General features: G+C 42.6%; 4 protein-coding genes across 7 annotated transcripts; 2 read left to right on the top strand and 2 right to left on the bottom strand.

Annotated features, from left to right (window-relative positions):
- The first annotated feature begins 13,578 nt into the window (after positions 1–13,578).
- prpsap2 (phosphoribosyl pyrophosphate synthetase-associated protein 2) lies at positions 13,579–55,008 on the top strand. Of its 3 annotated transcripts, none has more exons than XM_072269048.1 (12): positions 13,579–13,751; positions 14,148–14,260; positions 17,213–17,265; positions 30,519–30,585; positions 31,541–31,713; positions 38,612–38,727; positions 39,685–39,740; positions 41,538–41,686; positions 42,068–42,138; positions 46,000–46,146; positions 46,328–46,439; positions 54,256–55,008. In XM_072269048.1, the coding sequence occupies exons 2-12, from the start codon at positions 14,178–14,180 to the stop codon at positions 54,273–54,275; spliced, it is 1,047 nt and encodes a 348-aa protein (XP_072125149.1). In that variant the 5' UTR covers positions 13,579–13,751; positions 14,148–14,177; the 3' UTR covers positions 54,276–55,008. The 3 variants fall into 3 exon arrangements, with proteins under 3 accessions (XP_072125149.1, XP_072125150.1, XP_072125148.1); XM_072269049.1 differs by having other exon boundaries at positions 13,634–13,751; positions 46,328–46,472; XM_072269047.1 differs by lacking the exon at positions 54,256–55,008 and having other exon boundaries at positions 13,634–13,751; positions 46,328–54,249.
- A 21,455-nt stretch (positions 55,009–76,463) lies between these two features.
- On the top strand, positions 76,464–268,515 carry LOC140203157 (sodium/mannose cotransporter SLC5A10-like). Its single transcript, XM_072269046.1, has 15 exons — positions 76,464–76,574; positions 84,484–84,555; positions 96,094–96,198; positions 104,753–104,812; positions 104,907–105,011; positions 127,656–127,761; positions 154,921–155,001; positions 163,697–163,902; positions 165,932–166,067; positions 259,062–259,169; positions 261,506–261,656; positions 262,745–262,913; positions 265,258–265,473; positions 265,764–265,869; positions 267,768–268,515. The coding sequence occupies exons 1-15, from the start codon at positions 76,464–76,466 to the stop codon at positions 267,959–267,961; spliced, it is 1,926 nt and encodes a 641-aa protein (XP_072125147.1). The 3' UTR covers positions 267,962–268,515.
- On the bottom strand, positions 175,727–224,223 carry LOC140203261 (protein FAM83G-like). Its single transcript, XM_072269275.1, has 5 exons — positions 223,730–224,223; positions 210,938–211,105; positions 186,063–186,187; positions 179,210–180,605; positions 175,727–175,780 (listed from the first exon to the last, which is right to left on the bottom strand). Exons 1-5 carry the CDS (start codon positions 224,183–224,185, stop codon positions 175,727–175,729), a joined length of 2,199 nt encoding a protein of 732 aa, XP_072125376.1. The 5' UTR covers positions 224,186–224,223.
- Positions 268,516–278,003: 9,488 nt separating the features above from the next.
- Positions 278,004–350,595, bottom strand: LOC140203156 (GRB2-related adapter protein-like). Of its 2 annotated transcripts, XM_072269044.1 has the most exons (5): positions 350,257–350,591; positions 327,631–327,728; positions 320,278–320,400; positions 279,689–279,857; positions 278,004–278,674 (listed from the first exon to the last, which is right to left on the bottom strand). In XM_072269044.1, exons 1-5 carry the CDS (start codon positions 350,332–350,334, stop codon positions 278,489–278,491), a joined length of 654 nt encoding a protein of 217 aa, XP_072125145.1. In that variant the 5' UTR covers positions 350,335–350,591; the 3' UTR covers positions 278,004–278,488. The 2 variants fall into 2 exon arrangements, with proteins under 2 accessions (XP_072125145.1, XP_072125146.1); XM_072269045.1 differs by lacking the exon at positions 320,278–320,400 and having other exon boundaries at positions 350,257–350,595.
- Positions 350,596–446,928: the final 96,333 nt, after the last annotated feature.

Here is a 446,928-nt window from a genome sequence, read left to right as displayed (position 1 = left end):
AGCCACACTACCCAGAAATCCCCCGATTTAACCCCAGCCTCATCATAGAACAATTTACAATGATCAATTACCCCATCAACCAATATGTCTTCGGACTGTGGGAGGAAACTGGAGCACCCAGAAGAAACCCACGTGGTCATGGAGAGAACGTATAAACTTCTTACAGGCAGCGGTGGGAAATTGAACCCAGATCGCTGGTACTGTAAAGCATTGCACTAACCACTACACTACCGTCCTTTCCACAAGAGTTCCAAAATTCCTCGTCTTGCATAATTCCTCACCATGTCTCATTCTTGCGGATTGTTTAGACTACCAATTGTTCCCTTTTGCAACACACACACAAAGTTCTGGAGGAACTCAGCAGGCCAGGCAGCATCTATAGAAAAGAGTAAACAATCAATGACTCGGGCTGAGACACTTCATCAGGAAATTTGAGGCCCAAAACATCGACTGTTCACTCTTTTCTATAGATGCTGCCTGACCTGCAGAGTTCCTCCAGCATTTTGTGTGTATTTCTTGGATTTCTAGCATCTATAGATTCTCTCAGGATTTTTTCTTTTATTTGATATTATCTCCCTACATTTCCTCCAACTTGTCTACATAGTCCTACAGTTGCCTTTTTAATTTTCCCATGAAGGCCTTGCTTCTTGGTCAACAGAATCAGAAATCAATGACATGCGTTTTGAAATTTGTTGTTTTATGGTAGTAGTGCACTGCAAGATGTGTTACTATCTACGCTAATCATAAGGGAGAACCAGGTTTTTTCCCATGACCATCGTACTCCTGAATGGTTCATGAATCAATTTTTGCACTTATTGTTAACTTAGTAATTAAAAATTACAAGTAAGGAAAAATAATAAATAGTGCAAAAGATGAATAATGTGGCATTCATAAACCATTCAGAAATCCAATGGCAGAGGAAAAGAATCTGTTCCTTCCGTATGATTAGAATAGTCAGTAACAAATGCACTAGCATTCGTAGAGGTCATGCTGCTATCAATATGGTAGAGATACCTTTTCATTAACAGTAATGGAACATCAGTTCCTTAAGGTTGTCATAGCCAGGGAAGGTAGTGGGATAAGCTCCCTCTGTCTAATAAATGCCCCCAGTGGAGTCCCTAAAGGAGTTCAGTGCCGACTGGCAACTTCTGCAATGCCACTGTTGCCAAACTGTACTGATCTTTGCCGCTCCTTTGGATCCTAATGATCAAATGCCGACAATTCTGTTTATCAGAAGATTTCTCCTCCATAATCCTTACCACCATTAGGCATTTGAGATACTGCATAATGCCGTTGCCAAACAAGAAACAACCCACCCTGATGCATTTCAATCAGGCTTGTTTAAAGAAATCCCTGCCCAATTACCAGCAGCATATAACCTGTAACACCAGAGGTCACAACACACTAGAGCACTGCTATACTAATATACTATAATGAATGCCTACTATTCCATGCCCAGACTGCATTTTGAGAAATCTGATCAATTGGCCTTCCTCCTTCTACCTGATAACAGAGGTTAAAGAGCAAGGCTCCAGAGATTAGGACAACAATGAGGTGGTCGTGAGAGACAGTGGAGCAGAGCGATTGCTTCGAGTCAGTTCAAGGACTCATCTATGGATCTGAATGAATACACCAAGTTGTCACAGACTTTATAAAAACAGTCATAGACAATACCATTCAGAGTCTTCCCCACGTGAAACCCTGGATGAACCATGAGATTGGTAATCTGCTGAGGGCCATGTCAGAGGCATTCAAGTCTGGGGACCAAGAAAGTTACAAGAGGTCCAGGTACAATCTCCGGAAAGCCATCTCATGGGCAAAGTGGCAATTCACACAGTTCAGGAAACCCTCAACCATCAGGCTCTTGAACCAAAGGGGATAACTTCACTTGCTCCAACACTGAATGATTCCCACAACCTATGGACTTGCTTTCAAGGACTTTTCATCTCATGTTCTTAATATTTAACTAAATTTGAATCCATGAAGAATGCTTGACAGCTGTGGCAGGGCTTGAATGCTATCACTTCTTATAAAGTTAAATCAAGTGTCAGAGGTGACAACAGGGTTTCGCTTCCATAAGACCATAAGATATAGGAGAGAAGTAGGCCATTCAGCCCATCGAGTCTGCTCGCCATTCAATCCAATTCTTGATCCAATTCTTCCAGTCATTCCCACTCCCCTGCCTTCTCCCCATACTCCTTGATGCCCTGGCTAATCAAGAATCTATCTATCTCCTCTTTAAATACACTCAGTGACTTGGCCTCCACAGCCACTCAATGCCTTCTATGTTCACTTTGACCATTAAAACATGGAGGAACTCCCACATGACGAACTCTCACAATGATCCTGTGATTTCAGTCTCTGAGGCTGATGTGAGAGCATTTTTCAGGAGGGTGAGCCCATGGAAAGCTGGAGTACTGACTGAGTAGTAAAAGACCACGCTAATCAACTGACTGGAGAGTCACTGAGATCTTTAACCTCTCATTTCAGCCGTCCGAGGTGCCCACCTGCTTCAAGTATACTGGTATCTCAGAAGAATGTGGCAACTTGCCTGAATGACTATTATCCATTATCACTTACATCCACAGTGATGAAGTGTTTTCAGAGGTTGGTGATGAAACATATCAACTCCGGCCAGAGAAGTGACTTGAGCCGCTCCAGTTTGCCTACCTGCACAAGTCCACGGCAGATGCCATTTCATTGGCTCTTTACTCAACCTTGGAACATCTGGACAACAAAGATTCATACATCAGGATGCTCCTTATAGAACACAGCTCGGCATTCAGTACTATCATCCCCACAAAACTAATCAATGGGCGTCAAGACCTTGGCCTCAATATCTCCTTGTGCAAATTGGATCCTCAACTTCCTCACTTGCAGACCCCAGTCAGTTTGAATCTCCAACAGCACAGGTGCACCACAGGGCTGTGTGCTTAGCTTCCCGCTCCACTTGCTTTACACTTATGACTCTGCGGCTAAGCATAGCTCCAATGCTATATTTAAGTTTGCTGACGACACCACTGTCGTAGTCTAAGTTAAAAGTGGTGATGAATCAGCATATAGGAGGAAGATTGACAATCTGGCTGAGTGGTGCTGCAATAACAACCTCTTACTCAATATCAGCAAGACCAAGGGGCTGACTATTTATTACTGGAGAAGGGAACCGGATATCCATGAGCCAGTCCTCACGGAGGGATCAGAGGTGGAGAAGGTCAGCAACTTTAAATTCTTTGGTCTTATCATTTCAGAGGACCTGTACATATGTATCAGCACATAAGTGCGATTACGAAGAAAGCACAGAAGTGCCTCAACTTCCTTCAAGTTTGTTAAGATTTGATATGACATGTAAAACTTTGAGAAAGCTCTGTAGCTGTGTGGTTGAAAGTATACTGACTGGCTGCATTACAGCCTGGTATGGAAACACCAATGCCCTGATGCCTAAACATGCTTTCCAGCATGGCACACTGCTTTTCCAGAAAACTGCTAATGATGAAATACCTACAGCATAGCAGTAAAAAGTTTTAACTAGGGCATTACACTAATAAAACTGATTCTAATTTTGCTTCTGAAAGGTAATTTTATCCTAGCATGGGAAAGCTCACTCAGAATTACTCCAAAAGTTCTGAGTCTTCAAGGGATCAAAATTTGCAAACAACAATGGTCAAACTGGGAAACCCTTCAGTGAGTAGCAATCAGAATAGGCCTCTGCAGAACAGTGGTGGAGTAAACTTGCCATTGCTTGCAGAAATAGGCCAAAACTTTGGGTGGAATCACTGAATTATGGAGTGGTTACATCATGGAGGACGGCCTTTAGGCCTATCAATATCATGCAAAAACAAACTTAGGCAATCCCAGTTTCCCACCCTTCTCCATAACCCTCCAGATTTTATTTTGTACTCATCTACCTCCTTCTCATCCACTCTTCTCGCTGCTGCCATTGGGAAGGATATACAGAAGCCTTAAGTCCCACACCGCCAGCTTCATGGACAATTGTTCCCCTTCAACCATCAGGCTCCTGAAACAGCATGGATAACTTTACTCCACTCTACTGTGAACTGATTCCACAACCTATAGACTCACTTTCAAGGATTCTACAACTCATGTTCTCAGTATTATTCATTTTGTTTATTTGCAGCGTGTCTTCTTTTGCACATTTGTTGTTAGTCTTTGTGTGTAGTTATTCATTGATTCTGTTGCATTTCTCTGTTCTACTGTGAATGCCTGCAAGGAAATGCATCTCAAGGTAGCATACGGTGACATACCGTATATGTACTGTATTTTGATAATAAATTTACTTTGAATTTTTGCTTTCCAGTGTTTGGTCCTTGGAAGACAAGCTTGACTGCCTTCATCTGCCATTGATCCAGCACAAGTTGAGGAACTGCTGCACGCTTGTTCTTGCAGAAACGTGACTCCAGAACAACATCGCATGTGCCATCAATCTTCAGACCATGGGACTTAGGGACTTGTGCTAACAGTGTTTTGTGACTATCGTAACCAGGTGTGCTGTGTGTGACCGTACTGTATGTGCTGTGTTTTCCACCTTGGACCCAAATCAACACTGTTTCATTTAGCTGTATACATGTGTGTGGTTGAATGTCAATTACACTTGAACTTTTGAACTACTCTGGGTTAATAAAGGTGACTACCTCCACTCAATTTTCAGGGAACAAGCATGGGCAGCGAATAATGGAAATTAATTAAGTTACCTGAGCATCTTCCAAGTGGTGCACTCCATAGGAATTTCACTGAAGCTCTCAGCATTCAACTACAGTATATGGAAGTCACGGTAATTATGCTAAAAATATGCATTCAACACAACAGAATGAGTTGGTATTATAACACTAAATAGTTCACTGAAATGAATAACTTGGTCATTGCCAACCAATTTCTCTCTGATACTGAAAATTAACTTACACAACTTATTTCTTCATATTTTAATTATGGATGCAGTTTATTTTAAGTGACTTTATTTTACAGCTGTTTTCATATATCTGTTCATTTCATTACTCTGTGAGTGGCGTTTGGTTGCTTGTTGTGTTCTGTTTCGTTCAATTTCAAACCCCTGGGTGTCAGCAACTCCAAGGATCTCTCCCTGGCACAACATATCAATGCAGTTACAAAGAAGGCACAACAGCAGCTGTATTTAATTAGGAGTTTGAGGAGATTTGGTATGTCACCAAAGAGACTCGCAAATTTCTCCAGATGTATCGTACAGAGCATTATAACTGGCTGCATCACTGTCTGGTGAGGGGGGAGCACTGCACAGGATCAAAATATGCTACAGAAAGTTGTAAACTCAGTCAGCTCCATCATGGGCACTAGCCACCGCAGCGTTCAGGATATCTTCGAGGAGCTATACCTCAAAAAGGCAGCATCCATCATTACACACCCCCATTACCCAGAACATGCCCTTTTTTCATTGTTACCATCAGACAGGAGGTACAGGGGCCTAATGGCACACACTTAGCAACTCAGGAATAGCTTCTTTCCCTCTGCCATCAGATTTCTGAATGGACATTGAACCCCTGAACACTACCTAAATGCCAGAGCATCATTGGCAGTAAGTAAGTACTCATTTCTCTAATGCTTGTGATAAATAATTGGGAATCTGAATCCCCTTGAGTTTACATTCTGAATTTGAAATTAAATGTTTTACTTTGTACATCTCAGGAAGGATTAACCAGTCTGAGAAAAACAAACACACTTACTTATTGTCCATTGCACCACTGGCATTTCAGCCAGCAAAAAAGGTCCTCTATCTCTGTTGATGTTCAGGACTTCCTTCAAGTCCATAAGACAAAGGAGCAGAATTAGGCCAAATGACCCATCGAGTCTGCTCCGCCATTCAATTATGGCTGATCCTTTTTTACCCTCCTCAGCCCCACTCCTCGACCTTCTCTCCGTAACCTTTGATGCCGTGTTCAATCAAGAACCTATCGAGCTCTGTTTTAAATATACCCAACAAACTGGCCACCACAGCCACCCGCGGCAACAAATTCCACAATTTCACCACCCTCTGGCTAAAGAAATTTCTCTGCATCTCTGTTTTAAATGGATGCCCCTCTATCCTGAGGCTGTGCCCCCTTGTCCTATACTCCCCCGCCATGGGAAACCTCCTTTCCACATCTTCTCTGTCTAGGCCTTTCAACATTCAAAATGTTTCAATGAGATCCCCCCTCACCCTTCTAAATTTCAGTGAGTACAGACCCAGAGCCTTCAAACATTCCTAGTATGAAAACCCTTTCACTCCCGGAATCATCCTTGTGAACCTCCTCTGAACCCTCTCCAATGCCAGCACATCTTTTTTCAGCTGAGGAGCCCAATACTGTTCACAGTACTCAAGGTGAGGCCTCACCGGTGCCTCAAAGCCTCAGCATCACATCCCTGCTCTTGTATTCCGGACCGCTTGAAATGAAGGCTATCATTGCATTTGCCTTCTTCACCACATCTGCCTGCAAATTATCCTTCAGAGTGTCCTGCATAAGGACTCCCAAGTCGCCTTGCATCTCAGATTTTTGGATTTTCTCCCTGTTTAGAAAATATTCTGCACATTTAATTTTACTACCAAGGTGCATGACCATGCATTTTCCAACATTGTATTTCATTTGCCACTTTCTTGCCTATTCTCCTAATCTGTCTAAGTCCTTCTGCACCCTAACTGTTTCGTCAACACTACTTGCCCCTCCACCAATCTTCGTATCATCTGCAAATGGCAACAAAGCCATCTATTCCATCATCAAATCATTGATATACAGCATAAAAAGAAGCGGTCCCAACACCGACCCCCGTGGAACACCACTAGTCACTGGCAGCCAAGCAGAAAGGGATCCTTTTATTCCCACTTGCTGCCTCCTACCAATCAGTCAACGCTCTAACCATGCCAGTAACTTTCCTGTGATACCATGGACTCTTAATCCAGTAAGCAGCCTCATGTGTAGCACCTCATCAAAGGCCTTCTGAAAATCCAAACATACAACATCCATTGCATCCCCTTTATCTATCCTACTTGTACTCTCCTCAAAGAATCCAACAGGTTTGTCAAACCAGATCTTCTCTTAAGGAAACCGTGCTTTGTCCTGTGTCACCAACTACTCCTCATCCTTAACAATAGACTCCAACACCTTCCCAGCCACTGAGGTCAGGCTAACTGGTCTACCATTTCCTTTCTGCTGCCTCCCTCCTTTCCTAAAGAGTGGAGTGACATTTGCACCAAGCCAGAGTCCGATGATTTTAGGAAGATCATTACTAATGCTTCCACAATCTCTACAGCTACCTCTTTCAGAAACCTAGGGCGCAATTCATCTGGTCAGGGTGACTTAAGTACCCTAAGGTCTTTCAGCTTTTTGAGCACCTTCTCCCTTAAATTGACTTTATTACTTACATCCTTCACATACATGAGGAGTGAAGATCTTTACGTTATATCTCCATCTAAATGTGCAATTTATAGTAATTTGTAATAAATATTATGTGCAACAGGACAGTCAATATAACATAGAAAGACAATCAATCTGATGGCCTGTTGGAAGAAGCTGCCCTGGAGCCCGTTGGTCCCGGCTTTTATGCTGCGGTACTCTATCCTAGATGGTAGCAGCTGGAACATTCTGTGGTTGGGGTGACTCAGGTACCCAATGATCCTTCGGGCCCTTTTTACACACCTGTCTTTGTAAATATCCTGAATAGTGGGAAGTTCACATCTACAGATGCGCTGGGCTGTCTGCACCACTCTCTGCATTATCCTGCAATTGAGGGAAGTACAGTTCCCATACCAGGCAGTGATACAGCTAGCCAGGATGCTCTCAGTTGTGCCCCTGTAGAAAGCTTTTAGGATTTGGGGGTCCATACAAAACCTCTTCAGCTACCTGAGATGAAAGAGGCGCTATTGTGCTTTCTCACCACACAGTCGGTATGTAGACCATGTGAAATCCTCGGTGATGTATATGCCGAAGAAATTAAAGCTGTTCACTCTCTCAACCCCAGATCCATTGATGTCAATAGGGATTAGCCTGTCTACATCCCTCCTGTAGTCCACAACCAGCTGCACTCACTTCACTTCCCTCACACCCTTCAACTTCTGACACACTGCTAGTGTCTTCCACAGTGAAGTCTGATGCAAACTACTCATTGAGTTCATCTGCCATCTCCTTGTCCACCGTTACTATTTCTCCAGCCTCATTTTCTTGCAATCCTATATCCACTTTCATCTCTTTTATTTTTTTTACATACTAGAAAAAGTAGTTAATATCCACTTTGATATTGTTTACTAGCTTGCTTTCCCATTTCATTTTTTTTTCCTCCTAATGATCCTTTTAGTAGCTCTCTGTAGGTTTTTAAAACCTTCCCAATCCTCTATCTTCCTGCTAATTTTTGCTTTATTGTATGCCCTCTCTTTTGCTTTTATATTAGCTTTGACTTCCCTTGTCAGTCACAGTTGTATTATTTTGCCATTTGAGTATTTTTTTTTTGTTTTTGGAATACATCTATCCCACACCTTCCTCATTTTTCCCAGAAACGCACGCCATTGCTGCTCTGCTGTCATCCCTACCAGCACCTCCTTCCCATTTACTTTGGCCAACTCCTCTCTCATACCACTGTAATTTCCTTTGCTCCACTGAAATACTGCTATGTCAGACTTTACTTTCTCCCTATCAAATTTCTAGCTGAACTCAATCATATTGTGATCACTGCCTTTTAAGGGTTCTTTTACCTAAGCTCCCTAATCACCTCTGGTTCATTACATAACACCCAATCCACTATAGCTGATCCCCAAACAGGCTCAACAACAAACTTCTCTAAAAAGCCATTCTGTAGGCATTCAACAAACTCACTCTCTTGAGACCAATGCCAACCTGATTTTCCCAATTGACCTGCATGTTGAAATCCCACATGACTATCATAACATTGCCCTTTTGACACACCTTTTCTATTTCCCGTTGTAATCTACGGTCCACATCCCAGCTACTGTTGGGAAGTCTGTATACAACTGCCATCAGGGCTCTTTTACCCTTGCAGTTTCTTAACTCAACCCACATCTTCCGATCCTTGGTCACATCTTTCAATTGGTTTGATGCCATTCTTTACCAGCAGACCCACACCACCCCTCCTACCTACCTTCCTACTCCTCTGTACAACATGTAACCTTAGACATCAGCTCCCAACTACAACCATCCTTCAGCTACGATTCAGAGATGGCCACAACATCATACCCGACAATCTGTAATATTGCAACAAGATCATTCACCTTATTTCTTATACTCCATGCATTGAGATATAACACTTTTGAGTACTGTATTTGCTACCCTTTTTAATTCTGCATCCCTAATGCATTGATACTCACCCTGCTGGCTGCAATTTTGTCCTATCATCTGCCTGCCCTTCCTGACAGTCTGACTGCATGTTACCGTTACCATCCATACTATCCTGAGTCCCTTCTTGCTGATTCCTACCCCCTAGTTAAAGCCTCCCCAAAAGATCCAACAAACCATGGGAATATTGGTCCTCCTTAGGTTCAGGTACGACCCGCCACTTCTGTTACTACCCTGGAGGTCCGACTTCTCAGCTTTCTACCTAGCTCCCTAAATTCTCTTTTCAGGACCTCTTTGCTTTTCCTTCCTATGTCAGTGGCTCCCACTTGGTTTTCACTACCGTCAGTCGTACAAGTCCCAGCTGGAGACTCAGGAATACTGTCACACTCAGATGTAGAAGCTGTTTCCATAACAATTTAGTTTTACTAGTCAGAGTTGTTAGCCCTGAGCTGAGCCCCTGAACCAGGAGGACTGGTGGACCACTGTTAGTCTGGCCTCGACCCTTTGACCTGCTTGGCATGGGTGATCATACCAAGAGCCAAGGCCCTGACTCTGGTCAGCATAGCTCTCTGGGTCATTGAAGCATGCAATCCTCCAAACCATGGCAATGTTGTGGTCCTCTTGAAGGGAGAAAATCAAACACTGGAATTAAATTACAGTCAATGTTAGACTGGGTGTGAGCAGTACCTTTGATCCAACCCATCCACGCCAATAAAGATATCTATCTGAGCTAGTCCCATTTGCCTATGTTTGGTTCATATCCATCTACTTTACTTATCTGTATAGTGTACCTGCCAATATGCATTAAACACTGGAAGAACTCATCAGGTCAGGCAGCATCTATGGAGGATGATCCTTCATCGCAACTAGAAAGAATGACGAAGGGTTGAGACCCTTCATTGGGACTGAAAAGGATAGGGAGGGGCAGAAGCCAGAATAAAAGATTAGGGGGAGAGTGAGGAGCAGGCAAGTGATAGGTGAACCCAGGGGAGAGGGCGGAGGAGCTGGCATGTGAGAGGAGAATGGGACAGGAAGGAACAATATGAGAAGCTGGGTGGTGAGAGCTGGGAAAGGCAAAGGGCTGAAGGAGGAAGGCAAAGGGAGAGGACAGCAAACTATCAGTAGGGGGAAGGAGGTGGAGGAGATGAGCAGGTCATAAGGGCAGGGAAGGAGAAAGAGGAGTATCTGAGCCACAGGCAGAAGGGAAAACATGGGGGTGGGGTGGGGTGGGGGCTGTGAACCGAGGCCAGTGGTTACCGGAAGTTAGAGAAATCAATGTCCATACGTTCAGGTTGGATACTACCAAGACAGAATGAGCTGTTGCTCCTCTACTCTGCCTCTGGCCTCATGGAAAGGCAAATTAAAACTGCTTGGTGCCCAGATATTTTAATTCCTCTCTCTATTGCCACACTGATAAGAGCAACACCTCCAATCTACGTTCCCTGATGGACATCTCGTTGTAAAGGAAGACCAACAAGTTTCAGAAAGACAAAAGCCAACCTGCTCCACTTTGCCACCCTGCCCACCAACAATAAAGTTCCACTAGGAGATCTTTCCCTTCTCACAGAACCCATCACTTCTCAATTAAGGGAGAAATTGATGATGAAAATGTACCATCATCTTCAATGCACCAGCTCTTTGTCACCTGCACAATTTTTGAAAATTATCAGTCCAAACCCCTCCAAAACCTGTGATCTAACAGGCAACAGTGATTTAGAATCAGAGAATTATAGGAAAGTACAGCATTTAAACAGGCCCATCAGTCCATGTTGCACCATTTAAACTGCCTACTGCCATCAACCTACATCCACACCATGGCCCTCCATATCCTTACCATCCATGTACCTCCCCAAACTTAGATGTTGAAATTGGGCTTACATACATCACTTATGCTGGCAGCTCAGTCCACACTCTCACAACCCTCTCAGTGAAAAAGTTGCCCCTCATGTTCCCCTTAAACTTTTCACCCTTAACCCATGACCTCTAGTTGAAGACCCACCCAACCTCAGTGGGAAAAGCCTGCTTCCATTCACCCTATTTACACTCTCAATCTTCAAAGACCTAACGAATAAAGGTCTAACTTATTCAATCTTTCCTTGTAACTCAGGTCCTCCTGTCCCAGCAACATCCTTATAAATTTTCTCTGTACTCTTTCAAACTTATTTATATATTTTCTGTAGGTAGGTGACCAAAACTGCACACAATACTCTCAATTAGAACCTACTAACATCTTACACAACTTCAGCATAACATCCCATGTCTTGTATTCAATACTTTCATTTATTAAGGCCAATGTATCAAATGCTTTCTTTATGACCCCCATCTACCTGCAGCATCACTTTCAATGAATTGTATTCCCAGATCCCTTTGTTCTACAACACTCCTTGGTGGCCTACCGTTCACTGAGCAAGGCCTGCCCTACTTGGTCCTACCAACGTTCAACATCTCACACTTGTCGCTAGGTATACATGGAGAGGTGGTAAATTGGATTAGACATTGGCTCAATGGAAGAAGCCAAAGAGTGGTAGTAGAGAATTGCTTCTCCGAGTGGAGGCCTGTGACTAGTGGTGTGCCACAGGGATCAGTGCTGGGTCCATTGCTATTTGTTATCTATATCAATGATCTGGATGATAATATGTGGTAAATTGGATCAGCAAATTTGCTGATGATACAAAGATTGGAGGTGTAGTAGACAGTGAGGAAGGTTTTCAGAGCCTGCAGAGGGACTTGGACCAGCTGAAAAAATGGGCTGAAAAATGGCAGATGGAGTTTAATACAGACAAGTGTGAGGTATTGCATGTTGGAAGGACAAACCAAGGTAGAACATACAGGGTTAATGGTAAGGCACTGATGAATGCAGTGGAACAGAGGGATCTGGGAATACAGATACAAAATTCCCTAAAAGTGGCGTCACAGGTAGATAGGGTCGTAAAGAGAGCTTTTGGTACATTGGCCTTTATTAATCAAAGTATTGAGTATAAGAGCTGGAATGTTATGATGAGGTTGCATAAGGCATTGGTGAGGCCAAATCTGGAGTATTGTGTTCAGTTTTGGTCACCAAATTACAGGAAGAATTATAAATAAGGTTGAAAGAGTGCAGAGAAGGTTTACAAGGATGTTGCCGGGACTTGAGAAACTCAGTTACAGAGAAAGGTTGAATAGGTTAGGACTTTATTCCCTGGAGCGTGGAAGAATGAGGGAAGATTTGATAGAGGTATATAAAATTATGATGGGTATAGATAGAGTGAATGCAAGCAGGCTTTTTCCACTGAGGGAAGGGGAGAAAAAAACCAGAGGACATGGGTTAAGGGTGGGGGGGGGGTTTAAAGGGAACATTAAGGGGGGCTTCTTCACACAGAGAGTGGTAGGAGTATGGAATGAGCTGCCAGACGAGGTGGTAAATGCGGGTTCTTTTTTAACATTTAAGAATAAATTAGACAGATACATGGATGGGAGGTGTATGGAGGGATATGGTCCATGTGCAGGTCAGTGGGACAAGGCAGAAAATGGTTCGGCACAGCCAAGAAGGGCCAAAAGGCCTGTTTCTGTGGTGTAGTTTCTATGGCTGTCTGTATTAAATTCTATCTACCCATTTTTCCAGCTGTCCAGATCCCTCTGCAAGCCATGATAGTCTTCCTCTCCATCCACAGCATTCTCAGTCTTGGTGTCATCTCTAAATTTGCTGATCCAGTTAACCACATTATCAACCAGACAAATAATAACGGACCAAGCGCCGATCCCTGCGGCACACCACTAGCCACAGGCATCCATCCACTGCACTCCCTGGCTTCTCCCGCAAAACCAATGTCTACTTCAATTTGCTACCTCATCCTGAATGCCAAACGACTGGACCTTCTTGACCAACCTCCCACGCGGGTCCTTGTTAAAGTCCATGTAGAAATATCCACTGCCTTCGTGCCTTCATCCACTTGTTAACTTCCTCGAAAAACTCTAATAAAGATTGGGTAGGCATGACCTACCACACACGAAGCAATGCTGACTATCTCTAATCAGTCCCTGTCTATCCAAATACTTATATACCCGGCCCCTTAGAATACCTTGTAATAACTTTCCCGCTACAGATGTCGGGCTTACCAGCCTATACTTTCCTAGTTTATTTTTAGAGCCTTTTTTAAACAGCAGAACAACATTGGCTGCCCTGCAATCCTCCGCTACCTCTCCGGGGATGACGTCGGCGAAGCCTGCAGGCGTCAATCACTCGTCCAGCCAAAGAGCGCGCAGCCGCGGGCAACCCCGGCCGGGAAGAGCCCCGCCCCCTTCGCGCCTCCGCTCGCGGCCGAGCGGGGCAAGTGCGCGTTGGCGCGCGCGCGCGCGCCGGAGAGTTGGAGGTGGTCAGGTTTGCGCCGATTCCGCGAGGAGGGAGAGCCGCGCAGGCGCGCTCGTGCGGAGCCGTCGAGGCGCTGGGTAGTGGGGAGGCAACGGCAGGTGAGGTGGTGGGGGGGAGCCCCGGGTAATGGGGAGCCGCCGGTATTATGGTGGGAGGCAGTTATGAGGGGAAGCCCTTTTTCCCCCTCTCCCCCCTTTGGGAGCCGAGCTCCAATGGTCAGAGGATCCGAAAACGGCCGGTGGCCTCCAGGCCTCGTCCGATCATCGGGGCTGGAAGCCGATTCCATCCGGGGGCCCAGCGACACTTTGCAGTCGTCCACCCGGGTACAGAGGCTTGGCAGAGCTGAGCTGGATCACGGGCAGCGTGCAGCACCAAACGGCTCTTTGCATTAAAGATAATTCCAGTGACTGCACATTTATTAATGATGAAGCCCATGTGCATTTCGAAACATTGGATTTAAGCTCTAAACCATCTCATCTATGGTTATATTGCAGGCACTTGGAAGACTTCTTGATTCTTTCGCCATGAATATAACCAAAGGTGGCCTTGTGCTGTTCAGTGCCAATTCAAATACAGCCTACACAGAGTTGGCCAGGAAGATTTCAGAGTACGTGCATATAGTTATTTTTATACCGTTAGTCTTGGTGATGTGCATTGAAAGCTACTGCTTCCTGCCATTTTCATTGTTGGCCAAGTTTTATATGTGATTTTCTGGTGGCTGTGAAATGGGTGATGGTGATTATTTAAGTGGGTGTGGGGAATCGATTAACATTGTGGACTGTATTGTGTATTCAATTTATTGCCGTTTTGCTATTTAAATTGTGATATTGGATGATAATATGTATTCAGAATCATGTAGAATTTTTTTTCTCTGCACACTTAACAATACGAAGTTAATTGCATCGTAGATTTTATAGTAGCAAGATAGAAATGTCAAAATTCTGTAGATCTAGTATTTTGGTAAAAGAATAATGAATATAGTAATGTTTGAGTTTATTGTGTCTGTTGGACGCATTTGTAGATTACTTTGAAGTTTAATCTCTGCAGTTCATAAATACACACAGTGCTATATTCAGCTTTTCTTTTAACTTTTAGGCTTTTTCCCATTGAGTGGCAGTGTTTTATTGGGTTGTGCAACCTGTTTCTTGGATTGATTTTGGGAATAATCTGCAGTACCTGTTTGTCTTCTGTACTCTGGTGTTCTTACTGATGCTAAACACAAAATAATCTGCAGATGCTGGGGTCAAAGCAACACTCACAACACACTGGAGGAATTCAGCAGGTCGGGCAGCATCCATGGAAAAGATCAGTCGACATTTCAGGCCTGTCCTGACGAAGGGTTCCGGCCCGAAACGTTGACCAATCTTTTCCAAGAATGCTGCCCGTGCTGCTGAGTTCCTCCAGCGTGTTGTGAGTGTTGCTCCTTACTGATGCTGGTGCCTCAGTAAACAAAACTTCTGCCTTTCCAATCTGGTTTCTGTTATATCGGTTGACCAGCAGTAAGTATGCTGCAAATGGTTTCCTTTCCCTTGATTTTTGGTAGAGTTAATGAAGTGAGTAGAGTTCCCAGCCCTGCTCACCATCTGGTGAGGATTGAAAATTGTGCCTGTGCAGATAGCATATAAGGTTGTTTCTATAAATGCCTAATGCCTGTGGAACCCACTCTACAGCAGTAATCAATAGTTAGATAACGAATAAGATCTTCTCTGGTCAAGCAGGTTTCAGGTATCGATTATAACCAACGTTTCGATGACAAACTCTACCATCATCTTCATGCCTGGGCATGTCTAGTCCAGTGGTGTTTATACCCTTGTATTCCGTCCTTTCTGATTAGTTTGTCCTTATCCAATCAGGTTTACAATCAAATTCCAGTTCTTTCTTAGAGCAAGACAAAATAGGTTCTTGATTAGCCAGGGCATCAAAGGGTATAGGGAAAAGGTGGGAGTGGGGATGACTGGAAGAATTGGATCAGCCCATGATTGAATGGTGGAGCAGACTCGATGGGCTGAATGGCCTACTTCTGCTCCTATAATCTTTGTACACCAGGAAAGCATTTGATCCTTTTTCAATACTTAGATAAGTTTTGTTCTAGGATTCGATCAAGTACCACAGCCTCAAATAAGGTGTTACAGTATTTTTTAGGAAAGAAAAGGCAAAAATACTTGAAGCAGTGAGAATGAAGGTCCACATAACTAGCTTGAAAGGTTTGAACTTAGTTAAACTGCAGGATTTTAAAATGACTTTGGTCTGAAGGGTCTTCAGTTTGTTTAACCTATGCTGAATATTAGTAAAAGTTTTGCGATTAATGAATTGTGTCAGATTCTAAACCATAGTGATATTATTGTCATAAAAGACCTTTTGGAAATTTTTGCTATAAGAGTGTTTCTACTAACTGATTCATCATGTGTAAAACAAATAACTATTCCTTGAACTTTTAAGTGTGCCTTCCAGCCTTGAATCTGTTTTTAGATGATTTTTCCAGTTTCTGTTAGCTTCTTGATTTAAATAAAATAATATTTGCTGATTTCTTTACTTATATTGCTTCATGGAAATACTATAGCAGTTTGAGATTCTTGAACGTTTTTTTAAGTCCGAGTAGTAACCAGATTTTTTTAATTGTTGACCTTTTAAGTGAGAATGTGATGGTGTTGATTGGCATGTTTCTTTGAAGTCTAAACTTGTGTTAATTGTAAATCTGTGGCTTCTGCTTAAAGAAAATTGTTAATCTCCCCTCCTCCCCCCTGTAAATAAACCTCCAATAATCTTGCTGCATAGGGAACTTCACTTCCTAATTTTCTTTAATGATTCAATTTGTTCAGTAATTGAACCCATCAAAATTACTTTCTTTAGCATGCTCCAGGTCTGTCATCATGGTTTCTGCTTTATATTCTGTAGCTTTGTGTGGGAAGGATTACAGAGATTCTGGTGCCTTCCCACCTGCATCCTTGACAATTAGAACAATGCTTTCTTATTTTGAACAACATATTACCCAGTGTGTCATAAATCTATAATAAAGCTCTGTATTTCCATATCCATATGTTTTAAATTAGTTTTCAACTACCATGTGCCATTATAATACTGGCATGCTCTTTTCCTGCTATTGGTTTCCATCAAGGGAAATGATAACAGATTAGAAATAGCAGTGGATTTTCCGTTGTCTTCTGTCCCCAAAAAAGAAACTTTGGAAAACCATATTCACACCACTAAAACTAAGCAATTTATTAGACAAGCAGTCATCCTTGGATCAGATGGATCAATATTTTGCACCACCAATCCATTAAATCACTGATCTGTGTTTTAATTTGCCCTTTAGAGGGCATTGAATTCCTATTAGTACTAATTTGATTACGTATTGGCTACTGATATACCAGTTGGAACATCTTGATGCAAAATTATTTGGAGGTTTACAATGTTTCCACCGTTGTGTAATATATTTATTTAGTTACTTTCAGTTATTGAGTTCTAGATGTTTCTACTATATGTTCAAATTTTGTGTAAGTCAGCGATAAGGTTTTAAGGAACGATTTTTTTGAGGGCTATTCCTCATCTTCAATTTTAGGCGACTTGGCGTAGAACCTGGTAAAGTTCAAGTCTACCAAGAAGCTAACAGAGGTAAGTGCATAAGGTAAAAAAAAAGATTCTCATTGTAAAACACCTGAGGATTTTGATCACATTCAGGTTTTTCATAGGTTGAGCTTCACATGGAATAGTTCTTGCACAAATAGCAACACACACAAAAAGCAGGTCCAGCAGCATCTATTTAAATGAACAAGCGTTCAATGTTTCGGGTTGAGATCCTTTATTAGGACTGGAAAAGGAGAAAGAAGCCAGAATAAGCAGGTGGGGAGGGAGGATGTAATAAGCAGGGAGGTAATAGGCAGAATAGTTAAAGTGCTGGAGAAGAAAGAATCTGAGAGGAGAGTGGACTGTGCAAGCAAGGGAGGGGGGAAGTCATAGGTGAGAAGATGTAAGGGAGGGGCAGAGTGGGGAATGGAAGAAGAAAGAACAACGGGAAATTACTGCAAGTTAGAGAAATTGATGTTCATGCCATCAGGTTGGTGCCTACTGAGGCGGAATATGGAGTACGTATTGCTCCTCCAGTGTGAGATTGGCCTCAGTACGGTAGTAGGAGAGGCCATGGACATCTTGTTTTTACATAAATAGATCTTCTTGAATGGGGTAGGTATCTGCTTATGCAAGAGATACAACCTTTGAAAGTTTTGTGGTAATAAAATATACACCACTTTAGTGTTTGAGGCATTGTAGAATATTGCAAAAGAGCAAACTTACTTAAGGCATTTTGAATTTGAAAGTAAAAGATTATGTTCCCAATACCTATGAAACTGCAATAAAAGAAAATGAGCAAAAACACAGTGCATTTCCATGAAAACCGTTTTGCCTAGCTGTTACTGAATATTTTGTGATTGTTATGATCTTTACAAAGAATGAATAAAGCTTCAGGGACATTAGAAAGGTACACCTTTAGTTATATTACATTGGGAATTATTGGAGCAACTAGGACGTCCTTGTACCTTTAATTGTTTTGTTTCGTTTTTAATTATTCTGTTAAATACCAAGACTTTACCATGATAATCCTTCTTCAGTCAAGTGTGAAGGAGTAAAGGGTATGGTCTTTATATTCTCCTATCTATCTCTACCTACTCACAGTAGCACTCCTGTGTTTTCATCTCATTAGAGCAATTAGACAGCCTTGTTTCTTGAGCTTTTGAAAAAAAATACATTTAGTGTATTATGTCAGATCTCAGGGTTGTATTTGGTTTCATGTATGTATTCTGATAATTTTACTTTGAACCTGATTATCTTTCACTTGGTAGAAAGAGGGGTGATTTTTTTCTAACTTCAGAACTCGCTGCAACTATAATTGTTCTGGTAATTACAGTAACCTGTAAAAATACAGTGTCTTTGTCCCAGTCTGTAGATCCACCTGTGTATTTTTGCACATTCGTATGCTTCAGGGAATATGTAAGGCAAAACCAAAATTGTTCTGTGTTTTACACACAAAATATTGGAGGAACTTAGCAGGCCAGGCAGCATCTATGGAGAGGAGTAGACAGTCGATATTTTGGGACAAAGCCCTTCACCGGGACTAAAAAGAGGTGAGAAGTCAGAGTAAGAGGGTGGCGGAGAGGAGGAAGAAGTGCAAGCTGGTAGGTGATAAGTGAAACGAGGAGAAGGGTCTGTGTATTATGGATAAGAGAGATGGTTAAGAATCTATAAGGCTCAAACTATTACAAATCAAAGCCTTTAATGATTCCAAACCATAAACTTTTGCAGGAAGAGGATTTTTATTTAGAATGGATATTTAAATAACCACTATTATTAATTTTTAATTTATTTATGAGCCTCCCTTGTCTGATAGACTCGGCAAAACAAGTAAAGATATGCCATTGTGAGCACTGACAACTTTGTAGGAGTATTAAAATTAGAGCTAAGCAGGAGTTTCATTCAAGAGAAGACATTCATATAGCCATTGTATCTTGCTAACTTGGTTCATAGGAGTGGCTTTTCCAAAATAGATCATTTCTGTTTTGTGCTCATAGCCTGCAGAATGTTTCTTTAGTCTACTCAGTGATTTGCCATTTATAATCCTAAACTAGAAAATGCATAATTTGTCAGATCGGTCTGATTGAAGATTTATGGAAATGTTTGGGCACCTTAACCTTGTATTCCAGTAGGCAGCAGCCCACAGAACCAACCTACTTCCATAAGTACAAAAGGCATTTTTTTTAATGTAAGCATTTGTTACCAGTAAACAAAGCATTTATGCTTTAGAAAGACTGAAACATTTAATTTTATGCTGATATCGAACTCTTTTAGACCATTTATAATGTCAGTTGTATTTGTTACACCAAATGGTTCAAATAAAGATGAAGAGTTCTCTTGTTCAGCTCTCATGGCTTCTGATAAAAATTAGATTGCTTCACTCTATTTTATGTGGGTTGACATGTTTGATCAACACTTGCTTATTATGAGCTGGGATGAAGTTTCCAGGAACAAATTTAGCTTGTAATTACAATATGCAACGATATAATGTCTCACCACCTGGAAGAGGAGTGTTGAAATCACACTACTGTGGAGCACCACCATAGTGTAGCAGTAAGCACGGTGCTATTCCAGCTTGGGGCATCAGAGTCGATAGTTCAGCTCAGTAAATCTGTCATCTCAGGGATTTCCTCCAAGTGCTCCAGTTTTCCTCACACATTCCAAAAATGTATAGGTTCATAGGTTAATTGGTCATTGTAAATTGGCCTGTGATTAGGCAAGTGTTAAATAGGTTTCTGGGCAGCACGGCTCATTGGACTGAAGGGGCCTGTTCCACACTGTATCTAAATAAATAAAATAAAACTACAATATACCAGCACAATTTAAAACTGATTTATGTGATTTCACAACAGCTATGTGAAAGAGTAATATAATTCTCTGAATCAAGCTTGGTCAGATTGTCTTGTCAGTTTCTTCAATCTGACCTAATCAGTTCCCCTCTACCACCACTCTGCTTCGTCTAGCGGAATTAGTCCTTACTCTTAATAATTTCTCCTTTGGCTCCTCCCACTTCCTCCAAACTAAAGGTGTAGCTATGGGCACCCGTATGGGTCCTAGCTATGCCTGCCTTTTTGTTGGCTTTGTGGAACAATCTATGTTCCGTGCCTATTCTGGTATCTGTCCCCCACTTTTCCTTCGCTACATCAACGACTGCATTGGCGCTGCTTCCTGCATGCATGCAGAACTCGTTGACTTTATTAACTTTGCCTCCAACTTTCACCCTGCCCTCAAGTTTACCTGGTCGATTTCCGACACCTCCCTCCCCTTTCTAGATCTTTCTGTCTCTGGAGACAGCTTATCCACTGATGTCTACTATAAGCCTACTGACTCTCACAGCTATCTGGACTATTCCTCTTCTCACCCTGTCTCTTGCAAAAATGCCATCCCCTTCTCGCAATTCCTCCATCTCCGCCGCGTCTGCTCTCAGGATGAGGCTTTTCATTCTAGGACGAGGGAGATGTCTTCCTTTTTTAAAGAAAGGGGCTTCCCTTCCTCCACTATCAACTCTGCTCTTAAATGCATCTCCCCCATTTCACGTACATCTGCTCTCACTCCATCCTCCCACCACCCCACTAGGAATAGGGTTCCCCTGGTCCTCACCTACCACCCCACCAGCCTCCAGGTCCAACATATTATTCTCCGTAACTTCCGCCACCTCCAACGGGATCCCACCACTAAACACATCTTTCCTTCCCCCCCTCTCTCTGCATTCCGCAGGGATCGCTCCCTACGCAACTCCCTTGTCCATTCGTCCCCCCCATCCCTCCCCATTGATCTCCCTCCTGCCACTTACCCGTGTAAGCGGAACAAGTGCTACACATGCCCTTACACTTCCTCCCTTACCACCATTCAGGGCCCCAAACAGTCCTTCCAGGTGAGGCAACACTTCACCTGTGAGTCGACTGGGGTGATATACTGCGTCCGGTGCTCCCGATGTGGCCTTTTATATATTGGCGAGACCCGACGCAGACTGGGAGACCGCTTTGCTGACCATCTACGCTCTGTCCGCCAGAGAAAGCAGGATCTCCCAGTGGCCACACATTTTAATTCCACATCCCATTCCCATTCTGACATGTCTATCCACGGCCTCCTCTACTGTAAAGATGAAGCCACACTCAGGTTGGAGGAACAACACCTTATATTCCGTCTGGGTAGCCTCCAACCTGATGGCATGAACATCGAGTTCTCTAACTTCCGCTAAGGCCCCACCTCCCCCTCGTACCCCATCTGTTACTTATTTTTATGCACACATTCTTTCTCTCACTCTCCTTTTTCTCCCTCTGTCCCTCTGAATATACTTCTTGCCCATCCTCTGGGTCCCCCCCCCCCCCGTCTTTCTTCCCGGACCTCCTGTCCCATGATCCTCTCGTATCCCCTTTTGCCTATCACCTGTCCAGCTCTTGGCTCTATCCCTCCCCCTCCTGTCTTCTCCTATCATTTTGGATCTCCCCCTCCCCCTCCAACTTTCAAATCCCTTATTCACTCTTCTTCAGTTAGTCCTGACGAAGGGTCTCGGCCTGAAACGTCGACTGCACCTCTTCCTAGAGATGCTGCCTGGCCTGCTGCGTTCACCAGCAACTTTGATGTGTGTTTCTTCAATCTGGTGTTCAGTGTATCCAGGATTATCAAAGCCATTGTCTAATGAAATCAAATTCTGCCTTGGGAATTTTTGAGGATGGATCATGGTGGACCATGGGAAAAGAAGGGATTTTTTTTTTAAACAGTATTTGCATTTGTACATGTATCATTGTTCAGTGGTAAGATATGGGTATGCTGTATTGGCACCACAGCCATGGTGATTCTGGTTGGCTGCCCTCACTGATTTGTTTTAACACAAACAGTGAATTTTGCTGTATGTTTAAATGTACATGTGACAATATGTTAAAATGCCTTTTAATTATTTATACACAATAAAAATGTTTTAATGCTAAGTTTTCTAGTTTTATTAAACTGACTTTATTTTCTACCATAAAGTTGAATTATGAAAAAGCTATAGATTGTTATTGGCATATCAAAATAGAGGAGCCATTACTAGTTAAATTTTTTGCATATTCCTCCTCTTCCTGTATGCTTCTATGATTCTAAAATGCATGTACTGGTTCTTAGAAGTTTTTCACCACCTCTTAAAGCTACTTGAGCTTATCTTGCGAGGCTTTGACTTCTTTCCCCTTTGGTTAAACTTCCATTTGATGTTTTATCTGATGATAGGGAGGTTTGAGATGACGTCAAGGAGAAAAATGTGTTGGATCCAGCTGTTTAATTCTTAGATTAGATGTTTGTTATTTTGCATTTTAACAATTATTTAACTGCTTGTATTTTAAGTAGTTCTTGTATCTATGTAACAATTTACTATGCTTCCTAGTGGTCACAGTGTTTATATGCAATTGATCAGTGTGTCCCCAGAGTGTATATTTGCATGATTCTGGAAGCTTCTCTTGATGCAGCTTTATTTGAATGAGAGCTTTCTCATTGGTTGACTAATATCTACAACTTTGGAAATTTTCTTATCTATGGGTGTAAAATTAGATGACCACAATGCAACGACATCTTGGTTCTTTTGTCTCTCCCTTCAGTTGGGCATGTGAAAAGGCAAGGAATAGATGGATTTAGACCATACGTAGGGAGATGGAGATTAGTTTACTTTGGTATCCCGTCAGTGCATACGTGGAGGGCTAAAGTCCCATTCTTATCCTGTACTGTTCTGATTTGAATCCAGCAATGATAATTGTTGTTCAAGTGTGAGAGTGTAAAGAAATAAATTTCTTGTTTTTTTTACATTATTTTGCTATTTTGTCAAAATTAATTATGACAACAGATTTTTTAATGGAAAAAGTATTTGCATGATGTATGGAAATTCATTTTTAAAGCAAAAATATCAAACAATGCACATGTTCGTAGTATTAAATTGGCCTGTGCTTCATGAAGATACAAATATTGTGAGATGGACATCCTCTAACCAAACATTTTTTATTCTTAATTTAAAACAGTTAAATCTGCAATTAAGTCTTGTTTGATCTGTTTTTGTTAACATCTGGGATATCATCTTCAATATTAAAAGTTTTCCTGTCTTACTTGATATTGAATGATCGGTGCAATGACATTCTATATCGCAAAGGCTGGTGTGCTTTCGATCTTAATGTGAAGCCATGAATCTTATTTTGTGTGCTTGGTAATTTGTAAACTAATTGATAGGATAAATTCCTTTGGCTCCAAGTTGAGTTAAGACTCTTCAAACAAAAAAAAAGCTGTGAGCTGAGTTAATTCAGAAGGATTTGATGTTGTTTGCTTTAAGTTCCTTTGAACAAATTTGGGCAGATGTTTTTCTTGGAATATGTAGTTTGTTGGCAGTAATGTGGTTGCATTTCGTAGTTACTGAAGGAAATACTGTTCTTGCCCAAAGAAGCAGGCAGCTGCTTTTGAGAATAGGATGTACTTTGTGTGAAGATTGGTGTTTGGCAAACATAAGGGTTGTTAAATACCTTTCAATAGCAATGGTGTCCTTTTATGCCTAGGTACTTGAGCTCTTTTGTGCTTCCACCAGTGTTTGATGAATAAACTGATTTAATCCCAACTTTGCCACTGACTAGAGCAGGGATCCAAGTGAGGACTGGCAGGAAGTGGAGGGCAGAAGAAGCTGTTCAGGAAGCAGAGGTGAGGCTGGTGGGAGTGGTCACATGAGGCCGAGCTGGGCTAGGATCCTTTGCAACTCCCCAAATGGACACCAGAGGGAAGGAAAGGCGTCGTCTAGTTCAGGAGGAGGTGAGAGCAGTAGTGGAGGAGATGAGAGCCTGCAAGCAACAGGAAGCTTGGACAAGATGGGAGAATGCGGTTGAGGGGAAAGTGACCTGGGCTGATCTTTGGTAAGCTGAACCACATCGCATCCAATTTCTCATCCAGGTAGTGTATGATGTGCTTCCAAGCTCATCAAACCTGCACACATGGATGGGGCAAGGCGGAGTCATCTGCATGCCCACTATGCTCCAAGCAAGGAACCCTGGAGCACATCCTCAGCGGCTGCGCGAGGGCACTTGGGGAGGGACGGTACAGGTGGAGGCATGATCAGGTCCTGAAGACCATTGCTGAAGCCATCAGCGCAGGAGTTGAGTGGGCGAAGTGGTCCTGACCCTCCAAGCAGACCATTGCCTTTGTCAGAGCTGGGGAGCAGCCAATACCTGCCAAAAGAACATCTGCAGGCATCCTGACCTCTGTAAGGGACTGGCAGCTGTTGGTGGACCTCGAACGGCAGCTGAAGTTCCCCAACCATACATAACCACCACCCTGTGACCAGACATTGTCCTAGTGTCTGAGTCTACTAAGCAAATGGTGATGCTGGAGCTGACAGTCCCATGGGAAGATCGCTTGGAAGAGGCCTTTGAAAGGAAGCTCTCCAAGTACGCAGGACTGATCAGCAACTGTCAGCAGGCTGGATGGAGAGCGAGGTGTCTCCCAGTGGAGGTTGGTTGTAGGGGATTTAGTTAGAGCCTTCAGCAATTTGGGCATCAAGGGAGAGAGGAAGAGGAGAGCCATCGCAGTAGCACCGATGCGGCAGAGAGGGCCTCAAGATGGCTGTGGCTCAAAAGAGGGGAGCCATGGAGTCATAAGTAGCTAGCCATCTGGATACAAGCTGGGGTCTGATCAGCCCCAGCTGGGTCACCTGGAGGAGGTTGTATGATGTTGAAAGACCCGAAACACCCAGTGATTCTAGGAACATCACTGAAGATGTGTCCAGAAGCATCAGTAGATGTATGTACACAGCAACAACAAGTTTATTCTTTTGTGTTCTGAATTTAGTACTTTTAAAATCTGAAGAGGAGCTGTAGTTTAAAGTTCCATTTTTGGGTGCTTTGGCGCCAAAACATCAAGAGAATATTCAGCTGAGTCACAATCAGTGCAGTTTTCACCCATTGTATTGGTTACATTGTTTTGTTGTTCTGTTGTTGTTTTCCCTTTCTTCCTCATTGGCCAGGGTTGCTAAAGCCAGTTGTGGTTGTGTATAATCACTTCAATCAATTAAGTCAGTGGAGTCTGAAAATTGAATCCATCTTTTGCATTTACCCTTTGTTTGAATGGGTCGCTATTTTGAAGTTAAGGTATCATTAATTATTTATTCTTAAATTGTGTCATTTTTAAACAGTATTTTTTCAACCATTTTCATGTCTGTTTACAACAGATCTTGCAACACTCACAGATTTCTGTATTTTCAAAGACTTGTAATAGCAGCATATGACTGTAAAGCTAGTGTAGATGGTGATCTTGATATGCTGGCAAAGCTCCATGTGATTATTCATTAGCTTATAGTTCTGGCAAGGAGAACTTGTTTTGGGATTTTTTTTTGTCCACTGATTTTCATAGTACTGCATGGAGACACATGCAGTTACTCATTGCTTATTGTAATAAGAAAAGTTGAAACTTGGGGGAATTACAGAAGATGCTGTTACAGTTTGGGGTATTCCAGAGTGGTGCCTCTGTACATGCTCCCTGTGGAATGTGAGGGTTTTCCTTGGGTCCTCCCATATCCTCCCACAGTCCACAGACGTATTGGTCACTGTAAATTGTCCTGTGATTAGGTTAGGTTCCTTCGGTGTTGCTGTTCCCGTGACTCAAAGGGCCAGAAGGGCACATTCTGTGCTGTATTTCTAAATAATTAAAGTAAAAGTATTTCCCGGTGTGTGTGCTTTTTACAGTGGCATGCAAAAGTTTGGGCACCCCGGTCAAAATTTCTGTTGTGAATAGATGAACTAATAGATGAGTAAAAGATGAACTAATTTCCAAAGGGCATAAAGTTAAAGATGACACATTTCTTTAATATTTTAAGCAAGAAAACTTTTTTTATTTCCATCTTTTACAGCCAAAAAGTTCTATTTTAACTTCATCAGTCCACAGGACTTGTTTCCAAAATGCATCAGGCTTGTTTAGATGTTCCTTTGAACCTTTTGAGTAGAACTTTTTGGCCACAATGAGCAAAAGTATGTTTGGAGAAAAAAGGGTGCAGAATTTCATGAAAAGAACCCCTCTCCAACTGTTAAGCATAGGGGTGGATCGATCATGCTTTGGGCTTGTGTTGCAACCACTGGCATGGGGAACATTTACTAGTAGAGGGAAGAATGAATTCAATTAAATACCAGCAAATCCTGGAAGCAAACATCACACTGTCTGTAAAAAAAAGCCAAAGATGAAAAGAGGATGGCTTTTACAACAGGATAATGATCCTAAACACACCTCAAAATCCACAATGGATTACCTCAAGAGGCGCAAGCTGAAGGTTTTGCCATGGCCCTCACAGTCCCCTGACCTAAACATCATCGAGAATCTGTGGATAGATCTCAAAAGAGCAGTGCATGCAAAACGCCCCAAGGATCTCACAGAACTAGAAGCCTTTTGCAAGGAAGAATAGGCGAAAATCCCCCAAACAAGAATTGAAAGACTCTTAGCTGGCTACAAAGAGCGTTTACAAGCTGTGATACTTGCCAAAGGGGATGTTACTAAGTACTGACCATGCAGGGTGTCCAAACTTTTGCTTCGGGCCCTTTTCCTTTTTTGTTATTTTGAAACACAAAAGATGGAAATAAAAAAAGTAATCTTGAAATATTAAAGAAATGTGTCATCTTTAACTTTATGCCTTGTGGAAATCAGTTCATCTTTTACTCGCTTAACTATTCACAGTAACAGAAATTTTGACCGGGGTGCCCAAACTTTTGCATGCCGCTGTACAGTCCCTGGATTCTATAGAATTTCATTCCTGAGGACAGTCTATAAGATGATTTCTCTAAATAAACATCTTTTCTCTCGCTATCTATAAAATCTGTTTTATATATACTACTTCTTGCGCCCTTGACTCCTGATGGAGTCATCGGGGCGCCATCATGACAAGCTTTGCACCAGCTTTTTGGTGTGCTCATCATGCGGCATGTCTTCTGAAACCTGGCGGAGCCCATCCCTCTCCAGGTTTCACCACAGCCAATTTTCTCCAACTAGGTGGCACCCCTTGGTCGTGAACACGTGGCCATTATAGTTCATCTGAGAACTTTTCCGCCCCGGCTGCTGACTTCATCATGGAAGTCTTTCGCCCAGTGGTGCCATGTTAACACCACCCCCTCACGTGGTTTAGCCCACCAGCTGAAGCAGTTTACCAGGGTATGGCACTTGGAGCCAATGTGAGAGATTTAGGAGACAGATGAAGACCAGTGATGCCCGTCCACCCTGTCTAGTAGGGAGCAGCATGCCAGACATCAAAGGTACTACCTCTATCCAGAGCTTCCTATACCCCTTTATATATACCAGTTATAATTTAATTTCTCTTGCTCTAGTACCATCTATAACTAAAATGATTAATTATCCAGTTATCAATGAATTTCAAGAAGCATTATTACCAGCTAGAGAAATGTTTTAATGTGTGGGAGAATTTGTATAAAGTCAGATTTTAGTAAGTCATTTCATTCATAAACCAGGGAGCCCCTGTTCAATATTAAGTTATAAAAGGTTAGATGCCTATTGATTGAGTTGGTCATATTCTGTCGTCAAATTTCACTTGATTATTACGCCTGTTAAGAATTGCATAGCTGTGCAGTTCTTCACAGGCATAATAATGTTCTATAAGAACTGAACCAGTAGTTTTTCTTTCAGACTGCATTGGTAATCAGTATAACTGCTTTTAAACATCTTCAGAATAAATGTTTCTGTGAGACTGCCATTGTTATGCAACTAACATATACAGTCACTTATTTCTGCTCCAGGGTATTTTTCTGGGGAAAATATGTTTAATTTGTTCCCTTTTGACCTTCATCCTGTTCTAAATTAGAATGCACAATGAATACTGAATGAGCAGTTCAAGAAATTTACTGTTTTGCCAACCATTGACAACACAAATATTGTGTGTAATGAGCATTAGTATGAGTGAAAACTTGCTGTAAGATCTATCATGGCAAGTTTACTGTAGTGTTTAGTGGGTGAGCAAAGTAAAACTAGAGACATGGCATTACGTATTTCTACTATGTGCTGCCATTTGCCTTGGTTGGAGAATTTATAAGCTATAAACTTTTGTGTTTTGAGATAAGAAGTGAGTCATTTTGAATTCAGATGAGGCGTTATGAATCTTTGTGTATTCTATTCTGAGACTGAGACATTTAAGGCTATAGAAGCCTATTTTCATTTTTGATGATTTTTATGACACTATTAAGTGCTTGTCACCTTATTTGATGAAATAATTGAGCATTCATACATTGAGGTTGTTTCTAGCAATGGAATATTTAAATCAAAACATGATTTTCTGCTTTTCTTCACTTTTTCTGTGCTTAATCTTTGAAGGTTAGAATATTTTTTTTAGTGCTCTATTTACATATCCAGGTATAATCCAACATAAATGTTATTTTTAAATTTCCAATGTCAACGGCCTGTCCTTGAACCTTAATTTAAATTTTTATTCATACCTTTCTGGGCTTAGGCTTTCCTGTTTTCGTAACCATATTATTGCAATCCTCAAATGTATGATTCTCCAAATTGGCCTCAGACAACCTTCAATTTTTAACGCCCCATTGAAGTTGCTTGAGTGGTCTATTATCAAATAGGTTTTTATTACATTTGTGGTGGAGTTTGTAGACTAAGAATAGAAATTTTTCTGATAAAGAATTGCAAGAGGAGAAGAGCGTTATTCAACCATTTCTTGTCGATCAACCAATCACCTCTCCCTCCCATTTCACATGTAGTTGAACTATACTGCAGTGCCTTAGTCAATACCAGATTGGATGCAGGTCTGTGCATATGAAATGAAAATGCAACTTTTCTGGTGCTGGGATAACTGCCCCTAACCCAGTGCTGCCCAAACAAGAGGTAGGAGGGTAGACAGTGAATCAAACCATAGAATTCTTTCCACCCTTGAGCTTTCACTCAAAGAAGTCAAATCTAGGTGTTTAATTTGCATCCCTCGTTGCATTTGTCTCTTCTTGTCTTCCTGCCTCTTTCTCTGCAGACTTCTCCCTTTCAACGTTGAGGTTACTGTTCACCTGTAACCCATGCTTGAAATTCTCTGCATAGCTGCTCCTGCCCATCTTTGTGGCCAAAACAAGGAAGGCAGAGCAAATGACAAAGGCTGTGTTTCAATACTTGCAGTGTGTCTGGGTCACTGGAATAACTGGTGAACTAGGTTGAATTAGTGTGGCTTCAAGCCTTTTTTGAGAGACTTGTTGCAATATTATCTGAGCAAAGATGGGAAATGCTAGTGTTAGACCAGTGTCTTCTCCAGCTGAAACTGGTCTGTTGCTGGTTTGTAGTAAGCTCTTTGGAACAGCTGGCTATTGTTTTGTGGTAATCTTTGTTCTTCATTCTGTTTTAATTCAAACCAGACAACGGGGTGACCCTTTGGAACACCCTTTGAGAGAAGGGTGGTGCAGTCTGATGTGACCAGAATGAACATTAAATTTCATGCGGCCTTGACCTCATCCGGTTCTTGTTCTCTCCATGTTCTTGCCGCTTCTCGACGACATTTGGCGTCATCTCTTAACCATAATGTCCCCCTTCCTTTTTCACGTGGCATAATTAGGCTGACCATTTTTTTTTACCCTTATGCTAGATAGAAGATACAAAGCAGTAACACCAAAGGATGCTGATTATTCTTGATGATGCGGGTGGTGCTGTCCTAAATGGACGTGATATAGTCATCGCTGTTTTATGGGTGTCTCAAAGTATGTCATTACAATAAGATTTAATTATCCCTTATTGATGGGTGGCATTTAGATCTGTCCTAATCCTGCACATGCTGATGGTGACTAGCAGAATTTGACCCCCGAAATAGAGCTGCCCTGCCCTTTTGCCCCGGTAGGTGTGGCTGCTGAGGCTGGCGGTGTGCATGCATCGGGCTATGGCGTCCCGATTTCCATGATGGCGGGTCAGGTCTTGGGTGAAAGCCAGCCTGTTGATTTTTGGGGAATGAGCAATTTTATACGAATATATAACCCGGAACTTTGCCTGCATTCTGTAAGTTAGCGCGTTTTAATTCGATTTAGCCAAAAAAAAAGTGCCGCTGTAATGCACCGTGGGCGCTTATTGGAGGTCACAAACAGACAGACAGACAGAGCATGAGAGTTTTAGTAGTATATAGATAATCCGTTTGGAAATCCTCTCAGAATAAAAATCTTTACTTTCTAATCATATGGAAAATGTTTTCTAGGTAACTTTTTCATTGTTCTGTATCAACAGTTACTTTTGCTTTTCATGTGTAACTTGTTTAGATTGATAAGAAATTACAGATTAGCAATGTAGTTTGAACTGAGGTACATTTTAATGGTGTTTTTTCTGTTTTTTGATAGAAACAAGAGTACAAATTCAAGAATCTGTCAGAGGAAAAGATGTATTTATTATTCAGACTGTTTCAAAGTAAGTTTGTGGTAAAGTGAAATCTCCATGCTTAGATTTTAAGTTAGGATATCAAGAGGAACTTCAGCCTTTCTTGATTTCATGATGAAGCTGATTTACATCTGAATTGTACACCTCTGAAGGAGTAAGCTTGTCCTGTTTGATTGTAGACCATAAAAGTATTGTTCATTTCTTTTGCAGATATTGCACATGCATTTAAAAGTTGAAACTCTTAAGCAGCATCTAAATATTCTATTTAGAATAAAACCACCAGGGGGAAAATGTTCACAGATAAAGCAGTTATGATTTAGTGATCATTTTGTCTGTGATTTTTTTTGCCACAAGGTACTGGCCAGGCTATTGCATCTGTTCTGACATCTGTCTACAGTTACAGTATGTGCTGAAATCCAATACCATTTTTAAGAAGTAATGGTTTATTAGCTTTTTTGACAAATTTGCAAATATTAGTGTTTGTTTTGGAATGATCTGGTTTAAACCAGTTGCATTAAACAAATTTCCAGGTGCTGCATAAAACTGCATTTCCAGTAGTGATTTAAAAATAGTCCCTTTGTAAATGAAGCTAACTTCTCAGATGATAGTGTTTTTTTTTGCTTCTGTTTTACATGGGCCTTGTAGAGAATGTAATCTTGCCATAAAATTCCTAGTTGTTATAGTAGGGAATTTTGTTGCTTCACTGAATAAGAGTTTGTGTCCTAATTTTAAGCCACTTGTATTTTTGATATTTATTGTTAACGAATAATATTAAACTTGTTTTTAATTCATTACTGCTAAACAGGCTCTTGCATTTCCTCATGTTTGTCAAAAGAAGGTTGTTATGTGTTGGTAGTCACTTTAGTTGAGTTTGGTTTTATTTTTAAAGGAGTGTGTGATTTGAAAGCTGAAAGCTAGGGAATTGAAAATGTCAGTGCTTGATCTTGACCTTGTGTTTAAGAATGTTTTTTTTTCTTGTACACAGGGATGTTAACACCACCATTATGGAGCTCCTTATTATGATCTATGCCTCTAAGACCTCTTGTGCCAAGAACATCATTGGTGTAATCCCTTACTTTCCATACAGCAAGCAATGTAAGATGAGGAAACGAGGTTCTATTGTGTCCAAACTTCTGGCATCAATGATGTGTAAAGCTGGTGAGTTGTGCTTGAACCATTCATCCTGTCCCTCTTTTTATCAAATCTGTCTCTGGTGTTTTGTGGAGAAGATATTTATTTAGGAATTAACTTGGCTATCCCCACCACTTTTCACAAGTTATCCCATACTGATTAATAACCAACAAATTGCTATTGAAGGATAATGACTGTTAGGTAGGCAAATAAGAGGAAATCCATAGCAGTGATTGAGAAATGAAAGTTGAGCAGAATACCAATTCAAATATTTTCATGGGGCCTCTTCTGTAGACTGGGTATGAATTCAGATCTACCTAATGGCACCTCTCACAAGATAGTTCTCTTTGTGTAAGCCAAGATTGTGTTCTCATCATAAGAAGGTGCATGACTGCCCACATTTCTGATTGTGGGAACTAGCACTGACCTGAAGCAGCTGATGTTGGATATGCATTGGAGTTCCTGTGTAAGACGCATCTACATTGAAATAATCTTTGTTCCAACCTTTAATCGTTTTCCCTTGTGAATCATCTGTTGTGATGAACTCTTTCCTTTCTGTAGCAGTGTTTATCCCATGGGATGAAGTTGTCTGTAGCTCCCTACTTGGGGAATTCTGTTGTCAGGCCCACCCAGTTAAAAACAGTGTGCTTTGGGAGGAAAGGGAGTCACAAATAAATGCTGCCTTTTTCTAACTCTAAAAATTTCTGTTGTTTTTTTTAATGGAGACTGCTTTTAAAACTGGGCCCTCATTGCAATTTAAAAGACTAGAGGAGTTTGCTTAGTGGCGTATATTAGAAGTTGGTGCCATGAGCTTTTGGAGTGGTAAACTCTTCAATTGTTGCTTGAACAGAAGTATTAAAGGCTAGGTGTTGAGTCTGGATGACCAGTTACAAGAAGCAAGTAGAATCAGTGGGCTGAATGGCTAAAGTCAAGCCATTTTATTCTGCAGTGTGAATTTTATTCTGCAGTTTGAACATATGAATGTTATAAATAGGAACAGGAGTAGTCAGCTGGTCCTTCATGCCTGCTGTGCATTCATTAAGGTCAGCTATGTCAATGCTTTTATTCTGGCATCCTCCCCATATTCCTTGATTTCCTTCAAGTCATCTTTTTGAATCATCCTTGTTCTGAAACTTTATTCCCCATGCTAGCTTTGGTAGAAATCCTAATTGCATCTAGCGGTACTAGACACGCCCAAGCATAATCCCTGATGAAGATAGCAGTTTGTCATCAAAACATTGATTATAATTGAGAGGTACAGTTGACGTTTCGGGCCGAGACCCTTCGTCAGGATCTGAAGTGTCCTGACGAAGGGTCTCGGCTCAAAACGTCTACTGTACCTCTTCCTACAGATGCTGCCTGGTCTGCTGCGTTCACCAGCAATTTTTATGTGTGTTGCTTGAAATTCCAGCATCTGCAGATTTCCTCGTGTTTGCGATTATAATTGATACGTGTATCCGGCTGGAAACTCGGAAATGTTTATTTGTCATGTACGGGAAAGCATTAGATCCTTTTTCCAGTGTAGATATTTCGAAACACACAATTTTTCTTCATTTGGTAAACCTGCCTTACCTGGAACCAGTCTGAATCTTAACTACTCTCCCTTTGTGGCAAGCAAATCACTTCTTGGATTAAGAGAGCAAAACACTGTAGTCCTAACCCAAGAAGAAGGTAAAGAGTGTAGCTCAGGTACACTCTTACCAAGAACCTATATGTTATCCATTTTACTACTTGCTTGGCTAATCTATAATTAGAGTCATAGAGAAGTATATCACAGAAGCAGGCCCACTGAGTTCATGCTGGAAAAAAAAATTCTTTTAAGGGAAAAGTGGTTTTTCAATAAGTTCAAATTAGTTTGTCCATTAACTCTCATTGTACTAGACAAGATCCAAAATAATATTTTCACTGGTTTAATCACCTGATATGTCCTAGCCTATCACCAAATAAGTTATTGCCTTAAACCCTGCCCTGGCATCTGCCCTCACCCAAGTTCTCCTTTGAAAGCTGTAAACCCTCCATTCTCCCCTGTCCTATTTCAGAAGGGTTGTTGACCTGAAATGTTGACTGCTTTCTCTTTCCACAGATACCACTTGACTGGATGAGTTCGTCCAGCATTTCTATTTCTGACTCCAGCATCTGCAGATTTATTTCTTTTCCTTAGTTGGTTTCTTTAAATATCTTATAATAGCTACTTTGTATTTACACTCGGTAGTTTAATTACTGTTGCACTTGCAACATAGGTTCTGGAAATATGGGGTTTACAGTGGAAGATCAGAAACACTAAAGTTGTCCCTCATAATTACTTATGTTTAATCTCTTTATGAACAAGTGTTGAACATAACAAAATCTCTATATAGTTGGCTTGCAGTGGGCAGTAATGTGGTTAATTAGTTTTGTATATGCTGAATGTGGTTGACCTTTTTAAAACTTTATTTATAAAATGAGTTATGATCTAAATCCCATTGCTCATCCTTCAGATTATTGTTTCTCATCATCTTAATTCTCTTCTAGCAACATTAATTAAATTCCCAATACTTGTTCCAAACAGTGAATTCATGGTCTGGGCTATTTGTTCATCGATGGGGGCAAATTCCTTCTATTTATACCATTCAAAATGGTCATCTTAATTTTGTGTACAGTTCTCAAATCTTTTGATCAACCTCCTTGACTACAATGGATCAAAGCTGTATATTGGTCCATGTGACAATAATCTTTCTTTTGTAATCTTGTAACAGATCCTCCTTCCCTCAAACCATTCTATTAAATCTTTTCTACACACACTAGCACCTTCATATCCATTTGAAGTTTGCTAAACAGCATTGGATATAAACCAATAAAGATATAATCTATGATTTGTATAGAGATAAGTTGCCTTCCAAAAGCAAAATACTGTGTTCAATAGAAATCTAAAATAGTAACCAAAAATGCTGAATAACATGTCTGGCAACATCTGTGGAGAGACGAACAGTTAATTTAGATAACACAGAACAGAACAGTACAGCACAGGAACAGGCCCTTTGCCCACAATGTTGTGCCAAACCAATTAATTTAGTAATCAGATGGCCAACTAAAATAATCCCCTCTGCCTACATAATGTCCATGTCCTTCCATTTTCCTCACAATCATGTACCTATCTAAACTTCTCTTAAAAGTCTGTAATGTATCTGTCTCTATCACCACTCTAGGCAGTGCATTCCAGGCACCCACCACTCTGTGTGTTTTTAAAAAAAAACACAACGGATCTCCTTTTGAAAATTTCCCCTCACCTTAAATGCACGTCCTCTGGTATTAGATATTTCACATCTGTGGAAAAGATATTGTCTATCTACTCTATGCCTCTCATAATCTTATAAACTTCTATAAGATCTCCCATCATCCTCCACCACTGCAGAGGGAAAAAAAAACAAGTTTGTCCAACCTCTCGTTAAAGCGCATAATCCAAGCAGCATCCTGGTAAACCTCTTCTGCCCCCTCTACAAAGCCTCAACATCCTTCCTATAATGGGGTGAACAGAACTGTATGCAGTACTCCAAATGCGGCCTAGCTAGTGTCTTATAAAGTTATAGCATAACTTCCTGATATTTGATCTCAATGACCTTTGTTTAGTAAATTTAGAAATGAAATGTTTTAAATTACATAGGAAGAATTGAAGAGAGCCAAGATAAAAGACTGATTAAGCTTTTAATTTTTCTGAATATCACACTAGCTATTCCACCATGAGATTTGTTATTTGTTCTGTCACAGAGCTTTGCTTTGCTCTGGTTTATCTCCTCCTGTCCTCTGTGTCTCAAAACTTGTTTTATTTCTTAACTTTTCCCATTTCTGATCATAGGGTATTGACCTGAAAAGTTAACACACTCTCTATACACAGATCTTGCTGGTTGCAGCATCCTTCTGTTTGCAAGTATCTGTGTATAGGATTACTCCATGTTAGGTCAGGTACCAGAACAAACCAAGTTACTTCATCACAGACTATCTTCTAGAACTGTGCCAGTTCACCTGTATTCTCAATCTATGTTCTTTCTAAAAGACTACTTGGCTGCTGAATGAAATTTTACGTGCTTGTCTACCCCTTCATACATAAAGCACTACAACACAAACAGGTCCTTCAGCCCATCTAGTCCACTCAGAACTGTTACTTTGCGTAGTCCCGTTGATCTGCAGCTAAACCATAGCCCTCCATGTCCTTTCCATTCATGTATTTATCAAAATTTCCCTTAAATGTTGAATTCGAAACTGTACGTGCCTCTTCAGTTGGGAACTTGTTCCACACTCTTAACCGCCCTTTGAGTGAAGGAGTTCCTCCTCAAATATTTTACCTTTCACTCTTAACCTATGAGCTCATCTTTGTCATCTTGCAGTCCGTACCACAATCACAAGCACTGTGTCATCAAGATATTTGAAATATTTATTCTGTGCAGTCATGTTGGTCAATAATATATGTTTATAGTAAAATAAAATGGTCTGAGTACCAGGGAAAATCACAGTCTACCAACCTACTTTCTGGGAAGACTCCTTTTATAATGATTCTGTTAACTTGGTATGCTACCCGTACTGCCATTCACCTTTTAATTCCACGGACTGAAATGTTATTAACCAGCCTATTGTGTGGGACTCTCACTCTCTCACTTATAGTGGCCATCATATCTTCTCAATCTCATTTTGTGATACTGTGTGTCCACCCCAGTCATCAACTTCCCCTTTGCCTCCACAGAGGCCGCTTGAACTCTTCCAGTAGTATCTTTTACTACTTTTGCTTTTCTTTCCAGCTTCTGAAAGTTTGACTGTAGAGCCTCATTCTTGCCCTCTCTGTCAAGCTAATGTGTGTCACAATTTTTGATTCGGTGCCCTTTAGAAATACTGAATCCTCTGAGATGTTCTTTACCCCTCTACTGGGTTTGCTTGCAACACATGGAAAATTGGAAATGCCTTGGGTTGTGTCTCTCAGTTTGCAAATGAATAGTTGTGCCCACTTTATTGCTCTGTCATCTCGTAATTTAGACAAACTCAAACAATTCATGATTGGTTGCATTTTAGTCACTGGTAGAACCTTGGACATTATACGAAGTGTACTCATTATACTTGAGTGTGTTTTTGTCTTTGCCCTAAACTGATCTAATATTCCTTGCAGATCGTGTGTTGATTAAAGGTTCCAAACTTGTGTGAACTTTTCCTGGTATAGGCACTAGAATTTATTTATGGGGCCATAATGCTTTACTTAAAACTACAATGAACAATATATTAGTCTAATACTGGCAATTAAATAGGTAACGCTTTATTCTGCTTCAATGTGCTGATGTATAGTTAGTTGGCCTGCAAAACAAGTTTTTCTCTGTACCTCAGTACATGTGACAGTACTAAACCAGTTTACTGATTTACCATGTGAGCTTCTCCACTCTTGATTGTAAGCTGCATTGACAATGTAGTCATGTGAGCAACTTTCAAGCCTTTCTTTTAACCTTGAAGTTTCTGACACATGTTTTTACTATATAAAATATCTTGTAGGACATTCTTGAGGGCCTCACCCTCCCACATAGCCTGTTAGATATTACTCTTTGAGCAAATTACTACAGATTGAAGAAATATCCAGCGTTTTATTTTTCTGCATCTTGTTCCTAGCCTTTCTAGGCTAGTCAAAGTGCAGCTTGGATTTCAAAGTGTGAAATGCTCAAGGAACATCTTCAATGTAAATTGCTTTAAGTGCAAAACTTACAAATAGTCTTATGATGTGTTCAGTTCTTTGAGGGCTTTTGGACTTGCAAATGTCAGAATGTGGTGTAAAAGGGAAGAGCAGCAATGTGATTGATGTTCCAGCTCAATTAAAAGAGCAATATTAACAGACATGAACTGGATGAAGATTGCTGTGCATGAGAACTTTCATCAGATTAGCTATGGAATATTGTAAATTGAAGAAAGGCTGACACCTTTGCAGAAATAAAGCCTCATAATTAAACATCAGGTACCATCTCTTCTAGTACAGAGATTTCTTGGCCTACAGTTGATATTTGTGTTCGATTATAGTTCAGTTAGGAAAAATGTATTTTCCCCTGCATGTTGGTAGGACCAATATTGATTGCACTGGAACTGAGTGGTTCACAGGACCATTTTACTCCACTGATGTGCGGCTGAAATCATAAATAGGTCGGCCAGTAAGATTCCTCCCCTGAGGGTGTCAGTGAACTACGTGGGTTTTTAAGAAGGTTTGTTTGTTTTCACGATCACTATCACAAGAATTTTTTTTTAAATTCCAGACCTCAGTGAATCGAGTGCAAGTGCTTTGGGTAGTATTGAGCTCTTGTTTTCAGATCTGGAATTCAGTCCTTGGAAATGTGCAATCCAGTAATATGAAACATGATACCACCTTTTCCAAAGTAATATGATTAAAATCTGGAGCCTGAACAAGCAGATGCCTAATTTGTATGAATGTTATCAAATCAAATTTTTGAGAGTTTCCACCTTAAAAATCTTCATAGGTTTTGCATTATGGTGGTGATACTTTCTAGGTAGCTTTTAACATAAGTTGTGGAATGCCAGTAGATTGGGGTTTTGCAGACTTTGTGACCAAAGCTCAATTATTCTACGAACATTTGCTTGGATACCCCATGTCTTTTTGGTGCTGAATGAAGTCTGTTTGATGTTACCAGTGATCTTTGAATTATTTAAATTCATTAATAACCTTAATAATCTAAACTTGTTCTGAGTGCAATAATGCACAGGCATTTTCTATTCTTCAGGAAGGATTCATTATGCCTTAAAGAATGAAATGCATTCAGAAAGCAAAGGCATATGGGAAAAAAATGTGTGAATGTCCTGGTTTAGTATCTTTCATTTCCTTGTGTGGTTTGATTGCTGCTGCTAGGTCACTAAGTGCATAAATACTTAAGCTGCTGTTGCAGATTTGTATTCATTTCCACACTCTCCTCAGGCTTGACTCACCTGATTACAATGGATTTGCATCAGAAAGAAATCCAGGGATTTTTCAATATTCCAGTTGATAATCTGCGAGCGTCCCCATTCCTGTTACAATACATTCAGGAAGAGGTGAGGTTAATGGAGTTACTGACTCATAATGCACTGTTTACAGGGACAAGAAACAACCACTATTAGCTGCCGACAAAAATATCTATAATCTATATCAGTACTGGATTTCCTTTATTTGCCTCAATTTTTGATTCATCACAAAATATGGAGGCTTCCTAATTTGTTTTAACATTATGCATTATTGTTCTTCAACGCTGCTTACTGATAAGAACTTAAGGGTATGGAATATGAGTTAATCTGTAATGTATCAAATCACTCTAGAGTGATGGCAGTGAAGTTATTTCAGGAATGGTGCTGATTTTAGTTTTTTGTTTAGTTTGTAGCATTGCTCGATTATAACTTATTGCTTGGAGACTACAACTTTTGAACTTATTTCTAAGACTCACTATTGTTCTAACCACTAATTTAAAATAAGAGTTGGGGTGGGTTATATTTGTGTGTACTTGTATCCAGTAAAATTTAATATTGAGATGTGTTTAACCCAGACTCTAACAAAGTTTTGGCATTTTGACTTAGTGGGAATGAGAGAGCTTCCTGGTAAGGTGATCCAACTACAAAAACAGCTTTTTGGTATTGTGTGATTTATGAAATAATTTTTGGTATGAAACCAATTAACATTATTGGATTATAGTGTGAATTTAGAAATCTGTCATGCAGAGCAATGATTTGAGTGCTAAAGCTTCATTATTGGTATCGCTTAATAACAGAATGCTGCTCCATTTCAAATTGACATAGTACAATAGAAGTATAAAGAATTAATGTGCTTATTTTAGACATTAACAGATAGGGTTTCAGTTTTGCTAATTGCACATGCAAGAAGGTGAAAACAACTTTAAGGGTATTTTTAAGAGTGCTAATTGTAAGCAATCATAGTTTGGTAAAAGTGCATCAAATACTATGCATTGGGGATTGTTGAGGAATATGTATCTGATTATTCTCTCCACTTTTTTTATGCAGATCCCTGACTACAGGAATGCAGTGATTGTTGCAAAGTCGCCAGCATCTGCCAAAAGGTCTGCTTGGATTATCTTTCCATCTTCCATATGCAGTGGATTTCGGTTCATGGGGGCAACTTATTTGGGACAACTCTAAAAGGACAAAAATTAAATTGAAAAAATAGCAGGGATTCTCTTCATTTATTTGGGACAGGAGATTGTTGCCGAACAGTTTCTAACCAGCCTCAGTTACGCACACTTTTGTGACCATTAGACACTACACCATTCTTAAAGTGAGCAGTTTTTAAATAGCGATGGTTGCATGTGTTTGTGTTCAAAAACCAATAATTTTTGTCACTGGTAGTTAGCGAGAAATAAGCAGTAAGACATATTTAGAACGTTTTGCTCACTCCGGTTTTAAGCATTCATTCTTGAAGATGCCAGAAATGGCCAGGAGTGAAAATGAATGGACTGCTTCAAGTTACGAATTTTGAAGCATTTGAAGGTATCAGCAGTCATTTTGCATGGTACAATGAAAATGAAGTTTTGGAGGATGCAGTCATTGAACGCATTATATGAAGGCAGTCGGTTATCTGCACTAGGTGCCTGCACTGATTTTGTTAATTTACAGTCAATTAAAAGAACATTGCAGCGTACTCTGGATAAATTCCTTCGTTAACTGTTAGGAATCAAGAGATAGTTTCATATAATTAGTAGTATCAGTAGTGTTGTAGCAACACTCACAACACGCTGGAGGAACTCAGCAGGTCGGGCAGCATCTGTGGAAATGATCAGTCAACGTTTCAGGCCGGAACCATTCGTCAGGAATGAAGAGGGAAGGGGCAGAGGCCCTATAAAGAAGGTGGGGGGAGGGTGGGAAGGAGAAGGCTGGTAGGTTCCAGGTGAAAAACCAGTAAGGGGAAAGATAAAGGGGTGGGGGAGGGGAAGCAGGGAGGTGATAGGCAGGCAAGGTGAAGAAGGAATAGAGGAAAGCGCAATGGGTAGAAGGAGGAGGCGGAACCATGAGTGAGGTAGTAGGTAGCTGGGGGAGGGGCAGAGTGAAATAGAGATAGGGGAAGGGAGGGGGAGGGAATTACCAGAAGTTGGAGAATTCAGTGTTCATACCAAGGGGCTGGAGACTACCTAAACAGAACAGCAACATCTCATATACCGTTTAGGTCGTCTCCAGCCCCTTGGTATGAACACTGAATTCTCCATCTTCTGGTAATTCACTTCCCCTCCCTTCCCCCATCCCAGTTTCACTCTGCCCCCTCCCCCAGCTGCCTACTTCCTCCCTCATGGTTCCACCTCCTCCTACTAGCCATTGTGCATTCCCCTATTCCTTCTTCACCTTTCCTGCCTATCACCTCCCTGCTTCCCCTCCCCCACCCCTTCATCTTTCCCCTTACTGGTTTTTCACCTGGAACCTACCAGCCTTCTCCTGCCCACCATCCCCCCACCTTCTTTATAGGCCCTCAGCCCCTTCCCTCTTCAATCCTGACGAAGGGTGCCGGCCAGAAACGTTGACTGATCGTTTCCAAGGATACTGCCCGACCTGCTGAGTTCCTCCAGCGTGTTGTGAGTGTTGCTTTGACCCCAGCATCTGCAGAGTATTTTGTGTTCAGGAGTGTTGTAATTTGTTCTATGTTTAATGATTTGTTAATCAGTTAAACAATAATTTGTCTCTTTTATACCTTTTTTTGCTATTTCCATGAAATTTTAGTTAATTGGAACAATTGTTTAAATGAGCCAAAGTGTAATTGTTCCAATGTGTCCCAGTTAAGCGGAATCCACTGTATTGTGCTTAAGGCAGTGTAACATTACAAAAGATATATTGTGATTCTGTCCTGTTAATACTCTTTTGCATTGTTTCAGAGCTCAGTCTTTTGCTGAGCGGTTGCGTCTGGGGATCGCAGTGATACATGGTGAAGTGCAAGATGCAGAATCGGATTTGGTAGATGGCCGGCATTCACCGCCAACAGTGAAAAATGCAGCAGCCATACATCCCAGCCTGGAGATTCCCAGTAGGTTTACTGGATTCTTTGGTTAAGGCATATTCAGGGGAGATATTTATCTAAATTAAGCCAATAACTAATGTAAATAATGTTCTGTTTTCATGATTGTGTTGTTCCAAATTGGATTTTTAAAATTTTGTAGGAGTCCCTGTTCTAATTTGTGACGAGGCCATATCTTTCCTACTGTACAGTGGAGCTCATTGCATGTAACAAGGGCAATGAATAGTTTTTGTGTTCTTATTTATAATTGTACCTAAGAAGGCGTCTTCATTTTAACTGCAAATCTTTCCAGTCATTGGCAATGAGAGTTCCTTTGGTATGAAAAGACCATGTTTGTGGAGCTAGCTCATATACTAGAGTGCTCATAATTATTGACTTTATCCCCTTCAGTGTCAATTCCAAAGGAAAAGCCCCCAATCACAGTTGTTGGAGATGTAGGAGGAAGAATAGCTATTATTGTGGTAAGTTGCTTCTTCTTATACCTTTCAAGAGTATCTTTGTGAGCTGCATTCCTACAGTGTTGTGGACAATACCAGTAAAGAAAATTTTATTTCAGTTTTTCACAAGCTATTCTCTGTTGCTGGCACTGCAAAGTAGTACAAATGAAAAAACTCTATATAGTAAAACGCAGATAATCCAGTACGTTCTGATTTAGGATGTGAAGTTCCAGTTGATTTTCTAGACTATTGGATTTTGGATACAGTAGACTGGATCTGTATTAGGTTTGTTAATTTGTTTACGGGGTCACTGAAAATGCATCTTGCACCATTCCTGATGCTTTGCTTGCCCTCCACACTATACTTTTAATGTGTTGCACAGTAGTATAATAAATTTTCCACTGAACTTGTTGACTTTAAGGGAGCTCAGGAGTCAGGCTTTTATTTATTGAGATACAGTGTGGAATAGGCCCTTTGAGCCATGCTGTCCGGCAATACCTCGATTTAATCCTGCCTAACATGAGACAATTTACAATGACATGTTAACCTACCAACTGATATGTCTTTGGACTGTGGAAGGAAACCCACAGGGAGAACATATAAACTCCTTACAGGCAGTAGTGGGAATTCTGTCTGAGTTGCCTGTACTATAAAGCATTGTGCTAACCACTGCAGTACCGTGCCACCTTCTGGTAAGTCAAATGCTGAATGATTGCGACTAGGGTAGCAGATTGTCAGAGTTTTATTGTAGTTAAAACAACCTCAATACTTGCAGCTTTTACATACACATAAAATAAGTGATGCAAATATAGTGTAGTGAGGAAGAAATTTAATTTGGGAATTATTTGAATGTAATGCAGACAGCATAGATTCCTGGAATAAGATTTGGAATTTCTAAACAAGGTGCATTTTTTTTTTAAAGCATTGTAGAGTGTTTCTCAACATGCAAAATTTAAGACTGGTATAAATGATGAATAATGTTGAGTGATATAAACTAATATTAACAAATCAGATATTACTTTCTTCTAAAGCCCATTCTTAACAACACATGCAGGTGTACCCCGCTTTTCGAACATTCGCTTTACAAAACCTCACTGTTAGGAAAGACCTACATTAGTTACCTGTTTTCGCTAACAGAAGGTGTTTTCACTGTTACAAAAAAAAGGCAGCGCGCGCCCCGAGCAGCTGCTCTTCCCCCGGATTCGGAACTGCATTCTAGCCGGCATCGCTTAAACACGTGCCTGTAAGCAGCAGTTAGCAAGATGAGTTCTAAGGTATCGGAAAAGCCTATAAGAGCTCGTAAGGGTGTTACACTTGGCGTAAAACTAGACATAATTAAGCATTTTGATCGTAATGAACGAAGTAAGGACGAAGTGAGTTTGGCTTGTGGAAGTTGACAAAGATGATGTTGAAGAGGTTTTGGCATCCCATGACCAAGAACTGATAGATGAAGAGCTGATGCAATTGGAAGAGGAAAGGATAACAATCGAAAACGAATGCAGTATCAAACGGACTGAAAGTGAAGTTGTCCAGGAACTGAACATGAAGCAACTGCGTGAGATTTTCACTGCAATGATAAAGTACGACTTTAATTTTGAAAGGGTACGTCAGTTTAGGGCATATTTGCAAGATGGTTTGAATCCTTACAAAGAACTGTATGATAGAAGAATGTGCGAGGCTAAGCAGTCAAGCAAGCCTTCCACGTCAGCCACAGCAGACGACGAACCTTGACATTCGACATCGAGACAGGCAGACATAGAAGAAGATGACCTGCCTGCCCTGGTGGAAACAGACGACACCCCAGTGTCCCACCACCCCAACTCCTGGGCCGCGGACAGATACCGATCCACAAAGAATGCAGCGGTAGTCGGGACGCACCCAACACATCTTTAAGAAAAAAGTCGAAATAAACAAACTAATTAATTACGTGCCGGGCAGCACCTAATTAATTAGTTTGTTTATTTCAGCTTTTTTCTTAAAGATGTGCTGGGTGCATTCCAGCTACTGCTGTACCCCTGCATGCTTCGCAGATCGGTATTGGTTCGCTGCCCGGAGGGTGGAGACCACTGCACCACCCCAACTTCCAATGACTCAGCCTAATACATCATCACCAGTGTGCTCTGCGCTGACTTCTCGATTTCGGTAAACGATACTACAATGTACATACATTATTTCTACTTTATATAGGCTGTGTATTTTTATGTGTTATTTGGTATGATTTGGCAGCTTCATAGCTTAAAGGTTACTGGAGAGAGTGTTTTTGCTGAGAGCGCTTGTGCCATGTTTCTGCCGAGAGCGCTTGCGTGAGATTTTCGCTACGGAGAACAGTGCAGGCAATGATTGTAGAGAAGTATTTCTACTTTATATAGGCTGTGTATTTATCATATTTTCCTGCTTTTACTATATGATACTGTTATTTTAGATTTTATGTGTTATTTGGCATGATTTGGTAGCTTATTTTTGGGTCTGCGAACGCTCACAAATTTTTCCCATATAAATTAGTGGTAATTGCTTCTTAGCTTTACGACATTCTGGCTTATGAACGGTTTCATAGGAACACTCTACCTTCGGATGGCAGGGGAAACCTGTACATTGCAAATTCTAATGTTTTAACTTTTTTTCTAGTGATGCCTTTGAGAGTTAAATAATGGGATAGAAAAACTTGCATATAATTGCACTGACAGGATAAAATTGATAAATTGGATCTTTTTAAGCCTTTATCTACCTTGCCAGTTTTTTTTAATAAATTGCCTTCCAGAAAACAAACTAACTTATATGTGCATTTGGTCTTAATTATATTTCTAATCCCAAATCTTACTATGAATTAACACTTTCAAAATGAATGGAATCTATCCATGTTACATGAGGCATTTGGGTAAGTACATGGAGGGGGGAGGGGGCTTGGAAGTTATGGGCCAGACACAGGGAACTGGGGCTAACAGAGAGGATAATGGGATTGTCATGGACCATTTGGGCTGACGAGCCTGTACTCTGATTCTTGTGTAATAATTTTTTATTGAACCTACTAAGTTTAAAGGTTGCAGAAACGAGGGCTGAAGAAGTCAGATGCCCAACCATTGGTACTTCTGAACAGCAATCTCGTATTCAGTTTGTACTTAAATCTATAGCTAAGATGTGCTGGATCATTCTCAGGTTAGAAACTCAAATTCATAGTTTAATTTCAGTTGGAAGCGTACTTCCTATCAGCCTCAATTTTAGTGTGATATATCCACTGTTTGGAAACTCATAGAACAATGAAAGATTGTGCAGACTGGAATGTTTCTGGCATGTGTTTTGGTGAAGTTATTCACTTCCAGTTTTCAGGTCCTTAAACCAGGTAGCTTTGGTGGTGTCTTGTCATTTTAATATTGAATAAGGGACAGAAAGTTGCAGTAAACTGGATCTTTATTAGGTTTGTAGGTTTGTTTACTGGGTCATTGGAAATGCAAACTATCTAACATAACTCCTGTTGCTTTGCTCCTTCTCCAGATGCAGGACTTCAAATGAATTTTTAATTTAAGTATACTGCACAGTAACGAGCCCTTCTGACCCAACAAGTCTGTGTTGCCCAGTTACACCCATATGGCCACTTAACCTACAGACCTGTCTGTCTTTGGAATATGGGAGGAAACCAGAGCACTGGGAGAAAATCCATACAGTCTCAAAGAGCTCGTGCAAACTCCTCACAGACAGCAGCAGGAATTGAACCCAGATTACTGATGTTGTGAAGCATTACACTAACCACTATGCTGCCATGGTGCTGCAACTTCCAAAGTCATTGTTCTGTACCGTAAAGCTGACTTATTTCCATATCTCCTAAGGTTGGATATTTTTATAAAATTTTAATTGTTAAGGAGTCTAAAGGAATTGTTTGCTGTTTGACAGGATGACATAATTGATGACGTTGACAGCTTTTTAGCAGCTGCCGATACATTGAAGGAAAGGGGAGCTTACAAAATCTATGTGATGGCAACCCATGGTCTTTTGTCTTCAGATGCACCTAGGTTAATAGAAGAATCATCAATTGATGAGGTAACCTGTTTAGTAATTTACTATGTCAACTTAATTATTTATAAATATTTAACTACTATAGTAAATCTATTTACTTGGAGGAGAATAAAAGTCATTGCTAACTGGTAATTTTTAATATTGTTGATTTGTGAAACCTGCTACTTGTGTTTTCCTATTAATCATGGACATTCCTCTTCCACAGGTGGTAGTAACCAATACAATCCCACACGAAATACAAAAACTTCAGTGCCATAAAATAAAGACCGTTGATATCAGCATGATCTTGTCTGAGGCTATTCGAAGGATCCACAATGGTGAATCAATGTCTTATCTATTCCGAAATATTGGTATGGATGATTGAAATCATGTTCCTTAAGGGCAACTTGGTGTCCTTTTACTTGCTGGAAAAGTATCATGATTCACTGGTACAAAATCTTAATTTTCTACCAAAAAAGGTCAACTTTGTAAAGTGAATTTTTAGGAAATTAAGCTGAACATAGAGACTACTTAGCAAAGAAATACTGAAATACATTGTTTTGTAAATGCTAAGTATGATCAAATTCTCTCATTGTTTTAGTTGCTTTTGTGTTTAGGAGTATTGTATTATGATTTTCATATCAGTCTTAAATTTTCTCTTGAAGATAATCCTCTCCAAGCTAACATGGCAGCTCAGTAAAGAATATCAAACAAAAGCATCTGAAATGGCCAACCTGAATTGTGCTGATTTCCTACTATGCTTTAGTGTCTACACTTGAAAGTTCTTTGGCTTTAAAGCGCTTTGGAATATCTTGAGATATTCAAAGATGTTATATGAATGAATGCAAGTTCTTTCTAATGTTTAAAAGCTGAATTTAAGTTAACATATCACTGTTACAAAGTGAAGTAGTTGAATAATTTGAATCATTTGGTATTTATTTTCTGTACAAGGAATAAAATTGGAATGTTCCATGTGGCTTTTACCCCATTTTTAAAATCTAATTTAAAGGCTATTTTAATAAAACATTCCCCTAAGATTGTTCATTTGTAATTCCCATTGTGTTTTTTGTGAAGGAGCATTATCCTTCTGCCACTAATTATTCAGGCTTGGACAGCATCGGTATCAGATCCCATGATCATTTGGTTACCATACATTGTAAATATGTTGAATAGTAACCACTGAGAAACAGACTTGTAATTTCAGTTTCCCTTGCATAGTCCAAGAACACTGAGAAAGATCATAATGTGTTATTCATACTAATGTGATCAAACTGCATGCTTATTGATTGGCATTGTAAAAATCCACAACATCTCTGGGCATTACTTGGTAACTTTGAAAGCTCTTTCATTTTTGTTCTAACAGAAGTTTTGCTAATGGAAAAACAAAAAAAAAAGAAATTCAAACTGGAGTTGGTGAAGAAGCCAATGCAAGTGATACATAGATCAGGCAGCATCAGTGGTGTACATTAGAACTTCTCAGTATGTAAGATCTGTAAAGTTATCAAGTAAGAACAACTTGGGTTGTGATTGAGATCTGAGAAGACTTCTGTGTGTGTGTGTGTGTGTGTGTGTGTTCAAATAATAGAAATCCTTGTGTGTAGGCTTCGCCAGGCCTGAAGGATAGAGAGCAACCATTTTGTTACCAGTTGAGGTGACATCATCACTGCACAACTGAGTGTTGCTTCTGCGGAGTGCTCCATGTACTGAGAAGAGCAAAAGAGGGTCATGTCTTCTTACAGCTAGACACTGTCTTCTGTTGCTCATCTCAGTACATGAACACCAAGAAGGACACAGGTTCATTTGGGAAACTACAAATCCTGACAGAAGCACAAAACAAGAAATCAAGAGAATTCTTGGAAGCTTGTTTCTCAGTGGAAGACTTAGCAAGCCAATCTTGATTGGTCAGGGCATGAAGGGATACAAGGAGAAGGCAGAAGATTGGGACTGAGAGGAAAATTGTATCAGCCATAATAAAACAGTGGAACAAACTGGATGGCCCGAATAGCCTAATTCTGCTCCTGTGTTTTAAGGTCTTGTATTGAACAGGACGCAATTTACAAACCTACGAATCTGTGGGATCGGGCCTAAGGGTGAGCCACAGAAACCCGAGGAACCAATGCTCACAAGGACTGGTATCCAGGGCTACAGACCAGTTGGAGATCACTCAGCTATCTGGTTGGCTGGGACCCAACAGAGACTAGTGACCAGCTCAACAGCCAACCAATCAGAACAATGAATTGGACCAATATAAATGAAAGCAGTCAGCGGAAACAGCACACAATTGCGCACTGATGATGTCACCTAAACTGGTGATTAAAATGTTTGCAACTTAACCTCTAGGTTTGCCAAACCCTACAAACAAGAAACTACCCCAAGCTACCAATTTTCTCTTTCTTTTTAATTGAAAGTCCTAATTCGCATCTTATCTTGGGAGCAAAGGCAATAATAGCATGTGTTTGATTATTTTTGATATTGGATTACTGTTTTTTTTGCTTCATGACAGCTCTATGATTAATTGGCCAACCTTCTCTTAAGATGACAAGGTAACTTACAGCTTTATTAGTCACACTGATCTACCCTTCTCTGTGAGGATGCAATCATGGGTGGCAAAATAAGAAAAATAGTTTGTTACAGTTGTGATTTGAGCTGGACAGCTTTGGTGAATGGTTACCAGTGAAATTCCATGTCCATCCATTGCAATTAATTATTGAAGAAGATGCTGAATATATTGTTAACATTTAAAGAATACACCCAGTAACCACTTTATTGGGTACCTCCTATACCTAATAAAGTGGCCACTTTATTATGTTTGTGGTCTTCTGCTGCTGTAGCCCATCTGCTTCAAGGTTCAATGTGTTGTTCATTTAAAGATGCTCTTCTGCACACCACTGTTTAAACGTGGTTATTTGAGTTACTGACACCCTTGAACCAGTCTGGCCATTCTCCTCTGACCTCTCTCATTAGCAAGGCATTTTTGCCCACAGAACTGCTGCTCACCGGATGCTTTTTGCGCCATTCTCTGTAAATTACAGATTGTTGTGTGTGAAAGTCCAGATAATTTTCTGAGATACTCAAACCACCCTGTCAGGCATCAACAATCATTCTACAGTCAAAGTCATTTAGATCACATTTCTTCCCCATTCTGATATTTGGTCTAAGTAACAACTGAATCTCTTGACCATGCCTGTATGCTTTAATGCATTGAGCTGCTGCCACATGATTGGCTGATTAGATATTAGCATTAATGAGCAGGTGTACAGGTGTTCTAAATAAAGTGGCCACTGACTGTATTTTGGTCATGGTGGCATATTTTTGACGATCATATGTTGGGAAGGAACTTCTATATGCACTGTGATTCAAGCTGTAACTCCTGCTGTCATTCATGGTGTACAAAAATGCCTTTGATTTGCCTGAGCCTCAGGGTACAGTAATGCCTTAACACTCTATGTAACCTTGTAGAATGAAAAATAAGTTTTAAAATTTTCGCAACTTTAGAGGAGTAATCATTAGTAAAGCTACAACAAAAGGATGTTCGTGTTTTTCTGCAATGTAGTCTGATTGTTTAGTGACAGCTTGCAGGCCAAGTTTAAAACTCAACTTCAAATTCAGTGGACTGTCCAATAGTACCAGAGGGGATTGTTTCATCCTCACCCTTGCCTTCCCTGAATCAGCCATCCATCCCAAATTCATAAATAGTTATGGAGGTTGTATTCATTGTGTGATTTTTAGCCTAAGCCTCAGTAGACAAAAGAATTGGTACTTCACGAGAAGATACTAGGTACTGTGGATCCTCTGCTGGTTTGATAGTGAGCCAATGTTTGTGTGCTTCATTGGGGCACCATTTACTAATTAAATCAGACAAAGCAGGATGTTAATGCCTCATGTTTAATTAAAGGCATGCTTACTCTAAAGTTTAGCATTTTATTTTATCCTTGCCTATACTTGATTGAGAGATTGAGCAACTGAAATCTATTGGTACAAATCTACATTTTACTCTTCATTGGACATCTCGGTGTCAAGTAGCAACTGGAGCCTGACGTGTAGATGCTAACAAAAAAAAACACAGCTTTTATGAGTGGTATTAGCATATTAATTGATGTAATTTGCATATATTAATTAAATTCACATAAATGCTTAACTTTACATTTATGAGGAGCCTAGTTACAGCTTTCTATACAGTTATGTATTTAACTAATAGCTTGGATTTTTTTGTTTTAACTAGAAAAACCCTGTCTAAATGCCATTGCATAAAGCACATGTTTACATAATATGACACAGAAGCAGAATTAGGCCATTCAGCTTCTCAAGTCTGCTCGGCTGTTTGATCATGGCTGATTTATTTTTCCTTTCAATTTGATTCTCTTGCCTTCTGTAACCTTTCTAGCCCTTGCCAATTAAGACCTTATCAGCCTCCAGTTTAAAAAAATACTTAAATGATATTACCTCTGGACAAGGTGATGGGCAAGCAGAAGGTCATTATGACCTCAAGCTTGTACCACCAATAATGTCATATTTGATTTATGACCTAATTCCAGATTATCACGAGATATGAGGAAAATAATATCTTTTGGCTAGCGACTTTGCAAACTTGGGTTTAAAATTACAATTGACCCAATATCCATAATAGCCTGTGGAGTTCCAAATTGTCATCACCCTGTTCATGTGGACTGCATGCACTTATACGTGTGTTGGACATTCTGGTTGATGAAACTAATTTTGTCTCTTCTATCACTTCACTATAGCCCTCAATCTAATCAGAATCGTTCAAATTCCATGGAGTGCTACCCTAGTTTCCACAATCTACATTTCAATTTATTAGGATTTAACTGTTAACTTTCGTTTGGAAAGAAAGGTGCTGTTTAGACCATAGTAAGGATGGATGTTCAAAATTCTAAGAAAATTTCTTATCAAAATACGTAAATGTCACCATATATAACCTTGAGATTCATTTTCTTGTGGGCATTCACAGTAGATACAAAGGAATATAGTGAAATTAATGAAAACCTACACAAACAGATTGGGCAAACAGCAAATGTGCAAAAGAAAATAAACTGCAAGTGCAAACTTAATAACAAGTAATAAGTAATATTGAGGACATGAGTTATAGAGACCTTGAAAGTGTGGAGTCAGTTTAGTGTTGAGTTGAGTGAAGTTATCCATTCTAGTTAAGGAGCCTGATGTTTAAGGGATAATAACTGCTCCTGAACTTTGGTGTGGGACCTAGGGCTCCTGTACCACCTTCTCAGTGGCAGCTAGAACATGAGAACCCCCACAACAGGAATGGGGTGGTTCCTGGATGCTGCTTTCTTGTGTGATTTGTATTACAGAGAGATTTTATCAGAGGTAAGTTACTGTGCATCAAACCTCATCACATTATATGCCACAGTATCAAATGTTGTTGCGAAAACGCAGGTGTACTAGAAAGAAAAACAAAGGATTCACTTCAGGTATACTCACTTACTGAATGACTCTTACTAACTCCTGCTGTCATTTAAAGCTGAGAAGTCCTAGAATGTTCTACCATTCTCCAGAGTTAACTTTAGGATGGAAGACATGAAATTTGAAATCAAAAATGTGTTCTTTCAGTGAGTAGAAACATCCATATTTTTAAAAAAAAAATTCTCTTGTGGCTGTCAAAGGTTGAGAGGTTACACACAATTTCTGGAAGTTTGGAATTCTTGTCCCATTGTTAATGAGGTAACAGCACCATCATTTGTAGAACTTAACATTAGCGGTTATGGTTCCAAATTACAAGGATACGTTTGTGATAAGTATCTCATTTGTCTTGGACCACCTTGTCTCAGAACCATGATCTTGCTGTACGTCTGTCTATGTGGTGTCTTGTGCCATGTCAACTGAAAGTTAAAGAATTTGCACATACAGCTTCTATCTCTCGACTGGAGTGGAATCAGAGTCATCCTCGAATCTGAGGGACTACCCAAAAAAAAGTCTTAATAACAAAATTAAAGAACCTGACAAGAAAGGTAGTGTCTTATGGAAATTGCTGGCCATGGAAGAAGCTAGGAACTTTCATCCAGCTACATTCTTAAGTTTAAACAAAAGGTTTAACCCTCTGGTTTGACTTCAAGATATTCTCAAGAAGAATTAACTTCAATGAAAATTTCTGCCGTTCAAGTGGAACTTTCACTTGAACGAGAAAGTGTGCTCTCTCATCTTGATCGGTGCCATGAGGGTTTGGTTAAACAGTGGTTAACCCACTGGTCTAGCTTCCAGAGTCAAAGGCTAAGGAAATACATTTTAATTAAATTGTACTTTTAAATTTTGTATCTTTATTCGTAATGCAAATTAATAAAATTGTCATTTATATCAAAATGTTGCTTTAGCTGGTAGTTCGAGTTTAAGCCTCTGACTTATAAAGCGAGGAATACCGACTACTTTGGCCATTCAGTTTTGTAACATTTATTCTTGCATTTACTTTCTGCTGCTTATCAGGCTTCTTGCCTGATAATGAGTTTTATTTTGGAATAAAAATCTGTGCAGACTGTTTCTTCATGTAAGGTTCAAAATGTATAGGTCGCTTGTTCTTAAGAGACATATTGGTGCACATAGAGTTCATTAATATTGAAAAGAATATTAAATCCAATAATTATTGCAGTGTTTTAAAACTGGAAGAATTATTTTCCAGTTTGCCTTGTATTTGGAGGAGATTACCTTAATATTAGGTGTTAGTCACTGAGAAGATGTTTTATTTGTAAATTAGTTTTCCCTTGAAATACTTGGTCTTTTTTTCAGTCTGTATCATGAGTAGCAAGTTTGTTTAATTTATTTGTGTTTTTAGGTTTTGAGAATTCTGGATGCAGCAGAAATTTGTATCAGCATAGGAAATTTTCAAGTTTCAAGAAACTGGGCTGCATGTACAGCATTAAAGTAAATGTTAAGGGGTTCAATTTTACATGTTAATGCAACAAGCAATATAACAATGGTTAAACAATAATTGATCTGCTATCATTTGAAAATATAAATTATTATATAAACCTCAAGGTTTCCAGATGAATGGTCAAGTGACAATAAGGCAGGTAAACTTTTAGTGTATACATCTTCTAGCAGTGCTGAAGAGTGGACTCCAGTGATTGTGCCAAAGCTGCCTCTTCTTTCCACTGGAGAATCCCAAGCCCGGATATCTCCTTGGGCCTTCAATTGAATAAGAATACCATCAGCTGTGTTCTGATCCAGTTCTATATCTATCCTATTTGTGTTGACCAGCTTCAGATGACTGTAGGTCAGATGATTATCAAGCATTCTTGAGAGAATTGTCTTGTGACTATATTGTTGTGATCCTTAGAAATACTGGACAGTAGTTGATACATTGAATCTGAGGAAACTTGAATATTGTATTTTTATGTAATTGTACACAATACACTTGGGAAGCATTCCTAGAACTTTATCATATGACAATGATTAAGTTCATGATGTCTGTACCAGCTTCCCATTTGCCCCCTCATTTCACTGTACCCCTACAATTTATCTTCTCTCAGGTATGTCTGTCAATTCCCCTAGATTCATTTTGCCATTAACCTAGCCAAAGGTGTAATATTTAAGTAACCATTTCACTTACCAGCATGTTGGAATGTGGGAGAAAACTTACTACCCTGGGGAGAGTGAACAATCCACATAAGCAGTGCCTGAAGTCAGGATCGAACCCAGGTCTCTGCTCAATGGACAGCAGCACTAATTGCTGACCCTCCACACTGCCCACATTTGACACATTTTTAATTGAACTGTTTTAATTAATAATTGGGAGACATGATGTTCTAGGGCCAGAGTGGGTTTTTTATTCAATGTTTAAATTTATTATCTGGTTGGATCAAAATGTGTCAACATTGAATTAGTTTTCATTTTGTTTTCTTTAACCTGAGCAAGTTTGAATTATGAGTAGTACTGTTCATCCAGAATCATTACTGCAGTAGTACCAATGGTGAATTCAAGGGCTTTGAAGTTTCATTTTAACTACACAAACTAATTTTATGCATTCCCAGACAATTTCACCAATGTAATTGCCACAGGTTGCTTAATGTTAAAAAATCAAAATATAAAATTTGAGAAATGACTTGTTGAATGTTTTATTTTCAATGACAATTTGCAATGGGACTCTGCTGAAAAACAAATTGAGGTTCTTCATATTCTTTTTATTAGGACTGATAAGATCCGCCTGAAGAGAGATTTTGCCCTTGTGCAAAATCATCGCCATGGTTCCAGATGTGTAAGGACGGTGATCTAACATACATAATCCTCTGTCTCTCGCCAAAGCATTATGACAAAATCCAAAAATATGTGTGCTGTAATTTATTTTTTTAGATTTTGATGTGTGTTCACAAACAATGTTTGTATATTTATAATCAAATACTTAACATCATAAGTGATTGTAGTGCCATTTGAGATAGTTGTGCAAGGCTTTGTGCACTTGTCAATCTTGCTTCACGAAAGGTACTGAGTTTTGATTTTTTTCTGAATTTAAAATGATTAAACATTTAAAATTGCTAAATTGTAATGTCCTTTTTCCTTTAGAACTATATATTTTTTATCTTGAAAGCCATAATGGCTAGAATTGCAAGTTAGTTTGTTTAAATACAATTGTCACCAAAGCAATTGGCTGAGTGAGAACTCTGGCATTAATTTTCAATTTTTAGAATAATTCAGTTACCTTAGACATCATGACAAATTGTAAAATTGATATTCTGCATCAGAATTGTGTATCCACAATGTGATGAATCTCATTGTAACTTGCAGTTCCATGATGTCATTTCTTCATCATTGTATGAAAGTGAATACATTTCTTTCCAATTCCTTTGCCCTGTATATTGGTTGAGAACTGTATCCTGAAATTAAGCTGCTTGAGTTCATTGATCGTGCATTCACACCCGAATTTCTTCCAATAAAGATGCTTCTTAAAGGCAAACCAGTAATAACTATTCTATATTGCTAATAGCCTGTGTCAAATTGGCAGTTCTCTCCTAAGAGTCTGGTTGGGTTGAGAACATGGAGCTCTCATCCATTCAAACAAAACTCTGTTCATTTGATTCTCTTGAAAGGAAGATATTTGCTGTAGTAATTTTGTCAGTCAACAAGAGAAACTGGTTTCTTCTTATCAGAATTAATCCAGAGGTAACATTGGCAAAAGAACTTGAACTCAAACCATGTTGTCAATATAAAATGAGATTTGGCCCCATGATGAAGACATTAGGATAACCAAATATATGCTTAAAGGTAACTGAAGGTGTTTTGTTAAAGGAGGATGGAAAGAGCAAAAGCATGCTTGTACTCAGACAACATTGAAGCAGGCTTTTTGTACCATCGACTTACAGTGGTGCTAGAGATTTTGTGAACCCTGTAGAATTTAATCTATTTCTGCATAATTATGACCAGATATGTGATCAGATCTTCACTTAAGTCCTAAAACTAAATAAAGATAACCCAATTAAATAACACAAAAACATTATACTTCACTTTTATTGAGAAAGTTGATCCAATATTACATGTATGTGTTGGGAAAAGAATATGAACCTTTGCTTTCAGTAATTGGTGTGACCCCCTTGTAGAGCAATAACTTCAACCAAACGTTTCCAGTAACTGTTGATTGGAGGAATTTTAGGCCATTCCTCCTTACAAAACTGCTTACTTCAGGTCCTTCCACAACACTTCTAAAGTATTAAAGTCAGGACTTTGACTCGGTTGTTCCAAAGCACGGATTTTCTTCTTTTTAAACCATTCTACTGCTGATTTACTCTTGTCTTTCAGATCATTGTTTTGATGCATTATCCTACTTCTATTAAGCTTGAAGTGACAGGCTGCTACCCTGGCACTCTCCTGAAAAATGTCTTGATATAATGTTGAATTCATTATACCTTCAATGACTGCAAGCTGTTCTGGCCCTGAGGTGGTAAAGCAGCCCCAATCATGATGCTCCTTCCACCGTGCTTCAGAGTTGGGATGAGGCTTTGGTTTGGTTTGCAGTACCCTTTTGCCTCCAAACATAGCAATATGCATTTATGTTAAAAAGTTCAACTTCTGTTAAATCTGTCCACAGATCATTGTCCCAGAAACATTGTAGAACCTTAAAAGGTGGTCTTTTGCAAACTTGAAAAGTGCAGAATTTTTTTTTTTTGTTTGAGAGCAGTGGTTTCCTCTGGTGTCCTTCCATGAACACCATTCTTGTTCATGTTTTTCTGATAGTAGACATATGAGCAGAGACTTTAGCAAGATCTTTGCAGGTCTTTTGCTGTTACCCTTGGGTTCTTTTTCACCTCCTTCAACATTGCACATTGTGCTCTTGGTGTGATCTTTGCAGTGTGCCCACTCCTAGGGAGAGTAGCAACTAAGTTTCCTCCATTTGTTGTAGACAATTTCTCTCACTGTGGACTGATGAACACCTGGGTCTTTAGAAATGCTATTGTAGCCTTTTCCAGCTTCATGCATCTCTACAATTCCTCTAAGGTCTGAAAGTTGATTTGATCGAGGCATGGTGCACGCAAACAGATCTGGAGAAGAGCAGGCTCTATCAGTAACCTAACTTTGTGTCTTTTTTATAGGGCAGGGCACCTCTACAACCCACACCTCCAATCTCATTCGTTGATTGGAACATCTGACTCCAAATAGCATTACCCCAGAGAAAAATGGATCATTTGTCTCAGTAAATAAATGAACAAGTATAATGTTTTTGTGTTATTTAATTGGGTTCTCTTTATCTAGGTTTAGGATTTGCATGAAGATCTGATCACATTTTAGGTCATATTTATGCAGAAATAGAGAAAATTGTACAGGGTTCACAAACTTTCTAGTACACTCTTAATTGCTGTAAAAGGAATGTCCACCCAGAATCCATTTCCTCGTTATTGAAATTGATGGGGCCAAAAATATTGTTGCATTCTCCAAACCCCTCAAGCAGTTAAAGACAAAGGTTTTCCAATAGAACATTGCAAAAGCACTTTCCTCACTCCAGCAATCAGTGATTCATCAGTCTTCAGGCATCATGTTTATGAGCAGATTGACCTAATTTCCATCAGTCTGCATATCGGCCCTTCACTTCATCAATAGTCCATTGAAATAAATGTAATTGCCCTTCCTGGAAAGGAAGATTGAAGGCACAATTGAGACTGTAAATTGAATTCCTTTATTAAGGGACAAATTGTGCATCTCAATGCAGAAAGTGCTCCATATTATGTCCTAATTTCAAACAACTGCAAATTCTACAGGGTTCTCAAACTTCTTAGCACCACTGTAGCACTGTACAAGCAGCCATTTACACTCATTCTAAACTTTTCCCATCTTATTCTCTGTATTCCCCTATAATCCCCAGAAGGCAGCACCAGTAACCTCCTTGGCTGCACACTTGACACAGTTTACAGTGGCCAATTAACCTACCAACTCTGGCATAGAAGTTGGCACTTCTATTGTGGATAATGGACTACTTGATTAGCAGAACAGTTTGTGCAGCTTCGGAGCTGTATGTCAGACATGACTATAAGCTGCACTGGGGCCCCACAGGGGACTGTATTGGCTCCCTTCCTGTTTACCCTGTTTGTCTCAGACTTTAGATACAACACTGAGTCATGTCATCTGTAGAAATTCTGATGACTCAGCAATAGCTGGATGTATAAAAGGAGGACAGGTGGATGAACACAGGGCCCTGGTGGAGGACTTTGTCAAATGGTGCAAGCTGAGTCATCTGCAGCTCAAAATCAGTAAGACAAAGGAGATGGTGGTGGACTTTAGGAAGACTAAACCTGCTCTGTTCCCTTTTAATATTGATGGTGAGGACCTACAAGTACCTGGGAGTGCACCTAGATGACAGATGAGTGGAGCACCAACACAGAGGCTGTGTACAAGAAGAGCCAAAGTCGTCTCTACTTCCTGAAGAGACTGATGTCATTTGGAGTATGTGGCCCTCTCCTTCAAATGTTCTGCCAGTCTGTTGTCATTAGTACAATCTTTATGCAGTGGTATGCTGGGGTAATGGTACCAACATGGGTGATGCCAACAGGCTCGATTACATAATTAGAGAAGCTGGCCCAGTTATGGAGTCAAGCTGGACATACTAGAGGCTGTGGTAGAACAAAGGACCCTATGGAAAGTCCTGGCAATTCTGGACAATGGTTCTCACCCTCTGCGTACCACCTTGGCTGAAGAGAGAAGCACTCTTAGTAATAGACTAAGAAAACTGCATTGCTCCAAAGAGTGCTATGTGAAGTCTTGCTTACCCTTGGCTATATAATGAGTTAACCTATAGCTGGGGAAGTGATGACTGCCCCCATCCTCCTGTTAGGCTGTTGGAGGTAATTTATTTTTTTACTCTTTCTACTTCTCTTCTAATATTTGTATGTATGTGCACTTGTAATGCTACTGTGACACTAATTTCCTTTGGGATCACCAAAGTATCTATCTATCTATGGATGATCCCAAGCCCAGCTACAAAAGGTGGGTTGGTTATAGGGCTAGCAACCCCATCTTGTAAAATCCTAGAGCTACAGAAGCTCCAAAGACCTCATCCCTGGAAAAGGAAGAATATACCCAAGAGATGGGTGACACCTGGGGACAACTTGAAAGACTGGCCTTGGACAGAGGACCCTAGTGAGCTGCTGTCGGTGATTTATGCTCCTGTAGGGGTGATGGATGGACTTAAGTAAGTAATTAACCTTCTAACCCCACACATCTTCATGATGTGGGAGGAAACCAGAACCCCATACAGCCACAAACACCAGTACTGGACCTTGGTTGATAGGAGCACCTCTTCTGGATGTTTGATGTGCTTCCTGTTCCTAGAGACGAATCTAGAGTGTGGCCTTCTGCAGTCATAGGAACTGTCCCCTGTGTAAGAAGAATTCAGAATTGTAGTTGCACTTGGAACTAGAATTGGAGCATGTAGCTACCTCAGTGAAATAAACCCGGAGAAGATTAGAGACATGACACAATGCAATGTAATGGAGGCAGTTAAAACTTAGATGAGAAACTTGGAGACAATTTATGTCACCAAGGAAAGTTATGGAGAATAGAACTTTGTATGAGTTAGGAAGGATGTCAGCATTAGAATTTATGGTCTACGGCAAATGGAAATGTGTAAGGGTAATTGATGAAGTAATGTTTATAGTAAGTTAACCATACGGTTGTCAAAACCTGTTTCCTGGTGAGCCAGCTTTGTCCAAAATTTCTTTCCCCGGAGGCTGATCCTCTACTGTTTCCCAGAGCAACATTTAGTGGAATGTACTGGTGTATAACTAACTGGACTTACAGAATAATTTAGGCACTTGGATAATAAAAAGGGAAGGAGTTTATATTGCTCATTTATGAAAAAAAAAGATTAGGCTTTGAGGTTTGCGCGCAATAGAATTGAGAGCACCTGATAAGAAACCTCCACCTCACCACATGTAGAACATTCCAGGCACACACCACTGTGTGGGGGTTGGGGGGGGGGTGAATAAAACTTGCCCTGCAAAACTCTGTTATCAAAACAGCTGTAGATGAATGTGTCACCACAAAATCATTCAGATTCTTCCCCAACCAGAAGCCTGGATGAGCCATGAGATCTGCAATCTTCCGAGGGCCAGATCATAGGCATTCAAGTCTGGTGACCAAGGAAGTTATACAGCCATCTCACAGGTGGTGGCAGTTCCGGACTAAACTTGAATCAATGAAGGATGCTGGACAGCTGTGGCAGGGCCTGAATGCTATCACCACGTATAAAGTAAAATCAAATGACATAGACGACAACAGGGCTTTGCTTCCAGACAGGGCTTTGCTTCCAGATGAGCTCAATGCCTTCTATGGTCACATTGACTGTCAAAATATCACGAACTATTACAGCCCCGATCATCCTGTGATTTCAGTCTCTGAGGCCAATGTGTAAGCATCCTTCAGGAGGGTGAAAAGCAAACACCCCAGTTGGGTACCTGGCCAAGTATTAAAGACCTGTGCTGATCAACTGGCCACAGTGTTAACTGAGATCTTTAACCTCTCACTTTGGCAGTCTGAAATACCCAGCTGCTTCAAGCAGGCTTCAACTATACTGGTGCCGAAGGAGAATGTGGTAACTTGCCTCAATAACTATCATCCACAGTGGTGTTTTGAGAGGTCGATGATGAAGCATACCAATACCTGCATGAGAAGCCATTTGGATCAGCTCCAATTTGCTTACTGATGCAACGGATCCACAGCAGATGCCATCTCATTGGCTCTTCACTTAACTAGGACATCTGGACAGCAAAGGTGCATATTGACTACGGCTTGGCATTCAATATTATCATCCCCTCAAAACTAATCAATAAGCTTGAAGACATCAGCCTCAATCGTTGTATCCTTGAAGGGTATCCTTGTACAATTGGATCCTGGATTTCCTCACTTGCAGACCCCAGTCAGTCCAGATTGGCAACAACATCACCTCCACAATCTCCAACAGCACAAGTGCACCACAAGGCTGGATGCTTAGTTCCCCTGCTCTACTCACTTGGAGGATCAGAAGTGGAGAGGGTTAGCAACTTTAAATTCCTCAGTGTTATCATTTCAGAGGATCTGTCCGTGTCCTGAACATAAGAGCCATTATGAAGAAAGCACGGAAGCTCCTTTACTCTTTTTAGAAGTTTGGGAAGATTTGGTATGTCATCTAAAACTTTGACAAATTGTTATAGATGTGTAGTGGAGAGTATATTGACTGGTTGCATCATGGCCTGATATGGAAGCACCAATGCCCTTGAACGGACAATCCTACCAAAAGTAGTAGATACAGCCCAGTCCATCATGAATAAAGCCTTCCCTGCCATTGAGCACATCTACGCAGAGCGATGTCCATCATCTACCATCCCCACCATCTATGACAGACTGTCTTCTCACTGCTGCTATCAGGAAGAAGGTAAAGGAGCCTCTGGAACCACAGCAGATTGTCCAGTACATTTTTAAAGCATTTATCAAGCTAGTAATAAAATATTTAATGGTTTCATGGGTGACTGGATACAGTATACATTGTATGTAAATATTAGCTTTCTTTGTCACTAATGTACTTCAAAACATACAGTGAAATGCGTCATTTATGTCAACGGCCAACACAGTCCAAATATGTGCTGGGTCAGTCCCGCAAGCCTTTGATACCAATATAATATGACCATAACTTATTAATACTAACCTGTAAAACTTTGGAGTGTGGGAGGAAACTGCAGCACCTGGAGGAAACATACACAGTCACGAGGAGAGTGTACACACACCTTGCAGACAGCAGTGGGAATTGAACTCTGGACACTGATTGCTGGCACAGTAATTGCGTTGTGTGAACCACTACACTACAGTGCTACCCTATGTTACCATACCACCATTTCAATTACAGGTGGTGTTGGGATGTATATTCAATAAAGTGAAAGAATTGTAGTGAGTGATGGTGCATAAGATGTTGGTAGAGCCAAATTTGGAGTATCGTGTGCAGTTTTCATCACCTACCTACAGGAAAGATGTAAATAAGTTTGAAGGAGTATAAAGAAAATTGATGAAGATGATGCTGGGACCGGAGGACTGGAGTTATAAGGAAAGGATGAATAGGTTAGACTTAATTCCCTAGAATATAGAAGATTGAAGGGAGATTTGATAGGTTATACAAAATTATGAGGGATATCGATAGGGTAAATGAAAGCAGGCTTTTCCCACTGAGGCTGGGTGAGAATAGAATTAAAATAAAAACATGAGAAAGTATGCACATGCTGGAAATCCAAAGCAACACATGCAAAATGCTGGATGAACTCAGTGGGTCTGGCAGCATCTATGGAAAAGTGTAAAGGGGTTTGGGGTATTTGTTCACCTGAAGGAGAAATCAATATTCATGCCAAACCTGACTATGTTTCATAGTGCCTCCTTTCCTTTATTCCCCACTCTGATCTTTCACTTCTTCTCAACTGCCCACTACTTCCTCTGGATCCCCTCCTCCTTCCCCTTCTCCTCTGGTGCACTCTCCTCTCCTATCAGATTCCTCCTTCTCTAGCCCTTGACCTTTCCTGCCCACTTGGCTTCACCTATCACCCTCCAGCTAGCCTTTTCCCCTCCACCCACAATTTGATTCAGTCATCTTCTCTCCCCCTTCCCTCTCAATCCTGAAGAAGGGCCTCGGCCTGAAACGTCGACTGTTTACTCTTTTCCATAGATGCTGCCTGACCTGCTGAGCTCCTTCAGCATTTTGTGTGTGCTAATTTAAATAGAAGATTCCACTTTCCAGTTTCCTCAGTATTAGGGTCATAAGATTGGGGAGAGGTCAATAATAAACCTGCCTATTCAGAGAGTGATAAAGGGAAGCTTGGTTCTGAGTTTAACTGGGGCTGATAACTGCATATAGATAAGAACCAAAGCAGACAGGGGGCTAGATATGGCAGTGTTAGACCACCAGCTTTTGTCCTCTGGTTCCAACAAGCATAAGCAGTGGGATTTAGTGTCATAAATTCCTGGAGTTACATGCCCTTTGGCCCATCTTGACAATGCTGACCAAGTCTCATTTGGCCCATACCCCTCTAAACCATGAAAACCTGTCCAAGTATCTTGTAACTGTTCGAAATATACCCACCTCTACCACTTCTTCTGGTAGCTTTTTCCATATACTCACTACCCTCTGAGTGTAAAATGTACACCTCAGGACCATTTTAAACCATTCCCTCCCTCCTTAAACTTACCCCCTCTAATTTTCCACTCCCATAGTCTGGGAAATAGACTGTAATCTTACCTATGCCCTTCATGATTTTATAAACTCTTATCAGGTCACATGCCTCAGCCTTGTTTGATCTGGAGAAAGCAGTTCCAGCTTATGCAGTCTCTCCTTTTAATTCAAGTCCTCCAGTCCCAGTAACTTTCTTGTAAATCAGTTCTGCACATGATTTAACTTAATCTTTCCAAGAGTGTGATAACAAGAACTGAGCTGAATATTCAGAATAAGACCACAAGACATTGGAGCAGAATTAGCCCACACAGCCCATTGAGCCTCCTCCATTCTATCATGGCTGATTCATTATCCCTCTCAATCCCATTCTGCAGCCTCTTCCCTGTAACCTTTGATATTCTTACTGATCGAGAACCTGTCAACCTCTGTTTTAGTCAAAGTCAAGGTAAATTTATTATCAAAATACATATTTATCACCTTATACTGCCTTGAGATTCATTTTCTTGTAGGTATTTACAGGAAAATAAAATGAATACAATAGAATTTATGAAAAACTATACATAAAGAAAGACTGACAAACAACCAATGTACAAAAGAAGACAAATTGTGCAAATTAATAAATAATAAATACATGGAAGTGACAGTTTAATTTTCTTCATTTGTCCAAATCGTTCATGTCACTGCACTCTTCCAAAGTTTTACAAACCACACTGTGGCAATTCATTCAGTTTAGCCCGATGCTATCTCTCAAACCCACAAACCTCCGAGACTACCAAGAAAGACAAGGTCAGCAGATGCAAACTTGTTGCACACCTTTGTTGGAAGCATTGTTCATTGTCACAGGGGCTAAACCCTGGGAGGCTCAATCCAACAGCATCTTCACTGAAAGGTCTGCATAGGAGTGAGAAGAAAGTTTGCCACCTTTGCAAGAGTAATTAGGGATGAGTGATATATGCTGGCCTTGAACTTATGACCAGATCAAGGATTTCCAACTTTTTTCATGCCATTAACCAAGGGGTCTGTAGACCCTAGGTTAGCAACCGCTGGTCTAGATCCTAAAATTAACAAAAAAAAAGAAATAAGGTTGTTCTGCCTAGTTTAGGAATTAATTCTCAATCATCTAATGATATTCATAGTATGAGAGCTGATCAGTAACTTAATCTGTGATACTGAGCTAACTGATGATTAAGGTCTCAGCTCTAATTCCTGGTCAGTTTTGCAAAAGGTTTCAGAATGGTGCTAGAATTTTCCCTAGGCAGGAATATGATATTAGGGGTGTGATACTGACTCATGGTGGCATGGTCTGGTACAGCAACTTGAATGCACATGAGGAAAAGAGACTGCAGAGAGCAGTGAACTCTGCCCAATACATCACTGTCACATCCCTCCCCACCAGGGGTAGTATCCACATGAGGTACTGCCTCAAGAAGGCAACGTCCATCATCAAAGATCCTCACCATGCTACCTTCTCACAACTACTATTGAGCAGAAGGGTACAGAAGCCCAGACTTCCACACCACAAAGTTCAAAATCAGCAACTTCTAGGACATAGACCAGTATAGCACAGGAACAGGTCATTCAGCCCATAATGTTATGCCGAACCAGCTAAAAAGCAAATCAAAAGCATCAAAACAAAATTCCCTCCTGCCTATACCATATTAATGTCCCTCCATCTAGCTTACATCCATGTGCCTATCCAAATGTCTCTTAAAAGCCTCTAAAGTTTTTGCCTCTACCACCTTAACAGGCAGTGCTTTCCAGGCATCCACCACTCTCTGAGTAAAAAAAGTTACCCTTCACATCCCCCGAGCCTACCCCTCTCATTTTCAATGCATGCCCTCTGGTATTAGACATTCTATCTATGTCTCTCATAATCTTGTAAACTGCTATCAGATCTCCCCTCAGCCTCTGGCTCGCCAGAGAAAACAGCCCAAGTTTATCCAGCCTCTTGTGATAGCTCATGCCCTCTAAACCAGGCAGCATCCTGGTGAACCTCTTCTGCACCCTCTCCAAAGCCTCAACATCTTTCCTATAGTGGAGTGACCAGATCTCTATGTGGTCACTCCAGATGTGGCCTAACCAGAATTTTATAAGGTTACAACATAACCTCCTGACTTTTGAACTCAGTGCCTCAACTAATAAAAGTGAGCGTTCCATGAGCCTTTTTAATCACATTATTGACCTGTGTAACCAGTTTCAAGGAGCTAGAAATCTGGATCCCAGGATCTCTCTGCTCAGTAACATTGTTAAAGATCTTGCCCTTAACAATGTACTGTCTCTTTGCATTTGCCCTGTCAAGGTGCAACACCTCACATTCATCTGGGTTAAACTCCATCAGCCATTTCTCAGCCCACATCTGCAACCGACCTACATCACTCTGTATTCTTTGCCAGTCTTCTACACTATACACCACCCCATCAATCTTGGTACAATCCGCAAATCTGCTAACCTGCCCATCTACATTTTTATCTAGGTCATTTATATTGATCACAAACAGCAGAGGTCCCAGCACGGATCCCTGCAGAACTCCAGCTCAATTAAGTCCCTTCAACTACTGCACTGTCTTCAATGCACAAACCAGTTCTGAATGCAAACAGCCAATTTGCTGTGGACCCCATGCATCGTAATCTTCTGGATTAGCCTTCCATGAGGGACTTTGTCAAACACCTGACCAAAATCCATGTAGACAACATCCACTGTCCTGCACTCTTCCATCTCTCTTGTCTCCTTGTCAAAAGACTCAATCACGACCTGCCCCACATAAAGCCATGCTGGCTCTCCCTAATTATGTCACGGGTTTCCTAATGCTCATATATCCTATCTCTTTGAATTTTCTTCTGCAATTTCCCTACAACTGACGTGAGACTCACCTGTCTGTAGTTCCCAGGATTTTTCCCTGTTCCTGCTTAAATAGAGATACAACATTATGACTATGATGATTATGATTATAAGGACACGCAGTCCCCTTTTATTGTCATTTAGTAATGCATGCATTAAGGAATGATACAATGTTTTTTCAGAATGATATCACGAAAATACATGACAAACCGACTTAAAAACTAACAAAAACCACATAATTATAACATATAGTTACAACAGTGCAAAGCAATACCGTAATTTGATAAGAACAGACCATGGCACAGTAAAAGTCTCAAAGTCTTTCGAAAGTCCCATCATCTCACGCAGACGGTAAACCTCCAGCACCGCTAACTTGCCGATGCAGCATCCCGGAAACATCCGACCACAGGCCACAGTCCGACTCTCAGTCCGTCCGAAAACTCTGCGCCTCCGACCACCTCTTTGACACCGAGCACCGAGCACCATCTCCGCCGAGGGCTTCGACCCTGGCCCTGGGAACAGGCGATAGGCAAAGCTGAGGATTTGGGGCCTTCGTCTCCGGAGATTCTCGATCGCACAGTAGCAGCAGCAGCGAAGCGGGCATTTCAGATGTTCCTCTGTGCTTCTCACAGCTATCTCCATCAAATCCGGCTTGTGCACGGCTCCCTAGTTACACATAATCGATATTCATTCGGAACGGCCACACGCGCTGCCATCTTCTCCTCCCTATGGGAGCTTGCCTGTAGCTAGAGAGGACACAAAGATACTGGTCAAGGGCCCAGCAATCTTATCTCTTGCCTCCTTCTATAACTTGGGGTAAATCCCATCATGCCCTGTGGACTTAACCACTTTAATGCACATTAGAAGGCCCAAGGCCCAACATTTCCTCCTCTTTGACCTCTAAACACCCTAATGTATTTAAATGCTCAGCTCTGATCCTCCGGTCCTCCATGTCCTTTTCTTTGGTAAATACTGAATCACAGTATTCATTAAATACCTCACTCACATTCTCTGCATCCAAGCAAATGTCCCACCCCCCCTTTATCCTTGAGTGGTCCCAACCTCTCCCTCGTTATTCTCTTACTCTTGATGTATGCATAGGATGCCTTGGGATTCACCTTAGTCCTACTTGCCAAGGACTTTGCAAGGCCCCTCCTGGCTTTCCTAATTCCCTTCTTTAGTTCTTTTCTGGCTTCTTTATACTCCTCATGTGCTTCATTTCATCTTATCTTCTGAAGCTTTACGTACTTTTCCTTTTTCTTCATGACTAAATTCATCACCTCTCTGGGCATCCAAGGCTCTTCTACCTTTCCATCCCCATCCTTCCCTCTAACGGGAACGTAACATTCCTGTACTCCGTGCAATTGATCTTTAAGCACTTTCCGCATGTCTCATGTGGACTTGCCAGAGAAAAGTTGTTCACAATTAACATTTTTTTTGCTCCTGCCTAATGCCCTTGCAGCTTGCCCTACTCCGGTTTAATACTCCTCCACAGAACTTTGAAAACCTGGTACGTTAATCATCCATTCCTGCCCCTCTCTCAACCAAGTTTCAGCAATGGCTGCAACATCGTAGTTCCATGCTCTAAGTCCATCCCCCTTACCGATAACACTCCAATGCTCCATTAAAATATACACACTTCAATTTATCTGGCCCATCATACCTTTTGTTTTGACTTTGCCTTTCTATACTTTCCCTGACAATTACCTTCCAGTCCGATCCTTCACTTGCTGACCTAGCACTTCGGTTCCCAGACCCCTGCAAAAACTAGTTTAAACTCTCCTGAGCAGCATCAGCAAAGCTCCCAGCCAGGATATTGATGTCCCCTCCAATTCAGGTGCAACCCGTCCCCCTCTTGCCTGCATGAACCTGAGTATATCTAACTCCAGCTCCAACTCCTTGACCCGGTCAGTCAGGCGTTGAGGTTGGGTGCAGATGCAGGCATCAGAGAAACCTTCGGGTATCCTGAATTCCCGCATCTGGCGGGAAGAGCGTTCCATCCTGACTGCTCCACACTGAAAAAGAAAAAGGATTACCTCTTCTTAATTGTGCCTTCACCTGTTCACGCCAAAGCCATCACACTCTGGCACAGATACACTCAAACAGTGGCCACTCCATCAGTGAGCCTACCCTCCTTTAATTTGCAGCTGAATTTAGGCCTCTGATACTTCTGTGTCTGCACAGCCCAAAAAGATTGGCCTTGCCCAAATATGCTCCTTTTATCCCTTCTCTCCTGACTTTTGCAGGGCTCTGACGCTGACACACTTCTCTCGCCTGTGCCGCTGAAAAATGGCCAGTTTTACCCAAGTCTGCTCTTTTTATACTCGCACTCCAATCTTCGGTAGGCCTCTGTTACCAACACTCTCCACACCTGCACAGCCCAAAGAGACCAGCCTTGCCTGAATCCGCTCCTTTTATCCTCTCTCTCCTGACTTCCGTAGGGCTCTGACACCGACATTGTCATGCCTCTCGTCTCTCGTCTGAGCCACCGATAAAGGAAACCTCCTCTTCAATCGTTTGGTTCTTGAACCAAACTGCATAGCCCGAATCACTCCCTCGGTATAGTAACACCGTGGCCTCTATTATCGCTTTGCATTACAAAATGCATTTTGTATTTTTTTTGTTCTAATTGCATTCTTTCTTGTGAAAACATATATAATTTATGTTTAACCAATGGCTTACGAATGCTACTGATCCGATGCAACATGTCTGTCATGCTGCTGCAAGTGAGTTTTTCATTGCACCTGTGCATACATAGACTCGTGCAGATGACAATAAAGTTGATGTTGACTTCGAGCTCAGCTTTCTCCATCAGAAGCCCATTCAAGGTTTGATATTTTCTGTTGACCTGGGCCTCAATAGGTCTTTTTGGTGGGGAGTAATTGGATATTTTCTCACTCCTTTAGGTGGACATTGCCCTGGGATTCCCTGCCCCAAATTTTGAAATTTGAGTTGAAAATTCAGAGGTAATTTATTATCAAAGTAGGTATATATCACCATAAATTACCATGAGATTCATTTTCTTATGTGCGTTCACAGTAGATACAAAGAAACACAACAGAATCAATTAAAAAAAATACACAGAGATAAAGACGGACAAACAACCAATGTGCATGTTAGGCCGTATTCTGAAATTATGGAATATAGCAAATATTAATTTCAACTGCAACCAGTTTTCAGATCTGAATGTGGATTGTAGATTGAGTTTAAAATGCAGCTCAGAACAGTAGTCTTCCTGGAGCTGTAGACTGGGGTTGATTGCAAATCAGGAAACATCCATTTATCTGAGCTGTATGCATATGTCAGCAACAGAGACAGAGGTGATTAACACTCATTCTGAGTGTGTTGGTGTGAAGATTTAGGTGTTTGAAATTCCAAAATCAGACGGGATTAGGCGTTTTCATTTTGATGGATGCCGCCTTTTTGAGGCATCACTCCTTGAAGATGTTCCGGATGCTGGCAAGGCAAGTGCCCATGATGGAACTGTCTGACTTTACAACCAGACTGCAAAAGACAACAATCAATGCAAATACAAAAATGAAATTAAAATAATAATTATGGGGAACATGAGATGAAGAATCAAGATGGCACCAGCGTGCAAAGCTCCCCCGGTCGACATCTTCCAGATTGCAAATGAAAATGGATTTTTTACATCTGTTTTTCACCTTAAACATGTTTCTGGGACTGTTAGAGCCTGTGATTTACAGCTTGGAGATCATCTGAATGATCCAACGCTTGCTAGCTCCGAGAAGATTCCGGGAAGTGAGCACGTCCTCGGACAGCCTTGATGCGAAGGAACTTCAAAATGGGGCGCGAGCTGATGTCTGCTTCTGCTTTGCCACCTAAAGTGTCCATTAATCACCGATTGAAGCACCACAGAAGACTGAGATATTGAGGCAAATGCGGAAGGCGAACAAGAGTCTTAGCACCAACTGCCTTCCTTTTGATTGCTGCTGGAGAAGGAATTATCGCTGTGTGGCTCGCTGTAGAAGCTGAGTAGGCCTCTCTGCCCCGTGTGGTGTCCCTCTCTTTCAATGAATGTCGGTGATATTGTAGGATCGTATCGCGGTTCTGTGTTTATGGATTGGATTATTGCATTTGTGGACTGTGGACTTGTTTAGACTTACAGTTTTTATATTCTCTTTTTTTTAATCGCCTGTTCCTCTTCCATTTTGTTGTGTGGGAGGAGGGGTGTTTTGGGGGTTGACGTTCCATTAGTGTTTTGTACGGGGGGCGGGGTTGATGTTTCTCTCTGAATGACTTTCATCTTCTTTCTTTGTTTTTTGGCAATCAGGGGAAATACATATTTTGGACTTGTTTATGGATACATCCTTTGATAATAGATGGACCTTTGAACCTTTGACCCTTTGTTGAACTGTTTTTAAATTATGTGCAACTCAAAGGAAGCATTGTAACCATAGAAATTGTCCTGCTGTTCCCTTTGTTCTTTAACATATAAAATGCGATGTAATATTGGAACAGGAAGCCTCTTCTTCCAAGAGTGTCTCTAGTAGGATACCTGTTTGTACGCTTTAATTCGCCAGCTTCAGTGCCTCTCCGGTGACAGTGTCCACAGTGACAACAGTGCAAAGAAGGAAAACTGTGCAAATACAGAAAGAAAACAAGTAAGTAATAAATAATATTGAGAACCTGAGTCTTTGAAAATGAGTCCATAAACTGTGTAATAGTTCAGTGTTGAGATGGTTCAGGAACTTGATGGTTCAAGAGTAATAGCTGCTCCTGAACCTGACGTCTGTCTTGATGCCCCCCTACCTCTTTCCTGATGGCAGCAGCAAGAAGAGAACTTGGCCTGGATGGTGGGCGTCTTGATAATTTTCATTTCCACCATCAAACTGAAATAGATGATTACAGTTGGAAATAAAGAACATCCAGGCGTGTTTATGAACAAGGGTGACCACAGCAGCGCAGTGACACAGCAGAGCGGCTGCCTGACGGCTCTAGAAACCTGGGTTCAGTCCTGACCTCAGCTGCTGACGAGGTGGAATTTGCATGTTCTCCCTGAGAGAGCATGGGTTCCTTTAGGTGCTCTAGTTTCCTCCCATGTCCCAAAGACCTGCAGGTTGGAAGGTTAATTGGCCACTGTAAAATACCCCCTGTGTATAGGGGAGAAGGAGTATGGGGTGGTTGGGGGTAAGGAAGAGATTTTGGGAGTGTGCGGTGAATGTAGGGTTAGTGGAAATGAGTGTTTGATAATCAACATGGGGCCAAAGACTCCATAATTCCTGTCTCTCTAAAGAGAAGAGTTTAATGATTATTAGAACCTCAATATTAGTAGAACAGTGAGATTAAAAGAATCCTGTTTCTGTGCTGTAGAGCTCCATGACTATAGTTCTGCCTGGACTAGATGGGCTGAATGGCCTGTTTCTGTGCTTTAGTGCTCTAGAATAGGGGATCCAAACCCTTTTTTAATACCATGGAGCTTTACCAATAACTGAGGGGTCCATGTACCCCAGGTTGGGGAATCTTGCTATAGATTGTCGACTCAAGGGTAACTGGTAATAAGGGACTAAACGCCAGTTAAATATAATGTTATTACTTGATGAATTTTATATTCCCTCTGACATACTTAGAAGTGAATAATCGGCCATTAAGCCAAATGGACAATCTGTAAGCAGCACCTTCCATTCCAATGAGGCATTACTTGTTGAGGTAAAACTCAAAAAATCTTCAAAGTATGAGAAAACAGGTTCTGGGGAAATAACAGAATGTTATTTGTTACTTAACTCCAAGCAGCAATCCCAGAATAAACTGTAACCTAGACAGAAATTGTGAGAAATCCTCAGAATTATCAATTAATGTCATTTGGCCAAAAGCATAATATAACAGATGAGAAGTCCTTGTTTTCTCATTCGACAAATTTATTATGTTGTGCGTTGCTGGTGTTTGAACATCTTAGCGATAAAAATGTAACACAACAGAGTGTCTTCCAGCTTAGCTGAGCATAATTCAATATCTGTGTCTCATTAATCTTGGCTGATGTTGCAAAGTCACCAGCTGGTGAACTGTTTTGCAAATGGACCCACTCACTTAGTTATCCTATTTACTCTAAATTGAAGCCTAGAACACTGACAGGTGTATTGATCTGTTGTCCCCTATTAGATACTAGTCTAAACATCTGCTTGATAACACAAAAAACAAGGATTAAAGAATGATTTTTTTTTGTTTAGTGAACTGAATCTTTATTTTAACAGAGAACACTGCTTTGTTAGTAACACACACAAAATGCTGGAGGATCTCAGCAGGTCAGGCAGCATCTTTGGAGTGGAATAATCAGTTGATATTTTGTTAATTGGCCACTGTAAGTTACCTCCAGTGAATAAGGAGTTGACCTCTCAGGCTGCGACCCCGTCTTCTTTCCTGATTCTCATTCTAGTACCGTGGCCTATCATGCCATGTTAAATGTTTATAAATGTGAGCTCCACCTGCAATCTACGTTTGTAAGTTACGAAATCATACAACATGGAATCGGCCTTTTGGCCCATCATTCCTGCACTGACCATCACCACCATTTACAAGAAGAAGAAGAAAGCCCTTAACTCTGAGTGGAGTCATCGGGACGCCATCATGATGGCGTTTTTTTAAGCAGGTTTTCTTATTTTTACGAGGCCGAGTTGCTAGCTCGACGCTCAACCCAGCACGGATGGAAAGTTCGGAGTCGGCTGGATTCGAACTCGGGAGCCTTTGCTCCGAAGTCTGGCGCTGGTGCCACTACGCCACCAGCTGGCACCACCATTTACACTTATAATATCATCATCATCATTACGTGCCATGTCGTATGATGTAGACGATCATGGTCTCGTGACCATGATAGTTCTTGGCAAATTCTACAGAAGTGGTTTGCCATTGCTTCTTCCGGGCAGTGTCTTTACAAGACAGGTGACCCCAACCGTTATCTATACTCTTCAGAGATTGTCTGCCTGGAACCAGAACTTGTGATATGTACCCGCTGCTCGTATGACCATCCACCTGCCTTCCACCTATCTTTGAATCATCCACAATCTTGCCCACAAAGCTATCAATTCTGTCATCCAAATCATTGACATATATTGTGAAAAAAAAAGCAGTCCCAATACCAGCCCCTGCAAAACACCACTGGTCATTGGCAGCCAACCAGAACAAGTCCCCTTTATTTCCATTCTCTTCCTCCTGCCAATCAGCCAGTCTTCTATCCATGCTAATATCTTTCCTGTAATACCATGGGCTCTTATCTTCTTAATCAGCTTCATGGATGGCACCTTCTCAAAGGCCTTCTGGAAATCCATGTTAATAACATCCACTGACTCTCCTTTGTCTATCCAGACTGTTATTTCCTCAAAGAATTCCAATAGGTTTCTTAGGCAAGATTTCCTCTTAAGGAAACTATGATGATTTTGGCCTACTTTGTCATATGCCTCCAAGTACTGTAAAATCTTATCCTTAATTATGGACTCCAACATCTTCCCAACCATTGAGGTCAAGCCAGTTATCCTACAATTTCCTTTCTTCTGCCTCCTTCTCTTCTTGAAGGGTGGAGTGACATTTGCAGTTTCGCAGTCTTCTGGAAACATTCCAGAATCTAGTGATTCTTGAAAGATCATTACTAATGCTTCCACAGTCTCTTCAGACACCTCTTTCAGAACCCTGGGGCCTAGTACATCTAGCCCTGGTAACTTATTTATCTTCAGACCTTTCAGTTTCCCAAGCACCTTTTCCTTAGTAATAGCAACAACACTCACTTCCACATCCTGACACTCTCAAATCTCTGGCGTACTGCTAGTATCTTCCACAGTGAAGATTGACACAAATTACTTTTTTCTGCCATTTGTTTGTCCCCCATTTCTACTTCTCCAGCATCACTTTCCAGCAGTCTGAGAGCAACTCTAGCCTCTTTTATACTCTTTATACTGCATATCTGAAAAAACTTTTGGCATCCTCTTTTATATCATTGGCTACCACATCTTCATATTTCATCTTTCTCTCCTTGTTGGTTTTTAAAAGCTTCCCTATCCTCTAACTTCCCCCTAATTTTTACTCTATTATTTGCCCTTATGATGTCTTTGACTTCTCTTGTCAGCCACGGTTGCCTCATCCTCCCTTTAGAATACTTCAGAATACTTCTTCATCTTTGGGATGTATCTATCCTGCACCTTCCGAATTGTCCCCAGGAACTCCAGCCATTGCTGTTCTACCATCATCCCTGCTAGTGTCCCCTTTTCAATCAACTTTGGCCAGCTCCTCTTTCATATCTCTGTAATTCCTCTTACTCCACTATAGTACTATACAGTACATTTGGCTTTATCTTCTCTCTCAGACTGCAGGCTGAACTCTATCATATTATGATCCTTGCCTCCTAAGGTTCCTTTACCTTAAGTTCCCTAATCAAATCTGGTTTGTTACATGGTACCCAATCCAGAATTGCCTATCCCCTAGCGGGCTCAACCATAAGCTGCTCTAAAACACCATCTCATAGGCATTCTACAAATTCCCTCTCTTGGGATCCAGCACCAACCTGATTTTCCCAATCTACCTGCATATTGAAATCTCCTATGACTATCATAACATTGTCCTTTTGACGTGCCTTTTCTATCTCCTGTTGTAATGTTTAGCCCACATCTTTTCTTTTGTTGGGTGTCCATATATAACATCCATTGGGTCTTTTTATCTTGCTGTTTCTTAACTCTACCAACAAGGACTCTGTATCTTCTGATCTTACGTCACCTCTTTCTGAGGATTTGATTCATTTTTTAACAACTGAGCCAAGCCATCGCCTATGCTTACCTGCCCGTCATTTTGATGCAAGGTGTATCCTTGAATGTTAACCATGATCTTCTTTCAGCCTTGACTCAGTGATACCCAGAACATCACACTTGCCGGTCTCTAACTGCAGTCCTGTATTCAGCACCCTTTTCGATTTTGTCCCTATGTTATGCTTCAACTCAGCCCACACTGACTGCAATTTTGCCCTGTCATCTGCCCATCCTTCCTCACAGTCCCCCCGCACAATGTATCGACTTGAATACCAACTGCCCCAACCTCCACTGCCTTATCACTCCGGTTCATGTCCCCAGGCCAAATTAGCTTAAACCCTCTGTAACAAATCTAGCAAACCTCCCCACAGGGATATTAGTCCCTCTCAGGTTCAAGTGTAACCCATCCTTTTTGGACAGGTCAACCATTCACTAGGAGAGATCCCAATGATCCAGAAATCTGAAACCCTGCTGTCAGCACCACTTCCTCAGCCACTCCTTCATCTGTACTATCATCCTATTCCTGCTCTTGCTAGCATGTGGTACTGGGAGTAATCCAGAGGTTACCCTTAGAGGTCCTGCTCTTCAACCTCTTCCCTAACACTTGATACTCACTGCACAAGACCGTTTCTACCTCAGTCTTTGGCGTCAATGTGTACCCTTCCTCTCGTGAATCGTCTGTAGCTGCTCTGAAACATCATGGACCATAGCACCTGGAGGCAACATGCCATCCTGGAATCTCTTTCACAACCACAAAATCTTCTGTCTTTCCCCCAACTACTGAGTCTCCTATCACTACCATTCTGCCTGACTTTAACCTTCTCTGATGCGCCTCAGAGCCGGCCACAGTGCCACTGGCCAGGCTGCTGCTGCTGTGCTCTGATAGCTCAACACCACTCCCCTGAAGTATTCAAAGGGGTACAGTATATTTGTTGTTGATAAGAATAGACTCAAGGGACTCCTGAACTGACTGCTTACTCCCCTTTCCTCTCCTGGTGGTTACCCGTCTACTGGCTGAGGCCTGCACTCTGGCTGTGACCACCTCAGTGAATTCATCCTCTGGGAAGCTCCTGAGTGCATCCAACTCTATCTTCAGTTCCTGTACCTGGTCAGTCAGTAGCTGAAATTAGGTACACTTCCTGCATATGTGGTCATGAGGGAGACTGTCAGGTACCCTGAAATCTCACATCTCACAGGAGGAGCATTTCACTGCCTGAACTACCATCCTGCCTACAATTGTCATGCCTCCAGCTTCTCAAACTTCAGCCCTAGCCTGTACTTGTTCTTGCCCAAGTCTGCTCTCTCCAACACTGACCGCTCCAACTCTAGCCACTCCAACAACGTCCATTCTACTTATGCCTTGCTCCTTTTTATTTGCCCTGCCAACTACCTGAGAGATCACTTAGGGTGTCAAAGGTTAATACAGGAGAATGGGACTGAGCGGGGTTATGATTCAGCCGTGATTGAATGGTGGAGCAAACTAGGCTGAATGGCCTAGTTCTGCTCCTATGTTTTATGGCCTTAATAAACCCTTGTTCTCATTTACAAAAACAAATTGTAGAATGCTATGAGGGATTCTCTAACTGTCTCGTAATGGCAGGTTATAATATGATGTGTTATGTTTCTGTTAAACGGTAAAGTAATAATTGAACTAATTATCTTGCAAGTATTGAAAACTGCTAACGCTGGAAATCTGAGTTAAGGACTAAACCCACTGACAACACACAACAGATGGATCCCACCTGAACAGATCGAAAGCCTTTGTTAAATTGGCAAAAGAAAATGTCCTCTTGCTGTAAAATGTTCCAAGGAGAAGAACATAACACTTAGAAAGTCTTCTCTAGTTAATTGTTAATACCAGCCCCATGGAAGCTGCTGTATTAAGTAATGAAAACAACATCTTACACCAGATGGTTATGGCACGCTGTACATTTCAGTATGTGTATTAGGATTCCTGACAGGGTGATTAAGAGCTTTGCTTTTTTAATTTAAGGGACAAACAAGCTGCTACCACATTTGGTTCATTGGGTTGAGATGAGACATTTGATTAATGTTCGATTTCCTACGTTAATCAGTTACCTCATTGGCAATCAAAGTTCATAGAGAATTGATTTGGTTCATCCCTCTCAAACTCAAGAGGAACAATGGAAATGAACGAGACCAGCAGCTACTACCTTGCTGCCCAGACCTTCAGCATCTCAGATATTATAGTAATCGTGGCTTATTTTATCCTGAATGTCTTTGTTGGCATGTGGGTAAGTGCTTGGTATTAATTGTTGCCTATTAGTTTCTACAGTTTGTCTCTGTCCTTTAAGAATTGGCCTGTTGTCCAAATGGTGAATCAACTGAATAAACTGTAGCTGAAGATTTATTCCATAGTTGATTTAAACCTGACCATCCAGGCATCAAGCAAGCATCCTACTGAAAGGTGACACAGTATTCCATTAACAAACATGAGAAATTGAGGAAGTCAGCTGGGTGTATGATCTCTTATTTTGATACATGATATACTGGAGTTTGTCTTTAGCACATCCAATCTAGGCAAGAATTAAACAAAACTGAATTTAAATCTTGAAAGCCATTATGATTGTTTAGCAAAAATAATGCTTGGGATTAGTAAGTTTTAATGGTCCTGATGAAGGGTCTATGGTGAAATGTGGACTGTTCAACCTTCATTGATGCTACCTGATCTGTTGAGTTCCCCTAGCATTATGGTAACTTTTGATTGTTCTTTTGATTCTTTCTCAGAGTATTAATGCAATGCTGATCTTTTTAAGAATCTCAGTACTATCTTCTGTTGAGTTATTCCCATTTGGAATCTTTGAAAGGAAACCCCTCTGATTTCTGAAATGTCGGAAAATTATTTCAATCACACAGGATTTTGTACACAAGTTGAGAACTTTGCACTTGGCTCAGGATTGAAATTAGGTTTTACTCTGTAATTAAAAAAAAGACATATATATTGAAATTCACAGTACGTGGGCAGGGTCATGTCAACTTGCACTTTTGCCTAAACATGAAGAGAGCTTGGTCTCTTAACCTTGTTTGCTCATTCATGTATCTGTCTGAGTCGCTTTCAATATTATTTCTGCATTAGTGAAACGAAAGAGCCACATGAATATCTGTAATAAAAAATATAGAATATGCAGGAATATCTCAATGGATCTAGCAGCATCTGTGTGATAAACTCCAACAAAAGGTCACAGATATGAAATCCAAGCTTTCTTTTCCCACAGATGCTGCCTGATTGCTGAATGTTCCCAGCTTTTTCTGATTTTTTAATCTTGTTACTTCTTTATTTTCTGTGGGAGTGACTGCACTGCCCCCAGGAACAACATTCAGCGAGACATTGGTAGATCTAATAATTCCCTTTTCCCACTCAATTTCTCCGATAGCCTAAAAATGTTCCTATTCCAGTAGGGTGGTACGATAGCGTAGCTGTTAGTGCGATTCGCTTTACTCCGCCAGCGATCACTGATCAGGGCTCAATTTCCGCAGCTGTCTGCAAGGAGTTTGTATGCAATTTGCATGAGCGTGAGGGTTACCTCCGGGTGCTCCTGTTTCCTCCCACATTCCAAAGATGTTTGGTTGGGGTTGATGGAGCTATGTTGGTGCTGGAAGTGTGGTGACACTTGTGCGTTGCCCTCGGACTGTGTCGGTTGTTGTAAACAGCACATTTCACTGTATGTTTCAACGTGCACATGACAAATAAAGCTCATCTTTAAAGATCTTTAATCATTTATTAAATTTTTCTTATATTTTATGGGAGTACAAAGAAGGTTCACCAGATTGATTCCTGGGATGGCAGGACTTTCATATGATGAAAGACTGGATCGACTAGGCTTATACTTTCTGGAATTTAGAAGACTGAGGGGGGATCTTATTGAAACGTATAAAATCCTAAAGGGATTGGACAGGTTAGATGCAGGAAGATTGTTCCCGGTGTTGGGGAAGTCCAGAACAAGGGGTCACAGTTTGAGGATAAAGGGGAAGCCTTTTAGGACCGAGATGAGGAAAAACTTCTTCACACAGAGAGTGGTGAATCTGTGGAATTCTCTGCCACAGGAAACAGTTGAGGCCAGTTCATTTGGCTATAATTAAGAGGGAGTTAGATATGGCCCTTGTGGCTAAAGGGATCAGGAGGTATGGAGAGAAGGCAGGTACAGGGTTCTGAGTTGGATGATCAGCCATGATCATACTGAATGGCGGTGCAGGCTCGAAGGGCCGAATAGCCTACTCCTGCACCTTTTTTCTATGTTTCTATATACTTCCGATGTAAAGATCTCTGAAGGTTCACAACCTTCTCAATGAAGCAGTTTCTCTTCACCTCGGTCTCAAATGGCCAGTCACTTTTTGTAAACTGTGACCCAAATTCTAGACACATTCCATCAGGGAAACGTCCTTGCGTTATCATCAGTGCCATCAGGACCATTCCTGATCTTTTACACTTCAGTGAAATCGCTCGTCATTCCTAGAAGCGTTGTGGAGTACATTTCCACAGGCAAATCCCTCATCCCTGGAATCAACTTGGTGAACCTCTACTTCTCCATCTTCCTTGCCAAGCTTTTAAAGCAATGCGTTTCAAGCCCAAAACTGTACACAGTAACCCAGACGTAATCTTGCCCGAGAGCAATGCAACTGTAACAAAACATTTTCTTCGTTTTAACATTTTATCAGTTTGCGGAGAAATCGTCTTCACAGCTCTCTGGAGAACTTCAGCCAATGATCTTATCTCAATGACCTCTGGCTTTCTCTTCCTTCAAGTTCCTCAGTACTTCATTTATACACAGTCCCTTGTGACCTCAGGACCTTCTAAAGCACATTGCGTTAATAGCATTAAAAAGCAAACTGGGTCTATTCCAGTTTACGGGACAGTAATGGGCTCTGTCTACACTTCCTGCTGACTCGGGAAAGCAGATAATCATAGTCCTTTCCTAGCATGGACATTCCCTCTTCTCCCACCTACCACTGGGCAGAAGATACAAATGCTTAAAAACATACAGACCACCAAGGTGAAGGGCAGGTTCTGTCTTGTATAATGAAGATGAACTCTTGACCTTGTGGCCAATTGCACCTTACTGTCTATTTACACTGTACTTTTTCTGCAAATGTTACACTAAATTCTGCTTCAAAGTTCAAAGTACATCTATTTTTGAAGTATGCATACTATATACAACCTGAGATTTGTCTTCCTGCAGGCAGCCATAAAACAAAGAAACACAATAGAGGCCATTAAAAAAAACCCACACAACAAAGACGGTCAGACAACCAATGTGCAAAAACAAAGAACTAATTGTGCAAACAATTAAAAGGTAAACAAATAACGTACAGAACCTGAACCGTAGAGTCCCTGAACATGAGCTCAGAGCCAGAGAGCCAGTTCAGCAATGAGGCAAGTGAACCCCGTCGAGGAGCCCAGTGGCTGCAGGCCACAGCCACAGGGTCCATTCAATGCTGATGACTGCAGGCCACAGCCACAGAGCCAGTTCAGCGTTGAGGGAGGGCCGATGACCGCAGGTCACGGCCACAGAGCCAGTTCAGCGTTGAGGGAGGGCCGATGACTGCAGGCCACAGCCACGGAGCCAGTTCAGTTCTGAGGGAGTGCCGATGACTGCAGGCCATGGTCACAGAGCCAGTTCAGCGTTGAGGGAGGGCTGATGGCTGCAGGCCACGGCCACAGAGCCAGTTCAGCGTTGAGGGAGGGCCGATGACTGCAGGCCACAGCCACGGAGCCAGTTCAGTTCTGAGGGAGTGCCAATGATGCAGGCCACGGCCACAGAGCCAGTTCAGTTCTGAGGGAGGGCCGATGACTGCAGGCCACAGCCACAGAGCCAGTTCAGCGTTGAGGGAGGGCCAATGACTGCAGGCCACAGCTACGGAGCCAGTTCAGTTCTGAGGGAGGGCCCATGACTGCAGGCCACAGCCACAGGGTCCATTCAATGCTGATGACTGCAGGCCACAGCCACGGAGCCAGTTCAGTGTTGAGGGAGGGCTGGTGACTGCAAGCCATGGCCACAGAGCCAGTTCAGTTCTGAGGGAGGGCCAATGACTGCAGGCCACAGCCACAGAGCCTGTTCAATGCCGGTGACTGCAGGCCAGAAGCACGAAGCCAGTTCAGTGCTGATGATTGCAGGCCACAGAGCCTGTTCAGCGTTGAGGGAGTGCCGATGACTGCAGGCCATGGCCACAGAGCCTGTTCAGTGCCGATGGGAGTAAGCCTCACGGAGTAGTGAGCTGAATACCGGTTCAAATCGCGCAAATAATGAATAAAAAGATAAACAAGAACACAAGGAGTATGAACTACAGAGTTCCCGAAAGTGAGTCCACAGCCGTGCAGCCTGTTTGGCGCTGAGGTGAGTGAAAACCCATCCAGGAGCCCGGTGGCTGCAGGGCAACAATTGCTCTTGAACCTGGTAGCATGAAACCCAAGTCTCCTCCATCTCCTGCCCGACAGTAGTAGTGAGAAGAGAGGAAGACCAGTCAAACGCAGGCAGACAGCGCTGAACACCTGTTCATTTTTCACTCTCGTCCTCGACTATTAATCCTGTTCGACACTTTAATCAGTGCAGAGTATTGATGCCAACCACGGGTTCATCTTCCACCATCGGGCCTTGAGGCAGCGTAGGTCCCCAACAACGACTAGCCGACTGTACCTACACTCTCATGGGTCTAGTTCGCCAAACACCCTCCCAGGATGTTGCAAAAAGGGCCAGATCGTTTAGTCACAAGCAAGAGGAAATCTGCAATTGCCAGAAATCCAAGCAACACGCACAAATGCTGGAGGAACTCAGCAGGCCACGCACCATCTAGGAAACGAGTTCAGTCGACGTTTCCGGCCGAGACCCTTCAGCAGATCGTTTAGTCAGTACAAAAGTACATTCTTAAAAGGGAAATTCCAGGCTGCACCCTGCAGCAGTCGCAGTTCAGAAGTATATTTATGACAGCATCTAGTAGTTTTGTGTGCCGTCTGTAAAACAGTTGGTTGTTGGCATCTTGCCAACTCTACTCCAAAGATACTTTTCCCTAGTACCACCACGATGTACTTAACACTTTCAGATGAATTGTATGGATGGCATTCAATGCAAAGTTTCTCACTGTACCTCGCTGCCTGTGACAGTAATAAACCAATTATTAACCTGCTACGGTAGATGATTGCAAAGATTTGTCATCGAAACACAAAGGGCAATGCTAAGTCAACCATAAGACATTAAAAGTAAGTTTAAATGTATGTAATCAGCATTTTCCTCTTCCTCTAACCATAACCAGACAAGTGTTTTATAGAACTTCTTCCTCCCCCTTGAACTTTTTGCAAGCTTAGCAAGACTTCTTACAGTCTAGCCGTCGGTTATATGCATTTATATGTCACGCTTATAAGTAAAGAGATAAAACAGGATGATACATCTCACAGAGCTCAAAGGAAGTGACCACTTCTGGAAGCAGTCTGATTTGGTTGGCGACCGATTTCCGTGTCTCATATTTTATTAGGAGTCAGCCTATGCAGACTCACAGCACAGTAAGATTCTCTCACTAACTTTCCCTGTAGCTTATTCAGCATAATGGATGAATCAAAGTAATGCAGTCGGGTTTCTCTGCTCTGTATTAAATATTAGGGTCAAAGAGTCACACAGCAGAGAAACAGGTCCCTTGGCCCATTGAGTTTCTGTTGACCATCTCCTAGGTCCCTTAAGCTCCCAGTGGAGCACAGGCCATCGACGACCTCCGTCTCCATCTGACCTCTGTTCTGAGCCATTTTCTTGAGAGTAGACCTGGAGTGTCCCCATCATCTAGCTTCAGCCTTGCATCTCTCCTCTACGTGTTCTTTGGATGCACCTTTTTCATTTTTCCTTGGGATTCCATTTTAATGCCTGCCCAGTGATGTTGTTGCTTGGCTTCCTCAAGGTTTGGACAATCCACCTCCGATTCAAGTACAGAAGCAGGGAGGTTCTACTGCAGCTGTACAAGGCCTTGGTGAGACAACAACTGGAGTATTGTGTGCAGTTTTAGTCCGCAAATCTGAGGAAAGACATCCTTGCCGTAGAGGAAGTACAAAAAAGGTTCACCAGATTGACTCCTGGGATGACAGGACTTTCATATGATGAAAGGCTGGATCAACTAGGCTTTTACTCGCTGGAATTTAGAAGATTGAGGGGGGATCTTATTGAAATGTATAAAATCCTAAAGGGATTGGACAGGCTAAATGCAGGAAGATTGTTCCCGATGTTGGGGAAGTCCAGAATGAGGGGTCACAGTTTGAGGATAAAGGGGAAGCCTTTTAGGACTGAGATGAGAAAAAACTTCTTCACACAGAGAGTGGTGAATCTGTGGAATTCTCTGCCACAGGAAACAGTTGAGGCCAGTTCATTGGCTATATTTAAGAGGGAGTTAGATATGGCCCTTGTGGCTAAAGGGATCAGGGGGTATGGAGGGAAGGCTGGTACAGGGTTCTGAGTTGGATGATCAGCCATGATCATACTGAATGGCGGTGCAGGCTCGAAGGGCCGAATGGCCTACTCCTGCACCTAGTTTCTGTGTTTCTATGTTTCTGTTGGTGTATTTTGCTGACCATCATGCATCTACTTATAACAATTCCATCCTGTCCTCTTCTGTTCTCCCAACGTTCCCATCAACTCTCCCAGATTCTACTTCTCGTTAAAACACTGGGGACAATTTATAGCAGGCAGTTCGGAAGGAAACAGGAACACTTGGAGGAAAACTGCACAGTCACAGAGAGAATGCCCAAACACCATTCTGTGTGGCAGAGTTCCCAAGGAGACTGTGTAGTGGGAGAGAGAGTTTAAAAGAAGCAAGCGGGTGTAGTCTGGACATTCTGCAAGCCACTTTTTCCGAGATTGTGCATAATTAGGTGACTGGCAAGGGCTAATAAAAAGAAGTTAGGTTTCAGCAGAGTGGCCAGAGTTTGAATGGGCCAGTGTTAGAGTGGGAAGTTCAGACTTTGGCTCATAGAGGCTTCGGTGAGGAGAGACAAAGGCTCGCTTGATTTGTCTTTCTTTCTTATTACACAGTTAGAGAAAGCAGGATCGTGGAGTGCTGCTCTTACAGGGAACGTGATGCAGTCCGACCTGCTAATTTCCTCCAGCATTTTATGTGTGTGTGTGTCTCTCTAGTTGTAGACTCCCCTACCCTGAGATAAGGGCTGTGTTTTCTGCCCCACTATACAGTGAAGTCTCCACGTCCTACACTGCAGGGAAACAAAGTCCCAGTCTATCATGTGTCTCCTTATAACTCAAGCCCTCTAGTCCTGACAGTGTCCCTGTGGACCCTTTCACAACACCCCACACTGCTTCACAAGCCTGATGTGATTTTTAGCTGCCCATTACTGCTGTGCCATCAGCTTGCACACAGGGCAACCCCACAAACAACTACAGCCAAAATTTGCCAGATTTGACTGATTTTAACTATCAATCACTTTCTCTTTCTGTAACCCAAAAAAAACCACAGGAGGGTTTTTTTTAAAAATCTTCTTCCTCTTTCTTCATGTAACCCTTCCAATCTGAATGAGATAAACATCATTGACTGAATAATGGCCCTTGGCCAGGATCCTGGTGAAGAAGTATTCCTCTCTTCCTGTGACATGGTTCATGTGATCGCAGCAATTTCCTAATATACGTATATATACACCCAGTGGCCATGTTACTGGGTACACTTGAACATCTGCTGTTAATGCACATATCTAATCGTCCAATCACCTGGCAACAACACAATGCATAAAAGCATGCTGACGTGGTCAAGAGGTTCAGTTGTTGTTCAGACCAAACATCAGAATAGGGAAAAAATCTGATCTAAGTGACTTTGACCATGAAATGATTGTTGGTGCCAGAAAGGGTGGTTTGAGTATCTCAGAAACTGCTGATCTCCTGGGTTTTTCATGCACAACAATCTCTAGAGTTTACAGAGAATGGTGCGATAAACAGAAAACATGCAGGGAGCAGAAGTTCTGTGGGCGAAAATGGTTTCTGCTACTTTTAGATTTTCATTGACTGCAAATTACAGTTTCATTTGATTAGAGAAGTATTATACAAAATGATTTATTTATTATTTCAAATGTATTTCCACAAAGCTTATTTGCTGCAAGATGTTATGCATCTTTGCAGCATCTTCTGAACTTCTCAGTCCAGTAATTCCCATTTTCTTTTCTTCTTACAGTCCTCTTGCAAAGTGAGCAGGAATACACTCAGTGGGTATTTCCTGGCTGGTAGAGAAATGTCCTGGTGGCCGGTAAGTACTCAAAGATTCAAAGTACATTTATTACTTTAAAGTACACTTATTATCAAAGTATGTATGCAGTATACAACTCTGAGATTTGTCTTCCCCACAGACAGCCATGAAACAAAGAAAACTAAAATGAGTTCCTCATCTATAGATCAAAAAAACTACCTGCTGAAGATACACCCATTCTCTAATGTTGAATTTAATGGGAGCCAGCTCTAGTCTATTTAATTTATCGGTGGCTTAATTAGATTCTCAGTGTCCAGCAAGATGTTAATTGATCATCTTGCTAACTTAATGAATGTCAGGATTTTCTATTATCCTGAATCAGTTGTTCTTTGCTGTAGAATGAAAAATAAAATCTATTTTAGTTTCAAGAGGTTTGTGTAATTGTCAAAAGCTAAAGAACTGTAGGGGTTGAAAATCTGAAATAGAAGTAGAAAACGTCGAAAATACTCAACAGAACAGAACAATATTTGTTGCTTTGTAATTCCTGTAATTTTCTATTCTTTTTCTATTTTATTGCAATCCCTTAAAATGCTCTGCACTGAAGCTTGCACTTATTTTCAAGTTGAAGTTGAATTGTCATTCGACCATACATGAATGCCTCTGAGTACAACCAAATGAAACAGTGTTACTCCGGGGTCAAGGAGCAAAACACAGTACCAACAGTCATACACAGCTCAAAGCACACATAGCACATGTAATTATAACAGCACTAAACATGCAGTCACACAAAAGAATATATAATATAGCTCAAGTCCCTCTGCAACAGGCAACCGCGTGCCATTAGGGCCTGGTCGCGCTACCACCAAGGCCACGTAGCTCTCTCACTGTTGGTCTTGCCATCGAACTAGTCAACCGGATTTGCAGTATTCTACATTAGCAATGTCCAACAGGGCCTTGTGATGCACATGCTGTTGTTATGCATATGTTAAATATAAACATGAATAATTTATTGGGGACACAGGAGATTCTACAGATGCTGGAAATCCACAGCAACACACACAAAGTGCTGGAGGAACCCAGCATGTCAGGCAGTATCCGCAGGACTCTGCAAAAGTCTTAGGCATGCACATATAGCTAGGGTGCCTAAGACTTTTGCACAGTACTGTAGTAATTTCATGTATTGCATTGTACCGCTGCCACAAAAAAACCCACAAATTTCATGACATATGTGAGTGATGATAAACCTGATTCTGATATGGGTCTCTATTGTGGACTGAGAGTGGAAAGGGGACAGGGAGAGAGGAATTATTGTTGGGAAAAGGGGAAGGGAGAGGGGAGGGAGCGGGAAGCACCAGAGAGACATTCTGTAATGATCAATAAACCAATTGTTTCGAATCAAATGACTTTGCCTGGTGTCTCAGGGTTGGGTGTGTCTGCTCTTGCAACACCCACCCGGCCCCTAGCACTCCTTCTCTGTCACCAATCCCACGTCCCTCCCAATGACACTCCACCCTCGCTATTCCCAACATCCTTTGCTCCCGTCAGATTTACAAACTCGCTTTCCTCTCCTCATTGACAAATACAGTGTTGTGCAAATGCCTTAGACATCCTAGTTATATATATGTGCCTAAGACTTTTCCACAGTACTGTATGGAGAGGGATAAACAGTTGATGTCTCGAGCCAAGTCCTATTGAAGGGTCACTAGCCAATAAAGACCTTATCCCTTTTCACTCTTCCTGTTACCACCACCATTGGGGAGGAGGTGCAGGAGCCTGAAGGCTCACACTCAGAAATAGACTCTTACATACCATTTCAGAACAGACCATGAACCCGTGAACACTACCTCATTAACACAGGAGATCCTGCAGTTGCTGGAAATCCAGATCAACACACACAAAATGCTGGAGGAACTCAGCAGGTCAGGCAGCATCGATGGGGTGAAATAAGCAGTCGATGTTTTGGGCGAGACCCTTCATCAGCCCGAAACATTGACTGTTCAGTAATTTCCGTAGATGCTGCCTGACTTGCTAAGTTTCTCCAGCATTTTGTGTGTGTTGATCTGGATCTCCAGCATTTGGAGAATCTTTTGTGTTAATAATTTATTCAGTCTTTGTTTATGTATTATTTTTCACAAATTCTACTGTATTTCTTTATTTTCCTGTAAATCCCGGCAAGAAATGAATCTCAAGGTAGTATATGGTAACATATATGTACTTTGCTAATACACTGGACTGCTTTGAATCGGTGGACTGGACTGTATTCAGGGATTCATCTTCGAACCTGGATGAGTATGCTGCAGTTGTATCGACTTCATTAAAACCTGTGTGGACGCGTGTGTGCATGCAAAGACTTACTGTACATTCCCAAACCAAAAGCCATGGATGAACCAGGAGGTACATCGTCTGCTGAAGGCTAGATCTGTGGTATTCAAGTCTGGTGACCCAGGCCTGTACCAGAAAACCAGGTATGATTTGCGGAGGGTTATTTCAAGGGCGAAGAGACAATTTTGAATGAGGTTGGAGGCGCCATCGGATGCACAGCAACTCTGGCAGGGTTTGCAAGACATTATTTCCTACAAAGTGAAACCCAATAGCATGAATGGCAGCGATGCTTCACTACCAGATGAACTCAACGCCTTCTATGCACACTTTGAAAGGGAGAACACAACTACAGCTGTGAAGATCCCTGCTGCACCTGATAACCCTGTGATCTCTGTCTCAGAGGCCGATGTTAGGCTGTCTTTAAAGAGAGTGAACCCTCACAAGGCGTAAAGTCCAGATGGAGTACCTGGTAAGGCTCTGAAAACCTGCGCCAACCAACTAGCGGGTGTATTCAAGAACATTTTCAACCTTTCACTGCTACGGGCGGAAGTTCCCACTTGCTTCAAAAAGGCAACAATTGTACCAGTGCCTAAGAAGAATAACGTGAGCTGCCTTAATGACTATCGCCCGGTAGCACTCACATCGACAGTAATGAAATGCTTTGAGAGGTTGGTCATGACTAGACTGAACTCCTGCCTCAGTGAGGACCTGAGCCCATTGCAATTTGCTTATTGCCACAATAGGTCAATGGCAGACGCAATCTCAATGTCTCTCCACACGGCTTTAGGCCACCTGGACAACACAAATACCTACGTCAGGATGCTGTTCATCGGCTATAGCTCTGCATTTAATACCATCATTCCCACAATCCTGATTGAGAAGTTGCAGAACCTGGGCCTCTGTACCTCCCTTTGGAATTGTATCCTCAACTTCCTAACCGGAAGACCACAGTCTGTGTGGATTGGTGATAACATATCCTTCTCACCGACGATCAACACTGGCGCACCTCAGGGGTGTGTGCTTAGTCCACTGCTCTACTCTCTGTATACACATGACTGTGTGGCTAGGCTTAGCTCAAATACCACCTATAAATTTGCTGACAATACAACCATTGTTGGTAGAATCTGAGGTGGTAACGAGAGGGCGTATGGGAGTGAGATATGCCAACTAGTGGAATGGTGCCGCAGCAACAACCTGGCACTCAACGTCAGTAAGACGAAACAGCAGATTGTGGACTTCAGGAAGGGTAAGATGAAGGAACACATACCAATCCTCATAGAGGGATCAGAAGTGGAGAGAGTGAGCAGCTTTAAGTTCCTGGGTGTCAAGATTTCTGAGGATCTAACCTGGTTCCAACGTATTGATGCAGTTATAAAGAAGGCAAGACAATGGCTATACTTTATTTGGAGTTTGAAGAGATTTGGCATGTCAACAAATACACTCAAAAACTTCTATAGTTGTACTGTGGAGAGCATTCTGACAGGCTGCATCACTGTCTGGTATGGAGGGGCTACTGCACAGGTCCGAAAGAAACTGCAGAAGGTTATAAATCTCGTCAGCTCCATCTTGGGCACTAGCCTACAAAGTACTCAGGACATTTTTAGGGAGCGGTGTCTCAGAAAGGCAGCGTCCATTATTAAAGACCTCCAGCACCCAGGGCATGCCCTTTTCTCACTGTTACCATCAGGTAGGAGGTACAGAAGCCTGAAGGCACACACTCAGCGATTCAGGAACAGCTTCTTCCCCTCTGCCATCTGATTCCTAAATGGACATTGAATTCTTGGACACTACCTCACTTTTTTTTACTACCGCACGTTTTAAAAAATCTATTCGATGTAGGTAATTGATTTACTTGTTTATTTATTATTATTAATATTTTTCTCTCTCCTAGATTATGTATTGCATTGAACTGCTGCTGCTAAATTAACAAATTTCACCTCACATGCCAGTGATAATAAACCTGATTCTGATTCTGATTCTGATTTTGTGCAGAGATGAAGATAAAAGAAACTTAAATTTCAATACTACTCTTCACCACTAGGGGTCACTACAGACTGTATTGTAACTGGTCTCATATTTTGGGGTATCAATGCTGATAATTAGGAAAGAAAATACTGCAGCCAATTTGCACATAACAAGGTCACATTAATATCTTTGTAATTATCCCTTGAAAGTGGCATCCTAGGTCAAAAGAGTCATAAAGAAAGCTTCCTGGCACATTGGCCTTCATAAGGGAATTGGGATGATATATTGAAATTATATGAGACTGCTGAGACCTAATTTGGAGTATTGTGTCTAGTTTTGGTCACCTACCTACAAGAAGGATGTAAATCAGATTGAAAGAGTGCAGAGAAAATCACAAGGATGTTGCTGCGACTTGACCTGAGTTATAGAGAAAAGTTGAATAGATTAGAACTTTATTCTCCAGAACGTAGAAGATTGAGGGGAAATTTGGTAGAAGTACACAAAATTATAAAACCATAAGACCATAAAATTTGGGAGCAGAATTAGACCATTTGGCCTATCGAGTTTGCTCCATCATTTCATCATGGCTGATCTAATTCTCCTCTCAGCCCCAGTCTCCTGCCTTCTCTCCATATCACTTCATGCTCTGACCTATAACGAATCGATCAACTTCTACCTTAAATATACATAAAGACGTGGCCTTGACAGCTGCCACTTCTTTGCCCATTCTCCTAATCTATTCAAGTCCTTCTGTAGAATTATGAGGGATATAGGTAGGTTAAGTGCAAACAAGCTTCTTCCACTGAGGTTGGGTGAGACTCCAATCAGAGGTCATGGGTTAGGGTGAAAGGTAAAATCTTCAAAGGGATCTCCTGCACTCAGAACTTTCAGCAGTGCAGCAACCCCTCAGTGCTGCGCTGAAATGGTAACCTAGTCACTGTGCTCAAGTCTGTGGATTGGGATTTCAATTCTCGAGTTTCTGACACAGTACGTTGTGCTGCAGTAGCATAGATGTAGTGTCAAGACCTGCAATGTCAAGTCAAGTCAAGTTTATTGTTGTTTAACAATACACACGTATACCGTCAAACGAGATGATTCTCCTAACCAGGGTGTAAAGCACTGTAGTATTCATAACACACATAGCACATAACTTACGTATGAAAGTAAGGATGAAATTACAGATGGATTACACATAAATAAAGTGCATACATTAAATATTGTAAGGTACAGAACAGATTAACCAGTGACACTTTGAATACGATGCAGCAGGGAGTTCGAAGCCTAATGGCCTGAGGGAAGAAACAGTTTCTCATCCTGACCATTCTTGTTTTTATGCACCATAGTCTCCTGCCTGATGGTAGAAAGTCAAAGAGGATGCTGGATGGATGGATGGTTGGGATCTTTAATAATACTGTCTATTTTCCTCCCCTCTGTCTCAGCACACAGTCCCACATCTCTCTTTTCCATTCTCTATTCTGGTGGCTCTGTCACCTCTTCTCTTCTCCACACCAGCCCATCACCTCCCTTTGGCTCCCCTTCCCCATCCCCTTCTCCCATGCTCCACTCTGCTGTCCTATCAGATTCCTTCTTCTGCAGGCCATTTCCCACCAGGCCACTTCCCATCTTCTTACATTATCCCCTTGTTATGTTTCGTAACTCCAGAACATAAACCTAATTGCAAGAAAAAGATGGGAGGCCAAGAGATGCGAGTCTTAGTTTGTTCTACTTTAAGCAAGGCTCGCACGTATCACGCGGTATCCTCATGATGTATGCAAGTCATGTACTTTGCACGTATAACCATAGTGAATTATTTAAACAACAAGGAATGATTAATCACATAATATATTTATGATATTACTTAAATATTGCCTGACTTAATGTAATTCATAGTTTCCACAGTTTTCATAATTCATATACTATATATAATAGTAAAATTTAATAAGTAGTGCAAAATACAAATTTTAAAAAAGTAGTGAGGTTGTGTTCATGGGTTCAATGTCCATTCAGAAATCTGATTGCAGAGGGGAAGAAACTGTTCCTGAACCATTGTGTGTCTTCAGGCTCTTGTGCCTCCTCCCTGATGGTAACAATGAGAGGAGGGCATGTCTGGGTGATGGGGGTCCCGGAGGCTAGTGCCCATGATGGGGCTGACTGCATTCACAACTCTCTGCGGCTTATTTCGATCCTATGCAGTAGCACCACCCCCACTCCTGACACACACACACACAGATGCAGTCAGATAGAATGCTGTCCATAGTACATCTGTAGAAACTTGCGAGTGTCCTTGGTGACATATCGAATCTCCTCAAACTACTAATGAACTACAGCCACGGTGGTGCCTTCTTAGTAGCTGCATTGATATGTTGGGCCCAGGAAAGGTCCCCAGAGATACTGATAACTAGGAATTTGAAATTGCCCACTCTTTGAACCCTCTAAGGGGACTTGTCTTACCCTTTTTAAGGCCACAATGAGTTCTTTAGCTGCCTGAGCTGCAGAGTTCCTCCAGTGTTTTGTGTGAGGCTTAGGGTTTCCAGCACCTGTAGTCTCCTGCGTCTGTAGAGCCGATACTAGGTCAACCTGCATTGAGTTTCTCTTCAGCGGGGATTCGAAGAATCACAGATTGAGAATAACGAGGTCCCTGTTTAAACAACGGGAGAATTGCTCTGAGAGAGTGGTGAATGTTTGGAATCTCCCCCCCCCCACCCCAAAGTACTGAATCATTGAATATAGTCAGGGGTGAAATAGAAATTTCTTTGATTTTAAAGAACTCATCTCATTACAACAATCAGGAAAGAGGTATAGGAATCTGAGAATGCACACTCAGTGCTTTAGGAACAGCTTCTTCCCCCGCGATAGATTTCTGACAGACAATGAACCAATCCATGAACACAACTTCATTATTTTGCTCTTTTTTTCATTACTTATTTATTTTTTAAATACACTCAGTGGCCACTTTATTAGGTACACCTGCTCTAATCAGCCAATCATGCGGCAGCAACTCAATGCATAGAAGCATGCAGGCATGGTCAAGAGGATCAGTTGTTGTTCAGACCAAACATCAGAGTGGGGAAGAAATGTGACCTAGGTGGCTGACTATGGAATGATGGTGCCAGAACGGGTGGTTTGAGTATCTCAAAAACTGCGGATCTCTTAGGCTTTTCATGAACAACTGTCTCTAGAGTTTACCAGGACTGTTGCAAGAAACAGTGAGAGCGAGTTCTGTGGGCAAAAACACCTTGTTAATGAGAGAGGTCAGAGGAGAATGGCCAGACTGGTTCAAACCGACAGGAAGGCGACAGTAACTCAAATAACCATGTGTTACAGCAATGGTGGGCAGAAGAGCATCTTCAAATGCACAACACATTGAACCTTGAAGTGGATGAGTAACAACAGGAGAAGACCACACCAGGTTCCACTCCTGTACCTAACAAAATGGCCTTTATGCAACATTTTCATATGATGTAATCTGACCTTTCCGAATCTTTCTTCTAAACTTAAATTATATGATGAGAGGAGCGGAGTTAACGACATTATTGAACGTGTCCGATACAAGCTGTTGGTCTAGCCCTGTTTTGTTTTTTTTTTCTTGGGGGTTTTTTTTCTCTTTTTCTTTTGGGGTTTTTTTTGTTTATATATATTTTTTTCTTTTTATTTCTTTTTTAATGTTTAATCTTATTATGAGTTTGGAAGTCTTTTATTTCTATGTTACTTAAAATTCATTTTATATATGCTGATGAACATTTTTCCAACCTCTTTGTACCAACTTTGTTATTGAGTTTATAATTTTGAAAAATTAATAAAAAGATTTAAAAAGAAAGAAAGACAAAATGGCCAATGAGCTTATATTCCTTATTGTAACTTACAGTGTTTTTTAATGTATTGCACTGTACTCCTGTTGCAAGACAGCAAAGATCACAACATATCTCAGTAACTATAACCTGATTCTAGATCAATCTTTCTGAACAGGAAGTTAATTGGAAGTGGAGATGAAGCAGGGTTTCTTCCGGGGCAGGCGCTTCCATCCATTTTTATGCCATTAAGGAAGGCGTCCGTAGACCCCAGGTTGGGAACCCCTGCTCTAGGTGCTCCAGTTTCCACCCACGTCCCAAAGCCCTGTGAGTTTGTAAATTAGTTGTCCGAGTATGTAGCTGGTTGGTCAGATTATGAGAGATAACGAGAATCAAATATATTCCATTGTGTGCAGTCTGTCTGTGAATGCTACTTATCTGATGGAATGTGCCTTAGATGCAGATGCTAGTAAGTTTTTCATTGCGTCTGTGCACACATTTACATGAAGCATCATCGCAGGAAAGTAGCATCCATCATCAGGGTCTCCCACCACCCAAGTCATGCTCTCGTCTCACTGGTGCCAACAGGAAGAAGGTACAGGGCTTCAGGACTCACAACACCAGGTTCAGGAACAATTACTACCCCTCAGCCATCAGGCTCTTGAACCAGAGGGGATAACTACACTCAAATCCACTCGCCCCAATCACTGAAATGTTCCCACAACCTATGGACTTACTTTCAAGGACTCTTCATCTCATGTTTTTGGTATTTATTTTTTATTTATTATTATTATTTCTTTCTTTTTCGATTGGCACAGTTTGTTGCCTTTTGCATGCTGGATAAGGACCCAGGTTGGTGTGGTCTCTCATTGATTCTTTTTTGGTTATTATTCTACTATGGATTTATTGAATATGCCCGCAAAAAATAAATCTCAGGGTTGTACTTGGTGACATATAAGTACTTTGATAATAAACTTACTTCAAACTTTGAACTTGTACTTGAGCATGCATATGACAGTAACCGCACTTGGTGAACTGTGAGCAGACGGGTTGGCATTGTATTGGCTCCAGAAGAGGTTCACAAGAGTGATCCCAGGATTGAAAGGGTTAACTTGAGGAGTGCTTGATGCCTCTGGGCCTGCACTTGCTGGAGTTTTGAAGTTTAGAGTCTTGTGGTGTCAAAGGTTATGGGGAGAAGGCAGGAGAACGGGGTTGAGAGGGATAGTAAATCAGCCATGATGGAATGGCGGAGCTGGCTTGATGGGCTGAATGGCCTAATTCTGCTCCTAGGTCTTATGAAATACAATGAGATACAATAAGATAAATTCAGCTTTGACTTACATAGTGGGCTTGAGGGGTCGAACAGCCAGCAGCCACTCTGATTTGTGCACCCACGATCCATAAGCTCAACTACAACACACAGGAGACTCGGACTCCGGTTACCTGCCTGGACAGCTTCCAGCAGAGATCCACAGGATAGGAGTGATGAGAGTGAAAATGATTCCATAAAATTATTGGAGGATCAAAGATAAAACACAAGTGCTTCTCCAGCAAAATTAGCTCAGGAAACATTAAGCTAGCAGCTGGCAAATATTGTCGTTGTTAAAGGTACCAGACTATACTTGCTTTAATCTGATTCATTTACTGAGTCAGTCTTTTTGGAACTTGCCTGAAAATGAAAACACTAAATTAATCTGGAAATCTGCATTTAACAAAACAAAACAAATGCAGGACATGCCCAGCAGGTCAGGGAAGGTGGCAGAATGAGTGTTGCAGGACGTGAGGCATTCAATAGACATTAGACAATAGGCAATAGGTGCAGGAGTAGGCCATTCAGCCCTTCGAGCCAGCACCACCACTGTGATCATGGCTGATCATCCACAATCAGTACCCTTTTCCTGTCTTCTCTCCATATCCCTTGACTCTGCTATCATTAAGAGCTCTATCTAACTCTTTCTTGAAAGCATCCAGAGAATTGGCCTCCACTGCCTTCTGGGGCAGAGCATTCCACAGATCCACAACTCTCTGGGTGGAAGGGTTTTTCCTCAACTCTGTTCTAAATAGCCTACTCCTTATTCTCAAATTGTGGCCTCTGGTTCTGGACTCCCCCAGCATCAAAAACATGTTTCCTGCCTTTAATGTCCAATCCCTTAATAATCTTATATGTTTCAATCAGATCCCCTCTCATCCTAAATTCCAGTGTATACAAGCTCAGTCGCTCCAACCTTTCGACATATGACAGTCCCGCCATCCCGGGAATTAACCTCGTGAGCCTACGCTGCACTCCCTCAATAGCAAGAATGTCCTTCCTCAAATTTGGAGACCAAAACTGCACACAATACTCCAGGTGTGGTCTCACCAGGGCCCTGTACAGCTGCAGAAGGACCTCTTGCTCCTATAGTCAGCTCCCCTTGTTATTGAAGGCCAACATGCCATTAGCTTTCTTCACTGCCTGCTGTACCTGCATGCTTACTTTCAGTGACTGGTGAAAGTCGTTCGTAGGTTCACAGAGAGATCTGGCTCTGTAAAAAGCCCTTCGGCCCAGATAAGAGGTCTGTAGTCAATTTAACTAATCTCATCCCTCTGCATCCCACAATTCCTGGCCTATCATACCATATCTGCTTCTACTACCTCCCCTGGCAGGGTATTCCACAAAACAGAGTCAGAATTCTTATCACTGACCTGTCATGAAACTTGTTCTGCGGCAGACATAAAAATGACTATAACCTGAACAAGAATTGGTGCAATCTAGGAATAGTGAAGCAGGTTTCACGATCCATTCAGAACTCTGATGGCAGAGGGGAAGCTGTTCCTAAAACGTTGAGTGTGAGGGAGTCCTCCGGCTCCTGTACCTCCTCCCTGATGATAGTTATCAGAGGAGGGCATGTCCCAGAGGGTCCTTAATGATGAGACGCCATCTTTTTGAGGCACAGCCTTTTGAAGATGTCCTCGTTGATAGGGAAGGTTGTGCCTGTGGTGACGTTGGCCGAGCCTGCGACATGAAATCAGTCCCTTTGGCTCACTGGTACATGTTGAAGTGCTGCCTCATCGGGAAGGAGGGCTTAAGGCCCTGAGTGGTGGTGAGGAAGGAGGTGTGAGTGTAACTCTGAGACAAAGTTGCAGGGGTAAGCTCCTGGAGGGCAAACGGAAGGGAGGGACGAACAGACAAGCAGGTCGTAGAGAAAGCCATTGACATGCCTTCTTTATGATGGCACCAATGTGCTGGACCCAGGACGGATCCTTGAAGATGTTGACACCCAGGGACTTTCCACCATTGACCCCTCAATAAGAGCGCTCTCCCAACTTCAGTCCTGAAATATTCCTGAGCTGAAACATTAACTGCCCATTTCTCTCCATAGATGTTGCCTGACTAAAGTGCATTGCTCTAGATTTCTAGCATCTGCAGAATCTCTTGCATTTCCTAGTTTGGGTGTAATGCATGATTTCGGTGTCTAGAGGGCAGCCAATAACCATTGTTAAGTTCCTTACCATGGACAAACTCTGATCCTGCTGTTCTTCACAGATTGGGGCATCGCTGTTCGCCAGCAGTGAAGGTTCTGGGCTGTTCATTGGACTGGCTGGCACTGGGGCAGCTGGAGGGATCGCGGTTGCCGGATTTGAATGGAATGTAAGTCTAGCAAGCAACTTACCTCCAAGAACTGCATGGTCCATTGTTTCTTTAATAAATCGTACGGATAAACCTGTTACTGTTGGCTGGGGGGTGTATTAATGGAATTGGAATTGGTTTATTATTGTCGGGTCTACTGTGATATAGTGAAATACTTGTCTTGCATATTGTTCATATAACTGTAGATCCACTTATTACACAGTGCATTGAGGTTCTTTCATTTTGTACCATGTCGTATGACATAGACAGTCATGGTTTTTCCATGACAATGATTGTTCTTGGCAAATTTTTTACAGAAGTGGTTTGCAATGGGTGATCCCGGCCATTATCAATACTCTCCAGAGATCGTCTGCCTGGCGTCAGCGGTTGCATAACCAGGATTTGTTCAACCAGGCCTGTTTGAGGTGAACCTGTTTGAAGCAAACCCTGATCAATTATCACCAGCATGTAACCTGTAGCACCAGAGGTCCCAACACACTGCTACACTATGATAGGGAATGCTTGCTGATGCTCTCATCAGGCAGGAGTTGCAAAAACCTCAGCAATCACACCAGCGGCTTCAAGAACAGTTACTACCCCTCAACCATCAGGCGCTTGAACAAAAGATGATAACTACACTCATTTATTGAGATGTTCCCACAACCAATGATCTGATTTTAAGGACTCTTTATCCTGTTATTTCATGCTCTTGTTATTTATTGCTACTTATTTATATTTGCATTTTTAGATTATGAAGACACGCAGTCCTGTTTTATTGTCATTTAGTAATGCATGCATTAAGAAATGATACAATATTTCCTCCGATGTGATATCACAAAACACAGGGCAGACCAAGATTGAAAAAAACTAACAAAACCACATAATTATAACATATAGTTACAACAGTGCAACAATACCATAACTTGATGAAGAACGGGCCATGGGCACAGTAAAAGTTCAAAGTCTCTCAAATGTCCCACATCTCACGCAGGCGGGAGAAGGAAGAAAAACTCTCCCTGCCATACCTGACCACGGTCCGACTCTGAGTCATCCGAAAACTTCGAGCTCTGATCAGCCCTCCGACACTGAGGACTGAGCGCCATCTCTGTCCGAACGATTCGACCTCCTTCTCGGTCGCCAAAAGCAGGCAAAGCCTGGGATTTTGAGTCCTTCCCTCTGAAAGGTTCCGGACTGCGCAGTAACAACGGCAGCGAACGAGCGTTTCAGAAATTTTTCCAGATGTTCCTCTGTGCTTTCACGTCCCTCTCCATCAAATCAGAATTGTCCACGTCCCCTATTTAATGGATAAGATATCATTTTCCACCGGAGGGCTGCGCACGCATGGCGCGCTGCGTTCTCTCCTCCCGCCATTTGCACAGTGTGTTTTCTTCTATGCCCTACTTGATCTTTCATTGATCCTGTTACAGTTACTATTCTATAGATTTGCTGACTATGCCCACAGGAAAACGAATCTCAGGGTTGTATGTGGTGACATGTATGTACTCAGGTAATAAAAATTTACTTTATGCACCAGCCTCTCCTACAACCAGCTCCCATTGCTTCACATGACCGTGATCGAGGGGCAAAGCGGGTGTCACACCTTGCCCAAGGGTGACCTGCAGGCCAGTGGAGGGAAGGATCATCTTACACCTCCTCTGGTAGAGATGCATCTCCACCCCGTCACACACAAAGTGGTAGACAAGGGAAAACTATAAGAACACAATAAAATGTAGCTGTCACAGAGAAGGTGCAGGGCAGGTAAACAGTAAGGTAAATATCATAAGGTAGATTGTGAGGTCAAGAGTTCATCCTTTCATACCAGGGAGCCATTTAATGGTTTTAAAACATCAGGGTAGAAGCTGTTCTTGAAGTTGATCGTATGTGCTTTCAGGCCCATGGGAGAGGGAAGAAGTCAGAATATCAAGAAGGGGGGTGGGGGTAATAAGTTAGCTGCTTTACTGAGATTGTTTTACTGTGGTTATGCTTTGGATTGCTGAATATTGATAGGCCTAGGTAGAGTGGACATGGAGAGCATGTGTCCGACAGTGGGAGGCGAGTTTCCAATAGTGAGAGTGTAGATGTGGAGAGGATGTTTCCAACGGTGGGAGAGTCTAGGACAAGAGGGCACAGCCTCAGAATACAAGGATTCATTAGCCAGAGTGTGGTGAATCGGTAGAATTCATTGGTACAGATGGTTGCAGAGGCCATGTCATTGGGTATATTTAAAATTTGAGTAGGTGCTTGGAAGGGAGGGCTATGGTCAAGGTGCAGGTCGACGAGGCTAGGCAAAATAGTAGTTCAGCATGGACTAGAGGGGCCAAAGGGCTTGTTTGTGTGCTGCAGTGTTCTAAAAGGGAAAGAAATCAGCCTAGAAAAGGCCCTTTGACCCAGAATGCCTGCACTGCGCGTGATGCTCATCCCATCTGCCCGAACATGATCCACATCCAAAGTTCAAAGTTCAAATTAATGTATTATCAAGTATGTATTTGTCACCATCTACTACCCTGAGATTCATTACTTTGCAGGCATTCACAGTAGAACGAAGGAGTACAATAGAATCAATGAGAAAACTGCACACAACACAACAAACAACCAATGAGCAAAAAAGAACAAACTGCAAATACAAATCAATAAATAATACTGAGTTTCCTTGAAATTGAGTCCATAAGTTGTGTTCGGTGATCAGTTCAGTGTTGAGGTGAGTGAAGTTATCCACGCTGGTTCAGGAGCCTGATGGTTGAAGGGTAATAACTGTTCCTGAACCTGCTGGTGTGGGATCTAAGGCTAAGAGAGGTGTGATTGGCAGATGTGGAGAGGGATCCAGTGGGATGAATGTGTGGTTGCTGAGGGCTGGGAGTGGGTGTAGGAGGAACTGGTAGATCAGGAGGAGACAATAAAGAGATGGGGGGAGGAGTAAGTTACCTTAAAATGGAAAATTTAAAGCAACATCATTGGATTGTAGACTACCCAGAATCAGAATTAGAACCAACTTCAATACCACTAGTATATATCGTGAAATTTATTGTTTTGTGGCAGCAGTACATTGCATTACATAATTTTTTTAAAAATTACAATATATATAAAAATGAAATTAAGTAGGTAGTGCAAATAAAAAAAAAAGGGAGCAATCAAAGAAAATAGAGAGGTAGTGTTCATGGGTTCATTGTCCATTCAGAAATCTGATGGTAGAGGGGAAGAAGCTGTTCCTGAAACAGGAATCTTCAGGCTCTGGTACCTACTCCTTGATGGTAACAATGAGAAGAGGGCATGTCCTGGGTAAAATAAAGTATAAATTACGAGTACTACACATGTATGTATATATATATATATATATACACACACACAAAATAAAGTTAGAAAGCATGAAGAATTCTAACAACCTGCTCTGAAGACCAATGATAGTTAAAAGGCTGACATAGTACATTCTAGCCCAGTACAGGCCCTTTGGCCCACTGTGTTCTGCTGACCTTTTAACCCACTCTAAGATCAATCTAATCCTTCCCTTCTACACAGTCCTCCATTTTCTACCACACAAATATATATTTGTATTTAAACTAATTATTGTTGGGCAAACATGCATGGTGAAATTTGTTTGTTTTTGCGGCAATACACAGTAAATAAAACAACTATAAATTACATAAGAAATAGATATATATCATGAAATTTATTGCTTTGCAGCAACAGTACGTAACAATAAAAAATTATAATAATGAATATATATAAAAATAAATGAAGTATTGCAAGAAGAAAACTATAAAAGAAAGTAGTGAGGTAGTGTTCATGAATTCACTATCTATTCAGGAATCTGATGGCAGAGTGGAAGAAGCTGTTCCTAAAACATTTAGTGTGTATCTTCAGTCACCTGTACCTCCTCTTTGATGGTGGGAATGAGAAGAGGGCATGTCCTGGGTGAAATATATATATTATTAAATTAAATCACTGGTGCAAAAACAGCAAAAAAAGGAAAAAAAGATTGTGAGGTTGCCCAGTCAGAGATCTGTTGGCAGAGGGGAGGAAGCTGTTCCTAAAAGATTGAGTGAGTGTCTTCGGGCTCCTGAGCCCAGCTTGAGTTCCCACCCCATTTCCACCATCTGCCATTTAGTTCCGTTTAACAACCGGAAACTTTGGCATAAGTATCAGAGCATTCCACTGTTTCCTCATTTTACTAAACCACAAACTTATCAATCGAAATATAAATCTACCTGGTATTTTTTCGCATGATTTAATAATTTCATGATATTTTTAAAAACCTTTCAGCAAAATACCTGCTCTGTGTACCATCTGAGGTCAGGTGACAATTGTATTCGTTCTTACAAATCAGTTGATACACCTTATGGAGCTTCCTTATTTTAAAGTATAATAATATTTTTGGGTGTTCCCTTATAAACTCAAATAGTAGTTAGGGCGTAAATAGAAACCAGGCTTGTTTCAGTGGATATTACAGGAAAGAATTGTTTTGTTAATCGTTTGTGCTAAACACGCAGTACTTCATCACTGCATTTGACTGTACAGGCCAAGTCATTGGGTATATTTAAAGTGGATGTTGATGGGTTCTTAATTAGTGAGAGTGTCAAATGTTACGGAGAGAAGTCAGGGCAATGGGCTTGAGAGGGTTAATAAATCAGCCGTGATTGAATGGCGGAGCAGACTGGATAGACGAAATGGTCTAATTCTCCTTCTATGTCTTATGATTGTTTGTCATATTTTGTTCCATAAACCTGTTCTGTTGCCTCAGTAGAGGTGAACAACATATGTCAGCGATAGTAAACCTGATTCTACTTCTGAATTTCAAAGATGGACTACATCTCATGGATGAAATCAGATTGTGTGCTTAGACTAAAATACAGGGGCAACTCAGTTTAGACCACACTTGGAATGTTGTGTTCAGTTTTAGTTGTGTCATTATAGGAAGGATGTGGAAGCTTTAGAGAGAGTACAGAGGAGATTTACCAGGGTGTTGCCTGGATTAGAGAGCAGGTTTTATGAGGAAAAGTTGAGTGAGCAAGGCCTTTTCTCTTTTGTAGTAAAGGAGGATTACGGGGATTGGATACGCTAGAGGTAGGAAACATATTCCTGATGTTGGGGGAGTCAAGAACCAGAGGCCACAGTTTAAGAATAAGGGGTAGGCCATTTAGAACAGAGTTGAGGAAAAACTTTTTCACACAGAGGGTTGTGGTTCTGTGGAATGCTCTGCCTCAGAAGGCAGTGGAGGACAATTCTCTGGATTCTTTCAAAAAAGAGTTAGATAGAGCTCTTAAAGATAGCGGAGTGAAGGGATATGGGGAGAAGGCAGGAAAAGGAGTACTGATTGTGGATGATCAGCCGTGATCACAGTGAATGGTGGTGCTGGCTCGAAGGGCTGAATGGCCTACTCCTGCACCTATTGTCTATTGTCTATTGACAGCTGAACTGAAAGAGGTGTGCAAGATGATAAGAGTTATAGATAGAGTGGGCAACCAATACCTTTTCCCAGGACAGCAATAGCTAATGCCAGAGGACATTTGTTTAAGGCTGGGGTTCCCAACCTGGGGCCCGTGACTCCTTGCTTGATGGGATTGGTCCATGGCATAAAAAACATTGGGAACTCCTGGCTTAAGGTGAGTGAAGGAAACATTAGGGGCGATATCACAGGTAGGCTTTGTTACACTGTGTGGTAAATGCCTGGGCTGGTGATGGAGGCTGATATATTATGAACAATAAAAAATATTCTTAGGTTTCTTAAGGTGGGGGATATAGTGGGACGAGCTCCCGCTACCTATTAACTACTCACATTGGTGTGCGTCTCAAATGGCCTCTGACAACCAAGTCTGGCTCCAGTCCTTCACGTGTGGCTCAGCTACTGAGCCTGGTGGAATCATTTCTACTGACAGGAGAATGAGGGAAGGATGGTTACTGGTGCCTTAAGATCAGTCTCTTCGAGCAGATGAGGCTCGTCTAGGTTGGCAGGTCATCTAGCTAGGCCGCACTTGGAGTATTGTGTTCAGTTCTGGTCGTCTCACTTTGGGAAGGATGTGGAAGTGTTGGAAAGGGTACAGAGGAGATTTACCAGGTTGCTGCCTGGTTTAGAGAGTATGAATTATGATCAGAGATTAAGGGAGCTTGGGCTTTACTCTTTGGAGAGAAGGAGGATGAGAGGAGACATGATAGAGGTGTACAAGATAATAAGAGGAATAGATAGAGTGGATAGCCAGCGCCTCTTCCCCAGGGCACCACTGCTCAATACAAGAGGGCATGGCTTTAAGGTAAGGGGAAGTTCAAGGGGGATATTAGAGGAAGGATTTTTACTCAGAGAGTGGTTGGTGCATGGAATGCACTGCCTGAGTCAGTGGTGGAGGCAGATACACTAGTGAAACTTAAGAGACTACTAGAAAGGTATATGGAGGAATTTAAGGTGGGGGGTTATATGGGAGGCAGCGTTTAAGGGTCGGCACAACATTGTGGGCCGAAGGGCCTGTACTGTGCTGTACTATTCTATGTTCTATGTAGGAGAAGGAAAATTCTGATCTCAAACCTCCACTGCCTTGCAGCTATACACACTCATGGGGAAGGCTTTGGGAGTAAACCCCCAGGGAAAACTCCGGAGCTGGAGTCCCTAAGGCAGTCCTATGTTGAGTTCAACGCTGACTGGCAACTCCTGTGATGCTGCTGGGGCCAAACTGCATCAGCATCTGCCATTCCTTTGGGTTCATCAGCTGCACGAAGAGGGGGAGCTGACTACATGGGCGACAGCTTGCTCTCCACATTGTACTGCCATGGCTTGCGTATCTAGACAGCTAGGAAACAACATGCATGGTCGACCCTGATTGATGGAGACTTCACAGAGATACAGCACGGTCACAGGTCCTTCTGGCTCGCTGAGCTCGCGCCACCCCATGTGACCGAGTAATCTACTAACCCATACATCTCTGCAACGAGGGAGGAAACGGAAACACCCGAAGGAAACCCTTGTGGATACCAAGATTCTCACCATGAGGATTCCCCACAAAGCCTCTGCCTCCCAGAATCCCCTCTGAGACCGCAGAGCGCTGAAGCACACCTGAAATAATCTCCAAACTGTAACTCACGGGATCCAACAGTTCCAGAATCACAACCAGGACAATAAAACAGACGTAAAAGACATAAAAGAAGTGAATTATCTGGTTTTGTGATCTATCCAGAAGATGCCAACTGAAGGAGCATTATGCGCAGGCGCCATCTTAACGGAATTGTGCTAGAAGCAGTTTGCAAGCAGCAGAGAATGGCTTTCCTCTCACAGATGCTGCTCGGCCCATTGAGTTCCTCCATCAGACCCTTTGTTCCTTCAGACTCTTGTATCTCCAAATTAGTACCAGATTCTGGAAACTGCAAATTCATTCTCTGGAATCCACAGCACCATTTATAAGCAAGGAGAGAAGTTGTGGCAAATGCCAGAGAGGGAGAGTTACGGCAAATGGAGTTCAACATTTCTAGATGCATTGAAATTTTACACAATATTACAACTTCCTATTTGCTGACAACTCATAGTAAATTAAACTCATGTTCCATTACAGAATCATCACCCATATGTGATGCATTCAGACTAGCGCAGAGGGAAAAAGAAATCATTGCCTTCTCTTCTGTTTATTCTATGCTTTCACGATTTACATTTCAATTATCTCAGAGTCAATTCCAAACCATGACTGAGACATAACAGGGGTGGGGGGCACGGTAGCATAGTGGTCAGCATAATGCTATTACAGTGCCAGTGACCCAGGTTCAATCCGGCCACTCTCTGTAACAAGTTTGTATGTTTTCCCTGTGACTGCATGGATTTTCTTCGGATGCTCCAGTTTCCTCTCACATTCCAATGACTTGCGGCTTAGTAGGTCTATTGCTCACATGGGTGTAATTAGAGTCATTGTCAGAAACTGGCCCTTCAGCCCATCTAGTTTGTGACAAACCAATTGAACAGCCAATTTAAAATTGGGTGGCACAAGCTCGTTAGGCCAGAAGGTTCTCTTTCCATGCTGCATCTCTAAATAAGTGGATGAACATAGAACGTCAACAACACAGTAAAAGCCCCTTAGCCCACAATGCAGTGCTGACTTTTTAAACTAGGTAGAGTTTGGTACTTTGCAGGAGTTGCCAGTCAGCAATGAACTCTGCGTAGGACTGCCTTCAGGACTTCAGTTCTGGATTTTCCCTTCGGTGGTTTCTCCTGAAGCTTTGCCATGAGCGGGTATATCCGCAAGGCAGCAGAGGATTGAGATCAGAGTTTTCCTGCTCCTGGATCAGTGACCAATCACGGCTGTCTAGCCCCTCTGCCCAAAGCAACAGGTTATATAAGTAGCCAGTGACCTGCCTTTGCCCCTTCTCCTATCAATAGAAATGATTCCCCCAGGCTTAGTAGCTAAACCACACATGAAGGCGAGGAACTGGACGTGGTTGTCAGAGGCTGTTTGAGGTGCACGCCATTGGGAGCATTTAATAAGTAGTGGGAGCTTGTCCCCATTACGACCCCCCCCCCCCAGCTATAACAAACTTCAGGAACATTACATTTAATAAACAAATACTTTACTTGTGTAATTGAATATTAACATGAGGACAATTTCTACAGGCTACCTATGTGCTGCTGCTGCTGGCTTGGGTATTTGTACCAGTCTACATATCCTCAGGGGTAAGTACAAGTTGTGTACCTTACAAACAGCACATTTAGAGGAAAGAGAAGAACGGGTGGGTTCCACTGACATTTCCTTGCTTCTGCTGAACAGATCGTCACCATGCCTGAATACCTGCAGAAAAGATTCGGAGGAGAAAGAATTCGGATGTATCTCTCTGCCCTGTCACTGCTGTTGTCCGTATTTACAAAGATATCTGTAAGTAAAGACGTGCTTCCATTCAGTATTGTTGGATCCTGATGTTTTTGATCTGAGGTTCTTCAGAAGTCAATGATGAGGCATAAAACTTCTTGCTTATGTCCATTTTAATTAAGCACTAAAAGAACAAAGGAATAAGGAAAGGGGAAGAGAAGGACCAAGAGTAGAGTCCAGTAATGTGGGGGGAAGACGAATACGAAAGAGACCAATCCAATGTGTTTGATACTCTTATTCCAGACAGATGCTAACAGTAAAAAGTCCATTCCAATTCCATTGCTTGAATTAACCAATAAGCTAGTCCCTATTCAAGTAATACAATACCCACTAAAACCATGAAGTTTCTACAAAGACACAGGGTGACTGTAACCACTAAAAATACACTGAACAATTACATGCACTTAGGCAGTGTTCAAGGACTCATCTGTGGATCTAAAAGAGTACACCACAGTGGCCATGGTCTTGATAAAAACAGTCGTAGATGAGTTTTCCCCAACCAGAAGCCCTGGATGAGCCATGAGATTCACAATCCACTGAGAGACAAATCAGAGGCATTCAAGTCTGGCACCAAGAAAGTTACACGAGGTTCGGCTATAATCTCCAGAATGCCATCTCATGGGTGAAATGGCACTTTCCGACTGTACTTGAATCAATGAAGGATGCTCGACAGCTACGGCGGGGCTTGAAAGCTATCACCTCTTACAAAATGAAATCAAGTAACATAAGTGGCAACAGGGTTTCACTTCCAGATAATCTCAATGCCTTCCATGCTCGTTTTGACTGTCAAAACATGGATGCATATCAACTTCTGCCTGAGAAGTGACTTGCATCTACTCCTATTTGCCCACTGATGCAACAGGTCCACAGCAGACGCCATCTCATTAGCTCTTCACTCAACCCTGGAACATCTGGACAGCAAAGATGTATACATCGGGATGCTCTATTCTTACTTTCTTCTTCTTACTTTTTAATTTACTTTATTTTTTGTATTTTTTTTTCTCACGGTAACACGTCGAAGCTGCAACCTCTCTAACACGCTGGTAGAGAGAGTTTTATTTGGGTTTTTTTTAGCGCTGGAAATGGTTACATCCTGACACGCGGGACAGAAGCAAGGTCGCATTGTGTATTCCAGGGACCAGCTAATGCCGGCTGGTTTAGCGAGCAGAGTGGCGGACACCCCTGCTGAAATCTGGAGGAAAACACACAGAGGATGCAGAGGGGGATCACAAGGTTGAGGAAAGAGGACCGGGTCGAGACAACAGAGACATATGGAGAAGAGGAGTTTGGTGGGTAATACCGTTCCGGCTGACCAGAAGTGCACTGAGAGCGGTAAGCATAAAGGAGTTGGGTGCTTACTGATCTGGTTAACAACAGATGGTGCAATCCGGGGCATATTACAATCGAGGAACGTGTTTGCAGACTGGATATTGAACTTTTTACTGTTGGACTTCGGCCACATTCCACCGTGATACAACACTGGGCAGCACGGGAGGTCATTCCTGCCTGTGGCCATCGAACTTGCAGCTCCTCCCGTGGATGGTCAGACACTCTGAGCCAATAGACTCGTCCTGGACTTATTTTCCATCTGGCATAGTTTGCATTTTGTTGTTTGATTGTTGGTGGTTTTTGTATTGCAATATCTACACTCTTTTCTTGGTTGGTGCGGCTGTAACAAAACCAAATTTTCCTCGGGATTAATAAAGTATGTCTATCTATCTATCTTTATTGACTACAGCTCGACATTCAATACATCATCCCCTCAAAACTAATCAATAAGCTTCAAGTTCTTGGCCTCAGTACTTAGTTGTGCAACTGGATCCTCGATTTCCTCACTTGCAGACCCCAGTCAGTTCAGATTGGCAGCAACATCTCCTCCAAATCTCCATCAGCACGGGTACACCACAGGCAGTTCTTAGCCCCTGCTCTACTCACTTCACACTATGCTTATGAGGCTAAGCACAGCTCTAATAATGCCGTAATTATTTGTTGACAATACCGTCACTGTAGACTGAATCAAAGATGGTGATGAACTGGCGTATAGGAGGGAGATTGCAAATCTGTCTGAGTGGTGCCACAACAACCTCTTGCTCCATCTCAAGAACACCACACCAAGGAGCTGATTATTGACTTCTGGAGGAGGAAACTGGAGGTCCTCATTGGGGGATCAGAGGTGGAGAGGCTCAGCAAATTTAAATTCCTTGGCGTTATCATTTCTGAGGACCTGTCCTGGGCCCAGCATATAAGTGCAATCATGAAGAAAGCACGGCAAAAAGCCATCCCTCCAAAGTGGAAACAAAGCCAAGAGACTTGCCTATGCACAAAACCCAAGGACTGGGGTGCTGAACAATGGCAGCAAGTGCTCTGGACTGATGAGTCAAAGTTTGACATTTTTGCTCAAACAGGAGGTCATCTGTCTGTAGACAATTAGATTAGAAGAGCAGGAGAGTGTGACGTGGATGAGTGTCTGTAGCCAACAGTGAAACTCGGCGGGCATGGGCTGCATTTCTGCAAATGGGGTTGGTGATCTGGTCAGAAGTAATGGGATCCTCAATGCTGAGAAGTACCAGCAGATTCTCATCAATTACGCAATACCATCAGGGAGGCATCTGATCAGTCCCAACTTCATTCTGGGAGGACAATGACCAAAGTCATAAAAAACTACAATACTGTACCAAAATCTTAGATACCTACTATATAAACAACTAGGGTGCCCAAGACTTTTGCATAGTATTGTAGTAATTTTATGTATACATGTACTGTTGCCACAAAAAAAATTCACGACATATGTGAGTGATACCTAATTCTGATCTGGGTCTCCGTTGTGGACTGAGAGTAGGAAGGGGGTAGGGAGAGGGGAATCATGGTTGGGGAAGGGGAAGGGAGAAGGGAGGGAGCAGGAAACACCAGAGAGGAATTCTGTAATGATCAATAAACCAATTGTTTGGAATCAAATAACCTTGCCCAGTGTCTCAGGGCTGGGTGTGTCTGCACTCCTTCTCTGCCACCTGTCCCACATCCCTCCTGCAGTGCTCCACTCTTGCCATTCCCAACACCTTTTGCTTCATCAGATTTACAAACTTGCTCTGCACTCCGCATTGACAAATACTGTAATGTGCAGAAGTCTTAGGCACCCTAGCTATACATGTGCCTAAGATTTTTACACTGTATCTTCAGTGAAAAGAAGAGCAAGAAGCTCTGCTGCAGATGTTCTGGCCTCCACAGAGCCCTGATCTCAATATCACCGAGGCTGTCTGGGATTTCCTGGAGAGGCAGAAGCAAGTGAGACAGCCAAAGTCTGCAGAACTGCGGCAAGTTCTCCAAGGTGCTAGGAACAACCTACCAGCCAATTTTCTTATAAAACTGCATGACAGGTTACCTAAGAGAACTGATATAGTTTTAAAGGGAAAGGGTGGTCACACCAAATGTTGAGTTGAATTAGGGATTTACTGTTCTTTATGGTAAATATTCTGATACTTAGAAATGTCTCATTTTCATTATTTTTGAAGGACTTCACTTTACAAAATATTTTTACATGAACCTAAGACTTTTACACAGCATTGTACCTTGATAATAAATTGACTTTAAACTTAAAATACAGACAAGCATAAGAAAGTTAATCTTCAAGAAAAATAACAATTAAAGAGTCCAATCCTACAGTATTGTGTGTGTGGTCATGGAATCATGTTAAGTTGACCAGAGAAAGCAGGTCGGACCTGGTTTAATGATGCTTTGAAACAGGGTACCTCTGATATTCTGAGATGTCCTCATCAGGAAGGGAACGCCTTATTAAAGGGGCAGCTCTCTCCACGGGACTTAAAGCTATAGGCTGCTGAGTCAGTGATGATGTGCCATCATCCAACAGGCTCAACATGCCCTGGAAAGATCAGCACCACAGAGCCCTGATTTCCTCATTCATTGCGAACCAGGCATCAGTGAGACTGGGATTAGGACACGGTTCCCTGATAGATCAAAGTAATGTTTTCTCCTAGCGTTATGTTTGTACCCTTGTACTTTCAGAAAAAAATAGGAGGTACATGGAACATGCCAGGTGTGGTGATAGTAGATTTTTAAAAAAATTTTTATTTTATTGAGATACAGCTCAGAATAGGCCTTTCTGGCCCTTCAAGCTATGCCACCCTGCAATTCCCCAATTTAGTCCTAGCTTAATCACAGGACAAGTGACCTAGCAACCAGTACGTCTTTGGACTGTGGGAGGAAACTGGAGCACCTGGAGGAAACCCATACCGTTACAGGGAGAACTTACATGAGGAATATTTAAGAAACTCTTAAATAGGCACATGGATGATAGAACAATGGAGGACTATGTAGGAGGGAAGGGTTAGATTGAGCTTAAAATGAGGTTAAAATGTCAGTAATGTTCTATGTAATTTTTACTATTTGTTGGTTTCCAACAAGTAACAATTACACAGAACATCATCAATGCCTGATAAACTCTCTAGCTTTACAAAAGCACACTATAGACTACAACCATAATACAATAAGACCATAAGACATAGGAGCAGAATTAGACAATTTGGCTCATCAAGCCTGCTCTGCCATTTCATGGTTGATTCATTTCTCTCTCTATCCCATTCTCCTGTTTTTTCCCCCATAATCTTTCACTTTCTGACTTCTCAAGAACTTATTAGCCTCCGATTAAATACTCCCAATGACCTGGTCCCCACAGCCATCTGTGGCAATGAATTCCACAGTTTCACCACCCTCTGCCTAAAGAAATTCCTTCTCATCTCTATTCTAAATGAACACCCCTCTATTCTGAGGCTGTGCCCTCTGGTCCTAGACTCCCCCACCATAGAAAACATACTGTCATGGCGTGTTCTCGGAGGACTGGACCCAGGTGCAGAGGAATGGCAGGATCCCCAGGAAGAGTCGGAAACATGGGATGAAACATCAGAATTAGAGCCTCATTGGAACGACAGAGCGACACCACAAGGTAATTCATCCTCTCTGACACAATGACCCTCAATAAGACACTGAATGAGGGCCCTCTTTTAAATAATCATAGACTTCGGCAACACGAGCCAGCCACAATTAACTTGACAAGGTCAAACCGAAAACACAAGGGCTTATCAACTCTAGTTAAAGCAGTGATTAGCAATTGCAGGTGCTCAAAAAGCCCAGAAACTCAACAATCTACGGCAAGCTGCAGGGCTCATGACACATCCTCTCCACATCCATTCAAGGCCTCTCAAAATTTGATAGCTTTCAATGAGATCCCTCCTCACGTTTTTGAATTCCAGTAAGTATAGGCCCAGAGTCATCAAATGCTCCTTATATGATAAACCTTTCAGTCCTGGAATTATTCTTACCAGCTTCCACTGAACCTTCTCCAATGTCAACACATCCTTTCTTAATTAAGAGGCCCAGAATTGCTCACAATGCTCCAGGTGAGGTACCAGTGCCTTATAAAGCCTCAGCATTACATCCCAGCTTTTATATTCTAGGCTTCTAGAAATGAATGCTAACATTGCGTATGCCTTCCTCAGCACAGACTCAAACTGCAAGTAAGCCTTTAGGGAATCTCCCACGAGGACTCCATAGTCTCTCTGCACCTTGGATTTTTGAATTTTCTCCCCATTAAGAAAGCAGTCTATTTCTTTTAAGTACCTCTGCTACATTAGGAATGAGAAATCTGCCCTCTCTGCTGGTGGGGTTCAATAAAGACACAGAGAGATGGGCTCTTCAGTCCAACTTGTCCATGCCTATCTGAGTTAGTCCCATTTGGGCCACATCCCCACACTTCCCTTGGCCAAAGACAGTATAAAGTGACACTCTATTAAAGTGAGTAAAACAGAATATCAGAGGAAGAGCACAACGTGCTGTTGCTTCTGCATAGAATGTCCACAGCTAGTAACTGGGATGATTTTACTTTTATTTTATTTAGAGATACAGCACGGTAACAGGCCCTCCTAGACCAACGAGCTCTTGCCGCCTGATTACACCCATGTGACCAATTAAACTACTAACCCATATGTTTTGGAATGTGGGGCACCCGGAGGAAACCCACGCGGTCACGGGGAGAACGTACAAACTCCTTACAGACAGCGGTGGGAATTGAACCCGGGTCGCTGCTGTTGTAATAGCATTACGCTAACCGCTACACGGACTCACGCAACTTGACAGCAACAGTGTAAATGTTGCTATAAGCAACAAAGGCAGCTGTGTCTCTTGTAGTTCTCTCCGTGTTATGAGATAACTTTGTCTCTGACATAAATAACGATATATTTGTTGAACACTGTCCAATGGGCTCTGGAGGATTGAACTGGCGAATGGTTGTTTTCAACAAAGTAACCGGTGATGCGTGGTGCTAGTCTACTGCCAGGATCTTTGGTATTTATGTACGTTTGCTGCTTAATAATACACTCAGAATTCCACTAGAATCAAATCTAAGAACTGGTTTGCAGATTTTTTTTTAGATTATGAAGACACGTAGTCCTCTTTTATTGTCATTTAGTAATGCATGCATTAAGAAATGATACAATATTTCCTCCTGTGTGATATCACAAAACACAGGACAGACCAAGACTGCAAAAACTGACAAAGCCACATAATTATAACATATAGTTACAACAGTGCAACAATACCATAACTTGATGAAGAATAGTCCATGGCACAGTAAAAAAGTTCAAAGTCTCTCAAATGTCCCACATCTCACGCAGACGGGAGAAGGAAGAAAAACTCTCCCTGCCATGCCCGACCACAGTCCAACCCAGTCGTCTGAAAACTTCGAGCCTCCGATCAGCTCTCCGACACCGAGTACCGAGCACCATCTCTGTCCGAATGATTCGACCTCAATCTCGATTGCCAACAGCAGGCAAAGCCGGGGATTTTGAGGCCTACCCTTCAGAAGATTCTCGATCACGCAGTAACAACAGCAGCGAACTGGCGTTTCAGAAATGTCTCCAGAAGTTCCTCTGTCCTTTCACGTCTGTCTCCGTCAAATCAGAATTGCCCACGGCCCCTATTTAACGGATACGATATCATTTTCACCGGAGGGCTGCGCGCGCGGCGCGCCGCTATGCCCTCCTCCTGCCTTAGCAGTGATATTGGTATTGGAATTAGTTTATTACCGTCACATGTCAAGATAGAGTGAAAAGCTTGTCTTGCATACAGTTCAGATCATTACACAGTGCACTGATGACCATGACGACTTCTGTGCCTCATCATGCCCTTCGCTCTCCATGGAGCTCCTGACTCCCTAGAGCCTGTCCACCATCTACATGGCTCAGGTCAGGAGCCTCTCGCCTGGATGAGTGCAGCTCCATCAACACTCAAGAAGCTTGACACCATCCAGTACAAGGCAGCCCACTTGATTGGTACCCCTTCCACAAGCATCCAATCCCTCCACCATCGACAAACAGTTGCAGCAGTGTGTACCATCTACAAGATGCACTGCAACAACACACCAAAGTTCCCAAGGCAGCACCTTCCAGACCCACGACCACCACCATCTAGAAGGACGAGAACAGCAGATATCTGGGAACACCACCTCTTCTTGGAAACGCCTTTCCAAATCACTCACTATCCTGACTTGGAATCATATCACCGTTTCTGAATCAAAATCATGGAATTCTCTCCCTCCTAACAGCACTGTGGGTGTACCTACACCTCAGGGACTGCAGCGGTTCAAGAAGACAGCTCATCACCACCTTCTCAAGGGCAACTACGGATGGGCAATAAATGATTGCCAGTGATGTTGTGGGGATGGAACTGGTCTCTCTGACGGTGGTGTCTGAAAAGAGGATGCTGTCCAAGTTGCATGCCATCTTGGACAATGTCTCCCATCCACTACCTAATGTACTGGTTGGGCACAGGAGTACATTCAGCCAGAGACTCATTCCACTGAGATGCAACACAGAGCGTCATAGGAAGTCATTCCTGCCTGTGGCCGTCAAACTTTACAACTCCTCCCTTGGAGGGTCAGACCCTCTGAGCCAATAGGCTGGTCCTGGACTTATTTCCTGGCATAATTTACATATTACTCTTTAATTATTTATGGTTTTATTACTATTTAATTATTTATGGTGCAACTGTAATGAAACCAAATTTCCCCCGGGATCAATAAAATATGACTATGACAATGACTATAATGGCTTAGCTGGCGACGCCCACATCCCATAAATGAATAAATAACAAAAGAAAGGTCTCATTGGGTGCCATCCACCCAGTCCACTGGAGCTGATTCCACATGCTAGGACAGGCATGTCTCTACATGGGGGTATGAGGCCACTGGCTACCCTCATCTGGTTGAACCTGTCTGTTGAAATGGTGCACCAGGGTGTGGCCGCTGTTGCATGCAAAGAGCAACAGTGGAGAACTAAGAGTCTGGAGGGGACCAAAGGTGAGTGGGCTGCCCCAGACTGGACACAACAAGCCCCTTCACCAGAGGTGCTGTCCCTGGACATCCCCCACATCCTCCACCGAGCTACAATAAGGCAAAATGATAGCAAAGCAGAATAAAGTATAAAAGCTCCTGGAAAAAAAGAAGTTCAGTGCAGGTAAACCATGAAGTGCAGGAACGTAACTTGATAGACAAGTACAAACTGATATGAGGCGTATAGAGTGGGCAGCCAGAGATTTTTCCCAATGCGGAAATGGCTAATCCAAGAGGGCATAATTTTAGGGAATTGGAGGAAAGTATAGAGAGGAAGACAGAGGTCAGTTTTTTACACAGAGTGGAACACTCTGCCATGGTGATGGAACAAGCAGACTCAACGTGTCTGCAGGGTCTCCATGAATCGCTAATTGTCTCATTCACTTTGAACCAGGTACCAAGGAGATTGGGATCAGGCGTGGCTCCCTGATACGACAAAGGAATGCTTTATCTCAGCGTTATGTTAGCATCTTCTAAAGGAGTGGTGGATGTGTGGAGCTGCTGTCGGGTGTGGTGAGAGAGGCAGATACATTAAGGATATTTAAGAGACTCTTACCTAAGCACATGAATGCAAGAAAAATGGAGGGCTATGTGGGACGGAAGGGTTAGGTTGATCTTTTTTTTAGATTATGAGGACACGCAGTCCTCTTTTATTGTCATTTAGAAATGCATGCATTAAGAAATGATACAATGTTCCTCTAGAATGATATCACAGAAACACAAGACAAACCTAGACTAAAAAAACTGACAAAAACTACATAATTATAACATATAGTTACAACAGTGCAAAGCAATACCGTAATTTGATAAAGAACAGACCATGGGCACGGTAAAAAAAAAGTCTCAAAGTCTCTTGAAAGTCCCATCATCTCACGCAGACAGTAGAAGGGAGAAACTCTCCTTGCCATGAACCTCCAGCGCCGCAAACTTGCCGATGCAGCACCCTGGAAGCGCCCGACCACAGCCGACTCTTGAGTCCATCCGAAAACTTCGAGCCTTCAACCAGCCCTCCGACGCCGAGCACTGAGCACCATCTCTGCCGAGCGCTTCGACCCCAGCCCTGGCAACAGGCAATAAGCAAAGCCAAGGATTTGGGGCCTTCCCCTCCGGAGATCCTCGATCGCACAGTAGCAGCGGCGGCGAAGCAGGTATTTCAGAAGTTTCTCCAGATGTTCCTCCGTGCTTCTCACACCTGTCTCCATCAAATCAGGATCTTAAAGCAGATTATAAGCTTGGCATAACATTGTGGGCCAAAGGGCCTGTACTGTGATGTGTTCTATAACAAGATAGATTGTGAAATGATCTTATCATTCAAGGTGTACATCCAAGAGTCTGACAGCAGTGGGATTGAAGCTATATTAATTATTCATTGATATTTGCAATACTTGGGTATCAGGGATGAAATTAGTCTTGGCAGACACTGATCTTGACATGATCATGAATGGATAACCGTCCTTGGGTGTGTTGGTTGTTAACACAAACCACATACTTCACTGTATGTTTCAATGTACATGTGATAAGTAAATCTGAATCTGAATATTGCTGTTACTCACACATTCTATTCAACTGGCTGTTAAGCGACATAACCAGCTCTCCCTAGTCTCTACCCATGAAGATCAAGGGGAGCACAAATTTGACTGGGTATCAGTGAAAGTCATCGCACACACAAACACGCGGCACGCAAGAGAATTCCTAGAAGCATGGTTGTCCACGGACAATTCTGTAAACAGGCACGTAGACCTCCATCCCATTTATAAATTCCAGACCGCAACGCACAGTTCGCCATGCAACCAATCAGTGACGAGACCCCCTCCTTACGTCACGATTAAGCTTCTGTAATGATGACTGATCTGCTGATTGATAAGTATATAAAGGCCAAGCATTTGGAGGACGCACCACAAATGAACAGCGCACTGATGATGTCTCCTTGTATGGTGACAAAACATTTGCAAGTAGATTGGCAAGATCAGAGAACAACTCAACCCAACACACTCTATACGTGTCAATAGAACGTAAAATGGTCTGCTTGTCCACTCCTGTTCACAGGGAAGAATTATCACCCAGTTACGTCAAGCAAGCATTTTCACGGCAGTAAATCTTATGACAGCGGTAATTCTTCTCTAAGTTAGTTTACTGACTCAGCAATCTGTTTCAGAGCACCTGGATTTTCACCGTTACAGGAAGTCTTTGGCTAATCTACATTTACGCTTAGGCTGATCTTTGAACTTGTTAGAGTTTGCCCCACCCTGTCATTAGAGGCTGTTGTGGGGTTGAACAGGCCTCCACAACTTCAGCAAGTTACATCACAGTTAAGTCATTCTCTGTCAGTCTGCTTTTGCATGGTACACCCAGATACATTAAAGTGATTTCAGAGGATATTATTTGTTCAGGCTGAATATACTTAGACTCAGAATCAAGTTTAAAATCACTGACATATGTTGTTTTGCTGCAGTAGTACAGAGCAATACATAAATAACTATAAATTGCAATAAGAAATATACAGTATGAGATATAAGATATATACTGTTTTTGCTTTCTTTATTAGAATTACTTAAAATTCTTAAAGTGCAAGAAGAGAGCAAAGCCAGTGAACTAGTGTTTATGGGTTGGTTCAATGACTGTTCAGAAATGCAATGGCAGAGAGGAAAAAGCCATTTCTAAAATATTGAGTGTGCGTCTTCAGGCTCCTGTACCACCTCTTAATGGTCGCAATGAGAAGAGGGCATGTTCTGAGTGACAGGGGTCATTAATGATGGATGCCACCTTTTTGAAGCACCACCTTTCAAAGACGTCCTTGACGCTGGAGGAGCTAGTGTCCATGATGGAGCTGGTTGAGTTTGAACCCCTCTGCAACTTTTTCCGATCCTGTGCAGTGACTTAATAATCAATTTCAATGTTAGTAAAACCAGAGTGTGCTGGAAATACACGGCACGTCAGACAGCATCTGAAGAGAAAGAAGAATAAGTGTTTTGTCAAAAAGTTTGTCATGGCTTCTTTGAATTTCAAAAGTCAAAATCATGTATTTCAAGAACTCCATATCTAAATCTCTCTAATTTGGTTATAAAATCAGATCTTATCAAGATTCCAGTTCAAGTTCAAGTTTATTGTCATTCAAATGAAACAACACTCCTCTCGGACCAACGTGCAAAACATAGTACATACAGTGGTGCTAGAAAGTTTGTGAACCCTGTCGTATTTTCTCTATTTTTTGCATAAGTATGACCTAAAAGGTGATTAGGTCTTCACGTAAGTCCTAAAACTAAATAAAAAGAACTCAATCAAATAAATAACACAAAAACATTATACTTGTTCATCTATTTATTGAGAAAAATTATCCAATATTACATGAATTTTGTTGGAAAAAGTATGTGAACCTCTGGGGTCATGACTTCTACTAAAGCTATTTGGAGTCAGTTGTTCCAATCAATGAGATGAGACTGGAGGTGTGGGATGTAGAGGTGCCTTGCTCTATAAAAAAGACACACAAACTCAGGTTTCTGACAGATTGTAAATTGTCCAGTGATCAGGCAAGGGTTAAATAAGTAGGTGCAGCTCGTTGGCCAGGAGGGCCTATTCCGTGTTGTAGCGCTAAATTAATTAATTAATTTTCGTAGGTTGGAATGAGCAGAGACAGTGTGTGGGAGAGGACTGCAGGAACAGTGGTGATGGGAGAGCAAGCAGGGCTGGGAAGAATGGCCGCTAGCCAGCCTCACGGACTCAGCGGGTGAGAGAGAGTCTGCTCAGGGTTCCCAGCTCTGCTCGATTCCACCCAGCCCCCTCCAATAGTTGCGCCTCTGGATTGGGAGCGAAGGCATGTGGAAGTGTTGCGTTCCCACCCACCAGAAGATGCCCGCAGCCCTGCAGCAGCCAGAGAATCCATGCCCATTCAGTCCTCCGAACGGCTGGAATGGCAGCTCAAACCAACTAATTTCCGGTGAAAAGATTGCCTCTACCTTGGTAGCGTACAGCCACAGTCAGGTTCTAACCACACTGGCTAACTTTCAAATCACTTGATTTCCTTCCTGGGAAGCTTTGCTATAGAGGTAGAAAGTCTTAACTTGTTTCAAAACCACACTTGGGGAATTGTGAGCAGCTTTGGACTCCTTTTCTGAGAAAAGATGTGCTGGTATTGGAGAGGTCCAGAGAATGATTCTGGGAATGAAAGGGTGAAAGTATGAGGGACGTTTGATAACTCTGGGCCTGTGCTCATTGGAAGTTAGAATGGGTGAGGTCTCATTGAACCCTATGAATTTTGAAAAGCCAAGAGAGCTCGAGTGTGGAGAGGATATTACCTATAGTGAGGGAGTTGAGGAATAGAGGGCACTAATCAGAATAGAATGATGTCTCATTAGAACAAAGATAAGGGAGGAATTTCTTTAGCCAGATGGTGGTGAATCTGTGGAATTCAAAACACTGGACTACAAGTTTTTTTGAAAGTGTTGTTTCCTCAGAATTTTATTTGTTTATGATAGACTGCTTGAAGCTAAACGCAAATATATTTTCAGACTACTTGTATGACGTAGGAATTTGGAGAAACAAGATATTAACTTCTATTGAATATAATGTGCAACCCCCTCACCAGGCTCGTGTCCAAGCTTGGCTCATTAGATAACTCTGCTAACGACCATGTGACCTAATGGTGAAAAGGCAACCTTTCATAAATAACACACGTCTAGGGTTGGTATCATTTAGGTTTAACCAAATAGGAATGTTCTGGTTAAGGAACATTGATTGTAATGAATGCTGTGTAAATTATTCCCCATACACAATTAACGATCGCCAAGAAATGACAGATTGTACACCAGCATAAAATTATAAAGCAAGTATATTTACCAATTTTCAACTTTATCTAACAGTTAACAGGAAAAGAAAGATAAAAGGGCCCATTACAGTTAAACCAGTCCAATGTGCACATAAGCATTGGAGCTCGTTTCTGGAGTAGTCGGGTGTATCGCTTTACTCACATGTTGAACCCACATTCTGCATGAAAGACACCAGTCACAGTTCGAACTTCCCTCGAAGACCATTACAAATAAACTGGCTAACTCAGGAGTATTGGCACTTCCTCCTTGGAACCATTCATCTGCACAAAACATTTCTTACAACGGGGGTCTCTCCTTTAAATGACATTTGGAGGGCATCTTCCCTCGTGCCCCATTCTGCAGCTCCCATCAAAAGACCCCAAAACCAGACTACTGTCCATCAGAAACCTGATCCTGCCCAGCCCCCTCGAATGTTCCATGACATCCCACTTGGCGGAAAGTTACAACACGTACCAAGACAATCTGGCTCGGCTGACACAACATTCCGAAGCTGGCCAAGTAGCTGAAGCCAAAACATTGTTACTAGCTGGACACTGCTTTTGCAGAAAATTGCTAAAATAGAAATACCTCACAGCATAGCAGTAGAAATTTTAACCAGGGCTTTACATTCTCCCCCCATCAAAAATAGTCATGTCCTCATGACTTTGGAACTTATTAAACCATTATTAAGAACACAGTGTTCAAATAAATTTTGTGATTTTACAACCCCCAATACATTTGGTAATTGGAGGTAACATATCTCACTATTGGGATGGGTGCAACATTTTGTTTCCCCAGTGCATCAAATGCCAGCCTTTCTGAGGGTTTCCTGACTCTCTCAGACCTCCTTATCTCATCTTCAGCTTCTTCAGCTGCAGCCACTCATTGTGACCATTCCTGTCTACTTGGGGACGCCTCCCCTTGTTTATCTCTCGTGCCTTCCGGTGACTCAGGATCCCCTGCCACCCGACTGAACCCAACTCATCCCCAACCATATTGGAGGCCAGTTTAAGCAGGCGCTGCCGAACACCTTCAACCTCCGCTCGTGCTAATGGCGGGTCCCTGCTTGGAAAGGGGTGCCCTCGGTCACTCCAGCTACTCCTCCAGGATGTAACGTGACAGATTCGGACTGGGTGTACCACACGGTTACTCATTACTGCTCACCATTCTGCTTAGGAGGAACTTGCACCTTCTCAAAAGCAGCTCTGAACACGGGGTGAATGGACAGGGTTTTCAAAAAAAAATCTCTCCATTCCTCTTCTTGCATGCTCACGTGAGCCTTCTGACAATGGGAGTGTCTGTTCCAACAACAATGGAAGCTTCACCTTTTTCAACTGGATCTGAGCAGCACTGGGGTACCAACAGTCCCAGTTATTCCAACATCTGCTTCCAAGAACCCCAACTGCAACGACAAGTAGCCATCAAACGAGTACTCTACAGTACTAAGCCCCCCAAATCTCAAGGCCACTGACTGGTGTCAATGGTAAATGCGTCAAGTACTGGTTGTAAAAGGATCTATTAAGCAAGGTAACTTGAGAACCTGTGTCAAGAATGGCTTTCGTATGAACACCTTCAATCCGTATGGATACATCAGAGCTCAGTCCCACTAAACCAAGTGTTTTGTACTTTAGTATGTCCCTTGATTCACTGATTGGAAAGTATTCTTTCCAATACTCCAGGTCATTCCTTTACTGGATCCCTCCATAGTTTTGCTTCTTTTCTTCTCTGTTTGATTAACTGCTAACTTACTTTTCGAAGATTTCCCTGTCCCTCATAGTCTCATTTGAAATGTCCATTTTCTCACAGTGGTAACAGAAAATGCCGGTCACCTCTCCAGTCAAAAGACCCTTTCAGCAGCAGTCCTTTGCTTGGTAAGTCCTGCAGGTGGGTCGGGTTTCCCAATGGACCTGTGACAAGGTGCCACACTCGAGGCTGCTCACTACGTTAAGAGCCCATGGCATTATAGGAAAGTTACTGGCATGGTTAGAGCATTGGCTGATTGGTAGGAGGCAGCAAATGGGAAACGAGACTGTGAGGGACAGGAAAATCTTTGAAAAGTAAGTCAGTGGTTAATCGAACAGTGGGAATAAAAGAATCCTTTTCTGGTTGGCTACTGGTGACTAGTGGTGTTCTGCAGGGGCCGGTGTTGGGACTGCTTCTTTTTAGATAGATAGATAGATATACTTCATTGATCCCGAGGGAAATTAGGTTTCATTACAGCTGCACCAACCAAGAATAGAGCATAAATATAGAAATACAAAAACCACAAACAATCAAACAACAATATGCAAACTATGCCAGATGGAAATAAGTCCAGGACCAGCCCATTGGCTCAGGGTGTCTGACCCTCCACGGGAGGAGCTGCAAAGTTCGATGGTCACAGGCAGGAACGACCTCCCGTGACGCCCAGTGTTGTATCTCGGTGGAATATGGCCGGAGTCCAACAGCAAAAAGTTCAATAACCAGTCTACAAACACGTTCCTCGATCGTAATATGACCCGGATTGCACCATCTGTTGTTAACCAGAATAGTAAGCACCCAACTCCTTAACACTTACCGCTCTCAATGCGCTTCTGGTCAGCCTGAACAGGCTGGAAACCCTCTGTGGAAAAGTTTTGATCGGGTATGTCCTCGTGCAGCCCCGTTCCAGTAAAACACATAACACTGCACTCCCGAAATGTTCTCTGACGCCTGGCTAGCGCCGTCAACTCATCCATTTTACTACCCACCGAACTCCTCTTCTCCATAAGTCTCTGTTGTCTCAACCCGGTCCTCTTTCCTCGCCTTTGTGATACCCCTCTGCATCCTCTGTGTGTTTTCCGGTTTTCCATGCATTATGCGTTATCTCAATGATTTAGATGATGGAATAGATGGCTTCGTTGCCAAGTTTGTAGATGATATGCAGATTTTGTGGAGGGGCAGGTAGTAACTGCACTTGCTTCTCTTCCCTCACACCCTTCAACATCTGACACACTGCTCGTGCCTTCCACAGTGAAGGCTGATGCAAAATATTCATTTAGTCCATCAACCATCTCCTTGGCCCCTGTTATTATTTCTCCAGCCTCATTTTCTAGTGGTCCTATATCCACTCTCATCTCTCTTTTCTTTTTTATATACTTGTAAAAGCTTTTACTACCCACTTCAAAATTGTTGCTAGCTTGCTTTCATATTTCAGTTTTTCCCACTGAATGATTCTTTTAGTTACTCTCTATAGGAGTTTAAAAGCTTCCCAATCCTCTGTCTTCCCACTAATTTTTGCTTTGTTGTATGCCCTCTCTTTGGCTTTTACATTAGCTTTGACCTCCCTCGTCAGCCATGGTTGTACTATTTTGTTACTTGAGTATTTCTTTGTCTTTGGAATACATCTATCCTGCGACTTCCTCATTTTCCCCAGAAACTCTTGCCATTGCTGCTCTATGCTCGTAAAGCACTGATATTAAACCCTGGCTTAACAACCAAATATACCGTTTAATCAATTCTTATACATCATTCACAGCGCAGGCGTTGAGTGGGCAAAGCGGTCCCGACCCTCCAAGCAGACCATTGCCTTTGTCAGAGCTGGGGAGCAGCCAATACCTGCCAAAAGAACATCTGCAGGCATTCTGACCTCTGCAAGGGACTGGCAGCTGTTGGTGGACCTTGAAGGGCAGCTGAAGTTCCCCAACCATATCGTAGCCACCACCCAGTGACCAGACATTGTCCTAGTGTCTGAGTCTACTAAGCAAGTGGTGCTGCTGGAGCTGACAGTCCCATGGGAAGATAGCTTGGAGGAGGCCTTTGAAAGGAAGCTCTCCAAGTACGCAGGACTGGTCAGCAACTGTCAGCAGGCTGGATGGAGAGCGAGGTGTCTCCCAGTGGAGGTTGGTTGTAGGGGATTCGTAGCCCGTTCTTTAGTTAGAGCCTTCAGCATTTTGGGCATCGAGGGAGAGAGGAAGAGGAGAGCCATCCGCAGTACCACCGATGCAGCAGGGAGGGCCTCAAGATGGCTGTGGCTCAAAAGAGGGGAGCCATGGAGTCATGAGTAGCTAGCCATCTGGAAACAAGCTGGGTCACCTACAGGAGGTTGTATGATGTTGAAAGACCCGAAACACCCAGTGATTCCAGGAACATCACTGAAGATGTGTCCGGAAGCATCAATAGATGTATATACACAACAACACAGCATCCGAACTCTGAACGAGCACCCCACAATGCAACCCCCGCACCGGGCCCGTGTACAAACTCGGCTTGTTAGCTAGTTCTGCTGACAACCTCGTGACTCAATGGTGAGAAGGCCACCTTCCAGAAGAAACACACCTCTAGGATCTGATCTGTATCATTTGGATTCATTTCAATTGTTATCAGTAACATTCCTCAGTTGGAAAACGTGGTTCTTTACCCTTAGCTGAAGCCAAACCACTCTTACTAGCAGGATACACTGCTTTTGTTGAAAATTGCTAAAATAAAAATGCCTCACAGCAGTAGAAATCGTAACCAGGGCATTACAGTGTATTTATTTGCATAACAGTGCCGACACTTTACAATAGTTCAACTAAGCTAAGAATATTTTGTTGATGTTTTTTGTTTGTACCCAGTGTCTTAGGCTTCTTGCTTAAGTGTCCAATGTTAATCAGCTGGTACTGATGGATTCCCATTTCCCTGATACTGCTTCTCCATGAATCACAATGTCCTGGTGAAACCTTTCACCATGCTCGTCACTGACAGCACCAAGATTTGCAGGGAAGAAATCTAAATGGGAATACAGAAAATGAATCTTTAGTGACATGTTGCCCTTCATGGTTTTGTATGCTTGAAGCTTGTTGTCAACCAGCTGCCTGCACGTAGTTTGGTGCTCTGAAGATGCCAAGAAAATTTTCAACAACATTCTTGAATGCCTTCCATGTGATTTTCTCTGATCGCACCAGAAGGTCTTCGAATTGCCTGTCATTGATGACCTGTTTGATTTGTGGACCAACAAAAGTGCCTTCCTTAATCTTGGCAAAAGTTATTCTGACTTGAATTATGAATTGAAATAGCAAATAGAGGAGATTTCAAAAAAAAATGGTGCATGATAGGAAAGTTTCATGGTGATTTTCATGATCAGTAGCCCAAAATGCATAAGATGGACCCAAAAGTATTCAGGATGCAAAATCTTTGTTGTCCAGTGTTATCACAGACAGTTGTGAAGGTCAAGTCATTTTGTATATTTAAAGCCGAAGTTGGTAGGTTCTTGCAAGGGCATCAAAGGTTATGGGGAGAAGGCAGGAGGAATGGGCTGGAGAGGGATAATAAATCAGTCTTGATGGAGTGGTGTTGCAGACCTGATGGGCCGAGTGGCTTAATTATGCTCCTGGGTTTTATGGTCTGAAAATTGTTTAAAGCTTCAGCCAAAAAGTCTGGTACATCAAAAATTCGTTAAGTGAGGGCATCCATAACCCAGGCTGCCTGTACTTAAAAAGGCAGAATCATTTTCTCTCGTGAAAGCTTGCCATATTCTGCCTCTAATTACAGTTTCATTGTGTAAGGTAGTGACCTTGTCTTGAAGATTAATGTGTTGAGATCAACATGAATTTTAGCCCGAATGCCCTTCACTGTACCTGTCTCATCTTTGAAAACTTCCTGACACCCCCTGAACTGTTTCAGTCCTGATGAAGGGTCTCGACCTGAAATGTTGACTGTTTATTCTCCTCCACAGATGCTGTCTGATTGGTTAAGATCCTACAGCAGTTTGTGTGTGCTGCTCTGGATTTCCCGCATCTGCAGACTCTTTTGTGTCTATCATATTGAAATTGTTTTTCCCCCAATTCAGAACTTCAGCATCCAATTAATTTACCTTTGCCGTTCTCCATAACTGCCTTGAAGCTTCCAAGTAATGGTCACCCATTGATGCTCTCCCACTGATATGGGCCTGGTCACATTCCCAATGACTAGATCCAGTGTGGCCTCTTCTCATGTAGTGGACAACATGGTTCCTTACCCTTAGCCAAAGCCAAAACACTCTTACCAGCAGGACACACTGCTTTTGCAGAAAATTGCCTAAGTAAAAATACCTCACAGCATTAGAATTAGCACCCACCTATAGTGCACCTTTCTCATTGAGAAGTTCCCAGCTAATAATGAGGAGATGAAATACACTGACTTCTACCCTATTATTTTTACACTTCTCTATACTTTGCTCTGCTCTTCTAGTCAGACATTTTCACCTTGAAGTTTCTGGGATCTTACAGTTCACAGGTTGCCTATTACATTTCTTACAGTACATCAACAAACTTTGGAATACATAGTTGACTGTAAAATGCTTTGCAATGCTCTACAACTCTGAGGAGCATTAAAGAAACGCAAGTCTTTGATATTTTATATCTCGCCCACACAACTTATATTTAGCTCCGGCGTTCTAGAGCTAAATATATTGTCGGCATTCTCTGTTATAGAGCTTAGACTTTTGTTTCCAGCTATTATAAATGAATGGAAAAGCTCTTCTCATTTTTGATGACTTTTTGACTACTCGGTTTGTTATTCTAATAGATTTATAGTCTACTGAAGCTTAGTTCGGTTGCTACAAAGAGTTTTATAAATCAAATGTTCCTGACGAAACACTTTGTATACCAGGATTAATGTCCAAACATGTCACCTCAAACATGTTACTTCATCAGATTCTCATCCCAATATTATTTACCATCCAGACTCTCTCAGACGTTTGTCTATTCTAAGTTACCGCTTTGTTAGGTACACCTGCATGTTAATGCAAATATCTAATCAGCAAATCACGTGGCAGCAACTCAATGCATAAAAGCAAGCAGACATGGTCAAGAGGTTCAGTTGTTATTCAGACCAAACATCAGAATGGGGAAGAAGTAAATGACTTTGACTGTGGAATGATAGTTGGTGCCAGACAGGATGGTTTGAGTATCTCAGAAACTGCTGATCTCTTGGGATTTTCTCACACAACAGGCTTAGAATTTACAGAGAATGGTAGAAAAAAAACAAAAAAAAATCTAATGAGTGGCAGTTCTGTGAGCAAAAACACCTTGTTAATGAGAGAGGTCAGAGGAGAATGGCCAGACTGGTTCAAGCAGACAGGAAGGTGACAGTGACTCAGATAGTCACACGTTACAACAGTGGTGTGCAGAAGAGAACTTCTGAAAGCATGACATGTTGAACATTGGAGTGGATGGGCTACAGCAGCAGAAGACCATGGACATACACATGGTGGCCACTTTTTAGATACAGGGTGTGCCTAATAAAGTGGCCACTATGTGTAGCGTGTAATTGTAATGTGAATTTGGCAGGATTTTCTTGCTCTGAAATCTGTCTGCCTGATCAAGAGATATAAACACAGGTACTATAGTTAAAGGAAGTAATAAGTATGAGTTGAAGGTTCAATAAGTTATGTCACTTAAAATGGTTTTGTTTGTTGAACATGTAAAGACTCGGTTCAATAATAGCCAGAGAGGAAAAGAGTAGAAATCAAGGAACAGATTAATGGTAATAATAACAGCAGCATAGGCGCACAGAATGGTAGAACATTCACCCATTGAGTCCTGCTTTCTCAATGTTAACTTCCATTCGGTCGCTGGGTTCTTGAACCAACCTGCACAATCCTAATCACCAACTCATTACGGCAACTCTTTGGCCAATTTGATCACTTTGCAGTAGAGCTACTAGGACTTGATGTTTCAATCCCTATGATAAGTTGGCGCTCTCGATGTTGGCAGTGGGCTTGGAGTGGTGACAAGGAGGGAGGGTAGGTACGTCATCGGGGTCATCAGGTGGGCACCCTCCTTCTCTGATGTCTTGTTGATAAGCCCACGACATCTCCAGAGGGCTCAATGGCGCTACCTGGCGTCCCAGATACACCCCCCTCAGTTCCATACCCTCCTGTCTTCATCTTGCAGCCCAGTTGTTGTCTTTCCTTTTAATCCAAATCCAATTGCTGCTTTCTTCAGCTGCAACCTATGGACTCACTTTCAAGGACTCTTCATCTCATGGTTTTGACGTTTATTCCTTATTTACTTATTATTATTACTTCTTTATTTTTGTATTTGCACAGTTGGTTGTCTTTTACACACTGGTTGAAAACCCAAGTTGGTGCGGTCTATCATTGATTCTATTATTGTTATTACTCTATTATGGATTTATTGAGTATGCCAGCAAGAAAATAAATCTCAGGGTTATATTTGGTGACATATATGTACTTTGATAATAGATTTACTTTGAACTTTGAACTTGAACTTTGGTCAGCACGTATAACCGTATAACAATTACAGCACGGAAACAGGCCATCTCGGCCTTTCTAGTCCATGCCGAAATCTTACCCTATCCTAGTCCCACCGACCTGCACTCAGCCCATAACCCTTCATTCCTTTCCTGTCCATATATCTATCCAATTTAACTTTAAACGACAACATCAAACCTGCCTCAACCACTTCTGCTGGAAGCTCATTCCACACAGCTACCACTCTCTGAGTAAAGAAATTCCCCCTCATGTTACCCCTAAATTTTTGTCCTTTAACTCACAACCATGTCCTCTTGTTTCAATCTTCCCCACTCTCAATGAAAAAAGTCTAACCACATCAACTCTATCTATACCCCTCATAATTTTAAACACCTCTTTCAAGTCCCCTCTCAACCTTCTACACTCCAAAGAATAAAGACCTAACTTGTTCAACCTTTCTCTGTAACTTAGGAGATGAAACCCAGGCAATATTTTAGTAAACCTCCTCTGTACTCTCTCAATTTTATTGACATCTTTCCTATAATTCGCTGACCAGAACTGTACTCAATACTCCAGATTTGGCCTTACCAATGCCTTATACAAATTCAACATTTCATCCCAACTCCTATACTCAATGCTCTGATTAATAAACGCCAGCAAACCAAAAGCTTTCTTCACCACCCTATCCACATGAGATTCCATCTTCAGGGAACTGTGCACCATTATTCCTAGATCCCTCTGTTCTACAGCATTCCTTAATGCCCTACCATTTACCATCTATGTCCTATTTTGATTAGTTCTACCAAAATGTAGCACCTCACATTTATCAGCATTAAACTCCATCTGCCATCTTTCAGCCCACTCTTCTAACTGTCCTAAATCTCTCTTCAAGTTTTGAAAACCTACCTCATCATCCACAACACCACCTATCTTAGTATCATCTGCATACTTACTAATCCAATTTACCACCCCATCATCCAGATCATTAACATGTATTACGAACAACATTGGACCCAGTACAGATCCCTGAGGCACACCGCTACACACCGCCCTCCAATCTGACACACAGTTATCCACCACTACTCTCTGGCGTCTCCCATCTGAAGGACCCCCTTCCTGGGAGTCCAATTGTATTAACTGCTAACACTAGAGTGATTTTCCTTTTCAATGGCCTTTTTTGTTTACTTATTTCACCTTTTTTTCCCTCCTGATGTGGAGAGTGAAATGATGATCACATTGTTTTATTTCCTCACCAGACAGATCTGTATTCCGGGGCTCTGTTTGTGCAAGTGTGCCTTGGATGGAATCTGTACCTCTCCACAGTCCTGATGCTTGTTGTCACGGCTCTCTACACCATAGCAGGTAACAGTCCATTGAACTAACAGCATGGAATTGCCGGCAAATTAAGAAACGTTCTTTAAATTCCCATTAGTTTTGAGTAATACAATGCGGGCACTGCATGGTGGCGCGACACTGTTTCAGCTCGGGTCGTCAAGTCACTGGGCCGCCGCACGGGACCGCAGAGCTCATGACATTAAGAAGCTGCTCTATAGGCGCATGAAGACACAGGGAATGGTGGAAAAATGGATCAAATGCAGGCAGAAGGGATTTAGTTTAATTTAGATCTGAAGGACACGATGCTGTGCTGTGCTGTTCTTTGTGCATTCTCTGTCACACACGAACAAAGAACAGCACAGTTCCAGAATATCTCTAACTAGAGTTGGCAGCCCTGTGGGAGAAGTTATCTGAGCTTGCCCTAATGCTTAGAGTCAGTAATCTAAGGATATCAATGATTAAAAGCGCTCCACTAATGGTTCACTCCATTCCAAAGCACCTTTTGAATTCAGTCAAGTTGATATCTCCTATGAACAATTGGTGCATTATGTTATAACCAGTCTGCAGCTTTACCCATTTCCAAAGTGCTTTATTTCAATGCTAACAGTGATTGTTTATGCATTTTATGTCCTATTATAAAAACAGATTTTCCAAAGCAATCTCACAATCTGTAATACAATAAAAAGAAAAGAATTACTTCCCCTTCACATTAAAATATTGAACTAAATAACAGTCTCCAATCAGCCACCTGGATCCATTGTTCAAAACGGGTTGCCCCGCCAAATCCATTCCGTGTGTGTGTTTAAGAGATCTAACATACTTGGGTGTGGAATTAATTGAGAGGTGTTTGTTTACTGGTGGTAAAAGCTATTAGATATCTCAATAATTATAAAGCAGAGATAACTAACCCAGAAGGTCCACGGAAAGATATTTGTTGGCACCAATACAGGAAACCACTTACAAGAGAAAATCCACAGATGCTGGAAGTCTGAGCAACACACACAAAATGCTGGAGGAACTCAGCAGGTCAGGCAGCATCTAGGAAAAGAGTAGAGCTGGCATTTCGGACCAAGACCCTTCGGCAGGAAATCACTTCATGGGAATATCAAAGGAATGGGTACAATGTGATTGTGTGGTGGCTAGGATTGTTTGGAAACTCTAAGTGCTCTCCTCTTTATTTTTTATTTGTTTGTTTGTTTATTTATTGGGATACAACACAGAATATGTCCTTTCAGCCTCCCAAGCCATGCTGCCCAGCAGTAACTCAAGTTAATTCTAGCCTGATCATGGGACAATTTACAATGACCAATTAAACTACCAACTATTCGGTCTTTGGACTGTGGGAGGACACCAGAGCACTCAGAGGAAACCCGCATGGTCTCAGGGAGAACGTACAAACTTTTTACCTGCAGCGGCAGGAACTGAACCCAGGCCGCCTGAACTATAAAGCATTTTGCTAACCACAACATGACCATTTAGTCTCTCACTCTGACATCATCTCCTTTGGCTGGATGACAATTTTTGCTGCTCTTTGCTTCTGTGAAGTTCTTTTGATCTTATCAAAGCAATATTTGTTGATCGTACATGAACATAAAGAATGTCAAAAAGTAGGCCATTCAGCCTATCGAGAGATTGTTACCGTTTACTTTTTTAGATTTAGATTTAGGTTTAGAGGTAGAGGTTTTTAAGATCAGCAACCATGATATATGAAAACTGATGGTGATTTAATTCAATGCATATCTGAATCCAAGTACAAATTATGAGAGCACGAGTTTGGATAGATTGGGAAAGTAATTAAAGATAAGACAACAAAACACATTGTAAGGGTTATGATGTAAGAAAGTCAAAGGTCATGTAACACAAGAACAGGCCCTTTGTTCCATTGAGTCCGTGCTGATCATTAACCATTCCTTTACAGAAATCCTACATTAATCCCAGTTTATATTCTCGCTAAAGTCTCATCAATCTCCCCATCCCTAAATTCCACCTCTCACTTACACACTTGGGAACATTTAAAGCAGCTATTTAATCTTGGCAGAGGCTGAGGGGAGATATGATAGATGTTTATAAATTTACGACAGGCATAGATAGAGTAGACAGCATCTTTGTCCTAGGGTTGAAATGTGTAATACCAGAGGGCATGTGTTTAAATGGGTGATGGGGTGGAGATATGTCTGCCTACCAAAGGAGGTGTAAGGCACTCCCCTCTGCTAGCCTGTATATCAAACCTTGGGCAAGGTGCACCTCCTGCCTAGCCCCCCTCCACCACCCCCTATCAGGGTCACATGAAGCCACGGGAGCAGGTGGTGGATGGTCATATGAGTCCTGGTTATGCGACCACTGACGCCAGACAGACAATCTCCAAAAAGTATTGATAATGGCTGGGGTCACCCGTCTTGTAAAGGCACTGCCCAGATGAAGGCAATGGCAAACTACTTCTATAGAGAAATTTGCCAAGGACAATCATGGTCATTGATAAGACCATGATTGCCCATGTCATATGACATGGTACGTAATGATAATGCTGATGATGCATTTAAGGTGAGGGGAGGTAATTTCAGAAGAGATGTGAGGGGTACGTTTTTACACAGAGAGTTTTGGGTGCCTGGAATGCACTGCCTAGGGTGGTGGTAGAGGCAGATACATGAGGGATGTTTAAGAGACATTTAGATAGGCACATGAATGTGGGGCAAATGGAAGGATGTAGACATTGTGGCGGCAAAAGTGATTGATTTCATTGCCCATTTGATTACTAATTTAATTGGTTTGCCATAACACAGAGGGTTCCTGTGCTGTACTGTTCTATGTTCTATCATAACATCTATCAACATCTTTAGGATGTGGGAGGAAATTGAAGCACCCAGGCGAAACCCAAGCAGTCAATAGGGAAAACGTGCAAACTCCACATAGACAGCACCCAAGGTGAGGATTGATTGAACCTGAGTCTCTGGCACTGTGAAGCAGTGCCTCTACTCAACGTGCTACTGTGCTCCACTACATTTTAGAGGAGGGGAAGGTCATGTAGAATCCTTGGATAGACTAGTGAGAATGATTAAAAACAGACTTGACAGTCTTTATTTATGTACAGTTTTTCTTAGATTCTGTTGTAGTTCTTTATTTTCCTGTAAATGTCTACAAAAAGTGAATCTCAAGATAGTATATGGTGACATGAAAGTACTTTGACTTTGACTTTAAAAGGTTTTTGTAGACATCTAAATTCTGGAATTAAATGCATCTGTGTTGATCCCTATCATATGTTTTCAGAGTAAGGAATATGAATAGATCTCAGCGTGAACTGGAAATAATTTTTTTTTAAGTATCAGAAAATTAATAAAGATAGAGCAAACTCCTAGGTTCCTGGATAGGAGAGGATGTGGGCCAAATGCAAGCAACTAAGCCAAGTTCAGGAAGGCACCTTAATCTAGAAGAGCTGGGTTGAAGGCCCTGACTCAGATCTGTACATCTCCATAAGTTGGGTGTTTCCAACCTTTTCAGTTTTGTACGATCTCCAAGAGCTACGGAATATACTCCCTGTCATGCCTACTCTTACACTCTTTCAATGTTTAAGGTCAATCCCTATCATCTCCTCCATCCTGGAAACCACCCGTGAGGTCTGAATCAAGCTTATTATCACTGACATGTCGTGAAAATTGATGTTTTGCGGCAGCAGTACAGCGCAAAGCATAAAATTTCTATGTTACGATCAGAAATATATATATAAAGTAAATAAGTAGTGCAAAAGAAAAGCATAAAATGAGGGAGTGTTCATGGATTCATGGTCCAACCTGATGGCAGAGGGGAAGAAGCTGTTGCAACAACGTTGAGTGTGTCTCTTTAGCACCCTACACCTCCTCCCTGATGGTAGCAATGTGATGAGGCACGTGCTGGATGGTGAGGCCCTTAATGATGGATGCCACCTATTTAAGTCATCACCTTTTGAAGATGTCCTTGATTGTGGGGAGGCTAGTGCCCGCGATGGAGATGAGTCTACAACCCTCTACAGCTCTGAGTGACATCCGCACCTCAGATAGTGCAGTGACGAGGTCCTGCCCCTGAAAATAAATCCACCTTGCGCCCTGTAACAGCTGGAACTCACTTTAACAGTTTTTTAAAATGCTGTGGCATTTAAAGGCTGAGGGTGACCTTACGGTTTGTTTGTTAAGTACCGTGTCGTATGACATAGGCAATCATGGTCTTTCCATGACCATGATGGTTCTTCGCAAATATTTCTATAGAAGTGGTTTGCTATTGCCTTCTTCTGGGCAGTGTCTTTACAAGATGGGTGACCCCAGAGATTATCCATACTCTTCAGAGATTGTTTGCCTGGCATCAGTGGTCGCCTAACCAGGACTTGTGATATGCACCGGCTGCTCATACGACCATCCACCACCTCCTCCCATGGGTTCACGTGACCCTGATCAGGGGGTTAAACAGGTGCTACAGCTTGTCCAAGGGTGACCTGCAGGCTAGTGGAGGGAAGAAACACCTTACACCCCGCCACCAAGATAGAGGCATATAAAATCATGGTGAATAGATAATGTTCACAGTCAGTTTTCCCCCAGGGTAGGTGAGACTAAAATTGAAAGGCATAAATCTGAGGTGAGAGGGTTTGGTTTGCCGGGAGCTGTACCATCAATTTGAGGGACATGTCTTGGACTATATACATATGTTTTTGCTCACAATTTTGAAAGTGCTGTGTATGTTTAGCACCTTGGCCCCTGAGGCACACAGTTTCATTCACCTGTATTCATGTATGGTTGAAAGATAATTAAACTTGATTTGATTTGGTAAGGGGGACCTGAGGGGCAACTTTTCCACATGGAGGGTTTTGAGAACATAACATAGATTTCCAGAGATGGGTACAAATGCAACACATGAAAGACATTAGACAGGTGCTTGGACAGGAAATGTTGAGTAGGATATGGGCCAATTTCAGGCAACTGGGGTAAAGCCAATTTGTCAAACTGCTCAGCACGTATGGGTTTGACAAAAGGCCTGCTGCCGTGCTGCTATGAAAGCCATGTTCGTGAGAGCCAGGTAAACCAAAACAATTCCAATATGCAAACATTTTTAATACTCTCCAAATGCATTAATATTTAAAAGGATTACATTAAGACATAATAGTCACTGTGTAAAAGGAAGGGTGTGGAAGCTTTAGAAAGAGTGCAGATAAAGTTCACCAAGACATTGCCTGGATTAGAGAGTATCAGCAATAAGGAAAGGCTGGATGAACATCGATTGTTTTCTCTCGAGCAGGGGCCTGTAATCTGAAGTCCACTGACCCGTTGCTTAACGGGATTGGGCCATGGCATAAAAAGGTTCTCACTAGAGCCTCTCGGAGGACTTGGCTCTTGGGCTAGGTTTAATCAACGTGATTTGTGGACCGGGCTCTGTAGCTCACGTTATGATATGTTTCCGCTTTCTGGTTGCTCCTTTCTTGTTGCTATTTTGGTGTGATTCTGATCATGGTGCATTGGCTCTGCAGCCTGTGGTCAACGAACAACACAGCGCCAGACTGAACCGAACTGAACTGAGCCGAAACTGAACATTCCTGGACTGTTTTGGTGACTTTGTGGTTTGATGTTTTTTATTCTGCATTTATCGCTCATTTATTTGTCCTGCCAATTGTGAAATTTGGTCTTTTTTTTTTACGTGTTGGGGGTTTGATGTTTTCCATGGTTTTCTTTGTTTCTTGGCTGTCTGTGCGGAAGATGAATCCCAGGGTTGTATGCTGGATACATACTTCGATCATGAATGTGTTTTGAATCCTTGAGTGTCGGAGGCTGAGGGACAACCGGATAGAGGTTTATAAAATTATGAGGGGCATGGATAGGGTAGATGGTGTCTTTTTACCAGGGTGGAAATGCCACATTCTCAGGTGATGGGTTTAAAGGAGATGTCGAGAACAAGCCTTTTTTAAACAGACAGTGGTGAGTGCCTGGAACAAGTGGTTGAAGCAGATCCAACAGTGGTGATTAATAGGCACTTCGAGGCAAGAGGCATGAACGTGAAGGGAATGGTGGGTCATCATTATGTGCAGTAGGCTGCAGTTAGTTTAACTCAGCATCATGTTTGAAAGGGCCTGTCCAGTGGCGAATTGTTCAATGTTGTTTGTAATGGGAGCCACGGTAGATTAGCATTAGGGAGACACTGTTACAGCTTGGTGCGTCAGAGTTCGAAGTTCAATTCCGGCACTGTCTGTAAGAAGTTCGTACATCCTTCCCGTGACTGCGTAGTTTTCCTCTGGGTGCTCCAGTTTCCTCCCACATTCCCAAGCCGTACCAGTCAGTGGGTTAATTGGTCATTGTAAATTGTCCTGTGATTAGGCCAGGATTAAATAGGTGGGGTGCTGGTTGGTGTGGCTCGTTGAACTGGAAGGGCCTGTTCTGCACTGTGTGTCTAAATAAATAAAATAAATAAGTAACGGTTTAAAAATTCGCCTTGGCACTTGCTTTCTACTCCCTGACTGAGTTATCCCCATTGAAGTTAAGCAAAAGAAAATCTGCGGATGCTGGAAATCCTGGCAACACACGCAAAATGCTGGAGGGACTAACCAGGCCAGGCAGCGTCTATAGAAAAGAGTGTAATCGACGTTTGGGGCCGAGACCCTTCATCAGGACTGGAGAAAGAAAAGATAAGGAGTCAGTGATAGAAGATAGGGGAGGGGAGGAAGAAACACAAGGTGATAAGTGAAATTGGGAGGGGAAGGGGAGAAGTAAAGAGCTAGGAAGTTGATTGGTGAAAGAGATACAGGGCCGGAGGAGCACTTTAATTCCACATCCCCATTCCCATTCTGACATCAATCCACGCCCTCCTCTACTGGTGTAATGAGGCCACATTCAGTTTGGAGGAGCAACACCTTATGTTCCATCTGGTTAGCCTCCACCCTGATTTCTCGCACTCTCCCCCCTACCCCCACCTTCTTCACCATTCCCCATTCCCACTTCCCTCTCACCTGATCTCCTTGCCTGCTGAAAACCTCCCTCTGGTGTCTTTCTTCCATGGCCTATCCTCACCTATCAGATTGCCCCTTCTCCAGCCCTGTATCTCTTTCACCAATCACCTTCCCAGCTCTTTACTTCAGCCCTCCCCCCTCCCGGTTTCACCAATCACCTTGTGTTTCTTCCTCCCCTCCCCCCACCTTCTAACTCTGACCCCTCATCTTGTTTCCTCCAGTCCCGATGAAGGGTCTCAGCCCAAAACTCGACTGAAATCTTTTCCATAGACGCTGCCCGGCCTGCTGAGTTCCTCCAGCGTTTTGTGTGTGTCCCATTGAAGTTAATATGGCTGCATGGTAAGTCTATCAGAAACAAGAAAAGGTTTAGGTTGAGAAGAAGGCGTTTTAAAGAGAATCTGAGGGGGCACGTGTTGGACACGTGGCCAAGTGGTTAAGGCGTTCGTCCAGTGATCTTAAGGTTTTTAGTTCAAGCCTCAGCTGTGGCAGCATGTTTGTGCCCTTGAGCAAGGCACTTAACCACACATATTGTTCTAGTGTCAGTGCGAGGAGTGGCACCCCACACAGACTTCCAATCTGCACCTTGTACGGCATGAAAATGCCCGATGCAGGCCTCTCATGGTCTGAGTCGACGTTCACTCCCTCCCCTCCCTCCTGAGGGGGCAGCAGTTAGTAAAATACAACTTGGTTTCAATTCTGCTGTTGTCTGTAAGTTGTTTGTGTGGCTTTCCCTATTTCCGCGTGGATTTCCCCCGGATGCTCCGGTGACCTCCCACATTTCGAAGATGTACCGGTTAGCAGCGTGTGATTGGGTGGCATGGGCTCACTGGGTCAGAAGAGTCTGTCATCATGATATACAGTATTGAGCAAATGTCTTGGGTATATGGGTAGCTAGGGTGTCTAAGACTTTTGCACAGTACTGTATTTGTTAATCTGAAGCGGAAAGCAAATTTGTAAATCAGGCGGGAGCAAAAGATTTTGGGAATGGTGAGGGTGGAGTGCAGTGGGAGGGGTGTGGAACAGGCAGCAAAGGAGTGCCAGGGACACTGGGGGTGGAAGTTGGCTGGTTTCGGGTGTAGACACACCTAGCTCTGAGACATCATGCAAGGTTATTTGATTTCAAACAATTGATTTATTGATCATTACAGAATGTCTCTCTGGTGTTTCCCACTCCATCCCCTTTCCCTTCCCCTTTTCCCAACCATGATTCCCCTCTCCCTGCCCCCTTCCCACTCTCAGTCCACCATAGAGACCCCGATCAGAATCAGGTTTATCATCATCACAGCAGCAGCAGTGCAGTGCGATACATAAAATTACTACAGTACTATGCAAAAGCCTTGGGCACCCTGGCTACTTATATAACCAGGGTGTTGGCCCAAAACGTCTACTCATTTCCATAGACGCTGCCTAACCTGCGAAGTTCCTCCAGCATTTTGTGTGTGTTGCTTTGGATTTCCAGCACTGCAGATTTTCTCATGTTTGAAATAAAAGCATAGACTATTTTCTAAGTGGAGAGAAAATTCAAAAATCTAAGGTGCAAAGGGACTTGGGAGTCCTTGTGCAGGATTCCGTAAAGGTTAATTTGCAGGTTAAGTAGGTGGTGAGAAAGGCAAATGCGATGTTAGTATTGATTTTTCAGAGGACTAGAATATAAAAACAAGGATGTAATGTTGAGGCTTTATAAGGCACTAGTGAGACCTCACTTGGACTATCGTGAGCAGTTTTGGGCCCCTCGTCTATGAAAGGAGGTGCTGACATTGAGAGGGTTCAAAGGATGTACACAAACATGATTCTGGGATTAAAAGGCTTGTCCTATGAAGACCATTTGATTGTTCTGGGCCTGTGTTCATTAGAATTCAGAAGACAGAGTAGATGTGGACAGGATATTTCCTCTGGTGGGGTGGGGGTGGGGGGAGGAAGATCTAAGACCAGAGGACACATGCTCGGAATAGAGGGGTGTCCTTTTAGAACAGAAATGAGGAGGAATTTCTTTAGCCAGAGCGGTGAATTTGTGTTTATCACCACAGGCGGCTGTGGAGGCCAAGTCATTGGGTATAATTAAGACAGAAATTGATAGATTCTTGATTAGTCAGAGTATGAAGGGATACCGGAAAAAATCTGGAAAATGGGGCTGAGAGGAAGAATTAGATCAGCCATGATGAAATGATGGAGCAGACTCAATGGGCCAAATGACCTAATTCTTCTCCTTTATCATATGGTCTTATGGCTGCTGTGCTATACCACACCATGAGCTGCTGAACGATCTGAGAGACATTCTCTGCTGTGTAACGCTGAGAGTTCCCAGCAAGGCTGGGCCCTCAGAACTGAATTCAAGCCTCTGAAGCTGATAGTAAATCCCAGCCTCTTGTGGTTAACACCATGCGTACAGAATCCTGAGCCTTACCACATTCCAAATGGGGATATGCTGGTAGTTCCAATCAGGATCTCTAGGCACAGTTAGCAACATGTGGCATGACATCTTGGTATTTTTTAAAAGATTACTTAATCTCAATGACATTATTTGATTTGTCCGTGTAAACAATAACGTTAAAAGGGACATTGATACGAGTGAACCTGTAGAGCAATACGCTGACGCAGTGGGACCAGTCTCTACATGTTGGATATTTTCTGGTTTGGGATGTTCGTATGAAGCTAAAAAAGTTTTGTTTATTACTGACGTGCCAAAGCTAATTGGTCCACCCAAAATAATTGTAGCATTTTGCATCCAAGCGACATGGCATGTAGAAAATTAACACACCCAAAGGAGAGCTGTGGAGTATCTGAAGACATCCTGAAAGCACTTTGGAGCCAAGTTGTCTCAACTTTGGTAAATACAATGACCAGGTTTCCACATCACAAGAACTCGCAAAAAGAAATTAAACGAAGTTGAAAGTAAATTTATTACCCAACTACGTACATGTTCTAAGTTCAAATTTCAATGTAAGTTTTATTATCAAAGTACATATATGTCACCATATACAACCCTGAGAATCATCTTCTTGCAGGCATACTCAGCAAATCTATAGCACACTAACTGTAACAAGATCAATGAAAGATCAACCAGAGTGCAGAAGATGTCAAACGTGCAAATGCAAATATAAATAAATAGTAATAAATATCAAAATAAAGAGTCCTTGAAAGTGAATCCATTGGTTGTGGGAACATTTCAATGATGAGGCAAGTGAGTGTAGATATCCACTTTCCTTCAAAAGCCTGCTACTTGAGAGGTGGTAACTGTTCTTGAACCTGCTGGCGTGAATCCTGAGGCTCCTGCACCTTCTACCTGATGGCAGCAGCGAGAAGAGAGCATGGCCTAAGGTAGAAGGAGATGAGTTATTAACCTCAAACTTCCTGCAGAATCACTCAAAGAGTTTGAACTGCACGTGCATGTAACGAGAGCTGTATCATACCTTAGGCCACAAACTTATCAATCACCCCTGCTGTGGACCACTTCTACAAAGATGGGATCCGTATGCTCCACGACCGCTGGACTAAGTGTGTACATGTAGGAGGGGACTATGTTGAAAAATAAATGTGCTAGGTTCTCTGAAATCGACTCCTTCTACCTTAGGCCATGAACTTATCAATCACCCCTCCTATATATAAAAGTGTGAGGGTTCTCGATAAGATGAATAGTCACAGTGTGGGTGATTCTGTAGCTAAAGGAGAGATTTAGAGTGAGTGTGGAAAGATTTGAAAAGGGCCTCAGGGGAAAACTTCTCATCAGAAAATTTTGGGTAAATAGAACGAGCTGCAGAAACGGGTACAGCTACAACATTTAGACAGGGACATGGATATAAAAGATTAAGAGGGAGGTGGGACAAACGCAGGCAATGGGTTAATCTCAGGCAGACATTTTGGTCAGCACAGACAAGTTGGACCAAAAGGACAGATTCCATGGTTTATAGTTCAATGACTCTCCTGCTTCTTAAGTTTTGTAACTTCAAAACATTAAACTAATTCAAAGAAACTCAGCAAGTCCAAAACTACGGAAGAAAAAATCTGCAGATGCTGGAAATCCAAGCAACAGACACAAATTGCTGGAGGAACTCAGCAGGCCAGGCAGCATCTATGGAAAAAAAAGTACAGTTGACATTTTGGGCTGAGATCCTGCCGAAGGGTTTTGGCCTGAAACATCGACGGTACTTTTTTCCATAGATGCTGCCTGGCTTGCTGAGTTCCTCCAGCATTTTGTGGGTGTGGTTCAAGTTTACCTTTAGCGAGGTGCACACGAATTATGTGGTAGCGTGATGATGTCAGCAATAAATATATTTTACATAGATTATTAGATTATGAGGACACGCAGTCCTCTTTTATTGTCATTTAGTAATGCATGCATTAAGAAATGATACAGTGTTCCTCCAGAATGATATTACAGAAACACAAGACAAACCAAGACTGAAAAACTGACAAAAACCACATAATTATAACATATAGTTACAACAGTGCAAGGCAATACTGTAATTTGATAAAGAACAGACCATGGGCACGGTAAAAAAAAGTCTCAAAGTCTCTCGAAAGTCCCATCATCTCACGCAGACAGTAGAAGGAAGAAAAACTCTCCCTGCCAGGAGCTTCCAGCGCCACCATCTTGCCGATGCAGTACCCTGGAAGCACCCGACCACAGCTGACTCTTGAGTTCGTCCGAAAACTTCGAGCCTCCGACCAGCCCTCCGACACCAAGCACCGAGCACCATCTCTGCCGAGCGCTTCGACCCCAACCTCGGCAACAAGCAATAGGCAAAACTGAGGATTTGGGGCCTTTCCCTCTGGAGATTCTCAATCGCACAGTAGCAGCGGCAGCAAAGCGGGCATTTCAGAAGTTTCTCCAGATGTTTCTCCGTGCTTCTCACGTCCGTCTCCATCAAATCAGGATTGTGCACGGTACCTAATTACAAATATGATATCATTTCGGAGCGGCCGCACACGCTGCGTCACGCTGCCACCTTCTCCTCCCCCCTCCCATATAACCTTGAAGCAGAGAAAGGATGGTAGGGTAAAAGGACTATGGTGTACAAAGGATGCAGAAAATCTAGTTAAGAAGAAAAGAAAAGCTTACGAAAGTTTCAAGAAACTAGGTACTGTTAGAGCTCTAGAAAATTACAAGGGTGCCAGGAAGGAGCTCAAGAATGAAATTAGGAGAGCTCGAAGAGGCCATGAGAAGGCCTTGGTGAGCAGGATTAAGGAAAACCCTAAGGCATTCTACAAGTATGTGAAGGGCAAAATGGTGAGCGATGTGAGAATAGGACCAATCAGGAGTGAGAGTGGAAACATGTGTGTTGAGTCAGAGAAGGTAGCAGAGGTACTTAATGAATACTTTGCTTCAGTATTCACTAGCAAAAAGGACCTTGGCAATTGTGGGGATGACTTACAGCACACTGGCACGCTCGAGTGTATAGACATTAAGAAAGAGGATGTGCTGGAGCTTTTGAAAGGTATTAAGTTAGATAAGTCACCGGGACTGGATCAGATATACCCCAGGCTACTGTGGGAAGCGAGGGAGGAGATTGCTAAGCCTCGAGCGATAATCTTTGCATCATCAATAGGGATGGGAGAAGTACCAGAGGATTGGAAGGTTGCAAACGTTGTTCCCTTGTTCAAGAAAGGGAGAACAGATAACCCAGGACATTATAGACCAGTGAGTCTGACTTCAGAGGTGGACAAGTTGTTGGAGTAGATCCTGAGAGGGAGGATTTATGAGAATTTGGAGAGACATAATCTGATTAGGGATAGTCAGCATGGCTTTGTCAAGGGCAGCTCATGCCTTATGAACCTGATTAAATTATTTGAGGATGTAACAAAACGCATTGATGAAGGTAGAGCAGTGGATACAGAGATATGGATTTCAGTAAGGCGTTTGATAAGGTTCCCCGTGCGAGGCTCATTTAGAAAGTAATGAGGCATTGGACCAAGGAGACCTTGTTTTGTGGATCCAGAAATGGCTTGCCCACAGAAGGCAAAAGGTGGTGGTGGTTGGTTCATACTCTGCGTGGAGGACAGAGACAGTGTTCCGCAGGGATCTGTTCTGGGATTCCTCCTCTTCGTGATTTTTATATATGATCTGGATGAGGAAGTAGAAGGGTGGGTTAGTAAATTTGCTGATGACACAAAAGTTGGGGTGTTGTGGATAATCTGGAGAGTTGTCAAAGGTTACAGCGGGACATTGATAGAATGCAAAACTGGGCTAAGAAGTGGCAGATGGAGTTCAAACCAGGTAAGTGTAAAGTGGCTCATTTTGGTAGGTCAGATTTGAAGACAGAATATAATATTAATGGTAAGACTCTTGGCAGTGTGGAGGATCAGTGAGATCTTGGGGTCCATGTCCATAGGACACTCAAAGCTGCTGCACAGGTTGACTGTGTTGTTAAGAAGGCGTATGGTGTGTTGGCATTCATTGACCAGGGGATTGAGTTCAAGAGCCGTGAGGTAATGTTACAGCTATATAAGACCTTAGTTAGACCCCACTTGGAGTACTGTGTTCAGTTCTGGTCACCTCATTACAGGAAGAATATGGATACTATAGAGATAGTGCAGAGGAGATTTACAAGGATGTTGCCTGGATTGGGGAGCATGCCTTACGAGAATAGGTTGAGTGAACTTGGTCTTTTCTCCTTGGAGCGACGGAGGATGAGAGGTGACCTGATAGAGGTGTATCAGATGATGAGAGGCATTGATCGTGTGGATAGTCAGAGGCTATTTCACGGGCTTGAATGGCTAACACGAGGGGGCGTAGGTTTAAGGTGCTTAGAAGTAGGTACTAGGGGAATGTCAGAGGTAAATTTTTTACACAGAGAGTGATGGATGTGTGGAATGCACCACTGGCAGCAGTGGTGGAGACAGATACAAGAGTGTCTTTTAAGAGACTCTTAGATAGGTACGCGGTCCTTAGAAAAATAAAGGGCTATGCGCTAGGGAAATTCTAGGCAGCTTCTAGAGTAGGTTACATGGTCAGCACGACATTGTGGGCCAAAGGGTCTGTAATGTGCTGTAGATTTTCTACGTTTCTAAGTAACCCGTAATGAATTGAGGAATTGAGGAAAACTTTTTCACCTGGAGAGTTGTGGATCTGTGGAATGCTCTGTCTCAGAAGGCAGTGGAGGCCAATTCTCTGGATGCTTTCAAGAGAGAGATAAATAGAGCCCTTAAAGATAGTGGAGTCAAAGGATATGGGGAGAAGGCAGGAAAAGGGTACTGATTGTGGATGATCAGCCATGATCACAGTGAATGACGGTGCTGGCTCGAAGGGCCAAATGGCCTACTCCTGCACCTATTGTCTGTTGCCCATTGTCTATTGTGAATTATTTAAATACCAAGAATGCTTAATCAACCAATATATCTACAAGATTACTCAAATATAACTGAAATATTAAATACACTACACTGTTCATTGGTAATGATATAGCTCAAGACTGAGGCCCACACTTTACAGGTTAGATTCTTAAGTTATTACACAATTTGCAGTCTGCACTTTTAGCCAACAAGCCTGCAAATCAGGTATGCGTCAGTCAGCTGGCCTGCATTCATTTTCACTCAAGGGTGGAAGTGTGGTTGAGATGGAGAGCACTGATGTCCAGATAAATTGGAGACACCTCCTCAAAAAATGCTCTGCCTTCTGTGCCTTTGTTTTGATGACAAGCACACCCACTCCTTTCCCCGATGTCAGCAGCCTTGTGGTTAGCAAGCGTGAAAGATCATGACACTCAGATTACCAGATAATCACCTGATGGCATCCTTAAATACTTTCGCAGTTCATGATTTATTAGGTCCCGAGGAAGGTGACAACTGAGGTAATGTTACCATAGCAACGAGGGTTAGATTCAGGGCCTTGATGAACAGGTACAACACTCTTGAATAAACCATTCAGTAAATTATGCAAAGTGGGTCTGAAAATTACCTGCAATCTTTGTTTATTTTATTTAACGTTTGCTTTGGTTCCTTTTTTTCATTCCTTCAGTATCTATCTGAAAATTTATGTCAGTTTATAAAGACTGCTGAAGACTTTCTCATGCTTTGGTGTGGCTTAGAAGAACCCTTCTAATTTAGTTTGGTGGAAGACTGTCAAATTCAAACACCTGGCAAACTCAGAACCTGCAACCTCTTTGTATCATTTGTTTTAATAGAAAGTTTAGCTTTATTTGCCAAATGTACATCAAAACTTATGATGAAATACACACAAAATGCTGGAGGAACTCAGCACCTATGGAAAAGAGTACAGTCAACATTTCGGGCTGAAGTATGTCGTTTGCATCCACAACCAACGTCGTCTGAGGATTACGCTGGGTGTAGCCTGCAAGTGTTTTTGGCACCTACATAGCAAGTGTCGAAACCTATCGAATATTGAAAGGCCTGGATATAATGGACATGGAGAGGATGTTTCCTATTGTGGGGAGTCTACAAAAGAGGACACAGACTCAGAAGGGAAGGAAGTTCCTTTACAAGTCCATGCTTTTTCTGTATTTCATGGCTATCTGGAGAAGAAGAATATCAGAGTTGTTTTGTACAGGCAAATTTTGACAGTAAAATGAACCTTTGAACCTTTGAACCTTTAGAACAGAGATGAGGAGGAATTTCATTACCAGCAGGCGAAGAATCTGTGGAATTCAATGGCACGGGCAGCTGTGGAGGCCAAGTCATTGGGTATATTCAATGCAGAGGGTGGGTAAGTTCTTGATTAGTAAGGGTCTCAAATGCTACAGGGAGGTGGCAGGAGAATGATGTTGAGAGGTATAATAAATCAACCATAATGGATGGCAGAGAAGACTTGATGGGCTGAATGGCCCATCCATGTTCCGATGTCTTATGGTTGTATGCTCACAAACTTACTGACCCTAACCCTTAAGTGTACGTCTTTGGAATGTGGGAGGAGACCAGAGCACCCAGAGGAAACACACACGGTCACAGGGAGGATATGCTGTACACCTCCTTGCAGAGAGTGGTGGGAAATGAAGCCAATCGGCGTAACCTGTTGTGCTAACCACTAGGCTACCTGCCATCCTTGACAAGCTGCTGCTTTATCTTTTTTAGTTACAATATAATTGAAAATGGTGCTGAATTTGATTAGAAGTGTCCTTCTTAAAGAACTTTGTTTGCAAAGAAGGTGATTACATGACAATGACACCACATATAAAGAAACTAACAGAAGCCTATTCATCACTACTTAATGGGTTAAGACTTAGTAACCAATCATGTGTGTGATTAACTATTACTGAGATGAAGTGGAAAAACAAGTTTAAGAGCACGGACTTTGCTTGTGGAGTTTAATACACCCAATATGCTTGGAGGAACTCAGCAGGACAGGCAGCAACTATGAAAATGAAGAGGTCTCGGCTCGAAACGTCGACTGTTTACTTCACTTCCGTAGATGCACAGGTGGGCGCCGCAGTGGCACAACACTATTACAGCTTGTGCATTGAGCTTTGAGTTCAGTCCCGGCGCCCTCTGTAAGGGGTCTGTACATCCTCCCCGTGGAATGCCTGGGCTTTCTCCAGGTGCTCTGGTTTCCTCCCGCAGTCCAAAGTCGTACCGGTCAGACTTTGGGAGGAAACCAGAGCCAGTACCAGGTTAGTAGGTTAATTGGTCATTGTTAATTGTCCCATGATTAGGCTAGGGTTAAAATCGGAGGTTGCTGGGAAGCACGGTTTGAAGAGCTAGAGGGACCTGTGATGTATCTAATAACTAAATAAATCCCATTAAATAAATAAATAGATAGCCAGATACTCAGATAGGCAGATGGAAAGATAGATGGACAGATAAACAGACACACCCATAGCGCACAGACAGACAGACAGACAGACAGATAAGTACTTAAAAAATGCCACCTGTCTTGCTGAGTTCATCCAGCCTCTTGGGTTTAAAAATACATTCCCACCACATTACCATGCTTTCTATCTTGCCAAGAATCCGAATGAAAAACAGCCCGTATCTCTCTCTCTGCTGGCTCCCTTTGTCTTTCCTCTAGGAAAATTTGTTAGTTTGTGGAGACTTCCTTGTGAAGTCACACAGTTACTGAAGTATGGCCTCTCCCTCTCCCTCTTCCCTCTCCTCCCCCTCTATCCCTCTCTCTCCCTCTCTCTCTAACCCTCTATCCCTCTCTCTCTCTATCCCTCCTTCTCTCTTTCTCGCTCTCTCTCTCTCTTTCCCTCCAACCCTGCAGCTTATTCTCTCTTGCATGCCCATTTGTTCCCCTGAGATTCTTTTACCTCTTCAGATTCAGATTTATTTATCACACATACTTCTAAACAGACTGAAAGTGCGTGGTTTGCGTTAACAGCCAACACACCCAAAGCTTTGCTGGTGGCAAGCCGCAAGTGTCATTACACATTCCAGTGTCAACATGGCATGCGCTCAATGTTCAGTTGAGCAACACAAGCAGCAGAAACGACAACAACAACAGCAGCAGCAAAACAAGCCCCTTTCTTACCCACCCACTCACACATAACAGAGTCAGGCCTCCAATCCTAGGACAGGCTGCCTCTAGGCCTTCAGTTCCTGGCCTTGAACTCTCAGACTCACAGACATCAGGTCGTCAGCCTCCAGTTCTTGGCCCGGATAAACAACCTACATAAAGGCAGAATTTACTGTGGCTAGTTCACCAACAGCTCCAAGAGGACTACAACCTTGTCATGGTTTGGAGGCCTGCGTGCCTCAATGACCCAGAGATCTATGTTGGCCGGAGTCAGAGCTTTATGCATTGGTTCTTAGTAGGGTCACCCATGGTAAGCAGGTCAAAGGGTAGAGGTTAGACTAAGCGTGGCTCACCAATCCTCCAGGTTCCAGGGTTCAGCTCAGGGCGAACAACCCTGACTGGTAAAACAAAACTGTTACAGAAACAGCAATGAAGAATCCTTCCACATCTGAGTGTGATGGTATTCCTGAGTCTCCAAATGGAGCTTTCATGAATGACAGTAGTGAAAATTGAGCTACTGACATGATGAAGAAAACCCTGAACACCGCCAGAGATGGGGGAGCTTACATTGTGGTCTAAAAGTCAGTGGCATAACGGGCAGTAGAGAGAATTAGCCTACTGTCATGTTGGAGGAAACCGGAACACCCAGGGGAAAACCCACATAATTATGTCCAAACTCCAGAAGAATAACATCCAAGGTCAGGATCCTTGGAACTCTGAGGCAGCAACACTCGCTTGCAAATTCAAGTTTGACGTTCATTCAGCCATACACAGGAATACAACCAAACAAAACAGTGTTCCTTTGGGGTCAAGATACAAAACACAGTACCAACACAGTACAACACAAGATACAAAACACAGTACCACACAGCACAACACACACATGTACCAGGGTGTACCAGGATGTGGTCACTGTCACATGCAGTACTTGGAGCCACAGGTGAGAGCTGAGTGTCCGATGGGGACCAAAGGGAGCTGCCCCAGAATGGATACGACCAGCCCCTTCACCAGAGGTGCTGCCCCTTCCTGGACACCCAATTTAATATAGCACATATATATATATAGCACATATACATAAGATAGCAGTAAAACGTAGTCACAAAAATAACACAAAAATAAAATTGGATCTGCCTTGATGAAATGGTGGAGCAGACTCAATGGGCCAAATGGCCTAATTCTGCTCCTATATCTTAACATAGCCAAAGTCCCTGAAGTAGCATGGCTTGTAGATTGTTGGTGCATAGGTTGTTGTCCTGGAGCCACATCTCTGCTAGAACAAGCACACAGCAGTTCCTCAACTCATGCCAGTGCAGCCACAGACAAATACCGTCAAGCTTGTCTTCCACTGAGCAAACGCTGACGAACAGCACCGACGAAAGGGTCAGCCCCCTACCCAGCCCACCATGTACCGTGCCATGCTGCCTCTGGCGTCTCCTTCCCCAGGCGACCCCGCGGCTTGAGGGCCTAGTCAGCACAGCAACCAAAGTAACACGGCTCCCACCGCCATTGCACTATTGGTCGTGTCACAAACAAGATGACCTACACCCACAGTGTTCCCTCAGACAGCATTAGAATCTCAGAATGGAGCAACACTCTCAAGTACTTGTTGGGATTTCAACCCACAACCTTCTATTCCAGAAGTAAGAGAGTGTTTGCTACTGATCTGTGACCGCCATTTAGGTTCAGTGCGATTCATCATCATCATCGTTATGTGCCATGTGGTATCGCGTGGGTGATCATGGTCTTCCATCTGTCATAACCATGACTGTTCTTGGCAAATTTTTCTCCAGAAGTGGTTTGCCATTGCCTTCTTCTGGGCAGTGTCTTTACAAGAAGGGGGACCCCAGCCAATATCAATACTCTTCAGAGATTGCCTGCCTTGCATCAGTGGTCACATAAGCAGGACTTGTGATATGTACCAGCTGCTCATATGACCATCCACCACCTGCTCCCATGGCTTCACATGGCCCTGATCGGGGGGGGCTAAACAGGTGCCACACCTTGCAGGTGAGCAGAGGGAAGGAGAAGCTCACACCTCCTTTGGTAGAGACATATCTCCATCCCAGTACAATTACACATGGGAATTTTTGATTTTGCGATTATGTTGGGTGGCAGGGTATTGTTGCTAGTAACAGCAGTGCACTGCGATTACAATGCCAGTGACCTGGTTACAAAGGCAAGTCCAATCATACCAGATGAGGTAATCTGTTGCACTAATAAAACCAGTCAGTCATGTAAATGGTTTTTGGCAATGTTGACAATATATTTATATATGTTATCTGTTGAAAGGTTAAGGAATGTAGATTTCTGAACGAGAATATGTTCTGTTTTGCTACACACTTGCTGCATGCATTCCATCCTGGAAAAGAGAAGGCCATAGCTTTCAGCAACCTGATGTGGTTGATTAATGACTCCTCACTAACACCAACCTCACCCCATGAACAACTTCCAATTCATGTGGCTCAGTGGGCAGTCTCATACTTCGGAATCACCAGGTTGTGGGATCTAGTTCTGCCCCAGATAAACAAGTACAAAAATCCAAACTTTGTTGACACACTAGCGAGTACTCCCTGGTAGATGTGCTGTCTTGTGAACTGATGTTACACCAAGGCTCAATGCTCCCTCGAGAGGTAAGAGGTGAACTATTATAAGCACAAGAGATTCTCCAGGTGCTGGAAATCCAGAGCAACACACACAAAATGCTGGAGCGACTCAGTAGGTCAGTCAGCATCTGTGGAGGGGAATAAACAGTTGATGTTTCAGGTTGAGGCCTGAAATTCCTCCTGACCTTTGTCATCTCTCAGTCGACATTGGTAATATAGTTTTTCTGGTCATCATCACATTACTGTTAATGGGACATTCATACGCTCAAGTCAGCATTTCTGCACTGTAACAGAGGCTGCCCTTCAAGCATAGCTCATTGGACACTGTCAACACTTCCCACCGTCCCAGAAAAGCAGCCAGTATAACAAAGACTCTTCCCACCCTGGGTGTTCACACATCTCCACCCTCCCATTGGGCAGAAGGTACAAACGCCTGAAAGCACACACCAACAGGCTCAAGGACAGCTTCGATCCTGTTGCATAAGACATTGGTTTGGAAACACTAATGCCCAGGAATGGAAACGTTGACAGAAAATGGTCCATCACAGGAAAAGCTCTCTGCACCACTGAAGACATTTACATGGAGCACTGCCACAAGAAAGCAGCATCTATCCATCATCAAGGACCTCAACCACCCAGGCCACGGCCTTTTCTCACCACTACCATCGGATAGGAGGTACAGGAGCCTTAGGACCCACACCATCTGAACCACCATAGGTAACTTCACCCACCACAATTCAGAACTGATTCCACAACCTAATGACTCACATTCAGGGTCTCTACAGCTCACGTTCTTAATGTTACTTATTTTTTATTTGTACGATTTGTCTTCATTTGCACAGTCTGTCAGTCTTTGTTGACGTGCAGTTTTTCATAAGTTCTATTGTATTTCTTTATTTTCTTGTAAATACCTGAAAGAAAATGAATCTAAAGATAGCATATAGAGTCATCGAAAAGTACAACACAGAAACAGGCCCTTCAGCCCATCTAGCCTGTGCTGAACCATTTAAATGATCTACTCCCATTGACCTGCACCGGGACCATAGCCCTCCACGCTCGTACCATCCGTGTACCTATCTGAACTTCTCTTAAATGTTGAAGGTGAGCTTGCATGCTTGCATATGGTAACCAATACAATATGCCTTCCTAAACCCGTCACACCTACTGGGGCAGAGGCTGCCGACTGCAGCTCGCCAGAATCCTCTGTCCTGGGCCAGTCTTTTAAGTTATCCTCAGCTGTAGTCCATCCTCGAAGATCCTTCCTTTCCCAGCGATGAGGTCTTTGGAGCTTTTGTCAGCACTTCTGTAGTGCTGGGTTTTTACAGGATGAAGTTGGGCTCCATGCCCAGCCCTCCTCCTTTTGCAGCCAGGCTTGGGACTGTCCATGGTGGAGTTACCACTATCCACAGCGAATAGTTACTTTTGCCCACACTCCTTCAGAATATGAACATCCACAGCCACCTGAGAACCCACCAAACGACAACACCTTAGGAGGACATCATTCTCGACTCGAGTGATCATGACCTGTCTTTCATATACAAATTTTGATAACAAACTTACTTTGACTTGCAAATATTCTTGATATGATAAAGATGCACTCTTGATTTGTCAATCTACGTTATCAGAGGGAGTATCTGACCTCTTTGCCGTGTGGGGATGGGTGAAGAGGGACGTGACACTAGTTTTGCGAATGTTCTCATGCTTCTGGAATTCGAGTAATGCTGTTCTTTGGTATTTGTGCGATTAGTAAGGAATGAAGGAAATGCTGGTGAATTATCTCATGATTTCTCCCTTTGATCTATAATTAAGTCTCTACCCACTCTGAAAATCTCAAAACTTGGCATAAGGGAACCTTCACCATCTGGAGCAGTCCTCTTCTCATCGCTAACATTAGTCTAAGTCATTGTAAATTTATTATCGACTACAGATACGTCACCATATACTACCCTGAGATTCATTTCCTTGTGGACATTTACAGGAATATAATATAAAATATACAATAACATTTCATAAACAAAGACGGAACAACAACCAATATGCAAAAGAAGACAAATCATGCAAATAATAAGAGGAGGTACAGGAGCCCGAATATTTCAGGAAGAGCATCCTCCTCTCCGCCATCAGATTTCTGAATGGCCCATGAACCCAAGAACAGTACCTCACCATTCCACTTTGCATTGTGCAGCACAGTGGCATAGTGGTTAGTGGAACACCATTACAGTGCCAACAATCTCTGATTGGGGTTCAATTCCCACTGCTGTCTGTAAGGAGCCTGTACTTTCTCCCCGTGACCGCGTAGGTTACCTCCAGATACTCTGGTTTCCTCCGACTTTCCAAAGACATACAGGTTAGGGTTAACAAGCTGCATATGGCTTACTAACCCGAACAGCTTTGTTAGTGATGGAAGCATGTCAACACTTGTGGGTTGTCTCCAGCACATCCTCAGACAGTGTTAGTCAATGATGCAAATTGCCCATTTTACTGAATGTTTTGAGGTTTTAATGTACATGTGACAAATAAAGTTAATCTTTTATTTTTCTATCTTATTTGTTTGTTTTTCTAACATAGTAATTTTTTATTTATTGCACTGCACCACTGCTAAGAACAACACATTTCACAACAAATTGGTGCATGGATGATAGAAAAATTGAGAGACAGAGGAGGGAAGAGTTAGATTTATCTCTGTGTGGGTTAAAAGGCTGGCACAGCATTGTGGGCAGAAGGGCAGTACTGTGCTGTAATGTTCTATGTTCTCTACGTCAGTGGCAATAAACTTGGTTCTGATTCTAAGGGCTGAATATTACGAGCATCAACTGATGAATCATTTTTCACAACACACCTGACACTTGGTTTAGAATGACAATTAGGCCACAAGGTCTTCCGGAGTGGGAAATGGAAGACATCACAATGATGTAATCTTTTTCTAAGGTTAGAATTAAAGCACGGAATTAACACCTATACATAATGCTAATGTAGTGTGACAGGTCTCCAACATTTTTACTAGGTGACCTTCAGCAGAAAGTTATGACTTCCTCATGCTTGACTTGCCCTGTCAGACAAGCATGGAGAACCTGGTTCTTATCCTTTGAAAAATGCACAGTTTCATCTAGCATCCATGATAGTTCACAGCTTCTATTCTGATGCTCAAGAAGTATTTAATAGGCAATGTGAGAGCAGAATTGGGCCATCCAGCTTATACTTTATACTTTATTGTCGCCAAACAATTGATACTAGAATGTAAAATTATCCGATTGTGGCATGCTTCCATTGATGCAGTGTGTTGTTGTCAGCTCTTTGAGGTAGGTGGACACGTCCCGCAGGGATCGATCGGCGAGTCGCATCATCGGGCACTCCTGGTCGGACCAAGTGACGGGGGAGGCTCCTCTGCCATTTTCAGCTGCCGGGGGCCCGGGCTGTCGATTGGGTCAGGCCCCAAAGCTGACACTTAATCCCGGAGGGCTGGGCTCCTGGCTGAAACAAGTCCGTAAGCCGAGTCACGGTTGCGGAGGCCTCCGCTCCAGCCGAGCCTTGGGCTCGATTTCCGAGGTCGGTGGTGGAGGCCTCACTTCCGGCAGCTGTGGATGGCCACCAACGGGGCTTTACGGTGGTCGCTCCAGGGAAGCGTCTGATGCACCTTGAAGTCTCCACCATCACTTCTCTGTGGTCGCCTGCTCCGGAGAGGTGCTGGTTGGAATGGGCCGCATCTCCAAGCGCTCCGGCACGGTAGCAGACCGCAGGTCTCCGGGAACGTGGTGGGCCTCCCTGGTGTGGTCCAGGTGCGGTCCGGAGTTTCAGACGCAGTTCTGGCACAGTGGTCTCCAGCTGGGTCAGTAGCTTCGCCAGGGTGTTGTTGATCTTGATCTTGCTAGATTGGAGGTTTAGAAGGGTCTCGGGTATAGGATAGTGGAGAGGGCAGTTTGCTCGGGACAGCACACGCAAAGTCGCCAGTTACCGGTGCCATCTTTAACGAATTATGGAGTCTGCTCTACAATTCCATCATGTCTGAATTATTATTCTGCTCAAACCCATTCTCCTGCCTTCTCCTCATAACTTTTGAAACCCTTGATAATCAAGAACCTATCAGTCTCCATTTTAAATATACCCAGTGACTTGGCTTCTACAGACATCTAATGCAATGAATTCCACAGATTCACCAGCCTCTGGCTAAAGAAATTCCTCCTCATTTCTGTTCTAAAGGTTCAAAGGTTCATTTTGTTATTAAAGTATGCATATATAATACAACTCTGACACTCATCTTCTCCAGATAGCCATGAAATACAGAAAAATCATGGGAGTTGCAAAGGGATTTCCTTCTCCTCTGAGGCTGTGCCCTGTTTCGTAGACTCCCCACTATAAGAAACATCCTCTCCATGTCCAGCGTATCCAGGCCTTTCGATATTTGATAATGTTCGATGAGATTCCCTCTCACTCTTCTAAACTCCAGTGAAGTTCTTCACTTTGTCAAAGCTGCTGGGTGCAGTGGTTTATAAGGAAGCATTTGTGTAGAATCGGAGAAGATCACAGGGAAAATTGGATTATTTGAATAGATTTGCCGGGACCAACAAAATATGGGCTTTCAAGATAATTGACCAGGAAGCCATTTCTAATTTCGAAGTGGAATGTGTCCTTGGAGCGGCATAATTGTTCTGTATTGTGAACTTCTAGTGAGAGTGATGAAAACTTATGATAGAAAGAGTCTGTGCAAGGGCTGGCCAATGGAAGGCAGAAGACAGACTCACACTGAAGTGCCATATTGTACGAATAATAGATTTCCATCGTTAGCATCAGAGCAGAAAGAATTAATTCTTCAGATCTGAAGCATTTTCACATACTTTTTTTCACTTGCGGGTTAATACTACACTGAACTCGCTAAAAAGTAATTAAACAAACGGAGACAGAGATTTCTGGAAACCCCCAGCAGTTCAGGCTGCATCTGTGGGAAGGAAAACATATGAGCAACAAACACAAAGTTCTGGAGGAACTCAGCAGGTCAGGCAGCATCTATGGAGATGAAATGAACAATTCACAATTTGGACTGACGCCCTTCATCAGGACTTAGAGACAAAATCTGTTTCTTCTGCTGAGTTCAACTATTGAGTGTTTCCAGCATTTTGCTTGTATTTCAGATTTCCTGAATCTTCAGATTTTTTTTGTATTGTTTTCGAATAAGCAGCATGGTAGCATAATGGTTAGTGTAACACTACTACAGCACCAACGGCTCGGGTTCAATTCTGCTGCTCTTTTGCTGTAAGGAGTTTGCATGTTCTACCCAAGTGCTTTGATTTCCTCCCACGCTGCAAAGACATGAAGATTATTAGGTTGAAAGGTTGTTGCTGTTGAGTGCCATTGAGTCTGTGGATGGTGTTTTCGTGGCAAGATACAGAAGAAGATTGCCAGGCCTTTCTTCCATGTCAGACATCCCACCTCTCCCGGAATTTCCAGGAGTCTCTCACATATTAATAGTGGCTCCCTGATGCCCGCAAATTATATACAATGTACCGGGAACTGATTTTTTTGAGAGCGAGCACAAGAGCAAGAAAGCAAGCCCGAGACAGCGAGCGAGAGCAAAAGCAATAAAGCAAGCGCGTGCGAGAGAGCGAGGGAGCAAGCACGCAAGAGAGAGAGAGTGAGAGAGCAAGCGCGAGAGAGCGAGCACGAGAGCGAGAGCAAGAGCGAGAAAGCAAGCGCGAGAGAGAGCGGGAGCAAGAGCAAGAGCGAGTGTTCCAAAAAAAGAAAATATGAAACGTACGTCACCCCAGACAACACTAAAGTGTACCCCTGCCTAATAGGGGTCAAAAATAATGACAGTGTTGCTCGCTGCACTGTTTGCAACAGTGACTTTTCTATTGCCCATGGTGGGTTAAAATGTAAAAGACATGTTGAGGTGAGTTTAACAGGTGTCATTCATTCATTAGCATAGCTAACGTTATTTAAACTAGCTGGCTAGCTGCTAAGGAGCTACTCTATTGCAGACATCCCACCTCTCCCGGAAGTCTCCCGCAAATTGATGATGCTACCTCCCTGAAATGAATTTTTGCAGGGTGGGATGTCCGCCATGTAGATACTGCTCCTGTCCAGGTTGGGACCTGGCCAGATTTGAAATCAGGGTCATACGCCTTGGAGTCCAGTACTGATGCCACTACACCACTGGCCGGCCCAAAGATTAAAAGATTACATAGGTGTAATTGGATGGCATGGGATCATTGTGCCAGAAGGGCCTGTTACCAAGCTGTATCTATGAATAAAATCTACAGAACTGTGCAAAAGCCATAGGCATATATATAAAGCTAGGTTGCCTAAGACTTCTAATGCAACACACATAAAATGCTGGAGGAACTCAGCAGGCCAAGCAGCATCTATGGAAAAGCATGAACAGGCAACGTTTTCAAGGTCTTGGCCCAAAACGTTGACTGTTTGCTCTTTTCCATGGATGCTGCCTGGCCTGCTAAGTTCCTCCAGCATTTTGTGTGTGTTGCTTTGGATTTCCAGCATCTGCAGATTTTCTCTTGTTTGTGCCTAAGACTTCTGCACAGTACTGTAGTAATTTTATGTATTGCATTGTACCGCTGCCGCAATAAAAATAAACAAATTTCCTGATGTATGTGATATGGGTCCCTATTGTGGACTGAGAGTGGGAAGGGGGCAGGGAGAGGGGAATCATGGTTGGGAAAAGGGAAAGAAAGAGGAGAGGGAGCAGGAAGCACCAGAGAGACATCCTGTAATGAACAAGAAACCACTTGTTTGGATTCAAATAACCTTGCCTGGTGTCTCAGGGCTGGGCGTGTCAGCATTCCTTCTCTCCCACACCCCTCTGGCGGCACTCCACCCTTGCCATTTCGAACATCCTTTGCACCCATCAGATTTGCTCCACGTTGACAAATACAGTACTGTGTAAAAAGTCTTAGGCACCCTAGCTATATATTGTATATGTGTCTAAGAGGTTTGCACAGTATTATGTCTTAAAATTCTTCTTTTGTCTTCTTACATTCACTCTACTTTGAAATCTGTAACCCCTCCATTCTTCCCCATTTCTGAGGAAGAGTCCCAGGTCTAATCCATTAACTGATTTCTCCTTCCACAGATGCTGCTTGACTGGATGGATTCTTCCAGCACTTTTGTCTTTGTTACACCAGCATGAGATCTTATTAGATGTTCAATCTATTCTGCAGTGTTGACAAGTGAGGATAATAACTTAGTTTCATTCTGATTTGATCTGGTTTCAGGTGGCCTGGCTGCTGTTATTTACACTGATACTCTTCAGGCACTCGTCATGATTATCGGAACGGTGATACTGACCATTACAGGTAACTTTTGACCACTAGTTTTCTGGCATGACTGTGAGGGAGCAGATTTACTCTCAATTCACTAATGAGGTGGCCTTTCCTTGTTTGTTTTGGGGCATTCCAATGCATTTTAGAGATAGGGAGTTTATGAGAAATTTACAAGGATTTTGCTGGGACTTGAGTTAAGGGAAAATGTTGAGTTGACTAGGACTTTATTCTCAGGAGCAGAGGAGAATGAAGGGAGATTTGATGGAGGTTGGCAAAATGATGAGGGGTATAGATAGCTTTAATAGAAGCAAGCTTTTTCCGCTGAGGTTGGGTGAGACTAGAACTAGAGGTCGTAGGTTAGGAGTGAAAGGTGAACTGGTTATGGGGAACTAATTCACTCAGAGGGGTGGTGAGAGTGTGGAACGAGCTGCCAGAAGAAGTAACGGATGTGGGTTCGATTTCAACGTTTAAGAGAAGTTTGGATAAGTGAGTGGATTTGAGGATGTGGAGATCTATGTGGTCCCAAGTGTGGGTCAATGGAACTAGCTGGAATAACAGTTTGGCACAGACTAGATGGGCCAAAGGCCCCTTTTTATAGTGCTCTATGACTATAAGAGATTGCTTCTTCTGGCTTGTGTAATTGGGCAGCGAAGGGAGGAGATCACAGATTTAGGATACGAACTCAGGCATTTTGGACTGAGATGAAGAGGAATTTCTCTGTTCAGGGAATTGCAAATCTTTAAAATGCTCTTTGTCAGAAGTCTATAAATGTCGTATTATTGAGAATATCTTCAGTGTTGACTAAAAGTGCATTAATAATTAAAAACATTAAGTCATAATTGTGTCCAGTTCTGATCAGCACATTATAGGAAGGACGTGGGAGCTTTGAAGAAGGTACAAAGAGGTTCACCAGGATGTTGCCTGGATTACGGAGTGTTACTAAAAGGAGAGCTTGGACAAGCTTTGATTGTTTTCTCTGGAGTGTAGGAGGCTGAGGTGTGACCTGATAAGATTTCTATAAAATTATGAGATATCAATAGGTAGTCAGTGTCCTACCCAAGGTAAAACATCAAATACTGAGGGCATAGCTGAGGGGGAAATGCTAAAGGCGATGTGCAGGGGAAGTCTTCCTTTACACAGAGCGGTGGGTCCCTGGAACATGCTGCTGGGGTGTTAGTGGTGGCAGACATGATAGTTTAAAAGACCTCTAGATAGTGTCATGATAGGATGCTGAGGACATTGACCAAGATTAGAGAGTATGACTAATGAGGATAAATTGAGTGAGCCAGGGCTTCTATCTATGGAGCAAAGGAGTTTGAGAGGTGACTTGACAGAGGTGTACAAAATGACAAAGAGACATAGATTGAGTTTTATTATTTCGGCGGATGACTGGGTGCAGATTTTACAATTAGTCAATACTTCCTCTATCTGTGCTAAACATTCCCTAATTCAATTTAAAGTTGTCCATACAGCACATATGTCCAAAGATAAATTAGCTCGTTTCTATTCTCATATTAACCCTTTTTGTGATAGATGTCAGGGGCAGATAGCCTCTTTAACTCATATGTTTTGCTCCTGTCCTACTCTGGAAACTTTTTGGAGAGACATTTTTAATATTATCTCAAAGGTATTGAATATAGATATCTCTCCTCATCCTATTACTGCTATCTTTGGACTACCTAAAATTTCCAGTAATGTTTCTCCTTCAGCCCGTAGAATGATTGCATTTCTTACTTTAATGGCAAAAAGATGTATTTTACAACATTGGAAAGAGACTAATGCTCCAACTACCTTTTTTTGGTTTTCCCAGACGATATTATGTTTAAATTTGGAGAAAATTAGAAGTAATCTTTATGATTCTTCAGTTAAATTCGATCAGACCTGGAGATCTTTTATTCAACATTTTCATTTAATGTGATTTTTTTTCTCTCGGTCCATATTTATATTCCCTTCTTGTTTTTTTTTAAAATTGTTTTTAATGGAGGTCGGTTTGAGGACGTGATTTTAAGTTCTTTAACTTTACTTGTTTCCTAGTTAGCCCATTGCTTTGTTTTGCTTTTTAGTTTAGTTGCATGGTGGGTTTTTTTGGGGTTTTTTTTCTTTTTCTATTGATATATATAAAAATTAGTATACTATTATATTACCTTGTTATTTTATGTTTAAGTTGCACTGTTTGTATTAATTTTTTTCTGTATTAATATTTCCTGTAATATATTATATTCTAACAGTGTAATAGTGCCTATATGGCTTACCTTCTGTGTACTTATTCAATAAAAAGATTTAAAAAGAAAGAGACATAGATTGAGTGGATAGCCAAAGACTTTTTGCCAGGGTAGAAATGGCTAATATGAGGGACCATAATGTTAAGGTGATTGGAGGAGAGTATAGGAGGGATATTAAAGGTAAGTTTTTTACACTGATCGTGGTGAACACCCTGTCAAGGATGGTGGTAGAGGCAGATACATTAGGGGCGTTTGAGAAACTCTTAGGTAAGCACATGAATGATATAAAAATAGAGGGTTACGTAAGGAAGGAAAGGGTTAGATTGATTTTAAAAGAGGTTAAAGGGTCGGCATAACATCACGAGCCAAAGGCCCTGTACGGTGCTGTAATTTTCTATGTTCTAAAACAACACAATACAGGCCCTTCAGCCCACAATGATAAGCATCCGTTAGTTTTGAAAGACCATGGATCTGCACCTGGAAAGTCTTCACTCTCCAGGGCACCGGCCTGGGCAAAGCTGTATGAAAGACCAGCAGTTGCCCATGCTACAAGTCTCCCCTCTCCACGACACTGATGTTGCCCGAGGGAAGGGCATTAGGACCCATACAGCTTGGCACCAGTGTCGTTGCAGAGCACCGTATGATTAAGTGCCTTGCTCAAAGGCACAACACGCTGCCTTGGCTGGGGCTCGAACTCACGACCTTCAGATTGCTAGTCGAATGCCTTAACCACTTGGCCCTTCAGCCCACAATATTGTGCCAATATTCTGACCTCCTCACTTCCCACTTCTCAGCATTGAACTCCATCTGTTGTGTGCTATGTCCTCAGTAGGGGAGGGCTGGATATAGACCATGTGCAGGCAGATGGGTTCAGTTTAATCTGGTCAGCACACACATTATGGGCCGAAAGGCCTGCTCCTGTCCTGGACTGTTCCATAGATTTTTGTAAAAGAAGGAACTTGGGGAAATAGGGAATGAATGGATAAATGCTACTGGAATTTATTCAGAAAAATATAACGTTTTAAACAGGATATTAAGTTGGATGGATGGTTGAAGCTGGACTGAAGTATGCCTGCCATCCCAAATTACCCTGGCATAGGAAAAAAAATTATTAACTTTCAGAAACGTGGCTGGGGAGGACAGGTTTCATTCACTGACAGAGCAGCATTTATCTTAAGTGTCTGCAGGTTGAGTTTAATCTGATGTTGCTGGTCGCAGATTCGCTGCTTACTTGACAGTTCTGCAACAACTCAGCGAGACCCGCCTCACTGAAGTGAGCCACCAGACAGCCAGTGAACAACTGCACCCCCACTGTGGCTGACAAATAAGCTGATCGAGAATGAGCCGGTCAGAAGGGCCAGCAAGGAAAATGGAGAGGTGTGGGCTGTGTGGGTGGGGAGGATGAGATTGACAGTGGGAGTAGGTTTTAATAGGTCAGCACGACATTGTGGGCTGTAGTGCTCGTACTCTGCTGTACTCTCCTATGCTTTATGACCCCACACCCTCAACACTGACCTTAGAGAGGGTGCAACAAGCATATAATAGAATTATTCAATTAGTAATACAATGAGGACAGTTTTACTAACCGTAAGAGCACCTCCACACCATCCTCTACAAGTGGGACTTCCCGGAGGCCAAATATTTTAATTCTGATTCCCATTCCCATTCTGACGTGTCAGTCCACGGCCTCCTCTTATGCCAAGGGGAAGTTACCCTCAGGGTGGAGGAGCAACACCTTATCTTCTGCCTGGGTACCCGCCAACCTGATGGCATGAAAATGGATTTCTCCTTCTGGTGAACAAATCCCTTCTGCACCCTCCCCTATTCCCCACTCTGACCTTTCACTTCTTCTCACCTGCCCATTACTTTCCCCTGGGTCCTTTCCTCCTAAGGTCCACTCTCCTCTCCTATCAGATCCTTTTTTCTCCAGCCCTTGGCCTTTCCCACTCTCTTGACTTCACCTAACACCTTCCAGCTAGGCTCTGTCCCCTCCCATACCCCACCTTTTTATTCTGGCATCTTCCCCCTTCCTCTCAGTCCTGAAGAAGGGTCTTGGCCCGAAACTGTTTGCTCTTTTCCACAGAGGTTTCCTGACCTGCTGAGCTCCTCCAGCATTTTGAGTGCGTTGCTTTGGATTTCCACCATTTGCAGACTTGCTCGTGTTTGTAATACGCAAAATCTTGGAGCAACTCATCAGGCCAGGCTGCATCTACAGAGGAGAATAAAGTTCTGATCCTGATGGAGGGTCTTGGCCCAAAACACCAACTTTTGATTTATTTCTATAGATTCTTCCTGACCTGCTGAGTTCCTCTGGCACTTTGTGTGTGTTATCGAGACATACAGCACCCTTTGGCCCATCAAGCCCATTCCGAAACAATTTAACCTACCTAGACCCATTGACCCGCATTGGGACCATAACCTTCCATCCCCCTACTAGCCAGGTACCTATCCAAACTTCTCTTAAAAGTTGGAATTGAGCTTGTGCTGGCAGCTCATTTCACACGCACACGACCCTCTGAGAGAAGTTTCCCCTCATGGTCCCCTTAAACTTTTCACCTTTCACCTTTAACCCATGACCTCTGGTCATAGTCCCACTCAACCTCAGTGTAAAAAGCATGCTTGCATTAGCCCTATCTATACCCCTCATAATTTTATATTCCTACTTTGTTACTCTGGATTACCAACATCTGAAGAATCTATTATGTTTATTAACTTGGTAATGGGTGACATAGAATTTGATAAAACTCTTCATGCTTAGGACCAGCAGATTTTAAGACCATAAGATATAGGAGCAGAATTAGGCCATTTGTCATTGCTGATCCACCATTTCATCGTGGCTGATCTGATTTTTCTCTGAGCCCCAATCTCCTGCCTTCACCCTGTATCCCTCCATACCATAACCAATCAAGAATCTACCAATCTCTACCTTAAATACAGATAAAGACTTGGCCTACATAGCTGCAAGTGGCAAAGAATTCCACAGATTCACCGCTCTCTGGCTAAACAAATTCTGTCTCCTCTCCATCCTAAAAGGACGCCCCTCTGTTCTGAGGCTGTGTCCTCTGGCCTTAGACCCTCCCATCACAGGAAACATCCTCTCCACATCCACTCTTATCGAGGCCTTTCAACATTCAATAGGTTTCAATGAGGTCACCCCTCATTCTTCTGAATTCAAGTGAATACAGGCCCAGAGCCATCAAACGCTCTTCATATGGTAAGCCATTCAATCCTGGTTTTCTGGATTATTGGAGTGCCCTCTTGTGAATAATGTATTGCATTTTAATTCATAAACATTCAGTTGTTCCACAGTTGAGGAACAACCTCTCCAGTGAGCACTGAGAGTAAAGGGTGAGTTTACAGATACGCGGGAAATAGATACATTGACAAATACAGTACTGTGCACAAGCCTCAGGCCACTAACAATATATACTGTATGTGCCTATGAATTTTAGACAGTACTGTATAGGGAAGGTTTCTGCCTCCACCACCCTTTTAACAGAGAGTTCCAGATCCCAACACACATCAAGTGAAAAATGACATCCGCAGGGGAGCTTACAGAGTCTGGGAAACAAGGTGCCACTGAATTTATAGGGGGAGACGCATTAAGGGGAAAGAAATGGGATAGCAGATGCCAGGGTCACAACAAATGGGATAGTGGATTTTCAGCAACTTACAAGCATTTTCCTGTAAGCTGATGAGAATGTTCTTGTCATACAAGAATATGGCAATTTCTCCACTTCAGTTTAAGGTGGACCAATTTAACTTTTGATTGTATAATGTTAGATAAGGTGGCTGCAAGGAAGCTATCTCCTCAGGAATATTCCAGAAATGGAGAGTAACCTTTTAGGATTCAGTAATTTAACTGGAACAAAATTAAGATGTTGGGAAGATTAAAGAGGAATTTGTTCTTCATTCCATGGGCATGGGGATCTGGAATTCTGGTGGTAAACGCAGAAGTCTTCACTATACAGCACTCTGCAAAGGTGTCAGGCACATATATATAGCTAGGCTGCCAGGACTTTTGTACAGTACTGTATTTGTCAATATGGAGTGGAGAGTGAGTTTGTAAACCTGGTGGGAGCAAAGGATGGCGAGGGCAGAGCGTCGCAGGAGTGTGGTTGAGAATGAGTGCCAGGGGTGGAGGGTGGCACAGGTGCAGACACACCCAGCTCCGAGACACCAGGCAAGGTCATTTGATTCTAAATGATTGGTTTATTGATCAATTACAGAATGTCTCTCTGGGTGCTTCCCACTCCCTCCCCTCTCCTTTCCTCTTTTCCCAACCATGATTCCCCTCTCCCTGCCCCCTTTCCACTCTCAGTCCACAGTAGAGACCCATCTCAGAATCAGGTTTATCATCACTCACATATGTCATGAAATTTGTTTTTTTTTTTGCGGCAGCTGTACAGTGCAATACATAAAATGACTATATGCAAATGTCTAAGGCACACTAGCTATATATACAGTACGTACCTGAGGTTTTAGCACAGTACTGTATTTATGGACATGCACTATAAAAGACATAACCCACAAGACTGGGATCAAGGGCCAAGAAGTGAGATAGGTCCTAAGAGTCTACTTTTGGTTACAATGATCAAGGGGGCCGATTTCTGTGTCATGAGTGTCCGTGATTCCATGATTTCTGTTGGAGTGAAATTGGAACATACCTTGGTTCATTGATGCTAAGGCAACCTGGAATCTGGTCCCCAGAGGAACGTGGGCTCTGGGACAGCTCTAGTTTGACATGTTTTTGTTAGTATATGCCTGCCACAGGACATGGCATTGTGGTGAGTAGATGGCGAAGCTGAGCATCACATTAACCAGGATCGAATTAAATAGACTCTTCCCTTGCAACACACACAGAACTCTAGAAGATCTTAGTGGGTCCGGCAGCATCCACGGAAATGAATAAGCAATCAATGTTTCAGGCGGAGACACTTACTCAGGACTGAAAAGGAAAGGGGAAGACATCGGAACAAAAAGGTGGAGGATGGAAAGCAGACTAGCTGGAAGGTGATAGGTGAAGCCAGCTGGGTACGGAAAGGTAAAGGGCTGGAGAAGGAAGGGAACTGACAGGAGAGGAGCGTGGACCGAAGAAGAAAGGGAAGGAGGGGATCTAGGGGGAAGTGATAGGCAGGTGAGAAGATGTAAAAGGACAGAGTGGGGAAACTCTTCCTTTTCCTTATGAAGTTGATATAGTCTTACACCACGGAAACAGGCTCTTTGGACCATCTGGTCCACGCCAACCAAGATTCTCATCTAAGCTAGCCCTACTTGCCCATAATTAACCCATGCTTTTCTCTCCACGTACCTGTCTAAGTACCTTTTAAATGCTGACATCGCACCTGCCTCAACCACTTCCACTGGCAGCTCATTCCATATACTAACCACCTTCTGTGTGAAAAAGTTGCCCGTCAGTTTCATAGTAAATCTCTCCCCTCTCATGTTAAAGCTATGCCATCTAGTTCTTGAGTTCCCAGCCCTGGATGCATTCATCCTATCAATACCCCTCAGAATTTTATACCCCACCCCTCATTCTCCAAAACTCCAGTGATAAATAGAAACGATCTGCTCAACCTCCCTCTGTAACTCAGTCTGGGTCCTAGCAACATCCTCCCAAATCTCCTCTCAACTCTTAATGGCAGTCCAGGATAAAGTTGAAAACACACTCAATTGTTTATGAAACAATATGGTAAAGCCATAACCTATAAGATATAGAAGATACAGGCATTCAATCGTGATAGATTTTTTTTAAACCTACCTTTCTCCCCGAAACTCTCAATTCCCTTACCAATCAAGAACCTAGGCATCGGAAGCATGATGAAATTTGTGGGCCACCCCCAGTGCATTAACACACTTCACTGTATGTTTCAATGCACATGTGACAAATAAAACTAACCATTATCAATCTCTGTCTTAAACCCGCCCAACTATTGGGCTCCACATCCCTCTGTAGCAACGAACTCCACACGTTCATTAGCCTCTGGCTGAAGAAATCCCTCCTCAACTCAGCTTCGAAGGGACAACGTCCCTTTATAGAGGATAATAAATCAGCCATGTGGAGTAGACTCAAGGGGCTGAATGGCCTATTTCTGCTCCTATGACTTAAGGTTTTGCAGTCTTATTCTGAGGCTGTGCCATCAAATCTTGAACTCTCCTACAGATGGAAACATTCTCCTCACATCCTCTCTGTAGGCCTTTTCGCTCTCGAGTGACAACAATAAGGATAAAATATGAAGCTTAATGAAACAAATTTATATGGTTTAAAAAATAGATAAGAGAGGTGCTGGAGAAGGAGTGTACATTCAGTTGACTTGGATGCAATTTTCAAAAACATTTATTGCACATAAGCATTGCCAGATACAGACAAGTTGCTCTTCTTACCCCGTAACAATTCCACAGGCTCACTAACCAAAATTGTTAAAATAATAATTCTAGCATATGTACTGTGGTGTTATAAGTTATTTTTTTTTTAAAAAAAAACCTTATTTACATTACTCCTGTAGCTTTTAACAAGATTGGAGGGTACCACAACCTGGAAAGTGTATACCTAAAGGCAGTTCCAAGAAAGATTATCGCTAATACGACGTGCCACCTCCCCAGGGCTGATGCCATGCACCTCTTCAGGGATCCCATTACAGGAGACCTTCCATGGACCGGCATGATTTTTGGTCTGACCATCTTAGCCACATGGTACTGGTGCACAGATCAGGTAAATGTAAACATGCTCCACCTCACATTCATTTGCCTTTTATGTACAATACTGGAAGCAGCTTTATTTTAACTTAAGGGGGCTTGTACCAGATCCCACATCTTGGATCCAAGGTGGTTATTTGGTGGAGGGCTCTGGTCTGATTACCATCCTGCTGGCTGGCAACTTCAGCTTCAAGTTCCTCAACGTTGATAGCTTGGAGACCGAGAGCCCCAGAGGTGTGGTTGTACCACCTATAGACATATCCATCTTGGAAGAAACCTCTCGCTGGGGGGCAGACTTCTTGTATGAATCGGACTCGGTCACTTTCAACCCCACTGTTGCGACTTTGCTGTCATATCGCTTTTGTTCGTGGTGTTCGGGTACAGAAGAACGCACCAAGTGTTTTGGGTAACTTTTATGCAACAACTGTGAGATCACAGGTTTGGCTACCTCCCTTCTGTTTTTGCTCAGGTCGGGGCTCCTTGAAATGGTGTCCAGAGGTGGCCGTAAGCTCTGGTTGTTTGCAGCTGCCCTGAGCAAATTGGTTGATGTCTTTGTGAACATTGGGTACCTGTTCCTCTGTAACAGAGAAGAAGCATTTGTTAGAGATAAAGTTCTGGAGCTTCATGTTTTATGATACATACTACTGCGCTAGAATTAGCCAGAATTAGACCACCTGGTCCCTCCAGCATGCCCTTCCATTCATTACGATTGCGGCTCGGTCAGTACGGGTTACCTCCTTGTCTGTGCCACCTCCTCATCTGTGCCAATTCCCTGTAGCCCTCAGTTTGTTGGTTTTCTGGAATTTCTCTGCTTCCTTTTTCAACACCCTTAATGGCTTCCCAAACCCTCCGAGAACTCCACAGATTCACCACTATCTGTGAGAAGTTGCTGCACAATTCCATCCTAAATGACCATCCCCCAATCTTGCAACCGTGCCCCCTTATTTGAGATTCCCCCACTGGTGGAAACATCTCGACATTTACCCTGTCATGCTCCTGTAGAGCAGAACTTCAATCTTAATCTAGAAACAAACACAAATTATATGGAGTAACCATGCTCCAATGTTAACCACTTATGTAGATTTTCTCTTTTTATTTATGTTGACCAAAGCATGGCATATCTCCCCCTTTTCAGAAAATAACCAATTACTAAATAAAACTATTTTACATCCTATTCCATGATGCATTTTCTGCATCCATAAACCAAAGTTCCAAGTAGTAAATTTATTATCAAAGTACATAAATGTCACCACATACTACCGAGATTTATTTCTTTGCGGACATTCACAGTAGATACAAAGAAGCACAATAAAATCAAATGACCAATGTGCATATGAAAACAAATTGTGCAATTACAAAGACAAAATAATTAGTAAGTAAATAACTACTTAAATAGATAAATAAATATGTAATTAATTGATATTGAGAAAATGAGTTGTAGAGCCTTTGAAATTGAGTCCATAGGTTGTGGAATAATTCCGTGTCGAAAATATTATAGCTCTAAATATGACACACACACAAACTGCTGATGCACGTCGGATATAGGTTGTGGAATAATTCCGTGTTGAAAATGTTATAACTCTAAATATTACACATGCAAACTGCTGATGCACGTCGGATGTAGGGATATTAGGAACAGATGGAGATAATTCAGTGCCTGTTGTCGGTTATGGCTAGATCATGGCTGATTTTCTGTACCACAGGCTAATCTCCAGTCCTCTGTCTTAACCCTTGACTCCTTAATTAATAAATAGTTGAACTAATTTTTTTTTTTCCTGTGCAAGTTCTGGTCAGGAATACTGTGAAGTACAGGTCAACCTTCACTAATCCGGCACTATTGGGAGCTGAGGAGTGCCGGATTAGTGAAGGATCACATTAAGCATAATCAGTGCCGGATTATCGAAGGAACCGGATTACAGGTAGTCGGATTAGTACCACAGGTCAATCCTGATTTAATTCACCAGAGGGAGAGGCTTGAGGTATTTCCTTCTTTCTTTGTCCTGAGCTGGAAATAGATTGATGGAAAATCAATTTATATTTCTTAGGTGATTGTTCAACGGTCTCTATCAGCAAAGAACCTGAGCCACGCAAAGGGTGGCTCCATCCTAGCAAGTTATCTCAAGATGCTGCCGATGATATTCATAGTCATGCCTGGGATGATCAGCCGTGCCCTCTTCCCAGGTAATGCAATCCAAATAGTTGTCTTATGCAAGGCAGGCCATATGAAATGGTTCCAAATAATAGATATGCACAAATGGAAACTGTTTCAACTTTTATTGGGAGGTGATTACATTCGTCTTTAAAGCCCACAGTTTCATTGAACGTTATGACCTTTGCAATTGCTTTTCATTGTCAGAATGTGTGGGAAGGAAGACCAAATAGATTAACTGCCAGTTTGAACCACCTTCGTAATGAGGGTAACCTTAGAGGACCTCAAATTCCCACAGAATCTTCAAAATCAAGGATCATTCCTGTCACCCATGTGGAAGAATCTTTCGAGTCCAGATTTGTGCAATCGGCCACTTCCAAACACATTGCAACACAATTGACTAGAAAAGATTTCTTTATTTTAAAAACTAGATTTGTCACCCGTACACCAAAACCTACAGTGGAATGCGATGCTTGCATCAAGGACTGTGGTGGAGGCGGCCTGCAAGTGTTGTTGCACTCCAGTACGCCCACAACTCACTAACCCTGACCCTGACCGTACGTCGTTTTCGACGTGGGAGGAAAGTAGAGCACCTACAGGAAACGCACACGGTCGTGGGGAGAACGTACAGACAGTGGTGGGAATTGAAGCCCTGTCAGGGGTCACTGGTGCTGTAAAGCAGCGCTCGAACTGCTATGCTACCATCCCACCCCAGATGTGGCGCTCTTACTCGAGGTCAAATAGCACAAAAGCGCAGTCTCAAAGGGCTAGGATTTAAACTGCGTGCATTTAGGGTGATTTGAAGGGAACTGGTAAGACAATATGGAGTGTTTTCGTGACAGGCTGGTTTTTATTAAAGAGATTAGGAAGTTATGTCCAAGAACATAATTTGGGTGTCGGGCGGTAATTCATTTTCCTAGAGAAACGGGGCTTTAGAACAGGATGCTCTGTGCATCGGATGCCTTTAATTGTGTTTCAAAAGGGCAACAATTATACCTGTGCCCAAGAAGAGCAGCGTGAGCTGCCTCAGTGACTATTGTCCAGTAGCACTCACATCAATGGCGATAAAATGCTTTGGGAGGTTGGTCATGGCTGGAATCAGCATCAGGACCTGGACCCACTGCGATTTGCCTATCGCCACAATAGGTCTACTGCGGACGCAATCTCAATGGCTCTCCACACAGCCTTGGATCACCTGAACAATTCAAATATCTACAGTATGTCAGGATGCTGTTTATCGACTGTGGCCCAGCAATTAACACCATCATTCCTACAGTACTGATTGAAAAGCTACAGAATCTAGGCCTCTCTACCTCCCTCTGCAACTGAATCCTCAACTTCCTAACTGGAAGACCATAATCTGTGCAAATTGGAAATAACATCTCCACCTCGCTGACAATAACCACTGGCGCACCTCAGGATTGTGTGCTGAGCCCACTGCTCTACTCTCTCTACACCCATGGCTGTGTGGGGTGAGGCACAGCTCAGATGTCAACGATAAGTTTGCTCATGATACACCCATTGATGGCAGAATTTCAGTAAGTGACTAAAGAGCGAACAGAGGCAAGATATACCAGTTCGTTGAGTGATGTCGCAGCAATGACCTTGCACTCAATGTCAACAAGACCAAAGAGTTGATTGTCGACTTCAGGAAGGGTAAGACGAGGGAACAGAAACCCATTCTCATAGAGGGATCAGAAGTGGAAAGAGTGAGCAATTTCAAGTTTCTGGGTGTCAATATCTCTGAGGATCTAACCTGCTCTTAACATATTGATGCAGCTACAATGAAGACAAGCTGCAGAATTCCTCATGTTTGTGCTAGTGACTATATGTTCATTCAGAGTTTGAGGAGGTTTGGTTTGTCAACTAAAACACTCAAAAACATCTACAAATGTACCGTGGAGAGCATTCTAACCGGCTACTTCACCATCTGGTATGGCGGGTGGGGGGCTACTGCGCAAGATCGAAGTAAGTTGCAGAAACGTGTAAAATTAGTCTGCTCCATCATTGGTACCAGCCTCTGCAGTATCCAAGACATCTTCAAGGAGCAGTGTCTTATGAAGGAAGCGTCCATCATTAAGGATCCCCACCACCCAGGACGTGCCCTCTTCACACTGTTACCATCGGGAAGGAGGTACTGAAGCCTGAAGGCACACACTCAGCGATTCAGGAACGGCTTCTTCCTTTCTGCCATCCGATTTCTAAATGGACATTGAGCCCATGAACACTGCTTCAGGACTTTATTTTGCACTATTTATTCTAAATTAATTATTTAATAAACATATATATACCTAACGTACCTCAGTTGTTTTTCCTCTAAGCAACACACACAAAATGCTGGATGAACTCAGCAGGCCAGACAGTATCTATGGGGAAAAAGTACATTTTCCACAAATGCCTCCTGGCCTGCTGAGTTCCTCCAGCATTTTGTCTGTGTTGCTCAGATTTCCAGCATCTGCAGATTTTCTCATTTGTTTTACTTTTCTATATATTTATCACGTATTTCATTGTATACTGCTGCCATAAACAAATTTCACAACATATGCCAGTGATATTAAATTTGATTTTGATTCTGATTATATTCATCTTGTCCACCTGCTCTGAGTTCACCAGTCCCAGTTATAGAGATGTGTCTGTATGTTCCAGCAGAGTGGCACGGCATGGTAGTATAGCGGCTAGCATAACATTATTGCAATGCCAGCAACCTGGGTTCAAATATGCGGCTATCTGTAAGGCGTTTGTACATTCTCCCCATGATTGTGTGGATTTCCTCTGGGTGCTCCAGCTTCCTCCCACATTCCAAAGACGTATGGGTTTGTAGATTAATTAATCACGTGGGTGTAATTGGTCAGCATGGGGCTCATTGGCCCTATTACCGTGCTGTATCTCCAAATCTAAATCTAGAACCCTCTGGTCCAGACTGGGTCAGGATATGCTGAGCCATGCCAGCCTAGCTCAGTACCGTGGGCACAAGAGGCAGCTGGCATCTGGAACAACAATCGGCTGGAGAAACTCAGCAAGGTGAGCAGCCTCTGTGGTAGGGAAGAAATTACAGCCATTTTGGGTTGACTCCCTTGAACTTGCTTGTGCTTTCTGCAAGATAACGGTTGATGTGATTGTAACCTCTCTCTAAACTTTCCCAATCCATCTATCTATTGAAATGGTGCAGAGGAGATTTACCAGGATAATGCCTAGATTGGAGAGCATGTCTTATGAGAATAGGTTGAGCGAACTAGGACTTTTTCTCTTTGGAGTGAGGGAGGATGAGAGGGGACTTGTTAAGAGGTGCACAAGATAAGAGGAATAGATCGAGTAGATAGCTAGAGACTTTTTCTCAGGGTGGAAATAGCTAATATGAGAGGGCATCATTTGAAGGTGATTGTAGGTGATGTCAGAAGGTGTTTTTTTTACACACAGAGTGGTGGTATAAGAAATGCCCTACTAGGGATGGTGGTAGAGGCAAATACATTGGGGACATTTTAGATAGGTACACGAATAATAGAAAAATGGAGGGCTATATAGGAGGGAACTGTTAGATCTAAGTAGTTTAAAAGGTCAGTACAACATCATGGGCTGGAATGGATTAGACAGATCTTGGAGTAGGCTGAAAGTTCAGCACAGTATTGTGAACTGAAGGCCCTGTCCTGTGCTGTAATATTCTGTTCTATGTTCTTTGTAAGTGACATTCTTGAGTTATAGGTTACAAGATTATTTTCAAGGGCCCTATCACCCCCTCCCCCCTATTCGAGAGCTTCTCCTGTGAGTTAAGCCCAAAGCCTGTTCCATGTTACAAGCAGTAGGTGCCTGTAATCCAGGCAGAATGTTCCCAGCTGCCCTGATAACATTTCAGCCCTTTCTGAAGGCAAGAACCACATTCTTCTCCCTGTTTGAAACTGTGTGGAGCTGGGAGAGATTTTCCTTGGCCATAGAACTTCCAGCAACAGTTAGAGAGGGGGAATTGGTTTATTATTGTCACGTGTACCAATGATTAAGAAAATTAGAAAGATATGGCATTAGAGGGGTGGCACATGACTGGTTAAGTAGTTATTTGGAAGACAGGTATCAGTATGTACATATAAACAACTCGAATTCAAAACTTGTGGGGTTCCACAAGATTCAGTGCTTGGTCCATTGCTGTTCATTTTGTGTATAAACGATATATGTATGGTCTCTCAGACATTAAAATGTATGTTATTTGCTGATGACACAACTATATTTTGTAGTGGGGAACATCTGAAACAACTTTTGGATACAGTCGAGAAAGAATTAAAAATTATAAAGAAATGGTTTGATACTAACAAATTATCACTGAATCTAAGTAAAACTAAATTTATAATATTTGGAAACAGTGTACCAAACTCATATAGTAAACTTAGAATAAATGATATTGAAATTGATAAGGTATCTGAAACAAAATTTTTAGGAATGGTAGTAGATAATAAATTAAGCTGAATACCACATATAAATTATATCAAAGCAAAAATGTCAAAATCTATTGCAATACTGTACAAAGCGCAAGATTTCTTAAATCAGGAATCTTTGTATACATTATACTGTTCACTTATAGTCCCATACATGACTTACTGTGTAGAGGTATGGGGAAATACATACAAAACAAATAAAAACTCAATTTTTCTACTCCAAAAGAAAGTCATACGAATTGTAAATAAGACAAGTTATTATGAGCCAACCAATCCACTATTTATTCAAGTAAACACTTTAAAATTCAGAGATTTCGTAGCTACCATGAAGTATCCAAAGGTTCTTTAAAATGAGAGAAAGTCAACATGATTTGAGAGGAACATGTAGATTTCAAAAACAAAGGAGAAGAACAAATGTAAAAAAATCATTCTATTTCAGTCAGAGGGGTGAATCTACGGAACAGTTGTAGTGAGAATTTAAAAACATGCACCACACTTAACAAGTTTAAAAATTATTTTAAAATAATTTAATGAACAAATATAAAATACATGATTTAAAATGAATGGGAGTAAGATAAATAAATGATACTTGGAATTGGATTTTGTGTTAAAAGATTATGAAATTTTTTGTTTTGATGTGATGATTGACGCCAAATATGTTGTTGTATAAGTAACAGGAGTAGGCATAATAAGCTGTAGCTTCAGCCTACACCCTTTTGGTCTGTTTTAAAGAATTATCTATGTTTTTTTAATTGTAATTTTGTCCTATGAAATCATCGTTGAAAATGATGCTTTTTGTTAATTTTGTACTGACCGAAATAAATTTCATTCATTCATTCAAGCTTGTCTTGAATACTGTTCATATACAGTATATCAAGTCATTACACAGTGCATTGAGTTAGAACAAGGAAAAAGAATAACGATGCCAGAATAAAGTGTAACAACTACAGAGAAAATGAAGTACAGGTAGACAATAAGGTCCAAGATCATAAGCACAATAGATTCTGAGGATGCTGGAACGCACAAAATACTGGAGGAACTCAGCAAGTCAGTCAGTATCTATGGAATGAAATAAACAGTCGACATTTCAGTTCAAGACCTGATGAACTTGCTGAGTTTCTCCAGTAATTTTTAGGTGTAAGATTAAGAGGACATTATTGTATGAAGGAACCAGAATCAGAGAGAGAAGCAAAGAAGAAGCAGGCCATTCGGCCCACCAAATCCACCCCGACCATTAATCATGTATTTACACCTATCCTACCTTAATCCTACATCTCATTCTTACACATTTTTGTCAACTCCACCAAGATTCTACCATTCATCTGTACACTAGGAGCAATTTACAGAGGCCAATTACCCCTCCAACCTTCCTGTCTTTGAGATGTGGGAGAAAACCAGACACCTCAGGGGGAAATCCAGGCAGACACAAGGAGAATGTGCGAACTCCACAGAGACAGTACCGGAAGTCAGGTTTGAACCTGAGTCTCTGGCGCTGTGTGCGCGATACTTCTGCTCGCTGCACCATCCTGCCATCCTGGGGAAGGGGTCAGGGTATGGACTGGGCTATGGTACAAGGTTGTATACAGGCAAATCTCAGCTTGCTGTTACTGGATAGGAGAGCCTCTTACCAATTGTCACTGTTATGAAAACACAGAGAAGATTGCCTGGGAGCCAAATAAATTGCTATCTGCTCATATCAACCACACCTCAATGACATCATCTTACAACTTAAAGCACACGGTATTGGGGGTAAGGTATTGGTGTGGGTGGAGGGTTGGTTAGCAGACAGGAAGCAAAGAGTGGGAATAAACGGGACCTTTTCAGAATGGCAGGCGGTGACTAGTGGGGTACCGCAAGGCTCAGTGCTGGGACCCCAGTTGTTTACAATATATATTAATGACTTGGATGAGGGAATTAAATGCAGCATCTCCAAGTTTGCGGATGACACGAAGCTGGGTGGCAGTGTTAGCTGTGAGGAGGATGCTAAGAGGATGCAGGGTGACTTGGATAGGTTGGGTGAGTGGGCAAATTCATGGCAGATGCAATTTAATGTGGATAAATGTGAAGTTATCCACTTTGGTGGCAAAAATAGGAAAACAGATTATTATCTGAATGGTGGCCGATTAGGAAAAGGGGAGGTGCAACGTGGCTTGGGTGTCATTATACACCAGTCATTGAAAGTGGGCATGCAGGTACAGCAGGCGGTGAAAAAGACGAATGGTATGCTGGCATTTATAGCGAGAGGATTTGAGTACAGGAGCAGGGAGGTACTACTGCAGTTGTACAAGGCCTTGGTGAGACCGCACCTGGAGTATTGTGTGCAGTTTTGGTCCCCTAATCTGAGGAAAGACATCCTTGCCATAGAGGGAGTACAGAGAAGGTTCACCAGATTGATTCCTGGGATGGCAGGACTTTCATATGAAGAAAGAATGGATGAACTGGGCTTGTACTCGTTGGAATTTAGAAGATTGAGGGAGGATCTGATTGAAACGTATAAGATTCTAAAGGGATTGGACAGGCTAGATGCAGGAAGATTGTTCCCGATGTTGGGGAAGTCCAGAACGAGGGGTCACAGTTTGAGGATAGAGGGGAAGCCTTTTAGGACTGAGATTAGGAAAAACTTCTTCACACAGAGAGTGGTGAATCTGTGGAATTCTCTGCCACAGGAAACAGTTGAGGCCAGTTCATTGGCTATATTTAAGAGGGAGTTAGATATGGCCCTTGTGGCTACGGGGGTCAGGGGGTATGGAGGGAAGGCTGGGGCGGTGTTCTGAGTTGGATGATCAGCCATGATCATAATAAATGGCGGTGCAGGCTCGAAGGGCCGAATGGCCTACTCCTGCACCTATTTTCTATGTTTCTAATTTATTCAAATGTTAGTCACTTAATATACAAGTCAAAGAGTCATTACCATTAGTTAATGTATAAAATATTTACACAACCCTCCTTTAGTTACCCGGAATAGTTCAAAGCTGTCACTGAGTACACAGTAAACTAATGTTCTTTTTATGAATTGGTGTTAGGTTTTGCATAAATTTTGCTCCCTCATAATGTTGGGAAAGTTATAATAAGTTGGAGGCAATATATAAATGCAAATCAAATGAATTAGAGGGGTAAACAGACAGAGTAAATGAAAGCAGGCTTTTTCCACCGAGGTTGGTTGGGACTTGAACTAGATGTCATGGGTCAAGGTTGAAAGGCAAAATGTTTAAAGGAAACATGAGGGGTAACTTCTTCACTCAGTAAGTGGTGAAAGTGTGGAATGAGCTGCCAGTAGAAGTGGTGGGTGCAGGTACGATTTCAATATCTAAGAGATGTTTGGATAAGTACATGGATGAGACGGGTATTGAGAGATATGGTCCTGGTGCAGGTTGATGGGACTACGTAGAATAATAGTTTGGCATGGACTAGATGGGATGAAGGGCCTGTTTCTGTGCTGTGGTGCTCTATGATTCTATGAATTATTTAATGAACTGCAGTAATTAAAGTAGGCAAACTTCTCAAGAGCAATTTGGGAAGAACAAAAGATGCTGATCTTGGCAGTTGCACAACATTCCAAACAAAATTAAAAAATGCAATGCTCTGTAGTGTCTTCATTCCACAGTAACATGATAAACTATATACTTTCCAATGTCAGTAAAGATTTAAATGTGGACAGTGTCTGAAAGCCATAATCCCATTTAAGGTGATTATCTTGAGACCAAAATTACTGTTGGGCATAATTTTGCAGTGTTGAAAGGTAATACTCAAAATTCAGATTAATATTTTTAAAGTCTTTCTAAGTTACAGTGGCGTGGAGTCATATGACTGTGGTTTAGGACTTCCCCTTCTTAGATACATGTACTGGCAGAGGTTTAGTACAATTGACAGCTACTCATTACAGACGGCAAATAACCAAAACGTCCTGACGCTGAACTTAAACTCCAGCATCTCTTTGCACTAAAAGATGACATTATGTACTTTGAACTTTGAAACAGTCAAGGCAAGTTACCAAAGTATTTATATGGCACCATATACAACCATGAGATTAATTTTCTTGCAGGCATTTACATAAAAAAAGAAATACAATAGGATTTATGAAACCCTATGCATAGGCAACCAAGATGCAATGTAAGACAAAAGAATTAGTACTGAGAACATGAGTTGTAGAGTCCTTGAAAGTGAGTCTGTGGGTTTTAGAATCAGCTTAGAGTTGTGCTGAGTGAAGTTATCCATTCTGGTTCAGGAGCCTTATGGCTGTGGGGCAATAACTGTTCCAGTTCCTGGTGGTGTGGGACCTAAGGCTTCTATAACTCCTTCCTGATGGCAGCAGCCAGAAGAGAGCATGACCTGGGTGGTGGGGGTCCCTGATGTTGGATGCTGCTTTCCTGTAACAACACTTCATGTAGATTGTGCTCAAGGGTAGGGAGCGCTTTACCCATTATGGGGTGGGCCAGAGCCATTACTTTTTGTAATAGTTTTTGTTCAAGGGCATTGATTCTTCCATACCAGGCTGTGATGCAGCCAGCCAATATATTCTCCACCACACATCTATAAAAGTTCGTCAAAGTTTTAGATGTCATGCCAAATATTTGCAAATTCCTGAGAAAGTAGAGGCATCGCTGTATTTTGTCCTGCCCGATGGTAGTAGCGAGAAGAGAGCATGGCCTGGATAATGGGGATCGTCAATAATGAATGCTGCTTTCCCTTGTGCAGTGCTCCATGTAAATATGCTCAATGGTGTGGAGGGCTAGGCCGGTGTTGGACTGGGCTCCATCTACCGTTTTCCATTCCTGGGCAATGGTGTTTCCATACCAGGTTGTGATGCAACCAGCTAGGATACTCTTGTAAGTTAGGATCTCTTAATCAGTTAGAATGTGGGGGGGGGGGGGCGCTTAACTAATTCTTGGTTAAAAAATCTGACAGTGTAAGGATTGACAAATATTCAGTTTTATTGTTCACCCTTATAAAAATTGAACAAGATGTCCTGATAGTAGACGTTGAAGATAAAGGTGTAATCAGGGACCTATCACTATTTAAATGGATAGTTTCAAGAGAAAAATATGTATTTGGCATTTGTATTACTGATCACCAGATACCAGACTGTATTTCTGACCATCAGCATTGCCAATTAATTTTTCATTCAATGGAGCTGCTATTTATATAACGATAAGATTAGCTCTGTGCTATCTAAACAGATAGCTGAATAAGTAAGTACAGTACTCAATGACAGGCCCCAATAATTCCTTTGATTATTAAGAAAAGCCCACAAAATGGGCACCAGACAACCACTACAGCTTGGTTATCAGTTGGTTTGCGTTCTCCGTGGCAGACGGCATGTCAAGCTAGAAAGAATGCGTCTTCAGAGAACAGGCAACCATATTGAGAGTTGGATTACAGAGTATGTTTTATGAAGAAAGGTTGGGCTTTTCCTTCTAGAGTGAACGAGGATTAGAGGTGATCTGATAGAGATGTACAAGATGATAAGACACACAGATTGAGTGAACAGCCAGAGAGTTTTAAACGTGGAAACATTGGCTCCATCTTGGACACCAGCCTCTGTAATGCCCAGGGAATAATTTGAAGGCGATTGGAGGAAAGTATAGGGTAAGATGTCAGATATTTTACACACAGTGCGTGGAACCTACTTCCAGGGTGGTGGTAGTTGTCGAGTTCCTTCTTGCGCCTTGTTTGGTGCATTGGGTGGCATTCTTGCTGTTTCTTTAGCATTTGTTTTTTTTTTAAAATGAAGACAAGTTTCTAGTTCGACACTCAACCCAGCACAGGTGGAATGCGTGCAAGGAGCCGGCCGGATTCGAGGCCGGGACCACTCACTCGGCGTCCGGTGCTGATGCCACTACACCACCAGCCAGCTCGGTTGGTGGGAGAGGCAGATACATCAGTCACATTTAACAGACTATTAGATAGGCACATGGACGAGAAGGAAATCGGAGGGCTGTGTGGGAGGGAAGTGTTAGATTGATCTTAGAGTCAGTACAAGGCTGGCACAGCATCATCGGCTGAAGGGTCTGTACTGTGAAGTTCTGTATTCAATGATAGATTTCAACATCCAATAGTATTGCAGTTCATGATGGCTGTGTTCTACTTTAATGACAAATCTGCTAATCTGGTAGCATCAGCAATGATTCCTGCCTTTACATCAGATGTTTACAAGTTCAAATCTCATGCCAGAGACAAATATTTCAGCAGAATGTTAGCAGGTGAATTTAATCTTGATAAAGATGGAATTTAATCTTGATATTGGATGCTTGGTAGGTCTAGTAGGGGTAAGGCAGATACAGTAAATGGTTGTGCACTCAGGGAAATTCATGAATAGAGGGACTGGAGACTGGTTTGAGGAGATTTGGTCTGTCACCTAAAACACATGCAACACACATCAAAGTTGCTGGTGAACGCAGCAGGCCAGGCAGCATCTCTAGGAAGAGGTACAGTCGACGTTTCAGGCCGAGACCCTTCGTCAGGGTCTAAAACACATGAATTCTTCTACAGACGTACTGTGGAGAGCATTCTGACAGGCTGCATCACTGTCCCGTGTGGGGAGACGGAGCTACTGCACAGGATTAAAAGCTACAGAAAGTCGTAAAATTAGTCAGCTCCACCTTGGATACCAGCCTCTGTAGTATCCAAGACATCTTCAAGGAGCAGTGCCTCAAAAAGGTGGCGTCCATTATTAAGGACCCCCATCACCCAGGCCATGCCCTCTTCTCATTGTTATCGTCAGGAAGGAGGTACAGAAGCCTGAAGGCACACACTCAGTGATTCAGGAACAGCTCCTTCCCCTCTGCCATCCAATTTCTGAATGGACATTGAAACCATGAACACTACCTCACTTCTTTTTTAAATGTTATTTCTTTTCTGCTCTTCTTTTAATTGCTTAATATACATAGTTACTGCAATTGATTTACTTATTTTTTTCTATATTACTGTATCATGTATTGCACTGTACTGCTGCTACTAAGTTTACAAATTTCATGACATATGCTGGTGATATTAAACCAGATTCCGATTCTAGTTCACTGAAGGTGGCTGCGCAGGTAGAAAAACGTATATGACATGCTTGCCTCCGTAGGTTCAGGTACAGAATATAATAAAATGGGATATTATATTGCAACTTAGCAAAACACTGTTTGGGCTGCACTTGCAGTATCGTGTGCAGTTTTGAACACCACACTATAGAAAGGCTATGGACATGCTGGGGATAATGCAGAACAGATTCACAGTCTTGGATTGGAGGACTTTAATTACGGAAATAGATTAGATAGGATGAATTGTAAAATGGTGGATGGAATTTAATGCAGGTATGTGCGAGGTGTTATACTTTGGGAGGGCCAACCAGGGTAGGACTTACAGGTAAGCAGTAGGGCACTACGGAGTATGGTATAACAGAGGGCTTTGGGAATACAGATCCACAATTCCTTGAAAGTAGCATAACAGGTAGATACAGCCATCAAGAAAGCTTTTGGTGCGTTGGCCTTCTAAGATATATCAGTACGATTGAAAGAGAAAGTTTACAAAGATGTTGCCAGGACTTGAGGGACTGAGTATAATGAGGAAAAGGCTGGATAGTTTACAACTCTGGAGCATAGGAGAATGAGGGGAGACTTGATTGAAGTATACAAAGTTATGAGGGGTATAGATATGGCCCTGGTGTGGGGTAATGGGACTAGGCAAAACAACAGTAGATGGGCTGAAGGTCCTGCTTCTATATTGTAATGCTTTATGACTTTATATATAAACTTGAGGAGCAGCTTCTTTTTACCCGAAGGGTGATACTTATATGGAAGGAGCTGCCAAAAGTAGTAGTTGAGACAGGTACAATGGGTGCTATATTATTAGGTACACGTGCTCATTAATGCAAATATCTAATCAGCCAATCATGTGGCAGCAACACTAAGCATGAAAGCATGCAGCCGTGGTCAAGAAGCTCAGTTGTCATTCAGAGCAAACATCAGAAAGGGGAAGGAAAACGCGATCTAAGTGACTTTGACGTTGAAATGATTGCTGATGCCAGACAGGGTAGGTTGAGTATCTCAAAACTGATGGTCTCCTGGAATTTTTACACACAACAGTCTCTAGATTTTACAGAGAATGGTGTAAAAAACCATCCGGCGAGTAGCAGTTCTGTGGGCGAAAACGCCTTGTTAATGAGGGAGGTCCGAGGAGAATAGCCAGACTGGTTCAAGCTGACAGGAAGGTGACGGTAACCCAACTATCCATGTCTTACAACAGTGGTGTGCAGAAGAGTATCTCTGAATGCACAACATGTCGAATCTGGAAGTGGATGGCTACAGCAGCAGAAGATAAGGAACATGGTGAACCTAGGAACGTTTATGCGGAGGCAACCTGGAACTCACTTCCCATGGGACTGAGCATCCCTGGGACAAGTCTAGTTTGATCATGAGAATGTTTTAATGTCACTACGACTCTGTCAGGAAAGAAACTTTTGAAAGTTTCTGAATTTCAATTAGTTGCCGATTCTGAGATAATTAAAGTGCAGGTTGAAACTCTAGTCCAGTATTCTATTGCTTTGGAAAATCACCATGGCACCTGGACACCTGTACTTTTATGATGTGGTAATACAAGCTAAAGTTATTGTAAAAAGAGAAGAGTTTTACCTGCAATCTGTCTTGATAATTTATTTCCAGTGTGAGTTTAAATTTATTTAGCGCCTTCTCCCTCAACATTGTTTGCTCATTGAAGAAAGCTTCCACTGTTTTTGGTGTTGATTTTGTACAGTTCCTTAAATCATTCACCGAGTTGGGTACTTCCCCAAACTTAGTCAGGGGCCTCTCAGTGTAACCATGGCTGATAAAGTTATTCTCTTTCCTGACTGCCACTTCGTTATGGGCCTGGTATATCATCGGGTCTGTTGTCCGTCTTTTAAACAGGGCACTGGTGCAGTCGAGGAAGTCATCAGAATCGGAGGAAGCAATGGATTGCTCAGGAGGGGAGCTGCTGTCTGTATTCCAGTCGGGAGTGTAATTTGTTGAAGGGTTTGATGGACAGTCATCTTCTAGATTGATTAAGTCATACTCCACTGGGAGAGCATTCTGATCTGCATCAGCTTTATTACTCCTACTAACATACTCACTTTCACCTGCATCACACATAGGTACCAATCCTTCATCGCTTTCCTCTCTGTCGGGGCCGTCCAAGACACCATCTACTTGTTTCTTGCCATCTAGCTTATCTGCCGATGCATGTGAATCCACCTGCACAGCTTCACTGTCTATTATTCCATTCTCTTCTTCTTCTTCTTCCCCCCCTACTTCTTCCTCTTCCCCTTCCCCCACCTGCTCCTCTCCCTCTTCCTCCTCCTCTCCCACTCCTCCCTCCTCTTCTTCTTCTTCACGATAGGTTGAGTTTCTCTGAAGAACTTCTATCAGTTTTACTTCCTCTTGGTCCACATCTGCTTCCAGCTCCTCCATAACCTTTGGAGCTGTGACTGCATTCGCCGATATTACATCTAATCCTGATTCACTTTGAGAGTCCTGGTCACCTCTCTGTGCCTGAGAGTGATTTTGAACTAAGCTTTCTTTCAACATTGGAGCTTCTGCCTGGGTCTGACTGGGGTTTTCACAAGCTGGCTTCTTTTGCCTTATTGCTTCTTTAAAGACACCCTCTTTGGCGGTGCGTATTTTTGCAGAATTTTGTTGACGAGGCTTGCGTTGCACCTCCTTCACGTTCTGCTGTTGCTGTTCTCCTTGAGGGACTTCCACATAAGTGGGCAGATAGAGAAACATGTTTACTTTGGGCAGGTTCACTAGAGCTGGATGAGATATCTGCTCTTCTATGAAGGCTTCTGCTGGCTTCGGTGCTTTGGCCGGCACATCTGATTGCTTCTGGCCAGCCTCTTTTAAGTTGGCCTTCTTCTCTGAGGACTGAGAACCCGTGTTGTTGACCCGCACCAGCGCGTATTTAGGATTGATGAGTTTCTTGGCTATAGCAGCAGTTTGCTCTGCTGTGAGGGCAACCGCTTGTGGAAGTGGCTCGGGGGGATCCTCCTCTGGAGCGAGGTCCAGTTGGCGCAGGTTGACCGGCTTGGAAAAGTGCAGTAGTTCTCTGAATTGGTTATCAAATATTTCCACGGCCTGGCCAGAAAGAACCGTGATGATGTTGCGATCAAGTCTAGATGCAGTCCAGGTGAAACTGAAAGGGATAAAACGAAAATTTATGGATGTACAGGAACTCTGTAAGCAACGTTAGCATTCATTTCAAGAGGACTAGAATATAAAAGCAAGGGTATAACGTTGAGACTTTATAGGGCATTGGTCGGATTATATTTGGAGCACTGAGAGCTGTTTTGGGCCCCATATCTAAGAAAGGAAGTGCCGATATTGGAGGAGGTTCATGAGAATGGATCCAGGAATGAGAGGGTTAATGTATGATGAGCATTTGATGGCTCTGGGCCTCTAGAGCTTAGAAGAATGGGGGAAGTGGGGTGTGAGAATGTCATTGAAACTTATCAAATATTGAAAGGCATAGATAGAGTGGATGTGGAGAGGATGTTTTCAATAGTGGGGAAATCTGGGACCAGAGGGCACAGCCTTAGAACAGAAGGACATCCATTTAAAACAGAGATAAGGAGGAGTTTCTTTAGCCAGAGGGTAGTGAATCTGTGGAGTTCATCGCACAAAGGAAGTTGGTTGTGAAGGCCAAGTCACTGGGTATATTTTAAAGTGGAGTTGATAGGTTCTTGATTAGTCAGGGCATCGAAGATGACGGGCAGAAACAGGACAGTGGGGTTGAGAAGGATAATAAATCAGCCGAATGGCCTAGATTTGCTCCTATGTCTTATGGTCGCTCTTGCTCACCCATGTTGCAAGTATATAAAGTTTTGTTCCTGCTACTATATTCAGATGCACAGTCGAGAGCATCCTAACATGCTGTATCACCGCATGGTAAGGAAACTGCACTGCGATGGACAGAAAGGCTCTACAGTGGGTGGTCAGAACTGCCCCATGCATCACTGGCACCAACAGCCTTCATAGACATACCTATATACAGAGAAGTGCCAGAAAAAGTCCAGCAATATCATAAAGGATCTCACCCACCCTGCTCATGCACTGTCTGTCTCACTCCCATCAGAGAGGAGGCTATATAGCATCCATGCCAGGACCACCAGACTCGAAAACAGTTACTTTCTCCAAACTGTAAGGCTGATCAACACCTCCACCCACTAACTCACCCCTCCACACTCCCAAACATCACTACTTTATCAGAATTACCTTATGTACGGACACTTCTGTACTGAGCATCACTTTACATATATATATATATATATATATAAAAAATCTATGTGTGTGTTATCTTATGTATCTATATTTATTGTTTTTTCAATATTGTGTTTTTTGTGCTGCATTGGATCCACAGTAACAATTATTTTGTTCTCATGTATACTTGTATTCTGGAAAAGAAATTAAAGAATCTAGAATCTTGAATTTATCTACTTATTTATTAAGATACCGCGCTTTCCTGCCTTTCAAGTCATGCCGCCAAGCAATCCCCTGATTTAATCCTAGCCTAATCACAAGACATTTTGCAACGGCCTACTAACCTCCCAACTGGTATGTCCCTGGACTGTGGGAAGAAACCAGATCACCCGGGGGTGGGGGGGGGGGGTCACGGGGAGAACAGACAAACTCCTTACAAGCAGCTGTAGAAATCACTCATCCGGTCATCATACAGGCTCAACACCTACTCCAGCATTCCCCTGGCTGTGGTTTTTATACAGAGCACTGCATACAAAGAATTTGCCTGCCTACACAACTCAGAGATTTGCCTGTACTTCTTGTTGCCTCAGTAAAGCAGCAAGCATAATCAAAGACCCCACCCACCACGGTCATTCTCTCTTCTCCCCTGTCTCCTCTCCCCTGAGGCAGAAGATACAAAAGCCTGAAAGCATGTACCACCAGGCTCAAGGACAGCTTCTATCGCATTGTTACTACCGAATGGACCTCTTGTATGATTAGATGGCATCTTAGCCTCACAATCTACCTCATTATGCTCTTGCACATTATCATTTACTTACACTTAACTTTTTTGGTAGAAACTTAGAAACATAGAAATCTACAGCATATTACAGGCCCATTGACCCACAATGCTGTGCCAACCATGTAACCTACTCGAGCGGCTGCCTAGAATTTCTCTACCACATAGCCCTCTATTTTTCCAAGCGGTAGCTCTTACACTTTGTTCTGCATTGTTATTGTTTCCAGCTCAGTGCACAGTGCAATGATTTGATCTGTATAATCAGTGTGTGAGACAAGTTCAGTGTAACTTGGTACATGTGTTCAAAGTTAATAGTATGTATATGTTACCATATACTACCTGGGGATTCATTTTGTTCTGCAATCATTTACAGGAAAGTAAAAGATATATAATTGTTATTTATATTTTTTCCTGAATTCTAAGACTAGCAAACAACCAATGTGGAAAAGATGATAAATCGTATAAATAGTAAAAAAAAAGAAAATAAATAATGCTGAGAACATGAGTTGTAGAGTCCTTGAAAGTGAGTCTAAAGGTTGTGGAGTCATGTGACAGTAATAAACCAATACATTATCAAGACTGATCTGGCAAAGTTTGCATTTTGTTGTTTGATTGTTTGTGGTTTTTGTATTGCTATATTTATGCTCTATTCTTGGTTGGTGCAGCTGTAACAAAACCCAATTTCCCTCGGGATCAATAAAGTATATCTATCTATGTATCTTCTTGGACAGGACTCAGAATGGACAACAGCAAATCAAACCCCTCCTCCTTCTAACAAGGAAGCAAAAGAGTAAAATAACAGGAATTCTGCAGATGCTGGAAATTCAAGCAACACACATCAAAGTTGCTGGTGAACGCAGCAGGCCAGGCAGCATCTGTAGGAAGAGGTACAGTCGACGTTTCAGGCCGAGACCCTTTGTCAGGACTAACTGAAGGAAGAGTGAGTAAGGGATTTGAAAGTTGGAGGGGGAGGGGGAGATCCAAAATGATAGGAGAAGACAGGAGGGGGAGGGATGGAGCCAAGAGCTGGACAGGTGATTGGCAAAAGGGGATACGAGGGGATCATGGGACAGGAGGTCTGGGAAGAAAGACAAGGGGGGGGGGGACCCAGAGGATGGGCAAGAGGTATATTCAGAGGGACAGAGGGAGAAAAAAGGAGAGTGAGAGAAAGAATGTGTGCATAAAAATGAGTAACAGATGGGGTACGAGGGGGAGGTGGGGCCTTAGCGGAAGTTAGAGAAGTCGATGTTCATGCCATCAGGTTGGAGACTACCCAGACAGAATATAAAGTGTTGTTCCTCCAACCTGAGTGTGGCTTCATCTTTACAGTAGAGGAGGCCGTGGATGGACATGTCAGAATGGGAATGGGATGTGGAATTAAAATGTGTGGCCACTGGGAGATCCTGCTTTCTCTGGCGGACAGAGCGTAGATGTTCAGCAAAGCGGTCTCCCAGTCTGCGTCGGGTCTCGCCAATATATAAAAGGCCACATCGGGAGCACCGGACGCAGTGTATCACCCCAGTCGACTCACAGGTGAAGTGTTGCCTCACCTGGAAGGACGGTTTGGGGCCCTGAATGGTGGTAAGGGAGGAAGTGTAAGGGCATGTGTAGCACTTGTTCCGCTTACACGGATAAGTGCCAGGAGGGAGATCAGTGGGGAGGGATGGGGGGGAACGAATGGACAAGGGAGTTGTGTAGGGAGCGATCCCTGCGGAATGCAGAGAGAGGGGGGCTGGGAAAGATGTGCTTAGTGGTGGGATCCCGTTGGAGGTGGCGGAAGTTACAGAGAATAATATGTTGGACCCGGAGGCTGGTGGGGTGGTAGGGTCCAACATATTATTCTCCGTAACTTCTGCCACCTCCAACGGGATCCCACCACTAAGCACATCTTTCCCTCCCCCCCCCTGCATTCCGCAGGGATCGCTCCCTACACAACTCCCTTGTCCATTCGTCCCCCCCATCCCTCCCCACTGATCTCCCTCCTGACACTTATCCGTGTAAGTGGAACAAGTGCTACACATGCCCTTACACTTCCTCCCTTACCACCATTCAGGGCCCCAAACAGTCTTTCCAGGTGAGGCAGCACTTCACCTGTGAGTCGACTGGGGTGATATACTGCGTCCGGTGCTCCCGATGTGGCCTTTTATATATTGGCGAGACCCGACGCAGACTGGGAGACCGCTTTGCTGACCATCTACGCTCTGTCTGCCAGAGAAAGCAGGATCTCCCAGTGGCCACACATTTTAATTCCACATCCCATTCCCATTCTGACACGTCCATCCACGGCCTCCTCTACTGTAAAGATGAAGCCACACTCAGGTTGGAGGAACAACACCTTATATTCCGTCTGGGTAGCCTCCAACCTGATGGCATGAACATCAACTTCTCTAACTTCCGCTAAGGCCCCACCTCCCCCTCGTACCCCATCTGTTACTCATTTTTATGCACACATTTTTTCTCTCACTCTCCTTTTTTCTCCCTCTGTCCCTCTGAATATACCTCTTGCCCATCCTCTGGGTCCCCCCTCCCACTTGTCTTTCTTCCCAGACCTCCTGTCCCATAATCCTCTCATATCCCCTTTTGCCTATCACCTATCCAGCTCTTGGCTCTATCCCTCCCCCTCCTGTCTTCTCCTATCATTTTGGATCTCCCCCTCCCCCTCCAACTTTCAAATCCCTTACTCACTCTTCCTTCAGTTAGTCCTGACAAAGGGTCTCGGCCTGAAACGTCGACTGTACCTCTTCCTACAGATGCTGCCTGGCCTGCTGTGTTCACCAGCAACTTTGATGTGTGTTGCTTAGAAGAGTAAAAAAATTTACTCTTACCCATCTTGCACCATTGTTACAGAGACTAGTACCTGCCTTTTTTTATTTTTAATCTTTAGGCCACAGCATTTGCACCAGATGCAAACTTAGTGTATAACTGGGTATAATGGAGATAACAGGTAATGGTGTGAAAAAGCCCAAAACTAGTGCCCAACAGTCTCTGAAAATCATTAATAAATCCAACCTGGAATTCAGCAGAAACATTTCCCCGGGGAACGGTGAAGCATTGGACTCACTATCACAAGGAATGGTTTAAATGGGAGAATGGCCACCACCCAGCATGTGCTCCCTTCTCACTCCTGCCACCAGATTGAAGGTACGGGAGCCTCAGGGCTTACAGCTCCAGGTTCAGGAACAGTTATTACCCCCGACCTATAAGGCTCTTGAACCAAAGTGGATAACTTCACTCAACTTCTCTTGCCCCATCACTGAAACATTCCCATGATCTAGGGACTCAATTTCAAGGATTCCTCATCTCATGTTCTTGATATTTGTTGCTTTTTAATTTATTATTATTATTTCCTTTTGTACTTGCACATTTTGTTGTCTTCTGCATACTGCAAGCCCAGTTGGTGTGCTCTTTCAATGATTTTGCTAGTTATTATTTTATTAGGGATTTACTGAGTATGCTCCCAAAAAATGAATCTCCAGGTCATATATGGTGACATATATGTCCTTGATAATAAATTTAGTTTGAACTTCGGTTCATTTATGATAAAAGTCAGATAAACGTGCAAGGGGTGTGAAAAAGCGATGGTTCAAGATCTACGTTGAAAGTCTTCTAGATTACCTATATGATCCAGATGCTGCCTTGTCCCCATCGATCAGTAGAAATTTCTGCATCTGTCTTCCGACGATCGTTTTAGCTGTGCGTGTGGTAAACTCATTTCCATTGATAGTAAAGACTCGAAGATTCTGCAGAAGCAACAAAATACCAATTTTTAATAGAAGGCTTAAATGCAATTCAGTGGTACATTATGAGAAGAGATTCCATTTTCTTCCTGTGGTATTTCACTTGCACGATAGGGATCAACTTTATTGGCCATATACACTCAGTGGTCATTTACTGGGTACACCTGCTCATTAATACAAATATCTAATCAGCCAATCATGTGGCAGCAACTCAATGCAGAAATGCACGCAGACATTGTCAACAGGTGCAGTTGTTGTTTAGACTAAACATTGGAATAGGGAAGAAATGTGATCTAAGTGACTTCGGCCATGGAATGGTGGATGATGCCAGATGGGGTGGTCTGAGTAACGTGGAAACTGCTGATCTCCTGGGTTTTTCCACACATAACAGTCTCTGTAGTTTATGGAGAATAGTGTGGGAAAAAAATTTAAAAATCCAGTGAGCAGCAGTCCTGTGGGAGAAAATGCTTGTTAATGAGAGAGGTCAGAGAATGGCCAGACTGATTAAGCTGATAGGAAGGTGACAGTAACTCAAATAACTACATGCTACAACAGTGGTGTGCTGAAGAGCATCTCTGAACGTATGGCACCTCAAACCTTGAAGTGGGCAGGCCAAGGCAGAAAACCATGAACATACAGCCAGTGACCACTTTATTAGGTGTAGGAGGTAGCTAATAAAATGGGCACCGAGTATACATTTACATGTATTAGGAAAGTACAGTGGTGTGTTGGTCAGGGTGTGACATGCAACAAAAACAACACTGAACAATTATAAAGAAAAAAGAATTCTATTAAAAAAATTAGAGGTTATAGTACAGATATGGAATAAAATGTGCATAAATACCAGCATTTTAAAATGTAGTTTAAAATGTTTATGGTGCAGTTTTGGGGGTAGTAGATAGAGGGGGGTGTGATGGGCTAACTAGAATAGTTGATCAAATTAACTGCCTGGAAAAAGCACTTAAGAGTACATGATTTTTTTGTTTTGTTTTAATAGCCCTATAGTATTTTCCAGAAGAGAGTTTTTAGAAAAGGCAGTTTGCAGGGTAGGTGCCCGCAATGATTTTACTGCCTGCCTCTTTGTCCTGGGCACAAACAAGTTGTGCAGAAAGGACAAATAGAATACAAAGAGTAGACTATATTCTAGGAAAGAAACATTAACTGTCCATTTCCCCCTATAGATGCTGCCTGACTTGGCCACACATTTCAATTCAACTTTCCAATTTAGGCAAGTCAGTTCATGGCCTCCTCTACCACCACACTCAGCTCCAAGGAGCAACACCTCACATTCCGTCTGGGTAGCCTCCAACCTGATGGCACAACCATTGACTTCTTGAACTTCTGATGATTCCCCCCACTTTTGATTTGCTCCTGCGGCATCTTGTGTATTGTTCCTAAACTGAGGTGATTTCTCCTGGGTTCCTTATTCAAGTTCTTAATCACTATTTAATGGTGAGAAGCTCCACATGGTGTTCAGGCTCATAAACTAAGCCTCTAGACTAGCAATTATTAATAAGGGCTGCTTACAAGCAGGAAATAAAATTTATTTTGGAACTGGAGACTTAGTTTCCTCAGTGATATGTTTAGCATAGAACTGATCTTTTATCATCCCTCGTAAATACCAAGTGAAACTTTGTCCAGCAGAAGAACAGGGCTCATTTCCAGTCAGTTCCAGGAGGCAACAACACGCCCAGCTTCTTCTACATCAAAGATTAGAGTTGAAAGCTTGCTGTTTTGGGAGGACCTCACTCATGGTGCAATGCTGATGAATTACCTGTCCGCAGAACCTCTCAGAGCTTGTTCCCAGTGAAATTAAATGGTCATTACAGAATAATGAAGGATGTGAATTGGTAATGAAGGCAATTAGCACAGCTTTGCAAATGTGCTATTTACTTTAAGAACTTTTCCACACCGACCATTAAACCAAAAGTCTCAAGGGCAAATTAATGCAGCTGACCTACTTTGCAATGCCTTATCAGAACTGACATAGTGCACCATCAGAAATCGACTCGCAGAGTTGGTCAAAAGCTCACCTGCAGATAATGATGAATGCAGCTCACTTCCATGAAGGGAAATTAATTTATTACAACACAACAGTGTCTTTAAGTGAAGCAGTTCCACTCTGTTTGATGCTTATTTGTTTCTTTACCTCCAGTTCGCCTGTGCTATTTTGTTGAGTGTCACCCATATTTTGTGGGGGGTAATTTAGCAGAATGCCTGCTCCATAACCACATCCCATTCAAACTAGCACCAAATGTTTAACAACCCACATAATTACAGACAAGCTGCTCCAAGTGGCATTAAGACTTTTACCTTGACACCACACAGCAGAGTAACATACAGAACCACAAGCCACCATTTAAAGTGGCCAGCTGGTAACGTCCTGAGACTCTAGAGATTCTGCAGATGCTGGAAATTGATGAGAAAATTGCATCACTTTGGCACAAACACAAGAGGTTCTGGAAATGCTGGAGACCTTCAGAATCAGAGTATCTCTGACATACACTCAGTCGGCTCTTACTAGGTACACCTGCTCATTCATGTAAATAAGTAATCAGCCATTCACGTGGCAGCACTCAATTCATAAAAAACATGTAGACATGGTCAAGAGGTTCAGATGTTGTTCAGGCCAGATATCAGAATGGGGAAGAGATATGGTCTAAGTGACTTTGACCTTGGAGTGGTGCCAGACAGGGTGGTTTGAGTATCTCAGAAGCTGCTCATCACACATAACAGTCTCTAGAGTTTACAGAGAATGGTGCGAAAAGAAAAAAACATCCAGTGAGCGAAAATGCTTTGTCAACAGCAGAGGCCAGAGGAGAATAACCAGACTGGTTCACGCTGACCGGTAACTCAGATAACTACACATTACAACAGTAGTGTGCAGAAGAGTATCTCTGAATACATAACACGTTGAATCGAGAAGTGGATGGGTTTCAACAGCAGAAGTGGCTACTGAGTGTATGTCATGAAGTTTTTTGTTTTGTGGCATAAGTACAATGTATTAGATAAAATATATTATAAATTACAACCACATATAGTGCAAAAAGAGAGCAAAAATAATGAGGTAGTTTCCATGGATTCATGGACCATTCAGAAATCTGACAGTGGAGGGGAAGAACCTGTTCCTAAAAGGTTCTGCGTCTGTCTTCAGGCTTTTGTACCTCCTTCTTGATGGCAGTAACAAAAAGTGGGCATGCCCTGGTTGGAGGACGTTCTTCATGACGGATGCCGCCTTTATGAGGCATCACCTCCTGAAGATGTCCTCAATATTGGGAAGACCAGTGCCCATTATGGATCTTGAGCAACCCACACAAAATGCTGGAGAAACTCAGCAGGTCAGACCAACATCTATGGAGAGAAATGAAAAGACGGCATTTTGGACTGAGTCCTGATGGAAGTTCTCAGCTGAAACGTTGACTTTTTATTTCTCTCCACAGATGCTGCCTGACCTGCTGAGTCCCTACAGCATTATGTGTGGGTTGTTAACAGAAACATGATTATTTCTGAGATGTTGGAAATCAAAAACAACACATACAAAATACTGGAGGAACTCAACAGGTCAGGCAGCATCTATGGAAATGGATAAACAGTTGACATTTCGGACCAAGACCATTCTTGGTCCTGAAGGAGGGTCTCGGCCTGAAATGTTGACTATTCTTTCATTTCATACTCAATCTAACCCTCACTCCTACATAGCCTTACATTTTTCTACCATACAAATACATATTTGTCTTTCAGCTAATTATTGTTGGAGAGACAATTTTTAATATTAGCCCCAGAGGAAATTTGAATAACTAGGTTATACCAGATCTGGTATATTTAGTGCTACAAACCAAGGTTGAGTTGTTCTCCTTTCACGCTTCTTTGCCAATGAAACCATATATTATACACACTTTGCAATAAAGTATTTGATTCAAAAATTAATACCTCTACAGTGATCATGCTATTGGCATGGTGTGGGATACCAGTTGCTTTCTTGACTGTTTAAGTTTGGATCTTAGCCCAGACTTTGGAAGAAGGGGATTGTTTTCCGGTAATGAAGTTATGAGATAGAGCATTATGGTGGGAATCTCCCAGAAAGATTTCAAACAGGGAGAGCTCACTGGGTAATGGATTAGTTCCCCTCACCCATTCGTCACCGGTTGGACTTTTTCTCCAGAGTCACAAAAGAATTTATAGAAAGACTCGAGCAAATTCCTACAGGTGTACCATGGAGAGCATTCTAACTGGTTGCATCACTGTCTGGTATGGACGAGCCACTGCACACGATCAGAATGATCTGCAAACTCAGCCAGCTTCATCACAGATACTAGCCTCCCCACCTTTGAGGGCATTTTCAAAAGGCAAAACTTCAAAACTCCATTCTTAAAGACCCCCACCACCCAAAATATGCTCTCTTCTCATTATTAAAAGGAAGAGACACAGGAGACGGAAGACACACACTCAACATTTAAGGAACAGCTTCTTCTCCACCACCATCAGATTACTGAATGGACAATGGACCAATGAACACTACCTCACTATTTTCACTCTTTTTGCACCAGTTATCATTTTCTGTAATACATATTTCTTATTGTGATGTCTAGTAGTTTTTTATGTATTGCACTGTACAGCTATCACAAAATAATTCACAACCCATGTCAATGATAATGAATTGACTCTGATTCAGATAGGTACCCAGTCATCAACAAAACTCCCTGTGGTCATCACACTATCAATAACTTTAAAATATCAACCTTTTTTAATAGAATAATAATCCTTTTGTTTTTACATTACTCTTTCAGGGGTCACTAGTAACATCAGCATTTACTGTCCATATCCAGTTGCCCCCTGAACCAAGGAGGCATTGAAGAGTTGGCCACAATGGAGGGTCTGGAGTCTGTGTAAGGATGACAGTTTCCCCCTTCCCCACCAAAAAGGATATTCGTGTGTCACTGATAATAAAACGGTAGTTTTACCATCACCAGTTTTGACATCTACGATTTCACTCGAAATGTTAATGGGCCTAGGAACTTGTGCCCGAAGTGCAGCAGAGTAGCTTGAAGTGCTGCTGTCTAACATGTTCCAGTAATCTGGTTCAGTCTTGACCTCTGAATTTCAAGAGTAAAGGTCATGACCTCTACCCTTGCCCTGTTTTAGTTTCTCCACATCCCATCAATCACCCGTCGAAAGCAAAATCATCTCCCACCACCGCACCACGAGCAATTTACAGTGCTCGATTAACCTACCTACCTGAGTGTCTTTAGAACTTTGGGAGAGCAGCTGTAGGAAACTCATGTGATCACAGGGAGAACGTGCAGACTCCACACAGACAGCACCAGAGATCAGGAATGAAGCCAGGTCTCTGCAGCTGTGAGGCAGTGGTTCTACTCGGTGCTCTGCTCTGCCTTCCTTTAAGCACAAATATCTTGAGAAAACCTCTTAAACTGTACAGTATCTATGAGCATAAGTCAGTCCATCTGTGTGGAGGAACAGAGGGATCTGGAGCTTCATGTCCATAGATCCAAAGTTTCAGCACAAGTTCAAAGGGTAGTCAAGAAAACAAATGGTGTGTTGGCCTTCGTTACGTGGGGAATTGAGTTCAAGAGCCATGAGTTCTACAAAAATCTAGTTGGACCACACTGTGCTTAGTTTTGGTTGCCTCATTATAGGAAGGACGTGGAAGCTCTACATAAGTTGCAGAGGAGATTTAACAGTATGTTGCCTGGATTAGGGAGCATATTTTCTTATAGAAACACATACAATTATGAAAGGGCTAGATAAAATAGAGGCAGGGAAGTTGTTTCCACTTGTAGGTGAGACTAGAACTAGATGACATAGCCTCAAGATTCAGGGAAGTAGAATTAGGATGGAGATGAGAAGGAACTGCTTTTCCCAGAGAGTGGTGAATCTGTGGAATTCTCTGCCCAATGAAGCAGTGGAGGCTACCCTAGTAAATATATTTAAGACAAGGTTGGATAGATTTTTGCAAAGTAGGGGAATTAAGGGTTATGGGGAAAAGGAAGGTAGGTGGTGATGAGTCCCTGGTCAGATCAGCCATGATATTATTGAATGGTGGAGCAGGCTCGATGGGCCAGATGGCCGACTCCTGCTCCTATATCATATGTTCTTATATTTTATGGAAAAAAGGTTGAGTGAGATTGGGATGTCTCTCAGGAGCAAAGTGGATGTGAGGCAATTTGATAGAGGTGTATAAGATGACAAGAAGAACAGATAAGGTGGATAACCAGTGCCTTTTTCTCAAAGCAACAATAGCTAATAAGAGAGGACATAATTTTCAGATGATTGGAGAAAAGTATGAGGGAGAGAGAATGTCAGAGGTAGATTGTTATTTAAGCAGAGACTGGTAAGGGCATGGAACACTGCCAGGACTGATGGTAAAGGCAGATACATTAGAGACATTTAAGGGACTCCTAGATCGGTACATGGATGAATGAAAAATGGAGGGCTATGTAGGAGGGAAGGGTTAGATTGATCTTGGAGTAGGTTAAAAGGTTGTATGTTCTAAATCAGTGGCTTCCAAAATTCCAAATAAAATTATGTTTTCATTTAATTACTGTAAAAACAATTTTAGAGCGTATATTTGGAGTCCAACTATTCACTACTTTGTTGCTTTTTCACCTTTCAATGAGACGGATGGGCTTGGCGCAGTGATATCAGCTTCTCAACATCAGGCTGAATGTCACTCAGAAGGAGTCTTAGATCCCACGTTCAGTAATTTGCAATCTGTTTGTTGCTTTGAAAGAAGTCGGGCGACTGCACTGAAACTGCGCTCCACTAAATATGACGTTGAAAAAGCAATAAAGAACATCTTGGCCTTTTTCCACACTGCAGAATAGCATTCAGAGATTTCTTTATGCAACCAAAAGTATTGATATGATTTTTTTGAACTTCATCTTCAGCTCAAAGTCATTTTGTAGCAAGATCAGTTCTTCCTCCATCCTTCCTGTTAGTTCCTCTTTACAAGTGTTAAGAATGGATTTATTACCCAATATGGAATTTGGATTGAGAGAAGATCCTGAAATCTCTCCGACATGTCCTTATGCAGCTTATCCAGGTGGGCACAGTATACTCCAAGATCATCATATGGTATTCTTTCTTTCTCTTCCAACTCAGAGGGGCTCAGAAATTGGAAATGGTTGTGACGGCAAATGTTGCACGTAAATAGGGTTAACTTGCCAAATATGGAGACAGCTGACTTGACTTTGATAAATTTCACGTCATTTCCTTGCTATCGAAGAGTGACAATTAAATTTTCTGAGTAATTCTGACAAATAAGCAATGTCATGTCTAATATTCTTGAGTTTATGAATGAAACATTCAAGTCCTCAAAGAATTTTATCATTTTCAATAAGAGCATAAAAGAGTCTCAGGTAGTTTCATTTTAAGAACCACCTGACTTTTGTCTACAAACGCAAGTCTTCAAATTCTTCATCATTCTCAATATAATGCTCTTGAAATAGTCAGGATGTGGGAGCATGGGACTTAATTTTATTTACTGCTGTGACAACGGTATTTAATGATCTGTGCAGCTGATCACTGAGGCTTTTGCAACCAGATGTTTTTTATTTATACAGAAATACAGCGCAGAATGGGCCCTTCTGGCCCACGGAGCCGTGTCATATGCATGTTGTCTGTGAATGGTAAATATGCCAGACTTTATTTTTTTCCAAAAAGCTAATAACCCCACGGGAGCATCCTGTCATTGACAGAGCCCCATCTGTTGCACAAGCAAGAACGTGGGTGAGCGAAGTGTCTTTCTCTTCAAGAAATTGCTCAACTTAAAATATTGACTCCCCCTTTATATCCGTTTCTAGTTCCCATGCGAATAACAACTCTTGAACTATGCTTTTATCTTCTATGAAGTGAACAGAAGCAAGAAGCAGAGACTTGTTGCCTGCCAAAGTTGATTCACTCAACTGCAGAGCAAATTCTGTTGTCCCAAGTCTGCTGCTCAATGAGTCTTCCACACTTTCAGACATTTCATCTATTCATCTTTGAACAGAGCTGCCGCTGACCAGAATGGCTTTGTTTGGTCTGGAGACTTAATGCAAAACCATACTCAGAACCTCCCTTACTGCTGGCAGAATCAGTTCTTCTCCAATTGGATGGGGCTTTCCAGATTTAGCAATGAGTAGTGAAACGTTGTATGAAGTGCACAAACCATCACTGACTGTTGAAAAATGCTGGCAAACATGCTTTGAGGTGTTTTCAGTTTCTGAAAGTTTCCATGAAGTAACTGAAAATAAGTCAAGTTCTTGTTTGCTTTATTGGAGTGTCTTCAAATTCTCAAGGCTAACCTATGAGGATCATTCGATGCCTCTGCCCTCTACTTGCTGGAGCTTAGGAGAATGAGGGAGGATCCCGTCAAAACCTACTGAATATTTAAAGACCTAGATAGATTGGATGTGGAGAGGATGTTTCCAATGGTGGGAGAATCTAGGACAAGAGGGCACAGCCTCAGTAAACAAGGACGTCATTTTAGAACAGAGATGAGGAAGAACTTCTTTGGCCAGAGTGTGGTGAATCTGTTGAACTCCTTACCACAGGCAACCACAGAGGCCAAGTCATGGGGCATATTTAAAGCAGAGGTTGACAGGGTTCTTGATTAGTAAGGGTGGCCAAAGTTACGGGGAGAAGACAAGAGAATGAGTTTGAACAGATATGATCAAATGGTGCAGCATAAACTCAAGAGGTTCTGCAGATGCTATAAATCGAGTAACAGACACAAAATGCTGGAGGAACTCAGCAGGTCAGGTAGCATCTATGGAAAGGAATAAGGTTGGCATTTTGGGCTGAGACTCTTCATGGTGGAGCAGACGTAACTTGCCATATGCTGTTCCTATGTCTTACAGTGATAGACTACATTATATACAACCTTACTTCGTCAATATTTAAAACAAATTAATTATGAATAAAGAACAAACCAGCCTAGTTTAACAATGAACACAACATGAGAAATATGATTACTTGGGGTGATCCAGAATATAACCTGTTTTTTTTTTTAGCAGAGATTATGCCAACATAAAGTTTTTGGATTGTCACATTTTTAATCGGCTACTTAAATTCATTTGACTAACTAAAGAATAAAGCAAGTTTTTTTTATTTGACTGGCTGAAAAATGGTTGCAGGTTATTCAAACCAGCTAACACCTGACCAATTCTGTGTTGTCTGGAATACTTGTGACAACGTGAGTAGGACTGAGTTCCTTAACTCAGTATTCCACTCAGCAACATGAAATTTGAGAGCAGAGGCAGGCTTGGGAATCACTGCCACAAACCAGAAGATAAAAGTTTAGGAAGAGATAGGATGAGGAGAGGGAATGTTGAGTAAAGGATCCCCAGTTTGAACCGTGGGTGAAAAGAAAGCTTTTAATTTTTTTTGAAAGAAAATTGGTGAATGAAGATAAAAATCAGAAAGCTGCAGTTGCTGGAAGCCTGACATAAAAACAAAAATTGCTGGAAATACTCAGTAGCTCAGGGAGCGTCCACGAAGAAGGAAACAAAGTTAAATGTTGAAATCTCCTGAAGGAACTGGGAAAGAGAAAAAAATTAAGTTGCAGAAAACGTGGGAGGAAGAGGAGAAAGTATGTATTATAGGGTGAGACTAGGATTGCCATTGTGAAACTGTTGATGAAGTCATCTGGATGAAAAGTTAATGAGGGAAGTTATGGAGAGAACATGAACAGAGAAACATCAGAGTTACTCTTTATAATCTCATCCTTTCTCCTTCTCTATGAGATGTGTTAACCTTATCTTTGCATAATTCTGATGAAAGGTCAGAAACGTTAGCTCTGTTACTCTGCACTAGAGGTTCCAACCTTTTTTATGCCCTGGACCAATACCATTAAGCAAGGAGTTTGTGGACCCGAGACTGGGAAACCCCTGGTCTACACTGATGATCTGTTAAGAATTTCCAGCATTTTCTGTTTTTATTAAGGAGAATGAAGAAAAAAATTGGTCAGATCCCATCAGGAGAACTGGAGTTTTTGGTATTGAATCCCAGGAAGGATTTGGAAAGGAGATGCAGTGAACAAACCAAAACTGCACAAGAAATTGAAGAAGGGACAGTGAGCTAAAACCAGACTTACCCTTTCCTGATTCAGTCAGTTGAGGAGTTCTCTTTTTGCATATATCTTTATGCAATTCATATGTAAGTATAGTGCCTATAAAAAGCATTCACCTGCCTTGGAAGTTTTCATGTTTTATTGTTATACAACATTGAATCACAGTGGATTTAATTTGGATTTTTGAGACCAATCAACAGAAAAAGACTCTTTCAGATCAAAGTGAAAACAGACCTCTACAAAGTGATCTAATTACAAATATAAAAAGACAAAATAATTGATTGCATAAGTATTCACCCCCTTCAAGTCAGTATTATGTAGATGCACCTTTGGCAGCAATTACAGCCTTGAGTCTGTGTGGGTAGGTCTCTATCAGCTTTACACATCTGGACACTGTAATTTTTCCCCATTCCTCTTCTAAAAAACTGCTCAAGCTCTGTCAGATTGCATGGGAATCATGAGTGAACAGCCCTTTTCAAGTCCAGCCATAAATTCTCAATTGGATTGAGGTCTGGACTCTGACTTGGCCACACCAGGACATTAACTTTGCTGTTTTTAAGCCATTCCTGTGTAACTTTGGCTTTATGCTTGGGGTTATTGTCTTGCTGGAAAACAAATCTTCTCCCAAGTCTCAGTTCTCTTGCAGACTGCATCAGGTTTTCCTCCAGGGTTTCCCTGTATTTTGCTGCAGTCATTTTACCCTCTACTTTCACAAGCCTTCCACGGCCTGCTGCAGTGAAGCATCCCCACAGCATGATGCAGCCACCACCATGCTTGACGGTAGGGATGGTGTGTCTTTGATGATGTGCTGTGTTTGGTTTACACTAAATATAGCATTTAGCCTGATGGCCAAAAAGCTCAATTTTGGTTTCAGACCATAGAACCTTCCGACAAACTGAAGAGGATAAACAACTATGTTCCATCATAGGTAAACCAAAAATTGCGGTAATAGGATAAGGTTGTAAATCCATACACAAAACTGTTGAAATAATATCAAAAATGTCTTTCCAATATTTTCCAACAGGTATATGGAGGAATCTAAGGTGGGGACTTATATGGGAGGCAGGGTTTGAGGGTTGGCACAACATTGTGGGCCGAAGGGCCTGTACTGTGCTGTACTATTCTATGTTCTATGTTAATATTTTTCCAAAAGAAGGCAAGACCAGAACATATGAGTCAAAGAAGCTACCTCATAATGACACCTATCACAAACAGGACTTATATGAGAGTAAAAAAGAGCTAATTTATCTTTAGATATGTGGGCCCTATGCAGCACCTTAAACTGTATCAACATATGTTTAGCACATATAGAGGAAAAGTTAACTAATTGAAAAATTTTCTCCCATTTCTCCATAGGTAAGAAAAGTTGAAGTTCCCTTTCCCATTCATTCTTAATTTTATCATGGGCTGTATTTTCATAATCATATCATAAATAGTTGCTATCAAACCCTTCTGATAAGGGTTTAAAACTAAATTTTTTTTCCGTGATATCAATGGATATGAAGTCGGAAAAGTAGGTAGCGTAGTATTTTAAAAGTTTCTAATTTGTAAGTATCTAAAAAAAAAAAAATGGGATCTGGGCAAATTATATTTATTGGACAACTGTTCAAAAGACATGAAACAGTCACCCAAGAATAAGTCACGAAAACATATTATACCCTTCCTTTTCCACACAAAAACGGCTTGATCCATAACAGAGGGTTGAAAAAAGAAATGAGGTTTAATAGGGCTTGATACAATAAATTTGTTCAAACCAAAAAATTCACGAAATTGAAACCATATTCGTAATGTATATTTAATTATTGGATTAACCATTTGTTTATTCAATTTAGAGAGAACAAAGGGAAGTGAAGTCCCTAAAATAGAAACTAATGAAAACCTTGGTATAAATTTACATTCAAGGTTTACCCATTGTGGACTTGGAATTATATCCAAATCCTGTGTCCAAAATATTAAATATCAGATTATTAATTGCCCAGTAATAAAATCTTAAATTCGGCAATGCCAAACCACCATCCTTTTTAGACTTCTGTAAGTATTTTTTTTTACTTTGCCTAGGATTTTTATTCTGCCATATGTATGAAGACATTTTAGAGTCAACAGTATCAAAAAAGGATTTAGTAATAAAAATTGGTACTGCTTGAAATAGATATAAAAATTTAGGTAGAATAATCATCTTAATAGTATTGATTCGACCAATCAGTAATAAAGACAATGGAGACCATTTGGTAAGCAATTGTTTAACCTGATTAATTAAAGGTAAAAAATTGACCTTAAATAAATTCTTATGTTTCTTAGTAATTTTAACACCCAGATAAGTAAAATAGTCAGATATTACTGCTGGAATGGATTTCTCAGGGTTAGAGGTTTATAGTAACAGATCATTTGCATATAATGATAACTTGTGTATCCCATTCCCATGGGTAATGCCAAATATATTAGATGAGTCACGAATAACAATAGCTAAGGGCTCCAAGGCAATATTGAATAATAATAGGCTAAGAGGACAGCCCTGCCTAGTGCCACGAAACAACTGAAAAAAAGATCTTTGATTATTGGTAAATTCCAAAGCCGAAGGGATATGATATATCAATTTTATTGAATTGGAAAGAGATTAATCCTCCTACTACAGTTCAATGGTTTTCCCAAACTATATCTTGTTCAAATTTAGGAAAAAATCAGAAGTGTCACTTTTGATCCTTCGGTTAGATTTGAAGAGACTTGGAAGCCATTTATTCAACACTTTCATATGATGTAGATTGACATTTTCCGAATCCTTTTTATTAACCTAAAGTATATGGACAGAGGAGTGGAGGTAATGACATTAATGACTGTATCTGATGTAATATAATAGCTCAGCTTTGTTTAGTTTAGTTCAGTTTAGTTTAGTGTTTTTTTTCTAATTTGTGTTTTTTTTTCCTCGATACTTTTTCATTTTTCTTTTTATCATGTTTAATTATATTAAGAGTTTGGGAGGCTTATTATACCTGTGTTGTCTGTATTTGCATATGTTAGTTACCAATAATGTAATCCCAATCTTTTTGTACTAGCATTGTTGTTATGTTTATGAATTTGAAAATTAATAAAAAGATTGAAAAAGAAAGAAAGACCATAGAACCTTCTTCCAGCTGACTTCAGAGTCCCCACTTGCCTCTGGCAAACTCTAGCTGACATTTCAGTGAGTTTTTTTTTTCCAACAGTGTCTTTCTCTTTGCCACTCTCCCATAAAGCTGCAACTGGTGAAGCACCTGGGCAACAGTTGTTGTACGTGCAAGACTTCCCCATCTCAGCCTCTGAAGCTCTTGGAGGCCTCCCTCAATAGACCCTTCTTGCACGGTCACAGTTTTTGAGGACGGCCTGCTCTAGGCAGGTTTACAGCTGTGCCATATTCTTTCCATTTCTTGATGCTTGACTTAACTGCAGTCCAAGGGATAGACAGTGACTTGGAAATTTTCTTGTATCCATCTCCTGACTTGTGCTTTTCAATCACCTTTTCATGGAGTTGCTTGGAGTGTTCTTTTGTCTTTATGGCATCATTTTTGCCAGGACATTGACTTGCCAGCAGTTGGACCTTCCAGCTACAGGTGTATTTTTTTTACTACAATCTATTGAGTCACCTTGACTGTACACAGGTGATCTCCAGTTAACTAATTATGTGACTTCTAAAACCAATTGGTTGCACCAGGGATGATTTGGTGCATCGTATTAAAGGGGTGAATACTTGTGCAATCAATTATTTAGTGTTTTGTATTTGCAGTTAAATTAGATCACTCTGTAGAGATCTGTGCAACACACACAAAATGCTGGAGGAACTCAGCAGGCCAGGCAGCATCTATGGAGAAGAATAAACAGTCCAGGTTTTGGGTTGAAACCCTTTGGCAGCACTATTTCCATAGATGCTGCCTGGCCTGCTGGGTTCCTTCAGCATTTTGAGTGTGTTGCTCTGATTTCCAGCATCTGCAGATTTTCACTTTTGTAGATTTTTTTCAGATTTGTAGAGATCTGTTTTCACTTTGACATGAGTCTTTTTCATTTGATCAATGTTTTAAAAAAAGTCAAATTGTGATTCAGTGTTATAAAACAATAAAACATGAAAACTTCCAAATGGGGGTGTGAATACTTTTTATAGGCACTGTATGTGTTTTTTATGGAGAAGGAAAACTCTGATTTTAAACCTCTGCTGCCTTGTAGTCATACCAACCCATGGGAAAGGCTTCGGGAGTAAACCCCAAGGAAGAAATCCGGAGCCGGGGCACCTAAGGCAGTTTGATGTTGTTTACAACTTCACTCTTGCAACCTCTGCAACGACACTAGTGCTAACCTGTATTGGCACTTGCCCTTCCCTTGGACTACATCAGTGACGTGGAGAGGGGAAACCCACTGCATAGGCAACAGCCGGTTCTTCAAATCTTCCTGCCCAGGCTTGTGCCCTGGAGAGGACACAGTCCACCAGACTGTGCAGTCCCCTGGGATCGACGGCTGCCGACTAGATGCTTTTTATGTATTGCTCTGTACTACTGCCACAAATCAACACCTTGCATAACATATGCCAGTGATTTTATACATCATTCTGATATATTTGAAAGTATACGGGGTTTATCACATTAGAGACAAAGAGTTTCCCTGAAGTAAGAAGGTTAATATAAACCATTGCCTTTCCCGTAAAAAGTGTGAAAGCCTCAAATGCAAGATTGACAATTTTAAATGTTGGCTCGGGAAATTGAGAAACATGTCAATGATGTATTTTGAGTAGGATGAACTGCATTTTCTTGTTCCTTTATTCTAAAGGTTTTCTCAATGCAAGTTACACTGGGGTGTACTTGGGTCCAACTTGCTATGGCTTGCTGCTGGAAGGGGCTAGAGACACATTAGCCTCACGAAGACAGCATCCTCTTACATATTCTCAACTTCCCTCAAGGTGAAAACCCACATTCTCTTCAGATTCACTCTATCGGCTTCTGAGACCGAACATAGGACAGTATAAGCCCTTCATCCCACAATGTTGCGATGATCTTTTAACCTACTGTAAGATTAACCCTTCCCTGCCAAATTCCTCCATTTTTGTTTTATCCATGTGCCTTTCCAAGTCTCTCTTAAATGTCCCCAGTTTAGCTGCCTCTACAACCACCCCTGGCAGGACATTCCACACACTCAGTACTCTCTGGTGAGTGCCTCTCACATCCCCCCTCCCCATAATTTCCTCCAATCAGCTTAAAATTATGACCTTCTTATTGAAAAAGTCTCTGGTTGTCCACTCGATCTTTGCCTCTAATCATTTTGTACACCTCTATCAGGTCACCTTTCATCTCCTTTCCTCACAATACATGCTCTCCAAACCCCAGGCAGCATCCTGGTAAATCTCCCCTGCACCCTCTCTAAAGCTTCCACATCCTTCCTACAATGAGGCGAGGAGAACTGAGTGCAAAACTTCAAGTGTGAGAATAGTCAAAACCCAGTGCATAGTTTGCGGTGGACACCAGATGTGAAAATTAAACAAGTTCAAAGCAGTTTTGGAAATTGTAAAATCAGATAATTTACAGCCTGTATGCCTGGAAGGCAGGGTGGTGGGGTGGGGTAGCTAATATTTTCACCAACATACCTCTATGACAAGTGAGACTGCAGTCATAGCCAAAAATTTTGGGCTTGTCACAGGGCCAAGTAAGTTCTGAGAAAAGAGTTGAGGACATTTCTGCCTCTCTCTTTGATCTAATTCCAAGACTAAAATATAGCTTGGACATCAGAAGAATTCTTACAAAATTTAAATGCATTAAGAATATTGGACTTAATTGAATGATGTAACACATGAAGTCACGGGATTATTTCAAGGAGGCTCCTGATGATAATTGCTGGAAGGCTGCAATGTATTGGCAGGTAATAAAGAATGAAATATGAGAGAACAAAACTGTTTAGAAACAATTTTCATTTTGTTTCCAGTAATGAATCAGAGCTGCTACCTTTAAGAATTCTATTGAACACATCGAGTCTGTTCTAATGCTTTGAAAAAGCAGTGCAATTGGAACATCTAGATGAGCATTTAAATCATCCAAGCATTGAAGTATATGGACCAAATGATAGAAGGGGGGATGAATGGAAGACAAGTGCTCATTGGGTGACATGGATGGACCAAATAGCCTGTTTCCCCCCTGTGTGAAATTATTTCCCCGTTCCTTCCCCCGGCAATATAAAATGCACTAAATACAGTCTAAAAAAATCTAATAAGTTTCATGTATCTACCTGATCCCTTATGACTAATGATGAGTGTGCGATCTGCATCATCTAGCTATGTTTAAATAATTCTACTGTTAGTAGGATTTAAAACCAACTTTGGATTTCCCCAGAACAGGGTATGCAGAGAAAGTGGATGGAAACATATGAAAAACTCTAAGATTTTTGGAGAATTAGGGTTTTCGATCCATCGAGTCTGCTCTGCCATTCTATCATGGCGGACCTACATTCAGTAGTAAGTGATATTGTGAAGTCCAAAAACTAAAACCTGCAGATGCTTGAAATCTGAAATAAAATGCAACACACAGCAGGTCATGGAGCTTCTGTGCAGAGAGAAACTGAGTGTATGCTTCAGATCAAAGACCACTTTGCCAGTTCTGATAGAGAGACCTTAATTCAAAATATTAACTGTTTCTCTTTCCACAGCTGCAGTCTGCCCTGCTGAGTGTTTCCAGCTTTTTTTAAATTTCAGAGTCCAAATCTTTTATTGCATATGTATTTATATTATTGTTTCTTCTTTTTATGTTTGCACAGTTTGTTGCCTCCCGCACTCTGGTTGAATACCCTAGTTGGGTGGTCTTTCATTGATTCTGCAATGGTTATTATTTTATAGTCTTGTTGAGAATGCCCACAAGAAAATGAATCTCAGGGTTGTATATGGTGACATATATGTACTCTAATAATAACATTTATTTTGAACTTATGTTTACACAATAAAAATTGTAACCAGCTGGCAATGCAAAGGCATCCTCACTGGGCTTCAAGGCAAGTGTTCCGGGTTCAAATCCGGCCAGCTCCTTGCATGCTTTCCACTCGTGCTGGGTTGAGCGTCGAGCTAGCAACTCGGTCTCGTGAAAAAAAACAGACAAATGCTAAAGAACTGGCAAAGTTGCCGTCTGACGCACCATAAGGCGTGGAGAGGATCAACAAACAACAATTGTACAATAAAAAGCAGAAAATGCTGGAAATACTCGGCAGTTTAGCCCACAGCTGTGGGAAGAGAAACAGAATTAATGCTACTGACAGTGGATCTTTGACCAGGTCTTTGCTACCGCTGTGGTTTGACTTACTGAGTCTTACTTTATTTTAAATTTTGGCGCCTCCAGTTTTGTTAATTTTCAAAGTATTTAATCAAAGCAGAAATCTGAAATTACATTTGCAACAACGACTGAGGAAATTTTCACAAACTTAACCTAAATGTGAATTCTGTCAAAACCCACTACATAACAAACCTATTCCTTTTGCAGTGGTTTTCATGGAATTCAGAATCAATCCTATTGATGGAATATATCAATGTTCTGCTGTTTTTCACACATTATGTATGGCCAAAACTCCCAGATACATTGCAGACACACACGCACTACTGTTATGTGCTTACATCCAAACAGGTCCCAACAGGCACTTATCTTTGCCAAATGCCTATTGGTCCAAAGAAAACAATGTTTCATTAAGATATATTGCAGGCAAATTACAATCAGGAGCAGGGTGGTATAGGTTAACTTGATTCATCCAACGTATTTGAAGGCCTAGATAGAGTGGATGTTGGGAGGCTCTTATAGCGGGTGAGCCTAGGACCATACGACACAGTCTCAGAATACAAGGACGTCCTTTTAGAAAGGAGATAAGGAGGATTTACTTTAGCCAGAGTGTGGAGAACCAGTGAAATTCTCTGCCACAGGCAGCTGTGGAGGCCAAGCCAATGAATATATGTAAAGTGGAGATTGATAGGTTCTTGTTTAGTAAGGGTAGCAAAGGTTATGGGGAGAAGGCAGGTGATACGGGTTGAGAGGGATAGTAAATCAGCCATGTTGGAATGCCTGAGAAGACTCGATGGGCTGAATGGCCTAATTCTGTTCCTATGTCTTATGGTCTAACATATCTCAATTTATGAAGATTGTTTTGATTTTGCAGACTGCCACATTTTCACTTGCATTTAGTTTCCCACTTATTCAATCACCTTTCTCAGCAACTCTGAATCACAGATATGAAGTCGGCTCTAATTTTTAACTTGAGCCATGCAGGCCACAGTCCCACATGTCTACACTTGTTGGTCACTACATTCAGTACCTCCTAAAGTGGACACTGAGTGTATGTTCATGGTCATCTGCAGCTGTAGTCCATCCACTTCAAGGTTCAATGTGTTGTACGTTCAGAGATGTCTTTTGCACACCACTGTTGTGATGTGCAAATATTTGTCACTTTCCTGTCAGCTTGAACCAGTCTGGCCATTCTCCTCTGACCTTTCTCATTAACAAGGTGTTTTCACTCACAGAACTGGCACCCACGGGATGTTTCTAAAAAATTCTTTCACACCATTCTCCGTAAATTCCAGAGACCATTCTGCATGAAAATCCCAGGAGATAAGCAGTCTCTGAGATACTCAAACCACCCCGTCTGGCACCAACAATCATTCTATAGTCAAAGTCACTTAAGTCATATTTCTTCTCCATTCTGATGTTTGGTCTGAGCAACGACTGAACCTCTGGACCATGTCTGCATGCTCTTGTACATTGAGCTGCTGCCACTTGATAGGCTGATCACATATTTGCATTAATGAGCAGATGGACAGGTGCATCTAATTACGTGGCCACTGAACACAAGTGCTATACCCTATATTGTGTTCTATCTACTTGGGTTATTTTTTCTTTCATTACAGATGATCACTAATATATTTTGTTTAATATATAAAAAAAGAACATTTCATGTTTTGCTTTAAGTCTAAGTAATCTTAAGCAAGATGTAGTTTGTCCTGACTTGTCCAGATGATAATAAAAGACTCAGCATTATCAGATGGTCACAACTGGAACTTCCATTATTTTAATACACTAACTGGTGAGAATGTGAAATAAGCTGCCAGCAGAAATGGTATACGCTAGTGCAATTTCAACATTTAAGAGAAATTTGGATCAGTAAATGGAAAGAAGGGGGCATGGGAGGTTATAGTCCGGATGCAGGTTAATGGGACTCATCATGTGCCGTGTTGTATGACGTGGGCAATCACAGTCTTTCCATAACCACGATCGTTGTTGGCAATTTTTTCTATAGAAGTGGTTTGCCATTGCCTCCTTCTGGGCAGTGTCTTTGCAAAACGGGTGACCCCGGCCATTATCAATACTCTTCAGATATTGTCTGCCTGACTTCGGTAGCTGTATAACCAGGACTTGTGATATGCACCAGCTGCTCGTACGACCATCTACCACCTGCTCCCATGGCTTCATGTGACCCTATCAAGGGACTAAGCAGGTGCTACACCTTGCCCAAGGGTGACCTGCAGGCTAGTGGAGGGAAGGAGCACCTTACACCTCCTTTTGGTAGAGATGCATCTCCACCCTGCTACCCAGGACAAGGCAAAGTAATAGTTTAGCATAGACCAGATGGGTCGAAGGGCTTGTTTCTGTACTGTAGTGTTCTATGACTCTACAACTTATGCACATCTTTGTTTCGTAGAACATAGAACAGTACAGGCAGATGAACAGGCCATTCAGCCCACAATGTTCCGCTGAACCAGCTAAAACGCACATCAAAGACACCCGAACACTACCCTCCTGCCTACACCATGTTCATATCCCTCCACCTTCCTTACATTTATTTGCCTATTCAAACGTCTCTTAAAAGCCTCCAATATATTTGCCTCTACCACCATGCCAGACAGCGCATTCCCGACATCGATAACTCTAAGTAAAAGCTTACCCCTCACATCTCAATTGAAGTGACTCCCTCTCACTTTAACTCCATGCCTTCTGGTATTTGACATTTCAACCTTGGGAAACAGATACTGTCTGTCCACTCTATCTATGCCTCTCATAATCATGTAAACATCTATCAGATCTCCCCTTGGCCCTTATCCCCCCATTTCCTTGTGTTGACAACACCCTAAACTATGCAGTCTGGTAGAAATTCTTGTTTAATATTTCTTGTACTTCAGGATAACTTGGATGTGTACAAAGGATTTGGTTCTTTCCAGTGACAGAACCTCAACACCATTTCTCTAATTGGTTTAATGTCGAAACCAGACAGAGGGAGATCAGATTAAATATCAACCACGCCGTCAAGGACTTGCTTGACTGGTACCACAACCAGTACTCTGAACATTAACCTCCCCCAGTATAGTGGCTGCAGTTTATACTGTCGACAAAACACACTGAAGTTACTTGCCCAGGCTTCTCTCCAAACCCACAGCCTCCACCCCCAAAGGCCGAGGCACAGGCTTTAAATTTAAAAATAAAATTAAGTGCAAGACCTTTGACAGTGTTGACGAGCAGAGAGATTTTCAGGTCTAAGTTCATAGCTCCCTTAAAGTGACTACACAGATTGATCGAGGGGTTAAGAAGTCATATGGCTTGGCCCGAAACGTCGAATGTTTATTCATTTCCATGACTGGTAAAGCTCCTCCAGCATTTTGTGTGTGTCGATATGGCATGCTCGCCTTTATCAGTTCAGGCATTAAATTCAAAAGACAGGAAGCTATGTTGCAACTTTATAGAACTACAGTTAGAAGCCACAGCTGGAGTACTGTATACAGTTCTGGTTGCCCAGTTATAGGAAGGATGTCGAGGCTTTGGAGAGGGTGCAGAAGAGGTTTACCAAGAATGTTGCCTGGATAAGAGGTCATGTGCTGTAGTGGGAGGTTGGCCAAATAAGGGTTGTTTTCTCCGGAGCGGCAGAGACTGGGATGAGATCAGATAGAGGCAGCATTATGAAAGGCATAGATAAAGTAGACAGACAGCATCTTCTTTTTCCCAGGGTTGCAATGTCTTAGTACCAGAGGGCATGCAGTTAAGGTGAGAGGGGTAATTTCAATTGAGACGAGAGGGGCAAGATTTTATTTTAAACGCAGAATGGTGGATGCCTTGAATATGCTGCCTGGTGAGCGGGGTGGGGGGACAGGGAGGCCTTTTAGCGACTTCAGGAGACATGTAGGCACATAGGCACATGAATGTGGGGGAACTGGAAGGATATGGCATAAGGGATAAGCTTAGTTGTCCATCTGATTAGTAATACATTTGATTCAGCGCAACATTGTGGACCGAAGGACCTGTTTCTGTGCTGTATGTTCCATGTTCTAAAATTAGGTTCTAAAAAATACTGTAAAAGGGAATTAAAAGGTTAACATATGAAGACCATTTGATGACTCTACGCCTTTACTCACTGGAGTTTTATAAGAATGAGGGGGATCTCATTGAAACCTATTGAAAGGCCTAGATAGAGTGGACATGGAGAAGATGCTTCTAATAGTGGGAGAATCTAGGACCAGAAGACACAGCCTCTGTATAAAAGGACATCCCTTTAGAACAGGAATGAAAAACAAATCTTTAGCCAGAGGGTGGTTAATTGGTGGAATTCATTGCTACAGACACTGTGGAAGCCAAATCATTAGCTATATCAGCCTGAAATGTTGACTGTTTATTCAATTCCACAGAAGCTGCCTGACCTGCTGAGTTCCTCCAGCATTTTGTGTGTGTTGCCCTGGATTTCCAGCATCTGCAGATTTTCTTGTGTTTATATTTAAAGATTGATAAGTTTTTAATAGGAAGAGTGTTCAAGGTTACAGGGAGAAGGCAGAAGAATGGGGCTGAGAGGGAAAATAAGTCAATCCTGTGGTGGAGCACTGATGGGATGAATGGCATAATTCTGCTCCTCTGTCTTATGCCTCACGAGGTCAAAGGCAGTGGTACAGGTGTAAACCTGGGTTCAGGCACAAACCCAGCTACTGCCTGTGTAGCATTTGCAAGTACTTTTTGTGGCCATCTGGGTTTCCCACATCCCAAGCACATGAGTTTGGTAGATTTCCATCTGCAAAGGACAATGATAGAATTTGGAGGGAACTGATGACAAAGTGGTGCCCGTGTAAATAAGGAATTCACGGTCTCCAAGGCATGGCGAGATATAGGACCTATTTTGTGTTGTTTGACTACCTATTATTCTCTAATGAGGACAAAACACAAAGCACATGGGAACAGAATCCTCAACAGATGTCCTCCAAGTGATTCTGCATTCTGATATGGAAAAGTAATCACTGTTTCCTCAGTCTCAACTGTCCAAATCCTAGAGCTCCCTCTCTGATAACACTATGGGAACAGCTCTACCAGAAGTTCAAGGACGCAGCACCACAACACCTTCTTAAAGGCAGTAAGAGTCGGCCTTTCCTGCAAAGTTCACCTTTTGCCTGTGAATGATAAAACAGCTGAGTCTTAAACATGGTGGCGCAGTAGAGTAGCGACATTCTACAGTAGCCACTGTAAGATTGGGGTTCGATTCCTGTCACTGTCTGAAAGGAGTCTGCATTTTCCCCGTGACTGCCTGGGTTTTCTCCGGGTGCTCTGGTTTCCGCCCACATTCCAAAGATGCGCTGTTAGGATTAGTAAGCTGTGGGCTTGCTATGTTGGTGCCAGAAATGTGGCAACATTTGAGGGGCTGCCCAGCACAATCTTTACAGATTTGCTTTGACACAAGTGACACATTTCAGTGTATGTTTCAATATACATGTGACAAATAAAGCTAATCTTTAGGTGGGTCAGGTGCTTCAGAAGAACAAAAGAACATTTGACAGCAAATTGATGAAATACTAGAGCAGATGACCAAAAGCTTGAAGCAGGGTGGTTTCCTTTACTACTGGGACAGGAAATATTCATTGGAATTTATACAATTGAATGCAGAGGTAAAAAAAATTAGATAAATATTGGGCGATTCTTTCCTCTCCCATGAGATAGATTACATTGCTTTGACCTGTTATAATTTATACAGCTCAAACTGAAATATCAGTCCAGTTCCGGATCCAAGAGATGGCAGCCTAACAAAAAAGCTGGGATCACGTGAGATTCTGGCATGAATGTGATTTGAAATGGAAGCCTGTTAGCCAGTACCAGATGCTCAGAGTTTAGAGTTCAAAGGTGATTGTAAAGTGATAATACTATTCGGCTTGTTAAAAGAAATAATCTGGGTAATAATTCACTAACAAGGATAAATCCATAGCCCAGATGCGTGTTTCCCGTAGCATTAAAGCTGGTGTAACAAAAGGTTCTTTTATAAAATCAAGGGTGTTTTATTATTATGTAACGTTTTTTGCAATACCATTTTGCTATCAGCAAAGAATGATTATTAGAGTGATACTTGGCATAGGTGAGATATCTCAAAGTACAAATGCATTCACTGACCTCTTTATTAGGAACCTTGTGTTCGACGTGTTGTGCATTCAGAAATGCTATTCCGCATGTCACTGTTACAATGTGTGGTTATTGGAGTTACTGTCGCCTTCTTTCAGCTTTAACTCACCTGGCCATTCTCCTCTGACCTCTCTCATTGACAAAGCATTTTCACTCACAGAACCACCACTCACCGGATGTTTTATGTTTTTCACACCACTCTCTGTAAACTCTAGAGACTGCTGTGCGTGAAAATCCCAGAAGATCAGCAGTTTCTGAGATACTCAAACCACCCCATCTGGCACCAGGGTCAAAGTCACTTAAATCACATTTCCTCCCCATTCTAATGTTTGTTCTGAAAAACAACTGAACCTCTTGACCAGGTCGGCATTGCTTTTATAAACTGAGCTGCTGCCACGTGATTGGTTGATTAGATATTTGCATTAATAAGCTTTACCTAATAAAGTGACCATTGAGTGTATCAAATACAGTACTAAGTGTGAATGGTCCACTTCCACTCCTAATCCAAATCTGTAATCACTCATGTTTCTTTCCCTGTATAGATGTGTTGCTCTTTATATATTCTTTAACCAGACGGTGGTCAATCTGTGGAATTTACTGCCAAATGACCGGGGAGGCCATGTCATTAAAAAAAGTCTTGCAGCTTGATAACAGGCCCTTCCAGCCCACACCGCCCAATTAACCTACCAACCAGTTATTCTTTTGGACGTGGTCACGGGGAGAACATACAACTCCTTACAGACAGCAGCGGGAATTGAACCTGGGTCGCTGGCACTGTAGTAGCATTATGCTAACTACTACGCTACCGTGCTGTGCATTTAAAGCAGACATTCTTGATTAGTAGGGGTGTCAGAGGTTACATGGAGAAGGCAGGAGAATGGGGTTGAGAGGGATAATAAATCAGCCATGATGGAATGATGGAGCAGACTCGATGGGCTGAATGGCCTAATTCTGCTCCTACATTTTATGGTCTTTTATATGATGGACTTTCTGAATCCTTAAGAGAATTGATGCCAGCCATGGAAATGGGAAGTGACTTTGGATACACGTCCATACTAATCCAGCATGAAGCCACACTCTAAAATACATTAACTTCTACACAAATAAATAAAGGATCTTTGAGTATCCTAGTGCAGAATCCAGGAGGAGGAAGAATTTTCTCTCTCCTCCCAGTGGAAAGGCATTTCATCTCTTTTTTAAAAAAAAAGTGATCATCTGATGGACTTGATATTTCAACTGTGAATCACACGACACCATGGCTGATTAGCATGGCTGTCTACTCATTTGCTCACTTACTCTCAGCATTCCCATATGCATCCCCGCATTCTGGCACATCTTCAGGAAATATTTGATGTTAGTCTCATCATGAATAATGTAGACAGGAACCTTCCTCTTGAAGCTAGCATCCAGCAAGTCTTTGAATATATCGATGTCTGTAAATATGTCCATGACAACAGCAATTACCTGGGAACAGGAAGAAAGCAGTTAATAGTCATTTGCTCTGATGTTTGACTAGACAGGACAAAGGTTACGGGGAGAAGGCAGGTGAATGGGGTTGAGAGGGATAATAATTCAGCCAGGATGGAATGGCGGAGCAGACTCAATTGGCTAAATAGCTTAATTTTGTTACTACGTGTCATGGTCACATGACAGTGATTGCAGCGGTTAGTGTAACACTGTACAGTGCCAGCTATAAGATCATGGTTCAATTCCCGCCATTGCCTGTAAGGAGATGGTACGTTCTCCCCATGACCGCATGGGTTTCCTCTGGGCGCCCTGGTTTCCTTCCATGTTCCAAAGACGTATTGGTTACGGTTATTAATAAAATGCTCGAGGAATTCAGCATTAGGGTTACGGTCAGCATCTACGGAAATGAATGAAGAGTTGATGCTTGAGGCCAAGACCCTTCATTAGCCCTGACTCTTTTCTTCCCCCTTTCCATTGATGCTGCCTGACCCGCTGAGTTCCTCCAGCATTCGATGTGTGTTGTCTGAATTTCCAGCATCTGCAGGATCTCTTGTGCTTATAGTTAGTAAGCTGTGAGAATGCTGTACAGGCACCGGAAGCATAGAGACATGAGGGCTGCCCGCAGCACGGGCTCAAATCATGTTGCTTATTGACACAAATGACACATTTCACTGTATATTTCAATGTTTATGTGACAAATAGAACTAACCTTTAGGAACCTGTAGACCAGTGAGACTGTACTACTGCTTGTGGCTGCAACTCATTTCACTGCTAGTAATGAATGAAATTCCTTTCAGATGGGGTTGGCTTAGAAAAACAAATTTCCATATAGAAAATAGAAACCAAAACTGCAAGTAACAAAGGAATTAAGGAGAAAGTTATTTACTCAGCGGTTGATAAGACCAGAAGTGATGATTCACAGGTTCATTAGGGAGACAATAGGAGGATATACTGAAGTGAAACAGTGAGAAGGACATTAGTGAGACTCATCGTAAACTTGAGGGATCACTTCGTTGAGCACCTCAGCTCCATCTGCCTAAAGTGGAACTTCACGGTGGCCAAAACTTTTAATTCTGATTCCCATTCCGACATGTCAGTCCATGGCCTCTTCTTGTGCCACAATGAGGCCAATCTCAGGGTGATGGAAAAACACCCACTATTCCATCTGGGTACCCTTCAACCTGATGGCATGAATATCAAATTCTCCTTCCCCCTCCCCTCTTCTTCTAACCCCCACTCTGGCCTGTTACCTCTTCTCACCTGCCTTTCTCCTGTGGTCCACTCTCCTCTCCTATCAGATCCCTTCCCCTCCAGCCCACCTGGCTTCACCTATCGCCTTCTGAATTGTCATCCTTCCTTCCCCCTCCCCCACACCTTTTTATTCTGGCATCCTCCCCCTTCCTTTCCAGTCCTGAAGAAGGATCAAGGCCTGAAACATCAGCTGTTTATTCCTCTCCATAGAAGGTGTTGGACCTGCTGAGTTCCTCCAGCATTGTGTGCATCTACAGAATCTCTTGGGTTTATTCTGGCCACCGACCTTGTCTGTGCTTCTCATAGAATGGATATCTATTTTGCAGCAGGTTTTGTGTAGTTTCATGTTTCAGGATAACATAAATGTAATATACAAACATGGTCTTTTTTTAACAAGTTTGTGCTGATGGGATAATGCAGGAAATATCTTAGTCAACTTAGGCACAGAAAGCTCCCACAAGCAGTGATATTAGCTACATCATCCACTTTAACAATAAAGATTTCCTTAGCGCTGGGGAGGCTAGCGCCCATGATGGTGCTGGGTGAGTTTACAACCTTCTGTTCCTGTGCAGTGGCCCCTCCGTACCAGAGGGTGATGCAGCCGGTCAGAATGCTCTCCGTGGTACATTTGTAGAAATTTACCAGACTTGGTGACTTACCACATCTCCTCAAACAAAACGGCAGCTTTCAGAAGGTCAGGCAGATTCCCTTATTAACTTTCAGCAAGTGGCTAGTGCACCCCCCCCCCCGGCCCACCTCACCATTTATAAATGTGTCAGCATTTATTGTCCATCCTTAATTGAACTGGAAGTGGGGAGCAAGATGCCTCCTTAAACAGCTATGACCCTTTCTGGTGAAGGTACACCCACCATGCCTATAGGGATGGAACTGTAGGAGTTAGACCCCGCGATGGAGGGGTGGTGATTACAGTTCCAAGTCAGGATGATGCACAACCAGAAGGGCAACTTGTTCCAATGCACTTGCTATCCCTTGTTCTTTCTGGTAAAGCAAAAAAAAAAATCCAGTAAGCTGCAGTTGTGTGGAGGAAAAAAAAGCCTTGATACTGAGAGAGTCGGAGGAGAATAGCCATAATGCTTCAAGCTGACCAGGGAGGTGACAGTAACTCAAATAACCACACATTACAACAGTGGTGTGAAGAACAGCATCACAGAATGCACAATACGCCAGACTTTGAAGTGGATGGGCTACAGCAGCTGAACACTCAGTGGCTACCTTATTAGATACAGGGGGTACTTAATAAAGTGGTACTGAGGGTATTTTAGCAAATGGCACACACTGCAGACATCGTGCACCAATGAATGTTTAAGGTTCTTGGTGAGGCGGCAATCAAACAGGCCAATTGCCTTGATGGCATCAGGTTTTTTAGGAGTCATTGGCACTGTATTTACCCAAACACGTAGAGAGCAACTCATTGCTTCGTATATAGTGTAAAGACCTAGGAAAGTGAAGAGATGAGTGCTAGCCTCTGACTTGCTTTTGTAGCCACAACATTTAGGCGGTTGATCTGGATAAATTTCTGGTCAATGGTCTGTGGGAAACTGGCCAATGGCGATACCACGGAAATGTCAAATATAGATGGTTGAAGCTTCTCCTGTTGAAGATGGTAACTGCCTGGCACACTTGCGGTACATGTTATTTGCCACTTATGCATCCATGTTTGAATGTTGTCTGATTGCATTCAGATTCTGCTTTATTTAGTCACATGTCCATTGAAACACGCAGTGAAATGCGTCACTTGCGTTAACAACCAACACAGCCCAAGGATGTAAGTATCACCACATGTTCTGGTGCCAACACAGCATGCCCACCACGTTCAGCAGAACAATACAAGCAACAACAGCAGCAAGACAATTGCCTTCCCCTCCCTCCCACCTACACACCCACTCGCACAGGCAGCATGATGTTGAGGACAGACTGAACACTGTAATTATCAGTGAACACTTCCACTTCTCACCTTACAAAGGGAACGTCTATGGAGAAGAAAGTGAGCTCATGTGGCCTTCACCAGGTTTCCCGAACCACTAAGATTCACAGCAGATTCTGAGGAAGGCTCTTCACCTGAAATGTCTCTTTATTCCTTTCATAGATGCTGCCTGATCTGCTGAGATCCTCCACCATCTTGTGTGTGTTTCTCCAGATTTCCAGAATGTCTTGTGTTTATGAATCACAGCATATTCTGGTTTTATTGTAGAAAGGTACCCCTCTGCTCTTCCCCAAGTGCCAAAGAATCCCTTACCTTCTCCCTGAAGGCAGTTTCACATCTAGTAAATGCCAGTAATAGCATTTCCCACACAGGTGAACTCCTTCAATGATATACCTGAATGTCAGCTAGACTTTTCTGCTCAATGTTCTCGAATGACTATTGATAAGATAGTTATAAGATAGACCCTCAACCTTGTAATCTACCTCTACCTTACTGTCTACCAACACTGCACTTTCTGAATAACATTTTATTCTGCATTGTTATTGTTTCCCCTTGTGCTATTTCAACATACTGTGGTAATGAAATGATTTATAGATGGAATGCCAAACTAAGTTTTTCCAACTGTACCTCAGTGCGTGACCTTAATAAACAAATTTACCAATGACAAGAGTGCTAACAATGAATCAGAATCAGGTTTATTATCACTGGCATATGTTGCGAAATTTGTTAACTTTAGGCAGCAGTACAACAAAATACATGGTAAATAAAGAAAGCGGGGAAAAACTGAATTATATTAAGTATATATATGTCTATTAAATTATGTTAAAATAAGTAATACAAAAAAACCAGAAATAAATAAAGTAGTGAGGTAGAGTTCATGGGCTCAATGTTTATTTAGAAACTGGACGGCAGAGGGGAAGAAGCTGTTCCGGAATTGCTGGGTGTGTGCCTTCAGGCTTCTGTACCTCCTTCCTGACAGTAACAATGAGAAGAGGGCATGTCCTTGGAGGTGGGTTCCTTAACAATGGACGCCGCCTTCCTAATGAACCAATCCTTGAAGATGTCTCGGATATTACGGAGGCTAGTACCCATGATGGAGCTGACTAGTTTTACGTTTCTGCAACTTACTTTGATCTTGTGCAGTAGCCCGCTCATACCAGCAGTGATGCAGCAAGTCAGAATGCTCTCCTTGCGATATTTGTAGAATCTCCCCAAACTCTGAATGGACACATAGTCACTGTCTTGGCTTCTTTAAAGCTGCATCGATATGTTGCACCCAGGTTAGGTCCTCAGAGATACTGACACCCAGGAATTTGAGATTTCTCACTCTTTCCACTTTGATCCCTCTATGAGGTTGGGTTTCTATTCTCTCGTCTTACCTTTTCTGAATCCGCAATCAGCTCTTTGGCCTTGCTGACATTGAGTGCAAGGTCGTCGCAGCGACACCACTCAACTAACTGGTACATCTTTCGACACCAACTGAAATTCTGCCAACAATGGTTGTATCATCAGCAAATTTACAGATGCTCTTTGAGCTGTGCCTAGCTACACAGTCACGGGTACAGAGAGATTAGAGCAGTGGGCTAAGCACACATCCCTGTGGTGCACCAGTGTTTATTGTCAGCGAGTTGGAGGTGTTATTTCCAATCCACATGGATTGTGGTCAGAGGGAGGTACAGATCTGCATCGTAGGAACAATGGTGTTAAATGTTGAGCTAATAGGACCATCGCTGGAAGGGAGATGTGTACTTTCTGTACATTTTTTTCCTGGTGGACTCTGCAGCTCAGAACCAGCAGCTGGTTCATTGAATCAGGATGTTGAGGAGAACACACTACACAGTTATTGACCTACTTCAATATGTAATGTAGATAGAGAAGTTCAGAAGAGACATACTAGAATTATCCTGGGAATGAAAGAGTTACTGCATGTATTCACTGCAGTTCAGAAGAATGGGGGGAGGAGAGGGGGGGGGGGATCTCATTGAAACCTATTGAATACTGAAAGGTCTGGATAGAGTGGGTATGGAGCAGATGCATCCTATGGGGTGGGAGGTAGTCTAGGACTAGAAGGCACAGCCTCAGAAGGACATTCCTTTAGAACAGAGATGGGAGTTTCTTTAGCCAGAGGAGGGTGAATCCTCTGAGTGATTTGATATTTTTATGGCAGAGGTCGATAGGTTATTGATTAATAAGGGTGTCAAAGGATACAGGGAGAAAGCTGGAGAATGGGGCTGAGAGGGGTGATAAATCAGTCATGATGGAATAAAACAAGCTTGATTGGCTGAGTGGCCTTATTCTTCTCCTATGTCTTACTGTCTTAATTACATCAAATTGGAAGATTAGTTCAAAACACTCAGCCAAGTTGTTGCAAGTTGTGCAGTTTCAATATTTACTATGCTACTGAAAATGTTATCTATACACAGTCATTTTCTTATACCAAAGTAAGTTGAATTTCATCCTTATAGTGTTGGAATTTTAGATTTCACAAATAAACACTTGCATTATAGCAATAGATAGCATCTGGCAAAAGTAGTTTCAATGAAAATATTTTACATTACTCTTATGCCACGGGCAGTGAGGTCTTGCTCTTAGAATTCACCGAGCCACCTGGCATTTCGGTATCTCCAGAAGCAGCTCAGAAGACAATGTACATTCAGGGCGCGGCCCTGTTGATGATCCAATTCCTTGCCAATGTCGCTGACGGAAGCGTCGCAGGAAATCGGAACATCGAGGCAGTGGGCGCAGTTGCCGAAGGCCTCTCTACTCGAGCGATCTCTCTCTCTCTCTCTCTCTCGACGGTGAGAGAAAGTCTGCTGGCTCAAGTCGGGGGAACTCCAATCAGCGACGCTACAGAACTTAATATTGGAACAGCGAGCTACTGGTCTCCCTTTCAATGTGACAGACGCGATATCTCTTTCTCCCCCATTGGTGAGAGAGAGGGCCTGTTGAAATGTTGGGTTGGCAGTAGTTTTTAATGGACTCTAGATCATGGTCTCTAGGGGCATGGTGGGTGGGTTGCGGGGGGGGAAGGGGCTTTGGGATTCTAACATTTTTCTGTCATTCATTCCTTGGAATTTATTTTCTCTCTGTTTTGTGGATGTCTGTGAAGGGCAAGGATTTCAGGTTGTATACTGTATATATTCTCTGACATTAAATTGAATCAAGCTTGTGGTATCAACATTATAGTATTTCAGTGTGACATTTCACATCGTCTCAGAAGGTTTCTTTCCTCAGGCAGTTAATCTGATCAACCACTCTAGTTAGCCACCCCACCTCCCACTCTATCTATTACCTCTGTCACAGTAATGTAAACACTTTAAAGCACTTTTATAATGCTGATTACATTGTAAATACCTGCTGGTATTTATGTATTTATGCACATTTTATTCCATATGTACTTTAAACTCAAATGTATTATAATTATTGAATGTTGTTTTTTACCCCCAAGATCAAAGTAAATTTATTATCACAGTACATATATGTCATCATATACTGCCTGAGGTTCATTTTCTTATTGGCAGTTAGTACAAAGAAACTCAATAGAATTAATGAAAAACTAAACACAAAGATGGACAAACAGCCGATGTGCAAAGACAGCCATTTGTGCAAAAAGATAAAGGAAAACAAAATAAAAATAAATAATATTGAGAACATGAGTTATAGAGACCTCGACAGCAAACCTAGGGGTTGTAGAATCAGCTCAGTGTTGGGGTGAGTGAAGTTACCCACTCTGTAAGATGATTCAGAAATGTTTCATTCACTACGGTTTCAAACATTCAGGCTCACTAATGCCAGAACCCGGTGGGAGTGAAAAGGAAACAATTTTGCTACTTCAACAAGTTAGGTACTATGAAGAATTAGAGAGGTATCAACAAGCATCCTGATTGAAGATTTGGAGGATGCAATCATTAATAGCATTAAAAGGTAGTCCAATATCTGCACTAGGTGCCTGCACTGATGTTGTTCATTTACAGTCAAAAGAACATGGCAGCATACACTGGATGAATTCCTCCGTCAATAACTATTAAGAACTACAATTTTATAGCCTGTAGTAATATTGGTAGTGTTCCAGTTTGTTTTGTATTTCATTTAAGTACATAATTCATTACTCAATTTATCTTTTTATGTCTCTTCAAGTATTTCTATTAAACTTTGGTAGCCAAAATGTACTGGTCCGATATCAACCAGAACCCATTGTACATATAAATGTATATGACAAATAGATTGATCCTTATAATATTTTGAGTGGGCATGTGGCCAAGTGGTTAAGGCACTGGACTAGCGACCTGAAGGTCCTGAGTTCGAGCCCCAGCCGAGGAAATGTGTTGTGTCCTTGAGCAAGGCACTTAATCACACGTTGCTCTGCGACGACACTGGTGCCAAGCTGTATGGGTCCTAATGCCTTTCCCTCGGACAACATTGGTGTCACGGAGAGGGGAGAGTTGCAGTATGGGCAACTGCTGGTCTTCCATATAACCTTGCCCAGGCCTGCGCCCTGGAGAGTGAAGACTTTACAGGCGCAGATCCATGGTCTCGCAAGACTAACGGATGGCTTTACTATAATATTTTAAGTGTGGGTACCGGCATATAGAGCAGTATTGAGGGAGCTCTGCATTGTCACAGGTCTCTTTCTTCAAAAAAGATGTTAAACCAGGACTCTGCACATTCTCTCAAATGGAAGATCCCATGGCAATATTTCAGTAAACATCCCCAGATTCTCCTCCAAGCAGACTACAAACTTGTCATGGTTTGGGTCATTGCGTGCCTCAATGAACAGGACAGCTATGTTGACTGAAGTCAGGACTTTTATATTTCGGTTCTTGGACTATTTCTCCAGCAATGGAAGAAAGACTAGAAGCAGCTGAATTAAGGTTCTACAGGAGAATGTTAAAAATATCATGGACCACACACACATCAAATGAAGGAGCTCTCAGAAGAGCCCAAGCAGTTAGATCACTCGTACCAACAATGAGAGAAAGACAACTCAGATTCCTAGGGCACGTCATGCAGAAAGATGAACTAGAAAAACTCATACTCTCTGGAAAGATTGAGGGGAGCAAACCTAGAGGAAGACCTCGGCTTATGTACATCAGAAGCATAGCCAGGTGGCTACACATCGAGGAAATGGAAGTCATCCAAAAGACGAAGGATAGATCTATATGGAAAACCATGGTCACCAAAGTCCGCATCAGATATGGTATCTAGACAGACAGACAGGTAGGGTCACCCATGTCAAACAAGTCAAAAGGTAGAGGCCAGAGTAGAAGGAGAGCACTGGTCCTCCAGGTTTAGTGGTTCAGCTTGGGGTTAACAACCCTGACTAGTAAAACAAAATTGTTATGGAAACAGCAATGAAGAATCCTTCTACACGAGTTTGACAGTCTCCACCCGGGACTTGCATGACTGACAATAGTGAAAACTGACAGGAAGCCACCGACATGATGAAGGAAGCCGTGAACACCGTCAGAGGTGGAGGACCTTCATTGCTGCCCTAAATGCCAGCAGCATAATGGTCAGTAAATAGTAAATATCCCCAGATTCTGGCCAATATTTAGAACATAGAACAGCACAGCACAGGAGTAGGCCCTTCCAATGTTCAGAAGTTCAAAGCTCAAAGCAAATTTATTATCAAAGTACATATGTCACCAAATACTACCCTGAAATTCATTTTCTTGCAGGCATTCACAGTAGAACAAAGAAATACAATAGAGTCAATGAAAAACTACGCACAAGCTAAGAACGGCAAACAACTAATGTGCAAAAGACAAACTACGTAAATACAAATAAAAGTAAATAAATAATAGAGATAAAGCATCCTTGAAGGTAAGTCCATAGGTTTTGGAATCAGTACTGTGATGAGGTGAGTGAAGGCTCCACACTGGCTCAGGAGCCTAATGGTTGAAGGGTAATAACTGTTCCTGAACATGGTGGTGTACTCAATCAGCATTTCTTAAACATTATTATTTCTTGGAGATGACTATCACATTTCCTATTCATTGGCACTTGCTTCTTTGACTCTAAAGTGCTTTGAGATATAATATGCTATGTATCTTCTACTCTGTAGATCAAACCCACTAGCCCACCTAGCTTTAAAGCTCCCAGAGAATCAGTACCTAGAAATTCATTCCTGGTTAGCAGAGATGGTTCAGTCATCGGGACAAGTTAGATCTTCGCCTCTAAAATTCAGCCTATTGAAGTGCCTAGAATCAATTTCCAGGAAGTTAACACGTTGCTATGGTAACGTAAGGTGTAACAGAAATCAGTTCCTTATCTTTATTCGAGTCAGGAATAATGGAAGATTCAAGATTCAACAGTTAAGAACAGCTCCTTCCCCTCCACCATCAGGTTTCTGAAAGGACAATGAACCAACCCATGAACACTACCTCACTATTTTTATATTTTTAATTTAATTAATTTATCTACTGAGATACAATGTGGAACAGGCCTTTCCGGCCCTTTCCGCTGTGCCGCCCGGCAACCCGAGATTTAATCCAAGGGACAATCTACAATGACTAATCAACTTACCAACCGGCAGGTTTTTGGACTGTGGGAGGAAACTGGAGCACCCGGAGGAAACCCATGCAGTCACAGGGAAAACGCAGAAACTCCTTATGGGCAGCAACAGGAATTGAACCCCGATCACCTGCATTGTAGAGTGTTGTGCTAACCACTACATTACTGTGTGTTTTTTGCTCACTTTTCTCATATATATTTCTTATTGTAATGTCTTGTAAAGTGCATTGCACTGTAGTACTGCCGCAAAACAAGTTTCACAACACATTATATGTTAGTGATATTAAACCTGATTCTGAGATGCAACAGAATCACTTGAAGCAAAGCCCATTTCAATACTTCACACTAACAACATTGAGCATGTTAGTTAACTGGGAACAAGACTTAGTCTTGGGTTTGTTTGCTTCCACCTCTTTAGTCCTCTTCCACCATCAGATATATCTGAAAGGACCATGAACACTGTCTCATTTTTTGCACTACTCATCTATTTTTATAGATTTCTCATTGCAACTTACAGTAACAAATACCACAATATACAGTACTGTGCAAAAGTCTTAGACACACTAGATTTTTTTTATGGTTTCAGATGATATAGCCTCAATAGAACCCTGATCTCAATATCATTGAGGCTGTCTGGGATTACCTGGAGAGAACGAAACAAGTGAGAGAGCCAGCATCTGCAGAAGAACTGTGGCAAGTTCCCCAAGGTGCTTGGAATAACCTACCAACCAATTTTCTTATAAAACTGCATGACAGTGTACCTAAGAAAATTGATCTAGTTTTAAAGGCAAAGTTGGGGGGGGGGGGTGTCACACCAAATACTGATGTGATTTAGTTTTTTTTACTGTTTACTGCTACTTATAGTAAATTTGTTTATATTTAGAAACTTTTCATTATTTTTGAAAGCATCGTCACTTTACAGATTTTTTTTACGCGAGTCTATAAGGTTTTTGCTCAGTACTGTATGCATACACTCAACGATTCAGGAACAACTTCTTCCCCTCTGCCATCAGATTTCTGAATGGGCATTGAACCGATAAACACTATCTCATGGCTTCTTTTTATTTCTATTTTTGTACTACTTACTCAATTTAGCCATTTAATATATACACTTTCTGCAATTTACATTTTCCCCTTATGATCATGCATTACACTGTACTGCAGCTGTAAAGACAGCAAATTTCATGACATATGCCAGGGAGCTGGTGGTGGACCTAAGGAGAGCTGAGGCATCGGTGACCCCTGTTTCCATCCAGGGGGTCAGTGTGGACATGGTGGAGGATTACAAATACTTGGGGATACAAATTGAAAATAAACTGGACTGGTCAAAGAACACTGAGGCTGTCTACAAGAAGGGTCAGAGCCATCTCTATTTCCTGAGGAGACTGAGGTCCTTTAACATCTGCCGGACCATGCTGAGGATGTTCTACGAGTCTGTGGTGGCCAGTGCTATAATGTTTGCTGTTGTGTGCTGGGGCAGCAGGCTGAGGGTAGCAGACACCAACAGAATCAACAAACTCATTCATAAGGCCAGTGATGTTGTGGGGATGGAACTGGACTCTCTGACGGTGGTGTCTGAAAAGAGGATGCTGTCCAAGTTGCATGCCATCTTGGACAATGTCTCCCATCCACTACATAATGTACTGGGTGGGCACAGGAGTACATTCAGCCAGAGACTCATTCCACCGAGATGCAACACAGAGCATCATAGGAAGTCATTCCTGCCTGTGGCCATCAAACTTTACAACTCCTCCCTTGGCGGGTCACACACCCTGAGCCAATAGGCCGGTCCTGGACTTATTTCCTGGCATAATTTACATATTATTATTTAATTAATTATGGTTTTATATGGCTATATTTATATTCTGTTCTTGGTTGGTGCAACTGTAAGGAAACTAAATTTCCCTCGGGATCAATAAAGTATGTCTATGACTATGACTATGGATATTAAACCTGATTCTGATTCATTCCCTGACCACTCCTCATGCCACCACAAGGCAGGTTCAACAGAGACAAGATGACTAACTTTATAAACTGAGAGGAAATGTTTAGCAATGTTACTCCATCAAGGTGTCAGAATCTCCCACAGCAGCAACACTTAAACTTTACTCGATGAATGCAGTACATTAACTTAAACCTGACTGACTTACAATGCAGCACTAGAGTTACACAATTCTAAAGTTTCAAGATTCTAAGCATGGATGAATCAGGATGGTTAAACCATAAATTGTTAAGGAAACTAGGTACTAAATAATTTAGGTCTGCTAAATAACACTTCGGTGTAGTAGCTCTCTAAATCCATATCCCTCTGCCTTTTCTCTTCCAATGTTCCCCAAGGCATCCTACGAAAGAAATGCTTATATTGGTGTCTAACTAATGAAACTTTTAGGATTTTCTTTTCCTATTTTAATTATTTGTGAAGTTATTTCAACCAACTTAGATTCAACTTAATTTCCAGTGGGTGACATACTCCACGTCCTACTCCCAAACCCCAATCTAAGCTGACACCAGCACAAACTGAGGGAGCACAGTATTGAGAGAGCGTGGTACCGACTGTCAGCCATAAGATATAGGAGTAGGATTGGGTCGCTCTCCCCATTAACGTCTCCTCCACCATTAAACGGCAGATGATTTTCAGTTTCAAATCCCATTCGCCTGCCTTAATCTCGCAGTACCAGGGAGCTCAGCGTCATCAGAGATGCTGTGTGAAGCGCATCCAATACTGAACCATAAGCCCCATCTCAACTCCTTAAGAGGAATGGAAAGGGATAACAGTGAAACTATTTTACAGAGGGGCAAGTTTACTTCCCCACCCATCCCCAGAACTTCAAAGAAACAGTCGTCATCACAGCACTGGGATCCTGCTGTGCACAAGTTTTCTACTGACAGGTGCTACGTAAAGTCTTTCTCACCTTCTGCGCTTGGCTGATCATCCGGCGGAACATCTCCTTGATGTGGACGGAGCCCTCCATGGGGGGCTGCGTGTACACGTTCGCGCGGGTCACCCCGCGGTACCCGGAGCAGTCCGGCCAGCCCAGGTCCAAGCTGGGCCGGGGCACGTCCGAGGAGTCCGGCCAATAGTGGAGCGAGAGGGGCGTGCCCTTCGCTTCAGGACCCGGCTCCTCGCCGGCCCCTTCTTCGTCCAGGAAATCCCTGGCCGACCTCAGGATCTGCTGGATGTCCAGCTCGGAGAGGAACTCTCTCAATTTCTCCTTGGTCACCGTCTCATTAAACGCGTGAATCCCCTCCGCCACCAGCGCCTCCACGGCCAGCCTCTGCCGCTCGCTGTAGAAGAACTCCGGCTTCGACTCATTGGTGCGAAAGTTGACGTTGCCCTCGTCCAGGCATTGCAGCTGGGACAGTGCCATTCCTCACAGCCCTTGAGACCGGCTCCTGAGCGGCCGAGTGCACTGACCCACTGACACGTCGCTCGCTCGCACCTCCCCGCAACCCCGCCCGTTCCGGCCACACCCCTTCAGGTAATCCAAACCACACCCAGTGTGTCCTCAACGCCTTACTTTTCTTGTAACATCCGTGTGCCCATGAAAGAGGAAGATGACTCAGGCGGAGCGCTGGGTTGGGTCGCCCTCAAGCCATAGACCATCTGCTGGAGGAATTCAGCGGGTCGGGCAGGGTTACCGCCAGCGGAAACGTAAACTGCGCTGGGCTCCTCCGGCCGGTTTGTCTGCTGATTGTTACCGCTGTCACAGGTCCTGAGACAGGGTGAAAAGCTCTCGGTTATACGCCGCGACCAGAATCAGGTTTAATGTCACTGACATACGTAGTGAAATTCGTCGTTTTGCGCAACGGTCCAGAAACATTAAAAAAACAATAAATTACAATAAGAAATACAAGATGCTGGAAGTCCAGAAAACACACAGAGAAATATATATACATAAATAGTGTAAAAAGAGAAAAAAATTAGCGGGGCGGTGTTCGTGGGGCCATTGACTGTTCAGAAATCTGATCGTGGAGGGATGGAAGCTGTTCCTAAAACTTTACCAGTGTGTGTCTTCAGGTTCCTGTGCCTCCTTCCTGATGGTAACAATGCGAAGAGGGGTGGTGGGTGCCACCTTTTGGAGGCACCGGCTTTTGAAGATGTCCTCGATGAGGGGATTTCCGTACTCTGGAACGTCGCAGCGCAGGGACACAAATGAAGTGAAAGGGCCACGACAAGGTCAAGAGTTCATCTTCATTGTACAAGCGGTCAGTTTAAGAGTCTTATAACAGCAGGATAGAAGCCAAGCTTGAACCTGGTGGCACTTAAAGTCAGCCTTTTCGTATCTTCTGCCTGAAGGGAGTGGGGAGAAGAGAGAACAGCTGGGGTTGGTGGGGTAGGTTGTAATAGTTTTGGCTACCTACTTTCCCTAAGGCAGTGGAAAGTGTGGTCAAGAGTCCATCCAATCCAGGGGAGGTTTCCAGACAGCAATTATGAACACCTTTCTACTGTGTTCTTCATTGGTCAGGGTGTGAAGGGATCTGGGGAGGAGGCAGGTTATTGGAGCTAAGAGGAACATTGGATCAGCCATGATGAAATGGTGGAATGGACTTGATGGGCCAAATGGCCTAAATCTGCTCCTATATCTTATGGTTTTATGTGTTGCTGTGTTGGCACATGGCCAAGTGGTTAAGGTGTTCGTCTAGTGATTTGAAGGTCGCTAGTTTGAGCCTTGGCTGAGGCAGCGTGTTGTGATCTTGAGCAAGGCACTTAATCACACATTGCTCTGCGACGATACCGGTGCCAAGCTGTATGGGTCCTTCCCTTGGACAACATTGGTGGCGTGGAGAGGGGAGACTTGCAGCATAGACCACTGCTGGTCTTCCATGCAACCTTGCCCAGGGCTGCGCACTGGAAACCTTCCAAGGCACAAATCCATGGTCTCACGAGACTAACGGATGCCTATATATATGTGTGTGTGTGTATATATAATATATAATATACACACGTGTGTGTGTGTGTGTGTATATATATATATAAATAATATACACACGTGTGTGTGTGTGTGTGTGTTGCTATTGTTGCTGCATGCATTAACATAAGAGGTTCTCAGATGCTGGAAATCCAGAGCAACACACACAATGCTGGAGGAACTCAACTGGTCAGGCAGCATCTCTGGAGGGGAATAAACAGTGGACATTTGGACCAAGACCCTTCATCATGACAAAGAACTCAGCCTGAAACCTCGACTGTTTATTCATTTCCATAGATGCTGCCTGACTTGCTGCTGAGTTCCTCCAGCATTTTATTATTGCTGGGTACACGGTTCGGACCCTGAGCCTCATGTGAGCAAGGAATTTCATTGAATAGTGATGCATGTGGCAATAAATGAATCTGAATCAGAAGAGATTTATACAGCTTCAAAACAGGCCCTTCGGCCCAACATGTCCTTGCTGTCCCATGCATCAGTCCAATGACTTCTAAACATCACAATTGTACCCTCTTCTATCACTTACTCTAGCAGCTCGTTCCATTATCCCCTCAGATTCTTTGTGTAAATCTTTCCCCTCTTACCCTAATGCTTGCTGGTGGTATAGTGGCCTCTGTACCAGACTTTGAGGCAAGTGGTCCTGGGTTCAAATCCGGCTGGCTCCTCGCACGCATTCCATCTGTGCTGGGTTGAGCGTTGAGCTGGTAACTCGGCCTCATAAAAAACACAGACAAATGCTAAGAGAAACCGCAAGGTTCCCACCTGACGTGCCTCCAGTCATGGAGAGGAACTAACTAACGTCCCCTCCCACCCAACGCCCTTTAGCTTTAGACTCCCATACTCTGCGGAAAAGCATTGTGACAAATCACCTTAACTCTGCTCCTCATTAGTATATGAACCTCTGTAAAGTCAACCTTTAGACTCTTATGCTCAGGGAAAATTGTCCCCACCTATCCTTGTAGCACAAGCCTTCCAGTCCTGGTTACATTCTTTGCGAACTGTTTCCATTCTTCCTTTACCGAGCAACCAGAAGTGTGCACAATACACAGGTGTCTTCTAGAACTGTGATGTGATGTCCAAATACTTGCACTCAATGCCCTGACCAATGAATTTCTCACATCTCCCTTCAAGCCACAAGGGGTTTTCCCAGTGACCAAAGCAAAACTGCAAACCAGAAACACTCAGCAGGCTGAGCGGCGTCTGTGGAAGAAGGAAGAAAGAAAGTTAATGTTCGGTTCTCACAGGGTTACAGTACAAAACAGACTCATCAACTCCGCACTGATCATCAAACCACCCATATTACAGTAATCCCATATTTTCCGAGACTTGCCCTGTCACATCAGAATCAGAATCAGGTTTATTATCACAGTCATATGTATTGTTTTGTGGCAGCAGTACAGTGCAATACATAAAATATACTATAAATGAGAATAAGAAATATATTAAAAAATCAGTGGTGCAGATGAAAGCAACGATAGTGAGGTAGTGTTCATAGTTTCATTGTCCATTCTGAAATCTGACGACGGAGGGGAAGAAGCTGTTCCTAAAACCCTTGTCTTCAAACTTCTATGCAACTTTCAGAGTTATACCATTGAGCACATCTACATGAAACGCTGTTGTAGGAAAGCAGCATCCATCATCAGGGACCCCCACCTCTCAGGACATGCTTCCTTCTCGCTGCTGCTCCCTGGTGAAAACCAATCTGAAGTGCTCATTAAAGGCCTCAGGAAAGCAGCATCCATTGTCATCATGCTCTCTTGCTGCTCCTTTCAGAAGAAGGTACAGGGGCCTCAGCACTCGCACACCAGGTTACTACCCCTCAACCATCAGGTTCTTGAACAAGAGGAGATAATTTCACTCAACTTCACTTGTTCCATCACTGAAATGTTCCCCCAGCCATCGGACTCACTTTCAAGCCATGTTCATCTCATGTTCTCAGTAGTTATTGTTTATGTATTTATTATTATTATTTCTTTCTTTTTATATTTGTAGTTTGTTGTCTTCTGCACTGTGGTTGCACGGCCAAGTTGGGCAGTCTTACATTGATTCTATTTTATTATGGATTTGTTTTATTTATTTTGAAATTTGTAGTAAATTTATTTACTTCGAACTTTGAGGGTAGTTGTGGGGGTCCTTAATGATGGATGTTGCCTTTTTGAGCCATTGCCTTTTGAAGATGTCCTCATTGGTTAAACTTGAGGACCAGAGGAGCGCTGAAGGAGTTAACTCTGTTCTCCTTTCCATTGTCTATGCCGCTGACTCCTCCTGCATTTTCTGTTTTCATTTCAGATTCCCAGGGTGGGTGGTCAGTATTTTTGCTGTTGCTTGTGTGTGTGGGGTGGGGGCTTCAATGTTTCTATTGTTCTGGGATGTTTCTTTGTTTCGTAGATATCTGTGAAGAGGACAAATTTCAGATTGTATTCTGTTTACACACTCTGATATTAAATGTACTTTGAAACTTTTAAACTTTGAATTGCAGTTAGTAAAATGGTTTTGCCACAGATTGTAATGTGTTTGCCCACCCCCTCTGTGTTAGCTAACCATCCATTCGGGATTGTAAAACTGACAGATTATAAATGTGCGTGGCCACAAATATAAATGTGTTGCCCACCCCCATCACTCATCCTAGTGTTTAGGTAATAAGTGCATCAGTGGGGAAGACTCAGAAAACCATGTGGAAGTGAAACAGATGCCGGTTTTCAAAGGCATTTGAGAGTGGCTACAGAGTAATTAATTAATCCAGAGTAACAGTATCTAGTGGGTATCTGAGCTTTCCCTGTTCCACGGAGAGCAACCCAGGCTTCTCTGGACTACAATCCATCCATGAGTAAGGAATGCATTCTGTTATTTTTCCCCCAGAGGAATATCAAGCCTCTGGAAAAAAAAACTGAGACATACGTGGTTTTGCAGATGCTACACATCTTAAGCAACGCACGCCAAATGCTGCAGGAGCTCAGCAGCTCAGACATCATCTATGACGGGCAATAAACGGTTAATATTTTGGCTGAAACCCTTCAAAGGCGTGGAAAGGCAAGAGCTAGAAGCCAGAGTAAGGTGGCGGGGGGGGGGGGGGGGCTTAGAGGGAACCTAGGTCTGACCACACAAGTATATTGATCAGTGATCAGTAAATCATTAACTGAGTATTGGCCTGAAATGTCAACTGTTTTTTTATCCCCCTCTATAGATGCTGTCTGACCTGCAGACTTCCTCCTACACGTTGTGTGTGTTGCACTGAGAGTACTTACCTGTGTGATTGGCTTTGAGTTGTGAACTTAGCTGACTGTTGCATCATTCTCCCCCTTTTAATGATTTCAAACTGTCCATTCATGCTTCATGCCAGTGAAGCTATCTTGAAGTTTTGTTGACTGTTAAGTCCATTACTGTTCCAGAGGATATTTTGGTTGTACAACAGCTTGGAACTCCCAAAGCAGTAAATCAGATCAGTTAGCTGTGACAAAATAAAAATAACTGTATATATTAAAGGTTCAAATGTTCATTTATTATCAAAGTATGTATCCATATACAACTCTGAGACTTATCTTCTCCAGATAGCCACGAAACATAGAAAAAGCATGAATCGTTCAGAGAGAAACGTCAAATCCACCCCTGCACAAAACAAACAAGAACATTGGTTCCCCCCAAACCCACCCCCTCCCCCCACTCAAAACAGGACAAGAACATTGACCCCAAACTCCCATCCCCCTTCACAAAGTGGTTAATGTTAATGTTTTATTAACATTAAATAATAGTTTTCCATAGAGACTGAGTCTTCCGTATAGAACCTACATGTAATAAAGTTTATTAATTCATCTATTTCAATAAATATACATAAAATGGATGGTTTATCAATAGTGAAAGAATAAAGATGAATTGGCAAGCTCTATTAGAGTGCAATCAGCCTCTTATTTCCCTTGATAGGTTATAATCCCTTTCTGCTGATTAAGGACATGAAAATCATTACATAAAGTCAGGACAATTTCCTACCATATTTTTCCATTGTCAAGGCTGGAGATTGAAAACATAAACACCAACTAAAGAGCGATATCTGATATTCAAGTGCCAAAATATACAGGATAAAAAGCTAGAGCAACTTCCTCTCCACTCTCCCTCGCCCCCACCCAAATAACCGTCAGCAATACCTGGGCTGGAAAATAAATTCTGGAGCAGAAATTATTGCAATTACACAATAGATTCCTCAGTGCCTGAAACTGCAAATAACTGAAGGGTCGCAGTCTGAAATGTCAGCTTATTCTTCTCCATAGATGCTGCCTGACCTTCTGAGTTCCTCCAGTGTTTAATGTTTGTTGTAAATAGCGGGTTGGTCCAAGCAATGTGAATGCACTAAAGTGGAAGCTAATTCACTCACAGGACTTGGGTGTTATATGGCATAACCAACATCTATTACCCATACCCGATTGCCTTGTGGAAGAAGGTGGAGAGCCACCTTGTTCATCTGCAGCAATCCTCCAGACGAAAGCACTTCCATAACCAGCAACGATCAACGTTCAAAGTATTTATCTGTCTGTCTGGGTACCATATCCGATGCGGACTTTGGTGACCATGGTTTTCCATATAGATCCATCCTTCGTTTTTTGGATGACTTCCATTTCCTCGCTGTGTAGCCACCTGGCTATGCTTTTGATGTACATAAGCCGAGGTCTTCCTCTAGGTTTACTCACCTCAATCTTTCCAGAGAGTATGAGTTTTTCTAGTTCATCTTTCCGCATGATGTGCCCTAGGAATCTGAGTTGTCTTTCTCTTATTGCTGGTATGAGTGATCGAACTGCTTGGGCTCTTCTGAGAACTTCTTCATTTGATGTGTGTGTGGTCCATGATATTTTTAACATTCTCCTGTAGAACTATAATTCAGCTGCTTCTAATCTCTTTTCCATTGCTGGAGAAATGGTCCAGCATTCACTTCCATAAGTCAGGATAGAATAAATGTAGCACTGCAGTATTCTGTTTTTAGTGTGCGTGCTCATCTTTCTGTTTGTTAATATGGTCTTCATTTTTTGGAAAGCTTCTTTCGCCATTGCTATTCTGTATTTGATATCTGTGTCGCATCCGCCATTACTTGTTATTAGGCTGCCAAGATATTTGAATTTGTTGACTTGTTTGATGTTTGTATTTCCGATCTTGATCACACATTGTGGGATGTTTGTCTTCCTGGAAATGACCATGCTTTCTGTCTTCTTGGTATATATACGTCACCATATACTACCTTGAGATTCACTTTCTTGTGACCATTCAGAGTAGAACAAAGAAGTATAATACAATCAATGAAAACACTACACACTAAAACTGACAAAAAAATCAATGTGCAAAAGATGATCTGCAAATACAAATAGACAAACAACAAACAAACAAATAAATTATATGTATAAAATACTGAGAACACGAGTCCATGGTTGAAAGGTAATAAATGTTCCTGAACCTGGTGGCATGGACATAAAGCTCCTGTACCTCCTATACATTATATAATATATATATTGTCGTAATTTATTATTATGTATTGCACTGTACTGCTGCCACAAAACAACACATTTCATGGAGTGAGAAGAGAACACAGCCTGGATGCTGGGCGCCTTGATGGTGAATGCTGCTTTCTTGTGACAGCACTCCTTGTAAACTTTGTGATGAACTGGGCTGCATTGATCACTTTTTGTAGGTTTTTCCCTTCTTGGATTAGTATTTCCATACCAGGCCATGATGCAACCAGTCAGGATACTCACTGCTGTGCATCTATAGAGGTTAGTCAAAATTTTAGATGGCATGCTAAATACGTGCACACTTCACTGATAAAGGAAGGGCAACCTATTTTCAAATAAAGGTGGTTTGTGAGTTGATAGGAACTTACAGGTGATGCTGTTCCTTTTTGCATCCTGGCATGGTCCTTTCTTGAGAGTGCAGGTTTCAGAGGAGACTTTGGAGAAGCCTAGGCGAGTAACTCCAATGCAAAGTCGTATATGGGAGAAGGGAACCGAGGGTATGCTATAGAGATGGATTAGGAAAGCTCGGCCAGCTCCATCATGGGCTCTAGCCTCCCCAGCAGCAAGGACATCTTCAAAAGGCAATGCCTCAAAAAGATGGCAGCTGTCATTAAGGACCCCTTCTCCCAGTACGTGCCTTTTGCTCACCGCTACTATCAAGGAGAAAGTACAGGAGCCTGAAGACACACATTCAATATTTTAAGAACAGCTTCTCCTCCACCATCAGTCTTCTGAATGAACAATGAATCCATGCACACTATCTCGCTTTTTTTCTACTTTATTATAACTCTCTTTTTGCCTTACTTAGATAAGTAATTAAATTGCTTATTTTATTTAATATAATGTATATTATATATGTCCACCAACCTCAAAGAGCTGACAACAACACACTGCATCGATGGAAACCTGGAAAGATGCACTATTTACCGAGGAAGTGTGGGAAAAGAGCTGGGCTGCTGGTCAGATTGAAGCTGAGGGGCTTCAGGGTCCCTATGCCCACCATCCTGCTAGCTAATGTGCAAGCCATAGAGAACAAGGTGGATGATCTTAAAGGGAGTCTCACCTACTGCAGGGAGATGTAGAATTGCTGTGTATTCTGTTTCACCGAGACCTGGCTCTCCTCTGCCACCTCCGATTGTGCCATCCGACTGGAGGGATTTTCGATCCATCGGATGGATCGCACAGCATCTTTGGGCAAGACGAGGGGAGGTGGTGTCTGCCTACTGATCAACACTGGGTGGTGCTCGGACACAGTGCCACTGACAAGCTCCTGCAGCCCGGACCTGGAACGCCTGTCGGTGAAGTGTCGCCCCTACTATCTGCCATGGAAATTCACCTCAGTCATACTGACAGCAGTCTACATTCACCCCCAGGCGGACGTGGAGTGTGCTCTGAACATACTGTATGCCAACATCAGTGAACTTGAGACCAGGTATCCGGAGGATTTGCTCATTACAGCCGGGGACTTTAACCAGGCCAACCTGAGCAAGGCGCTGCCAAAGTTATACCAACATGTCTCCTGCCCCACTAGAGGCCCGAATATACTTGACCACTGCTACACAGCAGTCAAGGATGCCTACTGTTCTGTCGACCTCACTTCGGACCATCAGGCCGTACTCCTCCTCCCGGCTTACAAACAGAAGCTGAAGCGGGAGGTCACGGTGTCAAAAGTGGTGTCGCGTTGGATGGAGGAAACGGGTGAGGTCCTCCGTGACTGCTTTGAATCGGTGGACTGGTTAGTATTCAAGGACTCGGCAGCTAATCTTGATGAGTATGCCTCAGCTGTCATGGATTTTATCTGGAAATGCATAGAGGACTGTGTGTCTCGCAAGACGATCCAGGAATTCCCTAACTGGAAACCTTGGATGAATTATGAGGTCAAGTCCCTTTTGAAGGATAGAGCTGTGGCTTTTAGGTCTGGGGATACCAGTCGCTACATGGAATCCAGGCGTGAACTCCGGAAAGCCATTAAGGGTGCCAAGAGGCAATATCAAGCCAAGTTGGAAGCCCAGGCTAACCAGAGGGATGCCAGTAGACTATGGCAGGGTCTAAATGAGATCACTGGGCACAAAGAAAAGGCCGGGAATATCAATAACTGTGGCGATTCTCTTCCTGACGAACTTAATGTATTCTACGCAAGATTCGAACAGAAGAGGAGCATCCCGCTCCCTCCGAATGAACCGGACCTGGTGGCATCAAGATTCATTGTCACCGAGGAGGACGTTAGAAGGGTCTTCCTGAAGATAAATCCAAGGAAGGCGACAGGCCCAGATGGTGTCCCGGGACGGGTTCTCCGGGCCTATGCAAGCAAGCTAGCTAGAGTGTTTGCTGACATCTTCAACTGCTCCTTGCTTCAGTCTAAAATCCCCTCGTGTTTTAAAAGGCAACAATAATCCCGGTGCCGAAGAAGAGCAAGGTAGCATGCCTGAATGACTATCGACCTGTGGCTCTGACATCAATTGCTATGAAGTGCTTCAAGCGATTGGTTATGGCACACATCAACCATAGCCTACTGGTCAACCTCAACGCTTTGCAATTCGCCTACTGGAGCAACAGGTCAATGGCAGGTGCCATCTCTCTGGCCCTACATTCCTCCTTAGAACACCTGGAGAATAAAAACGCATACGTAAGGCTCCTTTTCATTGACTACAGCTCTGATTTTAATACCATCATTCCAAATAAACTGATTCCTTAGCTCCAGAACCTGGGCCTTAGCACTCAGATCTGCAGCTGGATCTTCAACTTCCTCAGACAGGACCCAGGCTGTAAAAACATGGGACAAGCTCTCCTCTACGATCACTCTGAGCACTGGTGCCCCACAAGGGTGTGTGCTCAGCCCCCTGCTGTACTAACTGTACACCCATGATTGTGTAGCCAAGTTTCCATCGAACTCAATATATAAGTTTGCTGATGACACAACAATTGTAGGCCATATCTCAGGTAATGTACAGAGTACAGAGAGGAAATTAAGAACCTGGTGGCATGGTACGAAGACAATAACCTATCCCACAACGTCAGCAAGACGAAGGAATTGGTCGTTGACTTCAGAAGGAGTAGTGGACCACATGACTCCATTTACATCAGTGGTGTGCAAGTGGAACAGGTCAAAAGCTTTAAGTTCCTTGGGGTCAATATCACAAATGACCTGACTTGGTCCAACCAAGCAGAGTCCACTGCCAAGAAGGCCCACCAGCACCTTTACTTCCTGAGGAAGCTGAAGAAATTTGGCCTGTCCCCTAAAACCCTCATTAATTTTTATAGATGCACGGTAGAAAGCATTCTTCTAGGGTGCGTCAAGAGCTAGACAGCAGAGGGTTAAGGTGAGAGGATAAAGGCTCAATAGCGGCTTGGGGGGGGCAACTGTTTTTACTCAGAGGGTGACACGTAGGTGGAATGAGCTGTCAGAGGAAATAGTCAAGGCAGCAACTTTTAAAAAAGCAGCTGGACATGTACGTGGATAGGAAAGGTTTAAAAGATTATGGGCCTAATACTAGCCAGTGGGAAGAACTTAAATAAACACCTAGGTGGGTGTGGATCAGTTGGACCAAAGAGTCTGTTTCCACCCCTTCCAACTCAAATACTTAAAAAATCATGTAAAAGTGAATAGAATTTATATCATTTGAAAAAATTAGCCTTACGAATTCTCCCTCTAAACATCCCCGATCGAAATATCTTGGAAGTCATCATACCTTTCTCATAAGTGATTTGGAATTTCCCAATACAAGTTCAGTAGGGGAATTACAGATTTAAATTTTACCAAATGAAGTAATAACTTGTGCAAAAGGATTCTGTTTCCTGGGGCAGCTTATGTTTGAAGTATATTGTTATTATATGTCAAGCATTAAAAGGTATCAAACAATGTCGATGGCATCCAAAACTTTGTCATCAACAAGCAATATACAGATACAGATTAGGTTGAGCATTTTGTTGGTATTCCTGTTTTGGGGGCTATTCTCCTTATTAGAGGTTGGGGCAGCACAGTAGCGTAGTGATTAGCACAGTGCTTTACAGTACCAGTGACCTGGGTTCAACTCCCGCTACTGCCTGTAAGGAGTTTGTACGTTTTCCCCATGACCATATGGGTTTCCTCTGGGTGCTCCTGTTCCCTCCCACAGTCCAAAGATGACTAGTTGGTAGGTTAGTTGGTCATTGTAAAATGTCCTGTGATTAGGCTAGGATTAAATCTGGGAATTGCTGGGCGGCATGGCTCAAAGGGCTGGAAGGGCCTATTCCATGCTGTACCTCAATAAATAAATAAATATGTCATCTTTAGTTTGCATTTTGAAGCATAAACCAGTTGGGTCAAATGGCTTGCTTCTGTCCTGTATCTTGTATACAGTGGTGCTAGAAAGTTTGTGAGCCCTGTAGAATCTTCTCTATTTCTGCATAAATATGGCCTAAAATGTGATCAGATCTTCACGTTAAGTCCTAAAACTAGATAAAGAGAACCCAATTAAATAAATAACACAAAAACATTATACCCATTCATTTATTTATTGAGAAAAATGATCCAATATTACATGTATTTGTTGGAAAAAGTATGTGAACCCTGGTGTAATACCTTCTACAAAAGCTATTTAGAGTCAGGTGTTCCAATCAATTAGTTGAGATTAGCGGTGTAGGTTGCAGAGATGCCCTGCCCTATATAAAAAAAATGATGTGTAAAGTCAGGTTACTGACAAAGCCTGTTCTTCTCAAAAAAGATCTGTTTATGTGCACCATGCCTCAATCAAAACAACTTTCAGAGGACCTTAGAAGAAGAATTGAAGAGCTGCATGAAGGTGGAAAAGGCTACAAGTGTATTTCTAAAGATCTGAGTATTCATCAGTCCACAGTAAGAGAAATTATCTACAAACAGAGGAAACTTAGTATTGTTGCTACTCTCCCAAGGAGTGGGCATCCTGCAAAGATCACACCAAGGACACAATGTACAATGCTGAAGGAGGTGAAAAAGTACCCAAGGATAACAGCAAGACAACAAAAGACCTGCAGAAATCTCTAGAACTTGTTAAAGTCTCTGTTCATGTGTGCACTATAAGAAAAGTACCGAACAAGAATGGTGTTCATGGAAGGACACCGTGGATGAAAGCAGTGTCTCCAAATAAAAACATTGCTGCAAACCTCAACTTTGCAAAAGGCCACCTGGATGTTCTACAATGCTTCTGGGCAATGTTCTGTGGACAGATGAGACAGAAGTTGAACTTTTTGGCAGAAATGCACGTTGCTATGTTTGGAGGAAAAATGGCACTGCTCACCAATACCAAAACCTTACCCCAACTGTGAAGCATAGTAGAAGGAGCATCATGGTTTGGGGCTGCTTTGCTGCCTCAAGGCCTGGATAGCTTGAAATCGCTGAGGGAACAATGAATTCAAAATTATATCAGGACATTTCACAGGAGAATATCAGGGTAGCAGTCCATTAACCTGAAGCTTAATAGACGTTGGATAATGCAACAAGACAATGATCTGTAAAACAAGAGTAAATCAACAACAGAGTGGTTTAAAAAGAAGAAAGTTCATGTCTTGGAATGGCCTTGTCGAAGTCCTGTCCTTAATCCTATAGAAATGCTGTGGCAGGACCTGAAACAAGCAGTTCATGCAAGGAAGCCCATCGACATCCCAGAGTTGAAGTAGTTTTGAAAGGAGGAATGGCCCAAAATCCCTCCAAGCCGATGTGCAGGACTAATCAACAGTTACCAGAAACATTTGGTAGAAGTTATTGCTGTACGGGGTGGCGGGGGGTTCACACCAGTTACTGAAAGCAAAGGTTCACATACTTTTTCCAACAAATATGTGTACTATTGGATAATTTTTCACAATAAATAAATGAACAAGTATAATATTTTTGTGTTATTTATTTAATTGGGTTCTCTTTATCTAAGTTTAGGATTTAAGTGAAGATCTGATCATATTTTAGGGCAAATTTGTGTAGAAATAGAGAAAAAATTCCACAGGGTTCACAAACTTTCTCGCACCACTGTAATTCAGTGTGAATCATGTCAAGATTAGCTTTATTTGTCACATGTACATTGAAACATCTAAATGTACAGTGAAATGTGCTGTTTGCATCAAATCAAATCAGCGACGATTCTGCTAGGCAGCCTGTATGTGTTCCCACACTCCTGGCACCAACGTAGAATGCCCACAACTCATTAACCCGAACCATACATCTTTGATGCCGGCTGGTGATGTCATGGCATCAGCACCAGACTTCGAGGCGAGTGGTCCTGGGTTCAAATCTGGTCGGCTGCTTGCATCCTTTCCATCTGTGCTGGGCTGAGCATCGAGCTAGCAACTCGGCCTCATAAAAAACAGGGAAAAATGCCATAGAAATGGCAAGGCTCCCACCCGATATGCGACAAGGTGCAGAGAGTGATAACAACAATACATCTTTGAGACGTGGGGGTGGGGGGGTATCTCCCAGTTCGAGACTTCTGAACTCCTTGCCACCACCCAGGTCTCATCACCAATGAAGCACCAGTAGCGTTATGCAGCTTACTTTTTAACTTGTCTCATAAATGCTCCTTATTATTTGTTAATTTAGTTATGGTAACATTATGTGTTGTTTACATGAGTTATATGTACTGTGTTGTGCACCTTGCTCCAGAGGAACGTTGTTTTGTTTGACATGTGTACAGTTGAATGACAATAAACTACATTTGAACTTGAAGTCGGAGCACTGGGAGGAATCCCACGCAGTCACAGGGAGAACGTACAAACTCCTTACAAAGAGCAGCGGGAATTGAATCCTGATCTTACAACTGGTTCAGTAATGCATTACACTAACTGCTACACTACTGTGCTGCCTCCATAGAGTACTATGCAAACGTCATAGGCACATATATGTAGCTAGGGTGCCTAACACTTCTGCACAGTACTGCTTTTGTCAATGTGGAGCAGAGAGAGAGAGTTTGTAAATCTGGCAGGAGCAAAGCATGTTGGGAGTGGTGAGGGCGGAGTTCCAAGGAAACACAAAATACTCTGCAGATGCTGGGGTCAAAGCAACACGCACAACACGCTGGAGGAACTCAGCAGGTCGGGCAGCATCCGTGGAAATGAACAGTCAATATTTCGGGCCCAGACCTGATGAAGGGTCTCCACCCGAAACATTGACTGTTCGTTTCCATGGATGCTGCCCGACCTGCTGAGATCCTCCAGCGTGTTGTGCGAGTTCCAAGGGAGGAGTGTGGGACAGGTGGCAGAGATGAGTGCCAGGAGCAGTGGGTGACATACCCAGACCTGAGGAACCAGTCAAGGTCATTTGATTCCAAACAATTGGTTTATTGATCATATTGTTTCCCACTCTCTCCTTCCCCTTTTCCCAACCATGATTCCCCTCCCCCTGCCCCCTTCCCACTCTCAGTCCACAATAGAGACCCATATCAGAATCAGGTTTATCATCACTCACACATGTCGTGAAATTTGTTTTGGCAGCAGAAATACAGTGCAATACTTAAAGTTACTACAGTACTGTGCAAAAGTCTTGGGCACCCTAGCTATATCTATGTGGTAGTTGGCACGTATACAGTATATATAAGTCCACTTATATTTTTATATATGCACCTGACACATCATATAATAGGAAGGATACTTCTCCGCCAAAGGAGATGTAAGTTGCTCCTTCCCTCCGCTAGCCTGTAGGTCACCCTTGGGCAAGGTGTAGAACCTATTTAGCCCCCCGATCAGGGTTGCACGAAGCCACAGGAGCAGGTGGCGGATGGTCGTATGAGCAGCTGGATGCGTATCACAAATCTTGGATGTGCAACCACTGATACCAGGCAGACAATCTCTGAAGAGTATTGATAATGGCTGGGGTCGCCTGTCTTGTAAAGACACTGCCCAGAATAAGGCGATGGCAAACCACTTCTGTAGAAAGATTTGCCAAGAACAATCATGGTTATTAAAAGACAAGGAGTGTCTACGTCATATGACATGGCACAGAACAAACGAACAAATCATGCATCTTGAATTGGTCAAGTAAATCCAACTTTTAAGTGAAGGGAATGAAGGTGAAGTAGTACACTACAATACACACAAAATGCTGGAGGAGCCAAGCAGACCAGGTGACATCCACGGAAATTAATAGATAGTTGGCATTTCGGGCCAAGACCATTCCTGAGGCCTGATACATCGACTATATATTCACATCCACAGATGCTGCCGGACCTGCTGAGTTCCTCCAGCATTTTGAGTGTGTTCCTCTGCATTTCCAACTTCTGCAGATTTTCTTGTGTCTGAAGTGGTACTCTGCTGGGTTGAGATGTAATAAGATGGGTGGAGATTTGTCTGGAGTACAAACCTATTGGGTTAATGCCGTGTATCAGGATTGTAATCACTATGTAATTCTGTGGAAAATTATTAAAATATTATTTTGAAATATTCCTCCTCTTTAAAGAAGATGGTAAGGTAAAACTGCAAAGTAAAAGAATTTCAGGATGTATATTATATGCATTTCTCTGACATTAAACGTACCTATTGAATTGAATAAAAAATAAATACTTTGATAAATTTTAACAAAACATATGATACTGGTTGTGTTTGCATGGAGCATGAATGACAGTAGAGCAGTAGAATTAAACGTTTTTACTAAGTCACGTTAGCCACTTTATACACTTGGCAACCTACAGTGTGGGAGCAACCAACAGGGCCTACTGAGAGGAAAAAAAACAGGCACACTTAAAAGAAACATCCTTAATCTGATGCCCAACTCCCCCCTCTGTCCCCAGAACCATCCCTATGAATTTTAAAAACAACTACTGACTTTGAGCCACGATCTTGTTGGAGACTACGGCTTGAACACCATTTTGACCAGAAGTCAACACAACACATAACTTGAGTTTTCAACATAGGGTGTGCCATGGGATACGAGCTACAAGTGTTTGGAGCATCCAGTGTAGAGGTGAAGAAGACATGGACCAAGGTTATAAAGCCAGAGAAGAGTAAAAAGAAGCTGGAAAATAATATGGAGCATATTTTATAACCACAAGGCCATAAGACATAGGAACAAAATTAGGTCATTTGGCCCATCATGTCTGCTTGGCTATTTCACCATGGCTGATCCAATTCCCTCTCAACCCTGTTCTTCAATAAGACCATAAGGCATAGGAGAAGAATTAGGCCATTCAGCCCATCATATTTTACTGGATCTGGCCCATTAATAACCATCCTGATTGTCATATTCTCCTGGTTCCTATGTTGGTGGTCCACCTGTGTTGGGCAGGGAGGTCTCAGTGTCAACTTGGCCTCAGGCAGCTCAGCACAGTGACTCTTCTGTGCAATGTCCCCAATAGGTTCCAGCAGAAGACAAAACCGAGGGAGGAGCTTTGAGTTCTCTTATTTATTTAAGGTTTTTGAGAAAAAACTAACACAATTTATAAAGTTAAGTAGAACATGGAGTGTGGGACAGTACAGTACAGTCAGGCAGTCGGGCCCACAATGTTGTACCAACTTTTTAACCTATTCTAAGATCAACCCTTCCTTCACACATAGTCCACTATTTTTTTTATCGTTCATGTGCCTATCCAAGAGTTTCTGAAATGAGCCTGAAGTATCTGCCTCTAACACTACCTCTGTCAAGGCATTCCAATCACTCAGCACTCTCCGTGTAAAGCACTTACCTCTGACACCCCCTGGACTTTGCTTCAATCATTTTAACATTATCCTCTCTGGTATTAGCCATCTCCACCCTGCAGCGTGAAAAGTCTCTTCCTATCCACGTGATCTTTGACTCTTATGACCTTGTACTTCTCTATATCGGCAAAGTAAAAACAAGATAACATTAATTGAAATACAAAAAGCACTCCGGAATAGCTGAAATTCAATAACTATTTCATTCTTTGAAATTAAATTCTAGTTTGCAGTTTGGAATTCAATCTGGACCTTTGACCCAAATCTTCAACTGGTAGTCCATTAACCAGTGCACTACCGTACTCTGACTGGTTCTAAAAATAGAAATCACCTATCCCATGAAACTTATCGAACTGAAACTAATAATAAACACGAGCTTTTGCAGATGCTGGAAATCTGCTTGTGTTGAACCAAAACTAATCTTGTTTCTCTACAGATGCTGCCTGCCTTACTGAGTATTTACAGCGTTTTCTGCATGTATTTCAGATTTCCACCACCTATGTTTTTTTTAATTAGATAATCGGGTAATAGAAAATGTGAGTAAGAAGTAACATATATGTTTTGAAATATGTAGCCATATCAAACTAGTGTTGAGGACCTTATAGAAATTCAATAAACCAAAGTCTAGAAGTATCTGCATTTTGGATCAGAATAATGCACCATTTGAGTCAAGTCAAGTTTATTGTTATTGAACTATACCGTCAAACAAGACAACATTTCTCTGGACCAGAGTTTAAAACACAGTAGTACACGTAACACTCATATTAGACACAGTAACTTAGGAAAGTAAGAATTAAAATCTGTAAATGAATGACACATAAATAAAGTGCATCAATTAAATATCGTAAGGTGCAGAACAGTGATATTTTGAATGTGATGTGGCACGGCGTTCAGAAGCCTAATGGCCTGTGGGAAGAAGCTGTTTCCCATCCTGACCGTTCTTGTCTTTAAGCATCAGAGGCTCCTGCATGATGGTAGAAAGTGAAAGAGGATGCTGGAGGGGTGGGTGGGATCCTTGATAATACTAAGGACCCTGCGTATGCAGCATTCCCGATACATGTCTCTGATGGAGGGGTAGGGAGACCCTTACAAGGCTCACTGAGGCTTTTCTGTAGCTAATTATTATTTTGTTGATTACTTTCAATGCTGGTCTGAACAAATGGTAACATAGAAAATGAAGGTTGTGTAATTTAAGTGTGCGAAAATCTAACATTCAAAAAAATAGGATAAAAAGCAGTCTCCTTTTCGAAAATATATAAATGCCCATTGTATGATATACAGTATTTTAATAGCCAAAGATTTGAATGCCTCCATTTGAATCATAGTACCATTGAACTATATATTATACAGTTGCCAAGTGGCCAAGGTGTCGGTCTAGTGATTTGAAGGTCGCTAGTTCGAGCCTCAGCTGAGGCAGTGTGTTGTGTCGTGTCCTTGAGCAAGGCACTTAATCACACATTGTTCTGCAACGACACCAGTGCCAAGCTGTATCGGCCCTAGTGCCCTTCCCTTGGACAATATCAGAAGCGTGGAGAGGGGAGACTGCTGGTCTTCCATACAACCTTGCCCAGGCCTGCACCCTGGAAACCTTCCAAGCCACAAATCCATGGTCTCACGAGACTAGTAAAGGCATCTGTTAGTCTTGTGAGACCATGGATCTGTGCCTGGAAACTCTTCACTCTCCAGGTCGCAGAGCAATATGTGATTAAGTCTTTGCTCAAGGACACAACACGTTGCCTCGGCTGGGGCTTGAACTCACGACCTTCAGGTCACTAGACTAACGCCTTAACCACTTGGCCACGTGCTCACTCACGAGACTAACGGCTACAGATAACGGATAACCCATATTATAAGTGCCCAATGCTTAATATACCTACTTAAGTACACTTTTTTTTACACTGAACAGTCTTTTAATTTAAGACTGTATTGTAGAAAGTCTGGCTGGAAAGCTTAAAGTGTGGTGTGAATGGTTTAAAGAAAGCCTGTTTAAAGAAAGATACAGTTATGTGCAAAAGTCTAAGGTACATACATATATCTAGGGTGTCTAAGACTTTTGCACAGCATTGTACCTGTCAACACAATGCGGAGAGCGAGTTTGTACAACTGGCAGGAGCAGAGGGTGTTGGGAATGGTGAGGGTGGAGTGCTGCAGGGGTGGAGGGTGTGGCAGAGAAGGAGTGCCAGGGGCAAGGGTTGGTGCGGGTGCAGCCACACCTAGCCCTGAGACACCAGCCAAGATGATTTGATTAGAAAGTATCTATTTATTGACGATTACTGAATGTCTCTCCAGTGCTTCCCACTCCCTCTCCTCTCCCTTCCCCTTTTCCCAACCTTGATTCCCTTCTCGCTGCCCGCTTTCCACTCTTGGTCCATAACAGAGACCCATATCAGAATCAAGTTTATCGTCACTCACTTACGTCATGAAATTTGTTTTCTTTTTTTTTTGCAGCAGTACAGTGCAATACATACAATTACTACAAAATCCTTAGGCACCCTAGCTATATATGCGTATGTGCCTAAGAATTTTGCATAGTACAGTATTTTTTTTGCAGGTGTGTTTGCAGAAGGTTCATCGAGGATCTTGGATATGGAGGGAAATTCCTATGAGGAAATATTGACCAGGTTGGAACTTAATGAGTTCAGAAGAATGAGAAGTGATTTTATTGAGACAGAATGGATTATTGGAGGGCTGAGAGGATGTTTCCACTTGTGGGGGGTACCTGAACTACTGGGTATGGATCCAGAAAAAGAGCGAGATGAGGAAGAGTTTCTTCTCTCAGAGGTGTTGCAACTTTGTGAGACTTTGGAACCCATTTCCACAAAGACCTCTGGGGCCAGAGTCCTTCTGTGTAGATAAGACTGAGGTAGACAGGTTGCTAAATTGTGGCAGAGCTAAAGATTGCTGTGGCAGGGCAGGAGGTAGGTTTGAGTAGCATTCTAGTGGAACATGCTGACTCCTACTGATTAAAGTTTCTTTTTCATCTATTTTTGTAAAGATTAAACATTTAAAGGTGTTCTTTATTTGTCACACGTACATCGAAACATCAAAACATACAGTGAAGTGTGTCTTTTGCATCGCAGACCAGCGCAGTCCGTGGATTCTGCTGGGGGTAGCTCAAAAGCATCGCTACAGCTCCAGTGCCAACATAGCATCTTCGCTCCTCACCACCCCAATCCTAACCCTAATAGTACACCTTTGGAATGTGGGAGTAAACCAGAGCACGCGGAGGAAACCCACACAGAACGTACAAACTCCTTACAGGCAGCGGTGGGAATTGAACCCAGATTGCTAGCCCTGTGAAGTGCTACATTAACTGCTACACTACTGTGCCAACTCTGTTACATCACTGTATCGACCCTGCTGTGCTTACTTTAATTACGTCGTTTGTCACAAAGCTTAAATCTGCGTGACGATGAGGAATTGAAGATTCAAGGTCAGAGTCAGGTTTAATATCACTGGCACGTGACGTGAAATTTGTTGCTTTCAGCAGCAGCACATTGCAATACATAAAAATAAAAACTATAGTAAGTTACATTAAGTGCATGGAGGTGCTAAGCAGTCCAACTGCTCGGGGAAAGAAATTGCTTTTGAGCCTGGTGGTCCTAGTGTGAAGGCTTCGTAACATTTGTGACATTGTTCCATCATAAATATTGAAGTCCTGTTTACTTTCTCTCCTTGAGTTGACCTTAAGTAAGTGACATGCATTGTTAAAACAATATTATCTTTTATATGAGCTTGTCCCATCTCAAGGAAATAATTACCAGAGGAGTGGCTGCTAATGGCAATGCAGGAATGTGAACCACAGTTATACAAGTTTGATGGCTTTCTGGTTTGCTGCTAGGTTTATACAGGTATTGATGATTAATTTTTCATTAATAAGTTAATGTCATTTATAAATAAGTTGCTACCATTGCACTGAACTGTGATCCCCCAATGACAACGAGAAGTGTCATTGCCAGATTTGCAAGTGGTACCACAGACATATTGATACAATAACATTTTGCAACATATCGATGCAATTACAAAGAAGGCACGACAGCAGCTATACAGTCGGCCCTCCATATCTGCGGGGGTTTGGCTCTGGGACCCCCGTGGATACCACATTCCGCGGATGCTCAAGTCCCGTATATAAAATGGCATCGTATTTGCATAGAACCTACACACATCCTCCCGTGTACTTTAAATCATCTCTAGATTACTTATAATACCTAACACAATGTAAATGCTATTTAAATAGTTGTAATTCTGTATTGTTTAGGGAATAATAACAAGAAAACAAGTCTGTACTTACTCAAACAACGAGTGCTGGAGAGAGAATTTCCGGGTTTTTTTTTATTCCGATCCGCGGTTGGTTGAACCCACAGATGCGGAACCTGCGGATATGGAGGCCCGACTGTATTTCATTTGGAGTTTGAGGAGAATTGGTATGTCACCAAAGACACTTACAAATTTCTACAGATGTACTGTGGAGAGAATTTTATCTGGTTGCACCACCATCTGCACAGGATTGGAAAAAAAAGCTCCAGAAAGTTCTGTTTCATGCAATTCTAGTTTAATTGTCATTCAACCGTGCATGAACATCCATGAATACAGCCAAATGAGACAATGTTACTCTGGGGCCAAGGTGCAAAACTTAGTACCAACAGTCACACATAGCACCCACAAGATAGCAAGTACATGCAAAATATGGGTAAAATACAGCCACGCACAAAAAAATAGTCCAGACCCTGAGCCTATGAATGCCACAGAAATCTTCAGTCGACCATGATACAACTTGCCTTCTACTGAATGAATACTGGTGGGGAGGTGGGGCCGCTCTGATTTCAGCCTGGACATCGTGCTACACCGCCCCCTAGTGGAGCACACTGGCCCCAGCGCTTCTCTCCTGGCATCTGTAAACAGGCAGTACTGCAGCTTGAAGCCCAGTCCTTGCTACAACCGTGGCCACGCAGCTCCCCCGCAATCTGCCCCTGCTGTCCGCTAATAAATCAGTGATTCAGACTTGTAGCATTCCTCGTTAACAATGTCCAAGAGGGTCCTGCGATCTCAAGAAAAGTAACTAAGGTGTCACTCACTATTAGAATGCCTACCACCTTCATGCACCGACTTTTCTGACGCCTCTCCGACACAGGCAGCAGCGCAATCCACAGCAAGTCCAGCTCCTTCAGATTCTCCACCAACGAACACCTCGCTGATTAGATTATGAGGACACGCAGTCCTCTTTTATTATCATTTAGTAATGCATGCATTAAGAAATGATACAATGTTCCTCCAGTATGATATCACAAAAACACAAGGCAAACCAAGACTGAAAAACCACATAATTATAACATATAGTTACAACAGTGCAAAGCAATACCGTAATTTGATAAAGAACAGACCATGGGCACGGTAAAAAAAAGTCTCAAAGTCTCTCGAAAGTCCCATCATCTCACGCAGACGGTAGAAGGAAGAAAAACTCTCCCTGCCATGAACCTCCAGCGCCGCAAACTTGCCGATGCAGCAGCCTGGAAGCACCCGACCACAGCCGACTCTTGAGTCCGTCCGAAACCTTCGAGCCTCTGACCAGCCCTCCGACACTGAGCACCGAGCACCATCTCTGCCAAGTGCTTCGATCCCGGCCCCGGCCGCCAAGCAATAGGCAAAGCCGAGGATTTGGGGCCTTCCTCTCCGGAGATTCTCGATCGCGCAGTAGCGGCGGCAGTGAAGCAGGCATTTCAGAAGTTTCTCCAGATGTTCCTCCGTGCTACTTCATGCCTGTCTCCATCAAATCAGGATTGTGCACGGTACCTACTTAACAAATACCGATATCATTTTGGAGTGGCTGTGTGCGCTGCGTCGCGCCGCCATCTTCTCCTCCCCTCCTCCCCTGATGGAGAAGACCTCCAATACTTCAAGTTCTTAATGTCTAGCAGGATCTTGCGATCATAAAGTATACATTTAAAAAGGACGGTAGCATCTATTGTTAACCCTGTAGAAGCCAATGCAATCAACAGTGCCACCATTTTACCGGTGTGTTCAACTGCAGCTGATCTCTGGCACGAGCCTCCCCATCATCCGGGACATGTACTGCTGCTGCAAAACAACAAATTTGACAATATATGCCAGTGATGATGAACCTTATTCTGGAGACACAAGAGTTTACAGATGCTGGAGGAGCTCAGTAGTTTGGGCAACATCTTTGGGGGAGGGGGAAAAGGAACGTCCTGCTGTAGGGATTCAATCTGAAATGTCGACATTTCCTTCCCCCCACCAGAAGCTGCTCAGCCTGCTGAGTTCCTTCAGTGGGTTGTGTGTTGAAGCAGGTGGGATAACCTGAGACAAATACCCAAATCCAGATTTCCCAAGCAGCCACTATATTCCATGTTCAGCATGGAAAAGGGTTGTCAATGGATTCAAGGAAAGAGTAAAGAAAGTTTTGGAAGCCACCGTCGTGTCTTTTAGAGTCATAGAGCACTGCAGCACGGAAACAGAAACACAGGAGATTCTACAATGCTGGAAATCCAGAGCAAAACACACAAAAAGCTGGAGGAACTCAGCAAGTCAGGCAGCATCTGTGGAAGTGAATTAACTGTCAACGTTTCAGGCCAAAATCCTTCCTCAAGACTGGAAAGGAAGATGGAAGTTGCTGAAGTATTCCCTTGACCCTTCTAGTTCATGCCAGGCTATTATTCTGCCTTGTCCCATCGACCCACACCTGGACCACAGCCCTCCATATTCCTTCCTTCTGAGCACCTATCCAAACTGCTCTTAAGTGTTGCAATTGAACTTGTATCCAAGGAATTATGGATCTGTGTTCCCAGATCCCTCTGTAGTACCGCACTCCTTAGTGCCCTACCATTCACTGTGTGAGTCCTGCTCTGCTTTGTTGTCCCAAAGTGCTACACCTCACACTTGTCTGTGTTAAATTCCATCTGCTATTTTTCAGCCCATTTTGGAGACATTTCCACTGACTGCTGGGAATCTCTAGCCCAATACTACTTAGAGTGGAGGAAGAACATTCGAGGCCATAGGCAGTGAAAGCAATGAAATGACATCATCTGCTTCCCCAGTCAGGCCCTTAACGCAATTGCAGGCCCCCACCTCTGCCCCAGGACCCTAATGAGTGCTACCGCTCCTCTTCCAACACGACTCTTCACCCACCTCTGGTCCTTCATTCCACTCCTCATCCTCCTCTCACTCCACCAAACCCTAAGATCAGATGAAAGGCCTCCACCAGAAATGTTGACTGTCCGTTTCCATCCTTAGACACTGCTCAACCCACTGAGTTCCTCCAGCGCCTCCCGTATCACTCCAGGTTCCACTGTCTGCAGGTCTCTCGAGGATCCAGAAGATTCAAGGCCATGATGGTTCTGGAAGCCTCCCTGAGAAAATGGGCCCTCCCCAGTGATTTCTGGGAATCTCCGGCTGCTAACCACTCAAGTGCCAGAGGAACATTTGGGATGGTTCTGAAAACACTGACCACTACATCAGGAGCATAAAACAGAGTGTCTAAGCAGAGGAGGCAGCACATTATTTCACAATCAGAATCAGTTAATTATCAGTCAGAAACAGCGTTAATGTCACTGACATATGTTGTGAAATTTGTGTTGTTTGGCAGCAGCAGTACAGTGCAGAACATAAAAAGCTAGAAATGACAGAAACAAATATACAAGAGAATTAAAATTCTTCCAATTATTTTATCTATTATAGAGAAAATTAAAAAATCTGAGGTGCAGAGAGATTTGGGAGTCCTTCTGCATTCCCTAAAGTTTAACTTGCAGGTTGAGTCCGTGGTGAGGAAGGTGAATGCAATGTTAGTCTTTATTTTGACAGGACTAGAATATAAAACCAAGGATGTAATGCTTTATAAGGCATTGGTGAGGCCTCACTTGGAGTATTGTGAGCAGTTTTAGGCCCCATATCTAAGAGAGGATGTACTAACATCGGAGAGGGTTTGAAGGAGGTTCGCAAAAATGATTCCGAGATTGAAAGGCTTATCCTATGAAGAGCATTTGATGGCCCTAAGCTTGTACTCACTGGAATTTAGAAGAATGGTGTGGGATCTCATTGAAACCTATCGAATGTTGAAAGGCCTATAAAGAGTGGATGTGGAGAGGATGTTTCCTATAGTGAGGGAGTCTGAGACTAAAGGGCACAACCTCAGAATGGAGGGATATCCATCTAGAATGTAGATGGTGGTGAATGGTTGAGGAAAAACTTTTTCACCCAGAGAGTGGTGGATATATGGAATGCTCTGCCCCAGAAGGCTGTGGAGGCCAAGTCTCTGGATGCTTTCAAGAAAGAGATGGATAGAGCTCTTAAAGATAGCGGAATCAAAGGTTATGGGGATAAGGCAGGAACTGGATACTGATTGTGGATGATCAGCCATGATCACAGTGAATGGTGGTGCTGGCTCGAAGGGCCGAATGGCCTACTCCTGCACCTATTGTCTATTGTCTATTGTCTATTGAATGTGTGGAATCTGTTGCCAAAGGCAGCTGTGGAGGTCAGGTCATTAAGAGTATTTAAAGCAAAGGTTGATAGATTCTTGATAAGTAAGTTAGGGTGTGAAAGGTTATTGAGAGAAGGCAGGAGAATAAGGTTGAGAGAGAAATGGATCAGCCAAGATCAAATGACAGAGCAGACTCGATGGGCCAAATGGCCTAATTCTGCTTCAATGTCTTATGCTTTAGACAAGTAGTGCAAAAAGAGAGCAAAAATAGTAAGATACTGTTCATGGGTTCATTGTCCGTTCAGACATCTAATGGCAGAGGGGAAGAAGCTGTTCCTGAATCATTGTGTGTGTGTCTTTGGCCTCCTGTACGTCCTTCCTGATGGTAGCAATAGAAGAAGGCATGTTCTGGTTGATGGTGGTCCCTAATGATGGATGCTGCCCTTCTGAGGCATCACCTTTTGAAAATATCCTCGATGCGAGGGAGGCTAGTGATGATGAAGCTGACTGAGTTTACAACTCTCTGCAGCTTTTACCAATCCTGTGCAGTGGCCCCTCCGTACCAGATAGTGATGTAACCAGTTCGAATGCCTACTACGGTAGAAATCTGTGGAAATTTGCTAGAGTCCTTAGTGACATACCAAATTTCCACAAGCTCCAAATGAAATATAGCTGCTGTTGTGCCTTCTTCGTAATTACATCAATATGTTGTTCAGAGATGTTGACACCCAGGAACTTGAAACTGCTCGATTCCTGGTTGAGGACTTGTGTGTGTTCCCTTGACTTCCCCTTCCTGAACTTGACAGCCAAGTCAAGGTACTGACGCTGAGTGTAAAATTGACATATGTCATGAAATTTGTTGACCTATGGCAGCAGTACAATGCAAGACTTAAAAAAAAACATATAAATTACTTTAAAAATAAATATTGTAGAAGAGGAATAGCAAAGTAGTGTTCATGGATTTGGAGATCTGATGGCAGAAGAGGAGAAGTTGATTCTAGGACATTGTGTGGGTCTGCAGCTTCCTGTACCTATTTCCTAATGGTAATAATGAGAAACGGGTATGTTCCAGATGGTGATGGTCCAGAATGATGAATGCCCCCTTCTTTTGCGCATTGGCTTTTGAAGGTATCCTTGTTGGTGGGGAGCGTTAAGGTCAGAAGACATAGGAGCAGAATTAGGCCATTCAGCCCATCAGGTTTATTCTGCTATTTGATTATAGCTGATTGATTTCTCTTGCCTTCTCCCTGTAACCTTTAATATCTTCACTAGGACAGTGAGCTGTTTACTGTTCATCTGTGCTGCGCACTACATGCATTTTGAAATATATTTTATTAACTTACTTGTGGTAATATTTTGTTTTATGTGCTGTGTGGTGTATGTTTTGTGGGCGGACTATGGCCTGGAGGAACATTGTTTCATTTGGTTGTATATACAGTCAGATGGTCATAAACTTCAACTTGAACTGAAATCCAGATCCTATCAACCTCCACCTTAAACATACCCAATGATGTGGCCTCCATAGCTGTCTGTGGCAATGAATTCCACCGATTTGCCATCCTCCGTCTAAAGAATTTGCACCTCATCTCGTTCTAAAGGAACGTCCTTGTATTCTGAGGCTGTGCCTATTGGCCCTAGTCTCTCCCACTATTGGAAATATAATCCCCATGTCCACTCCATCGAGGCCTTTAAATATTTAATAGGTTTCAATGAGACCCCCCCCTTAATTGTCTCATCAATGTAGAGGATAGGTAATAAATGCTAGCATTTCTAATGACATTCACATCCAGAGAATAAGTATAAGAAAGAACCATTGGGCTCAGAGCCATCAACAACATCTTCACCGCAGATGCCTACAGCAACGTCTCATCGGCGGAAATGCTTCTGGGAAGCTCCTGGCCACAGAGCCTTGCATTGACTTTGGCTTTAATTTGCTTGAGTCACCAAGCAGTGAAGTCATTTGGTAATGAGAGGCTGATGTGCTCATTCTGGTTATTTGTAGTAGGTAGAGCATTCCTGACGGAGTTTCGAAGAGTCTGAACTTGCCTCTTACGTGACAAACTGCTTTTAGGCAAGTCCCTTCACAAAATACATTTCAAAAGGTTTCCAGTGGATATCTGCTTGTAAATGAAAAGTTATTACATAACTCACTGTGATTATATAGTAATTTCCAATGTTCAGGGTGCATGAAATGTTAAGCTCTTAATGATAAATGTTTCCTGCTAACTTGTTGAGGAAATATGTTAGTCATAATTTTTCCATAACTCGAGATATCTTCTTAGATTTGAAAGGTTATTATTTCAGGGTTGCGTAGCAGGGGAAGGTAGGTAGGGTTGAAGTACAAAGCATGGCAGCACCTCTACTTCTTAGGAACTTGCGAAGGTTCAGCATGACATCTAAAGCTTCTATAGATTTGTAGTGGAAACTATAAATTGTCTCAAAACGTGTGCCCGAGATGTGGCGAATACATTAACTGGCTGCATCACAACCTGGTATGGAAACACCAATGCCCTTGAATGGAAAGTTCTACAAAGAGTAGTGGATATGGCCCATTCCATCAGGGTAAAGTCACTCCCAACCATTGAGCACGTCTACACGAGCGTTGTCATGGCAAAGCTGCGTCCATCATCAAGGAACCCCACTGCCCAGGTTATGCTCTCTTCTCGCTGCTGCTATCAGGAAGAAGGTACAGGAGCTTCAGGACTCACACCCACCAGATTCAGTAACAATTATTGCCCCTCATCCATTAGGCTCTTGAACCAAAGAGGATAACTTCACTCATTTTCACTTGCCCTATCATCAACTGCTCTCTGAACCTATGGATTCACTTTTGAGGACTCTTCATTTCATGTTCTTGATATTTATTGCTTCTTTCTTTCTTTCTTTCTTTCTTTCCTTCCTTCTCTCTTTCCTCCTCTCTTTCTTTCTTTCTTTCTGTATTTGCCCAGTTTGCACACTGGTTGAATGCCCATGTTGGTGTAGTCTTTCATTGATTATATTACGGTAATTATTTACAAGAAAATGAATTTCAGTGTTGAATATGATGACATATATATACTTTGATCATAAATTGACATAGATATACTTTGATCATAAACTTTGATCAGAACTTTTACTTTGAATTTGAACATCGGTACAAACACATCAATTTAAAATTACTTGTAGGAAAGCTACTGTAATGGGCTACAAGTATTTCTTGAGAGATTTGTGAATCAGAATCTGATGGGGTTTTTTTGCAGCTGCATTACGGTGCAATACATAAATAAGAACTATAAATTACAATAATTAATATATTTTAACATTTGAACTAAGTAAGTAGTGCAAAAGGCAAGCAAAAATAGTGAGGTAGTATTCATGGGTCGGTTCATTGTCCATTCGGAAATCTGATGGCAGAGGGGAAGAAGCTGTCACCAAAACATTAAGTGTGTGTCTTCAGGCTCCTGCATCTCCTCCTTGATGGTAGTAATGAGAAGGGAGCATGTCCTGGATGAGTGTGGTGGTTTTGGAGTGAATTGGGGTCCTTTATATATCTGAGAGGGCAGATGGAGCTTGTTTCAACGTCTTATCTGAACACCAGCACAGAGATTTATATAGAGATCTTTTGAGGTCTGCTGGGTATAATCTAAAATCTTTGGGCCAACCAACCCCATCCCAAAGCCCATGTACTTCTTCCTACCTGACCCGGAGACATTCGTAGAGAAGAGGACACTTAATGTACTGCACATACATTGATGTTGATCAGGGACAGCGGACACACAGGGTGATAGTAAGTAGGTTACGACCTGGAGATGGTATTGAGCTGGATGGAAAGGCATGGCTCAACCCAAGGTACTTAGCAAAATACACATCTAACCTGACCCATGTAGTAGGGCTCTTCCGACTTAGCTAAGGTTGGGTCCGTGCATGAGAGATGGGGCAGCCAGGCTTGAGCTCAAACTGTGGTATTCTGAAGATCTATCCTGGGCTTGAAAGATCAAAGCAATTACAAAGAAGGCATAGCAATGGCTATACTTCATTGGGAGTCTGAGGAAGTTTAGTATGCCACCAAAGACCGGAGCAAATTTCTACAGATGCACCATGGGGAGCATTGTGAGTGGTTGCATCATCATCTGACATGGAGACACCAATGTGTAGGATGAAAAAAAAAAGCAGCAGAGGGTTGTAAACATGGCCAACTCCATTATGGGCACCAGCCTCTCCAGCACTGAGGATATCTTCAACAGGTCATGCCTGAACAAGGTGGCTCCCATCACTAAGGACTCCCGCTATCCCGGACAGGCCCTCTTCTCATTGCTACCATCAGGGAGGAGGTGCTGGAGCCTGGACGCACAATGTTTTTGGAACAGCTTCTTCCCCTCTGCCATTAGATTTCTGAATGGTGCAGGGACCCACGATCATTACCTCATTTGTTGCTCTCTTTTTATACTACGTATTTCTTTATATTTCTTAGAACTTAGAACAGTTCACCATTCAGTCCACAATGTTGTGCTGAACCAGCTGATCAGCAAATCAAGAACACCCAAACACCAATCCCTCCTGCCAACTCATGTCCAGATCCCTCCATCCACATGTCTATCTACATTTCTTTTAAATGCCTCTCATGTATTTGCCTCTACCACCATACCTGGCAGCACATTTCAGGCATCCACCGCTCTCTGAGTTAAAAACTTACCCCTCACATCCCCTTCAAACCTACCCCCTCTCACCTCAATGCATGCTCTTTGGTATTAGACATTTCAACACTGGGAAACATATTCCCTGTCTACTGTATCTATGTCTCTCATAATCTTATGAATTTCGATCAGATCTCCCCTCAGCCCCTGCCACTCCAGAGGAAACAAGCCAAGTTTCTCCAGCCTCTCATAATAACACATGACCTCTAAACCAGGCAGCATCCTGGTAAACCATTTCTACACCCTTTCCAAAGCCTCAACATCCTTCCTATAGTGGGGCAACCAGAACCATATACAATACTCCAGATGTGGCCTAACCAGAATTTTATTAAGTTGCAACATAACCTCTTAACTTTTGAATTCAAGGCCTTGACTGAAAAATGCAAGGGTAAGCCTTCTTATCCACTTTATCGACCTGTGGAGCCACTTTCAAGGAACTATGAACTTGAATGCCAAGATCTCTCTGCTCAGCAACACTGTTAAGGATCTTGCCCTTAACAGTTTGCAGTATCTTTGCATTTGCCCTAGCAAAGTGCAACACCTCACATTTATCTAGGTTAAACTCCATCTGCCATTTCTCTGTCAGTATCTGCAACTGATCTACAATATATCACGTTGTTTTCTTTGCCAGTCTTCTACAGTATTCACAACTCCACCAACCTTGGTATCACCCACAAACTTCCTAACCCACTCAGTTACATTTTCATCCAGGTCATTTATATACTGTACATCACAAACAGCAGAGGTCCCAGCACAGTCCTTGCAGAACACCACTAATTACAGACCTCTGGCTCAAAAAAGCTCTTTCAGCAATTACCCTCTGTCTTCAGTGGGTAAGCCAGTTCTGAATCCAAACAGCCTATTCTTCTGGATTAGTTTCCCATGAGGAACTCTGACAAACACTTTATCAAAATCCATATAGGCAACATCTACTGTCCTACCCTCATCAATCTCTCTCGTCACCTTGTCAAAAAACTCAATCAAGTTGGTGAGACATAGCCTGCCAGTCACAAAGCCATGCTGCCTTTCCCTAATTAGGCCATATGCTCATATATCCAATCCCTAAGATTTTTTTCAGCAATTTCCCTACAACTGAGTTGAGATTCACCGGTCTATAATTCCCAGGACTTTCTCTTGTTCCTTTCTTAAATAGAAATACAAGATTAGTTACTCGTCAGTCCTCTGGCGCCTTGTCTGTGTCTAGAGAGGACATGAAGGTACTGGTCAAGGCCCCAACTCTTCGTCTCTTGCCTCTTTCAATAACCCAGGGTAAATCCCATTTGACTCTGGAGACTTACCCACCTTAATACTCATTAGGAGCCCAGTACTTCTGCCCCCCCGCCCCGACCTCTAAACACCCTAACATATTTATACACTAGTACTGATCTCCTGTTCCTCCATATCCTTTTTCTTGGTAAATACTGAAGCAAGGTACTGATTAAGTACCTTGCTCACAACTTCTGCATCCAAGCAAATCCCTCCTTTATCCTTGAGAGGTCATACCTTCTCCCTAGTTATCCTTTAACTCGATGTATGTATCGAGTGTCTTGGGATTCACCTTAATCCTACTTGCCAAGGGCTTTTCATGGCCACTCCTGGCTTTCCTAATTCCCTTCTTTAGTTCTTTTCTGGCTTCTTTATACTCCACATGTGTATCATCCGATCCTGACTTTGGAAACTTTACATACTTTCCTTTTCCTTCTTGACTAAATTCATTACCTCTCTGGACGTCCAAGGCTCTCTTATCATCCCATCCTTGTCCTACCTTCTAACAGGAACTTACCTTTCCAATATTCTGTGCAATTGATCTTTAAGCACCCTCCACATGTCTGATGTGGACTTGCCAGAGAAAAGATGTTTTAATGCTTCTTAGTTCCTGCCTAATGCCTTTGTAATTTGCCCTAATCCAATTTAAAACTCTCCCGCAAGAACCGTATCTATCCTTATCTATAGCTATCCTGAAAGTTAAGGAGTTGTGTTCACTGTTCCCTAACTGCTCGCCCACTGAAAGGTTAGACACATGGCCAGGCTCATTCCCCAACACCAGATCCAGTACAGCCCTCCTCTTGTTAGACCATCCACATATTGATTTAAGAAACCTCCTGGATGCACTTAACAAATTCTGCTCCATCTAAACCCCTTGCACTAAGAAGGTCCCAGTTTATGTTAGGGAAGTTGAGATCCCCCGTGACAACAACCATATTATTTTTACACATTTCCTCAATCTGATTACATATCTGTTCCTCAAGGTCCTGGTGGCCCTGTAGTAAAATCCCATCGGAGTGGTTGCACCCTTCCTATTCCTGAATTCTACCCAAATAGACCCAGTGTCTGACCCCTCCACCATATCTCCCCTGAGTGCAGCAGTGATATCGTCCCCGATTAGTAGTGCAACTCCCCCAGCCCCCCCCAACCTTTTACCTCCTTCTCTATTTTTTCTAAAACTTCAAAAACTTGCTACATTAACCACACATTCCTGCCCCTCTCTCAACCAAGTAATGGCCACACCATTGTAATTCCAGTTACTTATTGTAATTACATCAATATTGTATGTGTTGCACTGTACTGCTGCCACAAAACAAGTTTTCATGACATATATCCGTGACAATAAACCTCATTCTGAAACAGAGATGAAGTTTCTAGCTTACGCAAGTCTCGACCTGAAACACCAATAATTCCTCTACCCCACACAGATGCTGTTCAGCTTCTTGACTCCTTCTAGCAGTTTGATTATTGCGAAAGCTTTCCACGAACTGTGCCACGACAGACAATGCAAATGAATAGATGCTTATTTCGAAGAACAGAGGCCAAGGCGTGGATGGAGCACACCCTGTACCGTGAGACTTGATGCCTTAGGAATTGCAGCCAACCCCTGACAAAGTCCGTTCCTGCTTTATTTCTGATTTTCCGATTAACGCACTGTTGGCGTGGGGTGGATCTGGATCTAGTACTAGTAACACTTGGACCTGGATCTAGTGCCAGTAACGTTACACTGCCTTACAACCAACAGGCCCATCTTACTAACCACAGTCAGTTAGTCAGTAAGCTCATCAGCCCTGCGTTGGTATAGGAGGCTGAGAGCAGATCGCCAGAGACATCTGTCCTGGGCTATTCTTTCAAGTTTTCCCCAGCTGTAGCCTATCTTTGAAGATCTTACCTCTCCCAGGGATGAGGTGTTTGAAGCTCTTGTTGGTGTTTCTTTAGCTTTGGGTTTTTATGAGATAGGGTTGTGAGCCCCACGCCACCGTTCCTCCTTTCAGAGCCGTCCATGGTGGAGTTACCGTTAGCCACAGCCACCACTCCCTCTTGCCCACACTGCACCAGAACACGTGGATTCTGGATCAGCCTCTGCGGCCACCTGAGGACCCACCTACTGACAACTCCTTGGGAGAACATCATACACGACTGAAGTGGTTGCACTGTTACTATCCTGTCTTATATTAACATGCACTTTGCACATGTCAACCCGTCAATCTTCGGGTCTCGTCCCTCAGGGACTTTTTTTTAATAGGTTCAGCACGGTAACAAGCCCTTCATCCCAACGAGCCTGTACCGCCCAAATACACCTGAGTGACCAATTAACTTACTAATATGTACTTGTCTGGAATGGGGAAACCCACGTAGTCACAGGGAGAACGTACGAACTCTTTACAGACAGTGGCAGGGTTAGAACCTAGGTCACCAGCACTATAAGCACTACCTACTATGCTATCATAGCAAAATAATACTAGTGCTAATATTGTTTTGTGACTGTATGCACTGGATTGTTACTGTGTGTGACTATATGTACTGTGTTTTGCACCTTGGCCCCAGAGGAACAATGTATGGTTGAATGGCATTAAACTTGAACTTAAATTCCATTGTTAAACTGCGCTAGTATTGAGTGAAATAAAATCTGTCTGTAGCGTAGAGTTCCAGCTAGCCAGGTTCAGTCCTGACCTGTGCACGTTGAGCTTGTGTGTTCTTCACGTTGACCACTTAAGCTTCCTCTGCATGCTTCAGTTTCCACCCATATTCCAAAGATGAGATCGATCGGCTACTGTAAATTGCTTCTAGTGCTTAGGCGAGTTGGTAGAATCCAGGGAATGTTGATGGGAATGTGACAGAATGAGCGTAAATCAGTACTAGATGGTCAGCATTGTCTTGATGGACTGAAGGGCCTATCTTCATGCTGTATGGCACTTGACTTTGAAAGCACATAGTACCACAGGGTTTGAGTTCACACTCTTCACCAGTCTCGTTAACTGGCTACCGTCTTGAACAATAACAAAATAAAATATGCATTGAATGGTTCCCTGGTCTGATCAGATCACAATTTAACTCATTATGTCCATCTGCACTGCGCTTTCTCTGCAGCTGTTACACTATACTTGGCATACTGTTATTGTTTTATCTTGTGCTACCTTATTGCACTGTGTAATGATTCAATCTGTGCACAAGACATGCTTTTCAAGTATCTCAGTATGCACTCAGCGGCCCCTTAATAAGGAACCTCCTGTACTTAGTGAAGTAGCCACTAGGTGTATGTTTGTGGTCTTCTGCTGCTGTAGCCCATCCACGTCAAGGTTTGATGTGTTGTGCATTCAGAGATGCTTTTCTGCACGCCACATGTGGTTATTTGAGTTACTGTGCCTTCCTGTAAGCTTGAACCAGTCTGGCCATTCTCCTCTGATCTCTCCCATTAACAAGGTGCTTTTGCCCAGAGAACTGCTGCTATTTGGATGTTTTTTCTTTGTTTTTTTTTTGCACCATTCCCTGTAAACTCTAGAGATTGTTGTGCATGAAAATCCCGGGAGATCAGCTGTTTCTGAAATACTCAAACCACCCTTTCTAACACCAACAGTCATTCCATGGTCAAAGTCACTTAGATCACATTTCTTCTCCATTCTGATGTTAGGTCTGAACAACAACTGAACCTCTTGACCATGTCTGCATGCTTTTATACATTGAGTTGCTGCCACATGATTGGCTGATTAGATATTTGTATTAACAAGCAGGTGTACCTAATAAAGTGACCACTGAGTGTATGTAACAATCATAAACCAGTTCCAATTCCATACAGTGATACTATTTCCAATATCCTTCATCCACAGATTCGGTTGCGTGCGTTGACCCAGAAGAATGTTTAAAAGTGTGTGGGACAGAAGTGGGCTGCTCTAACATTGCTTTCCCGAAGCTCGTGATTGAACTGATGCCCGATGGTAATCTCTCACTCTTTCTTTCATGTGGAGCTTATCTGCTTTAAGAAGCTGATGATTACAAGTGAACAAGCTAGCACAAGTGGGAAGTAGCCAAACATTTACCAAGCATGCCAAGAGTTCCTATTGCAGACTGTATAACTTTTATTCATCATTTGAAAACTGTTGAACAATAGAAGGAAATTAAAGAATGCTTTCCACTTTCTTAATTCTTTTTGTTAAAATGAAATGCGTATGAGAGTGGAATAACCCCAGATAGTCTATATGAAAAAAACATATTAATTAAAACTTTCATTGAAAGAATTATGTTTTGTAATTACTTGGAGTACCAGTCCAGTTCTGGTCACCTCACTATAGGAAGGATGTGGAAGCATTGGAAAAGGTACAGAGGAGATTTACCAGGATGCTGCCTGGTTTGGAGAGCATGCATTATGATCAGAGATTAAGGGAGCTAGGGCTTTACTCTTTGGAGAGAAGGAGGATGAGAGGAGACATGATAGAGGTATACAAGATATTAAGAGGAATAGATAGAGTGGATAGCCAGCACCTCTTCCACAGGGCACCACTGCTCAATACAAGGGGACATGGCTTTAAGGTAAGGGGTGGGAAGTTCAAGAGGGATATTAGAGGAAGGTTTTTTACTCAGGAAGTGGTTGACGCATGGAATGCACTGCCTGAGTCAGTGTTGGAGGCAGATACACTACTGAAATTTAAGAAACTACTAGACAGGTATATGGAGGAATTTAAGGTGAGGGGGTTATATGGGAGGCAGGGTTTGAGGGTCGGCACAACAATGTGGGCCGAAGGGCCTGTACTGTGCTGTACTATTTTATATATATATATATGTAACAAAAACAAATTACATTTATACCATGGCACAGATACCAGGGAAAAGCTACATTGCACAGCACATCTGAACCCATTCAGCTGCTAATGGTAAACTGGTATATTTGTTTATTTATTTTTTTAATTGAGATACAGCTCGGAATAGGCCTTGCTAGCCCTTTCAGCCGTGTCACCCAGCAACCCCAGTGTAACCCTAGCCTAATCATGGGGCAATTTACAATGACCAATTAACCTACTCTCCAGTACGTCTTTGGACTGTGGGAGGAAACCGGAGCACTTGGAGGAAACATACACAGTCATGGGGAGAACATGCAAACTCCTTACAGGCAGAGGTGGGAATTGAACCGGGGTCACTGGTACTGTAAAGCGTTGTGCTAACCACACTGTGCTGCCCTATTATTGTCACATCTACTCAGGTACAGTGAAAAAGTAATTGTTTTGCATGTTATCCATACAGATCATATCGTTACAGCAGTTCTTTGTGGTAGTAGAATGTAATGCAATGATAAGATGCAGAACATAGAACAGTACAGCACAATACAAGCCCTTTGGCCCATGATGCTGTGCCAACTTTTTAATCTACCGCAAGGTCAATATCACCCTTGCCTGCTACATAGCCCTCCGCTTTTTCTTTCATCCACATGCCTACCTAAGAGTCTGGGTAGCGGGATGGAAGTACATCTCTACCAAAGGAGGTGAAAGGTACTCCTTCCTTCAGCTAGCCAGCAGGTCACCCTTGGCACTTGCTTAGCCCCCTAATCAGGGTCACCTAAAGTCATGGGAGTGGCTGATGCTCACAAGTCCTGGTTATGCGACCACTGCCGCCAGGCAGCCAACCTCTGAAGAGTATTGATAATGGCAGGGGTCACCCCATTTGTAAAGACTCTGGCCAGAAGAAGGCAATGGAAACCACTTACAATTATGGTCAAGAACATGATCACCTGCCTCATACAACATGGCACATAATGATGATGATGATGATGATGATTTAAGAATCTCTTCAATGTCCGTAATGTATCTACCCCTACCTCCACCCTGGGAGTGCTTTTGAAGCATCCACTACTCTGTGTAGAAAACCAACTTCTGACATCTCTCCATATATTTTTCTTGAATCACCTTAAAATTATGTCCCCTCGTATTAGCCCTGGGAAATTTCTCTGACTGTTCACTCAATCTATGCCTTTTACACTTCTACACTTTTATATCTTTTACACTTCTATCAAGTCATCTCACATTCTCTTTTGTTCCAAGGAGAAAAGCCTTAGCTTACTTAACCTGGTGTCTCAGTTTCAGAAAATGACAAAAAAAGAAAGGTAGACAATTGGGTGCAAGGTCACAATGAAGTAGATTGTAAACAATTTTTACATTGATCTTTCCTCTTTTAGGATTTTTTGGTTAACTGCCGTAATAATTTCTCAGGTAGATTTCATTTTTTGTCTTTTGGTAACACTGCTGTGAAATGCATTGGCTTTAACTGTTGTTGCTCTTTGAAGGCTTACGAGGACTGATGATTGCAGTTGTAATGGCCGCTCTCATGTCATCCTTGACGTCAATTTTCAACAGCAGCAGCACTCTGTTCACCATGGACATCTGGAGAAAGATCCGGAAGGATGCCAATGAACGGGAATTACTCCTGGTTGGAAGGTAGGGTTGATCCAAACGTGCCTCACCTGGCATTGACTTTGAAATATATTCTGGCCAAGTATATTATAGTAATGCTAGAAAAGTAGACCAGAATCAGATTTACTATCATATATCATGAAATTTATTAACTGTGCGGCAGCGGTACAACGCAATACATGATAAATATAGAAAAAAACTGAATTACAGTAAGATATATATGTATATAAAATACTTAAATTAAAATAAATAGTGCAAAAACAGAATTTTTAAAAGAAGTAGTGAGGTAATATTCATGGGTTCAATGTCCATTTAGAAATCGGATGGTAGAGAGGAAGAAGCTGTTCCTGATTCGTTGAGTGTGTGTGCCTTCAGGCTTCTGTACCTCCTTCCTGATGGTAACAATGAGAAGAGGGCATGTCCTGGGTGGTGGTGGGGGGGGGGGGGTCCTTAATGATGGATGCCGCCTTTCTGAGGCACTGCTTCTTGAAGATGTCCTGGATACTATGGAGGCCAGTGCCCATGATGGAGCTGACTAATTTTACCAAACTCTGCAGTTTACTTCAATCCTGTGCAGTAGGCTCCCCCCACCCTATCAGACGGTGGTGCAACCAGTCAGAATATTCTCCACGGTACATCTGTAGAAATTCACTAGTGTTTTAGGTGATAAACCAAACCTCCTCTAACTCCTAATGAAATATAGCAGCCATCTTGCCTTCTTTATGGCTGCATTAATATGTTGCACCCGGGTTGGGTCCTCAGAGCTGTTGAAATTGCTCACGCTCTACAATTCTGATCCCTCTATAAGGATTGCTTTGTTTTTCCTAATCTTACCCATTATGAGTTATGAGCAACGTAATTCAGTTTTGTATCACTTCTGCAAGTATCTCGTAGCTTGACGGTTATATGAACGTACAAGTACCATACAGAGAGCTGCGGAATTGAACCCGGGTTACAGGCGCTGTAAGAACATTACAATAACTTTTACATTACTGTACCAACCTAGAGACAAAGTGGTAAGGCCTCTATCTTAAAGAAAACTGATTTGAATGTCGAATCTGCCCTGAACTCTTTAGGTAAGTTCTCACCTCTGCTTTGTTCTTTCCCTCTAGGATTGTGACTGTGATATTGATTGCGGTCAGCCTGATCTGGATCCCCATACTACAGAGTGCCAATAGCGGCCAGCTCTTTGTCTACATTCAATCAGTCACCAGCTACTTAGCTCCTCCGGTCACTGCTGTCTTTCTGCTTGCCGTATTTTGGAAAAGAACAAATGAGCCCGTAAGTAATTTGAGCCTATGACACCAGCTGTCAACACCCTCAGATCTAAAATTCTCACCCTGTCCGCTCTGCTTTCTCCTTTTTCAAGCTGCTCTCTAGAAGCAAGTTCCTTGGTATATAAATGATGATTTAAAAAAAAATCTGCAGGTGCCAAAATTACAAAATAAAACAGAAAATGTTGGAAAATCTCAGCACGTCAGGCAGCTTCTGTGGAGAGAACACTTAATGTCTCAGATCGAAAAATTTAAAACAAAACTTACTTTTCTCTTTCCCAACTCTGACGAAGGTTCTTCAACCTGAAACATTAACTGGCTCTCTTTCCACAGATGCTGCCTGATATGCTGAAAATTTCCAGCAGTTTATGTTCTTTTATTTCTCTAACACCTCATTATCCACCTCAACACTAAATGATTCCACAACCTATGGACTCACTTCTATTGACTCTACAACTCATATTCTCAGTATTATTTATTTACTTGTTGATTTTTTTTGTATTTGCACAGTTTGCCTTCTTTTGCACATTGGTTGTTTGTTAGTTTTTGTGTATAGTATTTCATTGATTCTGTTGTATAGAGAAAAACAGGCCCTTCAGCCCATCTAGTCTGTGCGAACCATTTTGAACTGCCTACTCCCATCAACCCACACTGGGACCAAATTTCTCTTAAACATTAAAATTGAGCTTGCATACACCACTTGAGCTGGCAGCTCATTCCACATTCTCACGACCTTCTGAGTGAAGAAGTTTTCCCTCAAGTTCCCCTTAAACTTTTCACCTTTCACCCTTAACCCATGACCTCTAGTTGTTGTTCCACCAAATATCTTTGCTCTACTGTGAAAGCCTGCAAGAAAATGAATATCAAGGTAGTATATGATGCCGTATAGTATACTTTGACAATAAATTTACTTTAAACTTTGATCTTTGAAATATTTTAGCCATGTACTCTAATGGTTCCTCATGTCTGTGAAGTACCTTTGGTGCGGGACTGCTGATGTGGAGTGGTTAGCCTGATATGAATCCAATATCGTTGCTTCGTCACCATGAAGTGGAAGCAAATATCCTTAGCAGCATCTTTTCTTTCTTTTATCCCCCTCAGCTCATCAACTTGATAATCCAAGCACAGAGGGAGACAATTTCGACCTTTGTTGTCGCTGTCAGTGAGTTAGTATCCCAGCCAGATCGTGTAACCCAGGCTGGCACTCTACTCCTGGGCTGTCAAAGTTCAAAGTTCAAAGTAAACTTATTATCAAAGTACGTACATGTCAACATATAACTACCCCGAGATGCATTTTCTTGCAGGCATTCACAATATGACATAGAAATACAATAGAATCAATGAAAATAACCATTGTGCAAAAGAAGTGATTTTAGCCCAATCCATGGAGACACAAAAGACTCCTTGAGATTGTTCCAAAGAATAGTAGGGAAATTCTGGACATATTTAATCCTAGACAGAAAATCATTTAAAAATGTTATCTGACCATTATCTTATTGGATTTTCTGCAGCTGGATTACATAGTTAAATCTGTGGAGTATAATTGAATTCCTTACTCGGACTCTGAAGGTAGAGTCACAATTGAGACCCAGCTAATGCTTTTCCTTCTGGCTTGTGTCTGAATGATTGAATTGATTCATTTTCCAACTATCATGTCAGTCGGGAAAACAGTTCATTACCCACCACAAGGTCCATTACCCATCCATTGACTGGTTGCATCATGGTCTCACACAGCAAACTTGAATTCTTAGAGTCTGCAGGGAGCAGTGACCTCGGCTCAATACATCACTGTCACGTCCCTCCACCCCATGGGTCGTATCTACATGAGGCACTGCCTGAAGCCGGCAACACCCCATCATCAAAAATCCCCACCGTCCAGACCATGCCAATTTCTCACAGGCAGAAGGTATAGAAGCCTGAAGTCCCACACCACCAGGTTCAGGAACAGTTAACCATTCCGTTCTTGAAACAACCTGCACAACCCGAAGGGTCTTGACCCGAAGCGTCGACTGTACTTCTTCCTATAGATGCTGCCTGGCCTGCTGTGTTCCACCAGCATTTTGTGTGTGTTACTACAGTTTAATATAATGATGGCCACTTTGATCACTTTGCACTTTTTTAAAAATTCTGATTTTGTTAAATGTGTTCTTTCCCGTAAAAATAGCGACTATGTTTTTATTGTGAATACTGCACCTTTGTGCCAGCGATGCTGCTGCAGGTTTTTCATTGCACCTGTGCATTTACTGTGTGTACTTGTGCGTATGACTATCAACTCGACTTTGACTTTGAGTTGATAGCTTTGCACCCAGAAGGCCAACATGACTCGATCAGTACTAGTTGCTTGTTTGCAGGGTGCGTTCTGGGGACTGATGATCGGATTGGCAGTCGGACTGGTGAGGATGATTATGGAATTTGCGTACCCTCCGCCGCGGTGTGGGGTGTACGATCCAAGACCTTCCATCCTAAAGAGGGTTCATTACCTCCACTTTGCGATCATACTGTGTGCCCTGACCGCTCTCATTGTCATGGCCACCAGCCTGCTGACAGAGCCTCCCAATGAAGCCCAGGTATGTTCCAGCTGCTGCTTTTTAGAAATGCACCTCTCTCCTTAATGGCATAGGTGGGCGAGGAAGGAGGTGGAATGGGAAACATAGAGTGTTTTTATTCTCCCATTTCATCTATTAATCCTATATCTTCCCCATTATCTCACATCTCCACAGATGCCTCCTGACCTGCTGGGTGTTCCCAGGATTTTATGTCTTTTATTGGTGTTATGTTAACTTACTTGCATTCATTTGAAAGCTGAATCTTTCCAGATCATAAATAAGTGCTGTGACTAAATATTCTTGATCCTCAGAAGGCAGGCATTACTTGGTGGGCAATTTCACGAGAGAGGAGGCAGCCCGACATCTCCCTGGCAAAGACATCTCCTGAGAGACGGGCATGGGAAAGTAGAAAAGAGGGTAGGCTGATTTTAACCTTTCATTATTTTACAGATTGATGGAACTTCCTCATTCTATGAGATATTTGTCCCCTCCTACCTTCACGCTCCTTTCCCGATGATAACGACCGGGTAGTGCCACCGATAACGATAACCCTGGTTGTCCATGTTACTCATGGAGCAGCAGCCTGCTTCCGAGTTCAAAGGTCCTGTGCCAGAGGCATTATTATCTGAACAGGTTGGCACAGTGGCACAGTCAGTAGATCTGCTGAATCACATCTCCACAGACTGGGGTTCAATCCCGACCTTGGGCACTATCCGTGCGGAATTGGGCTCATTCTCCCTATAGATTTCTGATCTCCTCCCGTACCACAGGGATGTGCGGGTTGGTGGGTTAATTGGCCCCTGTAAGTGGTTGCTGGTGAGCAGGTGGGTGATAGAATTGGATGATAATTATTAATAATATTGTACTAGGATCAGGGAGAGCTGAGAACAAGACAGGGTCAGTCCCAACGTTATTGAATGGGGAGAGCATGCTCAAGGGGCCAAATGGCTTCTGTTTCTCTGCGTTATGCTTCACACTCAGGAACCTGTGGCACTTTCCAGCCAATAGAGTACATTCCACAGTGTTGTAGCATTGAAATACAATGGCCATTTGAGCAATACCATTGGCAAAATAACAAAGGAGTGTTTGATGGCTGTGGGCCTCTACTCACTGGAGTTTAGAAGAATGAAGGGGGATCTCACGAAAACCTATCAAATATTGAAAGTCCTAGAGAGAGCAGATGTGGAGAGGATGTCTTCTATACTGGGGGAGTCTAGGGCCAAAGGACACTGCCTCAGAATACAAGGATGCCCCTTTAGAACAGAGGAGGAATTTCTTTAGCCAGAGGGTGGGTGAATCTGTGGAATTCATTGCCACAGATGGCTGTGGAGGCCAAGGTGTTGGGTACATTTAAAGCAAAGATTGAGCAGGAAGAAGACAGGTGAATGAGAATCAGAGAGGTAATAAATCAACCATGATTGAATGGCAGAGCAGACTTGATCGGTCAAACGACCCAATTGTGTCCTTAAGTCTCTTAGTCTCATGGTCTTATAATAGGTAGGTCATCCTGCTGATGCTGTTGAAGGAAAATTATCAACCAAGGCATCACGTAGAACTCGCCCAGATGTTCCAGCCCAATGAATCTGCACCACCCACTTACACCCATGTGACTGAATTAACCTACTAACCGTTATGTTTCTCGAGTCTGTGATGAAACTGGAGCACACGGAGGAATCACGTGGTCACGGGGAGAATGCACAGACAGCAGCAGAATTGACCCCAGATGGCTGTGCTTTAATAGCTATATACTACTTACTATGCCAACATTCCACCACAATAGCAATACCAGATTTTATAAGGAGAGGCACGGGACACTACAAGTGCTTACATTTTATAAGCACTTTCAGTTCCACTTCTGATGATTACTTTTTACCCCTGTTGAATATTCATTACCGCCACAGTGCGCGCTGGCAACGACTCAACCCAGGTGCAGATGAATGGCCGACTCCCATGTAGAACGAGAGAAACAAGAGGCTTTACATAGGAATACCAACCCAGCATCAGCAGCACGGCCGAGCGACACCGTGAGACAAATCATTCTCGAAACAAGCACCCTGCGATCTGCGCAAATTGAGAGTTAAAATGAAATAGAACATGGAAAACCCGTGCCAGTCACAATTAACTTGACAAGACAAAACAGAAAGCACAAAGGCTTAACAATTCTAGTTAGGACAACGATTTGTGAACCTAGAAACCTAGAAACCCAATGCTCTATGGCTCACTACAGAGGCCTGCAGGCCTCATGACAGTTGTTGGTAATATTTATGTTTCCCGTTTTATTTGCTAACAATGTTATTCTGTTCTTTGCATCTTAGGCACAGAAGAGACAATAGCACAGAAGTGGTCATGGACTAAGCTCTTCTGCAATACTAAGGCAAGCAGAGACGGCCTGTCCATACAGTACAACCTCACGGATGTCCATGAGAACCCATTTTGGTCAAGAGTCTGCTGTATAAATGCAGTCATTCTGGTTTCTGTGAACATTTTTCTGTATGCATACTTCGCTTGAGCAAGCAATGTCACATCTAAAAGAAGTCTGAATGTGTTTCCTACGTAGTCAGTGGAAGCTGTAGATCAAATTGGTTTCTACAGGGTTCTCCATTCTGAGATAGTTGTGTGAGAGATGTATTAGTTTCGGTTAAGCTCTGATTGCTGTCATTTTCTCCAGCCCTACAATATCCCCAAACTTTGCGCCCTCCTCTAATTCTGTCTTCTCCCAGTCCTCTGCTCGAAGGGGAGAGTGGAACTTGATTGGGTTGTGGGAGGAGGAGAAAAGGAACGTGGTCCCAGAGGGCTGACAGGGCAACAGACTCCTTCCTAAACTTCTCTATCTTTCCTCCTGGTGTAAGATGGTCCATTAAACCTGCCTCTCTAACCTGTTCTTTGGTCGTGTCCCCATGCTTCTGATTTAAGTTGTTTTTGATGACACATTTTTGGCGTGTTTACAATAAAAGTTACCACACAAGTTGTTGTTCTATATACTGAATGTGCTTTCAGTCTCAGAATTGCTTATTCCCCCACACTACTCCTACCTAAGTGGAAAAGACTGACAGCATACAGTACTGTGCAAAAGCCTTAGGCATGTATATATAGCTAGGGTGTCTAAGGTTTTTCCAAAGTACTCTAGTAATTTTCTGCATTGCCTTGTACTGCTGCCACAAGTAAAAACGACTTTCATGACGTATGTGAGTGATGATAAACCTGAATCTGACATGGGTGTCTATCGTGGACTGAGAGTGGGAAGGGGCTAGAAAAGGGGAAGGGAGAAGAGAAGGAGTGGGAAGCACCAAAGAGACATTCTGTGATGATCAATAAATCAATTATTCGGAATCAAATGACTTTACCTGGTGACTCAGGGCTGGGTGTGTTTGCACCTCCGCCACCTCCTGCCCTCTCACTCCTTCTCTGCCACCTGTCCTATAACCCTCCCACAGCACTCCAGCCTCGCCATTCCCAACACCCTTTGTCCCTGCCAGATTTACAAGCTTGCTCTCTGCTCTACATTGACAAATATAGTACTGTTCAAAAGTTTTAGGCACCCTAGCTATACAGCACTGTGCAAAAGTCTTAGGCACATATACTATGCCTAAAAAAAGTATTCACCGCCCCCCCGGAAGTTTTCATGTTTTATTGTTTTACAATGTTGAATCACAGTGGATTTAATTTGGCTTTTATAAACACTTATCAACAGAAAAATACACTTTTGTATCAAAGTGAAAACAAATCTCCACGAAGTGATCTAAATTAATTACAAATTTAAAACACAAAATAATTGATTGCATAAGCATTCACCCCCTTCAAGTCTATTGCATCCGGTGCTCCCGGTGCGGTCTCCTCTACATCGGTGAAACCCAACGCAGATTGAGGGACCGCTTTGTCGAGCACCTCCACTCTGTCCACCACAAGAGACAGGATCTCCCGGTAGCCACCCACTTCAACTCTGCTTCCCACTCCCATTCAGATATGTCCATACATGGCCTCCTCTACTGCCATGATGAGGCTAAACTCAGGTTGGAGGAGCAACACCTCATATACTGTCTAGGTAGTCTCCAGCCCCTTGGTATGAACATAGAATTCTTCAACTTCCGGTAATTCCCTCCCCCTCCCTTCCTCTATCCCTATTTCACTCTATCCCCTCCCCCAGCTCCCTCATGTTACCGCCTCCTTCTTCTACTACCCATCATTTTCAGGGCTATGATGTCAATGCTTCCCCTCCCCCACCCCTTTGTCTTTCAAATTACTGGTCTTTCAACTGAAGCTACAAGCATTCTTCAAATCCTTCCCCATCTTTCATTCTTCAGTCCTGACGAGGGGTTCCGGCCCGAAACGTCGACTCATCATTTCTGACTGATGCTGCCCGAGCTGCTGAGTTCATCCAGCGTACTGAAAGTGTTGCTTTCACCCCCTTCAAGTCAGTATTTAGTAGATGCGCCTTAGCCGCAATTACAGCCTTGAGTCTGTGTGGACAGGTCTCCATCAGCTTTGCATATCTGGACACTGCAATTTTTCCCATTCTTCTTTACAAATCTGATCAAGCTCCGTCAGATTGTATGGGGATTGTGAGTGAACAGCCCTTTTCAAGTCCAGCCGCAAATTCTCAATTGGATTGATGTCTGGACACTGACTTGGCCACGCCAGGACATTAACTTTGTTGTTTTTCAGCCATTCCTGTGTAGCTTTGGCTTTATATTTGGGATCATTGTCTTGCTGGAAAACAAATCTTCCTCCAAATTGCAATTCTCTTGCAGATTGCATCAGGTCTTCCTCCAGGATTTCCCTGTATTTTGCTGCATTCATTTTACCCATTATCTTCACAAGCCTTCCAGGACCTGCTGCAGTGAAGCATTCCCAAAGCATGATGCGGCCACCACCATGCTTCATGGTAGGGCTAGTGTGTTTTTGATGATGAGCAGTCTTTGGTTTACGCCAATCAGCATTTAGTCTGATGGCCAAAAAGCTCAATTTTTGGTTTCATCAAACCATAGAACCTTCTTCCAGCTGATTTCAGAGTCTCCCACATGCCTCCTGGCAAACTCTGGCTGAGATTTCATGTGAGTTTTTTTCAACAATGGCCTTCTCTTTGACACTCTCCCATAAAGCTGTGACTGGTGAAGCACCCGGGCAGCAGTTGTATGCGCAGTCTCTCCCAGCTCATCCACTGAAACTTGTAACTCCTCCAGAGTTGTCATAGGTCTCTCGGTGGCCTCCTTCACCAGTCCCCTTCTTGCACGATCATTCAGTTGTTGAGCATGGCCTGCTTTAGGCAGATTTACAGCTGTGCCATATTCTTCCCCGTTCTTTATGATTGACTTAACTGTACTCCAAAGCATAGTCAGTGACTTCTTGTATCCATCTCCTGACTTGTGCTTTTCAATAACCTTTTCACGGATTTGCTGGGAATGTTCTTTTGTCTTCATGGTGTCGTTTTTGCTAGGAGACTCACCAGCAGCTGGACCTTTCAGATATAGGTGTATTTTTGGTACAATCAATTGAAACACCTTGACTACACATGTCTTCAAAAACAGATCTCCATTTAACTGATTATGTGACTTCTGAAACCAATTGGCAGTACCAGTGATGATTTGGTGTGTATTAAAGGTGGGGGGGGGGCGGGGTGTTGAATACTTATGCAGTCAATTATGTTGTGTTTTATATTTGTAATTAATTTAGATTATTTTGTAGCGATCTATTTTCACTTTGACATGAAAGTCTTTTTCTGTTGGACAGTGTCAAAAAAGCCAAATTAAATCCACTGTGATTCAATGTTGTAAAACAATAAAACATGCAAACTTCTAAGAGGGGGGGATACTTTTAATAGACACTGTATATAGCTCAGGTGTCTAAGACTTATGCACAATACTATATTTGTCAAAGTGGAAAAAAGGATGTTGGGAATGGTGAGGGTGGATTACAGCGGGAGGGTTGTGGGACGGGTGGCAGAGGAGTGCCAGGGGTGGAGGTTGTCTGGCTGCAGACACACTGAGCATTGAGACACCAGGAAAGGTCATTTGATTGGAAACAATTAGTTTATTGACCATTATAGAATGTTTCTCTGGTGGTTTCCACTCCCTCCCCTTTTCCCAACCATGGTTTCCCTCTCCCTGTCCCTTTCCCACTCTCAGTCCACAGTGGAAACCCATATCAGGATCAAGTTACTCATCACTCAGATATGTCATGACTTTTTTTTTGATGCAGCAGTAAAGTGCGGTGCATAAAATTACTACAGTACTGTGCAAAATTCTTAGGCATCCTCGCTATGCCTATGTGCACAGTACTGTAACTCAGAAAAAGTCGAGAACAGCAAACGAGACAGCATCTGTGGAGAAAGGATGCAGATTCCAGCTCATTTCAGATTTCCTATTTTTGCAGCTTTGTTCATACTGTTGTAGTTTGACACTGGCAATGATTAAAATCAGCTTTTGATCAACAAATCAAGGTCTATGGTGATGTTAATGTCAATATTAACTGATTAGCTGTCAAATCTTTAACTACTTAACAGGGTGATTTGCAGATACTTACAGGCCAGTTGTTGGTTGGCACTGGGCCATTTTACAGGTATGAGACAGGCTGATAACTGATAGAGCACACTCTGTGACTGACTGAAATGTTGACAAAGGCATATAAAGAGATTTTTTTCCAGCCCTGATCTGATACAAACAGAAATTCCCAGCATGCTTTGACACGCCACTTTCCCTTGTTCCTCTCCTTACTTTCCCTTCCCAGCTCCCTTTCCTACCATTCTTCCCTCTTCCCCACACTTCTATCTACAATCTCCCCCTCCTCCCCTCTCCCATCTTCCCTACTGCTTGTCTTCTATTATCAGTATATATGTACATCGTATTATATCTATCATCTACTCATCAATGCCTTCCACCGAATCATATCCCCTCTCCACCTCGGATTGGAGTCTGCAAGTCTAAGTCCAAGTCAAGTTTATAGTCAGTAAACTAAATACATGTATACTGCCAAACGAGACCATGTTTCTCCAGACCAAAGTGTAAAGAACAGTAGTTCACATTACACACAGATAACAAACAATAACTCAGGAAAATAAGAATAAAATCCACAAATGAATTCTGCATAGATAAAGTAAAGTGCAAAAAAAAATTGCAGGGTACAGTACAAATTATCCGGTGACACTTCGAATACAATGACGCAGGGAGTTCAGAAGCCTAATGGCCTGAGGGAAGCTGTTTCCCATTCTGACTGTTCCTGTCTTTATGCATCAGAGTCTTCTGCCTGATGGTAGAAAGTCAAAGAGGATGCTGGATGGATGGGTGCGATTCTTGATAATTCTAAGGACCCTGCGTATCCAGCACTCCTAATAAATGTCCCCGATGGATGGTAGAGAGACCCACATGATCCTCTCAACCGTTCTCATTCTCCCTTTGCATGGAGTTCCGGTCGGATGCTTGGCTGCTCCCAGACCAGATGGGATGCAGCTTGTCAGGACACTCCCAGTGGTGCTCCTGTAAAATCCCGTTAAGATGGGGAGTGGGGGGACAGCCTTGCTTGCCTCCATCTCCTCGGGAAGTGGATGTGCTTCTGTACCATCTTATTCGGGGAGATGATATTGAGGGACCAGGTGAGGTCATCAGTGATGTGAACTTGTGAACTCCCAGGAACTTGGTGCACTTAACCCTCTCTATAAAGGAGCCATGTATGCGCACAGGGGATGGTTCATCTGTACCTTCCTAAAGTCAACAATCATTTCCTTGACCTTCTCCAGGTTCAGACTTAGGTTGTTGTTCTCACACCAGTCGCTCCACTTCCTCTCTGTACTCAGATTCGGTTGTGAAGAAGGCGAATGCAATGTTGGCATTCACTTCCAGAGGTATAGAATAAAGAGAAGGGATGTGGTGTTGAGGCTCTATAATGCACTTGTGAGACCATGCTTGGAGTATTGTGTGCGGTTTTGAGCTCCTTATTTTAGAAAGCATATAGTGACATTGGAAAGGCTTCAGAGAGGATTCACGAGAATGATTCCAGGAATGAAAGGGTTACTGTATGAGAATGTCTGGCAGCTCTTGGGCTGTATTCCCTGGAGTTCAGGAGAATGAGGGGGGATCTCATAGAAACATTCCGAATATTAAAAGGCCTGAACAGATCAGATATGGCAAAGTTATTTCCCATGGTAGGGGAGTCGAGGACAAGAGGGCATGACTTCAGGATTGAAGGATGTCCTTTTAGAACTGAGATGCAGAGAAATTACTTTAGTCAGAGGGTGGTAAATCTGTGGAATTTGTTGCCACGAGCAGCTGTGGAGGCCAAGTCATTGGGTGTATTTAAGGCAGAGATAGATAGGTTCTTGATTAGCCAGGGCATCAAAGGGTATGAGGAGAAAGAAGGGGGGTGGGGATGACTGGAAGAACTGGATCAGCCCACGATTGAATGGTGGAGCAGGCTTGATGGGTCGAATGGCCTACTTCTGCTCCTATATCTTATGGTCATCATGGTTGTTGATGATGAAGTCGATGTTCATGCCATCAGGTTGGAGGCTACCCAGACGGAAACATCGACTTCTCTAACTTCCGCTAACATTGACTTCTCTAACTTCTGCTAATGCCCCACCTCCCCCTGGTACCCCATCTGTTACTTATTTTTATACACACATTCTTTCTCTCACTCTACTTTTTCTCCCTCTGTCCCTCTGAATATACCTCTTGCCCATCCTCTGGGACCCCCGCCTGTCTTTCTTCCCGGACTTCCTGTCCCATGATCCTCTCGTATCCCTTTTGCCTATCACCTGTCCAGCTCTTGGCTCCATCCCTCCCCCTCCTGTCTTCTCCTATCATTTTGGATCTCCCCCTCCCCCTCCAACTTTCAAATCCCTTACTAACTCTTCCTTCAGTTAGTCCTGACGAAGGGTCTCGGCCTGAAACGTCGACTGCACCTCTTCCTAGAGATGCTGCCTGGCCTGCTGCGTTCACCAGCAACTTTTATGTGTGTTGCTTGAATTTCCAGCATCTGCAGAATTCCTGTTGTTTGAGGACAGTTTCCACACCAGTTTCTGAGTTATGATGGTGTTCAATGCCAAACTGAAGTCGATAAACAGCAGCTGATTTTCCAAGTGGGACAGGACAAGGTGGAAGGCAGAGGGTATGGCATTATCAGTGGATTGATTCGAGCAATAAGTGCATGGAAAGCATCCAATGCAGCCGGGGAAAGGCTTTAATGCGCTCCATGACTAACTGCTCAAAGCACTTCATGATGGATATTAATGCCATTATGAGATCTGTCTACAAGAAGTCACTTTAAAATCAATTCTAAAAGAAACAGGAGGCCGATGCAGAGCAGTTAGGATGATAAATAAATAATATTGAGAACAAGAGTTGTAGGGTACTTGAAAGACGAGGACCGCGATACTCTAACCCTGTTTTCTGCCCTGGAGCACGGGTAGGTGGGTGAGGGCAGTGATACGGGAAAGGGATTTTCAGGTTCTGTATTACCTCGCTGGCTGATGCACTATTGCTTATCTGATCAGCACATTCCTAACTAACAGAATGATGTAAAGATGTCCCGTAACAATTGTTAAAAGCTGCACAGATTTATTTCCAAATGGTGTGCTTTGCTGGAAGTTAATCTTCTGATCTGGTGGTTTTAGATTTTTAGTCACCTGACACCCTCCAAACTCTACATTCAGTCTGAAGGCACTGCTGTCTCAACATCAAGCTCTGGGCTGGCTTGTGATAGGCATCGTTCCTGTCCATTCCTAAAGGGAAATGACTGGATAGTTATAGTCGCAGTACCGAAACAGTCCTATCGACCTACATCTGGACCACAGCAATCCATGCCCCTCCCATCCACGTCTCTAAAATGCTGAACTCAAACCCACAGCCACCACTTCCGCTGGCAACTTGTTTCACGCTGTCACTGCCCCCGAGTGGAGAAGTTCCCCCCCATGTCACTCTTAAGCATTGCACCTTTCACTCTTAAGCCATGACGTCTAGTTCCAGTCTCATTCAACCTTAGTGGAAAAAAGCCTGCCTGCATTAACCCTACCTATACCCCTCATAATTTTGTATACCTCTATCAAATCTCCCCTCATTCTCCCATACTCCAGGGTATAAAGTCATAATCTATTGAACTTTTTCCAATAACTCAGGACCTCACGTCTTGGCAACATCCTTGCAAATCTTCTCTGTATGCTTATGAATATCTTTCCTGTAGTTAGGCAACCAGAATTACACATAACATCAACCTGACTTGAAAATGCATACACGAGAAAATCTGCAGATGCTGGAATTTCAGGCAACACACATCAAAGTTGCTGGTGAACGCAGCAGGCCAGGCAGCATCTCTAGGAAGAGGTGCAGTCGACGTTTTGGGCTGAGACCCTTCGTCAGGACTAACTGAAAGAAGAGCTAGGAAGAGATTTGAAAGTGGGAGGGGGAGGGGGAGATCCAAAATGATAGGAGAAGACAGGAGGGGGAGGGATAGAGCCAAGAGCTGGACAGTTGATTAGCAAAAGGAATATGAGGCTGGAGAAGGGAGAGGATCATGGGACGGGAGGCCTAGGGAGAAAGAAAGGGGGAGGGGGGGAGCTCAGAGGATGGGCAAGGGGTATAGTGAGAGGGACAGAGGGAGAAAAAGGAGAGAGAGAGAGAGAGAGAGAGTGTAAGTAAGTAAATAAATAAATAAATAACAGATAGGGTATGAAGGAGAGGTGGGGCATTAATGGAAGTTTGTGAAGTCAATGTTCATGTCATCAGGTTGGAGGCTACCCAGATGGAATATAAGGTATTGTTCCTCCAACCTGAGTGTGGCTTCATCTTTACAGTAGAGGAGGCTGTGGATAGACATATCAGAATGGGAATGCGACGTGGAATTAAAATGGACGTGGAAATGCATTGTCATTATTCCTTCCTAACTGTGGTATGGATGCAGCCACACCATGGGCATTGCAGTGGTTCAAGAAACCAGCTCATGAACACCTTCTCAAGGTTAACTAGGAATAGGAAACTGTATCATAAACACAAGGCATTCTGCAGACGCCAGAAATCCAGAGCAACACAAACAAAACGCTGGACAAACTCAGCAGGTGAGGCAGCATCTATGCAGAAAAATAAACAGTCAATATTCCAGGCCATGACCTTTCAACCCCATTCTCTTGCCTTCTACCCATAACCTTTAATGCTCTTGCTAATCAAGAACCTATCAACCTCTGATTTAAATATACCCGTGACTTTGGCCTCCACAGCTGTCTGTGACAATAGATATAGGAGCAGAATTATGCCATTCAACCCATCGACATGGCTTAAGCAATACACTGCTCGGACTTTAAACTAGATTCTTGAACTCTGTTCCTCCTACATCCACCACTGTGTAAGATAATGGCGATCAGTAATCTCAGTTAGATATTTCCCATTGAAAGCTACCATAAGACATAGGAGGAGAATTAGGCCATTTGGCCCATCGAGTCCGCTCCGTCATTCTATCATGAGTGATTTATTATCCTTCTCAACCCTAAAATCTTGCATTTTCCGCATGACATAGAAACATAGAAAACCTACAGCACAATACAGGCCCTTCGGCCCATAAAGTTGGGCCGAGCATGTCCCTACCTTAGAAATTACTAGGCTTACCCATAGCCCTCTATTTTTCTAAGCTCCATAACCTCTGGCTTCCTTACTAATCAAGAAACTATCAATCTCTGGTTAAATGCACCCAATGGCTTGGCCTCCTCAGCCTTCTGTGGTAATGAATTCCACAGATTCACCACCCTCCAGCTAACGAAATTCCTCCTCATCTCCGTTCTAAAGGAGTGTCCTTCTACTCTGAGGCCATGCTCTCTGGTCCGACACTCCCACTACAGGAAACATCCTGTCCACATCCACTCTAATCTAGGTCTTTCAATATTTGAAAGGTTCTAATGAGACCTCCACCCTTTCATGCTTCTAAATTCCAGTGAGTACAGGCCCAGGGCTATTAAAAATTTCCCTCATATGTTAACCCTTTCACTTCTGGGATCACTCTCATGTACCTCCTCTGGATCTTCTCCAATGCCAGCGCATCCTTTCTTACATAATGTGCCCAAAGCCATGTTCAATACTCCAAGTGTAGCCTAATCAACCCTTCACAAAGCCTCAGCGTTGCATTATTACTTGATTATATTATATTTTTATTTTATTTACTGTACCTTCTTATCTTAGGTTATCAAGACACACAAGCAACCTTAAGCTGCTTAATCCTTTTAAGGCACGAGGATTTACGAGATAAGGTAATATAATTTATTTCTCTTTATTTAGAGATACAGCACAGAACAAATCCTTCTAGCCCAATGAGTCACACCACCCAGCAACCCGCACTATGTGATGCTAGCCTAATCACAGGACAATTTACAATGACCAGTTAAACTACTAACTGGTATGTCTTTGGACCGTGGGAGGAAACCAGAGCACCTGGAGGAAACCCATGCGGTCACGGGGAGAACATATAAACTGCTTACAGACGCTGCCGGAATTAAAGTCCAACCTTTGATGCCCCGGGGTGTGCTGCTGTATGTACGTATCCCATATAAGAAAAAGGAAGAGACAAAAAAAATTTACATACTATACATTTTATTTATGAAGATGATTTTTTTTTTAACTTTTGTGTTTGACAACATCCTCAAATGTTACATACACAGCAGAGATTTGCCATTGACACATGAACTGAAATGCTGCAACAATTGGGGGTTGTTATTTCGTTGGACCTCTGGATAACTTCTCAGGATTTAATTTATATTCCACATCAAAATGAGGCTCAGAGATCCAAGTGCAAAGCAAATAAAGTCATGCACAAAACTCTACACGGAAGGAAGGGACATAGAGTCTGTCTGACTACTTGTAATTTTTGTGCTTAAGTCAATGAGGAAGAAATTTGCATTTATATAATGTCCTTCATAATCTCAGGATATCCCAAAGCGCATTACAGCCAATGAAGTACGTTTGAAGTGTAGTCACTGATGCAGGGACCAGGCCTGACATAAAACAGAAGCGGTACGTTGTAAGGCTTCTCCTTGATGTTCTTGATCAGATCCGGTTGCAGCTGGGCGTCACTGCATCACTGGCTGCACGTAGTTCCGTGGGAAGTAGCCAACGCGGCCGTGGCACCTTCCTTTCCACCAGTTGGCATCCATGGTGTCCAGCACTTCGATGACGTCGCCCCGGTAGAAGTTCAGCTCCGTATCATCTTGCGGAGAGAAGTCAAAGCAAGCCTGCACAAAAACGGGTTTATCCACCTGCCACACAAGAATTTAGAACATCCTGAGCAAAATAGTGCACAGATCAGACATCAATTTAACCAATACAAGACAATCCTTCGTAAATATCAAATAGTACTTTAGAACATGAATATCGTGTGTTGTTTCACACATTCGTTCATCCGTCCATCCATCCATCCATTCACTCACTCATTCATTCACAGGATGTAGATATCACAGGCAATGTGAACATTCACAGTATTGTTCATCCCTCTTTGTCCCTGAACACTTAAGAATCATCAGGTCATACGGTATTAAATAGACACTTTGGACCATCTGGAGCACGCTGACTTAGATGCCCATCTAAGCTAGTCTCATTTGCTTGCATTTACCCTATACCCCTCTAAATTTTTTCCTATCCAAGTACCCGTCCAAGCATTTTTTACATGTCCAAGAGATTTAAAAAATTAGTTTTATTTGTCACACGTACATTTGAACCATACAGTGAAAAGCATTGTTTGCACCACTGACCAACACATTTCAAGATGTGCTGGGGACAGCCCGGAAGTACTGCCATGCTCTGGCACCAACATAACATGCCATAACTTACTAACCCTAATCTGTACACCTCTAGAATGAGGGAGGAAACAGGAGCTCCCAGAGGAAACCCACATGCTTGCAGAGAAAACATACAAACTCTTTACACACAGCGGCAGGAATTGAATCCTGACCCTACAGCTGGCGCTGTGAAGTGTTACGCTGACTGCTATGCTATTGCACTACCCACACGTTATTAGTGTGTCTGCCTCAAGCATTTTGTCTGGCAGTACCTACCACGCTATGTACCACTCTCTGGAATGGAAAATATTCCCCTCAGCTTCCTATTCTATCTCAGCATTCTCACCTTAAACCTACGCTCTCTAAATCTTGATATCCTAACCTTAGGGAGAAAGGCTGAGGGAATTCACCCCATCACTGTCCCTCATTCACAGGCTGCTCACACACACACAAGAACACATACAATTTCTTCTACGACGTCTACAATCATTTTACCTCTTCGTCAGGCTTTGTATCTCTCAGGAAAATCTGTTGTTTCTTTGCAATTGTAGTTGTCCTATAGAAGTCCACGAGCTCATTGAGGGAGTGGAACTTCTCTTCCCACAAATAATATTTGCCCTCGTTATCACGAAGAACCTTAAAGTGCTGCACGTGTTTGCCATAACTGTGGAGAAATCAACAAGACGGTGAGTTTTACACTTTCAGTCCCTCGTGCCCTTGATTCCTGTCATCCACAAGAGGTTTCTGATCATATCCCTGAACATTCTCAGCAAGAGTATCTCTCATTTGGAGGAGAGAATTCTAAAAATGTAACATACATTTACTTCACATAGTGCTAAACGATCACCCTGTTAGAACACAATATAGCATTTGATTTCCTCACCCCCCCCCACATCATTCCCATTTCTCTTTCTTACATTATCTCCTTATCTGTCCATCACCTTCCTCTGGTGCTCCAGCCCCTTCCCTTTCATCCACGGTCTTCCACCCTCTCCTATGAGATTCCCCCTTCTCCAGCCCTTTATCTCTTTCACCAGTGGACTTCACAGCTCTCTAATTCACCCCTCCCCTCTCCCGGGTTCACCTATCACCTACCACCTGTGACTTCTTCCTCCCCTGCCCCCCACCTTCTTCCTCTGACTTCTCATCTTCCTTTCCAGCCTGAAACAACAAATGTTTACTCTTTTCCATAGATGCTGTCTGACCTGCTGAGTTCCTCCAGCATCTTATGTGCGCTGCTCTGGATTTTTGTAAATTTAAAAGAGATCTTTTTCTGTTTTATTTTTGTGCTACACTGGATCCGGAGCAGCAAGCACACTTGTGTACAGGAAATGGCATAAACAAGATTGAGCAAGGTACACAAGGTGCTGGAGGAACGCAGCAGGCAGGCAGTATCTATGGAAAAGAGTACAATCGACGTTTCGGGCTGGGACCCTTCATCAGGATTGGAAAGGCAGAGGAGAAGTCAGGGTAAGAAGGTGGGGAGAAGGAGGAAGAAGTACAGGGTGGTAGGTGATAGGTCAAAACCGGGAGGGGGTGAAGTAAAGAGCTAGGAAGTCAATTGGTGAAAGAAATAAAGGGCTGGGGAAAGTGGAATCTGATAGGAGAGGACAGAAGACCATGGAAGAAAGGGAAGGGGGAGGAGCACCAGAGGGAGGTGATGGGCAGGTAAGGAGACAAGGTGAGAAAGGGAAATGGGAATGGGGAATGGTGAGGGGTGCAATTATTGGAAGTACAAGAAATTGATGTCCGTGCCATCAGTTTGGAGGCTACTGAGATGGAATATAAAACAATTTTGAATTTATATTGAGGCTTTATAAAGCACTGGTGAGGCCTCTCTACCTCAAAACTACCTGCCCCTCCACCTATCTTCATATTGTCCACGAACTTTGCCACAAAGCCATCAATTCTGCCATCCAAGTCAGGAAGAGGGTCATAGACTCAGCCAGATCCAACACAGGCACAACCCTCCCCACCAGGAAATCTTCAAGAGTCGGTGCCTCAAGAAGGCAGCATCCATCATTGAGGACCCTCACCATTCCGGAGCACGTCCTCTTCTCATTACTACCATCAGGGAGGAGGAACAGGAGCCTGAAGACCCCCACGAATTGATTCAGGATTGGCTTCTCCCTCTCCATCATTCTGAATGGACCATGATCTCCATAACACTACCTCACTACACTTATTTTCTTTTGCACAATTGACTTATTTTCTAATTTACAGTAATGTTTAGGCCTGCATTGTACTGCTGCTGCAAAGCAACACATTTCATGATATATACATCAGTGATAATAAAGCTAATTCCAATTCTGGTCATCGTAACATCTTCACAACCACTATTTCTGAGCAACACACACAAAATGCTGGAGGAACTCAACAGGCCAGGCAGTACCTATGGAAAAGAGTAAAGAGCTGACGTTTTGGGCCAAGATCCTTCATCAGGACAGGTCCTGATGGAGGGTCTTAGCCCGAAACATTGACCCTTTATTCTTTTCCATAGATACTTCCTGACCTGCTGAGTTGCTCCAGCGTTTTGTGTGTGTTGCACTGGATTTCCAGCATCTGCAGATTTCCTAGAGTTTATGTACCACTATTTCTGAGTCTATTTGATACTATAAGGCTACAAAGATCAGAACAATACTTTGACATACTAGCCTGGAGAATGGATCTCGTTGTACAAGTTATCATCATCATCATCATCATCATCATCATCATCATCATCATCATGCGCCGTTTCGCGTGACGTGGGCCACCATGGTCCTTGACCATGATTGTTCTTGGCAAATATTTGTACAGAAGTGGTTTGCCATTGTTTTCTGCTGGGCAGTGTCTTTACAAGAGGGGTGACCCCAGCCATTATCAATACTCTTCAGAGATTGTCAGTGGTGGCACAACCAGAACTTGTGATAAGCACCAGCTGCTCATACATCCATCCAGCACTGCTTCCATGGTTTTACATGACCTTGGTCGGTGGGGGGAGCTAAACAGATGCTACACCTTGCCCAAGGGTGATCGAGTGGAGGGAAAGAGTGCCTTACACCAACTTTGGGAGAGACGTATCATCACCCCTCCGTCCAGGCACAATTATTACTCATGCCCAAGTAAATTATTCATAAAAGTGGTTTTATTTGGAATAAATCACACCAGCATGCTCTTTGGAAAGAAATCCTGCCAACTGGGTTATTGGCCAGGGCTTTTCTGTCCATGATTTATCTTCAAAGAGCTGACGATTTGTTGGCTTTAGCCAGCAGCTAATCTTGTATTTCCTTTTGACATTCAGCCCATCAAATCAATAGCAACTCTTAGAGTATTCCCATCAACCTCACTCCACTCATTATTTCTCAGTAATCCACTCCCTTTTACTTGCCCGTCAGCATTTAACATCTACCTACCCTACGGTGCAGTTCACAGCCACCACGCACACCGGCATAGCCAGCCAGTGATATAGCAGCATCAGCACTGGACTTTGAGACCAGTGGACCCAGGTTCGAATCCAGCCCACTCCTTACACGTTGAGCGTCAAACTAGCAACTCAGTCTCGTTAAAAAAAACTCAAACAAATGCTAAGGAAACAGTTGCAGCAGTGTGTACCATCTACAAGATGCACTGCAACAACACACCAAAGTTCCTAAGGCAGCAGCTTCCAGACCCACAACCACCACCATCTAGAAGGACGAGAGTAGCTGATACCTGGGGACACCAAAATACTCTGCAGATGCTGGGGTCAAAGCAACACTCACAACACGCTGGAGGAACTCAGCAGGTCGGGCAGCATCCATGGAAACAATGAGTCGACATTTCGGGCCGGAACCCTTCGTCAGGACTGCAGAGGGATGGGGCAGAGGCCCTATAAAGAAGGTGGGGGGAGGGTGGGAAGGAGAAGGCTGGTAGGTTCCAGGTGAAAAACCAGTAAGGGGAAAGATAAAGGGGTGGGGGAGGGGAAGCAAGGAGGTGATAGGCAGGAAAGGTGAAGAAGGAATAGGGGAAACACAATGGGTAGTAAAAGGAGGCGGAACCATGAGGGAGGTGATAGGCAGCTAAAGGGAGGGAATTACCAGAAGTTCTCCAACTTCTGGTAATTCCCTCCGCCTCCCTTCCTCTACCCCTATTTCACTCTGCTCCCTCCCCCAGCTGCCTATCACCTCCCTCATGGTTCCGCCTCCTTCTACTACCCATTGTGCTTTTCCCTATTCCTTCTTCACCTTTCCTGCCTATCACCTCCCTGCTTCCTCTCCCCCACCCCTTCATCTTTCCCCTTACTGGTTTTTCACCTGGAACCTACCAGCTTTCTCCTTCCCACCCTCCCCCCACCTTCTTTATAGGGCCTCTGCCCCCTCCCCCTACAGTCCTGACGAAGGGTTCCGGCCCGAAACGTCGACTCATCATTTCCACGGATACTGCCTGACCTGCTGAGTTCCTCCAGCGCATTGCGAGTGTTACCTGGGAACATCACCACTTGGAAATCCCCCTCCGAGTCACTCACCATCCTGACTTGGAAGCATTAACGCTGTTCCTTGATTGTCGCTGGGTCAAAATCATGGAATCCCCTCCCTAACAGCATTGTGGGTGTACCTACACCTCAGGGACTGCTGCATCGGTTCAAGGAGGCAGCTCAACACCACCTTCTCTAGGGCAGCTGGGAATGAGTAATAAATGCTCGTGACACCCACATCCCTTAAATGAATAAATTTTAAAAAAGGCAAAAAATGCCACCTGATGCACCACGAGGCGTGAATAGGAACAATGCAAACCAGCATGTGGTAGAGTCTTTACTAGCTGCTCTGTGATGCGACCTATTGATCTCATAGCTCATACAGCCTGCATTTCATTCACTGTCAGCAGAAACCATTAGGAGAAGTGATGGATCCTACACTTCACAGTACAATGTGCAAAGTGACAGTGTTGTGACATCGCTGACAACGCCTACTGCAGTTTTCAGCAGAGCACCTCTTGTGGAAAATAACTTAGTGATAATCACTTTTCAGAATTTTACCCTGCACACCAGTTGAGAGCTGGGTGCGGCAAACCTTGTCTGTCCATCAGCCCACATGTGCAAAAGTGTGGGGCCACTTTCAACACAGGAGTTAGGGTCATAGAGTTCTATAGCATGAAAATAGGCCCTTTGGTCTATTTTGTCCACACCGATCAAAGTGCCTGTCAAAGCTAGTCCTATCTAATGATGAAAGGCCTCGATAGAGTGGACATGGAGAGGATGTTTCCTAAGGTGGGAGAGTCCAAGGCCAGAGGACGCAGCCTCAGAATAAAACAAAGATGAGGAGGAATTTCTTTAGTCAAAGGGTGGTGAATCTGTGGAATTCTTTGCCACAGGCAGCTGTGGAGGCCACGTCTGTATGTATATTTAAGGCAGAGGTTGATTGTTGATTGGTCAGGGCTTGAAGGGATACAGGGAGAAGGCAGGAGATTGGGGCTGAGTGGATAATTGGATCAGCCATGATGAAATGGTGGAGCAGACTCGATGGGCCAAATGGCCTAATTCTGCTTATATATCTTATGGTTTTATCTGCCTGCATTTGGCCCATAACTCTCTAAATCTATCCTATCCATGTACTCCCTGAATTTCTATTAAGCATTGTAATTGTTGGGTGGCAGGGTGGAGGTATGTCTCTACCAAAGGAGGTCTAAGCTTCTTCCCTCTGCTAACCTGCAGGTTCCCTTAGGCAAGGTGTAGACCCCTGATCCGAGTCCCATGAGGTGGTGGATGGTCGTATGAGCAGCTGGTGCATATCACAAGTCCTAGTTATGTGACCACTGATGCCAGGCAGACAATCTTTGAAGAGTATTGACAATGACTGGGGTCAACTGTCTTGTAAAGACACGGCCCATAATGCCACAGCACATAACAAATGAACAATTGTAATCTTACCCACCTCTACCAATTCTGTTGTCAGCTTATTCTATATATCTACCACCCTCTGCCTGAAAAACTTGCCTTTGAGACCTCTTTTTTTTTCACTTCTCACATTAAACCATTTCCTCTAGTTTTAGTCTGCCCTATCCTGTGAAAAATACTGTGACTATCCACCTTAGCTACATCCCTCATGATTTTATAAACCTCTACTGAGTCACGTTTTAGCCTCCTTCACTCCAGTGTAAACCATCCCAGCTTATTCAATCTCTCCTTATAACTCAAGCCAAGAAGCTCCACTTGGCCCATCAAGCCTGCTCTGGCATCCCATTATGGCTGATTTATCATCCGCTCAAGTCTACTCACCTTAACCTTTGACATCCTGCCTTCTCCCCAATAACATTTGACATCATAGAAATATAGAAAACCTACAGGCTCAATACAGGCCCTTCTGCCCACAAAGTTGTGCAGAACATGTCCATACCTTAGAAATTACTAGGCTCGCCCATAGCCCTCTATTTTTCTAAGCTCCATGTACCTATTCAAAAGTCTCTTAAAAGTCTCTATTGTATCCGCCTCCACCACCATTGCTGGCAGCTCATTCCAAGCACTAACCACTCTCTGCATAAAAAACTTATCCCTGACATCTCCTCTATACCTACTCCCAAGCACCTTAAACCTGTGCCCTCTTGTGGCAGCCATTTCAGGCCTGGGAAAAAGCCTTTGACTATCCACACGATCAATGCCTCTCATCATCTTATACACCTCTATCAGGTCACCTCTCATCCTCCGTCACTCCAAGGAGAAATGGTCGAGTTCACTCAACCTGTTTTCATAAGGCGTGCTCTCTAATCTAGGCAACATCCTTGTAAATCTCCTCTGCACCCTTTCTATGGTTTCCACATCCTTCCTGTAGTGAGGTGACCAGAACTGGGCACAGTACTCCAAGTGGGGTCTGACCAGGTCCTATATATCTGTAACATTACCTCTTGGCTCCTAAATCCAATTCCACGATTGATGAAGGCCAATGCACCGTATGCCTTCTTAACCACAGAGTCAAACTGCGCAGCTGCTTTGAGCGTCCTATGGACTCAGACCCCAAGATCCCTCTGATCCTCCACATTGCCAAGAGTCTTACCATTAATACGATATTCTGCCATCATATTTGACCTGCCAAGATGAACCACCTCACACTTATCTGGGTTGAACTCCATCTGCCACTTCTCAGCCCAGTTTTGCATCCTATCAATGTCCCACTGTAACCTTTGACAGCCCTCCACACTATCCACAATACCCCCAACCTTTGTGTCATCAGCAAACTTACTAACCCATCTCTCCACTTCCTCATCCAGGTCTTTATAAAAATCACGAAGAGTAAGGGTCCCAGAACAGATCCCTGAGGCACACCACTGGTCACTGACCTCCATGCAGAATATGACCCGTTTACAACCACCCTTTGCCTTCTGTGGGCAAACCAGTTCTGGATCCACAAAGCAATGACCTCTTGAATCCCATGCCTGCTTACTTTCTCAATAAGCCTTACATGGGGTACCTTATCAAATGCCTTGCTGAAACCCATATACACTATATCCACTGCTCTTCCTTCACCAATGTGTTTAGTCACATCCTCAAAAAATTCAATCAGGCTCATAAGGCACGACTGCCCTTGACAAAGCCATGCTGACTATTCCTAATCATATTATACCTCTCCAAATGTTCATAAATCCTGCCTCTTAGGATCTTCTCCATCAACTTACCAACCACTGAAGGAAGACTCACTGGTCTATAATTTCCTGGGCTATCTCTACTCCCTTTCTTGAATAAGGGAACAACATCTGCAACCCTCCAATCTTCCGGAACCTCTCCCGTCCCCATTGATGATGCAAAGATCATCGTCAGAAGCTCAGCAATCTCCTCCCTCGCCTCCCACAGTAGCCTGGGGTACATCACATCCAGTCCCGGTGACTTATCCAACTTGATACTTTCCAAAAGCTCCAGCACATCCTCTTTCTTAATATCTACATGCTCAAGCATTTCAGTCCACTGCAAGTCATCACTACAATCACCAAGATCCTTTTCCATAGTGAATACTGTAGTAAAGTATTAATTAAGTACCTCTGCTATTTCCTCTGGTTCCATACACACTTTCCCACTGTCACACTTGATAGGTCCTATTCTTTCACATCTTATCCTCTTGCTTTTCACATACTTGGATAATGCCTTGGGGTTTTCCTTAATCCTGCCTGCCAAGGCCTTCTCATGGCCCCTTCCAGCTCTCCTAATTTCCTTCCTGTTAGTCTCATAATCTTCTGGATCTCTAACATTACCTAGCTCTCTGAACCTTTCGTAAGCTTTTCTTTTCTTCTTGTGTAGATTAACTACAGCCTTTGTACACCATGATTCCTGTACCCTACCATCCTTACTCATCAAGAACCTATCAACCTTTGATTTTAATATACCCAATAAGTTACAACCCTTCCTGTTACTCTGTTACCATATTTCCTTATGATTTGGTAGGAGCCCATTTCAGTTCATGATATCTCCCATTCCTTCACTAATTTCCCTTCTAATTTATTCTCCTCATGTTCCCATCAATTACATAGAACATAGAAAATTGCAGCACAATACAAACCCTTCAGCCCATGATGCATCAATCTTTTAACCTACTCTAAGATTAATCTAACTCTTCTCTCCCACATAGCCCTCCATTTTTCCATCATCCATGTGCCTATCCAAGAGCTTCTTGAATGCCCCTAATGTATCTGCCTCTACCATGAGCCCCAGCAGTACATTCCATGCACCTACCACCATCTCTGACAACCCCTCCTTGCTTTCCTCCAATGCCCTTAAAATTATGACCCTGTTGTTAGCCATTTCTACCCTGGGAAAAAGTCTCCAGATGTCCACTTGATCTATGCCTCTTATAATCTTATACCAAGTCACCTCTTATCTTCCTCTGCTCCAAACCAAAAAGCACTAGCTCACTCATTTTCATAAGACATGGTCTCCAATCCAGTCAGCATCCTGGTAAATCTCCTCTGCACCCTTTCTAAAGTTTCCACATCCTTCTTGTAATGAGGCTACCAGAACTGAACACAATATTCCAAATGTGGTCTAAGTGTGGCCATTATCTCGTACTCTTATCAGTTTTGTCCGGGATTTGTTGCACGTTCTTGCTTTACCAAAGCAGGGTGAAACCAGGACTTACACTGAGTGACAGAGTCTTTTGCCTTCTACGTTGCTTTCTCTTGCCTGTTCCAGCAAAACCCAATGCAGGCTCAGCTTCCGGTGCAGTTCTCAGTTCTGATCAATTTCAGATAACCAACCTTTCCAGTTTGCACCACAACTGGCCAGTTCCAATGCAAGATGAGGTGCTGAATTTCTTTCTTTCTTTCTTTCTCTCTCTCTCTCTCTCTCTCTCTCTCTCTCTCTCTCTTGCCACAAACTCCATCTGAGCTGCCGGGGATTTCCAGTAACTCTTTTATATCACATTTCCAGCAACCGCTGCATCCTGCCTCAGAGTCCGACTTTGTTTTGTTCTTGTTTTTTAATCCACTTCAATCATCTCTGAGTCACCTGGACAACTTCGGTCTCCACCCTGCCGCAAACATTCACCTTGTTCTCTCTAACCCTGCCCCTCTTGACAACCCAAAATGCACTTTTTTTTTCTATTCTCCAGAAAAAGAAATGAAAGATTTTGCTAAAAGAAATCTGCTTAAAATTATTTTACTTTCTATTCACTCCCTTAGTGATTCCCTACCTGGATTTACAATAAGAAAGCTCTCATCAGTGGCCACTTTATGAGGTACAGGAGTGGGACCCAGTGTGGTCTTCTGCTGCTGTAGCCCATCCACTTCAAGGTTCAACATGTTGTGCATTCAGAGATGCTCTTCCGCACACCACTGTTGAACGTGTGGTTATTTGAGTTACTGTCGCCTTCCTGTCAGCTTGAACCGGTCTGGTCATTCTCCTCAGACCTCTCTTATTAAGGAAGTGTTTTTGCTCACAGAACTGCCACTCGCTAGATGCTTTCAGTTTTTAGCACCGTTCTCTGTGAACTCTAGAGCAGGGGTTCCCAACCTGAGGTCCACAGACCCCTTGGTTAACAGTAGGGATCCATGGCATAAAAAAGGTCGGGAATCCCTGTTGTGCATGAAAATCCCAGGAGCTCAGCAGTTTCTGTGATACTCAAACCACCCTGTCTGGCACCAACAATTATTGGATGGTCAGTCACTTAGATCACATTTCTTCTCCATTCTGATGTTTGGTCTGAACCTCTTGACCATGTCTGCATGCACTTATGCATTGAGTTGCTGCCAACGGCACTAATGAGCAGGTGTACATAGTAAAGTTGCCACCGAGTGTTACAGTGTCAAGACAGCAGCAGTATGAAACCACATGCGAGAAGATCAGCACTGCAAAACAAGACACTGAGGCACAGCATCTGGATAAGACTCCGTGAAAAATCCCCCGTGGTTTCTGAGGTGGCAAACATTTCAAATTTTAAAGCAAGTTTATTATCAAAGTACATAAATGTCACCATGAGATTCGTTTTCATGCGGGCATTCACAGTAAATAGAAAGAAACACAATCGAATCAATGAGAAACCTCAATGAAAATGTGCACATTAAAACAAACTTGTGCAAATACAAAAGGAAAATAAAACTAATAATAATAATATAATGCCTGGCTAAGAACATGTTTTGTTGTATCCCTATTGTTATGCTATTAGATATGTTATTTTAGCAGTTTTTCTGCAAAGCGTGTTCTGCTATTTAGGTTTCAAGGACTAGTATTTTGGTTTCTGCTAATATAAGGAGCCGTTTGCTCATCTTAGGAACGTTGCCAGCCAATTGGGTTTGTCTTGCCAATACCCCTGAGTTTGCCAGTTCGTTCGTAATGGTCTACAAGGGAAGTTTGAACTGTGGCTGGTGTCTTTCATGCAGAACGTGGGTCAGTGCATGAGTAATCAAAATGAAGCACTCGACTACTCCAGAAATGAGCTCCAACGCTTATGTGCACACTTAGACTGGTTTAACAGGAATGGGCCAATTTACTTATATTTAATTAACCTTTAGTTAAAGTTGAAATATCTGTAATTATACTTCCACTTTAATTTTATGCTGGTGTAAGCTCTGTTATTTTCTGCCAAATGATAACTTTGAATAGGGCCGTAGTTATACAGTTTCCACACTCTCAATGGAACATTCCAGTTTTCCTGTTTGGTTGAACCTGAGTCATATTGACCCTAGATGTTTTTTGCTTATTAAAGGTGGCCTTCTCACCCTTACCCATGCAATACTGAGTCATGTGGCTATTAGGCAGAGTTATCTAATGAGCCTAGTTTGTTCCAAGCCTCAATGAGAGGATTTATTTATTAATAAATAAATAAACATCGAGAACACAAGTTGCAGAGTCCTTAAAAGTGAGTCCACAGGTTCAGTATTGGGGTGAGTGAAGATATCCTCTGTGGTTCAACAGCCTGATGCTGTCTCCTTCCGGATGGCAGCAGTGAGAAGAGAGCATGGCCTGGATGGTGACTTTCAGTGCAATTACTTTGCATGAGTAATATCATTATTAGTTAGTACGAGACATTTAAGCACTTCTATGTGATTAGGAGTAAGGTATCAGCTAAATATTTTTGCCTGAAGAGTCAGTAACTTAACATGGAAGGATCCTCCTTTCAAGGGATGACAAATCAACTGAATTATACTATAAATAAAAGTCCCAAACAAAAGATAGTTGATTTAAGCATGACTGTTGGGGCTTTGGATAAAGTCTGGGAAACAACTCAAGAGCTTTTCATGTGGTGAGATATCCCAGAATGCTTTGAGGCATGATTTGCAACAAAACTTGACACTGAATCACATAAGGAGACATTAGGACGGATGATGAAAGTTCTTGTCAAACAGGGTGGAACAGCTTAAAGGAGGTGTACAGGTAGGCGTGTGTGGGATCCTGATGCTTTTGAGATCCAAAGGTTCTTCAGACATCAGGAATTAGGCATAAAACTGGTAGTTTACGATCATTTTATTAATAGTACAAGAGCCAAGAAGATGATGGGGGAAGAGCCAGAGTGAGAGACAAAAAGTAAAAAAAAGAGTGAACAAAGGTGGCCTGGTGTTCTTATACCAGACTACTGATAACAATAAATTCTATTGAAATTCCAATACAGAACAACTAACCAATTAAACAGCTAAATTCAAGTAAATTGAAAACAAGACATTTCCAAAAATAAGACTATTAGACATAGGAGCAGAAGTAGGCCACTTGGCCCATCAAGTCTGCTCCATCATTCCATCATGGCTGATTTATTACCCCTCTCAACCCCTTTCTCCTGCTTTCTCCCTGTAACCTTTGATGCCCTGACTAACCTAGAACCTATCAAACTCTGCTTTAAATATACCAAATTCTTGGCCTCCACAGCTGTCCATGACAGTTAATTCCACAGATTCACCACACTGGCTAAAGAAATTCTTTCTCATTTCTGTTCTAAATGGACATCCCTCTATTCTGAATCTGTGTCCTCTGGTTCTAAATTCACCCACTATAGGAAACATCCTCTCCATATTCGCTCTGTCTAGACCTTTCAATATTCTATAGACTTCAACGAGATCCCCCCCCCTTATTCTTCTAAACTCCAGTGAGTACAGGCCCAGAGCCATCAAACATTAACCCTTTCATTCTCAGAATCATTCTCGTGAACTTCCTCTAGACCCTTCCGAATGCCAGCACATCTTTTCTTAGTTAAGGGGCTCAAAACTGCTCACAATACTCAAAGTGCAGTCTGACCAATGCCTTATAAAGCCTCAGTATTACATCCTTGCTCTTATATTCTAGTCCTCTTGCCTATTTTATCATATGCCTCCAAGTAAGCTGAAACAACGTCCTTAACAATCAACTCCAATATCTTCCCAACCACTGAGGTCGGACTAACTGGCCGATAATTTCCTTTCTCCTGCCTCTCTCCCTTCTTGAAGAGTGGAGTGACATTTGCAATTTTCCAAACCTCCTGAAACCATTCCAGAATCAAATGATTCTTGAAAGATCATTACTAATGCCTTTACAATCTCTTCAGCCACCTCCTATAGAACCCTGTGGTGACTTACCTACCTTCAGACCTTCTAGTTTCCCAAGGACCTTATCCCTAATAATGGCAATTCACACACTTTTGCCTAGAGCATCTCTTATGAGGATAGGTTGAGTGAACTAAGGCTTTTCTCTTTGGAGTGAAGGAGGATGAGATGTGACTTGATAGAGATGATAAGAGGCATAGATTAATTGGACAGAGACCTTTTTCCCAGGACAGGAATGGCCAATATGGGAGTGCATAATTTTAAAGTGATTGTTGTAAGGTATAAAGGGGATGTCAGATGTACATTTGTTTTGTTTTTTTTTTACACAGAATGACGGGTGCGTGGAACCCTCTGCCAGGGGTGATGATAGACGTCGATACATTAGGGATATTTAAGAGACTCTTAGATAGGTACACGGACAAAAGAAAAAGGGAGGACATTGTGGAAGGTAAACATCAGATTGATCTTGGGGTAGGTTAAGAGGTTGGCACAACATTGTAGGCCAAAGAGACTGTACTGTGCAGTACTGTTCTATGTTAGGGTACGTATTTAGTGAAAATAATGTGTCCACCACTTCGCTCCTGGTTGCACACCATTCAGACTTGGAAATAGATCACTGCCCCTTCCATTATCACAGAGTCAAATCATGAAACTCCCCGCAAAAGCATCGTGTGAGTATCTTCATCGGCAGGAATGTAGCCGTTCAAGAAGATCATGACTATCTCTTGTAAGGCAACAAAACTTGGCCTCGGCAGCAATACCCACAAGGCAAACAAACAACAGAAGGTGAGTGACTGGTTAGGAATGTATGGGAATTGTCAACTAGAATTAGCAAGAGCATGAAGGACCATTAACAGGAGATTAGTTTTATTTCAGAATTAGACACAATAATATCACGGATATATGTCATTAAATTAAATGTTTTGTGGCAGCAATACAGTGCAATACATTAATTACAATAAGAAATATTATACAGTACACACGAATACACACACACACACACACGCATATACACACACACACACACACACACACACACACACACACACATATTTGTTGTTCAGTCATTTTGCTGAGTCCGAGTCTTCGTGACCTCATGGAACATAGGGTCCATAAGGTTTTCGTGGCAAGATATGGAAGTAGATTGCCAGGCCTTTCTTTTTGCTGCTGTCCAGGTTGATCATAAGACCATATGACATAGGAGCAGAATTAGGCCACCAGGCCCATCAAGTCTGCTCCATTATTCAATCATGGCTGATCCTGTTTTTATTAATCTGCTCCTCAACCCCAGTTTCCAGCCTTCTCCCTGTAACCTTTGAGACCATGTCCAATCAAGAACCTATCAATCTCTGCCTTAAATACACCCAATGACCTGGCATGTGGCAACAAATTCCACAAATTCACCACCCTTTGGCTAAAGAAATTTCTCCGCATCTCTGTTTCAAAAGGGCGCCCCTCTATCCTGAGGCTGTGCCCTCTTGTCCTAGGCTCGCCCACCATGGGAAACATCCTTTCCACACCTAGGTTGGGACCCAGCTGGGTTTGAACTCAGTACCATCTGCCTTGAAGTCTAGAGCTGATGCCACCACACACACACACATTATATACACACATATAATTGAATATGTAGTGCAAAGAGAGAGTAAAATAATGAGGTAGTGCTCATGGGTTGGTTTATTGTTCAGAAATCTGATGGCAGAAGGAAAGAAGCTCTTCCTAAAATGTTGAGTACATATCCTCAGGCTCCCGGCACAAACCAGAAAATCTGCAGATGCTGGAAATCCAAGGCAAAACTCAGAAAATGCCGGAGGAACTCAGCAGGTCAGATAGCATCTACAGAAATGAATAAACAGTCATCAGGACACAGGATCAAGTGTTGATGAAGCGTCACAGCCCAAAATGCCAATTTTTATTAATTTCCATAGATGCTACTTGAACTGCTGAGTCCCTCCAGCATTTTGTGTGTGTGTGCCTTCAGGCTCCTGTACCTCCTCTCCGATGGTAGTAATGAGAAGTGATCATGTCGTGGGCGATGGGAGTCCTTGGTGATTATTAGTCACATGTACATTGAAATGTACAGTGAAATGCATTGTTTCTGTCACAGTAAATGGGTGAGAATCATGCTGGGAGCAGCCCCCAAGTGTCACCATGATTCTGGTGCCAACATATCATGCTCACAACTCACTAACTCTAAATTTACATCTTTAGTATGTGGGAGGAAACGCATGTAGTCACAGGGATAATGCCCATCCCCAATCTTACAGCTGGCACTGTAAACACAATATGCTAACTACTATGTTAATTCGTTGAGGTTGTTATAGCCAGAGCTGGTAGTGAGGACAAGCTCGCACTACCTATTAAGTGCTCCCAATGGCATGCGCCTCAAATAGCCTCTGACAACCGAGTCCAGCTCCTGGCCTTCACATGTGCCTTAGCTACTAAGAACAGCAGAACTGCTTCTACTTACAGAAGGGGCAAAGGCGAGTTACTGGTGACTTAAAACCTGTCACTTTGGTCAGATGGGGCTTGTCAGGCATGGTTGGCAGCTCATCATGGAGAAGGAAAACTCTGATCTCAACCCTCTGCTGCCTTGTGGCTCTGCCCACTCCGGGGGAAGGTTTCGCAAGTAAACCCCCAAGGGATAATCTGAGAGCTAGAGTCCCTAAGGCAGTCCTACATTGAGCTCAACTCAGAAATGGCAGAAGCAGGAGATACAGTTTCCGTCAGCTTAGAAAAAAAACTAACAATGTGGCCCCAAAGATTTTAAAATGGAATGTAGTCCTATGGCCTTGTGTTGCCCTCACAGACAAAGATGATAAGATTAGAGTAAGCAGAGTTATTAAAGCGAACGGTTTTGATTCAATATTTGGGATTAGAGTTTCAAAAACAGACAGTGGGCAGAACAAAAACACTAATCTATTTCATGTGTGGTGCAGCAAAACAAGTTATGTGTATTATGTTTCAGTTCAAACAGGAAATTTTTAGCCACAACCGCTGTGCAATGTCTACCGCCTATTATCAACTATGCAGGGGGAAAAAAAAAGGAGCTGGGGTTGTTATCCCCTCATAACTTTAAATACCTCTATCTAAATTCCCCTCGTTCTTCCACGCTCCAGAGAATAACATCCTAACTTATTCAACCTTTCCCCATAACTCAGATTCTCAAGTCCCAGTATCATCCTTGTAAATTTTCACTGTACAATTTCAATCTTATTGATATCTTTCCTGTCGAAAGATGACAAGACCTGCACACAATCCTTCAAATTTGACTTCACCAAAGTATTATACAACTTCAATGTAACATCCAACTCCTGTACTCAGTACTCTGATTTCTGAAAGCCGATGTGTCAAAACTCTCTCTAAGACCCTGTCTATCTGTGATGCCACTTTCAAGTAATTATGGATCTGTATTCCCGGATCCTTCTATTCTATTGCATTCCTCAGTGTCCTACCATTCACTGTGTAAGTCTCACCCTGAGTTGCTCTCTCAAAGTGCAACTCCTCATCCTTCTTCTGAGCTGTGATCAATTGCAGCCTGTAATTTCCCTTTTAAGAATGTATTTTTTGGCTGACTGAACGAGCTGGCACTTCCGTGATCTCCTGGAGGATTCAGCGTGGGGGTGCAACTACGACCGTCACTGGGTGGGGGGTGGGGGGGGGGGAGGCGTACGCCGCACTGATTCCTAAGAGCGGAATGTGAACCCGTGGTTGGCTCCATTACTCTGTGCTGATTAAAGCGTCGAGCAAGATCAAGATCAACGGAAGGGGAACGGGTGTTCAGTGCTGCCTTGCCTGCATTTGACCAGCCTCCCTCTTGCTGCTGCCAGCAGAAGGTGCAGGAGTCTTGGGTGCCATGCTGTAAGATTTGATCATCTTGGCGGCTCATGGACATAGACTCACTTTCGGCTACGGTTTGATGTCTAATGTCGTCAGTGCTGAATGCGCTTTACTATTTGTGCAATTTGACTCGACGCCCTTTGGCCCGGAACTGGATCTACGGCCGTGGCCTGCAGCCATCGACGCAGCGCTGAATTGACTGACTTGGTGGCTGTGGCCTCAGCCATTGTCTCCTGGACTGCCTTCATTCACCTCGGCAGCTCGTGGCTGTGGACTCGCTTCTGGAGGCTCTGCGGTTTGATGCTTGATGCTCTGTGTGTTACTTGTTCACTATTTGTTGCTTGCGTGAGTTGTTCTTTTTTTTGTACCATTGATGATCTTGTTGTGTGGTACTTTAAACAGGTTCTATAATTTTTCTTTGTTTAGTGGCAGCCTGCAAGAGGACGAATCTCAAGATTGAATACTGTCTACTTATTTTAATAATATCAATCAATATTCCCTAATATTGATTGGCACCTGATTAGTTCCAAGGGCTTAGATGGGGCAGAATTTGTTAAGTGTGTCCAGGACGGATTCCTGTCACAGTACATGGACAGGCCGACCGGGGGAATGCCATACTAGATCTAGTACTAGGTAATGAACCGGGTCAGGTCACAGATCTCTCAGTGGGTGAGCATCTGGGGGACAGTGACCACCGCTCCCTGGCCTTTATAATTATCATGGAAAAGGATAGAATCAAAGAGGACAGGAAAATTTTTAATTGGGGAAAGGCAAATTATGAGGCTATAAGGCTAGAACTTGCGGGTGTGAATTGGGATGATGTTTTTGCAAGGAAATGTACTATGGACATATGGTCGATGTTTAGGGATCTCTTGCGGGACGTAAGGGATAAATTTGTCCCGGTGAGGAAGATAAAGAATGGTAGGGTGAAGGAACCATGGGTGACAAGTGAGGTGGAAAATCTAGTCAGGAGGAAGAAGGCAGCATACATGAGGTTTAGGAAGCAAGGATCAGATGGGTCTATTGAGGAATATAGGGAAGCAAGAAAGGAGCTTAAGAAGGGACTGAGAAGAGCAAGAAGGGGGCATGAGAAGGCCTTGGCGAGTAGGGTAAAGGAAAACCCCAAGGCATTCTTCAATTATGTGAAGAAAAAAAGGATGACAGGAGTGAAGGTAGGACCGATTAGAGATAAAGGTGGGAAGATGTGCCTGAAGGCTGTGGAAGTGAGCTAGGTACTCAATGAATACTTCTCTTCGGTATTCACCAATGAGAGGGAACTTGATGATGGTGAGGACAATATGAGTGAGGATGATGTTCTGGAGCATGTTGATATTAAGGGAGAGGAGGTGTTGGAGTTGTTAAAATACATTAGGACAGATAAGTCCCCGGGGCCTGACGGAATATTCCCCAGGCTGCTCCACGAGGCGAGAGAAGAGATTGCTGAGCCTCCGGCTAGGATCTTTATGTCCTCGTTGTCCACGGGAATGGTACCGGAGGATTGGAGGGAGGCGAATGTTGTTCCCTTGTTCAAAAAAGGTAGTAGGGATAGTCCGAGTAATTACAGACCAGTGAGCCTTACGTCTGTGGTGGGAAAGCTGTTGGAAAAGATTCTTAGAGATAGGATCTATAGGCATTTAGAGAATCATGGTCTGATCAGGGACAGTCAGCATGGCTTTGTGAAGGGCAGATGGTGTCTAACAAGCCTGATAGAGTTCTTTGAGGAGGTGACCAGGCATACAGATGAGGGTAGTGCAGTGGATGTGATCTATATGGATTTTAGTAAGGCATTTGACAAGGTTCCGCATGGTAGGCTTATTCAGAAAGTCAGAAGGCATGGGATCCAGGGAAGTTTGGCCAGGTGGATTCAGAATTGGCTTGCCTGCAGAAGGCAGAGGGTGGTGGGGGAGGGAGTACATTCAGATTGGAGGATCGTGACTGGTGGTGTCCCATAAGTATCTGTTCTGGGACCTCTACTTTTCGTGATTCTTATTAACGACGTGGATGTGGGGGTAGAAGGGTGGGTTGGCAAGTTTGCAGACGACACAAAGGTTGGTGGTGTTGTAGATAGTGTAGAGGATTGTCAAAGATTGCAGAGAGACATTGATAGGATGCAGAAGTGGGCTGAGAAGTGGCAGATGGAGTTCAACCCGGAGAAGAGTGAGGTGGTACACTTTGGAAGGACAAACTCCAAGGCAGAGTACAAAGTAAATGACAGGATATTTGGTAGTGTGGAGGAGCAGAGAGATCCCGGGGTACATGTCCACAGATCTCTGAAAGTTGCCTCACGGGTGGATAGAGTAGTTAAGAAAGCTTATGGGGTGTTAGCTTTCAGAAGTCGAGGAATAGAGTTTAAGAGTCGTGATGTAATGATGCAGCTCTATAAAACTCTGGTTAGGTCACACTTGGAGTATTGTGTCCAGTTCTGGTCACCTCACTATTGGAAGGATGTGGAAGCATTGGAAAGGGTACAGAGGAGATTTACCAGGATGCTGCCTGGTTTAGAGAGTATGCATTATGATCAGAGATTAAGAGAACTAGGGCTTTACTCTTTGGAGAGAAGGAGGATGAGAGGAGACATGATAGAGGTGTACAAGATAATAAGAGGAACAGATAGAGTGGATAACCAGCGCCTCTTCCCCAGGGCACCACTGCTCAATACAAGAGGACATGGCTTTAAGGTAAGGGGTGGGAAGTTCAAAGGGGATATTAGAGGAAGGTTTTTTACTCAGAGAGTGGTTGGTTCGTGGAATGCACTGCCTGAGTCAGTGGTGGAGGCAGATACACTAGTGAAGTTTAAGAGACTACTAGACAGGTATATGGAGGAATCTAAGGTGGGGGCTTATATGGGAGGCAGGGTTTGAGGGTCGGCACAACATTGTGGGCCCAAGGGCCTGTACTGTGCTGTACTATTCTATGTTCTATGTTTTAATTAAATTCCATCTGCCATTCTTCAGTTCATTTTTATTTGGCTTTGCTGTCAGGATTCTAGACTGGGATATGACCAAAAGTCTTCCAGCTTAGAGGTGACAGAGCACTTTAGATTCAAACATTGGGTTAATTTCTAAACAATGCACTGAGCTCCAAGTTCAACAGAGTGCCAGAACAAAAGTATTGCTGAACTTACAAGAGCTAAAAAGTTCAAAATTCAACATTCATAATAAATTTATCAAAGTATATATACGGTACGTCACCATATAAAACCCTGAGATTAATTTTCTTGTGGGCATTCAACGTAGATACAAAGAAACACAATAGAATCAATGGAAAACTACACAAAGATGGACAAACAACCAATGTGCAGAAGACAGCTCATTGTACAAATACAAAAAAGAGAAAACAAATAATAATAAATAAGCAATATTGTGAATTTGAGTTGTCAAGTCCTTGAAAGTGACCTCATAGCGTAGGGGTGCAAAGTATCCAGTCTATTTCAGCAGCCTGGCGGTGGTATGGCAATAACTATTCCTGAAGCTGGTAGTGTGGTACCTAAGGCTCCTGATGACAGCAGCAAGAAGTGAGCATGGCCTGGATGGTGGGAGTCCTTAATGATGATACTGCTTTCCTGCAACAGCACCCCTTGTAGATGGGCTTTACCTATGATAGACTGGGCAATATCCACTACTTTCTGCTCAAGGGCATTGGTGTTTCCATACCAGACTGTGTTGCAACCAGTCAGCATACTCTCCATTGTGCATCTATAGAATTTTGTTAAACTTGGAGATGACATGCCAAATCTTCACAAACCTCGACGAAAGTGCAGGCGTTGCCGTGCCTTCTTTGTAATAGCATCTAGGTGTTGTTCCCAGGATGGATTTAAATTCCAGACTAACAATGGGGTTGAGTTCAATGTAGGGATGGAACCCCAGCCAACAATCAGGCTGACTCTGCAGAGGGAATCTGTAAGTAGGTGTGGCTCATCTGTGTGACAAGGTTGCAGGCGAGTTTGAGAAGCATGGCTTTTTCGTTCTAAAATCTGATTTGCTGTTTCTGAGCTCCAATCAAAGTACAGGGTGATGATGTCAGACTGGGAAATGAAGCCGGATTTCCATATCCATTGTCAACATTATTGCCTCATTGCTGGGCAACATTCTAACCAATCAGTTGTAGAAGACTTTGTTAGTTCCGACTGTTTTGCAAATCAGGTGTAAGCCTCGATCATGTCCCTAGGCAAGGGCTTGACTAGAGTGACTCAAGGCAAAGGGACCACCAACAAATTCAAACTGGTGTATTATAGTCCTGGCAAAAACTAAACTATTGTAAAATTAACTGCAAACAACAGGAATTCTGCAGATGCTGGAAATACAAGCAACACACATCAAAGTTGCTGTAAAATTAACTGAGCAGTTTTAATACTGAACTTATAGATGTACAGTACCTACTCATTGGCTCTCCTGTAGTGCTGACCAACCCAAACCACTTCAGATCTGGTCTGATTCCATGGTCTCAAACCAGGAGATCACATGTTTGAAATGGTACAAACAAAGTACAGAAGTACTTCTGATAGCACTTAGTCTTTCCAGCTGAGATAAACTTCACCTGCAAATCTGCTGGGGTCACCTATTGTAGCTGGTGCTACTGATGTGGCCTCCTCTACATTGGCAAGACCCGTCGTAAATTGGGGGAACCACTTCATCGAGCACCTCCACTCTATCCACCATAAATGGGACTTCCCGGTGATCAAACATTTCAATTCCCATTCCTGTTCTGGCATGTCGATCCAAGGCTTCCTCTTATGCCAAGATAAGGCCACCCTCAAGGTGGAGGAGCAACACCTTATATTTCAACCTGACAGCATGAATATCAATTTTTTTTCCCTTCTGGTAAACAAATTTCACCTCCCCCTTTCCTCTATTCCCCACTCTGACCTTTTACGTCTTCTCACCTGCCGATTTCACCCCCCCCCCCGAGTCCCCACCTCCTATGGTTTATTCCCCTCTCCTTTCAGATTCTTTCTTCTCCACCCCTTTGACCTCCCCCCCACCACCTGGCTTCACCTATCACCTTTCAGGTATCCTTCCCCATCCCCCCCACCTTTTTATTCTTATATCTTCCCCCTTCCTTCTCAGCCCTAAAGAAGGGCCTCGGTCCAAAACATCAACTATCTTCATTTTCATAGCTGCTGCCTGACCTGTTGAGTTCCTCCAGCATTTTGTGCGTGTTGCTTTAGATTCAAGACTGTTTAATGTCATTTCCATTACACAGAACTATTAAGGTCTGGCTGGAGGGTGCTGACTCTGCTCTTCAGCACCAATTCCAGCACATGGACTGGAGCGCGTTTGCTGCCCATGTCACCACAGACTCTCAGAGTAACATTGACTTGTACACCAACTCTGTCCTTGAGCACATCAACTAGTGTGTAGATAGGGTGACATCACAAACACAAATAAAAGTTTTCCCCAATCAGAAACCATGGATGAACAGAGAGGTTCACCTCCTGCTCAAAGCCAGAGATTCAGCCTTCAGGTCTGGAGATCAGGAGGTTTACAGCTCAGCCAGGGCCAACCTGAAGAGGGGTATCTCTCAGGCTAAACACATATACAAACAGGGAATGGAGGAGCATTTCAACTCCTCGGACCCCTGGCACATGTGGCATGGCATACAGGTCATTACAGACTTCAAACCTCCTGGTACTGTGCCCCCTTCCAGCTCTGCTTCCCTCCCTGATGAGCTCAATTACTTCTACGCTCGCTTTGACTGAGAGAACAAGGAGGTCAGCCTCAAAGCGGATCTCCCACCTGGTGAACTGTCTCCCTCACTTTCCACCTCTGATGTTTGCGACACCCTGAGCAGGGTGAATGTACGGAAGGCAGCTGGTCCGGATGGAATACCTGGCCATGTGCTCAGAGTCTGTGCAAGGCAGTTGGCCGGGGTCTTCATGGACATTTTTAATCTGTCCCTGGCCCAGGCAGTTGTCCCCACAAGCTTCAAGATCACCACCATCATGCCAGTGCCGAAGCATTCCACTGCCACAGGCCTGAATCACTTCTGCCCAGTTGCACTCACCCCCATCATTGCAAGGTGCTTTGAGGGACTGGTTCTATCACATCTGAAATCCTGTCTGCCCATTACCCTGGACCCCCATCAACTTGCCCATCACACCAACAGGTCAACAGAGGACGCTACTAACTTGCCTATCACACCAACAGGTCAACAGAGGACACTATCTCCACGGCACTTCACTCTGCCCTGACCCACCTGGACAGCCCAACTCTTACGTCAGAACGCTGTTCATTGACTTTAGTTCGGCATTCAATACTGTGATCCCCTCCAAGCTGATTGCCAAGCTTCACCAGCTTGGTATCAGCTCATCCCTCTGCAATTAGACCTTGGACTTTCTGACTAACAGACTCCAATCAGTTAAGTTAGACAACATCTTCTCCTCCATTCTCACCCTGAACACCGGCGTGCCTCAAGGCTGTATGCTGAGCCCTCTTCTGTACTCCTTTTTCACCTATGACTGCGTTCCTGTACATGGTTCTAACTTGATAATCAGGTTCACAGACGATACCATAGTGGTTGGCCTGATCAGAGGGGATGACGAGACGGCCTATAGGGATGAGGTCCAGCACCTGGCCGCGTGGTGTGCTGACAACAACCTGGCCCTTAACACCCAGAAGACCAAGGAAATCATTGTGGACTTCAGGCATGCTAGGAACCACACTCACATCCCCATCTACATCAACGGAGCTGTAGTGGAGCGTGTATCAAGCTTCAAATTCCTCGGTGTCCACATATCCGAGGATCTCACCCGGTCCCTGAACTCCTCCATCCTGATCAAAAAGGTGCAACAGCGCCTTTATTTCCTGCGGAGCATCAAGAAAGCTCACCTCTGTCCCAGGATACTGACGGACTTTTACCGCTGTACCATTGAGAGCATACTCACCAATTGTATCTTAGTGTGGTATGGCAATTATCCCATATCGGACCGCAAAGCACTCCAGCGTGTGGTGAAAACTGCCCAGCGGATTATCGGCACCCAATTGCCCACCAGTGAGAACATCTACCATAAACGCTGCCTGGGCAGGGCGAAAAGCATTATTAAGGGTGCATCTCACCCTAACCATGGACATTTTACTCTCCTCCCATCCGGTAGGCGCTACAGGAGCCTCCGCTCCCGCACCAGCAGGCACAGGAAGAGCTTCTTCCCTGAGGCTGTGACCCTGCTGAACATCACATCACCGCACTAAGCAGTATTGCACCCATATTGTACTGTCTCAGTACTTCTATATTTGTGTGCTGTAGCACTTACTTCTTATTCGCAGTTATTTTGTAAGTAACACTTTTCTTTGCATTTCTGGCCAGATGCTAACTGTACTTCATTGGCTTTGTATCTGTACTTGGCACAATGACAATAAAGTTGAATCTAATCTAATCTAATCTAATCTACACACCTGTAAAGGAGAGGGGAACAATTATTGGTCTGATGTAGCAAGAAAAACGCAATAAATATAAATACAAAAGATAGCTTATCTATGTAAATTGATTGTATGTCCGTAAATTAATGCTGGGCACCAGGGTGGCTGTACATAAGATAGCTGATGGAAAATGATAAAATAATGGCGGTGGGTTGGGTTAATGGGTGGAGGTGTTAAACAGCTTTACTGCCTGGGGAAAGTACCTGTTTTTCAGCCTGGTGGTCCTGTGTGGATGTGACATATACTCATATACTCCTCACCAAAGGAGTGGGACAAACTGTCCTGTGATGGTTGGATTCATCATGATGTTGCTGGCCTTTTACTGGCAGCTTTCTGTATATGCGTCCTTAATGGCAGGTACGCTGGTGCCGGTGATGGTTGGGCAGTTTTGACTGCCCTTTGCAGAGCCTTCTTGCCCACCGCAGTGCAGTTTCCACACCATGCATACACATCTCAGGAGCAAATCATAAAGATATAAGATACCGGAAATGCTGGAAATTTTGTGCAACACACACAAGACACTGCAGAAACTCAGCAGGTCAGGCAGCATATATAGCGAGGAATAAATGGTCGACCTTTCAGGCAGAGTCCTAATGAAGGGTCTCAGAGCGAAACGACGGCAGTTTATTCCACTCCATAGATGCTGCCTGACCTGCTGATTTCCTCCAGTGTTTTGTGGCGTCAGAGGAGATTTTGGTTGATTCCTTCGATCTCCGAAAACCAGTAAGGGTGTATGGCTTGTTAAAACAATGAGTTTATTGATAAGCCAGTCCAGAAGTTTGCCTTTTGAATAGCAAAAACTCTACCTGGATTTGGAGGAGTATCTGTGTATGTATGTGGTCTAGATGGGGAGTGAGGAATGGAGTTTGTTTTACTGTTGTGCTCTTGTTGCTTGTTGTGTTCGGTTTTGTTCCGCCAAGCATGGTGGGAATGCTATGTTGGCGCCAGAATGTGCAGCGCCACCTGCAGGCTGCTCCCCGCATATCCTCGGGTTGTGCTGGTTGTTAACACAAACAACAGATTTCCACCCCTATGTTTTCATGTACATGTGATAAGTCACACTCAGTGATTCAGGAACAGCTTCTTCACCTCTGCCATGTGATTCTTAAATGGACATTGAACCTATGAACACTACCTCAACTTTTTAAATATATTTTATTTCAGTTTTTGCACTGTATTTAATCTATTCAATATATTTATTTATTTATTTCCTTTCTTTCTATATTATCAGGTATTGTATTGAACTACTGCTGCTAAGTTAACAAATATCACAAAACATGCCAGTGATAATCAACCCAATTCTGATTCTGAAACAAATCTGAATTTGAATATGTAAGTATAAAGCTATTGAATGGTTTCCTAGTATGACAAGATGGACTCTTGACCTCACAATCTACCTGATTATGATCTTGCACCTTGTTGTTCACCTGCTTTGGATTTGCTCTGTAGCTGTTACACTTTATTCTGTATTCTCGCCTGGTTTTACCTAGTTCTACCTCAGTGCACTGTAACGATTGATCTGTGCGAACAACGTGCAAAGTAAGCTTTCCACTGTACCTCGACAATAATAAACCAATTCTAATACCCTTTGGCTCATACAGATCAAATCATAGCACAGTGCATTGAGGTAGAACAAGGTAAAACAGTAACAAAGTGTAAAAGCTACAGAGAAAACTATGTTGTGGGTAAACAATAAATTGCAAAATCACAACGAAGCAGATTGTGTGGTCAACGGTCCATCATATTGTACAAGAGATCCATTCAAGAGTCTGATAACAGCAGGATCGAAGCTGTCCCTGAGCCTGGTGGTACGTGCTTTCAGATTTTCTTATCTTCTGCCCAACCGGAGAGGGGAGAGGAGAGAATGTCAAGTGGGGATTATGCTGGCTGTTTTACCAAGGCAACAGGAAGTGCAGAACAGTCCATGGAGGGAGGCTGGTTTCTGTCATGCATTTCTGTAGTAATTTTAACACGAAGGTCAGCATGTTCCAAAGGGCTTTGTGGCCAGTGAAGTACTCTGAATTGCGAACAATATCCTGATGTATGACTGCGGCTGTGAACTTGTATACAAGTCGACAAAAACAGGAATATATTGGAAATGTTGAAGTGTGATAATCATTGGGCAAGCCAACAGGGAAGACACCACGTTCATACTAGATTACAATTGTTTACTCTTTTCCGTAGATACAGCCTGGCCTGCTGACTTCCTCCAGCATTTTGTGCATGTTGTTTATGCAATCTTCTGTGCATACATACTGGGTAACCCATCTAAGAAAGCTCACATTATAAGATACAGTGAAAACTGTTGTACACTTTTTAAAAGATGATATTCCGAGAGAATGGTGCTGATAAAGGGCTTGGACAAACTTTGCAACAGAAATAATGTGAATATCTCATACAAAACAGTAGAATTTTGAGTCATTATTTGACTGGTCTCACAAGAGCAGATTTGACCTTTGACTTGTGTCCTGAAAATTGTCCTCTCTCACCGTACAAATATGTACAAACTCCGAGTCAGAACCATTATCATTGCCATATGTTGTGAAATTTGTTGTTCTGCTGAAGTAGCAGAGTGCAGTACCTAAACATACCATAGCAGTCCAATGGGTGGGGGCGGGGGGAAGATGGGCATGGTTGACAGCCCACATTCCTATTGACCAGCACTACTTATTGTTCTTTTTTTAAAAAATGCTTTTGTGGGATTATGGTGGGATATTTAAATTCATTTATCATTGCATTTTAGTTTGGGTCATACAGTTATTCGCATGTGTGTTTGTGAGTCACCCTGTGGTGTGTGATCATAATTTTCCCCCCCACTCTGTATGTGACTGAGTGGGTTCCCTCCTCAGGTCAGAGTGTCTGGTCTGTTTTTGAGTCTGTCAGTTGAGCTAAACGAACTTCTCTCATCTGTCATCATGAGACAAAAGCTCACCATATTGAAAAAAGAGAACGAAATAACTGTGAGGTAATATTCACGGGTTCATTGTCCATTAGAAATCCGGCGTCAGCAGGGAGGAAGCTGTTCCGCAGACATTGAATGTGTGGCTTCAGGTTTCTGTACCTCCTCTCTGATGGTAGCATGTCCTGGGAGGTGAGGCCCTTAATGATGGATGTCTCCTTTTATGAGGCATCACCTTTTGAACACGTTTTTTGGTGGCGGGGAAGACTAGTGCCTATAATGGAGCTGGCTGAGTTTACAACCCTCTGCAGCTTTTTCCTATCTTGTGTGGTGGCCCTCCATACCTCATAGAATCAATCTCTGAAGGGATGGTGTGAGGGAGATCATTTGTCCACCATATCAATGCCAGCCAAATTGAAATCAATCCCAGTCAAAAAGCTCTCCACAGTACATCTGTAGAAATTTCCTAGAGTCTTTAGTGACATGTCTAATCTCCGCAAATCCCAATTAAATATAGCAGCTGGTGTTCCTTCTTCATAACTACATCAATATGTTGGGTCCGGAATAGATCTCCTGAGATTTGATACCCAGGAACTTGAAACTGCTCACTTGTGATTCCTCAATGAGGACTGGTGTGAGTTCCCTTGACTTCCCCTTCCTGAAGTCCACAATCAATTCCTTGGTTTTACTGACATTGAGTGCAAGGTTGTTGTTGTGACCCCAGTCAACCTGCCGATCAGACAGCACCAGAGATCAGGACTGAACCTGGGTCTCCAGTACTAAAAGGAGGAAGCTTTACTAGCTTTGCCAGGGCAAGGGTTTAACGTCCACATCAGTGACAAGTTCAACTCAAATGCAAAATCTCTGTCTCTAACCTTAAAAGTAGAACCCACTTCACCAGCACACTCAACGAAGTGTTGAAGCTTGTTTGATTTACCATTTATTGTAGAAATACACTTTGCTTTTGTATGCTTTGCAGCTTAACAATTAGCAGAGGGACTTTGATTTTATGTTCTTTGGAGCAGTTTGATACTCTGGGCAAAGGAACACCCAGTTCTTCAGAATATTGACATAATTATGAGAAAGTAAGATCTCAGCTTACCCAATTAATTCAAGTGACACCTGAACTAATATGAAAGCCTCTTGTTCTTGTGAAAGTAACAATAGAACTAGACCCAATTTGAGGATGAAAGATTGCATTATGCTCTGACTGTTGTAGCACACCCATTTTTGTCAAGAGGTCTTTGGCTAAAGGTTCATTCTGTACCTGATTAAACCTGATGTTCCAGTATTGTACTGAGGGATTGCTGCACTATCGTAAGTGTCATGGGAAAGAGTCACAAGGAACAGGAGCAGGGAAACGTCATTCAGTTCTCAAGTCTGCTCTGACATTCAGATACAGATTCAAGTATTTATCAGCCGTACATCAAAACATGCAGTGAAAAGCATTCTTTCCGCTAACAGCTGCCACAAACCAAGGAAGTGTGGGGGGCAGCCTGAAAGTGTCGCCCCACATTCTGGTACAAACATAGCATGACCACAACGCTCAGCAGTACAATACAGAACACAACAAAAAACAAATCTCAAAAAGATTAAGTCTTATCTGAACACGACTTTGCTGCTGTTTCTAACCACACCTTGTGGCGCATCGGGCAGCACCTTTGCCAGTTCATTAGCAGTTCTGCCCATTTTTTAACGAGGCTGAGTTGCTAGCTCGATGCTCACCCCAGCACGGATGGAAAGCGTACAAGGAGCTGCCCGGATTCGAACCTGGGACCATGTACACCACCAGCTGGCAGCAACATCATCTTACATACTTCACTCTTTTATAGCTTTATTGTCTGAATCTATTCAATACTGCATTCACTATGACGGGAACATAATTCCAAATTTACAACCACCTGAGAGAAGAAATTCCTCATCATCTCCATGCAAAATGGTGATTCTGTACTCTGAAACTATCTTTCTTGGTTCAACATAAATCTACATACTTCCCCTCCGACCAATCTGTCAGTCCCCCTCAGAACTATTTAAGGTCAGATCACTTCACTCGCGTCCCCACTCCACTGAGCTCACCCTACTCAAATAGCAATACAGAGCGACAGAATTATAAAGGAAACACATGGCGTGCTTGGCCTCACTCCAAAATGAAAGATGTCAGGTAAAATGTTCCAAAGAGACTCCAATAATGTTGTTGGTGAATCCATGCAGGAAATATCAGAGTTTAATGATAGAGTGTTTCTTCCTGTTATTTTTAACACACACTTCCTTGGGCCTGTCATTTTGTTTTGTTCTGATATTGTTGTACTGCTGCTTGTGTTAGATCATAAGATATAGGAGCAGAATTAGGCCATTCAGCCCATCGAGTCTGCTCCGCCATTTCATCATGGCTGATCCATTTCCCTCTCAACCTCAATCTCTTGCCTTCCCCCTGTAACCCTTCATGCCCAAACTAACCAAGGACCTACCAAACTTTACCTTAAATATACCCAATGAGTTGGCCTCCACAGCTGCCTGTAGAGATTCACCACACTCTGTCTAAAGAAATTTCGCCTCATCTCTGTTTTAAATTCACATTTTTCTACTCTGAGGCTATCTACTCTGGTCCTAGATTCCCCCACCATAGGAAACATTCTCTCCACATCCACTCTTCCAACATTCGATAGATTTCAATGAGATCACCCCCCTCCTTCTTCTGAATTCCAATGACTACAGGCCCAAGTTTATCAATTGGTCCTCATTTCGTAATCTTCTCATTCCCAGGATCATTTTCATCAACCTCATCTGAACCCGCTCCAATGTTAGCACATCAGTTCTTACGCAAGTGGCCCACAACTGCTCACAATACTCCAAGTAAGGCCTCATGAGTGCTTTACAAAACCTCAACAGTACATTCTAGTCATCTTGATATGAATGCCAACATTGCATCTGCCTTCCTCAACACTGACTCAACTTGCAAATTAACCTTTCTGGAATCCTGCACAAGGACTCCCAAGTCCCTTTGCACCTCTCATTTTTGAATTTTCTCTTCATGTAGAAAATAGTCTACCCTTTTATTTCTTCTGCCAAAACTCAACACTATACACTTCCCCACATTGTATTCCATCCACTGTATACACTTCTTTGGCCATTCTAATTCAAGTCCTTTTTCAGACTTCCTGCTTCCTCAACACTACCTGCCCCTCCACCTGTCTTCGTATGGTACTCAAACCTGGTCACAAAGCCATCGATTCTGTCATCCAAATCATTGACATATAACGTAAAAAGAAACCAGTCCTAAAATAGACCCCTGTGGAACACCACTAGTCACCGGCAGCCAAACAAAAAAGGCTTCCTTAATTACCACTCTTTGTCTCCTGTCAATCAGTCAATGACTTATCCAGGCTAGTATCTTTCCTGTCATACCATGGGCTCTTAGCTGGTTAAGCAGCTCATGTGCTTGCTTGTTCTCTCTTGTAAGTTGTGGTGTGGTTGTGTTAAACATTGTGGGCTTGCTACAGTACGCTGACATTGGAATGCCTGGGCTGCCATGCACGTCGTTGACTGTGCTGGTTGTTAACGCAAATAACACATCTCACCATGTTTTGATGTACAAGCAATAAGTAAATATATGAATCTAAGTCTGAAGGGGGTCTGTGTTGTGAGCTGTTGTTGTTCTGCTGCATGTTTTGGGCATTGATTGTTCAGAATTAGGGTCGGCAGTATAGTGGTTAGTACCATGCTTTACAGTATAGGTGACCTGGATTCAATTTCTGCCATTGTCTATAAGGAATTTGTACATTCTCCCTGTGACCACATGGTGCTGGTTGGTAGGTTAATTGGTCATTGTAAATTGTACCATGATTAGGCTAGGATTAAATCAAGGGCTACACAGTAATATGTTAAATTAAAGAAGTAGTGCAGAATGAGAGCAAAAAAAATAGTGAGGAAGTGAACATGGGTTCGCTCTCCAATCAGAAATATGATGGTGGAGGGGAAGAAGCTGATCCTAAAATGCTGAGTCTGTGTCTTCAGGCTCCTGCACCTCCTCCCTGATGGCAGCATGTGAAGGGAGCGTGCAGTAAATTGGCCCCGGACTGTGTGGTGACACTTGCATGCTGCCCTGCAGCATACCCTCAGGTGTGCTGGTTGTCAACACAATTGATTAATTTCACTGTATGCTTTGATGTAAATCGGAATACAAATCTACTTTCTTTTGACCCATGTCTGGAATAAATTAAGTTTACAGAAATTGCTTCCATGTAATTTCTTGCTACATATTAAATTTTGTCTGATTATGTACCTATAACATCGTTATCATTATGTAAAAATGTACGTAGAGAAACAAAACAGAAAATCCAGGAATTACTCAGCGGGTTGGGCCGCATCCGACAGGCAGAGGCTTTATGTTTCAAGTTAAAAACCTTTTGTCAGAATTAGAAGTTAGAAATCAGACAAGTCTTCTAAGTTCAAAGTAAATTTATGATCAAAATACATATGTCAGCATTTTTTGTGGGATTCTCGATAAATCCATCATAGAATAGTAATTATAACAGAATCAATGAAAGACTGCATCAACTTGAGTTTAAACAGTGTGCAAAATACGCAAAACACAAAAATAAATAAATAAATAAATAATACATAAATATGCAATAAATATCAAGAACATGAGATGCAGAGTCCATAGGTTGTAGGAACATTTCAGTGATGGGGCAAGTGAAGTTATTCCCTTTAGTTCAGAGTCTGATGTTTGAGGGGTAATAACTGTTCCTGAACCTGGTGGTGTGAGCATTAAGGCTCCTGTACCTTCTTCCTGATGGCAGCAGTGAGAAGAGAGCATGTTCTGGGTGATGGGGGACCCTGATGATGGATACTATTATGTGACAATGCTTTGTGTAGATGTGCATGTAGGAGGAGGTATAGGAGCCAGTAGACACACACCCGATGGTGGGGAGGACTTTACCCATGACGGACTGGGCCGTATCCACTACTTTTCGTAGGATTTTCCGTTCAATGGCATTGGTGTTTCCGCATCAGGATGTGATGCAGCCATTTAATATACTCTCCATCATACCTCTATAGAAGTTCGTCAAAGTCTTAGATGTCATGCCAAATCTTTGCAAACTCCTAAGAAAATAGAGGTGCTGCTGTGTTTTCTTCGTAATTTCTTCAGCGCGACGCAGCGCGCGCAGCTCTCCGGTGAAATGATATTGTATTTGTTAAATAGGGTACCGTGCACAATTCTGATTTGATGGAGACAGCCATGAGAAGCACGGAGGAACATCTGGAGAAACTTCTGAAATTCCCGGTTCGCTGCCGCTGCTACTGTGTAATCGAGAATCTCCGGAGGAAAGGCCCCAAAATCCTTGGCTTTGCCTGTTGCTGGCGGCTGGGGCTGGGGTCGAAGCGCTCGGCAGGGATGTTGCATGGTGCTCGGTGTCGGAGGCTCGAAGTTTTCGGACGACTCAGAGTCGGACTGTGGTCGGGCATGGCAGGGAGAGTTTTCTTCCTTCTCCCGTCTGCGTGAGATATGGGACTTTCGAGAGACTTTGAACTTTTTCTTACTGTGCCCATGGCCTGTTCTTCATCAAGTTATAGTATTGCTTGTACTGTTGTAACTATATCTTATAATTTTGTGGTTTTTGTTAGTTTTTCAGTCTTGGTCTGTCCTGTGTTTCTGTGATATCACACCGGAGGAATATTGTATCATTTCTTAATGCATGCATTACTAAATGACAATAAAGGAGGACTGCCTGTCCTCATAATCTAATCTAATCTAATCGCATTTAGGTGCTGGGCCCAGGACAGTTCCTCCAAAATAATAACACAGAGGAATTTAAAGTTCCTAACCCTCTCCACCTTTGATCTTCTGAAAAGGACTGGCTTATTGGTTACAACGCTACATGGACCTTCGGTTTCCTTCTCCTGAAATCAATAATCAGCTCCTTGGTCTTGCTGACATTGAGTGAGAGGTTGCTGTGGCACCACTCTGCCAGATTTTCAATCTCCCTCCTATATCCTGGTTCATCACAACCTTTCATTCAGCCTACGACTGTGGTGTCATCAGGAGACTTGAATGTGGCATTTTAGCTATGCTTGGCCACACAGTTAAAAGTGTAAAGCGAGTAGAGCAGGGGGCTAAGCACACAGCCTTGTGGTGCAACTGTGCTGATGGAGATTGTGAAGGAGATGCCATTGCCAATTTGAATGACTAGGGTCTGCAAGTGAGGAAATCGAGGATCCAATTGCAAAAGGAGGTTTTGAGGATAAGGTCTTGGAGCTTATTGATTAAGTTGCAGAGAAGGAAGAGCGATGAAGGGAATGTCTGTAACAGACTGGGATTCAAGAGAGCTTGAATACTCAAGTAATAATGATGCAAACAGATAGCAAGAGCGGAAAGACTTTTTTTCCCAAGATGGTGCCGAGCTGAGGTCCTTGTAGCTTCTGCCCGATGGGAAAAGTGAGACGAGAGAATGTCCGGGGTGGGTGGGGTCTTTGATTATTTTGGCTGCTTTATCAAGGCAGTGAGACGTGTAGACAGAGTCCATGGAAGGGAGGCTAGCTTTGCGTAATGCACTGAGCTGCGTCCACAAGTCTGCAGTTCTTTGTGGTCACGGGCGGAGTGGTCGTCTCACCAAGCCATGATGCATCCAGATAGAATGCTTTCTATGACGCACCAACAAATATTGGTAAGGCTCAATGGGGATATTTTCCAAAGTTCATATTCCCTAGATCTTTTCTGCCACATTCCTTCCTAAATGCTGCAATTGACTCACCTTTACCACGTCGTCCCGCAGCTTGTTCTATATGCCCACCACCCTGTGTGAAAATGGCACAGACAACTTGCAGTGAACGTCACCCAACAGAGCTGTTGGCCCCCATTGCAATCCTCCTCTCTGTACTACAGCGTTCTATATCAGAAGTACTCATTCCCTGGGCCACCCCCTCTCAATTAAACTAACAAGGACAAAGCATGAATATGTAACTATACTCATTTGTTTATATCACACCCCAGCCCACGTGACAAACTACCATAATCCGTAATAGAAATCCGCAATACAATATACAATATAGACAGAAGGAAAATGGCTCCTCCAAGAAGAATACCTTCATCTTCTGACAATTTTTGGACATCCTCCCTGTCTAGTGAGGGCAGAGACTGGAAATGCTCACACTTTATAGATTTGGTGATAACAGAGGGACAACATTCTCTGCTAGGCAATTGGACCCTGGGTTCCTGTCACTGGAGAAAATATTGAATCAGATTTTTTTCTTCTCTTAAGTCAGCTGCCAACCATAGCCGATGAACCCAGAGCAACCGATTTTATCCAAAATTGGATAAAAATTAAGCTGCTAGTAAAGCCTTTCAAAAAGGTCCCCAAGAAAGATCACACAAGCTTTTAATTATCAGCCTCATATGTAATAACTAGACTTTACAGCTGAACCTACAGTACATTTAAAACCATAAGCAAGGATAGCTACAAATTTTTGCAGGAGTGCACTTTAAATTTGTCTTTAACTGCATTCCCATGGAATAATTGCCTTTCCATTTAGAAAATTGGTTTGTTATTGTCACATGTACCAAGGTACAGCGAAAAAATTTGTTTTGCACGCTGTCCATACAGATCACTGTAGGGAAGGGATAGTCTGATCTCTGAGTAGGTTAAAAGTTTGGCACAGCATCATGGGGCAAGGGGCCTGTACTACATGGTAGTGTCCACGTTTTATGCTCCATAAAGGCTTATCTTAAGATCAATAACAGAGAAATTTTTAAATTGTCACTAAAAAAAAATCTATAATATGTACTAATATGTTCTTTTGTATTCTGGCTTCATGTGACTTGAGGTTCACCAACATAATTGACTCTTCATTGACATCTTCAAGGAACGGTGCCTCAGAAAGGCAGCATCCATCATTAAGGACCCCCATCATCCTGGACATGCCCTCTTCTCACTGACACCATCAGGAAGGAGGTACAGGAGCCTGAAGGCACACACTCAGTGATTCAGGAACAGCTTCTTCCCCTCTGCCATCAGATTTCTGAATGAGCAGTGAACCTATGAACACTACCTCACCACTTTTTTTAAAGTTTCTGTTTTTGCACTACTTACTTAATTTAACTAATTAGTATAAATATATAATTACTCTAATTCAGTATTTTTTCTACAAACCCCATTTCCAGAAAAGTTGGGATATTTTCCAAAATGCAATAAAAACAAAAATCTGTGATATGTTAATTCACGTGAACCTTTATTTAACTGACAAAAGTACAAAGAAAAGATTTTCAATAGTTTTACTGACCAACTTAATTGTATTTTGTAAACATACACAAATTTAGAATTTGATGGCTGCAACACACTCAACAGAAGTTGGGACAGAGTCATGTTTACCATTGTGTTACATCACCTTTCCTTTTAGTAACACTTTTTAATCGTTTTGGAGCTGAGGATACTAATTGTAGTAGATTTGCAATTGGAAATTTTGTCCATTCTTGCTTGATATAAGACTTCAGCTGCTCAACAGTCCGTGGTCTCCGTTGTCTGATTCTCCTCTTCATGATGCGCCATACATTTTCAATAGGAGATAGATCTGGACTGGCAGCAGGCCAGTCAAGCACACGCATTCTGTGTCTACAAAGCCACGTTGTTGTAGCCCGTGCAGAATGTGGTCTGGCATTGTCCTGCTGAGATAAGCTTGGACGTCCCGGGAAGAGAAGTCGCCTTGATGGCAACATATGTCTCTCTAAAATCCTAATATATGCCTCAGAGTCAATGGTACCTTCACATACATGCAACCACCCATGTCGTGGGCACTGATGCACCCCCATACCATCACAGATGCTGGCTTTTGCACCTTTCGCTGATAGCAATCTGGATGGTCGTTTTCATCTTTAGCACAGAGAACTCGACGCCCGTTTTTTCCAAAAACTAGCTGACATGTGGACCCAGCTGACCACAGCACACGGTTCCACAGTCTTTCGGTCCATCTGAGATGAGCTCGGGCCCAGAGAACTCGCCGGCGGTTTCTGCATAGTATGGCTTCCTCCTTGCGTAATACAGTTTCAAGTTGCATTTCTGGATGCAGTGACGGATTATGTTGAGTGACAATGGTTTTCCGAAGTACTCCTGAGCACAGGTGGCTATAATTGTCACAGTAGCATGACAGTTTCTTAGGCAGTGCCGCCTGAGGGCTCAAAGATCACACGCATTCAACAGTGGTTTCCAACCTTGCCCTTTACGCACTGAGATGTCTCTGAATTCTCTGAATCTTTTCACAATATTATGTACTGTAGATGTTCAAAGACCTAAATTCTCTGCAATCTTGCGTTGAGAAATGTTCCTTTTGAACTGACTAACAATTCTCTCGCGAATTTTGGCACAAAGGGGTGAGCCACGGCCCATCCTTGCTTGCAAAGACTGAGCCTTTGATGGACGCTACTTTTATACCCAGTCATGATATCTCACCTGCTAGCAATTAGCCTGCTTAATGTGGAGTCTTCCAAACCAGCGTTACTTGAATATTCTGTGCACTTTTCAATCTTATTTTAACTCTGTCCCAATTTTTGTTGAGTATGTTGCAGCCATCAAATTCTAAATTTGTGTGAATTTACAAAATACAATTAAGTTGGTCAGTAAAACTATTGAAAATCTTTTCTTTGTACTTTTGTCAGTTAAATAAAGGTTCACGTGAATTAACCTATCACAGATTTTTGTTTTTATTGCATTTTGGAAAATATCCCGACTTTTCTGGAAATGGGGTTTGTATATTTATCATGTATTTTACTGTACTGCTGCTGCAAAGTTAACAAATGTCACAACATATGCCAGTGATCTTGAACCCGAATCTGATTCCGATTATCTTTTTAATTTTGAGGTAAATGGGATGGACGGACGAAATACCAGCATTACCACAATGTTGTGACTGAGTAAGTGTTTATAAAAACAGACTCCCAAAGTAATAAAAACTTTAAAATAAATATTCTGCCTAAAACCTCACACCCACAACACCTGCTCGAGACAGCTTACAAGAATTGTGGGTGTGTCTTTGCACAGGCTATCAGCAAATCTCCTGAAGCCTACAGCAAAACAGTTAGAGTCAGCCAAACTGTTTGAAGATTCAGCAAGTTGTGAATCGTCAATTAGATGCGGTTCTAATCTTTTTTTAAGCAATTTCCTTTACCACTTGCAACAAAGATAACATAGGAAATCAATAGCTCCCCTGTGTGGCAGGGATACAACTCCACAAAGACGCTGCATAGCAGAGCAATGCTCAAAAAAAAAGCTGGTGGGACTGAGCAGGTCAGGCAGCGTCTATAGAGAGGAACAAACAGTTGAAGTTTTGGGCTGAGACCTTTCGTCAGGACTGGAAAGGAAGGGGGAAGAAGTCAGAAAATGGAGTAATCCAGGTGAGACAATGGTCACAGAGTCGGAGTGCAGCAGAGGTCACGGAGGGCAGCAGTGAGAGAGAGTCTCTCTGAAGTCCCGTCAAAGAGAAGAATTCAGAATCAAAATCTGAATCAGGTTTAACGTCACAAGCACATGTCACAAAATTTGTTGTTGCAGTGCAATAGACAGAAAAACCTATAAATTACAATAAGACATAGAACAAGTTATATGTGAATTAAATTAGTACAAAAAAAGAGCAAAATATAATAACAGTAGTCTTTCTGACATCTTCCTCATTCCTTTCCTGAAGAAGAGTCTCAGCCCAAAATGTCAACTGATTATTCATTTCTGTAGATGTTTCCTGACCTGCTGAGTTCCTCCAGCATTTTGTTTATGCTGCTTTGGATTTCCAGCATCTACAGAATTTATCTTTTTTATAGTGAGGTAGCATTCATGAGTTGGTTCATCATCAGAAATCTGATGGCAGAGGGGAAGAAGCTGTTCCTAAAATGTTGAGTGCATGTCTTCAGGCTCTAATACTTCATCACGATAGGAACCTTGTGTTTATGATTCCCTACATAGCAGGACAGCCTCAATACTGCAAATTAGCAGCAAAAACTGATCCCTACCATCTAGGCCATGCCATCTCCTTGTAGCTCCTATCGGGCAGGAAGTACAGGTGTGGTACCTGGAGTTCCACAGCTACATCCCTTCAACCATTCAGTGCTTGAAACAAATGGTGCAACCCTAATCATTACTTTAGTATAGCAACACTATGACTGCCTAGAATACCTTGCACTACAATACACTTTGTTTCGTTCTACTTGTAATCTTCCTTGGAATAATTGTGTATATTTTTTTATTAAAATATTGTTTCATTGCGACCTGCTGAATTCCTCCAGCATTTTGTCTGTGTTACTCTAGATTTCCAGAATCTGGTGTCTATAATTTCGGGTGAATGTTGTGTACCTGATGTCACGTGCCTGTGTTGCTATTACAAGTATGTTTTCCATTGGATCTTTGCCTACATGAACTTGTGCACACAACAATATTCTCAACTTCAACTTTGACCAATTGCTGCTTTATGTTTTTTTTAGTTTAGATTGACTAAGTCACTATATTTTTAAGAGAGGACGGAACAAGGTAAAGGCCAGTCATTTTCGACTGAGTGCCATGCAAATTTCTTCTCTCACGATGGTAATGAATCTCTGGAGTTCTCTTCTCCAGATGAACAGGACATCATTACATATACTTATGGTGAAGATACAGAAATACTTCAAAGATCAATGGACTGAAAGCTATAAGGAAGAGGCAAAGAAGAGGAAATTAAGCAGAATAGGTCAGTCATAATTCTATTGAATGGGAGTGCAGGTTTGTGGGGCAGAGGTACCTATTCCTGCTCCTAATTTCATGTGCTATTATTGTCTTCCAGAAGGCAATTATGAATGTACTGGATCTATTTAACTTGCAGCACGATGAAAAGAAAGGGAAGCATTTATTTGAAAGTTCATCTGATGAAGGGTCTCGGCCCGAAACATTGCCTGTTTGCTCTTTTTCATAGATGCTGTCTCAGCTGCTGAGTTCCTCCAGCATTTCGTGTGTGTTGCTCCGGATTTCCAACATCTGCAGACTTTCTGGTGTTTGAGGTGCATTTATTTCTCATGTTCACTATCTGACCATTCTCCTCTGACCTCTCTCATTAACAAAGTCTCTGTGCCCACAGAACTGCTGCTCAATGGATTTTTTTTTTTGTTTTTCACACCATTTTCTGTCAACTCTAGAGACTGTGCATGAAAATCCCAGGAGATCAGCAGTTTCTGAGATACTCAAACTACCCAGTCTGGCACCAACAATCATTCCACAGTCAAAGTCACCATTCTGATGTTTGGTCTGAACAACAATTGAACATCTTGATCATGTCTGCAAGCTTTTGTGCTTTGAATTGCTGCCAGATGATTGGCTGATTAGTTACACAGGTGTACTAATAAAGTGGCCACTTTTAATCACTGAGTCCGAGAATTATACAGATCTTTTGGCCTAACCTACCCACTTCAGCCCAATTCAATCTCTTTAAAAGAAGTCTGTCATCAATACTGAAACATGCATGCAAATTAGCTTTCTCTTTTACAACATTATTGCAGTCACTAAGTATCGGAAGTCATTTAATGGCAATAAAATGCTCTGGCACATTCTCAAATGTTAGATATGTTAGATACAAAAATGCCAGCCTTCCTTCCAAAGTGCGGACAATTACTTTCACTTGTCACACGTACTTTAAAGCGTACGATGAAATGCATCATTTGTATTAAATACAATAAGCAAGGACTAAGCTGGAGAGCCTACAAATGTCGCTGTGCTTTTGGCGCCAAGATAGTATACCCACAGTTCACTAACCCTAAATGGACATCTTTGCAATGTGGGAGGAAACTGGAGCTCCTGGAGGTAAGAACTCAATGGTCCAGTTTTGTTGGTGAGGTTACACATACATAAGCAAATTTAAGAGGAAAATATTTTTATCATATTTAACTATGAACAATTCTTGTCTTTCAGTGGAAGATCTTATTTTTTTCCTAGACGATGCACAAATGAGGCAATTGCACCAAATATGCAGGCAAGAAATATGAACAGTCTGATTTGGTTCATTTAACTAATTGAGAAATAATGCACCTTGCATTTTTTAATAGTTATTGACCAACTTGGATTGATCTGAAAAAGGTACAAGTAACTGAAAGGTAATGAGTGGAAAAAATCCTCCTCATGGAGATGAGGAGGAATTTCTTTAGCCAGAGGGTGGTGAATCTGTGGAATTCATTGCCACAGATGGCAGCGGAGGCCAAGTTATCAGATATATTTAAAGAGGAGGTTGATAGGTTCTTGATTAGTAAAGGCATCAAAGGTTACAGGGAGAAGGCAGGAGAATGAGGTTGAGAGAGATAACAAATCAGAAGATGGAGTGGTGGAGCAGATGCAATGGGCTAAATGGTTTAATTCTTCTCCTATGTCTTATGGTCTTATTGAAGTGAAATGGGACAAATTGGATATCTCTTTCATGTAACAGTGGGACGTGTCCTCCACCCAGGCTGAATAATCTACAATTTTATTATATTCTTTACTTTTAAAATCAAATCTGAACAAGATAGAAATTTTCCGCAAAAATATGGGCGCATTTGAACTTTGAAATCTGTCTTTGAAATGTGGTTCCACTAATGTTGTGGGAAATGACCTTCAGAAGTAGAGTGCAAGACAGGCGATTCACTGCATTACATACTTAGCTCTTACAACAGATATTGAATCCTCCACCTTAAATTGCAACCTCATATATAATATATCCCCAACGGGCTGAAAGGTCTTCACTTCCTCTATTAATGTAAAAGAATGCTCACATTAGTTATCTTCCAACTTCAACTTGCTAGTTTTTGGTCTGCTGACTCTAGCTCGTGAGAATTTTTTCAGGCTGCTGTTATGAGAGTTTCTCTCCGACCATCTCTATCAGGCAACGACACAAAAAACAAACTTTTAACACCACGTCCATCTTTTGGCTTCGGGCCACAGTGAAGGAAACCTTTTCGTTTGCAATCTTTGTTGACAGGAGTGATGATTTGCCTGGCTGATTGTTACATTACTTACTTTACAGATATGGAGAATTCACCAGGTGAGCTCTCACTTTCTCGTAATAGAAAAGCCCCGATGAATTCTTGTTTCAGAAGCATTTCTTCTGCTGACATCCTGGAGATTCTGCCTACATACCAGCTGTGGAATAAAACAAACGCATTAGAATCAGTATCAGAAAATGCCATTAATTACTCCTGAATAATGACCTGTTTGTGTTATCTGGGTAAAGCAGACAGCCGTAGCTCAGTTTTCTCCCTCTGAGATGTCAGCTTTACTTCGGTTGGTAGCATTCTGCCTCTAAGTCCAAACTAACACACTTTACCCCATAACCAAGGCTGACAATGAGCTGCATTGTCTCTTTGCATCAGCTGTTAAGCCAAGATAGGCTCGGTTCTCTTGGACCCATAGGGAAATTGCACTGTTTCAATTTCAAATAATGCTATGTCTTTTATTGCTTATTTTGTGGTGTAAGTGATGAAATAATTTAAGGTCGTGTAAATAATGTTTGTAATGCACTGTGCTGTTGCTGCGAAAAGCAAATTTTCATGGTATGTATACCTTGGGTAGGTATATCCCCAACAGCCAATCACGCGGCAGCAACTATAGATATTTAGATAGAAAGACAGAAAGATAGAGCAGTTGACTTCAAATTCCTTATCCAAGTTGGTCATTATCCCCAGATCAACATCTCCAGAGTATTAATTCTGATTAGTAACCCTTTTCTGTTTGTGGAATCTTGTTCAGCATTAATAATCAGCCATGTTTCTGCCGAACAATAGTAATCACCATGTTAAAAGCTCTTAATTGTTTTCAAAGTTTTACCACGTAGATGCCACAGCCAAGAAAGTTTCCCAGTGCTTCTACTTCCTCAGGAGGCTAAAGAAACTTGGTGTATCCCTGGTGACGTTTACCACTTTTTATTGATGTATCTATCAACTGGCAACTGCTTTGAATGTGACATTGAGAAGCTGAAGAATTGCGGACACAGCTCAGAGAAACCAGCCAGCCTCCCCTCCACGGACTCGATCTGCACTTCTCACTGCCTCAGTAAAGTAGCCAGCATAATCAAAGACCACCCCCATCTGGACACTCCCTCTTCTCCCCCCCCCCATCGAGCACAAGATACAAAAGCACCAGCCACCAGCTCAAGGACAGATTCCACCCTGCTGTTACAAGACTATTGAATGGTTCCCTAGTACAAAAAGATGGACTCTTTCCCTCACAATCTACCTCGTTCTGATCTTGTATCTTATTGTTTTCCTGCTCTGCACTTCCTCTGTAGCTGTTACACTTTATTTTGCATTCTGTTATTATTTTATCTTGTTCTACCCCAGTGCACTGTGTAATAATTTGATCTGCATGTTAGATAAGCTTTTCACTGTACCTCGGCACATGTGACAATAATAAACCAATTCCAATTCGGAGATCCTGAGATTGATATAGAGAAACCACATTATTCATTTTTTTTCCCAAGGGACCAAGTGGATTACAAAGCAACTATTTCATCCTTTGCAAAGAGTGATGATCATAAACAGCTGTGTATAATCACCAGCAGAATAATATTTCTGAAAGCACATGATAAATACTTTGTATGGTACATTCAATCATTTGAAAATCTATAGTCCCCTGTTAAAGCATTTTTCTAAGTGCTCCCTTTATGATTTTATTTTTACAAAGGACATGACTGCTAATGCAGGAAGTGGAACATTTTCCAGTATGAGCTCCTACAATTTAAAATCACTCCAGCTTGAACATAATGAAGCCACTCAGGCAGAATGACTTTTGTTGTTCTAAGAAGAAATGGAGTAATTTCCTTCCTCCCAAAAGATTAAAGGGGGCAATGTTTTCAGCACAACTATCTGAAGATTAGATTTAAAGATTAGCTTTATTCGTCAAAATATCGAAACATACAGTGAAATGTGTCATTTATCTCAATGTGTGCTGGGGACCGTCAGCGAGTGTCGCCATGCTTCTGGCTCCGATTTAGCATGGGCACAACTTACTAACCCTAACTCCTACGTCTTTGGAATGTGGGGGGAAACTGGAGCACCCAGAGGAGAACACGCAAACTCCTTAAAGACAGTGGTGGGAAGTGACCTCTAATCGCTGATCGATGGCGTAGAGTAATGTTATGCTAACTGCTACACTACCGTATATGTTGAAAAACACTCAACACTTGGACTTGTCAGATTTGAACTCTCCAATTAAGCAGAACTTTATCATACAAAGGATATCAAATCAGATCTAGAAAAAGTAAAATGTCTGTTTTCTATGTGTGACTAAAGCAAAGATAGAATTTTGGGCAGGTTTTAAAGTGTTGAATCCATTTCTGGCTTTAAGTTCCATCTGTCGAATAATTGTAACAGTGAAAGGATATTCATAATTCCTGCAGAGATTCACCCTAACTCCAACGTGAATTCCTTATGGTGATTTCACACACGTCACAGTGACATCAGTAAGTCACACATTAATGACTTTATAATCAAAACTGGGTCAAAGGATAATAACTCATGACCTTTGTAGCTTCATCATGCTTAAAGAGTCCCTCCCTGGAATAATATCTTTACAAGTTAAGGAACTATGGAATGAGAGACAATAGCAAGAACATTATGATCTAATTTTGTTGGCGAGGTTACATTTAACTAAGTAAATTTAAGTGCAAAATATCAATTCATATTTGACTATGAGCAATTCTCCTTGCATCTTAGTGGGAGATCTTACTTCATTCTACGATGAGGCACTTATGACTACTGAACCAAATATGCAGGGAAGAAATAAGTACAATCTGATTTGGTTCATTTTAACCAGTTAAGAAACCGTGTGCTTTCCACTTTTTAATAGTTATTGGATTGGTCTGAAAAGGTAAAAGTAACCAAGTTTATGAGGAAAATGTGGACGTGAGATGGGACGAAATGGACATCTCACATAATATCAGAGAAGTGGCCTCCACCCAGGCAGAATAATCTACAAATCATAATCCTTACGATGAAACGTTGCGTACGCAGGGACTATGGCATTGTCAAGGATCCCTCCCATCTGTCCCACAATCTCTTTGAACCCCTGCCATCAGGCAGGAGGCACTGTAGCATTAGGACAACAACTGTTAGGATGGAAAGCAGCTTCTTCCCCCAGGCCGTGAGACTACCAAACTCCCTGCGACCACCCAGGTCTCATCACGTATGAAATGCCAGTTGCATTATACTATTTTTTTTAAACTTCTGTCATAAAAGTTCATGCTAAATGCCAATCTTCAGGAGTATGTTTTATTATTTGTTAATTAATATGTGGTAATATTACTTCATGTTTTGTGTGTGAGTTATATGTACTGCATTGTGCACCTTGGTCTGGATGAACGATGTTTCATTTGGCAATATACACATATATAGTGGAATGATAAACAGATTGTTAGCGATAACCAAACAGGCCATTTGTAGACCGCTGCTGCTGTTGCCACCATTCTTGAGGACCCAGGGCTCTATGACGAAGGGGGGCATCGTTGGTGATTTCAATATTCATATTAATGAACCTTCAAATGAAAACTCTATGGCAGCTGAATTCATGAATTTGCTCGACAGCTTGTCACTGAGCCCACCCATTGACTTGGAACTACACCTGACTTAGTAATGGCAAAAGGGTTCAATATTATTAACATTTCTCAGCAACACACACAAAAAAAGCTGGAGGAATCAGCAGGCCAGGCAGCATCTATGGAAAAGAGTAAACAGTCAACATTTCAGGCCGGGACTCTTCATCAGGACTGGAGAAGGCTCTCAGACCAAAACATTTACTGTTTACTCTTTTTCATAGATGCTGCCTAGCCTGCTGAGTTCCTCCTGCATTTTGAGTGTGTGCTTGGTTTTCCACCATCTGCAGATTTTCTCGTGTTTGTATTAACATTCCTTTGCCTAATACCATTATCTCTAATCATTTTGTGTACTTTTTGACGCCCTCCTGCCTATACCCAAAATGACGGAAGAAATTACATTTATAAACGGCTCCGTGATGCCGCATCGCAAATTAAATTCTCTGAGTTGGTTAATTTATCTGACCCATGTGACTTAAACTGCTCAGTAAATCAAATGGTTGATTCTTTCAACAATAACTTGACAAATATATTTAACACAGTGGGCCCACTCAGTGAAACATCACCATGGTTACAGGATTCTGTCCAGGAACTCAAGAGATTATGCGGAGTATCTGAGAGAAAATGGAAGAAACCCATGCTCGACGTCCACCATAATATTTTGAAAGAAAAACCAGCCTCCTTTAACACAGCTATACGCTTTGCAAAAAGAGACCATTTTTCCAAGATTATTACAGAGAATAGCCATGATACAAGAATATTGTTTTCAACTATAACCCAACTGTTAAAGCCTGCACCATCCCATAACGTCCTCAGTCAAGCATCTGCCACAAAACATGAGGAATCTGCAATATGTTTTAATCGACAAAATTCAAAGATTCAAAGTACATTTATCATCACAGAATGTATAAATTATACACCTTGCAATTTGTTTGCTTACAGGCAGGCACAAAGCAAGGAGCCCACAGAGCTCAATTTAAAAAAAAGACCATAAGCACTGCGCTGAGAAAGAGGGAAAAGCACACACATCATGCAAACGATAGGAGAAAGCAACAGCACTCTGAACCAGATTGTGTCTTTAGATCCGCTCCCCGAGCAGCTGGAGTAGACCCAAGCCTCTATCTCAGTTCATCATATCAGTGGGGCAAAAATGCAGTGAAACTCGCAAAGACAACAGCCAACCAGCGCAGCTCACAGCTTCCGACCACACAAAGAGGAATGAAGATCGCGGGAGAGCGAGTGAAATCAGCCCAACCCTTGCCTCTGCTCCCAACACTTGGGCTTTCCAGTCTACCTGGACCAGTGTTTAAATTGTCCAAGCACCAGGTAGTGCTTCGTTCTCGGACCTCTCGTATAATTGTACATCTCAGTTGAGCCTGATGATAACACCCTATCATCTTTGACTTCTGGTATGCTTGCAATGAACAAATGGACAAGCAATAATTTCCAAAAGCTAAATGAGGATAAAACTGAAATTCCAAAGCCAAAGGAGATACACTTATTGATAAACTTGTGAACTTGGCTCCCCTTGTAAAATCAGAAGTAACAAGCCTGGGTGTTGTCCTTGATTCCGATTTGAATTTTAACCCCACATAAAGAAAATGACCAGTTCTATATTTCTACATTTAAGAAATAGTGGAAAGGTACCCCCATTTCTGTCATGCAATGATGTTGAAGTCTACTACATGCCTTTATATCGAATAGACTAGATTACTGCAATGCACTTTTTGTTGGCCCTCCAAAGCAATCTATTGACCAGTTCACTGGGAATGCCACTGTTAGATTTTTAACCAAAACCACGATGAGCAAGCATATCACTCCCATCCTAGCTACTCTGCATTTGCTTCCTGTATCTCTGAGAATTGACTTTAAAATTCTCTTACTTGTTTTTAAAGCTCTTAATGGTCCGGGACCAGAGAATTGCTTTCATTTTATAATCCTGTTCAAGCTCTCAGGCCTTTTTCCACCAGTCTCTTAAATTTAAACAATCTCCAACAAAAGATAATGGCAGGTCAGGATTTTTGAACTATGCTTCTGAACTGTGGAATTCAAGACCAACTGCAAAACCAGAAGGGATGCAGACTCGTTTAGCACTTTTAAACACCAGCTCAAAACCTATTCATTTAATCTTGCTTTTAACTAACATCCTTTTGCCTTTTTGTTTTCATGTTTATTTTTACTTTTAATTTTATTTTCATGTTTGTACGTTTATCCCATTGTGAAGCACTTTGAACTACATTGTCTGTATGAAAAGTGCTCTGTAAATAAGTTATTGTTATCTTGCTTAACCATGTTCTGCCTTCTCCCCATAAATTTGATACCCTTAGAAATCAAGAACCTGTCGACCTCTGCTTTAATTACACCCAATGATTTGGTTTCCACTGCCATCTGTGGCAATGAATTCCATAGATTCACCTACCACTGCCTAAAGAAATTCCTCCTCAACTCTGTTCCAAAGGGCCATCCTTTTATTCTAAGGCTGTGTCCACTAGCGCTGGACTCCCCCACTATAGAAAACATCCTCTCCACGTCTACTCTACCTAGGCCATTCAATACTTAACAGGTTTCAATGAGATCCCCACCCCACCGCCCCATCATTCTACTAAACTCCAGCTAGTACAAGCCCAGAGCATCAAATGCTCCTCATGCGTTAACCCTGTCACTAAGTTACATACTGATTTCTAACTTTTAATTATTCTAATGAAAGATCACCAAGATCATAAGATATAGAAGCACAATTAGGCCATCTGGCCCATTGAGTCTGCTCCACCATTTCATCATGGCTGATCCATTTTTCCTCTCAGCCCCAATCTCCTGCCTTTGCCTTGGTGCTTCTCCCTCCCCCCACATATCCTTTCATGCCCTGATCAATCAAGAATCTATCAACCTCTGTCTTAAATATACGTAAAGACTTGGCTTCCACAGCTACCCGTGGCAAATAACTCCACAGATTCACAGTCTCTGGCTAAAGAAATTCTTCCTCACCTTCATTTTAAAAGGACGCCCCTCTATTCTGAGGCTGTGACCTCTGGTCTTAGACTCCTCAACAAAGGAAACTTCCTCTCCCCATCCGCTCTATCAAGGCCCTTCAACATTTGGTAGGTTTTAATGAGGTCACCCCTCATGCTTCTGAATTCCAGTGAATACAGCCCCAGAGCCATCAGGCTCATATGACAAGCCTTTCGATCTTCGAATATTTTTGTGAACCCCCAAACTGCTCACAATACTCAAAGTGAGGCCTCACTAGTGCTTTATAAAATCTCAACATTACATCCTTGATTTTATATTCTAGTCCTCTCGAAATGAATGCAAACATCACATTTGCCTTCCTCGCTACTGGCCCAATCTATAAATTAACCTTTAGGCAATTCTGCATGAGGACTCCCCATGTCCCTTTGCACCTCATATTTTTGAATTTTCTCTTCACTTAGAAAATAATCTACCCTTTGGTTGCTTCTACCAAAGTGCAGGACCACATACCTCCCTACACCATATTCTCTCTGCCATTTCTTTGCCCGTTCTAATTCTGTTTCTCCATCCATGGATGCTGTCTAACCAGCTGACAACCTTCAGCATTTTTGAACTTTATTTCAGAATTCCAGCATCTGCAGTTTTTACTCCACACTTTCCATTTGTGTTAATCTGCTCCCTTCCAGGCGCTGAGGTCAACTGTAGAACTTCCCCTCCCGCTCCATCTAGCAACACTGAGCACACTGTTACGGGTCAGCAAGATTAAATAGGAAGTTGTAGAGGAAGTTAAATAGGAAATCCCAGTAAATACTCACGTGTGTGGCTTCAATTTAATGTAGTTCTTGGGAATAAAACCTTCTACGCCATGTAATTCAGCCTTATACCAGTTCGGGTCATCTTCCATGTTCAGCACCTGAAGAAAAGAGATTGTGTTTATTGTAAACAACAGGAATTCTGCAGATGCTGGAAATTCAAGCAACACACATCAAAGTTTCTGGTGAATGCAGCAGGCCAGGCAGCATCTCTAGCAAGAGGCGCAGTCGACGTTTCAAGCTGAGACCCTTCGTCAGGACAGACGAAGGGTCTCGGCCTGAAACGTCGATTGTGTTTATTGTAGAAAGCTTTCACCTCACTGAAGAGCAAACATTCTGAAAGTATGTTGTCCCTCTTCATGCCTTGTGGCACATCAGGTGGCAACCTTGCCGTTTCTGTAGAATTTGTCTGCTTTCTTCGAGGCTGAGTTGCTAGCTCGACGCTCAACCCAGCACGGATGGAGTGTGTGCTAGGTGCCTGTTGGATTCAAACCGGGGACCATTCATCTCAAAGTCCTCTGTGGATGCTACTACACCACTGTCCGGCTATTCTAACACTATAGTAACACTATATTCTGCATTCTCTTATTGCTTTTCCCTTGTACTATCTCAATGTACTGACGTGGGGGAATGGCAATAAGAAACCAATTTACCAATCAATAAAATTACCAACTTACCAGCACTCCACACTCAGTGGCCACTTTATCAGGTACACCTGCTTGTTAATGCAAATATCTAATCAGCCAATCATGTGGTGGCAACTCAATGCATTAAAGCACGCCGACATGGTCAAGAGGTTCCATTCCAAAACCTAATTAGCTCCCTGCAATGTCAGTGTTTTTCTAAAGCAACACACATAAAACTCTGGAGGAATTTAGTAAGTCAGGCAGCATCCAGGGAAATAAACAGTTGACAGTTTGCGCCAAGATCCATCTTCAGGCCAGAAAAAGAAGGGCGAAGATGTCAGAATAAAAGGCCGAATTTATGAAGCAACCAATAGCCTGCAGATATGCATTCAGTGGCCACTTTATTAGTTACCTCCAGTACCTAATGAAGTGGCCTCTGAGTGGATGTTCCGTTCGTGGTCTTCTGCTCCTGTTGCCCATCCAGTTCAAGGTTCGATGTGCTGTGCGTTCAGAGATGTTCTTCTGCGCACCGTTCAAATCTGGCTATTTGAGTTCCTGTCGCCTTCCTGATAGCTTGAACCAGTCTGGCCATTCTCCTCTGACCCCTCTCATTAACAAGGCATTTTCACCAGCAGAACTGCTGCTCACTGGATGCTTTTTGTTTCTTACACCGTTCTCTGTAAACTGTAGAGACCGTTGGGCATTAAAAATACCAGCAGATCATCAGCTTCTGAGATTCTCAAATTCACCCTTTCTGGCACATCAATATTATCAGCAGCTAATAAGGAGCATTCTAATGAAAGTACTTGATTTCATAAGCCAATGCAAGTGTGTACAAAGTACATGAAAATATTGCCCCATTTCTCACTCCCAACAGATGGACAGTGACAATTAGACCCACCATTCCAACGCAAAACCAACTCCACCACGCTGCTCCAACCTTACGCTCAGTTTGCAAGATTCCATTAAAGTTTCTGCCTCAGCTACATTCTACGGGCCATCACGTAGCAAAGCGCCTATCGTAATACCTCACAGCGCCATCAATCAGTGTTCAAATCCTGCAACTGTCTGCAAGGAGTTTGTACATTTCTCCCGGTAATGTCCAAACACTCTTTCTCCTCCAGGTGCTCAGCTTTCCTACCACATTTCAAACACATACTGGTTAGGAAGTTGAGGGTATGCTATTTTGGAGTCAGAAGAAAGGCGACACCTGTGGGCTGCCCCCAGCACATCTTAGGATTGTGTTGCTCATTGACACAAAGGACACATTTCACTGCGTATTTCAATGCAAATGTGACAAATATAGCTAATACTTACAGCAAAGAATTTGATATCCAAAAATCCCATTCATCATTTTCTTTGTGGTGAATTTAAACTGTTGATCTTTAATTACATTGGAAATACTTAAAAATTCTTTACCTGTCAAGTCTCTGCCTCTATTTGAGTGTTAATACTGTTGACAAATCAATGCTAAACATTCTCTCGAGTCAGGGCTTCCCAACCTTTTCACTGCCGTGGACCAATACCATTAAGCAAGAGGTCCATGGACACCAGGTTGGGAACCCTTGCTCTTGTCAACGTCTTTTCAAAATGGGGACTGTACAAAGTTCTCCATTTGTGGCTTGAGAAAGTTATTACTTGCATTTTAAGCTTTACCGTTGAATTCTGTTCCTCTCTTACAACCATGTCTGAGCAAAAGAATGCCAATCAGTAACCTCAGTTGGGCACTTCATATTGTAAGCCACCATAAGACATGGGAGCAGAATTAGGCCATTTGGCCCATCGAGTCTATTCCACCATTCCATCATGACTGATTTATTACCCCTCTCAACCTCATTCTCCTGTCTTCTCCCTGTAACCTTTGGTACCCTTACTAATCAAGAAACTATCAATTTCTGCTTCAAATATACACAATGATTTGGCTTCCTCATCTGTCTGTGGCAATGAATTCTACAGATTCATCACCCTCAGACTAAAGAAATTTCTCCTCATTTCTGTTCTGAGGGGACTTCCTTCTATTCCATTATCTTAAACTCATTGGATTATTTTCTGTGCAAAGACTCTTTTCAAGAACTGCAGTAGAACTTGTCATAGGGACATCCACCCTGAGGCACTCACAGTAAAGCTTGCTGACATACCCAAAATGCTGGTCTGGCAGGGCTGTGGGTATTAGAGAACTTAACCAAATCCTCACACCACCAATCTCTACCTCCCACATTGAAACACCATCCTCCATCCACATCTAACCTGTCACCTCAAGCCGAGATCTCTGCTGCCCATCCCAGTTCCCCACCTTTGCTCCTTGCCTTTCACAAGTTCGCATCCTGATCTCCTGATCCTGCTCCCGGAACCCAATGACAGGCTGCTGGCCCAATCGCAAGCGTTAATCCCACCTCCCCCATTTCCACCGACGGCCAGTGTCTCCAATTCCTTCCCTCCCTTTCCAAAGTACAGTGCTCTTGCTGTTTGCTCCTTCCACATCCCAAGACCAGCAATGCTGCTCAACACTTTATACCATCTACCCCACCTCCAGCAGAAGAGGGCACCACTTCCAGGGCCGCAGCCTGTGACCAATATTTGAATTCTGTCATAGAGTTATCAAACACTAAGCAGAAAAACGGGCCCTGCAACCTACCTAGTCCATGACAAAATATTAACCTGGCTAGCCTTATCGACCTGCACCCGGTCATAGCCCTCCATACCCCTTCCATCCACGTACCTATCCAAATTTCTTTTAAATATTGAAGCCAAACCCACAGCCACCACTTCTGCCAGCAACTCGTTCCACACACTTATCACCCTCTGAGTAAAGTAGTTCCCCCTCAGGTTCCCCTTAATTATTTCACCTTTCACCCTTAACTCATACCATGGGTTCTTAACTTGTAAAACAGCCTCATGTGTGGCACCTTGTCAAAGGCCTTCTGAAAATCTAACTATACAACATCTACCAATTCTCCTTTGTCTATCCTGCTTGTTATTGCTTCCAAGAATTCCAACAGATTTGTCAGGAAGATTTTTCTTTGAGGAACCATGCCGACTATGGCCTATCTTATTTTGTGCCTCCAAGTGCCCTGAAACCACATCCTTAACAATTGACTCCAATATCTCCCTAGCCACCAAATTCAGAGTCATTGGCCTATGGTTTCTTTTCTCCTGTCTCTCTCCCTTCTTGAAAATTAGAGTGATATTTAGAATTTTCCATTCCTTCAGAACCATGCCAGAATCAATTGATTCATGAAAGATCATTCCTAAGACCGGGTCGAGACAACAGAGACTTTTGGAGAAGAGGAGTTCGGTGGGTAATACCGTTTGGGCTGACCGGAAGTGCACCGAGAGCGGTAAGCATAAAGGAGTTTCGTGCTTACTGATCTGGTTAACAACGGATGGTGCAATCCAGAGTATATTACGATCGAGGAACATGTTTGCAGACTGGATACTGAACTTTTTACTGTTGGACTTCGGCCACATTCCACCGTGATACAACACTGGCGGCATGGGAGATCGTTCCTGCCTGTGGCCATCGAACGTGCAGCTCCTCCCGTGGAGGGTCAGACACCCTGAGCCAATAGACTGGTCCTGGACTTATTCTCCATCTGGCATAGTTTGCATTTGTTGTTTGAGTGTTGGGTTTTTTGGATTGCTATATTTATTCTTGGTTGGTGCGGCTGTAACGAAACCAAATTTCCTTCGGGATTAATAAAGTATATCTATCTATCTATCTATCTATCTAATGCCATCACAATCTCTTCAGCCACCTCTTTCAGGACCCTGGGCTGTACATCATCTGGTCCAGGTAACTCATCTACCTTGAGACGTTTCAGTTTCCCAAGAACCTTTTCCCTAATAATGGCAACTTCACACACTACTGTTCCCCGACACTCTCAAACTTCCGGCATACTGCTAGTGTCTTCCACAGTGAAGACTGATGCAAAATCTGGTGACGTATATGTATTTTTAAAATAAAATTTACTTTCAACTCTGTATTCTTTTGCACACTGAGTGTTTGTCAGGCTTTGTGTGTACCTTTTCATTCATTCTGCTGTATTTCTTTGTTCTACTAGTAATGCCAGCATGAAAATGAGTATCAGTGTAGTGAATGGTGACATACATGTGCTTTGATAATAAATTTACTTTCAACATGTATGCTATTATCCGTATTACTTATTTTATTATTTTCACTTTATTTGTAACTTACAGCAATTTTGATGGTCTTGCACTGCACTGCTGCTGCAAAACAAAAAAACTTCACAACATATGCCAGAGATAATAAACATTTTTATTCCAATTCTGTTAAGGTTGAGGGTGGGAAGGGGAGTCAAAAGAGACGTGCGAGGCAAGTTTTCTTTTTTAAAAACACAGTGCGGTGAGTCCTGGAATGCCAGGGGTGGTAGTGAAGACAGTCACGGTGGTGGTAACTAAGAGGCTCTTAGATAGGCACGCGAATCTGCAGAGAATGTCCATGTACAGACAGAAGTGTAATTAGAGGCCATTTACCTAGTGTGATGCCATTACGGAGCGTTCCAGAGTTCAGAGTTCAATTCCAGCACCGTTCTGTAAGGAATTTCTGCAAGTCCTCCCTGTGGAATGTGTGGGGTTTCCCCCAGCTACTCCAGTTTCCTCCCACAGTCCAAAGACCTACCAGGTAGGTTCACTGGCAATTGTCAATTGGCCTGTGATTAGATTAGATTATGAACGTACGCAGTCCTCTTTTATTGTCATTTAGTAATGCATGCATTAAGAAATGATACAATATTTCCTCCGGTGCGATATCACAAAATACAGGACAGACCAAGACTGGAAAGAACTAACAAAACCACATAATTATAGCATATAGTTACAACAGTGCTATAGGTTAGGGCTAATCGGGGTTGTGGAGTGGCTGAGGCAGTGTGGCTCAAAAGGCCAGAAGGCCTAATTTGTGCTGTACTGTTACATTCTGCCGAAGGGTTTGGCCTGAAACATCGACAGTTCTCTTTTCCAGAGATGCTGCCTGGCACTCTGTGTTCCTCTTGCATTTTGTGTGGATTTCCAGCACCTGCAGACTTTCTCTTGTTTGTAAATAAATAACTTGGAATGCCGTGGGCCAAAGGGGCTGTTCCTGTGCTGTACGTTTCCATGTACAATGTTCTATTTAAAATTGATCAATACCAGTTTAAAAATTGATCCATGCAACTCTCTCTCTAAACAGTGTTTAGTCTGGAATTTGCCGATGGGTTTATCTCCCTCTGTGGAGTAAACTATGGGAAGAAAAATGCTACTTTGCCACTCTAATCTATTATTTAATAAAGGACCCAAACAGTTAGTTTGAATTACTGCCTATTCCCATGTCTGTAGGAGAAAGAGATATGGAGACATTCACTACCACCTGTAGATACATGTAAGGTTTAACAACCCCTTCTGCACTGTAAATTTTAACTTCCTTTTGCGTAATCGCTATCCTCTTGTGAGGACATTTCTTATATTACAATTGCTTCAAAGAATGTTCATTGATGGGAAATCCTTTGGTAAACTGGTAAGGGCTGGAGAGGAAGGAATTTGATAGATCATCAGGGAAAGTGAAGGAGGAGGGAACCTAGGCGGAGGTGATAGGCAGCTGAGAAGATGTATGAGGCCAGCGCAGGGATAGAAGAAAAGGGGAGAGAGGGGGAATTTTTTTTAACCAGAGGGGAAATTGATATTCATGCCATCAAGTTAGAGGCTACCCAGACAGAATATAAGGTGCTGCTCCTCTGCCCTGAGGAGGTACAGTGAAAAATTTGTCTTGCATACTCTTCATACAGGTTTATTCATTACAACAGGGCACCGAGGTACTATAAAGTAAAAAGTCCTTTCTGAGGGTCATCACTTTGCTGTGGTGGAGAGGCTTCTGAGATCCTGAGAGCAATGCCATATGGAGCTTAGCTCCTGGTAGGGTCACCCATGGTGCTAAGGTCAAGAGGGAGGTTCCAGACAAAGAGTAATCCAACTAAGACCTCGCTGTGGAGCTGGCAGAAGACGATGACACCTCGTATTGCAGTGATGGCAGAGGAAGGCTGCAGCAGTGAAGGGTCCCACAGTTGTCTTCTGTTCCACGCCGCCGGACCCTGACCCCAATCTGTCAAGGACCATGCCCACCCTGACATCACCAGAACATGCAGATCTCAGATGGGCCTCCAGACCGACCTGAGGACCCAGCAATAGACAATCCCCTAGGAGAACATCATACTTGACTCAAGTGATCGCACACCAACTACGAGGTAAAACTTTAACAAACTGCAGATTAAAGTGCTACAAATACGGGGGAAGCACAGTGCAGGTAGAACAGTAAGATGCAAGGTTGTGATGTGGTAGATTGTGAGATCAAGAGTCTCTCTTATCCTCCAAGAGAACTATTCAATAGTCTTAATATGGTGGGACAGAAACTGCCCTTGAGACGTGGTCTTCTTTACAATGGTGATACCTGTCGTCAATTGGTGGACCACTTCATCGAACATCTCTGGTCCATCTACCAGAAGTGGAACTTCGAGGTTGTCAAATATTGTAATTCCGATTCTCATTCCTGTTCCATCATGTTGGTCCACAGCCTCCTTTTATGCCAAGATGAGACCAACCTCGGGGCAGAGGAGCAGCACCTTATATTCCATCTGGGTAGCCCCTAACCTGATGGCATGAATATCGATTTCCCCTGCAGTAAAAAAAATTCCTCCTCTCTCCCCTTTTCTTCTATCCCTATTCTGACCTCATACATCTTCTCAGCTGCCTATCACCTCCACCTAGGTCCCCTCCTCCTTCCCTTTCTCGGATGATCCACTCTCCTCTCCTATCAGATTCCTTCCTCTCCAGCCCTTTAATTTTCCCACCCACCTGGCTTCATCTATCACATTCTATCTATCCTCCTTCCCCTCCCCATATCTTTTTATTCTGGCTTCTTCCTCCTTCCTTCCCAGTCCTAAGGAAGACTCGGCCCAAAATGTTGACTTTTTTCCATTTCCAAGGATGCTGCCTGACCTGCTGAGTTTCTCCAGTTGCTTTGGATTTCCAGCACCTGCAGAATTCCTTGTGTTTATGATATATCCAATACCTACAGTATATTGCTATCTCACTGATATTAGGATATAATAGAGGACACGTCCTTCCCTTGTAGAACGCGCCTAATTTTGGTATCACTGAGGCTGAACTATCTGATAGGTTTTATAGTGGGTGGGAACACTTTCTACCAGATTAGTTATGATCATCACAGTCCCGTAGTGGTTCGCACAACTTGGAGCATTGGAGATTGGAGTTCTGTAAGGAGTTTGTACATTCCTCCTGTGAACGCGTGGGTTTCCTCCAGGAGCTCTGGTTTCCTCCTACATTCCAAAGGTGTACAGGTTAATAGGTTAGTTGGTCATTGTAAATTTCTGAGATGCAACGGGACTTGGGAGTCCTCGTACAGGATTCCCTTAAAGTTAACCTCCAGGTTGAGTCAGTAGTGAAGAAGGCGAATGCAATGTTGGCATTCATTTCTAGAGGAATAGAGTATAGGAGCAGGGATGTGATGTTGAGGCTCTATAAGGCGCTGGTGAGACCTCACTTGGAGTACTGTGGGCAGTTTTGGTCTCCTTATTTAAGAAAGGATGTGCTGACGTTGGAGAGGGTACAGAGAAGATTCACTAGAATGATTCCGGGAATGAGAGCGTTAACATATGAGGAACGTTTGTCCGCTCTTGGACTGTATTCCTTGGAGTTTCGAAGAATGAGGGGAGACCTCATAGAAACATTTCGAATGTTAAAAGGCATGGACAGAGTGGATGTGGCAAAGTTGTTTCCCATGATGGGGGAGTCTAGTACGAGAGGGCATGACTTCAGGATTGAAGGGCACCCTTTCAGAACAGAAATGCAAAGAAATTTTTTTAGTCAGAGGGTGGTGAATCTATGGAATTTGTTGCCACGGGCAGCAGTGGAGGCCAAGTCATTGGGTGTATTTAAGGCAGAGATTGATAGGTATCTGAGTAGCCAGGGCATCAAAGGTTATGGTGAGAAGGCGGGGCAGTGGGACTAAATAGGATAAAATGGATCAGCTCATGATAAAATGGCGGAGCAGACTCGATGGGCCGAATGGCCTACTTCTGCTCCTTTGTCTTATGGTCTAAATTAGGCTGGGGTTAAATATGTTGGTTGCTGGGCGTTGTCACTCGTTGGGCTGGAAGGGCCTATTCCGCATTGTATCTCTAAATAAATAAATCTCAGCAATTCTATTATCTCTCTGTCATTCAAGGCACAGGCAATCAAGTCCACAGTTCAAAGGGAAGCACCAGATTTTTATTGTGCCTTTCAGTAATCCAGTCCTATTGATGCCTTCCTCAACCCTTGGGAAATTTTCAGTATCTACATGCAATAGTGTGAAGCCAGGTTTCTAATGTTTGAGGTAAAGAGTAACCACTGTCACAGGAATTCTACAAAAAGTAGTGGATACAGTCCATCACAGGAAAAGCCCTCCCCACAAATGAGCACATCGATAAGGAGCACTACCACAAGAAACACACACAAAAAGTGCTGGCGAACGCAGCAGGCCAGGCAGCATCTATATCTTTTTGTGTTTGCGTTTTTAAATTTACTACCACAAGAAAGCAGCACTCATCATCAATGACCCCCACCATCCTGGACCTGTTCTCTTCTTGCTGCAGGAGGTACAGGGGCCTTAGGTCCCACACTATCAGGTTCAGGAACAGCTATTACCCTTCAACCATCAGGTTCCATATAACAATTACAACATGGAAACAGGCCATCTCGGCCCTTCTAATCCATGCCAAACTCTTACTCTCTCCTAGTCCCACCGACCTGCACTCAGCCCATAACCCTCCATTGCTTTCCTGTCCATATATATCTATCCAATTTAACTTTAAACGACAACATCGAACCACTTCTACTGCTACCAGCTACCACTCTCTGAGTAATGAAGTTCCCCCTCATGTTACCCCTAAACTTTTGCCCTTTCACTCTCAACTCATGTTCTTTTGTTTGAATCTCCCCCACTCTCAACGGAAAAAGCCTATCCACATCAACTCTATCTATCCCTCTCATAATCTTAAACACCTCTATCAAATCCGCCCTCAAGCTTCTACGCTCCAAAGAATAAAGACCCAACTTGTTCAACCTTTCTCTGTAACTTAGGAGATGAAACCCAGGCAACATTTTAGTAAATCTCCTCTGTACTCTCTCAATTTTGTTGACATCTTTCCTATAATTCGGTGACCAGAACTGTACACAATACTCCAAATATGGCCTCACCAATGCCTTATACAATTTCAACATTACATCCCAACTCCTATACCCAATGCTCTGATTAATAAAGGCCAGCATACCAAAAGCTTTCTTCACCACCCTATCCACATGAGATTCCACCTTCAGGGAACTATGCACCATTATTCCTAGATCCCTCTGCTCTACTGAACTAATGTGGATAACTTCACTCACCACAACGGTGAACTATTTCCACAACCGATGGACTCACTTTCAAGGACTCTGCAACTTTTGCTCCCCATATTACTCATTTATTTAAATGCATTTTCACAATTTGTCTTCTTTTGCACATTGGTTGTCAATCTTTGTGTTGTTTTTCAATGATTCTATTGTACTTCATTATTCTATTGTGAATGCCGACAAGAAAATGAACCTCAACGTAGTATATGGTGTGTTTGATTATAAGCTTAATTTCAGTTTTGAAGTTTGAGGACAGAACAAACTGAAAGGGTTAAAATCTACAAAATTCTAAAAAGGGCTTGACTGGGTAGTTTGCCTCCAGCAGCTGTGGAGGACATTCTGTACACACAAAAAAAAAGGCCCAGCCATTCAGGAGATGAGAAGAAATATCTTCAACCAGAAGGTAGTTCAAAGTTATGAGGGATATAGATAGGGTAAATGCAAGCAGGCCTCCCCTCCCAGGTTTTGGTGATACTAGAATGACAGGACATAGTTTAAGGGTGAAAAGTGATATAGTTAAAGGAGACCTGAGGGGGAACTTCTTTAAAGGGCATTGCGAATGTAGAATGAGCTGGCAGCGGAAGTGGTAGATGCGAGTTCAGTTGCAATACTTAAGAGAAGTTTGGATAAGTACATGGATGGGAGAGGCATGAAGGGTTATGGTCTGGGTGGGGTTCTATGGGCCTAGACAGAATAACAGTTTGAATGGACTAGATGGGCTGAAGGTCCTGTTTCTGTGTTGCAGTGCTCTATGACTCTATAACTCTAAATGAAGGTACATTGAATTACATCTAAAGAATCTCAGTACAGCAAACTGAACCTCGTCTCGTTGCTCCCTTACAGGAAGTGTCTCGTGGGTGTCTTCTATCGCCTCAAAACCACACGGTGTCTTGAAACTCCATCGGTGGAAATAGCGAGTCTGGTGGTCGTTTTATTGCCATTCTCAGGCTCCACGTGGCAATGGAGGAAAGCCTGGAGTTACGGGTGGGGCAAGGTGGCCTCACTCCGGGCACCACTCACGGAGAAGCAGATTTCCACGTTGCTGTGATGACTTAAGGAGCAGCAAGCATCAACATCCCATCCATGCCTCCACCCCACATACACTGCCTTCCTTGCCTTCCTTGTCCGTTGGTTGTGAATGTATGTTACTGTCTCATACACTCTCCCTGTTTTTCCTCATTACCCTGCAGCCAAAGGAGACAAAATATCTCCATAAACCAGGTCACCATGGCTGGACAATGCCCACGTTACTTCAGACATGTACTGTCATGTGCTGTCTGCTTCACTTTCACTTCCCCTTAAAGCTGCCAGTCATTCTGACATAAGAAGTGAGTAAAAGGTGGTTTAAAACTACATGGCAGAGTTGTTTTTTCACTCTTGAGAACATACATGGAACATAGAGCAGTACAGTACACAGACAGGGTCTTCTGCCCACAATTCCTCTGCTGACTATGAGCCAGTCTAAACCAATGCCATCTGCCTGCACGTAGTCCACATCTTCCTTCCCTGACTGCTCATATGGCTGTCAAAATGCCTCTTAAATGCTGATATCATATCTTCTTTCACTTCTTCCCGAGCAGCGCACTTACTGCTGTCTAAGAACAAAACTTTGCCTTGCACATCTGTCTTAACCCCCCCCCCCACTATAAACTGAAGCCCTCTAAAATTAGGCATTTCCATCCTTGGGGGGAAAAATCTTGGAATGCCTACCCTATCTCTACCGCTCATAACGTTATACATTTCTATCAGGTCATCCCCTCAGCCTCTGGTGCACCAGAGAAGATAACCCATGCTTGGCCAAGTGCACCAGTCTGAGCAAAGAATATCTTGTGCATCATTTCCAAAACTTACACGACACAGTGGTGACTAGTATTTACTCAACGAGCTGGTACTGCCCAGTTACACCCATTCATCTACTGACCTGTTCATCTTTGTACGGTGGGAGGAAACCCATGCACTCCTCACAAGACAGCGGCAGGAATTGAACCCGGGTCACCGGCACTGTGAAGCGTTTTGCAAACCGTTACATTACCAGACACCCCACCCTACAAAAACTCATTTCAGGGAGGTAGCACCATCGATTTGCGGGAGACTCCCGGAACTTCCGGGAGAGGTGGGACGCCTGCAATAGAGTAGCTCCTTAGCAGCTAGCCAGCTAGCTTAAATAATGTTAGCTACGCTAATGAACGAATGACACCTGTTAAACTCACCTCAACATGTCTTTTACTGTCTTAACCCACCATGGGCAATAGAAAAGTCACTGTTGCAAACAGTGCAGCGAGCAACACTGTCATTATTTTTGACCCCTATTAGGCAGGGGTACACTTTAGTGTAGTCTGGGGTGACGTATGTTTTATATTTTCCTTTTACAGAACACTCTGCCATGCTGTGTGCTCATTCTCTCTCTCACGCGCGCTCTCTCTCGTGGTTGCTCTCATGCTCTCTCTCTCTCTCTCTCTCTCTCTCGCGCGCGTATGCGCGCTCTCGCTCATTTTCTCTCTCAAAAAAATTGATTTCCGGGACATTTTATATACAAACGTATTTTGCGAGCAACAGGGAGCCACTGTTAATATGCGGGAGACTCCCAGAACTGCCAGGAGAGGTGGGAGTCTGCATTACTGTGCTGCCCTGTACTTCATACAATTTTCTAAATGTGGCCTAATTAAAGTTTTATACCCAAAGCTCCAACTGACGAAGACAAGCACACCTGACTTCTCCCTTACCACCTTATCCAATTGTGTTGTCACTTTCAGTGGGCTACGGACTTGAACCCAAAGATCTTTCTGTACATTAATGTTTCTCAGGGTCCCTCAAGTTACCAAAGTTTCTTCTTGCATTTGACCTCCCAGGATGCAACACTGCATACTGAAATTCTATCTGCCAAATCTCTAAGCCGGTCGATAACCTATTGTTTACTTTGACAAAAGTTGGTGCTATCCACAACACCACCAATCTGTTCTAATGTTCCCCTTGATGGTTTGAAACCATAGAACGGTACACCACAGTGCAGGCCGCTTGGCCCACAATGTTGTCCTGACCTATATAAATCAACTCCATGGTCTCAATGAAGGGTCTAAGCCCAAAATGTCGACTGTTTACTCTTTTCCATAGATGCTGCCTGGCCTGCAGAGTTCCTACAGCATTTTGTGTGTGTTGCTAGGATTTCCAGTATCCACAGATTTTCTCCTGTCCATGATCAATCCCACACAACTCATTGTCCTCAATTTTTCTTTTGTTCCATGTGCTCATATAAGAGTCACGTAAATATTCCTAATGTATCCGGCTCTACCACCAGCACTGGCAGTGTGTTCCATGCACCCACCACTCTCTGTGTAAAAATATATCTCAGCCACCTTCCCTAAACTTTCCTCCAATTGCCTTAAAATAATGTCCTTTCCCATTAGCTATGGACACCCTGTGAAAAAGTCGCTGATGGCCACCCTATCAATGCCTCTTATCATCTTACACACCTCAATTAAGTCGCCTTTCATCTTCCTTTGTTCCAAAGAAAAAAAGTTTGCTCCACCTTTCTACATAAGACATGCTCTCTAGTCCAGGCAGCATCCTGGTAAATCTCCTCTGCACCCTCTCTGAAGCTTCCACATCCTTCCTATAATGAGGTGACCAGAATTGAACGCAAGTTGTCAAGGACTCAAGTTTAGCTTGCTAATGTTCAAAGGGTGACATTTCCTTACACGAGAAGCACTTTATAAACGCAAAATGCTTTTTGGGTTTATTAAGTCAATTTTTGATATAAAGATAGACATGTCTGATATTATTTTCTCTAAATGAGAAAAGACCACAGTGACTGAAATGTCAGTAAAACCCCTCAGCAAAACTAGAAGACTTTCTTTTTCCCTTGTTTTACCTCATATTTTCCTTTAAATTGCTCATCCTCTGACCATCAGCCAATGGATGCCATTTTCTGCTCCTATCGAAGACTCAAGTTGGCTGCTGGTACCAGGTGGTGGCACTGCAACACAGCAGATAAAAGCTGTGGCCTCATCGCTCTGGGGAAACCAGGCTCAACTCTGACTTCTGGTGCTTTCTGTCCAGAGTTTGCAAATTCTCTCTGTGACGAAGTGGGCTTCATCTGGGTGTTCTACTTTCAAAGTTCAAAGTAAATTTATTGTGAGTATACCATTTACAACCCTGAGGTTCATTTTCTTGAAGGCACCCACAGGAAAAGAAAGAAATACAATAGAATCTGTGAAAAAAACGATACAGTTACATAACAAAGGCAGAGACCCTGAAAGTGGGTCAGTGCTGAGGTAATTGGGCCACTGGAATTTTCCCCTCCGTACAGGTGGTAGACAAGAAAAATCAAAGGTAAATTGATGGGTGTGTTGAAGAATACATTGCATGGGTACAGAGGTACAAGGACCATAAAACATAGGAGCAAAATTAGGCCATTCAGCCCATCGAGTCTGTTCCACCATTCCATCATGCTGATCCCGGATCCCACTCAACCCAAAACACCTGTTTTCTCGCCATATCCTTTGATACCCTGAATGATCAGGACACAATCAACTTCCTCCTTAAATATACCCACTGACTCGGCCTCCATCGCACTCTGTGGTAGAGCATTCCACAGATTCACTACTCTCTAGCTAAAAAAAAATTCCTCCTTACCTCTGCTCTAAAAGGTTGCCCCTCAGTTCTGAGGCTGTGCCCCCTAGTTCTGGATACCCCCACCATAAGAAACATTCTCTCCACATCCACCATATCTAGTCCTTTCAACATTCGGTAGGTTTCAATGAGATCCCCACACATTCTTCAGAATTCCAGTGAGTGCAGGCCCAAAGCTGCCAAACGCTCCTCATATGTTAACCCCATCATTCCCAGAATCATCCATGTGAACCTCTTCGGGACTTTCTCCAATGGCCCAAAACTGTTGAAAATACTCCATGTGAGGCCTGACTAGTGATTATAAAGGCTCAGCATTATCTCCTTGCTTTTATATTCTATTCCCCTTGAAATAAATGCCAATATTGCATTTGCCTTCTTTACCACAGACTCAACCTGTAAATTAACCTTTGGTGATTCTTGTACGAGGCCTCCCAAGTCCCTCTACACTTCTGATGTTTGAACCTTCCCTCTGTTAAGATAATAGTCCGCACTATTGTTCCTTTTATCAAAATGCATTATCATACATTTCCCAACACGGTTTTTCATCTGCCACTTTTTTTGCCCATTCTTCCAACATGTCTAAGTCCTGCTGCAATCACATTGCTTCCACTCACTGCCTCCTGCCTGTCAGCCATTCCTCTGTCCATGCCAGTATCTTTCCTGTAATGCCATACGATTTTATCTTGTCAAGCAGCCTCATTTATACCACCTTATAAAATGCCCTCTGAAAATCCAAGTAAATGACATCCACTGCCTCTCCTTTGTCCACCCTGCTTGTTACTTCCTTGAAGAACTCGAACAGATTTGTCAGGCAAGATTTCCCTTCACAGAAACCATGCTGACTTTGACTTATCTTATTGTTAGTCTCCAAGTACCTCGAATACTGGCAGCAGCGAGAGGAGAGCATGACCCGGGAAGTGGGAGCCCCGATGATGGATGCTGGTTTTCTGCGACAACGCTTTGTGTAGACATGCTCAGTGGTGGGGAGGGTTTTACCCATGATGGACTAGAACATATTCACTACTTTTTGTAGGATTTTCTGTTCTGGGGCATTGGCGTTTCCATATCGGGTTGTAACGTAACCGGTCAATATACTCTCCACTTCTCCGGCACATGCTTTGAGGCAATTCCTAGGGATCACAGATAACTTGCTCCCAGTTCCTTGGGCCTGATGAAGCCGTGTTGGGTTTACAAGACTCTCTATAGATGATGTGGGAAGTGCCGCACAGGGCAATTGAGGAGTTAGCGTAATCCTCTCAGAGTCACACTGGACTAATGTGCCCTCCTGGACAATGGACCCAAAGTTTTCAATGGCATCCTGAGTGATGCTTATCCATTTCGGTAGGCTACGAGTCAGGAACCAGTGCAGACATCACAGATTCTCAAGAGGTTTTGAACCTCTTTCTTTTTTCCTCCTGGAAATTTCATGCTGCGATAGAACACTGGGAAAACAGTGTCTGTATCAGATGCGCAAGCTATATGTCCTACAACTTTGGAAAATTAGGGCCTTACTGCTCGCGATGTCGGCTTGGAGATACAGCGCAGAACAGTGTTTTCTGGCCCTTTGAGCCACAGTGCCCAGCAATCTCCCGATTTATCCCTAGCCTAACCATGGGACAATTAACAATGACCAATTAACCTACCAACTAATACATCTTTGTACTGGTGGGGGGGAGGGGGGGGAACCAGAGCACTTGGAGGGAAACCCACACGATCACAGGGAGAATGTACAAACTCTAACAGACAGCAGCAGGAATTGAACCCAGGTCACCTGTACCGTAAATCGTTATGCTAACCGCTCTACTACCATTTAGTTTCTTACCCTGACATAATCTCCTTTGGCTGAATGACAATTTTTGGTGGCTTGTGCTTCTATGAACCTCTTTTGGGCATTTGATGGACTCTTGATCTCGCAGTCTATCTTGTTGTGACTTTACATCTTCCTGTCTAGCTGCATTGTACTTTCTCTATAAGACTTTATTCTGCACTGTATTGTTTTACAATGCACTACCTCAATGCTCAATGGTTCTGGATGGACCATATGCAAAACAAGCTTTTCACTGTACCTCAATACATGTAATAATAATAAACAAATTTAATTGATAGCACCTTCAAAAACAAACAGGCAAAACGGTTGCCATGACCACAGAGGGAGTGTCACCACCATTGTCCCCCTCATGCTCTCCTGGCTGCTCTTCAAGTTGGAGTACGGATTGCTTTCGTTTAGAGCCATGAGAGATATGACTTTCACCTATATCTGTATATTTGAGATATACAAAATTATGAAGGGTAGAGAGAGGGTTAATGCAAGCAGGCTTTTTTTCCAGAGATTGGGCGAGACTGCAACTAGAGGTCATAGTTTAAGGGGGAAAGGTGAAATGTTTAAGGAGAGCCAGGTGCTGAACTTCTTCACTCAGATGATGGTACAAATGGGGAACGAGCTGCCAACAGAAGTGGTGGATATGGGCTTGACTGCAACATCTAAGAGAAGTGTGGATAAGTAAATGGACAGGAAGGGTATGGAGGGCTATAGGCTAGGTGTGGGTAAAAGGGGCTAGGCAGAATAATGGTTCTGCACAGACCAGATGGGCCAAAGAGTCTTTTCCTGAGATGTAGCTCTCTGTGACAATGACTTCTATCTCATCTCCAGCTCGCAGAGGGCAGCAATAGCCACAGGATGTGACTTTTATTGCCCTCTCAAAAGCCATTGCCTCTGCCTATTGAGACAGACTGGGGACCTCCTTCTTCAGATAGGTTGCTACGTTACCTCTGCCAAATGATGAGATGCAAACCATGATCCAAACTAATTGGTCCTCAGCGGAGTCAATCTTAGTAGGGTCTGGTGTCAAACATAGCTGCATTAACATTTTTTTTTCTCTCTGCACTTCACTTCCAGTTGCTGCTGGAAAAATGGGAAACTGTTCCACCTACGATCAAGGTCATTCCAGATTCAGATTTGTCACACGTACATCGAAACATACACTGAAATGCACCGTTTGCGTTAACACCAACACACCCAAGGCTGTGCTGAGGGGTAGCCCGCAAGTGTCGCTATATATTCCGACACAACATGCCCACAATGGTCAGCAGAATAACACAAGTATCAACAACTACCCCCCACCCACCAATTCCTGCCCTTGACCTCCAACTCTCCCTAAACCATAACATGACCTCTAACCCCCTGCACTGTCCCCAGAACCATCCCTACAAACCTAGAAAACCCAGATGGACCACACAGCTTATTGCCATTTTGACCAGAAATGAAGACTCGTGGTGAAGAATAGTGGACCTTTTCTTAATGGATGTTGAAAATTAGTGGACACTGAGTTTTGAAATGACTATCTGACCCCTAACGCCCTGTGCTGTCCCTAACACCGTCCCTACAAACCTAAAGAACAGCCTAGTCTGACAGCATCATGGTATACACCATCACAAGACTTTCCTTTGTACACTTTTGGAACTGACAAAGTCAGCATTGACTTGTTCATTTAACTGTTCAAGAATTAGGAAGTTATGTTGCATGCTTAAAAAAAAACTTTGGTTAGGTCACATCTGGAGAACTGCATTCAATTCTAGTTGCCCCGTTATAGGAAAGACGTCGGGGCTTTGGAGAGGCGCAGAGGTTTACGAGGATGCTGCCTGGATTAGAAGGCATGTGCTACAAGGAGAGGTTGCAAAAACTAGGGCTGTTTTCTCTAGGGTGGCGGAGGCTGAGGAGAGATCTGATAGAGGTTTATAAAATGATGAGAAGAAAAGATAGAGGAGACAGCTGGGTCAAAATGCAGAATATCAGATGGCATGTATTTAAGGTAAGGTAAGGAGATGTGTGGGGAGGTTTTTTTTTTAAAAAACACAAAGAGTGGTGGGTGCCCGGAATGCACTACCAGGAGTGGTGATGGAGGCAGATACAATTGAGATGTTTAAGAGGAGGTATTATATAGGCACATGAATATGTAGATAATGGAGAGATATGGACCATGTGTAGGCGGAAGGCAGTAATTTAATTCAGCATCACTAGTTTAAGTATTCAAAACATTATGAGCTGTGGGGCCTGTTCCCTTGCAATAAATGTGCTCTGTGTTCTATGTTCAATATCAATTACTCATTGAATGGGCCTTACATTCAACACATGCAATACAGAGATTACCTGGTCCATGGTTATCCCTGAAACAGATTATTTTGGTCATTCAATGCCCTGCCATTTATTGGACCTTATGTTAATTGACTGCCAAGTTTTGTTCATTCAGTGACTGCACTCCACAAGTAAAAAGCACAGCAAAGAATGAAATAAATGACAGCCTCTAATGTTGAAGTATGATCGTGAATCTCTAGTGATGTCTGTGTCATCCAATGTGAGTCCCTACCAGATAACTACTGTTGATTGTGGGCATTTGATCAGCATTTGCTGTTACCATTTGTCCTCAGCCCAGCACGCAAGTGCCATTACAAAGATGGCATATCAGTGCCTCTTCTTTCTTAGAAGATTGCATAGATTCAGCATGTCATCTAAAACGTTAACAAACTTCTGTAGATGCACGCTGCAACACACACAAAATGCTGGAGGAACTCAGCAGGCCAGGCAGCATCTATGGAAAAGACTGCAATCGGTGTTTGGGCCAAGATCCTTCATCAGGAGAGGAGTGGTGGTGGAGGCAGATATGATTGAAATGTTTAAGAGGATCATAGGTTATATAGGCACATGAAAATGTAGATAATGGAGACCTGATGAAGGGTCTCGGCACGTCAACGTTCCCATAGATGCTGCCTGAGCTGCTGAGTTCCTCCATCATCATATGTGTGTTGCTTGGATTTCCAGCATCTGCAGATTTTCTCTTGTTTGTGATAGTTGCACGATGCTTCATGGTCTGCTATGGAAACACCAATGCCCAAGAACGGAGAAGTCAGCAGAAAGTGGTGGATACAGCCCAGGGCATCGCAGGAAGCATCCTCCCCATCACTGAGCACATTTACAGGGAGTGCTGCCACAAAAAAAGCAGGACCCATCATCAAGGACATCCGCCATCCAGGCCATAACCTCTTCTTGCTACCACCATTGGGCAGAAGGTACCGAACCCTTAGGTCCCACACCACCAGGTTCAGGAACAGTTATTACCCTACAACCATTACGCTCCTGAACCAGCGTAGATAACTTCACTGACCTCAACTCTGAACCTAGTCCACAACTTATAGTCTCACTTTGAAGGACTCTACAGCTCATATTCTTCATATAGTTTTGCATACATTCTACCACATTTCTTTAATATCCTGTAAACATCTATAAGAAAAATACCATCTTGAGATTCTATGATAACATATTCATATTTACATAATAAATTTACTTTAACTGTGACAGAAGTGATGCAATGAGATCTCTGGGATGAGATGCAAGAGGATGAACAGTGCCCAGTAAATGGTGTCCCAGACATTGCAAGTTTTATTTCGCCATTCATTAATTTTCTCTTGTAACATAGCCTGGGCACAAAGACAGACTATGGAGATTATAATGCATTTATGTCCTGTAGATCATGACTGTGGCCTGAAGATGGGCTCCAACTGTCTTTCTTTCATTTTAAGCTTAACATTTCTGACTGGTTGCATCATAGCCTGGTATTATAACTCCAATGCACATGATCATAAGAAGCTGCTGAGGGTTGTAGACTCTGCTAGATCCATTACATGCACAATCCTCTTTACCATTGAAGACTCCACCAAGAGGCAATGCCTCAAAGAAGATGGCATCCATCACTAAAGACTCTCATCAACCTAGACATTCCCACTTCTCATTCCTACCATCAGGGAGGAATACAGGAGCCTGAAGACCCAAACTGAATAATTCAGCTTCTTTCCCTTTGCCATCAGATTTCTGAACCCATGAACACTTCCTTATAGTTCCTCTTATTTTGCACTATTTAGTTATTTTTGTACTTGGTAAATTTTTATGTACTGCTATCACAAAGCAAATTTCACTTCATCTAAGTGTAGCCCCCCTGGCCAACCTCAGGGTCGCTCGGCTCGTTGTTACTGCTTACGCAGTAACATAAGAGACAAAACCCCCTTACACGAGTCAATGATGATAAACCTTATTTAGATTCCAATTTCAGATTTTAAATTAATGTAAGTGTACAGGTCCAATGGGGGAGGGTGGCAGACTAACTGTGAAGGAGCTAGTAAGTGGGGAAAAGATAATTAGGTATATTACAAACATTTTCATGTGATTATCGGTGAGTTAAATATTTCACATATTACTTTGTAAATTTCAATGAAAACCTCCTATTGCGATTCCTCGTTATTTTCTCAGTGGAAATCTCAGAACTTGTATCAATAAATTCAATAACGTTCCCAAACAATAATTATTTTGTTTCATACTGGCTGATTTTTGACTTGCTTAAAGCTAGCCTCTGTGCCAATTTAACAAAATTAAATTAAACACTTTTATTTAATATTTACTAATGGCATTCACTTAGGACTGGAGTGGGTCGTTCAAAGGTATCACTAAACAAATGGGGATATACAACCAGCCCAACAACTTGTGAATGTGGAACTGAGCCACAAACTATGCAACATCTCCTGCAATGCCCCATCGCTAGAGGAACCCTGTATTGTTGCAGATCTTGCCGAATTCAACAACAAGGCGCAAAAATGTGTCCAGTTCTGGCTGGGCCATGTATAGACTGACTGTGAACACGATAAGAAGAAGATTCACTTTATTACAAATACACAGTTTTGTTTTATTTTCCTTCCTATAGTAAAATTTGAGAAATAAAGTTGCCATAAACTTAATTGTGACAATTAACCTGATGAATATCGAGCTACAAAGATCTTGCAATAAGATTCCAGTTTGAGCTGTATCTTAACGATCTATTCAGCACATCAGATCTTTGCAATTTTCCTGAGTAACCTGCATATATTCAAGATTTCTTCAGTGCAGCTGAGTTGAAGAACCTGACAAACATGAAAGTGAATTAATGAATTAACTTGGGCCAAGCAAAAGTTAAATTAGAATCCTTAATAAAACGTAGAACACTACAGCACAGTACAGGCCCTTTGACCCAGGTTGTTGTGCTGACCTTCTAACCTACTATAAGATCAATCTAACCCTTCCCTCCTACACAAGCCTCTATTTTTTTTATCATCTATCTACCGACCCAAAAGCTTGGTAAATATCCCTAATGCATCTAGCTCTACTGCCATCTCTGGCAAAGCACCCACCACTCTTCCCAAGTTTTGACCTCTGACATTCCCCCCCCCCACACTCATATTTTACTCCAATCACTTTAAAATTATGCAGCCACGTATTAGCTACTTCTGCCCCCAGAAAAAGTCTCTGGCTATCTACCAATACATCTCTCATCCTCCTTGCTCCAAAGAGAAAAACCCTAGCTTGCTGAACCTATCCAGGCATCCTCCTAGTAAATCTCCTCTGCATACTCTCTAAAGCCTCCACAACCTTCCTATAATTAGGCAACTAGTACCGAACCCGATATTTCAAGTGTGGTAAATGTGTTATGGCTGTGAAGTACATCGGCAGAAAATCTTGCATTGGAAGGTGCTGGAGCAACCTAGAAGCATTAAAATTGGAGCTGGGTTTTTATTTCGGATTAGGGTTAGGCGGGAGAGTAGGTTCGTGAGCATTTCTTTATAGAAATAAAGGGGAGATCGTTCCCCCCTATTTTTTTTTGGTTGGGGGCAAGAAAGGGTCAAACTGCATGCACCAAAATGTATGTGGAGCAAGCAATTGTATGGCCAAGCAATTACCGACATACAACCCTGGCTGTCTAAGTTTATTTCATAAACAACTCCAGCATCGTTTTGATAAATGGGCGATAAGGTTGAATAGCCCTTTAGAAAGCATACCATATTGTATATTAACCGGGCGAATGCGGCGCCAGTTTTAATTACCGAACTGCGCTCGAGATTGCTGTTGAAGACTCACCTTCAGAATATCTGCCTTGTTGAAGCTCAGCTCATCCGCGGCCGACGCCACAAAATTGTACAGCGCTTCTGCTTCCATAGTGTGCGGGTGATGGGAAGGGCGCCTGGGTCCTCCTGCCCGGCCCTGCGCGACGTGAAGGGTTAATCCAGGTAACGGTGACAGACGGCAGATCCCCCCTTCACCTCTCGGTGCTAATGTCGGCTTTCGCTGGCGCTTGCCTTCCGAGTTTTAACGGGGCTGTGTTCGTGTATCGAGGAGAAACCGTACTGCCTGCAGCTTCTGGCAGTGTCTGCATATCACTCGAGTGTGAATTGCATTTCCGTCAGCTGCGTCTCAAAGGGAAGGGGGATTTTTTTCTCTCTCTCTTCTCCACATTCAAATGCAGTGTCCAGACAGGAAGCTGGAGCCTCATCACTGCATATGTAACAGTAGACTTCTCAGGGGTTTTTTTTGTTTCTCTTCCCATTGCGAGATACACTGGCATGTTGTTCTTGATCAATGCTCACGATAAGATCCACTCGCACCTCGCTTATTTTCACCCCACCTCTAAAAGGTGAGACCATTTGTGTACCATCCACGTACACAGTGTTTTCTCATATTGACTTGGATATCATCCTTCCATGATATCCAGTCCTTCCAGTGTGAATCAAATCGTGAGCTGGCACAATTAATTTCACTCTTCAACCTGGTTTTATATTAAAAAAACATACATACATGCCTCAGACGGCCAAGTCACTGGGTATATCTAGACCATAAGACCATAAGCTACTGTCTGCTCTGCCATTTCATCATTGCTAATCCAATTTTCCTCTCAGCCCCAATCTCCTGCCTTCGCCCCCCCCATCATGCCCTGACAGATCAAGAATCTATCAACCTCTGCCTTAAATATGCATAAAGACTTGGCCTCCACAGTTGCCCGTGGCAACAAATACCACAGATTCACTACTCCCTGGCTGAAGGTTTAAAACAGAAGTTGAGGGGTTCTTGATTGTTAAGGACAGCAAAGGTTTCAGGGGAATGGGATTGAGGGGGTTAATAAATCAGCCATAAAGGAATGCCCGAGAAACCTGATGGACCGAATGGCCTAATTTGTTCTTATGTATTATGGTCTTATATGTTATCTATGTCGATGTGCAGATCTCACCTAAATGCATCAATGTATCATTGCAAACATGTGACATGAGTTTAAATCCATGTATATATGTTTGTCTGACTTTCAACATTCAAAGTAAAGTTACTATCAAAGTGCATATATGTCACCATACAATAACCTGAGATTCATTTTCTTGCAGGCACCCACAGCAGAACAAAGAAAAACAGTAGATTTGATGAAAAACAACACACACCTGAAGAGCAACACACATAAAAGTTGCTGGTGAACGCAGCAGGCCAGGCAGCATCTCTAGGAAGAGGTGCAGTCGACGTTTCAGGCCAAGACCCCTCGTCAGGGCCTGAAACGTCGACTGCACCTCTTCCTAGAGATGCTGCCTGGCCTGCTGCGTTCACCAGCAACTTTTATGTGTGTTGCTTGAATTTCCAGCATCTGCAGAATTCCTGTTGTACACACCTGAAGATTTGCATACGGAGTCTCTCAATGTATAAAGCATAATATAAGGCAGCGTGACTTCAAGGTGAATGGAGGAAACTACAGAGGATGTCAGAGGTAAATTTTCTATACAGAGAGTGGTGGGAGCTTGAAACACACTGCCAGGGGCGTTACTAGATGCAGTACACATATATAGTATAGGCACATGGATGATAGAGAAATGGAGTGTTATGCAGGAGGGAACATTGATCCTGAGAGCAGGTTAAAGGTTGGCACAACGTTGTGCGCTAAAACCCTGTACTATGCTGTAATGTTCGATGCATACAGTATATATGGCTTAGTTTTTAAAAATTCTTTCTGAATGTCCTTGATAGTCAGAGACATTTGGTCCCGGTGGAAAAGGCCTGAGCATGAGCTGTCAAAGAGCCATCAAGATAGTCAGTGGGCGGGGTTTAATCTCCAATCGGGGGACTAGTTGCTGCATATGGCTCTCTCAGCTGTGGTTTCTCGTGGGACCTGGAGGATCTCAGACTGAACCATCAACTCTGTTTCTCTCCACGGATGCTGCCTGACTCATTGAGATCCTCTAGCGTGTGTTACTCTAGATTTCCAGCATAACCTCTGATAATCTCTTGTGATTATGGCTGTCTCCAATTTGCAGCATCGCTACCGTGCTGCAAAAGGTAGGAGGCAACCCCAGCTATCTCACACGAGATGAAGGGAAGGCGCAGGGTGGGTCCAGTATGAACCAAACAATATCACAACACGTTTCACTCATGATGAACTGTGCACGGGATTGTGTTAGCAGTCCTGCGATACACTCTTAGTGGCGACGCTCCCCTTAAAGTGGGACTTGCAGACTTTTGGACTTTCACGGTGTCATGGAGCTTACAGAACGGAGACAGGACAGGCGGCCAAACACATCCATGTGTAGTCCAGCGAGGCAGTCCCATCTGCGCTCGCTGGCCCGTTGCCCCCCCCCCCAAATCTCTTAAAAGATCAGTGCTTCTGGCAGCTCGTAACAACTGTGCACCGCCCTTTGTGTTAGAAAGACATCCGATGACCCTTTTAAATCTCTCCCCTCTGATCTTAAACCAGAGCTCTCTTGTATTTAGCGCACCCTCCCTGAAAAAAAACTATCCGCTTTTACACTGGCTACGCCCCTTACGTTCTTCTATACCCCGAACCGGGTCACCGCTCAATCCTCTCTATGGCATGACATTTGACTAATCCAATGCGCATCATGGAGCATTGGTTCTGTTGTCAGCGACGCAAGATTCCGCAGACGCTGAAACCCTACTAACCTGGATGTCTTTGGAGCATCCCGAGGCAGCCCATGGGGAGGGGAGGGAGGGGGAACGTCGATTCAAACCATGAGGGGCCTGCGTCGGGCATTTTCATGCCTTACCAGGCGCAGATTGGAAGTCTGTGGGGTCACGGGGAAACCGTACGAACTCTTTACCGAAAATGCTGGGAATCGAACCTGGGTCGCTGCTGCGGTAATAACGGTACACAAAATACTCCACCAACCGGCTGCTCCATTGAACTGGAGATAGCTGAATATTTAAGACCATAAGTAATAGGAGCAGAATTAGGCCATTTAGCCCATAGAGTCTGCTCCGCCATTCCCCATGGCCGATTTAATAATACTTTATTGATCCTGAGTGGGAAATTCTCCACAGCAACAATTAAAAACACAACTTAGCAGTGTGCAGACTTAACTAATAATAAAGTGTGGTATAATGATATACACAATAATAACAACAACACACACAACAAAAATGCTGGAGGAACTCAGCAGGCCAGGCTGTACTTTTTTTTTCCATAGATGCTGCCCGACCCGCTAACTTCCGCCAGTATTTTGTGTGTGTTGCTCGGATTTCCAGCATCTGCAGATTCTCTCTTGTTTTACACAATAATAATGTACTAAATAATAAAGCAGAGACTGTTGTACTATGGTGTGTGTTCTCCTGTCGCACCGAGATGAACTGTTGTATGTGCTTATTGCATTTGGTAGGAAAGATTTTCTGAAATGATCCTTGTTATAGCAGAGCTGAATGAGTCCGTTTGAAAGGATGCTCCACTGCTATTTTGGTGGGTCAAGGAGAGAATATGCCAGATTGTCCATAATGGATAACAGTTTGTTTAGTGACCTCCTCTTCATCAATCTTAAAAGAGTCCAGGTTGTAGCCAACGACAGATCCTGGCTTTTTGATAAGTTTATTTTGTCTTTTTGCATCACCAGCACCAATGCTGCTCCCCCAACATGAAGCAGCAAAGAAGACTGCACTCGCTACAACAGATTAGTGAAAGATCCCCAACATCCTGCTGCATACATTGAAGGATCTCACCTTCCTTAGAAAGTAGAGTCTGCTCATCCCCTTCTTGTAAACAGCTTTGGTGTTTTTCCAAACACAAAATAATCTGCATATGCTGTAAAAGATCAAAGCAACACTTTCAGTACACTGGATGAACTCAGCAGGTCGGCGGCATCAGTCAGAAACGATGAGTTGACGTTTCGGGCCGGAACCCTTCGTCAGGACTGAAGAATGAAAGATGGGGAAGGATTTGAAGAATTACTGGTCTATCAACTGACGCTACAAGCATTCTTCAAATCCTTCCCCATCTTTCATTCTTCAGTCCTGACGAAGGGTTCTGGCCCGAAACGTCGACTCATCATTTCTGACTGATGCTGCCCGAACTGCTGAGTTCATCCAGTGTACTGAAAGTGTTGCTTTGGTGTTTTTCCAGTCAAGTCTGTTGTCAAGATGTTTGTACTCCTCCACCGCAGAATGTATACAGGATTCGTCACAGTCCTTTTCCTCCCAAAATCAATCACCATCTCCCTAGTTTTGGCCACATTCAGAAGCAGGTGACTCTTCCCGCATCACTCCACAAACTTGTCCACCAGTTCTCTGTACTCTGACTCCTGCCCATCTCAGATACACCCAACCACCCCAGAATCATCAGAGAACTTTTGCAAGATGCAAGACTCAGAGTTGTACTGGAAGCCTAAGGTGCACAGTGTAAACAGAAACGGAGACAGGACAGTTCCTTGTGGGGTTTCACCATCTCAGACAGAGAGCTACCCAGCCGTACAAACTGGGGTCCATCTGGAGATAGTCGATTTGTCTACACCCATCTTTTGCAGCTTCTCGCTCAGAAGAAGTGGCTGGATTGTGCTGAAGGCACTAGAGAAATCCAAAAAAATCGATTCTCACAGTGTCACCAGCATCATCCAGGTGAGAGTGAGCCTGCTGCAACAGGTAGATGATGGCATCATCCACCCCCACATGAGGTTGGTAGGCAAACCGTAGAGGGTCCAATGAAGATCCCACCTGTGCTCCAAGTCAGGACCAGCCTCTCCAGCACTGTCATCACATGAGATGTGAGGGGAATTGGTCTGTAGTCATTAAGTCCAGATGGAGTCGCCTTCTTGGGTACAGGAACCGAGCAGGAAACCTTCCATAGCACCGGTATCTTTTCCTGGCTCAGATTCAGGTTATGAAGGGATTTATTATCCCTCTCAACCCCATTCTCCTCCTTTCTCACCGTAACCTTTGATGCCCTAATTAATTAAGAACCCATCAACCTCCGCCTTAAATATACCTAATGGATTAGCCTGCACAGCCATCTGTGGCAATGAATTCTATAGATTCACCACCCCCTGGATTAAAAAAATGTTTCCTCAACTTTGTTCTAAATGGACATCCCTCAATTTTGAGGCTCTGTCCTTTGGTTGTAAACTCCCCCACTATAGGAAACATCCTCTCAACATCCACTTTATTCCAGAACTTTCAATATTCGATAAGTTGCAGTGAGATTACTCCCCGCCACCCCTCCCAATAGTTCTAACTTCAAGCAAGCACAGGCCGAGAGCCATCAAATGCTCCTCATATGTTAACACTTTCATTCCAGGAATCATGGAATCATTCTCATGAACCTCCTCTGGACCCTCTCTAATGTGAGCACATCTTTTCTTAGATAAGCGACCAAAAATTGCTCACAATACTCCCTGCAGTCTGACCAATGGCTTATGAAGCCTTTATATCCTTGCTTTTGTATTCCGGTCCTCTCAAAATGAATGCTAATATTGCATTCTATACTACTGACTCAATCCACAAGTTAACCTTCAGGGAATCCTGCACAAGGACTGCCAAGTCCCTCTGCACCTCTGATTTTTGAAAATAGTCCACACCGTTATTCCTTCTGCCAAAGTGCAGGACTATGCACTTCCCTACATTATATTCCATCTGCTATTTTTTTGCTGATTTCCCCAATCTGTCTAAGTCTTCTGCAGACACCCTGGTTCATCAACACTACCCGCCCCTCCACCAATCTTCGTATCATCCACAAACTTGGCCACAAATCCTTCGATTATTTCATCCAAATCATTAACATAAATTGTGAAAAGAAGCAGTCCCAACACCGACCCTGTGGGAACGCTATTAGTCACCAGCAGCCAACCTGCAAAGGTCCCCTTTATTCTCACTTTTTGCCTGACTCTCCTTCGTCTATCCTGCCTGTTATTTCCTCAAAGCATTCTAACAGATTTGTCTGGCAAGATTTCCCCTTTAGAAAATCATGCTGACTTTAACCTGTTTTATCTTGTACCTCCAAGTACCCTGAAAACTCATCCATAATAATAGACTTCACCATCTTTCCAACCACGTAAGTCAAGCTAACTGGTCTATAATTCACTTCCTTCTGCCTTCCTCCCTTCTTAAAGAGTGGAGTGACATTTGCAATTTTCCAGTCCTCAAGGAAGCATTCCAGAATTTATTCATTCTTGAAAGATCGTTACTAATGCTTCCACAATCTCTTCAGCTACCTCTTTCAGAACCCTGGGGTGTAGTCCATCTGATCAAGGTGACCTATCTACCTTAAGGCTTTTTAGCTTCCCAAGCACCTTCTCCTTAGTCATAGCAATGACACTCACGTCTTCCCCCGGCACTCTCACAGTGTCTCCAACAGTGGAGACATGCAAAATACTTATTAGGTTCTTCCACCATTTCTTTGTCCTCCATTACTACCTCTCCATCGTCATCTTCCACTCTGATATCCACTCCCATCTCTCTTTTATTCTTTATTTATATGAAAAATCTTTTAAAATCCTCTTTTATATTATTGGCAGCTGGTTTACTCTCACATTTCATCCTTTCTCTCTTTATGGTATTTTTAGTTGACTTCTGTTGGTGTTTAAAAGCTTCCCAATCCTCTAACTTCCCATTATTGTTGTTCCTCTCCATGCCTTGTGGTGCATTGGGCAGCAACCTTGCCGTTTTTTAGCATTTGTCTGTTTTTTATGAAGCTGAGTTGCTGTGTGGATGCTCAACCCAGCAGGAATGGAAAGAGTACAAGGAGCCAGCCACTAATTTTTACTATATTATATGCCCTTTCTTGTGCTTTTATGCTGTCTTTGACTTTCCTGTCAGACATGTTGGCCTCGTCCTCCCTTTAGGATATTTCTTCATCATTGGGACGTATCTTTCCTGCACCGATATCCCTGCTGGTGTCTCCTTCCCATTAACTGGCCAGCTCCTCACTTGTGCCTTTGTAATTTCCTGTACTCCACTGTAATGCTATATTCCATTTTACCTTTTTCTTCTGAAACTGCAAGGTTAATTCTATCATATTATAATCACTGCCACCAAAGGGTTCTTTTACCTTAAACTTACTAATCAAATCTGGGTCATCACATCTCACCCAATCCAGAATTGCCATTCTCCTAAAGGTTCTAAAATGCCATTGCGTAGGCATTCTATAAATTTCCTGTCTTGGGATCCAGCACCAACCAAATTTTTCCAATATACCTGCATATTGAAATCCCCAATGATTATTGCAACATTGCCCTATTGTCATGCCTGTTCTATCTCCCATTGTAATTTGTAGCCCACATCCTTGCTACTGTCCAGTGGGCTGTAGATAACTCCCATCAGGGTCTTTTTACCCTTGCAGTTTCTTAACGCTGCCCACAAAAATTCTGTGCCTTCCAATCCTATGTCACCTCTTTCTAAGTATTTGATTTCATTTTTTACCAGTAGTGCCACCTGCTTGTCCTTTTGATACAATGGGCATCCTTAGACGTTAAACTCCCAAGTATGATCTTCCTTCAGGCCTGATTCAGAGATGCAATAATATCAGACCTACCAATTTCTAACTGCACTACTAGATCATTCTACATTACTCAATATACTGCGTGCATTCAAATATAACACCTTTAGTCTTGTATTCATTACCTTTTCATACCGGTGACCCCTGTTTTCATCCAGGGGGTCAGTGTGGACCTGGTGGAGGATTACAAATACCTGGGGATACGTATTGACAATAAACTGGACTGGTCAAAGAACACTGAGACTGTCTACAAGAAGGGTCAGAGCCGTCTCTATTTCCTGAGGAGACTGAGGTCCTTTAACATCTGCTGGACGATGCTGAGGATATTCTACGAGTCTGTGGTGGCCAGTGCTATCATGTTTGCTGTTGTGTGCTGGGGCAGCAGGCTGAGGGTAGCAGACACCAACAGAATCAACAAACTTATTCGTAAGGTCAGTGATGTCGTGGGAATGGAACTAGACTCTCTGACGGTGGTGTCTGAAAAGAGGATGCTGTCTAAGTTGCATGCCATCTTGGTCAATGTCTCCCATCCACTACATAATGTACTGGGTGGGCACAGGAGTACATTCAGCCAGAGACCCATTCCTCCAAGATGCAGCACAGAGCATCATAGGAAGTCATTCTTGCCTGTGGCCATCAAACTTTACAACTCCTGCCTTGGAGGGTCAGACACCCTGTGCTGATAGGCTGGTCCTGGACTTATTTCATAATTTACTGGCATAATTTACATAGTACTATTTAACTATTTATGGTTCTATTACTATTTATTATTTATGATGCAACTGTAACGAAAATCAATTTCCCCCTGGGATCAATAAAGTATGACTATGACTGACTTTGGACTCCTGTTACACTTTTAACTCATCCCACCAACTGTAATTTTGTCTCATCATCTGCCTGTCCTTCCTAACATTTATTCTCTCTTTAGGATCTCTTCCCTTTTCCTACCTTTGTTATTGGTACCAATATGTATCATGACTTCCGGCTGCTAAAAAAACCTAAAATATTGAAGAAGTGAGAGTTAAGGCTAATTGGCTCAGACAAGGAGTTAAGACTGTTGTAGATCACCATAAATGCTGGGGCAGGCTTCAAAGAGTTGCTGGCCTGTTCTTGCTCTTATTTTCTTGACATCTTGCAATCATGATCTCTTTGGGTTCAAAGCCACAAGTTCTGTATCTCTGAGTTATGTAAGCCAAGTGCTCACTGCAGGTCAGCAGGTTGTATCCTTGGACCACAATCAAAAGGTGGAAACAACATTTTCAGAAATTTGTTCAATTCGCAACTAGTTTATGTACGGAAAATAACAGGCCAATATTCCTGTAAATGTTAACTTCTGTTGTTCCCTGATTTGGTCTTTTGGGTGACATCTTGCTTGCTGTCAAAATATTTGTGCATTCTTCTGAAGTTATAATGAAAGGCAAACATTTTTAGCCAGGAAAATTTGATTAATTGTCAGAATACTAATTGCTGTAGAGAGATTCTTTATCAAAACAACTCTCTTCTGCTGCTGTAGTCCATCCACTTCAAGGTTGGATGTGCTGTGCATTCAGAGATGCTCTTCTGCACACCAGTGTTGTAACGTGTGGTTATTTGAGTTACCGTCGCCTTCCTGTCAGCTTAAATTAGTCTGGCCATCCTCCTCTGACCTCTCTTTTTGCCCACAGAACTACTGCTCACTGGGTGTTGTTTTTTGGATTTTGCACCATTCTTTGTAAACTCTAGGGATAGTTGTGTGTGAAAATCCCATGAGATCAAGTTTCTGAGATACTCAAATCACCCTGCCTGGCACCAAGAATCATTTTATGGTCAAAGTCACTTAGATCTCATTTCTTCCCCATTCTGATGTTTGATCTGAACAACAACTGAACCTCTTGACCATCTCTGCATGCTTTTATGGATTGAAATACTGCAACATGGTTGGCTGATTATATATTTGCGTTAACTAGCTGGTGTTCAGGTGTACCTAATGAAGTGCCCACCGAGTGTATTTTTAGTTGTGAAAGTTAATTTTTGTAATGTTAATTATTTGCTGCAGCGATACTCTGTGATCTCTCCTGCTCTCCGATTCTTTGATCATGTTCTCATCTGGACTACTCCATCCCTTCCTCCCACGTTCTTCCAACTTCCCTTCCAGTCCTGATGAAGGGTTTTGGTCCAAAATGTTGATTGTCTATTCCTCTCCATAGATGCTACCTGACCCTCTGAATTCCTCCAACATTTTGTGTGTATTACTCTGGATTTCTGGCATCTGCAGAATATCATGTGTTAATGGAGTAGTGTTCATGGGTCCATGGACAGATCAGAAATCTGGGAGTGCTGGGAATGGGCTCTTTCTGAAACATTGACTGTGAGTCTTCTGGCTCCTGTAACTCTTCCCCAATGGGATAATGAGAAGAGTGCATAGAAAGAAGATTTTGAGTGGTTATCTGACTACATCAACCCATTACAAACTGTAAAGAAGTTGAGAGTCAGATGTCAATGAGAGGTTCATCATGCTCTTCAACCAAAGGGGATAACTTCACTCAACTTTTACTTCCCCATCACTGAAATATTCCGACAACCTATGGACTCACTTTCAAGGACTCTTCATCTCATGTTCTCAATATTTATTGCTTCTTTCTTTCTCTCTTTCTCTCTCTCTTTCTTTCTTTCTTTCTCTTTCTCTCTTTCTCTTTCTCTCTTTCTCTTTCTCTTTCTCTCTTTCTTTCTTTCTTTCTTTTTCTTTCTTTCTTTCTAATTTGCCGTTTGTTGTTTTTTGCACACTGAATGAACACCCAATTGGTGCGGTCTTTCTTTGATTCTATTATGGTTATATTCTATTATGGATTTATTGAGTCTGTCTACAAGAGAATGAATCTCAGGATTGTATATAGTGACAAATATATACTTTGATAACCAATTTACTTCGAACTTTGTGATCTGCCACACATCATAGTAAAGGTTGCTCTGTTGGCTTTCCGTGTGAATTTAACTCCAGATAGCACTGGTTTACGGGAAGTTGTTCAGTATTCGAGGCAGGAGAGTTTAGTATTCATTTTTTCAGTACAGACAACTTAAGCATTCTGCATTGATTGACATTAACTTAAGGTGGTTCAGTCAGGCTGCTGATTATGTGAAATCTCACCGATTAGTGCCTGAGAAGTTGATTTGCAGAAGTAATCTTATTTAGCAGCTGCGTATGCAAATATTTTCTCTCCAACAAAATATGTATTATGAAAACAGCTTCACATTTGTTTTCATTCTTGTAGGATTTGAAAAGCTTTTGTAGAGCAATAGAGTCATAGAGCATACTACACAGAAACAGGTCCTTTGGCCTATCCAGTCCAACTGTTAATCTACCTACTTCCATCGACCGCACCCAGACCGTATCCCTCCATACCCCTCCCATCCAGGTACCTATCCAAACTTCTCTTCAATGCTGCAATCAAACCCACATCCACTCGTTACAGAACACAGAAATCTACAGCACATTACAGGCCCTTCGGCCCACAATGTTGAGCTGATCATGTGACCTATTCTAGAAACTACTTAGAATTTCCCTACTGCATAGCCCTCTATTTTTCTAAGCTCCATGTACCAATCTAAGAGACTCTTAAAAGACCCTATCGTATCCGCCTCCACCACCGTCACTGGCAGTGCATTCCACACCCCCATCACTCTCTGTGTGAAAAACTTACATCAGACATCCCCCTTCTACCTGCTTCCGAGCACCTTAAAACTATGCCCCCTCATGTTAGCCATTTCAGCCCTGGGAAAAAGCCTCTGGCTATCCACACGATCAATGCCTCTCATCACCTTATACACCTCTATAAGGTCATCTCTCATCCTCCGTCGCTCCAAGGAGAAAAGGCCGAGTTCACTCAACTTATTCTCATAAGGCATGCTCTCCAATCCTGGCAGCATCCTTGTAAATCTCCTCTGCACCCTTTCTATGATTTCCACATCCTTCCTGTAGTGAGGTGACCAGACAAGTGGGGTCTGACCAACATCTTATACAGCTGTAACATTACCTCACGGCTCTTGAACTCAGTCCTACGGTTGATGACTGCCAACACATCATATGCCTTCTTAACAATACCGTCAACCTGAACAGCAGCTTTGAATGTCCTATAGACACGGACCCCAAGATCTCTCTGATCCTCCATACTGCCAAGAGTCTTACCTTTAATATTATATTCTGTCTTCAAATTTGACCTCCCAAAATGAACCACTTCATACTTATCTGGGTTGAAATCCATCTGCCACTTCTCAGCCCAGTTCTGCATCCTATTGATGTCCCAGTGTAACCTCTGACGACCCTCCAGATTACTGACAACACACCCAACCTTTGTGTCATCAGCAAACGTACTAACCCACCCTTCTACTTCTTCATCCAGATCATTTATAAAAATCACAAAGAGGAGGGGTCCCAGAACAGATCACTGCAGAACACCACTGGTCACCGAACTCCATGCAGAATACGAACCATCTACGACCACCCTTTGGCCTTCTGTGAGCAAGCCAGTTCTGGATCCAGAAAGCAAGGTCTCCTTGGATCCCATGCCTCCTTACTTTCTGAAGGAGCCTTGCATGGGGAACCTTATCAAATGCCTTACTGAAATCCAAATACACTATATCCACTTCTCTACCTTCATCAATGTGTTTTGTTACTTCCTCAAAGAATTCAATCAGGCTCGTAAGGCACAACCTGCCCTTATCAAAGCCATGCTGACTATCCCTAATCAGATTATATCTCTCCAAATGCTCATAAATCCTGCCTCTCAGGATCTTCTCCAACAAATTGCCTCCCACTGAAGTCAGACACACTGGTCTATAACTTTCTGAGTTATCTTTACTCCCTTTCTTGAACAAGGGAACAACATTTTGCAACCCTCCAATCCTTCAGTACTTCTCCGGTCTCTATTGATGAAACAAAGATCATCACAAGAGGATCAGCAATCTCCTCCCTCACTTCCCACGGTAGCCTGGCGTATATCTCATCTGGTCCCGGTGACTTATCTAACTTAAAGCTTTTCAAAAGCTCCAGCACATCCTCTTTCTTAATGTCTATATGCTCAAGCATTTCAGTCCGCTGTAAGTCATCCCCACAATTGCCAAGGTCATTTTCCCTGGTGAATATTGAAGCAAAGTATTCATTAAGTACCTCTGCTACCTCCTCCGACTCCATGCACATGTTTCCACTATCACACCTGATTAGGCCTATTCTCACACAGCTCATCTTCTTGCTCTTCAGATACTTGTTTAGAATGCTTTGGGGTTTTCCTTAATCCTGCACACCAAGGCCTTCTCATGGCCCCTTCTGGCTCTCCTAATTCCATTCTTAAGCTCCTTCCTAGCAAACTTGGAATTTTCTAGTGCTCTAATGGTACCTACTTTCTTGAAACTTTCATAAGCTTTTTTCTTCTGAACTAGATTTTCTATATCCTTTGTACACCATTGTTGTTTAACCCTACCAATCTTTTCCTGCCTCAATGGAACATACCTGTGCAGAACTCCATGCAAATATTCCCCGAACATTTGCCACATTTCTGCCGTGCGTTTCCCCAAGAATATCTGCTCCCAATGTATGCTCCCAAGTTCCTGCCTAATATCATCATATTTCCCCCTACCCCAATTATACATTTTCCCAAATTGTCTGCTCCTATCCCTCTCCAGCGCTATGGTGAAGGAGATAGAGTTGTGGTCACTACCTCCAAAATGCTCTCCCACTGAGAGATCTGACACCTGACCAGGTTCATTTCCCAATACCAGATCAAGTACAGCTTCTCCTCTTGTAGGCTTATCTATATATTGTGTCAGGAAACCTTCCTGAACACACCTAACAAACTCCACCCCATCTAAACCCTTTGCACTAAGGAGATGCCAATCAATATCAGTAAAGTTAAAATCTCCCATCACAACAACCCTATTATTATTGCTCGGTTCCAGAATCTGCCTCCCTATCTGCTCCTTGTTACCCCTGTTACTCTTAGAGGGTCTAAAAAAAACACCCAGTAGAGTTATTGCCCCTTTCCTGTTTATGACTTCCACCCACACTGACTCAGTAGACCATCCTCCATATCTTCCTCCTCTTCTGCAGCTGTGACATTATCCGTAATTAGCAATGCCTCTCCCCCATTCTTTTGTGTCCCTCTCAGTTCTTTTTGAAGTACCTAAAGCCTGGCACACTTGGCAGCCATTCCTGCTCCTGAGACATCCAAGTCTCTGTAATGGCCACAACGTCACAGTTCCATGTCTTGATCCATACTCTAAGTTCATCCGTCTTGGTTATGATACTCCTTGCATTAAAATAGACACATCTCAAACCATCAGGCTGAGTGTATCTTTGCTCTAACATCTGCCTATCCTTCCTCACAAACTCTCTACAAGCTGTCTCTACTTGTGCTCCAATCTCCCCATCCTCTGCCTCTTCACCAGTTCCCACCACCCTGCAATTCTAGCAACCCTCCCCGCCAGGATATTTGGCCTCCTTGGATTCAAGTGTAACCCGTCCTTTTTGTACAGGTCACACCTGCCCCAGAAAAGGTCCCAATGATCCAAAAATCTGAATCCCTGCCCCCTGCTCCAATCTCTCAGCCCCGCATTTATCCTCCACTTCATTCTATTCCTATACTCACTGTTGCATGGCACAGGCATCAATCCCGAGATTACTACCTTCAAGGTCCTGCTTCTCAGCATCGTTCCTAACTCCCTGCAGTCTGTTTTCAGGACCTCCACCCTTTTTCTACCTATGTCATTGGTACCAATATGTATCACAACCTCTGGCTGCTCACCCTCCCATTTTAGGATATTGTGGACGCGATCAGGAACATCGCAAACCCTGGCACCTGGGAGGCAAACTACCATCCTTGTTTCTCACTATAATGGGGTATTTCCATTTCCACGTGCATCAATGCACGTCATCCATATTTGCAGCAGATAGGACATCTGATGTGAAGTTATGGATCATTGTGACAATTGTACAGATCGAACTGAAATTTCTGAACTGCACAAACATGTAATGCAATGCCAGTATGCAAATGGCCATGCAAATATTCAAGTATGCAAATGACCATTCAATATCCAAGTACTGGAAGATTAATTAGCCGCTGTAAGTTCCACTATAGTAGGAGAATTACAAAAGGGGCAGGGAAGAATTGATAGGCACGTCAGGTACAGGGAAAAATACATATGGAAGTAAGACACTCGGAAATGTTCTGAGTGCCAGTATAGACCCAATAGGCCGTATGTCATTAGTAATATGAGAAATAAATGAGAGAAAATTATCAGGTCGCAAGTTATTCTCATGGTCTTATTTGGAAATACAGAAGTAGCTGTTATTTCCAGGGTCCAATATTTGCCTTGAGGGGTATTTATTTATTCATTTAAATCACAGCACCAGGCCCATCCAACCTAATGAGATCGCACTGCCTAATTACACCCCTGTGATCACTTAACCGAGCAACCGGTACGTCTTTCGGTACGTGGGAGAAACCAGAGAGCTCACCCAATCACAGGGAGAGCCTGCAAACTCCTTACAGACAGTGGTACAATTGAACCCGGGTCAATGGTGCTATAATAGTGCTAGGCTACCATGCCACCCACAAATAGATGTTTTAAATATGAACGCGCCTAAACTGCACGCACTTGGAAGCAAACTCATGTCATACGTTCATCGGATTCCAAATCTCCGTTTGATTTAGACAATTTCCTTCACCACCCATAGTTTCATAAACACACACAGCTATATAAAAAGATCTTTACTTTCTGTCATAGCTTCAGTTGGCCTCATGGTCAGCAAAGACACAGTTGGCTGAAGGGCCTGTCCCTGTGCCATCCTGTCTTGAAGTGGATAGGCTACAATAACAGAAGAACACACCAGATTCCCCCCCTGTAGCTAATAAAGAACATGTCTCATGAGGAAAGGGTGAGAAAGCTCGGGCTTTTCCCTTTGGAATTAAGCAGGACGAGATAAGACATGATGGAGATGTATATTCCATTACATCTCATATTCCAGAGCAGGTGAGGGATGGCAGTTCTTCCACTGAGGAACATTAGTGGCCTAGATGTTCTTTATAGCTTCATGGCTAATAACTGAGATTAGCCTCCTCACTGCTTTTCCCACAGAGAAATTGGCATGAAGCATACAGTCTCTTAAATGTCCCTAATGTATCTGTCTTTGCCACCCTCCCAGCAGTGTGTTCCATGCACCCACCACTGTCAGTTAGAATAAAATCCTACCTCTGTCATCCCTCCTATACTTTCCTCCGATCACCTTAATAGTATGTGCTTGCATAGTAGCCATTGCCATCCCTGGAAAAAGGATGCTGGAAGTCTGATCTGTCAGTCTCAGCATCATAGATATCTCTATTAAGTTTCATCTTGTCCTGCTTAACCCCAAAGAGAAAGGCCTCAGCTTGCTCACCCTTTCCTCATAAGACATGTTCTTTAGTTGAGGCAGCACCCTGGTAAATCTCCTCTGCACTCTCACTAAAGTATCCACATCCTTTCTATTTGAAGCAGTGAAACTCTGCAAAGTACTTCAATTGCTGGTCACTCAGCCATATAAAGAGATATGGTGTACCAGATAGATTTAAAATTGCATCTTAGAGGAGGAGAGATGGGTAGAGAAGAGGGGAGGTTTAAGGAAGAAGTTCTGGAACTCAACGTTTTTCGGTCTGATCTTAAAGGTAGGGAAAGATATTTCTCATGAAGGGTTGGTGACCTGAAATGTTAACTCTACTTCTCTCTCCGTGGCCCTTTGATCTATTGAGCATTCCCACCATTCCATAAACACAGGAGATTCTGCAGATGCTGGAAATCCAGAGTAACGCACACAAAAAGCTGGAGGAACTCAACAGGCCGGGTAGTATTTACGAAAAGGAATGAACAATCAACGCTTTGGACAGAGACTCTTCATCAGGAATCAGTCCTGACGAAGTTTCTTGGACTGTAGTGTTGATTGTTTATTCCTCTCCATAGACGCTGCCTGACTTGCTGAGCTCCTCCAGCATTTTGTGTGTGTTATTGTCAGCATCTTCTGTTTTGAACTAATATTATGACCTACTGTGGTAGAAATGTAAATTTACCTGCCTTCACCTGGAGCAGAGGTGGAGCCTTAATAACAGTCAGTGTTTTGTAACACACATCAAAGTTGCTGGTGAACGCAGCAGGCCAGGCAGCATCTCTAGGAAGAGGTACAGTCGACGTTTCGGGCCGAGACCCTTCGTCAGGACTAACTGAAGGAAGAGTGAGTAAGAGATTTGAAAGTGGGACGGGGAGGGGGAGATCCGAAATGATAGAAGACAGGAGGGGGAGGGATGGAGCCAAGAGCTGGACAGGTGATTGGCAAAGGGGTATGAGAGGATCATGGGACAGGAGGCCCAGGGAGAAGGAAAAGGGGGAGGGGGGGGAAAACCCAGAGGATGGGCAAGGGGTATAGTCAGAGGGACAGAGGGAGAAAAAGGAGAGTGAGAGAAAGAATGTGTGTATATAAATAAATAACGGATGGGGTACGAGGGGGAGGTGGGGCATTAGCGGATGTTAGAGAAGTCGATGTTCATGCCATCAGGTTGGAGGCTACCCAGACGGAATATAAGGTGTTGTTCCTCCAACCTGAGTGTGGCTTCATCTTTACAGTAGAGGAGGCCGTGGATAGACATGTTAGAATGGGAATGGGATGTGGAATTAAAATGTGTGGCCACTGGGAGATCCTGCTTTCTCTGGCGGACAGAGCATAGGTGTTCAGCAAAGCGGTCTCCCAGTCTGTGTCAGGTCTCGCCAATATATAGAAGGCCACATCGGGAGCACCGGACGCAGTATGTCACCCCAGACGACTCACAGGTGAAGTGTCGCCTCACCTGGAAGGACTGTCTGGGGCCCTGAACGGTGGTAAGGGAGGAAGTGTAAGGGCATGTGTAGCACTTGTTCCGCTTACAAGGATAAGTGCCAGGAGGGAGATCAGTGGGGAGGGATGGGGGGGACGAATGAACAAGGGAGTCGTGTAGGGAGCAATTCCTGCAGAAAGCAGAAAAAGAGGGGGGGAAGATGTGCTTAGTGGTGGGATCCTGTTGGAGGTGGCAGAAGTTACGGAAAATAATATGTTGGACCCGGAGACTGGTGGGGTGGTAGGTGAGGACCAGGGGAACCCTATTCCTATTTTTCAGCAAAGCGGTCTCCCAGTCTGTGTCGGGTCTCGCCAATATATAGAAGGCCACATCAGGAGCACCGGATGCAGTATATCACCTCCAACCTGATGGCATGAACATTGACTTCTCTAACTTCCGCTAATGCCCCACCTCCCCCTCGTACCCCATCCGTTATTTATTTTTATACACACATTCTTTCTCTCACTCTCCTTTTTCTCCCTCTGTCCCTGTGACTATACCCCTTGCCCGTCCTCTGGTCCCCCCCCCTTGTCTTTCTCCCCGGACCTCCTGTCCCATGATCCTCTCATATCACCTGTCCAGCTCTTGGCTCCATCCCTCCCCCTCCTGTCTTCTCCTATCATTTTGGATCTCCCCCTCCCCATCCCACTTTCAAATCTCTTACTAACTCTTCCTGTAGTTAGTCCTGACGAAGGGTCTCGGCCTGAAACGTCGACTGTACCTCTTCCTAGAGATGCTGCCTGGCCTGCTGCGTTCGCCAGCAACTTTGATGTGTGTTGCTTGAAATTTCAGCATCTGCAGAATTCTTGTTGTTTGCCAATGTTATGTATTTTGTTTACTGTCATCTGTTTCAGTCAACAATGCCAGATACAAAGTTTATTCACCTGTCACTGTCTTCCATCTCTACCCCTTCTCCCCTCCCTACCTGCCGTCTTACACCTCTCGCCAGTCCACCAATCAGCTCTGACTCTTTTCTCACTACACCCTTCCTCTTGTTCACACCGGCCGCTATGCCTCTCCGGTCTCAGTCCTGCTGCAGGGTCTTGACCCAAACTGTTTCAAAGCTTCAAAGTACATATATTATCAAAGAATGTATAAATTATATAATCTTGAGATTTGTTTGCTTACAGGCAGCCACAAAGCAAGAAACCCAAAAAAAACAATTAAAAAAAATAAAGTAAGGACCAATAGCCAATGTGCAGAGAAAGGGGAAAAAAATCACAAATCATTAGATTAGATTATGAGGAGACGCAGTCCTCTTTTATTGTCATTTAGTAATGCATGCATTAAGAAATGATACAATGTTTTTCCAGAATGATATCACAGAAACACACGACAAACGGACTTAAAAACTGACAAAAACCACATAATTATAACGTATAGTTACAACAGTGCAAAGCAATACCGTAATTTGATAAGAATAGACCTTGGGCACGGGAAAAAGTCTCAGAGTCTCACGCAGACACTGAACCTCCAGCGCCGCAAACTTGCCGATGCAGCATCCTGGAAGCATCCGACCACAGTCCAACTCTGAGTCTGTCCGAAAACTCCGAGCCTCCGACCAGCTCTCCAGCACCAAGCACCATCTCTGCCGAGCGCTTCGACCCCAGCCCCAGCAACAGGCTATAGGCAAAGCCGAGGATTTGGGGCCTTCCCCTCCGGAGATTCTCGATCACACAGTAGCAGCGGCAGCGAAGCGGGCATTTCAGAAGTTTCTCCAGGTGTTCCTCTGCGCTTTTCACGGCTGTCTCCATCAAATCAGGATTGTGCACGGCCCCCTAGTTAACACATATCGATATCAGTTTGGAACGGCCGCATGCGCTGCGTCGCGCCGCCATCTTCGCCTCCCTCATTTTCTTCATGCAAACAATAGAAGTGAGCAACAACATTCCGAACCAAAGTGAGTCTTTAGCTCCAAACCCCAGAGTAGGCCCAAAGCCTCGGTATCAGTTTATCATATTAGCGGGTATGGAGCACAGTGGCTGGGGTGGTCTTCATAGCCTCAGCACTATGGAGAGAGGAGTGATCACTGCAGGAGAGCAAGTAAAACTGGCTCTTGCCTCTAAACCCCACACCCCGCCTTTCCATTCTAGTCTATCTGGGTAGCATTTAAATTGTCCAAACAGTGTACTGTACCTCGCACCAGGCCCCGGGCACCATTGTAGCAAAAGGTTCTGGGCCTTGACCATGCTGCCCAGCGACTCGCTCTGGGCCCAGATTTCACCATCCAGTCCAAAGCCACTCTCAATTTTTCCAAATTGGCTCGGTGCCCAGAGCAATCCAACCTCACACCCAGGCCACTAGTATGGGCATTGAAACTCCCCTGCCTCGACTTCTCCTCTCCGAATGGCTCGCTCCATCTGTGCTGATGCTGCAGTGTACCAACACGGTTCATCCCTTTGAACTCGCTTCACCTTTGTTTGCCTCTTCATCGTCTGTGGTGATAATTTACCACGATTCGCTTCAGCAAAGGTGTTATTAGTAATGTTTTCAGTCCAATTTCTTGCCTTTTGAACTACTAGTGAGCTGTTGCAAGCGTTCAGTGGTGCCATCTTAAAACAAAAGTGTGATTCCTTTCCTCCCACAGGTGCTGCTCGGCCTGCTGAGTTCCTCCATCAAACTATTGCTCTATTCCAATTCCATCTGCTTAATTAAATTGCAAATGTACCCAAACTTCTACACTGACGAGCTTCCATTGAACTGTCGAATATGATATCCAACCGAAACAAATTCAAGTTGAAGGTTATTGTTATTCGACCATGTAGATGTATACAGCTAAATGAAACATTGTTTCTCAGGGGCCAACGTGCAAAATACTGCACATATAGTCACTCTCTGCACATATATTCACGATACGGCACAAATAGGCAAGTTATTTATTATTTATTTATTTATTTAGCAATACCGTACAGAATAGGCCTTTCTGGCCCTTCAAGCAACCCCTGCCAAACCCAATCTAACCCTAACCTAATCATGGAACAATTTATAGTGTCCAATTAACCTACCCAGTACATCTTTGGACTGTGGGAGAAAACTCATGCACTCCACAGGGAGAATGGACAGAGACTCCTTACAGAGGACATCAGGATTGAACTCTGAAATCTTACGCCCTAAGCTGTGATAGCGTCTTGTTTACTGCTGTGCTACCACAGTGCCCCACATACGCACAAACAGTTATGATCAGGCTCAAGATGGTCACAAGATAATATTAGCACAAGTCCCTGAGTACCACGGTCTGAAGATTGATGGTGTATCGGATGTTGTTTTGGAGCCACGTTTCTGTAAGAACAAACACGCAGCACTTACTCATCTTGCAGATGAAAAGTGAAAATAGCATTATTTCTCCTCTCATCTGCAGTCAAATAGCGAACACGGTAGTCATGGAGTTACAGACACTTCAGAGATTTATGCACAGTATTTAGGCTGACATTTCAGTGGACTGCTGACAGGAACAGTAAAAACTGGTACATTTTTATTTGAGTGCGACATGAAATCAAGGCTCTCTCTGCTGTTTCTATTGACATGAGACATTACATGGCACCAATTCATGGAAGAGCAGGAGAACTGTCTCTGCTCGTATCAGTTCCTCTACCAGCATGACTAGAACCAGATGATCTGGTCATCCACTTGAGCAACACAAAAAATGCTAGAGGAACTCAGCGGGTCAGACAGCATCTGTGGAGGGAACTGTCAAGGGTCATTCACTTCTTCCTAACTTTAGGAACTTGCACAAATAGGCAGCTCTACAGGTAGCGGCATGGTTTTGTAGTGGTTAGCACAATGCTTTACAGTACCACTGACCTGGGTTCAGTTCGAGTTTGTATGTTCTCCCTGTAACCACTTGGATTTCCTCCGGGTGCTCCAGTTTCCTCCCACAGTCCAAAGACGTACTGGTTAGAAGTTTAATTGGTGATTGTAAATTAATTAGGTAGGATTAAATCGGGATTGCTGGGCACCACTTCTCAGGGCTTATTTTGCGCTGTATTTCAATAAATAAATAAATAAACAAACATTATATAAGAGGCAGCACTCCAAAGTAACACACAAAAGGCTGGAGGAGTTCAACGAGTCAGACAGCATCAATAAAGAAAATGGACAGTCAACATTTCAGATCATGACCCTTCAAGTGGACACTTCAAACTACTCCATTGGCTGCAAAATATGTCTATCATACCAAGCAACACACACAGAATGCTGGAGGAACTCAGCAGGTCAGGCAGCATCTATAGAAAAAAAGTGCAGTCGCCGTTTCAGGCCGCGACCCTTATCATACCAATGTCAAGAAAGACATTCAGAATCAGGTTTATTGTCATTGACACTAAAATTTATTGTTTTGTGGTGCAGTACAGCTGGTTCATTCATTATGTGCCGTGTCAAATGACATAGGTGATCATGATCTTTCCATGACCATTATTGTTCTCAGCAAATTTTTCTACAGAAGTGGTTTGCCATTGCATTCTTCTGGGCAGTGTCTTTACAAGGCGGGTGATCAGCACTCTTCAAAGATTGTCTCCCTGGCATGAGTCGTCACGCAACCAGGACTTGTGATGGGCACCAGCTGCTCATACGACCATCCACCGCCAGCTCTCATGGCTTCTCATGACCTTGATATAAGCAGGTGCTACACCTTGCCCATAGGGTAGTGGGGAGAAGGAGTGCCTTACACTTCCTTTGGTAGAGATGTATCCCCAACCTGCCACGCAAGAACAGTGTAAAACATAAAAAAAAATTACGGTTACAAAAGTAAAGAAATAGATCAGACTTGGAAGAGTGAAGTAGTGCTCATGGACCATTCAGTAATCTGAGGGTGGAAGGGAAGAAACTGTTGGGTGTGTGTCTACATGCCACAACCTGATAGTAGTAATAAGAAGAGGGCATGCCCCCATTGGTGAGGGTCTTTAATGATGGATGATCTCTTCCTAAGGAGCCACTCTTGAAGATGTCCTCAGTGGGCATGAGTGAAGAGAGAGTAGAGTATTGGACTAAGCGTGCATCCTTAAGGCGCACCTGTGTTGTTTATCAATGAGGATTGACATGACAGATCTGTTATCTTGTCATAATTAGTAGTGCAACAATTGAGGGCTGTTTTTCAAAAGGCTATTGGCTAAAACATTAGATAGGCTGAAAATCTGCAAAGGTGTTAGGAGTGTGTTGAGAGTGAGACAGTCTCGACTGTTCTTCAGATGAATTGCTGCATATTCAATGGGCCAAAAAGCATTGCCCAGTATCACACTTCTTCCAACCAACTGATTCTATAGAAGCTAGCTTTACTTACTTCAAGTCTTACTTTAAAACAGGGCTTCCCAATCTGGGGTCCACAGACCCCTCGCTTAATGGTATTGGTCCATGGCATAAGAAAGGTTGGGAACCTCTGCTTTAAGACAGACATGATGGAATAGCTTCACTAGTTTCCTGCAATGATACTGAGATACATTGTAGGATGCACTGGGACACATCATCAGTGATGTAACCTGGGGTCATTGAGTGTTTCGCGTCTTCCAATATTAGACATCCTTGCTCAGGTGACCCAGCTAGGGTTGATCAGGTCCTGGCTTGATCAATAATAATAATCAGCATTAAGATGATAAAGGTAACAATATCCACGTGAGAACTTGTCGGAGGCTTATTTTCATTGGCTGGGGGCAGCCGTTAGTTCTGCTGTCTCACAGTTCCAGGGACAAGGAGGTGAAATGCTGACTGTGTGGCCTTCGCGCAGTCTCCATTTGACTCCCTGACGTGCTCTGGTTTGCTCCCATATCCCAAAATCATGCCAATAGATTCTGTATATACTGTATTTGCGTACCAGAACAGCTCCACCCCTGTCACTGACCTGGTCAAAATTGTCCATCTTTATACAGTTATTAAACCAAGAAAGACTTTGTGCACTTGTAAATTCCATTATTTGCATATTTAAGTTCCAATCATAATACATATTTCAGGTGTTAATAACCAAAATTAATGCTTTAATGGCTAATAATATTCTAGACTTAGTTAAAATTACTGTACAATAGTCAGTGCCAACAATCTTTTGCTAGCATCCTTATCTTGCCTCGGTATTACTGATAACCTTGCAGCCCAAATCAGAACCGAAAGGCTGTACGAAGGGGAATTAGGCTTTTAAGGGTCTTTTCAACTGCACTATTTCTGTGCACTTTCTCTGTCAATTTATCTTAATTCTTGCCTGACTGGACTTCCACAATAGTGTACACTCCTTATGCAATGCATGTCACTGAATGTACGTGTGATAAATAGATCTGTATCTGAATCGATATCCAGCCTGCAAACCCTGCAAGAATTTTCTAACTGCTAGCTGCTCATTGCAAAAGACTTGATTGCAATCAAGTAATTCATTTTTTCCTCTTACTTCCTGTGACCTAATTAATGTGAAGTAATTAATGGATAATAACTTCAATTGCTGGAAAAACTTAGCAGGTCCAGCAGGATCTGTGGGAAGAGAAAGAGTTAGTGCTTCAGCTTGAAAACCCTTTGTAAGTATTCATGAAAAGTCTTCGGCCTTAAACTGCAACCGTTTTTCTTTGCACAGTTGTTTTCTGACCTGGTAAGTTTTTCCAGCAATTTGTTTTTTTTCACTCACCACAATCTGAACTGATTTGCACAACTTATGGACCCACTTTCAAAAACTACAACTCATGGTCTCATAATTGCTTTTATTTGCAGTTTGTCTCCTTTTGCATATTGATTGCTTGTCTTTCTTCTTATACAACGTTTATCATAAATTCTATTGTTTTTTTTATTTTTCTGTAAATGCCTGCAAGAAAATGAATCACAAAGTAGGTAGATGGTAACATATATGTACATTGATAATTTCAACTTTGACTTTGAAATAAAATTGAACCTTGTGCTTCTGATCTGAAACATCAAATGTTCTTGGATATAGATGCTTATCTATTATTATCCCATTATCTCCACTATTTAATCTCTTAAGATTCCCTGACACAAAATGTTTGGATAAGGCTGGAACATTTTTTTTCCAGGAGCATAGGAGGCTGAGGGATGACCTTATAAAATCATGAGGAGATTGATAAGGTGAATGGTCAGTCTTTTCCCCGTGGTAAGTGACCTTTTCGCATAGAGTGTGCCGGGTTATGTGTACTGACAGACGATGTGGTGGAGGTGAGTACAATTTTTAGAAGGCATTCAGACAGGTCCATAGATAAGAACAGTTTAGAAGGATACAGATGAACACAGACCAACAGAAAGAGCTCAGAAAAGCAACTTGGTCAGCATGGATGTGTTGGACAGAAGATCTATACTCTATAACTCTATGACTTTATAATTTCTATGTAATGCTCGCTTAAAATGAGTTATTAATGGACGACCAAATCAGTGGCTTTCTCAGACAAAATCAGAAGCTTTAAACCAGGGATTCTCAACCTGGGGTCCACAGATCCCTTGCTTATGGGTGTCGGTCTATGATATAAAAAGGGTTAGGAACCCCTGTTTTAAATGATAAATTTTGCATTATTTATTTATTTTATTTTATATTGTAAATTACAGTAATTTTTATGTCTTGCTCTGTTCTGCTGCCACAAATTTCACAATATATGTCAGTGATATTAAACCTGATTCTGATCCAGTTGGGCAGTACGGTAACGTCGCTGTTAGCGTAATGATTTTGCAGAGCCTGCAATCAGCGATCAGGGTTTAATTCCTGCTGCTGTCTGTAAGGAGTTTATTCGTTCTCGCCATGACTGCGTGGCAAGTCTTCCTCTGGCTGCTCCAGTTTCCTCACTCATTCTAAAGACATACGGGTTGGGGTTAGTGAGTTGCGGCCATGCTATGCTGATGCCAGATGCATGGCGACACTTGCGGAATGCTTAGCATAATGCTTTTTGATTTGGTTTGTCACAAATGTTGCATTTCACTGTATGTTTCAATGCACATGTGACAAATAAAGCTAATCTTTAAGGAGAAGAATTCAGGCGGGAGGAGAAGATGGCGGCGCAACGCAGCGCGCGCAGCTCTCCGGTGAAATGATATCATATCTGTTAAATAGGGGCTGTTGTCAATTCTGATTTGATGAAGACAGACGTGAGAAGCAGAGGAACATCTGGAGAAATTTCTGAAATGTCTGGTTCGCTGCTGTTGTTACTGTGCGATCGAGAATCTCCGAAGGGTAGGCCCCAAAATCCCCGGCTTTGCCTGCTGCTGGCGACCGAGGCTGAGGTCGAAGCGTTCGGACAGAGATGGTGCTCGGTACTCGGTATCGGAGGGCTGATCAGAATTCTAAGTTTTCGGACAACTCAGATTCGGACTGTGGTCGGGCATGGCAGGGAGAGTTTTCTTCCTTCTCCCGTCTGTGTGAGATGTGGGACTTTCGAGAGACTTTGAACTTTTTTTACTGTGCCATGGACTGTTCTTCATCAAGTTATGGTATTGTTGCACTGTTGTAACTATATGTTATAATTATGTGGTTTTGTTAGTTTCTCAGTCTTGGTCTGCCTGTGTTTTGTGATATCACACCGGAGAAATATTGTATCATTTCTTAATGCATGCATTACTAAATGACAATAAAAGAGGACTGTGTGTCCTCATAATCTAATCTAATCTAACAGTAAGATGCGGTGTACTTGGGCACAACGGCTTCTCCGGGTCCAACAAATGGTGTAATTATTCATCTTTTACATCTTTCTTACGATCACAAGGCACTGCTGGTTATTAAGAACAGCAAGTACTGCAGGCCGACCTGACCAATACAGTGATACAATTTCACAGTTTAGGCTTTTTGGATACCATGTCGTCACCTGCTACAGCCACCCAGGAAAGAAGGCATCGGAGGCAGTGTGGGGTCCACAAATGGTGCCAGTGATTGTCTTGGACGTTTCTCTTGTGGTCACAAGGCCGTGTTGGACATTGGTAATGTAGAACACTGCAAGCCCGGTTCGCTGGTTCATTGGCGGGATCAATGGCTTGGGGGCTGCAGGGCCTCGGTAGTTGCACGGACCGGGCCGTCATGCCGCGGCAATCCCTGTTGCATCCCCCGGGGGAGAAGGTGGTACAGGAGTGAGCAGGGGCATGGCAGGCATGCTGGAGTCCGTGCTGGGTTGGGTCTGGTCCCTTCTGTTGGTGCTGCTTGGTGGAAGGCAAGCTGGGTTGTGTTTGTGGCTGCATTATGAGGGACTGCTGAATGCTTGTTTTCACGGAAACATGGCTCCAGGATAATATCCCTTGCACCATCAATCTTCAGGCCATACCATTCAGGGACTTGGGCTAATATTATTTATTTGTGACCGTACCTGCTATCGTAACTATATGTGCTGTGTGTCACTGTATGTACTGTGTTTTGTACCTTTGCCCGGAGCATTACTGTTTTGTTTAAGCTATATACATGTGTATGGTTGAATAACCATTAAACTTGAACGTGAAACTCAAACTTAGTGCAGATGGCATTGACATTAATTGACAGAAGTGCACTGAGAATGGTAAGCGTAAAGGAGTTGGGTGCTTACTGATCTGGTTAACAACAGATGGTGCAATTCGAGGCATATTACGATCGAGGAACGTGTTTGCAGACTGGATATTGAACTTTTTGCTGTTGGACTTCGGCCACATTCCACCGTGATACAACACTGGGCGGCACGGGAGGTCGTTCCTGCCTGTGGCCATCGAACGTGCAGCTCCTCCCGTGGAGGGTCAGACACCCTGAGCCAATAGACTGGTCCTAGATTTATTCTCCATCTGGCATAGTTTGCATTTTGTTGTTCGATTGTTGGTGGTTTTTGTATTGCTATATTTACGCTCTATTCTTGGTTGGTGCGGCTGTAACGAAACCAAATTTCCCTCGGGATTAATAAAGTATATCTATCTATCTATCTATAAATTAATTTAAAGCCTCTGAATTTACAATAGATTCGGTGTTTGACCCTTACGACAGTTGACAAGTCCTAAATTACCAATATAAGCTAAAATAATTTGGGGGAAGTTGTTAGCAATGATTACTACAGAGGAAATGCTTGGAGGACAGTTGATAAGTACTTCGTGAGGATGTTCGCAGGTGTTCAATGCTGCACATGTGTGATAAAGGAATGTGTGGGCTGATGTAGGGTACATCACCAGAAACCCATATAATTCAAACAGCACTTCATTTCTTAGTTGTTTCTTTATAACGTTCTTCTTAATATTTGGATAAAATATGTCATTTCAAGTACAACAGAAACTGGTGTGATTTTTGATCCAGTTAGGACATCAGACTTTCCACTTGCACTGTCCCACACGATCTTCTCTGAATCACTATGTAAAGTTTCCAATGTGGGTGAAAAAGATTGCGGTTAAAATTGTTTTTCCTCATAACAATCCTAATATTTTTACAAAGTGCAGCTGCTTTGAAAAGAAGAACTGCTTAACTCAGGGCTTTAAATTGTTTTGTTTATGTAAACCCCACAGATAATAAGTCAGTTTTCAATTTTCTGTGGTGGTACACCCAACTAATCAAACGTCATTATTTTCAATCAGAAAAAAATACTAAAATCAAGTATTTCATGTGTTTAGTGGTGTTTAATATTAATCTGTCAACTGTGGCTTAATTGTCAGCAGTGGGTTAACAGACCAATGTCAATCGATTGGTGACAGTTGAGCTTTACAAATTTTAGGATAAATTATCAGTCCTGTACTGGGTGGCGGGGTGGAGATACATCTCTACCAAAGGAGGTGTAAGGCACTCCTTCCCTCCACTAGCCTGCAGGTCACCCTTGGACAAGGTGTAACACCAGCTTAGCCCCCTGATCAGGGTCACATGATGCCGTAGAAGCAGGTGGTCAATGGCCATAGGAGCATCTGGTGCTGGTTAAGTGACCACAGATGCCAGGTAGACAATCTCTGAAGAGTATTGATAATGGCTGGGGTCTTCTGTTTAGTAACAACACTGCCCAGAAGAAGGCAATGGCAAGCCAGTTTTGTAGAAAAAATTGCCAAGAACAATCATGGTCAAATACTAATATTTACATTGGGATGCTGTTTATTGACTGTAGCTCAGCACCTAACACAATCATTCCTATTGTTCTGATGAAATAGCTCCAAAACAGGGGCCTTTGTACCTCCCTCGGCAACTGGATCCTCAACTTTCTCACCAGAAGTCCATAATCTTTGCAGATTGGAAATAACATCTTCACTTGGCACACATCAGGGATGTGTGCTTAGCCTATTGCTCTGCTCTCTCTACACCCATGACTATGTGGATAGGCACAGCTCAAACGCTGTCTATAATTTTGCTGATGACACAACTATTGTTGGCATAGTTTCAGATGGTGACGAGAGGATGTACAGGAGCGAAATATATCAGCTAGTTGAGTGGTGTCACAGCAACAACCTTGCACTCAACGTCGGTAAGACCAAAGGACTGATTGTGGACTTCAGAAAGGGTAAAACAAGGTTATACATACCAGTCCTCATAGAGGGATCAGAAGTGGAAAAAGTGAGCAATTTCAGGTTCTTGGCTGTCAACATCTCTAAGGATCTATCCTGGGCTCAACATATTGATGCAGTGACAAAGGCGGCACAATAGTGTCTATATATTTCACTGGAACTTTGAGGAGATGAGGTATGTAACCAAAGAGAGTTGCAAATTTCTACAGATGCATCGCGGAGATCATTACAACTGGCTGCATCACCATCTGGTATGAGGAGGCGAGAGCACATGATCGAAACAAGCTGCAAGAAAGTTGAAAACTTAGTCAGCACCATTACGAGCACTAGCCTCCACAGTAGCCAGGATATCTTCAAGAAGCCATGCCTGAAAAAGACGCATCCATCATTAAGGACCCCATCACCTAGGGCACACCCTGTTCTAATTGCTACCATCAGGAAGAAGATACAAAAGCCTGAAGGCACACACTCAATGATTCAGGAACAGCTTCTTCCCTTCTGCCACCAGATTGACTGTGTGGTTAAGAAGGCATATGGTGTGTTGGCCTTCAATCATCAACTGTGGGATTGAGTTCAAGAGCTGAGAGGTAATGTTCCAGCTATATAGGATCCTGGTCAGACCCCACTTGAAGTACCATGCTCAGTTCTGGTTACCTCACTACAGGAAGGATGTAGAAATTATAGAAAGGGTGCAGAGGAGATTTACAAGGATGTTGCCTGGATTGGGAGCATGCCTTATGAGAATAGGTTGAGTGACTTGGCATTTTCTCCTTGGAGCGACGGAGGATGAGAGGTGACCTGATAGAACTGTATAAGATGATGAGAGGCATTGATCGTGTAGCTAGTTAGAAGCTTTTTCCCAGGGCTGAAATGTCTAACACGAGAGGGCATAGTTTTAAGGTGCTTGGAAGTAGGCACAGAGGAGATGTCAGGAGTAAATTTTTTATGCAGAGAGTGGTGAGTGCGTGGAATGGGCTGCTGGTGACAGTGATGGGGTTGGATACAATAGGGTCTTTTAAGAGACTCCTGGATAGGTACATGGAGCTTAGAAAAATAGAGGACTATGGACAACCCGAGGTAATTTCTAAAGTAAGTACATGTTTAGCACAGCATTGTGGTCCAAAGGACCTGTATTGTGCTGTAGGTTTTCTATGTTTCTATTTCTGAGTGGACATTGAACCCATGAACACTACCTCACTACTTTTTTGCACTACTTACTTAATTTAACTACAATATGTATATAAATCAGCAGTTTTTATTATTATGTATTGCAATGTACTATTGTGACATAACATATTTCACAACATATGCTGGTGATATTAAATCTGATTCTGATCGCCAATGTCATACAACACAGTACATAACAAACACATTGTTGAAATTCGACACTGTTGGAATTCTCATCTTTATGATTAGAGTTAGAACTGGAATTGGTTTATGATTGTCACATGCACCATAAAATAGAGAAAAACTTGTCTAGCACATTGTTCATACAGATCAAATCATTACACAGTGCTTTGAAACCAACCTCCTCTCCATGGACTCTGTCTACACTTCTCACAGCCTCAGTAAAGCAGCCGGCATAATCAAAGACTACCTCCCACCTCAGATATTCTCTTTTTCATTATGCAGAAGGAACAGTTCAGTAATTGGGCAAGTGAAGTTGAGTGGTTATCCCTTCCAGTTCAAGAGCCTGATGGTTGAGGAGTAATAACTGTTCCTGAACTAGTGGTGTGAGTCCTAAGGTTCCTGAACCTGCTTCCTGATGACAACAGTGAGAAGAGAGTGCTTCCTGAGTGATGGGGGTCCCTAATACAACAGACTACTAACATGGTAAATCAGCGAGTTGTTTTGTTCTGTCTCCCCTCTCGCTGTGAAGGGGAGACATCCCTTTCTCCCTTATTAGGGAGAGAGAGCCTGTGGTATGTCGAATACCGGGTGAACGAGTAGTCTTTGGGGTACTGCAAGTCTGTATCTTTGCTGTTGCTTTGCTGCACGCTTGAGTGCTCGATGGTGGGGGCCGATGCTTTTTTTTGCTAGTGGGAAAGGAGGAGTAATTGCTTTGCTGCTGCTTATGTGTGGGAGGGGGGAGCTGGGGAGGACTTTAGGATTCTAGTATTTAACTGTGATTCATTCTTTGGGGCACTCTGTTTTTCATGGATAGTTGTGAAGAAAAAACATTTTAGGATGTATATTGTATACATATCTCTGACATTAAATGTACCTTTGAAACCTATTGTTTACCCACAATGCACTTTCTCTGTAGCTGGTACACTTTATTCTATGTTCTATTATTATTTTACCTTGTATTCCTGATGTAGAGTTGTAATACAATTATCCGTATGGGTGGCAAGCAAAACAGTTTTTTCGCTATAACTTGGAATGTGTGACAACAATAAATTAATTTAGATTTATTTTTGAGGGAGGGGGCTTTTTATACTTCCACCATCATCTCAAGGCATGACAACAACATTTCAAATGTTGTACGAGCCAACTAAGCCGAGCTGTGAATCAACTTGTTCACGCTGATAAAATACTCATTTGTTTCTATCTCATCTCAATCCCCCTCTGTAAAAAACAGATGAAGTCACCAGTTGCTCCTTCAAGGAGTTGGGGGCTGTCCTGGGAATTTCTGGTGACTAAGAGAAGGGTAACTGATGTGCCACATTTTATTATTTCCACGTGCTTCCTCGCAAAATCATAGAACATGAAACAGTACAGGCCATTCAGCCTATAATGTTGTAGCAACCCTTAACCTACTCTAAGGTCAATCTAGCTCTTCCTTCCTACGTAGCCCTCCATTTTCCTATCATCCATGTGCTTATCTAAGAGTTTCTTAAATATCCCTAATGTATCTGCCTCTAACACTATCCTTGGGAGAATATTCCATGCATCCACCACTCCCTGTAAAAAAAAACACCTAACTCTGACATCCCCCTATATTTTCTCCAATCATCTTAAAGTTTTGCCCTCATTATATTAGCTATTTCTGCCCTGGAAAAAGTTTCTGGCTGTCCACTTGATCTATGCCTCTTATCATCTTGTACACCTCTATCAAGTCACCTCTCGTCCTCCTCCTTTCCAAAGATAAAAGCCCGAGCTCACTCAACCTATCCTGATAAGATATGCCTTCTAATCCAGGCAGCACCTTGGTAAGCCTCTACACTCTCTCTAAAGCATCCACATCCTTCTTATACTGAGGCAAACAGAACAGAACACAATACTTCATGTATGGTCTAACCAGGGTTTTATAGAGCTGCAAATTACGTCGCAGATCTTGATCTCAATCCGCCGACTATTGAAGACCAGCTCACCATACACCTTCTTAATTAGCCCGTCAAAAAACAACCCAATATGATTAATTCCCCAATAATCTTTGATAATCTGCTCTGAAGTAAGACCAAAGAACTGATTATAGATTTCAGAAAGGTTAAAATAAGGGAGCACACACTATTCCTTATAGAGGGATCAGAAGAGGAGAGAGTGAGTAATTTCAAGTTCCTGGGTGTCAACATCTCTGAGGACCCAACCTAGATGTGACATATTGATGCAGCTACAAAGAAGGCATGACTGTGGCTATATTTCATTAGGAGTTTGAGGAGATTTAGTATGCCACCAAAAACATTAGCAAATTTCAAAAGATGTACTGTAGAGAGCATTCTAATTGGCTGCATCACTGTCTGGTATGGGGGCTACTGCAAATGACTAAAGTAACCTGCAGAAAATTGTAAAATTAGCCAGCTCCAACATGGACATTAGCCTCCGTAGTATCCAGGTCATCTTCAAGGAGAGGTGCCTCAGAAAGGCATCATCCTTCATTAAGGAAATTAACCACCCAGGACATGCCCTCTTCTCATTGCTACCATCAGGAAGGAGATACAGAAGCCTGAAAGCACACACTGAATGATTCAGGAAAAGCTTTTTCCCCTCTGCCGTCTGATTTCTGAATGCAAATTGAACCCATGGACAGCTCCACAATATTTTATTTCCTATTTTTTGCCCTACTTATTTAACTAGTTAGTATGCTTACTGTAATTCAGCTTTTTCTCTCTCTATTATCATATAGGGCGCCAAGCGGGGCCAAGTGGTTAAGGCATTCGTCTAGTGATTTGAAGGTCACTAGTTTGAGCCTTGGCTGAGGCAGCGTGTTGTGTCCCTGAGCAAAGCACTTAACCACACATTGCTCTGTGATGCCACCAGTGCCAAGCTGTATGGGTCCTAATGCCCTTCTCTTGGACAACATTGGTGGCGTGGAGAGGGGAGACTTGCAGCATGGGCAACTGCCGGTCTTCCATACAACCTTGCCCAGGCCTGCGCCCTGGAAACCTTCCAAGGCACAAATCTACGGTCTCACAAGACTAACGGATGCCTATTATCATGTATTACATTGTACTACTGCCACAAAGTTAACAAATTTCATGACATATGCCAGTGATATTAAACCTGATTCTGAAATCTCCACTGGAACCCCCACTCCAGGCTGGTTACCAGGGGCAAGATTGTTTGTTATCATTCTTCTGTACACAAGTGTAAAGGAAAGTAAAATGTTTGTTACTCTGGTCCAAGGCAGAATGAAAAAAAAACATTAAGCCTAAGGGACACAATAAAGGTGCCACAGTAGCATAGTGGTTAGCACGACCCTATGCTTGGGGCATCAGAGTTCAGAGTTCAATTCTAACATCTTCCGTAAGGAGTTTGTATGTCCTTCCCGTGAGTGCATGGGTTTCCTCCGGGTGCTCTGGTTTCCTTCCACAGGCCAAAGTTAGGTTAAATGGTCATTGTAAATTGTCCTGTGATCAGGTAAGGGTTAAACAGGTGGGTTGTGGGGTGGTGTGGCTCATTAGGCCAAACGGGCCTGTTCCCTGCTCTCTCTCAATAAATAAATCATAAATTAAATAAATAAAACACAAGTAAAAATATAAAAACAATCCTATAAAGTACAATATTCAAGTAACTGTAATATCCATAGACCGCTTGTACGTACAATCTGACTGGATGTGAAAAATCTTACCTTCCTGTATGGTGTAACCTTTTAAACACATTTGGCTTTGACTGAGGCTATGAGGAGTCTAGGGATCCGGCAGAATGTCATTACAATGAAGCGGTTACTTTGAAGTTTATTGAGTTCAACGTTGGGATTAAAGGACTGTCCTTGATTCATCCGAATTCACAGATTTGTAGACTGTAGTTCTTTCTAGCCAACATCTTCCTCCTCTTGATCCAAAGTTATTTATCTTCGGATCATCATCCTCCTCTCATTCTGTTGACTGCCCATGGAAACCCAGTGGGTGTGCAACACTTCAATCCTATGAATAATATTAACGTTGTGAAAGAGCTTAGCATGAAGTATTACATATTGGTATGAGTACACATAAAGTGTACTTGAAAGCTCAGACATATATATGCTCATTGGCTTGACTCATTGAATCTTTAGCATTTGGAAAGAATTGTTCATAACTAGTTTGAGTCACAGATTGTTAGAGAGAGATACAGCATGCAAATAGGCCCTACTGCTCACACAGTCTTTACCAACCATTAGCAACCTACTTATACTAATCCTATCTTTATCCTACATTTTATTCTTCCCACATATACTTCTCCAGGTTCTATCACTCACCAACACGGAGGGCTGATTTACAGCGGCCAATTCACCACACATTTTTGGGATGTGGGAGGAAATCAGAGAACTTGGAGGAAACCCACGTGGTCACATTGAGAACTTGCAAACTTCACACGGACAGTCACAGGTCAGGATAGAGCTTGGGTCTCTGGCACTGTGAAGCAGCAGCTTTACCAGCTGCACCACTGTGCTGATAGGAATTCTGGTTCAGGGTACTGAGTGCAGAAGCTGGGATGTTATGTTCGATAAAACATTGGTGAGGCTAAATCTGGATTATTATGTGCGGTTCTGGTCACCTACCTATAGGAAAGATATCAATAAGATTAAGAGTACAGAGAAAATTTACAGGGATGTTGCCAGGACTTGAGGATCTTAGTGAAAGGGAAAGACTGAATAGGTTAGGACTTTATTTCCTGGAGTGTAGGAGAACAAAGGGAGATTTACATAGAGGTATACAAATTTATGTGGGCCATAGATAGGGTTAATTAATACAAGCAGGCTTTTTCCACTGAGGTTGGGTGAGACCAGAACTAGAGGTCATAGGGTTGAAAGGTGAAATAATTAAGGGGAACCTGAGGGGGAATTCTTCATTCTGAGGGTGGTGAGAATGTGGAATGAACTTGCAGCGGAATTAGTGGATGCAACATTTAGGAGAAGTTTGGATAAGTACATGGGAGGAATATGGAGGGCTATGGTCTGGGTGTGGGTTGATGGGACTGGACAGAATAATAGTTCAGCATTGATGAGATGGGCTGAAGTTCTCCTTTCTGTGCTGTCGTTCTCTGTGACTCCATGACTTGGATAGGAAAGATTGTGTATATTGGTTTCAAAGTTCACAGTAAATTTATTATCAAAGTACAGCACATGTATGTCGCCATATACAATCCTGAGACTCATTTTCTTAGGGACCTACTTAATAAATCCGATAGCCATAATAGAATCAATGGAAGACCACACTGACAGGTGGACAAACAGCGTGCAAAAGTCAGCAAACTCTGCCAATACAAAAATAATGACAATAATGAATAAATAGGCAATAAATAACAAGAACATGAGATGATTAGACCTTGAAAGTGAGTCAATAGGCTGTGGGAACAGTTCAGTAATCGGGCAAGTGAAGTTGAATGTTTATCTCTTCTAGTTCAAGAGCCTGGTGGTTGAGGGGTAATAACTGTTCCTGAACTAGTGGTGTGAGTGCTAGGGTTCCTGAACCTTCTTCCTGATGGCAGCAGCAAGAAGAGAGCGCTTCCTGGGTGGTAGGGGTCCCTGACGCAACGGACTACTAACATAGTAAACCAGCAAGTTGTTTTGTTCTGTCTTCCCTCTTGCTGTGAAGTGGACATCTCTTTCTCCCTTATTAGGGAGAGAGAGCCTGTGGTATGTCAAATACCGGGTGAACGAGTAGTCTTTGGGATACTGCACGTCTGTGTCTTTGCTGTTGCTTTGCTGCAAAGTGCTTGAGTGCTCGATGGTGGGGGCCGATGCTTTTTTTTGCTGGTGGGGGGGGGAGTAATTACTTTGCTGCTGCTTATGTGTGGGAGGGGTGGAGCTGGGGGGACTTCGGGGTTCTAACATTCAACTGTATTTCATTCTTTGGGGGCACTCCTCTGTTTTTTGTGGATGTTTGAGAAGAAAAAGCATTTTAGGATGTATATTGTATACATATCTCTGACATTAAGTGTACCTTTGAAACCTTTGATGGATGCTGCTTTCCTGTGACAACACTCCATGTAGATATGCTCAAAGGTGGTGATGGCTTGATTCGTGATGGACTGGGCCTTATCCACTGCTTTTTGTGGGATTTTCCATTCAAGGGCATTGGTGTTTCTTTATTTAATTAAAGATATAGCGTGGAACAGGCCCAATGAGCCATACCACCCAGCAACCCACCTGTTTAAACCTAGCCTAATCATGGGACAATTTACACTGACCAATTAACCTACTAACCAGTATACCTTTGGACTGTGGGAGGAAACTGGAGCACCCAGGGGAAAAAACTCTCATGGTCAAAGGGGGAACGTACAAACTCCTTACAGACAGAAGTGAGCTTTGACCTCCAATACTATCTGCCATGTGACCATGACACCCCATACTTAGAGGGATATTGCCCAAAGCAGGGAAATAAGACCAGCTTAGATGGGTATATTGGTTCTCATGGCTGAGTTGGACCGAAGGTTTTTTCCCGTGTTGACCTCCATTGCTATTTGCATAATGTTTGCACGCTATCCTAGTGGCTGCCTGCTTCCCCCTTGGGGCTCTTGTTTCCTCCCACATCCCAAAAATATGCTGACTTGGTCACTGAATTGACAACTATGGGAGGGCTGCTGGATGTGTGAGAGAGGTTTAGTCACGGGAAAGTAATTAGGGAATAGAATTGCTCCGAAAGCAACAATCAGTGGACTGGATCACCACCTTCCATGTTGTAAGGAAATGTGAGGAGTCCCTCGAGTCTTCAAAATAACGCCACTGGTATGGTTTGGTGCAGATACTCTCACAGTACACAAGAACCACAGCAAGCTGCCAGGTCATCACTGCAGGACCTGTATGTGCCCAGGAAAAAGAAGCAGGCAGGAAAAATCATTGTGAACATTGCCCACTCTGGAAAATGCCTTTTCCAAAAGCTCCATTCTGGAAAGCACTACAAGGCTATTAAAATTAAAACTTCAAGCCATCTTAAAAGATTCTTCACCTAGATAGTTAATCTGATCAACCATTCGAGTTAGCCCTGGCACCCTCCTCTATCTATTACCCCGTCACCGCACTGTACTGTCAGCACCTCAAACCACTTTAGTAATGCTGCCTACATTGTAAGTACATTCTGGTATTTATGTATTTATGTACGTTTTACTCCATATCTGTATTTGAACCTCTAATTTTATATTTTATATAATTCTTTATTCTTTCTAATTGTTGAATATTGTTGTTTTCTTGTCATGCCAACGCACCACAGCAAACTTCTAATACATGTAAATGTACGCTCGGTGGCCACTTTATTCGGTACCTCCTGTAGCCCACCCACTTCAAGGTTTGACATGTTGTGCATTCAGAGATGCTCTACTGCACATCACTGCTATCTGAGTTACTGTCACTTCCTGTTAGCTTGAACCAGTCTGACCATTCTCCTCTGACCTCTCTTATTGACAAGGGCCATAGAACTGCTGCTCATTGGATGTTTATTTTTATTTTTCACATTGTTCCCTGTAAACTCTAAAGACTGTGCATAAAAATCCCAGGAGATCAGCAGTTTCTGAGATCCTCAATCCACCCTGTCTGGCACCGAAAATCATTCCATGATCAAAGTCTGATGTTTGGTCTGAACAACAACTGAACCTCTTGACCATGTCTGTATGCTTTTATGCCTCGAGTTGCTGTCACATGATTGGTTGATTAGTTATATGCATTATCGAGCAGATGTACCTAATACACTAACCACTGAGTGTATATGCTGCATAAAGATGATCCTTGGTCCTTGATTCTTGATCTTTGCGATTTTTTTACATCCACTTACAGAGTTGACAGAGCTTCAGTTTAGCGTCTCATCCAAAGGGCAGGACCTCTAACGGTGCAATATCCCACCACGACTGCACTGCAGTATATTTTTGGTCAACTGGGGTGTTGAATTTGAATACACAAGCAGAAATGAAATTGTAACCAGCTGAACCATAGCTGAGAAGCTTCCTATCCCTTGAAAACAAATAATAATCCTAAACTGTAATAGAGTTCTCAATCTTTTTTTCTTTTTTCTTTTTTCTTTTTAAATCCTTTTATTAAATAAGTATACAAAAGGTAAACCATATAAGCACTAATACACTGTTAGAAATTACAGGAGATATTAATACAGAAAAAAATTGATACAAACAGTGCAATTTAAACATAAAATAATAAGGTAAAATAATAGTATACTAATTTTATATATATCAATAGAGAAAAGGAAAAAAAAACCCCAAAAAAAACCCACCGTGCAACTAAACTAAAAGCAAAGCAAAGCAATGGGCTAACTTGGAAACAGGTAGAGCTAAAAAACTTAAAATCACGTCCTCAAACCCGACCTCCATTAAAAATAGTTAAAAAAAGCAAGAAGGGAATACAAATATGAAACAAAAGAGGAAAAAAAATTACATTAAATGAAAATACTGAATAAAAGATCTCCAGGTCTGTTCAAATGAGGAATCGTAAAGATTACTTCTAATTTTCTCCAAATTTAAGCATAATATCGTCTGGGAGAACCAAAAAAATGTACTTGGAGCATTAGGCTCTTTCCAATGTTGTAAGATACATCTTTTCACCATTAAAGTAAGAAATGCAATCATTCTACGGGCTGAAGAGGAAAGATTACTGGAAATTTTAGGTAATCCAAAGATAGCAGTAATAGGATGAGGAGAGATATCTATATTCAATACCTTTGAGATAATATTAAAAATGTCTCTCCAAAAAGTTTCCAGAGTAGGACAAGACCAAAACATATGAGTTAAGGAAGCTATCTGCCCCGGACATCTATCACAAAAAAGATTAATATGAGAATAAAAACAAGCTAATTTATCTTTGGACATATGTGCTCTATGAACAACTTTAAATTGAATTAGGGAATGTTTAGCACAGATAGAGGAAGTATTGACTAATTGTAAAATCTTCCCCCAGTCATCCACGGAAATAATAGAACCCAATTCTTGTTCCCAATCTGACCTAATCTTATCAAATGGAGCTTTCCTAAGTTTCATAATAATATTATAAATAATAGCCGTTGCACCTTTCTGATTTGGATTAAGGTTAATTATAGTATCTAAAATATATGTAGGAGGAAGCATTGGATAGGAAGAAAGTATAGTACTTAGGAAATTTCTAACTTGAAGATATCTAAAAAAATGTATTCTTGGTAAATTATATTTATTAGATAATTGTTCAAAAGACATAAGAGAACCATCTAAAAATAAATCCAAAAACCGTGAAATACAGTCTTTTTTTAAAGTTTATCAATAGATGCAGCTGGGTTAACCACAAAATTTGTTTTGTTGCTTTTTTGGCCAAATTACTAAATTTTTATTCCAATTTGTAAGAATTTATTCCAATTTGTAAGACATGGCAGGTGAATACCAAGAGTAATCAAGCATTAAGGTGGTGACAATATTGCATCACCAAATCCCACTATTTTATCTGTCTACAAAAAAAAGGAAGAATATTAAAGGTATAGAAACCATATGTCTGTATTAATCTGTCCAAAGATCTGTGGAGAGACCATGATCGCCCACATAATGAACAAATGAGATTTGTAGAGCACCACATCACAGAAACAGACCATTTAGCCCATCTAGTTCATGCCAGCCTCATCGTCTGACTAATCCCATCTATCTGCACCCAGGCCATAGCTCTGTCATCCATGTACCTATCAAAACTTCTCTTAAATATTACAACTAAACCTGCATCTATGATCAAATAGTACTGACAAGTAAGGATTGATGGGTTGTCCAACAATGACAGATAGATTTGAGCAGTTCTTCATGGTGTGAACTGCACAACAATACCTGTGCAGGAGAGTAGTTAAAGCAGAAAAACCATTACCCTGAGCCAGTTCCACTCTCTCGACCTCAGAAGTCTGGATCCAGTGGTATGAATAGTCATCACAACTGGGGTCTTCCTTGAAGTGGATGGCCTTGACTTCTTCTGTACCTTGTCATACCCTTCATTCTCCATAGAGCATTGCAGAACTGCCTTCTTGCCCATTGGATCTCATCTGTCCAGTCCACCAGAGCTGACTTCACATATTCATGTCAAAGGTGAGTGAGCTGCTTCAAAATGGACAAGACAAGCCCCTTCACCAGAGATGCTACCCCTCCCTGGACACCCCATGCATCCCAACTAAAGATTACAATGTAGTAAAATTGTATAAATTACATCTTAAATAAAGAAAAAAAAATAAATATATCCACGGAACAGGATTGTAGATGTTTCAAAGGTTACCAAGGTTGACATTCATTCCTAATTCTTGTTCATTCCTAATTAATCAGGAACCAGGAGAACTATGGAATTCTGTGGAATTCATTGCCACAAGCAGTTGAGGAGGCCAAGTCATTGCATATATTTAAGGGAGAGGTTGATAGATTCTTGATTTGTCAAGGCATGAAAGGATACAGGGGACTGAGGCTGAGAGAGAAAATGGATCAGCCATGATGAAATGGTGAAGCAGACTCAATAGGATAAAATGGTCTAATTCAGCTCCCATAACTTATGGACCATGTTAAAGAATGCAAATTTCCTTTCTTGAAGAATATAGGTGAGGCAGATGGATTTTACAACAATTCAGTATTCTTGTAGGTACTGTTGGATTGGAGTGTAGAACTATTATTTTTATTGTATTTGTCTTATAGCTTACCATGCCTATGCTTGCCTCTAATTTTATATCATCACCTATTTCATTCATTCATTATGTGCCATGTCATATGATGTGGGATCTTGACCATGATTGTGCTTGGCAGATATTTCTGCAGAAATGGTTTGCCATTGCCTTCTTCTGGACAACGTCTTTACAAGATGGATGACCCCAGCCATTATCAATACTCTTCAAAGATTGTCCGCCTGGCATCAGTGGTAATATAACCAGGACTTGTGATCTGCACCATCTGCTCATATGACCATCCACCACCTGCTCTCATGCTTCACATGCCCCTTTTCAGGGGGCTAAGCAGGTCTACACCTTGCCCAAGGGTGACCTCTAGGCTAACAGAAGTAAGGAGCTCCTTACACCTCCTTTGGTAGAGACATATCTCCACCCCGCCACCCAAATGATCACCTACATATGTGTCATTGTTCAGTAAATTTTCCAGTAATTGCAGTACAGTTGCTTCTATATTTTTCTAGAAACTTCTTAGTTTTGAGCAGCAGGTGTCATGCCACTTGAATCTGGCCATTTTATAGGTTAATTGTTATCATTGGAACTTGTGTTATCTCTAGTCTGACCACGACTACTTTTTTCTTTGTCCTTTGTTCAAGTAACACTTAATAAAATTGTTAGTAATAAGTTTTATGCCTCATTCTTGACTTCTGAAGAATGTTTGGATCGCAAAAGCATCAGGATCTAATAGTGTTTATAGGAAGATACGTTTCGACGTTTCGGGCCGAAGGGTCTCGGCCCGAAACATCGACTGTACCTCTTCCTATAGATGCTACCTGGCTTGCTGCGTTCACCAGCATTTTTTGTGTATGTTGCTTGAAATTCCAGCATCTGCAGATTTCCTCGTGATGGTGAGGATCTAATAGTAACATGTTGATAGTAGCTTTTTAAATTCCAGTTTCTATATTTTAACTTTCATATCAATTCTCCAGCAGCCATATTGTTATTTGTCTCTAGATCAATAGACCAGTCTCTCCATGCTGATTCTGTAAGTTAGGCACTGTGACACCCACTCATGAGGTAGATTCCATGTTAAGAAAGGGCAAGAATAAGGTTGAGGTAGAGTTGCTGAGAAGAAAAAAAATCAGCATAATTGGGGGAAAAAAGGAGAGGCAGCAGTATTTCATTAAGAAGGAATGGTAATTTCTTCAGGAGATTGGGGTTGAGAGGAATAATGGATTAGCCATGGTGAAATGGCAGAACAGACGTGATGGGCCAAATGGTCTAATTCTGCTCCTGTATCTTATGGTCTTATGGTAATAGATGAAGCTACCACTGCTGTAAACAACTTAAAAAGAGCAATATATAAACCACAGCAGGTCAGAGTAGATTTAATATCAAACTATGTTTATGTCAAAATATACTGCTTGAGAGTCATTCTCTTGCAAGCATTTACAGAAAAATAAAGTACAATGGAATTTATGAAAAACTATATATAACCAAAGACTGACAAACAACCAATGTGCAAAAGAAGGCATATGTGCAAAAATTATAAGATGATGATGTTGAGAACATGCATTGTAGAGTCCTTGAAAGTGAGCTATAGGTTGTGGAGAGGTTGAGGTGAGTGAAGCTGAATCATGGACAGCCAACATTTCAGGTCAAGACCATTCTACATCGCTGTGTTTCAAATACTGATACAGGCTTTTGGAACAGCCCACTCAGTTTTTCAAATCAAGCACAGAAACACAAGAGGTTGCAGATGGAATCTGAAGCAGAAAATAACCTACTTGGAGGAACTCAGTAGGTGAAGAGACATCTGTGGGAGGAAAGGAATGGTCGGCGTTCCCGATGCAGGGCTTCAACCTGCAATGCCCACACTTCCTTTCCCCTTACAGAATTCTGCTTGACCCACTGTGTTCTTGCTGAAGATGACTTGTTGTTTTCAAAGCAGGGCCTTCAATGTCAAAGCCACGCTCAGCATCATCAGATGTAGGAGTCGCAAACTTTAAAGTTTGAAATGTTGGAAGGCGTCACTTTGTCAGCGTTTTTGGATAAACATAAACTGCTCAAATATAATTTTAAAAAACCACACAGCTGTGCCAGCGCTATTATTTTTCAGTGCTTTCTGAGAAATAATAGAACATGAATTGTAAGAACAGCCAAAAAGCTTTCCTAATTTGCTAGGAATGTAATCTCCCCAAAATAAATTCAGAAAGCTTATACTTGTGAAAATGAGTTCAGTGCTGAGATTTGAATATTGTTCACTTGATGCATAAGGATTCTAAGTACATTTATTATCAAAGTATGTAAATGCTGTGATTCCTCCTCCCGCAGGCAGCCATGAAACAAAGGAAGAAAGAAACACCATGGAACCCACCAAGAAAACATCAAACTCTCCACTCGCAAAAAAAGCAAATTGCGCTAATGGCAAAAAACCAAGCAAACACCGAATAGAATACCAAATATCAAACTAGCAGCCCAGTAGTATTCAGTTAAGTTCAGTTCAGCTCTGCGCCGCGAGCTGACTGCAGGCCACAGAGCCATTCTTTGCCAAAGTGCCCCAGTTTATATCAAACCGCTCAAGGAAAGTAAAAAAAAAAAGTAACTAGAATTCAGAAGCACATGCAATGTAAGCCTCAAAGTCCCCCAAACTAAGTCCATAGCTTCACCAATCAATCCTTGCAACATGGAACCCGGACTCCTGCAATTTCCTCCGACAGCAACTAGAGAAAGGGAGAGGAAGAGCAGACAAATGCAGGCAGGCGGTGCTGAACATCCGCCTGCACTCCACTCTTGTCTCCGTTGACTTCACTCGGAGAGAAGCAATGGAGTTGATCATGGGCTTGTGCCCTGTTTCCAGGCTTTCAGGTCACCAGGCCGTACAATCCACTCCCGACCTCATCGAACGCCCTCGGAGAAAGCAAAGTGCCAGATCACTCAATCAGCTCAAAAACACGTAATCAAGATGCACCACAGGTTCCAATTGCACGTAGCTTAGTAATAGAATCATGTTTTAAAAAAGAAGTAAAGGACATAGTTTAGTGACCTGCCTGCAGGACGTCGCTGTTGGTAACACTGTTTGCTACCGCCATCTTACCACGTACCAGCACATTTACTTAGAAAGTTAAGGAGGCTTGGCTTGTCGTGAAACGCTCTAACAAACTTCCACAGGTGTACAATTGAAAGTATCCTGACTGGTTGCACAACGGTTCGATGCGCAGGAACACGAAGAACTGCATAGAATCAGGTTTAATATCACTGGCGTATGTTGTGAAAGTGTTAACTTTACAGCAGCAGTGCAATGAAGTACATGATAAATAAATATGGAGTAAAAGACTGAACTACAGAAAGTACATATATTTTATGTCTATTAAATAGTTAAGTTAAAATAAGTAGGTGTCAAAAAAACCAGAAATAAAAAGTATTGAGATCGTGTTCATGGGCTCAATGTCCATTTAGAAATCGGATGGTGGAGAGGAAGAATCTGTTCCTGAATCGCTGAGTGTGTGCCTTCAGACTTCTGTACCTCCTTCCCAATGGTAACAGTGTGAAGAGTGCATGTTCTGGGTGGTGGGGGTCCTTAATAATGGTTGCCGCCTTCCTAAGGCACTACTCCTTGAAGATGTCTTGGATACTGCGGAGGCTGGTACCTACGGTGGAGCAGACTAATTTTACACGTTTCTGCAACTTACTTCGATCTTGTGCAGTAGCCCCCCACCCGCCATACCAGATGGTGATGCAGCCAGTCAGAATGATCACCCTATGGTATGTTTGTAGAAGTTTTAGAGTGATTTAGTTGGCAAACCAAATCGCAAACTCCTAATGAAATGTAGCCGCTGTCTTGCCTTCCTTATAGCTGCATCAATACATATGTCCAGGTTAGTTCCTCAGAGTTCCTCAACACCCAGGAACTTGAAATTGCTCACTCTCTCCATTTCTGATCCCTCTATGAGGATTAGTTTGTGTTCCCTTGTCTTACGTTTTCTGAAGTCCACAATCAGCTCTTTTGTCTTGCTGAGAGTGAGTAGTGGACTCTGCCCAATACATCATGGGAGATCCCTCCCACCAGCAGTAGTATCTACAGGAAGTGTTGCCTCAAGAAGGCAACTTCTATCATCAAAGATCCCCACCATCCAGGCCATGTCATCGAGCAGGAGACACAGAAGCCTGAAGTCCCACACTATCAAATTCAAGTACAGTACAATTACTTCGCTTCAACCATTTTGTTCTTGAACCAACCGGTGAAACTCTAATCATTAAAGACTGGCAACACTATGAACACTTTGATCACTTGCCTATACTGAAGTAGTGATTAGGGTTTTGTAAATTACCTCAAGAACCAACTATTTCTTGTTCTAAATGCATAATTCGGCGTTAACTTATGCTTTTCTTGTCAATGCTACTTATCTGATGCTACAGTTAAGTTTTTCATTGCACCCGTGCATATGTGGACATATGCATATGAAAAAAATATGACATTGACTTTGGCTTTGAAGCTCTAGATCCACAAAGTTATAGCCAAATCAAACACAGTCAGTGGAGCTGGAGACACAAATGACCTGCAGATCCTGGAATCTGAAGCAAACAATTAAATTGCTGGAAGACCTCCGGGTGAGGTCATGACCAAAAACATCAAACGTCCATTTGTCTCCACAGACCAGCTGAGTTCCTCCAGCCTTTTTGTACAGCTAGTTAAGCTGTTACTGCACGGATTCAGCAATATGAATTAGTAAATTGGTAAATTGGTTTATTGTCACAAGTACCATGGTAGAGTTTAAAAAAATTTGCATACCATCCATACAGATCATAAGACCATAAGACATATGAGTAGAGTTAAGGCATTTGCTCCATCAAGTCTGCGCCACCATTCCATCATGGCTGATTTATTATCTTCCTGAACCCCATTCTCCTGCTTTCTGCCTCATAACTTTTGACATCCTTACTAATCAAGAATATACCATCCTCTACTTTAAATATACTTAATGACTTGGCCTCCACAGCCATCTGTGGCAATGAAGGAGACAATCAAGTCAAGTCGCTTTTTATTGTCATTTCGACCATAAACTGCTGGTACAGTGCACAGTAAAAATGAAACTATGTTCCTCCAGGACCATGGTGCTACATGAAACAACACAAAACTACACTAGACTAAGTGAGACAACACAAGGCTATACTAGACTACGTAAGACAACACAAAAACTACACTAGACAACAGACCTACACAGGACTACATAACGTGCCCAAAACAGTGTAGGGCAGTACAATAAATAACAAACAAGACAATAGGCACAGTAGAGGACAAATTACAATATATTAATAAATGATGTAGACGTCAGTCTAGTCTCTGGGTATTAAGGAGTCTGATGTCTTGGGGGAAGAAACTGTTGCACAGTCTGGTCGTGAGAGCCCGAATACTTCGGTAGCTTTTGCCAGATGGCAGGAGGGAGAAGAGTTTGTATGAGGGGTGTGTGGGGTCCTTCATAATGTTGTTGGCTTTACTGGTGCAGCGTATGGTGTAAATGTCTGTAATGGCGGGAAGAGAGACCCAATGGTCTTCTCAGCTCACCTCACTATCCACTGCAGGGTCTTGCGATCCGAGACGGTGCAATTCCCGAATCAGGCAGTGATGCAGCTGCTCAGGATGCTCTCAATATATTCTCTGTAGAATGTGGTGAGGAAGATGGACTTTTCTCAGCCTTTGCAGAAAGTAGAGACACTGCTGTGCTTTCGTCAGTATGGAGCTGGTGTTGAGGGACCAGGTGAGATTCTCCATCAGCCGAACACCAAGAAATTTGGAGCTCTTAATGATCTCAACGGCGAAGCAGTCAATGTTCAGCAGAGAGTGGTCGCTCCGTGCTCTCCTGAAGTCAACAACCATCTCTTTTGTTCACATTCAGAGACAGCTTGTTGGCTCTGCACCAGTCCGTTAGCCGCTGCACCTCCTCTCTGTATGCTGACTTGTCGTTCTTGCTGATGAGACCCACCACGGTCGTGTCATTGGCGAACTTGATGATGTGATTCAAGCTGTGTGTTGCAGCACAGTCGTGGGTCAGCAGAGTGAACAACAGTGGACTGAGCACACAGCCCTGGGGGGCCCTGTGCTCACTGTGATGGTGTTGAAGATGAGAATGTGGCTTAGGATGAGACAATGGCACCTAATGGCAACTCCTTTGCTTGTATCTTCAGAAACAGCTCTATTTCCATCTTTAATATCTCTATTTTTCCCTTTCAGGGTTCTTTTAAAGACCCTGACCTGGAGTTTCACGCTGACTTTGGTTCTTTGCGGGAATGGGACCTGCTCTCGGGGTTTCACGACTAGCCGTTATTCGATATGCCAAGGATGTGGCCTAAGAGATTAGCTCAAGCTTTCGGGGTTCCGGGATCTCGTGGCTCTGGAGACGTGTGGACCGAAGATCAGTGTCCCGGCAGGAAATCGGTGTGTCGTGGGAGACGGGAGATCTCTGGCTGTGTGCCCAGAGACCCGAGATCTTTGAGCACAGAGCTTGGAAAAAGTGACGCAATGGACTTTTAACATCGTAGATCAGTGAGTTGTTTGCTAAGTCTCCCCTCTCGCTGTGAAACAAAGACACCTCTTTCTCTCTTATTAGGAAGGGAGAGCACCTGTGGTATGTTGAATATCGATCTGGTGACTGAGTAGTCTTTGGGGTACTGCAAGTCTGTGTCTTTGCTGTTGCTTTGCTGCACGCTAGAGTGCTCGGTGGTGGGTGCTGGTGCTGTGTTTTTGCTTGTGGGGGGGAGAATTGTTGCTCTGCTGCTTCTTACACGTGGGGTGGGAGGAGCTGGGGGGACTTTGGGGTTCTAACATTTAACTGCCATTCATTCTTTGGGGGCACGCCTCCTTTTTCGTGGATGTTTGCGAAGAAAATGCATCTCAGGATGTATATTGTATACATTTCTCTGACATTAAATGTATCTTTGAAACCTTTGAATTTCACAGATTCATCACCCTCTGGCTAAAACAAATCCTCCTCCTCTTTGTTCTAAAGGGACATCCTTTTATTCTGAGGTTGTGCTACCTGGTCCTAGGTTCTCCCACTACTGCGCTCCACATCATCTCTATACAGGCCTTTCAATATTCAATAATAGGATTTAACTAGATTCCCCTTCTTCCTTCTAAACTCCAGTGAGTACATACCTAGAGCCATCAAATCTCTTCTCATCCCTGGGATCATGTTTGTCAACCTCCTCTGGACCCTCTCCAACACTAGCACAAACTTTCTCAGACAAGGGACCCAAAATTGCTCGCATCGTTGCATGGCTGTCTTCTCAGGGACTTTGCTTCCGTGTCTTAATGCCAAATCTCATTTAATGCCACTGTTATGAAGAACCATGACTTTAATGCAATAAACACATTCTGATGCAAAAACAGCTGATATGAAAGTTCCTATTATGTCAAGAAATTAGAGGTGAGATAATGTGTCAAGCTCACTGTCAAATAAATCTTTCATTGTTCTATTAATGTAATAGGAATTTATTCTCAAAACAAGCTTCATTTCAATCTGAATGACATTTATAATTCCCACCCCTGCCACCCTTACAGTATTCCTAAGTATCATTGACATTTTAATTACTCGTGTAACTTGGCAAAGATCAGATTGTGTGATAGATTAGAATGCAGTCCTTCTATTTCTGTGGCCAACTTTGCTCTCAGTATTAAGGATCCACACAGAATTAGTTCCAATATTGTTCATATAGTTTCGAGCAAATGTTAGGGAGTGAATCACGCACAGTGTGTGGGAGGTAAGCTTAGTATATTGTAATACCAGACTAGAGGAAATGCCACGTCAGTGCTCGCTAGAAAGATAAGTCCAGGTGGGGCAGTGTTAATTGAATTTAATGCAGACATGTGCGAGGTGTTGCACTTTGGTAGGATCAACCAGGGTAGTGACCAGTAGGGCACTAAGGAGTGCAGTAGAACAAAAGGATCTGGGAATACAGGTACGTAATTTGTTGAAAGTGGGATCACAGGTAGATAGGGACGTAAAGAAAGCTCATTGGCCTTCATAAATCAAAGTATTGAGAACAGGAGATTGGATGTTATGTTGAAATTTTATAAGACGTTGGTGAGGCGTAATTTGGAGTATTGTGTGCAGTTTTGGCCAGCTACCCACAGAAAAGATGTAAATAAGGTTGAAAGAGTACAGAGAAAATTTGGCCATAAGGATATTGCCAGATCTGGAGGACCTGAATTATGAGGAAAGACTGAATAGGTTAGGACTTAATTCCTTGGAATGTAGAAGATTGAGAGGAGATTTGATAGAGGTTCACAATATTATGAGGGGTATAGATAGGGTGACCCGGCTGGTGGCGTAGTGGCATCAGTGTCGGACTTTGGGACGAAAGGTCCCGAGTTCGAATCCAGCCAGCCGTCTCCCTTGCACGCTTTCCATCCGTGCTGGGTTACGAGCTGGTGACTTTCTTTGGAAACTCACCCGGCAGAAGGCAATGGCAAACCACTGCTGTAACTTGCCTCGTACGCGGTTCCCCACTACATCAAAGAGGCATGGAGGGAAATCGTCTGCTAACCGGAGAAACTCCGGATGCGACATACCTTTCCTTTCCATAGATAGGGTAAGTGCAAGCAGGTTTTTTCCACTGAGGTTGGGTGGGACTACAACCAGAGGTCATGGGTTAAGGGTGAAAGGTGAGAAGTTTAAGGGGAACATGAGGGGAAACTTCTTCACTCAGAGAGTCACGAGAGTGTGGAATGAGCTGCCAGCACAAGTGGTGAATGCGAGCTCAGCTTCAACACTTAAGATAAGTTTGGATAGGTACATGGACAGCAGGGATATGGAGGGCTATGGTCCCAATGCAGGTCAATGGGACGAGGCAGTTTAAATGGTTTCAGCATGGACCAGGTGGGCCAAACGTCCTTTTTCTATGCTGTACTATGCTATGACTCTAAGAGCTTCGATAAGGATAAATTTGAGAGACAAGGGGTTTTGGACATTGAATGATGTTAGAGACTGAATTCAACAATTAAGGAAATAGGAAGGTGAAGTTAAACATTATTTATGCTGGTGTCACAGTAATGTAGAAGTTGGAACAGCGCTTTACAGCACCAGCTGTGAAATCGGGGTTCAATTCCTACTGCTGTCTGTAAGGAGTTTGTATGTTCTCCCTGTGACCGCATGGGTTTCATCTGAGTGCTCCAGTTTTCTCCCACATTTCAAAAAGACCTATAATGTTAGAGTTAGTAGTTGTGGGGATGCTATGTTGTGCCAGAAGCGACCCTCAGCACATCTTTGGATTGTGTTGGTCATTGACTTAAATGATGCATTTCACCTTATGTTTTGATATACATGTGACGAATAAGGCTAATCTTATTTTATTTGGGATGGAAATTGCAGAAGGCATTGTTAATTGTGGATTTGGGAAACTTGTGGGGGCTATTGAGACAGCATGGGATATTGGAGGCCCAAGGTATTTGTATACGTATGGTCGTGGAGAGTGAGGGATCATGGGAGTTACAGAACCCAACACCAAAATCCCCAAGCACGTTTCGGACAGGACAATTGAAGTTAAAAGGAACAGAGATGAAGAGGAATTTCTTCAGCATGAGGGTAGAAGAAATCTGTGGAAATCATTGCTACAGAGAGCTGTAAAAGCCAACCCATTGGGTAACTTAAGGCAGGAATAGATAGGTTCTTGATTGGTAAGGGGCTAAAGCATTACGGACAGAAGTTGGGAAAATGAAGGTGAGGAAAAGGGGTCATCCATGACTGAATAAGACCATAAGACACAGGAGGAGAATTAGGCCACTTGGCCCATCAAGTCTGCTCTGCCATTCCACCCCTCTCAACTCCATTCTCCTGCCTTCTTCCCATAATCTTTAATGCCTTTACTAATCAAGAATCTATCGACCTCCGCTTTAAATATACTAAATGACCTGGCCTCCACAGCCATCTGTGGCAATGAATTCCACAGATTCACCATCCTCTGGCTCAAGAAATTCCTACATATTGCTGTTCTAAAGGTACATCCTTCTATTCTGAAGCTATGCTCTCTGATCTTAGACTCCCCCACTATAGGAAACATCCTCTCCATACCCACTCTATCTAGGCCTTCCAGGATTTGGTAAGTTTAGTGGTGGTAGAATGGACTTATTGGGCTGGATTGTCTAATTGTGCTCCCCTGACTTACAGCAGACTATCTGTTGGATGGAAGTGACCAACAACTCTGATAGAGGCAGATGCCAAGTTTTTAAGCTCACCAGTGGGAGGTGGTGCTTTAGCACTGCTGGCCCACCACCTCGAGGGAGTCTTGATCATAAGTGGGCCGAAACTCCTAAAGACAGGTGGCAGATCAGCTGATGATCCCACTGGTGATAGTACAGGACAGTTAACATCTTAGTCCACGTGTATTTTTTTATAACTTTGGTCTATAAATCACCCTGAAGGGTCATTCGCTAATTTCTGGAAGATCCTGTTTATTTATTTTGCCATCCCGTTCAGTACCTATTCCTCAGTTCATATCATTAGTAATATGTCTTTAAATATGCATCTGCTGTTCTATCTGTACATATTGTGACCCTTTGATACTGTACAGCAGGCAATGTCCCTTCTTTATAGGAATGTAACTTCTTCCCAGACAGTCTAGAACAGGGTTTCCCAACTTTTTTTATACCATGGACCTACCATTATGCAAAGGATCCATGGAGCCCAGCTTGGGAGCCCCTGGTCGAGATCGTACCATCTGCCTATTAAAATAATCAGCACACAAATGGTTTATAGCACTGTTTTGGAAATAAATCATTCCCTCTTTGAAATTCATACATGCCATGTCTCAATTCATTTGTGAGCTTTGCAAATTGACTATAAGGATGAAAGCAAAATACAATCTATCACCAGGGTAACAGATGCTCCGGTTTCCTCCCACGTTCCAAAGACGTTAATGCGGGTTAATTGGCCGCATGGTTGTAATTGGATGGCGTGGGCTCATGGGCCGCAAGGTTCTCTTCCCGTGCTGTGCCTCTAAACAAGTAATAAGAAAATAGAGTTAAATTTTCCTTTGTAAATGAATTAACACCAAGCAAATAAATAAATCATAAATACCAGGGGTGATTGATAAGATTGTGACCTAAGGTAGAAGGAGTCAATTTTAGAAAACCTAGCACATTTATTTTTCAACACAGTCCCCTTCTAAATGTGCACACTTAGTCAAGCGGTCGTGGAGCATATAGATCCCTTCTTTGTAGAAGTGGTCCACAGCAGGGGTGATTAATAAGTTCGTGGCCTAAGGTAGAAGGAGATGGGTTATACAGCTCTCGTTACATGCACGTGCAGTTCAACTGAGTGAAAATGCAGAAAGTTTGAAGTTAATAACTCATCTCCTTCTAGCATAGGCCACAAACTTATCAATCACCCCTGCTGTGGACCAGTTCTGGAGGTCCACAACGCCGACCTCTACAAAGAAGGGATCCGTATGCTCCACAACCGCTGGACTAAGTGTGTAAATGTACAAAAAATAAATGTGCCAGGTTTTCTAAAATTGACTCCTGCTACCTTAGGCCATGAACTTATCAATCATCCCTCGTATAATAAGCGACATCAACAGGGAGAGAAACAGTTGATGTTTTATGTCAAGGACCCTTCAGTGGAATTGGGAAAACGAGAAGACAATTGTGTGGAAGTATGAGATCATGCATTTTGATAAAGGGAATCAAAAGATGATTACTACAGCATAGATGGATTAACACTCAGTGGCCACTTTATTAGATACATCTGTACACCTGCTCATTAATGCAAATATCAGTCTATCATATGGCACCAACTCAATGCATAAAGGCATGGAGACATGATCAAGAGGTTCCATTCTTGTTCAAGTCAAACATCAAAGTGGGGAAGAAATGTGATCTAAGTAAGTGACTGTGGAATGATTGTTGATGCCAGACAGGGTAGTTTGAGTAACTCAGAAATGGCTGATCTCCGGGGATTTTCATGCACAACAGTCTCTAGGATTTATAGAGAATTGTGCGACCAACTAAAGCACATCCAGTGAGCAGCAGTTCTGTGGGTGAAATTACTTTGTAAATGAAAGAGGTCAGAGGAGAATGGCCAGACTGGTTTAAGCTGACAGGAAAGCAATAGTAACTTAAATAATCATACATTACAACAGTGATGTGCAGAAGAGCATCTCTGAATGCACAAAATGTCGAATCTTGATGTGGTTGGGCTACAGCAGCAGAAGACTATGAATGTACAGAAATGCACTCAGTGGCCACTTTATTAGGTTCAGCCTGAATTGCAAAAAGTTGACAGGTAAATCCAAAATGCAGTTAAGAAGATGGTCAGTATGTTTTCCTTTATTGCAAAGAGGTTGGAGTTTAAGAATAGGGTGGTTGTAATAATAGTAACAGATTTCCAAGTAAAATTGTTCATTAAAAGCCAATGCACTGACATGCAAGCTGTTGCTGATGCAGACTGTTTGATTATGAGTCAAGACACCTGCCCTAGCACTTTCAACACGATATCGCTGACAAAGTTAACTGTCACCAATGAAAATCTATTTTGGTATTTTTGGATGGAATACAGAGGGCATCGGAACTGACAAGTACAGAATCAGAATCAGATTTTATATCAGTGACATATGTCATAAATTTGTTGTTTTGCAGTAGCAGTATATTGTCGGATATAATAATTTAAATACAATGAATTACATGCAATGCCCTACTTAAGATTTCTACTGCTATGCTGTGAGGTATTTTTATTTCAGCAGTTTTCTGCAAAAGTTGTGTGTCCTGTTAGTAAGAGTGTTTTGGCTTTGGCTAAAGGTAAAGAGCCATTTTGCCCAACTTAGCCATGTTGTGTCAGCCAATCAGAATAGTCTTGGTACATGTTGTAACTCTCTGCCCAGTGCGATACGATGGAAGATTCAAGAGGGTTGGGTGGGATCAGACTTTTGAAGGACAGTAATCTGGTTTGGGGGTCTTTTGGCAGGACCTGAAGAGTGAGGCACAAGGGAAGATGCCCACAAAATGCTGCTCAGGGGAAAGACCTCATTGTAAGAAGTGCTTGGTACGGATGAATGGTTTGAAAGAGTAAGTGCCCATACTCCTGAGTTAACCAGTTCATTTCAGATGGTTTTTGAGGGAAGTTCAAACTATGGCTGGTGTCTTCCACGCAGAACGTGAGTTCAGTGTGTGAGTAAAGTGATACACCGGAATACTCCAGAAATGAGCTCCAATTTTTATGTGCATATTTGACTGGTCTAGCTGTAATAGGCCCTTTTATTTTTCTTTTCTTTTTCTGTTAACTGTTCGTTAAAGTTGAAATGTTGATAAATATATTTCATTTGTAATATTATGCTGGTGTACGATCTTTTACTTTTCTGGCGAATAACTTTGCATGGGGCAGTATTTACACAGCATTCACTACAGTGTTCCACCCCAGAACGTTCCAACTTCCTCGTTTGGTTCAAAGTAAATCATACCACCCCTAGTGGTGTGTTGCTTATTGGAGGTGGCCTTCTCACGCAGAGTTAGCTAACGAGTCAAGTCTGTATATAAGCCTGGTGAGAGGGCTATATACAATAAATATATATTAAAATTAAATTAGATAAGTCGTTAAAAAAAGGAACAAAAAATAGTGAGGTAGTGTACATGGATTCATTGCCCATTTGGAAATCTGAAGGCAGAGGGAAAGAGGTTGTCCTGAAACGATGAGTGTGTGTCTTCGGGCTCCTGTACCTCCATCTCATCTCAATGAGAAGAAGGCATGTCCTGGGTGATAGATGCCAAGTTTTTGAAGCATCAGCTTTTAAAGATGTCCTTGATGTTGGGGAGGCTAGTGGCCATAAAGGAGCTAGCTGAGTTTGCAACTTTCTGCAGTTTTTTCTGGTCCTGTGCAGCGTTGTGTTCATTAATGAGAGGGAGAGTGCAGAGCACACAGCAGCACAGCAGCATGCAGGCTATTCAACTGAACTTTATTGATCACTCTGCTTATGCAGTATGTGAACTCCTCCCATGTGGGGGTGGCTAACTGAGTGACATATGAATAACACTGTTAACTACACAACATCTCCCCTCCTTGAAAAAAAGAAAACTAGGTATGTACATCCTGAACTGAATTGAACTGCATTGGAATTATAGTCACTGAAATTGTGGGATTCAGTTCACTTTACCCATAGCACATAAATTATGCTCCTTACATAAAAAAGAATCGCCAACATTATAACTGTCTTTCTCTTTGTTTTTAATAGTCTCTCATTCTCTTTGTTTTCCTCCTTTTTTCACCAATTGCTTTTTTTTAAAGAACAGCCTTATTTTGTGAAATGTTTCCAACATTAGAACTCTTTTTTCAAAAACACTAAATCTAATGGAGGTCAGGGTAGACTACCTGAACACTCCAGCAAAGTGAGATTAGATTAGATTAGATCATGAGGACACTCAGTCCTCGTTTATTGTCATTTAGAAATGCATGCATTAAAAATGATACAATGTTTCTCCAGAGATATCACAGAAACACAAGACAAACCAAGACTAAAACTGACAAAACCACATAATTATAACATATAGTTACAACAGTGCAAGGCAATACCATAATTTGATAAAAAGCAGACCATGGGCACGATAAAAAAAATGTCTCAAGTCCCGATAGCCCCATCATCTCATGCAGACGGTAGAAGGGAGAAACTCTCCCTGCCATGAACTCCAAGCGCCGCAAACTTGCTGATGCATTGGAAGCACCCGACCACAGCCGGCTCTGAGTACGTCCGAAAACTTCGAGCCTCCGACCAGCCCTCCGACACTGAGCACCATCTCTGCCTAGTGCTTCGACCCCGTCCCGGCCGCTGAGCAACAAGCAAAGCTGAGGACTCGGGGCCTTCCCCTCCGGAGATTCTGGACCACACAGTAGCAGCAGCAGCGAAGCAGGCATTTCAGAAGTTTCACAGATGTTCCTCCGTGCTCTCACGTCTGTCTCCATCAGATCAGGATTATGCACGGCACCCTACTTGACAGATAACAGATAACATTCACCGGAGTGGTCGCTGGAAGCTGTGCTGCGCTGCCATCTTCTCCTCCCTTAATCTCAATGATTAATCTGTCTCCTTATTCTCTTGATCGAAGGCTCTATGTGGTGGAACAGATAGACAACCTGATCTCGTAAGGGTTCTTGGAAGTGTTGGAATGGATGGAGGTTCTTAAACAGGTGTGTCCACCTCAGGTAAGTGGTCCTCGTCTTAAGGATCAGGCCACTCTATTTCTTCCTCCACCTTTTGTGGATTTTGAAGGCACACGAGCACATGCCTGATTTCACCTGGTGATGTTCTGATCTCAAATGATCATGGTGCATGCTGAAGGACCATTGTTCCTTTGGTGAATTGGTCTGAACCCCAAACAGCTTCACCACTCCTAAGAGGCGACAAAAATTGATCTGTGTCTGAGATTGTGCATGCTCCTCATTTTTTCATGCAGTGTTGTCTCAAAATTTGTCACTTTGTCTAAGTCCCCTAAGTGACGTTGGAGAAGGGAAGGAAAGGTGGGCAGATTTGTACTCAGCCTTCGGCCCACTGACAGCTCTGATGGACTGTAGCCATTCACAAGAGGTGTGGAGCAATAAGCTAGCTGTGCTTTTGCCTTCAGCAGGAGACTCTTAGCGGTTTGCACTGCTCTTTCTGCTTCCCCATTTGCCTGTGGGTACTGTGGACTGCTTGTCTAGTGTTTGAACTCATAGTCCCTAGCAAAGGCTTTGAATTCTGAGCAGCTGAATTGTGGACCGCTGTCCGACACAAGTGTCTCCGGTATTCTGTGGCGAGCAAATACAGCTTTCAGATGCTGTATAACTGTCGCTGATGATGCAGAGGACAGCTTGGCCACCTCAACATTCTGTGAGTAGTAATCCACAGTGAGAAGATACTTGTCTCTTTTCAGCTTGAAAAATGTCTGTGCCTTCAATTTTGCCATGGAAAGTCTGGGAATTCTGCGGGAGAGAGAGGTTCAGCATGATTTTTGTGCAGTTTACATAGTTTCCCAGCTGTGCGCTCAGACCAGGCCACCACATGGATTGCCTTGCTCTTAGGCAATATTTCTTGATTCCTTGATGTCCTTGGTGTATGTGACGGATAATTATTGCATGCATAGAAGCAGGAATGACAAGTCTGGAGCCCTTTAGCAGCAAACCATCAAGAATGATGAATGTGTCTCTTTTAGGCCAGTAAGGTTTGAGTTTGTGACATCCTTTTGGAACAGCTGGCCATCCATGCTCACAGTATTGCTGCAGATTTGGTCCTTTTTCAACTCAGTGCAAATTTTGTCCAATTTACTCTGTGATGCAGGAAAACTTTCATGTACTTGAGCTACAGTAAGTAGATGTTGGTATCTTCCATGAGGACAGTCAGCTTCCGTCCACTTACTTCTACATGGCATCTTCGACAGAGTGTCTGCTGTTGTGAAAGATTTGGCAGGGACATATTCAATGTCATAACAGTAACGCATAAGCCTCACTTTGAATCTTTGCAGACGTGGAGGTAAGTCATCCAGGTGTTTCAAGCTGACAAGTGGCTTGTGGTCTGCTTCAAGGAGGAATTTTGTGTCTTTCATGTAGCAGCTGAAATGGTCGCAAGCCCACACGAGAGCCAGTGTCTCCTCTTTGATTTGGGTGTAGTAATGTTCAATTAGAGTCAGTGCTCTTGATGCATACGCCACTGTTTCCTTACACTGCTGTAGCACTCCCCCAGGCTAAAGGAAGAGGCACCTGCTGAGACCTTGGTCGGCTTTGTTCAGATCAAAGAATGCCAGTGTTGGTGGAGAAAGAAGCTCTACTTTAGGTGATGAGAATGACTTCTTGTGTGATGTGTCCCAGGTCCAAACATTTCTTAGAGAGAGAAAATCATGTAGTGGCCTTGTTTTCTCTGTCAAGTCAGGAATGAATTTTCTCATCAGGTTTACCATGCCAAGGAAAATGTGGATCTCTGATACATTCATAGGTTGTTCCGTGTTCCGAACTTCTGCCACTTTGTCTGAATCTGGTTGCCCTCCATCTGAGGACAGTTGGTGGCCTAAGAAGTTCACCTCCAACTTTGCAAATTCACATTTTTTTTTGTTCAAGGTGATTCCACCTTGTTTCAGTTTCTCCAAGGCAGCTTCCACTCTTTTGTCATGTTCCTCACTTGAGCCCCCAAAGATGAGTATATCCTCCATGTGGCAGAATACTCCTTCTAGTCCCTCCAAAATTTGGTTCATCCTCGTCTGAAAGATGAGATGCCAAAAGGGAGTCTCTTAAAGGCATAGTGTCCATTTGGTGTGATAAAGGATGTGAGCTTCTGTAACTCAGAAGCTAAATGGATCTGCCAGAGCCCTGAGTGTGCATCTAGTTTGGTGAAGAACTTTACTTCACCAAGCATACCCAATGTGTGCTCAACAGAAGGCAGAATAAATGTCTCCCACCTCACTGCATTATTCAATTCTATTAGATCAACACTGATCTTCACTGTGCCATCTGGCTTGGGAACAGGAACAATGCTTGCACACCAGTCAGTAGGTCTACTCACTCCAGCTATGATGTCAAGTGCCCCCCTTCCCTCAAGTTCAGCTTTGACTTTGTTCATCAACGGGACTGGTACACGCCTCACTGCGGTCAGAGAGTAGGGCGTCACTCCTGGCCTCAGTTGGATAAGGTTCTCTTCTTTCAGACTCCCAGCCCTGTAAGCAATTCCAGGTTCTTCTGCCACTAAGCATTATTTAGCAAACCCAACCGCACAATAAGGTTCAGCTTCTCGATGGCATGTCGTCCCAATAGTGGTGAGAAGAGATTCTGAACAACATAGACATCCTCTTTTAACTGTTTCTTATTTTTACGGATGGAAAGAGTAAACATTCGTTTCACACTGTCAGTTTATGCTTCCCTGGCCCCGTGAACACTTTCTGTCTGGATTTAGTGTAATGCCTGTTTTCTCCATCAGTTTTGTGAACAGACATTCAGGAATGGCTGTGACATCTGCCTCAGTGTCCATTTTGAACGCCACTGCTTCATTTTGCAACTGAACCATAGTACACCAGCCTTGTCTATTTGAATCTAGGATACCAAGGAAAGAACTCTTCTCGTCTGAATCATGGTCTTCTTTGACCTCCTGAAGAGCTGTTTTTGAGTGACACTAGCTTTTATAACAGCCAACCCTATCGCATTGGTGGCACTTCACTTCTTTTGCTGGACAGAGCTCTTTGACATGGAATGGAGACTTGCTGCATCTCCTGCAGATGGACGATTTACCTACTCTTTGTTTTCGCTTGTTTGTTTTGTCTGAGCTGAGCTCTACTGTTACCTTCTTTTGTAGTCCTTTTGACTGCATCTTGCTTCCTCTCATAGATCACATTTTGCTTTCCTGTGAGATTTTCTTCGAATTTGTCCTGCACTGTTTTATATTCCTTTTTCTGAGCAATTGTCAGTCCTAATCCACCCATACTGTCGTCTGTGTTGTCACCCATGCAGTGTACTTGATGCTCTTCTGAAGCCCGAGTGAGATTGCTAGCAACCCTAAATCTCTCAAAGTGTCTGAGCCAATTCTCAAAGTCCACCAGTTAAAAGAAATTAAATGTCTTGGAGAGCTTTATTAGGTAAGTAGATGTAGGTACTGCAGGTAGTTTCCCCATTTTCCTGTTTGTTTATGTATTATTTTGCATTACTCAAATGCAGAACAATGAAAACTGCACGTTACCACAGGATACTGCAGCCGCAGAGCTTTCAATAAGGACTGAGAAAACACTTGAGCACCATTCAACCAAATATGGCCTTCAGCACCGAGTGGAAGCAGTTGAGTCAAAAAAGTCACTATGACACCAATCAAAGGGAGCACAGTTCCAGGCAAAACAAATGTGCTTGTGTTCTTAGGCCACCTAACAAGTTTCACTTACAAGTGTGGGAGGTGGGAACGATTGCAGAGATATGCAGTGCAGTAAGGCCTTTTGCTGGAGTTTGTGAGAAGACCCAAAAGTGAAACACGTAGTCTCCATTAGAGGAGTGCCAGAGAGTGGCGAGTCTGTGGAGTCCATTGCTACAGATGGCCAAGTCATGAGGTGTATTTATCGTGGAGGTTGATTGGTTCTTTATTAGTAAGGGCACCAAAGGTTACAGCGAGAAGGCAGGAGAGGGAAAATAAATCAGGCATGATCAAATGCCCTAATATTGCTCCTAATACTGCTCATGGTTTTATGGTTAACTAATCCTTTGTACTAACTGAAAGTTGTGAAACTATGGTGTATTCTCCAGAAACAAGGTTACCCAAACTTCTGTAGTAATACACACAAAATGCTGGAGGATCTCAGCAGATCAGGCAGCATCCAAGGCCCAATGTTGACTATGTATTCTTCTCTATTGATGAGTTCCTCCAGCATCTCATTTCTGTTACTCTAGATTTCCAGCATTTGTACAATCTCTTGTGTTGAAGCGTGCAGATGGCTCTTACATTTGCCCGCACTCAGAGGGCAAGCACCAAGTCACAGTAGGTGATTTTACTGCTGGTTACCACAGGAAAGTCCTTTCGCTCAGTATCATGAACTCCTCTAACAATTTACCTCACTTGCTCTGAACTGCCCTCTGACAATAAAAGTTCATAGATAGACCATGGAAAACATAGCATTACATTTCTCAAGTTGACTATGATGTTCTCCTATAGGGTTGTCTATTTGTGGGTCTCAGGGAGCTGTAGAAGTTGATCTGGGATCCATATACTTAATCCGGGATGTTACAGTGGATTTCCTTAATGGAGAACGCCTGTGCATGATTTTGTTTAATGTGGGGAGGCTGATGCATGGGCAGCCACCACATGGTCCTTGACAGATTGGGGTCCCGTTGCATGGAATGCAAGACAACCAGGGATTCTACATTACTACAGCCTTCCTCTGCCATCACTGCTGTTGTGATGTGTCATCATCTTCCACCAGCTTCTCCATTGAGGAATTGGTTGGATCACTATATGCCTGGAGTCTCCACCTTGACTTTACCACATGGGCCACCCCACCAGGAAATAAGTGCCAGATGGTTAAACTCCAGATGGTGTCGTTCTTGGGATCTCAGGAACACACAAGCCTCTCTACCATGATAAGCTGGTGATCCTTGGAGAAGATGTAGACCAGGTCCCATATATTCATGATTAAGTTCAACATCACTTTCAATGCCCTAGCACACTGATGAAGGGAAAGGTATTTGAAGGTGTGGCTCAGGACTCACAACCTACTGGGCGGCTGTGATACCTGCTCACCTTCGTGGACCTGGATTACTTACACACTATCTCAAGGCATTAAAAGAATTACACAACCACCGTCTTTACAAAGTCCTCCAAATTTACAGGAGTTGGTGTCTTCTACCCATCCAATATCCCCAGTGCTGAAGCTTGAGTTACACACAGTTATCTGTGTTAGGTATGCCTTATCCTTTGCATGCCCAACACCATGCTCCAAAGAATATCCTGACTAGTATGTAAAGATCAATGCCCAAGAACAGAAAAGCCTACAAAAACCGATGGATACAGCCCAGTCCATCTCAGTCAAAGCCCTCCCCACATCTACAAGGAGCCCTGCCACAAGAAAGCAGTATCCACCACCAAGGACTTCCGCCATCCAGGCCATTCTCTCTCAATCAGGAATGAGGTGCCGAAGCCTTGGGTCTCTCATCACCAGGTTCAGGAATAGTTATCATCCTTCAACCATCAGGCTCCTGAAGCAGCGTGAATAACCTCATCTCTGAACTGATTCCACAACCTATGGATTCTCTTTCAAGGACTCTACAGCTCATGTTCACAGTATTACTGGTTTATTATAATTATTATGCTTTGTATTTGTAGTTTGTCTTCTTTTGCGCACTGGTGCTTGTTAGTCTTTGTATATAGTTTTTCATTGATTAAATTGCATTACTTTGAATCACTATGAATGCCTGCAAGAAAATGAGTTTTGGGGTAGCATATAGTAACATATACATACTTCGATAATAAATTTACTTTGAACTGTTAGATATCAACACTATTCTCAGCAGCCAGGCAGACAGAGGGAAAGATTCAATGATGTGCTCACTGTCTCCTTAAAGGATTACAGCATGCCCATTGATTCTGGAATCTCTGTCAATCACCGTTTAGTGCGCAGAAGGAGCATAGTACTAAGAACCCTGAGATTGTGTGCTCCTGATGGGTGGGAGGGAGGCAAGAGACTTGCTTCTCTGTTGGTATTTTGTTGTTTATTGTTTTTGTTTTGTTGTGTTGTGTGTTGTTCTGCTGAGCAATGTGGGCGACACTTAGGAGCTGCTCCAGGCACAAGTCCTAAGTTGTGTCTGTAGTGTAGATGCAATAAATAAATCGGAATCAGAAGGGTCTGTAGTTCCCTCATTTGCCTTACCAGTCATCTCAGAACCCACAAAAGCAGAGAGCAAGCAGATCATCCTCAATCCCACCTACCAAGAAAACTAGATTTGCATCAAGACTCAACAACAAACTACTCAGTATTGTTTGACATCTGTTGTGTATATCTCAGTAGTATTTGAGTAATATTGTAAATATATTGTTTGATTAAGCATTCTTTGTTCTAATAATTTGTTATGGTTATTTGTACAAAGTATGTGAATGGCATACGTCATCATGTCACCCTTTTATACCCGCACCCCTCACTTGAAGTAAAAACAAAACTAAGATGTTATTCTTGGCTCTATGTTCATATTTTCATTATTTTTTATGTTTTGGAGTTACAAAATAAAATAGTGGCGATGATTAAGTTTTAAAATGTACACAAGATAACTACCTACTTGTTGAAGAGAGTGGGATGTTCGAGTAAAAAAAGTAGTGCAGTGAGAAATGATCGAGAAAACAAAACACAGTGCAGCATGTTTTTCTTCTTCCAACAGGAGAAAGATGTTTGAGTTAAAGAAAAGGCAGAAAATGGACAAATTCATGAGTTCATAAACAGTGAGTACCGGGTAATAATAATCATACAACAAAGAGCAGAAATGGCTGGCTATATTAGAAAGATTAATGCGTTCGATTGCACAAAACATAATTGAATTTTGTATAGTGACCAAATTGAGCAGTACTTTAAAGCAAATGAAATAGCCAATGATAAGCAAATGCCAATTTTGCTAAGTGCACTGGATTTCAAGGCATACAGTTTGCTTAGATGTTTGACTGCTCCAGCCAAACCAACTGAAATGTGTTTTGCTGATATTATGAAAGTAATGCAGAAACATTTAGAACCAAAGCTATTCTTGATTGTAAAATGCTTCAGGTTTCATAAGCGAAATCAAAAGGAGAGGTAGTCCATTTAAGCATATGTGGCTGAATTGAAGAGATTACCTATGTATTGTCAGTTCAGTGGTGGGCTTAATGATGGACTGAGAGATTGTTTAGTTTCTGGAATCTTACTAGAAAGCATTCAAAAATGCCTCCTAACTTAAGCACAACTTACATTTAAAAGAGCAGTTTAAATCTCTGGAACAGAAGTACCAACAGGAACAGCAGACAGAGATGCAAATGAGTTGCAGTCAGGAATGAAAGTGAGGTGAACAAAATAGCAATGTCTAAACAGAAACTGGCCTGGCCGAACAAATTGCGTTACCATTGTGGCAGGGATACAAATACACCTAACCAATGAAGGTTTAAGAGCAAAACTTGCAGAAAATGCAACAAAATAGGACACATAGGAAGAGTATATCATGCAAACAAAAATAAGTGAACCACACAAGGGATAAAAATGATAACAAAATCAAGCTACTGTTTCAAAAAGAGCACTAAGCTATTGATAAAAGATCTAAAATAATGATGAAAGTGAAACAGGAATAAGTCATTATCAACTTTATCTGTTGTGTTGTATGATGTGGGTGATCATGGTCTTTGGCCATGATTGTTCTTGGCCAATTTTTCTACATAAGTGGTTTGTCATTGCCTTCTTCTGGGCAGTGTCTTTACAAGATGGGTGACCCCAGCCATTGTAAATACTCTTCAAAGATTGTCTGCTTGGACTCAGTGGTTGCATAACCAGGACTTGTGATATGCACCAGTTGCTCATCTGACCATCCACCACCTGCTCCCGTGACTTCACGTTGGGGGACTAAGCAACTGCTTCACCTTGCTCAAGGATTACTTGCAGGCTAAAGGAGGGAAGGAGCACCTTAGACTTCCTTTGTTAGAGACACATCTCCACCCCACCACCCAAGAACTGAGTAGACTTGAGATTTACAATGCGAAAACTAACATAGGTAAACAATGTGGCTTACACCAGAAGTGAACAGCAAATTAATTAAAATGGAATTGGACACTGCCTCAGCTATTTCAGTCATTCCACAAAATGAGTTTGAATGGCATTTCAAAGATACTGAACTGAAGCCTGCAGATATTGAACTATGATGTTATATTGGAGTGAATATAATTCCTGCGGGAATGACATTTGTAACGGTGAAATTCAACACCACAAGCCACATTGGGCTTGTATGTGGTAAAAACAAGACGGCCAGCATTGTGGTGGTGCGATTCTCTTAAACAACTACAATTTGATTGGAGATCCATCCACTCTTTGTATGTCATATCCTCTGCAAAAGAGTCAACTGAAAGTGAATTAAGAAAGATACTGGATGATGCCACAGCAGTGTTCAAGGATGGCATTGGAAAACACAAACATTTCAAGGGTAAAACAGTGTTAAATGAAAATGCCACACCCAAGTTTTACAAAGCCCATCCGATTCCTTGTATGATCTATGATAAAGTAGCTAGTGAGCTAGATCACATGGAGGATAAAGGAATTCTTTCCAAGGTTGAGTGGAGCCCATGGCCAATGTCAGTGGTCCCAGTAACCATGAAGGATGGGTCTGACAGGATCTGTGATGATTTTAAGGTCACCATCAACCCAGTACTGATATTCGATCAATACTCTCAGCCCAGAATAGAGGATATCTTTGCAAACCTTTCTGGAGGAAAGCACTTCAGCAAAATGGACTTAGCTGAGGCCTACCTATAGATGGAGGTGGAAGAACAGACAGAAGTATTTCTTGGCATAAACACTGACAGAGGGCTTTATCGCTACAATAGACTTACTGGTGGAGTAGCATCTGCCCCTGCACTCTAGCAGAAAGCTGTGGACGAGTTGCTGCAAGGGTGTCTAGGCACTCAGTGCTGCATGAATGACATCATGGTTATTGGTCAGGATGACAAGGAACGTCTCCAAAATCTCAAGGATTACACAAGTGTGCTGAGAAAATTCAAGCAGTGGTGGATGCCCCATGGCCAAAGGACACATCACAGTTGTGGTGCTTTTTAGGATTTGTCAATTCCTGCCAAACCTGGCTACTGTGCTCCACCCATACTGAACTCAATACTACAGAACGGGAAGAAATGGTAATGGACATATAGGTGGTGGGGAAAATGCCAGAGTCAGTTATCAGAGATGTGATAACAGCACATTTGGAAAGCAGTGAAATCATTGGACAAAGTCAGTATGGACTTGTGAAAGGAAAATCATGTCTGACAAATCTTATAGAATTTTTTGAGGATGTAACTAGTAGGGTGGATAGGGGAGAACCAGTGGATGTGGTATATTTGGATTTTCAAAAGGCTCTTGACAAGGTTCCACACAGGAGATTAGTGTGCGGACTTAAAGCACATGGTATTGGGGGTATGGTATTAATGTGGATAGAGAATTGGTTGGCAGACAGGAAGCAAAGAGTGGGAATAAACGGGACCTTTTCAGAATGGCAGGCAGTGACTAGTGGGGTACCGCAAGGCTCAGTGCTGGGATCCCAGTTGTTTATAATATATATTAATGATTTAGACAAGGGAATTAAATGCAGTATCTCCAAGTTTGCGGATGACACAAAGCTGGGTAGCAGTGTTAGCTGTGAGGAAGACGCTAAGAGGATGCAGGGTGACTTAGATAGGTTAGGTGAGTGGGCAAATTCATGGCAGATGCAATTTAATGTGGATAAATGTGAGGTTATCCACTTTGGTGGCAAGAACAGGAAAACAGATTATTATCTGAATGGTGGCCGATTAGGAAAAGGGGAGGTGCAACGAGACCTGGGTGTCATTGTGCACCAGTCATTGAAAGTGGGCATGCAGGTACAGCAGGTGGTGAAAAAGGCGAATGGTATGCTGGCATTCATAATAAGAGGATTTGAGTACAGGAGCAGGGTGGTTCTACTGCAGTTGTACAAGGCCTTGGTGAGGCCACACCTGGAGTGTTGTGTGCAGTTTTGGTCCCCTAATCTGAGGAAAGACATTCTTGCCATAGAGGGAGTACAAAGAAGGTTCACCAGATTGATTTCTGGGATGGCAGGACTTTCATATGAAGAAAGACTGGATCGACTAGGCTTATAACAGGATCAACAGAGAAGCTGAGGGCAGTGTGGACAGGGCCAACGAACTTAACCTGTTCTTTAACAAATTTGACATTGTGACCCCTGCCATCTGTTGTCAGCCCCCAATCAACACATGTTCCACTCTTCCCTCCTACCCCTCCTCACAGTCCCCCACCCTGCCCTCATGACTATACCTTTCCCCCACACAAAACCACCACGGTGAGCTTCACGGCTGAACAGGTGAGAAGACAGCTGAAACGTCTCAACCCAGGCAAGGCTGCAGGACCGGATGGTGTCAGTACCAGGGTGCTCAAAGCCTGTGCCCCTCAGCTATGTGGAGGACTTCACCATGTATTCAACCTGAGCCTGAGGCTCCGGAGGGTTCCTGTACTGTGGAAAACGTCCTGCCTCGTCTCTGTGCCAAAGATGCCGCGCCCCAGCGGCCTCAATGACTACAGACCGGTGGCATTGACCTCCCACATCATGAAGACCCTGGAGAGACTTGTTCTGGAGTTCCTCCGGCCTATAGTCAGGCCACACTGAGATCCTCTCCAGTTCGCCTACCAGCCCCGACTAGGAGTTGAGGATGCCATCGTCTACCTGCTGAACCGTGTCTACGCCCACCTGGACAAGCCAGCAAGCACTGTGAGGGTCATGTTTTTTTTTTCTTTAACCAATTTCTCCCTGGAATCAATAAAGTATGACTATGACTATACTTGCTGGAATTTAGAAGATTGAGGGGGAATCTTATTGAAACATATAAAATTCTAAAGGGATTGGATAGGCTAGATGCAGGAAGATCGTTTCCGGTGTTGGGGAAGTCCAGAACGAGGGGTCAAAGTTTAAGGATAAAGGGGAAGCCTTTTAGGACCGAGATTAGGAAAAACTTCTTCACACAGAGAGTGGTGAATCTGTGGAATTCTCGGCCACAGGAAACAGTTGAGGCCAGTTCATTGGCTATATTTAAGAGAGAGTTAGATATGGCCCTTGTGGCTAAAGAGATCGGGGGTATGGAGAGAAAGCAGGTACAGGTTTCTGAGTTGGATGATCAGCCATGATCATACTGAATGGCGGTGCAGGCTCGAAGGGTCAAATGGCCTACTCCTGCACCTACTTTCTATGTTTCTATGTTTCTATTATGATCCACATCATTCAGTGAAGCTTGCCTTGCACTGTTTGGGATGCCAAAATGTCCAGAAGAAAGGTGTCCAGAGCTATCAGCACCACTTCCCGCTGTCCCAGAATCTACTGCTACAACCACCACAGCGAAGGCCCCAGAACCTGTGATTGTTTTACAGCCTCAAGTCGCCCCTGCCGAGCAGAGTTATCCCCCTTGGCAGGAAAGATATTATCCCACAAGAGTAAAAAATCCTCAGCAGCGATTAAATCTTTAGGCCTGGTTGGGACAATTTTAAAATTTACTAAGCGGTGGATGTCTATATAGCAGTTGTATTATCTAGCATACTGTATATACAGTATATATGTATATAAGTTGCGATGCATTCTATATTGAGTTGGAGTTTATAGCTAAGCAGGGAGGAGTGTTGTGTAATTTAGCAATAATATTTCAGTAATATTGTAAATATATTGTTTGATTAAGCATTCTTTGTTTTTTAAATAATTCAGTATGGTTATATGTATGAAGTATATGAATGAATGGCATATGTCATCACACCTCCGTGTCATACGTACACGCCTCGCTTAAAGTAAAAATGAAACTAAGACATTATCCCAGCTCTGAGCTCTTATTTCAATTAGATTTATGTTTTGGTGTTACAAAACATAACAAGTTCCAATGCAGGTTTTAGGAGGTAAGATTCCAAATCAAAGCAAGTCTGAGAGAAAAATACAACCTTCTTTAGCCAGAAGATGGTGAATCTATGGAATTCATAATCATAGACGGCTGTGGAGGCTAAGTCATTTGGTATATTTAAAGTGGAGGTTGATAGGTTCTTGATTAGTAAGGGTGTCAATGGGGAGAAGGCAAGGAAATGGGACAATAAACTAGGGATAATAACAGCCATAGTCACATGGTCAGAAACAAAGTGTCCATACATTAATCGAACACCAGAACCTCCAAAACATTAGGAAGACTTTGAAAATGATTTAGTAGTTGCCGCTCATTGAACTTGCATACTGTATAGGTAATTTGAGAAATCAGAATCAAAATCAGAATTAGAATCAAGTTCATTATCATTGATTGTTATCACACTGTCTACCTCCCTCACACACACACACACTCTCTCTCTCTCTCTCACACACACACACACACACCCCCTCCTTTATCTCTCTGGCTCCCCCTCACTCTCTTCTCTCTCACAGTTTCTCTCCCTCACACATATACACACACACACACACACACACACACACACACACAAAACCTCCCTCCTTCCCTCCCTCCCCTTCTTTTCTCTGTTGCTACATTCACGGAGGTGCATCTTGTTTTCTCACCCAGCTCTGGCACTGAACCGAGGTGCACAGCCGTGCACTACCACAGACCTCAGGTTGCTTTGATTGTGTAACAGAATTTGACTAATACGTATGGTTATGTGCCTCAGAAGCAGCAGATGCCAGGAAATAACCAGAGTAACAACCTTTCCCAGCACAGAAACTGTTCTTCAGATGTTCAGATGTTCATGCTCCACACAAGTCTCCATGCACCCTGCAGGTTTGAACATTAACCATCCTTCAACACTTTCAGCACCCAGTTTAGTTCAATAAATTTGTAAAAGGTTTTCTTTGGTTCCTTATCATGAAAAATTTAACTTGCTGCTGGAAAATGTAATTCTAAATATTAGACAATATTTGGAAAAGTTTAGTATTGTGATTGATTGTTTAAAGCATACAAAATATTACAGTATTACAAACTACTCTCAGTCCCTTTAGAACAGAGATGAGAAGGAATTTCTTTAGCTGGAGGCTGGTTAGTCTGTAGAAGTCATTGCCACAGACAGCTGTGGAGGTTAAGTCATTGGGTATATTTAAAGCTGAAGTGGTAGGTACTTGATTAGTAAGGGTGTCAAAGGTTATGGGGAGAAGGCAGGTGAATGGGGTTGAGAGAGAAAATAAATTAGCAATGATGGTATAGCAAAGCAGACTGGAAGGGCTGAGTGGGCTAATATTGTTCCTATGTCTTATGGTGTTATTACACAGTGTGTTGGGGTAGTACAAGGATAAACACTAACAGAATAAAGTGTAACAGCTACAGAGAAAGTGCAGTGTAGGTGGACAATAAGGTACAAGATCATAATAAGGTAGATTGCGTTCAGTTCTGGTCACCGAATTATAGGAAAGATATCAACAACAGTTCTGGTCACCGAAATATAGGAAAGATGTCAACAAAATAGAGAGAGTATGGAGGAGATTTACTGGAATGTTACCTGGGTTTCAGCACCCAAGTTACAGAGAAAGGTTGAACAAGTTGGGTTTTTATTCTTCGGAGCGTAGAAGGTTGAGGGGGGACTTGATAGAGGTATTTAAAATTATGAGGGGGATAGATAGAGTTGACGTGGATAGGTTTTTTCCATTGAGAGTAGGGGAGATTCAAACAAGAGGACATGAGTTGAGAGTTAAGGGGCAAAAGTTTAGGGGTAACACGAGGGGGAACTTCTTTACTCAGAGAGTGGTAGCTGTGTGAAACGAGCTTCCAGTAGAAGTGGTAGAGGCAGGTTCGATTTTGTCATTTAAAAAAAAATTGGATAGGTATATGGACAGGAAAGGAAAGGAGGGTTATGGGCTGAGTGCAGGTAGGTGGGACTAGGTGAGAGTAAGCGTTCGGCACGGACTAGAAGGGCCGAGATGGCCTGTTTCCGTGCTGTAATTGTTATATGGTTATTGTGAGGTCAAACATCCATCTTATTATAGTAGCGAACTATTCAATTGTCTTATAGCAGTAGGGTAGAAGCTGTTCTTGAGCCTGGTGGAATGTGCTTTCAGCTTTTCTATCTTCTGCCTGACGGGCAAGGGAGAAGATGGATTATTGAGGGTAGTTATGCGCAGTTGTCCTTTGACCTAAGATATCCACTTAATCCAATTTGAAATATCCTTTATTCTTTTTGATGATGGAAATATATTCATTGCCTAAGGATAGGAACAGGGCCAGGCATTCCTTCTCTCCAGGTGCGTAAGGACGATGTGTACAGCTGTGGCTATTGCGTCATCTGTTGATCAGTTGTGTTGGTAGGCGAATTATAGGTGGTCCAGTGTGGGTGGTAGCATGCTGCAGATGTAGTCCTTAACCAGCCTCTCAAAGCTTTTGCTTATTATTGAGGTGAATGCAAAAACCATTAGGATGTTAAAACAAGCAGAGAGCAGATGATCAGAATTTTACTGTAATTCAGCATTCAAAGTTAAAATTTCAAAGCAAGTATATTATTAAATTATGTATATGTCAGCAGATATTTCCTCCAGATTCATTTTCTTACAGACATTCACAGTAGAACAAAGAAATACGATAGAATCAATGAAAAGCTACACCTAAAGACTGACAAACAACCAATGTGCAAAGGAACACAATGTTGCAGATACAAAATAAATGAATGAATGAATGAACTAATTAGATAGATAAATAAAGAAAGAAAATAATACTGAGAACATGAATTGTAGAATTCTTGAAAGAGAGTCCATAGGCTGTGTTTAGTGATTCGTTCAGTGCTGTTTGAGTGAAATTATCCACATTGGTTCAGTAACCTAATGGTTAATTCAACATAAGATTTGCAAGTACTGAGAACACTGTGCAGCATCTGCAAAGAGGGAAGCAGAGATCATGTCCCAGATTGATGAACCTTTCAGCAGAATGAAGTAATCTTTCACTCCAGAAGTTCAAGAAAGCCACATTTGTCGGCAAAGGACTTTAAAGCAGTACCTTTGTCTTGAAGTTATGTAATCTGCCTCCAGTCAACAGCAGGCAAAACTGAAGAATATCAGAGACAGGTTTATTATCACTGGCAAGTGTCGTGAAATTTATTAACAGAAGAAGAAAAATAAATAAAAACAAATAAATAAATTACAGTGTACATATATTGAATATATTAAAAAGTGAGGTAGTGTTCACGGGTTCAATGTCCATTTAGGAATCGGATTGCAGAGGGGAAGAAGCTGTTTCTGCATCGCTGAGTGTGTGCCTTAAGGCTCCTGTACCTCCTACCTGATGGTAACAGTGAGAAAAGGGCATGCCCTGGGTGCTGGAGGTCCTTAATACGCTGCCTTTCTGAGACACTGCTCCTTGAAGATGTCCTGGGTACTTTGTAGGCTAGTACCTAAGATGGAAGGTGAAGAAGAGATAGTAAGATTTTAGTTTAAATAATACCTTTCTCTGGTTATACTTGCTATGCTTTTGCTAATTAATATTGACACCACACATTTAGATTAGGACATTATTCCCTAGAACATTGGAAAATGAGGGGAAATTTGACAGAGGTATACAAAAATTATGAGCAGCATAGATAGGATAAATGCAAGCAGGCTTTTTTCCACGAAGCTTGAGTGAGATTAGAAATAAACACGAAAAAATCTGCAGATGCTGGAAATCCGTGCCGTGCAACACGCACAAAATGCTGGAGAACTCTGTAGGCCATGCAGCGTCTATGGAAAACAGTACAGTCGACGCTTCAAGCCAAGAAATTCAGCAGGACTAAAGAAAAACAGATGAGTCAGAGTAAGAAGATGAAGGAGGGGAGGAAGAACCAGGTGATAAAGTGAAACTGGGAGGAGGGGCAGGGGTAAAGTAAAAAGCTGGGAAGTTGATAGGTGAAAGAGATACAGGGCTGGACAAGGGTGAATCTGATAGGACAGGACAGAAGTCCATGGAAGAATGAAAAGGGGGAGGAGCACCAGACAGAAGTGACAGGCATGTAAGGAGATAAGGTGAGAGAGAGAAATGGGAATGGGGAACAGTGAAGGGGGAGGGGGCATTACCAGAAGTTTGAGAAATTGATGTTCATGCCATCAGGTTGGAGGCTACCCGGACAGAATATAAGGTTTTGCTCCTCCAAGCTGAGTGTGGCCTCGTTGCGATGATAGAGGAGCTCATGGACTGACATGTCAGAGTGGGAGTGGGAAGTGGAATTAAAATGGATAGCCACTGGGAGATCCCATTTTTTTTTCTGGTGGAAAGAGCATAGTTTCAGCTGTCACTTTGTGTTTCCTCTTCCCCTCCACTCACCTTCTTACTCTGGCTCATCCTTGTTTTTCCAGGTCCTGATGAAGGGTCTCGGCCCAGAAAGTTTACTGTTCTCCTTTCCGCAGATGCTGCCTGGCCTGCTGTGTTCTTCCAGCATTTTGTGTGTGTGTGTTTGGTGAGACTAGAAATAGAGGTGATGAGTTAAGGGTGAAAGGTGAAATGTATAAGAAGAATTGTTTGCATGATTTGTTTTGGTGTTTCTTTTTTGCTTTCTCTGTGGGCACTAGGGGTTGGTCTTTTTTTAATTGGATTCTTTCCATTTCTTTGCTTTGTGACTGCCTGTAAGCAAACAAATCTCAAGGTTGTCGAATTGATACATCCTTTGATAGTAAATGCACTTTGAACCTTGAACCTTTGAGCATTGAAAACATGAGAGGGAACTTTTTAACTCAAAGGGTGGTGAGAGTGTGGAACAAGCTGTCAGTGGAAGTGGTGGATGTGGCATTTATTGTAACTTTTAAGAGAAGTTTGGATAATGACGTGGATGGGAGGGATATGGAGGTCTGTGGTGCGGATGCATGTCAATGGAACAAGGCAGGATATTAGTTTGGCACTGATTAGATGGGCTAATGCCCCTGTTTCTGTGCTGTAGTGCTCTATGACTCAATGAAGTCAAAATGAAAAACGATTAGGCAATTAATTTTATTTATTCCTTTAAATACCATTTTACTTGCATTACAGTCAGGATGAAAATGCTCTCTATGTCACTACAAAGGCTGAAGAAACTGCAAGGCCAAATTTGGAACATCACCCGCTTGGATACTTATACCAATCTGTAAAGAAAGGACTTGCATTTGCATTCCCCATGACCTCAGTGTATAAAGTCAATTAGGGTACTACTGAAGTAGGAAGAGGTGCTGCCTGGCCTGCTGCGTTCACCAGCAACTTTGATGTGTGTTGCTTGAATTTCCAGCATCTGCAGAATTCCTGTTGTTAGGGTACTACTGATGTGTGGTCACTATTGTAATGTGGGAAATGTGGCCGCTAATACATACCACACTCCCATTAAAAGCAGCACAGTAAAGCACTCAATCATTAGTATTTATTCAGGACATGAAGAGCAACTCCTGTGACCTCCTTCAAATTTTAATTATTTTTCAGGATCTTAGCATTGATGACAAAGCCAGTATTTGTTACACAGGCCTAAATGACCTGGAGAAGACCAAACACCATAAGACATAGGAACAGGTTTAGGCCATTTGGCCCATCAATTTTGCTCCATCATTCCATCATGGCTGATTTGTTACCCCTCTCAACCCCCATTCTCCTGACTTCTCCCTGTAACCTTTGACACTCTTACTAATCAAGACCCTATCAAACTCCGATTAAAAATACCCAATGACTTGGCCTCCACAGCCATCGGTGGCGATGAATTCCACAGATTCACCACTCTCTGGCAAGAGAAATTAATCCTCATCTCTGTTCTAAAGAAGCCAATCACTGGTTTTGGAGGTGCTGTCAGAGTAGCCTAGGTAAATAACCACAGTGACGTTTTTAAACGATATTGCAACTCTTAAGAGAAGTTTGGATAAGTACATGGATTGTGTGTTGACAGTGGGATTATACAGAATATAGGTGCCAGTCAGGTGGGGGTGTTTGGTCCTGGATGATGCTGTGCTTTTACAGGGTTGTTGGAGCTTCAGCAGAGAGTACTCTACAAATTGATGGTTTCTGCATTGTAGAAGATGGCAAGTCTTTGGGATGACAGTAATGCCAAATAACATTTAGGTGGCTGGTCCAGAAGAGTGTCTTGTCAATGGTGACCGCCCCCCCTCCCCCACAGAAGTCAATGGTGGGAGCCTTCAGAATCAGGTCAATAATCACCAAAATATGTTGTGAAATTTATTGTTTTGGGGCAGCTGTATGATGCAAGATATAAAAATTACTCTGAGTTACAGTAATAAATAGACAGGTCGACAGACAGATAGACAGATGGACAGACAGACATATACCAGAATTCAAGAATCTTCTGAATCTCGTGTTTAAATTAAGCTCCCTTGTTTGGATGATGATTTGAATATTTTGGGCTACTTATTTATCTTTTATGTCACAAAACAACAAATTTCATGACCTAACATCAGCGATAATAAACCTGATTCTAATTCTGATTCTGATTCATGTGCCTGGGAGTAGTCAGTGAGGATAGAAAAGCATTGCAGGGAGTCACAAGAAGACTGATCCCTTCCGAATGCTCTCGGGGGGAGGGGGCTGCATGGGATATGAAGGAAATCTTATTAGAGCTGGCTGATGATCCATTGAATATAGAGGATGGTGGGGTGGAAGGTAAGGACCGGGGGAATCTGTCCTTGCTTTCTCCAAGAGGAGAAAATGCTGGAAAAGGATGAGATAGAACATAGAACAATGTTGTGCCGACCCTCAAACCCTGCCTCCCATATAAGCCCCCACCTTGGATTCCTCCATATACCTGTCTAGTAGTCTCTTAAACTTCACTAGTGTATCTGCCTCCACCACTGACTCAGGCAGTGCATTCCACGCACTAACCACTCTCTGAGTAAAAAACCTTCCTCTAATATCCCCCTTGAACTTCCAACCCCCTACCTTAAAGCCATGTCCTCTTGTATTGAGCAGTGGTGCCCTGGGGAAGAGGCGTTGGCTATCCACTCTATCTATTCCTCTTATTATCTTGTACACCTCTATCATGTCTCCTCTCATCCTCCTTCTCTCCAAAGAGTTAAGCCCTAGCTCCCTTAATCTCTGATCATAATGCATACTTTCTAAACCAGGCAGCATCCTGGTAAATCTCCTCTGTACCCTTTCCAATGCTTCCACATCCTTCCTATAGTGAGGTGACCAGAACTGGACACAGTACTCCAAGTGTGGCCTAACCAGAGTTTTATAGGGCTGCATCATTACATCGCGACTCTTAAACTCTATCCCTCGACTTATGAAAGCTAACACCCCATAAGCTTTCTTAACTACCCTATCCACCTGTGAGGCAACTTTCAGGGATCTGTGGACATGTACCTCGAGATCCCTCTGCTCCTCCACACTACCAAGTATCCTGCCATTTACTTTGTACTCTGCCTTGGAGTTTGTCCTTCCAAAGTGTACCACCTCACACTTCTCTGGGTTGAACTCCATCTGCCACTTCTCAGCCCACTTCTGCATCCTATCAATGTCTCTCTGCAATCTTTGACAATCCTCTACACTATCTACAACACCACCAACCTTTGTGTCGTCTGCAAACTTGCCAACCCACCCTTCTACCCCCACATCCAGGTCATTAAAAATCATGAAAAGTAGAGGTCCCAGAACAGATCCTTGTGGGACACCACTAGTCACAATCCTCCAATCTGAATGTACTCCCTCCACCACCACCCTCTGCCTTCTGCAGGCAAGCCAATTCTGAATCCACCTGGCCAAACTTCCCTGGATCCCATGCCTTCTGACTTTCTGAATAAGCCTACCATGCGGAACCTTGTCAAATGCCTTACTAAAATCCATATAGATCACATCCACTGCACTACCCTCATCTATATGCCTGGTCACCACCTCAAAGAACTCTGTTAGGCTTGTTAGACACGATCTGCCCTTCACAAAGCCATGCTGACTGTCCCTGATCAGACCATGATTCTCTAAATGCCTATAGATCCTATCTCTAAGAATCTTTTCCAACAGCTTTCCCACCACAGACGTAAGGCTCACTGGTCTATAATTACCCGGACTATCCCTACTACCTTTTTTGAACAAGGGAACAACATTCGCCTCCCTCCAATCCTCCGGTACCATTCCCATGTGGTCAAGGGCTCTGTTGCTAAGGCAGGGAGGAAGCCACAGCTTGGGAAGCAGTAGAGCATTTTAGAGGCAAAATATCTCATCTTTGGAGCGAATAAAAATATATTCTTTATTAACTGAAGCAACCTGGACTCAAGATTCTAGAACATTTCTTGAAAGAGTACCATAGTAGTACCTTCACCACACTGGAAATGGGTAAGGTTTAGAGGGATATGGACTAAACATGGGTAAATGGGGTTAACTTGGGTGTACTCTTTGGTTGGCATGGACCAGTTGGGCCGAACAGCCTGTTTCTATGCTATATTATTCAATCAACTCTATTTCTCCAGGGCAATTAGGGATGGATGTCAGTTAACCTGATCAACCATTCTGGTTAGCTCTCCCCCCCCCCCCCCCCCCCGCCCAATCATTACCTCTGTCACAAGCATTGACTCTGCTGCAGGGCCTACAGGCAGGCTGCGCATCAGGTTCAGCAAGCTCGCTCCTGAGTTTGCACATTCCAGCTGATTGCTGTTTCATTATGGTGATATTTAACTTCCTTCTCTTCATTCTAGTCTTGTTGAGTCTTGACCATACAGTAACTTTTACGCTCCCCACTTACCCTCGTCCTTGTTTGACAGATGCTGTAAGTAAGCAGTATTCACTTAATATTTAGCAATATTTGGATATGGCCCTAGTGGGGGGTGGGTGAGAGAGAGATAACAAACTGCAAAGGAACAAGCCCGCTCCACACACTTGGGCCACTCCGAACATTATGTTAACTACAGTCATTGCACTGTAAACACTTTAAACAGACATCCCACCTCTCCCAGAAGATCCGGGAGTCTCCCGCATATTAATAGTGGCTCCCTGATGCCCGCAAATTATATACAATATCACGGAAATCAATTTTTTTGAGAGTGAGCGAGTGAAAGCAAGAGAGCGCGAGAGCGACCACGAGAGAGCAAGAGAGAAAGCAAGAGAGAGCGCGCGAGCGAGAGAGCGCGAGAGAGCAAGAGAGAAAGCAAGAGCGCGAGAGAGAGAGAGAGCACGACAGCAAGCAAGTGAGAGCGCGCAAGCGACCACGAGAGAGAGAGAGAGAGAGAGAGAGAGAGAGAGAGAGAGAGAGAGAGAGAGAGAGAGAGAGAGAGAGAGAGAGAGCGCGCGCGCCATGGCAGAGTGTTCCAAAAATATATATAATACAGTACATCACCCCAGACTACACTAAAGTGTACCCCTGCCTAATAGGGGTCAAAAATAATGACAGTGTTGCTCGCTGCACTGTTTGCAACAGTGACTTTTCTATTGCCCATGGTGAGTTAAGACTGTAAAAGACATGTTGAGGTGAGTTTAACAGGTGTCATTCGTTCATTAGCATAGCTAACGTTATTTAAACTAGCTGGTTAGCTGCTCAGGAGCTACTCTATTGCAGACATTCTACCTCTCCCGGAAGTCTCCTGCAAATTGATGGTGCTACCTCCCTGAAATGAGTTTTTGCAGGGTGGGATGTCTGCTTTAAACCACTTTCTATAATCTTCACATTGTAAATATATGCTGGTATTTATGTATGTTTTATTCCAAAAACCTCTAACATTCTTTTTAATACAATTTTATTTCAAGATACAGTGTGTAACAGGCCCTTCTGGCCCAACGACCCAGCTATTTAACTCTAGCCTAATCACAGGGCAACTTACAATGGCCAATTAACCTACTAAATGGAACGTCTTTGGACTGTGGTGCCTGATTCTTCATTCTTTATAATTGTTGTATGTCGTTTTTTTTTGTTGAGTGCAAAGGCATATGGTGAATAAAGTTGATCCTTGATGCTACCAGAGTTACCACCTGCCACAGAATATTTAAATCTTAAAAAAGATGATTACTGATTGTGTAAAGATGGAAACAGATCTTTTATTTGGGCTTCCCCATTGTGTACTCTGTTGCATAGATAAGCAAAGAATTCTCTCCCATTGTCTTTCCCTTTGCTGAAGAACTTCACAGTTCCCTGATGTACAGAGTACCTCGCCTGCCCTACTTGTATGACGACAGCTTGCTCAAGCAGATGCAGAGTGCAGCATGGAAACGAAGACGCACGTTTTTGAATTACTTACAACTTCCTGAGCTGCTGCCTTCCGACCAATTCATTAAACCAAAGTCCCATCTGCTCTCTCAGGTGGGTGTGTACAGTGTCACTGCTTTACAAATAACAGCAGTGTTGTTGTTACTCACGGTGTGTCAGTTCACAGCTCGCTGAACATCAATGCAACAAGCTACTTAGTTTCGAATCACGTTCCTAGTTTCTAACATTGAGAGCCGTTGCCTCACGAGGATAGAGACACAGGTTCAACCCTGACCCCAGTGTGCTGTCTGTAAGAGTTTGCATGTTCTCCCTGTTGCAGGGTGGTGCCGTGGTTTCCTCAAACATCCCAAAGACATGTGGGTTGGTAGGTTAATCGGCCAATGTAAACTGCTTCTGCTGTGATGGTGAATGGTGCATTCTGTTAGGAGTTCAAAGTAAATTTATTATCAATGTACATAATATGTCACCATATACAATGCTGAGATTCATATTCTTGTGGGCATACTCAATAAATCTATGGAATAGTAATCATAACAGAGTCACTGAAGCATCATGCAACTTAGGCATTCAACCAGAGTGCAGAAGACAACAAACTGTGCAAGTACCAAAAAATATTAAAATGAGTAAGCAATAAATATCAAGAAAGTGAGATGAGATAAAGAGTCCTTGGAAGTGAGTCCATTGGCTGTGGAAACATTTTGATGAATACATGAGGAGAATAAATTAGATTCAATGTAGGTTTTATGTAAATAGGTTGGTTTGGTTGAGTTGTTTTCCAATCCTGGCAATCCATTTGCACATGTTTTTTTGTCACCATATGAGGAGACATCATCAGCATTGATTTGTGGTGTGTTCTCTGAATGCTTGGCCTTTATATACTTAACAATCAACAGATTGGTCATCATTACATAAACTCAGTTGTGACGTAGGGAGGGGGTCTTGTCGCTGATTTCTTGCATGGCGAACTGTGTGTTGTAGTCTGGAATTTTGCCCACATTGGCTGATAAAAAGGACCGACGTCTACATGCTTGTTTGCAGGAACCATGCTTCTAGGAATTGTCTGCTTGTGCCATGACTTTCACTGATGCCCAGTTGAACTTGTGCCCCTCTCGATCTTCATGGGTAGAGACTAGGGAGAGTTGGATAGTATTCTCCATCTGGCCAATGTAATATTTTCTGCAGTCCCTGCATTTAATTTTGTAGACCACATTGGTCTTGTCCAATAGTTTGGTTTGTTCTTTTGGTCTGCAGGGTACTCTCCTCAATGTTACTGTTGCTGTCACTATCGGCTTGATGGCAGGAAAGGACTGTTTACATGCTGCTGCCCTCTATAATAATAGAGCATAGAGCAGTACAGCTCAGGAGCACACCCTCCAACCCATAATATCTGTGACAACTATGATAATCAGTTTAAAATTATTCTAAACACAAGAGATTCTGCCGGCGCTGGAATTCCTGAGCAACACACACAAAATACTGGAGGAACTCAGCAAGTCAGTTGGCATCTATGGAAGGGAATAAATAGTTGACATTTCTGGCTTCTGTCCCCCTCCTTTGCAGCTTGGATGAAGGGTCTCGGCATCTAACATCAACTGTTTATTCCTCTCTACAGATGCTGCCTGACCTGTTCAGTTCCTCCAGCATTGTGTGTGTGTTAAGCTAATCTTATCTGTCTGCACATGATTCATATTATCTTTCCACATTAGGTACTTCCTGTACCTAATAGAGTGGTCACTGAGTATATGTTTGTGGTCTTCTGCTCCTATAGCCCATCCACTTCAACGCTTAATACGTTGTGTGTTCAGGAATGCTCTTCTGCACACCACTGTCATAACATGTATTTATTCCAGTTGCTATCACCTTGCTGTCTGCTTGAACCAGTCTGGCCATTCTCCTCTGACCTCTCATTAACAAGGTGCTTTTGCCTATAGAAATGCTCCTCACTGGATGTTTTTTTAATTTTTGCACCATTCTCTATAAATTCTAGTGTCTGTTGTGCATCAAAACCCCAGGTTTCTGAGATACTCAAACCACCTCGTCTGGCACCAACAATCATTCCATGGTCAATGTCACTTAGATCACATTTCTTCCTCATTTTGATGTTTGGTCTGAACAACAACTGAACCTCTTGACCATGTTTGTATGCTTTTATACATTGAGTTGCTGCTACGTGACTGGCTGATTAGATATTTACATTCACGAGCAGGTGTACATGTGTACCTTGAGTGTATATTCTCTCAGCATGTACAGGAAGCTGAAATTGAAAACTATCAGTCATTCAATAATGTACAATGTCTCCTTTGTTAAAGGGTTTCAAGAAAAACAGATTTTCAAAAGGAACCAAATACTTTAAAATCCCCCCAAGGTTGCCCTTTTACAGAATTCTATACATCATTCAATTGCAAAAGTTTCAAACTTTAATTAAATATAATGTAGCTCTTACTGCCAGTGATTAGTATGATGAGATCTTATATCATTACAATGCACATGAAGCTGAATTTTACAGAACAATTACAACTCAGTAGAAGTGTCCCAGAAACACCAGTTACAAATTAATAATTATGGAACCAAGATCTAGAACAGTACAGGCAAACAAATTAAACTAATGATACCTAATTACATTAACCTCATCTGCCTGCACGTTATCCATAGCAAGATTCAAGATTGTTTAACGTCATTTTCAATACACAAGTGTTTAAATGAGAACAAAATAATTGTTACTCTCAATCCAATGCAGCACAAAAAAATTTATAAAGAACACAATAATAAACAAAACAATAAATATAAACACATAAGATAGCTCATATAAATTGATTGTGTGTCCACAAAGTGACACTAGGCACAGGAGTGTCTGTACATAAGATGACTCTGACAAGAAATGATAAAGTAGTGGTGGTTGGGGGTAAGGAAAGGTGGGTTAAGGGGTGGTGATATTGATCAGCTTTACTGGTATATAAACCAGAGTTTAATAAAGCTGTGGCATAACTTCCTGACTCTTGAACTCAATGTGTCAACTAATAAAGGCAGATATGCCATACACCTTCTTTACTATCGCATCAACTTGTGCAGCCACTTTCATGCAGCTATGGAATTGGACCCCAGTTTCTCACTCTACAGCAACACTGTTAAGCACCTTGCCATTAGCTGTGTTCTTTTTACATTTTATCTTCCAAAGTGCAACTCCTCATACTTTGCCGGATTAAACTCCATCTACCATTTCTATGCTCATATCTATACTGTCCACATGCCACCAATCTTTGTGTCCTCTACAAACGTACTAACCACCCATCCATGTTTTCTTCCACATCATTTATATATCTATCCAGCGAAGATCCCAGTACGAATCCCTGCAGAACACCTTTACTCAGGGACCTCCAGCCAAAATAATTGCCATCGATCACTACCTTATGTCTATAAACAAACCAATTCTGAAGCTAAACATGGATCCCAGGCATCTCAAACTTCTGATACACCTCCCACGAGCAGTCTTGTCAGACACTTGACTGAAATCCATGTACATGATATCCATAGTTCTTAGCAGTCCTCTTTGTGACTTCCTCAAAAAACTCAATTCAGAGCTTTCCCGTGACGGTCTGGGCTGTATCCACCCTCTTCTGTTGACTTTTCCATTCCAGGGCATTGGTGTTTCCATACCAGGCTGTGATGCAACCAATTAGGATACTCTCCACTCTGCATCTATAGAAGTTTGCCAAAGTTTTAGGTGACATGCCAAGTCTATGCAAACTTTTGAGAAGGAACTGGCTCTGCTGTGTCTCCTTTGCCAGCACTGATGTGCCAGTCCCTGGAGATAAAATATCAGCTGTGCTTTTACTGAATGGCAGAAAAGATATGAAGGGCCAAATGGCCTACTTTTGCTTCTGTTCCTGCTATAGTGGGAGAAATGCAGAGAATTACAGTTTGGTTCAGTAAAAATAAGACATTTTTATGGGTCTGCTCACTGTTTTGGACAGAGAGTGAGGGAGTATGAAGAATATGTTTGAACACATGTGGTGTTAACACAAATCCGTTTCATAGAAACATAGAAAACTTACAGCACGATACAGGACCTTCGGCCCACAATGTTGTGCCGAACATGTACTTTAGAAATTCCCTCGGATTAAGTTCATGTATGGCTGTGTCAAGTGTACTGGAATGGCACAGCCCAGGCCATGCACACGTTACAGCTAAGTGAAGAACAGAAGCGGGATTGTGCTAACCATCAGCACTCTTCTCCAACTAATCAAATACAGCCCATACCCTTGGCACTTAATCTACAATCTTGTATCAGCTCTCATGCAGCAACAAGCAAACTAATTAATGCAAATACAACTAATTTAAATGGTAAACTCTATTCTGAAATACCCATTACATAACATATTTAATACTATCAACACGAAACAGATGACATTCCTGCTTAGATCCATGCAGCAGCTAACAGCCAATTGGAAAAGTGTTAGCATGCAATTATCATTAAATTTTCCAAATACTTAAACAAAATATATTAGCAAAAAGACAATTTATGCACTTCATCTGTATAATAATTTTATCCAAGTGTTTAAGCCCATTGTTACAACATTAAGATATCATTCCTTACAATCCAATTTAATTCTACTGTTAATAAACTGTATTAACACAGGAGGCTAAATTTTGCAGAATTTTTCATGTCAAAGTTCTCTTTGCATTTAGCAGCATTATTTTGGGAATTGTCAGTGATTTCAAACTTTGCCTTCAATGCTGCCTCAAAAGTACACAATAAAAAAGGCATTATATTTCCATTATCAAAGCTTAAGTTGGACAACTGCTGTTTACCCCATCCAGCCATGGAATTATCTCAATGTGCTGCATTGCAATTAATCAATGACAGATGTACACTTGGGGTCTTTGCTATTTTATACCTGCACTGAGTTGGCTGGATATACTGGGTCAGATTGAGCTTATTCTGCAGACCAACAGGACCAATTGAGCTGGATCCCCAGTTGCTGCATCTTCCTGTAGGACAAGGAGTCAACAAGTAGCATCTGATGGCTATTTGATAAGTTCTTGAACTGTTTCAAATCATCTCTGATAAGCACAGACATATAATTCCAGTTCAAATAGATTTAAATACCTTACATATCTTTTTATATATAGGCATCCGTTAGTCTTGTGAGACCATGGATTTGCGCCTTGGAAGGTTTCCAGGGCGCAGGCTTGGGCAAGGTTGTATGGAAGACTGGCAGTTGCCCATGCTGCAAGTCTCCCCTCTCCACGCTTCCCCTTTTGTTGTCCAAGGGAAGGGAACTAGGGCTGATACAGCTTGGCACCGGTGTTGTTGCAGAGCAATGTGTGGTTAAGTGCCTTGCCCAAGAACACAACACACTGCCTCAGCCAAGGCTTGAACTAGCGACCTTCAGATTACTAGACGGACGCCTTAACCACTTGGCCATACGCCAACACCTTACATATCTTTAAAACTGTAAATAATACATTTACTTAAAATACATCTTTCAAGTACTACTTTTATCAAGGGAAAGAGAATCAAAAACTAGAGCACTAAGGTGAGAGAGAAGAGATTTAAAGGAGGCCTGAAGGGCAATTTCTTCACACAGGGGTGATGTGTATATGGAATAAGCCTCCAGAAAGAGTGGATAAGGCAGGTACAATATCAACATATAAAAAAAAATTGTTCAGGGGCAAGGATAGGAAAGATTTATAGGGATATGGGCCAAAGATGGAGAAAATGGGACTGGCTTATATGGACACCTTGGTCAGCAAGGACTAATTGAGCTGAATGGCCTGATTCTGTGCTGTAAATCTCTATACCTCCACTAGAAATTAGTATCAACAACAAGCAAATGCATTTGGGCTCACAAACACCCCTCCTGTGTCCAGGTCCACTTCTGGCACTAAGGCTTGGCAAATAAGCATCGATCATGGAGGAAACTACCTGAATCCTGGTGCACGCCCCTCTGTATTCACACAGTTCAATTGAAGAGTTAAGATTTGAATCCACTTCTCCTCAATGCCCAGAATAATACTCATAGAGGCTGGGTACTTCGTAAGAGTAGCTAGGACCACCTTGGCATATTTTACTGATTTCTTGAATCTCTCAACTTGTTGGCTAACTTTTCAATAAATTGTTCAAACAGTTCAGATGTTAGTTCTACCTTTCCCTCAAGCAACATGTTTCATCCAAATTATTTTAACAAACAGGCTGAAACATACATTTCTCAACATTATTGATAGATTTCACAGGTAAAATATTTCAAGTACCTATTCTAAAATTGGGAATAAGATTCTGACTTGAACGAGGGCTATTACAGCTCTTTTGGTTTGCTTATGCCCATGATATATAAAAGACAACAACAGAAAGTGAAATTTATTTTGATTGCTTGCAAGATAACATTCCCAAGGTGTCATCATTTGAGCTACACAAACTGTTTAGGAGTCTGATTTTGAAATACTTTACTTTAGATGTTATGAAGTTGCACAGATCAGTAATTATGTATTAATTTTTATATTTCAGAGAAACTAAGCTCTATTACATTATATAAGCAAGGTACAGTTTCATATTTATAATGCAGAAGCAGCCTGCCTGGCATTAATGATCAACACGGGTCTCCTCACAGCCTTCTTTGTATTAATGCAGGAAATCCAGAGTAATACACACAAAATGCTGGAGGAAATCAGCAGGTCAGGCCGCATCTATGGAGAGGAATTTACAATTGACCTTTTGGGCCAAGACCCTTCATCAGGACTGGAAATGAAGGGGGAAGGAGACAGAATAAGGAGGGAGAGGAAGGAGTACAAGACCAAAACATCAATGGTTTATTCCTCTTCATAGGTGCTGTCTGACCTGCTGAATTCCTCCAGCATTTTGTGCGTGATCCCTCATCAAAGACTCCCACCAGCCAGGCCAGGCCCTCTTCTCACTACTGCCAATAAGAAAAAGGTGGGGAAGCCTTAGGTCCCATACCACCAGCTTCACGAAGTTATTACCCTCAACCATCAGGCTGCTGAACTGGCATGGAAAACTTCACTCACCTTAACACTGAACTGATTCCACAACCTACAGACTCACTTTCAAAGGCTACAACTCATGTTCTTACAATTATTTGTCATTTGCATAGTTTGTCTTTTACACATTGCTTGCTTGTCAGTCTTTGTCTGTATATGTAACGTTTTTCATAAATCCTATTTAATTTCTTCTTTCCCTGTAAATTCCTGCAAGTAGATTAATCTCAATGTAGCATACGGTAACACAGATGTATTTTGATAATAAACTTACTTTGAACTCTCTGAACCTTTGAACAGAGATCAGCCATGATCATATTAAATGGTGGGGCACATGGCCAACTCCCACTCCTGTTCTCTTATGTTCTTCCTGGTGGTCATCTCTATGTGTATATTCTTTATGAATAACTTAAAATCTTCTCACAGTTCACCCTCAAACCACTTTCTGAAAAACCCTCATCTGTTCAGCCTTCCTGAATGACATAACCTCTCAATACTCTGATCATTTTGTCAAATCTTCTCTGCACCTTCTCTAGTGTCTTTGTATTCTTACAATGTAAAGTTTGGAAATGATCACTGTGGGCTCTAAACCAAGATTGTATATAAATTTAATATAATATCTCTGCTTTTCAAGGTGACTTTCTGACATATCAGTGCTTGGCCTCCTCTACTGCCAGGAAGAGGCCAACTCAGGTCGGAGGAGCAACACTTTATTCATCTGCGTAGCCTCCAATCTGATGGCCTGAACATCAATTTCTCAAATTTCTGGTAATTGCCACCAACCCCTCTTTCACCATTCCCCATTCCTACTTCCCTCTCTCACCTTATCTCCTTACCTGCCCATCACCTTCTGCTGGTGCTCCTCCCCATTCTTCTATCCTCTCCTATCTGATTCTCCCTCCTCTAGCCCTTTATCTCTTTCACCAATCAACTTCCCAGCTCTTTACTTCACCCCTACCCCTCTCCTGGTTTCAGCTATCACCTGCCACACTGTACTTCTTCCTCCCCTCCCTCCATCTTCTTACTCTGACACTCCCCTTCCTTTCCAGTCCCGATGAAGGGTCCTGGCCCGAAACATCGACTGTTTACTCTTTTCCATAGATGCTGCCTGACCTGTTGAGTTACGCCAGCATTTTGCGAGAGTTGCTTTGGATTTCCAGCGTCAATGTTTTTGTCTTCTTATTGTTTTATCAACTTACATTGATACTCTTATGATTAACTCCCAGGTGCCATTGCAGTGGGTAGTTTAACAGTTTCTCCATTCCCATGGCCTAGGTTCGGTCCAGTCGATGTGACACTTCCACATTCTCCATGATACTGGCGGGGTTTCCTCTGGTGCTCCAGTTTCCTCCCACATACCAAGAACGTGCTAGATGGTAGATTCATTGGCTCCTTTAAGTTATATCTATTGTAGGAGGGCAGTAGAGAAAAGGCTTGGTGGTGATAGGCATATCAGGAAATAGGTTGTAGCAAAGTTTGAGGATGAATTGGATTGAGGGGAGTGCCCTAAGAGCTGATATAGACTTGATAGGCAGAATGGCCTGTTGTAATGAAATAAGAAATATCCCTCTTCTCCTCTACCCTATTTAGAAACTTGCATTCTTTCTGTTAAAATCCTACTAAAATTAGTATGATGCTTAGAGGAACAGTACAAGTCAAGTCAAGTCAATTCAAGTTGCTTTTTATTGTCGTTTTGACCATAAACTGCTGGTACAGTACACAGTAAAAACGAAACAACGTTCCTCCAGTACCATGGTGCTACATGAAACAACACAAAGTTGCCGTAGACTAAGTGAGACAACCCAAGGCTACAATAGACTACGTAAAACAACACAAAAACAACACTAGACTACAGACCTACACAGACTACATAGAGTGCACAAAACAGTGCAGGGCAGTACAATAAATAATAAACAAGACAATAGGCACAGTCGAGGACAAATTACAATATAATAATAAATGATGTGGATGTCAGTCTAGGCTCTGGGTATTAAGGGGGATGATGGCTTGGGGGAAGACACTGTTGCACAGTCTGGTCGTGAGAACCTGAATGCTTCGGTACATTTTGCCAGGTGGCAGGAGGGAGAAGAGTTTGTTACGAGCGGTGCGTGGGGTCCTTCACAATTCTGTTGGGTTTATGGGTGCAGTGTGTGGTGTAAATGTTCGTAATGGCGGGAAGAGAGACCCGATGATCTTCTCAGCTGACCTCACTATCCGCTGCAGGGTCTTGCAATCCGAGACAGTGCAATTCCCGAACCAGGCAGAGATGCAGCTGCTCAGGAAGCTCTCGATACATCCTTTGTAGAATGTGGTGAGGATGGGGGGTGGGAGATGGACTTTTCTCAGCCTTCGCAGAAAGTAGACACGCTGCTGTGCTTTCTTGGCTATGGAGCTGGTGTTGAGGGGACAGGTGAGATTCTCCGCCAGGCGAAAACCAAGAAATTCAGTGCTCTTAACAATCTCAACGGAGAAGCCGTCAATGTTCAGCGGAGGAGCCATATATGTTCAGCGGAGAGTGGTCGCTCCGTGCTTTCCTGAAGTCAACAACCATATCTTTTGTTCACATTCAGAGACAGGTTGTTGGCTCTGCACCAGTCTGTTAGCCGCTGCAGCTTCTCTCTGTATGCTGACTCATCGTTCTTGCTGATGAGACCCACCACGGTCGTGTCATCGGCGAACTTGATGATGTGATTCGAGTTGTGTATTGCAGCACAGTCGTGGGTCAGCAGAGTGAACAGTAGTGGACTGAGCACACAGCCCTGGGGGGGCCCCCGTGCTCATTGTGGTGGTGTTGGAGATGCTGCTCCCGATCCGGACTGACTGAGGTCTCCCAGTCAGGAAGTCTAGGATCCAGTTGCAGAGGGAGGTGTTCAGGCCCAGCAGTTTCAGCTTTCCAATCAGGTGCTGAGGAATGATTGTGTTGAATGCTGAACTGAAGTCTATGAACAGCATTTGAATGTACGTGTCTTTTTTGTCCAGGTGGGTGAGGGCCAGGTGGAGGGTGGTGGCGATAGCATCGTCTGTTGAGCAATTGGGACGATACGCGAACTGCAGGGAGTCCAGTGACGGGGGCAGCAGGGTCTTAATGTGCCTCATTACGAGCTTCTCGAAGCACTTCATGATGATGGATACAGAGTTCTTAGAGAAAGAATGTTCAGATAATAGGAAAATTATTATCACATGCCTAATTCTTTAAACTCTTTTACCAATTATGTCTGCAGATTTATTAATATCTCAGGTAAAATATCTCATTGCTATTATTTCATTCCTTTTCTGGTAGAATAATTCAATCTTTTTTTGTTGCAAAAATTCTGGATCTTAAGATTACCCTGCAGATTTTGAAAATAAGCTTGCAATTCTCTAATCCATATCGTTTATGTAAATATTGACCCTTACCATTAATCACTGGGCTCTATCCTCTGACTCCGTGATGCCTGTTCCCTGTCGCATTTTTATCGCAAGCTTGATAACCTGGTGAAAATGGTTTGACTTGTTCACTGCCCATGTGATCACTTAAAATTTCAGAACGTTTACCATTCTTGTTTCTTGGTGTTTGTTCAGTAATGATCTGGGAAAAATGCTTTATCTTCTGCTGTCATAAAGAACTCTCAACTGAGATATTGCCTGATCCGCCACAAGGCAAATCCATATGCTGTTTGGTTTGGAGTTAATGCATTTTGTGGTCTGGTTTATTATTAAGGAGTATTGTGAGCAGTTTTGGGCCCCATGTCTTAGAAAGGATGTACTGGTACTGGAGAGGGTTGAAAGAAGGTTCACAAAAATGATTCTAGGATTGAACAACTGTCAAATGATGAGGATTTGATGGCTCAGAGCCTGTATTCACTGGAATTCAGAAGAATGAGGGTGACCTAATTTGAGAAGTGATCAAATGTTGAAAGCTTTTGATAGAGTGGATGTGGAGAGAATGGTTCCTGTTGTGGGAGAGTCTAGGAACAGAGGGCACAGCCTCAGAATAGAGGGGTGTCCTTTTAGAATGTAGATGAGGAGGAACTGCTTTAGTCAGAGAGTGTAAATCAGTGGAATTCCTTGCCATAGGTGGCTTTTGAGGCAGAAGTTGATAGATTTTTGATGGGTCAGGGCATGAAGAGATACAGGGAGAAGACAGGAGACTGGGGCTAAGAGGGAAATTGGATCAGCTATGATGAAACGATGGATCTGACTCGATAGGCCAAATGGCCTAATTCTGCTCCTATATCTTATGGTCTTATGGTGAAGGTATTTGTTTTTTGTTACTATTGTGTTGCCTTTCTGATAGAAGTCATTTAGTCTTTATTTCAACCACCTACTAATGCAGCTTTAAGAGATTAGGTTATTATGAACTCCTCATCACATAATTTTCACCAGGAAGGTCAGATGATACTGTCAGTCTATATGAAAGCTATCAATTTTTTGAAATTCTCCAATTAAGAGTCAAATTGCTACCACATCCTGTCAAAACTTATTTGGCTTGTTTAATTTTGCAGGCTTACCTCTTCTGCAAGTAACCTCTTCAACAGACAAATGTACATTGCTGCACACATACACCAACCACAGTGACTAATATACAGGAAGCATCACCGAGGCAACCATCACTTAGCACCAAGAGGAAGCTTCCTCTGAGGTATATGATATATCTGCTTCTGCAGATTTGCAAATCCGTTCTTTTTTATTTTTTTTTCCTTTTGTCAATCTTGCACACCCTATAAATCTCAACAGACTGTATTTACCAAGGCAACAGAGATATACTAGTTACAAGTAACTTAGTTCTCCAAGAGGACCACAACCTTGTCGTGGTTTGAAGGCTTGCATGCCTCAATGACCCGGAGAGCTGTGTTCGCTGGAGTCCAGGCTTTATGCTTTGGCTCTTGGTAGGGTTACCCATGCCAAACAGGTCAAAGGGTAGAGGCCAGACTAAGAGTGGTCCACCACTCCTCCAGGTTCGGGGGGTTCAGTTCGGAGCTAGCAACTCTGACAGGTAAAGCAAAATTGTTACAGAAACAGCAATGAAGAATCCTTCTACATCTGAGTGTGACGGTATTCTTGTGTCTCCACCCGGGAATTATATAACGGACAGTCATGAAAACCAGGAGGAAGCCACTGACACGATGACGGAAGACATGAACACCGTCAGAGATGGAGGACGTTCGTTGCTGCCCTCGACACCAGCAACGTAACAGGCAGTAAGTAAGTAACTTAATGGTATGGAGACTGTATTAATATATGATGATCCCTATTTACCCCATTGAAATAAAACAATTATGCTGGATGAAATTGTAGGAGAAGGAACAGTAGCGTGAGATTAGTTGGATAGTTCTTTCAAAAAGTCATAGATTGATACAGCATGGAAACAGGCCCTTTGGCCCAACAGGTCCATGCCAACCAAGATGACCCATCAAAGGAGGATCAACATAATTTGCCGTATACAAAGATCCAAAGTACATTTATTATCAAAGTCTGTAAGCAGTATACAACCCTGTGATTCGTCTTTCTGCAGACAGCCACAAAACAAAGAAAACCATGGAACCCGTTCAAAGAAAAAACATCAACCACTGCAACCCCTCCCCACGTGCAAAAAAAATAAATTACACAAACAGCAAAAAAAAACGAGCATAAAACACACAATATAAAACACCAACCCACAAAGTCATTGGAAGAGTCCAGGCATATTCAGTTCAGTCCAATATAGCACTGTGTCGTACGTTATGTGCAGGCCGCCCCAGTCAAAATTACCCAAAATAGCAACAAAAAAAAGGAGCCACCTGAAATCAAAAGCACATCATAATGTGAACTACAGAGCCTAATCCACAAACTGAATTGATTAAACCTTGCCCAAGACCCAGGACTCTGCCACTGTCCTCTGGCAGCATTGAGTGAGAGGGAGAGAGAGAACACTCGAAAACAGTAACCATCCTTCAGGAGCAGTGAGTGGGAGGGAGAGAGAGAGAGACCATCACACACAGACATCATCTTCTAGTAGCAGCGAGCGAGAGGCTGGTAGATGGCGCTGAACACCCACTCACCATCCGCTCTTGCCTCGATGACTTAATCTTCGTTGATAGTTTGATCAGTGAGTTTGGCGAGAAGTGGAGTTGATCATGGGCTCACCACCAGAATGTAGATCACAGGCTCCAACAGTAGCAGAGCCACATTTGAAAGAAAAAGAAGACCTAAAAGAAGTGAAAGACACAGTTTTGTGAACCGTCTGGAGGATGCTCCTCTTTGTCCTGTTGTTTGTTGGTGCCATCTTCATGTATTAGGAATAGGCTATGTTGTCGAATGGACTATTCTTGGGCTTCCAGCCGGGTACAGGTATCAATTATAAACAATGTTTTGATGACAAACTCTGACATCCTTGAAGAAGATGGCAGAGTTTGTCATCGATACATTGGTTATAATCGATAACTGTACCCGGCTGGAAGCCCGAGAAGAGTTTATTCATCATATATGCCGGGAAAGCACTAGATCCTTTTTGCTGTGTGGTGTTGGCGTCACATTCAATAAGAAAACAACAAAATTCAGCAATTATAAAGAATTATATAAAATAAGTTAGAGGTTAAAGCATGGATATGGAATAAATATACATAAATACGAGCATATATTTACAAAGTAAACAGCATTTTAAAAAGTGCTTTAAAGTGTTTACAGTGCAGTGCAGTGACTGAAGTAATTGATAGAGGGGATGGGGAGGGCTAACAGGAATGGTTGATCAGATTAACTGCCTGGAGGAAGAGATTTTTCAAAATGCATAAAATTTTCATTTTAATAGCCTATAGCATCAGCGCTGGATATGAAACAAAAAAGAACAACATTCTCAAATTATAAAGAATAATATAAAAAATAAAGCTAGAGGTTAAAGGACAGGTATGGAAACAGCATTTAAAAAGTGGTTTGAAGTGTTTCTAGTGACTGAGGTAATAAATAGATGGGGGTGAGGTGGGGGAGGTAACTAGAACAGTTGATCAGACTGACTGTCCAGGGATCAGATTAAAAGCTAGACCCCTTTGCTTGGGTTTGGAATTATCCCATAAATTTTTAAACAACCTTTTAAAATGTTCTGATCCATGCACCTGTCCAACTCTCTTTTATAAGGTGTTATTCTATCTACCTCAACCATTTCTTCTGACAGCTCATGCACATATGTAGTAGTAATAGTAGTAAACAACCTTGAGATTCATCTGCTTGCAGGCAGCCGCAAAGCAAGAAACCCAAATGAACACAATTTTAAAAAAAGACCAACACCCGATGCATAGAGAGAGAGAGAAAAAATATACATTGCCTAAACAATAAAAGCAAGCAACAGCATTCAGAACCACATTGAGTCCAAAGACCTAGAGTCTGGAGCAGTCAGAGCAGGCTCATGGCCCTGAATGTACTCAGGGCCCTGACTGATCAAGGGCAGTGGGCCAAAAGCCTTTTTAGCCGCCATGTCTACCCATGATTCCATTTTCAAAATTATTTATGACAACAACAGAGAAAAATTTCAAGCTTATACATCACTCTACATGTGTCCCATAAATAAGCTCCTCATAGACACAGGCAGATATTACCAATACGAATTGAATGACAACACCAGGTCTCCCATTCCCATCTCTCATAGTCCATCAGACAACAAGGCATAGGAGCAAAAATAGGCCATTTGGCTCATTGAGTCTTCTCCACCATTCAGCCAAGGCTGATTTATTATTCCTTTCAACTACATTCTCCTGCCATTTCCCCATAACTTTTGATGCTCTTACTAATCAAGAATCTATCAACCTATTGCTTTAAATATACTCAGTGACTTGACTTCCACAGTCATCTGTGGCAATCAATTTCAAAGATTCACCATCGTCTAGCTAAATAAATTACTCCTCATCTCTGTTCTAAAGCAGGATTCCCAATCTTTTTTATGCCATGGACCCAGGTTGGAACCCCTTGTGAAGGGGCCACCCTTTTATTCTGAGGCTGTGCCCTCTGATCCTAGACTCCCCCACTATAGGAAATGTCCTCTCTATCTAGGCCTTTCAATATTCAATAGGTTTCAGTGAGATTCCCCTTATTCTTCCAAACTCCAGTGAATATAGGCCCAGAGCCATCAAACACCCCTTGTATATTAAACCTTTCATTCTTGGAATTATTCTCCTGAACATCCTCTCAACCTTTTCCAATGCCAGCACACCCTTTCTTAGATAACAGGTTCAAGTGTTCTCACAGTACTCCAAGCGTGATCTGACCAATGCCTTATAAAGCCTCAGCACTACATCTTTGCTTTTATATTATAGTCCTCTCGAAATGAATCCTAACATCGCATTTACCTCCCCCAACACCATCACGATCCAGTCCCTCTTGATCAGATGCGTGACAAGAGGCAACTTGGAAAATTTTTAGCTGGATCTATGCATAATACAAGTGTACTGACAAAAATCTGTGTTGTTCACAATATAGCAACTTGAGATAAGGGTGGTGAAATGTGTATTTATTTATTTATGGAGATACAGCATGAAATAGGCCCTTCCAGCCCTTCAGGCTGCACTGCCCAGCAATCCATTGATTTAATCCCAGCCTAATCGCTGGACAATTTACAATGACTAATTAACCTACCAAACAGTAGGTCTTTGGACTGTGGGAGGAAACCAGAGTACCCACAGTAAACCCACGCGGTCACAGGGAGAACAGACAAGCTCCTTACAGACAGCAGCAGGATATTAGGGATTGTGCTAATTCAGAATGTACAAATTTAAGGTGAGTAGCAAAAGAATCAAGGTTAAACTTTTGCTGTAGGATTTGGAATTCACTGCCTGATTGGTTGGTAATTACTGATACAATTCTTCAAGTTCAAGTCCAAGTATATTGTTGTCATAGGCATACGTATACAGGGTATAAATGCATTACAGTGGCAGATGAGGACAAAGATAGTAAACATAAGTATTTTTGTATATGTCTATTTTTATTAGGCATAAAGTTGATATTCAAAAAGAAAAGAAATGTAGCCAGAGGGAACAGGTAAAAGTTCAAATGAGTAAATGAAAACTGGAGGGATGGAGCAGAAGATGGGGGATAACTAGAATTTTGAATGAACAGTCATGATGGGCTGAATAACCTCCACTTCCGGTGCTATGTTCTATAATTCTGTATGTTATATGGTGAGTGCATTCTGCAGTTTGACACTCAGACCTGTCCCCTTGTACATAATGGCAATCAAGGGTTAACATTTGTACCTTTCCGTTCTTTTTATCTCACGAAAAGAAAAGCAGAAATGAGTCAGGAATGTAGCTAGGTAACCTTGGAGGCGTGAGAGTTCTCTGAGTACAAGAGCTGGAACAAATCTTCTGTCTTGATGAAAATACATTCAGTGGCTACTTTATTAGGTGCAACTATACACCTGATCGTTAATGTAAATATCTAATCAGCCAATCATGTGGCAGCAACTCAATGCATAAAAGCATGCAGACACAGTCAAGAGGTTCAGTTGCTGTTCAGCCCAGAGATCAGAATGGGGAAGAAATGTGATCTAAGTGATTTTGACTGTAGAATGATTGTTGGTGCCAGACGGGATGGTTTGAGTTCCTCAGAAACTACTGATCTCCTGGGATTTTCATGCACAACGGTCTCCAGGGTTTACAGAGGTTAGTGCAAAGAACAAACAAAACAAAACAGTAAGCGGTGGTCATGTGTTAATGAGAGGTCAGAGGAAAATGGCCAGACCGGTTCAAGCTGACAGGAAGGTGATAGTAACTGAAATAACCATGCGATACAGTAGTGGTGTGCAGAAGAGCATCAACATGTTGAACCTTGAAGTGGATGGGTTACAGCAGCAGAAGACCACTAACGTACACTCACTGGACACTTTATTAGGTATAGGAGGTACCTAATAAAGTGGCCACTGAGTGTATTTTTGTAATTTGCTTTTGTCAAGACTTTTCCAGTTTATAATGGAAGAGCATTGCTGATTATTATTTATTCCTACACTATCCCCTCAGTCTCAGTTCTTCTAGTTTGTCCAAATCTATCTCCTCCTTACAGCACATGCCCTATGACTTCATGTTCTTCAGGCATCAGTCATTACTGCTACACTCACAACACGCTGGAGGAACTCAGCAGGTCGGGCAGCATCCGTGGAAAAGATCAGTCAACGTTTCAGGCCGGAACCCTTCAACAGGACTGTAGAGGGAAGGGGCAGAGGCCCTATAAAGAAGGTGGGGGGAGGGTGGGAAGGCCAAGGCTGGGAGGTTCCAGGTGAAAAACCAGTAAGGGGAAAGATAAAGGGTTAGGGAGGGGAAGCAGGGAGGTGATAGGCAGGAAAGGTGAAGAGGGAATAGGGGAAAACACAATGGGTAGTAGAAGGAGGCAGAACCATGAGGGAGGTGATAGCTGCTCTTCGCTGTAGTTTTGTTACATATAATTTTACAGTACTGTGCAAAAGTCTTAGGCACATATACTGTAAATAACTAGGGTGCCTAAGAATTTTACATAATTTTATGTATTGCACTGTATTGCTGCCACAGAAAAAATCCTGACATACCTATGTGAGTGATTCTGATATGAGTCTCTATTGTGGACTGAGAGTGGGGAGGGGGCAGTGAGAGGCAGTCATGGTTGGGAAAAGGGGAAGGGAGAGGGGAGGGAGTGGGAAGCACCAGAGAGACATTCTGTAATGATCAATAAACCAATTGTTTGGGATCAAGTGACCTTGCCTGGTGTCTCAGGGATTGGTGTGTCTGCATCCGCACCACCGTCTCCCCCCTGGCACTCCTTCTCTGCCATCTGGCCTATACCCCTCCCGCAGCACTTCACCCTTGGCATCCCTAACATCTTTTGCCCTGGACAGATTTAAGAACTCGCTCTCCGCTCCATATTAACAAGTACAGTACTGTGCAAAAGTCTTAAGCACCTTATCTATATATATGTGCCTGATACTTTTACAAAGTATTGTATGCTTACTGATAATAAGGGTGCTTTGTTACATTATGAACAGGGTACAGCATGGAGAAGTAACCATAAATGGGACTCTCCTGCTAAAACCCAGGTTGGACCACACCTGGAATATCATGTTCAGTTCTGGTCACCTCCTTATAGGAAGGATGCGTAAGCTTTAGAGAGAGTGCAGAGGAGATTTATCAGGATGCTGCCTGGATTAAAGAGCGTGTCTTATGAAATTTGAGTTGAGTGACCTGGGGTTTTTCTCTCTGGAGCAAAGGAGAATGAGACGTGACTTGATAGAGGTGTACAAGATGATAAGAGGCATTGATAGGATGGATAGTCAGAAACTTTTTCCCCAGAGTGGAAATGGCTGGGCATAATTTTAAGTTGATTGGAAGAAAGTATAGGGATGGCGTCAGAGGTAGTTCTTTACACAGAGAGCGGTGGATGTGTGAAATGCCCTGCCTAGGGTGATGGTAGAGAAACACAGTACATTAGGACCTTTTAAGAGACTCCTACATAGGCACATGGACAAAAGAAAAATGGAGGGCTACGTAGAAAGGAAGGTTTAGATTGATCTTAGGGTAGGTTAGAAGGTCGGCACAGTGATGGGCAAAGGGCCTGTACTGTGCAGTAAAGTTCTATGTT

This window comes from Mobula birostris, chromosome 9, assembly GCF_030028105.1.
Source record: "Mobula birostris isolate sMobBir1 chromosome 9, sMobBir1.hap1, whole genome shotgun sequence".
In the NCBI taxonomy this organism is placed as follows: Eukaryota; Metazoa; Chordata; class Chondrichthyes; order Myliobatiformes; family Myliobatidae; genus Mobula; species Mobula birostris.
This window is presented reverse-complemented; position numbering and strand designations above follow the sequence as displayed.

Coding starts and splice junctions, on each gene's coding strand:
- prpsap2 (XM_072269049.1), top strand. CDS start 14,178: ATGAATATAACCAAAGGTGGCCTTGTGCTGTTCAGTGCCAATTCAAAT. Junction 14,261..17,212: donor TTGGCCAGGAAGATTTCAGA/GTACGTGCATAT, acceptor CTTCAATTTTAG/GCGACTTGGCGTAGAACCTG. Junction 39,741..41,537: donor TCGCCAGCATCTGCCAAAAG/GTCTGCTTGGAT, acceptor GCATTGTTTCAG/AGCTCAGTCTTTTGCTGAGC.
- LOC140203157 (XM_072269046.1), top strand. CDS start 76,464: ATGGAAATGAACGAGACCAGCAGCTACTACCTTGCTGCCCAGACCTTC. Junction 76,575..84,483: donor ATGTCTTTGTTGGCATGTGG/GTAAGTGCTTGG, acceptor TTCTTCTTACAG/TCCTCTTGCAAAGTGAGCAG. Junction 265,474..265,763: donor AGCCTCCCAATGAAGCCCAG/GTATGTTCCAGC, acceptor CTTGATCCTCAG/AAGGCAGGCATTACTTGGTG.
- LOC140203261 (XM_072269275.1), bottom strand. CDS start 224,185: ATGGCACTGTCCCAGCTGCAATGCCTGGACGAGGGCAACGTCAACTTT. Junction 211,106..223,729: donor TGATCAGCCAAGCGCAGAAG/GTGAGAAAGACT, acceptor TCCTGTTCCCAG/GTAATTGCTGTTGTCATGGA. Junction 180,606..186,062: donor GCAGCATCTGGATCATATAG/GTAATCTAGAAG, acceptor TATCCCTTTCAG/TTTCACCTGGACTGCATCTA.
- LOC140203156 (XM_072269044.1), bottom strand. CDS start 350,334: ATGGAAGCAGAAGCGCTGTACAATTTTGTGGCGTCGGCCGCGGATGAG. Junction 327,729..350,256: donor ACAAGGCAGATATTCTGAAG/GTGAGTCTTCAA, acceptor TCTTTTCTTCAG/GTGCTGAACATGGAAGATGA. Junction 279,858..320,277: donor GAATTCTCCATATCTGTAAA/GTAAGTAATGTA, acceptor ATTTCTCCACAG/TTATGGCAAACACGTGCAGC.